Below are 411,072 nucleotides of genomic sequence, written 5' to 3'. Positions count from 1 at the left end.
AACGCACCCTGTGCACTGATGGTGCTGTATAAATGGCTTAATCTGGGGAGCTCGTTTGACAGTGTAACAATCCTCTGCCCTGTGGTGTGCTTGGCTGGGTGGTAGCAGAATGGACTGTCATGTTTCCTTCAGCGTCACTGGTGCTGCTTCTCACCAGGAGTTGCTTCCCCTGTGCTACAGGGAGCAGAGAGGAACTATGTGAGCAGAACAGCAAACAGGAACCTAAGTTGAGTCCTGACTCCCAGCTGTGAACCTGATTGTGTGACTTTTGGCAAGTCACTTACTGTATCTTGGCCTCAGTTTCCTGATATGGAAGATGGGGGTAAATCTTACTTCCTGTGGATACTGTAATGTTGGCAAAGTTGCTTTGGAGATCTAAAGCTCAGTGACCGGATTTCCAGCCATCATGAGCATCTGCAACTCTTCCAACTGGGAGCTGTGGGTGTTGAGCACTGCTGCAAATCAGGCTGAGAGGCAGAATTAGAAGAAAGGGGAGGGGCAGAAATTGGGCTGGGCTGTTTTTAGAAACTCAATTATGCACCTTCTGCATCTGGATCCTAAAGCCCTGGAGTGGTGCCCAAATGAAACCTCGCCAGGTCCCCGCATGGAGTTCCTCTTATTTTTGTTCCTTTATCAAGTCAAGGCCTAGTGTTCTGTGTGGTGGGGAAACAGCTGCTCTCTTCATCCTGCCCTTAACAGCTTCTCTCCTCTTCCTTTTGTGAGTCCTATGCAAGCTGCTGCCTGCCTCTTGGTTTCAAAACCACCTTCTGTCAACTAGCAGGAGGTAGTGCCCCACCACTGTAAGCACAGCTGGCTGGGGCTTGGTCCTTCCTACCTTTGCCTGACCTCATTTGGTCTCTTTTTTTGTTTTGTTTTGTTTTTTGTGGGGAATATGGAGCCACCAGGGAGTGTTAGTCAGCTTCACTTGCTGAGTAACACTCCCTCAGTGTCACCAACTCCCACAGCAAGCCCTAGATAGTCAAGGCTGGGGTAACACAGGTATGGTGAAAGAACCTGACTGCAGTAAGCTCACCCTCTTCTCTTCCACAAGACAAGCAGCCTCGGAGGTCTAGGATTTTCTGGACAGGGGACAAACTCCAGCTGCTCTTCAAGGTGGGTGCAGCTGTAGCCTGGGGAGGCTCGAGAGATAGATAAAATGGGTTGCCCACTGAAGAAGACTGACTCAGGTGATAGTGCCTAGGATGGAGAGGGAAGTTGGAGACACCACACTTCACTATAGTGTGTAGGTTTTCAGAAGGCCAAGTAGGGCTGCTAGGTGTCTGTCCTCAGCCTAGCCCTTCTAGCCATCCCTGTCAGTCAGCTTTCTGTACTGTGCAAACATTCTGACGAGGGTCCCTCCTGCAGCTCTTGCATTGTGCATGGTCAAGGATTGCAGGAGACAATCAGGTTAACAGGCTGATATTGCTCAAAGGGATCAGTAAACAGCATAGGTGCAAACTCCTCAGGTCCCTTCCTGGCTGCAGCAAGGCTGATAGAAATTGCTTCCTTAAGTCCCTCCTCTGTCCAGCTTGTTTACAGAGCAGGAACACTGTTGTCAACATTTGTGTGCCCCCAAGGAGCAGCCAGTTGGGCCATTAAGTCAGGGCTCAGGTTGCTTGCTCAGTCAGGTACCTACCACTTTGAAAAATGAAGGCCTACAGCAGTTTTCCTCCACCTTGTTCTTAAGCCTCCTATTTTGCAGGTGCAGCTTCTAAATGTTTGAATTAATTACAGAGTTGCTTTTATTCCTCCTCTGCACCTGGACCCCATGAGGTGTGGTGCAACTGAAAATGGTAAAACAAGGGGCTGAGGCTGCATGGTCTGTGTGAAAACTAGAAATGAATGAGGAAGACAGGCAAGTGCTGTCACTCATAGAACTTAAGCCCAGAAGGGACTCACCAGATCATCTAGTCTGATGCCCTATGTATCACGGGCCCCTGCACTGGCAGGAAATCAGCTAGGATATACACTGATGAGCCTAGCAAGTGACTCACCCTATGGGGCTGCAGGAACTTTCCACACTGCAAGTGTTTGTTAGTACCTCTACCTGCTGTGCTTGAAATCAGGCTGAGACTACAAGCCACCCCTGAGCTCTGTAACCTTTTGGCAGTATGGTACAGGCTCCATTCACACACATGGGCTCAGCAATATGATTTAATGGTAGCTTTGCCTCTTTCCTCCCATTGTCACTGATATAGCACAATAAAAACATTATGGAGCTGGGCACCATATCCTAGCCTGTTTGGCTGCAGTCTGTAGCAAGAGAACAATCTGCTTTGAATACAGGGGTTAATAAAGGACAGAACCGGTTACTACTCTATCCCTTTTTATTGTCTTTAATCTAATGTTGTAAAAAGATCCAGTATCACATAACAGCCACTGAAGTATCCCAATATCACACTAGTTCTGAACCATTTAGACAATAGCTTGGTTTTTTTTTTACCTGCTGGAAGGGGAAAAACCATACTGTTTATTGTACAGGCTGAAAAAGTAAAACACTGGTCAAATTATTGTGACAACCTCTCAAGCAAGTGAAATGTAGATGAAAAGTTTTGCATGTCTCCAGGACCACCAGGCTGCCTTGGACAGCCCCTCCCTCAGGTGCAGTTCTGAACAAAATTACTTGAAGAGAGGCTGAAGCTATAGTAACTTCTCTCTGGAACTCACTGCCAACAATGACATCTGATCCAGGTCTCCAGTGAGCTTTTCCACCCCTGGGCTTCAGCCCACAGCTAGAGCAGAGTGATTCCATCTCCACTGCACCCAAGGGAGTGCTTCAATTACACTGGCAAGGGGCTGCTTCATGTCTTTGCTTCAGTTATAGCCCAGTGCAAGCACTGAAGGCAATGACAGGCTAGTTTTTGCTGCTGTAGTTATTTCCCACCAGGAAAGTTGCTGGCTCCTGGGTGGGAGGATGGAGCTCCTAGTGGCTTACTAGCAGCCCAATTAGAAGTGTAACAGGATCGAGTTACAGTACTGTGCCCTGTATGTAAACTAGACTCTGGGCCATTACACACATGCCTCTGCCAGCTGCAATTAGGGTAATGTTAATCTCTTTTTAGTTACAAAGAGCAGTAGAAATAAAAATAAATTGCAAGTCCAGTGACCACCTTTCATTTCCCTGGTGGGTAAATCAGCAGCAGTACTAGAAAGCAGGCTCCTGCAATGTTAGGATACAGGACTTTCACTAGCATAACAGACATCACCTGCAAAGCCACTGTCAGATACCAGCTCCGCTGCAGCACTCTCCAGCTACCCGTCTCACACACTTTACAGACATGACAGAATTTATCCTCACAACAGCCCTGTGAGGTAGGTTGCTATCTTCATCGACAGACAGGGGACTGAGACAGAGCTGGGATGAGAGCTCGTGCCTCAGAACGTTGTGCGTTAGTCACAGAACCCTGCTTCTGTGCTACCCTGGTCCCAGATCATAGAAAAACAGGGATTAGCATTACTCAAGGAGACGGGCTACCAAAATGAGTGGCATCTGCAATTGCTTTATGGGTTGTACAGGTTACAGGGAGCTGGCCTCCTTGACAGATGGAGAACAAGAAATTTAAAAAAATAAAAAGCAAAAAAGGACAAAAATACAGGCAGATAGAAACTACACGACATCTCACACTCCTAATGCCAACACAGCTTGATTTGTGCAGCAGGAAACCGCTTCTAGCCGCTACAGGCTCAGAGATGCCCTCTGCATGGAATGTTGGGTCCAGCCCCTTCCAGGGCTCGCTCTCCCTCCTGCCTCTTCAGACTGGGCTCAGCAAGTGGAAAGTTAAGACGACAAACCACCACCCTACAGCAAAGCTGCCAGCTCTGCTCTGGCTGGCCCCGACCCTCAGTGCAAGCACAGCCATGAGCTGAAAGTCCATCTTCTGCCTATGCTGAGAGCTGCTCTGGGCATGACCCGCAGGGTGAAGGCAACGGAAGGGTTGCAGGAGTCAGCCATGTCTATTCCTTTCCAGTTCAGGGGCTACGACGACCTTTGGAACAGAGGAAGTGGCTTTCCATTGAACTCTGGGGCGTCAGCACTTCCAGTCCATTCTCTGTGCCTCAGCAGCGGCCGACGCCAGGGCGGTGCTGGTTCCTCCTACACGATGACCATGCCCGGAGCCAACAGCAGGAGATTCTGACAACACTGATCTTCTAGGATGGAGAGAGATGACTTCACAAGGGATAAATAGAACTTTATTTAAATAAACATTTGTGAACATCTTTATACAAATTACAAGTCCCCACGCTCAATCCTCCACCTCTATCTAGGCACCAAAGCTGCCAGGAGGTCCCTTGAGCAGATCCACCAAGATGTCAAGCAGCTGGCTGTGTTGATGGTGCAGGTCCCCCGGGATAGCAGACATTTCATAACACAGGCAGGTTTCCACCATCTTGGAGAGTGACACACGGAAATCACGCAAGAGGCGGATTGTGTACGAGTCTCCTTCCAGCACCAGAAGGTCACTGTCAGTCAGAGAGACTGTTGCCCGCCAGCCATCATCTTGGGGGAAAAGAAAGGAGCAGTTGAGTGGAGTTAAGCAGCAGGATGGAGCTGACTGGGCCCAGCATGTCAAAATGCACTTCAGCCTTTCCCCTGCCGCTGCAGCAGGAGGGATTGGTGCAGACCCACCCCCTGCCCTCAGTTTGCCAAAGTCTGAGATCCCCTCTGCAAGCCGTGCTCACCTGCCAGAGCGCTCAGGCTCCTCCACACATTTCCCACAGGAGCAGCTCGAGGTCTGTGCACACACGAAAGGAAGACAGGGAGAAGCAACTCACTAGGGCCTGGCACCTCACTGATGGCTTTACCCTCACTCACTCCAGACTGCTGCCTTGGAAGAGGGACTGGGAAAGGCAGCAGTAGCCATGAACAGGAGGTTACGTTCCCAAGGATGTACAGACCCTGGGGCCTGCTGAGGTACTGCTTCCATCTGAACTGATAAAGTCGTATCTCCCTGGGGAGGAGAAATTGTTCCTCAGCTCCAGCCCCCACCTCCAGTAGCAAGTGACCGAGTTTAGGCCAGAAGCCATTGTCCACCTCCTGCAGGTGTATTCCACACACATCAGGCCCTCGAGCTGTCGGGAACTGGCCCCAGCTTGTGAAATGTTAGCTGCCGAGCACGACATTTCACAAACACCTGCTTATTCAGACACCGTCTGGGTCCGGCAGCCCTTCCTGCCTCAGGCTCTAAGCCAGCTAGAGGTGAATGGTCCGAAAGCCACGGTGTATCTATCTTACCAGCTTCCAGCCCAAAGCAAGAGTCCAACATGCAGGCAGCAGAGGACACAGAACTGGGAGCATGCAGGGGAAGGCTGGGAGCATGGGCCAGGTGGGTGGGCTCCAGCAGCTGGATGGTGTGGGTAGACCAGTTTATAGGTAAGTAACCACTGCCTCCATGGTGCTCAAAGGGTTAACTCTGCCAGGAGCTAATGGGGAGAGCTCACACAGGCGCAAGGGCTCCTGCACTGACAAATGCCTCAGTTTACCCCCCAGTACCGACAGGGGGCAGGGACTGAGCAGAGGCAGGGAGGCAGAACGGCAGCGTAGCATGACGGGCGGAGCAGGGGGAACCAGCCGTAGCACCCACCTCGGACGTGGATGTCCGTGTCAGTCATGAGCAGAACAGCCAGCGGATGGACCTGGGAGGAATCCCGCACAAACACCCCACCATTGGACTTCACCGCCATGAAGTACGTCAGCCAGCGGCTGTAGAGCTTAGAGGCCTCCCTGGTCAGGAAAAACAGGGCGTTACTGCCAACCACATGCAGGTCCCTGCTCCCCACCCACCCAACCCCTCCCGCTTACACCACGCCAGGCTCAGCCCAGAGCGAAGGGCCTGGAGGGGACGGCCCTGTCCAAAGGGTGAGACCAGGCAGCCCTGGAACAGCAGAGCTCCTTTTCGGAACGACAGCAAGAGAGCGGCCCCAGCAAACCCACCTACGAGGAGGTTCCCGCCCCAGTGTCCAGGGGAGCTCACTCCCTTCCCCGCGGTACTGGCCTCAGCATGTGCCAGAACCATCTGCCCCCGCGTTCACACCCGCCACTTGCCTGTTGATGGTCGACTTGTGAAGCAGGACGGTGCCAGCCTTTGTCCGATAAGAGTAACTGTTGGGCTTGAATTTTCCCTGCCGGGTCACTTTGCCTTGTCTCACCTGAGAACAGGAAAGGCATCTCAGCAAGCAGGAGAGTCAGTCTATACACAGGCCTGCCAGGTGCTGCTGGAATCCAGGGCAACCAGCAAGACCTGGGCAGGGGTTTCCCTCCTGGACACCCTGAGCTGCTGTGGCAGCCTTGCTCTCTCCCTGCTGGTGGCAGAGGATGGCTAGGGGCAGGAAGAAGTTGCGATAGCCAGCCCTGGCTGCTGCAAAGCATATCACAGGAGTCAGAGGATTGGGGAGCCCAACTGGGGAGGAATTGTCCATCACCTCAGTGAGCCATGGCTGGACGAGCACAGGCCTGTGTTGGAGCCTGGCTGGTTTGGCAGTGGGAGAGATTTGCGGGGCGGGGGAGAGGGGTTGATTGTGTCACACAGGATGGGGAGCAGGCAATTTGCCCTCGGCCGTGCCCTGCCAACAGAGACATGAGCACAGAGTCCCAGTGGAAGGAGAGTGATCCCAGACCACAGCCCCACCCTCTCACACACACTATGCAAATGGACAATGTCCAGGGAGCCAGAAGATTGTGGGGTGGGGCCACAATGCCCAGGAGTGCAGGCAGCCTGCTGAGTCCTGGGACTGGGGCAGCCACAAAGGAAAGGAGGGAGCTCCCAGTCACCAGAGGGCTCCTACCTGGATGAGGTTGGGGTACAGGCCGGCCATGAGGACGCCTTTCACCAGCTCCTCCTCCTCGCTGTACTGGTTGCAGGCCGCAGAGGGCATGGTGCAGTCTGCGGGCGCTGACACCAGGAAGGTTTCGTAGATGTTCTCAGAGAACTGCTTGACAAGGCCTGTGGGGAGGAGTCAGGCCAGGCATAAGCACCCAGCTCTCAGCACAGGAGCTGCTCCCACCCCTTTGTAAGCCCCAGCTTTGCTCCCTTCCCTCAGCGGGATGGGCTCCCTTGGTCAGAGACAGACAGACTCCTGAGGGTCTGTGCGGAAGCACCCACACCTGTCTGGGTCACGTGAGGCCGATTCACTTGCTGTCACAGGCAAATACCTGGCCCGAGGCTCTCTGGCAGTTCCTGTGCAGAAGAGCAGGAGGCCCAGCTGTGCAGTCACTCAAAGGCCCAAAGTCAGGGCTCGCCCACAAGCAGGAGTCTAGTTTAAGGAGGGATTTGCCCAGAGCCCCACCCCCATGCATTCACCCCCCCCTTAGCACCCCCATGACAGCCAAGCTCTCGCCCCTTGGGCCTAGGATGCAGGGCCTCTACTGCATGGTATTTGTTCCTGCCAATTGAGAACCCTTGGGCTCTGACGGTGGGAGGGGCCTGTGGACTCACCATTGATGAAGCGCAGGCTGGGGGCGTAGAGGAAGTACTCCTGCAGGTAGTTATCTCTGGCACGGCTATCTCTGCGTCTCAGCACCTCCTCCCAGCCTGCCACAGCCCTGACAAAGGCCAGGTGATCGCTCCCACTCTCTCTGCTCAAAACGGCCTTCGCCTAGAGCCAGGAAGCTGAGTTAGATGAGCAATAAACCCTCCTCGCCCCCTCCCTGCCACAGTCCCAGCAGGCAGCCCTCACCTTGTCCACCTCCGCTCGGTTCTGCAGGCTGCTGCTGAAGGGGTCCCGAGTGAGGCAGGAGACTATGACGAGCAGCGGATGAAGGCAGCGATAGATGGATGCCAAGACAATGGCTTTGGCCAGTCGAGGGTCTGTGGAGATTTGGGCCAGGCGTTTGCCCAGCGTGGTGAGGGCTTCCCTCTGATCCAGCACTCCTGCAACAGAATCATGCACAGGGGCACATCCATCAGCCTCCCCGCAGCACCGACAGGACAGGGAAGGGGAGGCCACTGGTTTCAGACACAGTGCCGCTCAGCAGGTAGGGCAAGGACCCTGCAGAGACATCCTGCTGAGTGCAGCAACCTAACGCAGGAGACTGGGGTGCCAGCCAATGAGTCACCTCCAGGATGGGCATGGCCCCCTGGGTTCCAGACACAAACCTTCAGGACCACATTGCCCTGGGGGAGTCACTGAGCCCCCAGAAGCTTCCAACCTCTTAGGAAAGAGTGAAAGGGCTGCAAGATGACCATGTGGTCAGCTGTGCACCCAGCTGTAACTCCTGGAACCATCACTCTCCTCCCTCTCTTTTGATCTCACCTGGAGTCTCCTCTACCATTATAAGCAAAGCAGTGCGCAAAATCAAGAGTTAGATCAGCACAAGCTAAGTGAATATGGCTAGAATGGTCCCAGCTACTCCCAGCTCTGATCGAGGGCTCAGATGCATTGTTGAGATCCCACCCCAACCCAGAGCAAGAGGATCCCGTCCCAAGCCCAGCATCTTACATCTGGACTGGAGCTGTGGCTCCTGTCCCTTTCCACATTCAGTGTTAACTCACCAATTTCCTGCAGGAGGATCACTGCTTCATCCACAGCTTTGATGTCAGGGCTATCCAGAGCCTTGGAGAGGAATTCGACTGCCTGCAACGCACATGCAGAGACAACGTGAGACTCCCCCAGCGCAGGATCAACTCTGACCCACGCAGAGTTAGAGGCAGAAGAATTCTCCACACTGCCCAGAAATGGCTGCTCTACATCGAAACACTGGAATGTCATTTCCTCTTTACCCGCAGGGACACCGAGTTCAGTGCTCTGCATTTCCGCATGGCGCTACGTATGCTGGGCGCTAACCCTGGCTAATCTGCACATTTCCTTCCTGGGGGCTCCCTTCATTAGCACTACTGTTTAGGGCAGGAAGAGACAGCAAAAACTATAGCTCACTGAAATTATAAGGGAGTATAGGGAGGCAAAGTAAAATTATCAGTGCTCAGACAAACAGGATCTTTAATGAGTATCCATGGACAAGACCATAGGGCCCCCTAAGCACGGCGTCAGCACACGGGTTCAGTACCAACTCTCGGAGAACACCCGACCTACTTATCAGCTGCAGCACCCTGGATTTCCCCTGTTTACTGCCTGCAGACCTGAGCTCAAAACCACTGACTGGAAGGGGCACAGAGCAGGCAGAGTCACGCTGGCAGAGGGAGTTCTGCCAGCACTGTGGTCTCCTAGCCATGTGCTACACCTACCGTCTTCTCTGGCATGTGGATCTTGGCCTGCACCACCAGGTTCTCCAGGGGAGTGCGCAGGATTTCAGGGACCTGGAAAGTGGGCATTTTGTCCAGGCGGCTGCGAGGGAAGAGGTGATAGGCAAAGCCTGACTGGCAGCGGCCAGCACGCCCTCGCCTCTGCACAACGTTTGACTTTGACACCCACACAGTTTCCAGGCAGGAGACCTGGGGGAAGAGGAACGTTAGAGGCAAGTGCTCCTGCTGCGATTTAGTCTGTTTCACCAAGCTCCCCCTCTAGCCCAGAGACCTGAGGAACCCCTGCCCCAAGAGCTTTCCACATCACCTAGCTCAGACCTAGCTGCTTCTCTAGTGTGCAGAAGCTCTCCCCATTCTCCTCAGTCCTGGGCCAGTTAGTGACACACACCCACCGCTTTTGGGGCAAAGTGCTTTGCAAGCAACCTGCTATAGGGACTAGACACAGTAACTGTACCCACCGCCGAGATGCAACTGCCTCTAGGGTTGAACACCTAATCAGGAGCAGCAATGAAGAATGTTGCAGCAAGCAACAGGGGAAGCTAGGTATGTAAAGTGTAGAGACTTACACGGGGATTTGGAGGAGGGGAGAGCTAGATAAAACAACCCTTAATTGATCACAGCGTGGGCAAGGACCTTGCTTGTACATTTCATACAAACCCTGGCATCTCAGACACACACCACCCCCCAGCATTATGACGGGGCATTGGAAAGAACCCTGGGACCTTTACCTTCCACTAAGGCAAACTCCAGAGTTGGGCTGAAGGGACCTTGATTTCACATCTCTGCCAAACGGCAGCCATAAACACACAAGCTCTCCCACCAGTTTAAAACGGGTCTCAGTGGAACCCATGTCCCCGTTGTACTGCCCTGCTCCAATGACAGCAGCCAACAAGCCGGATCTGCACGTGAGCCAGCTGTGCAAAGCTTAGCACCTGCCTTCCTTCTTCACAGCCTTCTCTCTCATATCCCTGGCAGAGCCGAAGGGAAACGCCAAGCTTGGCGCCATCTGCTGGACAAAGTCTGCACACTCCCCGCTACCCCCCAGTATTCAACAGCATCCTTTAGCTCAGTGATTCTCAAGTGCGGCCACCACGACTTGTGGACCAGGCTGTCAATCGTACATTTTAACTGTTATAACTGAGGCCACCGTGAATTTGTTGTGGCCACAGCAAAAATTCATTTGAGAACCAGCACACTGATTCAGCCTTGCTGAATGCTGCTGACTCCAGGGAGAGGGGCTCCCGTGGACCTGGGCATAGTGCTATGCTGATTAAGAACCTGCTTTAAATCCTATTCAGTCTCTCTTGATGTCTGGGCAATTGGGAGCCAAGTGTGCGGCAGAAGCATGCCTGCCTCATGCCACTACTCAACAGCGCTCGCTCCAACTGGTGGAGCAGCAGCCAGCTTGGTTTGGCTACTAGGAAGTGACTGATGAGAGTCTGTTAGGGAGGGCTGTAAGGCAGGGAGATCCACTGAGGGTGGCACACAGACAACAGGATTTGTTCAGGGGTAAGTTTCCTGGTGCACACTGGGGTGGGCTGTGCACTGGGAGGGAGGTGGCTCAGACAGCCAACGCTCCCTGCACAATCAATCACCATCACCTGTGCCTGAGAAGAATTCTTTTGTTTTTGACCTGCCTCTGAGATGAGGGGGAAGGAGAGGAGGGGGCATTATCCCTGCTCTGCGGAGATCACATGCAAAGTGAATCAGCAATTCAAGCCATGAGCACCAGCAATTCAAGCCATGAGTTAATAGCAGGCGGGGGACATCTCAAATGCTGCTTTAAGAATCATGCATCAGCTGCAGCTTGTTCCATGAATGCACACGGGACACACAAGAGCCAGCACCTTTGTCTTGAGGTCATAGCGCTCCTCCTTGTGAGTGCCGCTGTCTACCACATGCACAATGTCATTGATGGTGATGGAGGTCTCAGCAATGTTGGTAGCCAGGACGATCTTTCTCACTCCAGGTGGGGGCCGCTGGAAGATGTTCTGCTGGTCCATCATGGGGATGTTGGAGTGCACTGGCATGAGAAAGTGCAGAGTTAGCCTGGCCCTGCTCTGCCCACCAGCACCAGTTAGGGAGGAGGTCAGGTCTACTCAGCCCTCCAGAGCTCTCTCTGTACTGCTCATGCTCTTCCTTCACGTAGGCACCTTCTCTCAGCCCCCTGTGAGAGGCTGGGGCTAGTCACTGCCATCACATGCAAAGATAGCTGTTTCTAATGTTGGCATTACAGCAAACAGCCAACCAATGGTTTCAGAGTAACAGCCGTGTTAGTCTGTATTCGCAAAAAGAAAAGGAGTACTTGTGGCACCTTAGAGACTAACCAATTTATTTGAGCACAAGCTTTCGTGAGCTACAGCTCACTTCATCGGATGCATACCGTGGAAACTGCAGCAGACATTATATACACACAGAGATCATGAAACAATACCTCCTCCCACCCCACTGTCCTGCTGGTAATAGCTTATCTAAAGTGATCATCAAGTTGGGCCTTCTCACCCTCCACCCCCCTACACACAAACTCACTCTCCTGCTGGTAATAGCCCATCCAAAGTGACTCTGAAGAGAGTTGTCACTTTGGATGGGCTATTACCAGCAGGAGAGTGAGTTTGTGTGTGTGTGTGTGGGGGGGGGGGGGGTGGTGGAGGATTTGTGCTGGAAATGGCCCAACTTGATGATCACTTTAGATAAGCTATTACCAGCAGGACAGTGGGGTGGGAGGAGGTATTGTTTCATGATCTCTGTGTATATATAAAGTCTGCTGCAGTTTCCACGGTATGCATCCGATGAAGTGAGCTGTAGCTCAGGAAAGCTTATGCTCAAATAAATTGGTTAGTCTCTAAGGTGCCACAAGTCCTCCTTTTCTTTTAGCCAACCAATGGTTCTCCCAGGCTTACTCGTCAGACCCACCACTGCATCCGCCAATAATCCCAAAACCAAACTTTGGAAGAGTCAAGCACAGTAAAATGAAACAGCAGATGGCAAAATACTCCAGGTGCTGCAGATAGGAAGGGTTCATTTCAAACTCTGTGACCTAAAAAATAACAGTGGTTTTCAACCTGTGGTCCACGGACCACTGGGGCTCTGCAGACTATGTCCAAGGGATCCGTTGTCGTTACCATAGAACAATGGCTTTTGACCTATGGTCTGTGGACCCCAGGGGGTCTGCAGACTATGTCTAAGATTTCCAAAAGGGTCGGTACCTCCAATTGAAATTTTTAGAGGTCGGCAAAAAAAAAAAAAAAGAAGTTAAAAACCACTGCCCTCGATTGAACAGAGCACACATGGACTTTCCCGAGGACTCCACTTTTCCCGCCCTGCTCTTCCTCCTGGGCCCGATTAGGGGATGGGGTCTGTCTCAGCTATGACATAATGCCACCTGACCAGCAGGGGCTGCAGCCAAAGGCCTGTAACTCCAACCCACACATTTCCTCTTATGGCTCAGGGACCTGGGGAAATTCCTGACAGCAGATGGGCTTGCATGCTGAGGGCCCCAAAGAACAACAGGTAAGTGGAGCAATTGGCCCAGATATAAGCAAGTATGTTTCAGAAGAGAGCATCCCCTGCTCACACATCTCAGCATGCCGCAGCCTGGTTATGGAGCTCGGCCATTCGGCATGTGGTAGGAAGGCACCAGATATGAAGCACTATTTTGCAAAAATGTTTTAAAATATCCTGTTGGGATAAGAACTAAGTTACATGCGCAGTGTGAAGCTGCACCTAGAATTAGGAATCACACACGCCCAGCCCTCACTCTGCCCAATTCCCTGGCCCCAGCAGAGCTCTGTGCTGGCTCCAACTTACAGCAGATGATTCAAGAGCCCTGGAATTCATAGGTGGAGATTCCCCTTGCTACACTATTTAGGAGCTCAGCACATAGCTACAGCGAACATGGTATTCGGTGGGCTCCATGATGGCAGACAGGGAGTGAGTTTGTCCCCCTCAAATCCCCACAGGCCTCAGCAGCAGCCAGGTCAGCATGGCCCGGGCAATCTGCCCCAAATGCAGAGTTACATGACAGGCTTACCATTGTGTCTGATGCATCCAAATTGATTCTGCATCAGACAGCAACAGCTGGAAGTGTTACTTAAATACCATGTTTCAGCCCCAACCATCTCTCCCTCTCCCCCAAGCACTAGAGAGCAGAGGCCTGGCAATGCCATCTCACCTGGTAAGACAAGGTACCGGCTGTTCTGAGAGCCGAGTGTTTCCAGCAGACGCTGCTGCACTCCTTTGATCTCCTGCCAGCCAGGAAGGAAGCAGAGGACCCCACCTAGGAAGGATCAAGAGCAGAACGGGCAACACAGAGATGCATGGGGCTCTTTTCCAAGCTGCAGACAGACACCATGACTCTTACTGAGATTCCCCAGGACTCCTTGAAGTATGGGAGACCTGGCACAGAGGTATTTCCCTGTCTAGACCCAGAAACATGAACAGGAGACTAACAGGTTACCACGTCTGTATCAGGACTGATCATCACTGAAACCCGTCAGACACATGCTCATACAGATCACAGACAAACAGCAACATGTAAGCCACCCCTCCAGCTTGGGGACCCTGGGGAGTTACAAAATCAAATCAAGAGGGAGAATGTAGTGGGTGATTTAATACATGCCACAGCCTGTCCATGCACTCAGACACAGTATAATCAACTCCCTCACACTGGCTGACTCGTGGGGTATTCTGCCATTGAGACAGACATCAGCACCAGGTGTCCTGGGATCCCAGCTCAGTGTCATGAGAGGAAATGGAGCTTATTGGCTTTGAAACAGCCAGACTTCCTAAAAGCATGGTTTTGAAACCAGCCTTCATCTTTCCAGGGGAGATGCAGCATTCTATGCCGTTTACTGGGGGGGAGCTCAACCTTAAAAAAATAACCAGAGACCCTGTTTGCTCTGTGGGAACATGAGATCCCTGGGCATTGGTACAGATGCAGCTGCTGCACTCCGTCCTGGGGTGGCTTCATTTCTGTGGTACAGTGCGTCTCCATCTCTGAAGCCCTATACTCCACGTTGAAAAATGCCATGCAAGTCAAATATTACTTGCCAACACAGTGACCACCACTCTACCCAGTGTCCAGACACCACGCTGCACGCTCCAGGAGACTCAAGAAAGTACGGTCACCACTCTCCCGTACAGGATGCAAAGTTGCACAGTGCATTTGTATAGCGGGTTACTTTATCCCCAAGAGACAGACATGCCAACTGATTTATAGCTATTGGTGCGACCTCAAGAGACTTGGGGATGTCACCCCATTTTTATTATATGGCAACGCTTTACACACAAATCCACTTGCTTGGCTCACTCTTGTTACGGTATGCAGACTCGGAGGTTACCAGTGCCTGCATCCTTTGCTGACAAACTCTTCAGATCTTCTTGCAGCCTCAGTGAATCCCAGACATGGGGTCTCTCTGTAGCTCACAGCAGCCCCAGGCACATGGCAGCCGCACACTAATGGCAATAGGGTTTACCCTGGGCTGCCTGAGGGTAAAAGGGCTCAGAGAGCAGATCCAGTACAAAGGGGTTGATGACACATTCACACGGGTGCTTTCAGGCACCGCTGACCTCAATTTTGTGGCTGTTCCACTGCCAGGGCCCAGAAGACAGTGCTCTCAGCCAGCAAGACCCTGGCAATACAAGGACCAAAGGCTGGTCTTGCCAAGTACCTTCAGTGCCCACAGAGAAAGAGAGGATGCCCAGCCCCTTGCAGGAGCCAGCCCTATTTTATGAGTCTGATCTGCTTTGGCAAAGGGACCAGGCTCTACCCGCTCTTTGCCCATCTTCCAAAACCCCAGGCAAGGGAGAAAGTAATGCAGCACCTACCTGGCTCTCCGTGGGCGTCGATCTGGAGCACAAGGTCAGTGATCAGCTCAAGGTCGAGGACACATTCATCGTCTGATTGCTAAGAAACACAGGAGGATATGTAAATACTGAGGTAGCAGCAGTGACCCAATGGGCGGGGAGAGGGGTACTACACACCCCGCAGCATCCCCCTAAGATGGCAAACACCTTTAATAAGAGCCGTGGGCTAGTGGTCTGATCACAGCACTACGAGCCATGAACTCCAGGAGCCTTAAGTTAGGCTCAGACTCATTCTGGTCACCACCTCTGCTGTACAGTGAGGATACCACCTCCCTTCCCCCATCTGTGAGGTTTGCAAGGATTTGTAAATATCAGCATTATGGATTATATTGTCACCACCAGCTCATTTAAATCATGGCTTTTGGTTGGGGCAGGCGGGTGCTACAGGAGAATGGGACATCAGTGAAACAACTGGGCAGCAGGAGGCCGAGGCTTTTCTTTGCATCTCTTTGCAAGTGAGAAAGAGCGCCCCCAAGGAGTGGGGCAGGCAACTGGATGATAAAGGTCTTTTAAGAGGATAACAGAACCAGAAAGAGTAATGCACTGAGAGAGAGAGAGAGAGAGAGAGAGTGTGTGTGAGTGGTGAAGATGGCCGGGCACTGGACCCTGCTGTGATTGGATACACCCCAGAAGCCATCAAATATTACGAAGAATCTATACATAGGGAAGCGTTCCAGGTGGACAGAGTTCATAAAAATAGGCCCCAGCTGCAGCATGTGCAAGGACAGAACTAGGAAAAGGAGAATTCACGCACGTAGGTAATCTACAGTTGTTTAACTGGAGCTGTTAGCTAACTAGTTTGCAGTCTGGACACTCCACAGACATGTGTGTTTATTACTAGAGGCCAGAGTAAACCATAACCCGGTGTGCCCTGCTTCAAACTTCTCTGGAGTGTCCAGACTTACAGGTATACTTACAAAAAAAAAAAAAAAGGAGTACTTGTGGCACCTTAGAGACTAACCAATTTATTTGAGCACAAGCTTTCGTGAGCTACAGCTCACTTCATTGGATGCATTCAGTGGAAGATACAGTGGGGAGATTTATATACACAGAGAACATGAAACAATGGGTGTTACCATACACACTGTAAGGAGAGTGATCAGGTAAGGTGAGCTATTACCAGCAGGAGAGGAAAAAAAAACAACCTTTTGTAGTGATAATCAAGGTGGGCCATTTCCAGCAGTTGACAACAACATGTGAGGAACAGTAGGGGGGGGAAAAATAAACGTGGGGAAATAGTTTTACTTTGTGTAATGACCCATCCACTCCCAGTCTTTATTCAAGCCTAATGTAACGGTGTCCAGTTTGCAAATTAATTCCAATTCAGCAGTCTCTCATTGGAGTCTGGTTCTGAAGTTTTTTTTGTTATAATATTGCAACTTTTAGGTCTGTAATTGAGTGACCAGAGAGATTGAAGTGTTCTCCAACTGGTTTTTGAATGTTATAATTCTTGATGTCTGATTTGTGTCCATTTATTCTTTTACATAGAGACTGTCCAGTTTGGCCAATGTACATGGCAGAGGGGCATTGCTGGCACATGATGGCATATATCACATTGGTAGATGTGCAGGTGAACGAGCCTCTGATAGTGTGGCTGATGTGATTAGGTCCTATGATGGTGTCCCCTGAATAGATATGTGGGCACAGTTGGCAACGGGCTTTGTTGCAAGGATAGGTTCCTGGGTTAGTGTTTTGGCTGTGTGGTTGCTGGTGAGTATTTGCTTCAGGTTAGGGGGCTGTCTGTAAGCACAGACTGGCCTGTCTCCCAAGATCTGTGAGAGTGAGGGATCATCCTTCAGGATAGGTTGTATACTTATGTTAGCTAACTCGAATTGGCTGGCGGTCAGTTTCCTCAATCTCAAAGCACTCAAGTGCAGGCAAACCCATAGGGAGCTAACATTTCATTACAAAGGAGCCACTGCCAAGTTGTTTAGAGCGAAGTCTGAGATCTGATTCAGATTTTAGATGAAGATTATAAATGGGATCTAACCAAACCTAATGGGAACCTCAGGAGGTCTGGGCTGGAATTAAAACTCTGCCAATAGCTTGCAACCCAAACCCAGCAGCACTGGACTAGTGCAGAAGAATTGCAGCAGGAAGGAACTAGCCCCAGCCCAAATCTCTTTTCATTGCTAACCATCCCGGGGGTTGGTACCATAGACAGGGAAACAAATCAGAGTGTGCTATATACTCACCTTCACCTCGTAGTGCCGGTGTCTGTGACGGCCCAGCTTGGCCAGGATCTCTTCCAGGTAATATTCCTTCACCGGGTACATGAAACCTGGCACCTTGACTACGGGGCAGTCCCCAAAGTACTGCGAGAAGCGCTGGTTGTCCCCTGTGGCACTCATCAGGACCAGGCGCAGGTCGGGGTTGAGCTTCTGAATGCCCTTCAGCAGGATAAGCAGGAAGTCGGTGTTGACGTCCCGCTCATGGACCTCGTCCACAATCACATGGCTGACGCCCTCCAGGCTGGGGTTCCCCTGCAGCTTTCGTAGGAGGATGCCCACCGTGCAGAAGAGCAGGGCTCCTCCCCGGGCTGGTGGTTTGCTCTCCAGCCGCACCTGGTAGCCCACGTTCTTCCTCATGTTGGGACCCAGCTCCTGCGCAACCCGCTGGGCGACCGAGATGGCGCTGATCCTTCTTGGCTGGGTGATCACCACATTGCAGCGAGCACCACGCCCCTCCAGGATGTAACGCTCCAGCAGCAGCTGAGGGATCCGGGTGGTTTTCCCACAGCCAGTGTCTCCTGCTATTACCACCACAGGATTCTGCTCAACAGCCGACAAAATAGTGTCCTTGTGAGGATCCACAGGCAGCTGATGGCTTTCTGGCCACGATGAACCCCTCCTCTTCCAAAGGGCCAGGAGGTTCTGGCTAAGGCGCACTTCCTCCCCTTCTGACATGGGAGTGTACGTCTTCCCTGTGATGGCATCACTGATAGCACCTGACTCCTTACTCAGGTTCATCATGTCGTCAGCAATCCGAGGCCTGGATTCCCTCGAGTCCACCGGGTACTGAGGGAGGAGGAGAAAATTGGCACAGACAGACACTTAACTCTGAAGCTGCACCTTAAAACACAGAATGCCAGGAGGGTATGTTGCAGGGTCAGAGGTGGGGACCATCAGGCAGGATGCTGGTTTTGGCACTGACTGCATGGCCTAGAGCAAGGCACAAGCCATGTCACTTTGGGCAATTCAGCCCCTGAATTCTCATTTTGTAAAGACTCAGCTCAGAACATAACCGCAAACCACCCCCTCTGCTTGGCACACCACCCTAAGCTAGCCCTCTACGCTTGCCTCATTTCAAACCTCTTTTGGGACACCCAATCCTTTCAACAAAGATTTTAGAGCGCTGATAACTGACCCTCCATGTGGTGCCCAAGACAGAACGGGAAAAACCGCAGCATCATGTAGTGGTGACCCAGCCTGCCTTCCACCCCCACGCAAGCCAATGTTAGAAATAGGATAAGTGCTCCAGGGCAGGCGCCAGGCCTTACGTGAGCAGTGTTTTAGGTGCTGTGAAATAACCCTATCCCCTAAGGAAGTCAGGCCAGCTGACTTTAGACCCCTAGAGGCCATGGGAACACAGTTGCTGTTCAGTTATACACAGCAACACGACAGCTTGTGGCAAGAAATGAATCTCAGATCCCAGGGAAAGCACAGGGGGGATTTTAGGGAGCAGAACGCAGTTCCTCAGGTCAGGATTTGGCCAGAACATGCCTATTCAGGTTTAAAGGACTAGGGACATTTTTGAGCTCACAAGTCAGGACCTCAGGACTCCGTCTTACCCAAACAATGGCACTTCCAGCAGCACAGCGCTTCCCAGAAATAGGCTGGGATACCGACGCTGTCCCGACTGCAGAGTACCATGATCTATTGGATACTGCACAACCACCCGCCCACCTCTTCACACACCAGAGACCAGCCTCTGTCCTAGTGGAAGTGGGCACAACTCCCACTGACTGCAGCCTCCCAGCCTGATTCTGGGTTGAGAATTGAGACTTCTTGGTGAAGTGCCTTGTGTAACCAGCACCTACTGCTCTAGGACCATTGCACCCAACATTTAATGCATTCAGTGCCATGAGAGAAAAATCCCCAAGGGCCATCGACAAATACTTGCAGCTGCTCATCGTAAACCAAGTAAATGAAGCAGAGATCACTGTATAGTTTGTTAAGCCAGCCTGCACTAAGACAGCGGTTGCTACCCTGAGTGATTTGCGTACAAGCCAGTCCCACGCCCGAGATCCCTGGCTTGGGGATTACCAAAGCAGCTCTCCCAGTACAGAGCTGACAAAATCTAGCTCGCTGAGTTCATACGCTATCGTATGATACCTGTGGCTTGGCTGGTTCAGGGACAGGGAACCTGGCTGCCACCTTTGCCCCGAGGTGGCCCTACGGTATGTGAATAAGTCTTACGTGGTTCAGGTAGTCCTCGATCTTACGCAGGGTGGCCTCAGGGACCTTGATGTGGCAGGGTCTCCTCTGATTCTCACCCAGCTCCCTGAGGGACGTCATGTTGTACATGGCATGGCTCAGGGGGTTGTTGTTCTTGTCCACTAACCCAAGGCTCTGGAAAGGAGGGAGACAAATAGGGACAGTAAAAAAGGCAAGGAATCTCCCCACATGAAACAGTGTCTAGGGGGTGGGAAGGGAACACAGCACAGATGAGAATTAAGTCAGCATTTTCAGAGCCAGACTAGCTTTGACTGCAAGGACCATGCTTTTCATCTAGCTTAGCTCCTCCATGCACAGCCACTGAGAGCCCCTTCCCCAAAGGAAGGTGGAGTGCAAGGAAGGGCAAGTCTCCCTACCCAGGAAGGTCCCAATCCCAACAATTCCTGCCTTCACCAGGGCAGGAGGCTGAGACCCAGGGGAATCCTCCAGAATCTTCCCTGTTGTGAAATACACACATTGGAGCCCAGGGCTGTCCCTGACACCAACACTGCCAATGGCGAAATTCGCCAAGGAAGATTCAGATCAGAGGAACAGCATAGGCAGTAATTTCCAGTACGACCCACTTACAAGAGCTGTTAATCCTCTTACTGGCATTTCCACAAACTTCAGTAGGTAGCCGACCCAGAATAGTCTTTTCTGCCTGCCCTTTCCCAATTGATTTTGGAGCCAGGTAATTATCCATGACAGAGAGCTAAGAGAACAGAGTGGTCAGACTGACCCGCCTGAAGGAGCAGGGAGCCAGCCTACCCTGTTTGGAGGCAGCTAGGTGGCTGAAAAGACAGAACCACCACTCGCAGGTTGATCCTTATACATCACTTTGCTGACGGGCGAAAACCCCCATCAGCGCCATGGAGGTTCACAATCTGTTTCCCAACTCCATTGCTGTACCCCTGCACAGAGTCCTAAGGTATCAGCCTAGAGACAAGGACAATTATCTGACCCAAGGCTTATCATGGAGTCCACTCTAGGTGGCAGCAGGGAACCCAGACTGAGTCACAGAAACATCAGCAGCCTTCAGTCTCGGAGGCTCAGCCTCGCCCCAGAATAGGACAGTTCTAGTATGAACAGTGTTCCTTCACAGCAGGCTGGATAGTGCCTGCATGGAAGGGATGCTGTGGTAGGAGCCACATCAAGATTTGCTATAGACACATGCTACTCACCTTCAATTTCTGGCAGGCCAGTGCTGCTGCTTTGTTCTCGGCCTCAACCTTGCGGCGGCCCTTGGCAGCGAAGGTCATCGGGCAGGGCCAGCGCAGAGTGAGCTTGCAGATCTTAGTCTTGGTGCCCACGGTACGGAACTGCATGAATTCCTGAAATAGAGACAGGCAGCTTTTGAGGGAAGAGGAAGGCAACTGAAAGGCTGGTTTATTCAGAGGGAGCCTCTGAAAGGTTTACTAGGCTATATTACCTAAACAGCAAGGCATTTTTACACGTAAGATTTTAACTCAGTACCTTCTGGAATAGGATCATAGAAAAGTAGGGCTCGAAGGAAGCTCAAAAGATTGTCTAGCCCAGGTCCTGCATCAGCACAGGGAGCAAGTAAACCTAAACCATCCTTGACACGCGTTTGTCCAACCTGTTCTTAAAAACCTCCAGTGACGGGGATTCCACAACCTGCCTTGAAAGCCTATTGCAGAGCGTAACTATCCTTATAGTGAGAAATTTTTCCTAATATCCAACCTAAACCTTCCTTACTACAGATTAAGCCCATTACTTCTTGTCCTACCATCAGTGGACATGGAGAACAGTTGATCACCATCCTCTTTATGTCAGCCTTTATCATGTTTGAAAACTTATCAGGTCCTCCCTCAGCCATCTTTTTTCAAGACTACACATGCCCCGTTTAACCTTTCCTCCTGGGTCAGGTTTTCTATGCCGCATCATTTTTGTTGCTCTTAACTGGACTCTCTCCAATTTGTCCACATCTTTCCCGAAGTGTGGCACCCAGAACTGGACACATTTCTCCAGCTGAGGCCTCACCAGTACCAAGTAGAGTGGGCAAATTACTTCCCATGTCTTACGTACAACACACCTTTAATACACCCCAGAATTATATTAGCCTTTTTCACAACTACATCACATTGATGGCTCATATTCAGTTTGTGATCCACAATAATCCACAGATCCTTTTCAGCAGTACTATCACCAAGCCAGTTATTCCCCAGTTTGTGGTTGTGCATTTGATTTTTCCTTCCTAAATGAAGTACTTTGCACTCAGAGAGACAAGGTGGGTGAGGTGATATCTTTCACTGGACCGACTTCTGTTGGTGAGAGAGACAAGCTTTCTAATATCCTGGGACCAACTCAGCTACAAGTATACTGCATACGTACTTTGCGCTTGTCTTTATTGAACTTCATCTTATTGATTTCAGACCAATTCTCCAATTTGTCAAAGTCATTTTGAATACTAATCCTGTCCTCCAAAGTGCTTGCAACCCATCCCAGCTTCATGTCATCTGCAAATCTTATAAGCACATTCTCTACTCTATTATCCAAGTTATTAAATTAAAATATTGAGTGGTACTGGACCCAGGACAGAACCATGTGGGTCCCCACCACATATGTCCTCTGAGTCTGAGAGCAAACCAGTGAGTACAGTCATTCAATCAGTTATCCACCCACCTTACAGTAATTTCATATAGACCACGTTTCCCTAGATTGCTTATGAGAACGTCATGTGACACTGTGTGAAAAACCTTACCAAAATCAAGGTATTTCACATGCACTGCTTTCCCCCTTACATTAAGCCAGCAGCTTATATAGCAGCATCCATGTAGTCAGAGGTGACCTGTGCTAAACCCCTCCCCTGAGGGCTCACCTGCTAAAGGCTCAGTGGGTACAAAGATAAGACATAACAAACAGGCTGCTCTGTGGAGCACTTCATAGAAGGAGGGAGTTAGAAGGTGAAAGATACAAGGGGGAGAGCTTGTCAAACTTTTTTACAGCATGTGCAGGGCATAACAAAGTCTGGAAAGGAGATAGGTGAAGTGAGCAGAGGAAGGAGAAGGAGAGCAGAGATGTAGGCAGGAGTGGAGTTCTGGACAAATTTGACCATCAACGAACATTACAAAATTCTCAGAATAAGGGATATGGCTCTGGCTGGCTGCACAAATCAAGGGGGCTTGCAGCACAATTCACCCCAGCAAAAACACAAACCCCACATATAACAACAGCTTCTCGTTTGAGTAACAATGCTCCCACTGCTTCTCCTGAGGGACTCTTCCCCAAGTCTCACTGTCAATAAGGTTTTCCTCTTCTTCAGCCTAATTTCAGCCCACCACTCTCTAGCCAGCCTTTGGAGAACCCCAAAGAATTCTTCTCCTTCCTTGAAATCTACACCCTTTCAATCACTGCAGCGCATCCTTCCCAGCCGCTGAAAGGCAGATTCCCAACAAGAGGAGATGGGAGACGCCATTCTAACAGCAACTCACCTTGACTGTGGAGGAAGAGGTTGCAATCTGAATCACCTGGGCCAGAAGGTTTTTGGGTAGAGGGAACTGGGTCAGAGCCCTGATGGCATTGTTATCATCTGTCATTTCAACAGAGGCCCCTCCCCTGCAAGACGAAAAGTAAAACAGTTCAGGTAGGTAAAAAACAAACTATTCTCTCTTCTCCCTAATTCTATTTTTGCTTAGACCCTTCCCCCTCCAGCTCCTTTGTCATGGTCTAAAATTGAGTAATTAAAGAATACAATGTGAGTAAAGAGATTATGAAGTTAATTAGCAATGGAGGGTTTGCAGCCAACTGGGTAGAGAGTACCATTACATTGCGTTACAGAACTCAGAACGAAGACAATCCTTCTAGCCAATGGAAGCTCCAAGTCAGAATTCTAGCTTCTACTGAAAGTAACTGTCATCCCAAATATTTACAGTTGCAATGCAAACTGGAATACAGGAATGGCTTTTACTACTCCTTTAGGAGACACAGTCCATTTCAAAATATTTCCCCCTTTGTCCCAAATTGTTTCCCTTTAAAAAAAATTGAAATAGAGGTCCTGACTTGTCTTTCTCCTGGAGGGCACTGGCAATCTGAAGAGCTTACAATGAAAAAGCACAAAGCAAGGTACTGTGGGGTAAGGGTGGGAATAATCTCATTACCATGTACAAGGGCCACCTAAAGTAGGTTTAAAAAGACTGGCAAATTTAAGTGTGACTTTTGGAGATGACAAACTGCAGGCCAGGAGAACTGCTCCCCACCATGTCTATGAGGCTGACAGTGAGCAAGCTGGGGAAATCGCCCGTCAGAAGAGCAGGAGTCCAGAAAAGAACCCCACGCCCACTGGTGCTGACCTAGGTATGAAAGCAGGCAGACCTACCATGGAATGGCGCAGCATCCTTATGGAGCCTGGCACAGGAGCTTTATGTTCAGACTCTGCTGAAGTGCTCTATGTGCTCACTATGGTGTGGGCAGCGAGAGGTCAACTTTGAGGTCTTTGGGGATACATCAGCTCGTGCACAGACCATTTTCTCACTACTCCCCTGCTTTAGTGAGCTTGTCAGAACATGATTTTACCTCATGTCTCTAGCTGGGGTCCGAGCTTCATTCTGTGCCATAGATAGGTAATCGGTAACATCAATCGTGTCTTCTTCCAGCTCCCCTTCCTCCAACTCCCCTTCCTCTAGCTCCCCTTCCTCCAACTCCTCTCTTCGCATCGCTTTAGGCATCCTGCCTTGCTCCATGGACTGTATGGAGTCATCTGGTTCCACCCGTCTCCAACAAGTCGACAAGTCAGCCAGAGATGGTCCAGACTTGGAACGCCATCTGCCTTCGGGGCACCACCTGTCCTCCGGGCAGCCAAGCTGGTCAGCAAGGATTCGGTACTTTGCAGCATCAAACAGCTCGTTCCTGGGCCCTAACAACCCCCAGCCCTGAATAAAAGAGTCACACACTGTTAGACAGCTGTAGGGAGCTAGCAGGACCTGGCAACTTCTAAAGCAGACTGAGACCACGCTTGGTCCAAAGGGAGACGTGCAGAGATGAATCCCTTGTTTCCAGGAGAGTGAAAGGAAGCTGAAAAGGCACTTGCATACCTTAAAAAAAAAAATTCCGCCTGTCCCTATTTATAGTCACTCCTTAAAAGGGAAATCTGTTTCTTGCCGACTTCTCTTCCGATCACACACAGTGGTTTGGTATCATGCTGTTGCTTACAAAGGCTGGGCCAGTGCATGCTGGTTTGTTATACAGCAGACAGTATCTGTTTGGTGTTTTAAAGCACTGAACGCCCCCCCGCCCCCAAACACAACACAACACAGACTATACTAACTTTTCTAGACTCCTCTTTTCTCTCCCAGAACAGAGGATGTTGATTCACACAGTAAAAACTTCACATTTGACTTCAAAGAACAAAAATATTTGGGACATCCCACCAAACACACCACTGGGGTTCTTGTTAGGGAAGATGGTAATTTTTCACTTCCTCCTCTTTCATGAAAGTAAGACGTTTACATTCGAGTGACAGATGCTTGTGTTTCTGAGTTTTGTAACGTACAAGACTTCAAAACTTGTCTGAGCCTGGAACTACAAAGAGCTCCCAACTGCTGTTTGGGTAATTATTATTTGCAAGAATCCCTCACCTGCATTCTAGGCCTATGTGCCCACACACAGGTGCAGGGACACCCATGACAACACACCTTGCTTTTCTATACTGTGACATTTCAAAGAGCTTTGGCAACATTCATTCATTTAGCCTCACAACACCCCTATTAGACAGGACAGTGTTATTTTGTACTATGGTGGAGCCTTGAGATCCAAATCCCTGATTTGGGGCCCCTCACACTACATACACATATAACAGACAGTCCCTGGCCCTAAGCAGATAGTACCATCTGTTTATTTGGACGGCAAGCTATTTATTATGGATAGCACCGGAATGACCACCTTTAGATAAAGTTGCCCAAAGCTTCCTATTATAAAACCCTTGTTTTCAGTTGCATAAAGCTCTGCTAAACTAACCATTCAGGCTGAAATTTTCTGTGCCAAATGCATGCATTGGGCTGAGCTGAACTGTTTTGAAAAATTTCAGCAAAAATGGTTCCGCTGCTTCTGAGAACGCAGCTGAGGTAAAATATCTCTCCCCTCTCCCCCCCATGATAAAAAAAATTCTTACAACAATTTCATTGAGAAGATTTAGCTTTTCATAGTTTCTGTGCTTTCAGAATGCACAGTAAGTAAGGTCTAGGGCCACACACTGAACAATAATGATAAAACAAAATATTCCATAGCTACTCATCCAATGAGCACCATCCACCCTGTGCACTGAATGAGGCAGGGATCCTGTGGAAAAAGAGTCTGTGATGATGTAATTAAAGACCGCATCATAATGCATATGCATAAAGGGGCCAAATTAAGGGTTGCACAGGCAACCTTAATTCTGTCATTTCCTAACCTTTGAGTGCCTGGCTTTGCAACCATATTGTTCTTTTAATTTTTGGATGCAATTAGATTTAAATTCTAGGGGGGAGCTGCAGCGACCCCTGTATTTAGGTTGCTTAATAGCACATAGGTCAGTATTGTCTCCGTTTTACAGACAAGGAAACAAAAGAACAGAGAGGTGATGCAACTCGCTCATGGTCACAGCAAAATCAATTGCAGGGCTGGGACTAGCATTTAAAACCCTGCCTTCCAGGGTGGTTCTCTAGCCACTAGACCGTGCTCCCTCCCAAACAGCTCCCAGTATAACTTTATATTGTCCGACAGTGAGGCAGGCACACAGGAACAGCATTAGGTGCACCCATCTCTCCCAAGAGTGATGAGCTTTGTTTGGAGATTGAGGACAACAAAGGACATAATGGAGAACAAAGACCAGAAGTAACTCAAGGCTGTTAATGTGTTCAGACAGCCTACTTGCTTGGCCATGGGAGTAAGTGGGTGTGCAAGCTCAGTCGCATCCAGCCACTTGCCCTAAGCCCAGTGGGGCTGCCCCCATTCCTGACTAGAAGACAAAACAACTGAGAAAACGGAGGAGGAAAGAGCTTTAAATAAGTCAGAGGTCATTAACAGCCATTAAGGTAGGCCAGCAAGTTCAGAGGCCTCTTCCTGACTCTTGGCAGAGATGTCGTGGGGGCGGGGAGAGGAGAGGAACAACAGCTCACCTTGAAGAGCTGGCATGCAGCAGCTGCAGCCTGCCTCTCAGCATCGATCTTTTTGGTCCCATAGCCTTCCACTTCCACATTCTTAGGCCATTTTATGTGCAGAGTGACTTTCTGAAAAGGAAAGAAAAGCAGTGAAATATGAGAGTGTGCAGAATCCAAGCCCTCTCTCCTCCTAGTACTTGGGTGCTCTCTCTGAATGCCAGGCAAGAGAAAGGTTTAATAAATATCACTAAGAGGCTCTTATTTTCAGCTAGTACTTTTCAGTAGAGGATCTCAAAGGGCTTTTCATTTAGCTGCTTTTTACAGATGTGACAGTGAAGTGAAGTGACTTGCCCACAATCACATAATAGGACAGTGACAAAACTACAGCTAACTAGTTATGTCAAATAACCATCCTTCCACAAAGAGGGAGGGTTAGAGATGGAGACTGGGTTTTTATATGCATATTAAATGTGCCAAGATGAAGAACAGTTGGAAGGGGGAGTACATTTGAAACACATACTACTATGCAATAAGCCATTAAGAACTGCAATAGCGCTTCAGACGTGTGTATTAAAAATCACTTACAACTCTGAGTATTCCTGGCCCTTTGCCACCTACACATACAAGCGCATCTCCCACAGTCAGAGGTTAATAATGGAATTACCTTTTTTCTTGGCCCGTTAGTGTGGATATACACCAGTTTGTCTCTTGCATGGGAGATCCCCAGGGCTCTTCCAATCACACTGTTGAGCAAGTTTTTTGGCTGTGGAAATTCCTTCAACAAGTCTCTGGAATCTGAAAGAACAATGGAAAAAGAATGCCATTTTAATACTCGTATAGTCCTGTTCAAAGGAGCTGGAGCATGTTATAAACTCTTATCTCACTGAAGTGCTTTAAGGTCTAAAATTATGCCTGTTTTACAGATGTGGAACTGGAAGCAGAAAGTGCTTTGCCCATGGTGTTGCAAGGTGTCAGTGGAACAGAATTCAGAAACCCTGAAGTACCCTGGGCTCTCACTGGAGGACACTCCATTACCAACACACCAACAGCTATTCTGGTCTGGATTTCAGGAGAAGTCAGGCAGCTATGTTTACTCATTCCACTTTCAAAAAGCCTGAAAATATTCTATTCAGATTGCCTCATGGTTAGAACTTTTGGTTTAGTGACTCAAGGACACACCATGAAAGCCAATCTAGAAACACTTTATGTTGTACAAACAAGGTTTATAAGCTTTGAGATGAATGAAAACATTTCCACGATTAAAAAAAAAAAATCTATTTGAAATCCATTTCTTTGGATACAAACATTCCCTTGAAGTGTTCAGAACCTAAATACTGTGGCACTGGACTAGCCCCTGAAGCTAGAAAATGAAACAAAGTAAGTGAAACTAATTGTTTTAAAAAGAAAAGGAGTACTTGTGGCACCTTAGAGACTAACCAATTTATTTGAGCATGAGCTTTCGTGAGCTACAGCTCATGCTCAAATAAACTGGTTAGTCTCTAAGGTGCCACAAGTACTCCTTTTCTTTTTGCGAATACAGACTAACACGGCTGTTACTCTGAAACCTGTAATTGTTTTAATTGACTTGAGAGAAATACAAACCACCCCCGCCAAAAAAAATCAAAACTCCAACCAAACACCAACTGTAAAATGGCAGAAAAGTTACTGAGCAATAACTGCATTTTGCACAAATTGTCAGTACAAATCCAAATACTTGGGATGCACATACCCCCTCACTGCCAAGTCAATGGCTCTAGAAAGTAGTGCCTTCAAGATCCCTGTGGGATCTAGATACATGATGGGAGGTTATTTAAGGAGCTGTGGCTCCCTAACTCCACCACAGCTGCTGTCCACTTAATTTAAGTTTAGCAGCAGGACTCAAGGAAGAGGGAAAGGGAAGTGGGGATCTGTACTGAATCTGCTCAGAGAACCAGTTACTGGAATGGGACCTCTCCTTGGAGTTTGTCAGCACAGACCTCTACTTTTGCAAGATTAACTTGCACTAACAGCAACCAAGGAGGTGGGTCTGAGGAGAACTGGTTAAAGGTTGCAGAGCTGCTTACCCAAGCTGAGCATATAGCCCAGCTGCTAAGATGAGTAATGTCATATTTTCATGCAGCACACACGTAGCAGTTTAGCAGATTTCAGTAACAGAAACATCCCCAGTCATTCTAGAGGCCCCTTAATGAACCTTTACAGGTCACCTTTAAGGCACAGGCCTCTTTCATGGAAGGTTTACAACTCTCCAGAAAGATTTGCTGAATTTCCCCTGGTCAGTTACATTTCGTCAATACGTTCCAATCCTGGTTGCTAAAAGTCAGGGATTTCAGATAACGAGAGAAAGAACCAGCTTTTCAGCTACCAACACAAAGCCTAGGAGATCTGTGAACAAGAAGTGATCTGTTCTAATCAGAGCTATTCATCTCACTCACACTCTGTGCTGTTTAGTTTTGCTGAGAGCTCTTGGTAGCAGAAATATTGAGGGAAGACACATGGGAACTCCTGACTCCAAGCCAAGAGGACAGCATCTGTCAAGAAACTGATTCGCTGCTACCTCTGGCATATAGATAAAGGCATTTTCTCTACAGGCAGAAATATTTATTGAATGAGTTGCCTCTGAAGTGACCAGACAGTATCATTTGCAGGCATATCTGAACATTGTTCACCACAGAAGAGACTCTCTCCTGAATCTTCTGGGAGATCACTGACAGACTGTATGTTGTACTGTGGCAGATATACTATCCTTAACCAACTCTGCAGGGCTTTCGCGTAGAGCCTGGCAAATAGTATCATACAGGTATAAGAAGCTACAAAAACTATATTATATGGAAAGGCTTTTGGAGACCACTGACCTCCCATATCCTGGATTCTGTCCTCTGGCATATAGAAAGATGCTGATCTAGAGTCCAGAACAATCCCTATGACTCCATCTAATTTTCTAGGTTTAACCTGCAGCCCAGAGAGAGGAAATGTGCCCTCGCTGTCCGTAGGGTCAACTGAGTTCTTGTAGAGCTGTGCTTTCAGAATCCAGACAAGGAGAGACCTGGATTCCTCTATGTTTTACATGGGTTACCACTTCTGTACTTACCTGGTCAAGACCCCTGGAACCATAGAGAACTACATACAGAGTACTCTGTACTGTTAAGCTCTTATTTTGGGGGGACTGAGTGGGGGGGGGAGCAGGAAGGGGAAGAGAAGGAGAGAAAATGGTCTTTCAAGCTAAAAGGATGCCTCAAACCAATCATGTATAATTAGGAAAGGGATAATGAAAGCTAACATCACTGTCTGATGTACTTGCTCAATTTTGTTAGCTACAATTTTCAATGGTGCCTTTTCTTAGGAAAAAATAATATGAATAAACCCCTATCCCTGTTATTTCTAAAAGAACCTCCTCTCTCACTTTGAACAGGAATAAGGCTACTTCACCTCAATAGAGTCCCATGACAGGGGTCCATGAAGAGAGGGGAGGGTTGATAGGTGGCATGGGGTAACCTTTTCTAAGGATCCTCAAACTAATAGTCTGTCTACAGTAATCCCATTCTTAGGGGAAAAAGGAGAAAAACAATTCACAATCACCCCCACTAAACCCACTTTGTAGATGAGGAGGAGTTACATGGACTGCCATCAGCAAGAACATGTATTTTAGGTCTATGATTGCCTCTGCTTTGAGAAACAGGACTCCTTTGAGGAAATCTGTGATAAGGAGCAAAGGATGAGGAGGACCTTGTCACAGGTATCTACGAAGAATAGACGTGTTTATATAACGACACCAAGGATTTTGAGATGGATTTGTAGTCAACTTCAGTGTTTAATCCACCTGGGAGCAAAGGAGAATGGTTCCTCCAAATGGCAAAATCCTCCATTTTGGCTTGTAGATCAAGATCTGAACTGCCAGCTGAGCAACAACGTATGCCTCATAGCTACTGACATTGCCACAGAATGTGCCGTGCCCAAGGAGTCACCCAAATAATCATCCTACATCTTCAACCCCAGAACTGAAATGGTCTAATCTCATGTGGAGAAGACATGCATCACCAGAAGTATTTGAAGATGCAAACCTGAATTCCCAAGTTGCAGCGAGTGTGGTTTCTTCCCTGGCAGACTGAATTTCTTGGCACCTTCATCCAAAAGCAGAATGACGTATCTCTCTGTGACTTCTTATCTTGTCTTTCCACCACTATCATAGACTTTTCCAGTGTTGGGCCCAGTCTGTAGCCTTGGTGAGATCTTCCATGGTGCATGGTTCCTCCAGGAGCCAGCAGACCAACAAATGTCCCACAATTTGTGTTTTGCTGCAGTCATGTGTCTCGGTTGTTGGAACAGCCCCACTTCTGCATATTGACTTTTGACCTGCCAACTCTTGTTCAGGGGTGATTTAAACATTTCCAGGCCAACCAATCTTTCTCTTTGCCTCCAGGAAGGCGTTCAGCATCATCACTGAGCATTATGACATCCTCATCAAATATTTCAAGCCATGTGCACCACATTTCCAGCCATGTACCCATCAGTGATTTTAAAGCAGTTATGTAGCAGTTAGGAAGCTTTTCTGTGATTGCAGCTGGCTAACTGCTCTAGTGGGACCATGTAGCGGATGTCACATATCACTCCAGTCTCTGTGACTGTCAAGACTAGAGGCCCTGATTGCAGATGGGCTAAAAGGCAGTCAAAACCCAGTTGAGAGAGTTGGTACTTGACATCCCCAAGATGGATGAAATGGAGGCTGGTTTTAGTCTTTAGTCCCTATCAGGCCACATCTGTAGAAAGAGAGAAAAACTCTTCCCTTCTTGGACAGCAGACAAGTCAAGGTGGGTTATAAAAAGCACTCAGCACTGGCCTAATTCTAGAAGACAGTGGGAGTTTTACCACTGACTTCAATGGGTGCAGAGTAAGGCCAACATCAAGTGCTTTTGAAAATCCCATTCATAGCACCTAAGGTGCTATCAGCCCCAGCAAATCCAGGAAACGCCAAAAATTGTTAAGTGGAGAGACTGAATGGCCTACATTCTCATGTGGGGAATAACAAAAGACTGTTAGGTTGATCTTGACTGTTCATACCTTCCTCCATATCCTCTTCCTCAGAAAGAAGCTGCAAATGAGCAACAGATATGCAGGAAGACCAAGATGCATAGGGTCCATAAAAATTAAGGAAACCTGATGGAGAATGCCCCCAAAACATCAGACATGTGCAAGGATGAAAAGCTTGTGGCCCTCCAACACCCGCTCATGTAGATAATTACAGTAGGACTTTTCTTGCTAGAGGACTACACACCAGAGTTCTCAGGTTGGACTCCATTACAAATATTTATAATACAGCATCACCCAGTAGGGTAGGCACAATACAAATAAAAGACCATGCAGACCCTGCCCCAAAAGTGCTTACAATCTAAGAATGACAGCAATAACCCTCAGAACTAGGGTAGATAATCTCAAACTGGAGAACCACAAACGACAACTAGTGAGGCAAATCTGTGTAGCTACAGAGAGGAAGAAAAAGATTCCTTATTGGTGCAAAACAAAATTCATGTGGATTTCAGTAACAGACCCAGAAAACATCTCAGATCAGAGATGCATTTTCAATATACCGGACCCTCGCTAGAACACATGTCTATATAGCACGAATTCACATATAATGTGGCCATGGATCCCAAATTTAATTATTTTAATTGCACTTCATTTTAACGTGGTCCCCGCTATAATGCGGTACCATGCAAGGATCCCAAATCCCGCGTTCTAGCGAGGGTCTGGTGTATCTGTAGTGGTTTCACCAGGTGTCAGTGCCAAGATACCAGAATAAATTGAGCCTGAAGATATCAATCTGACAATGGAAGGCTTGGGACCTGCCTCCATAAGAAATACCTCAAAGTGACTTTCATGCTCCCTATGGGCTCAAGTAATAGTCACTGAGATGGAGCTCAGGCTTTCAGGGAGCCCTTAAAGACACCTTACGTGTTGAATGAGGCATACCTTTTATGCTTTCAGTGAGCATCCTGAAACAACCTCACGTGCTCTGAGTCTATCACTGGAGAACTCAATACAAGGCAATGAGGATGAAAAGACTCCAGCAATCTGCTCCAGCTTTATCTGAGTCACTGTTATCACTGTCAAAGTCTGCCTGTAACACCCAAGCAGCTTTCTGGTTGGCTAGTTGGGCTTTTTGATGTCACAGAGTATGCCAGCTCCTAACTGTGTACAGCCAAGATCTCACTAAAACACAAAAAGACAGCTATACCTATTATGTTTAATGGACACTTGGGAAAAATTAAGGGAAGCAGAAAGACAGGGCATCTGGGGATGGATGAAATAGGCAGTAGTTGTCTATAGGGAAATGAGGTGCTAAAGGAGAAAAAATGAGTTTAAAATGTCTCCTTTCCCAGTGTGTCAAACTACCCTTTCAGAAGCAGTTTGGAGTGGGGGAAGGGAGGGGATCATTTGAGTTCTAACATTTTCACTGGAAAACAGGTCAAATTGGTAGCTGTTCAACAGGCCAATTTATATGCAAGAGTTGAAAGCTGTTAGGTCATAAAATGCTACCAAAAGGATAGCGGAGCTTTTGAGGGGAAAGGGAAGTAAGTGACCAATTAGAGACAAAGAAGAGTTAAAAAAATTAAAATATTTGAGATAGAGGTATTTATATAATTTTTTCCTACTATTTTTTCTTAACCTTTTAGTAGGAACTAATTTCCATAGCGGAAGCTCACAGAAAGAAGTCCACCCAAAACCAGGGCCGGCTCTAGCAGTTTCGCTGTCCCAAGCAGTGAAAAAAACTGTCACTGCCGAATTGCTGCCACGGACCGGCAGGAGAGAGAGAAAAGCTGCTGCCGAATTGCCTCCGCCGTGGAAACTCTGCCGCCCCTTTCTGACGGCGGCCCCAAGCACCTGCTTGAAACGCCGGTGCCTGGAGCCGGCCCTGCCCAAAACACACAGGAAATTTAAAAAAAAATTGAATGTACAGGTAAACCATCATATGACAGCAATAAGCCTTCCAGGGCACTTCTTGGGTAGATGAAGGCTCTCAGCCTTTGGCAGTATACCTCACAAAGCATCTATGCACTAGTAGCTTAATATCATGCCTGTAGTAAGCCGGTCATGGCTTATTAGTATGTTTGCAAACATCCTTGAAAAAGACACAACCTTTTTAAAAAGCGTATGCAAGATTTGAACTAGATAATTGAAAGGTGTAAAAGCTTTTTTAAAAATGTGTGAGGTTCTAAGTGCACAATTAAGTCAGCCCTGAATAGGATAAGGACATTAAGAGGGAAACAAACTGTAACTCAAGTGAATGTCTGCTACACACTGAAGGATGATATGCAGAGAGGAATGCCCAGCAGGCTCTAACAAACAGCTTCCCATATGTAATTTATGGAAGTTGTTACACAAAGGAATTTCTGGTAAACGGGAACTTTTAACATCCAGCTTACTTTTTACATTTCATTTGGTTAGGACAGAGACATTAGCTGGTCAAAGGTGCCAGCCTGCCAGCTCTACAGACTGAAGTCATCTGCCCACAAAACAAGTGACCTTGAGGTAAAAGGATATGGAACCCTTCACCACTCTCCTGAGCATCCAATCCACCCTATTTGTAAATCAGAGGCTGAGAACAGAATGAAAGTTCATAATACTGAGAGATTCACATTCAGGAAGCCCAGACCCATCCTATTCGTTATTAAAGGTAGGCTTCAGAAACCACCCCCCCCTCCCCAACATGCAGCTGCTCCACAGTTATCCAAGTAGCCAGGCCCAGGACTCGTTGCTGATCAGCACCAGCAGTTTCACACCCGTGTAGGGGCCACACTGGGAGAAGAGAAGGGGCCCTAGGAAAAAGCACCGCCGTCAGCCACTTCACCTGGGCAAGCAGCAGTAGGAGAGGGACGGGACGGCCCACGCACCCGCTCGTCTCCCGTGCTCCAGACTCCAGCCAGGAATCCCTGCCCGGCAGGGTCACCCGAGGCCCCACGAGTCTCTCCGCACTGAGCACACGGAGCACCAGCTCCCCCCTGCGCTTGTTCGCCAGCCGCCGGGCCCCCGAGCCCCTCAGATGGCGGCGGGCGCCCTGTCCCGTCCACCCCATCCCTTCCCGGGAGAGGTCTGGGCTCCCGCGCCGGGGCCGCGCGGGCCGTCGCCGGGGCCTACCCGCCCTCAAGGCGGGCAGAAGCCGGCCGGGCGGCCGGCGAGCGCAGGGAGCCGGGGCGTGGGCGGCGCTGGGGAAAGGGGGCCTCGCTCTCCCCCCACCCCAATTCCCTGGGGGACGGAATCTGCCCCCCCCGGCCCCTCTATGGCGGAAGCGGGGCCTTTGCCTTTGTCGCCCTGCCACCCCCGCCTGGAGGAAGATCCGCCGGCCCAGGCGGGGGGAAGAGGCTTCAGCTCACCCTTCACCATTGCGCCGGCTTCTCCCGCTCCGTCCGCTCCCGGCTCCGGCTCCGCTCCGGGCGCCGCCTCTCTCAGGGGGCCGCCCGCGCACAGGCTCCGCGTGGCGCCGCCCGCTTCCACCAGCCCCGCCCGGCGGTAGCGGCGGCAGCGCCGCGGCCCGGAAACGCCACTCACCAGCGCCAGCAGGAGCCGCCTGGGCGCCGCCATCTTGCAAGACCACCTACTACCGGCTTCAGGCCGGGCAGGGACAACGACGGGGGCGCCGCCTGCACGAGGAGGAACCACCTGAACGCAGCGGCCCCTAGCGAGAAGATCGGAGCATTGCAGACAAGGAGGAGCTTGAGCACAGGCGCTGCGGTGAGCTGTCCTCCCTCCACACCCTTGCCCTATAGCTATCAGCCTCCCCCAATGCTCCGACCAGGCCTCCCCCTTACCGGACACCCCCTTTCGCTCCTGCAGGCCCCTGTTTTATAGTAACTTACCCATTCTCATTCAAGGGTAGGTCTGTGGCCTTCTTGCAATGGATAGTGTCCACTCCTCCCCTACCCACCCCCGCACTAGCGAGCTGCATTGAAAAGGCCAAGAAAGTAAACAGGGCTAGAAAGCAAGGGATCCCTCTCCCTGGTACAGGGGTTCTCGCCACGTCAAAGTTGAGGGAAAGGGCAGAATGGGGGAAGCCTGCACTAGGCCTGCCCATAGCTGTTCTGAAGTTAAACAAAGAACTTCAAGCTCCAGGCCAAGTATGCCAGTCATTTAAATAGTAGGACCCTTCCCCCCACCCCTTTTTATTTTTAAAGTATAGTCATATTTACATCTGACATTGTATAAATATCATTTAGCCTGCTGCTCCCCCTTGAGTGGCCCTAGGTAGCAAATCTACTCTTTGTATTATCTCTAGATCACATGTATATCAACCAGAAGCCACATAAGAGAAATTAAGCCTATAAATACATGTAAGATATAGCTTTGAGGTGAGGCACTTTCTGAATACTATCTGAGCCTCGCAACAGCCTCTTACGGTAGGTTAGCATTATACAATTTTTACAAATGAGGAAACTGACCCACAGAGATGTTTATGATTCACTTGCTCATAAACCAGAAGAAGTTAGTGCAGTGCTGCGAATGGTCCCCAGATATTCTGACTTCTACTGCCCTGCTCTTTTAAATACAATGTTAAAGGGCACTTAAAAAATATAACTTCTGGGTTTTTTTTTAACTATTACAATTTGGAGAGTAGAAGACAAAAATGCATTTGCCAGCACCTTGTGTATATTTTCACCATTTCGCCAACATAGCTGAGTTATATTCTCCCCATTTTTTTCACATAGTAATGAGACCACATTTAAAAAACAACCAAACAACCAAACAAAAAACAAGCAAGCAAACAGGAAGATCTGACTTCAAGAACTATACCAATCAGCAGGGAAAGTTCAGGAGCAGGTTTAGTACCTGAAAGTAATTTTAAAAAAAAGATACATACTGACTATACTTCAAGTTTCCAGTGTCTCAGTTGCAATCAAACTTCATTATTTTACTAACACTTTAGATACTAACATTTGAGAATTAAAAAAATACTTATTTATATTGTTCACTGTTTGCATTTTTCTCACCTTGAAAAAATTAGATTTGGTCAGTTTTAACAATTAAATGTTTTGAGCATAAAGTTATTAATACTGTAACATGTGGATGTCAACTACCCTACCACCGCAGGGATGCTTTAATTCCCCCACCCCCCCATCAGAATTCTTTTTTTAAGTGGTCAAAATATTCACATACACCTTAAATTTTATGAAATCTATTTATAACGTATGCACTTTGGGCTACAATTAAATTGAGAGTGCCTCTTTACAGTAGTGAGTTCTATTTATATGTTAGTTTAAATGTCATTTATTAATCAGTAAATACTTTGCTTGTAAAACAAGATTTTACATTGTTTAGAATGTGTAAAAAATCATTAAGAGGAATAAGGCTGTCGACAAAACAACTAATGTCAGGAGAGAGATAAAATAAGAAATTTAAACTTTTACATTTTTCATGCAGAGGGCAGATTTTTAAAAGATGTCTGAACAGTTAAGTTAGGAAAACCCCGTATAAAAGATTTTTAACAAAGAACAGATAAAGGTGTACTTGAAAGATCTGAACACACACTAAATCACTTGTCTCAGAGGATGTGCATCTTAGGGTATTAAGCAAATTAACTAACTTACTGTACCAATGACAAATATTTCTGAAAAAATCAGGCAACCAGAGAGGCACTGGAAAAAATGCAGTACAGATTTTCAAAAAAGAAAATTAAAATGATCCTAGCAGTTTATTGCCCCATAAGTCTAACTTCTATCCCCAATATAATAATTAAACAAATATTGAGAAAAGTATGACTGGAGGATGACAACCATAAGCAATACATGGCATTGGTTCCTATAGAACAAATCTTGCCGGACAAGTTGCCCAAATTAAGGAAATTCAGTAGATGCAAATGATTTGATACTAAACCCCATGAACCCTATTTTGAAAAATTATTTCAAATTGGTTTGGATAGAAATAGTTAAGCAGAAGTAAAACTTCTGGGGGAAATAAAAAGTGTGTGTGTAGAAGGGATTAATGTTAAATGCCAATGTATCCAGTTTATTTAACATGTTCATTGTGATCTTGAAGGAGTAAGATGTCCATTAAAGCAGAGGTTCTCAACCTTTTTCTTTCTGAAGCCCCCTCAACATGCTATAAAAACCCACCGCCCACCTGGGCCACAATAATGGATTTTCTGCATATAAAAGCCAGGGCTGGCATTAGGGGGTAGCAAGCAGGGCAGTTGCCTGAGGCCTCATGTCACAGGGGCCCCCATGCAGCTACAATGTTTAGGCTTCAACCCTGGATGGCAGGGTTCAGGGCCCGGGCTTCAACCCCATACGGCAGGGCTTCTGCCTTCTGCCCTGGGCCCCAGCGAGTCTAATGCTGGCCCTGCGTGGCGGCCTCCCTGAAATCTGCTTGCAGCCCCGCAGGGGGCCTCGGACCTCTGGTTGAGAACCATTGCATTAAGGAAAATCACAGATTATATTAAGTTGTTTTGAGTTATGCGTACCAGTGAATGCAGAAATAATAGAGAGAGCCCTAAAGAGATGAGAACCATTGGTGGAGAATACAACAATGGAAAAATATAGCTGTACATCTCGGGAAGACTATGGAAAACACACATTCAATGGGAGGAAGAAACAGTGATGCAAAAAAAGAAAAGGGTGAGAGTATTCAGCAAATTAGATATAAGTAGTAGGGCTAGTGGTTTGTCACGGTAAATTAGACAATAAGTTGAAGTCTGGTCACAGAAAAAAGGCAAGAATCAATTTATGGAAAAAATGCCAGAAGTCACAGGTTACATTATTTCAACCAAAATATCCTTTATTTTGCAATGAAAAGTATTTAACAGCATTTAACTAATAGTTTAATACCACTCGCCCGCTGCATGCCAGTTCAGACTCACAGCAGTGAGCCGCGGCTGACCCTTCTTCTCCCCCTACATGAGCCTTTGCAAAGGGGATGGCAGCAGCAGCATTGTACAGAAGCTTCTTATCCAGATATGCTAGCTTCAAGACTTTCCTCAAAAAACTAGTCATGTCACAGAATCCATGAAGTCCCTACCCCCAGTCCAGCCATGACAAACCACTAGCCCTCATGAGTTGCTGCTCTCCTTCAGCCTCCCATCCTGCCCAGATTTTTACTTGGGCATCTTAAGTTTTTCCACTGAAATACAAATGTCAAATATCATTAATTTTTTAAATGATAGGATCCATGACTATTGATGACCTAAATTTTTAGCTTGACATTGAGAATGGCTAATGAAACGTTATGTCACCCAAGCAGTGAATCAGAGGCATTACTTCCCAGAGCAGGGAGATAATAAACCCTCGCTGTACATTTCTGGTGCAACCATACCAGGCATACTGGATTCAGTTCTGAGCAGCTCATTTTAAGATAGAGTTACTGAAGGACATTCAGAAAAAGCAACAACAATGACCAGTGGCTGAAGGGACTTGACTTATGATGGAAGACTAAAAAGAGCTAAATCAAGAGCTTGGCTGAGCGATGACAAAAAGGGACATGATAACAGTTGACATATTTGAATTATGTAAACACGAAGGAGAGAGACTTATTGAACTAGTACAAAGGGATACAACTAAGTAGGAGGATGAAATTAAAAAGGAAAATTCAAACTAATTAGAACTAAACTGGATGAAGAGCTAAGTAATGCACTATAGGGAACAAACCTGTATTGTCAGGGAGATGGACTGGATGACACAGTAGTTCTTTTCCATCTCCAGCTTCTGCATGGAATGACTCTCTTACTGTACTACTTAATGTAAGTACAGATACTTGTGACATTAACACTTGTTCAGACAGCTTCCCTAGCTGAAAAGTGATTTACACTGCTGCATAAGTACTAGATATCAAACAATTATGGTTGGGAAACATTTACACTTTTACGAGTGGGGACAAATTCTACCCTTGAATGTGAGGCTATCCTTGCAGTTAAAAAGGAAGGAATTTTCCTCCAGGGCAGATTGGAAGAGGCCCTGGAGGTTTTTCGCCTTCCTCTGTAGCATGGGGCACAGGTCACTTGCTGGAGGATTCTCTGCACCTTGAAGTCTTTAAACCATGCTTTGAGGACTTCAATGGCTCAGATGTAGGTGGGAGGTTTATCGCAGGACTGGGTGGGTGAGATTCTGTGGCCTGCATTGTGCAGGAGGTCAGACTAGATGATGATAATGGTCCCTTCTGACCTTAATATCTATGAATCTATAAAAAGAGTGACACATAACAACTGTCAATGTGGCCACTAATTTTCTCACACATCCTTCCTTTTCAGCACATTTAAACATGTATTGGTGGCACAAACACTTAAATGAATGAGATATCAAGTCACATTGCCAGGCAGTATGGCACACCTGTCATATCATCCAGTATAGAAAAGGATGGAAAAATTATTTATGAACGGGATGTCTTTGTCCAGAGATCTAGTGCTATAGCTGATCAGTCAAGAAAAAATAATGGTGAGAGATGAGAGAGTTCCCCAAACCAACCAAGTCCTTACCTTTTCTACATGAATTCAGCGAGAACATCTCTGTCAAAGTGAAAAGATCTGATTCCTAGGAAAGCAAGAGGGTGAAGAGGCAGGAAGTTAGAATTTATATTCCTCTCTGAAATGTCTAAGCCTCCACTAGCTTTTCTGATATTAACTATCTTTTAGGTGAGGAATACAGCTGAATTCTGATCAGATTCCAGTTTGAATGACTGCATTCTGCTTGGCTATAGTATCTATTATTTGAGGTCTTAAATTGCTGAATAAAGTTGTTGCACTCTGTTAAATAGCTGCTATGTTATATCTAGAGGTGGGGGAAGTGATCCCTCTAAATATCAGTTCAAGTTTGTAAAGACTTTGGAAATTTGCAGGATGAAAGGTGCTACTGATTTCTAGGCATTCACAATCTAGCCATAGCAAGTCCCACTGAGATGAAATACAACATACTGATAGGCTGCTCTTGAGATTTCTCCCATGCCCTCAACACACATTTTTTTTCTTAAGACTGACATATATCGGTTAATGTATTTTCCCAGTTATAAAGCACACTGAAAAGTCCTGCATTTGTTTGATGTTTCAGTTGTTTTTTGCCCAACTCAAGTTAAGAAGTTAAGCTAGCAATTTATTTTAAAATGCACTGTCCTCAATGTGGGACTAATGACATCTGATAGGGGAAAGAGAAACGCAAGGGCAACAAAACATAATTTTGGAAATAATCTATTACTCATACCCACTAGTTCGGTTTTAGAGCATTCTTGGAATTAGAGTAACAAAGATTTCATAACAGATTTGAAGCAGATTTGTGGGTGTTCCCATTCAGATGATACTATTATTACTAGGCTTTCAAAGGGCTCCCACTGAAATCAATAGCAAAAATCCTATTGATTCCAGTGGTGCAAGAACAGCCTAAGTGCAAGAACACTTTTCTATTCTGAAACGTGACTGTGTGAAAATGGCACCTTTCTTATACTCAACAGATCTGCTCCCTTTGTGCATGCAGAGCCAAACCTACTGATTTTGGTGATAAGAAGTTGACACTTTGCTATAGTAATTAACCATTTTTTGTAGTGAAGAAGCCAAATAACTTTGTATTTTTAATTGTCTATTTCAAAAATAGTGAAATAGACAAACATGATCCCTCAAGAGGATTGCCTGCATGGATCCATACTGTAGGTGACTGATGAGTATACAGTGGGCATGAACGTGGTATTTTCAATAGCTGTACTTGTTGAGGTTGGACTCCCTCCTAGCCCAATGATACATAACGGCAGATTGCTTGGATGGATCCACACTGTCATCCTCAAAGAACAACAGTAACAATTGCTATAGAAAAATATTTACATATTTCTTTCAGCATTGCCTGCATGAAAACCCACTGTAGGTGATTAACAAGCAGTCCCCAGACCCAAAGAGATAAAGCTGGAGAATCTTGCTCAACTAAGGATTCCAGGATGCTCCAAATTGGATGATCCAACCTACAAGCGAAGTCCTGGTAGTAATTCAGCATGAATATCATAACATCATTCATGGATGGAACTCTAGGTAGCAGTTTAGTATACCTCTCTGGGGATGAACATTCCTGAGACTTGGAGTAATGGTCATCGTAGACTTGGTACAAAATGCCTTCATGTCTGCTGATATTGGTATCTCTATTAATTCATGGCAAGTGTGGATGTTGAGTCTAATCTACTTTGACAATCTATGAGTGGGAATGGACTGACCTCTCATTTTATCCCAATATGATACAAAATAGCCAGCCCTTGAAAACTTTAAAGTTATTGGGGAGTGACCGCTAATGGTGTCACAGAAGCATATGGCTTTGATGAGGACATCTTGGAACAGGCATATCCGTGGCATCTTCCTTCCTTCCATTCCTTTAAATATGACAAAGATTGAGACATCAGTTACTTGCATGTAGACTAAATCTTCAGTGAAAGATCTTGCACGATGACGTCTCATGTAAGTAATGTAAGAAATTGAACCTACGTAGCCCAATAGGGCTAATGTGCCTTTGGTGTATAGAATAGGTGAGATTCATTCCAGGAGGACCATGAATTCAGAGAGAACCAGAGAGGCCTCATCTTAACTAGGACGGTCAGAAGAATTCTGAAATCAGGAGATCCAAGAGTGGATCTATGACCTCATCAATGATGACAGTAAGGTTGACTCTGATAGTTCCTGGCTCTGAAGACCAAGTCCACCAGGACAGTGCACAGAGGAAACATGGAAAGGAGAAAGAGGGGATGCGTCACTATTCAGCACCAAGGAAGGAGATATCAGAGCCAGCGAACACAGAGATCTAAAGAGATTCAGCAACAGATTAGCTCAGTTCACGAACACCACCAATGTCAAGTTATTATTATTTGTATTACAGTAGCACTTAGAGATCCCCAAATGAGATGCCTGCACCCCCCCATTATCCCAGACACTGGTCAAACGCATAGTAATAGATTGTAAGCCCTTTGGGGCAGGGACTGTCTAAACAGATAAGAAAGATTAAGGGTGGGAGGCGAACAAGGACACAGACGGAGAGGTTAAGTGATTTTCTCAAGTTTACATAGTGTGTCAGAGCCAGAGCTCATAGTCCAGTGTTCCCTCCATTGGGCTAAGTTTCCTCTGAATGACATAGAAAGCTTTGGGAGCAGTCACAGCCTGGATCTAACCACCCAGCAGCTGGGTATCCAAGAGCAGCACAGAGGCAACAGCCTGGATAGACGTACTCAGCATTGAGGCACCTGGAACCAATATTCATCAGCTAGATTCAGCACCAGAACTGGAGGGTCCAATGCCAAGATCCCTAACACAGAGGATCTCGAACCAGAAACCATCAATGATACCACAGCACCCAAAACCAAGATGGAAGATCCCAAGACACTCAATGTTGCCACCAGACATTGCTGAAGACACTGACACCAAGGAAGACCCGCAATTATGGTGGCCTCATGGCTTCTTTTCATCTTTGCTGCTGAAGGAAAAGAATGATAATGAGAGATGGAGTGTTTCAAAGACTCAAGAAGTTTGCTGTTAAGACTTGATGCTGAGCTAGAGGTGGGAGTTTATCTCTCTTTTTGACATGACACTGGGTTTAGGGAGAATGGAACCATGAAGCTATGGGACTTCTAACAGGCAGTTCAATGGGACATTTAGAATCAACAACATAAGATGACCAAGCCAAGTTTCTGGGTGCTGAAGCATTTCCAGGCCCAGCATTAGAACCTGACTAAGCAGAATGAGACATGCTCACACTGAAGAAGAACAGGAACCAAATATGTTAGCTGATGACAGACTTAATACAATTACAGCAGGGACACAGATAGAATCCAGGAAACTTGACTTTAGTAATTTTTAGATAGGCCCTCAACAACATGAGAGCAGCCCAGAAACATAATGCTCAACAGAGCATTAGGATTTTTGGCCATCTCCAGTAACTATTCCTAGCTATAAATAAATCTATATTTATATATATAGAAAAAGCTGTTTCCCCAAAACAGGCCACACAAGGAAGCAACCTACACCACAGAGCTCTTGCTCACTGCCTATAGCAGTCAGAAAAAACTAAGCCACATTCACATCCCTTTGTATATCGTTGAGTGTAGGGGAGGTCAAAAGGACACTGGCAGGAGGTTCATGCAGCCCCCCCCCCCCCGCCTCTCCAACATTGCTATTCCAAAATTCCCAAGGCTTGCTCCTCACCTAAAACAGGGATCCATGCAGGCAATGCTCGAAGAACTGTTTTTAATTTCTACCACAGAGGCTGATGGATCACTGGTTCTTTGGAGAAGATTTCTGTTCTCCATCACTGCCTTCTTGGGATTTCTGCTGCTAAGTTTAGTGAGGCTGTGGAGGGTCACTGATGCTGGTAGGCAGCTTGGGATAGCATTGGCAGAAGGAGTTCCAAAGGTCCCTGGCACCTGCTGCACACCCAGCCCAGTCCCACTGCAAAATCCAGGTCTGTGGGCCCAATGGGGAGCCCAGAGACATAGCACCAGGCAGATGGGCTGCATGTGGAGTCAAGGAACTGGGCTCTACAGCAGGGCTGAGGACCAGTGGGGTTGCAGGAAAAAGGAATCAGCTGGCAGCTTTGTTTGCCAGTTTTGCTTCCAATTCCAGATACCCATCTTGGAACCTTCTCACCTCATCCATTCCCCACAACATTATTCCCCCTGCAGCTGTTAGCACTAAGAAGGAGACACCAGGCTTGAGAAACTTCCCCAGCTCTATCAAACCAGGGCTCTCCTCTGGAGATTCCCAGAAGTGAACAGCTGCCTCTGGAACTCAGCTGTTAAAATCCACATCTCTGAAAGCTTCCCAATCTCACACAGGCTCCCCTTCCCCCCCCCCCCCAATCCCACTCCAGCTCCCCTTGCCCCCCGGAAACAGACGCTCAGGCACCCTCACATCACCCCGGCTCCCCTTATCCCCCCCATATGGAGGCTCAGACACACACCCCCTTGCTCCCCTTCCCCCACTATACGGAGGCTCAGACGCACTCCCCCCCATATCACCGCGGCTCCCCTTGCCCCCCCATACAGAGGCTCAGACACCCCCCACGTCACCCCAGCTCCCCTTGCCCCCCCCATACGGAGGCTCAGACACCCCCACACCTCACACTGGCTCCCCTTACCCCATCTCCCCTTGCCCCCCCATCCCGAGGCTCAGACACCTTCCCCCCCCCGGCTCCCCTTGCCCCCCATCCCCATGCGCAGACACCCCAACGCCTCCCACCGACTCCCCTTGCCCCCCCATCCCCACGCGCAGACACCCCAACGCCTCCCACCGACTCCCCTTGCCCCCCCCCATCCCCACAACACACACACCTCGCCCCCGCCTGCAGGCTCAGCGCCTCCCCGCCGCACACGGGGCCGCCCCATCCCCGCCGCGCCCAGAGGCGCCGAGCCTCCCCTTCGGCACAACGCACCGCCCCCCCCCCCCGCACCGGCTCCCCGGCGCGGAGCCCCTCCTGCCCGCGCCGCGCACACGCGCAGATGCCGCCAGCCGCCCGCGACGCACACGGCGGCTCGGAGCCTCCCACGGATGGAGAGATGCAGGTCCCAGGTCCCCGACACCGACCTCCTCACAACTCTCTAGCGCCGGTCCGCGACAGCCGAAACTACAACTCCCAAGAGCCTCTGCAATCCGCTTCCGGTGTGCGCACCGGAAATGAAACCTGCCACCTTGGCCGCTACGACCCAGGAGCGGCGGGTGGGAGCTATCCCCATGGCAACAGTTCGGGCCAATGGGAGAGAAGTAGGGCAGGGCTAGAGGCCGGGTTGGCAGTGGACGGTGGCCGTACCAGGAGGTTCGTCGGCGCTCAGGTAAGCGAGGCGGAGAGGTGCGAGGTTCTGGCCCTGCTGTCGGGCGCGCTAAGTCCCGTACCCTGCCTCAGACTGTTCCTTCGCCTCACGCCCAGTCCTGCGTCACTCCCAACCGGCCGCCCCGCCGCCGGCTTCGCCTCAGGGCCCCCGCCGCCGTCCCCCCGTCTCCCGCCCCCGGCCTCGCCTCAGGTCCCCCACCGCCGCCCCCCCGTCTCCCGCCCCCGGCCTCGCCTCAGGTCCCCCCGCCGCCGCCCCCCCGCCCCCCGGCCTCGCCTCAGGTCCCCCCGCCCCCCGGCCTCGCCTCAGGTCCCCCCGCCGCCGCCCCCCCGCCCCCCGGCCTCGCCTCAGGTCCCCCCGCCGCCGCCCCCCCGCCCCCCGGCCTCGCCTCAGGTCCCCCCGCCGCCGCCCCCCCGTCCCCCGGCCTCGCCTCAGGTCCCCCCGCCGCCGCCCCCCCGTCCCCCGTCCCCCGGCCTCGCCTCAGGTCCCCCCGCCGCCGCCGCCCCGTCCCCCCGCCGCCGCGCCCCCGGCCTCGCCTCAGGTCCCCCCGCCGCCGCGCCCCCGGCCTCGCCTCAGGTCCCCCCGCCGCCGCGCCCCCGGCCTCGCCTCAGGTCCCCCCGCCGCCGCCCCCCCGTCCCCCGGCCTCGCCTCAGGTCCCCCGGCCTCGCCTCAGGTCCCCCGGCCTCGCCTCAGGTCCCCCCGCCGCCGCCGCCCCTGGCCTCGCCTCAGGTCCCCCCGCCGCCGCCGCCCCTGGCCTCGCCTCAGGTCCCCCCGCCGCCGCCGCCCCCGGCCTCGCCTCAGGTCCCCCCGCCGCCGCCCCCCCGTCCCCCGTCCCCCGGCCTCGCCTCAGGTCCCCCCGCCGCCGCCGCCCCGTCCCCCCGCCGCCGCGCCCCCGGCCTCGCCTCAGGTCCCCCCGCCGCCGCGCCCCCGGCCTCGCCTCAGGTCCCCCCGCCGCCGCGCCCCCGGCCTCGCCTCAGGTCCCCCCGCCGCCGCGCCCCCGTCTTCTCCGCGGACGCCCCGCTTCCCGCCACCGCGCTGGCCTTGGCCTTTCTCCTCTTCACTTTCCCATCCTTAGTTCAGCTCTTCCCTGTGTGAGCTGCTGGGGCCTGGGGGGAGGTGGGAGTGAAGGGGGTATGGCAGCGTCTCACACGCATAGGCCACCACCACATATCCGTGGGGCAGCTTTTGGTCTCGCTCTTCAGCAGCCTTTTACAGGGAGGGGATTGAATTTGTCTCCTGCCCTTGGGAAGTTTGTGCACGAATCTGTCTCTCCTTTCCTTTTCATTGCACGAGAGGTAGCTGCTATTTGATTTTTTTATTTTTTTGAGTGAGTTCAGTGCCAGTGAAATACACTGTCTTGACAGTGCTGGAGACTGGGCTCCTGGGGCCGTAAGAGGCACAAAAGGAGCTTCCTCCTGTTTGCCTTCCAGCAAAGAGCCTCAGCTAAGATGAATGGGAATTGCCTAAACAGGGGGTCTGACTGGGAGTTGTTTAGATCCTAAGGAGCTCCATCAGTGAAGTCCTGACACTAAGCTGTAGGCATTGAAGATAATTCAGAATGAAATGCATAGGTGTAAGTGACTTATGGCTTTTATTTTATTTTCTTAGAGCAGAGATTAGTTCTAGAAAACAAGACTTGGATTTTGTGGGAGGAAGTGAAACACAGCAAGACTTCGTGTGTGTGTGTGTAGTTCTCACTTTAAACACTGGAGATCAATAGTTCTATTTTTTTTCAATAATGAAATGGCTGGCCACGTTAAGCAGTATATTTAGGTTAGTTATATAGTGCTGTACATGGGCCTGGTGTCTTAGAAAATAAAGTCCATACAGCAGGAGGCAATGATATAACAGGAAAGTGTTGGCAGTAGAGAGAGGCAAGGGTGAAATCGATATGCTCATGTGACACCTATGGTCACATATGTGATAAGCTCTTTTAATCTGAAGTTCACATCTGTCTTGGGTTATGGTCATTATGAAAGGCATAGTACAATTTCATATTCTGTGAAAGCACCAAATGTCCCCATACCAGTCTCAGAAATTTTATGTTTTATACTACTGTATTGTTCAATTTATGTAGAACAGATATATTAAGATTTAAGCTTAGTATTGCCCCTGGCAAGTAGGTCATTATTTAACCTTCTGTCTTTGTATGTAACAAACTGCAAAGCTGATCTCAGACAATCTCTTGTCAATGTTTAACACTGGATGCATTCTTATGAAGTACCTATCAAATAAGTGCTCTGCACACCTCAGAAGCTAGGCCCATTATGACTACCAACCTGCTACTCCTGTGAGCAGAGGCAGTCCTTAGGCAACTAAGTTTCTGCTTTTGGGCATACCCACTGCTGTCTCTCTCTTGGTGTCCTGATGCCTATCTCACACCTAAGTCCTGGTGGGATCCTCAAACCAGGGGAAGATAGGTGTTTCCCCCCATCTATCTTGCCTGTGGGGCATGTTCAAATGGGCATACTCAGAGGCTGCTTAACTCCACACAAAACAGCTGGTATAGGAGGAGCAGGGCTGCTCCCTCATAATTTTCAGCTGAGGCATTAGGGTGCTCACATGGGAAGTGGCAGATCCTGGTTAAATTCCCTTCTCTGCATGATGAGAAGGGATCAGAACAGGGGTTCTCCATCTCAGGTGATCTTTAACTATTGGACTATAGGATATTCTGATGTGGGTCTCTAATAATTTAATTAAAGTGGAATAGATTTAACAAATATTGGGTGAGAGTGAGGATCACACAATAATCTGGTGGTTAGGACACTCATGGGAAACTTCTGTTCAAATTCCTTCTCATCAGGCAGAGGGGCTAATTGAACTGGGGTCTTCTACATCCTGGATGAGTAGCCTAACTACTAGACTAAAGGTTATTAGGGAGAGCTCCTTCTTTCTATCCATACGTATGTATACTTTTTTAAAAAAGTAATTGGTTTCTCCATTACATTTGTAAAATTCCTTTTTTGTCCACATAATTAAAACTGCATCAGAAAACAAATGCTTGTTTTCTTATTTTTTTAATTTTTCCCTTCCAGGTTAAATGCTAAACTTGAAAAACGTATTCCAGTTCCAAACTTTTTGCTGTGGCTTACAGTGCAGAGCTTTGCTTCTCCCAGTCAGACAGAAAATGAGTGGAACAAAATGCAATGGGACATGCAAGGGAGTCACCTGAAGGTAAGAAATGTCTGACTACTGGCATCTGGCTGACTACTGGCTAAGCAGCAATTCTGCTGAAAAGAACCTGGGGATTACAGTGGATGAGAAGCTGGATATGAGTCAGCACTGTGTCCTTGTTGCCAAGAAGGCCAACGGCATATTGGGCTGTATTAGTAGGAACATTGCCAGCAGATCGAGGGAAGTGATTATTCCCCTTTAGTTGGCACTGGTGAGGCCACACCTGGAGTATTGTGTCCAGTTTTAGTCCCCCCTCTTCAGAAGGGATGTGGACAAATTGGAGAGAGTCCAGTGGAGGGCAACGTAAAGGATTAGGGGGCTGGGGCACATGCCTTACGAGGAGAGGCTGAGGGAACTGGGGTTATTTAGTCTGCGGAAGAGAAGAGTGAGGGGGGATTTGATAGCAGCCTTCAACTACCTGAAGGGGGGTTTCAAAGAGGATGGAGCTAGGCTGTTCTCAGTGGTGGCAGATGACAGAACAAGAAACAATGGTCTCAAGTTGCAGTGGGGGAGGTCTAGGTTGGATATTAGGAAACACCATTTCACTAGGAGGGTGGTGAAGCACTGGAATGGGTTACTCTAGAGAGGTGGTAGAATCTCCATCCTTAGAGGTTTTTAAGGCCCGGCGTGACAAAGCCCTGGCTGGGATGATTTAGTGGGTGTTGGTCCTGCTTTGAGCAGGGGATTGGACTAGATGACCTCCTGAGGTTTCTTCAAACCCTAATATTCTATGATTCTTATCTCCCATAACTTTCATCCAACTTCACTCACAACCGTGGTAAAATCAGGCAATTCTGACTTTAGAATGCATCCAGAATGAACAGAGATGGCAGGAGTACAATGTATGGGGTGGGAAGAAAGACTTTGTGGCTTTTTGGTATTGCACTTTCATTTGTTCCTCTATCTGATTAGTAGGGAGCTTCAAATATAGCCCACTTTACACTTATTCCAGCTCTTGAATAATTATGAGAAAAATGATTGAACCAGGTTTGGTTAGGTCTGGAGACTGGGGGACGGCAGCCAAAAATATTGAATTAGGCAACATTTATCCCTCTGAGACCTCTACAGATGGGCTGTATATGAAGGAATAATGTTAATGAAGAGTGAGCACCTATCCTTTGGGTTTGATGTCTGAATGCTCAGGATTTTGAGGGTAAAATAGACTGTTTGAAGTAAACTTAAGAAAAGTTACTGGTTTGGAGTGGTGTAGGAAGGGGAGTTTTACTGCTTATTAACAAAGAGGGTATAATAGGGAAGGTGCCATTATTTTAAACATTAGGCATGTTCAGTGACCAGTGCTTCTCTGTTTCCTTGAAACATGCTGGCTACAGAGTACAATATTTGCCCAAGCTTCCTTTAAAATATCTTGCAGGCTTTCAATATTCCGTTTCCAAGCATTGTTAATTTCTAAGGAGTAATTCAGAGGTACCAAAGTATGACCTGAAGTCTAAATGCAGCTCACTGCTTCTTTTTCCTTGTAACTGCAAAATGAGCACAAAGCGGATCATCTTTTTGATTATTTTTTTTTTAACTGGTGCTAACGATCACCAACAATCAACTTCTATTCCCAAAATTTCAGTACTGGGCTCGAGTAAGAAACACTTATGTCTATGTATCTTCAACACACTTACCTAAGGAAAAAAACAACAACCCCCAAAGTCATAAACATGAAACTGAATCTATCCATAATGAATCAAGTTCCAAACACAACATAAGTAGTGAAAATAAATTAGATTTGTCTAAAAAAATCTTCAATTTTAGGTCTTCAGTGGCTATAGGCAGTGAAGTGTGTTTTGGGTGTGGGGGTGTGTGTGCGGGGGGAAGAATGGTAGAACACTGCTTATATCTCACTTTCCTTGCCCTTTTTGGTGGCTTCTCCTCTTTCACCTCCAATCATTAAGGCTAAGATTTTGTCATTTTTAGTAAAAAATCATGGACAGGTCACGGACAACAAACAAAAATTCACGGAGCCCATGACCTGTGACTTTTACTGAAATTAACTGTACAAGTCTCCTGGCAGAAATGCACAGCCACAGGGTAGGAGTACATGGCCATGGGGTGGGGGCACACGGCCCTAGAGGCGGCCCCCACCACAAGCCACAGGGCTATGTGCAGAGCATATCCCTGGCTCCAGCCCTTGCTTCAGCTGAAGCTGAAGAAGTCACAGAGGTCCAGTAAAGTCACAGAATCCGTGACTGCCGTGACCTCCGTGACTAAATCGTAGCCTTACCGATCATCATTAGGCTTCAGATTTTTCAACCATTGAGACAAATGAGAGCAATTGATGCTATTAGGCCCTGACCCTGCAAACTGCTTTAGGTGCAGCATCGGAGTCTTCACATGTAGAACAATTTATATAATTAGGGTTTCAACACTATTATGTCAGGCTGTCTTTCAGCAGACTGCCATGTGGTCCTATATCTGGTCATTCAGGTGACTTTCTTTATAATTCTAGACTAGATATTTAAACTTAACAATGAAATAATTTCAATAGAAACTCTTACAGCCACTAGAGATGTCCTGGATGGAGTGGCAACTGAGGTCACACAGTTAAAATAAAATTTGTTATGCTGGCACAGTTTCTCCACCATAATCCAGGTTCCTCCAGAGTTTCCATTCTAACAGGAAGAAAAGGAGTACTTGTGGCACCTTAGAGACTAACCACAAGTACTCCTTTTCTTTTTGCGAATACAGACTAACACGGCTGTTACTCTGAAACCTGTCATTCTAACAGGGTTAATAAAGTTCTCTCTAAACTGTATATTTTGAGTTTGAGGATTAATTTGAAAATCTTATTGTAGTTTTTGAGGTGCTTGAATTAACAATAGCTGAGCCCCTAAATAATAGTGACCATAAAGTAGTGAAATTTACATGTCACTGACTAGGGAGAAGAAAGATAAGTTTAAAAAGGGAGACTTCAATAAAATAAGGAATCTAGCCAAAAAGGCCATGGAGTCAAAAGTAAAGAAAACAAATGCCTTAGATTTGGCACGGATGTTTGCTATATAAGGAAACAATACTCTGAGAAAACATGCATGCCTCTGAACAAAAAGGAAGCAAAAAAGCAAGAAGTAAACCAGTATGGGTAAATTACAATGTTCAAGAGGTTATTCAAACTCAGCCAAAATCTTTCAGAATTTGGAAATCTAATTGTAGTGAAACTAATAAAAAGGAGCATAAATTAGCAGGCAATGCTGAAGACAGAAATTAGGAAGTCTAAGGTGAAATTTGAAGAGCAAATAGCTAAGGTATAAAAACAAGAAATTTTTTAAAATTGATCACCAGAAAGCCTGGAAAAAAATTGAGTGTGCGGGATCACCAGGAATTAAAGGGAGCAAATAATGAAGATAAACAAATTTCACAGAAATCATTTATTTAGCTTCTCAGCATCATTCTTGATGGCAGAGAAGATGAAGGAGATACCGAAAGAGAGTAGATAATATAGATGAGGTATTATCAAAGATTGCTGCCAGAAGAGTTGATGCTGGAACAAATTGTTAAATTAAAAGCTGTAAAAATCACCAGGCACAGTTCGCACATCCAAGTGTTCTGAAGGAACTTAGTTACTGAGTTGCTAACAAAAAACACTAAAAACGGCTACTGTACTGGATAATTATGGCAGGTAATGTTTAACTTATCTTTAAAGCATCGAAGTTACTAAGTATAAACTTGGAACTCCACTATTTCTAGTCTCATGTTTTAGAGAGAACTTCACTTTAAGCAACAAAACATGACAAGATGTGTATTGTGCTAGGGTGTTACTGTACGTTTCCTGATTTAAGCAGAATGCTGCAGCCTTCCAAGAAATAGCAATATATCAGTTGTATTTTCATTATAAAATAGCCTTATGCCAACACTATTAGTGATTAAAAAAAAAAAAAAAGAATCACTCTAAGTGTTTTTTTCTGATTATTGTATCAAGAAGACTAGTTCCCAATTAAAAATGATTTAAGATTTTACATTAATTTTGTACTTAACTTTGCCTAGAAGCAAATATGCTTCTCTTAAGGTTTCTCTGGAAAACAAAGCTTTTGACCTTCTTAAATCTCTCTCCTTCTGCCCCTTTTTCTTTTTATAAACAAGCACGACAAATATCATCCCAGAGAGGAAACTTTTCAGAATTATAAATGCCTGAAAATAGAAGCTAGTAATGGAAGTCTTTCCTCAGCTTTGCTAGAAAATACAGTAAAAACGAATATTGAAATAGTTTTTATCCATTTAAGTTAATAGATAATTATAAACACTAAATATTTTCCCAGAATGAAAGGCTAAGAACAACAGTTAGGAATTTAATCAGATATGACTCATGTTATTATAATCTTTATAACCCATTATGCTAGTAGAGGAAGTTTGTCATGAGCCTCTTTTAAACCAATAAAATGTAATATAGTTTACTTTTGTACCAGTAGAATTTCAGTCAAATAAAATTGTTGTGGTCCCTTCCCAAAATAAATTTAAAAGCTTCTGATGACCGCATGTGGAAAACTTGCTTCTTCTTTGTCACAGAGTCCACTTCAAAAAGCAGGTGTTCTTTGGCTGTCTCATGACTTTTTTTTTTTTTTTTTTTAAAGACTTTTTGACTGTCAGTTTCTAAATGATGGCTGTTCCGATTTTCTTAGTAGACTAATTTTTTCTTCTTAATTTACTTGTATTGCACCTAATTAATACTCTTATTGAACTAACTTAGTCACCTAACTGTTCAGAGTAACACTGTTTATCTGTTTAACTAAGTGTGTGGTCCCATGCAAAGGATACATGTCTGTGAGACAAACTTGAATTTTACTTGCAGTTCTGCTGCTATGTTGACTTACTGAGTCGCCTTGGACAAGCTGCTTCCCCATGGTAAAATGAGGATATTTGACTAGCTTGGTAATATGCCTTTGAGATCTATGAATGGAAAGCTTTTGTTATGCTCAGTGTTTATGGCTTTAATTTTCATGTTTGCTCTAGGGTTTGTCAAATCTCCAAGTCCTCACTGTTCCTGATCAAATGTATACAATGAAAAGACCTTTTAAAGGCACTGTTTCTGTGAGTAAACCAATCTCCTACAACCCTTTCACACATACACCTGCCTTCCAGGATGTTGATCTTTCTACTGTGATCCCAGTCTGTTGCCTTTATATAAACTGAATATTGGCAACCCCAGTTTAAAAAAAATAATCATGAGATTGGCAGCAAAATTAATACATTAAAAACATTGATTTTGGTTTGTCTTGATTTTTGAACTCACACTGCCCACCCCAAGTGTATTTGTGACAATTAGTGTTGCCATTGCTCCCAAACGTATTAAGGTAACCTTTGATCTCCATTGGAGGAGCTCTCACCCCCACGTTTGCCTGCCTTCCTCAGTTGTCTATTAGTTCTGACCCCTCTCCCAACCTCCAGCATCAGTTCTGCCTTCCCTCCCAGCCTCACCCTCTGCTCCTCTTGCAGTTCCTGGGGCTCTTCATCCCTGTCCCAGGGTTGTTGGGGTGTTGTTTTTTTGAAGGGGAGATGGCAGTACAGAGGCCTGCAGCAGGATCCCCTTCTTCTTCCCCTTCCAAGCTGGAGGTGGGAGCAGCTCCAGGGACTCCTCGCCTCTCTCACTCACCATTCCCAGCTCCAGTGTTGCAGGAAGGGAGAGGGGAGGAACAGAAGAGCTGCCCTGTTATCTATTGGAGGGAAGGAGGGTGCAGCCTGAGCTGTTGGGCTCTAACTGTTCTCAGTTTCCCTCCTGTGAGACTTGTCAGCTCCTGGAGGGTGGGGAGCTCTACTAGCTTCTTGCAGCGGCTCCCTATGGCTTCTCTTCCTCCAGAGGCGGGGCAGTGGGGAAAGCAGCCATATAAGGGGGTTTCCTCAAGATAGAAGTGAAATATGTGAGAGGGCTGGAGCTTTTTAGAATGATTGAGACTCTAGCCAAAGTCACCAGTGTTGCAAAGAAATTGGGAGAGTTGGCAACAATGAAACTGAAAATAGTGCACGACTCTGAGTTGCCCAGGTGGCAAGTCCCAGAGAGTATTCCTAGGTAGTTGCTGAACCTGGATGTTTGGTTTGTTGGCTGGATAAAAAGTCAGTTGATGATTGAGGTTGGGCTTGTGTTTGAAGCACAGAGAGAAATGTGTGGTACTCTAACACCAATATCCTGCTCTTATGTCTGCTTGTAAATAGAGAAGGAAGAAAAACTGTCAGGGTCTCTGTAGCACAAAGCTAGCTGCTTTGCTTGTATACAATCATGAAGTGCTTAAAGTGTGTATGGGGGGGCTATAAAGATGTGGGAGCAACAACAGCTTGGGTAAGACAGTGCTTTAAGTACATTCCCTTAGAGAGACAGTTCTGTTTCTAGAGTAGCAGCGGTGTTAGTCTGTATCCGCAAAAAGAACAGGAGTACTTGGGGCACCTTAGCGACTAACAAATTTCTTTGAGCATAAGGACAGGTTTCAGAGTAGCAGCCGTGTTAGTCTGTATTCGCAAAAAGGAGTACTTGTGGCAGCTTAGAGACTAACCAATTTCTTTGAGCATAGCTGTAGCTCACGAAAGCTTATGCTCAGATAAATTGGTTAGTCTCTAAGGTGCCACAAGTACTCCTTTTCTTTTTGAGCATAAGCTTTCTTTGGACCCCTTGCCATCTCTACCTTAAAGTACTGGAATCATGCTAATCCCTTTTTGCTGCTCTGCTTGCATTCAGGGCATGGAACAAAGGTGAAGCCCCAGGGCCTGGTTGACTTCCTTGCAGAGGTGAGGAATTAGGTTGGCTGTGTAGCCCCTCCACTGGGGAAACCAGCAAGTGTTAGTGATACCACGGGAGGGCAGTCAGCGCCCCGTTCCCCGTCCAGCCTTATATCTCCTCGGCTGTACCTACTTGGCGGGATGGGGGGAAATAATACTTGCGATTGGTACAGCGAGCTGTCCATTTCTCCTTCATTATGTGGTTGAAGGAGATAGAATTCCCCCAGTGAAGGAGAGTATATGGGGTGGCGGAGATAGTAGCAGAAGAACCAATCAGAACAGAGTGGAGGTGCCTCCCCCCTCAGTGAGACTGGAGTTGTTGACGGCGACAGCCCGGTGCAGGCGTAGATACAATGAAAAGAGGAAGACGGGGTCTCCGAGTGCGCTTGCGTAGAGTGGAAAGCGTGGGGACGGCGCCATGAGTGGAGACGATGGGGTTGGTGTGCGCATGTGCTGGGCCGGCGGGGGAGGGGAGCGGTCTGCCTGCGTGGGGCGGAGGGCCGTGGATATGCGCGTGCGCGCGGTGGTGGGCCTGACTGGGCGCCCTGACAGAGGCGGCGCCCTGGGCGCTGTATTGTCCGGGCTCGGCCGTGGGGAGGCGGCTGTGGAGGGGAAGAGGAGCCCGCCAGAACCTGCTGCGCCTATGGAGAGCCCGGGCCCCCCGTGAGGCGTCGCTCTCGGTCCCGTTCGGCCCCCGCATGGCGGCGGCCATGGCCCCAGCGCTCCCCGAGCCGCCCTCCGAGGTGCCCCCGGGCAAGGAGGCAGCGGCGCGGGGCCGCCAGGCAGCGCTGTGGGGACGGGCGCGCAGCCTGTGCCGGAGGCTGCGGGCGCTGCAGGCTCGGCAGGTGGAGCGGCACGTTCGGCAGCAGCTGGCCGGGCTGGTGCGGTACATGGGGCGGGCGGCTCCCGCCGGCCTCCCTCGCGTCCTGGGGCCTGACCTGCGGCAGCTGGCGGCCAGCGCCACCGCCAGGCTCCGGGCCGCCCAGGGGGCTTGTGACTCGGACGCCACCGACAGTAGCAGCAGTGGCGGCTCTAGCTGCGGTTCCGGGGGGGAGACTGATAGCGAAAGCCCGGAGGAGGAGCGTCCCGTACCGGCCCCTGCAACGTGAGTAACGGGGGCTGCTTTGTGGCGGGTGGGGGCAGTTACCGGACCGGGGCTGAGAGCCACGAAGTTACCCGCCCTTCTCGCAACTTGGGGCCTGAGGGAAGTGGCGGGGTCATCCCGGCGCGTGGGCTTTTCTCCCGTAGCTGTGGCGAGAGTTTTCCTGAGGTGGATTTAAAGTGCTGTGAGTCACTTGGCGCTTCTCTGCCGTGCGCGCTGCAAAAGCCTTCCTGGTGGGAAGGAGATGCTGTGACAACCACAGGACGTGAAAGCCGCCGCCGCCTGAACTGCTCACAGCAAAGCCTAACTCCGCATCTCCTGCTGCGAGACGGGAATCTGCGTCGCCAACTTCTCCACGGCTTCCCGCCCCACCCGCTATCAGTCAGACTTATAACCTTGAGGTTACCGGCTCCGCCTTTAAACTCTATCACCAGATGTGCGCATTCATACAACTCACCGCTTCCTTACTGATCCTGCTCTCAGAACGCTGATTCTGGCCACGTTCTCTCACATGAGTGAATAAATAAATGCTTTGTCATAACCAGCGTTTCCCTTAAGTACCTTATCCATAGTTTCAGATTTAAGTTTTCAAACAAACCAACCCACTTCATGCTTATTTTTGTAGAATTGCTTCAGTATTATAATGGTTTTGGCTGGGTTTTCTGAGTAACTAGCATATATAATTTAGTCATCCAATTTATTTAATTTTCCATTTCCAGGTAAAATAAAACATTGGGCAAAAAGAACACAAAGTATGAATTTTCAGTAATAGAAGAGTGTGGCTTTGTAATAAATGCACTGAGCTAGAGGGAGATCTTGGTTCAATTACTGGTTCTGCCATAGATTTCTTGTGAGAGCTTTGGTGTCACTATTTGCCTCATTTTACCTAATTTAAATGCAGATACTTTCCTATCTCATAAGGTTGTTGTGACATTCTTGAATACTATCCTGATAAGTGTTCTATCAAAACCTAGATAGAATCATAAGGATGCTTTCTTGAAGCAAGGGACAGTACAGTAACCAACATCTTAAGACCATCACATAGGGCTTTTGAATAATTTTTTTAGGCCAAAACAATCTCTTCAGATTGTAAATTTATGTGTTATCAGTAATCTGAGAATTAGAATTTCTGGTTTGTGGTGTTTATATTGTAATGTATAGATGACTTTACAGAGGAGAACTGATTTGTTTAAAATATCATTGAATTATTTTCCATAGTGCTAGTAGAATGTGTCTCTTCACAGGTTTCAGAGTAGCAGCAGTGTTTGTCTGTATCTGGAAAAAGAAAAGGAGGACTTGTGGCACCTTAGAGACTAACAAATTTATTAGAGCATAAGCTATCATGAGCTACAGCTCACTTCATGATGATCACACGGTATGCATCCAATGAAGTGAGCTGTAGCTCACGAAAGCTTATGCTCTAATAAATTTGTTAGTCTCTAAAGTGCCACAAGTACTCCTTTTTCTTTTTGTCTCTTCACAGACATTCAGGGCGAGGAGTTCTCTGCCTAAAGAAGCGTACTAGTTGGAAAAGATCAAAAACAGGCCATGATTTGTGGGGTGAAAAGTACAAAAGGGAGAGAAACAAAGAGAACCTTCCTGTTTAAAATAAATAAAATTGCCCCTTTCTGAAACTCACTGTTCCTTTTGAGCATAGAGATCTTGAAAGACCACTATCCTTGTCAACAAACAACTTTCAGCATAGTGAAATTGGGATTTTTTGGATTTATGTTACAAATTAAAACCACCAAGTTTTTCATACTGTTAATTTAGTAATTAATTGGCTTTAATAGAGGTCATATGTGTGCTTTGAAAGTATTGCATATTTATTACAAGCTATTATTTTTGCTTTCTAGGGAGGAAGTGACTAACAGGCTGGACAGTTGCTTAGTTTGGCATGTAGAACCAAAGATGCAAACAGTTGTAGGATGTATTTAGAGCACTCAGCAAAGTTTCAATATTATGTAATCTATCCTGTGAAGAAGTGACTCTGAAAAAAGTGTCATGGTGGATAATCAACTAAACATGAGTTCCCAGCTCACTGCTGTAGCCAGAAGGGCTAATACAGTCCTTGAGTGCATAAACAGGAATTTCGAGTAGGAATAGAAGGGTTATCTTTCTTCGGTGTCCACAATTCAAGAAGGGTTATCTTTCTTCGGTGTCCACAATTCAAGAAGGGTGGTGATAAATGGGAGAGGGTTCAGAGCAGAGCGGTGAGAATGATTAAAGGATTAGAAAATCTGCCTTACAGTGACAGACTCAAGGAGCTCAGTTTTTTTTAGCTTAACAAAAAGAAGGTGAAGGGGTGACTTGATTACATTCTGTAAGTACCTCCATGGGGAACGAATATTTAATAACGGTCTCTTCAATCTACCAGAGAAAGATATAATCCCCAATCTGTGGCTGGAACTTGAAGCCAGACAAATTCAGATTGGAAATAAGGCAGAAATTTTTGAGAGAGTAAGTAACCATTGTTTGTTTACCAAGGTGTGTGGTAGATTCTATAACTGGATATTTTCCTGGAAGTTATTTTAGGAATATTCTAGGAATTATTTTGGGAGCATTGTGTGGCCTATGTTATATAGGAGGTCAGAGTAGATCAGGGTAGGCAAATTATGGCCTGGGAGCCCCATTCAGCCCTCCAGATGTTTTAATCTGGCTGTTGAGCTCCCGCTGGGTAGCACAATTGGGGGCTTGCCCCATTCCGCACAGCTCCCAGAAGCAGTGGCATGTCCCCCCTCCGGCTCCTACCCAGAGGGGCAGCCACAGGGTTCCGCACACTGCCCCTGCAGCTCCCATTGGCTGGGAACCGTGACCAATGGGAGCTGCAAGGGTGGCACCTGCAGACAGGGCAGCACGCAGAGCCGCCTGGCCGTGCCTCCATGTAGGAGCCAGAGCGGGGGGACATGCTGCTGCTTCTGGGAGTCACTTGAGGTAGGCGCTGCCCAGAGCCTGCACCCCGACCCCCTGCCACAACCCTGATCCCCCTCCAAATCCCTCAATCCTAGCCCACAGCACCCTCCTGCACCCTCAAGCCTTTATCCCCATCCCCACCCCAGAGCCCACACCCAACCACCCCTTCCCGTACCCTGAATTCCTCATTTCTGGCCGCACCCCCATCCAGATCCTGCACCCCAACCACGAATTTCGTGAGCATTTATGGCCTCCCATACAATTTCAGTACCCAGATGTGGCCGTTGGGGCGAAAAAGTTTGCCCACCCCTGAACTAGATGATCACAGCGGTGCCTTCTGATTTTGGAATCTGTGAATCTATGATAATGATATTGATCATTTACTGATCAGAGCACAAAACTTGGAGACAGGTAATCTTGGTTCTGTTCCTATCACTGACACAGTTGGACTATAGCAGAGTAACTTAAATATATGTGTCAGTTTCCCCTGTCAATTAGGGCTTACTGATGTTCAAGTGTGTCTTAGGGCTGTAATTAACCTTTAAGTACTTTGAGATGGTTGGAAAAGAGGGCTCTTTTTAACTGCAGATTTTTATGATGCACATAATCCTACAGATTAGGCTGCATCATCAGTTTCTTGAATGATCCTCTTCCTTATGTTTATTTTCCAGTTATCTAGTGAGGTGAGTATTCTATTTCCCCCTGTGGTAATTTATTAGCTAGAAGTGGATGGAAGGGAATCATTCTAGAAGGATGCTGCCTCTCGACAAAGCGGTCTCCACCCTCCATCCACCACATAGAGGATGCTAAAATTCTTACTAGGGTGCTGCACCTCCGTCCTGCTCAGCAGTTTAATCTTCTTTATAAGCCTCTGATTAGTAGGTGTCTGATAACATCACTGTCCTGGTTCTGCCTAGCACAGGGGTGGGCAAACTACGGCCCGCTGGCTGGATCCAGCCCTCAAGCTCCCGCTGGGGAGCGAGAGCTGGGGCTTGCCCTGCTCCAGTGCTCCAGCCGGGGAGCAGGGTCAGGGGACTCACCACACAGCTCCTGGAATCCATGGTGTGGCCCCGCTCCAGCTGGGGCACAGGGTTGGGGGAAGCACTATGTGGCCTCCAGAAGCCTCGGCATGGCCCCATTCTGGCACTCCAGCCAGAGCACAGGGTCGGGGGCTGCTCCATGCAGCTCCTGGAATCTGTCCCGCATCTCCACTCCTGTACACCCCCGCTCCAGCCTGTACATGCTCCAACGGATGGTGCACTTCCACATAGGAGCCGGAGAAGGGACATGCTGCTGCTTCCAGGAGCCGCTTGAGGTAAGCGCCATTGGGAGCCTGCACCCCTGAGCCTCTCCCCACCCCCTGCCCCAGCCCTGATCCCCCTCCCACCCTCTGAACCACTCGATCCCAGCCCGCAGCACCCTCCTGCTCCCCAAACCTTTCATCCCCAGCCCCACCCCAGAGCCCGCACTCCCAGCCAGAGCCTGCCCTGATTTCCCCCCCCCCCCCCCCGCCCTCCAAACCCCTCGGTCCCAGCCCAGAGCACCCTCCTACACCCAAAACTCCTCATCCCCAGCCCCACCACAGAGCCCACCCCACCGCAACCCGGACCCCTCACACTTCCCCATCCCAGCCCGGAGCCCCCTCCCGCACACCGAACTCCTCATTTCTGGTCGCACCCCAGAGCCAGCACCCCCAACCAGAGCCCAACCCCAATTTTGTGAGCATTCATGGCCCGCCATACAATTTCTATTCCCAGATGTGGCCCTCGGTCCAAAAAGTTTGCCCATCCCTGACCTAACAGAACTCCTTGGCTGTTGTGAGGAGGGGGGAATCTTTGATATTCCGTCCTTTCTATCCTATGTCCATGACTCTTTCAGTGAACATCTCCAATTGTCTCAGTTGATCCTCTGAGGTTTCACGAGTATCAGCAAAGTGAAATTGACGTGATTGTTTGTCAGTTTCCCTGCACTCCTCAGAACTGCCTAGCAGCAGTGATAAATAAGTTATAATGGCAAGCATTAGAAAGCTATTCATGTGAGTTAAGAGGACCCAAATAAAGAAGGCTGGAAGAGGCAGAGCAATAGATGGAGAGATTCATCTGCTAGGAGGTTAAGGAAGGGGCTGAATAGAGCACTCTTGCAGAAGAAGTCAGGCCTTCTGGGGGCCGGGAGGCTTTTCCCTCCTAGTGGGCAGGGGATCTTCAAAACTGATGACTTAATAACCAGAAGTAGATATAAAAGAACTCCTGAGCAAAGGCCCAGGATCAGAACCTTGTTGGAAATTCCAGGGTTCTTCCCACCAGCTTTTTGGTTGGCAGAGGTGGTGCTGCGCTGCTTACCTTCCCTGGAGAGGTGGGGCTTATGTTTCATATCAGCCTCTGCGTAGTCGGTGTCTGCAAAGCTTCTAATCTCTGGGGATTTGCTGTATTTGAAGTGGTATTCCATGTTAGTTTTGTTTCCCTCTTGATGCATGTAGTGCATCTCCTTTTGAACCTAATTTTGTATTGCATTTTTTTGTGTGCTGAAAAACTTTAGGAGACTATGGTGTGGAGGTAGTACATGCTCTAACGTTGCCTTTGTAGTAAAATTATTTTAAAATATTTTCTTTTTGTTGAAAGAAACAAACACTTAACTAATCCTTGAAGCTGTCAACAAATATGGACAAGGGTGATCCAGTGGATATAGTGTACTAGAACATTCAGAAAGGTCACTTATCAAAGGCTCTTTAGCAAAGTAAGAAGTCATGAGATAAAAGGGAAGGTCCTCTCATGGATTAGTAACTGGTTAAAAGACAGGAAACAAAGGGTTGGAATAAATGGTCATTTGTCACAGTGGAAAGAGGTGCTGGGACCAGTGCTGTTCAACAAACTCATAAATGATCTGGAAAAGGGGGTAAACAGTGCAGTGGTAAAGTTTGCAGATGATACAAAATTACTCAAGGTAGTTAAGTCCAAACTAACTGAAGAGTTACAAAGGGCTCTCACAAAACTGGGGGACCAGGTAACAAAATGGCAGATGAAATTCATTGTTGATAAATGCAAAGTAATGCACACTGGGAAAATAATCCAACCTATACATACAAAATGATCAGGACTAAATTAGCTGTTATCACTCAAGGGAAAGATCATCAAGGATCGTTCTCTGAAAACATCTGCTCAGTGTGCAGTGACCATCAAAAAAGCGAACAATGTTAGGAACCACTAGGAAAGGAATAGATAGCACAGAAAATAAAATGCCACTATAGAAATCCATGGTCCTCCCATACCTTGAATACTGCATGCAGTTGGTTTGCCCCATCTCAAAAAAGATATATTAGAACTGGAAAACGTACAGAGAAAGGTAACAAAAATGAAATAGCTTCCATTTGAAAGAGATGAAAGACTGGGATTGTTCAGGTTGGAGAAAAGATGAGGCTGAGCGGGGGATACAGTAGAGGTCTATAAAATCATGAGTTGTATGAAGAAAGTGAATACAGGAGTGTTGTTTACTCCGCCACGTAACACAAGAACCAGGGGTCACCCAATGAAACTAATAGGCAGCAGGTTTAAAACAAACATAAGGAAGTACTTCACACAATGTAAATTGTAGAACTCATTGCCTTCGGGATATTGTGAAAGCTAAAAGTATACCTGGGTTCAACAAAGAATTAGGCCTTGTCTGCGCTACAAAGTTTTGTTGACAAATAAATAAAACCACCCTGATGATAGACATAAGGCTTTTTGTGCAAAATTTTTGTTGACAAAGTGCCAGAGTAGACACCACGCTGGTTTTATTGCTTTAATTGGCCTCCAGGAGGTGTCCCACAATGCCCATTGTGTCTGCTCTGGTCAACAGTTTGAACTCCACTGCCCTACAGCCAGGTAAACAACCATCTGGCCCTCCACCTTAGAAGCCCTGGGAATTTTTGAAATTCCATTTTCTGTTTGCTTGGGGTGGAGAGGTCTGATCACATCTTCCCAGGTGATCATGGCAGGTTATTGCAGCAAACGCTCTCCAGCTTGCACCACTGTGGAGCTGTTGGATCTGATCAGTATATGGGGACAGGAGGCTGTGCAATCCCAGCTGTGCTTGAGCTATAGGAATTGGAATGCCTACAGGCACATTTCTCAAGACTTTTTGTGAAAAGAGCTATTATCGGGACACTCTGTAGTGCAGAGTGAAGATAATAGAGCTGAGGCAAGCAAACCATTAGGTGAGGGAGGTGAACCCTCACTCTGGTGCTGTACCTAAGACCCGCTAGCTCTGTAAGGAGGTGGACACTATCCTCAGTGGCGACCCCACCGCCAAGAGCCCCATGGATACTTCAGCGGGTCTCTGAATATTATCCTCATTGAGGTCTAACCTGCCATAAAAGCATTGCCAGCACACCTTTAATCTGCCAGAGACACATTCCACAGTCATCCAGCACCTACTCGGCCTGTTGTTGAACTGCTCCTTACTGCTATCCAGGTTTCCCGTGTAAGATTTCATGATCCATGGCTGTAAGGGGTACGCCAGGTGTCTAGGATCACTATGGGCATATCAGTATCCCCCGCTGTAATCTTCTGGTCTGGAAAGAAAGTCCCCGCTTGTAGCTTTCTATACAGGCTGGTGTTCCTGAAGATGCATGCGTCATCCACCTTTCAGGACTACTCTGCATTGTTATCAGTGAAACGCCCAGGGTGATCCACAAGCGCCTGCAACACCATGGAGAAGTACCCCTTCCTATTGATGTACTCAGTCACAAGATGTTCTGGTGCCAAAATTGTAGTGTGTGTGCCATCTATAGCCCCTCCACATTTAAGGAAACCCATCTTTGCAAAGCCTTCCACTATTTCATGCGCATTTCCCAGAGTCACGGTTCTTCGTAGCAGGATGCGATTTATTGCCCTGCACACTTATGTTAATGCATCCTCAGTGGCTGACTTCTCAACTCCAAACTGATTTGCGACCGACCTGTTGCAGTCTGGAGTCGCCAGCTTCCACACAGTGCCACACGCTTCTCTAACAATAGGGCAGCTCTCGTTCTGGTGTCTTTGCACTGCAGTGTTGGGGCGAGCTCCGCCCATAGTTCCAGGAGGGTGGCTTTCCACATCGGAAAGGTCTATAGCTGCTGCTCGTCATCCCACACCTGTCTGATGATGTGATCCCATCGTTTAGTGCTTGTTTCCCGAGCCCAAAAGCGACCCTCTGCAGCTGTTCTGAGAATGCCAAAAACAATCTGAAGTTGCTCTTATCCATATTACACAGCATGTCAGGCATCTGGGAGTCGTCTTCGGTTAGGAACTTCGTGATTAACTGCACTGCCATCCGCAGTGTCTTCATGACAGTTATCAGAGCATAGGAGAGCAGTGCGGAATCCATTCCTTCTCACAAAAATGCTGGGGTGCACAGCAAAGTAGGGCCATTTGAAAAATGCCATGAAAGAAAGCTGGAAGCCTGTGGAATGCTGGGACAGAAAGCAATGCATCACGGGACACTGAGCCCGGTCCCAAGATGTGCTGCAATCCACTCCATTATCCCACAAGATATAACAGCAGAAGGTGTCGAGCTGGACTGTGGGATAGGTAGTCAGTGTACTGCTCATACTGTCGATGCTAGTACCCCAAGAGTGGACACGCTTTGCTAACAGAGTGTGAACTGCAGTACTAATATTTATTATAGTTCTTTTTGAGTGTCAGCATGACTTCTGTCAACAAAACTCTGTAATGTAGACGACCTTAGATATGTTGAAGGAGGATAGGTCCATCAATGGCTATTAGCCATGATGTGGTTGTGTCTCTGTGTGTTCCTAAACTTCTGATTGCTAGAAGCTGGGACTGGATGATTGTATGGCTCACTCGATAAATTGCCCTGTTCTTTTCACTCCCTCTGAAACATCTGGCACCAGTCACTATGAGAAGACCAGATACTGGGCTACATGGATCATTGCTCTGACCCAGTATGGCCATTCTTACATTTTTAATTCTGCTTTTGCCAAAAACAGTATTTTCGATATTACTTAAGGTTGTGAGATCAAGTTAGGCCATGCCAAAGTTAAGGCTGCCTAGGAAAATTTATTTTGCCCTTCTTGTGTGTATGTGTTATGATACTCTGAACTATATGATCACATATTTTTTTCCCCCCACAGGACCTCTCTCATTCAGTACATAGGAAGGATAGTGTTTATTTGAGGAGCAACTATTCAACATTTTGTTTTATCATAGTCTTCCAGAGTTTGGCCCCATGCCTTATTTAGTGCACACTATACGACTATTTCCATGTTGGTTTTTTGATGTTTGTTAGTAGCTGTGTGTTTCATAAATACTAACTTACTTTCAAAACATGCCTGTAACATGAGATGAAGTAGCTGCATTCTGCAGCTGGAGGACTGATGCACTGAGAAATTAGTTTCAGAGTAACAGCCGTGTTAGTCTGTATTCGCAAAAAGAATTGGTTAGTCTCTAAGGTGCCACAAGTACTCCTTTTCTTTTTGAGAAATTAGTGGACACCTTTGATCTTAAGTTTGGGTGCCCAATTTGAGAGGCTGAGGGCTTCATATTTTTCAGAGTATGTAGCATTATATAACACTTTCTATGTTCGGAGCACATCTCCATCTGACTTCAGATGCAGCTATACAGTGCTTAACATTTCTGCAGATTCAACCCCATGGTCTAGAGTTGGGCACCCAGAAAATGAGATTGCTTTAACCATGAAAACAACCTTTCTCTTCATGCAGTCCTTTGCCTCCTGCACTAAACACATTTCAGCTTCAGCCACAAATGAGACAGGGGTTGTACCAACAGCCTCTTTCAGTACATAATCCTGATTCATTCCTAGAGCATGGTACTTTCTGTGCACTGAATGAGGCAAAGATCTTATGGTAAAAACAGTCACATAATTAGGACTGCATAATAATGCATACGCACAGGGGAGTCGAATTAGGTTTGCACATGCAGTGTTAATTCTGGCATTTCATAACTTGAGTACTTGAATTTACCATCTTAACATTCTATTAATGTATGCTTTTGTATGTAATTCTCTGGTGTGGTGTGTGTGGGGGGGGGCTTTTGTTGTTTTTTTTAAACTAAACTTAATGGAATGTTTTGTGTGGAATCATTGACACCCATTTTTTTTTCCATCGGATGTGATGAAACTTTTAAATCCATAGCACAACCACTTGGGTAACAGAGTAACTGATGGCTGTAGTAGTTTCACATAAAGGCAGATGACCAGCCACTAGATGAGGATGAGACCCACATATAGCAGTTAGTTTCACAGATATTTGCTGACAGAGGAATGTTGAGACTGGAATCTTGAATTCTGTTCTGGAGAGGGGTGTCTCTAGTGGTCATAGTTTCTTGTGCATTATCTCCCTCCCTAATCCTGATACCCTTCTGCCCTTGTTCCATACTAGATGATCACAATGGTCCCTTCTGGCCATGGAATGTATGAATCTGTCTGTCAACACCGCTCTGTTCTCAAGTCTTCATGGCTATCCTGTCCTGGGCTTCTCATCTAACGTCTCTCCCCCGGCCCCTTTCCACTGGTTTCCAGTACCATCTTTTTGCCAAGTCAGTCCCAATCCTTCCCCTCTCCACCCTTGCAGCACCTTGTCTCCTCCCAGTCTCTCTCTATGCACAGCCCCTGCCAGGCATAGTCTTCTCTCTTCTCCACTCTGATTGCTTGTCTTTGCATGTGCCACCCCTCCTCCAGTACAGCTCTTGTTCCCTCCGTATTAGTCATGTTGTGTCCTCCTCCACCCTGTCCGGGTGTCAGCAGAAAGATAATTAAGAAAGTTTTGTACCTGGTGCAATGACCCCCAGCAGTCCGAAACAGTGATTGTAAAGTAATTCCTTCTCAGCCGCAGGATGGAGCATTCCCAGTACAGATAATCTCTGGATAATTTAGCTGCCAAACTCTTAAGTCTGCTGAACACGTGCAAACTGAGACTTTTTCAAAGGCTGATAACTGCCAAATTTGGACTTTTTTCACAGGAACAGGAAAAGGCACATCCCTGATAAAAAGCATCTTATAATGGGAAGTATCAAGCAACCTGAACTCTAGGAGGAGCTGGTAATGCCACCTATAATGTGACTGAAAATGGCACATTCTCAGTCAGTCGTATGATTACTAGTGATGTAAAGTGCCTTAAGCGCAATGTGTCTGTCTGCAGATACCAGTGAAGCAATCTCAAAGGTAATTTTAAGAAATTCCTCTGAGGGTACTGATGGGGGAAAAAGCTGGGGGTGCGATATTCAGCAGTCCTTAGCTGGTGCCTTTAAATGGACACAACTTAAAAAATATTGCAAATCTTTTATCCAATTTCACATGAGAATTTGTTACTAAAACAGATGCTAACAATCTCTCTTCTTGGCGTGTGCTTTGTATTTACGAGAGAGGGTGCATGTAGTCAGTTTTGATTTCTGTATCGCCAGATTTACAGTGTTACTTTCTTACACTCTTGAGAGGCTGTAAACATGTAGATGAGCTCTGAAAACAATGAAAGTCGACTTAGTTGCTGCTATGTAATAAACTTATGAATTTTGAAATATTAATATAGCATTGTAGAGATTTATTTTAATGGAGGACCTTTTAAATTGATAATTAAATTGAAATTTTAAAATACAATTCACTCTTTTCTTGACTGGGAATTTACATAGGGATATGACAAATCTGAATGAGTCTATGTACTAAGTAATGGTTGCTATTGTCTGCATATATTTGATATTAATTCGTTGTTTTTAGGGACAAAATCTCTTCCATATCAGGACTGTGTCACTCTGAGTTACTACTCTAAGTACAGTGAGCAAAACTAATTAGCTGATAGGAATTTGTATGCTTCTCTGTTGTTCATACTTTGAAGCCTTATTGCCAGTTAGCTATGCCTGCAGGGAAACTGATTTTCTAGCTCTGCCTAGCAATCATTTTCATATTGCTCTACTTAAAATAAGAACACTCTCTAGAAGCTAATTATACTATAGATGTTGGTTTTGTCACTGCAGTGTAATCTTCTGAGCTGCAGGTGGAAATGATGCCGGCTTAATGGATGAAATATGGAAGTGGGAACCAGCAAGCTGAGTTCGAATCCTGCTTTAGAGACACATCATCTTGCAGCAGGACAATGATAATCAAATGCAATTGGGTGTGCCTCTTATGAAGAGAATTTAAAGAATTTGAGGTTCCTAGCTTTAACGTGATTGATGCATGATATGTAGTAGTGTAACTAGGACTTGATCAGAGGCTCCAGGAAGTCTTCTCAGCAGTTGAAATGTGATTGTCATATATAGTATTTGATATCTAGGAGGAGGTGGTATCACTTCAGAGTTGACTTTACTTCCCTTAATAATGAGCATCAGATTTGGTGAGCTAGCAAAAATTTACCATATATTAGACTTGTAGGATTGCCAATTAAAATCTCTTATCCAAAATTGTATGAAATTACTAATGAGCATATCACTGGCAGTGTTCCTTCTAATTTTCCCACCCATGTGCGGAATGAATTTTATGATATGCACCAATATGGGGGCTGTGACACACATCACCTTCATATCGGTGCACTTAACAAAATTCATGTGCTGGGGGTGGGGCTGAGGGGTTCGGAGGGTGGGAGGGAGCTCAGGGTTGGGGAGCAGGGGGTGAGGTGTTTGGGGTGCAGGAGGGTGCTTGGGGCTATGGCAGGGGAGAGGCTCTCTCCTCGCAGCAGCACCTGGGCTGGAGAGGCACCTCCCCTCGCTGTGGCAGCTCTGGGGTTGGGCCTTCAGGATAGGCGGCCATCCTCCAGCTGTGCCTGGGTCCGGGCCGCTTCCCCTTGCTGCGGCAGCTCTGGGGTTGGGCCTTCAGGATAGGCAGCCATCCCCTGGCTATACCTGGGTCCGCCTCCGGCTGCTGTGGCCATGCCACAGCAGAGTTGGGGCTGGGGGAAGGGTGTCCTGGCTGCGGCAAGTTGGGGGCTAGACTGGGGGAGAGGTGCTTCTCCCCCAGCCGCAGCAAGTCCCTGGACGGTTCCTTGAGCGTCTGAGTGGTGCTAAATAGGCTGCTGTGCAGCCGCGCAGCTTACAGGGAACTTAGAGACAACCCTCCTTAGTAAAGTCCCTTAAGTGTTGGAAGAATTTAATTCAGTGAGGCTGAAATATGACACAGGATATCTCTTTAAAAGCCACATACTTGTTCTTGAAGAGGCCACCTAACTATATTTAAAATTTGAGTGTGTCTTTGTTGTACCAATAAAATAAAAACCAGCAGGATCTTATTAAAGGGAAAAAGGCAAAATACCACATTTATTGTGAATACAGAAAGAAATATAGTAAGCAGTTAGTTATAGCTATAACATTCCATTCAATCTCATATTTATTCTCACATTCATTCATACAAACACACACACACACAGGTTCTGCAAGGTTGTTATCATAGTTACCAGCCTTAGAGTTGCTCATGCCAAGTCACTGGCCAGGTGGCCTGGACATGAGGAGGGAGCAGGGCCTTGTCAGATGCTCATCTGATGCTCCTGGAAGTTGGTTTGCAGAATCAGACCCCAAAGTTCTCACTTTTTAGAGTCTATTTTTATAGGAATTTCTTCCTATGCCAGTCTATGGGAATTGCTTCATCATGCTGTTGCTGAATCAATCAGCAGATAGCACATTCCTGACGGCTCCAAGATGTTATCTTGTTCTTTGGTTCTCCCATCCTTGAGGCTGTTGGGTGGATTCCAGTCTGCCCTCCGGGGGCGGGGGGGGGGTCCTCTGGTTATTTCCACTTGACGCCTTCTTCAGCCGATGGACACTGGATTCTTAGGCTGGCACCTCCCTGATCATTCAGTTATTATCCACACCAAGCATCCATCCACATCCATCCTCTATCTCTATTTTAATCACAATTGTTAATACAACAAAAGGGTGGGGAGTCTCTGGGTGCTGTTTCTGTTGTTAGAGTATTGCTTTGAGTCTCTCTCTCTGTGAATTGCTTTGAGAACAGACTCTGTCTTCGAATGTACTAACACAATTAGCAGCTTGCAAGTTTCACACATAGAGGGAGAGAAACAGTACCAAAAACCAAGAGACCTCTTAATTAGTAATACCCTGGAATTTAAACTCTGGGGAATCAAACTCATTTGTGATTTTAATACAGAACTTCTTTAATATGATCCAACATAATCCCCCTTTTGACACTAAGATTTATAATCGTCAGTGTCACTTTCTATGTAGCCTATTCAAGAGAAAGTACTGTGAGGCAATTTGAGTTTGTGATTCCAATTCATGCCACATACATGATCCTAGTGATGTATCTTTACTACAAGGTTCTGGGGAAACAGGCAAGGTGAGGCACACCCACTTTTGAGGAGTCCATTCGGTACAACCTCTAGTGTCCAATAGCTTCCCTCCCTCCCCAGCCCACTGGCTCAAGGTCCAGGGTAGCCAAAAGGATCCCATGTGTAATATGGGGAGTGGGTTAACCTTCAATACCTTTGCCTCCAGGGACTGTTGGTGTGCAATTTTGACAACAATTTCTCCCATTAACAAGTCTGGTTTACAATACTGGAAACATATTGCATCCATTCATATTGATAAGTGTCAAACAATGATCTCTTTCTTTTTTAACAAATGCATCAAACCCTTAATATTTCCCAATATGACCCAGAACATTTTGTGTTCCAAAGTAGCTAGTGCAAGTATCTGCATTTCAGTGCATCCCATAGCTATGGCTGTGTAGTTTCCTATTTCTAATATATATATATTTTTTATGGATAAGCCATGTGGTAGTATTAAGCCATTACTAAAGATTCCATCGGCCTTTTAGGTTACCCAGACCAATTTGGACCAAGTCTACATTGGCATGTACTTGTTTTTGTATAAGGCTGTCCTGTAGCTGGGACAGAAAGCTTAATTTATTTTTAAGTTCCTGCAGGTCTTCAGTATTTTTTTTTTAAACACACAACAGTGCTATCAACAACACAAAACACAAGACAAAACATAGAACACAGAACACAATTTCTATTGTGACAGTAGATTCATGGTATTGGGTTGCTTTTCAGCTGGCAGCTTTTCCTGATTTTCTGAAAGACAAAAAGAACATGTTTCTACCCCTTTTGGGGTGGCAGATTATTGCTTAAAATATTTCTTTTACAAATACCCTTGCTGATTGCAGGCAAAACAGAGAAATTGCCCCCATATTTTCCTGTTTTTGTTCTATAGGCAGGCCAGGTTTCAAAGGCTTTTATCTTTTAAGGGTTATGGGGAAATTATCCCACTGTTTAGTCATTAAATCCCTGAGTTTTCCTTCTTATACAGCAGACCAAGTTTATAATGTTTTTCCTGCTGTGTTAAGCTTTAAGTTTTATTTACAGGTAATAACTGAGAAGCATCAATTACCATACGACCTTAAAGGATTTTTCCAAAAATCATACACACTATACGTTGTTACAGGGATACTTATTATCATTAAATTTATTAAAATTATCTTGTTATCCCATGCCTTTTATTTAGACAATTTGTTTGCTGACCAGGTATGTCCTTTATCTGCAGCTCCTTTGTGCTGCTAGTTCTTTCCTTCCTTTATCATTTAGGTAATTTGCATTTTCACAGAAACTTCCTGCTTTTGGATTTAAAGCCATCAGCAGCTCAGAGACTCTATCTTAAAAGGGACACAATCAACTTTCACCAGAGTTTTGATTACTTTTAACTTCTGCTTCCAAAACACACAGCAATCTGAAAAAGAAAACCCAACCTATTGTGGCTCCCTTTGGAGCCCTACTAGCATTTTAATTAAGTAGCATGGTATGTTTGCATTTCTTTTGCCCCTTCTACAATATACCCTGCACATGTTCTGGGGCAAATGCACATTCCTTCCATAGTTTAACTTCTATAACATTATCCAGATCCATTTTTACATAAGGTGTCACTATTTCTTTTTTTGCTTACAGAGTTTTCATGTACCTTTATCAAAGTGACAGTCTGATTACTCAGAGCCATTTTAAGACTCAATGTTTCTAACATTGCTTCTTTTTGTTTTGTGCACCTCACCCCTGCTGTTGCTTCAGAGAGGCACTGTCTTTTTTTTAATTTTTTTTTACTACAACTCTCATCTGCTATTTTGTTACAAAAACAAACAAACAAAAAACAAACAAAAAGAATCCAAAAAAAATTTTTTTATATTCTCCTGATTTTGACTGCCCTGCTGCAGCCACAACTTAAAAACATTTTAAATTTTGTAAAGCATTGAGTTACCTTTTAAGGGTTAAATGCCAAATCCCAAAGCCAAACAACACTAATTACCTGTGTCTAGCAAAAAGGTTTGTCAGTTTTGCAACTTTGAATTAAAGAGTCAAATGGATTTTGAGTGGCATTATTTAAAACAAAAACAAAACTAACTGGTCCTTAGAACTTTACATATTTACACACACACAGACAGATACATACACATTTTCTTTTCCTTAACATCCCTTCCACACTGCTCTGTTTTTTTTACATCTTACATTCCCTTTATACATTTGAGGCAGTTAAGTTCCAATAGAACCCTCTTATGTTCTTTTAGCAAATTTGACTAAATTGTCCAGTCAAATGATTTTAATCAGATAGTTTATTTTTGCCTGGCTAATTTACAGACATTCCTTTGGAAAAGGGCCTATTTTTCTTTCAGAATGGCTGCAAAGAAACCAAGAATGCTCTAACACTTTTCCTTTTTAACATTTTTGGTTAAAAGTTGTTTGGGTGAAATACAAAGTTTAACTGCTTAATTCCCTCCAGCCTCTGCAGAGTTAACTTTTTCACTCTTTTTGTATTCCTGGAGTGCCTCTTTCACTATTTTCAGCTGGCTTTGGATATTTGTAGCCAGCATCTTCCAATTGTCTGCTCCCTTCTCCATTTGTGCCTTTTCCTCTTTACATGAAGACAAGCGGAGGGAAGAATCCTTACATGCCTCCCACAACAACCAAATTGCTGCTGCATCTCTTTTGGCAGCACTAGAAGGTTTGTATATGAGGATATACTGAGCCAATCTATCCTCTAGGTCCGAAATAGTGCAGACATCAGCTAGGGCTTGTTTAGTCCAAGGACTGTGCCCAAATTTTTGAAGGATTTGTTTAAAAGGTGTAATTTCTTTAACAAAAGGTGAGGTTGGAGTTCCTTCTGACTCCATTCCTCCCTCTAGTACTGGCTTACCCTGTTTTCTTTTAAACATCTTAACATGGATATTTCAATCTCTTTGTCACTGCTGGTATTACTTAGCAAGTGACACAGCCTAGATTCTGAAATCATAGCTTAATCTATGTGTTTTTCCCCAGCTACCTTCCCGGAGGCCAGCAGGTCCCCAGCTACCTTCCCGGAGGCCAGCAGGTCCCCAGCTACCTTCCCGGAGGCCAGCAGGTCCCCAGCTACCTTCCCGGAGGCCAGCAGGTCCCCAGCTACCTTCCCGGAGGCCAGCAGGTCCCCAGCTACCTTCCCGGAGGCCAGCAGGTCCCCAGCTACCTTCCCGGAGGCCAGCAGGTCCCCAGCTACCTTCCCGGAGGCCAGCAGGTCCCCAGCTACCTTCCCGGAGGCCAGCAGGTCCCCAGCTACCTTCCCGGAGGCCAGCAGGTCCCCAGCTACCTTCCCGGAGGCCAGCAGGTCCCCAGCTACCTTCCCGGAGGCCAGCAGGTCCCCTGCTACCTTCCCGGAGGCCAGCAGGTCCCCTGCTACCTTCCCGGAGGCCAGCAGGTCCCCTGCTACCTTCCCGGAGGCCAGCAGGTCTGGTTAACCTAATAGAAATGCCTAGCTCACTAGAGCTGCCGGTGTGCACACCAATATTTACAATAACTGAGGTTTTTTACCAATATTCCCCCTTTCGCAATTCTCCACCAAAATGTTGTACCAATAAAATAAAAACCAGCAGGATCTTATTAAAGGGAAAAAGGCAAAATACCACATTTATTGTGAATACAGAAAGAATCATAGTAAGCAGTTAGTTATAGCTATAACATTCCATTCAATCTCATATTTATTCACACACACACACACACACACACACACACACACACACGGTTCTGCAAGGTTGTTATCATAGTTACCAGCCTTAGAGTTGCTCATGCCAAGTCGGTGGCCAGGTGGCCTGGACATGAGGAGGGAGCAGGGCCTTGTCTGATGCTCCTGGAAGTTGGTTTGCAGAATCAGACCCCAAAGTTCTCACTTTTTAGAGTCTATTTTTATAGGAATTTTTTCCTATGCCAGTCGATGGGAATTGCTTCATCATGCTGTTGCTGAATCAATCAGCAGATAGCACATTCCTGACGGCTCCAAGATGTTATCTTGTTCTTTGGTTCTCCCATCCTTGAGGCTGTTGGGTGGATTCCAGTCTGCCCTCCGGGGGCGGGGGGGGGTCCTCTGGTTATTTCCACTTGACGCCTTCTTCAGCCGATGGACACTGGATTCTTAGGCTGGCACCTCCCTGATCATTCAGTTATTATCCACACCAAGCATCCATCCTCTATCTCTATTTTAATCACAATTGTTAATACAACAAAAGGGTGGGGAGTCTCTGGGTGCTGTTTCTGTTGTTAGAGTATTGCTTTGAGTCTCTCTCTCTGTGAATTGCTTTGAGAACAGACTCTGTCTTCGAATGTACTAACACAATTAGCAGCTTGCAAGTTTCACACATAGAGGGAGAGAAACAGTACCAAAAACCAAGAGACCTCTTAATTAGTAATACCCTGGAATTTAAACTCTGGGGAATCAAACTCATTTGTGATTTTAATACAGAACTTCTTTAATATGATCCAACATCTTGGGGGTTGGATGTTGTCACTGAGATCCTGATAAACACTGAACAAGGAATTCCCAGGCACCATGGTATCTACACCTCTTCTCCCCCCCATGCAGAAGTAGTCTCAGAAGGGAATTAATCCATGTGTTGTAAGACTTCGATAGGATCAGAGCCTCTAAATTGGCATTGGAAGAATGGAGTTGTCACCCTGAAGAGTTAGACTTGCGTGTGCAGCAGAGAACTTTCTTAACCGGTCCTGAGTCGGGAACTCACTCCCCAAAGAGATCAGGATGCCCATGAAACTCTGTCTCAGGAAAAAATATATAAATCCTACTTTTGATTAAAGAAAAGGAGTACTTGTGGCACCTGAGAGACTAACCAATTTATTTGAGCATAAGCTGTGAGCTGTAGCTCACGAAAGCTTATGCTCAAATAAATTGGTTAGTCTCTCAGGTGCCACAAGTACTCCTTTTTGCGAATACAGACTAACATGGCTGTTGCTCTGAAACCTACTTTTGATTAGGCTTTTCACAGTATCACTGCAGCTTTTTTTAAAAAGCCCAGTCTGCACACTGCAAGGAAGAGAGAACTATATCTTTAACACTTCAGAATGTTGTGAGTTGCTCATGCTATGGTGATGGGAACTGTATTCGAATCTAACTGGAATCGCATTTAGATGTAACCCAAGCTTGCGTTCTGGATGTTCAGAGTTTTTAGGGTAGCAGGAGAGGCTAGATCTGCAAAAACAGTACAGCATTTACTTAAGCATCACATATTGGTTAGACACTTCGCAATAAATATAAGCTGACATCTGTTTTGGCTATCATGTAAATTTTAAACTAAAAGTCAAAACCTAATTTGTTTAATTTTTTTCAGCATTAGACAGGAGGACAAACATTACTAGAGAACTACAGTTGGAGTTGAGAACTTGATTATAATTTTGAGAACCCCGCACAATACCACAGGTGAGGCTGACAGGGGAAGCAACAAGATTTTATTGAATGTTAGTGAAAAAGTTTGAATATTCTCCCTATGTACAAATGCTTAACTATAAATGCCTTTCAGTCACAGCAGGACCTTGCTGATGCACATATTTACTTGCATATGTTTCCAAGTGGTCTTCTTTCACTGAGAGGTAGCTCAGTGTTTTGAGTATTGACCTACTAAACCCAGGGTTGTGAGTTCAATCCTTGAGGGGGCCATTTAGGGATCTGGGGCAAAAATTGGGGATTGGGCCTGCTTTGAGCAGGGGGTTGGGCTAGATGACCTCCTGAGGTCCCTTCCAACCCTTATATTCTATGATTATGATTCTATGAAAGATCTAATACAGTAGCTCCTCGATTTCTGAAAAATACGACTTTAATCAAAGCGATGTTAAGCGAATCCAATTTCCACGTAAGAATGAATGCAAATGGGGGCGCGGGGGGGGTTAGGTTCCAGGGAAATTTTTTTCACCAGACAAAAGACTATATAATATATATAAAAAGAAAAGGAGTACTTGTGGCACCTTAGAGACTAACCAATTTATTTGAGCATAAGCTTTCGTGAGCTACAGCTCACTTCATCAGATGCATAAAGTGGAAAGTACAGTGAGGAGATTTTATATACACACAGACCATGAAAAAATATACATTGTATGGAGAGTGATCACTTAAGATGAGCTGTTACCAGCAGCAGAGTGGGGTTGGGGGAGAGAAAACCTTTTGAAGTGATAATCAAGGTGGGCCATTTCCAGCACATTTCCAGGAGTTAACAAGAACATCTGGGGAGGGGGGTGGGAAATAAACAAGGGGAAATAGTTTCACTTAGTATAATGACTCAACCACTCCCAGTCTCTATTCAAGCCTAAGTTAATTGTATCCAATTTGCAAATTAATTCCAATTCAGCAGTCTCTCCTTGGAGTCTGTTTTCGAAGTTTTTTTTGTTGGATAGTCACTTTGAGGTCAGAAATCGAGTGACCAGAGAGATTGAAGTGTTCTCCGACTGGTTTATGAATGTTATAGTTCTTGACATCTGATTTGTGTCCATTTATTCTTTTACGTAGAGACTGTCCAGTTTGACCAATGTACATGGCAGAGGGGCATTGCTGGCAGATGATGGCATATATCACGTTGGTAGATGTGCAGGTGAACGAGCCTCTGATGGTGTGGCTGATGTGATTAGGCCCTATGATGGTGTCCCCTGCATAGATATGTGGGCACAGTTGGCAACGGGCTTTGTTGCAAGGATAGGTTCGTGGGTTAGTGGTTCTGTTGTGTGGTGTGTGGTTGCTGGTGAGTATTTGCTTCAGGTTGGGGGGCTGTCTGTAAGCAAGGACTGGCCTGTCTCCCAAGATTTGTGAGAGTGATGGGTCGTCCTTCAGGATAAGTTGTAGATCCTTGATAATGCATTGGAGAGGTTTTAGTTGGGGGCTGAAGGTGACGGCTAGTGGAGTTCTGTTGTTTTCTTTGTTGGGCCTGTCCTGTAGTAGGTGACTTCTGGGTACTCTTCTGGCTCTATCAATCTGTTTCTTCACTTCTGCAGGTGGGTATTGTAGTTGTAAGAAAGCTTGACAGAGATCTTGTAGGTGTTTGTCTCTGTCTGAGGAGTTGGAGCAAATGCGGTTGTATCGTAGAGCTTGGCTGTAGACAATGGATCATGTGGTGTGGTCTGGGTGAAAGCTGGAGGCATGTAGGTAGGAATAGCAGTCAGTAGGTTTCCGGTATAGGGTGGTGGTTATGTGACCATCGCTTATTAGCACTGTAGCGTCCAGGAAGTGGATCTCTTGTGTGGACTGGTCCAGGCTGAGGTTGATGGTGGGATGGAAATTGTTGAAATCATGGTGGAATTCCTCCAGGGCTTCTTTTCCATGAGTCCAGATGATGGTGTCATCAATGTAGTGCAAGTAGAGTAGGGGCATTAGGGGACAAGAGCTGAGGAAGCGTTGTTCTAAGTCAGCCATAAAAATGTTGGCATACTGTGGGGGCCGTGCAGTTACCCATAGCACTGCCGCTGATTTGAATGTATACATTGTCCCCCAATGTGAAATAGTTATGGGTGAGAACAAAGTCACAAAGTTCAGCCACCAGGTTTGCCGTGACATTATCGGGGATAGTGTTCGTGATGGCTTGTAGTCCATCTTTGTGCGGAATGTTGGTGTAGAGGGCTTCTACATCCATAGTGGCCAGGATGGTGTTTTCAGGAAGATCACCGATAGATTGTAGTTTCCTCAGGAAGTCAGTGGTGTCTCGAAGATAGCTGGAAGTGCTGGTAGCGTAAGGCCTGAGGAGGGAGTCTACATAGCCAGACAATCCTGCTGTCGGAGTACCAATGCCTGAGATGATGGGGTGCCCAGGATTTCCAGGTTTATGGATCTTGGGTAGCAGATAGAATACCCCAGGTCGGGGTTCCAGGGGTGTGTCTGTGCGGATTTGTTCTTGTGCTTTTTCAGGGAGTTTCTTGAGCAAATGGTGTAGTTTCTTTTGGTAACCCTCAGTGGGATCAGAGGGTAATGGCTTGTAGAAAGTGGTGTTGGAGAGCTGCCTAGCAGCCTCTTGTTCATATTCCGACCTATTCATGATGACGACAACAGCACCTCCTTTGTCAGCCTTTTTGATTATGATGTCAGAGTTGTTTCTGAGGCTGTGGATGGCATATAATAATATATATGTTATATATGTACGCACAACATACATTTTAAGCAAACCATTTAATACTGTACACAGCGATGATTGTGAAGCTTGGTTGAGGTGATGGAGTCAGCGGGTGGAAGAGGGTGGTATGTGTCCAAGGGAATACCTTACTGCTAAATGACAGGTTTCAGAGTAACAGCCGTGTTAGTCTGTATTCGCAAAAAGAAAAGGAGTACTTGTGGCACCTTAGAGACTAACCAATTTATTTGAGCATGAGCTTTCGTGAGCTACAGCTCACTTCATCGGATGCATCCAATGAAGTGAGCTGTAGCTCACAAAAGCTCATGCTCAAATAAATTGGTTAGTCTCTAAGGTGCCACAAGTACTCCTTTTCTTCTTACTGCTAAATGATGAACTAGAACTCCGCTGAACCCTCAAGGGTTAACACGTTGTTAATGTAGCCTCATACTCTACAAGGCAGCACAGTAGCTGCTGCCTGCAAGCTCCCTCCGTCCTGAGCCCTGTCATGTCCTGTCTTCCCCCCCCCCCCCTGCTCTGTGGAGCTAGGGTAAGCAGGTGGCAGGAGCAAGGGGTAGGGGGACACCCTGATATTAGTACACCTTCCCCCCCACACACACAGCTAGCAGGAGGCTCCCGGGAGCAGCTCCAAGGCAGAGGGCGGGAGCAGCACATAGCAGTGGGGGAAGGACAGCTGAACTACAGGCAATTAATAGCCTTCTGGGCGGCTGCCGCACAGGGAACTTAGGAGTGGGGAGCTGATGGGGGGGCTGACAGTCCACCCTGGTTCCAAGCCCCCACCAGCTAGCTGCAAAGGGCTGCTCTTTCTGCAAGTAGTGGACAAAGCGGGCCACTGCCAAAGGGCCTTGGAAAGGAGCATTGCGCAACTTTAAACAAGCATGTTACATAGCTGATCAATTAGGGAACAGCGAAACGTTAACCGGGAGGACTTTAAGTGAGGAGTTACAGTATCAGGGTGCAGTAGTAAGATTTTGTGTTACTGATTTGACTTTCTACAAAACACGGTACAGAACATTTTTTGAGAGGGATGCAAAGTATTATCACAGTTATAACTAAATTTCATTAAAAAAGAAAAGGAGTACTTGTGAAACTAAATTTCATTGATTTTTTTTTTTAATTGTTCAATCTCCAACTTGCAAAAGCCATAACTGCTAGTGCAAATTAATGACGTTAGGCTGTTTTACCCTCTGGGAGTGAACTATAATGGAAAGTGAAAAGGCTTATTTCTATCTAAATCTGAAATATTATATATTTAACTTAGATTCGTTAGGGTTTGAGGATCAGAGTATGTCAACATTTCTGGTTCCCTTAGTCATTTAGCTAAGGAAACAACTTGATTAGAAAGGGGGAATATAATTAGCAAAATATCAAATCCTGTGCTAATGCCAGTACTGTAATGGTATCCTTCAGAGTTCTGGAACAGGAAAATTAGTGTCTCCTTTTGTACATCCTTAGGACTGCCTACGTGTAAACAATAGAGCAAGATCTACAGTTAGGCTTTAAATTGTTATCTTGCTGCAAGGCATCTGCTCAGAAGAATGTGAGCAAAGAAATATGCTGACTCTTCCTGTTATAAATTTGCTTCCTATTAAACATCCTACGTAATATTGAAGCACTGAGATGACTGCCATGATGACTGATACTTTGTTTGACTTTTAGATTTTCATGCATCTGAAATTGCTTAATAGATATCTAGGTATCCATCATAAATGGGATCATACAGGTGAGAGGATTTGGTCTTGCTGGATGAAGGGACCTCCTTTACTGATGTTATATGGGGAATTCTCATTGTCTTCAACTGGTAGCTCAATGTCTGAGGTTTAAACCATATAGTATAAAATGTCAATATTCACCTAATGTAGACAACTTTTATTGCTAAAGATGGTGATTGGAGTGTGTGTAAGAAAATTCCTCTGAACTTTCTCATGCTCATACGTATTGCAGTGCTAATAGCTAGTGGAGTGCACCAGGAGTTTTCAGAGGAGAGAAGCTATTTTTCCTCTCAGGTATTTGTAGATCACCCATCACTAGCATGTGATTACAGTGATTACTCAGCCTTTCCAGACTACTGTACCCCTTTCAGGAGTATGATTTGTCTTGCTTACCCCCAAGTTTACTCACTTAAAAACTACTTGCTTACAAAATTAGACATAAAAAGACAAGAATGTCACAGCATGCTATTAGTGAAAAATTGCTTATTTTTACCTTTTATAATTATAAAATAAATCAGTTGGAATATAAATATTGTACTTACTTTTCAGTGTATAGTATATAGAGCAGAAAAACAAGTCGCCTGTAGGAAATTTTAGTTTGTACTGATTTCACTAGTGCTTTTTATGGAGCTTGGTGTAAACCTAGGCAGATATCTAGATGAGTTGATGTACCCCCTGGAAGACCTCTGTGTACCCCCAGACGAGTGTGTGCTCCTGGTTGAGAACCACTGCTCTGTTACACTACAAGGCTGTTTGCTCTGTTATATAGTGTGGAGAATGCAGGAATTATCTATTTTTTTTTTAAATTAATTTTATATGCACATCAGTTTGCATGCTCACTATGGGGAATGAGGGTGAGGGGGCTTGGGATAAAGGGATGAGTGAGAGGGGGAGGTGAGCGGGGTTGGGGAGCTCAGGGAAGGGATGCTGGGGACCCGTGGGAGAATAGGGATAGGGTGCCTGTCAACCCCACAATCTGCCCTTCTGTGTGTGGGGCAGGATCTGGTGCATCTGACCCTGTCTTCTCTGCCTACTTCTGAAATGTAATCTGGGATCCAGCCCTACTTTCTGGGCCTCTGTGTGTGTGCATGCACCAGGGTCTGGGGCCCCCTCCCCTTCTGAAGGGGGAGAGTCTAAGACCCTCTCCTTGCCTCCCTCATGTAAGCTGGGGTCTGGGTTGCCTTGTTGCTCAAAGGGTATCTGAGCCCATCTCAGTTTTCTCTCCCCCCCCTCCCCCCCCCCCCCCCGTGAACCAGGTTTGGGGAAGCCTTGCCCCTCTGGATGGAGAGTTTAGAACAGACATACTTGGAGCATGCATGAAGAACACACTGCGGATATTGGGTGAGGATCTGAGAATGGGCATGTTTGCATCAGAAACACTTCAGCACTGGGATGGAGAGATGGGACACTCAGTGATGTAAATGAAGTAGTTCATACATCTCAGAACTATTGTTTCAGGCTGTATTCATCTCCACTGGGTCTTCTTTCATCAGAAAATATTTCATTGAGATGAATGAGCCACTTCAGCATTTCGCTGAGCCTGCTATGCTATGATGGGTATGTAGTGCCCTGCCCCTCCATTTTCACTCTAATTATAGCAGAGTGCCACCAGCTCTGTTGTATTTGATCAAGACAGGCTTCCTGTTTAAAGCTCAACTTCAAGTGTTCTAAAGTCCATATGGTTACTCGGATTGCCTTGAAATTTTATGCACTTCATGGGGAAGTGGGGTTTGGTCAGTGAACCAAATTTGGGACAATTTGAATAAGGGGTTCCCAAGATATAGCCCCTTGGAAAAAAAGCTCTTAAAGTTGACATGCTGGCAACATTTTCATATACAATTAGAGATCAAACTATGGCTGAGATCCTTGCACTAGGATCTCTGGTGCTCAAGGGTTACCCCTACAAAATGCATGGCACCCACCAGCCCTTTGGGAGAAATCAAATTACAGCATTCTTAGTAAAAGATTTTTTTTTCTCCAGTTGGGTGTTCTGGTAAGCATAAGGATTACCTGATGGATCACCCTCTGCATGTACAGAGAGAGAGCGCCCAATGGTGTTGAAAGCCACCGAAGATTGGCAGGACCTGCATGGCTTCAAGGGAAATGTTCTGGCCATTGAATCTGAGCCCCACAGAGGCACTGTGAATTCAAATCCCCAACGCAGGGTGGAAATTAAAAAGGGAGGCATATTGCTTGAATCTGCCTGTGTCAAAGAAGAATTTTTATTTTGGGGAAATATAATATGCGTATAGTAAATATTCAAAAGGCTCTGAAACGATTTTTGAAAAAATGAATTGTACGTGCAAATGTATGCTGGAAGAAGAAGGTGATTGGGATAGAAGAATGGGTGGAAATAGGTGAGGACAGGGCTTGGGGGTGTGAGGAGAGGGATAAATGGGGATGGGTGGGTAGAGGGATTAGGTGATGGGGAATGGCGGGGGTAGGGACATCAGGAAAAGGGAACATGGCGGGGGCGGAGATGAGTGACAGACTGTGGGGAAATAGGAGCATATGTATCACCCTGATATTCCCCTCCCATGTGTGCACCATGATCTGGGGGGGCCCCAGACCATGCATGGGGGTTTAATACCCCTGCCTGCCCCTTCTGTGAGCTAGGGTATGGGGGACCTTGTCCTTCTAGGGGGTCTGAGTCTGTCTCCCTATTCCCCACTATGTGTGGGGGAACTGGGAAAACCCTGTCCCTCGGGTATGCAGCTGAGAACAGGCATACTGGGAGCATGCAGGTGTTAAGAATATGAATTCTTATTGTGGTTCTCCTGAAGTTGGCTGGATAAGGGGAATGAGACTGACTATGAATGGAGTCATTCATACATCTCAGAACTATTGTTTCATGCTGCATTCATCTTAAGGTGTTCTTATTCAGGTATGCCATCGTATTGAGATAAATGGGCCACTTCACCCCTTTCTGAGCCTTCTATGCTGCAGAAGGATGTGTAGTGTTGTGTGCTGCACATACCAAGAATGAAGGGGTTGGGCATGTGAGGAAAAATGCAGAGTGGCCAAGGAATGCACAGGATACAGCTCTTTTTCAGAAAATTGTGTTAACACTTTAAAACAGCCTTAGGGTTCTCTCATCATCCATAGGGAAAATTCTGATTCAAAGGTCAGGTACAGTTGGAAAATGGGATACAATGCCACATACACACATTAGGGAATGCCTAGGATGAGGGGAAGCCTGGACAAAATAGCATGGTGGGGGCCAGCAGGGAGGGTGGATGGACTGGAAGGCACAGGACTGGCTGGATGGCGAGGGGCAGGGAGAAGAGTGCAGGACCAGGAGTGCATAGTCCACTATTCTACGTGTTGTCTACAGTTGCCATAATGACCACAAACTCCTACCAACACCTGCAACTTTTACTGTAAAGGAAAGGACCTACCTGCACCTGCCCTACACTCTTAGCCTATTCAGAATACCACTTTGCACTTACAGGATACCATCTAAACCTATATGTTCCCTTACCCATCATTAAACCCACAGACTGCTTTCATATCCCACCTCATTACTGACCATTCCTGTTGCATGGCAAGACACTCCCCTTCCCTCCCCTGTGCTTTGCTAATTTTGCAATAAAATGATTCAGGCAACTCCCCTAGGTTCACATGCTCCCTTTTTCTTTACACGCACCCACAGGGTGGGCTCAAACCCTCTCACATCACAGCCACAATTCTGTGATGCTTCTTAAACTAATCTCTATCTCTTCAACCCACAAACACACCTCCACCAATCTGCCCCACCTACTCCCTCCACCACTTAAGCCATTTAGTACAGGTACAGCTCTCTTACTGGATGCAGCTTCAGACCATTGCAGATAACTCCCCAATGGCTGCCAGCTCCAGGGGGCAATATTAAGGCTATACAGGGTATGTAACGTAACTGTGTCCTGTTTTTCTGAAGTTTGAGTTTTGCAGAACTTGATATTATGGAAGGGCACAAGCAGTCACTGGGAAACCTTAACTCTAGATGAAAGTGAGCATCAGTGATACTGTTTTTTCTGTCTGCAGAGATTATACTTCTCAGGCCTGACTTTAACCTAACACTGGACTCTGCCTCTGCCTCTGCCTCACAGAGGTGATCATCCAGTGTCAGACAGATCTGAAAGGGATACTTGAGTGGAATGATTATCTATCTATTGTCTTCCCTCTACTACAGGGGTTCTTTGTCTCAGGAGAGGCACTTGGATTCAAGGACTGACTCTTCAGAAAAGCTGTTCCTTTCTAATGTATTGGACCAGTATGAGCCAGATGGGTGTGTGTTCCCCTGAAGGCCCTAGCCTGGGATATCAGCGGAAATCCCTTGAGAGGCCTGCTATAGGGTGGCAGCAGCGGGGAGGGAAACTGGGCCTAAAGGCTCCTTGCCCCACACTCCAGCATTGGCATTGTTCATGCTATGTTCAGATCCCTCAGTCTGCACACGAAGAGGAGGGAGGCAGCTGAGCTCCACAGTCAGGAACATGACCCTAGAAGGAAGTAAACAAAACTTGTTCAACTGGCTGAAGCAAAGTCTATTGTTTTTAATCATTAAACATGTGAAACATAACTATAAATTCCTCCCAGGGGGTCTTTAAAGTGAGTGTATGAATGTCTTAGCAAAAGTTTTCATGAGATCCAGCAGATTATAAAGCACAGCCTTGAACCTTCATTCTGATTCTTATAACACTACGGTATTATGGCACAATCTTTAATCTAAAAAATGGATGTGTAACATCAATATTCTATTGCTGGTGACTTTTATTTACTACTGGTGTCAGACTCCAGATTAAATTCAAACTTGCTCCTCAATGAGGGGTGCATATGTGGCAGCCTATGCTTGTTACAGTTGTATACAAAGATTAATGTTAAAAAATGTAGCTGAAACTAGATTATATCCCGTGCATAATGTGAGAATTTCAGATTAAAAGCTACAGGTGGTTGTGACAAAGTTGAAGAGATCGAGACTTCAACTGAAACTGTACACTCATGCTTTTTTGGAGAACACTAAGCCCTGTAGAACCTTGAATAATTGAATTGGTGACCTTGAGTATAGTTAGAAATGTGAGATTAGCAGGAAGTCCCTGATGGTGTGAAACCAGAAGCGGAGGATTGGTTGTTCAGTAGCTGGAGATCGTTTTTGTTGTGCAATATGTTATGGAATGTCACTCTGAGTAAAGCCATTCAGTCTTAGCATCAAGGATAATTTTTGAGTGCAGGGGACTGGACTAGAAGACCTCTTGAGGTCCCTTCCAGTCCTATGATTTTTACTTTGGCATCCAAGCTCTGCAGTTTTAAGAAAAAACTAAAACTTGATATCTAATGAAGACTTGGGAGAAGCTATGTCTCTCTGAAAATATAGAGGTGTTAATTAACAATTAATGGGAGCTGCTCATAAATATTTAAGATCTTATTTCAAGAAGTCTTTATTTAAAAAAAAAACAAAAAAAAACCACCAGACTTGACACTTCTGATATTTCTAAAGTAAACAAAGGGATAGGAGGACGTCTCATGCTTTCTTCACAAACCATAAAGAAACTAATCTAATTTTTTTAAAAGTCCTTTACATATCACCTTTAGGACAACCACCTTTTTAGTAACAAGCCGTGTTTCTGTCTGTCCATACTGCAGGCCTTACTCTGCTCATCATTCACAGATTCCAAGGCCAGAAGGGACCATTGGGATCACCTAGTCTGACTTGTATAATACAGGCCGTAGAGCTTCCCAAAAATAATTCCTCCTAGAGCATATCTTTCAGGAAAACGTCCGTTATCTGTTTCACAAAGGTCCTCTTCTTTACAAGTTTCCATCTCTTGGCTGCAGTGCAGTTTTTAAGAGGGAGAGGTGCTTTATCGTTCAGATCATATTAAAGAGGCTCAGAAGGCACAACCAATTTGAGACCTTGACTCTAGTTCTCTGAATGATCTATCTAGAACTTTAAAATGAATAAAAGCCCCTCCTTAATAAAATTCATTGTTGTCAAATAAAATTAACATTCCTGTGGCTACATCACTGACTCCCATACAAAAAAGGAAAACCATTTCCCAGAAACTTGCATAGTCGGTCTGTCTCCTCCCCACCCCACTTTCCCATCTAAGAAGGGAAATTCCGTGATGTGAGAAAGGGACATCTGGCCTTATTTCTACCTTCTTGTAAAGCATCTACATTTCTCAGAAGTTCCTCTCTGTAGTAACCACTCGATATAGTTGTCTGCTCTCTTATGTGGGCCACTTATTAAATAACAGAAGTACTGTATTTAAGACACTGAGCAAATGAAAGATCAAGCTATCACAATGACAGTTCAGGAACAGGACTTGGAGAAAGAAAGGAAAGTGTTTAATGTGTTCGACTACCCTTGCTGATGTTTTGAATATGCTCTTTCATTAAAATTGAATGTCTAGTTATGCTTTGTTTCTTTCCACCTCAGGCAATCTGACACAGAATCAGAAAGTATGTTTAACATTTGCAGTTTAAACTAGGCATATTTAGTAAGCATGTATGCACCCTTTCTTGTTTTGATGATGGCAGTTAACTTTGCCCACTATTATAGAGAAGCTAGACATGGATTTCTGCACTTAGAAAATTCTTTGGAGATAATCTGTCTGAACTAATGGAAAAATGTGTGGTGGTGCAAGACTTTTTAATTTCTTTAGTCATTCGTAGATGAATAGATTTTAAGGCCAGAAGACAGACACTTACGATCAGCTAGTCTGATATCCTGCATAACACAGGACAGTACTTAAATAGGTATTTAATCTCCATGAACTTTTGGGAGGCAGAACCACACCTGTCCACTAGAAGGGGCTTACCCCTTAACCAGTGATGATGAAGCTCCCGGTTAGCTCTGGGTTGATCTAAATTTTAAGTGTAGAGCAGGTCTGAGTTTACTTGCTCTTGTGTTTATCTGACTGACTTAGACTAAATAAAGGAAAGAAACATACTAGCTCCCTTAAAACTGTAAGGAATATGGTGATGAGGGCCACAGAAGTACTTAAGTTGAAAGTTCTGTAACTGACCATTCATTAACTGAATTTTACTGCAAGATTTAAACAGAGTTTAATGTAGAAAGTGAGTTGGACCTCTAACGCTATGGAAGAAGATCCTATAAAAGACTTAGTGTTGCTGCAGCTGATTCAAGAATTCAAATATGTCAGCATCTTGGTACAGTGGTGTGTGATTTTAGAAGTTCTTACAAAATAGAATCTGCATTAATTAAGGAAAATACCAACTTTGTTTAAAGTAAAAATCCACTATGCAACCTGTATATAACTTAAATGAACTTTGGTAGTTGCACATAACTGGCATATGTATTCTGCAGGCATAGAATAATATTTTTGAAGATAAACATACTAGCAAATTATTTAAAAATAAATGTTGAGTAGCATTATTAACTATTTAACTATCAGTAATTGACACTTTGGGGGGTTACCTGAGGTGCCTGGGATTAATCACTACCGTTACAGCATGACTGTGCCTTGTCTGTGCCCACCAGGAGAAACCTACTGGTTGTTGGCAACATAAACACTCCACTTGGGGCTCTGTAGGGAGAGAATGTGGGGCTCAAAGGCTAGCAATTTACACACCCCACTATGTTACACTTGGATGCCCAGTCCCTTATTTTCTGGACACCTTCAATGTACACCGATCTGCTGCATCCATAGAAACAATGCATCCTAGTTCATGAGTCTCCCCTCAGTTCAACACTCGCCTTAGCATAAGGCACTTAAACAGATTTATAGTAAAACCAAACTGAAGTTTACTTTTTCAGAGCTTGAGGTAAATATTCAAATAAACGCAAGTATAAGGATTTGTAAACATAAGGTTACAGGTAAAAGCAAAACATAAGACACAAACTATAGCCTGTACTTATTAACTTTCCTCTCTAGTAAAGTATGTCTCACCCAAAGGTCAATACAGTACTTGCAGTGCTGTCCAGTTCAAACAGCTGGGATCTGCCTTTCATGAGACACCTTGCTTGCAGGGTTTCTCTTCTGTAATGGATAAAATCTTGTGCTCTTTTCTATTTTCTTTTATAGTTGCAGACTACTGTATCTTACCACAGTGGTCCCTTAGAAGCTTTTGGGGGGTGGGGCGGGAGTTCTTTTGTTTTTTGTAAATCCTTAAGCCTGCATCTGATCTAGAAAGTGAACATAGTCTATCTCCACAGATGTCCATTGTTCTCAGTGTTGATTGAGATATCCCTGAGAGTCCACTCATCTCAGATGATAATCTACATTTTACATATTTATTTAAATGTTTCCTGTGCAAACATCTCACAGTAACCATGACAATCAGCAGTTCTTAGCTTTTGGCAGAGACCACATGCAGTTCCCTTAGGTGAAATATTGAGAAGATGGTCTGACTGGTTAATATACATGTCTGGGCAAGTCTGTGTGACATTAGCAGTTCATTTAAAAAAAATATTTTTAAGGCTGAAAAATAGGATTAAATGTTTTTAAAAAGTTTTTCAGCTATATTATTATAGAAAGGTCTCCAATCACAGTAGATCAATTTTAATTATTCGCTCACTAACAGCTCCTTTGTAGCAACTGTAATAAAAATGGAGCTACACGCTTTGTATCTAATCACAGTAGGAGCTGTATTGATTCACTTGCTTTATGCTACAAAAAGAAAGAAGGGTGAGAGGAATTTCTTTTGGTATATTTAATATGTCAGTTCCTCTGTCAGTCCACTCTTTTCTGGGTGATCTAACTCACTCAAATAGCTTCAGTTATACTCTCTATGCTGATGACTCTTACCCTTCTCCAATCCACCTCCTTACTTATTTGCTATCTAATCGCATATCTAAACCTATCTGATGCCTTGCTATTCCTTCAAGCTTTAAATAGCCAAAACTGGATCCCTTTCTTTCCACCAAAACACTTTCCACTCTCCCATTCTTATTGTTGAACACACAACAGATAATGCCTGTCACGCAAGCCTGTAAACTGGAGGCCATCTATGATTTTTCTTCTCCAACAATCGAATCTATGTCCAGCTCTTGCTGCTGCTTTCTTCACAGTGTCTATAAGATCCAACATTTTTTTTCTGCCTACACTGCTAAAACTTTCATATAGGTCTACCTCATCCCCTCTTTTCATCACTACAACCTCTTCTTTGGCCTTTGACACCAATGTAGCCGCTAAGATCCTATTACTTGCCCGTTGATCTGTCATCCCCCACTCTTTGCATCCATCCTTTGGCTCACCCTTCTGCCAACATCAATTCAAGCTACCTGTATTTGCTTTCAAGGCCTTGCACAACTCTGCCTCTGCTATGAAATATTCTTTTTTTTTTTTTATTGCCTACCATTGCCTCTGCTCTGACAGCAGCCATTCTCCACTCCTCCTCCCACCACCATCTCCAGAGTGCCTGGATGCTCAGAATACCTTTTCTGACCTTGTCCCAGCCTTCTTCCCACCTAAAAATTTCTTCTTTCTCTAAGCCTACGAGAAAGTAGCCAATGTTTGCTTTACTCTATTGACAGCCCACACATCCTGCTGTGTACTACTACCCCCTGTACCCTCCTTACTACCTTGTTCACTGTCTTATGTCATCATGTTAGATGTTAGTTTGTGGCAGGACTCATGTTGCTGAACTTGTCTTGTGAGGTACCTAGCAAACTTTTGGGTGCCATAAAAAGGGTTGCATGAAACATCCATTAGGCTTTGTTCCCAAGAAAAACATGAGTCCCTAATAGATCTCTCAAACTGACGCTTTGTGCTTAGCAAATTCACTGCTCCACTGTAATTGATGTAATCACAGCTCCAAATAGATTTGCTTTGTAATTCTCCATCCATTGGCAATGGAAGTCTTAGGACCTTTTTGTGGGAGCTGGGAAATCTTAACACTCCTGTGTATCCTCACTCTCTCTATTTTTTTAAAAGGTCTGGAAATATTTCAGTTTGAGAAGTTACCTACAAACACTGAATGAAGTGGTCTCTGTCTTTACAGTGCTTTCAGTTTTAAATTTTAGAAAAGGAAATTCAGATATACAAGCTGTTCAAAATAGTTAAATTGCTGAGGGGCAAACAATGTATAATTTGAAGCCACAGAAAATAGGGTGAAACTATGCAGCTTCATACGTGCAAACACACCCATTCTCAGAAATAAATTGTTCCTGTATGAAGCACATCAGCAGTAATCAACCACACTCACCAAGAGGACTCCCAGGCACCTTAAACTCTGCCTCTATAATGTCATTCAAGACCTACACCTGTTCCTCTCCCTTGTCTAGCAAACAAACAACTCTACAGATCATACAGTCATCAACACTCCTTATAAATATTGCTGTAATATAGTTCACAAATTCAGTATTCCAGAAATACCTTTAATCCATAAATACTTAAAGTTCTAAAGGACAAACTATGCCTCATTCCCTGCCCCACCCCAGAGGCCTGGCCTCTCCCACATCCTGAACCCCTCATTCCCGGCCCCACCCTGCAGCCCTCACCCCCATATCCCAACCCTCTGCTCCAGCTCTGAGCCCCTCCCACACCGCAAACCCCTCTGCCCCAGCTCCGTTGGGTCGTGGGCATCAACAATTTTCTTCAACTGGTTTGCCAGGAAAAAAGTTTGAAAACCACTGTTCTAGGGGCAAGCCAACCCTGATACCATCACTGCAACTATCTCTGGTCTGCCACCAGTCCCCAGACTCTCTGGCACCAAATGGAAGTAGAGAGGGTACCGGTCTCCCCTTCTATGACAGGAGTTCTAAAAGGAAAGGGAGAGGTTACAAGTAGCATCAGCCTCTTCCCAACAAGGTCACATAGGTACTTTAGTGGGCCCAAGCAGACCTTTTGAAGGTGTGCCTGGGAATACTATACCAGTTCCTGTCTCCACTTTTATTTTCGGACTGTCCCACTTCAGTTCTGGGGTTCTGCATAACATTGGACCACTGCGTGCTAAGTACTGTGATAATCGACTGTGCCCTACAGTTTTCATCTACCCCTTCTTCCCATCCTGGTCCCTGTTCAGGGACCCTTCTCATGAGCAACTTCCCACCTAGGAGATGCACTCCCTCCTACAGATAGGGACTGTGGACGAGGTTCCTCAAGACTTGAGAGGGAAGGGGTTTTACTCCTGATATTTCCTAATCCTGAAGACCAAGGAGGGCCTTCAGCCCATTCTGGACTTGCGTTAACTCAACAGATATCTCAAGAAACTGAAGTTCCGCACGGTCTCCCTGGCCTCCATCATTCCCTCCCTGGATCCAGGGAATTGGTATGCCACCCTTGACTTAAAGGACTCCTACTTTCACATTTGTATCTTCTGTGGCCACAGAAGATGTCTCAGATTTATTGTGAACCGATGCCGCTACCAATTCTTCTTCGAGTGCTGTCCCTGTGGGTGCTCCATTTCAGGTGTTGGTGCGTCCTGGCACCGTTGATCAGAGATTTTCAGTAGCAGTGTCCATCAGAGATACACATGTACAGTAGTCATCTCATGGTGCCGTTGGCACTTTGACCATCGTGTGTGTGACCCGACCCCTCAGTTGCTTTTCAGCTGTCCTCTGCCTGAGACGGAGCTCCATAGTGGTGTTGAATGACAACCTAGGAAAAATAATTAGAAATAGTTAGAATTAATTAGTGATAGTTAGGTCTTGGTTACTAGTTTAGACATTTGCACATTTTTTTTGTTCTCGCTTCAAAAAAAAAACCCCCTCCTTTCATTTATTCTGTTTTTAAAACGACATCAGCGAGGGACATTAAAAACATGCCTGGTTCACCAGGCTTCAAAAGATGTCCTCGTGCAAGGACTCTGTGCTGATTTCTGATGGCCACTCACCCTGCATCCACAGCTTAGGTCAGTTGCGCACACGACAAAGGTGTACTCACTTCAGCAACCTCAAAGCTTGAGTCACATGGAATAGAGATCTCTGCCTGAAACTTATTCTTATGGAGAAATCCCTTCAGCTAGCTTCTGACCCTGGACAGCAGAACCCCTCAACCAGGGACTCTCCCAGCATGTCATTTCTGGAAACCAGTATCATTCCTTCAAGAAAGTGAGGAAAAGAGCCACATTGTCCCCACAGAGAGAACCTTTTGAAAAAAAAGCCGTGTTCTGCAACATTGCTATTGTCGTTGCAGCGTATGCCAAGAGTGAGCACTTTTGATGCACCGGGAACTTCCGGCACCGCCTGCAATGGGGCTGCTGCTGGCAAGGTTAAGGAGTCGAGGCAAACACAAGCCAAACTCCTCCTACACAGCACCGACAACACCCACTACTTCTTGACCCAAAAGAAAAATGGTGGATGGAAACCTATATTAGATCTCAGAAAACTCTTGAATATATGGATTTGTACAAACTTGTTGATAGTCACACTGACTTAAATAATCCAAGCAATGGAAAAGGGAGACTGGTTTTCACCCCTGAACCTACAGGATGCATGCTTTCACATTACCGTAAATCCTGCATACAGAAGGTTCCTATGGTTCACAGTAGGAAAAGATCACTTCCAATACAGTGTGTTGCCATTTGGATTTTTGACTGCTCAGAGAGTCTTCTCCAAACCCTAGCGGTAGTAGCAGAAAGTTGCACAGACCAGGAATAATGATATTCCCATATCTAGACAAATGCCTACTGAAAGGTCCTACCCAATCAGAAACGAGACACATTACCCAGAGGACTGTCACCCTCTTTCAGACCCTAGGGCTACAAATAAATGAACAAAAATCAACTCTAATTCCAGTACAACAGTTGGATTTCATTGGGGCACATCTGGACTACAGGGATGGCTAAGCTCAGTATACATATCAGACAAGCGCAGTCTAAACAAAAGCCTAACATTGACACCAAAAGTCCAGAATTCATTATATTGGTGGACAAGACCAGTGAATGTGTGCAATATAACTACACATCAGCCTTCTCAAATTGCACGTGGTTTGCAACATGTATGTTAACTTCCTCCCAGTGATAAAGAATAAAACAGTAAGAGTCCTTACAGACAACATTGCATGTATGTTTTACATAAATCAACAGGGAGGAGCCCGTTCTCATACCCTGTGCACAGAAGTCATAAAATTATGGAACTGGTGCATAACTCACAACATCACCATTACTGTTTCCTACTCCTGGGCCGCCAGAACACGATGTCAGACACTCTAAGCAGACACTTTTCCCAAGATCTCTAGTGGGCACTGAACACCAGTGTCTTACAACACATATTCCAACCGTGGTGGTTCCCCTGCATTGACCTATTTGCCACACAATGAAACAACAAATATCCGCAATTTTGCTTACGAGCAGGACTGGGAACACAATCCCTAGGAGACACCTTTCTAATCAGGTGGGATGCACCTCTCCTGTACTTATTCCCACCTGTACCACTAATCTCCAGAGTAATACACAAGATACGGACCGTCAAAACAAGGTCATACTTATAGTTCCGACATAGCCCAGGCAGACTTGATACCCATATCTGTGCACCATGTACTCTCCCTCTCCAACAGGGCCATCTCTCACAAGGAGGAGGTCAAGTCCTCCACCTGAACTTGGAGAAACTTCACCTAAAGGCGTGGCTCCACCATTACTAGTTAACAGGTGTTAGTAAACAGCAGAAAACCAACCACACATACCACTTATCTCCAAAAATGGATAAGGTTCTCCTTATGGTGCCTGAACAAACATGTATCTGTACTTACAGCACCACTTTTGTTGGTCTTGGAATACATATTAGAACTAAAGAATTCAGGGTTTTCTACAAGCTTTGGCTGATAAGTGTACTACAGCATTCTCACCTTTCACCATAAGCTTGATGGCGTATCGATATTCATGCTCCTGATGATGAAACACTTCCTCAAGGGCATACAGAATATGTACTGGAAAATAAGTGACCCTAGACCAGCATGGGACTTAACGCTGGTGCCTCGGAAGCCTTACCAGAACCACATCCGAAACACTAGCTACCAGCTCTCTACTTCATTTATCAATGAAGGTAGCGTTCTTGGTTGCAATTACGTTTGCACGGCAAGTAAGCAAAATAGGGGCTTTCATGGCTCATCATCCGTACACCATATTTCTCAAGGACAAAGTCACACTGAGACGACATCCAAAATTTATACACAGAATATCTTCTTTTTTCCACCTCAATCAATGGATTCATCTGCTTACATTTTATCTCAAGCGCCATGCAAATGCACAAGAGACTGTTCTACGTATGCATTAGCATTCTACCTGGACGAAACAAAGCCTTTCCAAAAATTCCCAAGGCTTTTTGTTACAATGACAAAGCGTTTCAAGCATTCTGCAGTATCCACACAGAAATTATATAAATGGATCTCCAGTTGCATCCATATGTGTAACCAACCGCACAAAACAGAACCCCCATCAAGGATAAAGGCCCATTTTGACAAGATCAGTATTCTACCTCAATAGCTTTTAAAAATAATGTACCAACAGTCGACATGCAGAGTGGCCACCTGGGCCTCTGAACACACATTTACGAACCATTATGCAATCTCAAAGCTCAAGCTCAGATACAGTGGTAGGTCTAACAGTGCTAGCCTCCACTGTGAATGCAACTCCAAAGTCCCTTCCATCTGCACAAGGGCACTGCTCTACAGTCACCTGAATTGGAGCACTCACAGGGACAACACTCGAAGAGGAGAAGGTTACTCAGCTTGTGCAGTAACTGAGGTTCTTTGAGATGTGTCCCTTGGTGGGTGCTTCTCTACCCATCCTCCTCCTCCTCTACTTCGGAGTTTGCAGTAAGGACTCTATAGTAGAGAAGGAACTGAGGCGATTGGGTTGCGCCATGCCCTGCGCACACTGGTCAAGGTGCCAACAGCGCTACAAGATGACTACTGTGCACACACGACCCTGACAGACTCTACTACCAAAAATCTTGGATCAGTGGTGCCAGAACGCACCAACATTTGAAGTAGCGCACCCATAGGGACGTGCATCTTGAAAAACCTCAGTTACTGCACAAGGTGAGTAATCTTCTCTTCACCACTCTCCACTTCAGTCAGTCTACAGCTCCCCAGGTTTTCACGAAGTGCATGGGGGTAGTAATGGCCTGCCTCAGACACTGAGGTGTTCAGATCTACCCGTACCTGGACAACTGGCTGATCAAGGATTGCTCAGAGGCTCACGTACAGGACAGCGTCCACATGGTCCAAGCCACTTTCTGAGTGGTGGGGCTGTTATAAACGAACAAAAGTCAACTCTTGTTCCAGTTCAGAGAATAGAATTTATTGGGGCAGTGCTCAACTCTACCCAAGCCAGAGCTTTCCTGATTCACCCACTAGCTTGCTGTACACTAAGTGAGTGCACTGTAACAGTGCTGTACAGTGGCCATGAACTTCTATCCATTGGATCACATTATGCCTGTCTCTGCTAGATTGAAGAGCCCGTTATTAAATATTTGCTCTCTATATAGGTATTTATAGATTGTAATCAAGTCATTCCTTAACCTTCTTTTTGTTAAGTTTATTAGATTGAACTCCCTGAGTCTGCCACTGTAAGGCAGGTTTTCTAATCCTTTAATCATTCTTGAGGCTCTTCCCTGAATTCTCTCCAATTTATCAGTATCCTTGAATTGTGGATACCAGAACTGGACACACTCTTCCAACAGCTGTTGCACCAGTGCCAGCTTCATAGATAATATTACCTCTCTACTCTTACTCGAGATTTCCAAGGATTGCATTAGCCCATTTGGCCATAGCGTTTCCTCTGTGGTGGTTTGTCTTTCTTGCTCTTGAGCTGAAAAGTCCTGTGAGTGCCCTTCCTTTTCATCCTTGAGTTCTGTCTCCCTTGTATTTCTTTTGAGGACCATAAATAGCCATATCCTTTTTGAATTTGAATTCTTGTTGTCCATAATCTCACAACTGTGAATAAAGTTTATATTGTATAAAATGCTTCTCTGCCACAGTTAATGGCAGCAAACAGAAAGCAACAAACTGTTTTATCGCGAACACTCTCTTATGGGAAAAGGTAGATAGTAGTAGCCCTTATGTGTTTTTGCAAATACAAAATAAAACAAAAAACTCACCCTGGAGTGGTGGCTCCTGTCCTGTGTGGCTGGGCCCTGCTTTCAGCTCTGGTTTTTGCTACTTGGCTCATGAGGGTGGCTAAGCCAAACCTGAGCAGCTGGCACAGCAAACCCATATGCCAGATCACAACACCCAGAGCAGGGAGCCGGACCCAGTCCTGTGGGACTGGAGCTGCCACCTCAACATGAGTGCAGGGTGGCTCATTTTGCAACTCCCAGCCCCCTCCCACATGGATAAAATGAAATAACAAAAATTCTTAAAAAATAAAACACACAATTGTAAAGAATAAAAATTTCACAGGACTCTAGATATTAGAAAAGGAGGCCTTGTGGCACCTTAGAGACTAATCAATTTATTTGAGCATGAGCTTCGTGAGCTACAGCTCACGGTATGCATCCGATGAAGTGAGCTGTAGCTCACGAAAGCTCATGCTCAAATAAATTGGTTAGTCTCTAAGGTGCCACAAGGCCTCCTTTTCTTTTTGCGAATACAGACTAACACGGCTGCTCCTCTGAAATCTAGATATATTAGGTTTCTCCTATTTCTGTGATGTCTGTGCCAAGTGCTCTAGTTAGTTTTGCCAGGATCCCACTCAAATTCTAGCTGCAGCTTAGGGCTTGTCTTCACTGCATTGTTAGCTTGAGGTATATCTCGAGTGTTGCCTCTAACCCGTCTCTTGTCGGCACGCACAAATCTCTAGTTTGAGTTTAAGAAGTGCTTTACTCATGGAGTGTTTTGAAACTTCAGGGCTGCTGATGCTTCAGCTAGTAGTGCAGTGGGCATGCAGCAGCCCAGGTTACAACTCAGATTGCTCATCTCGTTATTCTGTCTGCTAATGAGGTCACTGAAAGGTTGCTTTCTCTTTCTTCTCAGGACCTGTCTACACTGAATTTAGTGTACAGCAATCCAGGGTGTGAATCCAGAAGACTTACACTAAGGCTTTGTCTACACTGGAAACTGAATGACAAAACTTTTCTCATTCAGAGATGTGAAAAAAAATGCACACACCCCGAACGACGAAAGTTTTGCCGACGAAAAGCATCTGTGTGAACAGTGCTTTGTTGACAGGAGAGCTCTCCCGCCGACAAACCTACTACCGCTCATTGGGGGTGGAAGTTTATTTGTCTGCGGGAGAGCTCTCTCCTGCTGACAAACAGTGGTTACGCTGCGCGCCTTTTAGTGGCACAGCTGTGTCGCTAAAAGGCGCGTAGCATAGACATAGTCTAAGCCAGTGCACAGAACCAGTGTCCAAAGGGGACATTACTGTACAGCAAGCTAGTGTTCTTTAGATTCAGACCCTAGCTTGCTGCATGCTAATGTCCAGTGTAGAAGAGCCCTCACTCTCTAGCTAGACTAGCTCAATTGGAGGAACTCAAGTAAACTAACTCTGGCAGTGAAGATAAGTTGTCATACCTTTTTAGAGTACAACGGAGCAAAAGATGCCTTTTTATCATTTTACAATAATTCAATCCCACTGAACCGTAAAAGATTTCTTACGTTCTCTGTGTGCAGGTGGCTAGGCAGAACTCTTTCCTTGACGGACCACTTTTTGTGATTAACAAGTCACCAAAGAGCATAACAGTTTGTGTTGTTGCAGTTGAGGAAGAATTAAGCCATTCGTTCTCACTGCCTTATAATTGCCGGGATGATTGCTGGTATGTGGCTGGAAATGGATTGTTGGTATTGCTTGAGAAGTGCAAAACTTATTTGATCCTGCCTTTTAGGAAATGTTTTGATATAGACTTCAGAAGCTATTTATAGGTCTCTTTTAAAGTGAATTTGTGATTACTTTTACTTGTGAATATTTGCCTATCCTAGTTGATTTTGTATGTAGAGTAAATTAGTTTAAATAAATGGAAGTGATTAAAGTATGCAAACTTTTGCTTTCCAGGCATCATCACGCAGAGTGCCAATGGGCAATGGAGAGAGCAACCATTATCTGTCAGTGGACGTGGCTGCAGGCTCAGATCTCTGACTTGGAGTATCGCATAAGGCAGCAGACAGATCTCTACAAGCAACTACGTGCCAACAAGGTAAGGCCATTCTGTACCTTGGAGATTTTAACCCTTTATACTGCGACTAGAATTTTGTAGGCAGCACATTAATGAAGGACTTCCAACAGCAACCTCTCCAGGGAAGCGATGAGTATTAATTGGTATTCTTTTTAATCACATAAATTAAAGGTGGAAAAAATCTGCTAGGTTATTTAAGTAATAACCTTTGCCAATGCGGGGCTATTTCCTGCAATATATGTTCTAATGTTTTGCCTAGTCTAATAAACTTAGGAGCTCAGACTTTTCTGTCTTGTCTCCATGTTTTATTTCAAAATCCAGGAGAAGATAAAAATTAAGACCTCGCATTTCCTTCTCATAGGCCCTTCAGGGGAGAATATGTTGCTAAACATTCCTTCAGGGAGGGTCTGGCAGGATTGCTTCTATCCCTTTATTGGACCAATTGTGTATATTTAGGTAAGTTGGAGGCTTTGAAACTTGCAATGTAATTTTAAAAACATAATAGGTGGAGTGAATGGATTCTGATCACCCCATCTATTACCTGTATAAATTACATTTCATAGTTTAAAGCCCCCAACTTGCCTTTAAGACAGGGCCAACAAAGGGAGGTGAATTACCCAGTGGCAATGCTCCTGCAGGAACAATACAAGTTCAGCTTAAAAAAGCCCTCTGAGGTGCTGGAAGAAAATATCAGTGTTTTATCTTAGGTGACATTAATCTGGTATACTTGCAGGACCACATGAGACTGCAAACATCTGTTATCTGCCTGCTATAAGTTTCCACATAAAAGGGTGTTAATCTTCCACCTCACCATTTTTGCATTTAGTAGTGTTCCACTATTGATTATTGCAACATAAAGATTGGCCTTAGGTGAATAATTTGAAGGAGCTATTTAAATGATGATTGTTTTGAGTGCTGTCTTTTAAACATTCCTTTTTGGGGATAGTTAAAAGTTTACGGCCTCAGTTCAGCAAGGTACTTGCTTTCAGCATGTCATTCTATTGAAGAAGCTGGGGAATTTAAAATAATCTAAACTAATCTTGTGTGTGTGGTTGAGTGCCATGGCCACTTCAGTGGATTTGGTTTGGTTAGTAGTTTGGGTGATGGGGAAAAGTCAGAGGCAAAGTTTTTTGTAATGGACAAGGAATGTCCTGATGGAAAAGCAAGATGTGCTCGTCAGTTACTTTGAGGGCCCCCTGCCACCATTGTACAGCTACTTATACATACCCACATAACAATATGCAGTTGATTAAGCATACTGTCACTTGCTTATTCTTTTTTATATGTGTATGCGTGTGTGTACAGGGGCAAACACACACCAACTAGTTTCTCTCTAGGAAGAAGATGGTGCCTGTGTTGGCTTGACTCCAGAAATAAGTTTTCCCAAACACCAGTAATTCTTTATCACTTCCTTCTGAGAGTCTACTGGAAAAGCCTTGAAGTGGGAGTCAGTTGTTTCAAGTGTCTAACGAATTTCAAAATAGAGTTAAAGCTTAAAAAAAGCAAACGTTTGCTTATGTAGAGACTCTTTCGTCCCATAGGAATTCAAAGTACTTTGCAAACTACAGTGGCGTCTCCTTAGCATGTGATCTGCATATGGTCAGATTAGTTGAAATTGTGCACCAGGAAGCCTCAAACTGAGTTTTTGGAACAGTGATATAAATTTTTGTTACATTGATGTATTTGTCTTTGACACCTGATGGTGATGTAGTTTGATGCAGTTAATTGATTCATGTGCCAGCTGGCATCTGAATTAGTATTTGTTAGTCTCTAAGGTACCACAAGTCCTCCTTTTGTTTTTGCAAATACAGACAAACACGGCTGCTACTCTGAAACCTGCTAAGTGTGTGTATTTTCTGAACATTTCCCCTTGTAATTAATTGACAGACATTGTCAGTATTTGCCTTATGCTTTTGGGTGCTTTAATCTTTCATGCTTTGCTGTTTTGAGACCCTTCATTCCTAACACAAAATTAAGGCTCATTTGGCTATACCTACTGTGACAGGGTCAGGCCAGATGGCTACAGGAGTGATAGAAGGCAGATATATTAGCCCCAGGTTAAGTAGGTCCCTTTTCCCTGGGTAAGGTAACAGGGAAGGTTCCAGAACAATCAAGACAATTAAGACTGACAGGCTGATTAGAACACCTGCAGCCAATCAAGAAGCTGCTAGAATCAATTAAGGCAGGCTAATCAGGGCACCTGGGTTTAAAAAGGAGCTCACTTCAGTTTGTGGTGTGCGTGTGAGGAACTGGGAGCAAGAGGCAGGCACTATGAGCTGAGAGTGAGAACGTGGACTGTTGGAGGACTGAGGTGTACAAGCATTATCAGACACCAGGAGAAAGGTCCTATGGTGAGGATAAAGAAGGTGTTGGGAGGAGGCCATGGGGAAGTAGCCCAGGGAGTTGTAGCTGTTGCACAGCTGTTCCAGGAGGCACTCTAGACAGCTGCATTCCACAGGGCCCTGGGCTGGACCTCGGAGTAGAGGGCGGGCCCGGGTTCCCCCCAAACTCCTCCCAACTTCTGATCAGACACAGGAGAAGTCGACCTGGACTGTGGGTTCAGAAAAACGGCCAAGCTGAGGGCTGCCGTGAAGCTCCAAGGCGAGCAAATCCACCAATTAGCACAAGACCCACCAAGGTAGAGCAGGAACTTTGTCACACTACATTTGCTACCGCTTGCTTGGGCACCATGTTACAGGATGGTAGGGGTGATTTTGCTATGTAAATCAAAATATTATCAGTAGCCCTCTGGCACAATATTTTATGCTACAATGACATCCGATGAAGTGAGCTGTAGCTCACGAAAGCTTATGCTCAAATAAATTTGTTAGTCTCTAAGGTACCACAAGTACTCCTTTTCTTTTTACACATAGGAATGTTTCTCATTTAGAACAATCATCCTGCTTGGGGCCTCTTGTTACTACTATAATATAGTTCATAATTCTGTAAATTGTTTCTATACACACTACTTCATACCTTCTGGTCTGGTTCACATACATTTTTGCTGATCCTTGATTTTAAATAATGTCCACATTCTGATGTGTGAATTTGCTATACTATTCAGTTACAACGTGAAACGGATACTTTTAGCTCCTCTCTGTTCATTTGTGTTGGCTTTGTTCTTAAATAGGTGTTTAAATATGATAGCAGATAAACTCGGTTTGAAACCTAGTGACTTGACTGAAAATGCAAATAAAGACCGTATTCAATAAGGAGACTAATCAATGTGTTTTGCACTGTAACCCTTGTTACTTTCACTTTGCTGCTTGGCTCTCACATGAAGCAGAGAGGTCTACTCTTAAAGGATCAGGGAGGGGTCAAAGGCTTGATGCAGACTATTTACACTCACAATGGCGGGGAAAACCCCAAGGAGGATAAGGTAAAATAAGAGGAAAATGGTTTGAGAAAATGGAGTACTAAAGCTGTTAAGCATGGATACTGTTGAGTCGTGCGCTAAATCCAGCGAGCTAAAGTCACACTGGCATTGATATGCAAACATTTTTTTTAAATCACTTACATTTCCCTTTGTTTTATGTAGTCATTGTCAAACCTTTTGGTGCAAATTAGGTTTTGTGTTGGAAAAATGCTAATGAGGAAATCAGGATTATTCTTGAATGACAATTCTGCCTATATAGAAACAAGGTGGATAAGGTAATATCTTTTATTGGACCAACTTCTGCTGGTGAGAGAGACAAGACAGCTTGTCTCTTTCACCAACAAAAATTGGTCCAATAAAAGATATTACCTCACCTACCTTGTCTCTCTACTATCCTGGGACTGACAAGTCTACAACAATGTTGCTTACAATTCTTCCTTTGAGTTTACTGACATTTTAACCTTTTGGGGCCAATGGGTGAGGAACTGCCATTGAAAACATTAAGACCGGGTTTAAATGTGGGTTTTGTACCGCTGTAACTGTCAGTTTAGAATCTGGAAGAGTTAAAGAAGTATCCCCTACTGTGTGTGCAATTATACCACCAGAAAGGTGCTCATATCAACGTAGCTTATTCCTATAAGTAGAGGGGAATAATAATAGCTTGTTCTTATATAGTGGTTTTCATTAGTAGACCTCTTTATCCACACTAGAGGGGGTTCCTCTGTAACAATATTGTTTTCTCAATGGATACAAATACAGCAAAAAAAAACAACAGTGTACAGACAAGCTTAAAGGCATCCCTTGATTAGAACAGTGGTCACCAACCGGTTGATCCTGGAACCTCTGACCGTTGATCCCGGTCTCAGTCTCCCATCTCATCCCGCCATCCCCTTCAGGATCTCAGCCAGCTGGGAGAGTACATCCCACCCGCCCTGCCATGCTATTAGCCAAAGATGTGGTGGTTTTCCAGCAGCAGATGATGCTTTAACGAAGTGCACGTTGCAGGGACAGGACAGTCCAGATGCCAGATGCGCCTGATGAACTCACAGTACAGCTGAGATGCAACTCTCTGCCCAAACCACAGGCTGCAATGCTGCCCGGGGTAGCTGCAGCGCTGATTTGATGGATTCCTTCTCAGTGGGTGGTGTTGCCGCCTTCTTACCCTTGAAATGTGCTTAAAGGGACAGGGAGATGTTGAGAGGGGCTGGGCTGGGCTGGGCTCACTGCCTTGAATTGCTGTTAGGCTCCCTCCTCTGATCCTGAAAAGGAGTCAGCAGAAAACTGCCCATCACCCACTTCTTAATCTGGGCAGGAACGCAGCACTGCTGCTTCTGCACAGAACAAGTTCCATCAATGGCCGATGGGTGCTCCCTTGCCACACCCAACCAGAAGACAGGGTGTGGGTGGGCGGGAATCCCCCTCAGCTGCCTCCAGCAGGGAGGGAGTCCCCAGCGGCTCAACAGTTGCTAGGGAATGGGGATGGGAAATCAACGTTGCCAGTCAAGGAAGCCCCAGCTTGAGAGCAGCCCTGATTAAACAAGCAGCCCCAGACGGGTTAATCAACACGCATGCAAGGCGCATACCAACCCCATCCCAAACAAAAGAGCAGCCTTAGTTTAACAGGCTGCAGGGGATTAACAGCAACAACTACCTTGGTAATTGCTAGGGCATGAAATGAAATACTCCAGTCTCCTGACTGGGGCTTTGAAATACCATTAATGGAGCAGGTTTCAGAGAAGCAGCCATGTTAGTCTGTATTCGCAGAAAGAAAAGGAATACTTGTGGCACCTTAGAGACTAACAAATTTATTTGAGCATAAGCTTTTGCGAGCTACAGCTCACTTCATCGGATGCATTCAGTCCGGTGAAGTGAGCTGTAGCTCACGAAAGCTTATGCTCAAATAAATTTGTTAGTCTCTAAGGTGCCACAAGTACTCCTTTTCTTAATGGAGCGCGGACTGTTTCCAGGGCAAAACCTGGTGCTCCCAGCCAGGCAGGGGAATGAAATAATTGATTGCCTTCTCGCTGCGAATTCAAAATATTTTTTGATGTCAGGTCATTCATTGTCATAACTGGAATAACAAGACAATTCATTTGGCTAATTTTGGATGATGGATGAGCAATTTGGGGTGACATTAATGCTAAGTAAGGAAAAGGGAGAGGGGGAAGAAACTGGCAGGGAAGAGGCTGCTCTAACCTCAGACAGCAGAGGGACAGTGCCTCTGTCTTCCTGAAGAGAATTCAGTCATTTTCTGGGGTGTTCAGCAAGGAGAACGTGTGACCGGGATGATTATTATGTGGACAGCTGTGTGAGTGTGTTTGTACTGTGGTGAGCTGTCTGTGGGACCGTCACAACCAGCGTGTCTGTGCTAGTGTATCTGGGATACCTGTCGGTGCTAATAGACAGGGGTTTGCACGCTGTGCATACATGCAGGGTGCATGACTGGCCAGGAGAGGTGGGTGTGCTATGGATGTGTAAGGAACAGATGCCAGGCCTACAATGGGAGCACTGCTGTACTGTATGACAGAGTGTCCTTAGCAAACTAGCTTATCCCAGCCAAACTGCGCTTTTATCAGCATCTTATCCAGGGCCTCCAAGCAAAATAAGCTGTACTGGCAAACCCCACATTTGCCTCCCTTCCTCTCCTAGCCCCACTTCTATCCCTCTTCTCCACATGATCACCGTTTTCCTTCCATTCCCAGCAGAGAAGTCACCTCACCTGCTCTTCATCATCTCCTTTCTCTTCCCTAGGACCCTGGCTCCCCATCCCCCTGCCCCCCTACAACCCACCTTCCCTTCTCTGACCCTACTCCCCTGTTCAAAGCTTCAGCAGAGCTGGTTTCCCTGTGGTGTTCATTTGGGCTTCTTTAAAATGCATCTCGTGTTGGAGTTTCTTCTTCCTGCAGTGGGGTGGATAGGCGGCAGACACATTGTCCCCTGAACCTCCCCCTGCACGACAAACCTCAGGACACCCTCCCTTCTCCTTTCACGGAGCCCCAGGCGAGAATGGCACTGGGACTGTAGTGATCATGACGTGGTGTCATAGCTGTTCACGTTTTTTTGGTTTTACATGTCATCAGCAGGGAGAAGGGCTGTTGCAATGACCAGGCAGAGTGAGCGAGGGGCTGGACAGCCAGGTCTCAGCTGAGCTCCTTTGGGCCCTAGAAGACACGTTGAGATCATAGGCAACTTTGTCATTTGCTAGGAAGTGCCTTCTCCTGCCCCATTACCTTCGAGTTACGGCTGCCCCTTCCCTGTGCTATTGGCTCCTCTGTCTCTTGCTGCCTCTCACCCAGTTATCCCCCAGTTTTTGCTACTGCTTCTCGCCTCCCTCCTTCTCCTGGGACCTCTACTTTTTATCCTTCCTTCTGCTGCCTCAACCCCAGTTTGGTGTTCCCGCCTCTTGTATCCACCCTACTTCTACCCTTTCATCCTTTTGCTGTTGCTTCCTCCCACTCTTTGCTACCCCCGCCATCAATTCGCCGCCTCCTGCTGCTTCTACCCTTGGCCATTGCCTCCTCCCCTCCTGACTACCTGGTGATCTTTTTCGGGAAGACTGCTGGTGCTCAGGGGGATAAGCTGGGATCCCATGAGAAAGAGCTGGTCCAGCTGCTGTTGAAAGTGGTGACTCTCAAGAAGGTATTTCTCTGAGTACAGCCCCCCCAGCCTCAGGAGGGGAGGGGAGGCTGCTGGCACAGATTGCCAGTGCGCATTCAGCAGGGAACTCCCTGGTGGGGGATTAAAACAAACGGCTAACAGCAGCCAACAGCCAAGGGGAGTTGGGGCTGGAGTCTGCTAGTATTGAGGAGAAGGCTCTGCCTTGGCTAGGAGCACAGACAGAGTTAGGCGACAGCCCAGACCACCCCCTGTTACAGGGCTTGTGGTCAAGCAAACAATCTCCACCAAGCCCCAGGGCGCGCCTACCCACACAGGCTTTTCCCCTGGGCCTCCCGCGGGGCAGCTGTCCTACATGCTAGGGGGCGCTGAGGGGGGAAATGCGAAGTTCTGCTTCCCACAAGCCTTGCAGGGGTTTTCTCCTTGGCCTGGGTGCTTGCTCAGGAAGGAAGGCAGTCGCGGGGGAAGTAGAGAATGCTGACTCATTTCTCCCGCCGAAGTTGGGGAGCCTGCATGAAGCGCTGGTCAGATCTGAGCACTTGGACCTGACAGATGAATGCAAAGAAACAGCCAAGCTCGAGAGCCCTTTCATTGAAGGGTTTTTGTTCTCTGTTAAATGTCCTGAAACTTTATTTCTTCTTTGCACATGAGCCGGGGTAGAGACAGGCTCTAGTTTTAAATAAACACACACACACACACCCACCCCTCTATTTAAAAAATATGTATATTGGTCACTTCAGTACTGGTGAAACTTGCCAGATGGCCACAGGGTGGTAGGTATGTAATAAACATTGGCATTATAATCTTCCTCACTGAAGCTCTCCGGGACTACCTGTAGAAATGAAAGCGGGAGTGAAGTCTCCATGATCTATTCAGTTATTGGCATCTCTGCTGGGACTGCCAATGGGAAGGCCAGGTGTGCCAAATATAGTGCGTGTGTGTGAGGGAGAGAGAGGTGGTGTCTATTCCATTTCCTGTAATCCATAACCACTGCATAGGTTGCTAAACAGCCATCAGATGCTGATTGTTTTTGCTTACTTCCAGCGTGGGCTGGATTCTGACTGGTAGCCTATTTCTGAAAAGCTCTGTATCCAATTACCAGTTCCCTTAGCCATCCATACCCTTTGAAGCAGGAGTGTTCTGTTTTTTTGTTTTTCTCCCCGGAAGGATTGCATGGTACTGATACTAACCACTAAGGTTACTGATCGATGTACTGATCTCCCGCTTTCATTCAGCATTGTTTTTCTCTGTGATTGCTTCTGTTTCTAGTGCTTGAACTACATGAGTAATAAAACATTTGAGAGACAAGGTGGGTGAGATAATCTTTTATTGGACCAACTTCTGTTAGTTAGAGAGACAAGCTTTCAAGCTTACACAGAGATCTTCTTCACATTAGGGACTGTGTCTGTACTGTGCCTAACACAAGGCGACCCTGAGTTTGATCAGGGCCTTTGGGTGCTGCCATAATACAAAGGCGAAGCTAAACTTTGTCCCAGTAGGGTGTTAGGAAGCGTAGAGTGTTGATGACAGTGAAGAATTGCCTTGCAGAATGTTTTCTTGCTGTAAATTTTCTCCTAGGAATCTTGTCTCTCCCCCTTCCCGGGCGTAAGGGGGTGTAAGAATTAGTAGCTGGCATTTGTTGCTAAGTTTACTACTTTGAGTAGCATTCCCATGGGTGCTCCACTTGAAGTGATTATGCACCTCTTGGAGATTTTTATTTTGTATGCATCCTTAAGGCATGCACGAATGCTGTATCGAGCTGCATGGGTAAACCGCTCTCAGTTTCTTCTCAATTGCCTTGGCCTGAGACGGAGCCTTGGTTTCTGTTGACGTCTGGAACATATGGGAAAGAACAAAAATACACTGTATATCCTTGTGTGACAGAAGAACTTATCAGGATAAATTATAGTAAATAAGGTGAGGGTCTGCATTTCTTGCTTGTTTTAAAACTTAATATTGTATCCCTTTCTTGGCACCCCTATTTTCATAAGTAGAACCTTTATATTTTTTGATACACAACTTTGGAATTTGCAACAGAATCAAATCCTTGCCAGAGTTTTGAGACACAATCTAAGCATTCATTTCAGAGAGAATGTCTAAAGTTTGCAAAAAAAATCTTTAAAAGATTACTGCATTGTTTTACATTCAGTTATGTTTCCTGAATCTTCATACAGCCTGAAACAATAGCTCTGAGAGGTGTGAATGATTAATTAGGACAGTTAATTATTTTACTGATCACTTTAGGGTTCTGAATATTTCAGGCTTTCCCTGTGGATAATGCAGCACTCGTGATCTAATTTATTTAATATAATAGCCACTAATTTAAATGGAAAGGTGTTATGAGGACCTCCAAGCTCTGAAGTTCACTCTTTCCCACCTGATTTAGCAGAGCCCACATTCAGGGTCTAATCCAAAACCCACTGAGGTTGATGGAATGACTCAAATTAACTTCAGTGGGCCTTGGGATTGTAGGGCATTAGTGATGATCAGGATATGCTGATGGGTTCTCCTGTGAAGGTTTTTCAGGGAGATGGGTCTCTGTGTATGAAAGGGGACCAATGGGATGAAAATGGCTTTTGGTTTGGAGCAGTTTTAGTTCAAGTGGTAACCCTCAGTGGAATACAATAGGGACAATGTGAATATGCCATGTGCCTGGAGCCTGAGCTTTTGAAAGTAGTAGTGTCCACTGGTCTGTATATGCACCCTTGTACTGCCTCATGGTTTCAACCGAGACAATAAAGGATGGGGCAGACTGACCACGCCCTCAGTTCTTTCTCACCACCTAGTAGTCCAAATCAGAGTTTCTGCTGTTCTCGTTCCTTGTGACGCACTTTTCATACATAGTGAAAAACTTTTATTTTTGTGTATAGTTAGCATTTTATTGTTTTTGTAGTAGTTTTTATTGTTAGTAGTACTTTTCTTAGGATTTAAGGACTTTGAGATGCTGCTTCAGCAGTTTTCCTGCTGACCTACCAACCCCCCAGCACCCACACATGGGTACTGGATTATGCTGAAGATGCCAGGGTTCAAGATCTGCGCTTCCTGCCCTTGTTTTTGGTCAGTGACAAGCACCAGTGCTGCCTGTATTGCTTGGGGGAAGTCTACATTGCGTCCAGGTGCAGTATGTGCCACCTCTTCCCTGCCCGTACCTGAGAAGTCGGGCTCTCCGCCTTAAGAAGCAGTTTACTATGAGGCTGCAGTCTGATCTAGGCTGGGGTATGCCCCGGTACATCAGCCTGAGCAATGCAGAAGTGCTCCTTCTACCACAGAACTCCAAACACTGGTTCCACCAGTACCAGTGCTATGGACCCTGTGCCGGGCCCTAGTCGTGAGGCAAGGAAGCATGTGCATAAGCATAGCACTAAGTCTTCCTCAGGGCCCAAGAAAGATGCTGCATCATCTGCAACTTCCAGCCATGGAGAAGTAGCGCATTCCAAGGCCCACAAGTGTGACAAAAAGTCATGCCACACACTGGATCCATGGGTCCTGGTTCATGAGTACCCCTTCTGCACCGGTTCTGCCGAAGTCCCATGAATAGTCAGTTCTGGGACTGACTGAGGCAGCTTCTGGTTCCGTCAGTGGACTGTGCCGTTGACTCCGGGGAGGCAGGATTCTGCCCCGGTCCTCATGAACTGTTTGCCCTGGATGAGCTGAGGTCTCTGTGTATTTCAGGACATTGCGCCCCCCGGCCCCAGAAGGGTCTGTTCTCCTACTTTAGACTTGCTGCCTTCCAGCCATGTTCCTGAGCGCTCCCCCATGGCTCACTCCATTCTGACGGTGCCACCATTTGTACAAAAATCCAATTCCTCCATGTGAGAGGACTCTGCTGGTATGTGTGGTCTACTGCTCCTGTTCCAATGGCATGACTACTCAAGGGTTCCGCCAGTCCAGCAACACTACCCCCCCTTGCCCCAGCACACGAGCCACTAGGGGCACCAATGCAACAGCCTCAGGATCCCCTGGGTTGGCCTTACTGGGGTTCTTGGCTCCACTATCTGTCTTCAGAACTGTCCCAACCCACCCGAGAGGAGTCTTCTATTTCACCATTCCATCCTTTTTTGAGTAGACATTTGGGATTGGAGGACACACTGGTTAGCCCAGCTCCAACAGTGCCGCCAGATCCAGAGCAGTTCCCCTCATTTCCCAATGTGGCCAAGTCGTCAATTCCTTTCTCAGTCCTGGATGACTACCACTAATTCCAGGAGCTGTTGTGGAGGTCAAGACCATCCGCATCAGTTGCAGGACATTCTCCACGCATCAGTACTGGCCAGAGTGGTACTACCGATCAACAGTGCCATTCTTCACTTGCACCGTGTGGCATACACTGGCCACGTGTACCCCCACCATGTAGGGGACGGGAAAGAGGTACTATGCTCCCCCGAAGGGGGTCTGAATTTCTGTTTTCTCTCCCCCCACCTATTTATTTGGTTATGCAGGCCGCTAAGGAGCGTGCCAGGCAATACCCTCTCTGTTGGTTGGAGTGGAACATGGATGTTAAGAGGTTAGACCTTCTAGGTAGCAAGGTCTTTTCTTTAGCCAGTCTTCAGTTCCACATCTCTAACTACCTGGCACTGCTGGCTAAATATGACTTTTTGAACTATGGCCAGTTTGCGGACAAGTTACCCCAACAGGATCATGCTCGCTTCCAAGCTATTCTGGAGGAGGGCACATGAGTCACCAGAACCAAGCTTCAGGCTGTAGTAGGCTCTGTGAACAGGTCTTTGTGCTCTATGGCCACTGGAATCATTGAGGAGGGAATCCTGGTTACACTCCTCTGGTTTCCCTAGGGAGGTGCAGAATACAATTGAAGACATTCTCTTTGATGAATCCCACATCTTAAGCCAGAAAACAGATGATTCCCTACACTTGCATAAAGGCTCTAGAGCCACCTTGCAATTGCTGGGTATTTATACGTCAACACCCCAGTGAAAGATTTATCGGCCAGCCCCCGCACAGCAGTACAAAGCTCCCCAGTTTTACCACCAGCGACCCTACGAGCCTCCGTAAAAGCATCTGAAGACCTAGAGGTCCCGTCCACCTGGCCCATCAAGTTCAGTCCTCTGTACAGCAAACCCACTCTTCATGTAAGCGCTATTTCTGAGTACGTCTAGGGAGCAGTCAAGCACTATGCACACCACCGCTCTTGCCAGTCACCCCCTTCAGAGGCTGCCGAAGACTCTACCAGCATGGAGTGTGATAATAGACAAGTGGGTCCTAGATGTCATTAGCGCTATATGATCAAGTTCACAACACTACCTCCTCCACATCCTCCATTCCGCTTCTGGGACCGCTCTCACAACAGTATCCTTGCCCTAGAAGTGGACTCCCTCTTGGGGAGGGGCCTGCTCCCACCATTTGGGGACCACTGTTCTACACAAATAAGGCACAAATAAGGTCTTGTAAAAGCTCAGATGCCACTGGGCACTTGAAGAATACAGGAAGTAATTCATCAGTCACATTTTTCCATCCATGTTGCAATAGTGATCCAATATCTAGTTTTCCTACGTGCAAAGATATCCAAGTCTTTGTTTGCCAGGGTGCTCTTTTGACATGCTCTTCAAAACTGTCGTCGTGTGGTAGGAGTTTGGCCAGTGACTTGTCCTTTTTGATGGCTAGATTGAGGCACAAGCTATGTCTCTATGGGGGTGGTCTTTTCTTTCTCACTCTGGTCATACAGCACTGCTACCAACTTCGTTGCTGCAAAAATTGCAACTTTTTCTGTCACTGTCTCCTGATTTGTCAAGATCTCTGAAGTGGTAAGCTCTCTCTTTGTTTTGACAACATTAAACACAGATTCCCCCACTGCTCCCTCCCCCCATACCAAATATGGATGACACAGAGACACATACTGTTAATTCGTGTACAGCAGAAGTCGGGAGAGCATCACAAATGGCATGCACAGGTATGAAGCGTTGCTTGTTAGTTGTGCTGGTAAAGGTGCCTGTTTCAATCCACATGTTTCGTGTATTCTTTTTTTGGAATGCATTGAACAGCAGGGACCAAAACATCTGTATCAAGTGACCTAATTCCTAAGTTTCCTTTGATGCCAAGAGACCATGCTGGCATATACAGCTTGCAGAAGCATCATTTTGTCTACTTCTTTTTGGGTACTGCACTCCTGGGCATCTTCAGCACCTCTTTGGAAAAGCCTCCAGCGAGAAGGAGTGTCTGTGTTGGGTGTGCTCCTACACTCTGAGGTACATTTTGAACCATATATTTATAGAGGAATTTTACAAGTGACTGCTTGTTGGACCACATTTAGAAATGTTTTCTGTGGAGGCACAGGGCATCCACCAGTTACCTGATATTTCTTGCACGCAGCCTTCGATTCTGTCCGGTGCTGACTTTCTTCGGTTTTCAGAGCATTATTATTGTCATATCTATCAAAGATTTCAATTACAGAATTAGCTTTGTCAAATCCTTTTAGGACCTACCTCAAGTACTCAGCAGCCGGTTCACTGAATGTCGAATTTGTTTCCAGCAATCATTTGTGTCATAGCCATGGCATCTCTGATATACATTGTGGTTTCTTTGTTACATCTCTTAGCTCAAGGATTCTTTCATCTTGAGCCTCCAGCTGATGCTCTAATTCAGTTTTTTTCTGTTCTTCTCATTGTTCCATCAGCATGAAAGAGGGACATATGCACAGGTCCTATTGGGTGACTGAGAAATAGTTGCCATTGAAACATCATCTCTGCATCTTGCTAAAGATATGGCTCTGGGGAAGTTGCCAGACTTAAATTTGGCTGTCTTGGCCAAGTCAGTAAATGCTTTGATGCCAGATTTCTTGACTGGGCTGAAGAAGCTACATGTCCCATCAGAATCAACTGCACCTCTTACAAATCTCTTCATTTGTTCTTCATCAGCATCTGCTTTTTTCAGTAGAATCTCTTGCACATCTCATGTTACATGCAAGAGGTATGTTGGTAAGCCCCTCTGGAAATGGATTTGTCATATTGTTGATGACATGGTTAAGAGCTGCAACATGCTCTTCATCCCTGTTCAGTGCAGAGGCAAGGACTTTTTTGTGGACTTTGTCTTCACTACTTCTTGTTAGGCTATTTCTTTCTCCCATAGGTTTTGCATATTCATAATACGAAGCTGTGTATTGTCATCTCTAACGCTAATACTGACCTGAATTAAAAGGCTAGTTTTTAGAATATTTCAAAGGCTTATACTGCATGTATAGTAATTACAAATTAAAATCCTCTACCAGGCAGACTAGCTGTTTAACTTGTATATACAAAAGCTTACAAATGGAGAAGCATTACATTAGGAATTCATGTACTTTCATATCTACCCACTGTGCAATGCAAACTATGGGCATGTAGTCTACTGCTACTGGGGCACAACCTTCAGTATGAGACTGATCTGATCAGCAAGTTTCAATTGAAAGTATAGAAACTATTATCACTTTTGAGACACTTTAACAATTAAGACTATCTTATGTGAAAACATTTCATATTAGTACAGCAAAAGCTGTTTCATCTGGCATGTTGGGGGAAGGAGGGGTGCTGGTAAGTGAAAAATGCCGATTAACTAAGGGGGGGGGTTGGATGCAGGAGGGGGTGTGGGGCTGGGGCGCGGGAGAGGGTGCAGGGTTCAGGGGCTGGGAGGGAGTTTGGGTGTGGGAGAGGGCTCAGGGCAGCAGGTTGGGGTGCGGGGTGCCGGATCCAGGTGGTGCTCACCGCATTCCCTGGCAATGAGTTCTGCAGGTTGACTGTGTGTTGTATGAAGATGTACTGCGTTTTATTTGTTTTAAACCTGCTGCCTATTAATTTGAGTGACCGACCCCTGGTTCTTGTGGTATGTGAAGGAGTAAATAACAGTGAATAAGAGAGTTTCTCCACACTAGTCAGTATTTTATAGATCTCCATTGTATCCCCTTAGTTGCCTCTTTTCCATGTTGAAAAATGCCAGTCTTTTTGGTCTCTCCTCATACAGAAGCTGTTCCATGCTCTTAATCATTTTTGTTGCCCTTCTCTGTACCTTTTCCAATTCTAATATATCTTTTTTTGAAATTGGGCAACCAGAATTGCACGCAATATTCAAAGTGTGGGCGTACTATGGATTTATATAGTGGCATTATGATATTTTCTGTCCTATTATCTATTCCTTTCCTAATGGTTCCTAATGTTTTTTTGACTGCTGCTGCACACTGAGTGGATGTTTTCAGAGAACTATCCACAATGATTCCAAGATCTCTTTTTTTGTGTGGTAACAGCTCATTTAGATTCCATCATTCTGTAGTATATTTGGGATTGTATTTTCCAGTGTGTATTACTATGCATTTATCAACATTGATAAATAGTCATAGTCATGTTGCAGTATTTCTGGAACTGAGCAAAAAATGACACTTGCTCATTTTGAGTACCATTGTTTCCCCTTACCTACAGGCTTATAATGCCATTTAACAGCTCTACATCACACCTCATCCATGCTGATGGAACAATGAGAAGAACAGACAAAAACTGACTTAGGGCATCAGCTAGAGACTCAAGATGAAAGAATCCTTGAGCTAAGAGCATGTAACAAAGAAACCACAGTGTATATCAGAGATGCCATGGCTATGACACAAATGATTGTCTGGCAATCAGTGGTTTTCCAATTCCAGGATTTATCTTCAGCTTTTACTCCAGATCTCCAGTTCGTTCAGGTGCTGTTAGCAACAATATTACTTTAGCTGAAGAGTTGTCTAATTGGTTGCCGTTCACATATTGATGACACCGAAGTACCATAGCATTTCACGATCTCTCTCAGTGGCTTACATTACTTATTATAATAGCTCCTAGATTAGAAGCCCTAGTCATCATTGTGACCCCATTGTGCCTAGACACTGTACACTTTCATAGCAGGTGATAACCCCTGCCCCCAAAAGCTTATAGTCTAAACATTTCAGAGGTGTTAAGACCCAGGTCCTGTAGGATTCTGCAGGTAAGAGCTGTCCAAAAAAACAGCTGCCCATCATAATTTTCTGGGATCTATTGGAAAGGGACATGTACAGCCAATTTACTGCTACAATATGTGTGTTATATACTACGGTGGTGGGCATGGTATAAACATCTCGGTAGAGTGAGTCAGCAGCACCTCATGATCAACCGTCAAAGAGGCCTCAGAGATCTAGTAGTTTCAGTATAAGTGGAGCTTTTGTCTGTTGACCTCAACTATCTATCAGTGCTAAATGATCAGTGTATCAAATAAATATTGAAACCTGTTTTGAAGCAATCTAAACTTTTAGCAGAGGTCATGCACTACTTAATTGTAATAGCAGACCAATTCTTCTCAAGGGTCTCTTCTAAGAAAGAGAGAGAAAAGTATAATGGTTGGTAATGAAATTGTTAGCAGTGAAAGATATCTAAACGGGCTGGACTACGTTCAGCAGCAAAAAACTGTTAATGCAGAGTTAAGGTTGCTTTGTGGTATGTTATCCTCTTGCAGAATGTCTAGTTGAGCAAAACTTCAAACTTCTGAAAATCATGAAATCCACCGTTGAGGTTGCCCATGAAACCTTAACTGTGTCCACTCTGAGCAGTGCCCCATTAACACACACACTCTGCCAATCCCACAGTTGTTGAGATATACAAGTTCTTCATCTCTTACAGTCCATTCACTCTCGCTCACAGGATTCCATCTAACCCTATTAAAGGACAAAAGCAGGGTTGGGGGAAATTGTTGCCCATGCCACATTCTCTTTTCTCTTGGAGCTGGCAGTAGCCAACGGAAATTACTTGCGTACATTTCAGGAGCAGGTTGTGTGTTAGATGTACCTATGCTAAATGGAGAGGCAATAGTTGGGCCTTATTGGTAAGTGCGTGGATTACTTTGAGATGTGTGACAGAGCTGTGATTGTGATAGGAAATCTATGTTTTCCACCCTCTTACGTGTGAGAAAAGGGAAGAGGTGCATATATTCCTTCAGGGTGCACTATATGCATCATTTCTGTGCATAATTGTGTCGGTTATGTTGGTATCCGGGCATAGGGCTTGTATTACAATGCGCATTTTCAACAAGGAGATAGAATATGAGTGGATTCTACTGCTTTAATGATCCAATTCTATGTGGAGAAAACATTATGTGATTGGTACTGCAACTAAGCTCTGTCTTTTGGAGTTTCCGGCAGATTTGTTGGCTTCCAAACGTCTTTGGTCTCCAAGCCTTTGTATTGCTGAGAAGGGGACTTTGGTCCAAAGGTAAACCTCTGACACCTTATTTGCATTGACATGACCACTTCCTCTGAAACCAGACTAGCTGATGCAGGATCTCTATGGGAGATGCATTACATCTTTTTCTGGCATGGAAAAAGCAAACAAGACCACCGTGGATACGGGGTGGGTTTTGCAGTCCAAAACTCATGAGCACCCAAAGTTGAACATCCTGTTGTAATATCAGAACATATTATATTATATCATCATCATATGTATCACTAAATATACTTACTATATATAGCTTTGCCAATATCCATATATGTCCCAACACTTTCCTCCATTTCTGAAGAGAAGGACTTATTCTATCAGCAGCTTCATAGTGTCATCAGTAAGCTACCATCAGGTGAGCGATTGTCTGTTGTCTGCTATTCCACAGTTCCTGCAGTCTCCACTGCTCATTGGAATTCTGGGTTAAGCTCCCAATGTATGATGGGGCAAAAACATTGTTGCGGGTGGCTTTGGGTACGTCGTCAGCCCCCCCACTCCCTCCCGGGAAACCAATGGCAGACTGTCATTTTGCGCCTTTTTTCCTGGGTTACCCATGCAGATGCCATACTACGGCAAGCATGGAGCCCGCTCAGCTCACCGTCACTGTACGTCTCCTAGGTGCTGCTGACAGACGTGGTACTGCACTGCTACACAGCAAGAGCTCCTTGCCTTTGCGGCAGATGGTGCAGTAGGACTGATAGCTGCCATACGTCTCCTGGAGCTCCTGGCACACCTTGGTGGTGTTGATCAGGGGCGCCTGGACAGACATGGCTTTTCTCCTCTTAGAGCACCACATGGGAGCCAGAGACTCCAAGTCATTCTCTTCTTGAAGTTTCGTCTCATGGAGATTCAGTCCTGACTGGAATATCATGTGAGCTGGAGGCTTCTGCGTCAGGCTGCTCTCCCAGCCGGCAGCACCGCGCGGTCGCACCTACCCCTTGCTCCCATGGCTCATGAAGCCTGGACGGTAGTAAGGAGCAGTTCAACTATAGGCTGAGCAAGTGCAGAATGGTGGTAGAATGTGCCTTTGGACATTTAAAAGCTCGCTGGCACTGTTTGCTGACTAGGTCAGACCTCAGTGCAACCAACATTCCCATTGTTATTGCTGCTTGCTGTGTGCTCCATAATATCTGTGAGAGTAAGGGGAAGACATTTATGGTGGGGTGGGAGGTTGAGGCAAATCGCCTGGTGTCTGATTTTGAGCAGCCAGACACCAGAGCGATTAGAAGAGCACAGCAAGGCACGCTGTGCATCAGAGAGGCTTTGAAAACCAGTTTCATGACTGGCCAGGCTTCAGTGTGACAGTTGTATGTGTTTATCCTTGATGCAAACCCACCCACTTTGTTGATTTTTAATTCTCTGTAAGACAACCACCCTCCCCCCTTCGAAATAAAGTAACTATTGTTTTGAAACCATGCATTCTTTCTTTATTAATTTAAAAAAAAAAAAAGATACTGGACAAGGTAGCCCAGGTGGCATGGGGGAGGAGGGAAGGACAAGGCCACATTGCTTATTGTAGCCACACTAAAAATCAAACTGTTTGAATGACAGCCTTCTGTTGCTTGGGCCATCCTCTGGAGTGGAGTGGCTGGGTGCCTGGAGCCTCCCCCTCTGCTTTCTTGGGCGTCTGGATGAGGAGGCTATGGAACATGGGGAGGAGTGTAGGCAGTTATACAATGGATGCAGCTGGGATCTGTGCTCTTGTTGGCTTTCCTGCAGCTCCAGCAGACGCTTCATCATATCATTTGCTCCCCCAACAGACGCTTCATCATGTCCGTTTGCTCTCCCATTAGCCTCAGCATCGCGTCCTGCCTCCGCTCTTCTCACTCACTCAATTCTTCCCTGGCCTCTGCCACTGAATGCCTCCATGCATTAAGCTGTGCCCTATCAGTGCGGGAGGACGGCATGAGCTCGGAAAACATGTCATCGCGAGTGGGTTTTTTTTCGCCTTCTAATCTGCGATAACCTCAGGGATGGAGATGATAGGGGGAGCGTAGAAACATTCTATGCTCTACGATTCTGGGGGGACTGCATGGTCACCTGTGCTGCTGAGTTTGCCATGCTGATCAAACAGGAAATGAAATTCAAAAGTTCCCGGGGCTTTTTCTGTGTACCTGTCTAGTGCATCGGAGTTCAAAGTGCTGTCCAGAGAGGTCACAATGGAGCACTCTGGGATAGCTCCTGGAGGCCAATACTGTCAATTTGTGTCTGCACTACCCCAAATTCGACCCAGCAAGGTAGATTTTAGTGCTACTCCCCTCGTCGGGGAAGAGTACAGAAGTCGATTTTAAGAGCCCTTTAGGTTGACGGAATGGGGTTGGTTGTGTGGACACAGTCATTTTTAAATCGACAAACGCAGCTAAAGTCGACCTAACCCCGTAGTGTAGACCAGGCCTTACATAGACTATGCATTTGTATGCTGCAAAACAAGATTTTCACTATGGAAATTCCATCATACTAAAGAAAGCTGTTGCCTACACATTCCTTGGTCTTTTGTGTTGCTGATGTGAAAGTGTTGCCAATGTATTACATATCTCAGGGAAGATATGTCCTCTGTTTATACCTCCCTGAATGCTGATGCAGCATGGAATACACTTGGAAGACATATCTATACAGCTTCAACTTTAGCCTTTGATAAAAAGATGGTACAAGATAAAGATTGGTTTGTGGCATATTCTGAAGAAATGCTCCTAGTCATGGAGGCAAAATGCACAGCATTCCTCCAGCACAACATGGACCCCTCTCCTGATGCATGTATTAACCTCAGATTGGCCAAGGGCGCATTGCAACCAGTACAAAGCAATGTGCTTAATCACACATGGCTCTATTTGTGCAAGAAGATACAAATCTGCTTTGCACAGGAGGGTGGACTGGATGACCTCCTGAAATTTCTTCCAACCCTAATCTTCTATGATTCTGTGAAATGTCCTTGAGAATGGAGGTCTAAGAGATACGTATGATGGCATCAAGAAAGCAATAGGTCCTTAAGCCAGGAAGACTGCTCCACAAGCATCTTCATTGCCTTGGTCATCTGTACCAGGTGCATTCCAAAGGACCTATCATATTGCCTCTATATAAATCTCTGGAACCACCCACATCTTGAATATTGCGTGTAGATGTAGTCACCCCATCTCAAAAGGAGATATATTGGAATTGGAAAAGGTACAGAAAACGGCAACAAAAAAGATTAGGGGTATGGAACAGCTTCCATGTGAAGAAAGATTAATAAGTCTGGGACTTTTCAGCTTGGAAAAGAGACAACTAAGTGGGGATATGATAGAGGTCTATAAAATCATGATAGGTGTGGAGAAACGAAATAAAGTAGTATTATTTACTCCTTCTCATTATACAAGAATTAGGGGTCATCAAATGAAATTAGTAGGCAGCTGGTTTAAAACAAACAAAAGGAAGTATTTCTTCACACAACGCACAGTCAACCTATGGAACTCTTTGCCAGAGGATGTTGTGAAGGCCAAGACTATAATAGGGTTCAAAAAAGAGCTAGATAAATTAATGGAAGATAGGTCCATCTATGGCTATTAGCCAGGATGGGCAGGGATAGTGTCCATAGCCTCTGTTTGCCAGAAGCTGGGAATGGGTGACAGGGGATGTATCAGTTGATGATTACCTGCTCTGTTTATTCTCTCTGAAGCACCTGTCATTGGCCACTGTTGGAAGACAAGATACTGGGCTAGATGGACCTTTGGTCTGACCCAGTATGGCCGTTCTTATGTTCTCCTGTATGGAGAGCCTGAGGATGCTCCAAGGCCACTGAGCCAACCTGGGCTAAGGTTCAAGGAAGTTTGCAAGAGGGATTTTGAAAACTCCCCCAAGCCTTTGCACTGCTTCTGAGGGGTGTGGGAAATACATTTTGGTATTGTTGTTTTAAATTAATTATTACTCAGTATTAATATGTCTAATAAGGAATCTGTTTGACAAAAAACATTTCCTGAATCTTTTTTGGTGTCTGTATTGTTAGACATACTTGCTGACGGGTATTTTGAAATAAATTACCAAAATAATTGAAACTGGTGTAATTATATAGTTTTTACAAATAAAATATGCATAATTTTAAAATATTGTGCACAGAATTTTTAATATTTTGGTGCACAGTTTCCCCAGGAGTAAAGGGTGTGTCAGAATAGTGGAAGTGGAAGGCAGAGTAAAGACTGGGGCCTGCAGTTTTTGATGTATGTTCTGGTAATGGTAAGATGTTTGCTTGTGGGTGGAGGTGTAGAGGCTTTGTACTGTTGAGTGGCTTACTTTTCATTTCCTTGTTTTTGTGGGTTTGTTGAAGGAGAGACAATCGTAACTGCTTCAGAGTTTGTGTATTATTTACATTCTATAGTTAGTTTTCTCACTGCTTCTTTAGTGTTCTAGAAAAAGGCAAAGCACAATAGCATTAGAATTGGACTAGAAACATTTCTGTTTCCTACAGGAGTTAAGCTGCTTCTAGTTCAGAAATAAACAATGACTCATACTGATCAGGGTTTTTTATGAAAACCTAATTATCTATTTTTATTTATTTTACTTACTCACTCCCCTGGTGGTTATTTCTTGAGGATGCTTTAATTCTTTATACTGCAGTTTCCAAAACTCTGTGCAGATGATGAATCCAGTGTCATTTTCTCTCCCTAGGGTCCAGTTGTCCTTGGTGGTGATCAGAAGCCTGAAGATTTGATGAAACAGCAGGGCCGATTAAGTTCCACATCAGTGGTGAATTCCAGAAGGAATAAGGGACTACCACATTCCTCCTCTTCCATCCAGAAGGTCCCTTCTGGAGAGAGACCGTGTGATTTGTCCTCCTGCACCCCTTCCTACTTCATGAACATTGTGGAGAAACAGGTTAGACTTTAGGAAAAACATGAATGCAGTGTTTATGCAGGAATACAGAGTAATGCAGAAGGAGCCTGTCTTTTTAGCACATCTTATATCAATAATAAGACTTACTGAAATAAGTTCACAAATCACATAAGATAGTGCATAACTTAGTCTTATCATACTCTCTGTTCATTAATGGTTTAACTTTTCTTTATAATTCATTTCAGCTTTCATTTTCCTGATCTTAAATAATGATACGTCCTGTGGTGTAGGTAGTCATCAGTTTTTTGTTTTTTTTTAAACTTGTGAATAACTTGTTTTGCTTTTTTTCTTTGGCTCTCCTAAAGACCTGTTATGTTTCTTTCATACTCTGTACAAGTCATTACCATTGCTAAAGAGGTTGGATGACCATTTCTAAACTGTATGGAATTTTGAAGCCTTCCTATTTCGCGGTTGGTAGCTAACAGAGAGGTAATTAGAATCTCATAATTATAGTTGTTCTGAAGATATCTATCTCAATCAGTTCCTGCTCCTGGGTTTACAGTTCTAAGCCATTGGATCTAGCAGGCATCTCACCTCAGCCTTTGGAGGTTTCCAAGGGTTGTTCCATTGCTCACATGGGGACTTTCTTTGAAACATGAAAATACTCCTATAATAGCCAGCTGAGGCAAGATGAAAAAATATGCAGTTAGAAAACCCTTAAATCTGCATTTGATAGTTTTGGTTACTTTGTGAATCTTCTGTATAGATATATACATAGGAGGCAGCATACTTGCCTCTCAGAGAATGGCCCTTAACATGATCCTCCATACCTAGGCTTGCCAAGCTGTATCAATGAAAGCTGTATTCAGCCAGCCAGTTAGATGTCTTGCTCTTGGAGACTATAGAACCTACTCGGTGTCAAATAAAATTAAAAAGCTGGATGGACTTTCTAAAGGCCTTAGTCTGGTTTAAGATGGATGTCCAGCACCACTTGATCTTTAAAGAAACTAATGATAAATGAATCAGTCACTATGACCTGAAACTTGCCTTGTTGCTTGTTATTGCCATCAGGAAAATAACCTGTGTAAGAAACTTGAGCTCATAGTCCTAGAGTAGCTCAAAAGCAGCTTAGTTAGTTTGAGTGGAATCAAATTGTTTTTAACTGAGATTTACAAGTAAAAAAGGTAGCTAAAGCAACTTTATATTACATTTATATTATAAATTATATTATATTTATATGGGTGTATTACAAGATTACATATTGACTTGTTGCACAGGCTTTTTCTAGATTAGGATTCAAAAGTATGTTGTGTTAGATGTTGGCTGACATGTTCTAAAAGGGCAGTGTAGACAAGGCAGTTTACATTTTAATATATGCCAGGCTGGTCAAATTGAAGGTATGCTTCATCTTGACCAGGTTAGTATGTATTAAAATGTACACTGCCTTGTGTAAATTGGACTGTTGACGTGTTAGCCAACTCTTTTTCTGAAGCACCTCTTAATTCCTAGTCTAGACAAAGTTACAGAGGCCAGAAGCAATAAAGCTTGACATGCAATGCTCCAGTAAGAATGGGTTATGAGTGCTTATTGCTCCCAAGTGCTCCACTGACACACTCACAGTTGAGTGCTTGGCAGGGGAGATTTGATTTAAATCAAATTGAAATTAAGTCATGATTTAAATCACTAGTCAGGAAGACTTGGTTTAATCATGGATTTCTACATAAAAGTGCATTCTTGTTGGTTGTTATAACCTTAATACATATTCTTCACAACTCAGATATACGTAGGTTTCAGTTTTATAAGGTGTACACTATACATTTTTAAAGTGATTTATTTTGAAAATTTTTCAGATTAGTTTTACAGCTATATCGGAAAATGAATGATTGTTTAGTTATTTCATTTACCAAAGGTAATTGAAACAGATAGTTTAGCTCCCAATGACTTCATAAATATCTCGAATTCAACAGGTTAATCATTAATATTTGGAGGATTTTCCTGCCATGCTGTATTAGGAGAGCATCATCAGACAGATATTTAAATGGTTTTATTTAACTAAAACAACAACGTTATGTATTCTGGATTTTTTTTTCAACAGCAAACATACATTTAACAAAACAAGCATATGAATTTTTTAATTTAAAGATTCACATTTTTTAAAATCAGGTTTGTTTTTGTTAAAATTAACTAAAATAGTTAAATGAAATATTTAAAAAAGCAAAAAAATTTTGTTCAGAAACTGTCATCCGATTAGGCCAGTTCTTGATACAGTGCTCAAAACAGTCCACTATGGAGTTCCATTGCACTTCTTGTGGGAGAGTTAGCTTGGTTCCTCCCACTTCTTCAGAGCTGCTGCTGCAAAGTGGTTGTTACAGAAGTATTTTGCAATTTCAACATTATTAGCCTTTATTTCTGGAATACTGAAATCTTTGGCTAGGAGGTGCATCAAATGAGCACTGCACCTGCATGTTATTAGCTTGGGACGCTCTTCATTCTCTCCTAAATTTCTTCTCATCTTGGATACATTTGCAGCATTCTGTGTGACCAGGCTGCATAATAGACATTTGAATTTTTTTCACAGTTTGTTATAGCTTTTACTGCTGCTACTTATAAGTATTCTGCAGTGTGTGTGCATTTCCTGATGTATCAATTGTTTCTGTAAGGAAGACATTCCCTTCTTCTGTTGTCACACAAGCACATACAACAGGAATATTGTGGACACTGCTCCACACATCAAGACTCAGGTTAACAATTTTACCCTCTACACCTTTTGCACACTGCTCTCTTTCTCTTTCATACACTTTATCCAGCAATTCGCCTGCGACATCTGCTCTGTTGGGTGGACTGTATCCTGGTCTTAATGACTGAACCATGTTAATAAAGTGTGAGTTCTCAATCATACAGAAAGGAGAGTTTGTTGCATAAACAAACAGGGCAATTTTTTTCATCAATTACCTCTTTTTGTAATCGGCTGGTTCTTATCACAAACTTACCTATGGTTGTTTCTGGATGATGGAGATTTATTTTTATTTTTTTGCTACAGGTGGTATACTGTGGCTATGTGACATACATGATGTGACTGAAACACTATCATTGGCAGATAACTCTGAAACTATAGAAAATGATGGTGATCTTGAATGTGGATAGTCTTCAGAATCTTGTATGTTGAGGATGGATTCTTCTAAACAAAATAAGTCAGTGCCGTGATTTAATTATTATTACCATACAGCTCATTTAGTATTACTCATTGCATTCGCTGACGCTCAGTACTACTTTAAAGGTGAAATTGTAAAATTGCTTATTTCGGCTATTTATTTTTTATCACAACCACATCTATAATGATAGTACCATAGAGTAACTAACAACCATATTTTTTCCTCAAACATGAGAATTCAAGAATAGTCCTGAAGGAAGACAGGCAGTCCTTAAGAAGGAAGTATGAAATAAAAAAGTTTACCAACCTGAAGATATGGATGTGCATGTTCAGATATGTTCCTTTCATCATTTTTAATGCAGTTTCCTCCTGAGAAGGAACACTTCTCATGATGTTGTTTCATTCAGGCAACCAGGCCTTTCATTTCTTTGCTGCACTGTTTGCGTTTTGCATGCATGCCTGACTTACCCACAGGTAGAGGAACTTCATTAAAATATTCCCAAACTAGGTCTCTTTTACGGCCTGCTGCCATTATAGGTTTTCCCTTTTAGTGAGAGAATGGTATGGTAGATCTCAAATCAATGAAGTCTAAACTCAGAAAGACCTCAAGACTTCTGGAATATGCTGCTCAAACAGTTTCACTTTTGTTTCTACTGCCTGTCCCTCCCTTCTCACATTTATCTCCAGACTTCTCCTTGTCCAGATCTATTCCGCCCCCAACAATCTTCTATTCATTGAATGTTTTGAAACTATGCACATTTAGAGAGAGGTAAGGGATTGACTCTGTGTACACAAATTTGCAGAGGGACAATAGGGTTGAGGTCTGTTATTTCTCACCTTTATTTATTTATTTATTTATTTATTTATTTTTATTTTATTTTAAAACATTTTTGCTGTTAACAAGCATGTTATCTCTAGAGAGACAAATCCGCAGTTTGAGAACTAAGCATCTCTGATGATATCTTCTAGACCAGAGGTCTCAAACTCAAATGACCACGAGGGCCACATGAGGACTAGTGCATTGGCCCAAGGGCTGCTTCACTGACACCCTCCTGCCCCCACTTGCTGCCCCCGGCCCCGCCTCCACTCCATCCCTTCCATGAGGCCCCACCTCTTCCTTGTCCCCACCCCAACCGTGCCTCCAGGGGAGGGGTGCGGTGTGTGGCGGGGGCTCAGGGCAGGGAGTTAGGTGTGGGGTGCAGGAGGGGCGCAGGGGGCTCAGGGCAGGGAGTCCGGGCAGGGGTTGGGGTGCAGGAGGGGCTCGCGGTCCAGGCTCCAACCCGGCGCCACTTACCTAGAGTGGCTCCGGGGTGGCAGCGGTGCACACAGGGGCCAGGGCAGGCTTGCTGCCTGCCTGCCCTGGTGCTGCGCCGGGCTGCTCCGCTCCAGGAAGCAGCCAGAACCACGTCTCTGCAGGGGGCACACGGCTCCCTCCAGGTACCTCCCCCGAAGCTCCCATTGGCTGTGGTTCCCCTTTCCCAGTCAATGGGAGCTGCGGGGGGTGGTGCCTGGAAGCGAGACTAACGCACGGAGCCCTCGGCCCCCATCCCCCCACTCCCGGGGACGCTGGGGCATGGTTCCTGCAGCTTCAGGGAGCAGCACGGGGCTCGCAGCGCCATGGGGTAGGCAGAGGAGCACATGGGGGGGGGCCACGGGGAGCTTGGTGGGCCGCATGAAAGAACCCTATGGGCCGTGTGTTTCAGATCCCTGTTCTAGACTGAGCACTGAGTCCCATTGGGTAGATAGAAAGATTAACCTAAATAATCTATACAGAAGCCCCTGGAACTCCATAAGATTGGGTCCCTAATCCATGAACTATTGGAACTCATTTACAAAACTTTCCTTAAACATTACATGAATATATTGTCTCATACTATAGAATTAGAATTTATAATCCTTATTCCATGATGAGATATCTTTGAGCTATAATGTATCTTAATTAAAACTATCTTTAAATAGGTTTTTTCCTCAAAGTGTTTTATCAAAAAACTGATTTAAATAAAAAAAGCAGATTTAAAAAAAAAATTTTTTTTTAAATCATTGATTTTTATCCACGGCGGTGCCTAGTCAAATGCATTACAGAAGTTAAGTCTGTTGCATCAAAATTTACCTTTAATCAGCCAAACTTGTAATCTTATTTCTTTTTTAAAAAAAAAAGAGGTTAGTTTGACAGGATCTGTTTTTCATAAATCCATTGATTTCTTAAATATTGGCACAACACTGACTTCTTCCTATCTTCCAGAACTTCCCCTGTGTTCCAAGACTTATTGAAAATCAACATTAATGGTCCAGCGACTCCACAGCCAGCTATTTTAGAACTCTTGGATGTAAATTTACTGGACCTGTAGATTAAAAATGTCTAAATTTAGTAGCTACTATTTAACATCCTCCTGAAATATTTAATGGAATGGAGAGTGTGTTATCATATTATATGACTATATCATCTGGTTTTCCCCCAAATACAGAACAGAAATTTACTGAAAATTTCCGCCTTTTCTGCATTATCGATAATTCTGTCATTTCCACTTAGCAGTGGACTAATACCATTGCTGTCTAGTAATGGACCAATATGTGTTCCTAGTATATTTAAACACCTTATTGTACTTAAGTCTCCTGGCCATAGATTTCTCCTTGACCCCTTTGCTTCCCTTACCCATTTTCTACAATTCCTAGCTTCTCATTTGTATTTATTACATTCAGCTTCCTCTTTTTTCAGTTTATTTATTTATTTTTTTTAATTTATACCTACCTTCACTTCCCCTCTAAACCAGGTCAGTTTTTTAACCAGTATGGCCTGCTTGCTCAGTTGTGGGATTGTGGCTTTTTGAGCAACTAGTGAAGTGTTTTTCTGATTAAATTCTTCCTGCGAGCAGACTTCGCTCATACTTGTTTATGAAATTGGCTGTTTTAAAGCACCAGGTATATATGTCACTGGTCTGATCTTTATTCTGTTTTCACATTATAAATATCAAGTCATGATCACTTGTATCAAAGGTACCATTAATTTTAGTTTTGTGATCAGTTTCTCTTTATCTGTCAAGATAAAATCTCCAATAGAATTCTCCTACTTTTTGAGTTAAGAAATTGTCATCTGTAATTAGAAATACCAAGGTTGTTTTAATACTGGCAGCGTGAGACCTCCAGCATATGTCGCTCGATGTGAAGTCTCCAGTGATTGCACAGCTGTTTTTCATACATATTAAAGAGGTGCGTAAGGAGCCAGTCACCCTCTTCCTTAGTGTGATTTGGTGGTCTGTAGCAGACACCAGCTAATACCCCATCTTGTTCTTTATCTGTTAGAACATCAGTTCATAAGAATTCAAAATCATTCATAGAAAGGAGTTTCCGCCTGAATATAACTGGCAAGGATGGGGTCAACAGAGGCTGTCTGAATGCAGGCTCTGGCTGCTGTTTCCAAGAGCAGCATTTTTAAGTTGAACCACAAGGACTCGCTGGGTGAAATTCTATAGGGTGTGTAATTCAGAAGGCCAGATTAAACTATTATAATGGTCCCTTGTGTCTTTAATCTGTGAAATAGTGTTATTCTCATTTTACAGATAGATAAATGAGGCAGAGAAGTGAAGCAGCCTACCTAATGTCAAACAGCAAATCTCTGGTAGATTAAGGAATAGAACAAATATTTTGTCTTAGTCACAAAACCATCCTTTCTCCCTCATGGATAATCAGGGAACATCAAGTATCGGGGGGTAGCCATGTTAGTTTGTATCCACAAAAACGAGGAGTCTGGTGGCACATTAAAGAATTCTGTTAGTCTTTAAGATGCCACCGGACTCCTCATTGTTTTTTTCAGGAACATCTTGACCAGGGAGCCAATTATCTGAAAACAACTTTGTGTGTGTGTGTGTGTGAGAGAGAGAGACAGACATGCCATCTTATATCCCTGCATACTCTCATAATAAACTTATTTGATATTTTTATTCACATTTGATTTTTCTGCCATGAGAAGTTGACAGTAATTGAGCCAGCAAATCTGCTAATTTGCAAATAAATTTGATTTTTCACTTAATTGACTGGAGAGTAAAACACAATGTCAATGGATCTGTCTTCAGTTGTTGTTTTACATTGTTACAGTTTTCTCTGGTATACTGATAGCCTGTTTTTAATCTCTGGGTTTATCCAGTGGAACAAAGTGTATTATGGATTTATCACCGGACTGGTAGTCAGGAACTGCTGCACTTTAACCCCAGCGTTGTAGCAGTGGAAAAAATTACTAAACCTCTTTCTCCATTTTCCCATCTGTAAAATGGGAATAGTTGTACTTGCCTGTCTCAGAAATGTAGTGGGAATTTAATTGTGCTTTGCTCCGCACATTCATGTGCCAGTCCTTTTCAACATATACATAGAGCCATTAGGTGAACTGGTCAGAAAGCATGGACTCAAGTGCTAACAGTGAGGGAGACACAGCTCTACCTATCCTTCACCGCATATGACCACACCATTACTGCCAACAACTCACTTAATGAGTGTTTGTTCAGGACAATGGTTGATTTTAATAGAGAATGTCTTTAATATTGGTTTCTCTGCTTTGAAAAAGATCAAAACCCATCACCTTTTTTTGTTTTAAGTCTCTCTTTATCAGCAGCACTGATAGGAATTGTTATAGTTCCTCAAAAACTATGTAGATTAATTGCATACTAAAGTGCAGCCATCTCATTGTAATATCTGACCACAATATTTGTATTGTATATTTCTTGGCAATTGAGTGAATGTAAATTTAAAAAAAAGTCTAGAAAACTCCCCACCAGATTGTTTGTTTCATAGCCAGTATGAAAACATCTTTCAAATCAAGAGAGAGAGTTCCATCAGATGACTGTTCAATGGCCTTTGTAAAATGAGTTTGTGGTCTTGGGCCAAAACACCACCCCACTTGATACTACTGAGTCCCTTCTTCGGCAGTCTCCAAAGAGAGGCCAGAGGGCTGTGGAGGATGAATTTCCCTTTTGCCTTTAAAGGCGCTCCCTTCAAGTTACGGGTGGCAGAGTAGTAAGGGGAAGTTTGCGCGGCTGCTGCTTGCAGTGTACTACTGCTTCTTCTTCAAGAGGGGCCCCGATAGATGCTCTACTTCAGGTGTGCCTGTGCATCTCGAGCCCTTGATTAGAGATTTTCTGTTAAGTGTCTGTCTGGCCCATGTGTGCTCTGTGCAACCTCATGCTGTGCTCCAAGGGCATATAGGGTTGCTCAGGCGAACCCGTCAGTTCCTTTTCTGTCACCTCGACCTGAGGTGGAGCTCTAGCGTGTTTGCCTTGTGCATGCGTCAGCATGTTTTGTAGTTGTTGTTTAGTTAGTATATAGTTGTGAGAGGTTTCCGTTTTTCCTAACCTCCTCTCTCCCCCTTTCTCACCCATTTTTTCTGGGGAGCTTATTTGACATGGAAAGGCATTCCTGGCTTGCCAGGTTTCAAATCCTGACTCTCTTGTCAGGAGGCTGTCCCAATAAGCGATGGCCATTCTAAGCGTATCCATTGCTTGGGAGAGTTCCATATCTCCCAACAGTGTAACTTTTGCCGGGACCTAAAATCTAGAGCTTGGAAGAACTGGAAGACAAAACTGAAGCTGCTACTCATAGAGCACTTCCTTCGACCAACTTCTGATTCAGCTCAGAAGACAGACACTCACCCCCTCCCCATACATTGATCTCCACATAGATTCAGTGCCCCTTTGGCTAAGGTCTCACTTAAGAAGTTAAAGATCTCTGAGGACTCAGGGAAAGCTCCAAAAAAGTGGAGCTACAGTATCCCACCACAAGGAGCGAACTCCCAAGAAGTCCAGTCTGCTGCAAGGTCTGCGATTTCTGAGACCTTGATGTCTGGACTCGGTACCATGGAGGGGAAAGAAACTTTCTCTGGTATCGGCAGAGCAGGGATATCCTAGAGCACTTCAGAGATATGTGGTATCAGCAGGGCCCTGGTACCATCTGCCTCCAGATCAGCACAGTTTACTTCAGACTTACCAATGCCGCCTTCCCACTTGGCTCCATCAGTACGGACAGATTTGAAGCACACACCTTCATCCGCAGTGCCTTCAAGCTCCAAACCGTTGGTACCACCCAAGTCAACTGCTGAGTTGGTACCAACCCACTTGGTACCACAGGAATTCCGTTACACCAGGGACTTGTCAGTGTTAGACAAGCTGGAGTGCTCCCTGTTTGTGGGTACCAGATGACTCTTGGTACTTAGACCCCAGTCTCCAGATTACCAGTGCTTCCCAGTACTGCAGGAGTCTACACCCTTAATTAGTCTCCTTCTTACCATTATAGGAATCCATACTTTGATGAAGATCCCTGCCCACGTCACAGATGGAGGGATCTGTCCTAGGTACCACCTCCTCTCCTGTATGGGCTTCTCCAGTGGCCATACTGGGATCCTTGGGTGGCATATTGGCAGCAGTTTTTCAGACCACTGATTCCACTGCACCAGGAAACTAGGGTCGCTGTCGCCTCCACCAAACCTCCCACATGAGGAGACCTTTGAGGAAGTAGAAGGCTAGGGTGGACAAAGAGGCTACCCCTTAAATTCCTATTTTGTCTTCATCTGCAGACAAGGCAGTCATTCCTCCACCACCATAGAAGACCAGCAATTTTTGTCAATTCCAGGACCTTGTGAAGAGGGTGGTGGGCACTCCCTAGATACCTCTTGCTACGGTTAAAGACTCACATCACAAACTCCTGGACATTTTGCAGTCAGTGACACCCACTCAGTTTGTGCTACCCATTAATGAAGCACTTCTGGATCCAGCAAAGACTGTGTGGCAAACTTCCGCCACCATACCACCAACTGGTAAATGGGCAAATAAGAAATATTATGTAGCCCCTCCTCCCAGGGACTCAGAATTTTTGTTTTCCCACCCCTCACCAAATTCTCTGATGGTAGATGCTGTAAACATGTGGGGTAGATAGTATTACTCTTTGCCTGCTCCTTATGAAAAGGTTAGACCTTTTTGGATGGAAGGGCTATTCATCTGCAACCCTCCAATTTTGGATCACCGACTATCAGGCAATCATGGCCAAGTATGACTACACAAATTGCAACAAGTTCAAATCCTTTATTGAACATCTTCCCAAGGAGCATAGAGAACACATGCAGGCCATCATTAAGGAGGGTCCGTTATTGGCCAAAACCTCTGTCCAAGCATCCCTAGATGCTGCAGATGCTGCTGCTAGATTCATCTCCGGGGCAATTGTCATGCAAAGGGTGTCACGGCTGCAGTTTTTGGGATTCCCAAGGGAGATTCAGGTTGAGGACCTCCAGTTTGATGGTCAGATGCTCTTCTCAGGAACTATGGACAAGTTCTTGCACATGCTGAAGGATTCCAGGGCCACATTGAGGTGTCTGGGTATATACACTCCTACAAACAAGAGGAGATTTAGCAAGTCTTAGACTGTCCACAGATTACACCTGGCTCAGTTCTCTGGTTTTCACAGAACCACTGAATCTTCTAGGAGGGGGGAAAAAAGGGATTCCAGAGGAAAAGAGCTTCCCACCATCCTTCAGCTAGTACCCAGTCATCATTAAAACAGCAATTTTGATGGGTTGATTGAAGGCTCAAATCCTCCCTTGCCTGTAGTTTGCAAGCTGTAACCTTATGCCCACTTCTTCATTTTGGAGACCACCTTTCCCATTTCCAACTGGCCTGGTGACCTATTTCAACAGACAAGTGGGTCATGGAGATTATAATATTGGCCTACATCATCCTCTTCATGTCCCTTGCCACCACCTTCCCCATCCCTCTTCAGGGACCCCTCTGACAAGGCTATACTTAGTCAAGAAGGACACTCCCTCTTTTATTTAGGAGCAGTAGAACCAGTCCCATCCCCTCAGAGAGGGAAAGGGTTTTACTCAGAGTATTTTCTCGTGCTAAAGAAGGATGGAGGGTGGAGACCAATTGTAAATCTAAGACAACTGAACAAATTTGTAAAGTCTCAAGAGTTCCTGATAAGTGAAGCAAGGAGCAGGTCATCATAGGCTCAAACAGAGGTCCCAGCAGGTATCTAAGTACCACGTTGAGATCCCAAGACAGAGAAGGATGCTTAACCAGGGGGTAAAGATTCTCCAGACCTGTAATAAATATCGAGGACATATGGTATGCAAAAATAGAAAACGCCTCTAGTGGGGAATGAAAAGCTAATATCATGGCGAGGTGAACCTAATAGATATAACTGATCCAATTTTTGTAAGTCCAGCAGATAATCTATGATGACTGACAATAGGGCAGTTTCAGGCACAAAGTGGTGATGTTCTTGGAACCTCTTCCATTTCTGAAGGTAAGTAATTCGAGTTGACTCCCTTCTACTGTTTGCAGCTCCTGTGTCATATGGCAGCTTGCACCTTTGTGACGAGGCATGCAAGATAGTGCCTCCATTGCTTTGAGGCCTGGTTCAGGAGGGCCTGTTCCTCAACCAGAGGCAGCTTGGACAAACAAGCAGGTTACGGTTTCTCTCCAGGTGAAGAACTCTCTGTATTGGTGGAAAGATGAATGCAATGTCTGCACAGGTGTCCATTTCTCCTCCCAGCTCCAACAATAACTATAACAATGAATGCATCACTGTTAGGGTGGGGAGCATACTTCAATACACTCACAACTCAGGGCAGATGGTCGCTGTAGAAAACCAATCTCTATATCAATGTGTTGGAACTGAGGGCAGTCAGGAATGCCTGTCTTCAGTTCCTACCCCTCATCAAGAGCAAATTAATCAGAATCATGATGGATAATGTGGCTTGCATGTTCTATATCAACAAACAGGGATGCGCAAGATCGCCTTCCCTGTGCATAAAAGCTATAAAGTTATGGAACTGGTGTATAGCCCATCAGATTTAGATCTCAGCCGTTTACCTTCCTGGATGCCACTATGCTCAGCAGATGCTTCTCCCAGGACTATGAATGGGAGTTGAACTCGCAGATCCTTCATGGGATATTCCAGAGGTTGGGACTTCCACAAGTGGACCTGTTCACCACATCCAGCTGAGAAAGTGCCCTTTATCCTACTCAAGAGGAGATCTTGGTCACCTTTCTTTGGGAGACACCTTTCTCCTTCCTTGGAGAAAGGGTCTGTTCTATGCATTCCCTCCAACACAAACAATTCCAAGTGTGATGAACAAGATAAGGCAGGACAAGACCAGGGTTATCCTCATAATGCTGACCTGGCCAAGGTAAGCTTGGTAACCTTACCTGCTTCACTTGTGTCCCCAACTGGCACTCCAACTTCTGACCCTCCCTCATCTCCTCTCCCAGGATACAGGTTGTGTGCTTCACCACAACCTGGGGGTCATCCATTCTCCAAGCATAGCTCCTAGATGGTTCACAGGATTAGACTCCACCTGCTTGACAGGAGTACAGTAAGTAATACTAACTACACAATAGAAAGAAGTCAATTCCAATTACTTACCTCCAGAAATGGAAGAGGTTTCAACCACTGGTGTCATGATCATTGCCTTGTGCCTGTGTCTCCATTTGAACCTATGATGACCTGCTCCTTGCTTCACTTTTCTATGAAGATACCCTTTCTAGTAGCTATCATGTCAGCCTGCAGGGCTAGAGAAATTGGAGCCTTGATGTCAAGACCACCTCTCCCCCCAATTTACAATATTTTTCAAGGACAAGGTCTTTTCTATAACTGCACCCAAAGTTCTTACCTAATGTTCTGTCAGATTTCCAACTTAACCAGTCTATTTATCTGCCAGTATTATTTCCTAAACCACATAAATCTCAGCAGTAGACCTCCCTTCGTACATTAAATGTATGACGGACTTTTATCTAAATAGGACAAAGTAATTTCAGAAATCACCTAGACGTTCTGTCTCCACTGCAGAAAGATCAAAGGAGCCCACAGTCTCTTCGAGATGCATCTCTGGATGTATTACTGCTTGTTATGATACAGCTGGTGCTTTGCTTCCCCAAGGATTATAGCTCATAATACAAGATCACAAGCAACTTCCACGGTGTTGCTCAAAAACATACCAGCGTCTGAGATATGCAGAGCTGCTACATGGACTTCAGTGCATATCTTTTCTAAACATTTTGCTTGCTCCACACACTCAGATCTGATGCAGTACTTGGATCTGCTGTATTGTCTTCTTGGATCTGCTGTACTGTCTTTAGTCTTGGACTTGATTCCTAAGCTCCCTCCTCCCTGTGAGGATACAGCTCCGGTGTCACCTGAAATGGAGCACCCATAGGGACACTAATCGAAGAAGAAGAAGAAAAGGTTACCCACCTTGTGCAGTAACAGTGGTTTTTCGAGATGTTTCCCTCTATGGGTGGACCTGCCCTTCTTCCCCCCTGCTTTGGACTGTTCTTGTTGGACATTCAGATAGAGAAGCCGAACAGACAGTGCTAGTGGAGAGAGGCACATGCACACCTGAAGTGGGGCATCCATAGGGACACACATTTTGAAGAACTACAGTTGCTGTGCAAGGTGAGTGACTACCTTATTTTTCGCTAGCACTAAATGCACATAAAATGTAGATGCATGCACACATCAAGCTTTGGGACTGAAAGCTTACTGTCAGAGTCCAAGGTCCTTTTACAGTGTTTCAAAATCATGTCCAGTAAGTATATAATATACCCCTAGACTACCGGATATCCTGGATTGATGCTAGCATTTGGTTAAAGTTTTGGAACAGTTTGTATGAAACAAAATTTTTGCTACACCAAAGCTGCTCGTATTCCAAGTGAAGCTGGCAGGCAATGAAAGTGGTCTCCAGTTTATAGATCAGAGGACTAGAAATTGTATTTGACAACTTTTTGTAACATCTAAGAATGCAATTTAAAATCACTGATGTGGAGTGATTTGAAGAATCTGTCTTTGATCCTTGAATCTAAGCGGATGGAAAGAAACTGTAAATAATTGATTGCATTGGGACCGCCTGACTATGTTCAGCATTATTTTTAATTGCAAAATGCTGCTTAGATTGATTACTTTTTTTCTCCCCATCCCTCTTCAAAATTCATTCTTTCGTCAAGCTATCCTGAGTTTGAGATTTTATTTTTCTCTTGCAGAGTTCTCGTCTTACGCAGTCTTTAGGAAACCCTATGTGTCAAAGTCCCTCCTGTACCCCCATCAGTGGGTCTCCAGGACCCCCAAAAGCCTGCACATCATCCCGCCAAGTCAACGGAAAAATTAACTGGTTAGTTCTTCTTTTCTTATAGGTTGACCAATCTCATATTTGGGATTATTCTGAGTAATTTTTATAATTAAGACATTTGTGATAGTGGCTGAGAATGTGATCATAGGTGAACCGTCTCTCTTTGAATACAATTCATGATGTAAAGAAGCAAAATAAATGCACATGCCTGATGGGGGAGAAATATTTTTGAAGATAGATATTAGGTTATATATTGCGATCTACATTTTGTAACTAAAAATAGCATTTAATGTTGCATATTTTGCAGAGGATTTGTTGCAAAGTGTTACATATAGCTTTATCTTATTTTAATGGCCAGTGTTGCCCACAAATCCAAATGCATGTAATCTTTAAAGGTAACCTACAAAGGTTTATTTTTCCACCTTAAAATTGGATTTGTGACCTTTTCTCATTTTTATCATGTATAAAGAGAGCATGAAAGACACTTTTTCTGCTTATATTTCAACCGCTGAAATATCAGAAATCAATCATGTCTTCCCTAGTGGTACTGAATGACATCTTGGACCTCAGGCTGTTGAGAGCTCTCATACTGTAATTAAAGTAGTGGGGAAAGGGTATTGAATGTTTAACACACTCTTCCAAACAAGTGCTTGTTAGATATGGGAGTTAAAAAAATAAAACTTAAGTAGCCTATAGGACTCTTCTCTCCGCTGCCCAAGTGTGTCTTTTTGTGATGTCATTAATGTTGCTAGTTCTCCAGTCACCTTTATTGTTTGGTGAGGGCCAAGTTACTCTGTCCCCCAAAGTCCATGGGCTGGGAGCGAAAAGTTCACAGGTAAGAGGCAAATGTTATGGTCTGTACAACTCAGAATGAGCCTCTTTATTAGTAAAATTTTAAATATGCCATTTTAAAGACAAAGATTTTAAAAAAAAATGTAAATGCATTTATGAAACCGTCTGTCTGTTGTCCACTAACTTATCACTCAGTGTATTCCTCCGTGACCAGTCTCTTCTCCCTTGTCTTCCCTGCTTGTGCACCTGCCATCTGCACACACACTTTTTTATGAATGTTTCCTACCTGCTGCTCCACTTTGAGAATCATTCCCATCCACCTTCCCCCTTACATATACCACTTGATAATTTCCCTCCCCTTCCCCCACCTCTGGGGATTTCTTCACCTATTTTCCGCCTCCAGTTCTCTGGAGAATGGGCAGTTTAGAAGCAGATGCTTTCATTCATTTGATCCTGTGGGGACAAGTCAGTGGTGGCAGCTGCAAAGAGCGGGAAGCCTGGAAAGAAGTCCCCTTTGGCTCAGGGTGGAGGGACTGGAAAAGACTAGGCCAGGTAGGCAGCAGAGGGAGAGAAGGGGTCTTCTCCTGTGGGTTCAGAGGCAGAGACAGGGTAGGGAAGATGGGAAAGGAGACTCCTTTCGGCATGGCCTGTAAGGTGCTCTGACCAAATGCTGGTGGAGAGAGGAAGGTCTCAGCTGCCTGGTCCCAATCAGGTGCAAGCTACCTCCCCAGCTCTCTGCCAGCCCACTTTGATCACAGCAGGCAGGCAGCTATGGGTAATAGGAAAGGGTTTAGGGGCTGGATCTGGGGTGTAGGCCATGTGTTTGACACCTGTTCAGTAGTCTTCCAGTATGGACAAGACCTGAATTTCTAATGCGAAAATTTTTGTTTTTGTTTTTAAATAAACCGAACCATTTTTCAGGCCTTTCATCCTTTATAAAGAAGCCCAAAATGGTAAAAGACTAATATTTTTCCTTTGCTGGTTGCCTGACTATGGAGTTGCATCCTGTGAAATCTATTTGTGTCAGCATGCAGTGCTCCACCTTGATTCAAGTAGCCTCTGCTAAAATAAAAAATAGTTCTTACTGTAACCTCTTTTGGGGTTGCAGTTAGCACCATTTTATGCTAATCAGCTACACCATTCAGTTTCTGGCAGGTTGCTAATTAAATCCTCATTTGGGGAAAGTTTGAATGCCTGTTACTGTTACTATGAGGATTGCACATTTCTTGGATTTATATTTTAGTTGTTGCTCTGAGTGAGGTGGGATGTATTCCATTTTCAGGTTTAGCTGCTTACAAAACAGGTTGCCAGTTTTCCGTTGATGCTTAGTTTTAATAAATAGAAGTATTCTGTTGATTGCTAATTTTATTCAAAAGTGCCTTAAGCTTGCAGGTGTTGCTGATGCGGTTGGATATATCCGATCATGTTTTCTCCTTTTCTTTTCTTTTCTCTTTTCTTTTTTCCCCTTCCATCTCTTCTATGTTTACATTGTATGTATCTGGATATATAAAAGCTATTTTTCCTTATACATTTTTCAAGTGTCCCGTTTCAGCTTTGTTTCTATAGAATTTGCATTACTAGCATTTCATATGCACTGGAATTAAGCATCAGAGGTACAGATCCTTAGAGCTGGATAAATTTATTTTTCAATTCAGCCAGCAAACCAAAAAAATCAGAAAAAAAATTTGGTTAGGGTAAAAAAAATCTTGATAATTTGGCAGCAAATTGGAAAAGTCTGATACAGATCATAAGGAACATTACATTCTGGTCAGCTTCAGAAAACTCTGTATGTGCATTCATCCCCCTTGTGTAACCTTTAGCTCTGTGGTTAGGGCACTTCCTTGGGATGTGGAAGAACCAGGTTGAATCCCCATTCTGGAGCAGAGACTTGAACTCAAATCTCTCCCCTCCCAGGTAACCGCCATCACCTACAGGCTATTCTGGGGTGGGTTGCTCTCAGTCTCTCCTGTTGAAGCTGTTCCACTTTGTGTATATACTAAAAATATATATTGAAGCAGAGACTTGAAATCAGGTGTCACCCCTGCCATATGAGACCCTTAGCCACCAGGTTATAGACTATTCTGCTCTCAGTCTCTCCTGTTGAAGCTGTTCCATTTTGTATCAGAAAGACAGAAGATTTGAATCCACATCTCATACCCCCCAGCTGTGTGTTTTAATCACCAGGCTGTAGTCATTTTCTCTTTCTTGCCCAGTGAGTATTTAAGTATTTCTACAAAGTGAAACAACTTCAGGAGGAGAGATTGAGAGCAACCCACACCAAAATAGCCTATTGGTTAGGAGGCTCACTTGAGAGGGGAGAGTTTGAGTTCTGATCACTGCTCCAGAGTGGAGATTCAAACATACCAGGTAAATACCCTAACTGCTGGGCTAATGGTTATAAGGGACAGTCAATCTCTCTCACTCCCACTCACACAGCTGGCCCTGAAAAACATTTTCACAGCCAAAACTAATCACGTCAAATTGACAAATAGTTTTGGGTCAATAAGCACATTCTAACCGCTTTGTGAACTTTCCCCAGTGACCTGCTAATAACCTTCCCTATGTCTTGCAAGAAAGCACATGCATAGTACTGAAAGGAAATTGAGTTTCCACATTTACACAGTCAGAGACTTTCCGAGACAGTTGACCTTGCATTGTCTAGGGCAACAAAATATGAACTAGAATCTGGGCTAACAGTATCTAAATCCTTCTCTTTGAAATGTAAGCTCTAACGAACTAGTGAGTTGAAGGTGAAAAGGCTATGCTTTATGCACTACATATAGAGATGGGTGATTTTTTTTTTTAATAAATATTTTATTCACTGAAAAATGCAGTTGTGTGTGTATGGAAAAGTGAGGGGCGTTGCCTGGGTTTTTTCATGTAATCACTCATCTGAGTGCTAGCTAACCTTTTACCACCCCCAAACAACTACATATAAAAGACCTGTTAATATTGTAATGACTTTGTTAGACGTCTATGCCTGTGCTTTTTTTCAGGGAATGTTTGTTTTTTGTTTCTAATGTTTTATATATGTAAAGATTTAGAAGTGTGGATTTTCCAAGCTGTCCTATGTATTCAAATGCAGTTAGTGTTCTGAGGAAGAAAGTGTGATACAGTGGTCAGAAGGGTAATAGAGAGCCTCAGGATTCCTCACATATGAACATAAAAATGGCCACACTGGGTCAGACCAGTGGGCCATCTAGCCCAGTATCCTGTCTTCCAACAGTGGCCTATGCCGATGCTTCAGAGGGAGTGAACAGAACAGGGCAATTTATTGGGTGATCTATCCCCTGTCATCCAGTCCCAGCTTCTTGCAGTCAGAGGTTTTAAGAACACCCAGAGCATGGGGATGGATCCATGACCATCTTGGCTAATAACCACTGATGGACCTGTCCTCCATGAACTTATCTAAGGGCTTGTCGACACTGGCACTTTACAGCACTGCAACTTTCTCGCTCAGGGAGGTGAAAAAATACCCCCGAGTGCAGCAAGTTTCAGCGCTGTAAAGTGCCAGTGTAGACATACACCAGCGCTGGGAGCTGCGCCCCTCGTGGAGGTGGGTTTTTTTAGAGCACTGGGAGAGCTCTTTGCTGCGACCACACAAGCCACATTAAAGTGCTGCCGTGGCAGCGCTTTAACGTTGCCAGTGTAGACTAGCCCTAATTCTTTTTTTAACCCAGTTTATACTTTTGGCCTTCACAATATTCTCAGGCAACGAGTTCCACAGGTTGACTCTGCCTCGTGTGAAGTACTACTTCCTTAGGTTAGTTTTAAACCAGCCTCCTGTAAATTTCATCAGATGACACCTGATTTTTGTGTTTTGTGAAGCAATTAATACTTTTTCCACACCATTCATGATATTATAGACCTCTATCATATCCCCCCTCAGTCTTCTTTTCCAAGCTGAATGATCCAAGTTTTTTTAATATCTTCCATTTTTCTAATAATTTTTGTTTATCGTTCTCTGTACTTTTTCCAATTCTAATATATCTTTTTTGAGATGTGGTGAGCAAAACTTCATGCAGTATTCAAGGTGTGGGCATTCCTTGGATTTATATAGTGGCATTATGGTATTTTCTGTCGTCTTATCTGTCCCTTTCCTAATGGTTCTTAACACTGTTAGCTTTTTTGACTGCCGCTGCACATTGAGCAGATGTTTTCAGAGAACTGTTCACAAGATCTCTTTCTTAAGTGGTAATAGCTAATTTAGACCCCATCACTTTGTATGTATATTTGGGATTATGTTTTCCGATGTGAATTACTTTGCTTTTATCAGCATTGAATTTCATCTGCCATTTTCCTGCCACTGGTCTGCCTTGGTCTTAACTATCCTGAGTAATTCTCCATCATCTGTAAACTTCGTCACCTCCAGTGTTTGCCCCTTTTTCCAGATAATTTATGAACATGTTGAAAAGAACTGGTCCCAACAGATCCTTGGGGACCCTGATAGTTACCTCTCTTCATTGTGAAAACTGACCATTTATTCCTACCCTTCGTTATCTGTCTGTTACTGATCCATGTTACTAGTTACTGATCCATGAGAGAACATTCGCTCTTATCCCATGACTCCTTATTATGCATAAGAACCTTTGGTGAGGGACATTGTCAAAGGGTTTCTGAAAGTTTGAATACATTGTATCCACTGGATCACCTTTGGCCACATGTTTGTAGATACCCTCAAATAATTCTAATAGATTAGTGAGGAATGATTTCCTTTTATAAAAACCATGTTGACTCTTCCCCAACATATCATGTTCATCTATGTCTCTGATAATTCTATTCTTTACTGTTGTTGCCACCAATTTGCTTGGTACTGACGTTAGGCTTATCCACCTGTAACTGCCAGGATCACCTCTAGAGCCTTTTATTAAAAATCAGTGTCACATTAGCTATCCTCCAGTCACCTGGTACAGAGGCTGATTTAAGCAGTAGGTTACACACCACAGTTAACTCTTCAATGACTACCATCTGGTCCTGGTGATTCATTCCTGTTTAATGTATCAGTTTGTTCCAAAACCTGCTCTATTGACACCTCAATCTGGGACAGTTCGTTAGATTTGTCATTGAAAAAGAATGGCTCAGGTGTGGGAATCTCCCTCACATCCTCTGCAGTAAAGACCAATGCAAAGAATTCATTTATCTTTTCCAAAACAGCCTTGTCTCCCTTGCTTTGACTCTAATCCAGTTATTTAACCTCTTTTTGCTTCCTCTGTAAAATATGAGTAATATGAATCCTCTAAGGTGTTTTTTAGCTGAAGAGTGTTTTGAGATCCCATGATAAAATGTCATATAAAATGGATATTCAGGGCCAAAATCTCAGCTATTGCTGAGTCGGAGACATTAATAAAAGTACAAGAGTTGGAACAGTTGAACATAAGTTTAAGGAGTTATGTGGATTGAGGTTCACAAGTTCCACGGATAGCTGGCAGTATTACCTGATCAGCTAAATATATATCAATCATAATTTCTCTTATATGTTTATCCCTGGCTCATTTCCTAAGAAAATCGGTTTGGATTCCCAACTTCAACATTCCCAGCAAGAATGTAAGATTGCTTTTATGGCAATAGACAGTTCATTGTGAAGTTGCAAGATAAAATGGTATTGTCTTAACACAGTCTGTTCAGGGTGATGTGGAATACTATGCTGCTAATAAGTTAACTTATAAAGGTCATTCTTGTTGTGTATATTTAAAGCAGGGCAGAGAAGTAAAACGATAATTATGAGTAAGCAATTTCTTTGACAAGGAAGATTAGCTTAGTAGTGCTATGCATTGCTACAGTGCAGACTTAGGTTCACTTTGTGGTGTTCTAGTCTTTTCCCCTCTCCCTGGGTTGGTGGGGACATGGAAGAATTGTGAGGCAGCATGCTTACCTTCAGAAAGTAAGGTGAACCTCCCATTCAACAATTTTTCTTGCTGGCTGAGCAACAGTTGTCATGCTCTGGAGGGGGTCCAGTCCAACAAACAGAAAGGTCTGTTGAAGCACAGCAGAGCTGTGAGGGGGGACAAAGTTGCAAAGTGGTATAAAGTGAAAGAATCATCAGGTCACAGAAAGACTTGGATGGATCCTGTTGTCACAATGGAGTTTGAGTTTGTGACCAGCTTCTATAAGAGTTAATTTAAATACAGTCCCTTCACATAAGATTGTTAACATGTAGTTCCTAAATTAGTGGGTGTATTGTGTTCTGGCTTTGATAGTGAGTCAGTCTGTAACATCCTGAGGTGAATGGTGTTCTTCAGTGTAGATAGGACTGTTTACATAACCTAGCCAGTCAATTCTCCTCCCTCCCGGATATGGGAAGACATTCCAAAGTGCATTGCATGAAGGGGAAAAACCCATAATCCACTCCCTCAGTCAGCGTGGGATGGCTGCTCAGATGTTTCCAGAATGTATGGGTACACACACAGCTATGTAGCATGGTAGGTGTGCATAAGCCAGCAACAGCCGACACAAGGTTATGTCAGAAAAAAGACTGCTGTATAGTCATGATTAATAGTAGATGAGTGTATGATAGTCTGTTTGTAGTTAACACAGTTCTGTCTTACTATTGAGGGAGCATTAGTATTAGATTTCTAATACTCCATGGAATCTTTTCTCACAGTCAAATTACTATTTAACCGTTGGAGTAAAAGGGAGGATGCCCGGTTTTAAGTGCATCCTGCTGACTGGCAAATATAATTAGTATGTGTCTGATAACTGTGAAACCTAAAATTATTGAAAAAATTGGGTTTGTTTAATCTGGAGAAGAGAAGACTGAGAGGGGACATAAAAGGTTGTTACAAGAAGGAGGGAGAAAAATTGTTGTTCTTAACCTCTGAGGCTAGGACAAGAAGCAATGGGCTTAAATTGCAGCAAGGGCATGTGGCGGGTTGGATCACAGAAACGTCCTTGGGGTTGCCAACTGATGTGCCAAAACTACTACTTCCCCTGCTTTCCCTGCAGCTTGGGACTCCAACACCCTGTCTTGCTGAGCCAGACATGCCAGTCTGCTCCAACACAGACCCAGGGTCTGAACCACGTGCCCCAAAGCTGCAGACTTAACTGAAAGCAACTTAAGAAGTGTTCCTGTCCTTAACACTCAGTTGCCCAACTCCCAATGGGGTCCAAACCCCAAATAGATCCGTTTTACCCTGTATAAAGCTTATACAGGATAAACTCCTAAATTGTTCACCATCTATAACACTGATAGAGAGAGATGCACAGCTGTTTGCCCCCCCACACCCCCCCCCAGGTATTAATACGTACTGTGGGTTAATTAATAAGTAAAATGTGATTTTATTAAATACAGAAAGTAGGATTTAAGTGGTTCCAGGTAGTAACAGACAGAACAAAATGAATTACCAAGCAGAATAAAATAGAACATGCAAGTCTATGTCTAAGAAAACTGAATACAGATAAAACCTCACCCTTAGAGGAATTCCAGTAAGCTTCCTTTTACAGACTAGTTTCCTTCTAGTCTGGGTACAGCAATCACTCACACCCCCTGTAGTTACTGTCCTTTGTTCCAGTTTCTTTCAGGTATCCTTGGGGGTAGAGAGGCTCTCTTTAGCCAGCTGGAGACAAAATGGAGGGCTCTCGCACAGGCTTAAATAGACTCTCTTGTGGGTGGAGACCCCCTCCTCTCTCCTTTGCGAAGTCCAGCTACAAGATGGAGTTTTGGAGTCACATGAGCAAATCACATGTCCATGCATGACTCAGGTTTTTACAGGCAGCAGCCATTGCCCACATGCTATCTTGAATATCTCCAGGAAGACTTCTTATGTGGATTGTGACCTTCCAACATCCATTGTTCGTTAAATGCTTTTTGATTGGGCATTTAACTTGCACATTCTGTTCTCAAGAAGCTGATCAAATGCTTTACAAAGGCTATTTAAAAATCAAGCAAGTACACAGCCAATATTCATAACTTTTTGAATACAAAAATGATACATGAATACAAATAGGATTAATAGATTCAGTAGATCATAACCTCTACAGAGATCTGTTACATGGCATATGTAGCATAAAACATATTCTAGATATGTCATATATACATTCATAAGCATATTTCCAATAAAGCCCTATGGGGGGCACCGTCACAGGGCGGTTTAGGTTGGACATTAGGAAAAACTTCCTAACTGTCAGAGTGGTTAAGCACTGGAATAAATTGCTTAGGGAAGTTGTGGAATCTCCATCATTGGGGATTTTTAAGAGCAGGTTGGACAAACACCTGTCAGCGATGGTCTAGATAATACTTAGCCCTGCCTTGAGTGCAGAGGACTGAACTAGATGACCTCTTGAGGTCACTTCCAGTCTATGATTCTAATTGTTCTGCTACACTTGGCACTGGTGAGGCCCCAGCTGGAGTACTATGTCCAATTTTGAGCACCACAGTTATAAAGGGTGTGGCAAATAGGAATGAGTGCAGAGCAACAAAAATGATAGGTTTAGAAGACCCGACCTGTGAGGAAGGGTTGGAAAAACTGGGCATGTTTAGTCTTGAGAAAAGACAACTGGGGGGCAACCTGATAAGTCTTCCAATATATTAAGGACTTTTACAAAGAGGATGGTGATCAGTTGTTCTCCATGTCCACTGCAGGTAGGACAAGAAATAATGGGCTTAATTTGCAGCGAGGTAGATTTAGGTTTGATATCAGGAAAATCTTTCTAGCTAGAAGGATAGTTAAGCTCTGGAATAGGCTTCCATGGGAGGTCATGGAGTCCTCATCACTGGAACCATTTAAAAACAAGTTGGACATATGCTTGTCAGGGATGATCTGGGTTTACTTGGTCCTGTCACAGCACAGGGAGCTGGATTTGATGATTTCTCAAGGTCCCTTCCAGCCCTGCATTTCTGCGATTTTATGACCTTCAGTATTCATTTCCAACTAGATGCATAAGTAGCTGAGCATGTTTCCCCCTAAAGAATTATTAGAAGCTAAGTTAACAGGAGCACAGCTGTAGTAAGAACCCAAACTGATAAAAATCATTAACTGCCTAAGAAAATACCTGAAGGTGATCTGACAGCACAGCCATCACAATGCAGTATTAACTTTTACCCCTCTCATGCTGAGTGAGGCTCACTGTCTTATTTATTTATTTATTTATTTATTTGGTTGCAGTTTGCACACAAGCCACTCCAACAACATCTCTCTGGCCAGTTTGGAAGCTGAGGAGATTCTCAAACAGAAACGACTGGATAGCCTGGCTACTGTACCCTCCATACCAGACAACAGCTGTGTTGCAGCTAGAATCCGCCCCATTTGCAGATACAAGAAACGCAAGCTGGTCCGAGCTAACACTGTCTCTCTCCTTAGCAAGAAGGTAGGTACAAACTCTCAGTGAGTTTAGCCACATGGCTGCTAAAATACAATCTAGCCTGCGTTTTTTTTTATTAAGTCTAAACACAAAGGAGTACCCCCTTCACTCCCACGGTCTCCAAGTGCATTATAAACATCCCTCTGAGAGTAGATGATACTCTATTTTGTTGATTTAGTTCAGGGGTCTCAAACATGCGGCCCGCTAAGCTCACTGCTTCCCTGCGGCCGCAGGGGGAGGGGGAAGAGAGAACGGGGATGCGCGGCCAATGGGAGCTTCGGAGGAGGTACCCGCAGGCAAGAACAGCTCACGGAGTTCTCTGTTCCCCCTCCCCCCGTGGCCGCAGGTGCCTGCCTTCCCGGAGCAGAGTGGCACGGGGCCAGGGCAGGCAGGGAGCCTACCCTAGCCCCAGTGCATGCCCCTGCCACCCCGGAGCCGCTCAAGGTAAGCGGCGCCGGGCTGGAACTCGAACCCCTCCTGCATCCCACCCCCCTGTCCTGAGCCCCCTGCCACACCCTGCACCCGTCCTGCACCCCAACCCTCTGCCCTGAGCCCCCTGCAGCACCCCACGGGCAGGGGGAGGGTGGGGGCAGTTGGGGGGGTGATGCGGCCCTCAGGCCAACATACAAGTCCTCATGTGGACCTCCTGATGATTCGAATTTGAGACCCCTGATTTAGTTGGATGATTTAGTTGGTGTTGGTCCTGCTTTGAGCAGGGGGTTTGGACTAGATGACCTCCTGAGGTCTCTTCCAACCCCAATCTTCTATGATTCTATGATTTTACAATTGGGGAAACCAAGGCATAGAAATTGAATTGCCCAAGGTCACAGGGAAACTGTCAAGAGCTGGGATTAGAGCCAGAGTACCTGAATCCTAGTCATGTGCTCAGACCATGCCTTTGCGAGCGGTGACAGCCTAACTATGGTTTTGGTTTCTGCACTGACATAATTTCTATTTCCCACCACTTACCTTTAGCTTAGAGTGTTTACATTACAAACATCTTCTTCTTTATTTTGATGTTTCCTGCTCAGTAGAAGATGATACAAGAAACAAGCTATACTCACTTGGGAATGTCAAAAAAGTTTAACTGTGAATTGTCCCTTTAAAATAGCACCATATGTTAATATTATAGGCCTAAGTATAATTACCAGAAACCATTGTAATTCAATTTTATGTTTAGCCACAAGGAGAATTCCAGTCTTGTATTAGTGAAAATGATTTTTTCAAAGGATAAGAGCTGGAATCCAGGAGCAAGGAGAGTACTTGAAAGAAATAGGTGATTGTATTCCTTGCTGTGCCCTGCATACATACTGTTATTGCTGCTGAGTGAGCACTGGGACCTGTGTGTCTGTGTTTGGTTTACTCTTTTGTTGGTTCACTGGAGATGGTCCATTCAACAAGACCATTGTTATGTCTATCTTTCAAAATTTATCTAAATATTTCCTTTTTGAAAGGTTTGGGTTTTTTTTGGTTAGGGCATGAAATGTAGTTTGTCTGTAGAAATCAGACCCTGGAAACATTGGATCTGAATATCAGCATCCCTTCTTAAATTAAGGAAAACACTGGTGATTTTTCCCTTTTTAGATGGCTGATCTTTTTATTTTCCTTTATACTAGCCGCAGAAACCTCTCACCATGAAGTGTAGCTGTGAATGGCCCAGCACTTGTATCTTGTGTGGTTGTAAAACCTCTATTCAAGCCATAGACCCAGACACTATGTCCTTAGAAGAGCGTATAGCACTGCTGGATTCTGGCTTCCATCCCATACTGTCATTCTCTCATGGTGAGTAGATTACACGTTCTTAGTATAAAATAAAGGACTTTATTCTACAGGTGTCCTGCTCCTCCTTCCATTTACAGGCAAGAATGTTTAAAATACACTAAACTGAATTTTAGGGTAGTATATATGCAAGGAATTGCCAGAGGCTTCCCACAAAGTTATGCAGTGTGACTCTAATTTCCCTTATTTTTAATACAGAGATACAGCCCATGGAGACTACATGTCCCAGCATACCATGCTCTGAATAGAAGGGTACTGCTATTTTTACTCTGTTTAATGTTTAAATAGATGAGCTCTTGACAGTGCCACTGCAGCCCTCTCTTGAGTGTCCCTTCTGGAAAGAAAAATCTTTTTATTGTTTAATTTTCCATGGAAAAATTCCCAGATTCTTTCCAAGGAAAGAATAGGATCTTTAAAAGGGGATCTTGGAAAGCCAGACCAAATCTTAACCTAATTTTTTTTTCTTGTCTCTTAGAAAAGTATGCTGCTATTTTTGTATTTAAAAAAATAAGTAAGTTCTAAAAGTCTAGCCCTCATAAAGAGCTCCTGTCTCCATGGGCTGCAACAACAAACCAGAAGAGACCATCTCACCCCCTTTTGAGTAACACTAAACTAATTAGCATACATGCACAAAAAGAACAATGTGGAAGGAAACAAATGGTAGGAGGGATTATCAACAACAGGAAATCTACTCAAAAATGACTAAGGGCTTGTCTACACTGGCAATTTACAGTGCTTCAACTTTCTTGCTCGGGGTGTGAAAAAATACCCCCTTGAGTGCAGCAAGTTTCAGCACTGTAAAGCGCCAGTGTAAACAGTGCACCGGCTCTGGGAGCTGCTCTTCCACCGCTGGTAGCTACACCTCTCGTGGAGGTGGGTTTTTTAGAGCTCTGGGAGAGCTCTCTCCTAGCACTCTGCTGTGACTACACAAGCGTTGCCAGTGTAGACTAGCCCTAAAACTCATTTTAATGCTGGTTTTTAGGCAGCGCTCTCCCCAAAGTGTATTTGAAGAGAGAATTTATTTTTCCAGGGTTGTGATTGATTTGGTTCCAGCCAGTGAGAGTCAGCTAAATTCTGTTGGGGGATCAGGAATTGTTTGATTTCATGTACCCTATTAGACTTTCTCTAGTATATTTACTTTTTTTTTTTTTTTAATTTAACTTCTGGGACAGTGGACATCTGGAAACTGGGTGTATTCAAAGTTAGGTCAGGACTGGGCTCTTGGAAGGGTGACTTGAGTAGGTTTCACTACATAAGTGGGTATATGAGGACTGATGTCTGTGAAGGAAAGAACTGGGAAGAGGGGACTCTTGTACCTGGGAAGGGAAAAAACGACTCTCTGTTTTGGAGGAAATTCAGGTAGAATTATTCTTCAAGTGATTGTCCACATATATTCTGTTCTGGTGCCCTTGTGCTGGAGACTGGATTCTGTGTGTTTGCGTGCTGCCCCTGTGTCCTGAATGCCCTGTTGCTCCTGGTACCTGAGGGCATAAAGGGTAGGGCAGCCACAACCATCCTTCAGTTCCATCTGAGGCAGAGACAGAATCCCAGCAGTGTCTGCATCTCTGGGCACTGTGTGATTCTTTTGCTCTAGTTCAGGGGTTCTCAAACTTCCTTGCACCGCGACCCCCTTCTGACAACAAAAATGACTACACGACCCCAGGAGGGAGGACAGAAGCCTGAGCCTTCCTGAGCCCCACTCCCCTGCGGTGGGGAGCGGAAGCTGAAGCCCCACCGCTCATGCTGAAGGGTTTCAGCCCTGGGTCCCAGCCCTGGGTCCCAGCAAGTCTAAGCCGGTGCTGGCAACCTCATTAAAATGGGGTCATGACCCACTTTGGGGTTCCAACCCACAGTTTTAGAACCGCTGCTCTAGTTTTTAGTTTAGTGTTCCTTAATATAGTTAAGTTAACATAGTTTAAGCCCACTGGCCAAAAAGTAAAAGAAAGAAGGTCTTTAACTTTGGGGTGCTCCCAACACAGGGTGCCCTGAACATGGCAGAATCAAAATTCCAGGATTTAATTCCTGTCCATCTGCAAGCTATCCATATGGTGACAGACACTCAAAAAGACTTCTACCTCAGTGAAGTGCATATTCCAGAAAAATGCACCACATGTCGCTCTTTTTCAAGGAGGACACCAAAAGCAAGGGAGTCCCACCTACAAGTGTTCCTCCTGAAGATGTCCATGAAGGCGTACTCCAAACCTGAGATGAAGAAAATGACCAGACCAGTAATCCATGGGTCCACCCAGAGCTTCGAGAAAGTCTTACTTGTTGACTACAGAGTCTGTGAGAGCCTCCATACCCTCCTCAACGCAATTTTCTGAGGAAAGAGGGAGCAAGGAGCACTGCTCTGAGTGATTGGAGAGACAGATTTCCCTTGCTGATCCAGAGTAGTCCAAACCAGGAGGCAGTTCAAGGTCTGGATCGGGTCCTACTGACAGCTTGGCCCAGACAGGTCACTGAACAAACTTGGCACAGCTTGAGGAGCCCGGTCATGCCACTTACTATACCGATGTTTTGGCACCGAAAGCACCAAGAACAGATGTCTAAGCTCCCCACACCAGCTGAGATCAACAGAGCCCCTGAGGAAAAGACAGAAGTTCCAGAGATGGAGATGCTCTGCTCCTTACTCCCCTGCCATACGCTCTGCATCAACCTCCTGTCAGCAAATCTGACAGGACTGTTGGGAGCCTGTCAAATGTCCCAGGCCTTTCTGCCTCCCCATCTCTCACTGTTCTCCTTCCTTTATACCTAGGCTTGTTTTCCTTATTGGTCTCAGCTGTGGGTACATGCCTCCATGATTGGCAGGTCCAACAGCTGTGCTGGGGTGTGGTCAGCCTGGTTGCCTGTGAGCAGGGAAGACTCTCCTCCCCCATCTGTCTATGCTTAGTATGGGCTTTGTAAACCCAATTACAGAGCTACATAGAACCACAGGATTTGTATTCCCTTTGTCCCACCCCTCCCCCACCCTTTTGGGAACCATTTGTTTTGCTTTTGGGAGGCCTGGAACCTAGAAACCAGTAAGTCCTAGAAATTGTAGACACGCTGTGTGCTATACAGTTTCAGTCTCTCCCTGCCCCACTTCCTTGTCCCTCTTCAGGGACCCCTCTCATGAGATACTGTTAAACGAAATAAACTTTTCTATAGCAATGGAAGGAGAGTCTGTAGAATTCTAGGGCAGAGAGATTTATTCACTTTGTTTCATAATCCCAGTGAAGAATGGAGGTTGGTAACCCTAGTTTCCTTAGTTCCTACCCTACATCCTCAAGACTGGCTTTTGGCTCTCGGCTTACAGGATGTCTCTTTCCATACAGCTATTCAACCGGACCCTCAGGAAATACCTCACTTTGCTTCTGGGAAAGTTGCATTATCAATGCAGGGTGCTTTCCTTTGGCCTCTCTGCAGCTCCCAGAGTATTGACCGAGTGCCTCACAGTTATGGCAGCCTATCTAAGGATACAAGGGGAGTGCAAATCTATGTAGAGCTTGACACCTGGTTACCAGAAGTTGATCTCCTCAACAAGTGAGCAATTCCATTCAAGTAACACTACAACTCTTTGCCCCCTTAGGTCTCAGAGTCAAAAGGGAGAAATCCATTCTTACCTCACTCAAAACAGAGTTCATAGGGGCATTATTTGACTCCACAGTGGTAAAAAACTACTTGCCACAGGACAGATTCCTCACCATGCTGAACTTCAATCAATGCCAGGCTTACCTGGCAACATCAGTCAGCATATCTCATGCTCTTAGGGCATGTGACCTCATGGACCTACATGACAGCCACATTTACACTGATCTCAACTATCTTTTCATGGAGCATGGTTAATGGGGGTCCCCTCTTTGAACATCTAGCAACCTTTTCTGTATACCGCTTGTCTATGAAAACCACCTTGATGGTTAGAAATGCAGCCTAGAGAATAAGGGAAATCCAGGCTGCAATGGCATATACATTATGTGATAAGGACAGGGTGACATCAAGGCTTCATCCAAAGTTTCTGCCCAAGGCCATCTTGAAGCTTCACCTGAATCAAGTGATCCACCTGCCAATTTTTTTCAAGCCTTGGAGTAGTCAAGGGAAGCCAAACTTCACACCTTATGTATAAGGCTAAGGTTTTGTAATGAATATTTTTAGTAAGAGTTACAGACAGGTCACAGGCAATAAAGAAAAACTGACTGAAGCCTGTGACCTGTCCTGGATTGCTACTAAAAATATCCATGATAAAATGGGAAGGGACTGGGCAGCTGCGGGGTGGCTGGGAGCTCTGGGGCCTGCACCACCAGTGAGGGCTCAGAGCTCCAGGGCCCCCTTGACTCCCTCGATGGAGGGGAGCTGCAGGGGGTCCCCCTGCCTCCCTGTGGTGTCCAGGGGTCCCCCTGCTGCCGCAGGAGGAGGCGGGACCCTGCAGCTCCCAGCCACCAGGGCTGAAGTCACGGAGGTCTTTGGAAGTCATGGATTCTGTGACTTCCACGACCTCCGTGACAAAATCGTAGCCTTACTTACATGTGCTCCAAATTCTTTCCTACTGTGACTAGGACAAGACCATTCAGGAGTTCTCAGAGATTGTCCCTGGCCTTTTCTGACCGGATGAAGCATCAGCCGATACCCACTGAACGATTATTTTTGTGGCTTTCTGACTATATCAGGGCATGCTGCGCAATCATAGAATATCAGGGTTGGAAGGTCATCTAGTCCAACCCCCTGCTCAAAGCAAGACCAATCCCCAACTAAATCATCCCAGCCAGGACTTTAAAAACTTCTAAGGAAGGAGATTCCACCACCTCCCTAGGTAACGCATTCCAGTGTTTCACCACCCTCCTAGTGAAAAAGTTTTTCCTAATATCCAACCTAAACCTCCCCCGCTGCAACTTGAGACCATTATTCATTGTTCTGTCATCTGCTACCACTGAGAACAGTCTAGAGCCACCCTCTTTCAGGTAGCTGAAAGCAGCTATCAAATCCCCCCTCATTCGACTCTTCCACAGACTAAACAATCCCAGTTCCCTCAGCCTCTCCTCATAAGTCATGTGTTCCAGTCCCCTAATCATTTTTGTTGCCCTCCGCTGGACGCTTTCCGATTTTTCCACATCCTTCTTGTAGTGTGGGGCCCAAAACTGGACACAGTACTCCAGATGAGGCCTCACCAAAGTCGAATAGAGGGGAACGATCACGTCCCTCGATCAGCTGGCAATGCCCCTACTTATACATCCCAAAATGCCATTGGCCTTCTTGGCAACAAGGGCACACTGTTGACTCATATCCAGCTTCTCGTCCACTGTCACCCCTAGGTCCTATTCTGCAGAACTGCTGCCTAGCCATTCGGTCCCTAGTCTGTAGCGGTGCATGGGATTCTTCCATCCTAGGTGCAGGACTCTGCACTTGTCCTTGTTGAACCTCATCAGATTTCTTTTGGCCCAATCCTCTCATTTGTCTAGGGCCCTGTGTATCCTATCCCTACCCTCCAGCGTATCTACCTCTCCTCCCAGTTTAGTGTCATCTGCAAAAGCTCACTTGAACCTACTTTCACAGATCATGGCTCATTCTACCAGAGCTCAAGCATCCTCTGCAGTCTCTCTTCTCAGGGGCGTTCCAATCTCAGATTTGTAGACCACCCAGCTGGGTGAAGGTGTGAACTGAACTCCAGCACTGCTTGTTGGAGAGCTCCAGATCAGACACCCACTTTGGCAGAGCTGTCTTATTCATTGTTTCAGCAGACTCTGAGCACCCACCTCCTGGACAGAAGATCACGACTTGTGCGTTACCAGATGAATACACATGGACAATCACAAAAAGAATAGTTAACTTAGTAACTGTGGTTCTTCAAGATGTATTGTCCACACATATTCCACAACCCTTCCCTGCCCTTCTTCCCCACTACTGTGGAGTCCTGAACCACCTAGATTCTGATTTAGGAAGCAATTGAAGGGTAATTGTGACCGCCCTCATTCCTTTATGCTCTTGGCTGTGGAGAGTGAGAGGGTATCTAGGGCACAGGTGTGGCCCCAGCAAACTCCGAAGGAATCTATCTCATATGAGGCACATGTGCACCAGAATTGGAATACATGTGGGGAACGCATATCGAAGAACCACAGTTACTATAGAGTTTCAGATTAGCAGCCGTGTTAGTCTGTATTCGCAAAAAGAAAAGGAGTACTTGTGGCACCTGAGAGACTAACCAATTTATTTGGGCATAAGCTTTTGTGAGCTACAGCTCACTTCATCGGATGCATTCAGTGGAAAATACAGTGAGGAGATTTATATACACACAGAACATGAAAAAATTGGTGTTATCATACACACTGTAAAGAGAGTGATCACTTAAGATGAGCTATTACCAGCAGGAGAGCAGGGGGGTGTGGGAAGAAAACCTTTTGTAGTGATAATCAAGGTGGGCCACTTCCAGGAGTTAACAAGAACGTCTGAGGAACAGTGGGTGCGGGGGAATAAACATGGGGAAATAGTTTTACTTTGTGTAATGACTCATCCGCTCCCAGTCTCTATTCAAGCCTAAGTTAATTGTATCCAGTTTGCAAATTAATTCCATTCAGCAGTCTCTCATTGGAGTCTGTTTTTTAAGGCTCTTTGTTGTAATATTGCGACTTTTAGGTCAGAGATCAAGTGACCAGAGAGATTGAAGTGTTCTCCGACTGGTTTATGAATGTTATAATTCTTGACATCTGATTTGTGTCCATTTATTCTTTTACGTAGAGACTGTCCAGTTTGACCAAGGTACATGGCAGAGGGGCATTGCTGGCACATGATGGCATATATCACATTGGTAGATGTGCAGATGAATGAGCCTCTGATAGTGTGGCTGATGTGATTAGGCCCTATGATGGCATCCCCTGCTTTGATATGTGGACACAGTTGGCAAAGGGCTTTGTTGCAAGGATAGGTTCCTACGTTAGTGGTTCTGTGGTGTGTGGTTGCTGGTGAGTATTTGCTTCAGGTTGGGGGGCTGTCTGTAGGCAAGGACTGGCCTGATTTGTGAGAGTGATGGGTCGTCCTTCAGGATAGGTTGTAGATCCTTAATGATGCGTTGGAGAGGTTTTAGTTGGGGGCTGAAGGTGATGGCTAGTGGCGTTGTGTTATTTTCTTTGTTGGGCTTGTCCGATAGTAGGTGACTTCTGGGTACTCTTCTCACTCTGTCAATCTGTTTCTTCACTTCAGCAGGTGGGTACTGTGGTTGTAAGAATGCTTGATAGAGATCTTGTAGGTGTTTGTCTCTGTCTGAGGGGTTGGAGCAAATTTTGTATCGCAGAGCTTGGCTGTAGACGATGGATCGTGTGGTGTGGTCAGGGTGAAAGCTGGAGGCATGTAGGTAGGAATAACGGTCAGTAGGTTTCCGGTATAGGGTGGTGTTTATATGACCATCACTTATTAGCACTGTAGTGTCCAAGAAGTGGATCTCTTGTGTGGACTGGTCCAGGCTGAGGTTGATGGTGGGATGGAAATGGTTGGAATCATGGTGGAATTCCTCAAGGGCTTCTTTTCCATGGGTCCAGATGATGAAGATGTCATCAATATAGCGCAAATAGAGTAGGGGTGTCAAGGTTCCTTCCCCACTCTGAACGCTAGGGTACAGATGTGGGGACCTGCATGAAAACCTCCTAAGCTTATCTTTACCAGCTTAGGTCAAAACTTCCCCAAGGTACAAAATATTCCACCTTTTGTCCTTGGATTGGCCGCTACCACCACCAAACAAATACTGGTTACTGGGGAAGAGCTGTTTGGAAACATCTTTCCCCCCAAATACTTCCCAAAACCTTGCACCCCACTTCCTGGACAAGGTTTGGTAAAAAGCCTCACCAGTTTGCGTAGGTGACTACAGACCCAGACCCTTGGATCTTAAGAACAATGAATAATCCTCCCAACACTTGCACCCCCCCCTTTCCTGGGAAATGTTGGATAAAAAGCCTCACCAATTTGCATAGGTGGCCACAGACCCAAACCCTTGGATCTGAGAACAATGAAAAAGCATTCAGTTTTCTTACAAGAAGACTTTTAATAGAAATAGGAGTAAATAGAAGTAAAGAAATCCCCTCTGTAAAATCAGGATGGTAGATACCTTACAGGGTAATTAGATTCAAAACATAGAGAATCCCTCTTAGCAAAACCTTAAGTTACAAAAAAGATACACAGACAGAAATAGTTATTCTATTCAGCACAATTCTTTTCTCAGCCATTTAAAGAAATCATAATCTAACACATACCTAGCTAGATTACTTACTAAAAGTTCTAAGACTCCATTCCTGGTCTATCCCCGACAAAAGCAGCATATAGACAGACACGCAGACCCTTTGTTTCTGTCCCTCCTCTCAGCTTTTGAAAGTATCTTGTCTCCTCATTGGTCATTTTGGTCAGGTGCCAGCGAGGTTACCTTTAGCTTCTTAACCCTTTACAGGTGAGAGGAGTGTTCCTCTGGCCAGGAGGGATTTTAAAAGGGTTTACCCTTCCCTTTGTATTTGTGACAAGGGGCATTAGGGGACGAGAACTGAGGAAGCGTTGTTCTAAGTCAGCCATAAAAATGTTGGCATACTGTGGGGTCATGCAGGTACCCATAGCAGTGCCGCTGATTTGAAAGTATACATTCTCCATCTCCTCACTGTATTTTCCACTGATTGCATCCGATGAAATGAGCTGTAGCTCATGAAAGCTTATGCTCAAATAAATTGGTTAGTCTCTTAGTTACTGTAGAGTAAGTAACTGTTCTTTTTTTGCAAGAGGTTTTGGCAACTGCAAGGACAAGACATTTGTCACAGGGCTTAAAGGCAGGGTAAACAACTGGAAGGGTATACTTTTCCCCAATGTGCAAGGGTGAAAGCATCTATTTCAGACGTGTTTGATGTTAATTTCTGTTTTACCTTGTCATACTTGCTTTTTACAGTAAGAACAGAGAGACAATAGGAAATGAAATATGAGAAGCCTTTGCTAAAGCTTTTCAGGCAATGACACAGGCCACTGTCAAGAAATGATAGTGTAGTTGAAAATGGGTTAGGCCAGCACAGTGTGAGAGGTAATCCATTGAGGCAAGATGCCAAATTCCATGAGCTAGATTGTCCTGACCAGCTGCTTTGTTGCAGGAAAGCTTTTATTCTGGGGCCACTCATGCTGAACTTTCTGTATCACATCATCTGTGACAACGAGCTGTAAGATTAAAAAGGGACAGGATTTGTAACTGCTTAGCTGCATGTGTGACTTTCCTATGTATAGAATTTAACAGTACTGGCAGATGCTAATTACAAATTATGTCTGTACAACACTGGTATTTGTGTGTGGGGAGAGAGGATTTGTGTATATTAGAATAACCTGTTGTTTTTATTTTCAGGCAAGCCTCTTCACTTGTACTTGGAAACCTTACTAAGAGATGACAGGCAGCATAGATTGAGCCATAAGCTCAAGGCTCTGAAGATGTCCCATTTTGGAAAGAAGCCACAAGATCTAACCAACGTTTTCCCAAAGCTAGGCCTATCACCTCTCTCTGCATCCAGTAAGTTCAGCTGAGATGGGGTGTCAACTTACATGTAAGTTTTAACAGGTGACCAAAGTGCAACCCTACAGTGTAGCCTACAGTTCCTGTCATTTCTGTAGAAAGTAGCAATAAACTCAGTACATAAACGTCAGGTGGTGATTGGCTTTGGCATCTTGCAAATTGCAGAAGTTCTCATCACCACAATGGAAAGCCTGCTTTTGGTTAGATGACCAAATAAATGGCTACTACAGAAACCCAGACAGCGTGATTGGGAATGAACTAACAAGAAAGTCAACGAAGAGAAACTTTTTGATCCTTGTGTGTGTTAAATCAAAGCATGTGTGTATCCACCTGCCAAGAGTGCCTGGCAAATCCCTGCCAAATGTTTCTGTTTCAGTTGTGTTCAGAGCTGCCATTGTTGCTCTTCACGGTCTTCTCCTGTACTCTTTTCTGTTTTTCTAGGTTCCTGTTTCTTTTAGCCCATTAAAGTGCATGATATTAAAACTATCCATAGAAGTTAAGCTCTTAGGAAAGCTGACAGAAGCACCCAGGGCTAAAAAACAATTCCATGTTAGAAAGAATTAATCCCCAGTTATAGCATCCGGTCTTGTTTAGTGTACCATGGTGGGTGTTTTCATTTGTTTTTTTAAAAGAATATATTTTCTTATACCCTGTACTTGAATAGCAAGCATAGTATGCAGCCTGCAAGCCAGACATGCCCATGGAGTTCTTATAATGGGGCCCACAGCTGCTGACTCTGACGTACTTATTTGTTTTGCCGTTGTTGTGAACAAACCAGAGAACGTATAAAGAAAAGAACTTTATGCTGAAAATACAGATTGGCACCAGGCAGTGTGGTGGTTGGCATTTGATGCACATCCCATGTGCATTCAGCTTTGTGCCTTCAGCTGTATGAAAAAGGAAGCGCTATACATATTGGCTTAACAATAGTTAATTACCCTACCCATTGTTTTCAGTCTGTTTGTTTCTCTTTGAGAGAGAAGGTTACTTGCAAAGACTGTAGATGTCATCCATCCAATATTTGGTACAAGAGGCATTGAGTAGAGAATGGTCATGCTTGTTAGCACTGAAGTCACTCTCCTTTCCAGGTGTAAGGAACCTACTAAAGAAGGCAAACTATTACACTTAAATATAAACTCCATCAGTCTTGCATCCTGTGTCCGTTTCGATGGCTTTACTATGTGCTTTAGAATAGCTGTTATAGTATTCTGTCTTAGGTCCCTTCTGCTCAGGGATTAATCTTGGCTTCTCTCCAGTGGTGTCAGAGAGCCTTTCTCTTCTGTGGCAAATGCTACTGCTGCCAGCAGTGCACATTCAGTGTTTTCTCGGATAATAATTCACTTCCTTTGATTCATGTTTGAGAGGACACATCAGCCTTTCTGTGCAGTTTCAGTTGACTTATGGTGGTATTCTTCACTTCCTGTCCTAAAACTGTGTACTGTGTTTGAGATAATTTGATCAGCTGCTGCATTTTAGTGGTGAGTGAAAAGATCTTTATATATCACTTCTCCTCCTCAGAGTAGTGTCATGGGGCTTAATTGTAGTGGTTGACCGTGTTTTTTAAATTAATGTGATACACAGAAAGGAGTGATTCAAAGATGGGGCTAATGTGATCAGCTCAACATATGAGGAAGATTTTTGGTGGCCACTTTTTGAACATACTGGAGGGGAGTCTACTGTTTTTGATACTTATATTCATTGCAAACACCCAGCAAAGATGAATTTCACAGGTGATATGTTCAATTCTGTGCAGTGCTAATGGTTTCACTTGGGTTTTCTGACTTGTAGATTTTTCCCCATTTCTTTTATTTTAACATTTCTTCCACAATACAGACTGCATTCCCCAGCTGGGTTCTGGTGGACTGACAGATAAGAGCAGCAATGACTTATGAACAAATTACTCTGGATTTACTTGGGTTCTCTGTTCATGTGCTTTATTAACAGGTTCATTGTTTAAAGGGGAGAGGCAGCTTAAAGGAACAGACAATCACAGCTTGCTTGTTTCCGGTTCTCAGGCACATAAACATAGTCCTTTGATGCACCACCTACCATCTTTGTATCTAGAAACTCCTCCAGCGCCATCTTCCAGCCAGTTCCCTTCCGCTGGTAATTCAACAATGGTGAGTCAGAACATAATCTGTGTCAAACAAACCTAAAAAAGGGAGCTGTTTTTTTAATGCAGCTGGTGAACATCTGCATTGCTGGACATGGCCAACGGATGCTAGACTCATCGTGGACACCCTATGCCAAAGCTATGGGAGGGGAGTCCTTGCCTGCCAGTAGGCTGCAGGGACAATCTGGAAATGCCTTTATTAAAATGATCTTGGTATTAGACAGTAGTAACTACTTGCTTCAGTGGTCTTAGCCAGCACCCAAAGTGGCCAGGGTGCCTGCTGTGCACCACCAGGGCCAGCATATGTGGTCTATAAATTTCTTACTAAGCGTACACCATCAGTAAAAACAAGTGCAAAGTACTTTACTTAGGAAGGAAAAATTGAATTCACAACTACAACATGGGGAATAACTGGCTATGTGGTAGTACTGCTGAAAAGTATCGGGGCATTATAGTGGATCACAAATTGAATGTGAGTCAACAATCTGATGCAGCTGTGAAAAAAAGCAAATATGATTCTGGGGTGTATTAACAGGAGTCTTGTATGTAAGATACAGGAGGCAATTGTCCTGCTTTATTCAGCACTAGTGAGGCCTCAGCTGGAGTACTGTGTCCAATTCTGGGCACCACACTTTAGGAAAGATATGGACAAATTGGAGAGAGTCCAGAGGAGAGCAACAAAAAACGATAAAAGGTTTAGAAAACATGACCTATGAGGAAAGGTTAAAAAATCTTCGCATGTTTAGTCTTGAGAAAAGAAAACTAAGGCGGGACCTGGTAACAGTCTTGAAATATGTTAAAGGCTGCTATAAAGAGGACTTTGATCAATTGTTCTCCATACCCGCTGAAGTACGACAAGAAATCATGGGTGTAATCTGCAACAAGGGATATTTAGGTTAGATAGGATCTGGAATAACTATAAGGATCTGGAATAGGCTTCTAAGGGACATTGCAGAATTCCCGCAATTTGAGGCTTTTAATAAAAGGTTGAATGAACACCAGTCAGAGATGGTCTAGGTTTAGTTGGTCCAGCCACAGCACAACGGGCTGGACTTAATTACTTTTTGAGGTCCCTTCCAGCCCTACTTTTCTATGATTCTGTCAGTCCTGTGCATAAACAATCCTTGTGTGAGCTCTGTGACTCAACTTTGTTTTGATCACAAATTAAGTGGGAGAGAACAGAATTAGAGAGGCAGGGAGGGGAAATGCTACATCTCACGATAGTCATTTGTATAAGCCCATATAGGATAAGTATTGACTGGCTCCTGTCCAGGCCTCTGTGGATATGGGGAGACTGCTGGGTTGGAGGGAGGAGACTTAGAAGTAGCAATTATTACATTTATTGCTCTTCCTCCCCCCGCCCCCCTCCCCCCACATGCTATTTTTGACTAATGGGCAGCTGTTTCAGGCTTGACTGACAGAAGCAAGGTGGAGCAATCCCAAAGCTGAACTGCTTTCCTGTTGCCCAGATAGCTTCAGCAGGGCAGGCCCATCTCCATTCTGCGTTGTCTGCTCCAGATCCATCTCATGCTTCACTGCTATATCCAAAATATTTGTAAACTATTCTTCTTTGAGGACTCCTTCACAGAGTCTACTGACATTGTCAGCTCACTTGCTTGGAGCCTCATTACCAGAAGCTGTCCATCTTTCTGGCCCCACCTTCTATAGGTGACTCCATTGGGAATGCCCAGCTGCAGTTGTCTAGGAGTAGAGTTGGAAGTTGGACCTGTTAGCCTTGCCTGCTCTGGAGTGGAACAATCTTTTCAGAAGCTTCCTAAACCAAATTCTAAAGGATTTTATGGACAAGTCTTCCCATCTGTGTTTCAAATTTTTTACACTGTGCTCATCACTGTTGACATCCGAGCACCTAACTTTTTGCTGCTACTGACTTAAAGTGTGTCTACATAACAAAAACAAAAAAACACCCCTGCAGTAGTAAATATTAGAGTTCAGATCAACTGACTTGGGGTTGCCCTTCAGGGCTAAAAATAGCAGTGTAGATGTTCCCACTCAGGCTGGAGCTCAGATTTCAAGACCTAGTGAGAAGGGAGAGCCTCAGAGTCTGAGCACCAGCCCAGTTTGGAACATCTACACTACTACATTTAGCCCTGTAGCATGAGCCCCACAAGTCTGACTCAGTTGACCTGGGCTCTTAGACTTGAGGCTGCTGGGGGTTTTTTACACCATAGATATACCCGCCGTCTGGGTTTGAGCTCTTCACCTAGAACTGAGAGGCCTTTTGTTCTACGCTGAGACTTCCAAAAACCTGATTTACAAGTAGAGGGAAAACTTAGTTTCTCAGGGCTCAAGCTCAAATTCCAGTGTGGGGAGGAGACTTGCTTAGCTGTGAATAATTGAGTAATAAATAGTACTTTGTTCTGCTATATGATCTTAAAACACTTTACAAATATTAGGATTGGCAACATCAACATAAGATAGGTAAATATCCCCACTTTAGAGAAGAATAAATTGAGCCATAGGGTTTGGTTGATGTGGCCAGAATATCACAGCAAGTTGGTGGAAGAACTGGGGAAAAAACTCAGGAATCCTGCTTACACCATTACTCGAAACACTAGGTAACATGTACCTCTTGTTCTGGGGAAGTTTAGTTTTCCATGGTATGATTTAAATGTTCTTTTGTGTTGACACTAATGCTCTTTCTGGGTTTTTTCCCTTTCCGCTCTGCGTGTGGTTTCAGCTATCCTCAAAGAAAAGAAAAGTGGAATGTTCCTACGACATCAATAACATTGTGATCCCAGTGTCGATGGCAGCAGCCACTCGAGTGGAGAAGCTGCAGTACAAAGAGATTCTAACACCAAGGTATCTGCAGATGGGAAAGTATTAATAATTCCCTTTGTGTTCTGTGTAGGGTGGTGGTGTTTTGGCTGTGAAAAGAGAAAGCTATTTCTCTTTTGCTAAAGCTCTGTCTTTCGTCAAGAAACAATAATAACTTAAATTAAGACAGTATATCTTTTAAAAAAAAAACCAACCTTAATCAAAAAGGATGCAGTTTGTCACCTCAAAGGGAATTTCATGGCAGCATCGCCCACTGGCCAACTAGCATATGACAGCAGTGTTTGGTCTGGGTAAATGCTTCCCAGCTGATGGCTGAAAAATTCCCAGACATGAAAAAGGTTAGCAAGGGAAATTAGTCTCTTCAGTTGTTGGCACATGTCGTTGTAGGGATATTAGCAGACCGGGCAAAGAGGTTTGAACTGTGTGAGTGCTTCAAGGGTATAATTACTAGTTTCAGAAAGATTGAAATAGCGGAGATACTGCTGTAGGAGTGAGGACCGCTGGAAGCGCTGTGCAGTACTACATGCAGTTTCTGCACATCCTATTTCCTGGTTCTGATTACTGTTATTATTTATTCAGCATCCAGTCTTCTGTGTACTTCCAACTTGTAGTGAGAGATCTCTGCCCCTTGCAATCTAAGTAGACAAAATACAGATGAGGCTTTTATGTAAAAGAGAGAGAGAGAAAGTGATTGATCATGGTCGATGAGATGGTCATGAGTTCCACAGTTGTTCATTGTTCACTTTCATAAACCCTGCCATTTTTGCCTTCCCTCAAAGCCTGTCAAAACAGAGTCCAATGAGATTGAATTTATCAGGCTTCTGTTGTCACATTGCTGGCTGGTGCATACATGAGACATCTAAATCTATGGCTTCTAGGTGTGTATGTCTGTACTAGGAAGCTTTGTCAGTAAAGCTAATCACCTTTGATCTAGTGTCCAGCACCTATGGGGAAACAACTGTGAGGCCAGGTCTTGGCTCTGGGTCTTAGCCAAGAGGGTGACATGGCAGCAAATGCAGACTTGTTCTGACAATGAGTGTTCTTTCCTGCAGCTGGAGAGTGGTAGAGCCCAATGATGTGGAGCCATTGGATCACATGGACTCTGAGGTGAGACAAAATCTACTGTCACACTGTTTCTGGCCTCAAGCACTATTGACAAATGATAAACGTCGTTAGAAGTAACAGCCATCCTGAAAATGTCTGATTGGCATTTTGTATTATTAGAAGAAATAAAGATTGAGTGTAAAACTGCTAAGCCTGGAGGCTTTATTAAGTGAAGTCTGTAACAAATGTTGTCCAGCCACAGCGCACAGCTTAATCAGTGAGCTGCCAGTATATGCGTGAGGGTCAAAGCGTTCCTCTGTCAAGAACACAACCGGGACGTGGGCGGTCATGCCTACTGGCACAAGCCATGGGGGTGGTCAGGCCTGGAGGTTAGAGCTGAGCCACGAATCAGGACCCCAGGACACCCAGGCACATAGTTGAGGCCAGAACAAATGGGTGAGCTAGAGATGCAGTTGGGAACTGAAGCCGGGGGTGAGAGCCAGGGATGTCAGGGACAGAGTAGGGTAAGAACCTGGAGCAGGTACGGGCTGGATGGGAGCAGAAGCAAGAACTGGAGCAGGCACAAGAGCAGATTGGGAGTAGCAGCAGGTACATTATACAGGAAGCAGGATCAAGCGCAGCTGTTGAGTGGGATGCATTGAGCAACCCAAGAGTTCTGGCTTCTTCTGGGTCGGGTAGTAGCTTAGCCCTACCCCTTCACCAATCAGGAAGTACAGTAAATTAGGTAGCCCCTGCCAGGATCAGCTATGCCCAGTGTGTTACTAGGAGACTGACCCTATTGCAGCTGGCTCCCTTGACAGCACATGCCCCCAACCCTCAAGGGTGCTTTCTAGGGGCCTTATGGCCCAGTTTTTCTAGGTTCTTCTGGTGAAAAGTGTGTGTGAGCTCCAGAGCATAGATATTCCCTTCTGATTCCCAAGACCATTCTTCTGGACCATAACCCTCTTAGTCCACCAGGTTGTAAAATAGACCTCGGATTCATTTAGAATCCAGGATTTCTTGCCTTTCATATTCTTCTTGACCCTGGACCTCCATGGGAGTGGGCCATGAAGCAGAGCGAGATTATTTTTGTGTAGGCCTTCAGGAAGGATATGTGAAAAACTGGATAGACTTTCATGGTTTTAGGCAGCTGGAGTTGGGTTGACTTGTTCAGTGATCTTGAACGGACGCAAGTATTGATGATTTTATTTGGCAGGTGGGTGGGAGGATTTGAGCTGTTTAGCAGACAGCCAGACCTTATTACCCACTCTTAGTATATGTGCAACTTGATGATCTTGGTCAGCATGGTGTTTATAAGTTTTCTTGGTGGCTTCCAGATGCTCCATAAGTTTTTGGTGAACTTGGTGAAGGTGGGTAACAAGGTCTGTCTCAACAAGAATTTGAGAGTCTGCAGAGGCGGGAGGGAGGAAATGAGTGAAAGCCGTAATTGGCCAAAAAATGGACTGTTGTAGGTGGAGGCATAGACAGAGGTATTTTAAGCAAATTCAGTGTATGGCAGGCAAGTGACCAGTTACCTTGGCAATAGTTAAGGAAGCATCAAAAATATTGCTTGAGGATTTGATGTACCTACTCCATCTGCCCGTTGATCTATGGGTGGTAGGCTGGGAAGATGAAGAGTTCAATTCCTAGGATTTTATAGAGTTCATGCCAGAACCAGGAAGTGAACTGTGGGCCCCAATCAGACACTATTCCAACTGGCCGTCCATTGAGCCAAAAAACATGGTTTAGGAAAATGCAGTGTGTTTTGTGAGTGTTGGGGGGAGAGCGAAAAGAAATAAAAACACACCATCTTCATGAACAGATCAATGGTTTCCAGGATGACAGTGCAACCGTGGGAGAGAGGGAGCTCTACAAGAAGTCCTTTGCCACCATGGACCAGCACTGAGGTGGGGTGGCAGAAGCTGGAATAATCCAAGCATTTTAACATGTGGGCACTTGCTTTGGAAGGTTAGATCAGAGAAGTTTCAGAGTAACAGCTGTGCTAGTCTGTATTTGCAAAAAGAAAAGGAGTACTTGTGGCACCTTAGAGACTAACCAATTTATTTGAGCATGAGCTTTCGTGAGCTACAGCTTACACAGTTTAGAACTTATACAGCTCTGTGTGTATATAAAGTCTGCTGCAGTTTCCACGGTATGCATCCGATGAAGTGAGCTGTAGCTCATGAAAGCTTATGCTCAAATAAATTGGTTAGTCTCTAAGGTGCCACAAGTACTCCTTTTCTTAGATCAGAGAAGTCAATGTATTTCTTCACGTCAGTACTCACCCTTGGCCAGAAACTTCGTACCTCCAAGTCCTGAGTCTTATGGTGTCCAAAATGGCCAGCACCTACTGTGTCAGGGCATATTCTTAACACTTTGAGTCTGGGTTGATCATTCAGAATGTAAAAGTGCTTGCTAAAATATAGTGAACCATTGTGCAAATGGAAGCCTGAGCTGAATGGTGCACTGAAGGTATCAAGGGTCTCTCAGAGTTTGGCTGCTTGCAGGTCTTTTGGGAGTAGAGTCCGAATCACAGATGGTAAATCCTGGGCTGTGGTTCCACCAACAGAATTAGATGGTCATAGCACAGTGCTTTGGGGAGTAGTGTTCAGCACAGCATATTTGTCCTTGTGGGAAAGGCCGTCTGCTTTCGCTTTCTGTGATGCAGGGCAGTAGGTAATACTGAAATCAAATCTGGCAAAGAAAAGTGACCACGGATCCGATGATTAAGCCATTCAAGGATATTCTAGGTTCTTGTGATCGGTGATGACCTGGATCAGGAACCGAGCCCCCTCCAAAAAGTGTTGCCATTCTAGTCCCAGATATCATAGTTCTTCTCAGCAGGGGTTAGTTTATGTAAATAATACACACATGGGTGGACTTGGTGATGCGGGCCTGCATTTTGTGAAAGTACGGCCCTGATTGCAATGTTTGAGGCTTCTGCTTCCATGGTAAAAGGTTTGGATACACAAGAATGGGAGCTGAAGGGAAGGCTTTCTTTAGCTTACTGAAAGCAGACTGTACTTGGGGTAGATGATATAGCCAAGTTTGCAAATTAATTCCAATTCGGCAGTCTCTTGTTGGAGTCTGTTTTTGAAGTCCTTTTGTTGTAATATAGTGACTTTTAGGTCAGAGATCGAGTGACCAGAGAGACTGAAGTGTTCTCCGACTGGTTTATGAATGTTATAATTCTTGATATCTGACTTGTGTCCATTTATTCTTTTACGTAGAGACTGTCCAGTTTGGCCAATGTACATGGCAGAGGGGCATTGCTGGCACATGATGGAATATATCACATCGGTAGATGTGCAGGTGAATGAGCCTCTGATAGTGTGGCTGATGTGATTAGGCCCTATGATGGTGTCCCCTGAATAGATATGGGGACACAGTTGGCAATGGGCTTTGTTGCAAGGATAGGTTTCTTGGTTAGTGGTTCTGTTGTGTGGTGTGTGGTTGCTGGTGAGTATTTGCTTCGGGTTGGGGGGCTGTCTGTAGGCAAGGACTGTCCTGTCTCCCAAGATCTGTGAGAGTGATGGGTCATCCTTCAGGATAGGTTGTAGATCCTTGATGATGCGTTGGAGAGGTTTTAGCTGGGGGCTGAAGGTGATGGCGAGTGGTGTTCTGTTATTTGTCGGGCATGTCCTGTAGTAGGTGATTTCTGGGTACTCTTCTAGCTCTGTCAACCTGTTTCTTCACTTCAGCAGGTGGGTATTGTAGTTGTCAGAATGCTTGATAGAGATCTTGTAGGTGTCCCTCTGTCTGAGGGGTTGGAGGAAATGCAGTTGTATCGTAGAGCTCGGTTGTAGACAATGGATCGTGTAGTGTGGTCTGGGTGAAAGCTGGAGGCATGTAGGTAGGAATAGCTGTCAGTAGGTTTCCGGTATAGGGTGGTGTTTATGTGACCATCGCTTATTAGCACCATAGTGTCCAGGAAGTGGATCTCTTGTGTGGACTGCTCCAGGCTGAGGTTGATGGTGGCATGGAAATGTTGAAATCAAGGTGGAATTCCTCAAGGGCTTCTTTTCCATGGGTCCAGATGATGAAGATGTCATCAGTGTAGCACAAGTAGAGTAGGGGCGTTAGGGGACGAGAGCTGAAGAAGCATTGTTCTAAGTCAGCCATAAAAATGTTGGCATACTGTGGGGCCATGCGGGTACCCATAGCAGTGCCACTGATTTGAAGGTATACATTGTCCCCAAACGTGACATAGTTCTGGGTGAGGATAAAGTCACAAAGTTCAGCCAACAGGTTTGCCGTCACATTATCGGGGATAGTGTTCCTGATGGCTTGTAGTCCATCTTTGTGTGGAATGTTGGTGTAGAGGGCTTCTACATCCATAGTGGCCAGGATGGTGTTTTCAGGAATATCACCGATGGATTGTAGTTTCCTCAGGAAGTCAGTGGTGGCTTGAAGATAGCTGGGAGTGCTGCTAGCATAGGGCCTGAGGAGGGAATCTACATAGCCAGACAATTCTGCTGTCAGGGTGCCAATGCCTGAGATGATGGGGTGCCCAGGATTTCCAGGTTTATGGATCTTGGGTAGCAGATAGAATACCCCAGGTCGGGATTCCAGGGGTCTGTCTGGGCGGATTTGTTCTTGTGCTTTTTCAGGGAGTTCCTTGAGCAAATGGTGTAGTTTCTTTTGGTAACCCTCAGTGGAATCAGAGGGTAATGGCTTGTAGAAAATGGTGTTGGAGAGCTGCCTAGCAGCCTCTTGATCATTTTCCGACCTATTCATGATTATGATGTCAGAGTTGTTTCTGAGGCTGTGGATGGCATTGTGTTCTGCACGACTGAGCTTATGGGGCAAGTGATGCTGCTTTTCCACAATTTCAGCCCATGCACATCGGCTGATGTAGTTTCTGGTTTTTGGAGAAGACAAGAATATCATCTAAATAAACAACAGATTGTTCCAGCATGTCCTGAAAATAGTCATTTATGAAATGCTGCAATGTAGAGGCGTTACTTAGCCCAAATGGCATAGCTAGAACATGAGAACAGCCATACTGGGTCAGAACAAAGGTCCATCTAGCCCAGTATCCTGTCTTCTGACAGTGGCCAATGCCAGTTGCCCCAGAGGGAATGAACAGAACAGGTAATCCTCAAGTAATCCATTCCCTGTCAGTTATTCCCAGCTTCTGGCAAACGAAATACTCAAAATGCCTGAATGGAACCTGGAATACCATCTTCCATTCTTTGTCTTCCTTGGTATGAACCAGATTGCAGAATCTGTGAAGTTTAGGGAAAAAACAGACAAGCAAAGTGTTTCAAAAAGTTTATTAAGTGTCAAAGGGTAGCAATTTTGAACAGTCTCTCTATTCAAAGACCAGTGAACAACGCAGGGGCCAGGGAGATGTCTTTTTTCATAACAAAAAAGATTGGAACCTCTGCTGGAAAGGCAGAAGGACAAATAAACCTCTTCTGGAAATTCTTATGGAAGTATTCCTGGAACATTTGAAGGTTCAGTCCTTAGAGGGAGTATGAAGTAATCATAATTGTGATGTGTCGGTAAGACATCCGCTCTCTTTTTATCAAAGACGTCAGCGAAGTCTGAATATTTCCCCGCAATACCTGAAGTGGGTGAGAGGGTGAAGGAGAGGGCGGCAGCTATCTTTGAACATCGCCCTTCAGCAGCTCCATTGTGAGAGGGTTTGGATCTGACACCAACCTTGGGAGACATAACTGGCAGCAGAATCTTGACATAAAGCACACCATGCCTGACCCCTACTGGATGCACAGGTCATGGTCATCCAGCCAAGGAATGATGGGGGAATGAGCGGCACAAATCGGTCCAAATTGCAGAATCTCCTGGAGTGTGGTCCGAGTCAGCAGTGTCGTCTGGTGAATAACAGGGCCAGAGGAGTGGGGGACCCATCCAATGGATTCCATCAAATCAGGGATGCTGTTACACTGAGTGGGAATGTTATGGGTCCAAGTAAAATCTAGGTCCATGAAGTTGTTAGAGGCCCGAGTCCACCAGTGCCCTTAGCTAAACTTCAAACATGGCAGGGTGTTGTAGCCAAAGAGGAAGTTGGAGGGTGGTGGCTCACTAGCCAACTACAGCCAGGTTACTGTTTGACATAAAGGGCTCTCCCAACTGGGACAGGACACGAGTCTTACTGAGACACCACTGTACATAGTGCCCGGGTTCCCGCAATATAAGCATAAATCTGGAGCTCACTGCAGGTTCCTTTCTGTGTTGGCAAGGCAAGGTCGAATTTCTTCAGCCTGTGGGTGTAGAAAACTGAACTTCCTTTCTAGTTGATGTTTGGCCAGGTGATCATCAATGCTGATGAACAGCCTGACCAGAGCATTTAGGTCAGACAGTGGCTCTACCTGCACCAGCTTGTCTTTGATTTCTTCATTCAAGCTATGCCGGAAATGGTAGTGCTGTGCTGCACTGATTCATTCCATCTAGTGTCAGCCACTAAGTGCCAGAATTCCATGGCGAATTTGGCTAATGGTCTATTCCCTAGAGTAGGAGCCAAAGCACCGTTGGCAGAGCAGGTACAATTCAGGTCATTGAAACAACTGCCATTTCTTCATGGAATTCCTCAAGCTGCCCTAACAAGGGGCTGGAAGTCTCCTAGAGAGGGGACTGTTAATAGGCTGATGAGTCCACATCAGGCCTGGTCAGTGGGAAATGACAGAGGTCATCACATGAACAGGAGGCAGCACTGATTCAGGAAGTTGCATAATTTCCCACAGTCACTGTCAAACTGGGCTAGCAGCAGAATTTTCAGTTCCTGAACCGGGGCCCTGGATAGTGAGACCTGTGCCTGCAGGGCCATGATTTGGATCTGTAGCTTCTGCAAGGTGCCCATTACCTCTGTGAGGAAGACGGAGACCTTAATGGGGGTCAACCTCACAGCAGAACCTCATCTTCAGTCTTTGTCTTGCAGGCTGCTCAATTTGTCAGGAACAGGACCGGGAGGTTAGCAGTTGGTCTTAGTGGTTGGAGCCATGGGGGAGGCCAACTCTGGAGGTTAGAGCTGAGTGGAGAATCCGAGCTATGGGATGTCCAGGGGCACAGTCAAGAGCAAAACTGAGGTCAGAGCCAGGGATCAGAAGCCAAATACCAGAGCCAGTAGGTGAACTGGAGTCATGGTCAGGAAGCAGAGCCAGGGATGGAGAAGGGCAGGCTGGGCAGGAACAGGCACACAAAGCAGGAACTGGAGCTGTCACAAGACCAGGCACAGGCTGGAAGGGTGCAGGAGCAGGCACTGGGGAAACATGATCAAACACAGCTGCAGTGTGGGCTGGATTGAGCAGCCACTGAGCTCTGGCTGCTGCTGGGTCAAGTAGTAACATAGCCCTGCCCCTCCACCAGTCAGGAAGTGCAATCAGACAGCCCCTGGCCAGGATCAGCTATGCTCATTCTATTGGTAGGAGATTGACTGTGCTGCAATTGGCTCCCTGACATCTGCATCAGCTGTTATGAAAAAAGCATTTCTTGGGTCATCCCACTCTACAAACAGCAGCCGTAGCAAACCCTTGAGTGGTGCTTTAATGTTCTTGGCATCCGTTCACGTGATCTATATAATAGAGGCTTTGTCTGTCTCAGAGAATCCAGACAACAGTCTGATACATAAATTTCAAATTCAGCGGCTCATGAAAAGTATGACTGGGTTAGTGATTCAAAACAGTGGTTCCAATTCCCCAGTGAAGGGAAGATCTCGCCAACCTGAGCAACCATAGATGACGTGATTGAATGGTGTTGCTCGATGTTGGAAAGTCTCAACTCCTATGACAGAGGGCTTATTCAGTAAGAGAATTCATGCTGAGTTGTTCTAGTGGATTGCCGTGTTCTACAGAGAACAAACTGTGAAGAAAAATGTTCTATAGTTACATGAAAGAAACTTCTTTATATATTTATACATACACACTGTGATACAGGAGGGCCAGGGAGCAGTGGGAGAGTGCTAGAAGGGAAATATATAAGCTCAAGGCTAATTAAGGCGTGGTTCCCTGTAGACTAGGGAAGGTGGCTGCAGGTTAATTGGAGCACCTGCAGTCAATTAAGGCCCTGTTAGGAACCTAATAAAACCCTGTGCGTCAGGCAGACGGGAGGAGGAGAAAGGACTGGAGCTTGGAGGTGTGTTGAGAGATTTGGAAGACCTGAGAACTGAAGTAAGGGAGACCCTGCCCAGCAGGACAGGGAGACTCCCTTCCCCCCCAACATCTAAGGACCAAGGGTAACCCCACCTAAGGGGGACGACGGTAAGAAACCCACAGGGGGGTTGAGAGCGAGGAGCAAACCCAGACCCCTCCCCCGCTTCCCTCCTCTACCACCTTCCCAGGCTAGTAGCGGCGCCCTCGGCACCCAAGAGCAGGGGCAAAGGGTGGCATCTTAGCTCCCCGCCAAGAAAAGTGCAGGACCCACCAGATTAAAATTGGCCATCTTGCCACAACACACGCGCACACACACAATTAACAGCATGAACAGATGTCTGATCTTCCAACATTCAGAATCCAATTATATAAATTAATAGGTAAGTCAGATACAGCGGATTTTGTTATTTTTGACCAGCCAAACCTGAAGCAAAGATTAAATCCTTGTTAACTTGATCCTATGTGAATTGACTTCCATTTGGAAACCCCCTTTTTTTAAAGGAACTCAGTGGGGCGAAACAGACTCTGGTTTCTCCAGTATCATCCAGTAGACATTGCTGTTTGCTGAGTTCCATGGTACAGAATCTCAGGGTTTCTACTACTTTGTACTTGACCAAACAGTAATGTCACCCTGAAGACAGAATGTCATCTTTTGAATATTAGAGGGAAAACTAGCTTTGTTCTTTTTCCTAGCTGGAAGACACTTCTGATGAGACCTATTTGAACCATCACACCAAGTATGAGGAGCTTGAACGAGCCCGATGGGATTCGTGGGCAGCAGCTGTTTCCCACAAGCGAGGAAACAGGTATCAGTTTCTCATTAGCACTATGTAGCAAGGCATGGAAGCAAGAATCTTTATTTCTTCTTCATGTTAAACTATACAGAGATCCTGCTTTGGGGTTGTCACATTCTGGGTTGCACTCCAGACCAGTGAGGGGTTGTGTTGTCATAACTCCCAACGTGGGCCACTCACAACATGTATTCTACACTGATCAGCCCTCTCCTGGACAGTTCAGCTGTTAAAGGTCCATTGTCCCCGTAAAGGGTTAACATTCAACAATCTGCTTCTTGAACTGTTAGCAAACAGTTCAGTTTAAACACAGCACTGGATTGGTTTAGATTAAAAAATAAAACAAGATTATTAACAAAAGAAGATAGGATTTTAAGTGGATTCAGGTACCAGGTATTAATGTCAGAAATGGTTACAAGAGAAATAAAGACAAAATGCTTTCTAGTAGCTAAAATTTAAGAAGCTAGATTTGGTTCAAGGTAAAATCCTTACAACATGTTCCCAGCAATAAGGCTGACCAAATTCTCAAGTCATACCTCCCCAAAAAATCAAAAGGCTGGTTCCTTTGTCATCTTAGGTGAAAGAGAAAGAGCTAGAGCTTGGGGTTCCTCTTCAAGTGCTTGCTCATGTCCATTCCATATTAGGTGTGTGTGCTCGCCACATGTACTGGTGCCAGAAGTTTTTCCCTCAGCAGTATCCATAGGGGACCGGCTCTTATGCCCTCTGGAGTGGCGCCTGCATGGCATGATATAAGGGGCACCGCTGGCTCCCCCCACCCTCAGTTCGTTCTTGCCGCCAGTGATGGTGCTGGAACATCATCTGCTTCAGCTAGCATTGTTTCATTCTCTGTTCTTGCAAACTTTGAAAACCTGTAATATAGTTGTATGTAGTTAATATAATATATAATATTATATATAATATAGTTGTATATAGTTAATAGTTGAATTAGTTACCCTTAGTAATAGTTCTTGAATGGGACTCAGCCGGGGGACAGGACGGGACGTGTCCCGGTCCCCAGGCTTTAAGCCCTGCGATGGTTGCAAATAGCCTTTGCCCATCAATAATCCACATAGTAGCTGCTTACGGTGCTTGGGTGAGGGGCACGTAAGCGACAAGTGTCATCTTTGTAAGTCATTCAAACCTAGGATGAAAAAGGAGTGGGACAATCGCTTAAAGGTGCTCCTGATGGAGTCAGCACTCACTCCGGCACCGAAGCACCAGTCCGACTCGGCACCGAGCACCATGGCGTCAGTGCTGTCCATGAGCCGGCACCGGTCCCCCTCCACAGCTCTGGCCAAGAAGCTGAAGAAGACTGGGAGGAGGAAGATGGCCTACTTCCCACAAGGGAAAAGACAGGGCTGGGGGTGAACCAAGACCCACGCCAGGCAGCTCAACGCCTCCTTTGGGAAGTCAGGCCCCAGCTCAAGCCGAGCAGTGCAGCCCATCCCATGCTTTGCCTGCAACTCCAGATAGCAGTACAAACCTCTGCCAGCTACAAGTGCCATCGAGGCCCTGCAGGCAGTTCAAGAGATCCTGATGCTTCCAGTGCCGCCCACACTGGCTCCAGCGGTATCCAGGTCTCGGGGTAAACCCGCCTTGGGATCTCCATGTGTCCCCACCTCAGCGGCACAGTTCCCCTTCACGTGGAACGTCCCGCTACTGCTCACCCGCATGAAGCCATCACACCTCAGATAGGCAGGGTCAACGGAGCCCTCTTCGGTCCCCGCACCTTGGGCACAGACTGCGGGATTCGAAGCACACCTGTCTGGTAGTCTGGCACAGACACACCGAGGCATGCGCCCCCAGGCAGGAGCACCAAGACCAACCCCTCGCATCGCCAAGAGCTCGGTATAGATCCAGGGGTCAAGGTCACGAGACTGCAGTCGTCCATCTCCGAGATGGGGATCACCATGTTTGGGGATTTCCTCCTGGCAGCTGGCACGTGTACCGGTCGGGTAGAGTAAGGCGTAGATCACTGGTTTCCGATGCCAATACGCCGAAGGCCATCGGTCCCCAAAGCCCCAGCCAAGACATTCATCCTGCTCAGACAGGTCTGCCTCCAGGGGCAGCGACCGGCATTGGTCAGATAAGAGCCACCGCTCCACCCAATCCTGGTCGTTGGGTAGCAACCGCTCCGGCACTGAGCAGGGCTTTCTAACTGCGGGACAGCCTCCAGTTTCTGCGGTGCTGCCTACATCAGCAGCACCAAAATCTGTCCCATGGCCCCAGGCACAATGGCCAGCGCCATGGAACCCCTGGGGGTTCACCCAGGCTTCCCAGTCTGGTCGCTTGGTGTCGGGAGCCTCAGCCTGGCCTGCGGCCTCAGCATCCCAAACCCCTCCAGTACCCAAGACTTTGAGGGGGAAGGATCCCACAGGTCCAGGAGGACTTGGGGGAGCAGCCTACTAGACCACCAATGAACGTGGAGGTTCCTGTGGTACTGGCATCGTCCTCGTCATCACCAGACAAGGCTATCACAGAGGCGCCTCACCCAGTTCCTCAGGATGACGCTAAAGCACACCAGGAATTATTAAAGCGGGTTGCATCTAACCTGGGGCTCCAGGCCGAGGAGTTGGAAGAACCTTCAGACTCCTTGTTTGATGTCCTCTGCTTCTTGGCCCCTGCCAGGGTGGCCCTTACCCCTTCATGAGGGGGTATCAAAGATTACCACCACCCTGTGGCAGACTCCCTCCTCTTTGCCCCCTATCTCTAAAGGGTTGAATGCAAGTACTTTGTGCCAACAAAAGGGCATGAGTACCTATACTCCCACCCAGCCCCCAATTCCCTTGTGATTTGAGGCAGTTAGCCCCTGGTTGGCCTTGCCTCTCTGTGGTTATCCCCAAAAATAAAGACTCAAGGAGGCTGGATCTTTTTGGGCATAAGACTTGTTCGTCTTCTAGCCTGCAATTGAGAGTGGCCAATCACCAAGCCCTCCTTGGCTACTATGATTACAACATGTGGCAGGCCACAGGCAAGTTCCAGGATTCGCTCCCTGAAGGGTCCAGGAAGGAATTCCGGACAATCCTCGAGGGCACGACAGCAGCCAGACAGCCCTCCAGGCGGCTTCTGATGCGGCAGACTCTGCAGCCCACACCATGGCCTCTGCCATCTCCATGCTGCAAGCTTCCTGGCTGCTCCTCTCAGGCTTGTCCACCAAGGCTCAGCAGTCGATGCAGGAACTTCCCTTCGACGGCCAGGCCCTATTTGCAGAGCAGACTGATACCAAGCTGCATGGTTTAAAGGATTCCTGTACCACCCTGAAAATGCTGGGACGGTACGTCCCAGGCCCAGCACGTAAGCAGTTCAAACCGCAACAGCCTCAGGGACAAGGGAGCCAGCCTCAGCAGGACTCGCCTCACAAGAAGGCCAATGGCTACGAACGCCACCCTCTGCTCAGTTGGGCTCCACCTGGAATAAGCAAGGGGCCAAGCGACCACTTTGAGGGTGCGCCAGAGGGCGACCTACCAGATTATTCCCTGGATCCATCTTCCCAGGTCTTTTCTAAACGCCTTTCACTTTTCCTCCCTGCATGGATCACAATAACCTCAGACCGCTGAGTCCTGAACACAGTGGCGCAGGGCTATACCCTTCAGTTTCTTTCTACACCCCTTCCCTGTCCCTCTTCAGGGATCCTGCGCAGGAGGTCCAAGGTTTTCTGCAGATGGGGGCGGTGGAGGAAGTTTGTCTAGAGTATAGGAACAGGGGCGTTTATTCCTGATACTTTTTTATCCCAAAGGCCAAGGGCGGTCTGCGTCCCATTTTGGACCTGCGAGACCTCAACAAGTACCTAAAGAAGCTGAAGTTCCGCATGGTCTCCCTGGCCTCTATCATCCCCTCCCTGGATCCGAGAGACTGGTATGCCGCCCTTGACTTAAATGACGCATACTTTCACATAGTGATCTTCCAAGGACACAGACGTTTTCTCCATTTCACAGTGGGATCGGGCCACTACCAATTTATGGTCCTCCCGTTTGGCCTGGCGACTGCACCAACAGTGTTTACCAAGTACATGTCGGTGGTGACAGCTTACCTCAGGCGCCGGGGTATCCAGATCTACCTGTACCTCGATGACTGGCTCGTCAAGGGCAGCTCCAGGTCTCAGGTGCAAAGGTATGTTGCGGTGCTTGCAAACCACTTGCCACTCCCTGGGCCTACTGGTGAATGACAAAAAGTAGACGTTCATTCCAGAGCAAGGGATAGAATTCATCGGGGTGGCGCTTGACTCAACCTGCACGAGAGTGTTCCTGCCACTAGAAAGCTTTTGGGCCTTGACAGACCTTATCGCAGAAATGTCTGCGTTTCCCGACTACAGCCAGGGTCTGCCTTCGTCTGCTGGGCCACATGGCAGCTTGCACGAACGCTGTCCGCCATGCCAGGCTCCGGATGCGGCCCCTGCAGCAATGGCTGACGACTGCCTCTTCCCAGTCCATCAAGTTGGTGTTAGATGCCTCGGACCTCAGCTGAGGTGTGCACCTCAGAGATCTCCAGACCCATGGTATGTGGTCCTCGGAGGAGATGGTGCTCCACATAAACATCAAAGAACTCAGAGCGGTCTGATTGGCATGCAGTGTCTTCCTACCTCACCTGTCGGGCAAGGTGGTGAGAGTCCTGACGGATAACACAGCCTCGATGGTCTACATCAACAGGAAAGGGGGAGCGTGCTCATCAGCTCTCTGCCAAGAGGCCCTCTGGCTCTGGAACTTCTGTGTCAACGAGATCCACCTGGAGGCTTGTCACCTCCCTGGCATCAAGAACACGCTAGCGGATCACCTCAGCAGGGCATTCTCTTCTCACCATGAGTGGTTTCTCCACCAGGAGGTAGCCTACATGGTCTTTCAGAGGTGGGGAACTCCCTGGTGGACCTGTTCACCACCAGGCAAAACAGAAAATGTCATCGGTTTTGGTCTGGGCAAGGACTCCCTCTCCAATGCCTTCCTCCTGTCATGGTCAGGGGGCGATGTACGCATTCCCTCCGATCCTGCTCATCACCAAGGTCCTGGCAAAGATCAAGAGAGACAGCGTGCGGGTTATCATGAGTGCCCCAGTGTGGCCTCGCCAGCACTGGTTCGGCACACTCATGAACCTGTCAGTAGCCCCTCCCTGGCCCCGCCCAACCCACTGGATCTTCTGTCACAGGATCACGGTCGGCTCTTACACCCCCAGCTTCTGGTCCCTCCACCTCTCGGCGTGGATTCTGCATGACTGAAGCCAGAGGAGCAGACCTGTTCAGAGGAGGTCCAACAGGTCTTCCTGGGAAGTAGGAAGCCCTCAACTAGACTGACTTACCTGGCCAAGTGGATGAAGTTTTTCCACTGGGCCTCCAAGAGTGGCATCTCTCCTTTGCAATCTTCCATACAGGCTGTCCTAGACTACCTGCTTCATTTGAGAAACCAGGGCCTGGCACACTCTTCTGTTAGAGTGCATCTCATGGCCATCTCTGCTTTTCACCCGCTGATCCAAGGAGAGATGGAGTTTTCCCATGACATGACTCTCAGATTCTTGAGAGGGCTTGAGAGACTCTTCCCACAGGTACGGACTTCTGTCCCACAACAGGATCTTAACTTGGTCCTCTCTAGGCTCACAGACCTGCCCTTTGAGCCGCTGGGTTCCTGTTCCTTGTCCCATCTGTCATGGAAGGTTGCGTTCCTGGTGGTGGTGACGTTGGCAAGACGGGTCTCTGAAATTAAAGCCTTGACCTCAGAACCGCAGTACAGTCTTCTACGAAGACAAGGTTCAGCTGCAGCCCGACCCAGCCTTCCTGCCGAAGGTGGTGTCGTCCTTCAATATGAACCAGGACTATTTCCTCCCAGTGTTCTGTCCCAAACCACAGAAGACTAGTGAAGAGAGGCGTCTTCATGGGCTGGATGTCCAAAGGTCCTTGGCTTTTTACTTAGAATGTACCAAGCCTTTCTGTTAATCAATTCAGCTTTTCATCACTACAACGGATAGGATGAGAAGGGCCTTCTGGTGTCATCGCAGAGGATTTCCAATTGGATTATCTCATGCATAAGGACCTGTTGTGACCTGGTGGGGTTCTGCTGCCGCCCATTGTCAGAATCCACTCGACTAGAGTGCAGGCATCTTCAGCAGCCTTCCTGGCGCACATCCCTATCCAGGACATCTCTAGAGCCGCAACGTGGTCCTCTGTCCACACGTTCACGGCCCATTATGCCATCACTCAGCAGGGCATGGACGACGCTGGGTTCGGCAGAGCTGTGTTGCAATCTACACATCCGTGAACTCCTGCCCACCTCCAGGGGTATTGCTTTGGAGTCACCTAATATGGAATGGACATGAGCAAGCATTCAAAGAAGAAAAGACAGTTACCTTTTCCATAACTGATGTTCTTCGAGATGTGTTGATTATGTCCATTCCATGACCCGCCCTCCTCCCCCCACTGTCGGAGTTTCCAGCAAGAAGGAACTGAGGGTGAGGGGAGCTGGCGGTGCCCCTTATACTGTGCCATGCGGGCGCCACTCCAGAGGGCGCCAGAGCAGGTCCCCTACGGATACTACTGAGCGAAAAACTTCTGGCACCAATGCATGTGGCGAGCACACACCTAATATGGAATGGACATGAGCAACACATCTCGAAGAACACAGTTACGAAAAAGGTAACTGTCTTTTTTTCTGCCCCTTTCTTTTGTAGTCCAGTTAACCTTGGAAGAGGATTCTTCTCAGGGTTACACCTCAAAGCAATATTTATTCAAAGAGTGAAGAAGGTGACATGGAGTCTGGTGAAGAGGGAGGTTCCATGTTCTTTGTTCTCACTTATGTTTGCTGAAATGCAGTTTTCTTTGTCTCCTGCCATCTCCTCTCCCTACTGTCTCAAGGACCCTGTTTACTACTTTTATGTAAATTGAGGTAAACGGAACATTTCTTGGTTCAGGATACTTCCGTCTAGGTTGGGCTGTGTAGTTTGAACATAACCTAAGAACATCATGCAGTGGGATTTAATAATTTTACGTATAATATTGCCACATACATTTCACCATGATATTATTGACCAGTGAGTTATTAGTTTTCAAATGGTATGTCACAAGTCATATTTTGTACAAAGATTATATAACAGCATGTAGGGTGTGAATACAGAGGTGCTTTTGGTCACGGTTCCAAGGTATTTGACGTAATACCACAACATGTTGATTTTTAAAAAAAACTTGCATTATGTGGAATTAACAGGGCACACTTTACACATTAGATGGATTAAAAACTGGCTCAACTGATGGATCTCAAAATGTAGTTGTTAACTGGAGATATCAATGGTCAAGACTGTTTCTAGAAGGGGTCCCCAGGCATTGGTTCTTGGTCCAATGCTATTTAATATTTTTATCAACTATCTAGACAAACTTAAATTTTTGATAAAGTTATCAGATGACTAAGAGTGTTAATGAGGAGGACAGGTGACTGTTACCGGGTGATAAGGATCACCAGGAACATTCATACAAAATGCATTTTAATAAGTCAAATACAAGGTAATGCATCTGAGAACAAAGAATGCCGGTTATATCTACAGGATGGGAAACTCTGTCATGACTCAGAGAAGGACTATGGGGTCATCACAGATCAGTGGTTCTCAACCAAGGGTACTTGTACTCCTGGGGGTACGCAGCAGTCTTCCAGGGGAACATCAGCTCATATAGTTATTTGCCTAGTTTTACAACAGACTACATAAAAAGCATTAGTGAAGTCAGTATAAACTAAAATTTCATACGACTTGTTTATAGTGCTCTATATACTATACGTTGAAATGTAACTACAATATTTATATTCCAATTGATTTTATAATTAAATGGTAAAAATGATAGCAATTTTTCAGAAATAGTGTGCTGTGACACTTTTTTGTATTTTTGTGTCTGATTTTGTAAGCAAGTAGTTTTTAAGTGAGGTGAAACGTGGGAGTATGCAAGACAAATCAGACTCCTGAAAGGCATACAGCAGTCTGGAAAGGTTGGGAGCCACTGTCGTAGATTATCACCTTACCATGACCTTTCAGTCCAATGCTGTGGCAAAAAGACCGACTGCAGTCCTTGGATGTATAAAAAGGGGACAGTAGAAAAGCGACCTTGCCGCTCTACACTGCATTGGTAAGACTGCTACTACCATATAGAATCCAGTTCTGGTGTCCACACTTCAAGAAGGAAGTGGAAATGCAGCAGAGAGTTCAAAGAAGGGCCACAAAAATAATCAGGAAGCTGGAAAGTAAGGAGTCTCAGCTTATTGAAAAGAAGATGGAGAGATGACTTGATCACTGTCTCTAGGGCTTTAGGCACTTACATGTGGACAAGAGGTCTTATAGTGGGGCATTTTTCAACCTTGCTGACAAAGGTATAACAAGAGCCCGTGGCTGGAAGTTGAAGTTGGACAAATTCAACCTTGTAATAAGATATAATTTCCTAGCAATGAGGGTGATTAAACATTGGAACAGCTTACCAGGTGATATGGTGGAATTCCCAACGCTTGGAGTCTGTAAGGTGGAAATCAAATACCTTTCTAAAATATGTGCTTTAATGCAGGTCTGGGAGAAATTCTATGGCCCGGGAGGATGGGGATGCAGAGGGAGAGGAAGTTGTTGTGTCAGATTGGTGGTCTCTTCTGGCCTTGGAATCTAAGACTCTTATCAGTCCCCCATTCATCCCCTTCCTTCATGCATCATGGGGAAAACAGGATTGTCTGCATTGCTCCGAACATACTCATTGCAGCTCTGCATTAAGACAATGACTATAATCAAATTTTGTGCTTCTGTGCATCAGCTGATCACCTGCAGGGATCAGGAAGGAATTTTTTCCCCAGTGCATAATTAGATATATTCTGTTTGGTTTTTACCTTCTTCAGAAGCATCGGACATAGGCCACAATTGGAGCTGGGACACCAGGCAGGGTGAACCAGTTCTTAGGTGATACAGAGAATTCATTTTAAATGCCTGCTGGTGTCTTGCTCACACGTTCAGGGTCTAACTAATTGCCAGATTTGGAGTCAGGAAGGAATTTCCCCTCAGGGTCAGATTGACAGGGGCATTGGGATTTTTCACATTCCTCTGCAGCATGGGGCATGCATCGATTGCTGGGAAGATCTGGGCAGATCTCATTTAATCAATTTCCTGCCATTGTTGGGGCCTCAGGCATTGGTGGTACCTAAAACTCTCCTGGTCTCTGCCAGTGGCACAACAGTTCAGTCTTCTAAGGAGTGAATGAACTCTATAGAAGTATTTGAATGAAATGTAATGGCCAGAGATATCATCTAATCTGATTTCTTTATATCACTGTCCGTTCTGGCCTTATACTTTGTGAAACTATGGTCGTTGTGAGCAAAGAAATCCTTGGCTGCTGATGATGTGGTTCATGTAACCAGTCTGCTGTGCTGACAAGCAAAGTGTTGATGAAATGTATATAGGATAGGGCCAGCTCATCAGAGTAGTGACACAGCATGTTATCATGTCACATGAGAAATTAGTTTCATACTAAGCTTGGGCCCTCATGTCTCATGCTAGGAACTAATAAGTTAGTGCAAACTCCATGTCCTTTTTTCAAATTACATCCCTTTAGCTTACCTAGGAGTGGAGTTGACAGATTGTAAACATGGGAATTTCTTCCAGCTCTCCTTGGTTAGACAGCAGGTCATAACATGCTGGAAAGGAGAAGAGAAATTTGGAAACCTGGAGTGGTGGGGGAGGGGGGTACAATGAACATATGTCAGGCCCTGAGGAGGAGGTGAAAGGATTTCAAATAAAAAAATGTGTGTGTGCAGTCAGAAACAGGAGGCAGGACTCTTCAGTATAACTTCCAATTACAGCAATCTGTTTGCCTCTGTACTTAGTAGTAGATGGTTTATACTGTTTTATCTCAGATTCCCCAAAGTCTCACATGAGAAAAAGCAGCTAGCAAATACTTTCTTAATCTTAAAATTCACCACCACCAAAATTGGCAGAAATTGCCCAAGAAAATTGTGAGCTATTGTAGCAGACAATGGGGGAGAAGCTGCAATTCGGGGCAAAGCACTAATTGCTGGAGACCATGACCAGCTGCTTGAATAAAGGAGGTATACAATGATTAATTCCAAACTTCTCTCAGTTTTGTGGCTCACATGTGCAGTATGCGGTGGCTTATTTTTATTTGAGTTCCATGTTAGTATGTAGTTATGTTCCTGTCTCTCATAGACTTTAAGACCAGAAGTGACCATCATGATCATCTAGTCTGACCTGCTGCACATCGCAGGCCACAGAACCTCACCCACCCACTCTTGTAATAGGCTTATAACCTCTGGCTGAGTTACTGAAGTTCTTAAATCTTGATTTAAAGATTTCAAGTTATAGAGAATCCGCCACTTACTCTAGTTTGAATCAGGAGTAAGTAACCTGGTGGAGGAGTTGCACTGTATGTAAGAGAGCAGTATGATTGCTCAGAGCTCCAGTATGAAACTGGAGAAAAGCCTGTTGAGTCTTTGGGTTAAGTTTAGAGGTGAGAGCAACAAGGGTGATGTCGTGGTGGTCATCTGCTACAGACCACCAGACCAGGAGGATGAGGTAGACAAGGCTTTCTTCGGACAATGAACAGAAGTTTCCAGATCACAAGCCCTGGTTCTTATGGGGGACTTCAATCACCCTGACATCTGCTGGGAGAGCAATACAGCAGTGCACAGACAATCCAGGAAGGTTTTGGAGAATGTTGAGGACAACCAGAACCAACTAGGGGCCGTGTTCCTCTTGACCTGCTGCTCTCAAACAGGGAGGAAGTAAGGGAAGTAGATGTGGTGGCAACCTGGGCAGCAGTGATCATGAGATGGTCAAGTTCAGGATCCTGACAAAAGGAAGAAAGGAGAACAGCAGACTATAGACCCTGGACTTCAGAAAAGCAGACTCAGGGAACTGATGGGCAGGATCCCCTGGGAGGCTAATATGAGTGGGAAAGGAGTCCAGGAGAGCTGGCTTTATTTTAAAGAAGTCTTGTTGAGGCCAAAGCACAATTGGAGTTGCAGCTAGCAAGGGATGTGAAGAGTAACAAGAAGGGTTCTTATAGATATGTTAGCAACAAAAAGGAGGTCAGGGTAAGTGTGGGACCCTTACTGAATGAAGGAGGCAACCTAGTGACAGGTGATGTGGAAAAAGCTGAAGTACTCGATGCTGCTTTCGCCTCAGTATTCACAGACCGGGTCAGCTCCCAGACTGCTCTACTGGGCAGCACGGTATGGGGAGGAGGTGAGCATCCCTCAGTGATGAAAGAACAGGTCAAGGACTATTTAGAAAAGCTGGACGTGCACAAGTCCATGGGGCTGGATGCAATGTATCCGAGGGAGTTGGCTGATGTGATTGCAGAGCCATTGGCCATTATCTTTGAAAACTTGTGGTGATTGGGGGAGATTCCGGAGATTGGAAAAAGGCTAATGTAGTGCCCATCTTTAAAAAAGGGAAGAAGGAGAATCAAGGGAACTACAGACCGATCAGCCTCACCTCGGTCCCTGGAAAAATCATGGAGCAGGTCCTCAAGAAATCTATTTTGAAGAACTTGGAGGAGAGGAAGGTGATCAGGAACAGTCAACGTAGATTCAACAAGGGCAAGTCATGCCAGACCAACATGATTGCCTCCTATGGTGAGATAACTGGCTCTGTGGATATGGGGAAAGCAGTGGACATGATATACCTTGACTTTAGCAAAGATTTTGATACAGTCTCCCACAGAATTCTTGCCAGCAAGTTAAAGTATGGATTGGATGAATGGACTATAAGGTGAATAGAAAGTTGGCTAGATTGACGGGCTCAACAGGTAGTGATCAACAGCTCCATGTCTAGTTGGCAGCCAGTATCAAGCAGAGTGCCCCAGCGGTCGGTCCTGGGGCCGGTTTTGTTCAGCATCTTCATTAATGATCTCGATGATGGGATGAATTGCACCCTCAGCAAGTTCGCGGATGACGCTAAACTGAGGGGAGAGGTAGATACGCTGAAGGGTAGGGATAGGGTCCAGAGTGACCTAGACAAATTGGAGGATTGGGCCAAAAGATAACTGATGAGGTTCAGAACAAGGACAAGTGCAGAGTCCTGCACTTAGGACAGAAGAATCCCATGCACTGCTACAGGCTGGGGCCCGACTGGCTAAGCGGCAATTCTGCAGAAAAGGACCTGGGGATTACAGTGGACAAGAAGCTGGATATGAGGTAACAGTGTGCCCTTGTTACCAAGAAGGCTAACAGCATATTGGACTGCCTTAGTAGGAACATTGCCAGCAGATTGCGGGAAGTGATTATTCCCCTCTATTTGGCACTGGTGAAGCCACATCTGGAGTATTGCATCCAGTTCCACCTCCCCTCCCCCACTGCAGAAAGGATGTGGACAAATTGGAAAGAGTCCAGCAGAGGGCAATGAAAATGTTCAGGGGTCTGGGGCACTTGACTTATGCGGAGAGGCTGAGGGAATTGGGCTTGTTTAATCTGCAGAAAAGAGGAGTGAGGGGGGATTTGATAGCAGCCTTCAACTACCTGAAGAGGGGTTCCAAAGAGGATGGCGCTAGGCTGTTCTCAGTGATGGCAGATGATAGAACAAGGAGCCATGGTCTCAAGTTGCAGTGGGGAAGGTCTAGGTTAGATATTAGGAAACACTATTTATTTCACAAGGAGGGTAAGAACATAAGAATGGCCATACTGGGTCAGACCGAAGGTCCATCCAGCCCAGTATCCTGCCTACCGACAGTGGCCAATGCCAGGTGCCCCAGAGGGAGTCAACCTAACAGATAATGATTGGGTGATCTCTCTCCTGCCATTCATCTCCACCCTCTGATAAACAGAGGCTAGGGACACCATTCCTTACCCATCCTGACTAATAGCCATTAATGGACTTATCCATGAATTTATCCAGTTCTCTTTTAAACCCTGATATAGTTCTAGCCTTCACAACCTCTCAGGCAAGGAGTTCCACAGGTTGACTGTGTGCTGAGTGAAGAACTACTTCCTTTTATTTGTTTTAAACCTGCTACCCATTAATTTCATTTGGTGGCCCCTAGTTCTTATATTTTGGGAACAAGTAAATAACTTTTCCTTACTTACTTTCTCCAAACCACTCATTATTTTATATACCTCTATCATGTCTCCTCTTTTCCAAGCTGAAAAGTCCTAGCCTCTTTACGCTCTCCTCATATGGGACCCGTTCCAAACCCGTAATCATTTTAGTTGCCCTTTTCTGAACCTTTTCTAATGCCAGTATGGTTTTCTAATGCCAGGTTGGTGAAGCACTGGAATGGGTTACCTAGAAAGGTGGTGGAATCTCCATCCATAGAGGTTTTTAAGGCCCAGCTTGACAAAGCCCTGGATGGGATGATTTAGTTGGTGTTGGTCCTGCTTTGAGCAGGGGATTGACTAGATGACCTCCTGAGCTCTCTTCCAACCCTAATCTTCTATGATTCTATGCTGCAGAGGAAGGTGAAAAAACCTCAATCTGACCTGGGGGGAAAATTCCTTCCTGACCCTTAAAAAAAGGGAAGGAGGAGGATCCGGGGAACTACAGGCCAGTCAGCCTCATTTCAGTCCCTGGAAAAATCATGGAGCAGGTCCTGAAGGAATCAATTCTGAAGTACTTAGAGGAGAGGGAAATGATCAGGAACAGTCAGCGTGGATTCACCAAGGGCAAGTCATGCCTGACTAATCTAATTCCCTTCTGTGATGAGATAACTGGTTCTGTGGATGAGGGGAAAGCAGTGGACGTGTTATTCCTTGATTTTAGCAAAGCTTTTGACACGGTCTCTCACAGTATTCTTGCCAGCAAGTTAAAGAAATATGGGCTGGATGAATGGACTATAAGGTGGTGTGATGGGGCAAGGCCAGATGGCTATAGAAAAGTAGTGGGAGATAGATATATTAGCTCCAGTCTAATCAAATCCCTGGTACCAGGTTAAGTGAAATGTAAGCTGCTCCAGGTCAATTAAGACACCTGGGGCCAATTAAGAACTTTCCAGAGGGCAGGGAGAATGCTAGGTTGATTGGGACACCTGAAGCCAATCAGGGGCTGGCTGAAACTAGATAAAAGCCTCCCAGTCAGTCAGGTGGGTGGGCATGTCAGGAGCTGTGGGAGGAAGTTGTGCTGTTGGAGAGGCTGAGTAGTACACACCATATCAGGCACAAGGAAGGAGGGCCCTGAGGTAAGGGTGAAGTGGAGCGTGAGGAAGTGAGGGCTGCTGTGGGGGGAAGTAGCCCAGGGAATTGTACATGTCATGTTTCTAAAAGGTCAGCTACCATAGCTGATACTATTAGGGCCCCTGGGCTGGAGCCCAGAGTAGAGGGTGGGCCTGGGCTCCCCCCCACCATCACCTTTGCCCCCTGATTAATCACTGAGACTGGGAGACATCAGAGACTGTGCAAAGAAGGATAACTTCTCCTCACCTCCCTTGCTGGCTTATGATGAAAATGGCTCAGTAGACTGTGACCCTTGTCTCTAGAGAAAGAGGGGTTACATGGAGGGTCACAGTGAGCCCCTGAGGCTAGCGAAATCCACCAGGAAACGTGGGACCCACGGAGGCAAGGACAGAGCTTTGTCACAGAAAGCTGGCTAGATTGTCGGGTTCAACGTGTAGTGATCAATGGCTCCATGTCTAGTTGGCAGCCGGTATCAAGTGGAGTGCCCCAAGGGTTGGTCCTCGGGCCGGTTTTGTTCAATATCTTCATTAATGATCTGGAGGACGGCATGGATTGCACCCTCAGCAAGTTTGCAGAGGACACTAAACTGGGAGGAGAGGTAGATACGCTGGAGGGTAGGGATAGGATACAGAGGGACCTGGACAAATTAGAGGATTGAGCCAAAAGAAATCTGATGAGGTTCAACAAGGACAAGTGCAGAGTCCTGCACTTAGGATGGAAGAATCCCATGCACCGCTACAGACTAGGGACCGAATGGCTAGGCAGCAGTTCGGCAGAAAAGGACCTAGGGGTTACAGTGGACGAGAAGCTGGATATGAGTCAACAGTGTGCCCTTGACACTGAAGAAGGCCAATGGCATTTTGGGCTGTATAAGTAGGGGCATTGCCAGCAGATCGAGGGACATGATCGTTCCCCTTTATTCGACATTGGTGAGGCCTCATCTGGAGTACTGTGTCCAGTTTTGGGCCCCACACAAGAAGGATGTGAAAAAATTGTTAAACGTCCAGCGGAGGGCAACAAAAATGATTAGGGGATTGGAACACATGACTTATGAGGAGAGGCTGAGGGAACTGGGATTTTTTTAGTCTGCGGAAGAAGAATGAGAGAGGATTTGATAGCTGATTTCAACTACCTGAAAGGGGGTTCCAAAGAGGATGGATCTAGACTGTTTTCAGTGGTAGCAGATGACAGAACGAGGAGTAATGGTCTCAAGTTGCAGTGGGGAAGGTTTAGGTTGGATAGTAGGAAAAACTTTTTCACTAGGAGGGTGGTCAAGCACTGGAATGCGTTACCTAGGGAGGTGGTGGAATCTCCTTCCTTGGAAGTTTTTAAGGTCAGGCTTGACAAAGTCCTGGCTGGGATGATTTAGTTGGGGATTGGTCCTGCTTTGAGCAGCAGGTTGGACTAGATGACCTCCTGAGGTCCCTTCCAACCCTGATATTCTATGATTCTATGGCCCCAGATATGGTGATCAGTTAGACCCAGAGCATGTGGGCAAGACTGGGATACTAAACTGGGAGGAGTGGTAGATACGCTGGAGGGGAGGGATAGGATACAGAAGGACCTAGACCAATTGGAAGATTGGGCCAAAAGGAATCTGATGAGGTTCAATAAGGATAAGTGCAGGGTCCTGCACTTAGGACGGAAGAACCCAATGCACAGCTACAGACTAGGGACCGAATGGCTAGGCAGCAGTTCTGCAGAAAAGGACCTAGGGGTGACAGTGGACGAGAAGCTGGATATGAGTCAGCAGTGTGCCCTTGTTGCCAAGAAGGCCAATGGCATTTTGGGATGTATAAGTAGGGGCATAGCGAGCAGATCGAGGGACGTGATCGTTCCCCTCTATTCGACATTGGTGAGGCCTCATCTGGAGTACTGTGTGCAGTTTTGGGCCCCACACTTCAAGAAGGATGTGGATAAATTGGAGAGAGTCCAGCGAAGGGCAACAAAAATGATTAGGGGTCTGGAACACATGAGTTATGAGGAGAGGCTGAGGGAGCTGGGATTGTTTAGCCTGCAGAAGAGAAGAATGAGGGGGGATTTGATAGCTGCTTTCAACTACCTGAAAGGGGGTTCCAAAGAGGATGGCTCTAGACTGTTCTCAATGGTAGCAGATGACAGAACGAGGAGTAATGGTCTCAAGTTGCAGTGGAGGAGGTTTAGATTGGATATTAGGAAAAACTTTTTCACTAAGAGGGTGGTGAAACACTGGAATGCGTTACCTAGGGAGGTGGTAGAATCTCCTTCCTTAGAGGTTTTTAAGGTCAGGCTTGACAAAGCCCTGGCTGGGATGATTTAACTGGGAATTGGTCCTGCTTCGAGCAGGGGGTTGGACTAGATGACCTTCTGGGGTCCCTTCCAACCCTGATATTCTATGATTCTATGAAGACTCATCTAGGAAAGAATTCTCTTTAGTAACTCAGAGCCCTCCCACTCTACTGACCCATCTCTAGCCATTGGAGATATTTGCTAATAGCAGTCATTGATGGGCCATATGCCGTTTAGCCAATCATTCCATCCCCTCCATAAAATAAGCAAACTTACTCTTAAAACAAAAGTCAGGTTTTTTGCCCTCACTACTTCTTTAGGTAGGCTGTTTCAGAACTTCGTTCCTATGCTGGTTAGAAACTTTTGTCTGATTTCAAGCCAAAACTTATTGATGGCCAGTTTATATCCATTTGTTGTTGTGTCAACATTGGTCCTTAAATAACTTTGTTGTTTTTGTTTAGGTCCTCCAACAAAACAGATGGTCGATGGACACCTCAGCCAGCATCTCCAGATCCTGGATTTAATTGCCTTAATGACCTTCTCTATATGCACCCTTCTATGCGATCTCACAGCCCTGAGCCTTATAACATTCTGCAACCTCTCTCTATAAAGAACAGGACTAGAGTGCCGCTGTCCTGCACTGAGGACACCAGATTCTCCCCAGAAATATTAAATGCAGTAATACAGGTGAGGGACATTTATTACTCCAGAGGCATCTTTATTGTTAAACTGGCAAAATACTGAAACACTAAGTGAGAGGAGCAGCTCAAAACACACAAGTTTCCAGATGACACATTCCTGTAAAGCCCTCTTCCCTGCCTTTCCACTGTGCTTACGTATATTCAGGGCTGAGAGCACGAAACTTTTGTGGCATCTTGAACTCACTGAGAATGAGAATTCTTCACAACTGCTTTAAAAGTTCTTGAGAGAGACAAGTGGGTGAGGTGTAATATCTTTTATTGGATCAACTTGAAAGAGGAACTTTTGAGCTTCAGTGAGCTCTTTTTCAGGCCTGTGGAGTTTGAAAGCTTGTCTCCTTCAAGCAACAGACAGTTGTCCAGTAAAAGATATTACCTCATCTACCTTCTCTCTCTCATATGGTGAGACCAACATGGCTACAACAATATTGGAAAACTTTAAAGTTATTTTCAGTTTAAAAGACATATTTGAACGTAGACCAAAAAACAAACAGGAGGACCTCTATGAAGAAACTACTCCAAAGTGGTAGCAATCAGAGTGACATGATTTTGGGAGTCACAGGGATGAGCATGGTTAGCCACAGATCTGCCCCACTTCTTTACACTGCTGGTACTAGAATTTGGTTTTGTGTGAACTTCACAGAATTTCTTTGGAGATTGTAAAGCTTTGTATTTGAAACAGAGCATCACTTCCTGATCCTACAGTGAAGTCCCACTAAATTTGTGACATCACACTACCATTATATATATATACTCATATAAATGTGAGTGTTGAAGCATACTCCAGTACATATGTCCCTTTGTAACACAGCAGTCTGCATGTTCTGCTACCTAAAATAAACCTAAACTTAGTGCTAAATTAAGATGTTTTTTAACACACAAGATCAGAGTTAGTTTGTGATCCACTGTCACTGAATTGGCTCAGTTTAAGTGTCTCCAGAGTTATGTTGGTCAAGGGATTGGGAATGGAATAAAGAGCTATCCCACCTCTAAGCCACCAGTTTAAATCCATTCTACATCATAGTGACTGAAAGCTAAGTGACTTGTCCTGTTTGACAAAATTAAGTGGCTTTTGTGAAATGATTGGCCCTGCAGCCCATTCTCATTGGGCAAATATCCTCCCCACAAGCCACTTCATCGATTCTCCACCCTTGTTAGCAGTTTCTGTAGAAAGATCAAGGACTGAGTGCACAGGTGCCGACTTTTCCTTTTCCCTGGGGGTGCTTAGCCCCCACTTTGCCCCACTCCGCCCCTTCCCCCAAGTCCCTGCATTTGCTCTGTCTCTTCTTGCCCTTGCTCCACTTGCTCCAAAGCCCTATCCTTGCTCTGCCCACTCCCCCAGGGCTTACCCTCACTCCACCTCTTCCCGCCCCCACTCCACCCCTTCCCTGAGGCCCTCACCCACCCTCCTGCTCTCTACCCTCCCCCAAATCCCTTTCCCGCCTCCAAACAGCTGTTTGGTGGCTGCGCTGCCCTCATCAGCTGTTTGGCAGTGGTGGGAAACAGCTGTAGCCGGTAGGAGCTGAGCACCCACTATTTTTTTTTTCCCTGGGGTGCTCCAGGGCTGGAGCACCCATGGAGTTGGTGTCTCTGACTGAGTGTATCATAGGGACTGAACTCCCCTCTCACCCGTAGAGATGATCCTTCCAGATCAGGCATTTGAGAATCTCATTGCTGCTTTCTGCGCCAGACCTGTTCTGAGTACAGGCACTAACTTCACTTTTTAAATGTCTTTTGAAGTCACTGGGGTTGTGGAAGAACTTCCTCAAAGATCAGGGAGGTAAGGAGCCAGGAGGGTAGTAGTCTTGATCCCAACAGAAGAATGATTAGCTGGGACTAAGAATATAAATTCAAGTTCACGTACCACAGTTCTATGCTGCATAACTTCTATTGCTCATCAAAACTGTCTCCATTACTTCAGCACCCTATTCCAGAGAGGAGAGCTTGAGGTTTAAATTGAAGCGTGAGGTCTCTTTGGGGATTTAGGGTGGAATGAATATTGTCATGTCCTACTACTGGCTAACTCTGGGTTTTCTGTACCAATCCTTCCCCCCACCCTTGTCCCCGTCCCCCACAGAGTGTACAACCTTGGGAACCGCGTACATTTCCCCTTTCAGACCCAGCATACCAAGCTCTTCTGGAACAGCCAAGTGAAGATGGATGCAAGCAGTCAGGAGACTTTCAACAGTGGGACTCTAGCAACAAGCAGGGTATCAGGACTAACAGTATAGACTCTGGCATATCTAACTCCAGGAAGCCACGTGTTTCAGATATGGACCTGCAAACAGAGGGCAACAGAAGCTTGGAGGTGTTCGCAGACCAGCAATGCTTCCCAGGAAGGCTGTTCAACAACAGATGAACACCTGATTTATGTAATGTGTTATGTTAGGCACATACTTTATTTCAGAATCAAAAGCTTGGCTGATGAGCTGGTTCAGAGGAGCACTGGCAGTGAATGGTGCTGCCATGCGTGAGACCTAGATTCAGCAGCAGATTTTGTGCTCCCACATCCCCAGATTGGGAAGGGTTGGGCACACTGCAGAAATAAGGTGCTGGATCTCTGAGAGGACCGTGCTGTCCAGAAAAAAAAACTTCTGGTTTACTCTGGAGAAAAGGGATCAATTGCCCTGCTAGCAAGAAGGTTAGGTGCTGCAACAGTTGCAGCAGTCCAGGATAATGCAGAGAGAGATGGTGGGTTTAAAAAAAAAAAAAGAAAGAAAGAAAATCAAACAATAGGAAACCAAATTGGCTGTTTTAACTTTAATTGTTTGATATTCAAACATCTGTATCTTGAAAGGGTGCCCCCTGGCTGCACATCCAGTCTTCAGTGGCTTTTTGTCTAGTGTATCATGGTGGAGCAGGAATAGGAACAGCTTTCCAAGAGATCAACTGATAAACATCTGAAAAGGTATGGGGAAGTCTAACAGTGCTGCATGGCTTTTATTTTTAAATGCAGCTATGAAAGCAAATCCTTTCTTGAGAGTATGTGAAAAGCAGGTTCCCTTGGCCTTGCACAACTGACGTTTGTATCAATTGCCTTCAAATAAATTACAAATCATTTTCATGCTGTGGATGTTTTCATTTATTTAGTGTATATTCTCACTGTAATGAAACTGACAGGATGGATGGAGATCAATCTCTAACTTGTTCACAGCTTTTTCCCAATTGTTCTCTATCATGGATCTTAGCTGGCAAGCCCCTGTAAAGCCAAACTACTGGGGAAAGAAAATACCATAGATTCACTGTACAATGGGGGCACAGCTCCCAACTATCAGAGGGTAGGAAGGGTGTTGAGCCATTTTTGGGGAGCCCTTCTGGAAAATGATGGGTCAGAAAGCTGCCCTTCCAGAACATGTTGTACTTTTTAATACCAACATTTAGAAAGGGGGGCTTGGAAATGTGTTACGGTAACACAGTGGTAATATGTTCAACTTTGTTTGACATGCATCCTCCTTTTTACTTTCCCACTTCGAATCTCTGCCCTTTGCAGATGGTATGTTTACATCCCAGGACTAATGGAACTAAACATTTAGCCCACTTTTTTTATGAACCAGTTTGAAAAATAGCTTACTCATTGTGCTGCCATTATAAATAGTCTATAAGGACAGTATTTCTAAGTTATTCCTGGATAGCTGGACATCATTGCTCTTCTGAGTTTCCAGTGGTGTCCTTGCAGGTATTCTCTCCTCTCCTGAGCTGGGACATTCAGGAGGAAATAGGAATATAGGAAAGCAATGATCAAAATAGGGACTGTATGTATGTACAATGGGACCCAAATCCTGATTAGGGCCTCTGAATGGTTCTGTAATAAAAGTATTAAATAAAATAGCAGTCAAATAGAAGGGCTACCATACTGAAATTTTGGAGGGTAAACTTGGATGAGTAAACAGTAACCTGTTTAAAAGGCAGTGCCACCACCTATCAGCTGCACCAAGCATAACTGGCTTTGCATTTAACAATGCAGTTGTATCCTATCCCAAATCTAGTGTGCAGTTCATTGAGATCTGATGGAGTCTCCATAGCTGCTGTAATGGGCTATAAGTGGCAGTAACTCACTTTGTTCCAGAAAAGCAGCAAAGTGAAATATAAAGGCAATGAGAAGAGGGATGGCTAAGGAAGCCTCTGGGGAAACATTGTCACATTTAAACCCAATTCCCCTTTCACACCTTTTGTCCCCTTCTTTTGGGTAATTTGAAAATGAGAAATGTGAAATTCTAAGAAACCTACAATCCATCCTGTCAGATTCATATTTTTTCATAAGTTGATTATAAGCAACAAGCACAGAAACATTTAAGAGTTCTCCCACAGACTGTCATCTTTTGTGTAATTGCTCTATATGTACTTTTCTCCCTGTCTTTGGCATTTTTATTTTTGTGTTATTTTGAGTGGATGGATGTTCTGTGGATGAAGAAACATATTAGCAAACTAACTCTGGGACCGTTTAAAGGGGCAAAATCTGTTTGGAAAGATGTTTCACAATAATGACTTCAAAGCACATCTGACTAAATGCTATGGTTATGAAAGCAAAATAAAACTTGAGGTTTCTAGCAATCTATTGGCCAAGTCTTGCTTTTTTTCCTGCAAATGTATGCATTCCCACTTTTGTTCTCTTAACATTATGGTATCTGATTACCTGATCCTACACAGCCATTATGAGCACACAATCTGAGTTAAGAATGACTTCCTTTGTCAAATAGAGGAAGGTCCCTAGTTGCTCTGCCCTGTCTGAGATTAACTAGATGGTAGCAATGAAGACAACTACTTTGTGTCACGTTCCTGCCCTATTGATCAAAATAAGGGACGCTCTTTTAGTATGAGAATAGCATACTTGGATGGCTGGTGCAATCAAGAGAGAGAGGTTTTTTTAAGGACTCCTACTCAAAAAGTGGACAGGAGGGAGAAGACTTTTCCTTTTTATGGTGACCTTGGTAGAGGAGAAATGCTCTTGTTCGTTGTTAGTGATTGCTAAAATCAAACTCTACACACACCTATGTATACTGTCATTTGGCCACTTTATATGTGTAGCTGGTTAGACTCAAGCTTCCTCTAGACCAGCGGTTCTCAAACTTTAGCAACCCGAGGACCCCCGTTTTGATTTAAAATTTTTCACAGATCCCCAAGCTGGCTTCTAATTTTCCCTGGGGGTGCTCAAGCCCCACCCCTACTACACCCCTTCTCTCAAGATCCTACCCCTGCTCCACCCCTTTCCGTCCCCTCCCCAGAGCGTGCCCCGTTCCCGCTCCTCCTCCTCCCTCCCAGTGCCTCCTGCACTCTGCTGATAAGCTGTTCCACGGCATACAGGAGGCACTGGGAGGGAGGGTGGAGGAGTTGTTCAGTGGGGCCAATGGCCCCGTTGACTCATGGACCCTCTGAAGGACCCCAGTTTAATAACCACTGGTCTAGACCATTAGAAACGGTTGGACCATATGTCATAGGAAAGGTCATTTCTGCTAAATTGCAAAAGATTCAGATTTAGCCTGTGACCTAATGTCATGAAGTGATAATCTCCATACAGGTTATACACACGATTCCAAGTTACTAGATTTCAGTTAAGGTCTGTATCACTGAGCAGGAAGGAATTCCCACCACTTAGAGATGGATCCACAGTGAGATTTTGTGAGGAATGAGTTCTGACCATTTCCCCTTCCTTAGCCTATAGTACCTATGTGACCTTTATTAATAATTATAACGCCATAAGGGACCATTGCAATTATCAAGTCTGATCACCTGTATAACACAAACCATAGGACTTCTCTGAATTAATTCCTGTTTGAACTAGAGCAGATCTTTGTTAGAAAAGCATCCAACCTTGATTTTATCGATTTCCAGAGATGGAGAATCCGCCATTACCCTTGATAAACTTTTCCAAAGGTTGATTTAACTCTCACAGTTAAAACATTTCCACCTTATTTCTAATCTGAACTTGTCTGGATTCAATTTCCATCCACTGGATCTTGTTATATCTTTACTAAATGGAAGACCCTTTATTATCAAATTTTTCTTTCCCCTGTAGGTACTCATAGATTGAGATCAAGTCACCCCTTAAACATTTTTATAAGATAAATAGACTCAAGCTCCTTGAGCCTAACACTATAAGGTATGTGTTCTAATCCTTTACTCATACTCATGGCTCTTCTCTGAACTGTCTCCAATTTATCAACATCCTTCTTGAACGGTGCACACCAGAACGAGACATAGTATTCCAGAAGCAGTCACACTTTTGCCAAAAACAGGTAATAGAAACTCCCTACTCCTACTCAATGTTTCTCTGAAATTCCAAGGATCACATTAGGCCTTTTGGCCACAAGGTTGCACTAGGACTTCATGTTTAGCTGATTACCCCAAGTCCTTTTCAGAGTCATTGCTTCCCAGGGTAGACTTCCCGGGCTATAAGTTTGTCCTACATTCTTTGTTCCCAGATGTATATGTTTATATTTGACCATACTAAAATGTATGTTGTTTGCTCCCCCATCTTACCAAGTGATCCAAATCAGTCTGTATGAATAACCAGTCCTCTTCATTATCACTTTCTCAATCTTTGTGTCATCTGCAAATTTTATCAGTAATGATTGTTTTCTTCCAGGTCATTGATAAAGATATTAAATAGCATAGAGCCAAAACCTGATTCCTGCAGGATCCTATTAGAAAAACACCTGCTTCATGACTCCCTATTTACAATTACATTTTGAGATCTATTAGTCAATTGCATCCGTTTAATGTGTGCCGTGTTGATTCTGTATAGTTCTAGTTTCTCAGTCAAAATGTTTTGTAGTACTGAGTCAAATGACTTACAACAGTCTAAATATACTACATTAACACTGTTACCTTTTCACCCAAACTTGTAATCTCATCAAAAAGATAGTTAGTTTGACAGGATCTACTTTCTATAAACCCATGTTGTCTGGTATTAATTATATTACCCTTTTATTTTTTTAGTTTTTAGATGGATTATTGGCCCCAAGCTATTTAACATTTTTATGAATGGCCTAGAAGAAAACAAAATCATTACTGATAAAACTAATTAGGTTTACCCCATTCCTCAATTTCTGTATCATCTCCAAATTTTTAAGATAGAACTTTATGAATGGGGTTCTTTGACATTGTTGCTTGTGGTAGCATGGGACTGGACTCCATGACCCGGGAGGTTCAGTCTAGTCCTTTGTTCCTATATATCAGCCATTCATTTTTTTACTTTCTTCCAGTCTCTGGAACTTCCCCCATGTTCAAAGACTTTTTTCAAAATCAGTAGTATGGTCCAGCTCTTTAAAAACTCTCAGATGCAAGTTGAGTGGACCTTGCTGATTTTAAAAATGTCTAACTTTAGCACCTGCTGTTTAACATCCTCATATGAGTTATGGAATAGAAAGTGTTTCATCATGTGATATGATTACATAATCTGGATTTTCCCAAATATGGAACATATATTTAACACCTCTGCCTTTTCTGCGTTATTAACAATTCCTCCATTCCCATCTAGTAATGGTCCAATACCGTTAAGATTCTTTTTGTTCCTAAAATACCCATCCTCCTTATTGATCTTAACTCACTGGCTGCAGATTTCTGCTTTTGCTTCCCTTATCAGTCTTCTACATTTCTTAAATTCTGATTTATATATTTGTGTGTGTGTGTATTAATAGCTGCTTTCACTTCACCATGGCTGATTCCTAATAATTGTTATTGGTCAAGAACCAGTGGCAGGTCTAATCACATCAAGCTCCTACTGGCGAAAAATCAGCATGGAATTCAGTCCCTCCATGCCAGAAGGAGGGGTGATAAGCAGGGAGACTGCTGATTGGGTTGCAGGAGACTGAATCCTATTCTCCCCTTAGTAATTCATATGATGGAGAATAATGTTCACGTGGTAAAGAACCTTCTTCGAGTGCTTGCTTATGTTGATTCCAGTTAGGCATGCGCGCATAGTTCACAGTCGGAAAGTTTTTCCCCTAGCAGCACCCATCGGGTTGGCTGTGGAGCCCCCTGGAGTTCCATGGTGCTCAATATATGACCCTGCCGACCCGGTGCCTCCTCAGTTCCTTCTTACCACCTGTGACAGTTGTTGGAACTGCGGTAGCTTACTTTCGCAAATGCTCCGCTAGTTCTTCTATAGCTCAGTGTATATAGTTTTCATAGTTTCATAGTTTTAATAATTTATAGCTTATAGTTACTTAAGTCTTAGTGTATAGCAGTCGGGGTGGGGGGTTCCCCACCCCAACTTTCCTGTTCCCCCTTGGGACTCGAGCATGCCTCGATCCCAAGGATTTAAACCCTGCAAGTCTTGCCACAAGCCCCTGCCAACGGGCGACCTCCATGACTCTTGCTTCAAGTGTCTAGGGGAAGTACAGGGGGGAGGGATAGCTCAGTGGTTTGAGCATTGGCCTGCTAAACCCAGGGTTGTGAGTTCAATCCTTGAGGGGGCCATTTAGGGATCTGGGGCAAAAATTGAGGATTGGTCCTGCTTTGAGCAGGGGGTTGGACAAGATGATCTCCTGAGGTCCCTTCCAACTCTGATATTCTATGATTCTACACCAGACAGACCAGTGCCAGACCGGTGCCAGATTTGCAATGGGTTCCGTCCCAGAACTAAAAAGGAGTAGGACTTTCGTTTAAAACAGCTCCTCATGGAGGCGGCTCTGAGACCTCAGCCCACCTTGGCATAGCAGGATCTGGTGCCAAGTTCTTCTGTGCGGAGCGCTCTGTCCTCCGTAAGAAAAGCGATGCTGAGGAAGGACTATGGGCACAGAGATCCTCAGCACCATTGCTCCCAGGCACCGAAGCCGGTGGAGACTGCACGGCACCAGTCTCACTCCCTGGTGCTACAGCAGCGGCACCAGAAGGAAACAGGACAGGGACCAACCCCCTACACTGAAGTCTGTTGCCCTGGAAGTCACCACTGGGGTGCATCCTACAGAGGAGCACTCAGCGCCAAAGGTTCAGGAGCTGGCACCGTCTACATTGGCCCCGCAATTTCTTTAAAATACAGCCAGCTCTCCTGGACTCCTTTCCCCCTCATGTTATTCTCCCAGGGGATCTTACCCAACAGTTCCCTGAGGAAGTCAAAGTCTGCTTTTCTGAAGTCCAGGGTCCGTATTCTGCTGCTTTCCTTTCTTCCTTGTGTCAGGATCCTGAACTCTACCATCTCATGGTCACTGCCTCCCAGTTTCCCATCCACTTTTGCTTCCCCTACTAATTCTTCCCGGTTTGTGAGCAGCAGGTCAAGACGAGCTCTGCCCCTAGTTGGTTCCTCCAGCACTTGCACCAGGAAATTGTCCCCTACATTTTCCAAAAAATTCCTGGATTGTCTGTGCACTGCTGTATTGCTCTCCCAGCAGATATCAGGGTGATTGAAGTCTCCCATGAGAACCAGGGCATGCGATCTAGTAACTTCTGCGAGTTGCTGGAAGAAAGCCTTGTCCACCTCATCCCCCTGGTCTGGTTGTCTATAGTAGACTCCCACCACAACATCACCCTTGTTGCTCACACTTCTAAACTTAATCCAGAGACTTGTTGTGATCCTGATTCTCATTCACAACCGCCTTCCTGATGGAATCAGGATTGAGTATCGTATGGATGGCCAACTCCTCAATCTTTGACATCTCCAAACAAAATCTAAGATCACAAGAATTGGCATCACTGACCTTCAGTATGCAGATAACTGTCATTCTTGCACACACAGAGGCCGATCTGCAAAGCACCCTAAATCTTTTTGCAGATGCCTATCACAGCCTGGGTGTCTCCCTCAACACTGGGAAAACCAAGGTACTCTACCAGCCCTCACTTGCACAAACTATTCTTTGTACTCCACAAATCACCATCAGTGGAGAACCCCTGAAAAATGTGGACCATTTCTGTACCTTGGCAGCCACCTCTCCCTAACAGCCAACATTGACACAGAAATTGAACACAGGATCTGCTGTGCCAGCACATCTTTTGGAAGACTACTCAAACAAGTACTCAATGATAGGGATCTACAAACAGATACTAAGATCTCGGTTTACAAGTCAGTTGTCATCCCCACCCCTTCTCTATGGGTGTGAGACATCTCAAGGGACTGGAGTGGTTCCAGCAGCGCTACCTCAGGAGGATTCTCAGGATCAGCTGGGAAGACTGACGCACTAACATCAGTATTCTCTCTGCAGCCAACATCAGCAGTATAGAAGCGCAGGTCATGAAATACAAACTCCGCTGGGCTGACCACTATGTACGTATGCCTGACACTCGCCTCCAGAAGCAAGTACTCTTCTCCCAGTTAAGTCAGGGAAGAATGGCTCACAGAAGGCAGCGGAAGCGTTTTAAAGACATACTGAAAGTACATCTTAAAAAGGGAGGCATCAACCCAACAAAGTGGGAGGACTTAGCACAGAACAGAACGCAGTGGCACCACATCATACACCAAGCCACACCTCACTTTGAGGAGAACAGATGTGCTCATGAGACAGAGAAACGACAATGGAGGAAAGAAAGGGCACAACACTCCAGCCAAAAACTATGTGTCCTCCAAGATTACATCTTGGTCCGATTGAAGTGAGCTGTAGCTCACGAAAGCTCATGCTCAAATAAATTGGTTAGTCTCTAAGGTGCCACAAGTACTCCTTTTCTTTTTGCAAATACAGACTAACACGGCTGTTACTCTGAAACCAAAGATTACATCTGTCACTTCTGTGGGAAAATTTGCAGGGCAAGAATTGGGCTCCTCAGCCACTTAAAAACTCACCAATGAACCCCCTTGGAAGACATCATCCTCACATCGAGGGATAGCTGAAGAAGATGACCACTCTGTAAAACCATCCAGGCCAACACAAGGACCCTATGGCAGACCCCGGCCTCCATCCCTCCCACAGGAAAGGGTGTGGAGAAGAAATACTTCGTCCCATCTAAGGGGTATTCATGCCTCTACACCCACCCACAGCCCTGCTCGTTGGTGGTGGCTATGGTGAACAAATGAGAGAGGCAGGGGCAGCAGGGTCCTACCCCCAAATCAAAGGAGTCCACGCGGCTGGACCTTTTGGGATGCAAGGTCTACTCTACCAGGGGTTTGAAACTCAGGATTGCCAACCACCAGGTAATCCCGAGCAGGTACAGCTTCAACTCCTGGAACTCCATGCTAAAATTCAGGGTTCTGGTACCCGCAGAGTCCAGGGAGGAGTTTGGGCTATTGTTGAGGCGGACAAGGCAGTGGTACGGATCTCGTTACAGGCCTCACTGGATGCTGCAGACGTGGTGGTGTACACCCTGTCCTCTGACATCACTGTGAGGCGTAGCTCATGGCTCCAGGCCTCGGGGCTGCCAACCGAGGTGCAACAGACCCTCCAGGACCTGCCATTTGATGGGGTGGGCCTGTTTGCAGAGCAAACAGACTCCAGGCTGCATAGCCTTAAAGACTCTAGGGCTACACTGAAGTCATTAGGGGCGCATACCCCGGCCACTCAGCGGAAACACTTTAAACCTCAGCCCTCACAGTGCCCCCACCAGCCAAGCCCTAGACAGGACTACTCTATGAAGCATGGTAGGAACGGCAGGCGCAAGACGTCCCAGCCCTCATCTAACTGGGGCCAGGCATGCACTTCCTCAGGCTCTAAGCAGGCTTTTTGAAGGTGTGCCCAGGGACGACATACCAGCCACTGGACCGGATCCTCGCCCCTGCTTCCTGAATCATTTATCCCACTTCTACCATGCTTGGTCCCAAATAACAACGGACCGCTGGGTTCTTTGCACAGTAGAAGTGGGATATTCTCTCCAATTCTGCTCCTCCCCCCTTCCCTGTCCCTCTTCAGGGACACTTCTCACAAGCATCTCCTTGCACAAGCAGTGCAGACTCTCCTCGCCGCAGGGGCAGTGGAGGAGGTTCCTCAGGAGCTAAGGGGCAAGGGATTCTACTCCCATTATTTCCTAATTCCCAAAGCCAAGGGGGGAGGGTGGGTCTCAGATCCATTCTAGATCTGTGAGGACTCAATGGATTAATGAGAAATTTGAAGTTCTGCATGGTCTCCTGGTACGCTGCCCTCGACCTCAAGGATGCATACTTCCACATAGCCATACGCCCTGTTCACGGACGGTTCCTCAGGTTTGTGGTCAACCACAACCATTATCAATTCACAGTCCTTCCCTTCAGCCTGTCAACAGCCCCCTCCCAAGTATTCACCAAGTGCATGTTGATTGTAGCAGTCTTCCTCTGTCGAAGGCAGGTGCAGGTATACCCGTACCTCTACGACTGGCTGCTTCAGGGGCGCTCCAGGGATCAGGTAGATGAGCAGATCCACTTTGTGAGATCCACCTTTGACTGGCTGGGCCTTCTCCTTAACAAGAGCAAGCTTTAAACTCAAAGGATAGTTTATCGGGGCAGTGCTGGACTGGGGTCAGGCCAGGGCGTTCCTGCCGGAGGCCTTCTTCCAAGCAATGCTGGAGATCATAAAAGGCTTCAGACGGTACCCCACCACCACAGCACGGGGCTGACTGAGGCTTCTCGGTCATAGGGCGTCTTGCACATATATGGTTCAGCACGCCAGGATGCGTCTCAGACCTCTCCAAGCTTGGCTCACGTAAGCTTATCGCCCAGTGCTTATCATGACAGTCTGGACTTAGTGGTCAGCCTTCCGGTGCAGGTCCTCCAGTCCCTCGGCTGGTGGCTCAACCTGCAAGACGTGTGCAAGGGAGTCCCTTTCCACAGGCCCCAGCCCTCCCTGTCCCTGGTAACAGACGTGTCAGCACTGGGGTGGGGCGTGCACCTGGGGGACCTTCAGATGTAGGGTCTCTGGTCCCAGGACGAGCTCTTGCTCTACATCAACATCAAGGAGTTGAGGGCTGTACGGCTAGCGTGCCAAACCTTCCAGGCTCACCTGTAGGGTCAGTCCGTGGGAGTCATGATGGACAACACAACTGCAATGCTTTATATAAACAAGCAGGGCGGGGCCCCTTCCTCTCCCCTATGTCGGGAAGCCCTCCAGCTGTGGGAGCTCTGCATAGCCCACTCCATTCACCTGGAGGCGATGTACCTCTCAGGTTCACAGAACAAGCTGGCGGACTACCTCAGCAGATCCTTCCACAACTACAAGTGGTCCATCCGGACAGACGTCATTCATACCATTTCCCATTTCACAACCAGGACATTTTCCTGCCTGTTTTTTACCCTAAACCTCATGCAAGCAGCTGGGAACAAAGACTCCACTCACTGGACGTTCAACAGGCGCTTGCATTTTACATCAAGCGCACGGAGCTGTTCCGAAAGTCAAACCAGCTGTTCGTGGCGGTGGCAGACCGTATGGAAGGTCTTCCGGTCTCGTTGCAGAGGATCTCATTGTGGATCAACTCCTGCATCCGCACCTCTTACGAACTGGCCAATGTTCCAGCCCTGGCACTCTCAGCGCATTCCACAAGGGCGCAGGCCTCCTCGATGGTGTTCCTGCCCAGGTGCCAATTCAAGAGATCTGCAGGGCGGCAACGTCATCCTCGGTGCACACTTTTGACGCTCACTGTGCCATTACCCAGCACACTAGAGATGATGCAGTTTTCGGCAGAGCAGCGATCCAGTCTGAGATTCCATAAGTCCGACCCCACTTCTGAGGTAAGGCTTGGGAGTCACCTAACTGGAATTGACATGAGCAAGCACTCGAAGAAGAAAAAACTGTTACTCACCTTCTCGTAACTGTTGCTCTTTGAGATGTGTTGCTCATGTCCATTCCAAACCCACCTGCCTTCCCCTCTGTTGGAGTAGCTGGCAAGAAGAAACTGAGGAGGTGTCGGGTCAGCAGGGTCATATATTGAGTGCCACAGTGGCACCACTCCAGGGGGGCTCCACAGCCGACCCGATGGGTGCTGCTGGGGAAAAACTTTCCGATGAGACTGCATGCAGCGCACACACACCTAACTGGAATCGACATGAGCAACACATCTCAAAGAACAACAGTTATAAGAAGGTGAGTAACTTTTTTTCTCCAGACTGCCCTTAATGGGAATAGCTGGGTAATGATGGTGGTTTGAAGATGAAACATGGTCATCCAAAAACAATCACTACTCAGACTATCTCAGTACTTACCCTGTGAAAACAGACCTTGTACTACAGCTAAACTCATTAACTTGAAGGGATGATGAGTTGAGACTCAACTTCGCTTTTTAAACCTTATAGCTGTGACAGTTAACATGTCCTCCAATGCAGTGCACTAAAGAAGTGGAGAGTAAACCATTTCACAGCTTTTCCTCACCACTCAGCATGCAAACTCCCTCTTTTCTTCTAATCTCCCCTAAACTAAGGCCCTTTCCACAAAAATCACCCAACCTCCCCACAACATTTTATTCCCTATGCTAGTTCCAGGACAGTTTTCTCCTAGGTAACCCGCAGAATTCACTTACATCGCCTCCATAAATCCCTGCTGTTACTAGTAATGAGAGGTCGCCTCAGGAGGTACAGGGCAGAATCAGTGAGGGTTTCTGGAAGCAGGGTGGATTTGGGGGTTGTTCCTGGCAAGGATCCCTACTTGGTCCCTCTTTCCACCACTTCAGGAAACCCTCATCTCCCACACAAGTATCTCACTCTGTAAATCTGCCATTTGCTAAGCAGTACAGACCAGTGGTCTAACTTTCAGAAGGGCAGAGCACCCACAAATCTAATTTGTCAATGGAAGATGCAGGTGTTCAATACTTCTGAAAATGACCTAATTGACCTAGTAATGACCTAATTCTATGGGTTAAATTATGAGATCACCTTGGCCTAAACAAACCATATTTCTATAGCTACTATAACTGTAAAGAGAGAATCTGAAAGTAGTTGCAAGAATAAAATGGGACAAAACTAGCCTGTGGGACTCTAGCTCTAGAATTAAATGTATTTAGGATAGCAGTGTAATTGCTGACAATGTTTTGTTTTGTTTTTTTTTATTGTTTTTCCTTACTCCTATTTGAACACTTGCTGTGAATGTAGTTTGGCCTGTGTGTTGTGCACTACATGCTCTAAGAATTTGCTAATCATAGAATATGATTAATACCACATTTTGCTTCCTGACTGGATGACAGAAACTTTGTTGTTGTTGTTTTTTAAAAAGGCAGGTATATCTGGTTGGACAGGGAGCCTAGACTGATTCAAAAAATTTGACAGTTCACATTAGGATGTGGGTAGCGGCATGAACAGCCATTACTCAGACATTGGTGCGAATCCCAATCTATGGAAAAGGACACTAATATGGTAGCGTCAACCTGCTATCTTGAACACAAGAGAATGATTATGAATACTCTTGCACTATTCACTTAACTCAGTTTAGGAGCATGGTTCCAACAAAGTTATCTGAAAAAATCTCTGCTTTAGTGACATCTAGTGGTCAGAAGTATCCATGCCTATCAGGCTTACGCTTTGTCTACATGCAAATTTGCATCTATTTCATTAAACAGTTTAGTTTAGGTGGTACAACTCCCTGTGTGGACACTCTCTATTTCTGAGTGGCTTATTTGGTTTAGTTTAAACCTGTTCCTAATTGATTTCCGCTAAACTAAAATAATCCTGATGTAAATTGAAATAAGAGGGATTGCCCCTGTTTAAGTTCACATCTTTAGGCCTGGGCTACTCTGAGGGGGGGTTCAAACTAAGATTCGCGTAGCTGAAGTTGAAGTATCTTAGTTTGAGTTACCTGGCTGTCCTCACATGGGCTCCCCCATTGACTCCGCTTACTCCTCCTGCCGAGGTGGAGTACAGGCGTCGATTCAGGGATCGATTTATCGCATTTAGACAAGACGCAATAAATCGATCCCCAATAGATTGATCACTACCCACGAGCCAGCGGGTAGTGAAGACGTACCCTTAGTTAGGCTTGGTTGATGCTACACAGTTAGGTTGACCTAAGCTGCCTTAGGTTGACCTAACTATGTCAGTGTCTACACTACAACCTTGCTCCCACCAATGTGATCTACTGTACCTCCATGAGAGGTGCAGGGCTTATGTCAGGTAGTTAGAAGCCAGACATTGGCTTTGGGCTATCTTGTCAATTTCATGGCTCTGCTGGCACTACAGAGCTGGCTGTATTTCAAGGAATCCCTGTTGAGGTTACAGGGACAAACCATCCCGATGAGTCGAAAGAATAGTAAATATGGCAGGCGACCAGCTTGGCTTAATGGTGAAATCCTAGCGGATCTTAAACATAAAAAAGAAGCTTACAAGAAGTGGAAGGTTGGACATATGACCAGGGAAGAGTATAAAAATATTGCTCGGGCATGTAGGAATGTTATCAGGAGGGCCAAATCGCACCTGGAGCTGCAGCTAGCCAGAGATGTCAAGAGTAACAAGAAGAGTTTCTTCAGGTATGTTGGCAACAAGAAGAAAGCCAAGGAATGTGTGGGCCCCTTACTGAATGAGGGAGGCAACCTAGTGACAGAGGATGTGGAAAAAGCTAATGTACTCAATGCTTTTTTTGCCTCTGTTTTCACTAACAAGGTCAGCTCCCAGACTGCTGCGCTGGGCATCACAAAATGCGGAAGAGATGGCCAGCCCTCTGTGGAGATAGAGGCGGTTAGGGACTATTTAGAAAAGCTGGACGTGCATAAGTCCATGGGGCCGGACGAGTTGCATCCGAGAGTGCTGAAGGAATTGGCGGCTGTGATTGCAGAGCCACTGGCCATTATCTTTGAAAACTCGTGGCGAACCGGGGAAGTGCCGGATGACTGGAAAAAGGCTAATGTAGTGCCAATCTTTAAAAAAGGGAAGAAGGAAGATCCTGGGAACTACAGGCCAGTCAGCCTCACCTCAGTCCCTGGAAAAATCATGGAGCAGGTCCTCAAGGAATCAATCCTGAAGCACTTAGAGGAGAGGAAAGTGATCAGGAACAGCCAGCATGGATTCACCAAGGGAAGGTCATGCCTGACTAATCTAATCGCCTTTTATGATGAGATTACTGGTTCTGTGGATGAAGGGAAAGCAGTGGATGTATTGTTTCTTGACTTTAGCAAAGCTTTTGACACGGTCTCCCATAGTATTCTTGTCAGCAAGTTAAGGAAGTATGGGCTGGATGAATGCACTATAAGGTGGGTAGAAAGCTGGCTAAATTGTCGGGCTCAACGGGTAGTGATCAATGGCTCCATGTCTAGTTGGCAGCCGGTATCAAGTGGAGTGCCCCAAGGGTCGGTCCTGGGGCCGGTTTTATTCAATATCTTCATAAATGATCTGGAGGATGGTGTGGATTGCACTCTCAGCAAATTTGCGGATGATACTAAACTGGGAGGAGTGGTAGATACGCTGGAGGGGAGGGATAGGATACAGAAGGACCTAGACCAATTGGAAGATTGGGCCAAAAGGAATCTGATGAGGTTCAATAAGGATAAGTGCAGGGTCCTGCACTTAGGACGGAAGAACCCAATGCACAGCTACAGACTAGGGACCGAATGGCTAGGCAGCAGTTCTGCGGAAAAGGACCTAGGGGTGACAGTGGATGAGAAGCTGGATATGAGTCAGCAGTGTGCCCTTGTTGCCAAGAAGGCCAATGGCATTTTGGGATGTATAAGTAGGGGCATAGCGAGCAGATCGAGGGACGTGATCGTTCCCCTCTATTCGACATTGGTGAGGCCTCATCTGGAGTACTGTGTCCAGTTTTGGGCCCCACACTTCAAGAAGGATGTGGATAAATTGGAGAGAGTCCAGCGAAGGGCAACAAAAATGATTAGGGGACTGGAACACATGAGTTATGAGGAGAGGCTGAGGGAGCTGGGATTGTTTAGCCTGCAGAAGAGAAGAATGAGGGGGGATTTGATAGCTGCTTTCAACTACCTGAAAGGGGGTTCCAAAGAGGATGGCTCTAGACTGTTCTCAATGGTAGCAGATGACAGAACGAGGAGTAATGGTCTCAAGTTGCAGTGGGGGAGGTTTAGATTGGATATTAGGAAAAACTTTTTCACTAAGAGGGTGGTGAAACACTGGAATGCGTTACCTAGGGAGGTGGTAGAATCTCCTTCCTTAGAGGTTTTTAAGGTCAGGCTTGACAAAGCCCTGGCTGGGATGATTTAACTGGGAATTGGTCCTGCTTTGAGCAGGGGGTTGGACTAGATGACCTTCTGGGGTCCCTTCCAACCCTGATATTCTATGATTCTATGATTCTATGACAAGAAAGTCAGTTCCCCAGCTGGGTTGCTTCTGGGTCTCCGCTCTAAGCTGGGCTTCTGGCTTGGGTGGCCACCCATGATCCCTGCTTCCCCCCCAGAGCATGACAGCCAACTGGACTCCAGGTGTGGATCTCCCTGCCGGAGGCAAGAAACCCCAGGCAGCTGCCCCTTCCCTGGCTGGGAGCTGTGCAGAGCTGAGAGCCCTGGCACCCAGTCCCCCACATAGCCCCCTCTTCAGTTGGTGGAAGTACTCCTGGTGAAGATGCACACCACCGCCAGGAGGAGGATAGTGTGAACATCAGCCACCGCAGTCATAACAGTGCAGACATGCCTTTAGACTGATATATTGGTGTAGACAAGCCCTTAGTAGACAGCACCCAGCTGACTATGGTGAGGTGGTCTGTCTGAAAGGCAGTGGCAATAAGCTTTAGGTTCAATTTCCATTGTGTTTGTGAATGTAACTTCGCGCACACACACAGTTTACGGTCTATAAGCTATGTTATTCAGCAACCATTAAAACTGAATATCTACTTACCATCCAAAGCAATGCAGCCAGTTTATTCTCATGTGTACAAAGAGGAGGTTTCCAAATGAGCTTCAGACTGTCTTCACACTGAATAAAAGGTCTTGAAGCATTTTATAAAGGTGGTGGCTGTCATTCTAACTTCTCACACTGGGGATAATGAGAGAGAGGAAACAGAAGTTAAGAACCAAATTTTCAAGTGTCCCCTATTTTTGGATGCCCAACTGGACAGTGAGGCCTGAATTTCAGAGGTGCTGAACCCTACAGCTTATATTGAGTTGGAACAGCAGTTACACAACTTTTCTGAAAATTGGGCCTTGGTGGGGTCTAATGCTGGGCACCCAAAAGTAGTGAACTTTTTTTTTAAATAAAAGACATGCTTTTGTCAAGGAGTCTTGCTGGTGTGAACAGAATATACGTCTCCTAGCTCCGAGTCCCCTTTTCTAACCACTAAGTTCTCTCCAGTGCTCAGCCAAAGTAACTGAGCTTGATGGTAAGGATTGCTATGGGTGGCGGGGGGCGGAAGGATTCTTCCCTCATCCATATCCATACTGTGAAGGCGGTGTAGAAGCTGAGATATTCCACAGCAGTATGCTATCCTAGTGGCCTGAGGAGCCTCTGACCTTATGTGAGTTTATGGTTCCCACCACCCATGGGAGTGAGAAGAACCACCAAATGCAGTATAATGTAGTAGATGATTTTCTGCCTCCTCAACTACCCTTGCAAATAGTAATGTAAGGGTGACCTCTTAAGACGTGGCGTAACCTACCCCTGCACAGCAAAACCACATAATTCCAGAATCCCCTTCATATCTGCAAATGAAAGGGCAGAATGGGCTCTTTTGACGTATGTATTAGGACTGGGGAAAATAAAGCAACACCCTTTAATTAGTTCAGCACTGATACTCTAATCCCATGTTGCCAGTGCTTGTGATTTTATTGTAAGCTTGGCAATATTTGATTTCCTTAAAACCCCAGCTTCTGAAGTCAAGTAATTACATGAGAATCTCAGATTTCATTTTAAAAAGAAAATAAAAGTTTGTGGAGAAGACATGAGCTGAGTGCATCCTAATGGCTCAGAAACCAGAAGAAAGATTTTTTTTTTAATCTTATGATTTCTTGGGACCTGATTTATAATTCTCAAATGCTTAAGGTTAGCACTAATACAAATATCATGAAGGAAGCTGTAGTGGGGCAGTTGCCCCACTCCTGGAGAACAGGGATTGAAAGCAGCCAAGCTAGGCTGATTGGGGAAGCAGCCACAGCTGTGGCCAGCTCACTTAGGGCCCAGCTGGCCCTGATCAGAGGGCTGGGGGCCAGGAGCTGAAAGAGTCTCACTCTAGCCCTGGAGTGGGAAGGGCTATAGCTGCCTGAGAGGAAGGTACCTGAACTGGAGCAGTGCTGGGGAATAGGGCAAGGGAGCTTGGGAGTTCCAGCCTGGTAAAACCCCAGGCTACAGGCCTTGCTGAAGGCCTATCAAAGGTACTAGGGCTGCAGAGATACAGCTAGACAAAGGCATCAGGTCCCACCCCCTTACCAATGATGAGTGGCCATTACAAACTGCAGTCTGCCCCAGTGAGCGGGGGCTAGATGATGACTGGCAGCACCTACTGAGGTAAGGTGGGTTTAGAGGGTTGGGGGTTCCCCTGGGAGGGGAAACCCAGAATAAGAGGGTACTGCTGGGGGCTGAACCCCGAGGTAAAGAGGCACCTGGGTCCGGGAGGGACACGGGGCCAGCAGCAGGTGAGACACCAGCCTGCAGAGGGCACTCCATATGCTGGAAAAGAGCTAATTCCCAGACAACCAGCAGGAGACACCACACCAGTGAGTCTTCACCTCGCTACAGAAGCCCAAAGGGGTACTCCCCACCTGCCAACTGGGATTTCAATGTCATAGTTAACCATCTCTTGTGACCAATCCAAATAGACCAGAAGAGATCAATTTGCCTATACCCTCTAAAGCAAAATTTAGTTCAGGCTGGGACTAGCTTTGTTGTCATGAGAAAAACTGCAGACGATCTTGGAAAATGCCCTGTAGCAAAATCAGAACAGCATTTTCAGTTCATCAAGATTGCAAAGCTCTAAGATGTCACATCAAACATCTTCTCTCATTACCCACCAACAGAAACATGAAATACTTAGCACTTTTACAGCATTTTCCTTTTTCAAAGCACCATGCAACCCTACTTCAACCTCTCTTAGAAAACTAACCTTAGCAGCAAAGAACTCTCTCATGATCTGAAAAGGCCAAGAGTCTCATACTTTTAAGTGAATAGAAATATATCAGACCCTCTGCTCAATGCTTGTTGTGAAGAAAATCACCCTCTGATGAAAGTTCCTCGGTTAATTCTATTTCTCCTGGGAGCTTCCACAAGGTATCATCGTTGTCCATAAATGTCACCATGGATGGGGAGGATTGCTCCCTGCCCCTACTTTTTGGCCCTTGCCCTGCCCCAGCTCCCTGTGTCCCTCCTCTCCCCTCCAGCCACCAAGAGATTCCACTGCTCGCCTCACCACCCCGCTTGCTCACTCCCTCAACCGCCAGCCACTCGCTTCCTCATCCTTCCACTCGCCTCGCTTCCCTACCAGATACCCCCCCACCCACCTCCTCACCAGATCCCCCTGCCTGCCCATTGCTCGTCTCCTCACTCTCCTGCCAACCCCCCCACCCACCTCCTCACCCCCTGCCAGATCACCTACCTGCCCATCGCCAGCCTCCTCGGCCCTCCACCCAACTCCTCAGACCCTCGCCAAACCACCCCTACCTGCCCGCCTCCTCCAGACCCCCTGCAACCCTCCCCTGCCATCCCGCCTCCTCACCCCCACCAGACCTTCTCACTCACCTCCTCACTTCTCCACCAGGCCTCCCTCCTTCTTCAGCCCACCACTCACCTCCTCACTCCTCTGCCAGACCCCCCCGCCCGCTTCCTCACTTCCCTGCCAGACCCTACCATGAGACCCCCTCCCTGCCCACCTCCTCACACCCCTCCAGATTCTCCCACTCACTGTGAGATCCTCCTGCTAGCCCCCTCCAGGACTTCCACAGAGGGGAGGGATGGAGAGGAGGAACACTCACCAGGCAGCGGCAGCAGCAGCAGGTAGTGGGGGCCTTGGGGAAGGGGCGAAGCAGGGTGGGGAAGAGGCATGGCCACCTTGGCCCAGTGGTGAGTCGGCAGCAGCTGCACTGGGGAGGCTTAGCTTCCCCTGGCCTATTATACCTGCCACCTATGAATGTCACCTACTGAACTCCCACAGCTGTGCTTAGGCAGCCACAGCAGAGGAAATAGCATGTGCTGGAGACAATAGTCTCTTCCCCTCTGTTAGTATTCGAACAGCAGGATACAGCAGAACCTCAGATTTACAAACACCTCTGGAATGGAGGTTGTTCGTAACTCTGAAATGTCCGTAACTGAGCAAAACTTTATGGTTGTTCTTCCTAAAGTTTACAACTGAACATTGACTTAATACAGCTTTGAAACTTCTATGCAGAAGAAAAATGCTGCTTTTAACCATCTTAATTTAAATGAAACAAGAATGGTTTCCTTACATTGTCAAATCTTTCCTTTTAAACTTTCCCTTTATTTTTTTCAGTGGTTCACATTTAACACAGTACCATACGGTAACTCCTCACTTAAAGTCATCCCAGTTAACATTGTTTCGTTATTAGGTTGCTGTTCTATTAGAGAACACACTTGTTTAAGGCTGGGCAATGTTCTAAGGTTGTTTGGCTTGCCCTGCTCCACCCGCCCAGCATTCCAGCCAGGGTTTGGGACACAGGGGCTTACCCCACTCTGCCCAACTGGCATTCCAGCTGGGAAGCGAGCAAGCCCCCGCCCCCTGGCAGGAGCACCAAGTGGGTAGAGTGGGGCAAGTCCCCTTGCCCCAACCCCGCTACACCCCTGCCTCAATCAAGCTTCACAATCATCACTGGTGAGTACAGCATTAAATTGTTTAAAACTTATACTGTATATGTATATAATGTCTTTTGTCTAGTGAAAAAAATTTCCCTGGACCCTAACCCCCTCATTTACATTAATTCTTATGGGGAAATTGGATTCGCTTAACATTGTTTCGCTTAAAGTAGCATTTTTCAGGAACATAATTACAATGTTAAGTGAGGAGTTACTGTACTGTATTTGCTTTTTTTGGTATGTACTGCTACCTGATTGGGTAATTCTAGTTCCAAATGAGGTGTGCGGTCGACCGGTCAGTTCGTAACTCTTGTGTTCATAACTCTGAAGTTCTACTGTACTTCATGCAAGGATTAAGAGACAGGCTGTTCGAACCAGAAGCTTCACTGGCAACTGGGAGCCTGTCATAGACTTTAGCGCTAGAGCACCCCCCTTTTGGGTAGGTACAGGTGCTGCTTCTCCCCTCACCAGCTTCCTCTGGAGCAGGGCATGAAAAGAATTGCCTATTTCTAGCTACCAGTATCAGGGAGACAATTCTCTCCTCCCCCAGGTTAACAATAGTCCAAGTGAATAAGGTAAGGTGGAGTAGTGAGTCTTACAGCCTGGTTTAGGTTCATCCTACTCTCCTTGCAAAGCAACTGGTCAACAGCCCCTAAGCTAGGGCTGGGTTCTCTAGGCTTTTATGAGGCTAATGGACCCATGCTGAGCTTCCTGGGCTCTGAATTAAAGAAAGTAAGGGGAATCCTTCTACTTGTCCAGAAGGCCATCAGCAGCCATATGGTGCATTCAGAAAGCTCTGTGTCCCAGTTATACTTCCCTCTGAGGTGCACCTCCCACTGAGCTTGAATCCCTGTGTGTTTTGGGTTTTTTTAAAGTCCTTCTCCAGGTTCAGCAAGCCTCCTAGGTGCTTTGGGTTGCAGCTGATTGTGCCCAGAGGATCTCATTAACCCCTTCCTGAGGGGGTGGGAACTTCTCCCATCACAGAACTGTTCTAGTTGTTTTATTATTATACTAATTTCTATAGCATTGATACCTAGGACATTGATTCTAGAGACACTAATTACAAAGATAAGTACACAAAACAAAGTTACTCAGTGCTAAATAAATCATATGGGTTTCATATTGTGTCCTGAAGTTCAGCAGCTATGAGCTCTGACTACTCCTGGGGGAATTCTGCACCACTGCACAATGCAGAATTTTGCAAAAATTAATGTTGTTTGCGTAGAATTTCCTTCCCCTGACCCCCAGAAATGGGCTGCAGAGATGCTGGCTGCCACTAGGGGCCGCTGGACCCAGCAGAGTCCAGTTCACAAATAGAAGACAAGGCCTAGGAGAGGGGAGGGAACTGGAGGGTTCCCAACAGCTGCGGTTCCCAGCACACTCTGAAGGAAGGAGGCAGCAGCATCAGGCTGTTCCTCCCTCTGAATCCCAGAGCTCTGGAGGGCAGAGGGTGTGAGTGTCGGGGCCATGGCTGGCATCTCGGGGGAGGGGAAGATGTAAGTGTCTGGGATGGGGGGGCTGCAGCTAGGTTCTGGAGAGGAGGTGGTGAGAGTGTCTGAACTGGGGGAGGCCTGTGGCTGGGCTCTGGGGCAGAGGGGGTATGAGTGTCTGGCCCCCCGACTTGGTTCTGACAGGGAGGGGCAGAGAAACAGGAACTAGGTTGTCGTAGGGATTTCTTTACCTCTCTGCTCCTGGGGGAATGTTTGTGTGTCTATACTGTGACAGACATAGTTGCTGACAGGTATTTTGAAATAAAATTACCAAAATAATTGAAACTAGTATGACTGTATGGTGTTATTTTGACAAATAAAATTTGCAGAATTTTAAAATATTGTGTGCAGAATTTTTAATTTTTGGCATAGAATTCCCCCAGACTGTTATGGAGAACTAGTTCCACATACAAGGAGCCTGTCACTAAGTAAGACCTGCCCTCAATGGGGAGGCAAACTCTGCCACAAGAATAGTGGGAGAGGTTAATGGAGTTTTTGCTGTTCTTATGTTCCCATATACTGGGCCAGATCTGCCCTCTGTGCAAATTAGAGCAGCATCTGTTGTTGCAGCTGTGAAGAGCAGGAGTGAAGATGAACTCTGGCCTTTTTTCCCCACTGATGGTGGTTGGGGGTAGGGAGGTGCATAGAACTGCTGTGCTGGCTCGATATCACCAGTGGATTCCTCTCTATGGTAGGAAAATTAGCAGGTAGCTGGTTAAGGTGAAATTACAGCCCCATTGAGCAGTGCAAAGGCCCATATCACAAGAGAATTGGGCCCAGAGTGTTCAAATGGGGAGGATCCAGAAACGAGAGCTTCAGCAGCCTATAGATGAGAAACATCTTTCAGGGAACTGGATCCCAGATCATTCATGGCTTTATAGCATAATGGACACCTTGACTGACATCAGAAACAAATGGAGAATCAAGTATAGAATTGACCACCCACATTATGTTCATACTTGTTTGCACCACTCAAGAGGTGAATGGACATCTTCTGCACTAGCTGGAACTTGTCGTTGGACAGCAAGTTTTACTTAAGGTGATGTAAGTGTAACAGGATAGCTGGCCCCTTAAATTAAATCAGGCTCACCACTCCTGTTCCCATCCAGATGTGTTCTAGTGTGGTGTAATGAGGGGGGGGGGTGCTATCCCACAGAGTTACAAATGAGAAACACCCTAAAGGCAAGAGAGTCCACAAGCCACTGTCTAGTTTCCTCATGGAGAAGATGCCCTGAAAGAGAGTTTAGAACTGAGCCCAGAGAGGGAGTTCCCAAGAACAGAAAACAATTATGCTCAGAGCTTCAGGGACGGGGTGGCTGTGAAGGGAGTGATGAGAGTTTCCTAGTGAAGCCAGATCAGGCAGCCAGAGAGTCACCTACAAATTTCTCTTGACCACAGACCAGTGGCTGGAGAGAGCCGAAGGCTCTCTGAGGTAGAGAGCTGAAGCTAGAGGGCCAGAGAAGGATGAAGGCTGATGGAGAAGGGAGCCCACTGATGTCACCAAACCTGAAAATTAAGCATGACAGAGAAACAGCCCAGCTAGAGGGGTTGGGGTGAGGTGCAGAGAGATGCCAGACCTATCTCAGAGAACTGGATTGTGATGAGAAATGCCAGAGCTGTCTTGGTGTGCTGATAGACTGTTGGGACTTGAACAATTGAAAGTATGGTTTGGACTGTACTGGGGAATTCTCGAGTACGCGGGTGGGACTTTTAAAATAAATTAACCCTTTTTGAACAAATGTAACACTCACTGGTTTGGAGCAGGTACTTGAAATTTGGTAGGGGAGTTGCCTTTGGGGCATGGATGTTCCTTTTGCCATTGGGGTGAAAATCCACCTATACTTGGACAAATTAAGCCTTTGATAACTCACAGTTCACACATTCTCAGTAGAAATATCTTTGATATTTAACAGCTAAAATCTCCAAAGATTCCATCCTCACTGAGCATGCCTGAGTCTCTCGGTGCTCCTAATGTGACTGGCTTCACATAAGCAATCCCTTCAGACTGATCAAGCATGTTCCCTCCAGCCCAGGGCTACAGAGGTGAAGCCAGTCTTTTCCTCAGTGGCTGCTCGATGGAGCTGGGCATGAGAACTGAGAGCAGGGAGCCTGTCTATTCTGTGCTCTATGACTACATTATCCTTTCATGGCACCCAAGCAGCCATCTGAATTGGATGCAGAGGGAACAAAAGCCAGGTAAGAGAAAAGACTAGACTGGGACAAGGAGTCTGGTCAGAATGGGACTGGAAGTGGGGAAGAGAGAGACTGGATAGGCAATGAGACTGTGCCCAGCACTGGGGGAGGGAGCCAGTTGGCCGTGGGGGAACACTAAAACAGATTGGACAAGGAACTAGAGGGAGACTGGGACTGGCTGGACAAGGAGCCAGGGAAGCAGTGGGTAAGCAGACTGAGACTGGATGACTATTATTAGTATTACTAAAAAGAAAAGGAGTACTTGTGGCACCTTAGAGACTGACACATTTATTTGAGCATAAGCTTTCCTGGGCTAGAACCCACTTCATCAGATGCATGGAGTGGAAAACACAGTAGCAGCTATATATACACATAGTACATGAAAAGATGGGAGTTGCCTTAGCAAGTGGCGGGGGGGTCAGTCTAATGAGAATTCAATTAACAGTAGAATAACAAGGGAGGAAAAATCATTTTTGCAGTGGTAATGAGGGTGGTCCATTTCAAACAGTTGACAAGAAGGTGTGAGTAACAGTAGGGGGAAATTAGTATGGTAAAATTAGTTTTTATAATGACCCAAAATGCCTTTTCCGTTGCTGAACTTGGCAGGACAGACATACTGACATTTTGCATCATCAAAACCACAGAAGTGGAGATTTTTATAAGAGAAAGAAGAGGAACAGCAGCTGAAATGAATTTAGAAATAGACAGGTTGTAATGACATATATTAATGATATTACCTACTTTTGTTTATTTCAGAGACTCTCATACACTCTGGAGATATTGCTATCCTTATGGAATGCATTCTGGGTTCTGATAAAAGCAGTTCATCATGAAGTTTGTCCCTATAACAGCACAGTTATACCAACACAAATGTTATTTTACAGTATTCTGATTACATCTGCAGTTAGGCATGGCATCCTAATATCCTGTACTCTTTGTTCAGTGTGCTGGATAGCTTTATAACCCGTTAGAGATACTGCATTGTGCTGATAAACTTTGTGTAGCTTATTCAGAGATTAAAATGTCTCTGCAGGTAACGTTAGGGGAAGAATTCTAGACATTCAGGCTACGTCATCAGTGCAAAAAAGGTGTGTTTATACCCTTACAAAACCTGTGCGTCTGTTATGTGCTTCCACTATCAAGTTCCCTGAAGAGGTAAACTTGATAAGGTTAGGAGTACTTGTGGCACCTTAGAGACTAACCAATTTATTTGAGCATAAGCTTTTGTGAGCTACAGCTCACTTCATCAGATGCAGTGAGCTGTAGCTCACGAAAGCTTATGCTCAAATAAATTGGTTAGTTTCTAAGGTGCCCCAAGTCCTCCTTTTCTTTTTGCGAATACAGACTAACACAGCTGTTATTCTGAAACTTGATAAGGTTAGAGCTCTGGGAAAGGGTGTGATTAAGCTACTGGGGAGTCTGGGTGTCAGCACTGGCCCTGGGGTCCCATTTCCACAAAAGAGTAACAGACAGGGAGCCTATGCCTAGAAATTGTGCCAGACAGGCCAAGGGGAGAGAGAGACAGGGCTATAGCCTACTTAGAGTACATGGGTCTTGTGTATTGGGACTCAAACACAGAACCCCGATGAGTATCCAGCTAGGGGGAGTGCTACCTAGGTTGTGTGGCATAAGGCACTGATAGTTTTTACCTAGATGTAGCTAGTTGAGGTCAACCCTATACCTCCCACTAGGGGTTGACTTCGACTAGTTACATTGAGATGAAAACTACAGTGCCTTGTATCCACGGGGATTTTACAGGGAGATAGCTAGGAGTTAACTACCTAGGTAAAAACGCACCTTTTTTGCACTGATGACATAGGCTGAATGTCAGACCTGGCGCACGGATGCTTAGGCCTGGCTGGGCAAAGGGGCTGGGATTAGGGGATGAAGGCAGCCAGGGGGTGGAAGGGACAGAACAGGGATAGTGAGGGGCAGATGAGTCTGTAACCACTGGCCCCCTCCTCTCTAGGGCCAGAACTGCGGCTCCTGAGTGTCAGCACCCAGCTACGACTCGACCCCCAGGCAGGGCATGTCTCCCCTCCCACCCCGGGATAACAACTTTATACTGCTACCAGTCTCCTCAGCACAGGAGACAGCGGCCTGCGGACGGAGCCGACGCCGTGGCTGGCCCGCGCGGGCGACCTGAGGAGAGCGGGACACAGCGCTCACCCAAAGCGCCAAGCGGGCGTCGCGCGCACTCCCGAGGCGGGAAACTGGCGGTTTCAGGCTGCCTCATACAATCCCCCAGTTCCCGCCCACAGCGCGTGCACCGTGACACCGCAGCAGCTGCGAAGGCCGCAGGCACCACCGAGCCGGAAAGCGAGAACGAGGCTGGGAATTCCAGAAACTAGAAGCTCAAGCCCCCTCCATCAGCGTCGAAATGGCACATGCGCAAAGCGCCCCATAAGATGCGTGGACTAGTGGGCGCATGCGTACAGGCATAGTGCGGCCCGTGCGGGGCGGTTGAGGTTTGACGCATGCGTGCACAGCAGGGTTGGGGGAGGGGCAAGCGTTGAAGGTCAGACTGGATCTCACAAGCGAGAGTACACGGAAAGGGGGGGAGAGTGGGAAACTAGCGCATGCGCAGAGATAGCAGGCGTCTGGAGTGTGCGTGGAGCGCGGCCCAGGGTGCCGACGCAGAGGCGGTGGCGGCGCGGGGGGGTGGGGAACCGGCGCGTGCACGGCGGTGGCGGGGGCAGGGAGCGGTATTCCCGAGCATGCTCCAAGGGGCGGGGCGTGCGGGGCTCGGCGCATGCGCGGAGGGAGGCGCGTGGGAGGCGCAGGGCCGCGGTGGCGGCGCTCGGCGAGAGTAACAATGGCAGCGGCAGTGACTGCAGGTGGCGGCCCCGGCCCCGGGGCGGCGGCGGGGCTGGCGGCCCTGTCCGTGTCGCGGCGGAAGGACGGCGGCCCCACGGGCAAGTTCTGGGAGAGCCCGGAGACGGTGTCCCAGCTGGACGCGGTGCGGGTCTGGCTGGGGAAGCACTACAAGAAGGTGCGGCCCGGCCCGCGGGGACTGGGGCGCTGAGGGGCGGTGGGGCGGGGGAGTCTAGGGAAGCGCTCCAGGAGGGGGCGGCCTGGCCCGCGGAGGGCCTAGGGAAGCACTATAGGAAGGCCCGGCCCGCGGCGGGGGGTCGAGGGAAGCGCTATAGCAAGGGCCGGCCTGGCCCGCGGGAGCGCTACAGGAAGGGGCGGCCCGGCCCCGAGGAGCTGAGGGAGCCGGGGTCGGGGGGGGGGGCGGCCTGGCCCGCGCGGAGGCGGGGGGGGCCCGGGGAAGCGCTACAGGAAGGGGCGGCCCGGCCCCGAGGAGCTGAGGGAGCCGGGGTCGGGGGGGGCGGCCTGGCCCGCGCGGAGGCGGGGGGGGGCCCGGGGAAGCGCTACAGGAAGGGGCGGCCCGGCCCTCGGGGCTGGCGGCGAAGCGCCCCAGGTAGTCTGGGAGCGGTAACAAAGGGCTAGCCGCTCCTTTGGGTGGTGGGAGCGGGATCCCGGCCTTCGGCGGGCCCGGCTTACCGGCCAGCGGGCTGGTTATGTTACTCTGCAGCGGTCGCTCGCCCCGGAGCATCCCGCTCCTCTCCCCAGGCTGTGGTGGCTTCGCCAGTCCTTCCCCTCTGCCTTTCTCTCAGCTTCAGCCTGACTAAATCCACGCTGAAGAGAAGTCTTAAACATCAGGTTGAACCTAGTTTTCACCGGTTACACAACTTATAGGGAGCTCTCTTGATCTTGGTCTTAACTGTAGTTTCTTTGTGTGCAGCTGTGGGAATATGTAATGTGTACTGGACTGTAAACTCTGTGACATGTATAGCACCAGCAGAATGAGGCGCCAGTCATGCTGAGCATGATTATAATATAATGGAGAGAAACTGTGGAGTTTTAAGTTAACTTTTATTTAAAACTGGGTTGCTGATGCTCTTTAGCTTAAGTACTTGTACAGCTTGTGGCTTACTGCAGTGTCTGAGTGCAATCTGTTTATCTTCAAACACTCTTATGAGCTAGAAGGTGGTGAAGTGCTCTTATCCCATTTTACAGATGACGATTGACTTTCAGAGAATGACTTGCCCAAGACCTTGTAGAAAGTCTATGGTAGAGTAGGGAATTAAACCTAGGTCTCCTGAGACCCAGGCTAATAACCTATCTGGACCAGCCGTCATTCCTATAACCTTATTAAGTTCAGGGCTCCATTGTCTAAATATAAAAGAACAAGAATTGAAAAATTTACCCAATGACCATTTTTCTGAGGACTGTGGCTTCATCTGCATGCAAACGTGCACTGGTTTAGCTAATGATTTTTTTTAAGTCAGTATATTTAAGCCAGCAAAACCCTTTATGTACAGTTTTATTTCAGTTTGAATGGCTGATATTGATTTGGGTGAAATAGTTTCCTTATAGATTTAAGCTAAACCAAAATAACCCACTTTTAAATCAAAATAAGATTGTCTGCACAGGGATTTGCTCTGGTTTAACAAAATTGTTTTTAAACTGATTTGTAACTCCAGTGCAGCTTTCTGATTGTATACTTGTGTGGCCAATGCTCTCTCAAAGCCACGACTCCTGCCGTTTAAATAAAAGTACTTGCTAAACTGAATTTAAAACATGCTAATCAAATTCTTATTTATTAAAGCTTTAAAAACTTAATTATATATCTCTTGCTTTTGTTATACCTTTCCCTTTCCTTGTTCACTCCATGTCTTTTTCTATAATAGCATGTAAAGTTATCGCATGTCCTGCATTATCTTATTCAGTGTCTTTTTTTCTTTCAGCCCATGTATTTCCATTCATTGTTTTCTCTACCTTATTTTCTTTTTAAGTCTCTCCATATTGTATTTCTCTAGTTTATCCCATCAACTTCTCCATCTTCCCATTCCACAATTCATGTGGGCTTTTGAAGTCTTACCAAATACTTAGTTCCAGAAGGCTAAGCCTTCTAGCCAAAGTCCTAGATGAAAGTTGAGGAGCATTATCTGGAGCAAAACCCAGATGGGAAGCTAGATATTTCCCCATCCTTCACCTAAGCTTCTGGGAGAGGTGGGGTTAGAAAACCTGCTGTTTCATAGATTCATAGATATTAAGGTCAGAAGGGACCATTTTGATCATCTGGTCTGAACACCTGCACAACGCAGGCCATAGAATCTCGCCCACCCACTCCTGCAAAAAAACCTCTCACCTATGTCTGAGCTATTGAAGTCCTCAAATTGTGGTTTAAAGACTTCAAGGAGCAGAGAATCCTTCAGCAACTGACCCGTGCCCCATGCTACAGAGGAAGGCGAAAAACCTCCAGGGCCTCTTCCAATCTGCCCTGGAGGAAAATTCCTTCCCGACCTCAAATATAGTTCCTGGACTATGGTGGGGCTCCATCGTTTATATCAACCTGAAGCCTAATTGGTTTCTATAAGCGTGAGGTTCCTCCAGTATTTGTGGGTCCTAGAAGAAAGCAGTGTTCTTTTACTCAGTTTCCCAAGATTTCCATCCCAGAGTCCCTGGCTAATGTGAGAGAAGATTGTTTATCCACTGCTTTACCACTCTTCTAGCCTCAGTTTGAGTCCTCCTTCCTGGGGAATAGGATCAGTACCTGCCCTCTTGCTGTTCAGACCCTTCCTTGAGGAAAGGTCTGAACAGCATCAGAGTGATGTTAACTCAGCTCTTGTTAATTTCCACTGCTGCATATAGGATTCTGGATTGTAGCTGTGAAAACTGGCAAGAACTTTTTCACTCTGTTGTAGCTTGTTAAAGCTCTTAGTGTCAGGAGAGGCATTGGATCCATCATAGTGTAGGCTTAAGACAGCAATTCATTGGTTAAATGCGAAGGTAATTTTAACCATAATGGCCAGACACTGAATATTTTTCTTACATGAAAATTTAGATTCTGCAAAGTTGATAGGACTTGCCTGGAAAAGATATCTAATCATTCTTGGCAAATGAATTTTTTAAGATCTCTGTAAAAGAGAAGTGAATAGTCTTTTTAAAAACTGGGGGGTGGGGGAATTAAGAACTGCTTCTCCATTTTGGCAAACAAAGGAATTTTATATAGTCAAATGTCTTTAAATATTAGTAAAACTAGAGCATCAGATGTAAATGTTTATCATCTTTCTATTAATAAGACTAATAGCAGTTTTCACAGGTTACAGTTTTTATAGTGAACTATTTTAGTTGTACTGTATTAATGTGAAAACTTCCATTGACTTCAACTGGTGCAGGATAGTGTCCTTAATAAATTGAACAGTTTGTGTCTGGTTGAAAAATTTGTGGCCTGCATGACACATGGAAACTGAAGAATCCAGGCTTTTTAAAGAAGAATTAGGTTTCTAGCTTTGGATTACGCAGGTAATTTTCCAACTGTGAATCAAATGTAAATCAGTGCAGTGTTGTCTTCCTGAGTCTGCAGACAACCTGAAACTAACTCTAAGGGTGAATTCCCTCACCCTTTATTAATCTCATTAGGATATCAGTGCTAAAGACCAGTGATGACGCTAACATAAAAAATAACTCTTTCATTGTTGATCATTTCAGTGGGATACATGGAGGAAGGGCATGGGAATGAAGTCCACGGAAGGAGGGTGGGAATTGGGAGTTGCTGTAGTGAAAGAAATCCAAAGGGAAGAATAGAAGATGCACATAAACACAGGAAAGAGGAAGAGAAATCAAGAAAGAAGGATGGGGAAGGAAGAGAAACAAAAAGCAGATATAGTGGTCACCTTATTTTTCCATTGACCAAGTTTGGTAGATGAATTAATGTGAACAATTGAGCCATAAGTCAAGTAAAATTGCTAGTTAAAACAGTGATACTGTTAGTGATATTGAATTGATAGCAAGGTACTCTAAAAGTTCAGTGACTACAAAAACAATTTTATTCACGATCTGTGTGCAAATCTATTGACATAACTGGGAGTTATGCTGTCGATTGAAAGTAGTAGGAAGTCTTACATTTCTACTCCCACCCTTTGACCATAATAAAAAATGGAATTCAGACCTCTCCTCTGAATGAGTTTGGTCCCCATGCTTTGTGTTGTGGGGTTCTTTGAAGGCCTAGTCAATTGTGTTTGGAGTGTTAAATCCTTTTCTGGTCAGGACTGAGATATTCTTCGACCTAATGCACATAATGTGGGACAGATACAGGATAAAATACTATTTTACACAGAAATCTAATTCAAACTATGAAAAGTTGAGTAAATTATTTAATATAGTTTATTATTTATAATTCACAAATGATCAGAGGCTCCACTTATCAGGCCCTGATGTGCATGTACAGCAACTAGCATCATGTTATTATTAATGTTTACACAACTAATTGTTTTCTATTAAAATATCTCTCTCTACTTTATGCTGTGCCATTTATAGTTCTGCTGGAAATATTTTAACATTTTGGGTGGTCTTTAATTTCCAGCACACATTTTCTTCATTTAACATCCAACACTTTTTATGCTAAAGAGCTCAACAAATAGCTTTGGCATTAAAGATTATAGACTCAAATAACTGTGGGGCTGGAAGAGAGCTAGAGAAGTCATCTAGTCCATCCCCCTGTGCTGAGGCAGAGCCAAATACACCTAGAGTATCCTTGACTGGTATTTGTCTAGCCTGTTCTTAAAAACCTCCAATGATGAGGTATTCCACAACTTCTCTTGGAAGCCTATTTTGGAGCTTAAGTACCCGTATAGTTAGAAAGATTTTCCTAATATGTAACCTAGGGCCTTGTCTACACTGCTGCTTTACAGCACTGAAACTTTCTCGCTTAGAGGTGTGAAAAAAACACACCCCTGCGTGATGCAAGTTTCAGCACTGTAAAGTGGCAGTGTAGACAGTGCTACAGCGCTGGAAGCCACTCCCCTCATGGGGGTGGTTTTTTGCACCTCTGGGAGAGCTCTCTCCCAGCACTGGAGCTGCGACTACACAGCCACATTAAAACGCTAGCGCTTTAATGTTGGTAGTGAAGACCTACCCTAAATCTCCCATGCTGCTGATAAAGCCTGTTACTTATTGTCCTACCTTCAGTGGATATGAAGAACAATTGATCACTGTCGTCCTTTGCGATAGCTGTTAATAATTTGAAGACTATCAGGTCCCTCTCTCAGTTGTCTTTTCTCAAGACTGAACATGCCCGGTTTCCTAACCTTTCCTTATAGAAAAGGTTTATAAAACCTGACCTAATCTTTGTAGTTCTCCTGTGAACTCTCCAATTTGTCCACATCTTTCGTAAAGTTTAGCAACTAGAACTGGACACAGTACTCCAGCTGAGGCCTCACCAGTGGCAGTAAGAGCAAGACAGTTACCTCTTGTGTCTTACATATAAGACTCCTGCTAATACACCCCACAATATTAGCCTTTTTTCATAGCTGCATCACATGGTTGGCTCATATTAAATTTGTGATCCACTATAATCCCCAGATCCTTGTCAGCAGTACTACTACCTAGCCAATTATTCTCCATTTTGTAGTTGTGGATTTGATTTTTTCTTCCCTGAGTAAAGTACTTTGTACTTGTCGTAATCGAATTTCATGTTGATTTCAGACCAAAGACGTAGTCCCTGGGCATGATTTTCAGGAATGTTAAGCACCTCCAAGTCTAGCTGCAGTCTGCAGGTGCTCAGTGCTTCTGAAAATCAGGTTGGTGGCTACAAAAAGCACTGACAGATGGTATGGTGGAGATCTGCAATAAAAACAAATGGGTAAACAGCTGGTGTGCTGCCTCAGAATGCAAGCAACATGAGGATTGGCTGTCTTTTGAGTGTGTTTAGTGGGTATGATTTGGGATTCTTACTGAATACTGAAGTGATCTGAGCCACAAAATTTTGTTTTTCAAACTGGTCTAATTTTTACTACTGCAATAGACTAATTTGGTTTACTAAAACAAGGTTTCTGTTTTTCCTTTAAATTTTAAATAAGGGGCCTCTGTGCTGGTTGAAACAGTGGCTTGATGGCAGTGGTGCTGAAAGTCTGCTATGTAGCCACAAAAGTTACAGCACAGACATCAGCAGTGCCAGCTTCCCACACACAGTTCTGTTAACATGCCTCAACCCTGACCTGGAGGGATGTCCCATGTTGTTTCAGTCCTTGGCAGCTGTTAAAGTGTTAATTTTAGTGGTTTGTGACGTGGACTGAGACCGCCAACTTGTTTCTCATTAGCTACTAGCATCTGGGTTGGAAAAACTTGTCATCTCCATATTTGTTTCATAGTCTCTTATCAGTACCATTGGAACATTAAATTAGCAAGTGTTTCTCTGCTAATTTCCTTTGAGCTAATCTGAAAATCAATTTTTTTTTTTTAAAAGGAGCTAAAGACACAAATCTAGTGTTGTTGTTGCTGTTCTGCTTTTAGCTCAAATCATTGAATCTAGCTATGGTTAATTGTCAGGAAAGTGGTGGTCTTTTGTGTGAAAGTGCTACAACATACAGTTGAGTTATTTAAGGATAGTGGTGGCCTTAAAGTTGGGTTTCCTTGCTTTTGTATCCAAGTCTGACATTTTAGTGTTGTTTCTGTATGTGTCTTATATTGTTTCCTGTAGTGCCAACAGTCTGCTGGGTGAGTTTACAAACACACAAGAAGGCATAGACCTTGCCCTAGGGCAGCTTACTCTAAAACTTTCTATTGTGTTTCCTTCTCTGCAGGCTCATACGCTGCCTCTGCTCATTATGGGTGAAAGTAATATGAAAATGAATGATTCTTGTAAGCTTCACTGCTGTCTCCTTCCCCAAAAAATCAACTATGAATCAGCTGGCAAATAAGAATCTGGTTGGATTAATATTGCTGGCAAAAGCCCATAGCAAGGCCCTCTTGTACAGCTTTTTCAGTCGGTGAATGAGAGGACCCTTCAAAGCTTTTCCTTTGATGTAGCTAAGTGTTCTATCCTCTTATTGTAGAGGGGGAAATGGAGGCACAGAGATTAAATGACATGTCCATGTTCAAGGTAACACAGCAAATCTGAGACAGCATTAGGACTCCTATATTCTATTTCTAATTATTTCCTTTTCCAACAACTTGACAGCCCTCAGGTTTAACTTAACTCTGTGTGAGGTGGGAGTGGGATTCACAAATCTCCATTAAGAAATAAGAGTGAAAAAAATGTACACTTCAAAATATATCCAAACCCCCAGGTGCATTTTCCTGAGGGGGACCGGGGGGACTGGAATTCTAACTAAGGTAGCAGCTAAAAATATATAATAATCTAGGTTAAGAATATTTTATTTTTTCTAAATATTGGTATTCTGGAGTGAGGTTACATTTTGTGCTCTTTAAGTTTCTAAATTTTGTTACAGTAGGCTGAAGAATGCTTCAGAAACAAACAAACAAAAAATGCAACTTGTTTTGAGTCCTGGTAAGCAATATGATCTGAAGGAATGAGCGTGGATTGTGGAGTCAAAATGTTTAGAGTTCTAATCCTACTTTGGTTACTGACTCTTAATGTGGCCTTAGACACAGAAAAACTGAAGCACAGAAGAGAATGTCTATCTGTACAAGGAACACTTCATACTTACCTATTTTTAGAAATTTTAAGGGTTGTCTCACTTTTTATGGTGCTTTAAACTTAATGCACTATATAAAGTTTTAAAAAGTGTTCAAACCATTTTAAATTACTTATTTCAGGGAAATTAAACAGTAATAAAACTGAGATGCGGTCAAACTGCAACGACGCAAGAGCCAGAGATGACAGAATGGATCTGCCTTGTGAAATGGGTTTTCATGGTTACTAAGGTTGTCCTGTTATTGAATAACACTTTATATAAAGGAAGTTCCTTTAGACAGGATGAGGATCATCCACAAAATAGCCTTTTTGGAAATGGTAGTATTTTTCTTCTTGGCATGCGCAGATTACATACTGCTTTTGAGGGTGAGAGGATATGTTCTAACAGATGTAATGATAAGCACAGGTAAGCTACTCCACTTAGGTGCTATTGAGGCTGGTAAGCCTAAAATTAGACCTGGCAGCTTTGTTTCTTGAACATGTGTGCACATGCTGTTCTTGTTGAATAAATATTTTGGTCTTCATAAACTTCTATTAAAATAGAATGGAAACAAGATTATAACGTCTGACACTTGACTTCCATGCTGTCAGTTCCATACACTAACTACTGTACAAGTTAACTTTGTAGCTTAGTAATGCGCATTTTAACTACACTTTTTCCTATGCAATCTGGTTGATACTTGTTGAAGAATACTACTTAAACTGAAAGTTCAAAATGTTATGTGAAATCGGACAAGGTAGAGTGATGACTTTTGTTGTACATGGTTGGCTCAGTTTTCTGGGAATTGCAGGGCTTTTGTTGATGATTCAGCACAACCCTGTTTGTTCATCTAAACAGTTGTAAAATGAAGAGATTCAGCAACACTAATTGAGTTTTTGTTTTTAAGCCCTAAACTGTAGGAGCAGCAATTTGTCACCTTTGTCACCTCTTTTACAGCCATATACACTTACAGCACTGTATGAATGTTATGAAGTGCTTTCCTTCTTGGTTAAATAAGTCTTAAAACTTCCAGAAGATAGAGTAGTTATCAGGAGGCATAATGGTTCTTAGTAGGTAACAGACAAAGCTGCCAAATAGAATCCAGCCCAAATTAGGAGAGAGTGCTCTATGGTGGCCTGTATGAAATGGTTTGGTGACCTTTCTAGTTTATAGTGGGAAGCTATCCACATTACAAAATTACCACAAATGTCTCCCCTTTGGCAGAGAATTGAATAATTGAACAGGTTGGAAACCATCTGCCCTTTTTATGTCGTGGTTGAGACACACACACAAGTGAGGTAACTTGGGGAATCTTGTGCTGCCATGTGTCGTTCATATTCTTTGAATCATTAAAACTTCATTCTCCAGATATTGTCAGCCTTGCTTCTACAGCTAGTACAGTAACTCCTCACTTAAAGTCGTCCCGGTTAACGTTGTGTCGTTGTTAACATTGCTGATCAGTTATGGAACGTGCTCGTTTAAAGTTGTGCAATGCTCCCTTATAACGTTTGGCAGCCACCTGCTTTGTCCACTGCTTGCAGGAAGAGCAGCCCGTTACAGCTAGCTGGTGGGGGCTTGGAACCAGGGTGGGCCAGCAGCCCCTCCATCAGCTCCCTTACCAGCTCCCTGCTCCCCTAAGTTCCCTGTGCAGCAGCTGCCCAGCAGGCTATCAATTACTGGCAGTTCAGCTGTCCTTCCCCCCCCGCCCACTGTCATGTGCTAGTCCTGCCTTGGAGCTGCTCCCAGGAGCCTCCTGCTCCCTGTTCAGGGGAGGGGAGAAGAGATGGGGTAATGTCAGGGTGTCCCTCTCCCCCCTACTCCTGTCCCCTACTTACCCCTTCTCCATATAGAGCAGGGTGGGGACAGGACAGGGCTCAGGATGGTGTGAGCTTTTTAAAGGCAATGTACTTAGAATGGTGTCAGCATACTTAAAGGGACAATGCACATCTCTCTCTCCCACACACAGGGTGTGTGTCTCTGTCTGCCATGCTGTCTCCCCTCCCTCCATTCGTGCTGCTTGTAGAGTGTGAGCCACATTAACAACAATGTGTTAACCGAGTGCTAGTTCATCATTTAGCAGTAAGGCATTCCCTGGGATTCCACCCTCTAACTTCACCACCTCAACCAAGCTTCACAATCATCATTGCTGTGTACAGTATTAAACTGTTTGTTTAAAACTTATACTCTGTGTGTTTCACACTTTTTTCACCAGAAATATAGTCTTTTGTCTTGTGAAAAACTTTTCCCTGGAACCTAACCACCCCATTTACATTAATTCTTATGGGGGAATTGGATTCGCTTAACATCATTTCACTTAAAGTTGCATTTTTCAGGAACATAACTACAACGTTAAGCGAGGAGTTACTGTACTAAGTCACTTACAAGTTTAAGTATTTAGTTATTGAAGTCTAATGGTGAGAAACCCATACCCTTTACAGGTTTCAGAGTAGCAGCCATGTTAGTCTGTATTTGCAAAAAGAAAAGTAGTACTTGTGGCACCTTAGAGACTAACACATTTATTTGAGCATAAGCTTTCGTTAGCTACAGCTCACTTCATCGTGAGCTGTAGCTCACGAAAGCTTATGCTAAAATAAATTTGTTAGTCTCTAAGGTGCCACAAGTACTACTTTTCTTTTTGCATACCCTTTACAGTATCCATCACTTCTTACATGCTGCTTTAGTAACTGGCTTAAAGGGTTTTATTTGGTTATTTAACAGGCTAAATTGAAATGACCAGTGCCTGATGTGTGTAACAGAATTGTTTAACAAAAAATAGAAATATTTGTAGGAGTTCTGATGGTTATGTAACTATTCTGGCTTCATGACCTTCTCAAGGTACTGTATATATACACTCCTGGGGGAATTCTGTGCTACTGTGCATGTGGATAATTAATGAGCCCCACATATTTTTAATTTTTTTGTGCAGAAAAAAGCTTCTGCCAAAATGTTGCTGCAGATCCACGTTTTGCCCACCAGGGGGCGCTGTGGCAATAGAACAAAGCAGCAGCTCCCCGCCAGCTAGGGAAGAGAGAGAGCCTGGCTTCTTAACAGTGGGCCAGGTTAGGAGACAGGGGCCATGGGGAGACAGACAGCGTGGGGTGCTGGGGGTGGAGGGTCAGACAGGGCTCATAAGGGCTAGTGAGGGAGGACAGACTGGGGCAGGGGCTGAATGGGAGTAGAGGCACAGAGACACAGAGGGAGGGAGATGCAGGGCCACATGGTGGTGTGGGAGGGGGTGCAGAGCTACATAGGGACAAGGGATGGCTGGGTGGGGGTACAGACACATGGGGACAGGGGGAGGGGGTACAGAGCCTCATAGGGACATGAGAACGGGGTGCAGAGCCACATGGGGATGTGGGGAGTAGGTGTCTGAATGGGGGTGGAGGGGCACATGGACGAGGTGCAAAGACACATGGGGGTGCAGGAACATGGGGACAGGCAGATGTGCCTGACTAAATGGGAGAGGCTAAGAGTCAGCCAGGGTCTGCATGGGGGAAGCTCTCTAACAATCTGTCCTCTCTCTCCCACCCAAAATAACCCTCTTCCATACTTTTCCCACCCATACCCAACAACCCTCCCAAGTTCGTTACCAGTGACCACCCCAAGCCTTTGCACTGCTTCTGAGGGGTGTGGGAAATATGGTTCTATATTGTAGTTTAAATGAATTAGTACTCAGAGTTCTGGATTAATATGCCTAGTAAGGAATCTATTTGTCAAAAAACATTTCCTGAATCTTTTTTGTTGTCTGTATCGTTAAAGACATTCTTGATAACAGGTCTTTTGAAATAAATGACCAAAAATAATTGAAATTTATGTGATTATATTGTGTTATTTTTGACAAATATAATAAATATGCAGAATTTTAAAATACTGTGTGCAGAATTTTTAATTTTTTGGCACAGAATTCCACGAGAAGTGTATATATAGAAGTCTGGCTAGACAGAAACAGTGGAAGATATAAGACATTCTGGTTGGCTATTATATTAGTTATTCACCAGGTAAATGGCTCAATGATTAGTCTGTTTACTGACCAACTAATAGCCTCTCAGATTATGTATGAACTGGTCATACACTGAGGTACTGTGCCTGGGGAAATAAATATATCCTGGAGAAAAAGTACCTGATTGTAGATTGTTGCAAAATTGCAGAAATTTGGTCTTCTGGGTATATTTTTCCTGATTGTGCATGAATACACTAAAGGTTAGTGAATTAATGTGGAATACACAGGGTAATTCTTTTGCGAGAGGAGAAGACAGTGTTTTCCTAGTGAGTTGTATATATCTGAGGGCCGGAATTAGCATTAGAACTCAATCTGATTTCTATCTCTAATTAAGTATTTAATCCTTTTCTGAAGAATATTGAATCCAGTGAATTAATAACGATCCACAGATATTTGCCAAATCTTAGACTAGATATTAAAGTACAGGTTATCATGAATCAGTCTAAAGCAATACATTAAATAAGCAGAAAAAAAAAGATTTTGTAAATGTGGCTGACTATAATGACCATTCTAACATAGCTGCATTTCATACAATTAAATAACTGTTAAAGAAGGTAAAATCCATGACTCTAAAAACTAACCGATAACAAAAAGCCAAAAATAGACAAATGTCCACTGTTTGCTGATGATGAGCTGTATTACAGAAATACATACCTTATCCCCTCTCGTGGATTATGGCAGTGTGGTTTATTTGGGATTGAAAGCATAGTTCCTGACAAATAAAACTGAGTTTTGTTTATGTATTTTAAAGATTAAATGAGTGTAAAAGCTAGCGCAAAAAAAAAAAGGTGCCCTGAAGCTTGCTGGAATTGGTCTTTGAATTGCCAGAGGAATTGTACTGTCTTTCTGCCCTATCTCCAGTAAGTATGTGTTTGTGTCTTTCAGTACGTTCAGGCAGATGCTCCGACCAATAAAACATTGGCTGGGCTGGTGGTGCAGCTGCTGCAGTTCCAGGAAGATGCCTTTGGGAAACATGTCACCAATCCTGCCTTCACCAAACTTCCTGTGAGTATTTGAATGCCAGGAGCGACTGCCATTATAGCAGTATACTTCATTCTTGTTCATCCAATATTTTTGTTGCCAAATCACACAGTGGCACAGTTTCAGCTGAGAAGGTAGATCTGTGGCTGTTCTACAGTCACTGTCAATGCTTAATGCAGATGAGCGAACAGCTTGGTCCTCCTGTCTTGTGAAACAAGCTTTACGTTTAAAACATCCTGCCATTTCAATATTCAGTAGCTCATTTGAAAGTGAGGAGTGGTTTTAATTTTCAGATGGCATAGTAATTTTTGTAGGGTCAAATCTGGAAATATTTTACCATAACTTGGATTTGATCTTTATCAGCAATACTGATAGCTTTATAACTTTCAACTTCGGTCAAAATTTTTTTACCAGATTTCACAGTTTATTCCTCATAATTGTGGCTATGTTTTAATTAGACACTATTAAATGGATACAATCAATTTAAAAATCATTCATCTGCCCAGACATTGTTTTCCCTGATAGTATTGCAAATAGCACTTTAATATTACTGTCACTTTTTCTTAGCGTATGCGCAGTGTGTCTCAGTTGGCATGTGTCAAGGTTCCTCCCCAACTCTGAACTCTAGGGTACAGATGTGGGGACCTGCATGAAAAACCTCCTAAGCTTATCTTTACCAGCTTAGGTCAAAACTTCCCCAAGGTACAAAATATTACACCCGTTGTCTTGGACTGGCCGCTACCACCACCAAACTAATACTGGTTACTGGGGAAGAGCTGTTTGGACACGTCCTTCCCCCCAAAATACTTCCCAAAACCTTGCACCCCACTTCCTGGACAAGGTTTGGTAAAAAGCCTCACCAATTTGCCTAGGTGACTACAGACCCAGACCCTTGGATCTTAAGAACAATGAACAATCCTCCCAACACTTGCACCCCCCCTTTCCTGGGAAATGTTGGATAAAAAGCCTCACCAATTTGCATAGGTGACCACAGACCCAAACCCTTGGATCTGAGAACAATGAAAAAGCATTCAGTTTTTTACAAGAAGACTTTTAATAAAAAAATAGAAGTAAATAGAAATAAAGAAATCCCCCCTGTAAAATCAGGATGGTAGATATCTTACAGGGTAATTAGATTCAAAAAACATAGAGAACCCCTCTAGGCAAAACCTTAAGTTACAAAAAAGATACACAGACAGAAATAGTTATTCTATTCAGCACAATTCTTTTCTCAGCCATTTAAAGAAATCATAATCTAACACATACCTAGCTAGATTACTTACTAAAAGTTCTAAGACTCCATTCCTGGTCTATCCCTGGCAAAGACCAGCATACAGACAGACACAGACCCTTTGTTTCTCTCCCTCCTCCCAGCTTTTGAAAGTATCTTGTCTCCTCATTGGTCATTTTGGTCAGGTGCCAGCGAGGTTACCTTTAGCTTCTTAACCCTTTACAGGTGAGAGGAGCTTTCCCCTGGCCAGGAGGGATTTCAAAGGGGTTTACCCTTCCCTTTATATTTATGACAGCATGTGACCAGGATTCATCACCGAATTTGGTCTGCTGGTCGGATCATTAGCTTCCCCGGCTTGGGCCAGATACTGACGGGGAGTGCGATAGGAACACTCATCCATGCCCCCCCATTACTGTCACTGAAAGATTATAAGGAAAATCTTTATTTTTTCCAGTTGGTTTACAAAGTGTACTTGTTCGGACAATTTCACTGTTGCTTTTATATAGTTAGTTTCTCCTCTATGCTGGCCTCACACACTGAAATGGGAGAGGAAAAATAATTTTTAAAAATAGGAAAACTAAATTGCAAAATCATAATCATCTGGGAAAATATAAAGGGCCCACTTGTAATGGCTGAAGCTAAATCTACTTTGGACTTAGGTAGTGTGTTTCATCCAAGAAACTCTGTAGCAATGTATGTAGATTTACCATTTCATACCTTGGAAAAGAACCCACTTTGCAAGCAGACACTCTTAGGGTCTGAATAACTCAAGTCTAGATTTCTTTCTCTCTCTGTCTCACACACCCACCCACCATGGAGTAGAGCTGCTGCGTAACTCGAAGGTTATGAATAATGTAGGTTGTAGTGTTCAAGCTAGATGGTGTCACAAACTGTTGCTCTAGAGTTCTATAGGGTTTTTTTTAAAAAAAGGATTCGAATGAAGTGTATTTTTAAAAGAAAGTAGAATATAACTTTGATACATGTATTTCTTTGCTTTAGTGCAGGTTTCTAAGACTCAAACACCTTTCTGATTTAAACAATATGTGATTGAACTGTACATTTAAGCTTTTTATTTACCTCACCATTCCTATGTATGGAGTTTCCAGTGACTTGGAATGTAGAATCATGTGATGTCTCTTAAACTTGTTCCTACTATAACATCTTAAATTGATAATCAAAAGATTTCTACTTTCTAGGAGCAAAAAATGGATTAGTACATTGCATGGTTAAAATTAGTTCTTGCCACATATGGAGTTGTGGTTATTGCTTCATATAATCAACAGATTTCCCTTGGCTTATGGGAACATCCTGGATCTGGGGCACGCGCTCTCTCTCTCTTTTCCTCCCCCGATTTCCCCCGATTTCCCCAGTAACTGCATCCTTTACCTGAGAACTCTTCCTGCCAAATCTTGTTGAAAATGCATTTTCAATGGAAATATTGAATATGGCGAACCGGGGAAGTCCCGGATGACTGGAAAAAGGCTAATGTAGTGCCAATCTTTAAAAAAGGGAAGAAGGAAGATCCTGGGAACTACAGGCCAGTCAGCCTCACCTCAGTCCCTGGAAAAATCATGGAGCAGGTCCTCAAAGAATCAATCCTGAAGCACTTGCATGAGAGGAAAGTGATCAGGAACAGCCAGCATGGATTCACCAAGGGAAGGTCATGCCTGACTAATCTAATCGCCTTTTATGATGAGATTACTGGTTCTGTGGATGAAGGGAAAGCAGTGGATGTATTGTTTCTTGACTTTAGCAAAGCTTTTGACACGGTCTCCCATAGTATTCTTGTCAGCAAGTTAAGGAAGTATGGGCTGGATGAATGCACTATAAGGTGGGTAGAAAGCTGGCTAAATTGTCGGGCTCAACGGGTAGTGATCAATGGCTCCATGTCTAGTTGGCAGCCGGTATCAAGTGGAGTGCCCCAAGGGTCGGTCCTGGGGCCGGTTTTATTCAATATCTTCATAAATGATCTGGAGGATGGTGTGGATTGCACACTCAGCAAATTTGCGGATGATACTAAACTGGGAGGAGTGGTAGATACGCTGGAGGGGAGGAATAGGATACAGAAGGACCTAGACCAATTGGAAGATTGGGCCAAAAGGAATCTGATGAGGTTCAATAAGGATAAGTGCAGGGTCCTGCACTTAGGACGGAAGAACCCAATGCACAGCTACAGACTAGGGACCGAATGGCTAGGCAGCAGTTCTGCGGAAAAGGACCTAGGGGTGACAGTGGACGAGAAGCTGGATATGAGTCAGCAGTGTGCCCTTGTTGCCAAGAAGGCCAATGGCATTTTGGGATGTATAAGTAGGGGCATAGCGAGCAGATCGAGGGACGTGATCGTTCCCCTCTATTCGACATTGGTGAGGCCTCATCTGGAGTACTGTGTGCAGTTTTGGGCCCCACACTTCAAGAAGGATGTGGATAAATTGGAGAGAGTCCAGCGAAGGGCAACAAAAATGATTAGGGGACTGGAACACATGAGTTATGAGGAGAGGCTGAGGGAGCTGGGATTGTTTAGCCTGCAGAAGAGAAGAATGAGGGGGGATTTGATAGCTGCTTTCAACTACCTGAAAGGGGGTTCCAAAGAGGATGGCTCTAGACTGTTCTCAATGGTAGCAGATGACAGAACGAGGAGTAATGGTCTCAAGTTGCAGTGGGGGAGGTTTAGATTGGATATTAGGAGAAACTTTTTCACTAAGAGGGTGGTGAAACACTGGAATGCATTACCTAGGGAGGTGGTAGAATCTCCTTCATTAGAGGTTTTTAAGGTCAGGCTTGACAAAGCCCTGGCTGGGATGATTTAACTGGGAATTGGTCCTGCTTTGAGCAGGGGGTTGGACTAGATGACCTTCTGGGGTCCCTTCCAACCCTGATATTCTATGATTCTATGATTGTGCAATTTTACAGCCAGCTGTAAACTTACAAATATCCTGACTAGTGATCCTGGAAAAGAATGTAAAAATCTGAAGCATGCTCTCCAATTTAAAATTAGAGTCCTCTCCACTATTTTATCCATACTCTAGAAAGCAATCCTATATTGACCCCTTAGAGAGAGACTAAATGAGACCTAATGGACCCTTTAAATCTCCAGCTGATGTTCTGCTCTCAATTCTGGAATGTGTGGTATGGTATACCCCTTGATTGGTTGAAGTGAAATGGTGCCTTTCACGCTTCAGGTACTGTAATAAATAAATCAATATGAGATGCATTTAGCAGTAAGTCTGTAAAAAAATTTTTTGCTGGTCCTCACAAAATAAAATTTTTTTTGGTTTTTGTTACAAAAACTTTTACACGGAAAGGGATCTTCAGGACCAGCCCCATGCAATCTTCCTGCTGCAGAAGTGGAGCCCAGCTGATTGGTTTATATTTCTGTTTTTCAAAGATATCTTCATTAGGAAAACAGCTGGAAACTTTTTTTTTAAAACAAATACTGAGATTCTCCTTTATCTCTTTAATCCATTCCACTCCTTTGTTTCTATTTTTTATAGATCGGGGCTCAGTGGCCACCTCTGATACATTATGTTCTACAGTATGTATGAATCCTGTTGCAGGTGGCTTGGGGAAGAGTGCTGCATTATACATCAAGAATATATGCACTTGTTCTGAGATCCAGAAGGAAGTGGGAGGCAGACCAGTTGAGAATCTCTGGGTAAAGATAAAAGGGTTAAAAAATAGGGGTGATGTCGTGGTAGAGGTCTACTATGCACCATCAAATCAGGAAGAGGCAGTGGATGAGGCATTTCTAGAACAAATAACGGAGGTATCCAAACCCCAAGACCTGGTAGTAATGGAAGAGTTTAACTACCCAGGCAGCTGTTGAAAAAGTAATACTGCAAAACATAACATTTCCAGTAAGTTCTTGGAATGTATTGAGGACAATGTTTTGTTACAAAAAGTGGAGGAAGTAATCAGAGGGATAGCTATTTTAGACTTGATTCTGACAAACATGGAGGAATTGGTAGCGAATCTGAAGGTGGAAGGCAATTTGGGAGAAAGTGGTCATGAAATTATAGATTTCATGATCCTAAGGAAAAGAAGAAGTGAGAGCACAGAATAAGGACAATTGACTTAAAAAAAAAAACCAAAAAAAAAAAACCAGATTTTAACAAACTCGGAGAACTGGTAAGTAAGGTCCGGTGGGAAGAAAATCTAAAGGAAAAAGTCGTTCAGGACATCTGGTAGTTTTTCAAGCAGACAGTATTATACACGCAACTGCAAACTATCCTGAGATGAAGAATGGAAAGGGGTCACTATGGCTCCATAAGGAGCTCTTTAATGACCTGAACATCAAAAAGGAATCTGTGATGGGGTGTACCAGACCTCTGAGGCTATGTCATAGCCCACCCCAGAAAAAGGTACAATAGGATTAGATTTTTACTTACCCATTGGGGAAAAAAAAAAAAGACTTCTGAGGGTAAATAAAACATTTACCAAGCAGTCAATAAAACATTAGGACAATGTTAGAACCAAGCACTTCCCAAAGTACCCATCTAGGTCCAGGACAATGATTAGCAAAACTGTATGACTTGCATGTGTGAAAGTCTGAGCAATTTAAAATGATATTCTACTTGTTTTTTTTGTTTTTTTTTCCTGTTTGGTGTTCTGTAATGTAATTTAAATGAAAATCCAGGATTATAATTGGAATGCAGGGTATTAGTTACCAAGTATTTGCAACTTAACTTTCATGTGTTTAGGAAATGCTGAATAGTTATTGTGACTTTTTTCTGTATTGTAGTTTAAATAACTTACCAAAACAATTGAAACGGGTATGATTGTATTGCATTATTTTGACAAATAAAATCTGTAGAATTTTTAATTTTTTTGGTACAGAATCCCCCCAGGAGTAATGTAGGAACAAAATCAGGAAGGTTAAGGCACAAAATGAGTTACACCTTGTAAGGGACATAAAAGACAGTAAGTGGTTCTTTAAATATATTAGGTGCAAGAGAGAGATAAAGGGAAGTATAGAACCTCTGCTTTGCAGGGAAGAAGATCTAATAACTGATATCAAGAAAATTGAGGTGTTTAATGACTGTTTTGTTTCAAGGTGTCCCTAAAAAGGTTAATGGTGACCAGATACTCAAAACCACAGTGTTAACAACGAGGGGGAAGAAATAGAAGCCAAAATAGGGAAAGAAAGGCTAAAGAATATTTAGATGTATTCAAGTCAGCAGGCCCTGATGAAATTCATCCTGGGGTACTTGAGGAACTGGCTTAAGCAATCTTGGAACTTTTAGCAGTTATCTCTGAGAAGGTCCCAGAAAACAGGAGAATGGCAGACATAGTACCTATCTTTAAAAAGGGGAACAAAGAGGACCTGTGGTATTATAGACCAGTCAGCCTAACTTACATACTGGGAAAGATACTAGAACAAATTATTAAACTATCAATTTGTAAGCACCTGGAGGATAATAGGGTTCTAAGGATTTACCAGCATGAATTTGTCAAAAACAAATCATGTCAGACTGACCTAATTTCCTTTTTCGATATGGTTTTCTTCTTAACATATGTGCAACGTGCCTCAGGTGGCATGTGACCAGGATTCATTACTAAATTTGTTCCATTGGTTGGATCATTAGCTTCCCCAGCCCATGCCAAGTACTGATGGGGAGTGAAACGTGAGGGTTATGGGCCTTAATAGCCATACTGGATCGGGGGAAGCAGTAAATGTTATACCTTTTAGTAAGACTTTCGACAGTCCTACATGACACTCTCTTAAGCAAACTTGGGAAATTTGGTTGAGATGAAATTACTGTAAGGTGGGTGCACAACTGGCTGAAAGACCATTCTCAGAGTATTTATAGTTTGCTGTCAAACTGGGAGAGCGTATCTAGTGGGGTTCCACAGGGGTCATTGACGCCCTGGGTCCAGTACAAGTCTATATTTTTCATTAATAGCTTGGGTAATGAAGTGGAGCATATGCTTATAAAATTTGCAGATGACACTAGGCTGGGAGGTGGTTGCAAGTACTATGGAGCACAAGATTAGATTTAAAAACAACCTTGTCAAATTGGACAATTGGTGTGAATTCAACAAGATGAAATTCAATAAAAACAAGTGCAAAGTACTTCATTTAGGAAAGAAAAATAAAGTGCACAACTACAAAATGGGGAATAACTGGCTAGGTGGTAGTACTGATGCAAAGGATCTGGTGGTTAGAGTGGATCACACATTGAATGAGTCAACAGTGTAATGCTGTTTTGAAAAAGGCTAATATGATTGAGGGGGTTTTAACAGGAGTGTCATATGTCAGACGCAGAAAATAATTGTCCCACTCTGCTTGGCGCTCGTGAGGCCTCAGCTGGAGTACTGTTTCCAATTCTGTGTGCCACGCTTTAGAAAAGATGTGAACAAATTGGAAGGAGTCCAGAGGAGAGCACCAAAAATGATAAAAGATTTAGAAAGCCAGACCTGTGAGGACAGACTAAAAAAACTGGGGATGTTTAGTCTTGAAAAAAGAAGACTGAGTGGGACCTGATAAGTCTTCAAATAGGTTAAGGTCTGTTATAAAGAAGATGTCGATCAGTTGTTCTCCATGTCTGCTGAAGATAGGACAAGAAGTAATGGTCTTAATCTGCAGCAAGGGAGGTTTAGATTAGATATTAGGAAAAGCTTTCTAACTATAAGGGTAGTTGAGCTCTGGAACAGGCTTCCAAGGGAGCCTGTGGAATTCCTATCACTGGAGGGTTGGTTGGTTTTTTTGTTTTTGTGTTCTTTTTTAAAAAGAAGTTTGGCAAACACCTGTCAGGGATGGTCTAGGTTTACTTGGTTCTGCCATAGCACAGCGGGCTGGAGTTGATGACTTGCTTAAGGTCCCTTCTAGCCCTACATTTCTGTGATTCTGTAGAACATAGATTCTCACGTACCTATGAAAATACATATCGGAGTTGGCCTTTGAGCCCCCGATCTGTGGGAAGTAGAAACATAAAGGAGTGGAATGGATTAAGATGAAATTTAGGATGCATCTGATCTCACCGTGTGTTTACAATCAGACTGCTTAATTTTGAATATGTATTTTTTTTTTTTACAACTTGGAATGTTTTTAAGTGAGTGAAGAGTAAAGCTTTATAAAGTAAGCCCCAGATGAAAATGGAATGGTACATTTATGAGCTCACTGGTTTTGTGTTCTGTACAGTGTTGTGTACATTTAATGATACAAAGCGTATCTTCGCTGTCATAGCATTGAAGATGTCACTTTTGGTCAGTGTTCACACTTCTGTCTCCTGATTCTAGGCCAAGTGTTTCATGGATTTCAAAGCTGGAGGTACATTATGTCATATTCTTGGTGCTGCTTACAAGTATAAGAATGAACAGGGCTGGTAAGTTTTTACTTGAATTTATACACCTTCTGCATGAAACTAAACAAATGAAATGCCTATTCAAACTACTTGCAATTTAATACACTTTCTTGAAGAGTTGAGTGGGAAAGGGAGTTGAGAAGAGGAATAAATTTTTGTTTTCTAGTTGATGCTCTATTTAAAGTTATCTAAAGATGAGAAATATTGTGAGCTGATGGATGGAGCTTCAGGCTGGGAGTCAGAATCTCCTGATCTTATAATCCCATTTTTGCCATTTATTTGCTGTGTAATATTGGCCAAATTGCTGACTCTTGCTGTGCCTCAGTTTCCCCATCTGTAAAATGTGGATTATTCTTACTTGTCTCCTAGGATATTGTTAGGAATAATTAATGTCTACAAATACAAAGCACCACATAGATACTAATAAATAGAAAATGCTTTGTAACTGTTCATCTGTGCTCATAAGTAGAGAATGCAAGTTTCATAAAACCACTGCCTATATAAATATTGATGTGTACAAAACTGTCCATTTGGAGTCTAGCGGTGGTTATCGTGTGTACATTATAATTCAGAAGACTTTTCCCAAAAGGGAAGTTACATAATAAGTAAATTATCATTGAGAAAATTGCAAAATCTCCAATTGGGAACTAAAAATAGTCAATATAAAAGATCAATAACTCAGTTAAAAATAAGGCAGAAATTTTCCCTTCATTTATGTAGTTCTTTTTCAAATGCTGTGAAGACCTGTGAGTGTACCTGGGTTAAGATTACCCCGTCAAGCAAATCAAAAGGCAAGAATAAGCCATGTTTTAGTATTATTTTTGTAGGGTTGATGGTGCTCTGCCCCCTAACTGCATTTGCAGGACATGAAAGAGTAAGAAGCTGCCATAAGTTAACTATCTGAAGTCCCTTCTTCCATTCCTACAATGCTAATACCCAGCCACAGATAACTGCTATCTGAGATATCTGAGTAATGTGCCTTTTAGGTGCTTTGTGCTTCCTCTGAGCCTCAATAGAAGAGCACCTCAACTAGCTCCCACAACGTAAATATTCTTTTCTTTTTGGACAAACTTATTTCCCATTTACAGAAATCTGAATGAGAGCAAAACTCTGACATTTGGCCGCATCCTCTCTCCTCCCTCTCTTGCTGATCCCTCAAAACTAGCTGGTAGTGTCTTGAGTGTGTGTGCGTGCATGTGGAGTGGGGAAGGAAATGATACTTGAGAATTTAACATTGAGGATCAGATTTAGAGCCTGGAATGTTTCCTTCACTGACTTGACCAAATAATATGATGTGCCTGATGCATGATTCTTTGTTTTTCAATGGTATGCATTGTCGCTCTTGGTTAACCTGTTTGTGAATGATCTGTCTTATAGGAGAAGTACCTTTCCTGGTCATAATAGGTATGTCTGAAAAATGCACTTATCCAGTGCAGCTGGACGTACCTTGTCATTGTAATTCAAACAGATGTTCTCTAAAACCTGTTGCTCCAGACTTAGTTTCTAGAATTAATTAGTTAAACAAGAAGACAGGAGGACCTCCTAATGATCTTTTTAAAGTGATTTTTTTAAAAAAAAAAAATTCCCAATACAGTATATGCTGCTGTTTATATGTTAAGAAATAACATGAGTGCTTTTATGTGGAAGGTTAAATAAAATTATGGTAGAAATTTGAATGTATGAACAAAGTGAAATGAATCCTTAGTGTTGACTTCAACCATGTTTGAAAATTTTGGTCTGTTAAAGCTAAGCACTAAATAAGTGACCTGATTTATAGAGATGTTTAAGCCTTAACACATTGTGTTTTGAAAATGGTTGAAATAATAGTCGGAGTTTGAAAACTTGCTTGTGAACATAATCAGTATTTTAATTTTCTTTGTGTCCACTTTCCTAATGCTTAACTTTGTCCCATTAATCTCAGTCAGAGCAGCTATTGAAGATCACATTCTGACCAAAAGATTGTGAAATTATGTCAATATGTGTATATTGGGGCAAGATTTTTTTAATCAAGGCAGTTAGAATAATAAGTTATAGATCATCAAGCCCACCCTCTACCAGTCCAGAAATGTTCCGTACACAACTTTTTAAGATTTCTTGTTCTGACAGTCACTGTAAGACTTTGAGATGACATTTATATTGACATGTAATATTGACATTTAAATATAGAGAACTTCACGGTTGAAAGATAAGCATACAAAAATAAGTGATTGCCCGTAACTCCTCTCTGTTATGTTGTACATTACAACAAGGTCAGTCCTCTGTGGAAAAAATCCCATCACACTGGCTGAAAATCGAAACCACTAGGGAAAGAAAAAACCTTTCACAAATGTGAACGTCTAGTGATGTGCACCTCTCTGGTATATTATAAAGATGCCCCCTCTCCCCCCCTCCACGTGGAGGACCGTGTATGCCGCAATACAGTACTTAAGGGCCTCAGATAGTTAAAGTGACAGGTTTCAGGGTAGCAGCCGTGTTAGTCTGTATCCGCAAAAAGAAAAGGAGTACTTGTGGCACCTTAGAGACTAAAATGTATTTGAGCATAAGCTTTCATGAGCTACAGCTCACTTCATTGGATGCATTCAGTGGTAAAGTGGTAGCTGCTTAGATTAGTAAATTGCTTAGATTAGTAAATTAATATAAAAATTACATGAGATTGTGAGGTTATAAATATGTAGGTTAATGTGAGCTTTTGAAGTTGTAAAATTCAAACTTGCACATCAAGATGTGTAAAACTGAATTTAACATCATTACATATTTACAAGCTGTAACAATCTCTCAGGTGTTTTACTGAAAATATGTGGTGCTCTGTGTATTTGAAGTATACTGCCACTTACTACACTTTGCACACTAACAAGCACTTACTCGCTTTTATTGTGTGTAGTGCTATGCTTGGACAGAAAGTCATGCACCCCACCTAAGAATCTGATACTGAATTCTTTATCAGCAGCTTTGTTTCTAATCCTTCTAGTTGCCAAAGTGAAGCTCACAACCAGTTACTGCAGATAACCACTGCTAGCGTTTAACAAATTAATAGTGCAGGCTGAATTGCTGGAGATCAGAAACTCCTGGAGCCTGTCAAATTGCAGACTTGTATCTAAATATATATCCTAACCTTTAAAATTCTTTACAGCTGTTGTCCAAATTCTTAGTATTGAGGTGGGAAAGTAAGTCATTTTAATTGAATGAATCCATCCCATGACTTTAGAAAGAAGTCACATTACTATGTCTCTGCATCATTAGATTAATAACTTGGGTTATTGTAAAAGATTTCCCACTTAACAATAGGCCAAGAATCAGTTTCCAGTGTGAGGATGGATGTAATGTATTGTTTCAGTTACATCTACAATATGTATTCCATGCGTGGAATAGTGGTTTTTTCAGATGCGCCTAGTTAAAAAAAAAAAAAGCACAGTAGTGGATTTATTAAGATGTGTGCTTTATTAAGCTGCGTGCTTCTGAGGTTAGAATGTAGGCCTACAACTGATTGCTCAACATAACCAATAGACTAGTGAATGCGATGGAAATATAAATAGAAAGCAGTGTTTAAAGACATGAACATTGATTTGCCTATGCTCCCAGTGCTGCTGTCTCTTGTCGACCATTGTGAGCTTTGTCTCAATAAAAGTAAATGACATTTTCAGCTGCTTTTAATTAATTGCTCTTGTCTGATCACTCTAGAGAGCATAGAAATGTAATTAATTGGCTACCTGTCTTACTCCAAGGTTTTGTTGCTAGTCATGTTGGATAATAGAACTTCAGCCTTGGATTTCATTGTGCATCTAAGAGTTTAAAAATCAACTGCATTTTGTTGATTGAGATTGACTGTTTCTTTTCTACTAAGTGGAGCAAGAGTAACATGGTAGAACCATTTCTATTGTGCTCTAAAACTCCATTAATAACTTATGTTCATACATGCAGATACTGTAAGAATCCGTTCTCTGTTAATATTAAGTATACCAATGTAATTTACTAGAATGTGCAGAGTTTTAAATATCACTTCTTGGTCAAAACCAAATATAAAAAAGTCTAAAGATTCTTTGCTGTTGAAAATAGGCAAGTTGAAGTCTTTAATATCTTTCAATCATTTTCCTCGTTTACAGGCGGAGGTTTGATCTGCAGAATCCATCACGAATGGATCGAAATGTGGAGATGTTCATGAACATTGAAAAAACACTAGTGCAGGCAAGACATTTTATAACCATAAACATTTTCTGTTTTGTGTCTCAGTGTATTTGCCACTTTCTTTGGGGAAATGACCTTCTAGCTTTGAGGTCCCTTAGCGCTGTGACCTGCATCAGAATTCCAAACTTTGTATCTTTCTTGAATTTCTATCTGAATATAACTTTTCTCTTGAGAATCTCTGAAACTAGTTAGAGTGGATGACTGGGGGAATACTTAGTACAGAGAAACCTGGTAGTTAGGGTGGGAGAATAATTTTGAGCTTTAAAATTGTTAGACAACTATTTTTTAACTTAAAATAAAATTGAGCATCTGTACAAATCAGTATGTTTAACAAGTTAAAACATTGTGCTTTAGAATTTAGGAAATGAAGTTATAAAAAATTGTGAAACAGAACTATTCTTGCAAAAGCCTGGCCACGTACGTTAAGGCAAAAAGTGAATTTACTGCTCTTGAAAGTGAATTTACTGCTCTTGAAAGGTGCTGGATTATCAGGGCAGGTGTAGAAGCACATTACAAGCTGCAGCAATAGAAACTTGAACATTCCATCAATGTGCCTCAATCCTGACTTGGAGGGACCACATCTAGGAGTGAGCAGATAATTAATTTTGTTCATCAAAGTCCACCCTTGGCTTGTCTGAGACTGCCAGCAAGGGTGAAAGTTCCGTTTTGTTTCTGATGAGAATACCCCTCCACTAGTAAACTCTGACTAATTTGTCTGAGCCACTGAACAGCTACCATACGGTAGCAGCTCATTCCTGTCCAGAGTCAAATTTGAATAATTGACCTAGAGGTTGAAAAGCTCTGTATCCTGTTACTCATCCCTTGTCCTTGTGCCATTACAGTGATCTACTCACTTCCCCATCCGAGCAGGTCAATTTAAAATTAAGTTTATTACTGTGTCAGTGATTGTTTCCTATGATAATCTGTAGGGCCTAGGCCAGTACTTTTGCTTGTACTGCTTTCAAGCTGTACTTTTCAAGTATTTAGCAAAATCAGAAACGGGAGGGAAAGAACCCAAAAAGTGACACTCTTCATTGACATTTTGGAATAAATGGTTTTGCTGTGATTTGATTAAAGATAGCTGGATAGTCACTTTATTTTAAAATAAACATTTAGTGTGGCTAAAACCACTGTTCTAGATAATGTAGAAATCTGTAGACACTGGTGCTGTAGGGTAAGATCCTAGTCAGGATGTATCGAACATGGTGTTTAGTTTTCCATTTACAGTAGCATGCTCAGGACATGATCCAAAGCATCGTGAAGTTGAGAATCTTTCCATTTTCTTCAATGGACCAAGAACATGCTGGTGCACAGAACTCAGGCAGGGTGAGCAGGGCAGCCACCCAGGGTGCGAAGCCACAGGGGCGGAAAAATGGGGCGGCGGTGTTGGTGTCACAGGGTCACATCTTCTCCTTCTGCCTTCCATTTAGCACAGGGGTTTTCAAACTGTGGTTGATGGGGGTCACTGGCCTACTCAGGCCCCTTGCTGTCCATGCTGTCCTCTGCACAGGTGGATGCTCCCCAGGCAGCGCTCCGTCCACCGCACTATTGCCTGTCCCTCGATGGAGCCCAGCACTGGCCAGTGACATTGTCTGAAGCCATCCCCTACCCACAGAGCCCAGCAGCCATGAGATGTTTCTCAAGGCACTCGCATGCTTCTGCCCTGGCACTACTGGAGCATCTCATGGCAGCCGGGCTCCATTGGCAGGGACCAGCTCCGGGATGGAGCTGGTCAGTGCCAGGCCCTTTTGAGGGAGAGCATGTTGGGGAACATCTCTGAGCTGTGCTGCCCACCCTGCCCAGGGAGTGCTCATCTGTGCAGAGGTGGCCCAGCTCGGGGAACAGGGCAAAGAGGGCTGCTGAGCAGCTGGCCAGTGCCCCAGCTCCCGCAAGCTTCTGATCATTCAGCTCCTGGCAGGAGGCAACAGTTCTCAAACTGTAAGGCATGCCCCCACAGTTTGAAAACCTCTGTGCTAAATGGAAGGCAGAAATGGGGGGGGGGGGGCGCACGTGACCCCATGTCCCTACCCACCCACACATTGCCTCTAGGGGGTGAAAATATGCTTTCTCGTCATGGGCACTAAAATGCCTAGTTAGGTTCTTCACAGGACCTTTGCATTAGTGTTTGTCAAGCAGTAATGTTTAATGCAGTAATTAATCCTTGATGGGTTCAGGCCTTTCATCCACTAGTTTCTGATTTAAAGTTTTGCCTTTTCTCCTCTAGAATAATTGTCTGAGCAGACCAACGATCTACCTCATTCCAGATATCGAACTGAAGTTGGCTAATAAATTAAAGGACATTGTCAAACGTCACCAGGTAACAGATATGAAGTTTGTAGCAGCCTTGCATTTTTGCAGGTTAAGTTTTTGAAGCTGTTTATAAAGGACAATGGTAGAGATATTACTTTAGAATTGAGGCTTCTAAAAATTAAATAGTATAGAGGAGCAAGGGGCAACTGGTGGCCTGGGACTGCATCCATCTTTCCAGATCATTTTATTTGGCCTGCCAACAGTTAACAGTTTATTCTGCTGTGACATTTATTTTTATTTCTCAGCTTTTTTGCTGTGATAAACATACTCAGAGTATAAAGCGCATGTTTCGATGTGGAAGACTGATCACTAGGGGGACTGGCTGTGTGCTTCCTTGGGTTGCATGTATGCTGAATACAAGGAAATTCAATATCCTGAAAAATCAGGTCTGTATCCACTGCACCACAAGTGTGGTGAGAAGTGGTGCATTGACAAACCCATGACTGATACTTCGGTCTCAATTTTTTTTAACTTGTGATAAAATTACAAAGAAAAGTCTTTCATGAACAGTGGGAGCGTAACTATCTTTTTACTGAAAATGGACATAAGCCTCTGTTGCTCATATGTTTGCAAGTCATGGCAGTGACAAAAGAATATAACTTGAACCATTTCTACAGCACCAATTGCAATGCCGAGTATGACAGATATACTGCTAATCGTCGATGTGCAATGCAAATGGAAAAGGCATTTCCACTTGATGAGAAAACGGTTAAAAAAAAATCGAAACCATATATCTTAATGTGTAATTTTGCAAAGAGTTAGGTAAGCATGAACATGTGGAAGAAAAGTTAACCATAATTATGCTCAATTGTTCTTCATTTCTTTTGACACTAGAGTACAGATGTGTCAGAATCAAGTCAGCTACAGATATATATCCAGACGATTGACACCAGTTTTAACATGCATGAAGAGTTTATGAAGTTAGCCTCATTACACAGAACAAAAAAGGCCCCAGATATTTTTGGTGCAGTTCAGGAGGCTGTTGCAGATTTTTGAAAAGTTGCCTACTTCTATTACAGACGGGCCACCGACTATGTGTAGATCAAAGGTCAGGTTTGCACATTTGTTGAAGCACAGTGAAGTGAATTGCCCAACACTGCACTGCATTATCCATCAGAAGGCGCTGTATGGAACATCACTGAACTTTGATCATGTCATGAATGTGGTCATGAAAGTTACAAACGTAATTTGAGGTGGCAACAATAGCAAATTTGTGGCTTTTCTCAGTGAAGTGTATGTAAAGTATGGCGACTTGGAGCCATACGCTGAAGTATGATGGATGAATCATGATAAATGTCTTGAGAGATTATTGTATGCAGTGTTGTTGTAGCTATGTTGGTCCCAGGATATTAGAGACACAAGGTGGGCGAGGTAATATCTTTTGTCGGTGAGAGAGACAAGCTTTCGAGCTTACACAGAGGTTGGTCCAATAAAAAAAAAATTACCTCACCATTTTGTCTCTCTTGACAGATAATTTGCACTTTGAGGGGAGATTGTCACCTTTTTGAAAAACACTGCAAGTTCTGATACTAGGGAGTTTCGGGAAACAATGGAAGATTCTGTTTTTCTGTAGTATGGCATTTTTGGCTGCTAAAACCTGACATTTGAATCTTCAATTGCAAGGCATGGACCAGATATTTTGGATGTCATTGCTCATTTGGGTGGTTTGAGTGAATTTTTTAAGACTCTCCTGTTGGGTTTGGATTTTGCCTGCTTTATAATATGTGCTGCATTTGCATTGAAACGGCAAGCGTGCAAGTCAGTGTTCAGCGGGTACACTACTGATGTTGAAATGCTGCTGCTTAATTTCCATCAATGTTTTAAGGATTTTGAAAGTTTTTGACCTCACCTCATCCTTTTTAATGATTCATTTGCATCTGTTGTCAATGAACACCAACTAGAACTAAGCAGACTGCAGGCTAATCCTTTTTGAAAGAAGGATGAAAGAGGCATTCAGTTTTGGAAACTGCTTCCTAAATCCCATTTCCCGAGTCTGAGAAAGTGGTCACTGAACTTGTTCTATGTTTGGGGCTACTTAGGCTTGTGAAAGTAACTTTTCTAAATTGAATCATTTGAAGTCTAAGGAAGGAACCAACTGACTGATGAAACTCTTCCAGTTTATGATATAGATGTGCCCTTCTTAGTGCGCAGGCAGGCTCAAGCCCAGTTTCACTCTGACAGGCAAGGTACTATAACAATGAAAAACAGCAGAGAAAAACATTAAGATATTTTTATTTTTTGTTTTCATTTATTAATCCCCGTCCTCTTCTGGACACTGAAAAAAAAGTTAGTGAAAGAGTTAAGTTGAATCTTTTAAAAAAAAAAAAAAAAATTCAAGGTTGTGCTAACAGTGACTTTTATTTTGAATAACACTTTGGTTTTACAGTGTTAATACAGGGTTAAATGTATGTTAACATGTTATATTGTGGCAAACGTTTCTGAGTTACGCAGTATATAACCTCTTTAAAAGAATGTTGGGCCCACCAAAAGGTTTTAATGGATTTTGTGTCCGTATTCTTCTTAAAGTTGCTCATCCCTGGTGTAAAGAAGGGAGTGTTTTTGTGGCCATGCACACCTGGGTCTAGGGTGGGGTCTAGGTTCTATTCCTGGCTATATTACAGACTTGTGTGTTTTTAGGCAAGTCACTTAAACATCTCTCTGTTTCCCCGTCTTTAAAATGGCAATTATACTTACCTTCTTTACTGGGAGGATGATGATTAACTCCTTTGTGTATAAAAAGGAGTTTGAGATGTGAAATGGGCTATGTAAGTGTAAAGCAGTAAATTTTAGGAGTATGGGATTTACTTTGCCATCTGAACAGCCATCTGGTGGTATCTCTCTCATACTCTGCTCTCATCTTAAATGCATCTCTCTTCTCCCATGCATAGGTCTCCTAACTTTTTTCCCTTTGCAGATGGTAGCCTTGTCTACTGAATGCTTTGATTTATTCACCGTTCTGTTTCCTGTAACTTAACCATATGCTCTCTACTGCCCTAGTATCTAATTCTGTAAAATATGTTTTGGAATATAGTTTGTGTGAAAAATACTGTACATTTCCATTTCTGTAAATACATCTCCCTCCACCTAAGAAAAATTCAATAGATTTTGAAGAAATATATCTGTAGAGTCCGATTGTCCCTTGGGTGTGATTCTTTCTGCTGTGTAGTGACTATAAGGCTCTGTGTATTATGTTGGATAATCTTGATGTTTTTAGTGCAGAGGAAAGGCAATTTTGTATTTATAGATACACCATGCAAGCAATATGGCATCCTCGGTTAACAAATATCTAATTTTAAAAAAATAATAAACAGTTGACTATTATAATATTTAAATGGACACTATCGACTTGAAAATACAGACAATTTCAGACAGACGTTTATCTTTTACAGTTACAAGTAACACCTAAAATTACTCTGACAAAGTCGTCAGTGAAAATAGCGTATCTTTTATAATTTACTATGAGCATTTGACAGAGCTTTGAGTATTGTCAGTGTCATTGTTTTCTCTTTCATATTTGTCTTTTCCCTTGTTAAACAGATCCTTTTAAACATTGAAGGGGGAGCAGAACAGCCCTAATTTTTTTTAAAGGAACTCTCTTTTTAGGTTTGTTTAAAGTTCAGGACCTACTATTTAAAGGAGGCTCCCTCAGAAACCGGAATTTTTTTAGTCTATTTTTAAAAAAAAAAAATCAAGTTGACAGTGTCCCTTTAAAATTACAGTTTGAAGCAAAGTGTGTTTATATTTAAACACAGTTATGGGTATCTTCTCATAGGAATGTACACAATAGACTTGCATAGACTGAGATTTGGGAAAGAGAAGGATGAGGAAAGAAAGAGAATAGCAGTGAGAGGAAAGGAAAGACGGAGGTGAGAAGGGCCAAGGCGATACCAGGTGGAGGCAGGATGGTGTGCCTGAAGCAACCCTTCTGAAAATATAGCAAAGCACAGCTAGGGGAAAGAGGTAGCCTCCAAAAGATGAAGAGTAACCTCCTATTCTGATACCTTTAGACTATTGGAAGTAATAGGGTTGAGCCACCTAGGTTCTGGATCTTACTATATTATAACTAAAATCACCCACTAATGTTTCTGAAATAGAAAGTTTTTTCTGTTTGTAGGAGGAAGTTATTTCTGTGTAGCTATGGATTCTCAAGCAGTGTTTCACTTTTTTCCATAGGGAACCGTCACTGATGAGAAGGCAAAGGCCACCCACCATATTTATCCTAATCCTACCTCACTGGATGATGGTAAATCATACAGAGTTTGTCTATGAATCTTGTAACTAAAACACTTAACTGCTAAAGTGATGGTTGCTATACAAAACCACTAGGTACGAAGATGCACTCAGCTTAATACTGAGAGTTGTTCAGAAAGCAATAACTTTCAAGATTTGACTTTAAATGGTTTGTAGTCCTAAATGTCCTGCGTCACAATATGGGGGTGGGGGGTTGGGGTACAATGAGTGGTTTTTTTTATAGATCTGGAACTATATTTTCTGGAAAGCATATGATGATGATGTAGGCCTTGATTGAGTGAAAGTCTGTGCTGTTAGCATTAAGCGCTGGCAGCGTAAAACTTGGTGCTATGTACAACAGATTATCACATTCCATGCTTCAGAATTTATAATCTAGAGGAGATGCAAAGGAAAATCAAGACTATGAAAAAGCCAAAGGAAGGAGTGGTCATAGATTACAAAATTTTTACGAATTGGTGGTGTAAGCAGGCCTTGAGACTGAACCTACCATGGACCACCTCTCCCAGTGACTTCACCTTGGTGATTTGTTTTTGCCCCTGATCTCTGGGTGGCAGAGCTAATCCATACAAAATTATGTATTTCAACTCGTATTCAGTGGGATTGTGATAAAATAGCTCCACATCAACACTACCAGGACTAAGTACAAAAATGACACTGAAAACTAACTTGAGACAGGATTGATAGTATATAAGAATAGGTAAAAAGGTTAAATGTTTTGCTTTCCTAATCGTACCTCTTAAGAAACAGAGCTAGATCTGTGGTAGAGAACACTGGAGCCAAAATAAAACACGTAAGAATTAAAAACTACTTTGTATAGTTTCATAGGGATAGAAGTGTAGTTAGCATCCTTGCTTCCCGGTGCATGTCTGAATTGGTTAAGCCACAAGTGGCAGTGAAAGCAATATCAATGAAAATTAATCATAGAATCATAGAATATCAGGGTTGGAAGGGACCTCAGGAGGTCATCTAGTCCAACCCTTTGCTCAAAGCAGGACCAATCCCCAGCTAAATCATCCCAGCCACGGCTTTGTCAAGCCTGACCTTAAAAATATCTAAGGAAGGAGATTCCACCGCCTCCCTAAGTAACGCATTCCAGTATTTCACCACCCTCGTAGTGAAAAAGTTTTTCCTAATATCCAACTTAAACCTCCCCCACTCCAACTTGAGACCATTACTCCTTGTTCTGTCATCAGCTACCACTGAGAACAGTCTAGATCCATGCTCTTTGGAACCTCCTTTCAAGTAGTTGAAAGCAGCTATCAAATCCCCACTCATTCTTCTCTTCCGCAGACTAAACAATCCCAGTTCCCTCAGCCTCTCCTCATAAGTCATGTGTTCCAGTCCCCTAATCGTTTTTGTTGCCCTCCGCTGGACGTTTTCCAATTTTTCCACATCCTTGTAGTGTGGGGCCCAAAATTGGACACAGTACTCCAGATGAGGCCTCACCAATGTCGCATAGAGGGGAACGATCACGTCCCTCGATCTGCTGGCAATGCCCCTACTTATACATCCCAAAATGCCATTGGCCTTCTTGGCAACAAGGGAACACTGTTGACTCATATCCAGCTTCTCGTCCACTGTAACCCCTAGGTCCTTTTCTGCAGAACTGCTGCCGAGCCATTCGGTCCCTAGTCTGTAGCGGTGAATGGGGTTCTTCCGTCCTAAGTGCAGGACTCTGTGCTTGTCCTTGTTGAACCTCATCAGATTTCTTTTGGCCAAATCCTCTAATTTGTCTAGGTCCCTCTCTATCCTATCCCTACCCTCCAGCATATCTACCTCTCCTCCCAGTGTCATCTGCAAACTTGCTGATGGTGCAATCCATACCATCCTCCAGATCATTTATGAAGATACTGAACAAAACCGGCCCCAGGACCAACCCTTGGGGCACTCCACTTGATACCAGCTGCTAACTAGACATGGAACTATTGATCACTACCCGTTGAGCCCGACAATCTAGACAACTTTCTATCCACCTTATAGTCCATTCATGCAGCCCATACTTCTTTAACTTGCTGGCAAGAATACTGTGGGAGACCGTGTCAAAAGCTTTGCTAAAATCAAGGAACAACACGTCCACCGCTTTCCCCTCATCCACAGAGCCAGTTATTTTGTCATAGAAGGCAATTAGATTAGTCAGGCATGACTTGCCCTTGGTGAATCCATGCTGACTGTTCCTGATCACTTTCCTCTCCTCTAAGTGCTTCAGAATTGATTCCTGAAGGACCTGCTCCATGATTTTTCCAGGGACTGAGGTGAGGCTGACTGGCCTGTAGTTCCCAGGATCCTCCTCCTTCCCTTTTTTAATGAAATGAGTGGATTAGATAAATAAAGATCATATTGCAGTTCTAATTGAGATTATCATCTGATGTTACATAGTTGATCTAGAAGCATTTTATCATGCTTATATCATACAACATCTAGCTAGCTATTAAAGAGCCTTACTTATTAAGATGAGACAACAGAAAGTGCCTTTTTCAAATTTCATTTTCCAATTTAACTTTTTCTGTGGGACTGGATTTCCCTGATGCACTATATCACAAAGAAAGCTGAAATAGTGTTATGTCCTGACACCGGATTTCCACTAGATGGGAGTGTTTAGCCCTGTGTAGACTGCAGCATGTTGTGTTTTATCCTTTCGCATCCCTTATTGAATGTGTTTTGCACTCCAAGGGACATAATGCTGGTACATAACTACCTCATTTGTGTTCAGAAGCTCTCTTTAATCCATTTGCTTCCTGAATAGGGATGAGTGCAGTTTGACATCTTTGGCGAATTTGCAACTATATTCTTAGATAGAGATACATGGCTCTGTTTAAGTCCTGACTTTATTGAGCTTCAGGGACAGCATGACTGCAATGGAGCCATGAACTCAAGAAATACTGTTGCATAGTTCAGACTCGCAAGCTAACCTACATTTAAAAAATCAGTTTGGGTAGTGTTCTCCAAATTTCTAAATGCCTCTCCCCCTTCTCCAATGCCATTGGGGGGTGGGGGGAATGAATATTTTAAGACACCTTTTAGAAACAGCTAGCATCATTCAGAAAAACCACTATTGACTCTGTAGTGCCAGATACCTATCTAACTGTATTGGAACCATGCTCACGCTCTTACTGCAAGATAAGCAAAAACTCATTTTCATTGTCCCTGGTTTGGCCAGTATCCACGCACCAATTGTCATTACAGGTGTCTTAGTAATAGCGTTCTGCATGAAGGAAACAAGAACTGGATTACTAGTCTCACTAGGTCAGCATTGCCTTAGAAGTTCTGCTAAGTTAGCACACACTTTTCCTAAAAGTTGTGTTAGGAATTATTTTGGGGATGTTCTATAGCCTGCATTATATAGGAGGTCAAATAGATGATCACAATGGTCCCCTCTTGCTTTAGAATCTATGACTTTTCCCTCGTGTAAGGCTAGTATTTCCCCCTTCAAAACCATCTTCCTGAAAAAGGAGCATTTTTAAGGATTGTATCTGGAACACCTTATCTGGAAGTTTAATTCCTGTGAAACAGGCTGATGGGTGTAAATCAAACTAGGGGAATGAGTGACAGGCTATTCAGAGCTCTGACAACGACACAGTGGGGAGGGGTGGGGGGATAGATATTTTCCAATTGACAAGAAAAACCTCTGGAGGGAAAGGGTTGGGCTTCAAACTTTACAGTAGTTAGAACAGATATATTTGTCCTGGGGAACTAGACTTCCTGGCTTTCTCCACCTTACTTCTGCCTCTTAAGCAGCCCCTTACTGAACCTTGTACTGCAGGAGATGTTCTATGCTCCATACCAGGTTCTCAGCCTGGTAAGTTAGAGTTAGAAACTAGCAGCAGGCAGGGAGAGATGACCAGCTAGAATCGGGGAGGTGGGGGGCAGGCTGGGTGAGGGAGAGTTTTCAAGGGCAGGCAAGTCTTAACCCACCTCTACTTCCCATCAGCTGGAAATCCTCCCCCTCTTCTAGTACAGTGCCTTCAAGTGACCACTTTCAAGCCTTTACACACTGATCAGTCACCAGGGTGCTAAAACTCTGGGGATTAGCCAGTGACCTCAGGGTTAAAGTCTGCAGTGTCAGCAATGGAGACTTAAACTCTTCAAGTGGGTTTATTCTTGTGGACAAATTGGCAGTGGGTCCATTTATGAATCTATAGGGGCCTAAAAGGAATACAATAGGCCTTTGTTTAAAAAAAAAAAGACTAAGTTGTAGTGTGGCAACAAGGCTGCTCAGGTGCCCTATGTTTGCAGCAGCTCTATTCTTTACCTATCTCATTCTGCTACTCAGGACTGTGGATCTTGCATTTCTAATGGCCCACTGCAGATCTTGTCCAAAGGCCAGGAGTAGGGTTTTTAGGACAGATGAGAGTCCAGACGAAAGCTAATCTTGCTGCTTACCCTGAGCACACTGTAGCTCAATTAAAAAAAGTATCTTAAAAAACAACCTGCAGCTTCCCTGCCTCCTTTGACATTTGGTAGAGGTGCCTGAAATAAATCCTGCTCTTATTATGGCAAAGCCACTCTGCTTGAGTTAGCTTACTATCTCAATCTGACTTTTCTTTCTTTTTTTTTTTTTTTTTTTTCATTTTGCAGATGAATGGTTGAGACCTGTGATGAAGAAAGATAAGCAGGTGTTGGTGCACTGGGGCTTTTACCCAGACAGGTAAAGAAAGGAGGAGGGGAGAGAACCTTCATCTCTAAATCCTGAAAAAGCTTGTTAAAAAAGAGAAGTGTTAAATCTTAGAAGTTTGAAATTGCAGATGATTTAATCCATCTCATACAGATGAACTGTTCCTCTTACTTTAGTGGGTCTTATTTCTCCTGATGTCAAACCACCTTCTGCTCTGCAGCTGTGATTAAGTTTAGTGAACTTGCACATTGTTTTTCAGAACAAAATGGTGACATCCCAGCTTTGTATGGTCTGTACTTGTGCTCTTCTTTTCTAGTCCTACAGAATAATGCCACAGGGTCAGGCCCGTTAGTTTCATGTAAAAGAAAAGTTTAAACATCCCTCCTCCCCCACACACGCACTTATTTTCACCATTTTGCACACCATCTGATTGGATTGTTTCAGGTGTTTTTTAATGACTGTACAACACAGGCTAGAACACCCAACACACAGAGTATTAGTCTCATGCTGTATGGGCTCCTAGTGACTTAGTAATTCTTGCAGTACCCAGAACTAGAGAAAAGAGAGTTTGTTCATTCTAATAATACTTGAAAGTTATATTGGCATAGCTGTGTGTGTCGGTGTGACTAAAACACACCCCTGATCAACAGAGCTATGCTGACAAAATCTCCAGTGTAGGCACAGTTATGTTAATGTAGCTAATGCAGTTCAGAGAGGTGGTGGTCCTACACCAGCAGAAAAACTTCTGTCAGTATAGGCTGTGTCTACTGTAGAGGGCTATGCCAGCATAAGCTCCATAATGTAGACGTAGCGTAAGAATAAAATCTACACTGTAATACAGCTGCTCAGTGTGATACTGCCAGTGGTTATGGACTGGTGATATGGCACCTTTTCCTTCAATGTCTGTGATAGACCTCGTAATTTACCCTGAATCTCCTGAGTCCCAGTCCAGTGCCTTTTCATAGAATCGTAGGATAGTCCAGTCCCCTGCAGTCAAGGCAGGGCTAAGTATTATCTAGAGCAGTGGTTCTTAACCTGAGGTGCACGCCCCTTGGGGGTGCGAAATGCCCTTTCTGGGGATGCGAGACATGCCAGGCTTTTTTTTAGAAGGTAAATCATCGAAAACACAAATTAAGCACAGGCACATAAGTACAACTACTTTGTTTCATCAAACCTATGTATTTATTAACATTATACATTTTTAAACTATTACTGTAATATACAAGCAAAAAATATATCTAAGTTTAAAGAACTAACCTACTTCAAAGATTTTTGATAAGGGCTGCGAGAACATATTTGGATTTTTGATAAGGGACGCGAGAACATATTTTGAGAACCAAAGGGGTGCAGGCTGCAGTAAAGGTTAAGAACCACTGATCTAGAGTCTAGACGGTCCCTGACAGGTGTTTGTCTAACCTCCTCTCAAAAATCTCCAATGATGGAGATTCCACAACCTCCCTAGGCAATTTATTCCAGTGCTTAGCCACCCTAGCAGATAGGAAGTCTTTCCTAATGTCCAACCTAAACCTCCCGTGCTGCAATTTAAGCCCATTGCTGCTTGTCCTATCCTCAGAGGTTAAAAAGAACAATTTTTCTCCCTCCTCCTTGTAAGAACCCTTTATGAACTTGAAAACTGGTATGTCCCCGCTCAATCTTTTCTTCTCCAGATTAAAGGCCTATTTTTATTTTTATTTTTTTTCAATCTTCCCTCATAGGTCATGTTTGCTAGACCTTTCGTCATTTTTGTTGTTGTTCTCTGGACTTCTGCAGTTTGTCCACATCTTTCCTGAAATATGGTGCCCAGAACTGGACACAATAATCCAGTTGAGTCCCAATCAGCACAGAGTAGAGCAGAAGCATTACTTCTTGTGTCTTGCTTACAATATTCCTGCTAATGCATCCCGGGATGATGTTTGCTTTTTTTGGCACAGTGTGACACTGTGACTCATATTTATTTTGTGATCCACTGTGATATCCAGATCTCTTTCTGCAGTACTCATAGAATCATAGAATGTCAGGGTTGGAAGGGACCTCAGGAGGTCATCTAGTCCAACCCCCTGCTCAAAAGCAGGACCAATCCCCAATTAAATCATCCCAGCTAGGACTCCTTCCTAGGCAGTCATTTCCCATTTTGTGTGTCACTGTCTAATCCCATTTTATATTTTCATAGATCATAAAACCAGAAGAGCCCCTTAGATCATCTAGTCTGACCTCCTGTATATCACAGGCCATTAAACTTCACCCAGCTACCCCATATCAAGCCCAATAACTTGTGTTTGACTAAAGCATATCTTCCTGAAATTGATTTGAAGATACCAAGAAATGGCAAATCCACCACTTCTCTGTTAATTTGTTCCAATGATTAATTGCCCTCTTTGTTAAAACCACAATTAACTACAGCTGTTAGCTGAGGATCTTTATTACTGATGGTGTGATGTAAGAGGCAGAACACAACTACATTTTCAGATCCCAGGTAGCTTTCTGTGTTGGTTGTGTGTATGCTTAATATTTAAAAAAAAAAAAAAAAAACCCACACTTTTATATATTGACCTAATTGGATTGAAAGTTATTAAATATACAACCCCACCAACTTATTTCTCAAAGGCACTGTTTAGAGTGTAATTGCACCATACTATGTAGTGTGAATATGAGATGAAAATTTACAGTAGATAAGAATTTGTTTATAATCATGCCCATTACAGCCATCCAATAACCAGCATGAAAGTAAATCTAAATTTTCCCATGGAACTGTGTAGATTTCAATGACAGCTTGGTGTAAATGGCCTTTGCACTAGGAATCTGCAAACCTAAATGTAAAAATTTCTATTGAAAAAAATCCCTTCCTAGGGCCAAAATGTCCGTTGTGGTATGCTTGCAGGACTCGTTGATTTCAACAGGGGTTGTGTGTATGTGTCCAGTAGAAGTGAACACCAAATTCGCAGGTGGGAGGGATGGGACCACACTTCCTAATTACTTCTTCATTTTGCAATAAAGCATTTTTAGTACACTTTTATTTTTACATCAGTTATATTCAGTTCTGCGTACCAACTGTGTCCATATAAAAATCAGATAATCCAGCCAATTAAAGTGAGAGCAAAGAAATGCTGTGGCCTGCTTGGGTCTTTATCACATGCCTAGTGTTGATTACAAAGTTATCTGACTTTTTTTCGGTTGAACTGTTGCAAGTGACCATTTTTTGGGATGGCACGTAATTTGGTGAAACAGGAAAATAATGGTCAGATGGATTCTATAGAACTAGAGGCTTGTGGGAAAGATTATATTGCTGCCTTTTATTTTCGGAGTCTAATGAATCTTAATTAAAATCGATAAGGTTAAGAAACATGGGAGCAACTTAGTAAATTAATGGTGCAGAGAAATAAGAATTCACTTAGGAATTCCTTAAACACCACCGAAACCTGAAATTATCAGAAAATATATAATTTACTGTTCGTGAGCTTTTATAAATTTCTAACTCAGAAATTTAAATTTCTGTATTGCATCAGTTGCATTGAATCACTCCTTTTTCCACTGCATTTTTTTTAATATTCCTCTGAGAGAAGCCAGCAAATTTTCTTATGATAGAAAATAACTTGACACCATTCTGTCCTAGTGGTATGATTTGAACATGCTTTGATGGCTCAACAAACGCTCTTGCCAGTGGTTTTTGGGATGAACAACCTAGAGGACCAATTCATTTTTTCTCTTCTGATTTCCCTTTTAGCTATGATACTTGGGTTCATGCTAGTGACATTGAAGCTGAAATTGAAGATGCTCCAATTCCAGAAAAACCATGGAAGGTGAGAGCCTTTAAGAAAATTGTTCTGAAGTGCTATTTAAGTATGTTGTATCCTGAGGTGCTGTTCTGGAGGGTGTTTTGAAAGGATGAAGATGTAATAGAAAGACGGCCTGAGATATAAGGCCTTGTGTTAAAGGCCTGGTATGAACCTGAGGCTAAAAACTGAGTCTGTGGATTTATCGAGCAGTTCGATCAGAGCCTGTTGTATGGGCTATTTGGCCAGAGTCAGTACAGCACACAAAAAGAACAGACACATGCAGCCAAACATCTAACGACAGATGCATGTGCATGCAGTCTTTCCCACTTACATGGAAAAAGTCAAAATCAATATTTTTAGTATCACAATTAACATATAAAACACCCACATTTCTTTGGTTTGGAGATGACCCAAATGTTGCTTCTGGTGATTATAAAGAACGGGAAAGAGGAAATAACACATCCCTGTTATGCCAAGGATAATCTCTTACATTTAATTAGGCCTCATTCAAAGTGCTCTGTACTATGAGAATCTCTTTACTCACCACTAAATTTCAGCCACTGCTGAGGTAGAACCTAGCAACTGTTTAGTTGGGCATAGCATCATCATACAACCGTTTAGGACTGAGAGTGGAAAAATACCATTTGTGATCAAATTTCAGGGGAAACTTGGATAGACTGTAATATACAAACTGAGATCTGCCTAGAACATGAGGGTAGCATCCTTATGATTGGACCCTGATTTGGTTGGTCCCTGGGCATTACTGTAATGTAAATGTTAAATAGAATCCCCCAGGAGTATGATTATCATCCTGGGAAGCAGTGACTTTGAGAAAGATTTGGGGGTTGTGGTAGATAATTACCTGAATGTGTGCTCCCAGTGCTGTGATCAAAAGGGCTAATGCAATCCTTGGTTGCATAAACAGGAATCTCAAGTAGGAGTAGAGCGCTTACTTTACCTTTGTATTTGACGTTGGTGCAACCACTGTTGGAATGCTGTGTACCATTTTGTGTCCGCAATTAAAGAAGGAAGCTGATAAATTAGAGAGGGTTCAGAGAAGAGCCACAAGAATGATTAAAGAATTAGAAAACGTACCTTATAGTGATAGACTCAAGGAGCTTATCTAATTAGCTTAACAAAGAGAAAATTTAAGGGGTGACTTGATTAGTCTGTAAGTCCCTACATGGGGGACAAATATTTAATAATGGGCTCCTCAATCTCAAAAAGAAAGGTTATAACACAATCCAGTGGCTGGAAAGTTGAAGCTAAACAAATTCAGACTGGAAGTGAGGTATACATTTATAACAGTGAGAGTAAACTAACCATTGGAACAATTTACCAGGGGTTGTGGTGGATTTTCTGTCACTGACAATTTTTAAATCAAGATTGGACTTTTTTCTGAAAGATCTGCTTTAGGAATTATTTCGGGGAAGTTCTGTGGCCTGCGTTATACAGGAGGTCAGACTAGATTAACACAGTGGGTCCCTTTTGGTTTAGACTCTCTGAAAAAGTGCCATGGTATTTTTAATCCCCAAAGGTAATCAGTATCTCTCCAGCCCAGGAAACATCAGTGCCGTGCTCGCGGAGTCTGTTTCAGGCCCTTGCCTAAGGGCATAACTTTGTGGGTTTTTTTTTTTAAAAAAACACAAAATATGAAGTAACACAAAACAAATAAATTCCCCTGATCAAAGCATGCTGCAGACCCAGAGGTCTTTCCCCTAGCCTCTTAGTCCTGAAAGAATGACACACCCCTTTCTTTAATCCCAGCTGAGTTATGTGACAGGCAAGCAACTCATAACCCTTTCCTGTCTGTTTCATCCCTTCATAGTGTCTCCTCTGAAAGTTGGCAATTCCAGTATTACAGCTCCTTTAACAGCATATTGGGCATTCATAGAACCATCAAGTCATCTAGTCTAACCCCTTGCCAAGATGCAGGGTTTGTTGTGTCTAAACAATCCAAGACAGATGGCTATCTAGACTCTTTCTGAAAAAACACTTATTTGGTTCTTTTTGAATCCCCAATACCACTTTCTGTAGTACTTGAATCAATGCCCCTGGGGCATTGTAATAGAGGCAAATTCCAGGTCTGCTGATTTTTATTTCTCGTCTAAAATTGCCTTGCACTTTCACTTCCCACAATTGTTATGTAGCATTGCAAGGTTCTCTGAGAACTAATTTGTCTCATCCAAGAGGTAGCTGTATTTCAGTAAAAAGAAAAGGAGTACTTTTGGCACCTTAGAGACTAACCAATTTATTTGAGCATAAGCTTTCGTGAGCTTCAGCTCACTTCATCGGATGCATACTGTGGAAAGTATAGAAGATCTTTTTATACACACAAAGCATGAAAAATACCTCCCCCCACCCCACTCTCCTGCTGGTAATAGCTTATCTAAAGTGATCACTCTCCTTACAATGTGTATGATAATCAAGTTGGGCCATTTCCAGCACAAATCCAGGTTTTTTCTCCAACCCCTCAGACAGAGACAAACACCTACAAGATCTCTATCAAGCATTCTTACAACTACAGTACCCACCTGCGGAAGTGAAGAAACTGATAGAGCCAGAAGAGTTCCCAGAAGTCACCTACTACAGGACAGGCCTAACAAAGAAAATAACAGAACGCCACTAGCCGTCACCTTCAGCCCCCAACTAAAACCCCTCCAACGCATTATTAAGGATCTACAACCTATCCTGAAGGATGACCCAACACACTCACAAATCTTGGGAGACAGGCCAGTCCTTGCCTACAGACAGCCCCACAACCTGAAGCAAATACTCACCAGCAACCACATACCACACAACAGAACCACTAACCCAGGAACCTATCCTTGCAACAAAGTCCGCTGCCAACTGTGCCCACATATCTATTCAGGGGACACCATCACAGGGCCTAATAACATCAGCCACACTATCAGAGGCTCATTCACCTGCACATCCACCAGTGTGATATATGCCATCATGTGCAAGCAATGCCCCTCTGCCATGTACATTGGTCAAACTGGACAGTCTCTACGTAAAAGAATAAATGGACACAAATCAGATGTCAAGAATTATAACATTCATAAAACAGTGGGAGAACACTTCAATCTCTCTGGTCACGCGATTACAGACATGAAAGTTGCGATATTACAACAAAAAAACTTCAAATCCAGACTCCAGTGAGAGACTGCTGAATTGGAATTCATTTGCAAATTGGATACAATTAACTTAGGCTTGAATAGAGACTGGGAGTGGCTAAGTCATTATGCAAGGTAACCTATTTCCCCTTGTTTTTTCCTACCCCCCTCTGCCCCCCCCGGACGTTCTTGTTAAACCCTGGATTTGTGCTGGAAATGGCCCACCTTGATTATCATACACATTGTAAGGAAAGCGATCACTTTAGATAAGCTATTACCAGCAGGAGAGGGGTGGGGGGAGGTATTTTTTCATGCTTTGTGTGTATAAAAAGTTCTTCTACACTTTCCACAATATGCATCCGATGAAGTGAGCTGTAGCTCACGAAAGCTTATGCTCAAATAAATTGATTAGTCTCTAAGGTGCCACAAGTACTCCTTTTCTTTTTGCGAATGCAGACTAACACGGCTGTTACTCTGAAACCTGTATTTCAGTGATGGTGATGTGATCCTTATTTCACTTACCTCACAGCTTTGTTGAGACTGTTTTTTCTTTGAGTGCTTGCTCATGTCCATTCCATGTTAGGTGTGTGCACACTGCATGCACCATTGCCATAGATTTTTCCCGTAGTGGTATCCGTTGGGCTGGCTCTAGCACCCTCTGGAGCCGTGTGCTCATGCACCAGTATAAGGAGTGCTGCCAGCCATGAACGCTTTCAGTTCCTTCTTACCGCCCATGACAGTTGCTGGACCAACCCTTTTTGCTTTGGCAAGGCTTTCTTCCCAGGGGTTTTGGACTCTCGCTCTTTGTTCTTAGTTATCATAGTTTAGTATGTATAGTTTTTGTAATTAATATTATTGTACATAGTGTAAATAGATCCTGTCGTCAAGGGACTCAGTCGCCCCAGGGGCCAGGCATGCCATGATCCACGGGCTTCAAACCTTATGCCTTCTATGGCAAACCTATGCCCATGAGTGATCCGTACTCCAACTACTTGAAGTGCTTGGTGGAAGACTCACATGAAGGACAAGTGCCAGATCTGTCGGGACTTCAGACCATGCATTAAAGAGGGCAGAGACATTAGGCTGAAGGCTGTCTTCATGGAAGCTGTCCTCAGACCAGACTCAGAGCAGAGGTGCTCTGATCTGACACCAAGCATTTCGGCATTAGGGTGAAGTGCTGCTCTGGCACCGAGCTCTTCCTGGCACTATTTATTATCTAGGTGCCAAGGAAAAAGCACAAAAAGCAGCGCACCAACAGACGGCACTCACGGGTGAAGAAGAAAGACAAGTGCGGGGAGGGAAGGCAACACAGTGAGACCCGTGCCAGGCCACTCTTCCATTCCCAGGCCCATGATGGCACTGTCAACTCTGCCTAGAGTGATGAGTCTGATGTGGGACCGTCCGCCAATAACCGGAAGCCACCTTGGCTGTTCCGTCGATCTCAGAGGCTGTTCAAGCAGCGAGGGTCCTACTTTCTCTCTCGGTCCCCTCCAGCTCTGTTGGGACACCCTCCAGCTCCAGTGTCCAGAATCAAGAAGCAACAGAGGGCATCAGGCTCATTCCCAACACAGGGCCCCCTGGCACCCTGTAGAGGCAATCCAACCCTGATCCCAGTGTCCCAACCATCTCTGGTCCGCCACCGGTCCCAGAACCTGGGCATCACATGGTGGCAGAATCAGCTACCACTCCTCCATGGTCTCTGAGAGAGACCTCTCTTCTGAGTCCAAAGGGGAACCATATGTGCAACCTCAGGCTCACCACAGGTATCCAACCTATACACCACCAGACTTCAGTACCAGTCCTCCCAATGGGTCACTGGCCAATGCAGTGGCTGTACTGGAACCGCTGGGGATTTCCCCTGGCACTGGGTCCTCCCTCCCATTGCTCCTACTTGGTTGTTTCCGGGAGGCACGCTACCACTCCTCCTTGCTCAGCATCAGACCCCAACTCTAGTACCAACCCTGGTTGGACATCGCTGAGGCTGGGGAAGAAGAGGGAACCCCTCCTCTTGTGCAAACTTCCTCCTCATCCTCTCCACACAAGGCTTTCACAGGACCCAATAGCCTGATTCTGCAGGGCGATTTCAGGGCCCATCAGGACCTTTTGAAATGGGTAGCTGCGAACCTGAGTCTGGAAATTGAGGACCTTAAAGAGACATCCCACAGCCTTACTGAGATCCTGGCTGCAGTAGCTTCCTCTAAGGTGGCCTTACACATCAATGAGGTGGCGATTGGACCAGTCAAGACCCTATGGCAAACTCCTTCTCTTCCCCCGCCTCACGGAGGGCAGAGAAAAATTATTATGTGCCAGTGAGTGGGTTCAAATACTTGTACTCGCACTATCCTCCAAGATCTCTGGTGGCAGCTGCAGCAAATGAGGGACAGGCAAGGCCACTTGAGCACAACGTTTTCGGAAGAAAGGTTAATTAAACAGGTAGCCTTCAACTACCTAGCTCTAACCAGCAAGCTTTGCTGGGGAGATAGTTATAATCTGTGGGACTCACTGGCTAAATTTAAAGACTCCCTGCCCCAAGATGCAAGGCAAGAATTTGCTGCCCTCTTGGAAGAGGGTAAAAATGTGGCTACAACTTCTCTACAGGTGGCTCTGAATGCAGTCAATGTGACAGCCAGGACAGTGGCCTCCACTGTCACCGTGAGGTGGCGTTCTTGGCTCCAGTCCTTGGAGCTTTCTCACAAGGTCCAACAGTCCATCTAGGGCCTCCCCTCCGAAGGCTCCTCTAGGACCACCCTACCATTTTTCGGCCTTTATGCTCTGCTGGCTTTCAGGAAGCACTTCAGACCCCAACATCCTCCTTGTTTCTCGGTGCCTCCAAGATAAGAGCTCTACAAAGGAAAAGGTTATAAATGGTGCTAACCACACTCATCCACCTCAGCCTCCCAGCCAGGGTCTCAGAGGTACTCCAGGGGGCCCAAGCAGGTGTTTTGAAGGTGCACACAAGGCTGCTGTACCAATCACCATTTCGGATCCATTCCCCTTTTTACTTTTGGACCATCTGTCACACTTTAGCCCAGCATGATCATACATAACATCGGACTGTTGTGTTCCAAGTACAGTGACAATTGGCTATACCCTTCAATTTTCATCTGCCTCTCCCTCCAGTTCTCCTTCCCCATCCTTCTTCAGGGATCCTTCTCACGAGCATCTCCTCGCCTAGGAGGTGCAGCCCCTCCTACGAATGGGGGTGGGGGAGGTGTTCAACAAGATTTGAGAGGAAAGAGGTTTTTATTCCTGATATTTCCTAATCCCAAAGGCCAAAGGGGAAATCTGAACCATCCTGGACCTGCGTCACCTCAACAGATACCTTAAGGAACAGGTTCCGCATTATCTCTCTGGATCCAGGAGACTGTTACACCATCCTTGACTTAAAGGATGTATATTTTCACATTTCTATTTTCTGTGGTCACAGAAGATTTCTCAGGTTTGTCTCAGGGTCAGCACCACTACCAGTTCACCACTCTTCCCTTCAGCCTATCAGTGCCCGCCCCTGTGTCTCCCCTCCCCCCCCCCTGGATTTTCACTAAATCTATGTTTGGAGGTAGCAGCCTTCCTTAGATGGCGAGGCATCCAGGTCTACCTGTACCTTGATGACTGGCTGATCAAAGGCTGGCAGGCTCAAGTTCAGAACAGCATCAGCACAGTCCAAACCACTTTCCGAGCACTGGGTCTGCTGATAAAAGTCAATTCTTGTCTCGGTTCAGAGAATAGAATGTATTGGGGAGTGCTTGACTTGATCCAAGGTAGGGCCTTCCTGCCGGAAGCCCAATTCAGGACCATGTCGGACCTGATATCCGATGTCATGGTCCACCCAATTACGACAGCTTGGGTTTGCCTCAAGCAACTGGGGCACATGGTGGCATGCACTTGTGTTTCAACATGCAAGACTTCCCCCCTCCAGATGTGGCTAGTGTCGGTATAGTCCCTCAACAGACACCATTTGGACTCTATATACTCACAGTTCCTCCCCATGTCCTTGCCTCCCTGCAATGGTGGAAAGACCCAAGATCAGTAATGATGGGGGTGACCTTTGCTACTCTTTGACCGTCTGTAGCTTTAATCTCGGACATACTGGACTTAGGGTGGGGAGCCAACCACAACAACCTCAGGACTCAGGGCCTCTGGCCCCAAGAACTCTCCCTGCACATAAATGTCATGGATCTCAGAGCAGTACGTGTAGCTTGCCAAGTGTTCCTTCCCCAGATCTCAGGCAAAGTGGTGCAAGTCCTGACAGATAATACCATGGCCATGTTCTATATCAACAAACAGGGAGGGGCCTGATCTTCAGCCCCTATGTCTATAGGACATCTCCAGGAAGCACTCCATTCTTCTTGAGGTGTCACATGTCCCAGGAGCCCGGAATGTACTGGTGGATCACCTCAACAGATCCTTTTCCTAATACCATAAGTGGTCCCTTCACTTTTAGAGGTCACCAGGTTAATCTTCTAAAGGTGTCGCGCCCTCTCCCCCCCCCCCCCCCCCGGCAGACCTGTTCACTACCAGACAGAACAGGAAATGCCATCAGTTTTGCTTGCTGCATGTGCACAGCCCGCACTCCCTCTCCGATGCTTTTCTGCTCCCATGGTCAGATCTCCGATTCTGTGCCTTTCCCTGGATCCCTCTGGTTCACAAGGTTCTCCTAAAAGTCAAATGAGACAAGGAAAGAGTTATTCTGATAACCCTGGCATGTCCACGCCAACACTGGTTTGGCACATTCCTTGATCTGTCAGTAGCATCTTCACTCTCAATCCCACTCTGTCTGGACCTAATCTCACAAGACCACAGCCGGTTGCTTCACCTGAACCTTGCCTCCCTGAACCTAATTGTGTGGTTGCTGCATGGCTGAACCTAGAGGAACAAGCTTGCTCAGAACAGGTCCACAGGTCTTGTTAGGGAGTAGAAAGCCGTTTACCAGGTTCACCTACCTGCTGCCAAGTGTAAATGCTCCTCGACATGGGCATCTTAACAAGCTCTCTCTCAGTCTCGATATTCCTTCAATGTATCTTGGACTACTTGCTCCACTTAAAGCAGCAGGGACCGGCCTTCGCATTTATGAAGATGCACTCAGCAGCAGTCTCAGCCTTCCACCCTCCAGTGAACGGCAGGTCAGTGTTCTCCCACGAGATGATGGTACAGTTTCTCAAGGAGTTGGAGAAGCTCTATCCTCATGAGCTGATTTTCTCCCCCCCGCACTCCCCTCCCATGGGACTTAAACCTTATTCTGTTGAGACTCACGGGTCCCCCCGCATTTGAGCCGCTAGCATTGTTCCCTCTGCTGCTTCTCTCTTGGAAAGTCGCCTTCTTGATAGCAAACACATCGGTCAGAAGGGTCTCTGAAACCAAGGCCCTTATATCAAAACTGCCTTACACACTGCTCTTCAAGGACAAGGTCCAACTGCGGCCCCACCCAGCCTTCCTGCCAAAGGTGGCATCACAATTCTATAACCATTTTCCTGCCAGTTTTCTTCCTGGAGCCTCTCAAGAACTCTGAGTAATGGCTGCTTCACTCATTGGACTCATTAGGAATACCCTTGCCTTTTCTATGGAGAGGACTGAACCCTTCCACACATCCATGCAACTCTTCGTAGCAGTATTGAAAAGGGTGAGAGGGCTACCTGCGTCAGCCCGGATAACCATCTGTGTTTGGGTGTGCTACAAGCAGGCGAATGTCCCGCCTTTGGCCATCTTAACCGCTCACTCCACAAGAGCCCAGGCTTCGTTAGCAGTGTTCCTCACATGGGTCCCGATCCAGGACGTCTGCAGGGCTGCAGTCTGGTTATCAGTACACACCTTCGCATCTCGCTATGCCATCACCCAACAAGTCCTGTTTGATGCCAGTTTCAGGAGAGTGGTATTGCTGTAAGCAAGTCCGTGAACTCCGAGCCCGCCGCTGGGGGTACTGTTTGTGAGTAACCTAACATAGAACATATTCAGAAGGGAAGAAACGGTTACTAAGCTTTCCATAACTGTTCTTTGAGATGTGGTATATCTTGATTTTAGTAAAGCTTTTGATACTGTCCCGCATGACCTTCTCATAAATAAACTAAGGGAATGCAACCTAGATGGAGCTATTATAAGGTGAGTATAAAACTGGTTGGAAAACTGTTCCCAGAGAGTAGTCATCCGTTGTTCATACTGGAAGGTTATAACGAGTAGGGTCCCGCAGGGATCAGTTCTGGGTCCTGTTCTGTTCAATAACTTCATCAGTGATTGAGATAATGGCATAGAGAGTACACTTATAAAGTTTGCGGACAATACCAAGTTGGGAGGGGTTGCAAGTGCTTTGGAGGATAAGATTAAAATTCAAAATGACCTGGACAAGCTGGAGAAATGGTCTGAAGTAAATAGGATGAAATTCAATAAGGACAAATGCAAGTACTCCATTTAGGAAGGAACAGTCAGTTACACACATATAAAATAGGAAATGACTGCCTAGGAAGGAGTACTGCGGAAAGGGATCTGGGGGTCATAGTGAACCACAAGCTAAATATGAGTCAACAGCGTAATGCTGTTGCAAAAAAAAAAAAAAATCATCATCATTCTGGGATGTATAAGCAGGAGTGTTGTAAACAAGACACGAGAAGTAATTCTTCCACTTTACTCTATGCTGATTAGGCCTCAAATGGAGTATTGTGTCCAGTTTTGGGTGCCACGTTTCAGGAAAGATGTGGATAAATTGGAGAAAGTCCAGAGAAGAGCAACAAAAATGACTCAAAGTCTAGAAAACATGATCTGTGAGGGAAGATTGAAAAAATTGGTTTTGTTTAGCTTGGAAAAGAGAAGACTGAGAGAGGACATAACAATTTTCAAGTACGTAAAAGGGTGTTACAAAGAGGAGGGAGAAGAATTGTTCTTAACCTCTGAGGATAGGACAAGAAGCAATGGGCTTAAATTGCAGCAAGGGTGGTTTAGGTTGGACATTAGGAAAAACTTCCTAACTGTCAGGATGGTTAAGCACTGGAATAAATTGCATAGGGAGGTTGTGGAATCTCCATCATTGGGGATTTTTAAGAGCAGATTAGACAAACACCTGTCAGGAATGGTCGAGATAATCAGTCCTGCTACGAGTGCAGGGGACTGGACTAGATGACCTCTCGAGGTCCCTTCCAGTCCTATGATCCTATAATGATTCTTTGTGTTGCTCATGTCCATTCCATGACCCACCCTTGTTACCCCTCTGTCGGAGTTACCAGCAAGAAGCAACTGAGAGGGTATGTGACCAGTAGTGACCCTTATGCCAGCGCATATGCACACAGCTCCAGAGGGCACTAGGACCAGTCTGACGGATACCACACAGGGAAAAATCTCTGCCAGCAGATCACATGGCACACACACATCTAACGTGGAATGAACATGAGTGACAGATTTCAAACAGCAGTTACGGAAATAATTGGCAATGGTTTTTTTGTAAAGTGGTTCGACATCCTTCGATGAAGGGTGTAATAAAAGCAGAAAGCACTGTAATAACTGAATTTTTGTACAGAATTATGAAGGATTGCTGTTGTAGGAACTGCTTTAAACCCCCAACATACTATAGCAGCGGCCAAAGCACTGAAAATTAAAATTCTGATTTCTTCTTGCATAGAGAAGTTAACCATTTTCGGTTAGGTCCTTCCATTTTAAAGGCGATGAAGAAAATAAACTCTTGCTGTGGTCTTTCACTTTATTGAAATCAATTCTTAGCTGTTTTGGGGGTGATATCACTAGAATCAGTTAAGGGCTTGCCTAGATTGCAAATTTGCTGCGTTCGTGCTAGTGATTTAAGCTCTTGAGTCTGGTTGTGGTTTGGCTCAGTCCTGAAATAGATGCCAATTTCTGCAAGCTCTGCTGAGCACATTGCACAGTCCATGTCCCTTGGATTGATTCCAGCTTGCCAAAAGCATTTGGACGATGGCAAAATTGTGCCAATTGTACGAAAATAACCTTCCAACATATGTATGAAAAGCAGTGATGGATTGTTATAGTGACATTTGCACAGTCATTAACATCTTGCTTTCGTTAAAAGGGTTATGATTTAACTGGAACTCTGACCATTGCTGCTGTTAGGTATGAAAACTAAATCAACACTTTCTGGTCTATTGAACTTGTAAGGGCTCAAAACAACAATAGCAGCCTTATTTAGGTTCTTTACATGATTAGAGGTCTGTTTGTGGCACAATGGTTTCTCTCTTGATTTAGTTCATTGAAAGAAAACAAGATAAGGAAACAATTGTAATAAAGATTGCACATACTGCTTATTCATTTATAAATAGAGAAGAACATTTCATGCTGTTGTGTTTTGTTACTAATTTGTTTAGCATCAATGCAGGAGGAGGTCTTTGTGGTTAGATCAGGAGAAGAAAATTAATTTTTGGTTGGATGATTGGAGAGGGGTGGGGTTGATTTTATAAATAGCTCTTTAAATCTTGTTTTAAATATTAAAGTCAAGCTCAAGCCTATTTTTATTACTTACATATTTAAACTAGAAGCCCATTCAAAGAGGTTATCCAAGTAAATCAGTGTCTGGTTTTCTAGACAGTCTTCTATAGCTAGCTGAAAACTCTTTCACTTGTGATTCTGCTTCCTCCCCTCCCTTTTGCTCCTTTGGCTGTGGCAGAGTATCTCTTGGTTATCTTCCAGGCTTCTGGAATCCTGGACCAGTGTTGCTTTCAAGCAGGATGAAGGCAGGGATGATGTGTTCTGACTATCGCTTGACACGTGAAGCCATTTGAATTTCATGAAAAGCCTTAGTTGACAAAAATGGTTGCTCACTGGAGCACTTCAAGTGTGAAGTGAAGAGTTTAATTGTTTGTTTCCCCATCCCCATGCTTTTGTCTGTAGAGGTCAAAGTGTCACTGGTATTTGTTGTTAAGGTGTAGTTCGGAAAAGGTGAATAGATGAGCCTGTATTACTGAAACTGCCTGTCAAAAGATGGCATTGTCCAGGAATGTTGACATTACATATATTTAGTCAATTTTTCTCTTTTCAGCTAGCTTTTTAAGAAATATGAATCACTGTCCAAGACAAAAACTGATTGCAGTCTCCTGTAGCTACAAATCAGTCTTTAGAACTGCATGGGAAAAGCCTAATAAGGCTTGATAGTGGGAAGCAGTGGCATTGATGTGTCCCTTTCAGAATCTTACAAGGCTTTTAGTGCTGCTCAATTGGTAGATGTTTCATTCCCAAATCTCTACTCCATAAGTGTCAATTTCATTGATTGGTGTCCATGTTGGAATGTACTATATATTTGTACATATGTGTGACTTCAGTACAGGTTAAGAGAATGATTGCCGAAGGGACTACAGTTCTCTCTTCATTCCCAGAACAGGCATGGCATCAATGCAAGCTTCCCCTACTTCTAGGAATGAGAGGGAAGTTCAGTCCTTGAGCTTTCTGTTGAGACTGCCAACAAAGACACCAGCTGTGAGCATTACTTTTTTTGTGTGTGATGGGGACAGCTATCCACTGGGAATTGGATTGTGACCATCAAGATGTTCCCTGTTATACCTTAAAGGTTTTTGTACAGAGTGCAGTTTTTGTATCTTTAGTCTCAAAGTGACATGTTCATACAGAATTGTCCCAACAAGAGCTCTCACCTGCCAGCACAAAAGACTTAGAATAACTAAGCAGCGGAAACAAGGAGGAAGTCAATAGACTTGGCATAATTACTTTGTTGCATTGCTTTATGCAGTTATTGTGTCTTAAATTTGGTACATAGGAAACTAATAAATGCTTTCCAAAACCTCCAACTTTGATAACCAAATTATAGTACTCCCTTTTCTTAGAGTCTTACTGGATTGGTGATGGAGGCTTGTGTTCAAGTGTAAAGCTAGTGCAGAAACCTTGGCATTAGTGGGAGTCTATTTACTGACATCGAGATTTGTTGGATTTGCTGTTAGGTTCATGCCAAATGGATTCTGGACACAGATATATTCAATGAATGGATGAATGAAGAGGATTATGAGGTGGATGAGAACAAGAAGCCAGTGAGTTTTCGCCAGCGAATCTCTATGAAGAATGAAGAGGTATGGTATTTCTCTGTTGGTGGATGACTTGTTGATTTTTAGCAGTGTTAATTATATTCTTTACTACCATGTAAGTCAGACGTCTTGGGAATCAAAGCTGCTAAATTAGGTGCCAGTCTCTCAGGAGCTAATGGTACCAAGGTCACATGTAAATGCATATATGTTGCACCCTTCTGGAAAATGGACATACTTGGTGTTTCCTTTTGACACAGCAAAGTGTCTTTTTTCCCCAAAAAATATAAATGTTGGGGCCTACTTTGCTTTTTCTTTTCCCTCCACAAACTTAAATTGGGGTAAATTGATACAGAATCAATTTAAGATCTTAATTTCCAAATTGCTTTAGCCTGAAGTACATGTTGAGACCACTAACCCACACTTGTCACTATAATTGGGGAAAACACTGAAAACAGTAGCTATTCCTAGAAGTTACTCAGAGTTCAAGGTTAAATGCCAAATGTTCCCCATTCTGAGTGGGCCCAGTGCTTCAAACAAGTCAAAAGTTTGTATTTGGACCCTGCGGTGTTTTAAAAGCCCATTTCTGTGGCAGACAGCCATGCCAGCAGTTAAAGGTTAATTGTAGAAATGGTACAGGCCGCTTTTCATATTGCAGTGTGGGTATTCTGGGGCTGAACTTGGTTGCTGCTGCAGTGCTCTTGTTTTAGCACCCTGGATGCAGGGCATATTAGGAGAGATCTGCAGTCTTAGTTTCAATGAGCTGTGGTAATTGGTACTGACTGACAACTTCGCTTCTCTAACAGCCTGTCCGTAGCCCTGAGAGAAGAGACCGGAAAGCAGCAGCAAGTACCAGGAAAAGAAAGCATTCACCTTCCCCTCCCCCCACTCCCATGGAATCAAGGAAGAAGACTGGAAAGAAAGGGTGAGTGTCAGGATCAGACAACCAAAGATGAGCTTTGCTCAGGCTGAAACTGGAGCAGAGAGAGCTCTTGAAACAAGTAATTTTCCTCCATTCTTCCCCCAACATAACCATGTGTTTGCAATTGGAATGTATGAATTTTGCCTGCAGATGGAGCAAAGTCTGGTGCAGTCATTTATTCTAAACCTAATGAGAACTCCACCATTGAGAGGCAGATATCATTAACAGTGAGACTTAGGATTTGTCCATATTAGAAAAGTATTCCCGATTGATCGAATTACACTAGTGCAAATCCCTTATGTAGATAGATGCATTTATAAAGGTTTAAATTTTGTTTACATCATTTTAGTTTACACTTGTAAATTACTGAATTAAATTGAACCAATTTAAGTTCTTTAGTGTTCATAAAATTTTAAATGTCTACAAAGAGGAGTTTGCAGCTGGATAACTAGAGAAAATTTTTAATCCAGTTAGCTACACTGGTACAACTTTCCTAATGCAGACCAGCCCTCGCTGATTATTAGTGACTGCAAATGATTTTTATTGTGTTTTTGCCCTTCTATGTTGCTTTGATCTATGAAGGCCTAAAAGGGTTTTTACAAGATAAAGAATGTAAGAACGGTCATCCTGTGTCAGACCAAAGGTCCATCTATCTCAGCATCCTGTCTTCCAACAGTGGCCAATGCCAGGTGCCCCAGAGGGAATGAACAGAACAGGCAATCATCAAGTGATCCATGCCCTGTCACACATTCCCAGCTTCTGGCAAACAGAAGCTAGGGACACCATCTCTGTCCGTCTTGGCTAATAGCCATTGATGGACCTATCCTCCATGAACTTACCGAGTTCTCTTTTGAATCCTGTTATAGTCTTAGCCTTCACAACATCCTTTGGCAAAGAGGCTGACTATGTGTTGTGTGAAAAAATACTTCCTTTTGTTTATTTTAAACCTGCTGACAAGTAATTTCATTTGGTGACCCCTAGTTCTTGTATTATGAGGAGGAGTAAATAACACTTCTTTATTTACTTTCTCCACACCAGTCATGATTTTATAGACCTATCATATCCGCCCCCTTAGTCGCCTCTTTTCCAAGCTGGAAAGTCCCAGTCTTATTAATCTCTCCTCATACGGCAGCCGTTCCATACCCCAATCATTTTTGTTGCCCTTTCCTGAACCTTTTCCAGTTCCAATATAGCTTTTCTGAGATGGAGTGACCACATCTGCACGCAGTATTCAAGATATGGGCGTACCATGGATTTATATAGAAGCAATATGATATTTTCTGTCTTATTATCTATCCCTTTCTTAATGATTCCCAACATTCTGTTTGCTGTTTTGACTGCCACTGCACATTGAGTGGATGATTTCAGAGAACTATCCACAATGACTCCAAGATCTTTCTTGAGTGGTAACAGCTAATTTAGATCCCATCACCTTATATGTATAGTTGGGATTATGTTTTCCAATATGCATTACTTTGCATTTACCAGCATTGAATTTCATCTGCCATTTTGTTGCCCAGGCCCCCAGTTTTGAGAGATCCTTTTGTAGCTCTTTGCAGTCTGCCTGGGACTTAACTATCTTGAGTAGTTTGCATCATCTGCAAATTTTGCCACCTCACTGTTTACTTGGTTTTCCAGATCATTTATGAATATATTGAATAGGACTGGTCATAGTACAGATCACTGGAGTACATCTCTACTTACCTCTCTCCGTTCTGAAAACTGACCATTTATTCCTACCCTTTGTTTCCTATCTTTTAACCAGTTACCAATCCATGAGAGGCCCTTACTTCGCTTAAGAGCCTTTCGTGAGGGACCTTGTCAAATGCTTTCTGAAAATCTAAGTACACTATATCCACTGGATCCCCATTGTCCACGTGCTTGTTGGACCCCCCCTCAAAGAATTCTAGTAGATTTGTGAGGCATGATTTCCCTTTACAAAAACCATGGTGACTCTTCCCCAACAAATTATGTTCATCTATGTGTCTGACAATTTTATTCTTACTATAGTTTCAACCAGTTTGCCCGATGCTGAAGTCAGGCTTACCAGCCTGTAATTACCGGGATCACTTCTGGAGCCCTATTTAAAAATTGGCGTCACATTAGCTATCCCCCAATCATTTGGTACAGAAGCTGATTTAAATGATAGGTTACAGACTACAGTTAGTAGTTCTGCAGTTTCACATTTGAGTTCCTTCAGAACTCTCGGGTGAATCCCATCTGGTCCTGGTGACTTACTACTGTTTAGTTTCAGTTTGTTCCAAAATCTCCTCTAATGACACCTGTCTAGGACAGTTCCTCAGATTTGTCATGTAAAACAAATGGCTCAGGTTTGGGAATCTCCCTCACATCCTCAACCATGAAGACTGATGCAAAGAATTGATTTAATTTCTCTGTAATGACCTTATCGTCCTTGAGTGCTCCTTTAGCATCTCGATCGTCTACTGGCCCCACTGGTTGTTTAGCAGGCTTCCTGCTTCTGATGTACTTTTTAAAAAAAAATTTTTTTTTAAGATTACTTTTTGAGTCTTTGGCTAGCTGTTCTTCAGATTTTTTTTTTGGCCTTCCTACTTATATCTTCATTTGCCAGAGTTTATGCTCCTTTCTATTTCCCTCACTAGGATTTAACTTCTGCTTTTTAAAGGATGCCTTTTGGCTCTCACTGCCTCTTTTACTTTGTTGCTTAGCCACAGTGGCACTTTTTTTGGTTCTCTTACTATGTTTTTTTAATTTGGGGTATACATTTAAGATGAGCCTCTATTATGACGTCTTTAAAAAGTTTCCATGCAGCTTTCAGGGATTTCACTTTTGGCACTTTACCTTTTAATTTCTCTATAACTAACTCCCTCATTTTTGTGTAGTCCACCTTGCTGAAATTAAATGCTACAGTGTTGGGCTGTTATGGTGTTTTCCCCACCACAGGGATGTTGCATTTAATTTAGAGCTGTCAAGCGGTTAAAAAAATTGTGATTAATCACACTGTTAAACCATAATAGAATACCATTTATTTAAATCTTTTGGGATGTTTTCTACATTTTCAAATATAATTTCACTTGCGCCACAGTATACAAAGTGTACAGTTCTCACTTTATATTTATTTTTATTACAAATATTTGCACTGTAAAAAACACAAGGAATAGTATTTTTCAGTTCACCTAATACAAATACTGTAGTGCAGTCTCTCTATCATGGAAGTTCAACTTACAAATGTAGATTTATGTACAAAAAAATAATTGCATTCAAAAATAAAACAATGTAAAACTTGAGTTTAGAGCCTACACGTCCACTCAGTCCTACTTCTTGTTCAGCCAGTTGCTCAGACATTCAAGTTTGTTTACAAGTGCAGGAGATAATGCTTCCTGCTTCTTGTTCACAGTGTCACCTGAAAGTGAGCACAGGCATTCACATGGCACTGTTGCAGCCAGTGTTGCAAGATATTTATTTGCCAGATGTGCTAAAGATTCATATGTCCCTTCATGCTTCATTCACCATTCCAGAGGACACGCGTCCATGCTGATGATACGTTCTGCTCGAGAACAATCCAAAGCAGTGCGGAACAATGCATGTTCATTTTCATAATCTGAGTCAGATGCCACCAGCAGAAGGTTGGTTTTCTTTTTTGGTGGTTCAAGTTCTGTAGTTTCCGCATTGGAGTGTTGCTCTTTTAAGACTTCTGAAAGCCTGCTCCACACCTCATCCCTCTCAGTTTGGAAGGCACTTCAGATTCTTAAATCTTGGGTCAAGTGCTGTAGCTATCTTTAGATATCTCACATTTGTACCTTCTTTGCGTTTTGTGAAATCTGCAGGGAAAGTTGTCTTAAAATGAACAAGTTGCTGGGTCGTCATCTGAGACAGCTATAACATGAAATTTATGGCAGAATGTGGGTAAAACAGAGCAGGGGACATACAATTCTCCCCAAGGAGTTCAGTCACAAATTTAATTAACGCATTATTTTTTTAATGAGTGTCATCAGCATGGAAGCATGTCCTCTGGAATGATGGCTGAAGCATGATGGGGCATACGAATGTTTAGCATATCTGGCCATAAATACCTTGCAATGCTGGCTTCAAAAGTGGCCTGCAAATGCCTGTTCTCACTTTCTGGTGACATAGTAAATGAGAAGAGGGCAGCATTATCTCCTGTAAATGTAAACAAACTCATTTGTCTTAACGATTGACTGAACAAGGAATAGGACTGAGTGAACTTGTAGGCTCTGAAGTTTTATGTTTTGTTTTTGAGTGCAGTTATGTAACAAAAATCTACATTCGTAAGTTGCACTTTCATGAGAGGTTGCACTACAGTACTTGTATGAGGTACTTATGACGAGATAACTGGCTCTGTGGATGAGGGGAAAGCGGTGGACGAGTTGTTCCTTGACTTTAGCAAAGCTTTTGACACTGTCTCCCACAGTATTCTTGCCAGCAAGTTAAAGAAATATGGGCTGGATGAATGGACTATAAGGTGGATAGAAAGTTGGCTAGATTGTCAGGCTCAACGGGTAGTGATCAATGGCTCCATGTCTAGTTGGCAGCCGGTATCAAGTGGAATGCCCCAAGGGTCGGTCCTGGGGCTGGTTTTGTTCAATATCTTCATAAATGATCTGGAGGATGGTGTGGATTGCACCCTCAGCAAGTTTGCAGATGACACTAAACTGGGAGGAGAGGTAGATACGCTGGAGGGTAGGGATAGGATAGAGAGGGACCTAGACAAATTAGCATATTGGGCCAAAAGAAATCTGATGAGATTCAACAAGGACAAGTGCAGAGTCCTGCACTTAGGACGTTAGAATCCAATGCACCGCTACAGACTAGGGACCGAATGGCTCTGCAGCAGTTCTGCAGAAAAGGACCTAGGGGTTACAGTGGACGAGAAGCTGGATATGAGTCAACAGTGTGCCCTTGTTGCCAAGAAGGCCAATGGCATTTTGGGATGTATAGGTAGGGCCATTGCCAGCAGATCGAGGGACGTGATCGTTCCCCTCTATTCGACATTGGTGAGGCCTCATCTGGAGTACTGTGTCCAGTTTTGGGACCCACACTACAAGAAGGATGTGGAAAAATTGGAAAGAGTCCAGCGGAGGGCAACAAAAATGATTAGGGGACTGGAACACATGAGTTATGAGGAGAGGCTGAGGGAATTGGGATTGTTTAGTCTGCGGAAGAGAAGAATGAGGGGGGATTTGATAGCTGCTTTCTTCAACTACCAGAAAGGGGGTTCCAAAGAGGATGGCTCTAGACTGTTCTCAGTGGTAGCTGATGACAGAACAAGGAGTAATGGTCTCAAGTTGCAGTGGGGGAGGTTTAGGTTGGATATTAGGAAAAACTTTTTCACTAGGAGGGTGGTGAAATGCTGGAATGCGTTACCTAGGGAGGTGGTGGAATCTCCTTCCTTAGATATTTTTAAGGTCAGGCTTGACAAAACCCTGGCTGGGATGATTTAGTTGGGGATTGGTCCTGCTTTGAGCAGGGGTTTGGACTAGATGACCTCCTGAGGTCCCTTCCAACCCTGATATTTTATGAGGTGAATTGAAAAATACTATTTCTTTTGTTTGTGATTTTTACAGTGCAAATATTTGTAATAAAAAAATATACACTTTGATTTCAATTACAGCACAGTATACAATATATATTAAATGTAGAAAAACATCCAAAATATTTAATAAATTTCAATTTGTATTGTTTAACAGTGCAATTAAAACTGATCGATTGCAATTACTTTTTTAATCACGTTTAATTTTTTTGAGTTAATTGCATGAGTTAACTGCAATTAATTGACAGCCCTAATTTAATTATATTCTGGTTACTATTACCAAACGATCCAGCTATATTCACCTAACCTCACCACATCCGGTGCTCCACTTAGGAGTAAATCAAGAATTGCCTCTCTTCTTGTGGGTTCCAGGACTAGCTGCTCCAAGAAGCAGTCATTTAAGGTGTCAAGAAACTTTCTCTCTTCAGTTGTCTAAAAGTCTTCAGTTGTGTGGTTTGGATTTTGTTTTGTTTTTTTCTGTTAATTGCATTAGATGGTCAGGTCTCATTTAACCTAAAACTCTGAATAGTAAACTAGTGAAATGGCAGGAACCAAGAGATTTAAAGTTTGGCAACTGAGAGGGGAAGGTATTTGTAGTTGACTTGTTAAACTTTTTTGGGGTGTGTGTGTGTGTGTGTTTTTGGCTGCTCCTATTAAACTTTGACGAATGAAAATTTTGGACAAAGACATTTTTGTTATACATTTAAACTCCCCGAGCTGAGGTATAAGAGCTCACACTGCTCTGAAAACCCCAAAATGTCCTCTGACATAACCAGAAGAAATGAGACTTATATTCCAAGTCCAATTTTAAAAAAAATATTTTCAGATCATTTTTAAGCATTTTCATATTTAATGCCTTTGGTTTGGGACAGCAAATTGTTAATTACATGACTGTAGAGTAACACCTTCTGCAAACTTCAGAGCCTGTTACAGAATTTAAAAAGATGTGTATAAATGGGTCACTAACCTCTCTAATCTTACTAACACGAGGGCCACAAACCTGCTATTTTTAGCATGTCAAATTATCTGAAATGCAGCTGTTATATCAACATGGCAAGGCAACACTGCATAAGAAAAGGAATTAAGAAGACTATCCATTTGAAACTGTGGGAGGAATTTAAATGGACAGAGTCCAATTTTCTGAGCTGGAATTTGGTCAGGACACAGGAGTTACACCATAGCCCCCTACTAGAATGTTACTTTAATATTGACTTGAGAAATCTACCATCTCCTAAGTCACCAAGACCACTTCCTGCAGCACCTAGGTGTTTCCATAGAAGTATCATCCTGACCCAACCCTCTTAACTTCAGAGATTTAGTGGGATCATCACAAAGATACTACAGCTTCAAGTTATAACTTGCAGAGAATTTGTCTTATCTGTTTTAGACAAGCAGGACTGTATGGGAAAAGGCGAGGTCAGAAAGAAGAGGATGAGCAAGAAGATCTTACCAAGGACATGGAGGACCCAACACCTGTACCGAACATAGAAGAAGTGGTACTTCCCAAAAATGGTAAAGTATTCACACACAAGGTGTTAGCCGCACTGGTTTTTATGAATGATAGACCACTAAATGAACAGCAGACACTATATTTTCACTGTATATGTTAGCCAAATCTTGGAGATACCGTCTCTACAAGTAGCCTTCCTTTTGGACTCTTTAGCCATGTGGTTTTATTTAGACAAGGCTTTGGAATGTGGCATTCTTCTGAAACTGAGTTTACCTCTTTTATCGCAATTGTTTTTTCTTGAAATAAGTTTATGAAAATTCAGTTAAGATAAGTGAATAACAAGCTAAATATTAAAGAATGTTCTTGCCCTGCGTATTCAAGTTGGGTTGTTTGCATCTAAAAATCTACATCAGGAGCAAAGAAATTATAGCTGATGTGGCTAAGGTAACACATCAAGGTAGAAGACCCAGGAATAAAACCAAGCAGTGCTGATTCCCAACCTTCTGCTCCAAACCTTTGAAAACAATGTTTCTCATTACAGTATATATTGGGTGAAAAGTAAAGCAGAAATACACTGCATCCTCCTAACACTATCCTTAACAGAAAAGCATTCTGGGTGTTCTTCGTTGTTTGAGTTTAACTTAGTTTGGAGCCAAGGTACAACAGATTTGATCAATAATTAATATTCATAATTGTTTTGTGGGCAGTAGAAGTATAGTATTCATGGCACAAAACAAAGCACATTTTCCAGAATGTGTAAGAATAAAAGGCTGTGGCAGTACTTCAGCCCTGAAAAGAAGGCAAATCAGCTTTTATTAGACACAAACAGGAGCTCTGTTGTCCTCTGAGCCTGTACTGGATCAGCTGACCTCTTTTGGACTGCATGCATGTGACCAACAAAGCAAATGGTCAGTCTGACATGACAGATGTACAAAATCCAGACACATGAATCTCACTTCTACATTAATGGCTGTAAACTCCTTTTCGCTATCCATCATAGAGGAGCTCCAGGGACAGCTATATTTGAGAAATGTATGAAAGAGAAAGCTCATGCTTTTGTTGCTTAATCTTCATATTCTGCATCTTGAATGTTCAATATTTCAGGATGGGATACCAAAAAGTGTGAATAAAGCTAGTTAAGTCAGCCACAAATGTAAGATTTTTCATCATTCTGGGCCTGCCCTTTAATTTTCTGCCATCCTTCCTCTTAACTTGACTATCACAAGTTGTCATTGTGGTACCCTACCTGATGGACTTCAGATTTGATTACTTTTTTTCTCTCTGCATTGGTCAGTCATAAATGTTGTTGATTCTAAAACGGGGTTGGATATAAACATTAAAGTAGTATAGGGTGACTCAGAGTAGGAAGATAGTTTAAAATTGAACGTTGGGGTGAAGAACCCTCCAGCATAAACTGCTTATTATTCAATTTGTATTGCAGTAACACTTGGAAGCGCCAGCTGAAATTAGGGCTCCATTTTGCTAGGTATTGTACATATGTATATATGTACGTACATACACAGTAAGACTGTCCTTGACCCAAAGAACTTACAAAGTAAATAGACAAGACAAAGGTTTGGAGGGGAAGTAGAGGCATAGAAATCAGCCTCTGTATCAGATGACTGGAAGGTATCTAATGTAATGCTGATTCTTAAAAAGGTCTCTGAGGAGATCCTGGCACTTGTAGGCTGGTGAGCCTAAATGCAGCACTGGGCAAATTGGTAGAAACTATAGTAAAGAACAGAATTGTCAGGCACATAATTAAACACGATTTATTGGGGAAGAGTCAACATGGCTTTTGTAAAAGGAAGTCATGCCTCACCACTCTATCAGAATTCTTTGATGGAATCAACCCATGCCCGCCCTCTACTCTGGGTTCCAGCCCAGGGCTCTGTGGACCACAGCTGTCTACAGTGTTTCCTGTAACAGCTGCATGAGAGCTACAACTCCCTGGGCTACTTCCCCATAGCCTCATCCCAACACCTTCTTTGACCTTACCACGGGACCTTCCTCCTGTTGCCTGATGACACTTGTACTCCTCAGTCCTCCAACAGTATGCCTTCTCACTCTCAGCTCCTCGGACGCGCCTCACTAACTGAAGTGAGGTCCTTTATAAACCAGGTGCCCTGATTAGCCTGCCTGTCCTAATTGATTCAAGTTGCTTCGTAATTGGCTCCAGGTGTCCTAATTAGCCTGCCTGCCATAATTGGTTCCAGCAACTTCCGGATCTGGAACAGCCCATTATCTTGGGGAAAAGGGACCTGCTTAATCTGGGGCTAATATATCTACCTTCTATCACTCTTCTGTAGCCCTCTGGCCTCACCCTGTCACAATATTCATAAATGATCTGGAAAAGGGGGTAAACAATGGGGTGGCAAAAATCGCAGACAGTACAAAATTACTCAAGATAGTTAAGTCCAAAACTGACAGCAAAGAGTTACAAAGGGGTTCCACCAAACTGGTTGACTAAACAACGAAATAGCAGATGAAATTCAATGTTAAGTGCAAAGTAATGCACATAGGATAAAAGAATCCCAACTATACGTACAGAATGATACGGTCTAAGTTAGTTGTTACCACCCAAAGAAGAGATCTTGGAGGCATTGTGGATAGTTTCCTGAAAATGTCCGGTCAGTGTGAAGCAGCAATCAAAAAAAGCTAACAGTGTTGGGAACCATTAAAATAGATGAAACAAAAAATATAATGCCATTATATATATCCATGGTATACCTGCACCTTGAATACTGCATGCAGTTCTCATTGCCCCATCTAAAAAAAGATGTTTTAGAATTTGTGAAGGTACAGAGAAGTTTAACACAGATGATCAAGGGTATGGAACAACTTCCATATGAGGAGAGGCTAAAAAGATCAGGGCTGTTCAACATAGAAAAGAGATGACTAAAGGTCTATAAATTATTAATGTTATGGGAAAAGTGAATAGAGAAGTTTTATTGACCCTGCTTCGAGTGATTGCACATGTCCTTGCCATTTCAGTTGTATGCACAGCTGGTGCACTGGTGTCAGATTTTTTTTTTCCCCCCTCGGCGGTCCTCGTCAGGGTGGCGCATATGCCCTCTGCCTCGTGCTGCTGCATGATGATACAAAAGTCAGAGCTTCCCCTGAACCTCCACAGTTCCTTCTGACTGCCACTGCCTTTAACATTTTTCCTTGCTATTGCAAGTTTTCCCTTGTTCTTAGTGTTGTATATAGTTGATGTACAGCCACATGGAATCAAGCTCTTTAAGTTGAGGTTAGCATACAAATTGCCAGAAACCATGAGGGGGATAATGGAAGCCAGGGTGATGATACAAAACTTTATTTTCTTTAGGTATTTGTTGAGCTCTTGGTGTGGTATATGCCTGAGATCTCCTTTTGCTTTTGGGATTCGGAATAAGAGAGAAAAAAACCTCTTCCCGCTATGTAATGGAGGAACTTCCTCTCTCTCTCTGAGTCTTACCATTGTCCTGTTTACTAGACCACAGTATCTCCTATGGACATCATAAAATCCCTAAGTACAGTAATGAGAAGAGGGGTACGTCCCTAATTTCAGGAGTTAGGCTCCCAAGTGCCGTTTGGCTTTGAAAATCTACCTCTGAGTTGTTGGTTTGTTTGGGGTTTTTTTTTTTTTTTTTCCTTCCTGAAACAAGTATGGTCACTGCCAGAGGCAGGATACTGGACTGCATAGACCATTGTTCTTTTATGCGTTGGTAGTTCGTATGGCCGTCAGTAAATTAACTTACTTTAATTTCTTTAATTTTTTGAATCTGAAATACAATAGCTCAGTTCCTGTGATGTGGAACATGGTAGTTTGAGGTAGTTTTGGTGGCTTAGATCTAAGGATACTGCACAGTGTGCACCAGCAGTAAACTTCAGCTACCACTACTCCTGAGGGAATTCTGCACCAAAATATTAAAAATTCTGTGCACAATATTTTATTTGTCCAGATACACAATATAAGTTTCAATTATTTTGGTAATTTATTTCAAAATATCTGTCAGCAAGTATGTCTGTAGCAATACAGACAAAAAAGGACACAGATAATTTTTTTTGACAAATAGATTCCTTGTTAGGCATATTAATACAGAACTTTAAGTAATTCATTTAAACTACATTACAGAAACGTATTTCCCATATCCCTCAGAAGCAGTGCAAAGGCTTGGGGCAGTCAGGGGTAACGGAGGAGCTGAGAGAGAGGGAAGGAGCCTGGGAAGGAACCTGCAGGGTTGTTGGATGTGGGTAGGAGAAATATGGAACAGTTGTTTGGCGGGGAGGGGATTGTTAAGGAGTTGGGGAGCCTCCCTCGTGCAGACCCTGGCTGACCCCAAGCCTCTCACATTCAGTCAGGCACATCTGCCCCTGTTTCTGTGTGGCCCTGCATCTCCACTCCCATTCAACCCCTGGCTCAATGCTATCACTCCACTAACTCCTGAGCCTGCGCCCCAGTCTGTCCCGCCACTAGCCCTTCTGCACCCCAGTCTGTGACTCCCCCAGCAGCCCTATGGGCCCCGCTATGTCTGTCCAAACCTGGCTCTGCAAGCAGGGTGCTGTGATGAATGCAGCCAGCTGCTGGCTGGTCTCATGCCACAGTGGCCTCGGGTGGATGAAAGGTGGAACTGCAGCACTCCTCTGGCAGAATGTATTTTCTGCAGAGGAAAAAAAATTCTGCACCAGACATGAATTCTGCCTGTTCGCAGTGCTGCAGAATTCCCCCAGGAGTACACAATGTGGAGAGCCCAGCATATCTGTAGTAATGTATGGGGTTGGCCTTTTCTCCCCAATAAAATACAGGTATGCTGGTGTGGTCGGTGAGACAGGTGTGCTTGCTAGGGAACAGTGTGCTTGTAAGGATTGAATCTTGATAGAGGGGGCACAAATGTCACATTTGCAATCTTGCTTGCTTCCACAGTGAACCCAAAGAAAGACAGTGAAAACACGCCAGTGAAAGGAGGAACAGTAGCAGACCTAGGTAAAAAAGAATTATATATTTTTAATTCTTCTTAGTCATCGTCTTGTATAACGGACCCCAGTTTGTGCAATAAATGTTTGTAATTTTTTTATATTTAAAAAAGAAAAATGTGGTGAAACCAGATACTTGAAATTTTTTTACATGTTCTTCCATCTGCGGAATTGCCATTTGGTACTTACATTCTACCTTCTAATGCAGATGTATGTGATCGACGTTATCAGTTTTGTCCCTTGAAGCTGCTCCCTTGTAGACATACTTTACACTATTACTGAACTTGGTGTATAGGGACAGATACTTGCCTTTTCCAGATCCCTTCTTTCCATGTACTGGGAACCTACATTCTGGTGTGCAGGGTAGCATATAAGGTCCTGGGCCAGGGGTAGTCAATTTATTTTATTTTATTTATTTTTTTGTCAAAGTCCAGATTTCTTGGTCAAAGTCCAGACTCCCAAGAAACATTTTTTACTTCCCAATAACAATGATGATGATAAAAAATAAAAAGATTTTGCGGTCCATTCAAACGCATCTGCTGGTCTGGATTTGGCCCACAGTCCACCTTTTGGTATCAAGAGGGCTTAATTATCCTTGCTGTGTATTTCTGCTCTTATCCTCTTTCTCTATGGCAGCTCAGTGTGTACATGAAGAAGAGATTATGCTTTAATGATGCACTGTCCATGTTCCTTTTTCTTGTCTCTCCTCTGCCCACCCCAGGCAAACAAAATCCTGTCCAGTTAAATGACTGTGGTGTACAAAGGTTTGCAGGTAATCCAGCTGCATTTTATTAGAGTTTAATTCTCTTTGCTCTTTACCTTGCAGATGAGCAGGATGAGGAGACAGTTGCTACAGGAGGAAAGGTAACAACTGTTCAGTTAGAAAAGTTTAGTAGGGAATAACCTTCATCTGACCTTCAAGAACTCAAACTGTATCTTGCTCCTAAATTGTGTTTAAGAATAAATACATCCTTTGTAGGAGAGAGTCTTCTGCTTAGATGAAGTTCTCCTTTATGTAGTAAAAGAAAATTTACTTAGTATTGTGAGGTTACTACACCCTTTTATACGTTATAAGTTAAATGGAATCTGAAGAGACTTAAATAACTTCAACATGCTTTGCTAGGCTTTTAAAAACCTGAGATGTGTCCTTTGTTCTTTAGACTTGGTCCTGCAGACTTAAATGCAACTGGAGCATTGACTGTGAACAGACTGCAGGATTGGATCCTCTGTTTTGGGGAAAAAATTATTAACTGAATTGTTGAACATGTGTCTTATGTATAAACAATTTGCCAAGTAAACCTCACTGCTGTGGCAGAGCAATGACCTCTAGAGGCCACTTGTGCAGATGAGACACACAGATTTCCAAAATTTGATGCATCTATTTGCGTGTGTGGAATTTGTATGCCTAACACGTACACCTGTGCACGCCAGTTAGGTTTTTTTTTGCACTTGCACATGTCCAACTTTGAAAACCTATCCCATACTCACTCTACTTAGTCTGTGCTATTCTTGTTTTGCTAAACTTTGGTGTATATCTGATTTGTATGTGGGTTGTCCTGTTTGAAAAGGGGAGAGAAGAAAGAATCTTAGGCTGCAGTGCTCATGGGTGTGAAAAATCCACACCCTTCAGCGCCGTAGCTGTGCTGACCTAACTCGCCATGCAGATGCAGTTACATCGACGGAATAATATTCCATTAACCTAGCTACCGTTGCTCGGGGAGGTGGAGTTCATAAAGCAGCAGAAAACCTCTTTCCATCATTAGTCTGTGTCCACGTTGCGCCATAGCTTCAGCAGCGTAGTTGTGCTGCTATACCACCCCAATGTAGACATGGCTATAGTTGTGTATGCCATCCATCCAGATTGTAATCCGTTACGACTTTTGAAATGTTATATAACCCCCAACCTCACCCTGTCCCCTTTTCCCTCCACCCCCACTCACAGAGTACACAAAAACCCATACACAGTATTCATTGTCATCATGCCTTTTCAACAAGAGCTGCTTCCTCCAACAGTTACATTTTTCAACGCATTCAGCTCAGATTTCCTTCTTAAACGTTGCTGCTACAGCCCAGTAATCTCCCCTAAAGAGCCTCAACAGCCTCTTTCAACACAGCACAGCTTCCAGAATCCTGGATCAGGCCGGGTTTGGCAGGGGTTGTTGTTTTTTGTTTGTCTGTCTCAGCAGTCCTCCTCAGAACAGGATCCCATAGTCAAGGAAGCCGAAGCCCTCCTGGTGATGCCATTTGCACAGCCATGCGCTTATCTCCAGGATGTAGCCGTATCTCCCTCGGCCCCTACCCTTGACTGAAAGGATCATTGGGAACACTACCTGCGCCCCCCACCCCTTCACCCTCACTCTGAACCCTGTAGTCACTTCTGATCTGCTCAGGGTCATACCTTGCAGTATCATTAGGGCCCACATGCACGAGCAGCATGGGATAGTAGATCCTTTGCAATCTGCGTGGCCGACTGAGAGTGGTGGTTCATGGGTTAGGATAGGATGAAGTACATTTCTTTTTTTATTCCCTTTTCTTGAACAGTCCTCCACATTGGACTGTCAGCCTCTGAGTCATGCTAACCACCTGCAAGTATTCCCCGGGATCAGTAGTACTAGACATAGCCTATCAAGGGACTTGCATGTTTCTGATTAGGACGCTGTATTTACAGTTCTTATTGCCAGCGCACATTAACTTGGCATGTGAACCTTGCTACGGTACACTGAAAGTTTCATAGTGTGCTTTGAAATGCAGCAGAGTGCACACAGCCAGCTAGTACACTGTAGATTCACACTGCAGCTTGCTGTGCACTAGACCACTGTGTAAACAAGTCCTTATTCATGCTACACCCCCATTTTTAAGGCTTTTTTTGTCTTTCTCCTGCTGTAGGAAGATGAAGATCCCAACAAAGGTGATCAGAGTCGATCCATTGACCCAGGTGAAGACAATGTCACGGAACAGACCAATCACATAATTATTCCAAGCTATGCATCATGGTTTGACTACAACTGGTAAGAACAAAATCTGGGGAGAGGATTCAGAGAGTTACTGAACTTTGTTTCACCAGTTAAATATCTGGGCTGGAATTTTGTTGAGTTGCAAGCAGAAATTAATTTAGTTTAGGTCTAGTGCCTTCTTGACAGCTATCCCCATTGCAAAATGCACCTTAATGTGATTAGAAGTTCTTTGCTCTTAGTCTTGTAGGGCTTGTGGTAGGTTAGAATTAAGGTGGAGAAGCTTGCGTGGTTCCTGTCTTCAGTATGCCTTGCCTTGCCTATTGTTGCTTAGACCTATTTTCGTGAGTTCCAGATTTGCTGATAACCTTTCTGCTCACCCATAACCTACCGTGGCTGCTAATTTTTTCTAGAAATGGAAAATGTTTAACCATCATGGGTTTCAAATATTGGTTCTAAAAAGATTACTTATTAATTGAACTTTATCTGTGGGGGGAAAATGTCTGCTTGTCTTTGAATTCCCCTTCATCATTTTATATAAGGAATGTCCACCTTATGACTGTGTAGCTCAGAGATCTAGGTGAACTAACCAACGCTGGTAGACTTCCACATCTAGGAAATGGGTGTGTGTTGGGAGTGGAAGAGGAGAAGTATTAGTGACTATATCTAGAATTGCTAATCACTGTTGTCTGGAAACCCAGCCCTTACTGTAGTGATCTTTTTAAAAATACATGTTTTCAAAACTCAGGCGAGAGAGATTGTCACTCACCTGAAGAGGCCATCATTTGAGGGGAAGACCTCTTTTCCTGTGTGCCATTTTAGGGTTATAACATTGATGTTTCCTTTGTTGAAGTTCTAGGCAGCTGTGACTGTAAATTCTAATCTATACAAATGCATCCTTAACGCGTGTTTCCAAATATTCAAAAAATGACCGTATTTGTCAGATGTCGTCTTTCATTATTATTATTTGAAAGAGATGCAATGGTTAGGTCATTAGCCTGAGATTTGGGTTCAGTTTTCTGCTTTGCCAAACTATGACCCTTGGGCAAAGTCCTGTGCCTACAAATGAGGATAAAAGATGGCTATTAGCCAGGATGGGTAGGGATAGTGTCCCTACCCTCTGTTTACCAGAAGCTGGGAATGGGCAATAGGGGATGGGTCACTTGATGATTACCTGTTCTGTGCGTTCCCTCTGGGGCACCTGGCATTGGCCACTGTCAGAAGACAGGATACTGGGCTAGATGGACCTTTGGTTTGACCCAGTATGGCTGTTCTTATGTTAAGAATACTGTCCTACCTCACAATGTTGTTGTGAGGATAAATATATTAAAAGATTGTTAGGTGCATAGGTACTCTGGTACTGGAGAGAGAGTACATTTTGTATTACGGTACCACCCAGAGGCCTCATTCAGAATCAAGGTACAATTATGCTGGGGCTTTCAGGCAAAATCCTGACATTTCAGTTGCAGGTTGTTTACTAAGAGGATTCCAAATTAATCTGTTTATAGCAGCAGTAATAATCCTAAGGGGGTCTCTCAGGCAGCTAAATCAGTTTGTGCAACATGACTGGCAGAAACTTGGTGCTGAATTTCTATAGACCCATACAAAACTGCTCATTGGATCATTAACATCCACTATGACACTTAATAGACAACATATAGCAGATCTGTGGTGAAGGAGGTCTGACATCCAGACAGCAACAAATTGATGTGAAAGAAAGCCCACTGTGTTTTGGACTCTAATACTTTCTATGGCTGTTACTTCACCAGGCTGATGGATTTAGGGCTAAAATAACCATCACAGCAGAATAGTTTCACAGGCTGTTCTAGTAAAGCAATGGCACTGAGTTTTTGCAGTTTCTGGAAACTCTGTGATTCTTCTCTGGGATAGATGTTACTTTCTGGAGAATTGGATAGCACATACTTGAATCTGTCCCACCCACCGACTTCTGACAGTAGCACTACTGATGCAGTTACCACTGAGATACTTGTTTGAGTTATTTTAGGATGTGAACAAACTATTCACTGCTACACTTTCAAATTCAAAGTGTGCTTCTTTGACATGCCCAGTCATAAGTAATCTAGTATCTTTCTGGCAAAGAATTTTATAATCTGAAGCATGCTTAAGCACCTTAGACTATACACTATTTTCTAAAATATTTTATAAATTGTTATGGAAAAACAGTCATTCTAAGGCTAGTATCATTTGGCTCCAGCAAAAAAAGAGAATTTTTGTGTATTTTGTATAGCACTAGCATGACCGGATCCTGACTGGTGTCATTGCAGCCACTCTCCCACCGAGCAGAAGTGGCACCTTTTGAATTACTTGGCGCCTTTAAAATTTCTACTCAACTGGCGGCGCGCCGGGTCTTCAGCAGCACTTCGGCATCAGGTCCTTCACTCGCTCCGGTCTTCGGCAGCATTGCGGTGGGGGGTCCTTCGGTGCCGAAGACCGGAGCGAGTGAAGGACCCGATGCCGAAGTGCTGCTGAAGACCCAGAGCGCCGCTGGGTGAGTACCAGGGGGTGGCGCCTTTTTTATCTCCACTCCCCCTGTTTTTTCCACCTGGCTACGCCACTGCCCCCACACCCTTATCCCACCCTCCAAAGAAGTTCTATCTAAAGGCCATCATAACTGTCCCCAGTTCTTAACTTCATACAAAATAGTTGTCATTGTATGAGCTTATTAAAGTAATTTTATGGAGGGAATTTCATGCCATTTAAGCTTCTTTTACAAAGCAGGGTTGACTTTTTTTGTCATAGTTCAATAGATGGCAAGAGAATTGTATCCAGAATACTGTGTATTCCTTGCTGCTTTAATACACATAACCCAGGAAAGGGCTCATCCATTAAAGCATGGAGAAATGGGTTGAATAATCAAGGATCATATACATTTTGGCTGACAAGTTTGTTTTTTAAGCAAAATGAATTTCTATTTGCACTTTATATTTCAAAGCCTGGTATAAGATTTTCATATTCTGTTTACCTTGTGTGGAGTGTACAAAATGAACTGACTAGCTTTATGGTGATAGAATTCTGGAGGTGGAATTACCCTAAAGCTGAAATGTCTTGGGATCAATTTGCTTTGTATTTTTTTAAAGTAACGGATCAGCAAACCATATTTCCTCCTTATGCTTTCTTTGAAGGATGAGAGAAACTAACAGAAATCTCTTCACCTTCTACAGCATATGTTACTTGTAGCTGGTCTAGTAAAAGCTGTAGAATGATAAAGTCTTCTTTCATCCCCTTTTAAATGGACCCAGTCAACTAAAAAACTCCACTTTTATTTGAAATTTCCCCCATAGTATTTATATGTAATTCATTAAATATCTGACTAAAATAAATTGAATTTTTACTTTATCCTTTGAGCTAGTTTACTTTGTGTGTTTGATAGCACTTCATGTATTCTCAGTTTTGCTGTACAATAGTCAGTTTCCTCTTTTATTCGTGTGGATCGTTCACATGGCAACAGAGGAAAGAGAATTTTTTGTAAGAAAATGAGATGGTAAAATCCCCCCAAAACAGCTGGAGTTTTAATTCACTTTTAAAAAATTGACTAGTGCTAAGGTTTTGAAATATAGGATCATAAACTTAATACTCCTAAATACCTATTTAGGCATTTGCCTGACTTTCAAAGTAATGAGCACCCAATTCTAATGCTGCATGATTTTGAAGCAAATATTTGTAAGCTTATCATTACATATGAATTGCAAATGTTTGGGGTTTTTTGAGGCAATCAGACCTGTGCTGCATACTCTCTATGGATTAGACTGGGGTGCAGGCAAGGGCATTTATCAACCTATAAACTTTCAAAACATTAGAGTAAAAATCTCTTTTTATGGGTTGAAAATCTTGTTTCCTCTCACTCCCCCCAAGTCTGATTAAAGGAACATTGGGCATGTATCTTTTCATCACTTGAATTAAGCACAATCTTTGCAGTTCATGTCTGAATTGCTCTGCTTATGTGGTTAAAACTAAGTAATTAGAGAATATATTTCTATATGCTGTGTTGGGATATTTAGGTGTCTGAACAACAGTGTTCGTTTTAAATGTTAGCACTTCAGGTGCTCATGTTAAGGCTGGGTGAAAGTTCTTGAAAGTGAATTCAAGCTTTTGGCATCTGGATTTTGTATATTCTCTTTAGTAAGCATGTTGCTTATCACACTTTCTTGCAGTATTCATGTAATTGAACGCCGTGCTCTTCCAGAGTTCTTCAATGGGAAAAACAAGTCCAAGACTCCAGAAATGTAAGTAAAATGCATAGATATAGGCCTGTGGCTGTATTCCCTAGTAGAAGCCTAAGCAATGCTTTCAGTTCCAGAAATACTGTAGTCTTTTTTTTTTTCCCCCTTCACATACACAAGGGTGAACTGATGCATCAGAAAATAGTGTAAAAGAGCACTGAGGTATTTCTGGTCTGTCCATTGTCAAGAAGTATCTGTTTACACAATTAACTTCATTGTGATTTAGGTAAGAATTGTACATATATCTAAGCAATATTAAGCAGGTTGGATATCTAGGAAAAATACCCCTGATTAATGGTTGCAAAGCTAGTACAGTGTGTTATGTACACAGTAAAATGGTTTCTGAAAGAAGTTTAAGGTTTTTTAAAGCATACATAATAAAACAAAACATGAAAATAGCTAGCTGCCACTGATCTTTGTTTACAGATATACAACACGTGACCACATTGGTTTAAACATAAAAGTTCATAGTTCCAAGTATATAGCACAGAGATTATGCAGTTCCATTGTAAGCATAAAAAAATCAGAATATCCCAAGCCATCTAGTGACCATTTTTCATTTATAACGTACCTGCTTTCATGCACCTGCAATTGTGCTGTTCTGATTTGAACTAGAGGTTTACATCCATCATTGTGGTATCTAGTGCCTATCATCCACTGCAGAACTTTACACAATTGTTTAAAAATAACAAAACCACTTCCACAGGATCCTAACTACGAATGCTGCTTTTCAGAGCTGGGAATGGCAATTTTGGGGTCTTTTATTTCAGTGTAAAAGTCTCTTTGGCTGTAATACCGTCTCGAAATATGCCAGGTTGCTCTGTACACCAGATTAATTTCTGTGTTCAGTTCAAGACGTAACATGATAAATATTTTGATGCAAGATCACTGGCTTATCTCAATAACTTGCTGTTTTCCTTGCAATCCTACTGTATGCTTTAATTGGTGTATCTCCTCTTTACCATCTGTTTAAGAAGATCTTCCTATTAAAATAATAATGTAATTATGTTTATTCATACACACTAGTGACTAGTCTTGGAAATATTGCCTTTAACATGAAAGGTTAAAAGGAAATTGTCAAGATAAATCTTATTTTTTGTTAATAACTCTTTAGATTATTGAAACTGAGAGATTACATTTACTCTTCACTATTTGCTTTTGTAAAGTATTGCATGTCTGTCAGCACACACAGTAAAACTATGCTATTGAACAATTGTTTAAAGTGTGTTTCACTGTCAGATTTTTGTGGAATAGCAGAAGGCTGTTGGGTTTTTGGCAATACAGGAAGATATTTAAATTGACAAAACTCTGTTTTAAGTTAAAAGGATTCATGAAAATATGTCTGCTCACATTAAATCTTTAAAAACTATGGTAACACCGTAAAACATTATGGCACCAATTTGGGTAGATGGATCTTGAGTGGGAATTTTAGCACATTTTTGTGTACTTGCTGCAATTTCAGTGAATGCTGCATATTTTTGGCATTGGGATTTAAAAGCGCAAGCTGAATGCCAAACAGAAGAAATAAACCTTTTTTTTTAAAAAAAAATAGTTTTGGTTGTTCAGTTATGACACACCCCATTCCAAACACACAGACAGCATTTGTGTTGTCGGTTGAAATATTGGCCGAGTACCGCTGGTGCGAAGATATGTCTTAAAGGGAATTTTTGCTGAGGGTGAAGTCTTCACCTAAATACTACTTTAATATAGCTTTCGTCATCCATCACTAGTACTTCATTTAATTAGCATGCTAGAAAATCACACAACTGATTATATCTGCTAACAGAATACACCTCCTTTTAAAAATTGCAAACATAGAGTTCTCACCTTCCCAGGGCAAGACAAGACACAACTCTCATAGCTTTTAAGACTTTTGATCCTTTTGAGGCTTTGTCTAGAGTGTCGCTGACTCTTCAACTGAATGCCACATCCTGGGTCCTAGTGCCAGTCGTGTTCCCCTTCTGTGTGCTGGGAGGCTTCCTGTTTTCTGTGCAACAGAGAGTGCCTGTGGTGGGGCTGGGTAAGGAGAGGGTTGGGGAAAATGAGGGAAGAAGAGGTGTGGGGAAGGAAGCAGGGGTGGAATAGGGCAGTGGGAGGTGAATGTGGGAGTGAGGGGGATGAGATGGGGAAGAAAAGGGGATAGAGGAGTCTCGGGGGCAATTGGGAGCCCAGCTGGGGCTCCCCCGTTAAGGTGGGCCATTGAACCCTCACCCTGACAAGCTCTATCCCCTACCCCAGACCCCTCTGACGAACCCCCCACACCCTGATCCCCAACCAGCTACACCTGGACCCCCAACCTAGAAGCCCCACTCCCCCAGCACCCAGACCCTCCACTGAGCCCCCTGCTGATCCCCAACCACCTTCACCTGGACCCCCTGCAGAGTCCCATTGCCCCTGCGCCCAGAAACCCCCAATGAGCCCCTGTGCATCCAGATATCCCACTGAGCTGCCCACACCCAGGCTGCCCCACAGAGGCACACTCACCCTACACCCGGCAGGGCCCAGGGTGTTTCTGGGGCAGGCCCAGCCCTTGCATTGTATCAGGGTCAGGTGCAGCCTCACTGCCGAGTCAGTGTACTGGGGGAGGTGGGGACTTCAGGGTGATCTCCCACCCCTATGCAGCCAGTGGCCTGTACTCCCCACTGCCATGCTGGAGCCACATTTATTTATTGACCAATAAAATTTGCACAATTATAAAATATTGTGTGCAGAACTTTTAATTTTTGGTGCAGAATTCCATCAGGAGTAAATTTTTCCTTTTCAGCATGTCATCTTCTTCCCTTAAGCGACAGCAGCTTTAAGTAATGTACTTGTAGCAAAAAGATGTCAGTTAAGAATAAGCACAACTGCTACATTCCTGTGCTTTGGTGTTGAATGTTACATGCATGGGTGTCAGAGCTGCCTGGATATGTCTGAGAACCATTAAGTTTTATGAACCCCTTCGATCACTCTTAGAGGCTCTCAGAGTGCCTCTTGTAAGTAGGCCTTCAGTTGAAGCATGAGTTGGCCAATGCTCACATAAGAGCTTGCAGGCAGAGATATTCATAGCTAGAGAGAAGATTGATACTGATCTTAGAACCTTCACCTTTGACACTGAGGGTATGTCTACGCTACGAAATTAGGTCAAATTTATAGAAGTCAGTTTTTTAGAAATCGTTTTTATATAGTCAATTGCGTGTGTCCCCACACAAAATGCTCTAAGTGCATTAACTCGGCGGAGTGCTTCCGCAGTACCGAGGCTAGCGTCTACTTCCGGAGTGTTGCACTGTGGGTAGCTATCCCACAGTTCCCGCAGTCTCCTCCGCCCATTGGAATTCTGGGTTGAGATCCCAATGCCTGATGGGGCAAAAAACATTGTCGCGGGTGGTTTTGGGTACATGTCGTCAGGCCCGCCCTCCCTCCGTGAAAGCAACGGCAGACAATCGTTTCGCGCCTTTTTTCCTGAGTTACCTGTGCAGACACCATACCACGGCAAGCATGGAGCCTGCTCAGCTCACTGTCACCGTACATCTTGAATCTCCTTCCTTAGAGGTTTTTAAGGTCAGGCTTGACAAAGCCCTGGCTGGGATGATTTAACTGGGAATTGGTCCTGCTTTGAGCAGGGGGTTGGACTAGATGACCTTCTGGGGTCCCTTCCAACCCTGATATTCTATGATTCTATGATTCTATCTCCTGGGTGCTGGCAGACGCGGTACTGCATTGCTACACAGCAGCAGCAACCCATTGCCTTGTGGCAGCAGACGGTGCAATACGCCTGATAACCATCGTCATCGTGTCCAAGGTGCTCCTGGCCGCCTCGGTAAGGTCGGTCAGGAGCACCTGGGCAGACACGGGTGCAGGGACTAAATTAGGAGTGACTCGACCAGGTTATTCTCTTTAGTCCAGCCAGCAGTCCTATTGTACCATCTTCTGCCGAGCAGCCAGGAGATGTGGATGGCTAGCAGTGCTACTGCACTGTCTGCTGCCAGCCAAAGATGTAAAAGATAGATGGAGTGGATCAAAACAAGAAATAGAACAGATTTGGTTTGTATTCATTTGCTCCCCCCTCCCTCTCTCTGTGAAATCAACGGCCAACAGTCATTTCAGTGAGGTCTGTTAGGGGCACCTTGAAAAGTTTAATGGAGATTCAGTCCTGCCTGAAATACCGGGGGGGAGGGATAGCTCAGTGGGTTGAGCATTGGCCTGCTAAACCCAGGGTTTTGAGTTCAATCGTTGAGGGGGCCATTCTGTGTGACAGTTGTTTTTGTTTCTCCTTGATGTAAAGCCACCCCCTTTGTTGATTTTAATTCCCTATAAGCCAACCCTGTAAGCCATGTCGTCAGTCACTACTCCCTCCGTCAGAGCAACGGCAGACAATTGTTCCATGCCTTTTTTCTGTGCAGAAGCCATACCATGGCAAGCATGGAGCCCACTCAGATCACTTTGGCAATTAGGAGCACATTAAATACCACGCGCATTATCCAGCAGTATATGCAGCCCCAGAACCTGGCAAAGCGAAACCGGGCGAGTAGGCAATGTCCGTGCGGTGACGAGAGTGATGAGGACATGGACACAGACTTCTCTCAAAGCACAGGCCCTGGCAATGTGGGCATCATGGTGCTAATGGGGCAGGTTCAAGCGGTGGAACACAGACTCTGGGCCTGGGAAACAAGCACAGACTGGTGGGCTCGCATAGTGTTTCAGATCTGGGACGATTCCCAGTGGCTGCAAAACTTTCGCACGCGTAAGGGCACTTCTATGGAACTTTGTGACTTGCTTTCCCCTGCCCTGAAGCGCAAGAATACCATGATGAGAGCAGCCTTCACAGTTGAGAAGCGAGTGGCAATAGCCCTGTGGAAGCTTGCAACGCCAGACAGCTACCGGTCAGTCGGGAATCCATTTGGAGTGGGCAAATCTACTGTGGGGGCGCCTGTGATGCAAGTAGCCCACACAAAGATCTGCTGATATCAAGGGTAGTGACCCTGGGAAATGTGCAGGTCATAGTGGATGGCTTTGCTGCAATGGGATCCCCTAACTGTGGTGGGGCCATAGATGGAACCCATATCCCTATCTTGGCACCGGAGCACCAAGCCGGCGAGTACATAAACCGCAAGGGGTACTTTTCAATAGTGCTGCAAGCACTGGTGGATCACAAGGGACGTTTCACCAACATCAACGTGGGATGGCCGGGAAAGATACATGACGCTCACATCTTCAGGAATTCTGGTCTGTTTCAAAAGCTGCAGGAAGGGACTTTATTCCCAGACCAGAAAATAACCGTTGGGGATGTTGAAATGCCTATATGTATCCTTGGGGACCCAGCCTACCCGTTAATGCCATGGCTCATGAAGCCATACACAGGCAGCCTGGACAGTAGTCAGGAGCTGAGCAAGTGCAGAATGGTGGTAGAATGTGCATTTGGACGTTTAAAAGCGCACTGGTGGAGCTCACTGACTTGGTTAGACCTCAGCGAAACCAATATTCCCACTGTTGTTACTGCTTACTGTGCGCTCCACAATATCTGTGAGAGTAAGGGGGAGACGTTTATGGCAGGGTGGGAGGTTGAGGCAAATTGCCTGGCTGCTGGTTACGTGCAGCCAGACACCAGGGCGGTTAGAAGAGCACAGGAGGGCGCGGTGCGCATCAGAGAAGCTTTGAAAACCAGTTTCATGACTGGCCAGGCTACGGTGTGAAAGTTCTGTTTGTTTCTCCTTGATAAAACCCCCCGACCCTTGGTTCACTCTACTTCCCTGTTAGCTAACCACCCTCCCCTCCTCCCTTCGATCACTGCTTGCAGAGGCAGTAAAGTCATTGTTGCTTCACATTCATGCATTCTTTATTCATTCATCACACAAATAGGGGGATAACTGCCAAGGTAGCCCGGGAGAGGTGGTGGAGGAGGGAAGGACAAGGCCACACAGCACTTTAAAAGTTTAAAACTTATTGAATGCCAGCCTTCTGTTGCTTGGGCAATCCTCTGGGATGGAGTGGCTGGATGGCTGGAGGCCCCCCTACCGCGTTCTTGGGCGGGGTGAGGAGGCTATGGAACTTGGGGAGGAGGGTGGTTGGTTACACAGGGGCTGTAGCAGCGGTCTGTGCTCCTGCTGCCTTTCCTGCAGCTCAACCATACGCTGGAGCATATTAGTTTGATCCTGCAGCAGCCTCAGCATTGAATCCTGCCTCCTCTCCTCACGCTGCCTTCAGCTTCAGCCCTCTTTTCAGCCCACCACTTACTCTCTCCAGCCCACCACTTCTCCTCCCAGTCATTTTGTGCTTTCCTGCACTCTGACATTGTCTGCCTCCATGCATTCATCTGTGCTCTGTCAGTGTGGGAGGACATCATGAGGTCAGAGAACATTTCATCGCGAGTACTTTTTTTTCGCCTTCTACTCTTCACTAGCCTCTGGGAAGGAGAAGATCCTGTGATCCGTGAAACACATGCAGCTGATGCAGAAAAAAAAAAAGGGACAGTGGTATTTTAAAAGACACAGTTTATAGACCAATGGATACACTCTTTCACAGTAAAGCTTGATGTTAACATTACATACATAGCATATGTGCTTTCATTCCAAGGTCGCATTTTGCCTCCCCACACCGCGTGGCTAGCCCCTCCCCCCTCCCCGTGGCTAACAGCAGGGTACATTTCTGTTCAGCCACAGGCAAACAGCCCAGCAGGAACGGGCACCTCTGAATGTCCCCTTAAGAAAAGCACCCTATTTCAACCAGCTGACCATGAATGATATCACTCTCCTGAGGATAACAGAGAGAGATAAAGAACAGATGTTGTTTGAACGCCAGCGAACATACACTACAATGCTTTGTTCTACAACGATTCCCGAGTACGTGCTACTGGCCTGGAGTGGTAAAGTGTCCTACCATGGTGGATGGAATAAGGCTGCCCTCCCCAGAAACCTTTTGCAAAGGCTTTGGGAGAACATCCAGGAGAGCTGTGAATGCCAGGGCAAATTAATCGTTAAACATGCTTGCTTTTAAACCATGTATACTATTTAAAAAGGTACACTCACCAGAGGTCCCTTCTCTGCCTGGCGGGTCCAGGAGGCAGCCTTGGGTGGGTTCGGGGGGTACTGGCTCCAGGTCCAGGGTGAGAAACAGTTCGTGGCTGTTGGGAAAACCGATTTCTCCGCTTGCTTGCTGTGAGCTATCTACAACTTCATCATCTTCTTCCTCGTCCCCAAAACCTGCTTTCGTGTTGCCTCCATCTCCATTGAAGGAGTCAAACAACACGGTTGGAGTAGTGGTGGCTGAACCCCCTAAAATGGCATGCAGCTCATCACAGAAGCTCATCTGACCTGGAACGGCCGTTTGCCTCTCTGGTTTTCTGGTAGGCTTGCCTCAGCTCCTTAAGTTTCATGCAGCACTGCTTCGGGTCCCTGTTATGGCCTCTGTCCTTCGTGCCCTGGGAGATTTTGACAAATGTTTTGGCATTTCGAAAACTGGAACGGAGTTCTGATAGCACGGATTCCTCTCCCCATACAGTGATCAAATCCCGAACCTCCCGTTCAGTCCATGCTGGATCTCTTTTGCAATTCTGGGACTCCATCATGGTCACCTCTGCTGATGAGCTCTGCATGGTCACCTGCAGCTTGCCACGCTGGCCAAACAGGAAATGAAATTCAAAAGTTTGCGGGCCTTTTCCTGTCTACCTGGCCAGTGCATCTGAGTTGAGAGCGCTGTCCAGAGCAGTCACAATGGAGCACTCTGGGATAGCTCCCGGAGGCCAATACCGTCTAATTGCATCCTCAGTACCCCAAATTGGACCTGGCAAGGCCGATTTCAGCGCTAATCCCCTTGTCGGGGGTAGAGTAAGGAAATCGATTGTAAGAGCCCTTTAAGTTGAAAAAAAGGGCTTCGTCATGTGGATGGGTGCAGTGTTAAATCTATTTAATGCGCTAAGTTCGACCTCAACTCCTAGTGTAGACCAGGGCTGAGAACCATTTGGAAGTGGGCTTTACCATTCAGCAACCGCTATCTTTCGCTGTTTGGCATGTTTGGTTTACAAGGCTAAAAGCAGGTTGAGCTGAGGAGAAAGGCTCCACAGTATGGCAGTCCTCTCCATGAGCGGTGGAAGATTGAGTCTGAAGGCATAGACCTAGTCTGGCATCAGGTGTGGAGGCCTTGTAAAACTAGTGAAATGGAAGAAAGGTGATGTTTCAGGCGTGGATGGCTTTGTGTATTGTTGGCTGTAGGGAGCTGGATTCCAACAGGAGGAATGAAAAGCTTAGAGACCAGCTGTGTGTAGAAAGAGTGTTTTGGGTACTAGGTTGAGGCCATGTTGTCAGGTAGTGAAAAAGACAATAGCCACCCAGTGCTCTTGTGTTAGTATTTTATTCCCTTGCACTCCACTGGTGAGAGCTTAGGAAGGACATCTGCTCAGAAACTAACTTTCAGTATGACAGTTGGATTCAAAGGTGCCCATTACCCTTTTCCTTGGGTGAACAACCTCAGCAGCAGCAGCAAAAGCCAAAGGATCCCAAGCTCTCTTTCAGTTAGCACCAAAACCCAATGTTTGTGAAAGGCACTGGGACAATAGCTAGTCTTCACCTATTGGTAGCATTGATCAGTGGTGCTACAAGGCGGGGTGGGGTGAGCCTTCGGATTGTATCAGGCTTAAAGTCTGGCCGCTGCTGATCATGCTGACCAAACAAAAGACTGTAGAAAGTTCAACCAACTTTTTTCTTTGGATGCCAATTCCTTGGGCAATTCTGTCACAGAGGACTATATCTAAATAGCTATCTGATTACGCCTCTTACTGTATGGACTGACAGGACTCCAGCTAGGAGGTGGTGTCTCCATTTACACTATCCAGACTAGCTTGGCTTCAGTATGAACCTCAGGGGATGTTACCGTCTTAGGCTTAAACAAAGCAGCCACATGATCCTCTCTGCATACATTTTAAATAGTATTCTTGTATCTGGCCTCTGGGGAGTAAATCCCTCTTCGGTCAGTTGCCTACAAAACCAGTTTCCAAAATGGATGGGCCCAAACTCTCCCAGTCCTTTTAAAGTTTTTTTCCATTATGTCCTTAGTTAAGTTGGCCAAATTTGGAAAGTGACTTTTTTGAGGGCTGCATCACTGAGGCATCTGTCAGTTTATATTTCTTGTCATTCAAAGGCATCTTATTCCTCCTTCTATTTAAACAGCTTGTATTCTTGTTGCTTATTAGACACTGACCTCTTTTCTTTGTACACTAAGTTTGGGAGGTCCCATACTTATTTACAGTACGCACACGCTCAGAGTGTGCACATGCCCTTATGAATATTTTTAATTAAGAGATAGTTACCTATAATCTTTATTCCCACACTGGAGATTCACTCGCCCACTAGTTTGGCAGTCTGTTTTTGAGGTTATATCCTAGGTTTTTGTTGCATCCTTTGGATATGCGCTGGTATTCGTTTTATGATTTACTTCTATAATTTCTAACTGTCTTTTATTGGGAGGTCTTGCTTCTCATGCAGTTCAGGAACTGACTGAAAGGGGCTGTGAATAGAGAGACGTGGTGACGCTCGCTGACTCGTAGGTGGACAGGTATGGCAGCTGGCAGTGCCACAGCATCAGAATTCTAGGGAATACTCTAGGGAATTCTTCCCTACCCTGTGTTAGAAGGCCTGAAAATTCTGCACAGAGGTGGCTTCAAGGAAGGAGAATTATAGGTGAAGACTCATATCCAAACTTAGCTGTTCAACAGTTAGTTAGTTCTTAGTGGGGAAGATGATCTGGGGCACCAATGTGAGGTCCCATCGTCAGTATTTGCCTTCTTTTCCACATCTTCATTCTTGTTCTCTCATTCTTCTCTGTTCTCATGCACCTTTTCTTTTTCTCATTTTTAGTGCATATTCCCCAGTCTTTGTCATGCTCTTTTCACTTCCATTACTGTTGCACATGGAAACTGTGCTGCAGAGGGAAACAGGGTAGCATCCTAGTAACTGTTGCTCTGCTGCCCTTCCAAGTGTAACATGCTTTCAGATTTGATGCAGAGGGGAAAATGATTAGGATTAATCAGTTGGTTTTTGCATCCAAGAGTTACTCTACTCAGTTTCCCTCTGCAGCCAACTGCCTATAAAGTGCCACCAAACTGGAATGCCGTTTCAGCTGTTGGTGCCTAGTTATGTAGTACCCAAGCTACAGCCAGTCTGGTAGACTGATAGGGAAGGTCATTGAGAGGACAATGTATGGGGTACCTGTGTGAATTCTTTAGGCATCTTAGGTGTTTGGGTCAATGGCCCAAAAGCACATCTGGAACCAAAACGAAAATTTCAATGAATTGTTAATGATTCTGGCCACCTTTAAATGCCAGGGTTGAGCCCCTCGTTTGGAATGAGATTTTTCACTTTTTCACCTTTTTTTTTTGGCCTGCTTATATTTCACAATGAGAGGACTATTTTGGCAATCTGAGAGATACTTTAAATTTGCAGATTATTTATTAAACACATAAAGAATAGTTGATACTTTGACAACACACACAGAAAGATATGGTCCATGATTAAAATCTAAATAGACACAAATATAAAATGCTGAGGGGTGGGTCAGATGATGGCGCATAAACCAATTCGATAAAGAAATACACATTAACTTTTTGTACTTTATATTGATTGCTTAGTTGCAAAGTTCACCAGGAGTAACAAAAAAAAAAAAAAAAAAAACCCTGCAGGTCTTCAGCTTCACTGTCACCCTACAGTTATAAGTGTGCGTTTTCGGACTTCATGGTCACTGAACTGAATATCAGGTGCCCCTGGCATGCTGTATATATTGAAGGATGGGGGCCAACATGAAGATATTTTAGTAATGGTCAGAATTTGAAATGACACATACTACGAACCTGTATAGATTTTCAGATGTGTGTTGAACTGCCTTCTCTTTCCAGATACTTGGCTTACCGGAACTTCATGATTGATACGTATCGCTTAAACCCTCAGGAGTACTTGACCAGCACTGCCTGCAGAAGGAACCTGACTGGAGATGTATGTGCTGTAATGAGGTAAAATCTTAAATCTTGCAGCCACTACCCTTAGCTGTAACAATACATTTTATCCCAGCAAAGCTGCTTTATTACAAATTATAAGTTATACCTCCTGCATAGTGAGGTAGAAGACTTGAGGCCTAGGCGCATCAATCGTTTCTATTGGCAGATCATCTTTTTTCCTTTTGTGGTGAACACCACATTTTATAATACCCTTATTTACAGTGAATATAACAGTGAAAGGTAAATAGGACAGTACTCAACCTGCCTTTGTTTGATTAGCAGCAAACTCATCACAGTTGCACACTTGAACTTCCTCCCTGGTATCTTCTTTCTGCAGTAGCAGATGTGCTTGAGGGTTTGTTTCCTCAGACTTCAGTCATGTAATGTTGTTCCATAGAGTGCATGCCTTTCTGGAGCAGTGGGGTCTAGTTAACTACCAAGTGGATCCAGAAAGCCGTCCCATGGCAATGGGCCCTCCTCCTACTCCTCACTTCAATGTGCTTGCTGATACCCCCTCTGGACTTATGCCTCTTCATCTCCGAGCTCCTCAGGTAAATCCTACAGGCGCCAGCACCGTGTACATGCGCGCACACTTATTCAGATAGAAATAGTGGTACGTGTATTTTGGGAGTGGCTTAACATACTCCTAGCCAGTCTGTATTTGTAGCTAGGGTCAATGCTGTGTGTACCTGAACAGAGTATGTAGCTCATGCATTTTCTGGGAGGGTGGAATGCATCCTTCTCTCCACATGCCCTTCAGTCTCAGTAACGTTCTGTTAGTAGTCGATTTTCCATCGTTCTGTAGAATAATGTTGCACCTACAGTTCCAGCACTCCAAACCCAAATTTGCTAGTTTTGTGTGTAAACAAGGGTGATTTGGGGAGAATGCTAGTTCAGTGCACACCTGTCTAGGTTCATCTTGATGATCATGTGTTTGGTTTTTTTGTTCTTAGGTCCCTGCTGCCCAGCAGATGTTGAGCTTTCCTGAGAAAAACAAAGAAAAGCCTACTGACCTGCAGAACTTTGGACTTCGCACAGATATTTACTCAAAGAAGACCTTGGCAAAGGTAAAGTTGTTGAGTTTTTCTTTCCCTTTGGCTTCTATTGAGCTTCCTTCCACAAACCTTAGTCATTACATAATCACTAGGTGGGATGTTGCTGCTCCTCCATCCTTGTCCCATGTGTCTTCCACCTGGACACCCAACTGGGGTGCTCCCAGCAGCATTGGAGAAATCGGTTATCACAGGGAAGGGTTTATTTCATTGACCATGATACATTTTTCACAACCGTGAAAGTGGTAGGGCCCTTCTAATCATACGTATCGCACGCGGCTTGCTGAATGTTTCAAAATAGATTTCATAGGCGCTTGGGAGGTAAATCCCACTAGTCAGGTTTTTTTTAATAGATTGTTCTGTTTTCCCAGTTCAAATGGGACAGTGTTCCTCAGCCTTACAGAACTGGAAGGTCACTTCATCAGCAAAGGGTGGCTCTCTGAGCCAAGTCATGAAGTGATGTTCTGACACACCATCATTGTAGCATGTCCCAAACGGATTTAATGCTGTGACACACCATTGCAATGCAGTGTCAAGACAAAATGCCGTGCTTCTGTGGCCGCCTGCTCCCCCGCCCTTCTGGCTGCTTAGAGAGAAGGTAGTACTCAGGTATCCTAGAAACCCTGGTCCATTTATTCAGTGCTGCCTCATGTCGGGAACTATACAGGGTTTTCCTCAGATCATTGTTTCACTCGCTCTACTTGAGACCAGACTAACTGCTTGGACGTGGATTCCATAAGATCAATATGTGTTATCCCAAAGAGCACACAGATTGAGGATTACTACTGACAGTGTCACACTGTTCTAAAGACTGACATTTGGAGGGTACCTACTAGAAATTGGTATTCAACCCATACATATTCAGCCCGTACCAGATTTCATTGTGTGATTTATTCGCTTATTTTTGATTGATACATTCATTCAGTGAGAGTGCCAGTACTTTTCCCAGGTGCTCCTCGACACTTCTTAAACACAATTATAAAAATGGACTTAGGCTTTTTTTCCCCCAAAAAGTGATTTCCTTTTGTGTACATGCAGTTTACTCCTGGGGGAATTCTGTGCCACTGCGCATGTGCAGAATTTATGTCCCCTGCAGATTTCTTTGCTTCCCCGCAGAAAAATGACTTTCTGATGGGGAAGCAAATGGAAGGCACAAGAGTGGTCATGTGACCCTCCCCAGCAGTATGTTTCAGGGGCCCAGGGCAGCCATAGAGAGGTAAATCCCTGTGGGGCAGGGCGCGGGAGTGGGGAAGACCCGGCTGGTGGCTCCTATCCTGCACCGGGCTCAGCTGCTAGTCCTGGCTGTACAGGACGGGACTTCCTCTTCCCTTGCATGGCATCTGGGACTGTGTCAGACCCACCCCAGATTTCTCCCACAGCTGAAGGAAGCTCTCCCCCCTGACCCCCCCTTCCTACACCCATCGCTCCTCAGCCCAAACCTGGATCCCCCCATACTAAGCCCCTCCACACTTGGATCCTGCCCAGGCTAAGCCTGCCTGCCCACACCTGGTGCACCGGCCACAGAGGGGCAGGGCCTGGGGTGTTTTTTGGGCAGGGCCCAGTCCTTGCACTGTCAAGGTTGGGTGCAGCCTCACCTCAGAGTCTGTGTCCTGTGGGGAGCTGCACAGTGATCTCCCACCTCTGCAGCCAGTGGCCTGTACTTCCCAGTGCCATGCTGGAGCCTCCACATTTATTTGACAAATAAAATTTGCAGAATTTTAAAATATTGTGCACAGAATTTTTATTTTTTGGGGCGCAGAATGCCCTCAGGAGTAACAGTTGTTTTTCAAGCATTCACACCAGCCTATGTAAGAATTTTGAGTGTCTGATGGCTGACACTTTTAATTTGTGCTGCATGGGTTAGTAATCTGTACTCTGTGCAGATATTTGGGGAAAGGATAAGTTATTGGCACGAATTCAGTGTCTTACGCAGAACAACATAACCCCATTAACCTTCCCTCCTTATGAGGGAAGCTTTGACATCTGTGATGGTGTGTTTCTATCAGCTGAAACTGGTAGTAGGATCCTCTCCAAGAGTTCTGTAGTTCGAAGAAAACTTTTAAGTAATTCCCAAATCATTTTGGTGTAGCTACAGTAAACTCAGGAGTGATGCTGTGCTAAATACTCATACTGAGGGCAGCAGTTACAGGGAGGGAATGTATATTTTTCAAAGAGCTTGCATTTCCTTATCTCTTATCCTTGGAGATTCTTTTTTCACTCCAGGTATTTTTATCTCTTTTTGAGGATCGTTTTCCTAGTAAGAATCTACGACTTCAGTCTCTCAAACTGCACATTACTGTATCCACCATATACCTCATACAATCCAACCTATCTACCATGCAAGTGTTGCCTTAATTAAACATACTTTCCTATCCTCCTGTGTCTCTTGAAATTCTGTGTGTAATTCTTGCAGACTGGACAACTGCCTAAGGTAGGCAGCCATATGATCAACTACAGCAGAATTGCTGGGAAGAGTGACTAATAGGCTGTGGTAGTAGATTAAACCACTACAGCTGCTGCTTTTACAAGAAGTTCTTTTGCTCAAAATAGTGCTCCTGCAAAGATAAGTAATCTATCTTGCCTTTTCTTCCTTTATAGAGTAAGGGAGCCAGTGCTGGAAGAGAATGGACAGAGCAAGAGACACTGCTGCTACTAGAGGTAAGAGCTGATGAAGGAGAATGTTGGATACCGTAGGTAATCCAGAGAAAGGAGGCTTTTGTATGTAATATCTAAGGTTAAGAGAGGATTTTGTCATGGGTATTTTTAGTAAAAGTCATGGACAGGTCGCAGGCAATAAACAAAAATTCACGGAAGCCTGCAACCTATCCCTGATTTTTATGGAAAATACCTGGTAGGGACTAACAGTCTGAGCCCTGCCATCGAGAGCTGACCACCGGCCGCCAGGGCTGAAGTCAACAAAGTCACGGAGGTCCGTTAAAGTCACGGAATGCATGAACTCTGTACAAAATTATATCCTTAGTAATACGAGATGTAATTTGGTGGTTCTTCCAGTGATTGTCCATGTGTGTGCACCACTTGAGGTGCACATCTGGTCTCGATCTCCGATTTTTACTAGCAATGTCTGTTTAGACCACACCTGCACTGTTGTTGGATCTATTGATCGTGTATTAATTACATTGATTACTTAAAAATTCCCGGTTGACACTCTGAGATTTGGTAGGTTCTTGTCCCAAGATCAGGTCCAGTGGTATTAAAATTACTGGTCAGCTGGGAACCCTGATGTGCACGGTTGCAATACTCTCTGTATTCCCTCTCTGGGGAAAACGCTCTGTATCTAAGACAGTTAGAAAAGTTACAAACACCTCAACCCCGTAAGGTAGATAAAGGTAATACAGAATGTGCATCTGAGCATCCACATACTCTCACCAGCCCTTGCAAAAGAACCTGAAGTATTAGTCATTATCTTCCTCATCACTATCACCAGTGGTCGGAATCCTGGCACCTCCCAAGAGTTACATCTCCCAGTGCACACAGGCTGGGATACAACTTTTATAATGTGTTATGCTGACACATTGTGCCTACTCCTTTTTTCCTTATTTGCATTTCCTCACCCTACTAATGTCGGGTTACCTTCTCCCATAGGTTACTAGGCCTTTTACCTCAAGCTTATTGGCATACATGTTAATTAGTTACCATGGCACTCTTGTGATCAGACATCTGTGATAATCCTAACTTAAAATATCCAAGCTGGTATAAACAAGCATGTTGTGATTACCTGTCAGCATTTTAGTCATTACAGCATTCTGTTTTATGATACCTTATGATCTAGGGTTCTTCCTGGTTAGCTGCTTATGCTAAGGTTTTTGGGCCTTATGGATTGTTTAACAATGTTATTGTCTTATGCGCCTTGTAGGCTCATTACATTATTGGTTTAGTTTATACTCATGCCTTATCTAGCAAATACCTGTATACAAAACCGCCCTGACTCCCTCGTGTCCCATTCTAAGGGTATAAACAGCAGAGCCAGACCAACTGCCACTCCAGTTCCTCTTTGCTTCCCTAGGCTTGAGATGGAGTGCTAGAGTATCTGCATCCCTCAAATCTTTTCTAAGAATTTTGTGAGTAGTTTTTAATAGTTATTAGTGCTAGTGTTTTTTGCCATCTGGCAATTTGTTGTATTAGTCATAATTATCTGGGTTTTTTTGAGAGTTTGGTTCTTTGCACCTCCCCTGTTTTCTCCCCTTTAATTTATCAAAAACTTTCTTATTTAGGGATGATGTCTCATACAAAATTCCCTGGTTTGAAGTACCCCACCTCTTGTGAGAGAGCCTTTCCTTAGAATGACTGACACTCTGGGTCTGTTTGGTCTGGAGGAATCACATACACCAGCAAAGTGTGGAATGTACAAGTCATTTTCTAGGATAGTTGGACAAAAAGGTCCAGGGAAGGCATGTTTAGAAGTGGATCTCTTTGGACTTATTCCATGAGGTTCCATCATATTAGGCCCATTCCACCAGAACTCTGGAGGCTTGAACTCTACCTTTTTAAAAAAAAAAAAAGAAAAAAAAAAAGTCAGTCCCCATTATTGACACTTGACAAGCTGCCACCTGGGGTTCCATACATAGCTTGCTAAACACTGTGCTGTGGCAGAGGCATCCAGAGTGGATGCTGCTTTCAGTAGAACAATCCGTCACACTCTATTTGGGAAAAACTCTAAGCTCACATCTCCTTATTCAGGTCACTGTTTAGGACTCATTTCAAATAGAGTCAGCATAGGAACAGTCATTTGAAGTATCTTATCTGTATAGTTACTAGTGTTCTTTGAAATGTCTAGTCCATATGTGTATTCGACAACCTGCCCTCCTTTCTCTCCGTTTAGGAGTCCTATTACATGCCAGGGCTCTGCGATAGAGGGAGAATTGGAGTGGTATTTAGTTCAGCTTCACTCTTTGTACTCTTGGCATGAAGGTGTTTGGGGTGCATGCATGGACCAGACATTGCTAGCAAAAATGTCTGATCCTGGCACATGAGCACATGTGCACCTTGAATTGAATACACAACTGGATAATACGTCTTGAATAATTCCAGTTACTGTACAGGTAAGTAATTTCTCTTTGTTGTTAAGAACATAAGAATGGCCATATTGAGTCAGACCTAAAGGTCCATCTAGCCCAGTATCCTGTTTTCCGACAGTAGCCAATGCTAGGTACCCTAGAGGGAATGAACAGAATAAGTAATCATCAAGTGATCCATCCCTGTTGCCCATTCCCAGCTTCTGGCAAACAGAGGCTAGGGACACCATCCCTGCCCATTCTGGAACTATCCTCCATGAATTTATCTGTTTTTTTCTTTTTTTTAATCCTGTTATAGTCTTCGCCATCACAACATCCTCTGGCAAAGTGTTCCACAGTTGGACTGTACATTCTGTGAAGAAATACTTCCTTTTATTTGTTTTAAACCTGCTGACTATTAATTTTATTGGGTGACCCCTAGTTCTTGTGTTATATGAGAGTAAATAACACTCATTTACTTTCTCCACGTGGTCATGATTTTACAGACCTCCATCATATCCCCATTTAGTTGACTCTTTTCCAAGGTGAAGAGTCCCTGTCTTATTAATCTCTCCTCATATGGAAGCTGTTCTATACCCCTAATAATTTTTTTGCCCTTCTCTGTCCTTTGTCCAGCTGTAATATGGTCTTTTTTGAGATGGGGCAACCAGAACTGCACACAGTATTCAAAGCATGGGCGTACCATAGATTTATATAGAGGCAATATATTTTCTGTCTTCTTATCTGTCCCTTTCTTAATGATTCCCAACATGCTGTTTGCTTTTTTGACTGCCGCTGCACATTGAGTGGATGTTTTCAGAGAACTATCCACAATGACTCCAAGATCTTTCTTGAGTGGTAACAGCTAATTTAGACCCCCTCATTGTATATGTATAGTTGGGATTATGTTTTCCAGGATGCATTACTTTGTATTTATCAACATTGAATTTCATCTGCCATTTTGTTGCCCACTCACCCAGTTTTATGAGATCCCTTTGTAGCTCTTAGCGATCTGCTTTGGACTTAATTATCTTGAGTAGTCTTGTATCATCTGCAAATTTTGCCACCTCACTAATTACCCCTTTTTCCAGATCATTTATGAATATGTTAAATAGGACTGGTCCCACTATAGATCTGATGGGGGGCACCACTATTTACCTCTCTCCATTCTGAAAACTGACCATTTATTCCTACCGTTTGTTTCCTATCTTTTAAACAGTTAATAGTTACCGATCAATGAGAGGACCTTCCCTCTTATCCCATGACAGGTTACTTTGCATAAGAGCCTTTGGTGAGGGATCTTAGAATCATAGAAGATTAGGGTTGGAAGAGACCTCAGGAGGTCATCTAGTCCAACCACCTGCTCAAAGCAGGACCAACCCCAACTAAAACATCCCAGCCAATGCTATGTTAAGCCGGGCCTTAAAAACCTCCCTAGGTAACCCAGTCCAGTGCTTCACCACCCTCCTTGTGAAATAGTTTTTTCTAATACCCAACCTATGCCTCCCCCGCTGGCACTTGAGACCATTGCTCCTTGTTCTGTCATCTGCCACCACCGAGAACAGCCTAGCTCCATCTTGTCAAAGGCATTCTGAAAATCACTTTCTGAAAGTACACTATATTCACTGGATCCCACTTGTCCACATGCTTGTTAACTGCCTCAAATAATTGCGTTTAAAATTGGGTGTAGCTTTTTAAAAAGAGTCACTTATGTGAAATGGCATAAGACAGTTGAGAGATCCCATGCAATTTAGAGCTATGGATGGTGGTGCTGCCGTTTCTGAATTCATAAGAATATCTTTATATAAAATTTGCTTTAACTTCCAGTAATATGTGATTCCTGTATCTGCAGCCCCAGAATCCTATTATGTGCTTGAGTGAATCTTACAATGCAGTGAGGTCTTGAGGCAAACAGATAGTTGAAAACGTGGTTTTACACTATGAAAGAAATGCCCTTGGAGTGTTGTGTATATATTTGCAAGTAAGGTGAATGCTGTGAAATTCTGATAATGTTCACAGCTCCCCAGCTATGCCACAAGGTGTTAGAGGAAACTGCTAACATTCCTTTTTGAAGCGTATCTGTTCCTGGAATACGGATGATTCTGTTGCACATTGACTGGGATTTAACTGGGAATTGGTCCTGCTTTGAGCAGGGGGTTGGACTAGATGACCTTCTGGGGTCCCTTCCAACCCTGAGATTCTATGATTCTATGATTCTATGACTAACTTTTCACCTTCGTCACTATTAATAGGGGAAGCAAGTTAAGAGGAAGCCACCTAGTCATGTAATTATATAAGAAAACCATAGTGCAGTTAACGTGTATTGAGACTCTAGACCAGCATTCCTCAAATGCGGTCACTGTGGCTACATGCGGCCACCAGGGGCTTTTCTTGTGGCCACAGCCTCCTGGATGTTGACTTGGGGGGGAGGTGATAAAGTAGTGGCCCCTCCCCCTCCCTGTTGCTCTTGGATGCACCGTCTTGGTGTTGGTTTCTGGGGCCACCAGCCCAGGGGTTGGGCTCTGGAGACACCTGGAGGATCAGGCAGTTGGTGAGTTCCCCACCTTCCCAGGGGCAGTGGGGCTCAAGCTTTGGGTTTCAATCCTGGGGTGGCAGGGCAGCAGGCTCTGGCTGTGGGGCTTTGGGTTCCAGCCCCAGGCTTTGCCTGCGCATGGCTCCAGGCTCCAACCCCAGGCCCTGGCCATGGGGCTTCAGGGTCCAGCCCCCTGCCCTACCCCCATCATCCCTGGCCCCACCCCCCTCTTCTTCCACCCACCCCCACCCCCCAATCCAAGGCTTAATTTGTCCCCAGGCTTGCCAGGGCTGAGTAAGTCTGCTGTGAAAAGTGATACTTGTATGTTTGTTAATATCACTTTTCACAGCAGACTTACTAGCTAGCAATAAATACATGACAGTGATTTGGATGTGTACATGTCCATCTTTATTTGTTTTTCCTAAAGTTAATTAAGTATTTTAGGAAAAAGTGTGAGAGCAGCTGCCAGCGAGAGTTGGTGGCTGCACTCTGAGGCCACCAAAAAATTTGTCCTGAGAAGCCCTGCTCTAGACCACAGAACTGTACTTTAATGTGTTCTGTTAGACTTCTGGAAAAAGCTTAAGGAAATGACTGCAGGAAGGCAGGGTTAAGTTGATTCTTTATGAATAAAGTCAAAAATATGTTCTGTTTTGCAAACTCTATCAGGTCTGTGTCCCAAAGCTGACTGGAACTGGAGCTGTTGACTCACATATTAACACTTGGATCATCTGTTATGCTTTCCATTGTGATAGCGCTAATGAGCCCCAGTCACGTAGCCACAGTCTCACTGTGCTAGGTGCTATGTAAAAATATAATAAACAAGAGGGTCCCAGGCTTTCTTCTGTGCCTCAGGGCAGGATTTTTCTTCTTTACTAGTGGTTTGTCCAATCTAGGTTTAAGTCTTCAGTACTAGAGCTCTCCCTCAAGTCATTCTCCCGTTCCCAGTGCCTCCCACCCACCAGCAGCCCTGCTGATCAGCACCTCCCCCTCCGTCCCCACGCCTCCCGATCAGCTGTTTTGTGGCGTGCAGGAGGCTCTGAGAGGAAGGGGGAGGAGCGAGGGCACAGCAGGCTCAGGGAAGGGGTGGAGTGGAGGTAGGGCCTGTGGCAGAGCCAGGGGTTGAGCAGTGAGCAACCCCGGCACATTGTAAAGTTGGTGCCTGTAGCTCCAGCCCCGGAGTCGGTGCCTAGACAAGGAGCCGCATATTGACGTCTGAAGAGCCACATGTGGCTCCGGAGCCACTGGTTGACCACCCCTGGTCTAGTGTAATGGTGCTCAACCTATTTATTTATTCCCATCTTACGATAGTTAATCAGTACAATAATCCAAGACTACCATTTTCTGAACTTGCCTTACTAGTACTACTAGCCAAATATAGAAGTTTTGTATTTTCCAAAATTTTACTACTCTGCCATGCAAACAGAGTATTATTGGGTGATTTGTCTGGGTTTTTTAGCCATGTCACCACTTGTCAGAAACCCAACTACCAAGTTCTGAGATCATAAGGAAAACCATGGACTCTTAATTTCAACAGCACTTCATATTCTGACTCTTAATTTAATATCCACCACACCTATATGAATAAGCAAAATTTACTAAGACAGTCTTCATAGAACTGGAAGTGTATTCAGCATCTCATGTTACGTGTAGCTCATGTTACAGATAAACATGGACTGTGCCTCAGGTAATTATTTATATAGTACAATATAATAAACTGAGTTTACAGAGCAAGAATAGCTAAGTAGCAGTTGATACTGGGCATATACTGTATAAACATAAGACTCTAATACCTCATCATAAATAATAGAAATATTTCCTTATCAACATTGACATATAAAATTTATGCTATAGTTAATTTGTTTAATTATAATTCAGCACAGTTATTACTTTGGATTAAACATGCTGGTGGAGTAACTTTCAACCAACATTCTATTGACAATTTGCTTAGTGTTAGTTAATAACTTCACAAGTACGGAATGTTATAGCTCCACTGGAATGGAAGAGAAAATAGAATGACTTGTGAGCAAAAACAAAATCTGGATTACAAATCCAACATTGCAACACCTCACTGCAGTAAATAAAGTTGTTTGCTTGGTTAAAACTGATTGGAAAGGATAGTGACCCAGCCGTGATCCACTGATTTTATAGTAAAAAAGGTGCAATACTCTTATGGTGTCCAAAAATGGCAAGAAAATATCCCAGTGGAATCATCCAAATAAACATCACTTCCAAATTCAGCAAATGCTTATGAAACAAGGAATGAGTCCTGAGCCCATGCTATTTGTTCAGTCTTTTTGGTTTTTAGCCTATAAATAAAACATTAAAGAGAGGATATCATTTCAAGCTTAAGTGATCCTGCTATAACAAGCCAACTCCATCCAATTAAATCCTCAGGGTAGCTTTGGGCAAATATGTGCAGTAAAGTTCCAAAGAAGTAGTCTTATCCAAGATAATTATTGCCCTACTATCTATAGACTGAATGACTGGAGGGAGAAAAATCTGCTTCTCTCCTAGCATCCTCATTTGCCATTTTTTCACTTGTACCTCAGTGTAGCACTGTATGCCTTACATTGCTGCAGGAGCATTTTCAGCAGTTCATAATAAGGGCAAGTGTTGTGGGAAGTTAAACATTAGTTTAGCAGAAAAATAATAAGAAAAGGAATACTTGTGGCACCTTAGAGACTAACAAATGTATTTGAGCATAAGCTTTCATGAGCTACAGCTCACTTCATCGGATGCATTCAATCCGGTGAAGTGAGCTGTCGCTCACGAAAGCTTATGCTCAAATAAATCTGTTAGTCTCTAAGGTGCCACTAGTACTCCTTTTCTTTTTGCGGATACAGACTAACACGGCTGCTCCTCTGAAACCTTTTAGAAAGATAATAAGCAATGAAGTAGAAATTACTGAATCGTATTATGCAAAAATACAGCCAGTCTAGCTTTCTAATGTGATAAAGGGGGGGTATGGCCAGCAGTAATTAGATGAAATTAGGGAAAGAAATCTATAGCCTGAATATAAGGCAATTCTGCTTGATGCTGAGATCTTCTAAACTGTGGAAATGTTTTCCAAGGAAAGTAATAGAAGTCCCATTGCTTGAGACATTTAAAATTGGACAGGACAAAGCACAGGAGAACAATACCATAAAGAACAACCCTGCATTGGTGTCTGTAGTATGGACCAGATGACCAAACAGAATCTCTGATTTCCTGGATGTATTTTTCCTTTCCATGGTTTCTTTAAAAAGAACCTTAGCTTTCGGTACTGATTGCCTAGTTTATGGTCTTGGACATTTCCATAATTCATCTTGCCCTTCCCCTTCTGGCTTCTTAAGTTATACTGACAGAGAACATTTGCTCTCCTCTGAAGTATTAAATAGGAGTTTTGTTTGTGTGGCATTTGCCCACCTAATCCTGCTTCCTACACTTTGGGTGGAGGGTTCAGCAGTGGACTGAGGTCATTCTGGCGGTCTCTTTACTACACTGAACTACACTAGTTTTAAACTGCAAGAGAAACTGTTTCAAAAGTTTCAACAAGGCAAAACTAAACCGCTTATAAATAATCATACAAAGCAAGACCTAAGGCCACCTGGTGTGGGTGTATTTCTTCAAGTTGGTCAATGCACAACGAATCTATAACATTTCAATTTTCAGCTCAGCTATCCATCTGGCTAGTCTCTTTTCACATCTTCCAAAGTGCTCCTCATCTTGTTTTTTCCCTTGCTGACTCTCAGCATTCTTGACATCCCAAAGTGTCTTGTGACAGAAGATGACCATGGCTTTGATGAAAATAATTACAGCTGAGGCTGTTGCAGCTGCAAAAACACTTCCTTCCAGGCTTATGAGGGCAGGACTCCAGTGTGGAAAGCAATTCATTCTAGACTTCTTGAATTTAAAAACATATATGTATAGTGCTAGTAAAATGTGCTATATTTATAGTCCTGGAGACTGATGTCCTCTTTACTCACAGGACAAGTTACAGCATATTCACCACTTGTACAAGCTTCCGTCCCCTTAGTCCTAAATTGGAGTAACTGTCTCAGAGGGTGAAAGTGATAGGTCAGTCTCTGGTCCATTTAGTCCTTGACACCTCTGTTAACACTTCCAGTATCTCTTTACTTTTTGCACTTGGGTGTCTTGAAGCTCTCACAAGAGAATATTCTATTTAAATATTTGACGCACCCATCCCCATGCTATCGAAGTACCTTGTGGAAATCGGTAAGTCAAGTAGTCTATTTAAAGCTGATCTACCTTTTGGGTCTCTCCTTTTCCATACATGTGCGGAAATGTTGTGTAAATCTTGTATCCGGGGGGGATGTAAACCAGAAAATCTGTCATGAAGGTGAGGAAATTTCTGGTAGTTTGAATGTCTTGTGGAAGGCAGTTTAAAAGCCGCTAGGCTGCTGATTTCTCCTGCTCTAGACTTTCAACTTTGTAATGGGTACATCCAGTCTTTTGAGTAATGCAGCTGTTATGGGAAGTCATGGATGTAGAGAGAGTGGTCACTGCTGAGGTAGTCTGAGCCCAGTTTGAGGGCTCTAACAAGAACCTTAAATAAGAACTTGTGATAAGTTCTTGAGGAGTGCAATATCCACAGGATCAGGTGAAGGGCTCACATCTACCTGTTTGGAAAACAGGTTACTGCATTTAGAACTAGTTGAAGCTTTTTCAAGGCACTAGTTGTTTCCAGGTACAGTATATTTCAGTAGTCCATCGTGAAGGTTACAAAAGGATTGGAATACTGTGCCTAAATTAATGACAGGTTTCAGAGTAGCAGCCGTGTTAGTCTGTATTCGCAAAAAGGAAAGGAGTACTTGTGGCACCTTAGAGACTAACCAGTTTGTTTATTTAGTTGGTTAGTCTCTAAGGTGCCACAAGTACTTCTTTTCTTTGTGCCTAAATTGATACCCATTTGGGTAAATTGTTGACTTGTGGCCTGTTATAGATGGAAGAAGATGATCTGGTCCTGGAACTGGTTTTGTTCAACATCTTTATCAGTGATCTGTATGATGGGATGAATTGCACCCTCAGCAAATTCACAGATGACACTAAGCTGTGGGGAGAGGTAGATACGTTGGAGGGTAGGGATAGGGTCCAGAGTGACCTAGACAAATTGGAGGATTGGGCCAAAAGAAATCTGATGAGGTTCAACAAGGACAAGTGCAGAGTCCTGCACTTGGGAAAGAAGAATCCCATGCACCGTTACAGGCTGGGAACTGACTGGCTAAGCAGCAGAAAAGGACCTGGGGATTACAGTGGACGAGAAGCTGGATATAAGTCAGCAGTTTGCTCTCGTTGCCAAGAAAGCCAATGGCATATTGGGCTGTATTAATAGGAGCATTGCTAGCAGATTGAGGGAAGTGATTATTCACCTCTGTTTGACACTGGTGAGACCACACCTGGAGTATTGTGCCAGTTTTGGTCCCCCCACTACAGAAGATGTGGACAAATTGGAGAGTCCAGTGGAGGGCAATGATCAGGGGGCTGGGGCACATGACTTACAAGGAGAGGCTGAGGGAACTGGGGTTATTTAGTCTGCAGAAGAGAAGAGTGAGGCGGGATTTGATAGCAGCCTTTAACTACCTGAAGGGGGGTTCCAAAGAGGATGGAGCTTCGCTGTTCTCAGTGGTGGAAGATGACAGAACAAGAAGCAATGGTCTCAGGTTGCAGTGGGGGAGGTCTAGGTTGGATATTAGGAAACACTATTTCACTAGGAGGGTGGTGAAGCACTGGAATGGGTTACCTAGCGAGGTAGTGGAATCTCCATCCTTAGAGGTTTTTAAGGCCAAGCTTGACAAAGCCTTGGCTGGGATGATTTATTTGGTGTTGGTCCTGCTTTGAGCAGGGGATTGGACTAGATGACCTCCTGAGGTCTCTTCCAACCCTAATATCCTATGATTCTATGGTAGATACCACTATTTGTGAATCTAGTAGCAGTGAAAGAGAGAATTAGGAGGATCCATAGGCTGCAAACTATTTTGATGAATGAAAGACAGATCCCTCATTTCAGATTGGTGACAAATTTGATTGGATCTTCAGAATACTTCTGTCTTCCACTAGCATTGTTTCCATCATGTCTAGGTTTATCTTCTCCCGGTGATTTTCATTCAGATGCTGACCCACTATTTAGGGACTGGGACACTCTGGGAGGAGAATAGATAGAGCTGGGTGACATCTGTACGCGGTTGATAAGTGAGGCTGTACTTTCTCACGGCCTTCCTTAGTGATTTTAAATATGCATTCAATGTAATGGAATAGAGGACAGTCTTGTAGTATTCCACAGTTAAGGGTTCTAGATATGAAAGTGAGGGATCAGTGAGATCACTCAGAGGAAGGATCTGTACAAACTCATAACATTAGCGCTCACCACTGCAAAGTTAAGGTGGTCCAGCAGCATCTCATAATCAGCTGTGTTGAAAGCTGATGAGAGATGACCCAGGAATCTTAGTATGGATTTTGTTTTTGTGCATGTGGTGGCCAGGAGGAAATTTTCCATCCGAGCAGCAAGTACTGTTTTTATACCATATCCTGGGGTTGGACCTTTGGTCTGACCCAGTGTGGCCATTCTTATGGGTTAAACACCAAATTGGGAAGAGTGTTGGATATTGGCAAAGGCAGGTGTAGTTGGGAGAGGGCTGTTCCCCGGCTTCTCTAAATTTGGTGACAGTGATCAACATCTTAGGTACTGATCAGATCACAGAATGTTTTAAGGTAGATAGCTGACTTTTCTGTAAAGGAAGGCAATTTCATTTTGCCCGAGGAACTTTTTGCCTTTTTGGCTATCCCCAACTGGCGGGAATCCGAATCGCATGTCATCATTTGAATTTCCTCCACTTCTTCAAGGACTTGCTGTTGTATAACTGGACCAAGATCTGGGAAAGTTGGTTTGTCAGTGGTCCAGTGTCTAGTCCCCATCACTTGGGATTCCGATAAATCACTTCAGATGCAGGAGATCTTGTCCACAAAGTAGTCTTATTTAATGTGGTTCAAATACCTCTGCTTTTATGAAAGGTTAGTTAAGGGATCTAATAATCTCTCTGCACTACAGTCTAATACTTCCCTCCTGACCACGGGATTTTCCTTACCATTTATAGTCTAATAGATGGTGCTCTGTAAATATAGCAAAAAGAAAAGGAGTACTTGTGGCACCTTAGAGACTAAGGTGCCACAAGTACTCCTTTTCTTTTTGCGAATATAGACTAACACGGCTGTTACTCTGAAACCTGTAAATATAGCCACATTGACAGTCTGTTGCTTCTGCTACACCAAGATCCTCACCTTACAACTCATGGATTCTGTCTAGTTGCCAGTGATCAAGAATGCTTCTGTAGTCTTATTTCTAGGCTGTTGAGAAAAATTAGACTTCTCTGTATTGCTCATTTCATGGTTGTATCACTGGTATCCTTCTCTATGCTGCCAAAATTATTTGCATTTAGAGTGGTTTGTTACTCTGAAAACTTACAAGGATGCTATCAATTTAAAAATCAAACTCCTGTTTGAAAACTTTTACCTACCTTTTTTAGTAGATTGTAACTAAGATTATGGGGCAAAAAAACATTTCCTCATATTTTCATGTTTTGCTTTGTGCAGCTGACAGCACTTTGTGTACAGTCAATTGTTTACATTGTAGTAGCACCAATTAGTAGTAGCCAGGCCCCATTGTGCTGGCACTGCACACACATGAAATAAGATAGACCCTACCCCAAACGGCTTATAATTTTAGTATATGACGAGAGAGAACATGAGGAGAAACCTCATGGAGGGAAAAGGGAGCCATGAAACGAATATGTTTGGTGTAAGCAACACTCTCTATTCCCCGATATAGTCGATCAGTTTCCCCTGTTTGTGTTAGTCTTTCACACAGCAACAAGGAAAGGGAAACACTTTTAAAGTTAAGAAAATAAGACTTGTCAAAACAAAAATTGGTAGGAGTACATGAAACTATTTAATTTTGTTTTAATTAACAAGGTTTCAAGTTTATGATGTCCCTTTAATGTGAGATAGGATTCTTCAGAAATATTAACAATAACTTCCATTTCTTTCACTCCCCTTCGCTGTAGTCTGTTGTAAATGTTGGTGTGTAAATAGTCTCATAATAGGTTATGTTGACTCACAAATTAAACAATTGTTTTTTAAAGTCTTCCAAGTTTTTGGGATGGTAATTAGCAAACAGAGAATCATACTTGTGTGTTTGGAGCACAGAATAAATGACGAGTATTATACTGTTTACCGGTTCTCATAGCCCACAAATTCAACTTAGTGTTTAAGTGAGAGGCCTTCCACTGTCTAAACAAGTTTTTATGAAAAATCAATGTTTATATACTCCCTTTCACATAGTTCCCCTTTCTTTATTCACTGTTCTGTTTGTCACCAGACTGAATGGCGGTGAGAACAAAAAAACTTGTGTATACGTAGCATTATTTGCAAAACAATTCTTACTCTTCCTCTGTTGCAGGCTCTGGAGATGTACAAAGATGACTGGAATAAAGTCTCTGAGCATGTTGGGAGTCGCACCCAGGATGAATGCATTCTCCACTTTCTGAGACTTCCCATAGAGGACCCTTATCTGGAGAACTCTGATGCATCCTTAGGCCCATTGGCTTACCAACCTGTACCTTTCAGCCAGTCTGGAAACCCAGTGATGAGCACTGTTGCTTTTTTGGCATCTGTGGTGGATCCTCGGGTGGCATCAGCTGCAGCTAAAGCTGCTTTAGGTATGGGGTTACCATGGCTCTCTTTCCTTATGATTTTGTCTAACATGGTGTAACTTTGTGCTTGGTTGCTGGCTTCCTCTTGAGCTTTAGAAAGATCAGCTGCTATCTTTGGTGTTCCTTCAGAATGCAGCTAACATAAGTTGAAAACAGAAGCAAATATCTATAAAATTACTCAGGGAGGAGTTACCAGTATGGTTATTGTCTGTTTTGCATTTTACTAATGCTAGACTAGATGACGTATTGAGGTCCTCTCCAGTCCTACACTTCTATGACTCTGAACTATTAATTGGTTTGTAAAGCACTGTATAAGTGCCCATTATTACTTTTTATCATCATTTTGTTTAAGTGTACATTACATTAACAAATACTGCTACAGTGTTTAAATCTCTTATTTGGAATCTTGAACAAAAAATATGTCAATATTGGTTCTATTAATTTCAACTTGTTGCTTTCCTGGTTGTTACGCAATCGTGATTGGATAGAATAGTTCCTGCATGCTCAGTAACCGGTTATCTTATTTTCTGTAGATAGAATAAATGTGCTAGTTTGTATTTGTATAGTTTGGAAGAAATGTTCATAGAATCACAGAATCATAGAATATCAGGGTTGGAAGGGACCTCAGGAGGTCATCTAGTCCAACCCCCTGCTCAAAGCAGGACCAATCCCCAATTAACTGTACCTTAACTGTTAACTCTTAAGTACTGCTAACTACCACATTTAAGGGAGTAAATGAGCTTCCTTATGTTATAAGTGAGGCAGAACTTCAGAACATATTGAAAATTCACTTTGTCATTGTATTTATTTATATGTGGGTCTGTGAAAACTGATTATTTTTGACATGTGACGTGCAGACACCATAATATTTTCTCTTTAATTCTTTAACAGAGGAATTTTCTCGGGTCCGAGAAGAGGTACCACTGGAACTAGTTGAAGCCCATGTCAAGAAAGTGCAGGAGGCAGCAAGAACCTCTGGGAAGGTGGATCCAACATATGGACTAGAGAGCAGCTGCATTGCTGGAACAGGTCCAGATGAGCCAGAGAAGCTTGGTAGGTCATAAGTCTTGAATGCAGAAATTTTTGCAAATCAGGTTTATCTTTAGTACTTTTTATCAGAGAGAAACAGGCATATATATTTTCTATATAGAATATAGTAAAAACCTGAATCTTTTGGTCTTTAGTATACTATCTCTCTCTTCTTTGGCCCCACCCTCACTTCTTCTGTCCCTTTTAGGTCAGAAAGAGACCTAGACAAATATAGAACAAATTGTCAGCAATAAGTCTTGCATATAGCTTATCATAAATCAGTTTTGTGTTAACAATTCCAGAAATGTTGAAGCTAAAGGTAGGACACATTTGTCTTTAGCAAAATTTAGAAGTTAGTGTTTAATAGCATTTAGGGTCTTTTGAATATAAACCTTTTTATAATATACAGCTTTCCTGCAGGGAACTTGGACTACATTGTAAATGTTGCCCATTTATTTCTATTGCTAACATTTCAATATAGAAAGTTTTCAGTTTTTCCTGATGGAAAAATCTTAAACATTTATATAAAAGTGTAAGTAACAGGTAGTTGACATGACTCTTTGGTAGTTGTTGTTAGGTGTGTGTTAGACCGAACAATACTCTTATTGACACAGTAACTGATATACACAATTGTAAAAAATAAAAGGAGACCGGATAAGTGTATAAAGTAATGGATGGTTTACAAAAGATAGATTGGGAGCTTCTGTTCTCCCATTCTCATAACACAAGAACAAGAGGACTCTGAGTGAAATTAAAAGATGGGAAATTGAGAACCAATAAAGAAATTCCTTTTCACACAACACATAGTGAGACTGTAACTCATTGCCACAGGAAGTTGTTGAGTCCAAGAGCTTAGCAAGGTTCAGAAGGGATTATATAGGTAATTAGACTATCCAGAGTTGTCATAATAAATTATAACCATTTAGGAAGGAATATTAAATTGCACGTTTCAGGGCTTAAGCCAATGTCTATCAGTAGTTGGGATGAAACCTAGTCTGGGGGGCAGATTATCCCACATCTGCCTACTGCAGAGTTCTCGCACCTACCTCTGAAGCTTTTGATACTGGACAAGATGGGCTTTGGTTCAGATCCAGAATGGCACTTCTTATGTTCCTATTTAGAAAACTCAAAGTGAAAACCCCATCACTTGGGAGAGATAAAAGCCGACTAAGCAAAACAATTAAATATTCCAGAGGGAACAATTCTGCATTAACCCCACTGGTAGTAAGGTTGGTTCAGACCAGATGAGACATAATGCCTTCCATCTCTATGGAAGTTAGGATAAAACCAACTGGATTGTATGGTTTTATCAAAATGTAAGTACAGAATACTCCTGCTGGAAAAAAAAAAAAAGAATAATTACATAATGTTTTTTCTTCATCTCCACTCTGTTTTCATGACTTCCTGCCTGATTGTGTTCTGGGTACGGTGTTGGACAACAGTAATGATGAGAAAACATTGTTTCATTAGACCTGAACTGCACATGGACAATGTGTATTGGCTAGTGGTGCTTTCGTGTTGCATAGTTTGGGCCATTCTTAGTTTTTTGAAAACTCTAATGTAGTTGTAACTGTCACAGTTGAGCTGAGTTTCTAATGTGCGGCGAATGCTCTTGCTTATTGAGTTACTTCAGTAGATACTCTGGCATATAAGGCTAATATTTTAGGCTATGATTATTCATGCTACACAAATTGTCGTCTATAGCCCAAATGTGTAGAAGCTATGGGGCTGTTTCAACGTCCTAGAATACATGGAAAATCCCTGTTTGAATCCCCTTTCCACTAAAAACTAACTTCTATTTAAATCCCATTCTTAAATAGAGAATGTAAATTGTATAACTTAGTTTTTGATTTAGTTCCTTAAGCCCTGCAGCATAGCTGCTCTTATTTCTTCCATTTGCTTTACTGCAGTGTGCCCACAGGGACTCTGCTATATACCTACTAAAATGCAAAAAGATTTTCATCTTTAAACACTCAGTAAAGATCTGGCAGCACTGTTAATGTTTGTCAGTAAATTTTTAATATCTCAAAATCTCTGTTCAGCATTGGTTGGCTAGTGTCTTGTTCATCCTACCACAAATAATTTGTGAGTGAATTTAGGGTTTGTGCTAATGAAGCATGTCTTGTACCAGATAAAGCATAGTGTAATCTGGGTAGTGTGCAAGCTTTGTCTCGAGCTCTGCCAGAACACCTCAGGCCTTACCTGCCTTATCCCCCGTTACTCCAGACCTGAGAAGAGAGTACAGAATTGTGTGGTGGTTTTTTGAGGTGGGTTCATAGGAACTGGGAGCACAATAACACACTCAACACCTACCTCTCTAAGTCTCATTCCGTAGCTGAAGTAGGTATATGTGTACCATGTACGTTGCTTATTTTTAAAAAGTATGTAGATTTAAATTGGACAGTGTTTAGTTTAAGCTAAAAATACTGCAGAATACCCCCTAAATTTCACATTAGACTTGTTAGACTTTTTTTTTTTTTTAAATAATAATCAAACTGAAATTAGCAAGCTATTCCATAGTGCTCTGTCACCTCTTGTCAGTTCCACATGGTGGAGCAGGGCAGAGCTGACTTGGAGGAGCATAGAACTCTGAAATGACGTGACAAATACATGCTGAAAAATAAACATCATGGCATCTGGAATATCTCCTTCTCCCTCTCTGTGTCGCATTGTTTTGTCATGTGGAATTGACAGGAGGAGTTATAGCCCTCTAAATCCATTAAAGGGGGAATAGTTTTATTTTTCTTATCTGAGTCTCAGGTAAAACAAATCTAGGTATTTTCTAGCTTGGATCGAGGTTAAATTGGTGGTTATATTAAAATAATCACTGGACTTAAACCTATTTTATCTGGAGTGTTACAATTTGCTAGTAAGTCTTGCCCAGCAGGATTTGAGACTACAGGAATGGACTTCTCTGGGGCCTGAGCCATGCAATTCCTTGGTCGTACATCATTAGTATGTGACGCTGGCCTGTCAGTTGCCCTTTTCTCAAAAGGATACCCACTAGTTGCAAATACAGGTTTTGTGGCCTTTGCCATTTAATAAGGGGATGTGGAAAACAGACAACCATAATATGATTCTTGTAGACTGGGTTCTATAACTAATACTGGCCTGTTATAGTTAATGCGATTTGTATTGGGCTGTGATTAATGGAATAAATTAGGACAACAGCAGACGGTTCTCCCTGGGGGAGCTTCACAACAAGAGTTAACTGGGTCACTCGACAATCTGCATGGCCTTCCACCTCAAAACAGCTTTGCAATGGAGGACACAGAGGAAGAATCTACCAAGGTTGCACTTGCAGTGGTGTTTTTAATAAGCTAAAGTACATCTGCATGGCATACGCCTACTGAAAAAGCTAGCTGTCCTTGCATGACTAGAACTGAAGTATTACACCTAAATATGGCACACTTGAAAACTAAATTATCTATTTAGGAATACACTGTAATTTAGGTTCATTAATTGATGTAGTCTAATTATAGCTCCACTAGTCTTTTGAAAATTGTGTTTTTCATATTGATATATTTCAGTGTCATGTGGGAAATGTGATTGGAATAGACTGAGAGAGCTGCTGTTAGTCTAGAATTCTGACCTGTAATAATCTTTGTGGTTTGCTGTATTCAAAGCTGACAACCAGATTCCTTTACATCGATATGTAGAGCCATTGTAGACAATTATAGAGTTTACATGGATCAGATTAAATGGTTAACATGATAGATGCCGTGAGTCAAGGACATCCAGAATTCCTCTTCCGAATGCACTGGGAGCCCTCATCTTAGGGATTTTTGTTCACTGTTACCTTTACGAGCAGAATCAAGCCCTTAATAATCAGCCTTGTCTTCCTGAATTTCATGGTTTTTAAACCAGTTTTGTTTGCACACATACTTTGCAAGATGCACATTGATGTTGCCCAGATGCACCGTGGGCAGGATTAAGTTCTAATTGCTTGTACAAAGAGCCACTTGAATGCTAGAATCTTAAAGGTACAGCCAGCTCCACTCTGGACAGATGCAAGATGTCCAGACAAAAGCAGTTTCCCAAACCAACACTCATATGTTTGTGCTATCTTGTAAGCAGTACAAAAGTTAACCTTTGCATATATTCCTCAGGGCCTCTCTTGCTCTGCTCCAAACATTCCTGTCCCCATATCCAGTAACAGCCCTATACTTTCTCCACCCTGTCAGTCCCTGCCCACACACCTCTGAGTTTCAGGTTTTTGGAGCAGTGAGACATCATATCTGAGTGTTAGTTGAGTGTGGGGAGGAGGGAGAAAAGAGCAGCACCAGCAACCCCCAGCATTCTTGTGTCAAGCCCTCCTGCTCAACATGTGCCCCACTTCTAGCAGAGAGCACCTCATCTAGCCCTCAAAACCTCCTACTGTATCTTCAGATGACCCAAACACCACAATCAATTTTTGTCTGCAAAAGATTCTTTTTATAAAGACTTACTTTGGTGGAATCCAAGAAAGTTGAGGTCATGAATCCAAGAAGGTAAAGAACTACTAGATTTGATCACTAACCAGTTGACTGGGCACAGCCCTATATATTACTCCACAGTGATGTTTACATACCTTGCAGCCGGGTACAGCCTTTGCCCATTTATATTAAACTTCACAAATGTTTTAATTAATAAAGTGCACAGTAACTTTAATTGGAGATTTCAGTTTGAATGATGATGGTGAATGTTGAGTTTCCTGGGAGGAGTTATAGTACTTTGTCCTTCTGTAATGGCTTCCATTTAAGGATCTCAAAGCACTACACCAAAGATTAAGCAAATCTCCATTCTGTTTTGTTCTGTTTTATACAGATTCTGATCCTTCCCTCATTACTGTTCTATCTAAGTCCCTTCCAGCAGTGGTTTGTTCTTTCACTTTTCCACTTCACACAGGAAAATTTTGTGTGCACTACAGTGTGTTGCTTTGGTATGGTTGTGGTGGGGGTTTTTGTGTGTTTTTAGTGCTGTGTGTGTTAGAGAAGGCAGGTCGAAAAAGTTCAGCTTGCACTTGGAGTGGTAGGTGCTGAGATTTGTGATGGCCCTTAGTTCCTGTTGGACCTTGTTCTGCGGTTTCAGACCAGCCCTGGGAAAGCTCTGTCTTCTGCACAATCTTTGCCCTTGTTGTAAAAAGTTCCATTGTGCCTGTGGAGTGGAATTGTCTATCTTGTTGTCCTCTGAGAGGGTTGGGTGATCTTTCTGCTATGCCCAGGCCATTGAGTGCCTTGAGGATAACAACCAAGTCCCTAACTTAATATGATATTCTAAGGGAAGCCAATTTAGAGAGCAGAGGACAGGTCTGATGTGCTCTTGTTAGCCTGTGTTGCTGAGGAGATGCACTTCAGCATTTTGTATTAGTTGGAGTTAACTAAGAGCTGAAGGTTTGTTGCCCAAGTATATTGCATTGCTGCTGTCCAGACAGGGAGGTGACAAAGGTATGTATAGCAGAGGCCAGGTAGCTGTCTGCCTGGATGTGATGAAGTCTCCTAGCCATATGTCAAGCCAAGTGTATGGCATTATCTGTGTTTTGCAGGTAAGAGACTCACCTCCCCAAGATTAAACACAGTCAGGACTAAGACCCAGGAGCCTTTGCTCTGACCACAGAAGCGCACAGTTCTGAGTTTTATCATGTCTGTAACTCCCCCACCCCAACCCCACCCCCCAAAAAAAAGTATTCAGGAAATTCTAGTCTGACTTACTGTGGTTGTTACAATTACAAATGAATTGGTATTGAACTTCATCAGTGGAGTAGCTTCCTTGTGGGTTTGGCCACTTTTCATAATCTCTCTTCTGAGTCTGTTGAGTCAAGTTGGATTGAGTTTATTGAACAATAGTGTAGGTTTCCATAAAGACTTTAAAAAAAAAAAAAAAACAGGAGCAGGTTGTGAGCCCACTCCTAACCCTCTACCAGGAAGGCCAATGGACTCCCTTTAGTCTGGTCCTATTCATCGACCTGTCTGGCATGAGTGGCCCTATCAGGAGTTATGCTCCCATCAAGATAGCTCTCAGGTTTATGGGCCGACTCAAGCCTTTCAGCCATGTCAAGACACAGTCCCTGGGACTGATGTAGAAGAGGTCTGATGTTTCACATGTCTTGACAACACTATAAGTACCACAGATGGAACCAGTGAAAACATTAAAGCCAGAACAGTGAAAGCCAGCCATGCCTTTTGTAACTCTAAAGCTGAAGAAACAGAAATCTTGTCCTCCAAACTAAACTTAGTCTTGAACGCTATTGTAACATTAGTCTTACTCTGTGGCACTGAAACTTGGAGATGACTTCTTCGAGTGATGTCCCCATGGGTGCTCCACTGTAGTTCCTTCTCTGCTTTACCTACAGTGGACTCCCATGGGGGGGACATCTCAGAAAAACTCAGTTACCACACCAGTTGAGTAACCCTCTGTTCTTCTTCGAGTGATGTCTCCACAGGTGCTCCACTGTAGATACAGCACAGGAGGAACTACTGTGGAGCACCCATGGGGAAACACATGTTGAAGAACCTCAGTTAGTGCACAAGGTGAGTAACCCTCTCTTATTAAGACCTTACTACCTAAACTCCAGGCTTCCATAAACAGTTTTTAGACAATTCTTCAATATTAGACGACCAGAAAAAAAAATCACAAATTACAGAACAAAAATAGAAATGGCTTGGACATACATGAAGGAAAGACCCAAATAACATAAGACAGGCATTGGACTGGAACCCACAGGTCAAGATGCAACAAGGTAGACCAAGGAAATGCACAATAGAAACAGAACTGAAAGTTCTCAAAATGATATGGGAGGAAACTAAGAGACTGGCAAAGATGGAAGCCAGTGATGAACACCTGGAGTAGAGAGGCAAAAGAGAGAGAGGGTGTGTTAAACTTCACCACCCTTGTTTTTATGAATGATTTCGCCGCAGTTCCTATTGTGTCTGTGCCCTTGAAAGTTTCACAGGCAGATTAAACATAGATAAGTGTGGTCATTTATTTTACCTCCTGTATTTTTGGCAGGCAGTGATTTCCCTTTCATCTCAGTGTGTGATTTGACTAAATGCAGACATTGCTAAAATGAACAGTCTTGGAATATTTTACTTATTCAAGTCCTTGCCAGGACCTCTCTCAGCTAATATAGTGCCTTTTGAGGACTGGTGATAACTAAGGCTACGTTTTAGTCATGCGTATTTTTAGTAAAAGTCATGGTCAGGTCACGAGCAGTAAACAGAAAAGGAGGATTTGTGGCACCTTAGACTAACAAATCTATTTGAGCATAAGCTTTCATGAGCTACAGCTCACTTCATTGGATGCATTCAGTGTAAACAGAAATTCATGGGCCCGTGACCTGTCCATGACTTTTACTAAAAATACCCACCCTGACTAAAACTTGGGTAGGAGTGGGGGCCACCGCTGGTGCTGGGGGAGGTGACCCAGGTTCTGGGGGAGGTAGGGTTGGTGGGGCTGGCAGGGGCTTCCTACCCAGCTCCGCATCTCTGCAGCTCCTAGGCAGTGGAGCAGGGGGCCAGGGCAGGGGCTCGTCTGCTGCTCCAGCCACAAGCTCCGGCTGCCGTAGCTCCTATTGGCTACTGCAGCTAATGGGAGCTGCGGGTGTGGGCAGCATGTGGCGCGGAGACCCCACACCCCTCACCTAGGAGCTTCAGGCGGGCCCCCCACCCCAGGTAAGTGTGCCCCCCCCCGCACCCTCCAAACCCCTGTCCCCTAGCCCTGAGCCCTCTCCCACACACCCAAACTACTGCTGCTGGCCCTCACCAGCCACTGACTGCAGTGGTCATGGGAAGTCACGGAATCCATGACCTCCGTGACACTTGCAGCCTTAGTGATAACTATCTATCCTTTCTTATAACTGACTCGTGCAGTGTTCACAACTGCTGCACAAGCTTTCAGTGAACTACCCACTCTCCTCTGGGGAAAGAGTGCCATTTGTCATGTTGAGCATGTAGAAGTGTCACAGAGTACAAGTATGGGAAGCGCTAACTGTTGTGCGTTCCTACCTTTCACCGAGCGTGGAGGAAAAAACGGTGCTAGTTAGTAGCAGGATTGCCATACATTTGAGCCCGCTAATCAGTCCAACCACATCTGCCTTTTCATTGCTGATACCTTGTTTATCCAGAATCAATTTAGTATTCATATTAGAGTGTGTTATAATGAACTGTGTAAATGGGTCCTATCTGTGAAAACAAAGGGGGCCAACCTGTGGATTACTAAGTTTAAACACATTTTAAAGATAACTTTGTATTGATGCATTCTGCTTTATTGTTCTACTGATAAGAGTGGGGAGTTTATTTATCTGCTGTCTCATGTAGCTTGCAGACAATCTGATTAGAGAAATTAAACAAAGGTCAGACACTTTTAATTTCCCTGTTGACTTGAAGTCTGTTTCCCTTCTCTAGTTGTAGGGTTAAATGGGGCTTCCTGAGAAGCCAGTCATAGGTTCCTCATCACTAACCAATAGGTGTTGATACCTAACTAGGCAGAGCTCCCTGTTCTTGAGGGTTGTGTTTTACCTTTAAGACTAGGAACGTCTGATTCCTGGGGTGTGGGTGAGGTGTGCTTTTCGGCTGGAAGTGCTGGGCTCCTCCTTAGGATGATGCCTTGCATTGCTTGGTAGCCATCTACCTTTTGCTGCTTAAGAACCATAATTTACTGATTCTGAAGGGAGAGCCATATAGTTTTTCTCCTCACAAAAGATGATTGCTGTGATGCAGGACCTGCTAAAGAGGATTGTGACAGTGGAGACCCTTGTGGCCCTGTAAGAGGGACTACCAAGCACTCCCTGTAGAAGGAAAGGAAGGTTTTCACTATCAGTTTGTGTTGTGGACACCCATGCTCCAGAGGGCTAATTCCCATCTAAATTGTCAGTTTTGTATATTCTTCATTAACCTGGTCAGATTTTTGCTTCTGGTTTGCAGCAAAATCAATAAAGGCCATGTCTGTATCTTCCTGGAATACAGGCATCCTTTATTTTATAATTTGTATCCAGAGTATCAAAATATGATGTTTTCAGGTCCACATACTGTCACGGAGTCCCCGGGCAATGCTCTGGAACTGCTCCCTACGAAGCCAGTCAAGACTCTGGTGAAGTTTCCTCTCTCTGAGCAGACTGTCTTCAGGGCAAACAGCTCACACAGCTTGCACCTTCCTGGGTCTGACCTCGGAGCATTCAGCATCCTCTGCCCCTCCGTGCACTTCCCACAGTGAATCCGCCCACGCGGGGTCCTGGAGAAGCCAAAGGGTCCTGCACCCCAATTCCGCAGTCAGACGTCTAACCCTGATATTCTGTGATTCTTAGTCAGCCAGTAAAACAGAGGTTTATTAGATGACAGGAACATGGTCTAAAACAGAGCTTGTAGGTACAGAGAACAGGACCCCTCAGCTGAGTCCATTCTGGGGGACAGAGAGCCAGACAACCACACCTGTACTTCACTCCTCTTCCCCAGCCAGCCCAAACTGAAACTCTCTCCAGCCCCTCCTCCTCTGGGCTTTGTCCCTTTCCCAGGCCAGGAGGTCACCTGATTCCTTTGTTCTCCAACCCTTTAGCTCTCATCTTGCAGGGGGGAAGGGCCAGGCCATCGGTTGCCAAGAAATAGGGTGTCGGCCATTCTCTGTGTCCGGACCCCTGCACACACCTGCCCTCTAGGGCTCTGCAATGATCATACACCCTTATCCCACCACCTAGATACTTAAGAACTGCATAGGGGAAACTGAGGCACCCCCACACTATTCAGAGAAAACATTAAGAACAGTCCCACTTTGTCACACATACCTTTCACGTTTGGATGTCATATTTATATTTTTTACAGGAGTCCAGTCTCCTTATTGCATTAACTTCATTTTAAAATTCCCACTATTACCTTAGTTAAAATGGCTTAAAACGTAGAGATAGAAACCTGCATGAACTCAGATAAATTAAATTCAGTTTGCCCTGACACTCATAGCAGAAACTTTTTCAGTTTCCTTTTTCATTTCATTCATTTAGTATTCCTGCATGCACCCATCAGTATAAGCAAAAAATATAAATGGTTTATGCCAGCTGGAGGCCTGCAGTCACAACACTGTCACTGCAAATAATGGCTCTGCAGCGAATGCGATAAGATAATTTTCAAAAACCATCAACTACTACCTGGCTAAACTTGTCATATTGACTTCTTTATTTTTTATTAAAACAAAAATTTATTATTGCAGTCACTACCAGACAACCTAGGTTACATCAGGAATTATAAACGTGTGAAAATGCAGTTTATAATGAAACTTAAGATATTTTCTTAGTAACCGAACGTATCCATGTTTAGCCTCATCACAGAGGGGAATATATTTTTGGAAGTTTCAGGAAAATTCTTTTAGTTTTGTAATGCAAGGGAGGGTGGGGAAAAACAAAACTTATAGTGGGGAAAGTGTAAGATGAATTTGTGCACTTTTTTTGTTGCTGAATCTTAAAATGTAAGGTATTTCTGGCAGTCTAGTCACACTGAGAACTAGTCCTTTACTTTGCAGCAAATACATGAGTTAACATTTAAAAAGTAAACAACATGAGAACTGTGATGTTGCCTCAATACAACATTATAACTAATAAATGCATAGATTTAAATGTAGAAAACTTTTCCATAGGCTATTTGCAACTCAGAAATATTCTTTTTAAAAGAATAAATGTGTTTTATGAGTGAATTTTTATGCCACTGCACAGTTGGCATGCTATGCTGGGGGGAGCCTTTCTCCTGCAGATCTGATGGGCTACACCAGCTCAAAAGGGTGTATATAGTACTTGCTGCAAGAGCACAATGAAGTATTGGTTGCGGATGTGAACTCCACAAGCACAATAGAGTAACTGCAAGGAGTTTGCAAAATCAAACCAAAGAGCTCTGGATTTTTGTGCAGGGGAGTTAGAGAAGAACCAGAACAAATCTAAATGCTCAGTAGCAAAGTAAAGTTCAGTCATGTTGCTTGTATGGTAGATTTTCTGTTCATTGACTGCATCTTACACTTACACTGTAACTTGATAGGAAACTGCTTAACAGAATGGGGTGGAGTACTGTGTATTAGTAAGAGTGTGATACTGGGACTCAGGACTCTTTAGCTTACAGACATTGGGCAACTAACTTAACTTGTGTGTCTTCGGGCAAGTCCCCACTACAAAGCTGCATCGGCACAGCTATACCTCCCGTCGGCCTAATTACTCTACCTCGGAGAAGCGGAAGCTATGTTAGTGGGAGAGCGTCTCCTGCTGACATAGCCCCGTGTGGAGACGCGAAACTTGTGTCACTTGGGGGGAGGGGGCTTTTTCAGACCCCAGAGCAGCGCAATTATATTGACTTAGGCTGTAGTGTAAACCCGCCCTTAGTTTTCCCATTTGTAAATCGGAGGTAATTCGTACTACACAAATACCTGGGGAAGCTTGTTTAATGTTTGTAAAGACCTAATAGACCCTTTAATAGCAGGTGCTATAGAAATGCAAAGTATGTTTATAATAGTGTGCTTGATGGGTAAAATTAGAAAGGGCAAAGGACTGGAGAATATGCTGTAGGAAGCAATGCTGAAGTAGCCCCCTAAGGGTGAATAGGGATTAATGAGCATCATCACTCTCTAATTTCTCTGGTTTATTGGACTACAATGTATCTGTTACCCAAGTGGTGACCACCATTTTTCTGAAAAGCGTCATCCTAAGAATTTTGTTATTTTGAAACAATTACATATTTAATGTTTGTTGGTTGCCAAGTCAGCATTAAAGCAAGATGGAAAGTTAATTTTACACAGGGAAGAGAGGAACATGCAGTACTGTTGTGTGTAAAGAAAGAAAACCTGTGTACATGGTGTATATTACTTTTCAATGTTACGGTGGCTACCAGCAAGAGCCCACATGATTATTTAATTATAACCTTTTATTATCATATGCAATTCAGACTGTATAAATAGCAGGGAGTACTTTTGTCAACCTGTGAAATTTCATACTGCTGAGCAAAGCGAGATTGGTCATTCTGACTGGGAGATCTACAGGAATCAAAACTTCAGAATTGCTTCACTGTTCTCCGCCATCCCATTTTCTAATCAGTCGTTTTTTGTTTTATACATAATGTAGCATCCTGTTTTGCTGCTTTTGCACATGAATTCCTTCAGTTCCTCTGTACTGAAAGATACTTGGGAGTTTTAAGCTCTAGCTAAGCTGCACTTAAACAGAATTTTATATATTGTTTCTGTAGAATTTTCTGGTTTGAGGTTATTAGCTTTACTTCCCATTAAACACACCACTCTCAATTCCCTATTCTTTGGCTCTTATTATGTTTCAACGGAGAGACTGAAACTTCCTATCACTTCCACTCCTTTTACCAAAAAGAGTCACACTTTTAAGCACAGTCTGGAATTCTGCTCTTAGGCTGTGGACAAGAGTCTCTGAGACTATCTAATCTGTCTCTTCCTTATGTCATTGCTAGGCTACCAAATAATAACCCTTCCTGAACAGATTCTCTCCTTTTAAGAGGGCATATTGACCGGTCTGTAATCCCCTCTCGGTGGACAAAGGCAGGTACTTCAGAAGGGCAGAATTATCTGTCCCAGATAAGATCAATTGAAAAATGATGAAATGTTTTGTCTCTTATTTCTAGTTCTTCTTACATCATAGTTTTTTTCTAATATGTGAAGAATTAATTTGTGACACAACATCACTGAAATTATTGCTGCATGTTAGAGACCAAGCTGTCTTCACCAGCTCTGTTTTAGAACAGACTTGTACTATCATTAGAGTGGGAATTTTTTTTTAATCAAAACATTTTGCATCAACGAATACCTTATATTGAGATTTATGTAGCTGGGTTGAGTGATGTTAATTATTCCTGCATGCTTGAGATCAGCCTGCAGTGCCCAACACCTTTCTATGTAAAGGTGTGGCACCATGGGTCAAAGCCTGTGATCTAACTCTAAGAATTTCTCTTTAATGCCTTATAGAGCCTTTGGGTACGTATGTATGGTGCTGGAGACTCCGCTCTGGAGGTTTTCAGATACCTTATGGGATTCAGTCTTGAGGGGTATGCTGTTCCTCTTGTTACATGCTGACATTCCCCTCTCCTCTCTGTGTATTTGCAGTATTTTTAGGTATTTCTGAACCTTCTAAATAAATATGTGCAAAACATCAGTGACAATTAAAGTCCATGATGAAGTCCAAATAAAGCTTTGTAATATTCTGGCTCTGTATGTGTACTTTTCCTATCCCAAAGAGCCCAATCTTTTTTAGCGGAAACTTTGCATAAACATTCATTAAAAGAATAGCTTAATTAAATGAACTGGGGGGTGGCATCAAGAAACCTATCCTAAGGACAAGTGTATGAAGGTTTAAGTAGCTTGAAATGAGACTAATTGCTGTTAAAACATTCATACTTTTTAGATTTCAGAGTAACAGCCGTGTTGGTCTGTATTCGCAAAAAGAAAAGGAGTACTTGTGGCACCTTAGAGACTAACCAATTTATTTGAGCATGAGCATCCGATGAAGTGAGCTGTAGCTCACGAAAGCTCATGCTCAGATAAATTGGTTAGTCTCTAAGGTGCCACAAGTACTCCTTATACTTTTTAGAGATATCCATGCATCTAACACTGGTAACAATTTTACTGACTTTTTTTTCCCTCAACATTTCAACTTTTCTCTATGTTGTTGTCCCCTGCATACTGTTGATTAGATTATTGTGCAACATGACGCTCTTTGTAGATCTCATGGTTGGATGCGATAGTAAGGTAACTGGGCAATAATTATTTAAGCAGCAAGTTTCTAACTAAACAGAACCTGGTTGAGTTTTTGATGAGACAGCTAAGCTATTTTTGTTGATATATAGCACCCACAGTGTAAAAGGTGCTTCGCATACATATAGAGAGGGAAGGTCTCTGGCCCGAAGAGCTTACAGTCTAACCAGACAGCAAGTCGTCAACTACAACAAAAACCAAGTGATTTGAACAGTGAACTCTTATTAAACTCAGACATCTTTTCATTTTTTTTTTAAATGTTATTGTCATGCAGCCCTAATTAGAGGCTCCCCAAGCTACTATGTTTGGGACCCATCCTAGATCAGTGTGCGCTTAAGCTTCCCTTGGTCTCAGCAGGCTGCAACATTGTCTCTTCCCTTGGCCTCTCTGGCACATTTCCTGGGCACAGGATCTCTGACTGTTACCCCTTCACAGAAGTGGGACCCTATGGCCAATGTCCTAGGCCCCCAGGGCTAGTGCTGATTTCCTAGATTCCCCAGTTGCTTAAGTCCTTTCCCAGAGTTCCTGCCTTGTGGGCACTCAAGTTTTACAGATCTCTTAGGAGCATGTGAGAGTGAAAGCGAATGACACACAAGCTCTGTATGGGTTTAAAAAAAAAAAAAGTCGCCCTTCACTTTTGTTAGCACAAGAAATATATAGACTTTGACAAAACAAAAACCACATACCCGCATTTCCCTGCCTCAGTTTCTCACCACTCTTGAGCATTCTTTGGGTTTAGGTCAGAGTCCTCTAAGGAGTGCAGAATCCTACCTCCTGCACGTGTCTTCTCCTCCAAATCATGGAGTTTCTCTCTAGTGCAGTCTGTTTCCTTCTTCCTGGGGTGGTTCCACAATAAAACAAGACCCCTTTGCTACAAAAACATGCCCCTCTGTTCATCTTCCCTACCCAAGCTTCCTCATGTCTCCATGATTTTTCCTTAAGTCTGTCAGGTTCTGTGGCTTTTAAAACGCAACGGTAACACCTGTTTATTCTTTGTTGTGCTTCTGTGAAAATTCTACTGTTTTAAATCTGTCCTGCAGAAACATTTGGTCAGCCTAGTTTCCCCTGTCTTCAGCCATCTCATTGGTACTGAAGTGCTCTCACTTGAATGGGGGACATCAAGGTTTGACCACCCTCCATTGCCCTTGGTCTGGGGAATGGGTGACACACCCCTGACAACGTGGCTGACTCCACTAACCTTGAGGCATTTCAATGAGCAATTTCATAAGATCAGCCAGAACTCATAAGTCATACATAAATTCCTGAAATCATCAAAATTCTATTGTCTGTTTTAGCACTTCTTTGAGGGTATGCCTAGGTCTTGTAGCCCTTTTGAAATAAATGCTTTGAGGAACAAGATCTGGAGATGGGAGACATGAAGGGGCCAGTTAGTCATGAACAATGGTCCTAGAAATCCATTTGCCACAGAAAAACGTGAATTTGCGTTTCTATAGAAAATCTTTAGTTTTTACATTTTGTGAAAAAATAAAAACATATACAGTGGAACCCCAGTTATCCAATCTAATTGGGACCAGGGCCAGATCAGATAATCAGGAGACTGGATGGGGCTCCAGCTGTCAGTCCTGGGCAGCAAGGCTTGGGCTGTAAGCTTAAAAATTGTAAATATATTGGTAAATCATTGCGTTCAACTGATACTCCTATATATTGTGGCTAGGGAAACTAAAGTTCAGCATTTCATTTGAATCATGGGAAAACATGGATTTTTGTGGGGGGGTTTATCAGAGAATTTTGCGCTTTTTTTTAATCACTGAAAACTAGGGTCCCTGGTCATGAAGGTTAGGCAAAGAAACTGTGGTTATGGGGAGTGAAAAGACCTGCAAATGCTAGGGCAGGGAAATAATGAGAGGCTTTCTTGTGAATGTTTGATGCTTTAACACTGTTTGTAGAGTTGCTAGAACTTTGTGTGAGAATATTTGTACAGCGCATAAATGAGTCTTCTACTGTCAGATTTGAATAACATGATAAAATCAGACTCTGATAGTGTTTTGATCACCTGCAAATTGGAAATAAAGTCTCCTACTGACTTTCCATGCATGCTGACATTTGTGTGCGTAGAGTTCATAAAGCAATTCAGGAAATTTATGTTGAGCAGTGATGACCACTCTTGTAATACAAGATGTTCTTAGGTGAGGCTGGTCTTGCATGCCTGAGCTATGGACCATCTACACAGACAAATAGATTACATTGGCAGAGCATGTTGTTAAAATTCTGTTGGTTGACTATAATATAACATGGATTGAACATGTTATAGAATTGCAGTGTATCCTTGGCCTTTTACAGGTGTGCAGTGGTTCGAGTTTTGTATGCATGGGCAAACTATGTATCTTCATAGCTAAATTAAAATTTTGTCATGGTTATGTTTAGTAAAAGTCAAGGACAGGTCACGGGCAATAAACAAAAATTAACAGAAGCCCATGACCTATCCGTGACTTCTACTAAACTAAAAATAATGGGGGCAGGAGGTCTGACTGAAGCCCAAGTGGGGAAAGAGAGCCTGAGCCATGCTGTTGGGGGTTGGGGTGTCCAGCACCTGCCTCTGTGGCAGTTCCAGAGACCCCTCACCGCAGCCTCAGGGGCTCAGAGCTCTGGGGGTCCCCCCACTGCTCCAGGGGCCCCCTGCAGCCGCTGACAGCTCTGGCACCACTGCTCTGGGGCTGGAGCAGAAAATGTCTGACGTCTCTGAAAGTCACAGAATCCGTGCCTTTGTGACATAATCTTATCCTTATGCATAGCTATTTTAATATTGTTGGCCTCACGTACCCCAGCTGGCCAAACCTGCAAAGGTGAAGCAATGTTTAAACCTGAGTTTTAAATTACGGCTATAGCATAATGTATTGTGCTGCCAAACCTCCCATGTGTCCAGTGTTATGAAGCTTTCTTGAATCTTTCTAAAGAACTGTTTTATTTATTTAGGTGGAACAAATGGGCCAAAGTTATTAACAACCCAGTCACTGTCCGGCATTAAACAGTGTTAAACATGGTCCAGGATTTGGCATTCAGAGACCTCAGCCTGCTTAGTACCATGGCGCAAACATAATTGAAAATTATTTTAACCTTCTATTAAAGATAAAGAAAAGAAAAAAAAAACAGTTAAAGCATTTGAAATGTGAAGAATTAAGTAAAGCTTTTATTGAAACATGATTTGCTCCCTTTAGCTGGAGAGAGTTTTAGAAAGAAAAACCTCTTGTTTGACAGTCTCTTAGATATTATTAAAGAGGGCAATAACTGTCCCTCTAGGAAAAAGAAAATGGTAGTTGAAATGAGCTGGAGCTACTACTGTTAAAGTCAGATCCCATTTCATCCCAGGTGGTGTCTGGGATTCAGCTGGAGCCAGTAGAAGTGGGAGTATTATCTGGGTCCCTCTCTCTGGCCTGGTCTGGTCAGGACATCTTTCAGGATTAGATAATGAAGGCCTGGGATCCCAGAAGATGGTGGGGGTGGCAGCCATGATGGTGAAGTTTGCTTCAGTATCCTCTGTCTGTTCTGTCACTCAATCTTTTTTCTGTTCTTTGTCCTCCTTACCGCTCCTCCTCCTCCCCTTATTTCCCAAAAAAGTCTTCCTTTCAGGACCCAGAAAGTGAGTGATGGGTGGAATAGCTCATCCCCTCATTATTTTTGTCCACCAATTAGATCTTATTTCTGACACACTAATTTTGGTTCACTAACTTCTGGCTCCACATCATTTGTTTTTAACAGGTATAATTACAGCAGTCCTTGGATTATATGAACATGGCCTTTTTAGTTTAAACTAATCCAGTTTCTCTGTCTGGTTTTCTTGCACCTACTCCCATCAACACCTGTTATAGGTTGTGACATCTTATGAACTTACACTCACTTTTTACAGTTAAACTCACAATTAAGGTAAATTTGTAAGCCCAATTACCACAACAGAACAGAGTAGAACATTTCAATTAGGCCTGTAATTAATTTTCAAGCATAATAAATGGTGGTTATGGCACTTTTAACCACTCTGCTTTATGTACTTATATTTCTTCTCACAGATGGAGTTGAAGAAGAAAAAATGGAAACTGAGACAGATGGGCAACAGTCAGAAAAGGTAAAAGTCTGAGATTTGTCTCTGATACAGTGATTCTTTTCATGAAGTTCACAAGTCTGAGTTATTTGTGTTACAGTAGCACCTAGAGACCTTAATCAAAGATCGGGGCCCATTTTGCTAGTCACTGTACAAATGCATAATGAAAAGTTGGGCCTTACCCCAGGTGACTTAAATTTTAGTAAAGAGCTCCTTGTTCTCAGACTTATCATGTGCAGAGTGAATTGAACACTGCTGTCATAGGAGTGCTCCCCTGCAAGTTTATTGCTGAGCAAAGTGGGAAGAGATGTCAGTATCTCTTCCTGCCCTTTCTAGCCACCAGGAAAGGAGCTGAAGAAGTGTCAAAGTGGAGGTCAGATTTAATTGTAGAACCATAGAAAAACTGCAGCAGCCCATCCTGACATGTTGCAGCATTTTTCTTGTAGTGTTGGATTGATGAGTCTGACTCCTGATCGTGCAGTGCTGTGATGTTTTCAGCTCTGCACAGTTTAATTCAGTGAGAAATTGGCTGTCCAAGATTAAGTACCTTTGCTCTAATCTGACACAAGATCAGTAAAGAGAAATCATAGTCCTCCAAGAACCATTCCTAATTTTTGAATTTAGTGTAACTCAGTTGTGTTGGACTGCCAAGTGCTCAGATTAACCTATTGTTATAGCACAAATATAAACTGAGAGAGACTGAGAGGATGAAAGACAGAAAAGGGTTCTTGTATTTCCCTTCTGGGTGCCAGCTGGAGTTGGATTGGCAACCTGAGTGAAGTCATTTATTCATAGTTGCATCACAGACAATGGCAATGCAAGCTACCCTCCTTTGTCTAGTGAATGTGACTCAACTCTGATTTAGAGCTTGAACCTAAGCCTATGATAGTCAGTGGCAAACCTCCCCCCCCCCCCCCCCCGTAGCTACAGGGAGCTGCGGGAACAGTGCTGGGGGCAGGGGCAACGCGCAGAGCCACCTTCCACCCCACCCCCGCCAGGAGCTACAGAGACATGCCAGCAACCAGCCACTTCCAGGAACTTCCATGGGGCTATGGAAGGCAGCCTGCCTGAGCACCCCTTTTAGCGGCCTGGAGATCGCTGGCTGTGATTTATTTTTGCGGGACCCCCCTTGAGCCGAGGCCCTGGACTGCAGCCCCTAAAGCCCCTGCCTTAATCGGGCCCTGTGGGAGATCTGCAGCAGCCAGGCTGGGGAGCCAGGAGCCAGCTTTCTTGTCAATTTCATGGCTCAAGCAGAGCTGTGAAATTAACAAGAATGACAGCCAACAGCCAATGTGAGGAACCATGTCTACATAGACAGTGAATCGCCCTAGGTACACTGACATAAGTCTTACGCCTCTCATGGAGGTGGAGTTATGTTGGTGTAGTACAGCACTTACGTCGGCAGGAGTAAGTCTGTAGTGTAGACACTGACGTACGTAGGTCCACATAAGTTGCCTTATGTGGACCTAACTCTGTAGTGGAGACCAAGCCTAATACTCAAAAAACATAATTCTGAATGTTACTCCTTGTTTGCTGTATTCTCTCCAGTAAGTTTATATTGCTTTTATGAAATAATATATGTAAATACAGTGCAAGGTAATCATGGGCATGAAAATTACTGTTCCAAATTTATTGGAAACTAATTCCTGGTCTAGTAGAACAGAATAGATTAGGCATTCAGATAAATCCAAATTACTTGCACATGTTAAAATATTTCCCACCTCCACCCTTACGCATAAAATCACTGCTCATATCATTAATACAGTTAAGGCCCTTAAGTTGGAATAAGCTAGAATATGTGAAGAATTCCACATCTTTGAGCAGTGTCCCTATGGGTGCTTCATGACAGGGCATACTTCCTCAGGGCAGATTTATCACAATGTCCAGCCTTGTTTCAACAATCCAGTAGAGTCTACAAACCCCACTGCAAGAGCTTTCCTACAAATTCTGGGCCATATGGCAGCCTGTATGTTCATGACTTCCCTAGCAAGACTTAACTCTTGGTGTCTTCACCTGTAATTGAGAACCATCTACACTCCCAACGCTTTCGATCCAAACAGGTGTCCATACCTCATAGGGTCCTCAGTCATCTGAACTGGTGGAAGGACCCACAGAAGGTGTGGGGGGGTGTTTCATTTGTACAGCCTCTTCCCATGAGGATTGTCACCGCAGAAGTCTCCCTCATAGGCTGGGGTGCACAATTCCAAAGCCTTAAAGCTCAGGGCAAATAGAACCCTTCCGTATCAACATATTGGAGCTCAGAGCAGTCCATTATGCTTGCCAACACTTTCTCCACACACCAAGGACCACCCAGTCAGAATAATGCTGGACAACAGAGCAGTAAAGTTTACATCAGTCAGCAAGGAGGAGCAAGATACCAGTCCTCCTACACCAAAGCCTTAAAACTATGGAACTGGTGCACGTCACATCGCATGCATATCTTGGGGGTCATCTGCTGGGACTACAGAACACAATCATAAATTCCCTCAGGAGGCAATTCAGCATCAACCACAAATGGGAAGTGAACAACAAAGTGTTCTGAGAAATACGACTTTCCTGGGGCCATCCACAGGTGGATCGCTTCACTACTCCATTCAATGCAAAGAGCAGACGTCTGCTCAAAGTGTGGGCACGACCACAACTCCGTGGGAGATGTCCTAGTCATTACTTGGCCTCAAGACCTGCTATGCCCTTATCCCCCAATACTGCTCCTGTTTAAGTTCATAAAGAAACAGAGACAAGAGGAACTAGTAACCATCTTCATGGCACTGTCGTGGCTGAGACAGGCTGTGGTTCCCAGAGCTGATTCATATATCTACAGTCTCTTCTCTGCCTTTTTCTGACCCTGATTCTCTTCACCCAGGTATCAGCATTGGTCCCCTCCCCCAGTCTTGCAGCACTTTACCTCAAAAGCATGGCTGCCTGATGGCCCTCTGGTATAGCATAGGTCTGCTCTCCAGAAGTTCAGTGGGTGCTGCTCAATATCAGAAAGCACTAACTAGAAAAAGTGTGGAAACGCTTCCAGGCTTGTTGCAACCATCAAGCTGTACTTCCTCTCAAATCCTCTGTCGCATATCCTCAGTTACCTGTCAAATTAAAGGCTACAGGCTTATCGCTGAGCTCCATCAAAGTTGTTCTAGCTGCCATCACAACTTTTCACCCTCCCGTACAAGGAGTCTCAGTCTTCACCCACCCCAGCGCTGCAAGGTTTATCAAGGGTCTGTTTAACCTCTTCCTACCAAGGAACCAACTGCACCATGGGACTTCACCTTAGTTCCCAGTGCTCTGAGGAAACTCATGCAAACCTGTGGGGAGTTACTGCCTCCTTCATTTGTCCCTTAAGACCTTGTTCATGTCAGCCATTACTTCGCCTAGGATGGGTGGGGGATCTGCCTCAGAGTCTCTTTCTTGGGACTTTTGTGGTTGAGTAGGACCTGGAGTGGCGGCAGGTCTCCTCCTCTCTATATACTGTTATATCAGGGCACGAGGTTTCTAGGGCACAGGTGTAGACCTGGGGAGACAGCTAACAAAAATTTCCAATCAAGAGCAAACTGGCGCCCTTGCATATCTAGACATGGAGCATCCATAGCGATACAAATCTTGAACTGAAGTACAGTTCAAGGTAAGTAACTTCTCCTTCATTTTATTTCCCTTCCTTATGCCACACTTTTGCAAATACCTGTTGCTTTTTTCTGTTGGACAAAAATACTCTTTCCCACTGTGTGTAATTACACGGCGGCACTCATTGCCACATGATGTTATTGAGGCCAAGAACTTACTAAGATTCAAAAAGGGATTGGATGTTTATAGGGATAACAAGAATATCCAGGTTTATAATACTGAATGCTAACAAAAATTTTGGAAAGGATATAAAATCTCATGCTTCAGTCTTAAACCAATCTGTAACTATTAAGGATTAGAATGAAATCTTTGGGGAGGGACAAGATGATTCCACTTCTCTCTACTGTGAGGTTTCTTGCACTGTCTGCTGAAACAAAATCTGGTGCTGCCCCCTGTTGAAGATGGCTTCCTGGACTAGATAGGTCATGGATCGGATCCAATATGGCAATTGCTTTGTGCCCAAGAACCTTGACCATGGTTGTGAAAAGAACAAACAGGCAGTCCCAAACTGAGTCCACCTTCTCAAGGATGATAGAGCATTTCAAAGTGAATCTGTGACCAAGCTAACAAGGAATTTTTTCTTATGTTTCACTTTCTCTCTTCTGTCATACCCCTCCAACACTCTAGGTTGAAAGCAAAGGAGAAGGTGAAATAGAGGAAGGTGATAAGGTGCAGGAAGGAGAAAATGAGAGAAATCCAGAAAAGGAGCAGGACAGTGAAGTCACTTCTGATACCAAGTCAGGTAATAGACACCAGCTGTTACTTGAGCTGCATTTTAGTTTTAAAAGCCTTTTTCCAAAACTGTAAGAATAGACTATAAAGTTAATTGTGGCAGAAATATTTCCTCTCGCACAACAGGTCTGCAGCTTGGTTCAGCAGCAGATATTCCAGTTCATTTCACAGAAAAGCTCAAGTGCTAAATTCATATTGCAATCATTTCAGACTTCAATTAAGGGACTTTTTTCATCTTGGCTGTAGGGACTGGGCGAGCAGATTGCTAAACTAAAGTGAGCAAAAACCATATAAATGAGTTTATTTCTATATGCTAATCTGTTGGTCCATTCCTAATGTAAAGAAGCAGATGAATGGGACTACTATGAACACAGCTTTGTGCTTAAAAGCTTAACAAGCTTTCTCCGTTTCCTTACAAATCATTTCATTCGACTAGTTGGGAATAAAGTACTGAAAAATCATAGTATCTTCCTATATTTTAAAATACCATGTCATTTCTCATATGAATCTGTGTTCTGATTGTCATATAGATCTGGCACATCTTTTCTGACAGGATTTTTTTCATCAGGATTTTAGGGAGGACAGAGCAAAACAATAAAAAGGTCTCCATTTGCCTCTCAAAATGGAGACGTTCATGGAATTTGTTTATTGGAAATACAACTTAAAATTATATTGATATTAAGTCTAAGAAAAAGATGGGAAGAGAAGAGTGCACAGGGGTAGGAAATGAAAGCACTTTAGGAGCATCACCCTTAAGGGTTTTGGGGGGATCCTCTGGAATATACATTTTGTGGAGGTATTCAAACTGCTTCTGTAGCAGTATGTGGAGAAATGCTGAGGCGCTATAATAATGTAAAGCACCTAAGTGGGAGAGTTGTAATGTGCATGCATGGGTTTATGCTGTGTGAGCACAGAAGTACGTGCTGTGTAAATCCTGTCCCTGATGTGATAATCATTAACAGTGAAGAATGAATGTAAAGAAATTATTGGGTCATCTCTTTAGAAGAGAAGGAGGCAGAAGAGAACAAGGAAAACGTTGATGCGTGCAAAGACAAGGAAAGCGAAGCTGGAAAGAAGAAAGTGGAACACGAAATCTCTGAAGGAAATGTAGCTACAGCTGCAGCTGCTGCTCTTGCCTCAGCTGCCACCAAAGCAAAGGTTTGTCCTATACAAATGTCCACTGCAGCTGATTTCCAGTTTCAATTGGGAAGTGTTCAAAAATGGCCCATTGTTCCAAACCACTGGGATTTTAAGTACTTTTTTGTTTGTTTGTGCTCTTTCACTTCCGCTGTTTGCACACTATCCTTAAATGAAATTGTTTCCCTGTGAATAGTTTAATGCTACCATTGTAAACTTACTAACGTCAGGGTGAGCATCCCCAAAAAAGGTCATCTTTTCAATGTGTAACGTGGGCAGTTGTCTCTGCTGGGTGTGCTGTTAGTGGTCAAGGAACAGGATTGGGAGGCAAGATTTGTGGGTTCTCTTCTTGGATCTGCCACTGACTAGTTGTGTGACCTGAGGCAATTCATTTAACTTCTCTGTACCTAAGTTTTTTCATCAGTAAAATAAGTGTAACACTTACTTCGCAAGACAATGTGATAATTATAAAGATCTCTGAGATCCTCACATGAAAGGTCGTCTGTTGTTTTTCAGGGCTGGATATTGAGAGAGTGGTATTTTTTCCATTCCATATTTGTGTTAAATGGCCTCTTAAACTTTCCAGCCACAAATCAATGAATTATTCTTTTCAGTCTGCCTTTTTTATGTATATTTTTAAATCCTTTGATTCTCACTTATTAAGTTGTCTGCAGACTTTACCTAATGAGCCATAGCTTGAATCAGTGTTCCACATGGCAGCTCTGGCTTACAGTTTTTATTGTAAATATCTTCTGAATATCCTGCTTCATTCAATTTAATGAATGTTACACCCTTCTTCCTCTTCATATTTAAGACCTCTCCTCTACTTCCCAGATAATTTGTTTCATTGTAATCCTTTCTCTGTCTTTTTGTTCTTTTCACTAGCTCTGCTGAATACTATGCATCACAAACTCCAGGTCAGGTTTTAGTAATAAAATGTATAACTAGGTCCAGTTGGGTGGGTCTCAGCACTGAAATTGCTCGTATAGTAAAATACCCCAATTAATTATTGCTGTAGGATGGATTTGTGGCATTTTTCTGCCTCTGTGAGAGACCCTTATTACTGTGACCCCATCGTGTGTGGAAAGTCAGTTAGATTATCTGCCATATCACTTGCCTGGTTTGCTTATGATGATGTTTTGTAACTTGTGCTTCATCTCCTCAGAGAGAGAGTATGTGTGTGTGTGTGTTTTCTTGGCAGGTCCCTTGACACTGCTTGGGATGCATACTTTCCAGTGCTGGATTTCTTTGTCCTGCATTTTTTGACAGTGGCTGAGTAGTCATTGCCATGCTAATGAGCTTAGGAGAGGCAAAAATAATAATCTGGTAGAGCAAGGAAAAGCTGTTAGTCCCTCTGGAAAAAGAACTCCAGTTGATTGCTGCATATTTCTTTGAAACAAACTGACCTCAAAAGAGGAATGGGAGACAGACAGCCTCTGGCATGGTGGGGGAAGGAAGAAATGAGGGTTCACACAGAGCCCCAGCCTTGTGGGGAGAAAGGAGGATGCTAGGATAAGTTGGGGGATTGGGACAAACAGAACCCCTGATAGCATGTGGTTGGAGAAACCTGACATGCTGGGAATAGATATTCACTATGGGACTGCGGGGGAGGTGGCCACAGAGAGCCCTTGGCATGGAGGGAGAATGGAGCACGTAGAACCCCTGCCATGGGGGGAAGATTAGGGGACCTTGGTATGGGGGGGAAGAGTAGTATGGGGGAATGCACAGAACCCCTGCTGTGGGGGGAGCAAATGGGGTTGGAAAAGGTATGGTATGGGAAAAGGAGGTTTTGGAGGGCACACAGAACCCCTGCAGGATGAAGATGAGGGGAGTGGTAGGGAGGGGTGGCACACGAGCTTGCAGAGGGATCGAGGGAGCCCTGGCATGTGCGGTAAGCTTGTCCAACACAAGTTACATAGTGTGCTCCCCGCATAGTTTTTAGTGGAGCCTCTGGTTCTGGAGGAGCTCAGCAACTCTTGACGGGCAAAACAGTGGGAACTCCTTTCCAGAACATGGACTTAACTTCCCTTTAAAATAGTCTGTACTCAGGGAGCGCCCTAGATTTTTCTAGCTGCAGATGTTCTTACTCTCTTGGGGCATATGGATGCTGTGGGTGCAAATTTGAAGGTCCTGAGTTTGTAGCATCCATGTGAGGAAGTTGCAGCACAGCATTTTTGTGTGCACTGCTATTCTCACCCCTTTTGTCCAAACTGCAGGTCAGTGTAGACATGTCGTTAGAAATACCAGCAGAGTTTGGTCCCTGCGGTTTGTTATATTCCCAGATAATGAGTCATACTCTGGCTTCTGTCGTGACTCTGACAATTGTTCGGGGGGGGCAATGTAGTCGACCTACAGTCTAGTCAGGTTTATTAATATAGGCCTTATCCCCTTCCCCTGAACATACTTGTACTCATTTCTGATTCGGTTTGAGTTGTTGTGAATTCTTATCTGCGAAAAGGGCACTCTGTCAAGTTAGGGTATGATGATGTCACTATAATGGGATCGTTTAAACGCTCAAAACCCTTGAATTTGAGACTGTTGGATTCAGGTAAAGCAATCTTTTAGGTAGTCCCCTTATGGCAATGGCTAGGTTTAAAGTCTTTGAAATGTCATACATCATTTTATTGAGACTGATCTGAGAAAGGGGATGCGGTTGAAGCTCCATTTACAGTTTGACACACACTTTAAAATGTAATATTAAACTAGCATACAGGATTTCCCAATTGTTCGTTTATTAATTTTAGGTTTATTTTGAGATGTGAATACCAAGGTGACTTTTTTTCTATCAGCCTTATAAACTCAACCTGAGATCTGAAGATCAAGCTGTTCTTTCTGTCCCTTCCATCATCACTATCGAGGATTAATTCAGAACTTAAATGTTGATGCACGAGCCATGGCAGAATCAGATCAGGCTTTCATGGCTATGTTAGCACTGCAAGGCTAAAAAGGAATAAATGCTTTTAGTAAAGTAAGCAGATAGTGGTCACAAGGAGCAGATGTTTTGAGCCATTTAAAGAAGCCATTTGAAAGTTGTGTTCTGACACACCTTCTAGATCTCTTTTTTTAATAACCCTCTGTCTGCTGTGATAACCCACACAATTGTGAAAAAATGACAAATACCCCTTAGTTGTGCTTCTCAGGTCTGGAATTCCTTTCTTTCATCAAGAGGTGGTAAGATGATCAAAGTATTTTTTAATTCTGATCTAATTTCTGTAGAACCTTTTATCTGAGGATCTCAGTGTCATAACAAACACTAACTAAACTACACATCATGCCTGGGAAATATGTATTATACCCATTTTACAGATGGCAAAACTGAGGCATGGATATGATTTGTTATATTATAGTGTGAAATGGCTTGGGATGCATAATAAGTGCTGCACATGTGCTGTGTGTGTGACTGAGTGTAGCTTTCTGGACTCTTGATCTGTTAGATACTTATCTGTATATTTCCTTTGGGTGCAAAAAAAGTAGTGCAGACTGGAAATGGAAGAATGTTACACTAGTGGAGGTTCTCCCGATAAACTGGGGTCCTTGCTTCATGATCACATTTGGTGATAACTCTAGTGAATGTTTCCTTTCAAAACTTATTTTAATATCAAAAGATCTAAACAGCAACCTAGTTTATATATGCAGTCAGTGCAATACGAGGGGCTGAATGTCCTGAAGCACTTTACAAAGCAGTCAGAGCATGCAATGCCTTATTTAAAGCCAAATTCTAGAGCTATAATATGAGACTATTTCCCAAAGAGGCGCTGGTGCTTCAGACCATCTGGCTTCATTGTAGGTAATTTTGCATGTCTACATCTAGGTCTGAAGAGTAGAAATGAGGTCTTCCGTAAATAGCAAAACCCCTTATAGCCTGAGCACCATGGATCGATGGGCGTTTTCAGGCAAGCAATAAAAATGTAAATAGGAGTGAAATTTAATCTTTTATTTTGAGAGGCTTCCTGCTCCCAATCAAGCTCATGTCCCCATTTTCTTCCGTTGGTGGTGGATGTAAGAGGAAGAAAAGGCTTGGATAATGCAGTCCTTTTGATTTTGACAAAGGCACACCGAGAAAATTTATATTAGAGGAAATAATGTCCTGTAATCAGGACCTTCACGCTCCAGAGTAAAATTGGAGTGCAACAAGGCCTTCTCTTCCCATTTGCACTAAAATTTCAAACAGCATTAAGGCCTTTTGTGAGCCGTGTCTGAGATGGAATAATTTAAACTTTAATATTAACCCCAGACCACTAAGGCCTGGTCTACACTGGGGGGGGGGGGGTGTCAACCTAAGTTACACAACTTCAGCTATGTGAATAACATAGCTGAAGTCGACGTACTTAGATTGACTTACCGTGGTGTCTTCATTGCAGTGAGTCGACTGCTGCCGCTCCCCCATCGACTCTGCCTGTGCCTCTTGCTGAGCTGGAGTACAGGAGTTGACAGGAGAGCGCTCGAGGGGTCAATTTATTGTGTCTAGATTAGATGCAGTCAATAGATCGATCGCTGCCCACCGATCCAGCGGGTAGTGAAGACATACCCTAATTCTAGCTTATATGGAAAGCTATTATAGTGTTGCAAACTTTGCATTAGAAATAGAACTGTAAGTGTCACAGGAGAAATCTTGCAATTAGCTTTTCTGGGGGAGGTTGGTGGCTGTGGGACAATTTATTAAAAGAATGTGTCAGTGTGTTTTAGAGGCAACACAATATAGTGGTGAGTTGGGAGCTGGTCATCAGGAGACATGGTTTCTGTTTGCAGATCTGCTAGTAACTTTGAATTTGGGCAAGGCACTTCACTTCTGCACTATAGTTTTCCACATGTAGAACGGAGCTAATAATCCCCATACACGCGCAGTTTGTAAAGTGCTTTAACACTTTTGGTGAAAGGTTCAAAGTGGTAAATAATAGGTTTTTTTGTATGAGATTTTTGTTTGGGGTTTTTTGTTTTGTTTTTTTATTGTTTTGGTGATACACCCATTGCATCTCTTCCCTTCCCAACCCCAAATTGCTGAATTAATTTTCGCTGACCATGAAAATGCATTTCAGGACCTATGGGTCCTTTCATTTTTTCCCACCACTGGACACCCTTTCTGCTGCAGGTTGATATAGTGCTCTTTATCTAGTCATGTGGTTGATCAAAACAGCCTATGACAAGAATACTGATTTATAAATAATCAAGACAGAAGGGATCATTGTGATGGTGTAGTCTGACCTCCTGCATAACACAGCCCATAGAACTTCCCTGAAATAACTTGTTTGAACTAGAGCAGATCTTTTAGAAAAACATCCAGTCTTGATTTAAAATTTTCCAGTGTTGGAGAATCCACCACAGACCATGATAAGGTTCTCTCGTGGATCAGTAACTGGTTAAAAGACAGGAAGCAAAGGGTAGAAATAAATGCTTAGTTTTCACAGTCGAGAGAGGAAACTGTACTAGGACTAGTCTCGTTCAACATAATCATAAATGAGCTGGAAAAGGGGGTAAACAGCGAGGTGGCAAAATTTGCAGACAACACACAATTACTCAAGATAGTTAAGTCAAAACCTGACTGCAAAGAGTTACAAAGAAATCTCACTACACTAGGTGACTGGGCATTAAAGTGGCAGATGAAATTCATTGTTGATAAATGCAAAGTAGTGTACATAGGCAAACATAATCCCAGCTATACATACAAAATGATGGGGTCTAAATTAGCTGTTACTACTCAAGAAAGAGATCTTGGGGTCATTGTGCTCAATGTGTGGTGGCAGTCAAAACAAGCTAACCATGTTAGGAACCATTAGGAAAGGAATAGATGGTAAAACAGAGAAAATATCATAATGCTACTATGTGAATCCATGGTATGACCACTTCTTGAATACAAAGTGCAGTTCTGGTCACCCCATCTCAAAAAGGATATATTAGAATTGGAAAGGTCCAGAGAAGGGTAACAAAAATGATTAGGGGTATAGAACAGCTTCCATATGAGGAGAGATTAAAAAGACTGGGACTTCTTGGCTTGGAAAAAGATGACTGAGCAGGATATGGTAGAGGTCATGAATGGTGTGGAGAAGAGGAATAAGGAAGTGTTATTTATTCCTTCACTTAAATAAGAACCATGGGTTACCTGATTAAATTAATAGGCAGCAGGTTTAAAACAAACATCAGAAGGTACTTCTTCACACAATGCAGAGTGAATCTGTGGAACTCGTTGCCAGAGGATGTTGTGCAGTCCAAAACTATAACTGGGTTCAAAAAATAATTCGATAAGTTCATGGAGAATAGGTCCCATCAATGAGTATTAGCCCAGATAGTCAGGGATGCAACCCCATGCTCTGGGTGTCTCTAGCCTCTATTGCCATAAGAGGGGAGTGGATGACAGAGGATGGATCACTCGAGTTGCCTGTTGTGTTGATTCCCTTTGAAGCCCCTGGCATTGCCCATGGTTGGAAGACAGGATTTTGGCTAAATGGACCATTGGTCTAACCCAATATGGCCATTCTTATGTTAAATTGTTCCAGTGGTTATTTACCCTCACCGTTAAAAATGTGTGCCTTATTGCTAATCTGAATTTCTTGCTTGAGCTTTCATTGGATCATGTTATACCTTTGTCTGTTAGATTGAAGGCCCCATTGAAGTCAAATATTTGTTCCTCATGTAGGTACTTATAAACTGTGATTAAGTCACCCTTTAGTCTTCATTTTGATAAATTAAATAGATTTAGCTGCTTGAGTCCCTCACGGAGGCATATTTTTCAGTTCAGTTCTTTAATTATTCTTGTGGCGCTTCTCTGAATCCTTTCCAGTTTATTAGCATCCTTGAATTGTGGGCACCAGAACGGGACACACGATTCCAGTAGCAGTCGCATCAGTGCCCAATACAGAGATAAAATAGCCTCTCTGCTTTTACTCGGTAGTCCTGTGTTTGTACTTCCAGGGAACTCATTAGTCCTGCATTTGCTACTGCTGTGATCAGGCAAAGGTGCCACCCCCGGCGACTGTAACCCTCCACTCGACCAGGGCACAAGCCTCTTCAGCAGCTTTCCTAGCCCAAGCACCTACCCAGGACATCTGTAGGGCGGCCACCTGGTCATCTGTCCACATTTTCACGTCCTATTACGCACTTACCCAGCAGGTCTGGGACAATGTTGGCTTCAGTAGAGCCATACTGCAAGCCGCTAGACTGAACTCTGATACCACCTCCGGGGATATTGCTTGTTAGTCACCTAGAATGGAATTGACATGAGCAGACGCTCGAAGAAGAAAAACGGTTACCTACCTTTCGTAACTGTTGTTCTTCGAGATGTGTTGCTCGTGTCCATCCCCTTACCTTCCCTCCTGCCCCTCTGTCGGAGTTGCCAGCAAGAAGGAACCAAAAGGGCATAGGGTCGGCAGCGCCTAATATACCAATGCACGGCACTCAAGAGGGTGCTACAGCCAACCCTACAAATACCACTAAGGCAAAAATCTCCAACGACTATGCACATGGGCGTGTGCACACCTAGAATAGAATGAACATGAGCCACACATCTCAAAGAACAACAGTTACAAAAGATAGGTAACTGTTTTTTGGGGGGCGGGGAGTGTACGTATTCGAGCAGTGAGTTGTAACAATAGCTAGTATGTGTGGTCAATTAAAGTGCTCATCCTTCTGTCTTTTTACATTTTAAACTTGAAATACTCAAGCAGTGCTTGAGAGCTGTTTCATTTAGATGGCATGTATTTAAATAATTAATCATCCTTAGATGTACATCTGATTATCTGCAATAGTAAAGATAAAGCTTGAGGGAGATATTTGAGGCCCGTTGGTTTTGTCTGTAATCTGTTTTTGCACTCTTAAATTTTGAATGTAGCTTCAGTATTTCATAAAAGAGCAATGCAGTAAACTGGTTGTAAAGAAAAACTGGGGTTTCTTTTATATAACCTTTCAACAAACTTTATACACTGGCAGTGAGGCGTAGCTACTTAAGGCTGTGTAGACTCTCTCCCTGGTTGAAATGGAACTGCTACATTGGGCAAAATTGTAATTTTACTTGTTTGAGCAAAGGTCTCTAGAATGGCAGAGGTATATCTGTCATTTCCTCAGTCTTCTTGAGTGTCTTCCTGTGTAGTAGCCTCACAGACACCACAATAGTCAAGACTTTTTCAATCACATGTAACTGAGCCACCATAAATCTTTTGCCCTTTGATAACTCGTTACCCCCTCGCTCTTCCATTTTAAAACCTCCACTCCAGTTGTTCTCACATTCAGATGGTTTTAAGACAAAATCAGATTGTCTAGGGGGAGTGAGCTTGTACAGTATTAATTTATATATAAGCTTAACATCTATCTACTTTGACTAAAGACTTCAGAAATACTAGGAGGATTATCATTGTGAAGATAAAGGATTGCAAATGAAAAGAAAATAAATATTTGGTTAAAGTGAACAAATGGAAAATCTAGGACACAACTCATACTTGATTATTCAATCCCTTAAAGCACTGAACTGTCTATTTTGTAAAGGTTGTGTGTGCAGGAGGGTGCTAACTTTTGTGTTTTTTATCCTTAGCACCTAGCAGCAGTGGAAGAGCGAAAGATCAAGTCCTTGGTAGCCCTCTTGGTGGAAACACAAATGAAGAAACTGGAGATCAAACTTCGTCATTTTGAAGAGCTGGAAACAATCATGGACAGAGAGAAGGAGGCAGTAAGTGCAGGAGACTAATTCTCTGTGATGTCCTAGAGCAAGCCAATGGCTAGAGAGGTCTCTGCATGTCCAAACAGCTGGTGTATTAGCAATTTCATCTGTTCCTGACCCTTTAAATATACAACTCTTGTTAGCTCACCTTGGGTATATCTACACTGCAATTAAAAACCCACGGCTGGCCGGCCCATGACAGCTGACTCAGGCTCTGGCTAAGGGGCTGTTTAACTTTGGTGTGGATGTGGATGTTCATGCTTGGGCTGGAGCCCGGGCTCTAGGACCCTGTCAGGTGGAAAGGTCCCAGATCTTGGACAGAGCCTGAATGTCTAAACTGCAATTAAACAGTCCCTTAGTGCCAGCAGAATCAGCTGGCACTGGCCAACCACTGCTGTCTAACTGCAGTATAGACATACCCTTAGAATTCATAGTTACTCATATTAAGCTGTTTAATTCACCTCTCTGATATGTCTACCCAGGATCTCTTCTGTTGTGTAAAAGAGTGAGTTAGGACTATCTATTATGCATTGGCCCCTAATTTGCCTCTTGCCCCCACCCTGTATTCATTCTGGGATGAAAATTTGCCAAGCTTGTGCAGAGATTACATCTGCTGAGTAGGGGGAGAGGAGCAATTTGTAATTCAAGGATGGCTATTCTTTCCTCCACAGAGAATGGGGTGGGGAGATGCTTTTCATACATCGCTAGGGTATGGTCTCTAGGACACCAATCCTCTGCCTTTTCTGTCCTCCCCAGGTTTTAGATCAAACACCTAGTCTGATCTTTCAGTCTGCTTCTCCAGTTCTTTTGTGGGATTTGCTCTTCCAGCTCCCCTGAGATTCTCACTTCCTCTGTGCTTTTAGTCAGTATTCTACTCAACCTGAGTAGCAGAGTGGGTACACTCCTGTGTGGCAGCATTCAACTCTCTGATCTTCACAGTGCACTTTACACTGTGGAGGAACTCCCTGAGTAGGTAACAGATCTCTGAGCTGGAGAAAGAATGGGGAGCTCCAAGAGAGGGGAGAGAGAGAGGAGAATGCAGTCATAGGCACGGATGGGAATGATGAGAAAGATGAGAAAGAATAGGAAAATGGCAGGTCAAAAGGGACAGAAAAAGGAAGCTAAGAACATGGGACAGAGGCGAGGGGGCCAGTAAGACAGTGCTCTGGGAACAAGCTCAGATTGGCATGGAAGACAATGAGTAGAGACAATGGAGGAAAAAGCGGAGGAGTTGAGCAGCAGGATAAGGTGATTGCTGATCAAAGAATCAGCATTCTGTCTTGGGAAGAGACTTAGCTTACTAGTAGGGGCTAGGACACAGGTTTAGTTTAGTTTCTGATCATTTGAAACATGACAGTCCTAATACAAATTAATAGTAATAAATCAGTGATTTTTTTGGCGGCTTCTTGAGTCTTTTGTTTTAACACTCAGTAATTTCTTTGCTGTGCACAATTAGAATCAGAAATACCAGGGAAAGAGATATTGTCTTTGCAGGATATGCAGCATTCACTGAATCAGCCTCTGACATATTGTTCAGCTGTGTTTTTTTTGAATGAGACATGGTATCCTTTTGACTACTTCAGTGGTGAGCTCAAAGTTAAATTTTTCATCCCTTTTTTTGCATATCCTGGTGGAGTAGTTGGTTTTTTCTCTTTGTGGGCAGTGTGGTGGTAACAGTAGATGAGGTTATGGGCTATTTACCTGTAATTCCTGGTTTTCTATACTTGCCTTTGTGACAGATATTGCAATAGTAGGCAATATTTTGGGGCACTATATTGTATTAAATCTACAAATGGTTTCTGTATGATTGTGTTCTACTCCATGGGGAAGGGTTACCACAGCTCCTACAGGAACTAAAAACAGTGGAATGTGATTAAGGTGAATAACTGAAACTAAATAACTCTAGAGAGGTACCATACCCTGCAGTGGTTTGCACAGACTCCCTCATTCAAGCTGGATTTTCCAGAAACTAGGAAACAAAGGCCTTTTGGTTAAAATATATAATAAGCTTTCAGGGCTTTCTTTCTGATCCAGCAAATGGTCAGGACTTTCTATCCAAGGGGGGGCCCCAACCCTTGCAGAAAGTTTGGAGAAAGAATAAATGTGCTTGCGTAGACATATCGGCATGGTAACTTGTAACTGCTGGCAACACCCTGTTCATAGTCCTTGGAGAGCATCGCATAGGGGCTGGCCTTTAGGCAGACTGGTTTGCTGAGGGTATCGCAGTGTAAGGCAGGGAGCTGTGCAGCCTCAAAATCTTCATAGAATCATAGAATATCAGGGTTGGAAGGGACCCCAGAAGGTCATCTAGTCCAACCCCCTGCTCAAAGCAGGACCAATTCCCAGTTAAATCATCCCAGCCAGGGCTTTGTCAAGCCTGACCTTAAAAACCTCTAAGGAAGGAGATTCTACCACCTCCCTAGGTAACGCATTCCAGTGTTTCACCACCCTCTTAGTGAAAAAGTTTTTCCTAATATCCAATCTAAACCTCCCCCACTGCAACTTGAGACCATTACTCCTCGTTCTGTCATCTGCTACCATTGAGAACAGTCTAGAGCCATCCTCTTTGGAACCCCCTTTCAGGTAGTTGAAAGCAGCTATCAAATCCCCCCTCATTCTTCTCTTCTGCAGGCTAAACAATCCCAGCTCCCTCAGCCTCTCCTCATAACTCATGTGTTCCAGTCCCCTAATCATTTTTGTTGCCCTTCGCTGGACTCTCTCCAATTTATCCACATCCTTCTTGAAGTGTGGGGCCCAAAACTGGACACAGTACTCCAGATGAGGCCTCACCAATGTCGAATAGAGGGGAACGATCACGTCCCTCGATCTGCTCGCTATGCCCCTACTTATACATCCCAAAATGCCATTGGCCTTCTTGGCAACAAGGGCACACTGCTGACTCATATCCAGCTTCTCGTCCACTGTCACCCCTAGGTCCTTTTCCGCAGAACTGCTGCCTAGCCATTCGGTCCCTGGTCTGTAGCTGTGCATTGGGTTCTTCCGTCCTAAGTGCAGGACCCTGCACTTATCCTTATTGAACCTCATCAGATTTCTTTTGGCCCAATCCTCCAATTTGTCTAGGTCTTTCTGTATCCTATCCAGCCCTCCAGCGTATCTGCCACTCCTCCCAGTTTAGTATCATCCGCAAATTTGCTGAGAGTGCAATCCACACCATCCTCCATATCATTTATGAAGATATTGAACAAAACCGGCCCCAGGACCGACCCTTGGGGTACTCCACTTGATACCGGCTGCCAACTAGATATGGAGCCATTGATCACTACCCGTTGAGCCCGACAATCTAGCCAGCTTTCTACCCACCTTGTAGTGCATTCATCCAGCCCATACTTCCTTAACTTGCTGACAAGAATACTGTGGGAGACCGTGTCAAAAGCTTTGCTAAAGTCAAGAAACAATACATCCATTCAGTCAGAAAGCAGTGGGACAAGGGTCCCTGCCCAGATACATATGACAGCTGGAGACCTTACTAGACACTCTTGGAGTGGACCATCAGGGTGGGGGTGTGCAGTGGGAGAGATACAGATGCAATTCCTGTGGCACTGTGGCAGTCCTCACATGTGAATTTAATGGAATTTACATCCACATCTTAGCATTAGTCAGACCGATAGAGTTTGACAAAGTGTGGTCTTTTATCAAAAAAGAATGTCAACAAGAGATTCTTCTTTGCCTCGTATCCTCAGCTGTTTCACTCTGCATGTCTGCCTCTGACACTGATTGGCAACTAAAGAAATGGCCATAAATAAGTTGAAAAGGTTCTCTGTAGATTTTCTTATCTTTAGGGGGAAAACTCCATTATAGTGACAGCCTTTCTTTCTTTTTTTCTTCATTTTGAGGCAGCCTGACATTTTCCTTCTTAACATTCTATGTATGAGTTCCCCCCTGGCTCCTGGTGGCCAAAATTCAGCTATGTGCCGCTGACACTCTGGATGTTTAGTGGAGTAATTAAATTTAACCAAAACAGAAGTTCCTCAGTACTGTGGCAGGTTCCATACCCACATGTCCATACAGCTCCACTTGAGCTGTCTCAGCCCTCTATTATAGTAAAGGTCACATGCTTGTAACTGTTAAAAAGAAATCTGCACGTGTGGCTGGGGGGTAGGAGGGAGGAGGCTTTATGCATAACACATTTTGTTCTATTTGTAATCTGAAGCTATTTCAGTGCTGATTATGTGTAATTGGAGATTCTGTTGATAGCAGCATTGTTGACCCAGAAATTGTGGTAACACATGAATGAATGCACTCTTTTTACTGTCGTGGAAAGGCAGTGTGGGAGGTAGAATGATGAACCAGTGATGGCTGCTGTAGTGTGAACATATTAGATAGATATTTATAAGTCATTTCTAATTGTGCATCTTTTTGAGGCAGCTTGAAAACATTATGCCATTCTAAATCTTTTCCTGTTGTAGATGTTTACAGCAAATGTGCTGAAGAACCTTCTGTCACTCCTGACATAGCACTTTTTTCCATTTCCTGTCACCTCCATGAGTCAAGTTGTTCATGCATTTGTTTGTGATGTGGACAGATGTGCACTGTGACCCAGGTTGAGACAATCTAATTTAGCTCCTGTATGATTTGTCATTGTCAGGTTATCACCTGGCTCTGAGAATTGAAAGGTAAATGCATGTGTACTGATCTGCCTTGATAGAAAACTTATGTGTATTGATGACAAACCCTCCTGAAGCTTAATTCTGTGGACATAACAATATGGTACATGTCTTTTTAAATCCATCTTTTTGCGCTTCTCCAGGAGTGTGGCTCAGCAGTTTCAGAGCTAGCATGTGGAACCTGCTGCGTTGGGCTGTGAATCAATTTTAGGCCTGACTTGCATCACAGCTCATGTATGTTTCACATGAGCCTTCAACTTTCATGAGTCTCTTTTGTGCAACTCTGTCTCTCTCTCGTCCCCCTATCCTTTTTGCCATCCCAATGGGGGAACTGTGTAGAGGAGAAGCTTTCATCAGCATTTAGATTTGGTGCATATTGCTAGACACGTGTTTGCATTGTGGGGAAGTTTGTAATGACATTCTACTGGATTGCCCTTTTTACATGTATTGCACCAAGAGAAGGTGGCCTGCAGATGGAGAAGCAGGAATGTGTTAGAATATGAAAGTAAGCTCCAGTGGTATCTTTTTATTAAGCCTTGCTCTCAGGGACTTTAAAGCAATTCTGCTGTGAACTGCCTGCCACCTATTGTTTCCGTTTTCACACATGCACCATTACACCATTGGTGTATTTGTCTTTTCATTGTATCAGGTTCCTCCTGGTAAAGTGTCAAATTGGTCAAGGACAAAGAAATCATGGCAGCATGAATAAACACATTGTGGTCATTACATGCTGAAAAAGAGCCCCCCACAAGAGCTATGCATTATTCATTGGCTCTGGTCCCCATCTGGTTCTGTTGGTGAATGCATGCTTTGTGGCAGAGTGGTTTTTCACTCACACTTTGGTAGTGAACAGTCTGCATAATGTTTTGTGGAGTGGTGTTCTTCTAGAAATCTTAAAGTATGTTGGCAATGAGCAAAGGACTCTGAATGCAGACAAACTGTTTTTTAGACCCCGTAGTTTGTATTGTAGCTTTAAATGCTTCTATTTGAACGGGCATTTAGCTTCTGGGATGGAGAGGATGTTTTTGCTTTTACTGAAAAATCACATCATCTCTCTTTTGTTTCGTTCTTCCTGGGGAAGGGAAAGAAGAGTTTAGTTTGTATCTAGACATGCAGTTCATCTTCACAGAGCGTAACTCACCTGTGTTGAGATTGCAAAGAAACTGGGAAAAGAATTTATGAGCAGCATGTCTCAGAGGCTGGCATTTGGTCTCTGATCAGCTTCCTGGCTGACAGGGCGGATGCATTTTTAAAATACGGCTATCAAGCTGGTAAACTTTATAGGTGACTTTCCAAAATCCAATTTCCACACTTTTTTGCTTTTCTTTCATGAGTAACTGAATAGAAGGGGGTTTGGATGGATCTGGTGAAAGCTATGTTGTGGTATACCTCAACTAGATTAAAACATTTAGAGGTACAAGGAAACACTTATCTGTTACTCTTTGCTGAGCTTAGAGTTAGCTAAGATTTACATATGAGCTTTTCTAACCATAATGAGAAGATCAGCATAGTAACAGCCCCATAGTAAGAAGCATCTTCTGCGGCTGACTTCATTATTCATCATCTAGGTTACTTGTTACAAAGCTTTGTACTGAAACCACAATAATGTGTTTTTAAAAAGTTTAAGGAAAAGGCAGCTGGTCCAAACATGAAACAGTATTAGCCTCAGCAATCCAAATCAATGGTTAAGGGGTGCCTTGAGGCATAGCTGTCACTCTGGAAATCTAGGCATAGAATTAGGACCCTGTATGAACTTTGTGAGCACATGTTGTTGGGGCAGAATTAGGTGGTGAAGTCTTTCCATAGAAAACTCCTCTGGTTGTATCCAGTTCCTTCTTAGTGATTGTCTTTCCCACAGTGCAACATGGCGAGGAAACTGGATCAGCGGGAGAGCGATTGCTTGCAGAAGTGAGAGGAGGTGAACGTCTACAGTCTATCTTGGGTTAAATTGTAGTTGTAGTGCCATGGGGTTCCCTGGAATGAAAACACCATGGTAGAGTTAACTAACTGCTGTGGGTGGTAACAGACAATATCCCTTTTTAATGGCACATATTGTCATCCTGAGTGGAAAATAGTGGTGAGCTAAGCAGGTGAGTTCCCAATTGGTGATAAGAACTTCTAGCATTGTGGGGAGAACTTCTTACATCTTTTCATATTTCTAACTGGAATGGTTTTTCTCTTGGCTGCAGTTAGAGCAGCAGAGGCAGCAGCTGCTGACGGAGCGACAGAACTTCCACATGGAGCAGCTGAAATATGCAGAGTTAAGGGCTCGCCAGCAAATGGAGCAGCAGCACAGTCAGAACACACAACAATCGCACCAGCATTCCAGTGGGCCTGGCATGAACCCACTTGGGGCACCGGGTCATCCGGGCATGCTGCCCCATCAGCAGCCCCCTCCATATCCTATGATGCACCACCAGATGCCCCCCCCTCATCCACCACAGCCAGGTAAGAGTTTGTAAGAGAAGATAATCATGATTGATTAAGGCCAGGAGAAGAAGTGATGACAGATGAAACTACACATCTGCTTGTGTACTTATTTAATGTAGTGTGTGTTTCATATAAAGGGTGCGTCTTCTTATAAAAGAGACCAGAATGGCTAATATTATTGTATGTTACTGCATGATGCAGTTTTGTTTGGTAACTTCTGTGACTTGGCACAACTGCAGGCTGTCTGAGCTAATAGAGCTCATATGGGGGTCATAGTGGATAACATGCTAGATAGGAGTCAACAGTGTCACACTGTTGCAAAAAAAGCAAATATAATTGTGGGAAGTATTAGCAGGAGAGTCGTAAGCAAGACACGAGAAGTAATTCTGCTCCACTCTGTGCTGATTAGGCCTCAGCTGGAGTATTGTGTTAAGTTCTGGGCACCACATTTCAGGAAAAATGTGGACAAATTGGAGAAAGTCCAGATAAGAACAACAAAAATGATTAAAGATCTAGAAAACATGACCTATAAGGGAAGTTTGAAAAAACTGGGTTTGTTTAGTCTGGAGAAGAGAAGACTGAAAGAGGACATAAGTTTTCAAGTACATAAAAGGTTGTTACAAGGAGGAGGGAGAAAAATTGTTGTTCTTAACCTCTGAGGCTAGGGCAAGAACCAGTGGGCTTAAATAGCAGCAAGGGCGGTTTAGGTTGGACATTAGGAAAAATTTCCTGTCAGGGTGGTTAAGTGTTGGAATAAATTGCCTAGGAAGGTTGTGGAATCTCCGCCGTTGGAGACTTTTAAGAGCAGGGTAGACAAACACCTGTCAGGGATGGTCTAGATAATACATAGCCCTGCCATGAGTGCAGGGGATTGGATAGATGGCCTCTCAAGGTCCCTTCCAGTCCTGTGATTCAATGATAGGGAGACACTGAAGGTCTTTGGGTTCAGAAGGTGGTGACTTGGTCAGAGCATCTAGAAAGAGATTATTTTAGCTTCTGAATTTTAAACTGAAGAGTGGAGAAGTATATATCAGGAAGGATTAACAGATGGAGTGATGATAGGGAAGGTTGCAGTAGCTCAAATATGAGAGTTATGATGTGGGACTATGAAGGAAAGAACAGATTTTAGAAATGTTTTAAGAGTGAAATGACAAGATTTGGAGGGAGCCTGTATGTGAGGAGAGAAGGACATAAGAATCCATGATAACCCAAAGTTGTGAGCTTCAGAAACAGGAAGATAATGGAGACAAATTGTAGTACTATGCTAAATCATGGCTACTCTTCTTCTGCTACTCTTCCCCTGTTACGATTAGAATAGATGGCTTCATCGGATGAGCAGAGTGATGCTCAAAGTGACCCACGTGGTTTTCATTAAATTGAACTGAAACCATGTCAATCTCTGGAGCCCAGCATTAGTCTCTTCTCTTCTCTTCCCAATCCCCTGAAAAAATGAGGTTCTTTAGAAGAGCACAAGAGAAGGTCAAAGACCAGGGTGGATCTGTGGTTTTGTAAAGGGAAAACTTCAGCTAGTTAAATAATCAGATTCATCTGAGTTACCCTTATAAAAAGGGTTACTGTATTCTTCAGTAATAGTCCAAAATATGGCATTTTATACTAGTGATACTGTAATGTTTGGAGCAAGTACGACAGGATTAGGTTCAGGAGTTTTTGGTTTTTTTTAGCCAAACAGAAATCCTTCAAAATTTGGAAATGTGATGCTCGTGAAACCAATAAACAGCAGGCAATAAGTAATAGGGAAATTAAGAAAGATGTGGACAAATTGGAAAGAGTCCAGAGGAGAGCAACAAAAATGATAAAAGGTTTAGAAAACCTGACCTATGAGTAATGGTTAACAAAACTGTGTATGTTTAGTCTTGACAAAAGATTGAGGCTGGACCTGATAGGTCTAATATGTTAAGGGCTGTTTTAAAGAGGACTGTGATGAGTTGTTCCGCATGTCCTCTAAAGGTAGGACAAAAAGTAACGTGCTTAATCTGTAGCAAGGGAGCTTTAGGGTAAATATTTGGAAAAACTTTCTAACTATAAGGATCGTTAAGCTCTAGAATTGGCTTCCAAGGGAGGTCATGGAGTCCCATCATTGGAAGCTTTTAAAAACAAGTTGGACAAATATCTCTCAAGGATGGTCTAGGTTTACTTGGTTCTGCCACATCACAGGGCTCTGGAGTTGATGACTTCTCGAGGTCCCTTCCAGCCCTACATTTCTATAATTCTAAAGTTTGTTTCTAACAACATTTCCTTATGGGCCAGCAACATATCTCTATATGCACCGTCTGGGTACCTGAGACGTGACAGGTCGACGAAACTGAGGGGAGAATCACTTATGGTTAGGAACATTAGAGAGTGTGTGGTCATGTGACCTAGTGCGCTTGACAGCATAGCCAATAGTAATTAAAAAGCATTATAAATATCTCTAATCATTTTAATCACTGAATATTTTTACTGATTGAGTATTTCTCTTTATTCAAATTCTTACATAAAGTTTATGGTTATTTTTAATTTGTTTGCTTATGTGAATTTGAATTATTTGTTAGTCCAAGTGTGGTGGTCACTGTCTTGGTGTGGTTAACCCCTTGTCTCACTGGTGGCACTGCCAAGTAGCTTTATTCTTAGCACACCAGGAGGAGGCGGCAGGCACCTACCTGTTGGGCACTGTGAAATGAGCAAAGGTGACAAATTTTGGAACTGTTCAAAGACTGTGAGGTTACCCCTCTTCTGTTTGCACATCATACAGGTGCTGAGCCAGCACCAAAATGGGGAGAGTGTGTGTGTAAAATATATATATATATAAAAAAAATAAAAGTAGCAGGAAGGCTGCAAAAGAATCAGTGGGTTTACAGGATGACTAGGTTAAAGGAAGTCATAAAGGATGTTGCTGAGAAGCTAAATGATTTGTTTGAATTTTCTTCAGTGCTAAAAATGTCATACAATTTCTTACCATGGACCAACTTTTTTCTGGTAACAATGATGAGATACTCTGAGATTGAGGTGTCAGAAGAGGAGGTGCAGAAGCAAATTGATAAATAAAAATGCAATCAATCACTGGGCCGAGATGGTCCATCAAAGAATTCTTACGGAGCTTTAAGTATGAAGTAACTGAGCTGCTAACAAAATACGCAACGTTTCATTGAAAGCAGCTGCTGTTCCAGAGGATTGAAGGGTAGCAAATGTTGTAACTATATTTTTAAAAGTAAGTTCTAGGGGTGATCCTGGGGAATTAAAAGCCTTTAAGTCTCACATCTTTACCTGGCAGTTCAGTTCAAATGATATTAAAAAACAATTTAAAAAAACCACTTGGAAGCTCATGATATGAAAAGATCTAACCAGCAAAGTTTCAGCAAAGGAAAATAGCATTTCACTAATCATATCAGTAGAGTAGTGGATGAAGAACCACTGGCTGACAAAATGTATTTGAACTTCTTAAAGGCCTTTGACAAGGTCCTACAAGAGGCTACTAAGGAACCTAAGGAGTCATGGGGTGAGAGGTAAAGTATTGTCCTGAATCAAAAACTAGTGGCTAGGAGACAGAAAGCAAAGAGGATTAAACGGTCAGTTTTCATCATGATAAAAGGTTGTTAGTAGGGGTTGCAAAGTTGTGTACTAGATCCCATATTTTAATAGAGTTAATGGTATGGAAAGAGGGTTGTGGACAGTGACTTGGCAAATTTTGCAGAAGACAAAATGTATTTAGGTCAGACAGGACCAGAGAGGACTGTGGTAACTACAGAGTCCTAAATCAGCTAGATCAATCAAAAATTCAAGGTTGACAAATGCAAAGAAATGCATTGGAGGAAAACATTAAACTACACATACATCGTACAGAATTCTAAACTAACTGTGTTGTTAAGGAAAAGTTAGCACATGTGACTCCATTTTGGTTTGGGGCCCACCATTGTTTAAATGCCAGCACATCATACACCAGGAGGAGTAATCCTTAGATATTGAATCCCTGTGAAAATCCTCCTTGTCTCCAGCCTGCCTTGACTCCCAGTATCTGGTTTTTGTCAGTCTCTAACTCCCTGTCTCTTGGCCTTGATGTGAGGCCTCCCATCCTGATAATAAAAGTTACTGATGCATGGCTTTAGGACCATGCTGTGTAATTAACATACTGGTATAGCACAAGGAATGCACCAAGCAGGGATAGGTGGTAGATAAGACAAGGGTTTGTTTATTGGCTAAGGTTTCCAATGCACGAGGGCAACATGCTTTGCTAAAAGGTATATAACCTTTGTATAATTTGCATTCAGGGTCCCCTCCTGGCTAGCAGGGGGGCACCACGCTCGAGCGTAATAAACTTAGTGTCTTTTGGGAACTCTGCAGTTGTGGACTTTGTTTCTGTGCCTCAGCCTAGATTCGAACTGTGCGTGTCCTACCAGGTGTAATTCGTAACAGTGTCAAAGCACAAAAAGGACCTGGGTGTCCCAGTAGACAGTTGAATGAGGACCTCTTCTCACCTTGCAGCCATGGTCAAAATAGCTACCAAGATATTAAGTTGCATAAGGAATGAGATGGTGAATAATGTGAAGAATATTATAATACATTTATATAAATCAGTGGTGGGGCCCCATCTGGAATTCTGTGTGCGGTATTGGCCATTCAGTGTTTAAAGAATATTGCACAACTGGAGGGGGTTCAGAGAAGGGCAGCAAAAATGATCAAGGACCTGAAAAAACTCTCCTTGCCGAATCAAGATCGGAAAGATGAGGATTGTTACCGTAGAAAAGCATACGAGTAAGAGGGGACATGAAGGAAGTATATACAGTAATGTTCTAGAGATAGCAGATTGGGAACTTCTGTTCCTCTATCTCATAACACAAAAACAGAGGGACATTCAACAAAATTAAAACATGGCAAATTCAAAACAGATGAAAGGAAATAATATTTTCGTACAACATGTAATTAGATGGTGGAATTCATTGCTACAGAATGTCATTGAGGCCACAAACTTCACAAGATTCAAAAATGTATTGTACATTCTATGTGGATATCAAGAATATCCCGAGTTGTTAGAACAAGTTTTGGAAGGGGTATTAAACCAGAGTTTCAGGGTTTAAGCCAATCTGCAACTATTAGAGATCAGGATAACTAATATCCGATGATCCCACATCTGCCTTCTGAGTGAGGTTCTTACACCTTCCTGTGAAGCATCTGTTATTGGTCACTGTAAGACCAAATTAGCTGGATCTTGCATCTGATTCAGTATGGCAGTTCCTATATTTCAGTTTTCTTAAGGGTAAGAATCCTTGGCCCTTTCAAGGGATTTGTTTGCTTGAGAATTCATGGGTAAAATTGACTTCTCTCCCTCTTTCACCTTCTCCCTGTAGTGTCCTTGTAGAAAGGGGATTGCTTTAAACGCCTTCAAAATCTCAGGTGGAAGTCCAGGAGTTTGCTACGATGTCCTCCTAGAAAGACTAGGAGAGTCTCCATCATTTTAAGTAGCAAAAACTCTCCAGCTACAAACTGAGAGATATAACGTTGGATAATTTTTTTTACCTTGTTAAGGGAAAATGGGATAAATCTCTGGTTTCAAGAGTGCATCAGAACTAGAACTTTATGATCCTTGGGGGCAGTCTTAAGCAAACCCAACAAGTTGCCCCCCCCCCCCCCCCGCACCCGTGAGTCCTCTGAGTCAGTGACTCACAAGTTGACCTGAGTGGAACAGGCATAGAAGACAGCTTGTTTCTTGATTTCTCTTCCCCTCGCCACATTCTGGCACCTTGGGTCTATATTGGAAGATCCCTCAGTGACAAAGTTAACTCAACAAACACAGCATATAGACACATCTGACAGATGTCCATCTGAGACCTAGCATAACTAATCCATAAATATATCTGTCCCGATATCTACATCGACACCCATAATCATAGCACGTAAGTATTTGTGGTGAACCTCATGATAGTACGAGCCACTAGCACTTCCCTTCTCTGATTCTTAGTTTCTCTTAAATATATATTAGCAGCTGGCATTCATCCATCTGATAATGACCCCTTTCAGACCAGGTTTAAAACTGACTGCCCAAATATCTCTGCTCATTAAGCGTCCAATTTATTATTTAAGGGCTTGGCTACACTTGCAAGTTACAGCACAATAAAGGAGCCCCGGGCGCACTAGCTCACTACCCGTCCACACTGGCAAGGCATGTAGAGGGCTCTGACTCCGTGGCTACAGTGCTGCTGGTACTCCACCTCGGTAAGTGGAGTAACGTTTGCTGCACCCCTGCTGGAGTGCCGCAGCACCAGTGTGGACACGCTGGTCCTATAGTCTGCTCTGATCGGCCTCCAGAAGTGTCCCACAATGCCTGTGCTAGCCACTCTGGTCATCACTTTGAACTCTGCTGCCCTGCCCTCAGGTGACCAACCATCAGACCCGCCCTTTAAATTCTCTGGGAGTTTTGAAAATCCCCTTCCTGTTTGCTCGGCCAGGCTTGGAATGCTCTCAGCGAATCTTTCCAGGTGACCATGCCTCCAGGCAGTCCCCAGTATGGAGCAATGGGAAGGTGCTGGACCTCATCAGTGTTTGGGGGGAGGAAGCTGCGCTTCAGCAGTAGGAGTTACTATATCTTCGGGCAAATATCAAGGGACATGATGGAAAGGGGCCATGACTGGGATACACTGTAGTGCAGGGTTAAAGTGAAGGAGTTGCAGAGTGCCTACCACAAAGCCCATGAGACAAACAGCCATTCCAGTGCTGCCCCTATGACCTGCTGTTTCTACGAAGAGCTGGACTTGATACTTGGGGGCGACCCCACCTCCACTCCGAGTACCACCATGGACACTTCAGGTCAACAGGCAGGAGGAGGAAGAGCAGCAAAGCGGAAGCGAGGGTGCTGAGGCAGAGGAAGACACCATGGAATCCCTAGATGCATGCAGCCAGGAGCTGTTCTCAAGCCAGGAGAAAGGTAGCCAGTCGTGGCGGCCAGTGCTTGGGGAAGGACAAACACCAGAGGAGGTTTCCAGTAAGCAGCTTTTATTTTGGGAAGGAAGTTATTCAGTGCGGGCTCTTGGGGCGAGGAGGGTTAGGGCTGTATGCATGCCTTGATGTGGAACAGGGCATTGATTTGCTCTCTCACACCGCGGTAATCGGCCTCAGTGACCTCTTCAGAGGTCTCATCCAGAACTTGGGCAATGCACTTGTGCAGGTTTCTCGGGAGAGCCACTGTGTTCCTTGTCCCAGTAAGGCTAACTTGTCCACACCACTGTGCCGTGGGGGGCGGGGGGACCATTGCTGCCCACAGGCAAGCTGCATATGGGCCAGGGTGGAATCCGCATTGCAATAGAAGACCCTCCCTTGCTTCCCAGGTCACCATCAGCAGCGAGAGATCTTCCAGGATGAACTCCTGTGGAAAATGTGGGGACAGTGTTCCGTATAGGGGGCCCCCTGCCACTGTTGGCTCTCCCCAAGGCGCACAAACCCAGAGGACAGTATAGCCATGAAACAATCAGTCACGCTTGACCCTGTGCTTACTCATCATTTTGGGGCTCCTGTGGGTTATGTGCGCTCGGTTTGGGACGGGCAAATTATGCTATTGTGTAGACGGTGCTTGCCCTTAAGTATGGGGGAATCGTTGCTCTGACTGGTGTGAACAATGCTGTCTCTGTTGAGTGTTGCATTTTGCCTTTACAGATGCAACCTTGAGACCTCAGCCGTCCATGTTATCATCGGCTGAAAGACTCCAAAGAATCAGAAACCCCATAGAAGCAAGGAACACATGTTGCATGAAGTAATGCAGTATTCAAGTAATGAAAATCTAAAGGTGCAGGAGTGGCAGGACAGTGAAAGGAGGATCCGCCAGCAGAATGAGGAGCTCCAGCGCAAAAGCGCAGTGCTCTGGCAGCAAAGCACGGATCGGCTGATAAGCATAATGGAGCACCAAGCGTATTCGATCCCGGCGCTCGTAGCCATGCAGGCAGAACACTACCATGCCCACCCCTCCCCCACCCTTGTCCCAAAACTCTTTCCCTTGTGCCCCCATGTCACCTCCAACCCACTTTCCCCAACATCCAGGTTGTTACCACCACCAGCTGCCTCCAACACCTGTAGCTTCACCACCCATACCTGAAGACTATGACCCTTACCCTCTGCACTTATCCCCCATCACCATGCAGTATAGCCATCCTGAAGTGCAGCACTCATGCACAGCACTCCAGACAGGAAGGCTGAGTATGACAACAGGACATATGCAAATCTGTACCGTTCCCCACCCCACCCGCTTGCCCTTTCTGTTTCCCAAGCAGTTGTGTTTTCTTTTCAATAAATGAATTTTCTTTTCAGTAAATGGATTTTATTGGCTTTGAAAAAATTCTTTCTTATTGCATAAAGTAAAAGATACCTTAGCCCAGGAAAGAAACAGGCACTACAAGTCAGCGTAGCAAACACAGATTCCTGCTGACATTGGAACCACTGCATTTCACTCCTGTACAGGGCACCAGACATTACTGGTGGCTTTCAGTCTCAAATTGCTCCCTCAAGGCATCCCTAATCCTTGCAGCCCCACTCTGGGCCCCTCTAATAGACCTGCTCTCTGGCTGTTCAGATTCACCCTCCAGGTGTTGAACTTCCGAGTTCCATGTCTGAGTGAATCTTTCACCCTTCCTTTCACAAATGTTATGGAAGATACAGCATGTGGATATAACTGTGGGGATGCTGTCATCGGCCAGGTCCAGCTTCCCATACAGAGAGCTCCAGCGGCCAAAAGCACACTCCACAGTCATTCTGCACTGGCTCAGCCTGTTGTTGAACTGCTTCTTGCTGCTGTCAAGGCTCCCTGTGTAGGGTTTCATGAGCCACGGCATTAAAGGGTAAGCGGGGTCTCCAAGGATCACAGTGGGCATTTCAACTTCCCCTACAGTGACCTTCTGGTCTGGGAAAAAAGTCCTGGCTTGCAGCTTCCTGAACAGGCCAATGTTCCGAAAGATGCTTGTGTCATGCACTTTTCCGGGCCAGCCTGCGTTAATGTCAGTGAAATGCCCATGGTGATCTACAAGCGCCTGGAGAACCATCAAGAAACACCCCTTCTGATTAACATACTCGGAGGCTAGGTGGGCTGGTGCCAGCATTGGAATATATGTGCCATCTGTTGCCCCTCTGCAGTTAGGGAAACCCATTTGTGCAAAGCCAGCCACAATGTCATGCACATTACCCAGAGTCATGGTTTTTCTGAGCAGGATGCGATTAATGGCCCTGCAGATTTGCATCAACACGATTCCAACGGTCGACTTCTCCACTCCAAATTGGTTAGCAACCAATCGGTAGCTGTCTGGAGTTGCCAGCTTCCAGATTGCAATCGCCACGCGCTTCTCCACCGGCAGGGCAGCTTTCAATCTCATGTCCTTGCGCTGCAGGATGGGGACGAGCTCCTCACACAGTCCCATGAAAGTGGCTTTTCTCATCCGAAAGTTCTGCAGCCACTGCTCATCATCCCAGACTTGCATGACAATGTGATCCCACCACTCAGTGCTTGTTTCCCGAGCCCAAAAGCGGCATTCCATGATGGTGAGCACGTCCATGAATGCCACAAGCAAACTCGTGTCATATGCATTACTCGAGTCGATATCGTTGGAGCCCTCACTGTCACTTTGGATCATAAGGATAACTCGACTGCCAAACGTGACATGCTGGCGAGACTCCTCAGCATACTTCTCAGCAGTTCGGGCTCCATTCCCACAGACCGAAAGGGAAGACAGAGTGCGCAGTACAAAAAATGTTGAAAGATGGCGCCAAATGTGGACAGAAGCAAAGGGAATGCTGGGATGCGAACCAATGTATCATGGGGTGTTGGGACAGGACCCAGAATGCCCCACAGCGCCCACCCCCTTCCCACAAGCCACAGCGCCAAAATGGGAAGAGGTGCTCTGTGGGACAGCTGCCCATAATGCACCGCTCCCAGTGCCACTGCAAGTGGCAAATGTGGCCACACCAGTGCGCTGTCAGTGTGGACAGACTGCAGCGCTTTCCCTTCTGCACTCTACGATGGCGGGTTTAACTCACAGAGCTCTACATCTGCAAGTATAACCATGCCCTAAGAGGAAGGTTGTTAACCCTGCTGTCCTGGAAAAATTCCAGGTTGGGTAATAGCACTCTGCCTCCCTTCCTCCCCAAACTCCCTTTGTGGTTTTCAGTTGATACAGTATTCTTCACTCCATTGTTAGTACTGGTAGTGTAGTCAGGATGACGGTGCTTTGTGTTAGGCATTGTGCACACAGGAAAATACAGCCCCTGTCCAGAGGAGTTTGCAGTCTAATTAGGTTAACTCCTGTGTTACTTTCCGCCCATGAGATTATTGCATTTCTGTGATGGGTGGAGTGCTATCTGCAAGTAGTTTATAAAGTGCTTTAGAATCCTTTGAGATGAGCGGCACTTCACTGAACAGGAAAACAGAGTGTACCCTGGAAGGGACTTTATGCTCATTGTTTTGGAACTAAGCCTCTCTGGAACTAAGCCTACACTGCAATTAGATGCCTGTTGCTGCCCAGGCCAGCTGGCTTGAGCTGAGGGGCTATTTAATTGCAGTGCAGATTTTCTGGCTCAGGCTGTAGCCCGAGCTCTGGGACCTCTCACCTGGCAGGGTTATAGAGCCTGTTCTCCAGCCCAAACCCAAATGTCTACCCTGAAATTAAACACCCTGTTAGCCTGAGCCCTGTGAGCACAAGTCAGCTGGCACAGGCCAGCCACAGGGTTTTAATAGCAGTGTATACATACCCTCTGTTTGCTCCGCCTGCCTTTTCCAATGCAGCCACTAAATGGAGGGCTAAAATCCAAATAAATAAGATTTTTCTAGTACTCTTCAGGAGCTTGGTATAAAACAGCTAGCAGACATTTAGATAAGAAGCTAATCTAATATCTTGAATGATATAGCTCAGTTGTGTCTCAAATGTGCTGCCATCAGGATGAGTAGCTGAGTTTCAGCCTGGAGGGACCCTCTTTCTATGCCTGAGGCAAGGGACTTCCCATCTAAATTTAATTATGGTGGTACTCATAAAGGATGCCTAAACTTTTATATAAAGCCTTGGGATTTGTTCATTAATGTGGTGTCTGAGAGAGACAGCCACTGCATGTTAGATTATTTGCCTTAATTGGGAATCTCCAGCCTGTATATCCCTTAGATCTTCTTGGCCCTATTTTAGAGTGCACAGATCCCTCCATTAAATACCATCAATCCTAAAAGAGTGGGTGGGACACAGTCTGTTTGTGAAATAAGACAGAAATCAACCCAGATCTGGGAGCCCTTCCGTTTGGGGTTTGGTAGGAGTTAAAAATATTTTTCCCAAGAGGCATGACCTTATCTTGGATCACTGTAAGCAAATGGGTGTATTAGACTTTACTAGAGTAATTGAAAATGATGGCTCCTTCATGAGCTTCATAGATATTTCTCATTAGAGAAAGGAGGGTTATCAGCTGATCAACAGTGAACTTTCTGGGGATCAAGGAATCATTCCAGGAAAAGATCTTCTGTCCCCTGTTGCATATGAAACTTCAAAATACCTTACATTTTATCATAGCATAGGTAGATCATAGTCATAATTAAACACTTAAAAAGGGCTTTAGTTTTTCCAAATGAAGTTCAAATACCTAGTCATCCCAACACCCTTGTGATGTAGATACATATATCCCTATTTTATAGCTGAGGAAACTCAAGACACAGAAATTACTTACCTAAAACCCATGCAGCAAGTCAATAGCAGAACCATTATTAAAAATGGGGCATTCTTGACATCCAATTCTGTGCTCAATCTAACAACACATGTCTCTGGGATGGATCCAGGTAACACTTTTATGATAGGAGGATTCTTGGTCCAGTTAAAAATAGTTTCTGCTTCCTGGGTATGAAGAAGGTAATAACTTTGAGCTCATTTTGACATCGCTTGGGGTTGTTTCACCTTTCCTTACATTATAAATTGATATCCTGGCCTTTTTTGATGTACCATTTAGCTGTAGATTGAGACAGCCCATACTGGGAAGAGGAATTGGGTGATGTATGTGTTTTCACCTGCATCTCCTTCCCCTCTCATGTATATATTTCCCTCCTTGGACACTCCTGTGACAGTAGTGAGATACAGAATATTTTGTCTCTGGGTCACCAATTCATATTTCAACCCAATCAGTAACAAAATTTGTTACCAACTAATTGCTGTTTTGGTGGCCTCTCTGAAATAAGTTAATGATTTTAAAATAATTATTGGCTAGATGTCTACTTCACCACAGTAGATGCTGATTAGCACTCAGGTAAACAATCTTAGCAAAGGTGCTGAAGATTGTACCGTCTCTGGAAATGAAATTCACCTGATACTTAGTGGCAGTCCCTCCTGGTCTGGGCTGAGGATGCACTGACAGGAGAGCAGTTTGGTGAAGCATGTGCTGTTGCTGCCAGGGTTGTAGAAAAAGAATTTTGGTCTCCAGGACTGAAAGTCCAGCCCTTTTACCCAACACACCCCTTTAAAGTGACTTTTTAAAAAGAGCAAACCACTTCCTTGCCTGTTGCTTGTGTAGGGCTGTCTAGTAATGCTGCTTGGCCTCCCCCACAGTGATCTATCCAAAGGAGTCTTTGAATCAGTGACAAGTATGGCAGTCTAATCTTCATTCTACAAAGACTCCATTGGAGAGTCCATTGGGTGGACTGTGACTTATAGAGAGTGTGACTCATTGTTTGCATTGGTGGAAGAGTCACGGAACAGTTTAACAGTGACAGAAACATCAGAAGTTGCGCTATCAAAATACATCTATACACGGAAGAAAAGCAGTGGGCCTGAATGGGAAAAATACTAGTGCAGCTATCCATTTGGAATTCCTTAGTTGGCTATATGATTGCCTGAGAAGTTTGTATGCTTTAACTGTGTGGACTTCAGTCTGTTTCCCAACAGCATTATTAAACAGACTTCACTTTTGGCTGCCCTCTTTCTCTTAGTAAAGATTAAAAAGTAATAACTTACAATCCATTAGACCATGACCAAAATGATACTTGGAGTGACCCTCAAGTGACTGGGGTGGGGTAATAAAGAGATGATTCCAAGCCAGATGATTGAAGTCTGTAAAACATTTATTAAGAGAAGGAAAAAATAACCCTGGCTTACAACCGCCTCAGATACTGAATTCGGTCAGAAAGGAGGATGGTAGCCCCTGAGGCTAGAGTGGGGATCCTTTTCTCACTATCCTGCCTCGGTGGAGCTCCCAGGCTAATGCTTTAAGTCTCTTATATAGCAGAATTACCCACAAGACCTCAGTTTCTTTTGGCTGCATATTGCCGCTCCTAGGACTCTTTACATTTCCCAAGGCCTAATTACAGCATTTGTCATTGTGGCTGATTGCATAATGGATCCAGATTCTGTCTGGATCAAGCTGGGGAAAGGAACCCTCTGCAGTTTTTGATCCAGGCTCATCTGGTAGGTTGCATTGACATGGGGCTGAAAAGGGGACATAAACTAAAGCTTTTCCATTTCAGAGTTTCATTAGTCCCCTTTCGTAACTTGAAAAAGCAGTAACCACAATGCACCACTTAGTAGCCTGGTTTCTCCTTCTGCACTGGAGAACAGTTAGAAAAAGAATGTTACATTGATTGAGAGGGTGCTTAACTCTCCTCTTCCTTTTTCCTATTTCCTCTATCCTCATCCACTAAATGTCTCAAACCTTTTTCCACGAAGCCTCAACAAACACTTCTACCAGATTCTACCATCAGCATGGTGTACTGCGTGTCTGTACTGGATGGAAATCTGCATGGGGCAGGAGGTATGTCTGTTTATGTCAGCGAAGGACTGGGCACGCTGCTGGCACTTAACCTGTATCAGGGGCTTCCTATCACATAAATGGGTTCTTTTCCAGAGGGTTGGAGAGGAAAAGGTAGTGTTCCATCCTCCTTCAGGAGCTCCGCTTTCAACAATCCTTAAATCAAAATATCCAAGGAATGGCAGGTTCTAGATCCTGACCTCTCCCCCCAGTCTGAGACAGTTCATCTGCAACACTTTTCCTGCGAATACCGGAGCCAGCTATCCGAAACTATGGTCCACAAATATAAAGCAGATAGATACAGATTTTCAGGGCTCTACATATTTGGCCATGAAGCCTCTTTTAGCCATGCAAGCAGAGCAAGGTAGGTCAGCTCTTCCACCTCTATCATCATTCCGTCTCTTGCAAACAAATGTTGGTGCAGCAGTGAGCAGTATTTTTCTCCCATCAATCCTCCCCATCTTCTTTCTAGGGAACAGTTTTTTCCTAGGCTTCGTTCCTGAAATGGGATCACCTGCCAGGTTTCTCCCCTCTGTTTGTTGAAGCAGACAAATGGCCAAGTGGTGCTCTATTTTTAAGGAGAACCTCTAAGAAGCTTCAGAAGAGGAGCTCTGCTGCAAATGTTCCAGTGGTGCAGCCTGCAGATCCTCCTGTTGCTAGGCAGTAAAAGGCTTAGAATATGGATGGCTTGTTGGAATTTGGCATTTCTTCCCCTTTCCCCCCCTTCAGAGACTTGGAGACACTGTCACAAGTGCTTGAGAACCGGTAGGTAGGTCAGTCTTCATTAATTGGGGAATTCTTTGACAGGAAGTCCAAAAATCCTTTTGAAGTCCCAGCCCAATCTTCCTTAAAGGGGAAAAGCTCTCTGATCCCCCTCCTTACTTTTTCAAGGGGATCTTGGAGTCCTTTGATTGAGCAGACTGATATTTTTTTCTGACTCTCCTTTCTCTCCAAAAGCAGGATCTGGGTTCTCTCAGGGGTGATCACCTTTGTTTCTTCTCTAATCACATATTGGACAGACAAGGGGCAGAGGGCCTCAAAGCCCTGCTTGTGGGCTAAGGGTCAGATTTTCAAAGGTATCTACATATCTGAAGATGCAGATAGGTATCTAACTTGCACTGAGATGAATGGGAGCTAGGCACCTAGCTGTTAGTGAAAATCCAGCCCTAAATCCCAAAAGGGAGACACCATCTAGGAAGAGGGAGCAATCTGCTGATGGAAACAAGTATGTTCCCTCCAAAAGGCAAAAGAAAAGCACAACAAAAGTCTAAGAATCATTCCAGATTCTCCTCCACTGGCTCTAGCTTCTCAGAAGATGTCAGGAACTCTCTCTTTTCCATTATGATCTCAAACTAGTGAACATGTTTTCTACCCGCTATGTTTGAGCTGTCTGACAGCCACCAGTGAGATCCATTAGTAAAAGAGTGCCAGCAAGCTAAGTCCAAAGGAAAATATTTTTCAGTGGGAGAGGAACTGGTCTGTGCAATTGTCACAGACCACCTTCCTGCCCATTCACAGACTGTTTTGATGAGTTCCCCACAGTGAAAATGCAAATCCCCCTGCTGTGGATAAAAGGGTCTCCCTGGTTTTCACTTTAAATTCCCTAAAAATATGCCACAACATCGAGGTGAATAATTGTATGATCAGTTATTAAAATTTTGCTTTGTATGTTCACACATCATCCAGAACCAGTTTTCTGTGATGTGGAGGTTGAAATTATTCCATGAATAATTTTGTTGTTGTCTGTAGCATGTTTGCAAGCATTTCATAGTGAGTGTCCAAAATTCAGAATTTGAGCTGTTTTTAACTGTGTCCACATTAGTCATACCAAATGTTTCATTTTCCGGACTGGCTTATTGTAACTCCGAGTCACTTTTCCTCTGCAAATATTCAGACTTTTGGATTCATAATTTTCTTCTTGCTAATATTCCCCAGTGTTCACTTAAGTTACTGTGTTCTGTTGAATGCTCCTGCCACTAAATTCATTGTCTAGGGTCACAGAAGGAGTGTAAACTGATATTGGTGGGAAATGCTTTGCAGAATTCTCCCAGTTACAACCTGATAGATAATTGTGTAATTATGGACTTGTTAATTTGTGTTAAAACTATAACTCTTTATAGTCATGTGAAGCCTGGCAGGGGACTATATTCTGTGTATTCTTGATTGCTTGGTATGTTTCCTGTTTTGACAGAATGACCAGCATTAATTCTACTTAAAGCCTGGCTTTAAAGTTCCTTTACTGTGGCTTTAATACTGCCTGGTGGTCTTAGCATATGTACAATGTGCCTCAAGTGGCACGTGACCATGATTCAGCACCGAATGTAGTCCACTGGTTCGACTATTAGCTTCCCCGAACCCAGCTAGGTACTAAGGGGGAGTGCGACGTGAACAAAGACTGTTAACACCACAGTAGGAAAGGGAAATTTTTGTGCATATGCATCTCTATTGCACTGTAAATAACCATTGAAACCCTTGCAAGTAGAATGCTTGGGTTCTTTCCACTAACAGGATGGTAGCTGCGCCATCTCATCTGTGAAAGCCTGACCATACAAAAAGCGTTATGTAGAATAGCAAATAACGGAGTCAGCCAAGGGGCAACAATTCCATTGAGGCTGTTATATGATGATTTAACTGCTTCACTTGTCCTGGCTTTTGGATGTCATCAAAGCCTCTCCCCTGAGTTTAAGCACTTCCTAACCCCGTACACATATATATTATTTAAGATGCGTAAATATTTTAAGGTAGCCAGTACAGCCCTGGGTAGTGATTGTCCTCATTCATGTAGATGGGTAAGCAGCTTGTCACTTCTCGCAAAAGAATCTTACCATGGATGTGAAATGTTACAGGAAAAACAATGGTGAGCCTCCCGCTGCTAGGGGTCCAGTCTGACGGAACCAGGAAAGCCCCACCACAGTGCACTTCGGTATTCAAGTTGGTGCTTGTATAATCAGCAAGTTGGTGCCTATATTCTACAGTGAATGAATTGTGCAAGAGGGAAGTGACAGAAATACAGTATGCAAGTGAAGCGGAAACTGCCTCCCTGGAGATTTGATGCTAAATCAGTTATTGTGGTTAATTATTCACAGTTCTTGGCTCTAGAATTCTGTCTGCTGCAGTGCGTTGGGGAGGACACGCTAAAGTAAGGACGTGTCTTGAAGATTGGTTAGCAATATGAGCTTCTGACTCCGCTTCTGAAAATCATTCATAATGGGGAGGAGGCATGTCTAGTGACACCACAAAATTTGTCCTGCAGTGAAGCCTGCAGGCAGCACCCTGACAGAATTTTCCTGCTCTCACCAGTCTAACAGAAATGTCATGAGCATCTCGAAAGTGATTTATTTGCTCAGGTGAGAGCATGATTTCATGCAGAATCATAATCTTCTGCTCAGCAAAAGAGCACTAGAGAAACTTCTAAGTGGAGAGTCACTGTTTCATCCCCTTTCAGAACTTGTGGCCCCAGGGGTTGGATTCTCCCTCCCTTAGCACTAAGAAAAGGAGTACTTGTGGCACCTTAGAGACTAACCAATTTATTTGAGCATAAGCTTTCGTGAGCTACAGCTCACTTCATCGGATGCATACCGTGGAAACTGCAGCAGACTTTATTTATACACAGAGAATATGAAACAGTACCTCCTCCCACCCCACTGTCCTGCTGGTAATAGCTTATCTAAAGTGATCATCAGGTGGGCCATTTCCAGCACAAATCCAGGTTTTCTCACCCTCCACCCCCCCACACACAAATTCACTCTCCTGCTGGTGATAGCCCATCCTATCACCAGCAGGAGAGTGAATTTGTGTGAGGGGGTGGAGGGTGAGAAAACCTGGATTTGTGCTGGAAATGGCCCACCTGATGATCACTTTAGATAAGCTATTACCAGCAGGACAGTGGGGTGGGAGGAGGTACTGTTTCATATTCTCTGTGTATAAATAAAGTCTGCTGCAGTTTCCACGGTATGCATCCGATGAAGTGAGCTGTAGCTCACGAAAGCTTATGCTCAAATAAATTGGTTAGTCTCTAAGGTGCCACAAGTACTCCTTTTTGCGAATACAGACTAACACGGCTGTTACTCTGAAACCTCCCTTAGCACTGATTGCATTAGCAGTTAACCATTTGTTTAAGGGGTGTGCTAATGGGAAGGAATTTGCAAGTGAATGTTTAGAAGACTACACAACTTTCTTTTTCTCTTCTGTTCCCCCCCTCCCCCCTAAAATAAAAACAGTGAAGCCTGTTTTAGGATCAAACGCCATAGCCCAGGGATCGGCAACTTTTGGCCTGCCAGGCTAAGCTCCTGGTGGGCCAGGCCAGTTTGTTTACCTGCTGCGTCCGCAGGTTTGGCTGATCACAGCTTCCACTGGCTGCGGTTTGCTGCTCCAGGCCAATGGGGGCGGCGGCCGGCACATCCCTCAGCCTGCGCCGCTTCCCACAGCCCCCATTGGCCTGGAGTGATCGGCCGAACCTGCCAACGCGGCAGGTAAACAAACTGGCCCAGCCCACTAAGGGGCTTACCCTGGCAGACCACATGCCAAAGGTTGAGATCCCTGTCGTAGCCCCTTAAATGACTGCTTTAATGGAGGTGGGACATCTAATAAAGACCTTGGGTAGTCCATTAAGGATGGCTTAATGTATAAGTTTCACTGTAACATGAATACATGTGTCATGCAGTACTAGTGAGAGTAACATTTCATTATGTACTAAACATATCTAAAATCTATAAACAAGTAAGGATTTTTCAGCAAGCTGAATCTCATTTTAGTGACTTTCAGTTTTATCATCTCAAGCGTCTACTGTTTTTAAGCTCTCTCCTTTATGTAGGTCACATTTTGACATTTTCTGTTTTAGCCTGTCTTTTTGAAGTTGTATCTTTCTCATTAAGTGAAAAGGAATATTATCTCTGTAGAAATAACATTTCATTTTGCCATGCTGACCATTGTGAAGCCCAATTGCTTAATCCAGGTTTAGCTAGGTACTGTTTGTTGAATGAACTCTTAGTGTGAGATAGAATGGAGATGTGATAAGATCATCTCTTGCAAGCATCATTAGCTGCCTGTAAAATAAAATTGCATGCATTCTGCTGCAATAAGGTAAGAAATAAAAAGCTAGCCTTGCCCTTAAACACACATACACAGAGCTTCTCCAGGCAGTGTTAAAGCCCCATCATATGGATGCTTTAAGGAAAACTGCAATACAACATAACATTCTAAATTTGCAAGGACAAAATTCACTTGAACTAATTGTAGCATTAACAGCGAGATACACAGTTGTCTTCTCGTCAGCAGTGTAGAGTAGGACTCAGGAAATAAACTCATGATACAAAATAAGCCTTTGCTTCCCTATATAAAATTTTGAGTTATATTCTCTTTAATAGTGGCTTAACTAGCTGTTAATATAACAATAAAACCCAAACCTTACTGCATCTCTGAAGGGCTCTGATTTTTCCATCCATCCAAGAAGCCCCTGTCTACACTAAAGCGAAGAACTTCATTTGAAACAGTTTCCATACTGTTTTTATAAATGTATTATGCTTTACTGTACATTACCTAGAATGGCCGTCTGTAGCATGAATTATTCTCAATGGTTTTAAGTAATGTTGGTTATTCTATAATGTGGACAGAGAAGCCTTGTTACGCAAAGCAAGGGCAGGGAAGGAAGAGGAGAGCCAGCCTATGCTTGGAGATTCTCATGCTTCAAGTGGGGGGGAAAGATAATACTTGAGAAAATCTGACAGGAGAAGATGGAAGAGCCCAGGTGCCCCTTACAGGACCATATCCTTGGTGGGTGGGGTCTGTTCTACGTCAGATGGTGGTCCCCAACTGGGCATCTTTCTCCTTTCCATCCCCATCTTTTTCCATGCAATACACAAGTCCATCTTGGCTTCATCTTTACTAGGCTCTCTCTTTTGGCGCTCAGACAGTGTCTGAATTTTGCTGTTTCTTCTTGCATAGTATGTCCAAGATCCTAATGTTCCTTTCTGTCAAAACTCTTATGCAAGCCCTGATCAGCTTGTGCCTTGGCTAATGTAATCTCCTTCATGCTTGCCTCACTGCCTGCAATCTCACCCCCCTCAACTCCATTCAAAATGTTGCGGTTAAAATAATCTTCCTTGTTCATCGCTTTCACTTCCTATTTCAATCCCTCCACTTGGTCCCCTTCTTTGTTCCATCAAACATAAGCTGCTTGCCCATACTTACAAAGCCCTCCACAGTTTACCCCCATTCTCTGTCTCTGCACTTCTTACTTTAGCACAAGGCTGGTTCCTATCTTCGCTCCACCAGCCTTAGTGGACTTATTCTCCACTTTTCTGGTGAAGTCCTCAGCCGCGTAGCCAGGTGGAGGGAACAGGAGGGGCGATCCAAAAAAAAGGCACCAGCCACTGCGACGCTTTTACTCACCCAGCGGCACTCCGGCAGCCGGCCCTCACTCACTCCGGGTGTCTTCGGTGGCACTGACGGTCCTGCCACCGAGGTGCCACCGAAGACCCGGAGCGCCGCTGGGTGAGTAAAAGCACCGCAGCGGGTGCCGCCTTTTTTTTGGATCGCTCCCCCCGTTCCCTCAACAGGGGAAAATTTAAAAGGTGCCAAGACATTGACAAGGCGCCGCTGCTGCCCCGCTCCCCCCCAGCTATGCTACTGAAAGTCCTCCTTTATCCCCTTTTAGGTGTGGTCTTGTATCAGAAGGTGGCTATGTAATCCTGGATGTGGTGGTTACCCAGCTCTTTGATACATTTTTTTGATAGGTTTTAGTGGTCATAAAAATAACTAAGCACTGGCTTGAGCCAGACGTGGTGTGAGCATGTTTCCACACAGATCTGCCAAAGTACTTCACTCCTGACCTTCCAAACCCCTGCTGTTCGGGGCCCTCCAGAGAAAAAAAAATCAACCCAGACTGTTGTGTTGTTTATGTGATGTGAATAAATTAGGGCTGTCAAGCGATTAAAAAAATTAATCACAATCGCGTGATTTGAAAAATGAATTGTGCGATTCATTGCACTGTTAAACAATAATAGAATACCATTTGTTTACATATTTTTGGATGTTTTCTACTTTTTCAAATATATTGATTTCACCTACACCGCAGAATACAAAGTGTACAGTTCTCACTTTATATTTTTAGTACAAATATTTGCACTGTAAAAAACAAAAGAAATTGTATTTTCAATTCACCTAATACAAGTACTCTAGTGCAATATCTTTATCATGACAGTTCAACTTACAATCATAGATTTATGTACAAAAAATAACTGTATTCAAAAATAAAACAATGTAAAACTTTAGAGCCACTCAGTCCTACTTCTTGTTCAGCTGGTCGCTTAGACAAACAAGCTTGTTTACATGTGCAGGAGATAATGCTGCCTGCTTCTTGTTCACAATGACACCTGAAAATAAGAACAGGCATTCGCATGGCACTGTTGCAGCTGATGTTGCAAGATATTTATATGCCAGATGTGCTAAAGATTCATATGTCCCTTCATGCGTCGTCCACCATTCCATGCGTCCATGCTGACGACAGGTTCTGCTTGATAACAATCCAAAGCAGTGCGGACCAGCACATGTTCATTTTCATAATCTGAGTCAGATGCCACCAACAGAAGGCTGATTTTCTTTTTTGGTGGTTCAGGTTTTGTAGTTTCCGCGTCAGTGTGTTGCTTTTTTAAGACTTCTGAAAGCCTGCTCCACACCTCGTCCCTCTCAGATTTTGGAAGGCACTTCAGAATCTTAAACCTTGGGTTGAGTGCTGTACCTATTTTCAGAAATCTCACATTGGTACATTCTTTGCGTTTTGTCAGATCTGCAGCGAAAGTGCTCTTAAAATGAACAACATGTGCTGAATCATCATCCAAGACTTCCATAACATGAAATATATGGCAGAATGCGGGTAAAACAGAGCTGGAGATGTACAATTCTCCCCAAGGAGTTCAGTCACAAATTTAATTAAAGCATTATTTTTTTAACGAGTGTTATCAGCATGGAAGCATGTCCTCTGGAATGGTAGCCGAAGGGACAAAGGAATATTTAGCATATCTGGCAAGTAAATACATTTCAATGCTGGCTCCAAAAGTCCCATGCAAGCACCTGTTCTCACTTTCTGGTGATATTGTAAATAAGAAGTGGGCAGCATTATCTCCTGTAAATATAAACAAACTTGTTTGTCTTAGCGATTGGCTGAATGAGAAGTAGGTCTGAGTGGACTTGTAGGCTCTAAAGTTTTGCATTATTTTGTTTTTGAGTGCAGTTATGTAACAAAAAAAATCTACATTTGTGCGTTGCATTTTCATGATGATTTGTTCCGGTGCTTAACTACAGTTAGGAAGTTTTTCTTAATGTCTAACCTAAATCTCCCTTGCTGCAATTTAAGCTCATTACTTCTTGGCCTGTCTTCACTGGTTAAAGAGAATAATTTATCACCTTCCTCTTTATAACAACCTTTTACATACTTGAAGAATGGTATCATGTCCCCGTCCCCCCCCCAGTCTTCTCTTCTCTAGACTAAACAAATCCAATGTTTTCAATCTTTCCTCGTAGGTCATGTTTTCTAGACCTTTAGTCATTCTCGTTGCTCTCCTCTGGACTTTCTCCAGTTTGTCCACATATTTCTTGAAGTGTGGTGCCCAGAACTGGAGAATACTCCAACTGAGGCCTTATCAGTGCTAAATAGAGTAGATTAATTGCTTCTCATGTCTGGCTTACAACATTCCTGCTAGTGCATCCCGGAATGCTGATCAGTTTTTTTGCAAGAGTATTACATTGTTAACTCATATTTAATTTGTGATCCACTCTAATCCCCAGATTCTTTTCTGCAGTACTCCTTCCTAGGCAGTCATTTCTCATTTTGTATTTGTGCAATTGATTGTTCCTTCCTAAATGTAGTACATTGTATTTGTCCTTATTGAATTTCATCCTCTTTACTTCAGACTATTGCTCTAGTTTGTCAAGATCATTTTGAATTCTAATCCTATCCAAATTGAATAGAGGAGTGTAAATTTGGTTGCAGGATGCTTTGAAGGAAATATTGTGGTTAGAAGTTAATTTCCTTGGGTGGTTCAGGTTAATGGACTGTTCTTCTGTCTAGATTGCTAAATAGAATAGGATTTTTCTTGTCTAAATTCTGTATTACTCTGACTCGCCTCAGAATTTTAATAGCTTGATATCAGCCAGATAAGCTCTCACATCTCCTGCAGCTCTGGGGAAAATCCTGACTCATGGTGCTGACCAACTGACCTCAGCTTATCTTGTGCCCTCATGTTTTCAAATGGGCTTTGCTGAAAGGCTGATCTGCATTTTCTCATGTGACAGTTAGTGGCTGAGTGATAAGAAGAAAGAACAACAGTGATCTTACATGCTGTTAAATTTGGCTGTGATGCACATAGACTGTCTTGCAAAAGGAAGAAAAGAGAATTGCTTCCCATCTTCCTGCCATATTCACCTGTTCGAAGCCACAAGCTGAAATTTCCTAGAGGCTAAACACTAACACACAATGACCCCTAGCAGCAGGAATTGCCTACGGGGTTAATCAGCTCTCTTCAGTTTTTGGTGTTTGTATGGAGAGGATCTGGAAAAGCAGGTAGGTCCTTGATGGTGAAAGAATGGGTGGTGGTCTCATTCTGGAGCCCCCTGCCACCAGATAGGACCTGTACTGATCTTATACATTTTGATTTACTTCTGATGCTAATATACCATGACTTTAAACCTCAGCCCCAGGCTGGTTGTAGCTTTCTCTCGCGCTGCCTATCGTGCCCTTGTTGCCTGTTCTTCGCCTCTGAGAGCGACCTGGACCAAAACAGATGTGTATGCCTGCTTAAATCCTCTGTTATCTGACTAGGGTAACTTTTTGTTGCTCTTGCTGTCTGCTTGCTACAAGGGGAAGGGAACGAGCCAAACTAGGTAACTTCTTTCTGAACTTGTTTGAGGGGAATCTGATTCCAGATATCTGCAGCTGTAAATAGTGTGCACTGTACTTGCCCACACAGTTCATATCTATGAAGGACCGCACCACATGTGTGCTCAGGGGTTTGGAAGGCTTCAGTGAATCGTGTGGCAAGTGTCTTCAGGAAGTCTGCCACCTCCAGTCTGCTCTTTAGATCCTTGACTGGAGAAGCAATTATTCGTTGCGATGGTCTTCCATATACACCTGTTTGCAATCACCAGAGTGGAAACTATTTTGCTGATGAGGAGCTGAAGGGGGAAGAGAGGATTCTCAAATCCCTACAGCTTTTCTGGTCGGCTGCTGCTGCTCTTTCATTTGTGCCGATGGAATGTCATAGATTAACATTACAGGACACTGACCAGAGGCTGTTCTCAGTGTGTGCATGGGTAGATTTAGATGTTTTTCTCCTCTTTTTGTGTAAATATCCCCCCCCAAAAAAACCGTAGTTTTTTCCTTATGTTTTTTTTAAAATCTGTTTGCTGCAGTTATGAGGAAAATTGGCATATGATTGGACAATTTCAGGCTTGTATGGAGTTGAAGGGTTATTAGAGCAGTTGGTCATTACGGTATTATGTTAACTTAATTTTCTTTTCTTCAAGGACTTCTGTGCATTCCCACTAATGGGCTTCAGCACCTCTGGCGCTGAGCTGTAGAAAGTGTGTAGGAAAGCTGGGTGCACTGGGGTGGTGGTAGGAGCACTCTCACCCAAAAATGATGTAATTGGCTTGATATAAGGAAGCACACTCCCCGTACACTTTAGTTCCACTGCCACAAGCTAATGGATCTACCTCTCCTGTATGCAAAGCTCGTTAGTCGTCTTTCTTCAAATAGTTAGGTTATTTGTGAGCATTGGCCTCCATTTCCCCCGAGACCATGTCTGGTCCTGAACCATGTAAGGAGTCAAAGGATACGTGACCTGTTCAGCCGTCTTTCCTGAAACAAATGCACACGTTCAGTGCCTTATGTGCCTGGGAGAAATGCATGTAATTTCCCAGTAAACAATCCACCATGCTTATACTCCTTGGGCAAGGAAGGACAGACTGCAAATGTATTTGGCATCAATAAGCCTCCAACCAGCTTGTCCTGATACTCCTGCAAGAGGTTTGCAGTCTGCTTCTGTGCTTTGAGGTCTTCTGTCATGTGACCTGAAACACACCTAAGCACTTTTGCCTCCTTTAATGTTGGGCTGAAGGTCCGCCTCCCTGAGCCCAATGCCTATAGTGTCTGAGCTTCTCATCTGTCACCACAATCGGACACCAGCTACACAATCTGCACTGATACCACAGTGATACTGGTTCCACTGTGTGCACCAAAGACACCTTTGGTGCCATTAGAATCAATGCCAGTCAATGCTGTAAGTGAAATGCAGGCTTCCAGATCTCTGCGTGAACCCTGCTCCAGGGCCCAAGAAGAGAAAGCATTCAAACTGGTGGCGGGAGTCAAAGGAGAAAGAGGCATCATTCTCATTCTCCACCAGTGACCCGTGTTTCCTGATATCAGCTTCCACGCACACCTCTCCTTAGCTGGAGGCTTCGTTGCTGAGCTCTATAGATCCATCCCTGGCGTCCATGTACCACCTCTGTTGACTGTTACCACTCTCATTTGGGGACTCCAGTCAAATCTGTTGTCTATGCCTCTGCTGCTTGACTCTGTGTAGCAGTATTCACCACCAGTTTCAATCCTGAACCTTCTAGAGGAACTCAGGTTCTCCTTGGAACCACCTTTGCAAATTCTGCTGTTCCAGAAGCCCAGTTGGCTTCCTTCATCTAAGACTCTGTTGGCACGGAAAGACGTTCTGCAGAGCCCTCTTCAGTTACTCACGTGGCCCTACATTCAGGCCATGAAGACACTCTTAGATGCTGCCAGACCCAGCACGTCACTGTCGGCTGCTCCGGTACTAACACTGACGCCCTCCTGGTACTGGAGGCACTGCACCATGTAGAAAGTTGTCCTGGCACCAAACCTCCCCCAGTGCTGTTGTCTTCGAGAATGCCTGTGTTCCAGTCCATGCAGATACTATCGGCCCAACCCTCTCAGGAAGAGTGGCAAGTATATGATTGTCAAGAAGCTCCCTCAGATTAAATGAACTGTGGCATGCTATTCGTGCCCATTTTGAACAAAAAATGAAGGTACCTCGCTGCCTGAAGGCAAGTTTGGGGCTTCCTCTGTATCTCTTCCAGGTGATCAAAAACAATTTTGGGAGCTAACAGACAGTGGCCAACACTCTCCAACTACCGATGGGTTTCAGCATCTGATTCATTTAATCCTCTTTGACATTACAGAATTGCAGACAGAGTCCTTCCAGGAGTTCCTAACCCAGTGAAGAACACTTGGCTATCCCACTGCATTCTCCCTGCCTGTTACTAAGAAAGCTAGTAGAATGTACCTTGTGTACCCTCAGAAAGTCATCAATATTTGTTTCAGCATCCATCTGCCAATTTCATGCCAATCTTTGCAGTTCAGGAAAGATTTAAAGGAAAAAGAGCATCCCTATCTCCTCCCTCAGATAGGGAAGGACGTAGGTTGGATGTGGTTGGAAGAAAGATACTCCTTCACCTTGTGAGTTTCCACAGACTGCCAGACTGCTGTGCCACAATACAGCTACACCTAATGGGATTCTGTCAATCCCATCTGGGCTTGTTACCAGAGGAACAAGGAGAAGATGCAAAGAGCTTGGTTGCTGGGGGGAGGACAGCAGCCAGTCATGCTCTGCAGGCAACTTTTGACACCTGAGATGCTGTGGCCACTGGGATAGCCATAAGGAGATACTCATGGTTGCAAACATCTGGATTTGATCCAGCTTTTTGGAAGTTAATCAAAGATTTGCCCTTTGAGGGCTCTGACCTCTTTAGTGCATCTTGTGCTGAATTGTGGGAACTGTATAAAAGAGCTGTGCCCGCTGGAGGGTGCTGGAGAGCACGTGCTAGTTTGACATCACTGGGTCTGGCTAGATAAGGGAATGCACCACACCACCCACCCTGTAGAGTCCTCCAACAGAAAGGACTCCAAGTCAGAGGAAGGTGGATGGATAGTGTGAGTGCACAGAGCAACTCTTGAACAATGTAACCCCTCTTCTTCAAGTGCCTCTGTGCATTCCCACTGACAGGAGATTAGCAAGTAGCGCCCCCAGGAGAGGACAGTGGTGGCAGAGGAGTTTGAGGTGAAAATGAACTGTAGCATTTCTTTACCGAATCAAGCATCAAAACGTGATGCCAAGTCCAACAAATAGCGTGTAGAGAAAAGTATGAACCCAACTCCATGCTGCTGCTTTGCAGATCTCTACCAGGGGAATCTGTCAGACAAACTACGAAGATAGATGTGGTGCAAGTGGTGTGTGTCTTTAACCCCGTGGGTGCTGACTCCCTGGCTAAGGAGTAGCCACGTTCAGTACATCTCGTAATCCAGTGGGAAAGTCTTCTTACTAATAGGTTGCCCTCTATCCCTCCCTGTAAGCCATAAAGAGTTTTACTCCTAAAGGGTTTGGACCTTTCTGAATAACATACAGCTCTTAACAACATCCCGTGAGTGCAAACAGCATTCCCCTGGGTAACCATGGGGCTGGGGATGAAAATGGGGAAGGAGATGCACTGTGACAGGTGAAGATCTGAGACAACCTTACGTGTAAAACTAGGGTGAAGCTCCCTAACACCTTTCTGTGTAATACCATGCAAGGCGGAGCGGCCATCAAGGCACTAAGGTTACTTGCCCTTCTAGCAGAAGGGATGACTGTTAAGAATGCTGTTTTGATAGACAGGTGTTCTCTGGGTGCCTGAGTAAGGGGCTCAGAGGCCCATAAACATGGGAAGATAGATCCCAGGTAGGTGGAGGTTCTCTCTCAGCGGGGTAGGCATTAGTCAATCCCGTAAGGAAACATGAAATGTAGGGTGAGAAAATATAGACTTAATTTCTGATCAAGGTGTTGTAAGCAGAGAGAGCTGCTAAATGAGACTTGAGGGAAGTTACCACTAGCCTTGAGGGTTCAAGCGCAGCAGATATTCTATGATGGCAGCGATATCTGCCTGTGACATTAGTCCTCTCCCAGTCGTCATTGTTCTTTGAGTGCTTGCTCATATCCGTTCCATGCTAGGTGTGTGCATGCCGCATGCACTGTTGCTGGAGATTTTTCCCTTAGTGGTATTTGTTGGGCCAGCTCGAGCACCCTCTGGAGCTGCACGCTTATGTGCTGGTATAAGGGGTGCCACTGGCCCCGCACCCTCTGTTCCTTCTTACCAGCCAGGATAGATGCTGGGACGACCCTTTCTTGCTCTGAGAAGGCTTCTTCCAACTGGTTTTGAACTCTTTCTTCATTCATAGTGTTAATAGTTCAGTGTGTATAGTTTTTGCAAGTAGCGATACTATATATAATTCCTTTCATGCAGGGACTTTTTGCCCCAGGGGCCGGGCATGTCCCAGTCCCCAGTCTTCAAGCCTTGTGCCTCCACTGACACCAGGAAGCCACCGCGGTCCCAGCGGACTGACAGTACCATCAACCCCAGAGGCTTTTCAGGCAGCGAGGGGCCTTCTCTCTCTCCCGCTTCCTCCAACCCCAAAGGGTCACCAACCAGCTCTCAGAGTAGCAGCCGTGTTAGTCTGTATCCGCAAAAAGAAAAGGAGTACTTGTGGCACCTTAGAGACTAACCAATTTATTTGAGCATAAGCTTTCGTGAGCTACAGCTCACTTCATCGGATGCATGCAGTGGAAAATACAGTGGGGAGATTTTTATACACAGAGAACATGAAACAATGGCTGTTACCAACAAGAGTGATCAGGTAAGGTGAGCTATTACCAGCAGGAGAGCGGAGGCGGAGGGAGAGGAAACCTTTTGTGGTGATAATCAAGGTGGGCCATTTCCAGCAGTTGACAGGAATGGGGGGGGGGAATAAACATGGGGAAATAGTTTTACTTTGTGTAATGACACATCCACTCCCAGTCTTTATTCAAGCCTAAGTTAATTGTATCCAGTTTGCAAATTAATTCCAATTCAGCAGTCTCTCATTGGAGTCTGTTTTTGAAGTTTTTTTTGTTGAAGAATTGCCACTTTTAGGTCTGTAATCGAGTGACCAAAGAGATTAAAGTGTTCTCCAACTGGTTTTTGAATATTATAATTCTTGATGTCTGATTTGTGTCCATTTATTCTTCTACGTAGACACTGTCCAGTTTGGCCAATGTACATGGTAGAGGGGCATTGCTGGCACATGTCGTCATATATCACATTGGGAGATGTGCAGGTGATGATGATTTCAGGGCCCATCAGGGCCTTCTGAAGTGGGTCACTTCGAATTGGGGGTTGGAGATAGAGGAGCTCAGAGACATCACACATCGTCATTGATATCCTAGCTCAGCAGCTCTATCTCTGATAGTGTGGCTGATGTGATTAAGCCCTATGATGGTGTTCCTTGAGTAGATATGTGGACAGAATTGGCAATGGGCTTTGTTGCAAGGATAGGTTCCTGGGTTAGTGGTTCTGTGGTGTGGTGTGTGGTTGCTGGTGAGTATTTGCTTCAGGTTGGGGGGCTGTCTGTAAGCAAGGTCTGGCCTGTCTCCCAAGATCTGTGAGTGTGATGGGTCGTCCTTCAGGATAGGTTGTAGATCCTTGATGATGTGTTGGAGAGGTTTTAGTTGGGGGCTGAAGGTGTTGGCTAGTGGCGTTCTGTTATTTTCTTTGTTGGGCCTGTCCTGTAGTAGGTGACTTCTGGGTACTATTCTGGCTCTTTCAGTCTGTTTCTTCACTTCAGCAGGTGGGTATTGTAGTTGTAAGAATGCTTGATAGAGATCTTGTAGGTGTTTGTCTCTGTCTCACCTTACACACTGTAACAAGAGTGATCAGGTATGATAACACCCATTGTTTCGTGTTCTCTGTGTATATAAATCTCCCCACTGTATTTTCCACTGCATGCATCCGATGAAGTGAGCTGTAGCTCACGAAAGCTTATGCTCAAATAGATTTGTTAGTCTCTAAAGTGCCATAAGTACTCCTTTTCTTTCAACCAGCTCTAGCACCAGAAGCTGGAGGGAACAGGGTGCGTTGGGTGCTTTCCCAGCACTATCCAGGGGCAAGCCACCTGATCCCAGCATCCCAATCCCTGGAACCCCAGCACAGTATGGAGGCAGAAGCGGGTACTGCTCCAACATGGTTGCCGAGAGAGGAATCCTTTTCGGAATCCAAAGGGGAACTGTATGTACCACCGAAAGCCCACCATCAATACCCAACCTACGCTCCACCAGGCTTTAGTACCAGGCTCCCGGCAGGCACCTGACCAACAGGTCACTGGCCAATGCAGTGGCCCTACTGGAATCCCTGCTGGTTTCCTCCATACAGGAGCCTCCCACCACTCCTACTCGGTGGCCTCCAGGACACGGGCTACTGCTCCTTCCCGTTAGGCACTGAATCCCGACTTCAGCACCGACCCTGGTACTGAAGTCCAGGAGATGCCTCCAGTGGAGCCCCTTCTCTGGTGTAAGCCGCCTCCTCATCCTCCCCAGATGAGGCTGTTGCAGGTCCCAGCAGCCTACTTCCCTAGGATGATTTCAGGGCCCATCAGGGCCTTCTGAAGTGGGTCACTTCGAATTGGGGGTTGGAGATAGAGGAGCTCAGAGACATCACACATCGTCATTGATATCCTAGCTCAGTAGCTCTATCCAAGGCAGTGATGGGACCAGACAAGGCCCTATGGCAAACTCCTCCTCCGGCCCCCACTTCAGAGAGGACAGAGAAAAAGTATTGTATGCCAACAAGTGGATTCGACTACCTGTACACACACACACACTCTCTCTCTCTCTTTCTCTCTCTCATATTCTCACACCCACACTCCCTCTGATGGTGTCTGCAGCAAATGAAAGTGACAGGCAGGGCCAGTCAAGTGCTATCCAAAAACAAAAAGATGCTAAAGAACTGGACCTTTTTGGAAGAAAGGTTTATTCCATAGGTAGCCTCCAGCTGTGTATCGCCAATCAGCAAGCTTTGCTGGGGAGATGCGATTTTAATCCATGGGACTCGCTGGCTATATTTAAGGACTTCCTGCCCCAAGATGCAAGACAGGAGTTCACTGCCCTCTTAGAGGAGAGTAAGAATGTGGCCAGGACTGCTCTACAGGCAGCTTCTGATGCTGCCAATTCACCAACCCAGACAATGACCTCCACAGTCACCATCAGGTGCTGTTCCTGACTCCTGTCCTCTGGCTTTCCCCACAAGGTCCAAGAAGACCTCCCATTTGAAGGCTCCTCCGTTTTCTTGGAGCAGATGGACATGAGACATCATGGACTGAAGGACTTGAGGCTGCTCTATTAGCAGTGGCGAATTACAGTTTTGTGGGGCCCTGGGCCAGAGCAAGTGGGAGCCCCTCCCTACCCCTTCCACCTGCAGTCCTCCCCCTCCCCCCACCAGCACTTCTGCAGGGTCGGGGCACAGGAGCTTGCCCAGCTCCAGCTGCCCGGCACTCCTGCCAGGGAGCGGTGTCAGGGCACAGGGGCTCCCCCCAGTTGGCCAGGTTCAGAACAGCCCAAACTCTATTGTAGGTGAGAATGTGTGTAATTTACGAGGAGTTGGCTCCTCTGGGCTGTTAGGCTTGCAAAAGGGTCCAGTTGCCTGAAAAGCTACAGTGATGCTGTCCATGGTGCTGACTTTCTTTATAAGTCCATATTACATTATACATTTCTTAAGAATAAAGTTTGAAGGATGCTAAATGAGTAATAGATGCTAATAAAACTGTTAGTTCATTTAAGTATCTCATCCAGTAACCGGACTTCAGCAGGCATTACAGACGTATGTATCTTTGTGCCTAGTTACTGACTTTCAGTCCTAAATACAGACCTGTGAATTTCCTAGGTTTTTAAATTCCATCATGGTCTTCATGCTGTTTATACATGTGCTTGGTTGTTTAAGAAGGTGGGTTGGGGCTATGTTTAAGAGATTCTATAATCAGACATTTTATTTTACATAATTATCTGGTGTCTGGGATGGAAGGGATCTTTTAAAATAATCCTTCCTTAGGTTTGTAAATAGCTACAATCCATGGCTAGTGGCTGCTTCCCTAACTAAAGTACTGCAAATACAAAATGTGTGTGCATTGAATCCTGCAGAAGTAAATGTAATGGATTATGGACCCCTCTCTCTTCAAATGGGGTTTTAAAATCCAGTCGATGAGTTGTACTGAAATCAAAATGTGTTTTACACTGTGCAGGTATTTCCGGTATCATTTATAGCTGCGTGACTACAGCTCTGCTATTCAGTTAATCCATTAGTCCTTGTTCCTGCCCTTTTTACTGGCTTTGCTATTTTGAAGCCTCGTTCTCCCTGTGCAGTTGGTAGTACATCTTCACGAAGGTCACTAACAATCACCTCTTTACCCAGATTCCATCTTGTTCTAGAGGCAACTGTGAATAATTTCCTCCTTCAGTTGCCTGTTGTGTTATAAGGTTTTAGCAACATTAAGATTAACATTAAGATCTCACGGCAGCTCCTCCTGAAAGGAGTTGGTGTTCGGTGGTGGGAGGCTTGTCCTTTGGGATGGCCGCAGATGGCATTTGGAGTGGAAGCACAGAGTTGAATCTGAGCACACGAGATTTTTCTCTTTCTGCTCAGAGAACAATTAGGCCATGTTTTTCCTCTTCTGTTCACATGTGTATTTTAACTGAATTTCATTGCAATCTCTCTTTAATGTCACTGCAGGACAGATGCCAGGGCCAGGTTCAATGATACCTGGGCAGGCCATGCCAGGCCGGATGATGCCATCTGTGTCCGCCAACATCCACCCAACCAGTGGTGGCCCTCCCCCATCTGGCATGCCACCAATGTCAGGAAACATAATTGGACCTCGTGTTCCCCTAGCAGCGCCAAATGGCATGTGTAAGTGGGTTTTCATAATTATCTCTGTCCGAATGTACTTTGTGTTTTTTTCCATTGCTTGTCTCATTATTTCTGGAAAAGTGACTGTAGTTTAAACGCTTTTTTTGTGTGCTGTGGGAACCATCAGATCTGTATGTTTTTAGCAGCCAAAAATCTCTGTCAAAGGAGTGTTGGAAGATTTAAAAGTCTCTCTCTTTTTCCCCCCCGCCCCTCAGCACCGTAGCATGTGTTACTGCCCCTTTGTGATTAACTCATAACGGTTGTGAGGCATTGTGGTCGCCATGAAAACCAGTCACCACTTAATCGAAAATAACACACAGGAGTGGGTTCAAGACATAACTGTGACTGAACACTAATTAGTAGTGACCACAATATAATTAGGTGCAGCAGAATCATACCAAAAACTAGCTCTGTGAATTTCATCTTTGGAAAAGGGGAGATTTAAAATAAGAGGAAGCTAGTTATAAAGAAACTAAAGACATATGGGCCAGATCCTCCGTAAATCCAGATGGCTTGGTTGATTGACGGTACACTGGCTTGCAGCAGCCATAGATCTGGGGCTCCTTGCACTTTCTTTAGAAGTATGGGGTACTGTCCACTTGAACAGACGGGAAAAGGCACTGGCTGAACCACCGGTCTGACCTAGTATGATAATACCAGTACTGTGCTCCTAAAATGTCAACCCTTTATGAGCAGTCACTATACGGTGGTACCTGAAACTATTGCAGTTACCTGTTAGCAAAGATACGGATCAAATGCTGACTCTTTAATGGTAACTGCTGTAAACAGAAGTGTCTCATTCTAGTGCTACTTTTGCCTGGAGTTGTTTCTTCTCTCCTCCTTACGCTGTTTCTTTCCTTTGTTTTCCTTCTCCCATATTACTGGAACTCCACCATTGACAGTGTCCTCTCTCTCTACTGAATTGACTTCCCCATTCTCTTCTTCCTCACCTTGATTCCTGACTTTCTCCCTCTCCTGAACAACCCCGTCTTATTCCATTAGCATCTGTTTCCCTGTGCTCTGATCACTGTGCCTGAAACCCAGCCTTTGTACCTACCCTCTTTCTTCTCTCCCCACTGTGCCACATTTTCAGATCTCTGCCTGTGGTGGCACTTTATATACTTCTTGAATCTGTATGTGCAGAGCTCTGCTTGTAAAGTGTGTTGTTACATCTGTTTTAAACAGACAAGAGGCTTAATCTAATGCTCTGAGCACAGGACTGGGAGATGGGAACAGTGAAGTGCTAAACCCAGGTCTGACATTAACTCCCTACATAATCTCAGCAAGCTGCTAAACCTGTCTGCCTCAGTCACCCACTGTACAAAGTAGGGATGGCACTTCCCTACCTCGCTGGAGGAATGTGAGCGTGTACTGTGCTTTGAGGATGAAAAGCACAGCACAAATGCAAAGTGTTAATCATAGAATGTAGCGATGGAAAAGCCCTGGAGGGTCATGGCCATCTCCAGGAGCCAGTGCAGTTCACTGCAGTGCCCAGACTAGTGTGAAATAATTCCAGTGCTAGACCCTCCTCCATTTCCCTGGGAAGCCACATATCACTGCTATACAGAGAAGGATTTCATAAGAAAATAGCTCCACTTCTTATGCATAATTTAAACCTTTTGATTAACTTTTCTACCTCATCTGGTTCTGGTGCTCACGTGCTTGTCTCCACTGTATTTGCAGATCCCCCTCCATCGCAGCAGCCGCCACCACCAGCTGATGGGGTGACTCCACCTACAGCGGGTGCAACGCCGGCCTCAGCAGCTCCCTAACTCATCCACCAACAAGCAACTTCTAGATCTGATCCCTAGAACCAAGATAGTGGCGACCAAAAATGGATTTCCTCAGTTTCCTTCTGTTCCTTTCAGGGGTTTTTGGTCCCCCGTCAGCCTGCCTGCACCTCCTCCCCTCTCGCAGACTTTATAGTCTGGCATTATTTGGCTGTAGTCCTTTGGGGAGCTCTTACGCTGAACACAGAGAGCAGTAGTCACAGTACCTTCATACTGCTGGCAGGATGTCCTTCATGCGTTTGTCTGTTTACCCGATGGAATGAGTTCTCTGCGCTGGTTTTCCTTTATCTTGCTGCTTCTGCTGCTTAACCTTTGGATTCTCTTTAGAGACGGGGGGGGCTTTTAGGTTGGAGGCATAACTGTATCTTAGAATGCAGTAGGTTGCGTTTCCATCCATAGTCTCTGAGGTGTAATCTGCTGTGTAACATGCGATGCATCAAGATCAAATAGAGCAAACCAGTGGCTTGAGCACATAAGGGAGCGTGAGGGAGGAGTTCTCCTTCCACTGCCTTGGAGCAGAAGCTTCGTTAATTCTGAGCATATTCATTACAGGTATAATCATTAAGGGCAATAGCTGAGCCCCAAGGCTGCCTCGCTAACTTATTAAAGAAAATATTGATCCGATGTGAATAGAGCCAGGAGTGAATCAGTTAGAATCAAACCACTCTGTCTGAGCTTTATTGCTCCAGTTTATATTTTATTTTGTGTTTAATTGGAAGGAGGGGAAGTTTGTAGTTGAATCCTCTTCCTTCTGGGTAGTTCGGTACAGTAGCCAACTGAGGAATAAAACAAATTTTAGTCCCTCTCTTTTTGGAGCATATACTTTTTTCTTTTAAAATTGAACTTTAAAAAAAAAAATAGTAGATAGCAATGAAGTGCTAGTGTATGGGATTGGGTTGGGATGGCTGGGGGTGTGAACGCCAGAACTACCTCTTGCAGACAGCCGGGGGGGCAGAATTCAGTGAACGTGGTACTTTTTCTTTCTGGATTGGTATTGGAGGTGGGAGAACACTCACTCCTCTATTCACACTTCACCCTCCACTTGCTGAGCTTTATCATTCCATTCTTTGCAAGGCAGTGGGGGGACAGGTTTGGCAGTTGACTCCGAGCATGCTCCATGATTAAGGGCGATGGAGAAGACCAACACAATGCCACTAATATGGACTGAGTTTGAACTGCCAAATGCTGCTCCTTGCCCTCATCATTAGTGACTGCATGGTTCACATCCTCTGTGCGGTTCAGACCCTCTCCTCCTCTCCTTCCAGAGAGAGCTTTCTGACAAGCGTCCTCACCAACGCTCTTAGGGATCACTCGGGTGGATCTCTGTGATCAGGAGTGTAAGATGGGCTGTTTGTTTTAAAGCTTGACCACAGCTAGTTCACTAGTGGGGGGGGAGAGATTGCCCAGAGGATCTGAAACCCACAGAGCTATTTCATCAAGTAAAACAAATACAGATTTGCCTTGAAGAGCACTCAAGTGCTTGATGCCTCGAAATGTTAATAGTTGAACTTTCCAGACCCTGAGAATTTGCGTACATGTGTGAAGTAACCATTTTTGGGCTGTCTGCACATCAGCTCCATGCTCATACAATTGTACTTGGCCTTCTTACTTCCAGTGTATAAGAATAATACTTTCCCATTGTCAAGCTCTAAGAATCTACAGTGCCTAGCAAAGAACGGTTAGGGCCTCCCCTCCCCCCACCTTTCATAAAAGAAATCCATTCCACATGTTACCTTTCCCTCCAGTGTCTTTGGAGTGAGCATGGAATTCTGGTTCAGGCCATGGTCCAGTTTAGAATAACCTCAGGTTGTTTTTAGTGTGATCAATTTCAAATTTAAAGGATCCAGATGGAGACTATTTTTTACTGTACTAGTGATGATCCTACAAAGTACCTGAATTCTTAACGCTGTTGTGTTTCTGTATAAATACACGTGGCGACTTTTTCATCTGATCCTCTGTATAGGGCCGGTTTTATTCCTGCAACACAGCCACCCAATTTTGTGAAATAAAAAACGTGGTTTTTATACAAAACTGTTTTGCAAATCTGTGGGGAGTTGAAGTAAATTCTCATGCGTGATATTCTAAGATGTGGATCTGCTGAAACCTATTTTAATTGAGTATCAAATTGTTTTCAGATAATGCATTGGCTACAGCTAAGTATATACAAGTCTAAGCTTGTTACCCAGTTGAGATAGGGGACATCAAAGTCGTTCAAATAAGGGAGGGAGGGCCCTTTGCAATGCATCTGATTTATTTCTGTGTATTAATGAGTATTTTATATACCAAGGCATCAGATAATCAACATTTAATGGAAGTGGTGAAATCAAACCACACACCATGATAGATTAGACAGAGCAAGCCTGGGTCGGATAGGCAGGATTTCCAAGTTATGTTCCCAGCTCTTTCACTGACCTACTATGTGAACTTGGCCAAGTCACCCTTCTTCTAATTCCAGTTGGTTGCCAAGAAGGATCATCTTGTGATTAAGTTATAGGACTGGGGATCATATATGGGTTTTCCTCCTTACTTTGCCACGGTAGGAAGAGAACTCAGGGACCTAAGTCAAGTCACTTAACTGACCTGCCTCAGTTTCTTTTTCTGGAAAATAAGGCTGATACCTGCCTCACTGTTATCCTGAGCCCTGGTCTACACTGGGGAGGATCGATCTAAGTTATGCAACTTCAGCTACGTGAATAACATACCTGAAGTCGACATACTTAGATCGACTTACCGGGGTGTCTTCTCTGCAGTGAGTTGACTGCTGCCGCTCCCCCGTGGACTCCACCTGTGCCTCTCTCGATGCTGGAGTACAGGAGTCGATGGGAGAGCGCTCGGGGGTTGATTTATCATGTCTAGACTAGACACGATAAATCGATCCCCACTGGATCGATCGCTGTCTGGCGGGTAGTGAAGACATATCCTTAGTCTTAATGTACTTTGTTATTGTATAGCATCCACAGTGTGCCTGGCGCTTTGAGATCCTGTGATGGAAGGTGCTATAGAAGTGTAAAGATGCTCAGTTACTACAATGATGGAGTGCAGTAAAATAGGTAGGAAGATTGGATAAAGAGAAGTGGGGCCTCATCCAAACTCTGCTGAAGTCAGTGGGAGCCATCCCAGGATCAGGCCTCTGATGCTAATGATACCACCATGTTTATATACTTTTGTGATACTTTGGAGCTTGCCACCTCTAATCTGTTATAGCTTATATAATGGAAGGGGATTCAAATGCAGGAGCGAGATTGAATTTACTGGGACGGCTTAGAGTGAAGACATAAGGGAGGACATGAGATGTACACAGTAATGGCTGGTACAGAGACCATAAATTGACTCCTATTTGCAACCCCATAAAACAAAAACCATTAGACTGAAGGCACCTCATTTAAAATAGCTATAAAACCTTTTACACAAAGCATAATTAGCCCATGGAACTCTCTGCCACAAGAAGTCATTGAGACCAAGAGTTCATTAGGCTAAATGAGAATCTCCATAATTGGGATAGAAACCAATTCACTGCCTAAAAGAGTTGGGAAGAAACTTCCCCTACTGGCTGGTTACACCATCATGGGTATTTTCCACCTTCCACTGAAGAATCTGGTACTGGTCAGGGACTGGATACTAAACTAGATGGGCCCATTGCTCTGATCTAGTCTGGCAAGTCTAGGATGACCAGATGGCAAGTGTGAAAAATCGGGACAGGAGGTAGGAGGGTAATAGGTGCCTATATAAGAAAAAGCCCCAAAAATCAGGACATCTGGTCATCCGAGGCAAATCCTGTGTTCTTAACTTGCCACACGGGTTTCTCTGCTGTCTTGGATTTAGGGGCTGAGCAATAGATGACTGGGATGATTTAACTGGGAATTGGTCCTGCTTCGAGCAGGGGGTTGGACTAGATGACCTTTAGGGGTCCCTTCCAACCCTGATATTCTATGATTCTATGACGTTTGCTTATAAAGCTGTTTTACTGGAATAATGAGGTTTGTCCTTCCTTCCCTCAATCCCTGCCCATTTGAAAAAACAGCTTCAAAAGAGGTTGGTGGGGCGTTAGCAGTGCTGGACACTCAGTTCCTTTAAAGTCCCTGCTGCTGATTTAGCTTTGTGACAAGTGTAACGTGGGCTCCTCTCCCTTCTAAGTTGGAACAACCCTAAGATGCAGGACATCAAAGCTCATGCAGTGGACTAATAAATACCCTTGAATTTAAATATCACATTACTGCACTACAAACAATGCACTGTTGAGCAAAATGGAGATCCGGGGGCATTCTGTCTGATCTGGGATTCAGAGTGAGTTGTGAATGGCTTGGCTATTCTAAATCCAATCCCTGCCCAGCTTTCTAGGAACAGTGTCACTCATTGTCTGTGCCGTCTCCCTCCCAGCTGTGTGTGCAGCATGCATAGAAATTTCCCTTTCAGGGAGACCCCTGGGGGTCACAGTTCAGGGAGCCTTTTCAAAGGCTCTGTGAATCCTCGCTGCCAGCAGGATGTTGAATAGGGGATCTCCCTGTCGCCTGGGCAATCCATTCATTGAGAGGTCACTTCAGCACCTCTCCCGGGAAACGTTTAGATAATTGAGTTGCTGATTTTTGCAAAGCTCCTGTGGCTCCTCTTAAAATGGAGGCCACGTGCACTGGACTCTAGGGCCTTATCTGTGCTAGTGACAAAATTGTGCTAACTGCTGCACTTCTGTGTCACCGTTGTCCCTAGCAGGATTCTAGCCCTGTTCCCCTGGTCAGGATAGACGAGCCGTGTGCGGCTATGCCTGTGCCGTGCATTGCACCAGATCTAACACTCAGGACCCTATTGTATTGCCATGGAAAGTGGAATTTCCTAGTGGAGAGAGCACTGCACTATCATTCAGGAGTGGACCTGGGTTCTATTCCCTTCCCTGCCACTGGTCTGCTGGGTGACCTTGGGCAAGTCATTTCATTCCTTTGCCTCAGTTTCCCATCTGTAAAATGGGGATGATACTACCGACCCTCTTTGTACAGCACTTTGAGATCCAGGGATGAAAAGTGCTGTATAAGAACTACAATATATCTTACTATTATAAGGTTGGCCTTGCCCAGCTTTGTAAGAACGATGATAAAGAATTATGCTCCAACTCATATGTAGTGAGGAAGAATGGTCTTGGAGTTGCAGGCCAGGGCTAGGAGTCAGGAGACCTCGGTACTCTTTCAGCCTGCCAGTTTGTAGAATGGCACTAGTGGCTCGTGTCATGGAGTCACAGGATGTGGTCTATGCCCCAGCCTGTAACCAGTCTATTGGGAGTGACCCCATTAATGTGCCAGGCCCCAAAGACACTCTCAGTTCTAAGGGGCAGGCACATGGCTTACAAGATTCCAAGACTGCGCCTTCAGCCCCAGTGATCCCCCTCTCTGTTGATCTCCATAGAATCATAGAATATCAGGGTTGGAAGGGACCTCAGGAGGTATCTAGGCCAACCCCCTGCTCAAAGCAGGACCAATCCCCAACTAAGTCACCCCAGCCAGGGCTTTGTCAAGCCTGACCTTAAAAACCTCCAAGGAAGGAGATTCCACCACCTCCCTAGGCAACCCATTCCAGCGCTTGACCACCCTCCTAGTGAAAAAGTTTTTCCTAATATCCAACCTAAACTTCCCCCACTGCAACTTGAGACCATTACTCCTTGTTCTGTCATCTGCGACCACTGAGAACAGTCTAGACCCATCCTCTTTGGAACCCCCTTTCAGGTAATTGAAAGCAGCTATCAAATCCCCCCTCATTCTTCTCTTCCGCAGACTAAACAATCCCAGTTCCCTCAGCCTCTCCTCATAAGTCATGTGTTCCAGTCCCCTAATCATTTTTGTTGCCCTCCGCTGGACATTTTCCAATTTTTTCACATCCTTCTTGTAGTGTGGGGCCCAAACTGGACACAGTACTCCAGTACTCCATGGTTCACTGCAGTGAATCCAGCCCAGCCAGAGTCCTGCGTGAGGCTTGGTACTGTCTTCCTGCAGGGCGCAACGTGCTCAGGGAATACTCACAGCAACACAGGCAGCCTTCCCAAACAAGGTAACAATTTATTAGGCACCTGGCTACAGAATCTGAAAGTCATTAGGATAGCAAAGAGCGGCAGAAGTTAACCCTAGTCCATCCTAGTCAAACCAGTGCCATGATCATCCAACCAAGCGGTGCTGGACTTCATTTTTGGCTCCCTCTCTTGTCCCTTTGCCCTCCCCCAGGTGAGAGCTCCTGAGTCCTGTCCCATTCTCCCCTCCCCCCCCCCCAAAAAAAACAGCCAGCTCTTCTCATCACGTGACATCTTTTCCTCCTTGTTCTCCAGCTCAGTTCACACGTCCTGCCTGCCAGGGTTCCCTGCTGCTCGGTGTGAATTTTTCAGGGGTTGGGGTATTTTTGTCTTGACAAAGGAGCTTCTGTTGATTTGACTCATTTTTTTTCAGGCTGTTCATTAATGGCCCAGACAGCGAGGTGACACATGCCCACCTATGCCTCTTGCTCTTCCCTGAGAGCAGATTTAATCCCTCTCACCACCCTGCCCCCCAGTGGCTAGGCCCAGTGTAGAAGGAAACTGAGGCATGCATAGGAATCATAAATCTAGTACAAAAAAAACCTGCTTCATCACAGCTTGGGAAGCAGGTGAGGGGCCTGTGCTGGCTCTAGAATGGCATTAAGTGCTTGGAAACCCTTAAATGAAAGACGCTTTTTTAGGACAACAGGTGTGAGTAAAAAATCTAAAGCGTGTTTGACACTTTTGTGTTTTCGCTTCCCGTGAATCTTTTGATCTTTTCTCGTAGCAGCCACCACCACTTTGGGGACATATTTCTGTAATGGTCCCAATGCATCCAGGCTGAATAGTTCAGCCCTGGTACTGTACCATGGGACTGCATGTCCACTGGTGTCTGTGTATAACCTATGCGAGCAGCGAGTGACTTATGAGGGGGCACTCTTCTGTCTGACTGTGCAATACCCCAGCATGGTACTAGATAGCACTGCACCGCTGGAGGTGCTATCATTGGGATGAAACATAAAGCCAAAGTCCCAGCCACTTGAAGTCACTAAAGGTTCTGTGACCGTTTTTGTATGAGTTAAGGGCTTTTACCAGTCTGTGGGCCAGATACCAACATAGAATCATAGATTAGGCTTGGAAGAGACCTCAGGAGGTCATCTAGTTCAAACCCCACCCCCACCCCCGCTCAAAGCAGGATCAACCCCAACTAAATCATCCCAACCAAGGCTTTACATTACATTCTGCCTACCTTAGCTTGCCCTGCAGTTTCAATTGGATGCAGCATTCTATTCACTCCTTGCCCTGAGCTGTAAACATCTGCCATGTTCCACCTTAGATGTGGCTGCATTTCAGCAGCAAAGGATTTGTGCACACAATAGCATCTCTAAAGTGTATCCTTGGAGATAAAAGGCACTTATGAAATGTAAACAATATTTGATGACCACCTCATCTTATTAAAGCTGAAAATGTTAATCAAATTCCCTCTGATGCTGGTGGCTTTCTCTCTGCATTTTGCTCATCTTGGCCAAAGAAACCAGACTGTTCACTCCAATTTATGTTGGTTTAGGCAGCTCCACTGTGCAGTGGTTAGGCGCTAGCCTGATGTTGTGGTTTGATTTTCAGCAATGTAGGGAAATGTGTAAGTATGATAAATTGCTTTATTTGCATTCTGTTCAAGCAAACCTGAAGTGTTGGGTCTAAACTCCAGGCTTATCCCTTTTTAATCTAATATACAGGGCTGCTTCTACCACCAGAGAACTCTAGGGAGGGTGCAGCTATAGTGGAAGGTACCGGAGGAAGAACAGTTACTATCTCAGTGCTGCCAGGAATTCTCCAAGCTTCTGGCGAGCTGTATATGGCAGACTTCTCGGGAAATGAGTCATGGGGACAGCCCCGTGGGGCAGACAGTCAAGAGTTGGATTTGAGCTAGGCAGGTAGGGACAAGTCCAGCAGGGTGGCATACTGACATCTTGTGGGCCCTGCAGGTATCTAATAGGAAATAGGCTAGAGAGAGCTGGAGACAGAACTGAATCAAGCTTCATCCACCACGTTCATACAATGTGATAAGGTAATTTTGGCCCCTGTTGCAGGAGTTCATGTGACGGGGGTTTGGGAGTGCATATGCCTGGGGCCCTGTAGCTTAGGGGAAGGGACACTGAGCTGCAAGCCAGGAGACCATAAGCTGGAGTCCTGGCTCTTCTGCCGATAATGTATCTGTGCCCCTCACAATCTTCATTACTAACCAAGGCCTCATACTAGTGCTTTAGGGGAAAGTACCTGTCATTCACCCATTTAACTGTACATGGTCACTTGCAGCAGAGATCAGTAGAACCCAGGTCTTCCATAACAGAGCAAAGGCTTATCCACTTTGCCACGCTGCCTTTCCGAAAGGACATACCTAGCCTTCGAAGGGTTAGAGTGTTGTCAATAAGCATCATTTCACCAGATGCGCACACACCAGTGAAGGGACACGGGGCAGTGAGAAGAACACTTCCTCATCCCAAACTGCCTTTGAATTCTCCAGTGCTGTCCTGAGATCTAATCAGGATCCTCTCTGCTCTGCAGCCAGCTGGAGCTAATGTCTGTGGCCCAGTGCCTGGATACTGGAGTGGCAGATGAGAGATCCTGGCTTGGCTGCTGGTCATTTAAAAGATGGAGGTGTGTACACAATTAAAGGGAAAAGGGCTGCATGTTTCATGGGATTTAGACACCTAGTGGGGTTTTGCCTTTAAAAATCTGGTCCCAAGTGACTAAACCAGTCAGTACAGGGTACCCGATGGTTTTTAATTTGATACATAATTAATTGGGCCCTGTTCCAGCACTTGTGACTTTCAGAGTACAGCGGAGTCTTGTACTGAAAATGCAGAATTGCCTGACAGATGTCTGAAGGGGAAGCTGGAGGCTGGGCGCCTGGGAAATATTGAGGTTGCAGCATAAGCCCATTAGCTGGACCATTCTGCTAAAAAGATTGGTGGAAATAGTTAATGTTGCCAATTGTATTTCCATTCATTTGGTTTGGGTTAACAGCCCGCTGAGAGGAATGGGGTAGTTAGCGCTTCCCAGCTATTGTTTCAGACTGCCTACAGACTCAGGCAAGCAATCTCTGTAGCAGTTTGACATGGTTTGCATTTGGACTGTTTCCTCATAATAATAAGGGCTGGAGATTTGAGGGATCTGGGGGTCACAGTGGACCACAAGCTAAATATGAGTCAACGGCGTAACGCTGTTGCAAAAAAAGCAAACATCCTTCTGGGATGTATTAGCAGGAGTATTGTAAGCAAGGCATGAGAAGTAATTCTTCCACTCTGCTCCCCGCTGATTAGGCCTCAGCTGGAGTATTGTGTCAGTTCTGGGCGCCACATTTCAGGAAGGATGTGGACAAATTGGAGAAAGTCCAGAGAAGAGCAACAAAAATGATTAAAGGTCTAGAAAACATGACCCCTGAGGGAAGATTGAAAAAATTGGGTTTGTTTAGTCTGGAAAGGAGACGAACGAGGGGGGACATAACAGTTTTCAAGTACATAAAAGGTTGTTACAAGGAGGAGGGAGAAAAATTATTGTTCTTAACCTCTGATGATAGGACAAGAAGCAATGGGCTTAAATTGCAGCAAGGGCAGGTTAGGTTGGACATCAGGAAAAACTTCCTAACTGTCAGCGTGGTTAACACTGGAATAAATTGCCTAGGGAGGTGGTGGAATCTCTATCATTGGGGATTTTTAAGAGCAGGTTGGACAAACACCTGTCAGGGATGATCTAGATAATATTTAGTCCTGCCTTGAGTGCAGGGAACTGGAATAGATGACCTCTCGAGGTCCCTTCCAGTTCTATTATTTGGGTTGTAGCAACACAAAAGGTGGGCTTTCCTAGTGCTGTTCTGTAACAGGGCTTGTGCTCTGGAGGCTATGGTGCCCTTCCTGAGATGAATGGGGCAGCTCCCCCTTCACAGAGCTATCGTCTCAACTTCTCTTCGGACTTGGGCAGACATCGCCGCATTGGGCATGTTTTCAATGTTCTCTCTGCAACCTCAAGGGAACGGAACCTGTTGGTAAATGGAAGTGAAGCTGCTGGAACCCAGTCCTGGGGAACTCCATGCGTCTGGGATCCCAGAATACACGGGCCTTGCAGCTCCCAAATTCTTGTAGCCCTGCGTGCTATGAGCATGTCCTCCCACAAACACACCTAGCAATGGGGGTGCAGCATAGGGCTGCGTATATTGTCCCTATGCCACTCCTGGGCTGGGGCCATTGTCCTTTGGCCTGCTGCAGCCCCACATGCTGATGGAGTGTCCTGGGGAGAACAGAGCAGGGGCCAGATTCCAGGCCCGAGGGGGTGGGGGTGTCTAAAACGACAACAGGCCCGAGGGGGTGGGAGTGAGTTTTAAACCTTGAGCTATGGAGACTCCCTTCTTTTTTTATTCCTGCTGCAAACCACTTCAGTGCCTCATCTCAGCGAGAGCCACTAGCTTCTCTCAGAGGTGGCTCGGGTGCTCCTCCGTAGCCATCACCAGATGGAACACCTGCTTCACGAGCAGGCTCAGTGCTACAAGCGTATGAGCACTCTCCGTGCCCCGTGAACTCGTCGACCACTGAGAGCTGAGCCCTGGATCCCTTTGGCACCCAGAACTCCCAGTGACTTCAGGTCAGCACAATGAGTCTAAGTGTTTCACCCTCTCTCAGCGAAGCTGCACTGCTCACAGTCCCAGAGCTCACGGGCCATGTGTGTGGCTTCTGATCACTGATCAGTGCATGAGTGACCATAGCAATGATATCGGGATGGCGCCCTTCGCACAGAGGGGCACCCAGTCCCTGTCCACAGGAGCCTGCACTGGCCAGGACAGACATGGACTTCTTAAATAAATATCGGTTCCTCCCCTGTCTGACCATGATTGGTTGGTTTCTGGTGGGCAGTTGTTGCTGGCAAAGCACCTTCTCAGTAGAGCACTGTCCCATGAAAGCCACCTACCAGGGCCAGGGGCTGGGCTTGTCTTCTTCTTGGGATGAGCCAGTGGCTCCTGGCTGCAGGTCCAACCCCAGGCCCAGCAGGATGGGACAGTAGGTATCCTTGGGCCTCCTGCTCGATGGGAGAGCTCTCTTGTCTGCACACCTGGTGGGGAAGGGATCCTCGCAAGAAAGGGCTGCCAGGAAGGATCCTTCTCTTGGGAGCTTTCCCAGGCCATAAATCTCACCTGCATCACCTTGCTGGCCAGCCGGCCTACTGCTCTCCTCCCCTCATCTCTCCCCGCTTGCCTCCCTCCTTTCTTCTCATCTAGCTCAAGCACCTGCTGAGAGGAGCCAGACGTGCGGAGTCGTGCAGGATCCTGTGGCGTGGGCAGCTTCGCAGGGACCGCTGCCTTCAGCGGGGCTCTTTTTGGCTTATTTACCTGACCAGCTCTGCCCCTGCCTGTGGGGAGTGAATGGGGTGGGGGGTGAGTAGGGAAGGGGAGAGTGAGGGATGTAGGCATGTGAGAGGGGTAGGGTTGGTGGGGTAGGGGGTGGGCAGGGAGTAAGGACGAGGCATGTGAGGAGTTGGAGGGTGAGTAGGGGGATATGGTGGGGGGGTGAGTAAGGAAGGGGACAGTGAGGAGGTAGGGATTAGTAGGGAGGGGACATGGTGGGGGAGGGGGTGGGCAAGGGATGAGTAAGGGGGGGCAAGTGAGGGGGTGGGGATTGGAGGGTGAGTAGAGAGTAGAGAGGAGACATGGTGCGGGGGTGAGTATTGCGGTGAGTAGGGAGGGGCAGGGGTGGGTGCTGAGTAGGGAGGGGGAGGGGCAGGGGCATATTGGGGGGTGAGTAGGGAGGGAGCATGGCGGGGGGTGAGTGGGGGATAAGTAGGGGGGCATGGTGGAGGCAGGGAGTGAGTAAGGAGGGGGGTGCATGCTGAGTAGGGAGGGTCAGGGTATGTGAGTGAGTAGGTATTGTGGGGTGAATAGGGAGGGGGCCGGGCAGGGGTGCTTGTGATGGGCCTTTTGTCCTGCTACCAGATTTATTCTAAGGAATCGCTGCTCTGCCCCTTCCCAGCTGATGGGCCCCATCTCCCACTGCCCCGCCCCCAGCTGAAGTCCCCTGTACTCGCAGTGCATTCTGGGGGTGTCGCAGCGGCCATTAGAGCTGGGCTCACACCAGGCCCCGGACTTCCCCTTGAGTAGGGTCTCCCCCCCCCACCCCCATTTCCATTTGCTGCCCCTGGGCCGTCGCATCCCTAAAGCTCTAGGAAGCCTCAAGTGCTAGGTCATCTGTGGGGGGATGCGGGGGTGGGGATGGAGCCCACCTGCCCCATGTCCCTATGGTGACAGCGGGCGTTCAGAGAGAAGGCAGCCACCAGGGGTGGGATGACACACAGCTAGAGGAAGGAGCTAGGATACGGCCAACCCCTCCCCTCCTTTAAATGAGGGCTCGTGGTGGGGGCAGGCGGGGGGGGACTCTTTGGTGCTCTGTCCCTTTAAGAAGAGGCAAGGTCCTAGATGCTGTGGGGATGGGCACTGATATAAAACTATAGGTAGGAAGGAGTGTGGGATCAGGGATTTCCCCACAGGCTCCCCAGTGGTTCTGCAAGAGGCGGTGCGGGAGGGGAAGACACAGGATGGGTGGGGGGATCCCCAGGAGAAACCAGGGAGCTGGGCGCAGGGAAGAGAGAGAGTCTGAGAGCCCTGGGGTAGAGGAATGGAGATGAGTCAAGGCATCAGATGCTGGCAAAGATGGGGCTTCTCCCCCCCCCGCTACTCCGCCACAGGCCCGCGGGGCACAGAGTGAGGGGAGGTGCTTTGTGGGAAAAGCTCCGAGTGGGTTAGAGGCTGATGCTGCTGGTTTGGGATGCAGGGCGCCTGGGATGATGTTTCATACAGGTGGTGATCGTTAAATGTGCTCGTTAATACCAGAAGAGACTCGTTGCCTGGTTCCTCCGGGACCTCGCCTGGAAGTGGGGCTGTCTGGAGAGCGTGCCGTGTTGTCACTCTGCAGTGAGCCAGATTACGCTGGAGCCCCTGTGGGCAGGCTGGATGATGGAGGGAGCGGTGGGATCACCGGGTAGGGACTCGGGAAGCCCTGAGTTCTGATCCTGGCGCTGACTCAGCCTTAGGATCCCCAGCTCTGACCGCAGTGTTTCCCCCCCTCCCCGTGTGGTCATGACGGCAGGCAGCAAAGGGCTTTGAACCAAGGCTAGGCCACTGGGGAGTGGTGACCACGGCTCATCCCACTGGTTCCTTGCTCTGACCCATGTCTTGAAGTGCAGCTGGGCTAAGTGCAGCCCAAGGCTGCCTGTGTGTAGGCACCGCCGGGAGGTACAAAGCTCCCACAGGGCGGCTGCCCAACGCTGGAGGAGGTGCCTGGCCTCGTGCAGCGCCTGTGAAAGTTCCCGAGAGCCTGTGTTCCTGCCTCTGGATCTTGCGCTTCTGGGGCTGGGACCATCTCTCACTGTCTGCCTGCACAGCACCTAGCCCCACGGGGCCCCAACAGTAACGGGGGTTACCGTAATACACTGCCTTAATCGCACTCACGATGAATGTGGGAACCGCTGAGCACTGCTGCATTTCAACACGACTCAAAGCACAGCAGGGGACACCCGGCCCGTACCCCAAAGAGCTGCCCGCCCACCCAGGTGCCAGACACTGCCTGCTGGATGGGAGGCCGGCACCTGTCGTGCTACCTCAGTTCTCAGGGGATTTTTATCCAGACCCTAAAAACAAGGGAGGGAAAGAGGCGCCAATAAGCATTCTTGCCTTGGGTAGGGTTGCCACCTGTCTGTGTTTCGGCTTCTGTGTCCGGTTGTGATTTAGGGTTGCTAGGTCCCCTTTTCAGCCGGACTTTCTGGTCAAAAACCAGGCACCCGGCAACCCTAAATGGCACCTGACCCAAAAGCCCAGTTAACTGCGGGGCAGGAGGAGGTGCCGGGCCATTAACCCGCACCAGCCTGTGCTCAGCCGGGGCCACCTCCTACTCCAGGCAGGCTCCTTGAGACAATCCAGCAAGTGACCGGGGCAGGATCTTGGGGGGAAGAGGCAGAGAAGGGGGCAGGGCCTTGGGGGTCCAGTTACCAGCAATTAGAAAGGTGGCAAGCCTAGCTCGTGGGCCTTGGGGGAGAGATGGGTGCGTAGTGCTGTCCTGTGGGTGAGTGTTCCCTGCATGGCTCCTCCATGGCCTGTCCTGCGGCGTCCCCACGGCAGTATTTATTCCCTGGGATCCAGGACTCATGGTGCTGCACAGCCGTGTAGCGAGAGGACAATCCCACCTCCGCCCACCTTCTTCTGGAGCAGCTGGCACTGGCCACTCTTGGACGAAGACACTGGATTAGCTGGACTGCGAGTCTGACCCAGCCCCAAAGGGCAGGGGGGGAGGGAAGGCTCACCCCCGCCCCATTGTATGGCCAGACGCATCTCACGGTGATGGTGCAGGTGCCCCAGGAGGGCAGTACAGGGTGGTCTGGAAGTGGGCTCTGCACTGAATCATGCCATGATCCTTTCCCAGGCAGCCAGCAAGTGGGGAAATTTGCCCCAGGCCCTGCAGGGGCCCCCACGAGAGTTTTCGGCGGCAGGGGTCCTTCCACTCCATGTCTTCGGCGAAGTGCTGCCGAAGACCCCAGGCCCCCTGAATCCTCTGGGCAGCCCTGCCTCTCTACTCACCCACCCCCAGGCATGACAGCAAGCCTGAGGCCTGGCCAAGCTGCCTCTCGGTTGGTCCCCTTGGAAACGGCTCCGAGACGTGCCCGCGAGTCGGGAGTCTGGGAGCACATTCATCCCGCCGAGGCGGAAGTGCCGGGAATGTTAAGCAGGTGCAGCCCATTCAATCTCCTTGTGAAAACCAGCATCAAAGCAGACAGAGCCGGGCTTGTTTGCAGCGAGTGCTGTGTGACAGGAGCCCCCAGCGGGGGTGATGTGTCCTTGTTCATGGCCACGGGGCTCTCGGAGGAACCGGGCTGGCTCAGCATCTCTGTTGAGCTAGAATCTAGCTGAGCATGGGGCTGAAGGTATCCCCAGGAGATGGCTTTTGGGGGCCAATGTCCTTCACCTCTAGGGTTCCGTTCCTGTCAGATTAACCCCAACACCCACGAATTCTCCGCTTCCCCATGGGAAATGTACCAGGGCAACATGGGGCACCAAGGCTGACCGTGCCTGGCGTGGATCAACAACATAGGATCTCAGTCCTTGCTGAGGTCAGGAAAACAACGTTGTCCGAGCAGAAAGGAGGGGTTGGCAATGGAACGTGGCACTTCCCACCTCCAGGAGCTGGGTTCAAACCCAGCCCCGCTTGGTGGAGACCAAAAGGGGCTAGTGTCCTCTGTGACTCTGTGCTGGCCCATGTGAAATGAGCGTGATGGGTCTCAGCCTGGCTGCCAGTGCCCAGTGTCCCCCACAGGAAACCACCATCACAACTTGTGCTAACTGGGCCCCTTGGTCGTGACAACAGGTCACAGATTGAAAGGCTGCAGAAACCAAACTCATCTCTCGAGAGGATCCCACCTGGGCCAGGTGAAGGCATGGGGGGCGGAGGGGGGAGCTTGCCCTGCAGCCGGCCATGCCACGCTTGTTCTGTGGCCAGGTAACTTCCCTCTCCAATCCATCACCGCCACTCCAACTGGGGAGAGGTGGACGCATGCAAGGGGCATTTATAGGGGAGCTGACCAACTTTTTGAACCCGTGGTTTAGGTGGCCGAGTCAGTATCCGGGTAGTAGCGGTGTCCAGGGAACCTGGGTGGCTGGAGGCACCCTCTTCTGGACATGATGGCGACAGTGCAGTGCCCGGTCCAAATGCCAACTGAGGATATTGCTGTGCACTGTTTCCTGTGCCCTGTGAAACAGATGCCTTGTTCCAGCCCAGAGGTGGTTGCATTTCAGTGGTAGGTGAAGTGGTTGCTTTATAGAAGTCCTTCCACATGAAGGCTGCTCTCTACATTATGTGATAAGTTGCTTCTAAGGGGATGAAATTAAGCAAAGAAAAAAAACACCCATCTGTGGAAATCTCTTGGTCTCCAAGGGAAGTGGTAGAAGCTCCATCCCTTTGAATATTTAAAATGAACAGTGAAGCAGATACTGTAGAGGCTGATCCTGCACTGGCTCCAGGACTAGATTATCTATTGATTTGTATTTCTAGTCTAGTAATGCCTAGAGGCCACAGTCGGGGGTCAGGGCTGCACTGTGCTAGGTGCTGTGGAAACGCATACAGCTGCTAGCAAGCTGATGCCTAGCAAGGAGGGTGCTAGATGCCCTGTGCTGGGAACTCTTGCAGGGGACTCGCAGGCTCCTGAACTCGCATCTTGTCTGGTTACAGCAGGGGACTATGAGTCAGGACTCCTGGGTTCTCTTTCTCCCTTAACTTTCGGTGAGTCACTTAGCACCTGTCTACACTGCAGCGGGGAGTGAGCCGCCCAGCCTGGGCAGTCAGATGTGTGCTAGCAGGGCCCAAGATAGCATGCTAAAAATGGCAGTGTAAACACTATGTCTCTGGCAGATACTCCAGCCAGCCACCTGAGCTCAGCCCAGGGAACCAGGTGGGCCTAGGAGCCCAAGCTGCTGCAATGAGGATCGGTCCATCAATAGCTCTTAGCTAGGATGGGAAGGGATGCAACCCCATGCTCTGGGTGTCCCTAAACCTCTGACTGCCAGAAACTGGGAGTGGACGACAGGGGATGGATCACTCAGTGATTGCCCTGTTCTGTTCATTCCCTCTCGGGCACCTGGCATTGGCCACTGTTGGAAGACAGGACACTGGGCTAGATGGACCATTGGTCTGAGCCAGTGTGGCTGTTCTTATATTCTTAAGAGATGAGGGGCCAGGAGAGAGATGTATGGCAGGGAAAGCTGCTAACAGCAGGGTGTCCATGTAAGTGCCTCCCAGCCTGTGTCAGTGTCCCATGGCTCCTGGGTGTGGCTACGCCCTGTGTTGGCAAGTCGGGGGAAGGAGGCGTGTTGGAGTTTACTTCCATCCCCTCTGGACTGGGACCCAAAGTGCTTGGCCCAGCAGGCCCCAGGGGGAGCCGAAGAGATGGGGTTCAAACCTGCAAGAGCGAGCACAGTGGGGTCATGGGGCATCCACCCCAACCCCTGCAAGCACACAGCCCCCTTGGGGGAGGGCTAGGCACTGTGTGATGGTCTCTCCCTTAGCCCCCAGCTGTGCAGAATCACCCATGGGTGTGGCATTTGGGCACACACAGCCCTTACCCTTAGCACCTACACCAGCCAGGGAGCAGGGCTGGGCAGGACTGGCTCGAAGCTCTGCTGGGAGGAGGGGTGTCCCAAGCTGGAGCCAGCTGTGACCCCGCGCGCAGCCGACGGGTGGGTGACTGCAGAGATCCCATCCGCCGGGCCATATCCCCAGCTGTGCACCGCTCAATTCGCCCTAGGAGGAAGGAGGCAATTGCAACAACAGGTCAGTGAAACCAGACTCAGTACTCATCAGCCCTCACCTGAGCATGCTCGGCAGGGTGGGGCGGGCCCCGCCGCGGGAGGCCAAGAGACTGCCCCACTTCCAGGGAAAATGCTCTTCCTGGCCTGCTTTCAGGGTTCATGCAACACATGCAGATACTGCATGGGGCAGAGCATGCTCCTGTGCGCACACCGACACAGCTACGCACTGCACCCGGCACAGTGCACACAGACACAGCTTCGCACTGCACCCGGCGCAGCGCACACCGACACAGCTACGCACTGCACCCGGCGCAGCGCACACCGACACAGCTACGCACTGCACCCGGCGCAGCGCACACCGACACAGCTACGCACTGCACCCGGCGCAGCGCACACCGACACAGCTGCGCACTGCACCCGGCACAGTGCACACCGACACAGCTGCGCACTGCACGGGGCGGAGCGCACACCGACACAGCTGCGCACTGCACGGGGCGGAGCGCACACCGACACAGCTGCGCACTGCACGGGGCGGAGCGCACACCGACACAGCTGCGCACTGCACGGGGCGGAGCGCACACCGACACAGCTACGCACTGCACCCGGCACAGTGCACACCGACACAGCTTCACACTGCACGGGGCGGAGCGCACACCGACACAGCTGCGCACTGCACGGGGCGGAGCGCACACCGATACAGCTACGCACTGCACCCGGCAAAGTGCACACCGACACAGCTACGCACTGCACCCGGCACAGTGCACACAGACACAGCTTCGCACTGCACGGGGCGGAGCACACACCGACACAACTACGCACTGCACCCGGCACAGTGCACGCCAACACAGCTTCGCACTGCACGGGGCGGAGCGCACACCGACACAGCTACGCACTGCACCCGGCACAGTGCACACCGACACAGCTGCGCACTGCACGGGGCGGAGCGCACACCGATACAGCTACGCACTGCACCCGGCAAAGTGCACACCGACACAGCTACGCACTGCACC

At 44.6% G+C, this 411,072-nt stretch overlaps 3 protein-coding genes and 1 long non-coding RNA gene across 28 annotated transcripts; 2 read left to right on the top strand and 2 right to left on the bottom strand.

The window, feature by feature from the left end:
• Positions 1-2,313: 2,313 nt before the first annotated feature.
• On the bottom strand, positions 2,314-45,163 carry DHX30 (DExH-box helicase 30). Of its 5 annotated transcripts, XM_073334948.2 has the most exons (19): positions 34,959-35,204; positions 27,257-27,387; positions 26,611-26,721; positions 24,032-24,387; positions 22,951-23,074; positions 20,680-20,829; positions 19,481-19,633; positions 17,258-18,079; positions 15,024-15,102; positions 13,369-13,473; positions 11,045-11,220; positions 9,180-9,386; positions 8,490-8,571; positions 7,675-7,868; positions 7,434-7,593; positions 6,784-6,941; positions 6,040-6,147; positions 5,583-5,718; positions 2,314-4,498 (listed from the first exon to the last, which is right to left on the bottom strand). In XM_073334948.2, exons 1-19 carry the CDS (start codon positions 35,164-35,166, stop codon positions 4,263-4,265), a joined length of 3,696 nt encoding a protein of 1,231 aa, XP_073191049.1. In that variant the 5' UTR covers positions 35,167-35,204; the 3' UTR covers positions 2,314-4,262. The 5 variants fall into 5 exon arrangements, with proteins under 5 accessions (XP_073191049.1, XP_073191044.1, XP_073191046.1 ...); XM_073334943.2 differs by lacking the exons at positions 2,314-4,498; positions 5,583-5,718; positions 34,959-35,204 and adding exons at positions 40,043-40,097; positions 45,041-45,136 and having other exon boundaries at positions 5,893-6,147; XM_073334945.2 differs by lacking the exons at positions 2,314-4,498; positions 5,583-5,718; positions 34,959-35,204 and adding exons at positions 40,043-40,097; positions 45,101-45,163 and having other exon boundaries at positions 5,894-6,147.
• A 103-nt stretch (positions 45,164-45,266) lies between these two features.
• On the top strand, positions 45,267-192,367 carry LOC140907905 (KAT8 regulatory NSL complex subunit 1). 17 transcript variants are annotated; one of them, XM_073334934.1, is made up of 15 exons: positions 45,267-45,345; positions 48,378-48,516; positions 75,803-75,891; positions 98,164-98,305; positions 120,107-120,313; positions 134,438-134,565; positions 144,417-144,618; positions 146,229-146,394; positions 155,717-155,878; positions 157,826-158,001; positions 160,693-160,814; positions 161,843-161,897; positions 170,639-170,751; positions 187,580-187,805; positions 189,894-192,367. In XM_073334934.1, exons 4-15 carry the CDS (start codon positions 98,192-98,194, stop codon positions 190,173-190,175), a joined length of 1,953 nt encoding a protein of 650 aa, XP_073191035.1. In that variant the 5' UTR covers positions 45,267-45,345; positions 48,378-48,516; positions 75,803-75,891; positions 98,164-98,191; the 3' UTR covers positions 190,176-192,367. The 17 variants fall into 17 exon arrangements, with proteins under 17 accessions (XP_073191035.1, XP_073191029.1, XP_073191034.1 ...); XM_073334928.1 differs by lacking the exon at positions 75,803-75,891 and adding an exon at positions 73,473-73,824; XM_073334933.1 differs by lacking the exon at positions 75,803-75,891.
• LOC140907906 (uncharacterized) lies at positions 167,035-216,377 on the bottom strand. 2 transcript variants are annotated; one of them, XR_012157674.1, is made up of 4 exons: positions 216,170-216,377; positions 214,742-214,842; positions 206,421-206,558; positions 167,035-169,655 (listed from the first exon to the last, which is right to left on the bottom strand). It is a non-coding gene; the product is annotated as an uncharacterized LOC140907906 (long non-coding RNA). The 2 variants fall into 2 exon arrangements; XR_012157673.1 differs by lacking the exon at positions 167,035-169,655 and adding an exon at positions 170,791-171,605.
• A 338-nt stretch (positions 216,378-216,715) lies between these two features.
• On the top strand, positions 216,716-394,772 carry SMARCC1 (SWI/SNF related BAF chromatin remodeling complex subunit C1). 4 transcript variants are annotated; one of them, XM_073334922.2, is made up of 29 exons: positions 216,743-216,992; positions 229,313-229,432; positions 237,876-237,961; positions 239,318-239,344; positions 242,041-242,122; positions 244,347-244,439; positions 248,606-248,675; positions 253,259-253,328; positions 257,017-257,092; positions 270,078-270,203; positions 270,962-271,080; positions 277,995-278,119; positions 282,964-283,023; positions 283,840-283,877; positions 285,900-286,021; positions 290,137-290,208; positions 301,067-301,180; positions 301,563-301,716; positions 302,119-302,232; positions 304,816-304,875; positions 318,215-318,473; positions 319,359-319,520; positions 337,229-337,284; positions 341,509-341,623; positions 342,617-342,771; positions 351,269-351,403; positions 358,209-358,467; positions 390,775-390,951; positions 392,635-394,772. In XM_073334922.2, the coding sequence occupies exons 1-29, from the start codon at positions 216,753-216,755 to the stop codon at positions 392,721-392,723; spliced, it is 3,375 nt and encodes a 1,124-aa protein (XP_073191023.1). In that variant the 5' UTR covers positions 216,743-216,752; the 3' UTR covers positions 392,724-394,772. The 4 variants fall into 4 exon arrangements, with proteins under 4 accessions (XP_073191024.1, XP_073191023.1, XP_073191025.1 ...); XM_073334923.2 differs by lacking the exon at positions 239,318-239,344 and having other exon boundaries at positions 216,716-216,992; XM_073334924.2 differs by lacking the exons at positions 390,775-390,951; positions 392,635-394,772 and adding an exon at positions 366,091-366,772.
• Positions 394,773-411,072: the final 16,300 nt, after the last annotated feature.

This window comes from Lepidochelys kempii, chromosome 2 (genome assembly GCF_965140285.1).
Source record: "Lepidochelys kempii isolate rLepKem1 chromosome 2, rLepKem1.hap1, whole genome shotgun sequence".
In the NCBI taxonomy this organism is placed as follows: Eukaryota; Metazoa; Chordata; order Testudines; family Cheloniidae; genus Lepidochelys; species Lepidochelys kempii.
The sequence above is the reverse complement of the archived record's forward strand: the minus strand, read 5'-3'. Positions and strand labels throughout refer to the sequence as shown.

Excerpts from the sequence above, each read along its gene's own strand:
- DHX30 (XM_073334948.2), bottom strand. The coding sequence starts at position 35,166 with ATGGCGGCGCCCAGGCGGCTCCTGCTGGCGCTGGTGAGTGGCGTTTCC. Across the intron at positions 18,080-19,480 it reads TCGAGGACTACCTGAACCAC|TACCCGGTGGACTCGAGGGA; the intron begins GTAAGACTTATT and ends CTCCTCCCTCAG. Across the intron at positions 13,474-15,023 it reads CGACGCCCACGGAGAGCCAG|GTGGGGTCCTCTGCTTCCTT; the intron begins GTAGGTGCTGCA and ends GATCCTTCCTAG.
- LOC140907905 (XM_073334926.2), top strand. The coding sequence starts at position 55,920 with ATGGCGGCGGCCATGGCCCCAGCGCTCCCCGAGCCGCCCTCCGAGGTG. Across the intron at positions 56,327-98,163 it reads CCCGTACCGGCCCCTGCAAC|GCATCATCACGCAGAGTGCC; the intron begins GTGAGTAACGGG and ends TTTGCTTTCCAG. Across the intron at positions 187,806-189,893 it reads TATTAAATGCAGTAATACAG|AGTGTACAACCTTGGGAACC; the intron begins GTGAGGGACATT and ends CGTCCCCCACAG.
- SMARCC1 (XM_073334922.2), top strand. The coding sequence starts at position 216,753 with ATGCGCGGAGGGAGGCGCGTGGGAGGCGCAGGGCCGCGGTGGCGGCGC. Across the intron at positions 278,120-282,963 it reads AGTGGTACTTCCCAAAAATG|TGAACCCAAAGAAAGACAGT; the intron begins GTAAAGTATTCA and ends TTGCTTCCACAG. Across the intron at positions 318,474-319,358 it reads TGCAGCTAAAGCTGCTTTAG|AGGAATTTTCTCGGGTCCGA; the intron begins GTATGGGGTTAC and ends ATTCTTTAACAG.